The 549,239-nt window shown below is 41.4% G+C and overlaps 4 protein-coding genes across 5 annotated transcripts; all 4 read right to left on the bottom strand.

The window, feature by feature from the left end:
- Positions 1-16,320: 16,320 nt before the first annotated feature.
- On the bottom strand, positions 16,321-33,629 carry CACNG1 (calcium voltage-gated channel auxiliary subunit gamma 1). The gene is made up of 4 exons (XM_048818998.2): positions 33,330-33,629; positions 23,841-23,915; positions 20,959-21,096; positions 16,321-17,539 (listed from the first exon to the last, which is right to left on the bottom strand). Exons 1-4 carry the CDS (start codon positions 33,568-33,570, stop codon positions 17,313-17,315), a joined length of 681 nt encoding a protein of 226 aa, XP_048674955.1. The 5' UTR covers positions 33,571-33,629; the 3' UTR covers positions 16,321-17,312.
- A 13,004-nt stretch (positions 33,630-46,633) lies between these two features.
- On the bottom strand, positions 46,634-108,727 carry CACNG4 (calcium voltage-gated channel auxiliary subunit gamma 4). Its single transcript, XM_048818051.2, has 4 exons — positions 108,289-108,727; positions 64,963-65,046; positions 56,676-56,816; positions 46,634-52,322 (listed from the first exon to the last, which is right to left on the bottom strand). The coding sequence occupies exons 1-4, from the start codon at positions 108,509-108,511 to the stop codon at positions 51,784-51,786; spliced, it is 987 nt and encodes a 328-aa protein (XP_048674008.1). The 5' UTR covers positions 108,512-108,727; the 3' UTR covers positions 46,634-51,783.
- Positions 108,728-168,767: 60,040 nt separating this feature from the next.
- CACNG5 (calcium voltage-gated channel auxiliary subunit gamma 5) lies at positions 168,768-198,137 on the bottom strand. Of its 2 annotated transcripts, none has more exons than XM_048818240.2 (6): positions 197,960-198,137; positions 175,761-175,996; positions 174,257-174,343; positions 173,244-173,384; positions 171,815-171,960; positions 168,768-170,623 (listed from the first exon to the last, which is right to left on the bottom strand). In XM_048818240.2, exons 2-6 carry the CDS (start codon positions 175,966-175,968, stop codon positions 170,366-170,368), a joined length of 840 nt encoding a protein of 279 aa, XP_048674197.1. In that variant the 5' UTR covers positions 175,969-175,996; positions 197,960-198,137; the 3' UTR covers positions 168,768-170,365. The 2 variants fall into 2 exon arrangements, with proteins under 2 accessions (XP_048674197.1, XP_074975312.1); XM_075119211.1 differs by lacking the exon at positions 197,960-198,137 and adding an exon at positions 196,237-196,255.
- A 30,308-nt stretch (positions 198,138-228,445) lies between these two features.
- PRKCA (protein kinase C alpha) lies at positions 228,446-546,050 on the bottom strand. The gene is made up of 17 exons (XM_048817528.2): positions 545,792-546,050; positions 538,229-538,260; positions 417,849-417,931; positions 332,619-332,730; positions 330,881-331,009; positions 302,324-302,480; positions 302,069-302,203; positions 301,350-301,446; positions 272,855-272,998; positions 271,332-271,505; positions 265,703-265,794; positions 263,167-263,229; positions 261,620-261,758; positions 253,388-253,468; positions 251,625-251,732; positions 246,937-247,077; positions 228,446-237,563 (listed from the first exon to the last, which is right to left on the bottom strand). Exons 1-17 carry the CDS (start codon positions 545,962-545,964, stop codon positions 237,399-237,401), a joined length of 2,025 nt encoding a protein of 674 aa, XP_048673485.2. The 5' UTR covers positions 545,965-546,050; the 3' UTR covers positions 228,446-237,398.
- Positions 546,051-549,239: the final 3,189 nt, after the last annotated feature.

Raw genomic sequence — 549,239 nt, 5'->3', positions numbered from 1 at the left:
CATAGATCTGGCCCTTGACTTTTTCACAGCTAAAATGTCAAACTTAACATTTGTGGCACCTTAGAGAATAACCAATTTATTTGAGCAAGCTTTCGTGAGCTACAGCTCATCGCTCAAATAAATTGGTTAGTCTCTAAGGTGCCACAAGTACTCCTTTTCTTTTTGCGAATACAGACTAACACAGCTGTTACTCTGAAACTTAACATTGTAGTTACAGTCAAATCTTGTGTTCCTTACTTGAGAAAGACTCCCAGTATGGCCTATGGACATTTTGCCTCGATAAGGACCACAGGATCTGGCTCTAAACTAAAAGACTTTACATTTAATTTCAAGAAAAGGTTCTAGTTTTGATTTTTTCTTTTAATTCATTCTACATTTTCATGAGCAAAATATCCTACTCGCATGGGAATTTGTGTCTTTTTGCTACATTAAGAGCTAGTTGCACACCATGCAATTGAGAGAGAACGTCAGAGTAAATTATTGGAACTATAAGGTAAATCACTTAATTTAAGGTTACTGTTAAAAAGTAACAGCTGCTGCCCTTTAAAAAAGACATTATTTAACAATATAGTTGGTAGATTTTTCTTCTGTATTTTAAGGATTCATTTTGCAGAGCGTTTACAAGCCTTTATCTTGGTCGTTTTAGATCAGAAAAAAGAAACAGTGAGAGATCCTGCTCTCTAACATGTGAGGCTAGAAATAACTCTGAAACAGGATGGTTCCTGAGATCAGTTCTCTAGTAGTAATGTTACAATATTTTATCTCATTGTCCTTGGTAAATTTCATTACAATACTGGGTATGAGTTCACCCATCCATTGCTTGTCCTGGTTTTTCCTGCTACTCATAGACTTTAAAGCCGGAAGGGACCATCACGATCATTTAGTCTGACTTTTCCTACACATCGTAGGCTACAGAACCTCACCCACCCACTCCTCTAATAGCCCCTCACCTCTGACTGAGTTACTGAAGTTCTCAAATCTTGAGTTAAAGACTTCAAATTACGGAGAATACATTACCCTAGTTCAAACCAGCAAGTGACCTGTGCCCCCTCTGCAGAGGAAGGCAAAAAACCCTCCAGCCTCTCTGCCATTCTGACCTGGGAGAAAGTTCCTTCCTGACCTCAAGGGTGATCAGTGAGACCCTGCTGTAGCTAACACCATCTCTCTGAAAACACCTCCAATTTGAATTCTTCCCATCTAGCCAGTTCTAGCATCACCTTCCCCTGCCCTCTGGACATCTGCTTCACCTGACTGAGCCTCTGCTGCGGGAGCCCTTCCAGTCCATCCTCACCAAGCTACCAACCTGTCTCTTACCCCAACCTGTGCCATTGCCAGATTTCTCCCACTATGGAGGAGATCCCGGAAATAGGATTTGTCCTTCAATAGTGGAACCCCCCCCCATGTTAGAGTCTAACCCCACTGACACCCTAGCTACCAGAAGCCCTCCTGTAAATGCTGGACATACACCCATGTTCCCCACGTCTCCTGTCTTTAGGGCACCAAACTCCTAGAAGGTGCATAGTCCTCCAAGGGCTAACACCATTTCCACCGCCTTTGGTAAAAATAAAAAACATTTGTAGTAAATCCTATTTTGAGAGGTTTCTGTGGGAACCATGGACTGGTGAATGCCTGTTATTGGCCGTAGCACTTTGTCAAGCATCGTATCCATCCTCACGCTGCTGAATATTCATTCGCCAAAGTGAGCTTGATCCTGCCAGAGGAGGACTGTAGAAGAGTCATGGTGGTTGGTTAGCGTTGATGTGGCTCAACATCCCAGCTTACCGGCACTGGTGGAGCAGCACACCATGGACAGCGCCAGTTTCTAACATGTCTGCCTCTAATTGCGAACGCACAGTGAACCTTTAGAGGGGTTGGTGGGGTAGTGTGACCGCACTAGACAATGGAGGAGTGGCTTGCTCCAGCCCCCGTCAGTAGCTATTAAGCACCTCCTTTGCATAGCATGGGTGAAGGCCCACCATTGTTGCATCAGGCAAACCTGGTCTGTACCCCCACACAGCCCTTCTGAGAAGGGAGTTGTGGATGTAGGTGCCTGCTCTCCAGGCTGAGCCTGATCTGCATTTCATAGCAGAGTGATTGAGCACCTATGAGTAGGTCAAGCGTGTGTCCATGTTTCACCACCCTCACCCGTCGCTCTTTGGGCCAGATTCTGCCACCTGCCCATTCTATCCTGTTGAACTGTACCTTACTCCATAAGCAGCCCTTCCTTGCAAAGTAAAGTACTTCTCAATGTGAGTAAAGGTGTCAGAATGGCCACACATTTCAAATTAACCCATATCAGCATGTTCACCTGGTCTGAGAGTGGGGCTGGCCTGTCCCTAAATCGTTCTAAAGCAGAGCGCCACCTGCAGTGGCTTGCTCTGGTTGTCAACATGGCACATCAAACACGGTGCTTTGTGAATTAAGCGGAAAATCCAAAGCAATAGAGCTGGCGACGGCCCATTTGGAAATGGACAGGTATCGCCAGAGCACTGGAGACCAGCCTCGCTGGCCGGAGCCAGGAAGCTCAGACGACCGACCCTACTTGTCAAACTCTCGTTGGAACGGTCTACCTCTAGCATGTTTAAAAACTGCGAATTATGACTCGGGTACAAAGACACATTTCAGAAAGCACAGTAGCAAGCAAGCAGGCCTCCCCCGAAGGGCTCTGAAACCACTGTGCCTGCTGTTGAGAGGAATCTACTCTACATTGGCAAGGGACACTCGCACAGCTGATCAGAGAGAAGTTACTTTCCTAACTTTCTAATGACTGATTTTTAGAATATTAGTATAACCATAAGGAGATATTCACGGCTTCTTTTCTAGCTAAAGGGAACTTAGTGGTAGGTATTAATGATAAAAGGACTTTCTCAACCTAGGCTGTCCCAAATGGAACTTACATTACAAAAAGTAGATTAAATCTTCCAAAGCGACCTGCGATTTTAGGTGCCTCCATTTTTCAATGATCAATCTGACATGCCTGATTTTCAGAGGGTGGGGGCTCAGCATTTCTGAAAACTAGGCTCCTTTAAGGTATCGCAATTTGAACACCCAAAATCAAATACTGGTCACTTTGAATACATGGCGTAATACCATCCCAGATTTCTCAGTATTTTTCTCCTCTTTGGCTGCTCCTTGTTCTATATTTCATGGTATTTTGTCTTTTCCACCCCTGCCCCAGTTTTCATAGTCTGTGCTAGATGGAAGGCATGACCCATAACACTTGAGTTGAATTTTCAAAGTCATGAGGTCTGAGTCAGGCATTTGTCAGTCCCTAATTCAAAACAATACCTCTGCAGTGTGGATCAGCACAGACCTTCCAATAATTGTGATGTACTATGAACATTCATAGGGTGAGTTAACTTTTGGATTTGCCTACACATTGTTGTGGTGCAGTACTGGGACTGTGCCAAGTAATGGAGGAGGAGCAAACTAAAGTTTTGTTTCTTAATCCATCTGTGATTTTTTTTATTTCTGCATTTATAAAACTGATGCATCTTTTCAGGGTAAGTTTTCGGGGTGGGGGGGGTGCGGTGGATGTTATTCTACCTTGCAGTCTCATAGCACAGCCAGTTACGCTGTTGACAAGTCACAGGTGCATGCTGCAGGACCAGGTGAAAATGCAATTATCAAGGTGTGATGATGGTTCTGAACTTGTAATATATTTAGCAAAAGGCGCATTTGTATCTCTGTTACATGGTGAGGAATTATTTTATATGGTCCTGTACTGAGACGTTAGTATATTCATTCAGTATACTATAGAGTTTGCAGTGAGGTCCAACTCTGGGTCTGATGGAGACTCGGTGTGGTCAAATGATTGGCTAGGTGAGCTCCTACAGATAGGACCATGAACGTGGCAAGTTAGTAAGAGGACATAAAGTCGTACAAGAAAATGATGAATAAAGTAGATAGTAAATGAGCCTGATCTATCTCCTATTCAAGTTTATGGAAAGAAAAGGCTTGGACAATGAATGGACCATTTAAACAGATTTTTTATATCAGCCACAGAAATTAATAGTCCCATTAGCGTTACTGGTGTGTCTTGCAGGTGTTTGCAGGTATACAACTCTTGACTTCCACATTGTGTATAATACATCGGTACTCAATTATTCCAAAGTATTTTGATACTGCCTTACCTAGGCTGGCTGGGTATTTTCATTTCTCCTCCCCCTATCCCTAATGATCTTAGGGGAAGATTTTAAGAAATGCCTAAGGAATTTGGGAGCACAAGTCCCAGTAAAGTCAGGGAGGCACTTTAGAAAAGTCTCCTGTGTAGTCTTTAAATGCTATGCCAAGGTAATAACCTTTCTGATCTCAAACCCAGCATGGAACCGTAGGAGCATGCTCTCAGAGATGGCAATTAGAGAAATACGTCTGCTCTGGAGATACCAAATCAAAGGAAGACCCATTTTAAGTGGGGTATAAACTGGAGCAGGAAGCCTTGTTTAGGCTCTTTGGAAGTATAATTCACCCCATAATTTGAAGGCTTCACAGGGACTTAGGCCCTGCTCATGCACCATTAAAATCCATGGGAGTTTTGTCATTGACTTTAATGCACTTAGGCTCAAGCCCCTAGCATATAGACCCTAGGCTAGCCCGCTTTACAGGGCTGAACTTCACCTTAAATACAAATTTGTTCGTAAACCTGGGAAATGGATAATCTTTAATCACACGTGAAGGTATAAAACTCTGAAATAGTCTACTCCCTTTCGTTAGGAGACGGACACAAACACAGTTTCCTTAATGACATAGGCAGAGCTTACAGTGAGACAGATCTGGCAGTGTTTAGAGAAAAATGGCATATAAATAAATAAGTTGTAGCAAACCTCCTGAGAAGTGCAGAAAGATTGTAAAATGCCCAGAATGATTTTACATCTTTTAAAAATTCAGATCACTCTTACCAGTCACCACAACGAACCTGTAATCCATTTTCAGGGCTTTTTTCAAATTGATTTGTCTTAACCACTTTGTGATTCCTTGTAAAATGCATTGAGGATTAGGCTTTACAGTGTCTATTTACGATGTCTTGGTGCACTCCCTTAACTTTTAAAGATTAATGGTAACACAGAATGTATTTTACTGCTACATTTAAAATGTATTTATAATAAAAACATCTTTTCAATAAATAATGTTGACATTTACCAGTAGGTTATGTTTACAGCATACACTGCTGCTGCTTCATAAACCGCTTTGACCCGCTGCACACTGATGCAGGAAGACTGGATTTCCTCCTTCCTGGGGGTGGGTGGGGACAGCTTTGTTTTATATGCAGTGTGACAAAGTTCCTCCTCTTCCTTGGTGGGTCCTGAGCTTATTGGCGGATTTGCTCGTCTCAGAGGTTCATGGCAGCCCTCAGTTTGGCCACTTTTGCTAGTGGCTCAAACCTGCCTTTCACTCAGCTAATCTCATCACTGGCCAGCATGGGGAAAAGGAAGGAGAACAATCCCTGCAGTCTCTGCTGGTCCACCTAGTGGGTCGGTGGACAGGCCAGGGACCTTCCCCTCTGGTGGGACCCACAGTCCAGGACAACTCCTCCTGTATCCAATAGGGAGCTGGGGGGGATGGGGGAAACCTGGGCCCACCCTCTACTCTGAGTTCCAGCCCAGGGCCCTGTGGATCACAGCTGTCTACAGTGTTTCGTGTAACACCTGTGTGACGGCTACAACTCCCTGGTCTACTTCCCCATGGCCTCCTCCCAACGCCTTCTGTAGCTTCACCACAGGACCTTCCTCCTGTTGCCGGATAGCATTTGTACTCCTCAGTCCTTCAGCAGCACGCCCTCTCAGCTCCTTGTATGCCCCTCACTGACTGAAGTGAGGTCCTTTTTAAACCAGGTGCCCTATTAGCCTGTCTTAATTGATTCTAGCAGCTTCTTAATTGGCTCCAGGCGTCCTAATTAGCCTGTCTGCCTTAATTGGGTCCAGCAAGTTCCTGTTTGTTCTGGAACTGCCCCTGTTACCTTACCCAGGGAAAAGGAACCTGCTTAAACTGGGGCTAATATATCTGCCTTCGATCACTCTCCTGTAGCCATCTGGCCCAACCCTGTCACAGCAGCCATTACAGAGGGGAAAAGTAACTTTATTTATGAACAGTGGGCCAGAGTCCCAGCTGGTGTAGATCAGCGTAGCTCTGTCAGCTTTAATGTAGCGATGCAGCTTTTACGCTAGCTGGGATGATAGCCCGCGTTAAAGCACGGCAATAGATGGAGGGACAAAATGACTTTCTGCCTCTCAAGTGATGTGCACTGCGTAGCTCAAGAAAGGGACAGAGCTGACAGCTGAGTTTGAAATATTAGGGAAATTGGATCCATTGGAAATTGTGCCGCTGAAGTCAATGGGATCAGAATTTCACCTGGTGTTTTTTTGTAAACAAGAAGCATCCTGCTACAGGGATGTGTTTATATCCTTTGTCAAAAATCCATTTGAAATTGCCCTTGATTTTTGAGATTGATATGTAGGTACCAACAGCCACTTGTAGCACTTTATGCTCACCTTTCACATCACAAGGGACAGGGCAGTGGTGAACCAGGCAGGTAATGAATGAGTTAATGTAATGAAAGCTTTGTTAGATGGGCACTTGCCTCAAGATTTCTTGGGAAATTGACTACTCTTATTGCATTGTAGTACTCAAGTACACAGGCAATCACGCTAATTGGGATGGCTCCCGAATGCCTGGCATACAGTATAACAGCCTCCATTCATAAACAGAAAAGTTAAAGGACCTCTAAGCATAAATCGTGTCTCATGTTTCAATTGGTAAGATAACTATCAGATTTCTCTCTGTCATTATAATGCATCATAGTTGCTGGTGACTTGGGAACATCACCGGTGACAACACCGACGTAAGATGACACAAGCCTTTTCTGGAATGTATAAAGGACTACAAAGCATCTTCACCCACAAGTGAAATAAGACTTGGAGGGGATCATGAGGTGTGAAAAAATGGCTGCAGAAGTTGCACTCCACTGGCAACATTCAATTCTAGGTGATGAAGGCTAGGCAGAGCTGTGTGTTAGCTGCATATCACTGAGCCTTGAGCCCATGTTGACTGAACATTCACTTAGTGGTTGCATGTAGATGATTGATGGTGAGTTTTTTCCTTCACTACTCATTGGATGCCTCCCTCCAGGAAAGACTCAAAACAAACCATTTTAGCTCATTGCCCTGGACCCCAGTCCTCTCTCTCAGGTGAGAAAGCTATATCTCATCGTCAACAGTATTGATTGCTAAGAGAGGTCCAGGAGAATGAGAATGGATGTCATCTCTGTTCATCGACAGGAGGAGATCATCCATCAGTGCCACTAAAGCAGTTTCAGTTTCATGTCCTGGCCTGATTCCAGTTTGTGCTGAGTGAAGTTAGCTTCAGTTAGATGAATTTGTAGTTGGCCTTAGGCTAGCTTCTTTATGAGCTTGCTCAGGAACAGGACGTTTGACACTGGGTGGTAGTTGGCTAGAACCTATGTATCCATAGTGGGTTTCTTCATTGTTGGTCAGATTAATGCATGTTAGAAAGAGGAGGGGAAGCTTTGTTCCTTGAATGAGGCATTGGGTATTTCAGTCAGGAGTGTCACCAGTTGTTCATGACTCTCTTTCACAAGCCAGGAAAGGCATAGGTCAATTTCACAAGTTTTGTGTTGCAACTCCTTTAGGGTGTCCAGAATTTTGTGATGAGTGAATATACTGAACTTTGGGAATGCTGGCAGACTTTTGGTTGGTGGGTGTAGGCGAGGCTGATGCGTGGTGTTTGAGAAGGCGTCCGGAATGTGCCTCACAGTGAAGCAGGATGCTAGTTCTTTGCAATGCTTGGTGCTGGGTTCTATTACAGGTTGTAGGCACTCAAGGTTGATTGAAGGGTTTACCACCCTGGATAGTCCATTAGGGCAAGATTTGGTGGCCTCAATGGTGGCCTATAATACAGCCTCAGCACAGGCTTTGAGGAATTCATTATGTTTCATCCTCTCTGTATCAGCCTTTGTTTTCTGTCATTGGCGCTCAACTTTCCTCCAGCCACTCTTCATCTGACTAAATACAATCACAATCATTACTAATTGTGAGCTACTCAGATACTGTACCGGTACCTTAGATAGACTATGAAGACCAGATGTCCCCACAAGCTAAGCTGGCAGGGTGTGTGCCCTGCCTATGTTGATGCCATTAGAATTTCTCCCTTTCTCTGTGTCATATTTGTTTTTTGCCCCCTCTGCTCCATTTTTCAGTCTTACCAAAGCAAAAGCACATACCTGATTTGCGTTTAACTTTCCAATCCTCAGTGACCTAATGGATTTAAAATCAGGTCTGTCTGTAAACTGGGGAAATTCCAGCTGTGTCCATTTTCCATTAGCTGTTAAACATAACCTATTTCCCTTGCCTATGTGCCTTGGAAGTGTAAACACACCGGTATCTGGCTTACCAAGTAGGCAACAGATGCATCTGTCTGTCAAGTAACAACAGTTACTAGGGTGCAATGTATTATAATTTTGTTGGTTGATGGCAAGATTTATAATAGTCTCAATTAACTCTCTGCTCAAGCAAGAAGAGGCCATAATAAAATTGTAGCAAACAGTGATGGACAGACACCTACATCTGACGAGGTGCTGTCTAGCTGACAGGGGCTGCTGAGGGGGAAAATAGAGGAGGAGGACTTGTGGCACCTTAGAGACTAGCAAATTTATTTGAGCATAAGCTTTTGTGAACTACAGCTCACTTCATTGGATGCATGCAGTGGAAAATACAGTAGGAAGATATATATACACAGAGAACATGAAAAAATGGGGGTTGCCATACCAACTCTAACGAGAGTAATCGATCAAGGTGGACTATTATCAGTAGGAGGAAAAAAACCTTTTGTAGTGATAATCAGGATGGCCCATTTCAAACAGTTGACAAGAAGGTGTGAGTAACAGTAGGGGAAAATTAGCATGGGGAAATTGTTTTCAGTTTGTGTAATGACTCATCCACTCCCAGGCTCTATTCAAGCCTAATTTAATGGTGTCCAGTTTGCAAATTAATTTTAGTTCTGCAGTTTCTCTTTGGAGTCTGGTTTTGAAGTTTTTTTTTTTTTTAATAATTGCGACTTTTAGGTCTGTAATTGAGTGTCCAGGGAGGTTGAAGTGTTCTCCGACTGGTTTGAATGTTATAATTCTTGACGTCTGATTTGTGTCCATTTATTCTTTTGCGTAGAGAAATCGGTTGCGAAGGCTTAACTGTGCTTCTGCGGTGGCAGATAGAGAAGGTGACACTCAAATATTGAAGTGGAGAGATATAGCCGGTAGTGTGCTCTGAACCGAGGAAGGATAAAGTAGCTACTATTTATGGGCGTGTATATGGGTGGAGCATTTATGCAAAGGGCTCAGTGTAGACACACAATACTGTAGCAGGCGGTGGATGACTTCAGTGCCCTTTGAATAGCAAGCTTGACTTACATGCATATGACCTGCGGTGTTAGGAAAGCCCTGCTGCTATGGGGCAGGGAAAATGCCCCAGAACAAGAGATCTCCCTGCACTCTTCTCTCTCCATTAAAACAGCCCTGTCTGCAGATTTCTTATTAAATTGCTGGGGTTATCTTTAGGATCTGAGCCCCATATCCTCAAACTCTCCTCTCCATCCCATTTACTCTCCTCCCTTCTAGTGTCAGGATAGGATAGAGAACAATGGGCCCTCCCCCACCCACACCCTCTGCAACCCCGTTTCCTGACCAAGTCATGGGAAAAGGTGAGAAAGAGGAAGGGGCATTGGATTTTCCCTCCCCTGTGTTGATGAAGATGGCCTGAAGCCTGGGGTATTCCTCAAATAAGCCAACAGAGGGCAGCAGAGACAGCAGTAGCTGGTGGGTGGCAGCTGGTGCTGGTGGGTGGCATGCACTCAGTAGAACACATTGTCTGCATCTGCAGTCCCCTGGGCCCGAAGATTCATGTGTCCCAAAAGCTGGCGTTGAATTAAAATATCTGCACTAATGACTGTAACATGGCCCCTTCTTCAGGCTCACTCTCATCATCTGTCTATTTTCCAGTCTCTGTTGTAGGCTGCTAGCTGAAAAGTATCTGGACTGACACCTAATACTTTGGCTTTAACCTGCTGAGCAGTTCGGAGCATGCCTCTGGAATCAGGTAATGGATCCACAGCCAGATTAGAGGCTTGTCGGTGCTGAGACAGATGCCCTTGGCTGTGTTAGAATCTTTTTAATGAGGTCAAAAAGCAAATTGGCACCTGTAAATAAACTTACTTTTATTAGCGGCTATGATAAGTTGCACCTCTCTAGTGCCTTCCTACCAAGATGCTGAAAGTTCTTTGCAAACATCCATTAAGCCTTACAGCATTTTGAGAGTATAGGGAAGAATTAGCCCCATGGTAGATGGGGAAATTGAGGCACAGAGACTGCAAGTCTGTGGGCAAGGCAGAAACGCCTCCCAGATCTCCTGACCCTTGTAAAGAACTCAGTGAGTGCTGTTATTAAAGGCTTTGTGGACACACCCATCCCCTCTGAGTTTATTGCTGGAGAGCTTTTACCTTTATCTTCCCCGTTACCAGATGCTGCTCAAGAAGATCCCCTGGCTAACATTCAGCTTCAGATGTTCAATACAAATAAAAGCTGGAACAGCTTATTAATGTATCTGAAGCAGAGTTAATCATAAGGTCATTCCATCAGGGAAATAACATGCACATATGTTCTCCTGGACTCAGGGCAGTTACTTTCTACCCAGTCTTTAAAGGCAGGCCATAGGAAGTAGAAAGAGCTGCTTGATTGCATGTTATAGTAGTAGGAACGATCCAAGAGAATTGTAGGCTAGTGGATGGTACCCGTGGCTGGGAGCCAGAAACTCCCCAGATCTAATAACAGCTTTGCCAATGAGATTCTTTTTGCGATGGAAAAAGCTAGAAAGGCTGGGAGCTGGGGAACGTTCTTTAAATGAACGTTTTGAATTTGCAAAAACCAGCAAAAATAGTGGAGGAAATCGTTTTTGTACCAAACCGCCCCCCCTCCCGCCCCAGCTAATCTTATTGTCCAAGTGTAGATAGCTAGATGGATATAGTGCTGTAGTAGGTGAGCTTGCAATGTATGTATTACATATATATTTACCAGCATCATCGGCCACAAGGCATCTACTACTTATAACGAAAAAACCCTACCGGAATCCAAAGCAGCCTTACAAATAGCTCCGTCACCCTGAACTTGTGGGCCTGATTCTGACCCCACAGCAGTGTAAAACAGGATGGAGTCACACCAGCATGTCATTATTGTTTATTTGTGTTGTGGCAGTAGCCAAATGCGCCATCTGAGATTGGTCTAAGCATTGTACCCGCTCATTGTAAGAGACAGTCCCGGCCTGCTATCGAGGGAGCTGGTAGAAGTGGGATCAGGGATGTAATGGAAATCTTTTGTTTCTAATCTCTCTGCATTTCAGTGTCTTGCTTTTAGTTTTGTTCAGCTCACTTGTGCCTTATTGTCAATAGTAGGTGGCAGCTGATTGGTTCTTTTGATCTCGCTCATTGGGCCCTTTACCCCTCTGGGAGTTCCCACAGACGTGTTGCATGTTCAGCTGGGCTTCTTCCCCTTTTCTCATTTCCTTCAGCATGAGAGGGTTTTATTGGGACGGCCTTCTCATGTCTCCCTTTGATAATGGAAAGGGATGCGATTGGGGGAGGTGCATGAAAACCCGGTCCTTTTGCAATGCAAGTGCTGTACGACTGAGAACAGTTTGTCATTCCAACACCCTCTGGTTTCAAAATAACCCTTCATCTCAAATTGCATGGACCGGCACTTCCTCCCTCCCCCCAGTTAGTGCATCTATTCATGCACACATTACCCCCCTTTTAAAGCTCTCGCTTGGTAAGGCTGGAGTTTATAAACCTGAGTTTGTTTCATAATTCAGCGTTCTGCATGTCAGTCTAGTTCCTGCATTTGTATCCCAGAATCCCCCCGCTACCACCACACTTGGCATCCTGGGTGGTTCCCTGGAGAATACAGGGGCAAATTCAAGGTCTAAGTGTTACTCTTCTAGATTCTCCCAGGAACTGTCTCTGTGTACCCTTTGAGAGCACCTCCTTCTTCCCAGTGATTTCCTCGCTCTCGCTACACTCCCCAGGAACTATGAAGCTTGTGGGCTTTCTCAGCAGGAGTGCCAAGGCTTTGTAACTCATTGCTGGGGAGATGAGAATGGCCCACCAATCCCACAGACTTCAGATCTCAGCATGAAACTCCCTTCTGTGACTTTGCCTTGCCACCACTACAACTAAAATCAGTAAAGAGGTGAAGGCCAGAGTAAAGAGTCACTGACCTAGTGTGTGTTTGATTCTTTTGGGAAGTGCTCAGCTACCACTGCGATAAACACTGTTCCAAGAACCTAGCTAACTAGTCGCTAAACAGACAACTTTATTCTCCAGGGCTGTCAGTTTGGCACCTTTTCTGCACGCTGAATTCACATAACACAATATTTAAAAATAAAAGACTCAGCTTGCCAAGGCTATGCCTAAAACATCGTCTTTGCATAAAAATGTATAAATATTCTATTGCATCAATCTGCTTCACTTTCACTTCCGCTTCGTGCTGACATGGTGCTTTATAATTTCAAAGTGCTGGCAAACATTAGTGACTTGGACCCGCATTAATAAGAGGGTTAGAAGCACAAAGGGAGAATGCTCACAGCACTCTGGGGAGGCATTTTATAGAGGGACAAGTGGAGATTTTTAGGTGCGCTAGGCCTAAAATGGAGGCCATCAAGTGAGGCTGTGGAGGGCCAGGACTAAAACTCAATATTGTCTGGTTTTAAGATCAACTTACTTGCTCCGAAGTCACGTTACCATTTTTGAACATCCTTCCCGTAGGTCCATATATCGCTCTGTTATTTTGCTATTGCTTTATTTGCACCCTACTTGTCCATGTTGTTACCATGTGAATTCTTTAGCTCAGGGATTCCCTCTTCTCTTTTGATGATGATTCCTTCCAGAACTAAGATTCCCAGCACATTTTCATGCTACATAAATATCAGTGAGTGAGTTCCTGCCAGGTGCTCAGTTGAGAGGATGAAAACTCAAATTGGTTCAGGTTCCCCTTCCTTCTCCCTCCGCCTCCCCTCCCCGAGTTTTATACTTTGTTTTCTCTGCATAGAGGCCAATTACTTTTATTAACTTTTCTTGCAGCACATTATCAGGTCCCTGGCTGGGAGATCTGGAGATAGCAGACGAGACTTACACTTAGAGCAGCTGTTTCCCAGGGTGAATACCAACAACTGATTTAATGGATAAGTCCCTTGGCAATGTTTATTAATGTCTGAAAAAAGCAAAATGAAGTCGTACACATGCTTCACGCTCAGCATTGCGGGTAACACATGTAAATAGTAAATTATCAAAAAGCCCCTTAGGAGGCAGCAGATAGAAAATAAAGCTTAGTGAGTTCCAGAGCTTTAGAAAGGGGCTCTAGCTCCGCTTTTTGACTTAAATGGATGCTGGGTCTAATTCCTCACTGTCTTGCACTGCACATTGGCATTGACACCTGTGCAAAGTGGGCATAAAGAAGCTGTAAAACATTTCATACTTGTTTTGGATCCAACCCAAAACCCACTGGTGTCAGTGTGAGTCTTTCCGTTGACCTCACAGAGCTTTGGATCAGGCTCTTGGTTAATTATGACACAATCACCAGGGCCCCCTTGTGTGTTCTGCTGTTTCTTCAGCATACATAAATTTTTCTTGCTAATTAATATGAAAAACATTTCATATGTTGGGCTGGTGGAAATGTACAGTAACTTAATCTTCAAAAAAGTTCTAAAAAAAAACCTTAAAAAAAAGTTAAAAAAGGACTAGATAAATTCATGGAGGACAGGTCCATCAATAGTTATTAGCCAGGATAGGCAGGAATGGTGTCCCTAGCCTCTGTTTGCCAGAAGCTGGGAATGGGCGATGGGATGGATCACTTGATAATTACCTCTTTTGTTCATTCACCCTGGGGCACCTGGCATTGGCCACTGTCAGAAGACAGGACACTGGGCTAGATGGACCATTGGTCTGACCCAGTATGACTGTTCTTATGAACATTGGGCAGGTTGTGTCTGATATAAAAATTTAGAGACTTTTTTTTTACCAAAGAACAATTATAAGATAAACTTGAATAAACTTGTGAGCTCGGAAAAGTGCAGCAAACATGACTTTCCATAACGTGTGTGTCTTTGCTTCAGGAGTGCAATGTTATTCAGTGGAACTCACAGAGCAAGGTGGGATTCTCGGGTTCAAGAACTGTACGGCCAAACCTCAGATGTCAAAAACTCTCATTTGTCCCTTGTTGCTTGGTGAATACTTTGGAAATTCCCTCACTCATCCCAAATCTTTTACCCAGCTTAATCCATTACCCTGGTGTGTAATCCATTACATCTGAGTTTGGTCTGTACCACGTTTTTCTTATGAATCATCCACAGTGATTCCTTTTTCTCTTGTTTGGCACATGGTGTCTCCCTAAAAAATTGCCCCATGTTCCTCAGGCTATTGTTCGGAAGGGACACACAATGAGATGTGTTTCTCAGGCAGGTGTGAAATGTCATTTGTATCCAAACATCACATGTTGATACCATTTGGTGGTTCACAATTATTCAATGGCAGCTGATATTGTCCCTCAGCATGAGGCAGGATCCCTCATTTTAGATCCAAAATGCAGCTCACACTACTCAATCCCAACTTCCTCTAACAAGTATACTAAGTAACACGTTGCACTTTCCAGCTTCAAAGTACTCAACCAATATTAACGCAGCCTCCCAAAAACCCTGTACTATTAGTGCCACTTTACAGAGAGGGGAAACGGAGATGTAATGGTAACAGCCTGTTTCACACCGCTGAGGAACTCCAATTTTACTCTGGTGTAATTCAGCTGACTCAGGCTCTAAGGCCCAGATCCTCAAAGATAGGTGCTATCTCTAGGTTAGAGTTAACCTAACCTAGACTTCCACTGAAATCAATGGGAGTTTGATGTCTAAATACCTGTGAGAAGCTGGGGCTGTCAAAGCCATGGTTAGATGCCAGGACTTCCTGGCACCTTGAGCTGCATGCTCAGACCACTAGACCCTGTCAGAAATGCTGAAGCAAGCAATTGAAATAACAGGGTCTGGCTGAAAATGTTTCTACACAAGATATTTTTGTCAAAATAATCAGCTGTTTTGGAAAATTAAATATTGCGTGAAAAAATGTTTTTGACATGTTTCCTTTCAAAATGTTTTAACAAATAGTAAAAAACCAAAACAATTTTTCCTCTCTTCAAAATAGTCACACATTCCTCGTTTCTGTTTTTTATGCTCCCGGCCCTCTTCCAGGACCGTTGTGAATAGTCTTACCTTAGCAAAATGAGAGGAAGTAACATTCCCCCACCTATCCCTTTTCTCTCTCTTTTTTTTTTTTTCCAAATTTTAAAATTCGTTTCGAATTTTTGGGAGAGGGTTCCCTTTCCTCCCTTTTCCAGTCAGAAAAACTGTACAAGCCTGAAAAAAGTAAAAAAAGAAAAAAAGACAAAATTTCAAATGAAACCAGAACTGCTCATTTTCTTTCAACGTTTTTCATGCTAAAACAAAAATTACTGAGCAGCTTGGATAATGGTCCCTATTCATCGCTCTCTGAAATCTGCCTTTTGTGGAAATCAGTGGGAGTCTTCCTTGGGGAAGGTGTGTCAGTAACTAAGTAAAGCATGTTATTTAGGCCTTACATTTGAATCCCACATGGTTCCTAATGTGCATCAGATTAAGGCTTTGCCTCATATTTTTGAGGTGGCAAATTGAGGAACATGGATGTCCGCGTCTTGCTGAAGAATAGAATTAGCTGTCACATTAATGATGAGGCTCCAGGTTCAGAAATCAACAGCCCATTTCTATTCTTTAAGTGTCAGAAGCAGATCTTAATGTACCTATGCAATGCCATGGTAACCTATTAAGCCATTATTCTGCATTGGTCACAGAACAGAGCGTCTCTGCCCTTTGGGAAGCACTGTCAGTCATGATGCAGTACAATGAATAACTTTTACATCATACAGTTGGCTTCCTGTGTGGTTGTTCCACACACTGTGATGAACAAAACAGTATACAATTTCTTTCAAACACGCATAAATAACAGCTATCACAGCGGTTTTTTAATGCGTGAGATTCACTCAGCTTTGTTTATAATGTCCATCCCGCCTTGGCAGTTCCCTTAGAGAGTTCTTGCTTAAAAATGCTTTTACAAAACAGAAGCATCAAGTGGGCTGTTCCAACAAAAGGTCAGCAACAAGACACAAATGTGAAGCTCTGTACAGGAAGTACCACTCTGAGTTACAGTGAAGCAGACACCTGTATGGTTCATCCCCCAAAACCACTGACCTGAAAACAGGAATCGTACCTCAGTGGGGGATTCCATCTCTTTATTAAAGGAAAACGTTGTCCCTACAGGTCAGTACTTGCTTGGCTTTGCCATTAGCATTCAAATACAATAGGAGTCATAGGACTTTTAATTATCACAGGGGTAGCCGTGTTAGTCTGTATCCACAAAAACAACGAGGAGTCTGGTGGCACCTTAAAGACTAACAGATTTATGTGGGCATAAGCAAAAGCGTTCATAGGTAAAAAAACCACTTCTTCAGATGGATCTTATGCCCAAGTATGCCCAAGTACTTATGCCCAAGTAAATCAGTTAGTCTTTAAGGTGCCACTGGACTCCTCGTAGGAGTTTTAATTATGACAAGTGCTTAGGTCGGCAGAACGAAATAATTTGTAGAGTTTAGGCGTTACATTTGTAAGGGTGATTTTATCCCTAAACCTCTTTTATTGTAACACTGCTCATGATACAGCACTTCCAATGGGAGGATCTCCAAATTATGTACAAACATCAGCCCCACACCACCCCAGTGAGATAGGGAAGCAATATTCTCATCGTAAAGATGGGGAAACTGACTCACAGAGAAGCTATAAGTCCCACCATGAGTCTGTGGCCAAGCCAGTAATGTGACCTAGATCTCCCAACTCCAGTCCTGTGCTTTAACCACTAGATTATGCACCTTCTCATTAAACCATCTCGTGCTCTCTCACTTTCCCTCAACTGCATTTGCCGAATGCATTCCCAAATTGCTGATGACTTTGCCCAGCATTCAGCGGATTGAGGGTACAAATTGAGTAACCCAAGCTGTTTTTTTTTAAAAAAAACAACAACAACAAACAATAATTAGTATTGAACTTCCCTTTGGTTCAATAACCTGGTTTTTAACTAAGGACACTTTTGTCTTCATATTCCACCATCCTGACACTTTAAAAAAAATGTATCAATTCTTTTGTAGCCCTTTCTGGTATTGCGTAAGCAGTGAGCCTAGATGAAGACATTTAGTGCTCTGGTTCTGCGTCCATACAAGACTCCCACGGATTCTGTGGGAAGCGAGGCAAAGAGATTAGCAGAAGAGCAATCCCACAGATGAAGAGCAGGACGAAGGAGGAGCAGGCACAGGCAAAAGACCACGAATAGTAGTACTCTATCCAGATAGTCTCCTTGCTGTCAATCATCCTTTTCACAGACTGTCTCATGACTTCAACAGAGATGATCATGCACAGGCCTGGAGAAATAAGAGAGGGGTGAGCTGGAGAGCAGGGGTTTCAGTCCTTATTGCTTTCGTTCATAACTGACCTCTTTGCCTGTGTTTCTGGTTAGAAGACTACGCAGTGAGGTTCATAGATGATTCATAGGTTTTAAGGATCAATAAGATCACCTAATTGAACCTCTTGCATAACAGGCCATAGAACTTCATTCCTGCATCGTACCCTCTGGCTTCTTGTAGAACTAGAGTGTGTCTTTTAGAAAGATCTTCAGTCTGGACTGAAGAACTCCAAGGGACAGAGAACTTACCACATCCATTGGCAAGCGGATCTAAGGGTTAATTACCCTCACTGTTAGGCTGGCCAGACAGCAAGTGTGAAAAATCGGGGTGGGGGTGGGGGTGGGGTGGGGGTAATAGGAGCCTATATAAGAAAAAGCCCCAAGTATCGGGACTGTCCCTATAAAATCGGGACATCCGGTCACCCTTCTCACTGTAAACATTTGTACTTGCAGTTTGAATTTTACTTACTTCAAATTTCAGTCACTGTGGATCTTGTATGGCCTTTGTCTGCTAGACTAAGAGCCCTTGGAGTATGAGATATCTGCTCCCTGTTTGGATATGGGCTGTAATCAAGTCACCTTTTGAGCTGTAAGGCACAAGAAATGCCATGCAACAGGGACCAATAGTCCTGCCAATTTGGCACCCGAATTCAGACAGTGATTTATATCTGAGCTAGAAACAACATTTTATATTTAGGCAGCTTTGTAAATCTCATTTTTAAGGAGAAACAAAAAGTCCTATGGGCAGGTGTTGGTTAAGGCTAAACATGGCTGGGAACGATCAGAGCCACACAGTGCTTCATGAAGCTGTGACTGTAAAGTAGGGCTTCTTGAAAAGTGAAGAAAACACTGTGTAATTCACTCTTTCTGCTATGCATTTCAACAGCAAGGAAAACAGTAGAATTAAAATCATGCATTTGGTCACCAAAGCATTCTCTGGGAGCTGGCTGTTCTAAAGCCTGTTTCACTGAGCTACCTAAGTACCATCGGGTATTTAACAGGCAAGAGGAGGATGGGTTGAAAAGGTAGTGCTGGCTGCAGTGAAAATTCAACCATCATGTTTTTTTGAGATAGCGTCATAATCTGAGGCTTGAATCAGGTGACCTTTGATTTGTGCCCTGTGTCACACTGGCAGACCAGGTGCCAGCTCATGCCAAGGCCTCTAGGCCTCAACGGAACACGGACATATGCAGAGCTGGAAACTAGTCTGGCTCACCTGTGTGTTAACTTTTCTAAAATAGATGTTAAGTTTGTAAGAATGTGTTTAGTGTTTAGACTTTATGAAATGCTGGTAGGATGCGGCATGTAGTAATCTCACTTAGAACATCTGTCCCTCATGTTAGCAGTGAGATCTGTAACTGGGTAACTCACCAGAAACAAGCATTAACTCATGTAAAATGCTGGCTTCCTACAAAAGGTATTAGGGCCTGTCTGTGAGGGTTACCAGATCAGCCATTGTGAAACATCAGAGGACAAAAGACTTTGTTGATTGTTTCCCTCACAGCCATGAAGCGGAGACGTGCATGGGGATTCGTTCCATCAGCCTGAACTCCGGGGGAAGGGAATAAAAATCCCAAATAGGGAGAAACTTTATCTTTATGCTGCTTAGACTCTGAGGGTCAAGAATTACTAAGCATAAGCCAAAGATCCGTAGTGGTTGGCCTGGATTAGCCCTAAGGACATCGAGCTTGCTTATTATAGAAGCACCTATTGCCTTTTGGAACCTAAGGCTAAACCTCATTTGTGTGTGTGTGTTTACTCGCTTTAACCTTGTCAATGACTCTCATTTCTTTTTCTTAGTTAATAAATCTTTAATTCACTTATTAGAGGATGGGCTACAAGCATTATCATTGGTAATTGACCTGGGGTAAGTGACTGGGCCTTTGGGACTGGGAGTAACCTGAATATGGTTCTGATTGTTGGGGTCAGGGCCCATCTGTCACAGAGTCAGGTGTTAAGATAGATCGCAGTACCCAAAGTGTGACCTGCTTCCTAAGGGTCTGCCCTGAGATTGGTACTCATTCTCCTGAGCCACTCGAGGCAGCTTGACACTGGGATAGTCTTGGCAGGATTCACATGCCACAGGTCAACTGAATTTATAGATCATAACCCAGCTCTGTTAAAAGTTTAAACTTGATATTGAGAGTTTGAAAGGTTCAAGATTAGACACAACGAGTGAACCACTGTCAGATGATAGTCTTCACAGAAAAGACCTTGAAAAGTGATGTAAGGAGAAGGGAACATCCTATAAAACAAAAACTCCATTTCAGGAGCTTAGACTTTTACTCATAAATGCTGGTCAGGTGAAACCTGAGCACCTTTCTGCACCGGATGCCACAGAAGAAAACACGCCATTGGAACTGGCCCAATTGCTGTACCGGGCAGCCCAGGAAGAACATGAGATCCAGAGACTGATGGTGGAATTGTGGATCAGGGAGACCAAAAAAAAAAAAACAAAAATGCTGAGGATGTTAAGCTGAGAGCCCATCAAAGACTCATGGAACAACTAGCAGCAGTTAAAGCCAATGAGCCAGCTGAAGAGAGATATCAAGGACGTAAAGGAGGTTTTGTCTAAAGACCTAGTGTTAGTCAGCCCTGATTTCAGCAAACCCTTTGTGCTGAATACTGATGCTTCTAACATTGGGCAGTGCTAATGCAGAATGGGGTGGGGGACAAGAGGCCCCCCCATTGCCTCCTGAAGTAAAACAGTGCCCCTCCCGCCACGTCATCGAGCGGGAATGCTGTGACATAGTTTGGGCTGTGAAGCAGGTTAAGCCTTATTTCTATAATAAAAAACATAAGGTTTTAACGGACTCCCTGCTAATACGATTGCACTGAGCTAAATGGACCAATCATAGACAGTTAGGCTGGAGCCTAGCTCTGCAGGAGTATGGCATGGAAATAATCCATTTCAAGGGAAAAGAAAATGTAGTGGCAGATGCCTTATCAAGAACAGGGGAACCTTGAAGCGTATTCAGGATCATGAGTGACACCCCTTCCTACATCAGGTTTGTGCTGAGGATTTGACACTGGTGCTCAATGTCTTCTGGACAGATTTCTATCCCTAGAATCTCCCACATATCCCTGCTATACAGCAGGGTCTAACACTGAATATTTTAGAAATACCCATTTTCTCGAGGTGATTCTACAGTGTTCCAACATTTCAGATACACTCACACAGAATAGCCTCCCAGAGCTGACTCTTGTTTGTCAGGCAAATTTTCAGAGCTCAATAACATAAGTTCAGTTGTATGGAATGATCTGCCTTTCTGCTGCAAGGAGATGAATGCAGCCTTCATGACATCTCGCTCTCTGTCACGCTCGTTGCCCTAAGATCTAAGTGCATACATCTCTTTTAAGTCTCACCAAATGGCCTACCTGCAAAGGTGTAGAACATGGACGCTGGCTTCAGGAGATAATCCATTTTTTTCCTAAAGGATAAGAGGATGCAGATTGTTCCAATGATTGCAAAGCCCACGCTGAAGATGGCGATGGCTGCAGCGGAAATGCTATACTCTGGCGAGGCAAAACAGAGGGAGAGAAAGATGAATGGGTGCGACTTCCTGTGTTCTCCCGCCCGCCACCATGCCTCTGCAATGGGATCAGTTCAGCAAAGGAAAGAAAACATTTAAAATCGTAACAGCTGCTCTTTCCTTGATGCAGATAACTGGCCCAAGAGAACCAAGTATTTCTAGCACAGAAGAAGTGTGGTGAGCCGCTAGGGGTCTTGGTCGTGCCCCTGCTGAATTCAGTGGGAGCAGACGCAAGACTCAAAAGAGTAGGGACAAAGACTCTTTCTAAACGCCCCTGGTAGAAAAAAGCAAATGACACACATAATGACATGATAGAAACTCCGGGCCTGGTCCTCACTTGACTAGGCCGCACCCTCACAAGTAGTTACATTGTCTGCCCTGGGCCCAATGGGATTACAAAAGGGTCAGACCAGGGCACTTTTCTGTTTGTACTCACAATTCCCCCCCAGCACTATGATGAAACAGGTGAGCATAAGAATATGTTGCCATAATTATTATTTCTTTGTATTGCAGTCGTGCTGACCAGCCGCAGTCCTGGACCCAGACCCCACTGTGCTAGGTGCAGTACAAACACATTTTGCCTCACAAATGAGCACACGAGACCTCATGTTCTGTTTGAAGCTTTGCCATCACTTCCTAAAACCATCCCCTGCAAATGTTTAAACTGAGTTGGCTTGGGGTAGAATCTGGAGGAGAAAAGCCCAGAAGTAGCTTAAAATAGGGTAATAAATTGTCATGACCAACTTTTTAGTTTATTAGGTTTCCTCCCATACAGGTTTTATCTGAGAGGGTGGAGATTTGGTCTTAAATCTTTAAACGTGTTTCACTCCATTATTCTATCTAGATTTTCCTTTTTTTTTAAAAAAGCAGCTAATAGAAAGCAATGCTATTTTTATTATACATGTTTATTTTAGTAGCGCCTATAGGCTCCAACTGTCGTCAGGGCCACATAGTGTTAGGCAATATACAAACATATATTAAGAGACAGTTTTCTGCCCCAGAGCTTCGACAGCTAAATAGGCAAGAAAGGGAAAGGGGAAACAGACGTACGTGTGTGTGTGTGAAATGACTTACCCAGGATCACACAGCAACATCCTCTCCTCATCCTGCAAAACAAAGTTTCCCAGCTCTGTGAAAATCTAGCTTCTCAAGAGCATGGGAATAAACTTGCTCCAAAGGTGTTCCATCCAGCCAAGCTAAGCTATGTGTAAGATAATTCACCCAGCCAAAACACAGTTCAATATCTGAATGGAGGGGAGAAATTGCCAGTTGAATAATTCAGATCTTCACTTACATATTGCATTAGTTTTCAGATGCATTTAATATTTAACATGTGTAGCCAGGCATGAAACATAGCATCACTTGGTGCTATTTGCCTTCCATGTTATTCTTTAGAAATTATCTTCTAAGCAGAATCATGAAGAATCTTTCTGCCTCTTTCTAATTGGCTTCCATAGAAATGAAGCTATTTTTGTAGTAGGCCAAAGCATATTGCTCTTTGGTCTCATTGCTTTTTCATACTCCTTGTTCTATTGACGTTTTCTTAAAAATTTTTTCCTGTGTGTTATCTGCTATGTGTTTGAACCGCCTGAAAGAGTTAGTTGCAATTTAGGAGCCTTTTGTGATGCTTTCGGCTTTTTCCTTCTCTTCACAGAAAAGACGTTTTTCTCAACTTTCTTCTGAAGTGACTAACAATGTAGTGGCGACATTTTTCAGATTGGATGGATGGATATAATAGCGTATAAATGGGTAACAAAAGCAGGCAGCTCCGATATTTGTTCTTTATTCCACTCAGAGTATCATTTCAAATTCACAGTCTTCCCTGTGTCTGGGGGAAATTGCTTCTTTAGAAAACCATATGCTGCAGGGTTTCCCACCGTTTTTATTTACAGCGGAAGCAAAGCAGGTGGTTTACTATGTGAAATGCAATCAGTGTCTAGTTTGCTCCACACTACAATGTGTTGTGTAGCAAAATGTAAGGAGATGTGTCCTCAGTAAGAGAGGCAAGCACTTCAAACTAATGCTAAAAATAAGGTTTTAGTAAGGACTGATTAGAAAGGGTCTAAATCGTCTGTGAGATGCAGATAGTTTTCCGCATGCAAGCAGAGTAAACACTATCTGGTCAGATTTCAGATGTGGGTATCTTTGCTGTGGCCTAGATCTTTCTTTCTTTGAGTGCCTGTCACATTATAGCAATAGCAAAGACCTTAGGGGGCTACGTGGAGCCTCGGGTACCTCCCTCTCATTGGAGTCAAAAGTCTGCTTGGGGTTTGATTTTTGTTTGTTTATTTATTTTGATTTTATTAATATCCTTTGTTGTTGCTGTTTAGAGGTAGGAGGGAGTGTCAGTGTTGTGAGTGCCATACATATGGTGGAAAGGCTTTTGGGGTTTCCAAATTGGCCCTTATATGTATAATGCCAGTTTCATGTGCCTAAGGAACAATTTGTGCAGAAACCAAACATGGGACATGGACAACAGAAGAAAGGGCTGCTGTTTGAAAATTGGTCTCCCCGGGAATCTGGTGCCTCGGCTGGTCCAGAGCATCGATTAGTGGGATATGAAGCCCATCTCAGTGCCAACTGTCTGTTCTAAGTCCCTGTACAGTCAATAGGTGTTTCCCAGTTGACTTCAGTGGGCCCTAAATCTGGTGAAACCCTTTACATTAGTTCCCATATACACTCAGGTCACGTAATGCTAGTAAAGAATTCGTCCAAGCAAATTCTTACCTTTTTGGGTGGTTCTTTCAAATATCTCTGTGCTTTGCCCTGGAGAGAAGTGTTTGAAGTAGGAACAGTTACGGTCTGAACAAGAACAAAGGAGAATATCAGTTGCTAAGAATAACTGAGTTTAAGAAACCAAAATTAGGGAAATAAAATTTTCTTTTACAGTCATGGAACTGAAAAATTCAAATGGGTAGAGATTAATGGGACCTTAATCCTGAACTTGCTGCAGACATGTCCGGTATGCAGTTCATCTAAGAGCAAACCAGGCAATGAGGGGCTTTAAACAGTGATTTATGCCCTGATCCAGCAAAGTACTTAAACATGAGTTTTATGTGGCTTTAATGGGCCTTGAGCCTACGCTTCCGTTATTAGAGAATACTTCTCATCCATGCCAGTCAAAAAAACCCTAACAACACAAACTCATCACCTAGAAACGTCCTGCTGGTGGTTTCAAATGCACTTGACCTCTCCACAAGCTGCTAATATAAAATAATAGAACGTTAATCGATATGTAAATCCCCATCGGTTTCTCGGATCAGGCCTAATGTCACTTAGCGTAGCCTCGGACCGTTCTGCGGCATATTACACACGCACAGGGGATTGTGACGAGAATCAAGGAAAGGAAATGGAACTTGGATTTCCTAAAAGCTGGTGGCCAAGTGCATGAAGAAGTGCTAAGCTTTAGCCAGTCTGTAATCTGATCTGTGTACATTATATTTACTATGCACGGCAAGCTCTGCTGGCAGAGCGGCCTCTGAGGTACTTGGGAAAGGACTAGGGTTGCCAGCTTTGGTCAGATGAATTCCTAGAGGCTCCATCGCATGACATTATCTTTAATTAAAGATTAATTTTTTTATTCCTGGAGACTCTGGGACAATCCTGGCAGGTTGGCAACCCTAGAAAGGACATGGTTTGGAGTCCACGAGGGGTGAATTCTCCTCTGACACCAAGATGAATATCTGGTGACTTTGCTGACTTCCCAGGGGTTGCACATGTGTAGAGGAGAGGAGAAATTGGCATAGAATGTTTTATGTCTGAGCAGGTGAATGGATGCTGCCTGAAAGGCAGCCGGCAACATAAGCAGAGATAAAGCAATCACAAGGCTGTCATCGGGCAAAACTTCGGACACTCTTCCCAAAGAAAGCGCTGCCTAGGGAGTCAACCTTTCTGTTTTAAGAAGGAATTACAGAAAATTCTTTCCTTCCAGCCGCAGCCAGTGCAGATTCCTGCCTCCTCAGTGCCCCATGCGGTATTTCCTGAGACTGGCACCCCCCTGGCTGGCTTTGCATCTTCCCCTCCTCTCCTTTCTGCCATTGCCAACTCACCCCCTCCAGAATGGCATCCCTCCTTCTTTCCTTGCCTAATGCTCTCTCTGCCAAGCCAGGGAGCTGCCTGGGACATCACACCTCTGGAAGGAGCTGGGGTTAAAGTAAGGAAAGTAATGGGGAATGCAGCTCCCTCTCCTCTGCTAAAATCAGAAGGAGTTCCTTTCCCCTGCCTGCCTTGGGTTGGAAGAGTCCCTGCACCCTAGCTTGCCCCCTGACTTGGCTGTGAGCATAAGAGCTCCCTCTCCTGTTTCAGGCTCTTTGCCACTGGTGTTGACAGGTTTATCTGCCTTCTTGCCATTCCTGGCAGTTAAGACAAGTAGCAGGGACTAGAGGGAAGAATTCGCTGCCTTGCTAGTAGCTCGAATCGATGAGGTTTTGCAGCCTGGAATCTTTTTACAGTTCAGTGAAGCTTCACTGTCTATTGAAACACAATGAAGCAAGTGGAGTTTTCGTATAACAGAGCAGGGTCCCACTGTCCCAGGCTTCCTTGGGCTATCCTACTGGTGTCACAAATAGCTATTCTGTGGTGTGACCCTTGTGAACAAAGACTGGGGACTCAGGATGGAAAGCATCTCTCTGTGCCTGCAAAAAATAATGTTTTCAGCATCTGGAGTGAGTGCGAGGGGAAGGGTCTGTTGGGATGATGCCCATTGACATTAAGCTTTGCCAGCTGTACCATTTGGAGGGAGTTTATTTGCACTTAGCATTTATTTATAACTCATTTAACTGAGATCTTGACAAGTACATATAGCTGAGAGAACATCCCCTTGCCAAGAATTTGGATGGAAGTTGTGTAATCAACAAGATCCTGCAAACATAGCCAACTGGGACCTTAAATTGTCTGATTGTGCTTTGCTAATGATCAGCCGGATACTTTGAAGAGACTATGGTCAACCCTGCCTTTACAGGCTATATTAAAAATCTCACATTTACTGTACCATGGGGTTATATTTGCCATAGTAAAACTGAGGAATACTTCCAAGACTGCAGGGAATTTAACCATTCTGGATCACAAATGATCATAATTTGTAGAACAAATAATGGAGGACGGAAGAAGTTGGGAAGAAAAGACTATAAAGTCAATGGGTTGTGAGGCTGCTCATCTCATTGCTGCACCCCGGAAATTTCAGCCACTGGTAGCCAGCCACAGCTGAACCAGTGCAAACCCCTGGTGTAGACTCACAAAGCCATTAGTGCAGTATGAATCCAGGGTAAGCATCTCTGGTGCAGTTTATGGCTTTAGCGGTCTACACTAGGCTTTTGTTCCGGAGCCACTACATCAGGGTCTGGGCATGAACGGCTGCAGCCAGAGCAACCCCACAGTGTAGACAAACCTTTGTAAAGGGCTGTGTATATTTAAAGAGCTAATTTTAATAGTAATAAGATGCCATAATATTGCACTTTATCAGCCTAGTTCTTTTCATGTCTCCTACAGCGTAGATGGCATATTCTGGAGTTGCTGTTACAAGTACGGTATTTATTTTCTCTCCAATAGCAGATCAGACAGTTACAGAGCAGCATGCATAACACACTAATGAGCATGGGCTCATTAGCTGAAGTTTCCTCTGAGAGGTAGCTATTTTATTATATTTTTTTTTTATAAACTGATATTTATTCTGTCTCTCAGCTTCTGCTCATTTGCTTGTCTTTTATCACTGAAAAAGATTGGAACAAACATGTCTGGACTCAAAGACTTGTGACTGTGTTTTGTGTTTAAGCTGCTGCATACTGAGGCTAAAACTGCAAGCGATGGGCACACAAGAGAACAAAGTTTCTCCAAGCAATCAGGACTGGGGGACTAGCGTGGGGCAGCCTCATCCCTTTGACAGTGAGCGTAGGGTGGTTGAGAATATGTATCAATGCTGCTCCATGCTGGGGAGATGGAGGCTGTTGTTGGGATCCTTTGATCCCTGTGACAGAGGGCAGGGGAACCAAGACAAAATGGAAATGCTTAGTCTTTAAGCCATTGGTTTTGCTTTTAACTAGTCTCCAGAAAAGTGAGGTGTTGGCAGAAGAGAAACCTGGTTTGTGCTGATTAATGCAAAGCCAGGGTCCAAAAATCAACCATCCATGAACTGATCGGGGGCAAGGGCCACAGCTTTGCGTTCCACAGGAAATTGTACCACAGGAAATTGGCTGGATGACGCTTCTGCACTGGTTTTGGAGCAGTTTGTTCAGGTTGCATGAAGCTACGATGGATCAGCAGGGAGAGGCTTTTTGCACATGAAATGCAGGGGATCTTCCACCGCAGCACTGGAAGTGGTAGACGGACTTATTCTCTCAGAGTATGTTTCCACTGGAGCTGGAGGTGTAATTTCCAGCTCAGGCAGACATACCCACACTAGCTCTGATTAAGTCAGTGCACTAGAAAGAGTGGCATCACCCTGGCTGCCTGGGGGTAGCCTGGATTTCAGAGGGGATTGTGCTCAGCATGGCCAGCCTGCCCTGCTCTCATGCCGCTGTGGCTATCCTGCTATTTTTAGTGCTTTAGTTCGATTGGAGCTACTCCAAGTGTGTCTACCCTACCTTCAGCTACAGTGTAGATGTACCCTAAGTTACATGGCTGCAGCCTCATTGAATGCAAGTGGCAAACCTTAAACACAAGCAAATATTCTACCCTGTGAGTACTGGGTTAATTTTGATGGAATTAATATGCATCAATGAGTCATGTCTCCCTGGGCCTCTAGCATGAGAGGAGGGGTCCTTTTACTAACTTTGCTCAAATTAAAACAACGGTATTACCCAGCAATTAACTCACTGGTCATCATAAAAATGCTTCAGCACATCATTTAAACTACTCTGTTCTAGTCCCAGGAATCTCTTTATCAACACAGTCCCCTGTTATTCAACAGACCTGCGCCACTTCCATCCTTTACAGTCCACATCATGAATTAAAAATCACCTCATTTGTGTCACACTCTGTTTACATAATGGGGATTTAAAATGGATTTCATAATAGATGAAAGCTTTGCAGGATCCTTGGCTTTTCTCTACCCCTAATTGTGATATCTCTGCCATGAAGTTACCCTGTTGAGCTAGTAAAAAAAACCTATCAATGAGCTATGAATAGCTTCTGTTTAAGGCAGAGGTTCTCAAACATATTCATAGCATGGTCCACAACATAACAGAGTCTCTGGTGGACACCTCCCTTCCCATTCACGGTCACCCAGCCCAGCTCCCCTTGTATTCATGATCACTGGACTTAACTCCCTTTCCATTCATGATTTTCCTGGACCTCCTCTGCTGCCATTCATGACTGCCTGGACACCTCCACTATCATTCAGGATCACTGGGTTTAATTTCCTTCCCACTCATGATTGCCTGGACCACTTCACCTCTCATTCATAATTGCCCAACCGATCTCTACTACTGTCCATGATTGCATGCACCACCTCCCCTTCTTTTCACAATCACAGAACATCCCGTGGCAACTACAGCAATTGCCTACATGGAAAAGTAAAGTTAGGACAATATTTAATGTATTCCTGGCTTCCTCTATGTAATTTACCATCTGGAAACGAGAAACAGGAGGCAGCACCGTGTTTCCAGCCAGCTTTTCATATACCACAGTTTGGCCACCGGTGCTTTAAGGGATATGATCTATCTCTATTTCTTCAGGTCCCCTAACACTTTTTATCACCATGCTCTTGACAGTGAGAGAGAGGGAGAATCACTAGTTTATTTCTGAAGAAGGCAAGAAAATGGCTATGTAGAAGTATGAAAATCTCCTTGGGACCCAGGTCCGTTTCCTGTGCTCATGAACAAACCCATTTACAGTACAGAGCCACAGAGGTTGCTCTTCATGCTCATCTCAAAATCAAAGGGAGTTCTGCGTCGTTTGATAGGAATCCAATGGAAGATGCTAACAGCATTTTACATGGCAGCTGTGTTCTAACTTACAGGCGGTAGTTTGTGTTTTAGTATAATGATAGCCATGCTTGAGTTGATGCTGAGATCACTTCCCAACAGACCCGTTACTTTGTGTATCCTGCAACCCATTATGATCCAGATCAACTCCTGTAAACTAAACTGGGTAGGGCCTGGTGAGCCCTGGAATATTCCTGCTTATGTGTCTGTCTAATCTCCGCAAAACCAGCTGAACTAGCAGGGGAAAGTGATAAAGAAGCCAACAATGATTTGAGCTGCTGGAAGGAATAAGTTGTGTCACCGGTGAATCAGGAGGCCCACCATGGACAGGGGTTCTTGCCATTAATGTCTCTCTCCCCTGCAGCCACGTGATATATTCCTCCCAAATTCTGGCCATCCTTGGCTAGCTACCAACAAAACCATGCACCTGTGTACCCGGATATCTCCAACTGCTTTGAATGTGATCCATTAGCACTCTATATCAATGTCTGGAATGCCTAAGCTCCCTGGAAATGCAGGTTTGAATACTGTCAGAGTGACCCATTGTCCTTCTGACGTAGATGAATTAAACTCCATGAGATATGGTCTTTCACAGGGATCCTTCACAACACAGACAGACCAAAACCTTGGCTCACACACTTCCCGACCCTTGGATCTGAACTCAATGGCTTGAGCCCATCTCTACAGTCTGCTGAAAGGCATAAAAATAATCATTCTTTGCACTTGCATAGCATCTTCTAGGTGAGGTGAGGCCTGTTATCCCGCTTTTACAGATAAGGAACTGAGGCACAAGAGGTAGGTGAAGTGACTCGCTCACATTCAAACAGGAATTTCATACCAGACCTAGGACTCCTGACTCAATTTCGTAGATTCATCCATTATGATACTCTAATCTGCCTCCTGCATAAACAGGCCATTGAATTGCACCAAGTGACTCCTAATCAAGCCACTGATTTCTGACTGAGGTAGAGTACGCCTTTTAGAAAGATATCCAATCTGGATTTAAAGTCTCCAAGCAGTGGAGGACCCACCATATCCTTATGTAAGATGTTCCAGTGGTGAATAATCCACACTTGAAAATTATTACTTAGTCTGATTTTGTCTAGCCTCAGCTCTGAGCCACTGGATCTTGTTATTCTCTGTAGCAGTTTCCTGAGCCCTTTCCAATTTGTCAACAACCTTTAAATGTGTGGCTAAAATGTAAATCTCTCTGCCTTAAACCATAAGACTACAAGTTTGAAGTTGCCCACTATATTCTATACAGTGCTAAGCTCAACAAGTAATAAAAACCAGAAACAATGCTATCCCTCTTCCCCCTGAGTAGGGCTGGGTAGGTAACTATTAACCAAGTGGTAAATAACAGTAATTTTTCAAATGATGGTGATAGCATATGATTTGCAGAAAAACAGATTTACTGACACACAGGTCACCTACTGAACCTTTGTTTTTTGTTTCACTCGCCTTTCTTGACTGGGCAGTGGCGGATTAATGATTTTGCCGCTCTTAGGCCCTGAAATAATTGCCGCCCACCCCCCACCCCCCGCCGCAGCTCACCTCTGCTCCGCCTCTGACTCCTCCCCTGAGCGCGCCACTGGGTCCTGCTTCTCCCTGTTCCCTGCCAGTGCTTGTGCGCGAAACAGCTTCGCGAAGGAGGGGGGAAGGGGTGGAACTCAGCACGCTCAGAAGAGGAGGCGGGGCCGGGCCAGGGATTTGGGGAAGGGGACCAATAGGGGCAGGGAGGGGGCGAGGAATGGGGGTGGGGAAGGGGTGGAGTTGGGGCAGAGGGCGCGAACCAGCGCCGCGGGAAGCAGCCTCTGGCTGCTATTATAAATTTGCCGCCCCTGCACATTTGCCACCCTAGGCCTAGGCCTTGTTGGCCTAGGCGTTAATACGCTGCTGGCCCTGGGCCAGCCTTTGACCCCTCTTGTGCCTCAAAAAGAACAGGAGTACTAGTGGCACCTTAGAGACTAACAAATTTATTTGAGCTTTCGAGAGACTGCTGGAATTAATTTGCAAACTGGACACCATTAAATTAGGCTTGAATAAAGACTGGGAGTGGATGGGTCATTACACAAAGTAAAACTATTTTCCCATGTTTATTTCCCCCACCCCTACTGTTCCTCACATGTTCTTGTCAACTGCTGGAAATGTCCACCTTGATTATCACTACAAAAGGTTTTTTTTCCTCTCCTGCTGGTATTAGCTCATCTTAACTGATCACTCTCATTATAGTGTGTATGGTAACACCCATTGTTTCATGTTCTCTGTGTATATAAAATCTCCCCACTGTATTTTCCACTGCATGCAGCCGATGAAGTGGGCTGTAGCCCATGAAAGCTTATGCTCAAATAAATGTGTTAGTCTCTAAGGTGCCACAAGTCCTCCTGTTCTTTTTGCGGATACAGACTAACACGGCTGCTACTCTGAAACCTGTTCTTGTGCCTCAGTTTCCCTAATGTAAAAATGGGGATAATAGTATCTACCTAACGGCAGCGATGCGAGTATTTAATTAGCGGTTGTAAAGAGCTCTTTTAGAACTTCCAGTGACACACATGAAAGAATTCAGTGTTATTGAATATAATGGTTTTGAAACTGAATTTCATCAAATCCCAGGAGAATCTGTCAAGCCCTTTAAAAGTATACCCACCTATCCAATATCTAAAGGTCATCACTGTTGCAGTCAAGCTGCTCCAAAGAGGCCTTCAGCTCGCTGTCTCCATAATTACCCATTTGTTTACTCTGCACTTTAAGAAGCCAGCACAGAGGGCGTGGATAGCACAGCTGTGAGATGTCCATGCAAGCACATGCTGATGTCTGTCAAAGATATCTAACGCTTTTGTGCTGTATAGATGATGAATCTGTTTTACTGAGACAGCTGGATATTTACGAGTTTTAAATTTATCCAACAATGTCTGGTATTTATGTATTTCACCCAATCTGTCTGTCTCCCCCTTAAACATAAAGCTTCCTACACGTGCAGAGACAATGGTATAGCCAAGGTTACTAGCTATATTAGAATGTATTTATTATATTAATTAGAAATGGGGCTAAGTGAAACCTCCCAATTCAAACGCCCCCAACTGTGGTGGAAAGCCAGATCTGAATTCAGATCTGAATGCTGTGGATCAGCCTCTTCTGTCTAATAATAAATAGTTTAGCCAGACAGACTGAGAATCATCACTATATGATTTCATAGCAAATTTACAAAGATATTAAAATCTAACTTTAACTTCAACCTGGGGTGGTCATCAGAAGGGAATCCTGTTATTCAGGAGAATTTCTGTCTAGGAAATAATCCAATTTGCCATTAGCCTCTTGAAATTAGAAAAGTCAGGAAAGGGGTATTAGCACATATTGCATGATTGCAGCAGACTTTGCAATCAGCAAAAATGTAATACAACTTCTCACAAATCATGCTAATGTAATGCTCTTCCAGGAAACTAGCGAGGGTGGCAGTCTACCATCCTTCCTGTTGATTTCAATGGGACTACTCTCAGAATATGTAACTACGCAGTATGAAGAAAAGTGTTTGATTAGACTTCTTTCATCACAAACACAGAGCACAGTTGCTTTCTGTCACTGTATTAAATTTAAGGAGACCTCATAAATCACTTATAGATTATTTTTCACTTAATTTACAGCATTTTTGGCACTTGGAGAAATATACCATCGCATGCAGTTCCAGGCTGCCCTAAGTAATACTAGTTATGAAGAGTAGCTTTTGAATTACTTAGGAGCTTTCAAGAACAAGTGGTTCTGGCATAGCTCTCTGAACTACGAACTCCTTCTAGTGAAACAGATATCGGCCCCACTCAGTAATCCTCGCTCAGGCAAAATGCCCTGTGGGCTCAATGGAAGTTTTGCCTGAGTATGGCTTTGCATAGTCATTGCAGGGTTGTAGATGTCAGCAAAACATTGGTGGGAAAATATCCTTCTTCCTGATTTCTCTCTGTGACTTTTGCCTTCTCCTATCTGGTCCCCTTTATACCAGCCACTGTCTTTGCTGGATTGAAAGAGCTGAAGAGTAGTGTATTAAATATGCTTACAGATATATATGGTGGCAGGGCATCATACATTTAGGATAAGGCCTCAAGGAAATGTGACAGTGAGGTGTATTTTCAGGCTAATATGAAAACCAAATCGACGTTTTGCATCTTGTAAGATGAAGTGCAATGGAAACAAGAACCGTATTTTTTCCTGCATGTTTTTTCACTTCCTAAAAGATGTCACTAAGAATAGCCTGACATTTTCTCCCATGCATTTTCAGGGTGTAAGTGGAACGAATGCAAGCACGTACCTCCTGTCAGAGTTATCAGCCCACAGCTCCGCTCCTTGGTAGCTTTGTCTTGGATATAAAACTGTTTTGTGCAGAGCCGCCATAGCCCGAAGTGAGCAGCCTCACAGGTGGAATTGTAATGCTCCACTCTATGGCTCAGCACTGCCCAGTGATCAGTCACCACAGCTGCAAACATTAAAGAGATGCCAACCAAAATAACAGAGAAAGTCAGCCGGATTTTCAGTGCTTTGCCTTCATCCATGGCTGGACTGCACTGGAGTGCATAGGGCAGACTGTCTCGGGCGATGACTGCCCTGTCGAGTTAGGTTTGCCTACTTGAAGGAATGCTGCAAGTTATTCAAGTGGTCTTCAAAGTCTTGGCGTGTCTAAGCATTTTCAAATGTCAACCGTGTGATGCAAAAGTAGAGCAGGTTGTGGGCTGGGCTGGACAGCTGACCACATGTACAGCTGTTGAGATATATCAGGAGACTGGGTGACTAGACTTGGGAGTGAGGATTCTATTAATGCACATAATGAATAAAGTAACTGATGCAGCTCGGGTTACAAGCTTGTCCCTGCTGGGTTTGTGCAGCAAGTTCCATAAGCCAACTAAGAGCAAAGCTAGCTCAGTGTCATTAACATTCAGGGCCTCAGGATCGTACCCTTCTCACGCAAGACATGGCCAGGAGTCGTGACTGGTGTAAATTTGAACTTTCCTGTTAGAATGTAAAAGTATCTGTCTTTGTAATAAAGATGGGCGTGAACCCGCTTTTATTCCGAAGAACTCATTATTGGTTCTAACAATAGCCTCCTATACACCCTGAAGCTGGGTTTTTTCAAGGGCCCAAATACCCCAAACTTTGGTGGAGTTGGATTTGTCTCTGATTCCAGAACAGAATTTTGTGATTCAGGTTCTTCTCTAGTATGGAAGCACAGTGCCCACTACCTACCTGGCCTACTGAAAACGTTACTCATCGGTGAACACTTGGTTTAGGTATTCATCATCCAAAATTAACCATCCGCCATGAGTGGCAAGGACGGGCGTCTGACCAAGCATTGTCTTCAGCAGCACCGACACAGGCTGAAAGGGAACCTCTTGACCATCAGCAAGTGCCTAAGTGGGGAAGGATACAAATTAAATATAGTGTCAAGGGGAAATGCTTTTCCACAGTGCAGCAGTTTTTCTGTTTTTCGAGGCTCGCCTTCCGCATGACCATAACTAAAGGAGCTGCCGTGTGGCCTGCTCGGTAGCTGCTGTACATATCTGGCAAATAGGTGACTGGATCTGGGTTTGTCGGCAGGCCAGCAATGCTTGTTTTGTGTAGGTGCCTGGGACTTGTGCTCTGCTCTGTAGCATCACGCTTTGTCTCCTACCGAGGCACGTGTGTGGTAGATTTTTATTAGGTTTGGTATGGCCCTGAAAATGGAGGAAAGAGCAGCAGTCTGCTTCCTGAAAAGAATGGAAGTATACTGAGCCTAGCAAGGCAGAATCCCCACCTCCCACACTGATTTGTTCTTCTGCTGTTGAAACATGTCCTAAAACTATAGCTGGCGATTATGGTACTTCACCCTCTGTGATGGGGTATACAAACGCTATACAGGCAACACAGGTTGATGAGCTAACGTGGGCTCAGGTGGTCCTGTTCCCTCACATCTGTGAGAGATGTCAGAATTGGAGGAAGGAACTTCAGAGGGAGAAACGCAGCTCAGTTGAGGGCAGACCAGGGAGGAGAGCAGACTTTCAGTCCTCAGCTCTTGGAGAGAGAGCCAGTGGAAGACAGAAACTCCTTGGATGACCACTGTCCAGAAGAGAGGAAGGAAGGGTAGGTGAGCCGGCCAACCAGCCAGTTAGGATGCTTACTCCTCTTGAGAGGGGACTATACCTCTCTATTTACCTGTGAACTCTATTTAGAACTCACAGCCCGACGAGAAATCCTGAAGAAAACTTTCGGATGATTCATTTGTCTTATTTCCTCTTTTGTTCCCTTTTTTTGACAACCTTGGATGGGGTGGACTTTCTAGGGCCCAGTCAGAAGGCTGAGCCTCAGAGGACTTGAACTGGAATGGGAAAACCACTTGGACATCATTAAGGAGAGGCCTGGCTGAGTGCTGGGTCCCCAGCCAGAGCATGCGGGGTGGGGGGGTCCCAGGGAAAGAACTCTGGGGTCACCTCAGATAGCAAAATTCCAATGCTGTATGTTAATTAAGCTTTGAAGCACCCTGTCTGAGGTAGGTAAGTAGAGTTTGCCAGCATTTTTGGAACAAAAAGTTTTCTTTGTCCAAAAATGATCTTTAAAATAACAACAGTGCATTTTTCACCAAAAATTGGTGTAAGTTTTCATTTTTTCACAAATGTTTTTGTAGCATAAAAAATATTTTCAATTTTCAAGTAAGAATGCTGAGGGAGAATCTGTACCTAATTTAATCCAGATGGAGCCTGTACTAGCAACTGTGGTTCACAATTACTGCACGTCATAGGACCTCCATGCTACGGAAAGGTGCTGGGAGATGCCAGTGGGAGTGTCAGAAGATATGGGGCTGTTATAGAGCTGAGGGAAGCTCGAGGACTCTGGAGACAAGTTGAAGGTCCAGGGTCTCTTTGCAGACAACCCTGACCTCTCAGGGAACCCTTGACCTCTCCATGGATTTTGTGGACAGTCTGAGTTGGGGGGCTTGGAGCCCTCCCCTGTCAGAATGGTCTAGAATAAATCCTTGAGGACAATCTTTTGGGGCTTCCCATCTGTGCAGTCCACAATCCAGGGCTCTTCGTTGTGTAAGGAAGCCAAGTGGATGAACTTGAATAAAGTTTGGCAAAAGAGTGGTTTGGATCAAAGCACTCAGACATGGTATATTCTCAGAGAGCTAGTGAGGATTAGCATCTAGTGAGCTGTCCCTTGGGTAGGGTGAATCGGGGTGACTGCTCCAGGCCCGGTGCTTTGGGGGGCCCCGCGGGCTGGTATGATTGGCCATCGCAATTGGTGCTGGAAAAGATTAATCTGTCACTTCTGCCTTGAGCCCCACACCTCCCTAGGGGGTTTTAATATTTCAGGTGTTTCAAGTCACACCTGGCTAAGATGAGATCTTCAGTTTGCCTGCCTGGCTGGAAAGTTTCATTTAATATTTTAGACCCATGGACCTGTTAGGGTAATTGGACCCAGTTCCTTCTCTCTCTCTCTCTCTCTCTCTCTCTCTTTTTTTTTTTTTGAAATGTCCAATGTATTTAAAGAGACATTGTCACGAAGTTTGCAGCTGTATCCAAACCAATAGCTGTCCTTCTATTTAACTTCAGTGGTCTTTGGATCAGGCCCTTAGTTCCCAAATTTTAGACTGTGTTATAAAAAAAAAAAGACATTTTGCAAATCCTCACAGGTTAGAAAAGTTGACATACATTTTACATGCAAACAGACTGAAGGAGTTTTAAAATTCCTTTGCAGTGCTGGCAACCCAGATGACAAAAACAGCATGAGCTTTGGGCTAGTGCATGAAAATCATCAGTTTAAACTGACTCCGGATGGAAAGTGAAACGTGGAGTCTAGTTTCACAAGCTGAGTTGACTCCATTGCAAAAGTAAAATGAAGAATAAAACTAGTAAAAAGCAAAATACAACTCACACAATGAGAGAGAGCGATCTTAAGGCATTAGCAGAAACACAAATCAGGAAATTTGCTTAAAACTATTATTTATTTGCATATGTATTGGTCCCCAGTCAGGACTGAGGACCAATTTCCTCCATAAAGAGGAAGGATTGTCCACCATCCTAGGACATGAGAGACCTGAGTTCAAGTCTCAGTTCTGCTACAGATTTCCTGTGTGACCTTGAGCAAGTCACTTAGCTGCTCTGTGCCTCAGTCCCTCATCGGTAAGGGGATAATAGCACTGCCATACCTCACTGGGGTATTGTGAGGATACATGCATTAAATATTGTGAGGGGCTCAGATACTAAAGTAATGGGGCCTATAAAAGTACCAAAGACAGATAGCTTGTGCTTGCCAATATACAAATGCATCATAAGAGACAGTCCCTGCCTCAAAGAACCTACACTCTTAAAAGACATAACAGAGAAAAGAGATGAAGTGACTCGCAGATCAGTGGCAGAGTTGGGACTAGCACCCAGGTCTCTTGACAGCCAGTCCAGTAACCTGCCCACTGGACCACACTGTCTCTATGATTACTTTTGCAGGCGATGTGTCCCTTTAAGATTGAAAACTCACCATTGAGCAGGTGCAGGCCTGTGATTGTATTTTGAGGAATTGACTCCTGGCCCCACTGAAGTCGGCGGCGAATCTCCCAGAGTTGCCAGGAGGAACCCTCCCATCCCATTCTCTTGGACACTTTGCCAGATTGCAAAAATAATTCCATGAGGCTGTCAATGCAAAGCTACAGAGGCCACTGTGCAGATGACATTACAATTACAATGTCAAACTGATGATGGTGACAATGCCTGCATGTCAAAACGATGGTAAAAAAATGTCAATGGAAATCTGTAAATACCATGTCAAGATAATGTCAAAACTATTTCAGTACTGTTTTATGAACACCATGCTACAATGTCAAAATAAAGGTAAAACACTGTCAGTTCAAGTCAGCAGTTACGGGTTTGGAGAAATGAGTACAGGACAAAATGAAGGGTGGGGGAGAGAAAGAAATTAAAGAATAAATTTAAAATGTTATGAAACAAAACAATTGTAACCTGGAGATCTGTATGAATGGATAATAATGATAGTTAATAATACCATGAATCCACATATTTCAAAATGCTTAATGAACATTAATTAATTCTTGCAATAAAGCAGCAAGGTGGACAAGTAAATTATTGTAAGCTCATTGGGGCAGGCACAGTTCTTGCTCTGTGCTGGTACAGTGCCTAGCAGAGTGGGGCTCTGGTCCATGTCTGGGGCTCCTGGGTGCCATGGTAATACAACTGAATAATAACATATTGTTCCTTTTTTGGAGAAACTGAAATGCACAGTGAGTGAATCCCAAACCTGAGACTAGACCCTCCGAAAAGCCAGTTCCATTCTGCGACCACTAGACTGCTCCTCCATGTTAAAGTGGATCAGTTCAACAGCTCTTCGTGGTATTAGCCCTTTACTGTTCAGGAGGGAATTCTCTTTGGGCAAGTCTACACTACAGCGCTACATCGGTTCAGCTGCGCCTCTGTAGCATGTCTGGAGAAGACACACAATGTCAACAGGAGAGCACTCTCCCTCAGCATAATTACTCCACCTCCGTGAGAAGCGGAAGCAGTGCTGGTGTGGACAGCATGAAACTTGCGTTGCTCAGGGGCGGGGGCACTTTTTCACACCCCTAAGCGATGTAAGTTAGATTGACTTAAATGGTAGTGTAGACCTGCCCTTAGACCAGCACTTCTCTGCTCCAGGGTCTTACAGTAGAGATAAACTTCTGGGAATTGTTATCCCAGTGTTGCTTGGACTTGTCAGCTGACATAGCAAGGAATGCTGGGGAAAAGGTAGGTTATTTAAGGTAGGTTATTCAGAAGAGGGACAGATTGTGGAAGGAATAGTTGAAGTGTCACCGAGAGACAGGTATGTGAAATGGTCTCTCTTGGCTGGGGAACAGAAACTGTAGAGGAGTTTGAATGAGCTTTGTCATCTGGCTGTCTCAGGAGTCTTGTCAGGAGAAAAGTCTGGCTGATGTTTCATGAGGAATTAAATGTTGCAGCAGGCAGACAGCATTGTACGAAAGAGATTTCTAGTGAACGTGCTGAGAAGCATGTGCATGTCCAATAGCAACACGCATGCCAGAATGCCAGGTGTCATGAGATTCTGCGTCAGTGGTTCCCCAGACCTGCAATTCCAAATTCTGCTTGATGGGTTCCAGGATTGGATTTTGAAGGTTATGACATTGATGGTGAGGAAGGTGATGTGCAGAGCTTGTGTGCATCAGCAGTGAAATCCAGTAAAGTGAGGTCCAGGAACATCAAAAATATGTCAGTGCCCATCGGTGTAAAAGAAGAGTGCCAATGCTGCAGTAAGAAAACAACAGCACTGAACTAAAGACTTCTGTTATGGAAGCGCTGGTCACTATTCCATCATTAGAACTGAGTTCTCATTTCAAAGAGGTCTGCTTAGCAGTGTGTAAGAATGAGCACCCTGACTTAATGTAAAGGGTTGAGGCAAGCTCAGAAATGTCAGTTCTAAACTTCTGCAACAAAGCAGGAGTGTTAAACAAAGCAGTTAATGTATTTCTGGTTCAGGATAGGAAACTCCTGGTGCTTCCCAATGGAGATGACTGAACAAAATGCTTGTTGTTTATATGCTATGAAGCATGAGAGTGAAATACTGACCTTCTGTCCCTAGCTTTTACAGGACGGTGGACACAATCATCTGGTAAGTCTTTTCCATCACTAGCTCTTATGCTTCTGTTTCCTTGTGTGCGCCTCTCTTCTTTTTGTTTTCTGATGGCTGCCTGTGATCCCTGTTTGGGGTTAGACATCTTTGGTTCATGGTTTACCTTTGGTACTTGTACACAGTTACTGAGACCTGCCGTTAGCCTTGCGAATACTGTGCACTGAGGTTTGAATTGCTAATGTCAGTAAAGTGCTTTGGGAAAAGGAGTACTTGTGGCACCTTAGAGACTAACAAATTTATTTGAGCATAAGCTTTCGTGAGCTACAGCTCACTTCATCAGATGCATGCAGTGGAAAATACAATGGGGAAATTTATATACACAGAGAACATGAAACAATGGGTGTTACCATACACACTGTAACAAGAGTGATCAGGTAAGGTGAGCTATTACCAGCAGGAGAGGTGTGTGTGTGTGGGGGGGAACCTGCTTTGGATTCACTGAATGAATGTGCAACATGGGGGAAATTTTGAAGAGGCAAAACACTTCCCACATGCTGGTTTGCAGTGTGATATTGTAGGGCTTTAGCCTATGGATTTCAACCAGCAGACCACAGGGAAGAGAAAGTATGCTGTAGACCACATTCATACCAGGTTTGCGCTACCTTTTGGCCGCACAAACCCCTGTCCAGTGTAGTATATAGGAATGGGGAAGTATCCCTTTAAATAGTTTGCCATTTCTCTAGCTGTGCTCGCAGTGTTGAATTCTAGAAGTAGCCAGAAGCCAATCAGGGTAGCAGTGTGTGTTTATGTAATGAGGCCTTGCCTGTTGTGTATGTTCAGTAAATGCAATTATTTGGATTCCATTGTGCCCATGTGGTTCCACGTATTGTGTGGTGTAAAGAGCAAAACACACACCAGGGATGAAATTGTAGTGCCATATATGGGCTCAACCTCACTTCTTCTGGGTGATGGATAATTAGAGGCCAGTGCAGCCCCTAAAGTGAGGCCGGCACTGGTCTAGAAGGGTTCATAGCCAGAATGTACAAGTACTGCCCTGATTTAACACTTCACCTTCAGTGGCTCCCACTATAAATTCCCCAGTAGAAATTCCCTGGAGGGAAGCCCAAAGGAAGGTAGCAAAGGGCAGTACCATGTGTATTTTCCTGGGGCAAAAGCCCCTGAGTGCAAGGGACCTCTCTGGTGCAGCAACTATTATATGTTGCCTCCCTGCACTAGCTTTAGTGATTCTGGCCCTGTATGTGTCAGTGTAAAATGGCCTGCAGTGAGCCCTTGATGACTGGCTCTCTCTAGCGTTATCTCCAAGGGCATTTGCTTTTCCTGTAAAGGACCTTGGGAATCTCCCCAGAGACCCTACTTGCAAGTGGCTAAAAATCCTTGAATTTCGACTTCGAAGGAGAGTAACGTTCAAGGGGACAAGAAAGTCGTGAGAACAACTCAACAGCTCAGCTGCAACACCCATCAAAGGGGCGTCCTACGCTGAGCAACTTCAAATGCCAAAGGAATCTGTCAGGAGACGAAAACGGCTGCTATGGAAATATCAGGCATCGTCTAGCAATCGGTATCCTTTCCAGTACAGTATGAGTCAGTCGGGGGAGGGGGATTATCAGCCCCTAATGCAATCTCACAATGATTTTTTTTGGAGAAGGTGCCGATTTGAGTCTGATGCCCCACTCCAAGAAAAATTTCACGTTGACTAAGAGTCCTGGCTTGACAGCCCTGGAGACGGAAGCCTCTTACCTAGCTGTAGAAGTGGTACAGCATGGTGCTGCACGCAGCCAGAACAAGGTGCCTCACACCTCCAGCCAAGTGGGTGAAGGTGGGAGTTCATTCTGCATGACCCATTACATCGTTGGCCTATGTGCTGGGACTGCAAAGAAGGGGGTCAGTTATGGTCTGATCTTCAACAGCTCCTAATCAAGTCAGTGGGAGCTGCAGGTTTTCAACACCTCTGAAAATGAGGGCCTAGATATCTCCTAGCGGGGTGGGAGATCTGGTTTCTTCTGTTGCTGGCTCTGTCTCAGACTCACGGTATGGCTTTGGGCCAGTAACTTAGTTTTTCTGCTTCCCCGTCTGTGGAATGGGGATAATAGACTTCCTTCTCTCACAGAATAGTGAATTAATTAATGCTTACAAAGCACTTTGGGATCTTCAGACAAAAGGTGCTATGGAGGAGCAAACTGCTAGCAGGTACTTGCACTGTATAGCAGGACCCCATTAGCTATCAAAGTCTCAGTATCAAAGGTAATGAAGCTGTCAGTTCCACAAGAGCCAGCAAAGCCTTTATTATTCCCATTGTGGACCTTACCAGGGATGGCCATGTGTGCACAATAAATTGCCCCCTCTCTGAGGAAATTTATGTTTCAAGTGGCTGAACAACACTAGATCTTTTGAGGCATAAAAATGGAATAATGTATCACACACAGAGAGAAACATTACAGCTGCTTACATTTCTGTTTTCTTAACTACGGCCATGAGTTTTTATGAAAGCAGAAAAGCCTAAAGGGAGCAGATTCTAAAACAGAAAAAGAATGCATTAAAAATTTAATGCCTCTTCTTTTGAAGTAGTCTCTTGTTAAATTTCTCTAGACATCAGTCGATTTTATGAGCTGCATTTTTACTTTACTTTCTAGACACTGGAAACTCCACAGGTCCTTCGCAAGTCGAGCGTACAAAAGTTAATGTGGGTTTGCAAGTGCAGGCACAGCTACTGCACTCAAAACAAGCTTTCAGTTGCTGAGAAAGCAACCACTAGTGATCCTGTTTTAGGCTAATTGCAACCTGCCAGGACGGCAATGTTGTTAACTCATTAGTTATTTCTTCCAGCTGTAGCTGGCATTTGCTCCTCCTGCCAAGGATCAAGCTGTCTGCTCTCATTCAGCTGTTGCTGCCTTGATCAATTTTGAGAGGACTCGTCACCTCATACAGAAAGAAAGGGGAAATCCACTCCTGAGGCAGAGGGCTTATGCAAGGCTGAAAAAGCTAGCATTCTGAGTCAAATTCACCAGTCAAGAAGAAGAAGAAGAAGGTTTTAAAGAACTCCTGTGGTCACAAACATCTCCAGCCCTCTACACCCGTGCAGATTGTCAGGCCTTGGGGGCCCTTTAAAAGGAGGCAGTCTAGCTATTGGGGGTGGTGCCCAGGACAAGAGCTGGAATCCAGAGGAGTGGGTTACTTGTGAGGCACAACTTGGGAGTGCTGCCAGCCTCAGCCCTCTGAGGAAAGAAGATGGGTGGGTTTGTTTATTTTGTTGAAATACCCAGCAGTAACTCTTGACTTGCCCTCTAACCAAGCAGAGGGTAGGAGCTGAGACTTTCTGCACAGCCTGAAAGACTGTGTCCCCTCTTTTGTATGAGGGTCTGGCCTTGGAACTACTTCCTTTCTTGTTTTTACACACACACGCACCCACCCTGGGCCCCAGAAGGGGTGCACTCTTTAAGAAGTACAGCTAGAGGGCTATACTCTATGTCCCAGGACTGGCCCTCAGAACTCCAGTTGCCTAGGAAATTCTGCATGATGTAAGCAAGGTGCCTGCCTTCCTTCTACTCAAGGGGCAACCTCAAGATATAACCTTTGACTAGGGTTGCCGCCCGTCCAGGTTTTCCCAGGAGCCTCCCTCTTTTGAGGGTATTGTTCTGAAAATTGTCCCCAAAGGATTTAGAAACACCTGTTCCATTGAATGTCACTGAGACCTGTGCTCCTAACCCCCCTAGGCACTTTGAAAATTTTCTCCCTTAGATTTTTAATTTACCTAGTGGTGACAGGCTTGATGGCCTAAAATGCCAGGGTTTTTAGGTTCCTTTTTAAATTGAGTGTTTTCTACCACACCTGTTTGAAATGGAACCTCATGGTGATTCTTATTCCAATTCATCCCCAGTTGTGCACTGTGTGAGCATCTTATGAATGCAGAGACAAGACTGATTCCCGGAAGAGCAGTTAACAAAAGGAAAACATTGGCACATCCTCCAGAAGGCTTTAGTATATAAACTATCATTAAGTGGTTCTAGCGATCTCCTGTTGGCAAGTGCCCGCATTTAAAAATCAATAACACATGAAATATAAACATACTATTAATGAGGACCTGTTGGGAAGCACAGGGGGGTTTAATTAGTTGCACTTTAGCAGCTGTGTCTGTGAGACACACAATTATGTCTTTTTCCTTGAGAAAATGCTAAATGAGATATCTCAGGACCAAAAGCTGCATTCTTTTCTGCCTGGAAAATTCATTGTCTAGCCTTGTGACCCTCTGGCATTTACACGTGTGGTTTTTCCAAGTGATAAAGGCCCTGTTTCAGCATGTGCATAATAGAAATGGGAACACAGAGTCAGATCCTGCAACCCTCTCCTCTCATGAGCCACCTTTACTCATGCAAGCAATCCAAGTGATTTTAGTAGGGACTAATCAGTGAATAAGAACATCTCCCTTAGTAAGTTTACAGGCCAGTCTCATTGTCTCTAGACATGAACCTAGCTAACTGTTCCATGATTTAAAGAAACAAAGCATTTCAATCAGGGAAATCATTCCTCTGTCCTAAAGTCCTGCGGTAAGGAAGTTACCGGGTCTAATCCTTCACATGTTGATGATGTTCCTCACTGCCATAGAGTGAAAATCATACAGAGTGTGCTTGGGGACATGAAAGAGAATAACTAGTGCTACTCTCTGTAAGGAAAGCCCCCTAGGGTCTGTTGGATCCAGGACACCTGTGTGACTGTCTCACTGTTTTTTTCCGGTGTGTTTAAACTGCTTTAGCTCAAAATCAGAGATGGGATTGAGCTGCAATGTTTGGACCTGAAGCTTTCCAGATTTCAGGGGTGTTTGGAGGAGACAATGTGTCTTTCAAAGTGTATTTCCAGCAAATGAACCATACACAGATTCTAGCTAAAATGGCTTCTCCTTAGCTATATTCAGCTACCCTGACCCTGAGGTATCCCATCACTGCACCTGAGACTGGTGGACAATCTTGCCATTGACTTGAATGGGGCCAGGATTTTACCCTAGCTTTTTATTATAGAAACATAATGTCCATAACAAACAAATGAACATAACTGCTTCACACTGGCTTTGAAATAACCAGCCTGACTTCCTGCATTCCCCCCTAATCCTGACCTCTTCAAAAGGTAGAAATTCAACCTCTTCCGGAGGAGCTACATCCCCATCTCTGGCTGGTCACTGCTGACTGGTTGTCTGTGGGTTCAAGCTGTTAAAGGAATCTTTCCCAGCATGCATTTTTGGTAGGCGACCCTACATTTGGTTGGGCAAGGCATCAGATGTTGAAGAATGCACTTCAATCTTTTCTACAGGGTAAGGATTTTTTAGTTCCTATTATATCAATTTATTTCCTTGTTCCCAAGAAGATGGCATATCCTCTCACCTGAAATCCTTCTCACTTTTCAAACGGGCCACAAAGCTTCTCCCTCCACTCCCCCAAATCATCTTCCCTTCCAATACTTTTATCACGTATTTCTGTGTGCTGTGGGACAGCTAGGCTCACAAACTCAGGCTCACAACTCTGTCCCCCAGCTTGCCCTGCAATGTGGGAACATCCCTGTTGAACTATTTCATTCTTAGCCAGAGTCAAGGACAGAGTCAGTCTTGCACTGAGAATGAGCTTTGACTTGCTTACCCCCTGGGAATGGAGGCATTTGAAACGATGAATCCTTTGTTTGCCTATCTCCAGATGTGTCCACTGATCATATATATATATACACACACACACACTTTATCTTTAGAGAATGTGAAGACCTGGGAAATGTAAAGGTGAAGTTAAAAGCACCATTTGAAGAAGAAATATTGCCCGTGATGACTGAATGGTTCAGAATGTTTTAGGGTGAATAGTGGGGCTGCTGAACTCATGACCTTTGTTCAGTGCATTTCTCGCAGCTGGGGATTGTATATTCATGACCATAGCAAATTTCTAGAGTTTTGAAATGCGGGTAGACAAGAGGATCTTTCTTCAGAGGAAAACTTACAAGACTGTAGAAAGGCAAATGCACAGAAAAGAGTTTGCATTAGACCCTGGTGGGGATGGGAATGGATTGTAAGGGTATGATTTGACTTTTTTGTGAATCTGTGGGTCCTCAACACCTCTTGAAAATCAGGTCCTGGAAATCCCAAATTGGGGACCCAAAAACAGAGGCACACAAAATTAGCAAATACTTCCATAAACTTGGCTGCATGTCACTATGTCCATAGGGAGTCTGATGTGGACTCCTCGGTGAAAGTGTTACTGATCAGCATTTGCTTTTACTAGTGGATGTATATGCTGCAGTATTCATAAGGACTCATGGGCAAACCTCAAGAGGGTTGGGTTTGGGTTGGAAAAGCTTCCGGAAATTATGTAGCTTTTCCCAATGTTACCCAACCACTTAGATGGAAATCTTGTGTGTAAGCATAGAGTTTATCCTGCAATGATTTGGACTTCTGGTTTGATAGATACTATGAGAATATTTTTTTTCTTGCAGTATGTTGTCTTGTAGTAGCCTTCCCAGCTACAACTAGGGTGTTAAGAGATGTGTGAAAACAACCTCAAAAATAAATGTAACCAAATTTCATTATCCCACCTCCTTCCCTCAGCCGCCTCTCATCCCCCCCAAAATTCCTAGTTCAAGTTCATTTAGAATTCTGGACAAAAGTTTAAATTTTTTTTGTCCAGAGCAGGGTCATCAATTCTAATTGCAGGTTGCTAAAACATTCACTTGAATTTGTCTCAAACAGTATCACCAAACTTTTCTGTGAGGGGCTATGAGATGCCTTGTCTCAGTTTCCACATTCTGACAAGTTGAACATCTGATTGGATTTGGTTGGCCATTGGGACTGGAACTGATGAGATAAGAGTCTATGTCACTATCCAGTGAAATAGTCTCCTGGGTTAGACTCTTTCTACTTACAGGGATACTGACAAGATTAAAAATATATACCCATTTTCCCAGAAAACCCACACCTTATAAGTATTCAGCCCAAGGAATTTGTAAATTAAAATCTATATACCTTCTCCACACATTTAAAACATTTTATTTAAAAATAATAGTAAGTACAGTATACGTATTTATGATTATATGGGCAGAACTGATGCACATTGGAAATAATACTTTTAGAACTGCAGACAGAAATATAACCTCAAGGGACATGGCAGATTAGCCCTTGTGGATATGTGACCTATACAGAAAGAACAGAAAAAGAAATGCTAAAATGCTCTATTACTAAATATAAACAGCATGTGAAGTGACTGCTATTTTCAACCCTATTCTGTTTGGAATGAGAAATAGGAAGAGATGGATGAATAACTCCATGTAGCTTTTTTGTCGGTTAATACTGAATGTTGTGTTTTCTGGCTAGGATTATTTTAGACAACCTGATTATTATTATTATTAAGAATACTGGGGTAGCATCTAAAAATCCTAGAGATCAGAGTTCCATTGTGCCCAGTACTGTCCACACATAAAACAATAGGAGATTCTGTTACCTTGTGTTGTTGTGTTTTACCTTAACCCTAGAGTAGTCAAACTGATTTCAGAGGGACTACTCATGGAGTAAAAGACTACTCAACAGCATGCTGGTGCAAAAATTTTGAATGAAACATTATCTGTTGGGAAACTAGGTTTTGTCAAAATCATAAGGACATAAAAACGGCCATAGTGGGTGAGAACAATGGTCTATCTAGCCCAATAGCCTGTCTTCTGACGGGCCAGTGCCAGGTGCTCCAGAGTGAATGAACAAGACTGGGCAATTATTGTGTGATCCAATCCCAACTTCCCCAGCCAGAGGCTTAGGGACACCCAGAGCATGGGGTTGTATCCCTGACTATCTTGGATAATAGCCATTGATGGACCTGTCCTCCATGAACGTATCTAATTATTTTGTGAGCCCAGTTATAGTTTTGGCCTTCACAACATCTGCTGACAATGACTTCCACAGGTTTGCTGCGCATTGTGTGAAGAAGTACTTCCCTATGTTTATTTTAAACCCGCTGCTTATTAATTTCATCAAGTGACCCCCCCCCCCCGTGTTTCTTGTGTTATGTGAAGGAGTAAATAATACTACTTTATTTGCTTTCCGCACACCACTCATGATTGTACAGACCTCTGTCATATCCCTGCCCCCTTTAGTCATCTCTTTTCTAAGCTGACCAGTCCCCAGTCTTTTCAACCTCTCCTAATATGGAAGCTGTTCCAAACCCTTACTCAAAATTTTTCTTAGGAAAAAATTGACTTCAGCAGAGTTTTTCATTGGGGGTGGGGGGGGAGAATCAAAATGAAATGAAATCTTTATTTCAGTTTGACTAAAGAGAAACATTAATATATCGCAACATCTGCCTGATACTCCCTAGTGACTCATGGGAGTTGGAGTCCCAGGTTATTCATGCCCCTATTCTGCCCTATGGGCCTGGCTCTCTTGCCAGACTACATATCCCACCAAAGTGTTCCCCTGTTGAAATTCCATTTTCCATAACAACTCTACTCAGTGTGAATATGGGTGGCAGATTATGACCCAAAAAACGCCAGGGCTACATGCCCAGAGTTCAATGCCCCTGTTCTTAGAGAATGGAGATCTAAATAATGCCAGAAATTGGCACAACATCTTAGGTTCTAAGGGCAAATGACCTGTATAAAAACAAAAGCTAGGACAGCTGTGTTGCTAAGAAGTGCCCCTTGAAGCTGAGAGGTTCTGCGGACCCAGTGTAGATGTACAGTACAAATATACGTGTGTGGTTCTGCAAGTATGACTCTCACTTTAGAAAAAGGCTCATACTTCAACCTGAATCAGTTTTTGTTTTCAAACAGTCACTGATATAAGGTGATTTAAAAAAACCAAACCAAACCAAAAACTACCTTCACACTGTCAGCTTTCTTTTCAATGGCCATGAGTTTAGAACAGGGATCGGCAACCTTTGGCACATGGCCCGCCGGACAACCTACATCTAACTCTTGATTTGAAAGGGAATGACTTTTTTAAACTACAGCAAATACAAATGAGGACTAATTTCTAACTGTTACATTATTAACACAATAGGAAACAATTCTGGGGAATTGTACTTGAAAATACATTGACTATAATAGGTGTAAATTAATAAGCATTTAGTATGACACATTGAGATAGAATGCTTTTCTTTTATGTGATTTTCTACCTCTATCATAGCTAATAAAATGATTTTAATTATTAAGAAATCTCAAAAAGGTAGGAAATTTATTGTTTGAAAGCATAAAGATTTATGTAAAAAGTTCTCTTCAAGATGTTTAATAATTCCACCTACTCCCACCCATCCCTCTTCCTCAAAAAGTTCTGTATTGGAAAGTAGATAAGAATTTTCCCTCCTGTTCAAATCAGCATTTGAAAAATTAAAAAAGCTATTAATATCTTTCCCTTTAATGCCTTGCCATAGAATAAAGCACAGCTGTGTATATGCTTCGAATTCCCTACATTCCATTCTATTCAGTTCTCAGAGTGAAATTCACCCCAGTACAGAGGACTTAAACAAGGATCCTAGCAGAGTTTTAGAGCCACATAAATTCTTAAAGAGGAATTAATGCACCGATCCACTTAAATTGGATTACTTGCAAAATTAAGCATGTCTTTAAATGCTCGATTGAGGCCTAAATGGGATTTAAAGAGGACAAGGAGAGGATTCTTTAAAAATTGGGATTGTATCTGATTTTCCTTTTTTGTGATGGTGTGAGAAGGCCTGAGCTGTTTGTGGGTTTTGTTGTTGGTTTTTTATTTTTAATCCCTGTCATTTGGAATGCCAAGGCAGCTCCTCCTGGATTCTTGCAGGACTCAGCTCAAGTTTACAGGGAACTCTTGTGCCCTAACTGAAAGATTAAGGGATGTTCAACCTTTAACGAAGACATCCTTTACGTAAAATATCGCTTAAGCATTGACTTTAAGTAGGGGTTCACAAACAAAGCATTTTAAACAGTCTGCCTGAGGACTCCAACCCTCGGTTGTTTAACTTTTACAGTTTTGGCTCGTGTGATGCTGTTTCATTAGTCCACCATTCACCATAGAGGTTTCAGGGCAGACAAGACCTAGGGGCAACTCTACGCTTAAAACGCTTGCATTGATGCAGCTGCGCGGATGCAGTGCTTTAATGAAGATGCTGTATGCCAACAGGAGAGAACTCTTCTGTCGGCTTAGTTAATCCACCTCTCTGAGAAGCGGTAGCTATGTCGGTGGGAGACGCTCTCCTGCCAATATAGCGCTGTATACATGGGGAGTTAGGTCAGTATAACTATGTCGCTATGGGGTGTGGATTTTTCACATAGTTATGCCGATATAGATCTGTAGAGTAGACCAGACCTAGGGCAGGTCTCTTCAAAGGAGCTGGATCCTTAGCTTCCATGAGGCCTGGTCCAAAACCCATTGAAGTCAGTGGAAGGACTTCCACTGAGTTCAATTATCTTTCGATCAAGCCCTTAGAGTCTTTTGAAAATCCCAGCCTACAAGTCTTTGATGCTCTCCTCAGGGTCCCTTAAACTGTGTGAGAGCTCCCTGTCACTCCAGTCTGTCTGCCTGACCAGGAAACGCCTTGAAATTGTGCTAGTTTAAATCTTGCCTTGCAGGTAACTTTCAGTGAACTCCAGTTCCACAGGAATGTGGCTTTGCAGTGTCCAGTTCCTCTCTCTGGACATTCATAGAAATTATCAAATCCGCTGGCTGTAAAGAGGCAGAATACACTCCAGCCTGTTGGCTTAGAGAGGATACTCACCTTCCCTGAGGAGAGCATCACAATGTCTAATGTAAAAATGAAATAGGAATTTAAAAGAGAAAATATTTCAGCCCTTTTTAGAAAAATCATAAAAAAGCAAATAACAAACCAAAACCCACGGTTTCACCCACCGTAAGTTACGTACAGGGTCCTGTGGGCCTCTCTGCACTTAGTGAATTCCATCATTCCAGAATAAATTATGTTACTTCGAACCACAGTTTCGGCATAAAAACAACTGCAACTTGCACCCCGGGGTGCTTCTTCATAATAAAAAGTTTAATAAATATCTAGTAAACTGCAATTATTTTTGTTCTATCTTTTAAAATTGTCATTACATGACCTATAAGTCCGCATTTTGCAGAAATGTTCACCACTCCGAATAGTATATTGGATCAGTGGATTAGCTTTCCCTTTTCTTACACACGTAGCCTAGATACCTTAACTTGCACTAGCATGAGTGTTGCACTTGTGAAGCGTCAAGAAAAACGTAACGTGCAACCCTTGCGGAATCTTCAGTTTCACAGGTATTGGTGCCTGCAGGCCCAGCTGTTTCCTGTTCCTGCAACACGTAGTGTATGGGAGACTGACCCTGAGAGGCAGGGTGCACCCTGTGCATGCACCTGGCAGGATCAGGCACTCGGTCTATTAGCAATGAGACGATTCAAGTGTCCTAAACTTTAGGCAAGAAATGATATTTGCAAATACGTTGGAGCAGCTTGCGCTTTCACGCCGCACCATTTCATTATTTTAGGATGCACCCACCCTATGCTCACTGCTTCATCTGCATTGGCCCCACCAGCTCCTTGGTTCTATTGCACAGGGACCTAGCAGTGGAGGCAGTACTGACCGCTGTTGCTTGCCCACTGTAGGATGCTGCAACACGCAGTACATTGGCGTGCTACAGTTCAGTAGCACAAGCTGGCTGCAAATAGTTTTGCCTTCTAGATTTTATTTTCTTGAGGAGGCAGTTGCTTCTGAGACAGACCTCTGCTCCCTCTTCCCTGTGTGAAAGGAAACTGGATCGTAGTTTTGAAGAGCTCTGTTTGTGATATGCTTTGGATTTGGCAATGAATTATAATTATTGTAAGGGACTTTATTTAAAAAAATCACACTGCAATTCTTCTGTAATTCTTTAAAACGCCCTGGTAGCTAACTCTTTTCCAGTTTCTCCGACACATTGTATACATTACAAAACTGCAGGGACGTGAGCTGCTTTCACTTTCTTGTGACACCGGGAACTTCAATGAAACAAACTCCAAATAGCTTTTAAAACAGCTATGAATGTACAATATCTTTAGGCCATTCCAGTATTCCAAGGTCTCCGTTTGCTATCCCAGCACAAATTCTGTTTTGAGAAGGATTTTAAATTGCCCCTTCTCTTTTTTGAAGGCTCCATTCTGTTTTGACACTTTAAAAAAGAGAGAGAGAGAGAAAGCAAACCCTTCAGACGGGCGTTGTTCTCCTGTTAACCATACTGATGTGGAGTCCTTCTTTAAATTCCTTCTGAAGAAAGTTGTGGACCTGCAGAAAGCTGGCTTCTTGGTCCGCACTGTAACTGGCTGCAGTTGTAACCTTCAAGGGTTCTCTGGACAGAGTGTACATAGAAATTTCATTCATAGGGATGGAACTGGCAATCTTCATGCCAACTGGAGAAACGTCCCTAGAGGGAGAAGGCTCTGTAGATTGGGAGCTTGATCTGGATCTCCTTCTCCTGTATCTATAGCTTGGCATCCTGGCATAAGGGGAAGAGGAAGAAGTCTTAAGGAATTCCCTCTTGGTTTTAAATCTCAACTCTTTGTTTTTCTCAATGTAAATGTTCACTGCCAGTACTCCTATGGTTTCAGCCACAATAAAAGACAAAGCTCCAAAGTAAAAAGACCAGCCGTAGTTGTAATGGTTCTTTTTGTCCTCATCCCTCTTATCACTTGGGTCACCTGCGTTGCTGGATATATAGACAATGATCCCTATGATATTACTTAGTCCTGGAAAAAGAAACAAAAAATTAGTTTTTATCGGTGGGAAGGCAGAAATCCAAACCAAATTGCCCTCTGAAAACTTAAAATTGCTACAAGGCAAGATTTTATTTATTTATAGTAAACAATATATTAGCAGTCATAAACTTCAAAACAAACCAAAAAGTTTGTCAGTGGGTAGGCATAAAAATATCTAATGGAAACAAGAGACATGATCTCACTGAATAGTTTATAATAACTCTTAGAAAGCCTGAGCCAACCCTCATTGAAGTCAGTGGAAATATTTTGATTGAGTTCAGTGCAATTTGGTTCAGGGATACGTAGGACTTTTCATACACAGATCTCAAAGTGCTTCACAAAGGAAGAAAAGTATCATTTTGCAGATGGGGAAAGTGAGCCACTGAGACTTACCCAAATGACATAGTAGGGCAGAATCAGGAACAGAACCCAGATCTCTAGATTTTCATGCCAATGGCCTGTCCACACAGTCTCACAAGTTGCTTGCATAGTCCCACTAACTTTGATGAAGCAGGACTGGTCCATAGTTCTTTGTTAATGGTGACAGAGCAGTGACAAGTCAGAACTGGCTAATGAGGTTTAGTGGCCTTATAATATTCAGAAGTGGTAATAAAGATACATTGTGAGCCCCGGGCTATAACTGTTCACCTTGATCAAAATAAATTATCCTCCACCTTGATGGATTGTCATCTAAATGCTGCATACTTAATATCACAGGCGGTGTTTTCTGACACTATACTTGGGGCAAAGAAAAACCTTGGCTGTGAGAGGTGCCTGATTCAGATTCCACATGGCCACCTAATTTTAATGTCTTTAACAAAGTGTAAAACACTTGTGTTACTGGCCTTAGATGAAGGGCAGTGAAATCTCACTTCCAGGAAGAACTCATTAGGTTAAGTGCCTTGCCAGGATTTCCTTGTTAAAATGCTTCAAGAACTTAGTTTGTCTCATGAGATTTGCCTCAGATGAAGTTGCTGATGCCCTTGAACTCCTGGGAAAAAGAACAGAAAGGGATCCCCCCCCCCCCCGCACCTGGTCCCCCAACTATTAGTCATCTGATGGGAAATGGCAAATCCCCAAAACTCTGTGTATAGTCTGGGAGCTAAATTCTGCTTTTAGTAGAAGTTTGGAGTGCATAAGGCAAGCTGGATTTGGCCCTATGTGCCATAAAATGCTAGACACAATTTATAGTAGAATCATATGATGCCATTTCACATTTTAAAAGTGAAGAAGGAGCTTAAAATGTGTGAAGGAAATCCATGAAACACAGACCAAATGGGCTGATATGCAGCGTGCCATCTGCTCCGTTTGTACCAAATCACAGGGGCAATGGCAAACCAGAACACAGACACCTTGCTGGAGATGATGAGGTTCAGTGTGCTCCTTTATGTGTATCAGAGACTGCTGGGACTTACGTAAGTATCCAGGGAGCTCTCGGAAGCCCCTGGCAGTCTGAGAGGAAGCTCACGCATGCCCACACTATGTACATTCAGCCCCTGTGCTCTTAGAAATCCACTAGCATATTCATAAAATGCACCACCAAGATATTTATTCCTGCATGTTATTTCTGCAACTTGTGTGCTGCAAGGTATGTTTCACTTCTCAAATCTCTCTCACTGTCATTTGTTGAGAAGGGCTGAGATTCCATCATTTGGGTCCAGCTGCAGATTTCAGGCAGCCTGAAGTTGATGGGTGTAAGCATCCAATGCAATTTAAGTTTGGCTCTGTCATAAATATAAAGGGAAGGGTAAACCCCTTTAAAATCCCTCCTGGCCAGAGGAAAAATCCTCTCACCTGTAAAGGGTTAAGAAGCTAGGATAACCTTGCTGGCACCTGACCAAAATGACCAATGAGGAGACAAGATACTTTCAAAAGCTGGGGGGAGGGAAAAACAAAGGGTCGGTCTGTGTGATGCTTTTGCTGGGGACAGAACAGGAATGGAGTCTTAGAACTTAGTAAGTAATCTAGCTAGATATGTGTTAGATTATGATTTCTTTAAATGGCTGAGAAATTAAGTTGTGCTGAATAGAATGGATATTCCTGTCTGTGTGCCTTTTTGTAACTTAAGGTTCTGCCTAGAGAGATTCTTTATGTTTTGAATCTAATTACCCTGTAAGGTATTTACCATCCTGATTTTACAGAGGTGATTCTTTTTACTTCTATTAAAATCCTTCTTTTCAGAAACTGAATGTTTTTTCATTGTTCTTAAGATCCAAGGGTTTGGGTCTGTGGTCATCTATGCAAATTGGTGAGGATTTTTACCAAACCTTCCCCAGGAAGTGGGGTGCAAGGGTTGGGAGGATTTTGGGGGGAAAGACGTTTCCAAACAGTGCTTTCCTAATAAAAATAAACCCAGATAAATGTTTGGTGGTGGCAGTGGAAGTCCAAGGGCAAAGGGTAAAATAGTTTGTACCTTGGGGAAGTTTTAACCTAAGCTGGTAAAAGTAAGCTTAGGAGGTTTTCATGCAGGTCCCCACATCTGTACCCTAGAGTTCAGAGTGGCCTTGACAGGCTCATTTTCCAAGCCTTGAGTTTAGCCCCTCCAACATATTAGTGTAGCCAAAGTTTGGCCTCTAACATAGGGACCATTTGCAAAATGTGATTTTGGATTTCAAACATGGCTAGCAGGGGATGGTTTCATTTGAACCTTCTGTGGTCATTTGGATTTAACTCTGATTTCTCCCATACTTCCATGGACAGCAGCCCCATTTGTGCTGTTTGTGGATCTGTTGCATGTTATGATACTAACATTCTGCTGTCATTTGATATGGCATCCCATGCAAAAAGATGCGTTAGCCAGCTTCCTGCTGAGAGTGGATATGTGTTTTATCATTGATACATGTATTTTAAAGGGCCCATTACTAGAGTAAGCTGCTATGCTCTTCTTTTTGCTGCTGTGCACAGATGTTGGAAGAGGACATGTTATTTGGTAGCAGGATAGAATGTGGAAAGCCCATCTGCTGAGTGGAAACTCTCATTTTAAAAACCATTGCACACTCAAGAGCCAAAGAGAAGCTTAATTAAAATCTGTGGAAAAATCCTCATCAAGCCACAAACCATTGAGGCTCTTATGGGAGATATCTCTGTCCCTTGGCTGACCAAGTCTCCCTCGCCGCCTTCCCTGCTTGGCCTCAATCTCTAAACACAACAAATTATAAATACTACTAGCTGTCTTTTAATTCTGACTTGTGATCCAGAATCCTTATGTGTGAAAGGCAATGAGCTTTGAGAAGCCAGTTCCAGTCTCCGATTATAGGCTTGGTGCAGTTTGAAGGGGTTTTAAACAGTATTTGACCTCCTCCTGTCCTGCTGTGACCATCTCCCTCTGCAGCAAACCACATTTATGTATCCTAAACACTGTAGGGCCATTTGGACAAATGTCCTTAAAATGAGCTATGTGGAGGGTTACACATCTGGCTGAGACTTCAAAAGAGCCCAAGGGAATTAGATGCTGTCTAGTTAAGGTACTTACGTGGTCCCAATTAGTGTAGTATCTGAGCACCTTTAATTTTATTTAGCCTCACAACACCCCAGTGAGATAGGGAAATATTATCTCAATTTTACAAATAGGAAACTGAGTCAAAACTCTGGTATTTAGGGTCCTAATTTTCACTGGAATCCATGGAAGTTAGGAGCCTAAATACCTTTGTGGGTCTGGGCCAAAGTGATGTTCCCAAGGTTTTCATAGATTCCAAGGCCAGAAGGGACCATTGTGGTTATGGGGGGAGGGATAGCTCAGTGGTTTGAGCATTGGCTTGCTAAATCCAGGGTTGTGAGTTCAACCCTTGAGGGGGCCATTTAGGGATCTGGGGCAAAAATTGGGGATTTGGTCCCGCTTTGAGCAGGGGGTTGGACTAGATGACCTCCTGAGGTCCCTTCCAACCCTGATATTCTATGATGGTTGTCTAGTTTGACCTTCTATATAACCCAGGCCAGAGAATTTCCCCAAAATAATTTCTAGAACAGATCTTTTAAGAAAAAGATCCAGTCTAGGTTTAAAAATTGTCAGTGATGGGAGAATCCACCACAATCCTTGGTAAATTGTTGAACTAGTCACACTGGAAGCCTGCATAAAGCAAGTATTTGAACTTCAAGTCTCCGAAGTCCCAGGCTAGTATCATGAACACTGGACCATCTTTCCTCCACTTTCCAATTCAATGGGTTTTGGGCACTTGGTGCCATTCTTTTAGAAATCCCAGCCTTTGCTTCTCAGCACATCACAGCTCCTACTGCAGGCAGCCATACAGCGGGAGTTGTTTATCTGCTGAGCATTGTCTATGCGTTTGCATTTCCAATTTTGAAAGGAGACGCTATTAAATAAATACATTTCAGGCAAGAATGTACCTGCTGCGACAAACAGAATCCCAGCACTGAGGATAATGTTGTTTTTGCTGTTGTAAATCCTTCCTGCTCCGACACAGAGTCCTCCCAGTAATAGCAATATTGTGCTGAGGATGGGGAATACGCTGGAGGCGCGGACAATACCTGAGGGATATATAAGAGGGAAAACATGACAGACAGTAATTAGCCCAGATCCCTTTTCAGGTGCTAGCATAGAGATCACAAGGCACATTTCCTCAGGGTGACCCTCAGCCTCTGCTGGCCTGGCACCATCACGGCGTTTGCATTTGGAGGCAGGTTTTTAGACCCAAGGTCATGAGCCGATGGCTGAAGTGATGGAGACAAAGTGATTGTGACTGCAGATGCAGTACTTTTCATTTGCTGCTCCTAAATGTTTTGAGATTTCTGCTGGCAAGTTTGGAGCTATTACCATAATCTGTCTTTTGATGCTGCTGCATGCGGAACATTTTTGAAAATGTACCAGCCAATGACTAACCCACATCATCTTGCAGGCAAAAGCCCTGAAAAATACATGAGCTGACTATTAACTATGTAATGCCATGTGGGCAGCTTTATGAGATGTAGATGTGGTTTGGTACATGTGTGACATCTGCAAATTCAGGTAATTAAACCCTTTGTCTTCATGACAAAGTCTTGCTAGCATCTCTCTCTGTCAGCTGTCGGATATTGAGAATAGTGTATCGTGAGTATTGACATTTAATTGGGATCATTTGTCAGTCTCTATTTATTTATATGTTAGGCACTTTCAGGCCATCCACCAACATGGTATCTAAGCCACCATGGGAGAATTTAAACACTGCCAGGGCAGGCCAGGCATCAAAACCAGGGCACCCCTAGGTTGGAGAACAACAGAAAGGAATGAGGAGGGGAAAACAAATGGAGTAAATGAAATGAGCTTAAACAAACAAACAGGAGGAAGAAGAGGGCTGGATACACAAAGAAAAGGAGGAGGAGGAAGAAATATGGTAGAATGCACCAGAAATAGTGATACAGAACAAAAAAGAAAAGAGGGGCCTATGGGGTTGGGGGGTGGGGAGTGGGAATACACTGACTAAACTGTTCTGGAAACCAAGAATTGTAACAAAAACATAAAGGGATAAAGGTCGGTGTGTGTGGGGGGGAGGGGGAGGGCGAGATTTTGTAACAAGGGCCACAGAGAGGTCAATATGCAAAACAGAGAAGGAGAAATCATCACGGGGGGCACAAAGGCATAAGGACATGAAGGGGTGGGGTTGGTGGTGGCTAGTACAGAGTGGGAACCCAGATGATGCTAAAGGATCTGGTTAGCGGTGAGTAATGGGAATCTAGTACGCTAACTACAATGTGTCGCACGAATGACGTGTTCTCTCTTGGGTGAAATTTCGAGGCCCATCTCCTTGTTTGGCAGGTTTGGTGAGCCAGACCCGTTTCCCGAGGAGAAATGGCCAGATGTAGTAGCTGAGGTTTCTCATTTTAGTTTCAGTGGCAGTGATTTGCCCACATTAGCCAAGTACCTTCTAACCTGGCTGTTTGCCAGAGCTCTCTGTGGCTTCAATCCTGCTCCCATGGTAATGAATGACAAAAACTCTCATGCACCGCAACAGGAGCAGGCTTGGGCACCACCATCATGATGTATTATTTGTACTGCAGTAGCACCTACGAGCCCTAGTCGTGAACCAGGACCCTACTGTGCTAGGTTCTGTACAAACACGGAACAAAAAGACCCTCCTTCCCTAAAGAACTTACAACTGTTTTGAACTGTAGTTGTGAGAAAAGTTTGCATCCTGCCATACTTGGCACCTTGGCTCCATAAGGCCTGTTTATGCTGGAGATTTTTTCTAAGCAGTTATAAAACAGGTTCAGATAAAATAATGTAAATCTATCTAGACCTGTTGCGTGGATCCAGTTTTAGGCAGCCTGAACTGGTTTTAGGATGAATATGCAAAGACAATATATTTCCATTATTGGCTGATTTCTTGCTGGGACACATGGTCTGCTACACCTGTTCCTGCTGCTGCCTTCTATTTTGCTTCTCACACAATCACTTCACTCATTTTACTGTCATCTTATGAGTCTCAAAGCAGCACATGCAGCTCACACAAGCTCTGGTGCTAGAAACTGTGTGAATAACTGATTTTTTTTATTTGCCAGCAATTCCAAAAAAATGGAAGGTATTTGTTTTGATTTAGAGCTTTTTAAGAAGGGTTTTTAATTAATTAAAAATAAAATAAAATTTAAAGCAAATTTTGAAATGAAAAGTTGTTTCAAATAAAAACAATTTGGTGAATTTGCAAAATGTTTCACTTGACCTGAATCTGCATTTTTCACCAAAAGTTTCACCTGAAAAATTTCACCCACCTCTCCTGTTGCTATCATAGATAGCGTCTCCTCCTGTCTCTTGGTTTCTCTCAAATAACACCTCTGAAACATGTCACAGTGGACTCTGAAGCTTCCCTGAGAGAGGCAGTGCTGTTTAGACCTTGTCTAAACATAAAGTTTGTACTGACATAGCTATATTGGTCAGGGATGTGAAGAAAGCCTCACACCCTGGTAATAAGTGTGCTAACAATCCCTCCACTGCAGATGTAGCTTAGGGTTACCATACGTCCGTATTTTCCCGGACATGTCTGGCTTTTTGGTTCTTAAATCGCCCTCTGGGAGGAATTTTTAAATATCAAAAAATGTCTGGGATTTTGCCATTATTATTTTTCCCCAAAGAAGAGTTGATCATTCAAGAAAGAGAATGAATGTTGATCATTCGAGAAAGAAAGTGAATGTTGATCACTCAAGAGAGTGCCCGCTTTTCCCACCCAGCTCCCAGTGCTTCCACTGCAAACCAGCTGTTTCGCACGACTGGGAGGGAGGGGGAGGAGGGGGAACGCAGCGCACTCAGGGGAGGAGGCGGGGCCGGGGCAGGGATTTGGGGAAGGGGTCCAATGGGGCAGGGAGGGGGCGGAGTTGGGAAGGGGACTTTGGGGAAGAGGTTGGAATGGGGTGGGGAAGGGGTTGGAGTTGGGGCGGGGCCAGGGCCAGGGTGCCTCTTTTTTGAATGTTCAAATATGGTAACCCTAATGAAGCTGTAACATGACAAGAGTGCTATGCTGCTCCAAGCCAATGTCATAGGTGGTGGTCCGACATTGGCAGGACTCCTCTTTCTGTCGGCGCACGCTGTGTCTACACTGGGGGCCAGGCCGGCATAGGATGTGCAGTGTAGATAGTGCCTTCTGTTAATCTTCATGTCCTGTTAATGGGGCCATTCCCCAGGGCATCCTGAAGGTTGTGATTCCACTCTATTGTCCCCATTTATCTGTGGTGTATAACGTAACATACAACATAAGGACCAATTGCCAAGATTTTCAAAAGCAAATAGTGATTTTTTTGGGTGCCCATCCTGGGGTGCCTTAAAGAGGGCTAATTTTTCAGAAAGTGCTGAGCACTCACCCTCGGAATATCAGCATCCTTTAAGGTGCTTGGAGCTGGGCACCCAAACACTTAGTCATTCATGAATATCTTTGTCAAAGGCAGAAAATTCATAGTAATAGAGTCACACTCATTCCCCTCCCCAATTCATGCTGTTCATTATGATTTCACTTAAACTAAAATGACTTCCTTAAAATGTTGCTCTATTACTAGAGAATACTTGCTACAGAAGCCAAATTCACAGCGTGGGCTGTTCTACTCCTAATAATTAGCACCCCAGATGATATTTTCTTTATTAGTTAATTAACACACAAAGAGTCAAAACATGGCATTTTCTTCCCACACAATAGTACAGAGTTTTCCTTCTACAACATGTATTTTTGGTCCTAAAGTTTAAAAGCAGCTCATGTGTACTGTGCAGAGTTTACATATGTCTCCCCATACTGGTAATAAAATGACAACACATCAAAAAATATTAAGGGAATCCAGTTTTTGCTTTCTCCTCTGTTTTTTTCTTCTTTACTGTCCTGTCTCTTTGCATAGAATTTTCTGCGCAACTATCCCTTATGACACCTCCGATGGTAAAGAAACTGCAGCACAGTTCCACACTTCTTGACACAGGGCTCAGAAAGGTCTACCTTTCTATTCTGGCTTTTACTTTCCCCTGGAAGGGCGTAGCTACGTGAACAGTGTGGGTTACATTTTCAAAAATGGAAGCTGCAGACCATGGTGCAACAGCGCATCCCTGGCTGCATAGGCAATTCCCGACTGCTATGGGCATGCATTGCAGAAATTCATGCACAGTTACCCACGGGCCCTGATCCTGCAAGCTGCTCTGTGCCAATGCAGAGCCCCATTGCATTCAGTGGGGCTCAGTGGGGCCCCAACATGACACATCAATTAAGCAAATGTTTACATTCCACTGAAGGGAATAGGAGTTAAGCCTATGCTTAAGTGAGGTGCGGAACAGGGATGGCTTGCTGAATCGGGGCCTTTGAGCAGACAGGGTCTACCTGTGAAGCAGTTTGCAGGTTCAAAGTCTAAGGGATGTATTTACAAAGGTATTTAAGCGCCTAAATATGCAACCAGGCACCTATTGCAAGTTACAAAGGCACCTATGCAGGCTGAGTGCCTAACTCATTTTTAGCTGTGTCGTAGCCGTGTTGGTGCCAGGAGATGAGAGAGATAAGGTGGGTGAGGTAATATCTTTTATTGGACCTGCTTCTGATGGTGAGAGAGATGAGCTTTCGAGCTCCATAGAGCTCTTCTTCCCATCTGGGAAATGTACTCCGAGTGTCACAGCTAAATACAAGACGGAACAGATTATTTAGCATAACTAATTAACACATATTTCAAGGGTCCATTCAGTGTAAAGTGGCCCCTTAACACCTCTCCAGTCATGGGGGGAAGCTGGCGGGGGTGTGTGATTTAAGTGGGTTATAGATTGTTGTAATAAATCCAGTGTTTCTGTTAAGTCTGAAGAAGAGCTCTGTGTGATCTCGAAAGCTCGTCTCTCTCACCAACAGAAGTTGGTCCAATAAAAGACATTACCTCACCCACCTTGTCTCGCTAATATTCTGGGACCAACATGGCTACAGCAACATTGCATAGAACTTACTGTTCAGATGTATATTTTCTTGATTTCCACAAACACCTGCAGAAGCTGCAGATGGAAGAGCAGATGCACTTTTGCAGAACCCGGATCTTCTTTTCTTTTTTTTTTTTTAAATAATGCCCCTTTTCTTTCACCTACTTGACTTTTATTATCTTAACACAGTTTGGCTGGGAAAACTTGTGAGTGGGAGAGCCACAAATCATAGGCGCCGACTCTGTGGGTGTTCCGGGGCTGGAGCACCCACGGGGAAAAATTAGTGGGTGCTCTGCACCCACCGGCAGCCAAGCTCCCCGTCCTGTCCCACCCCACCTCACCTCCTCCTCTGCCTCCTCCCCTGCGCATGCCACGTCCCTGCTCCTCCGCCTACCTCTCAGCACTTGCCGCCACCAAACAGCTGTAGCAAGCTCCGGGAGGAGTGGGAACGTGGCGCGCTGAGGGGAAGAGGCAGGGCCGGGGCGGGGATTTGGGGAAGGAGTCGGAATAGGGGCAGGGAGGGGGTGGAGTTGGGGCGAGGACTTTGGGGAAGGGGTTGGAATGGGGATGGGAGGGGGCGGGGCATGGGTGGAGTCGGGGCAGAGCCAGGGACAGAGCGGGGTCGAGCACCCACCGGCGCTAGTAGAAGTTGGCGCCTATGCCACAAATCATATGAATGAGTGATGTGGTCATTCCATACAAGAGCCAACAACATCTCTGTTCTCTGCTCTGTGAGTACATGCTTTGTTTATGGCACATGTTTTAAGGAAAAGCTCATTTTCACAATGTTTAAAGTGTTACAGTTGATTTCACTAGTAGTACTGTCAAATCCTTTCACCTGTAAAGCCAGGTTACCGTAGCAAATCTCAGATCTCTTACCAGTATAATTTCTTTTCTCTACTTTTGCCTTATCCTAGCTACCACATGTGGCTGGAGGAATTAGGACATTTCTATTGCCGGGTTCCTTTTATTTAAAAAAAAAAAAAAAAGTATTGTCAATTGGAGAACTGCTTATCAGGATTTAATCTTAGCAGTTACACTTACCAGTTAGATAGTGGACGGAGTGCAAGTGTGAAGATCAAAGGCGCAAAATAAATTCAGTTTATTATTACAGAGCTCTCCCAGCACTCTAAAAAAAAACAACCCACCCCCACGGGGGAATAGCTCCCAGCGTTGGGAGCGCGGCTTCCAGCATTGGTGCACTCTCTACCCTGCCACTTTACAGCGCTGAAACTTGCGATGCTCAGGGGAGTGTTATTTCACATTCCTGAGCGCTGTAAAATGGCAGTGTAGACAAGGCCTTTGTCATGCAGTCCATGGACAAAGTGCTACGAATACATTGGGGCAAATTCTCCTTTCAGTTACACCAATGCAACTGCATTGGTTTGGTGTGTCCTCTGTGGAATCAGCTGTTCCTTAGTGGTAGCTCCAGAAATCGTACGCCTGTCAACTTCTTACCATGCTGTGCTGTGTTCAGTCGTCTGTTGTTTAAGTCTCTGTGCAGGCCTGTGGAGGAACTTTTTCAAAACCTATACCTAGTGGGGTTACTTTTACCACAAAAGATTGAGTACAAGTCTTCTGTGCACATGTGAGCAGTGATGGCATCTGTCATTTGTTTATTTAGTGGGACGTCTCAATGGTAAATAGGAAAATTGAAGTGTATATAAATCTCTTGATGGTACATGGGTTTTTAAACACACACACACACACACACACACGTCTGATTTAAAGCCCACAGAAATCAATCAGTCAGTCTGTTGACTTCAGTGGGCTTTGGATTAATGTCCCATACTTCTAACAATGTGAAACCTTTTCGTTTGTCTTTTGCCTGTTTATAGTACACTGGTATCAGTGAAGCAGGCTGTGTACATCATTTAACTACCCTCTGAATCCTGAAAAATCCTGTGAACCTTCTGAGCTTAATGCGATCATTCTGCTGTGGCTTTTTGATGCCCTTCACCTGAACAATTCAACACATAAATGGGGCCTCCCTTCCTGCAGCCCTGTCTTAACTGCAAATTGATGAGGACTTAAAAGGTGAGCCCAATTTTTTTTAATGCCAAGAAATTGAGAAAAATATGTGGTGAATTATGTTGAACTTCTGGATAAGAGTTGGGGATGTGGCAAAGATGCCACAGATGGTCTGATCCTTATTCTAAATAATGGAAAAATATCTACTTCTGTTTATCTAGCTAGGCATCCATATGGCCCTTATTACTGTAAAGTCTTTGCAAGTGCCAGATCTCACAACCAAATGGCTTAAACTTTCCAAAGGTTTGAGTCGCAAATAACTTTACACAAATATAAGACCGGGGTACATTTTTCAAAAGTGCCTAAATGACTTAAGCCCCTAACTCCCATTTTCAAAAGGGACTTAGACCCAGAGCCTCAAAGGTATTGAAATATCAATGGGAATCAGTTGTCTAAATACCTTTTAAAAGTCTGGGCTTTAGGCAGGGAAGTGGTTCCTACCAAGCAACTTTCCATGGATTACTGCGGGCTCAGTGATGTCCAGATACTGAACTCCACGTGCTTTGAGATAACTGAGCAGGGAACTGACCTATAATAAGCTGCCATGACCTTGCATTTGACCAGACAACTTTACTCTCTCAAAAGTATCTCGGGGGTGCAAAGGAGGAGGAGTGAGAGTGCAGTGACCTGACCACAAAGTATACTTTTCAAATGAGAATTTTTTCCACATGGATTAGCAGGGCTGAACCTGGAACTATTTACCCGCCTTTCTCTCCCTGTACACATAAACACGCATATCCCCGCCACCCCTCCGGAGTTTGAGATTTGGATGAAATGGGCCCCTGGTCCCAAATACCCCTGGCTTTGATATTGAAAAAATAGAGCTGGACTGATGTGACTTAGAGAACTCACAATCGTGCCCATTTTTGACTCATCTGTTATAGAGATTGGTCCAAGCTACACCATTGCAATTTGGGGTGTATTTGGAGCCAAAGTCCCTGGTGTCCCACTCCCGAATGTCACTTTTATTAACATCAATGTGATGTGAGTATTGAGATTTCCCAGGGTTATGGTTTGGGCCATTATATGGTCTGGGGCCACTTGCAGTATTTGGATTGGATCAAGGTTCAGATTTCAAACATCTCCAAAGTCTGGGGTTCTTTGGATCCAGACTGGCAGTATGGAGCAATCTCTATGGATGAAGAAACCTTGGGTTCTCAGTTAAGGAAGGTTTGTATCTAGCTACCCCAACAAGCTCACCTGTCCCTACTGCTTATCCTTGTTAAGGAGGCATGTTATTTTGACACTTACGGAGAAGGTATTCCGAGCTGTCATGGTCATAGTCATTGTCCTCAGGGAAATGGTTGATTCGGAAGCAATGTCCTTTGTAGATTCCTAAACAAGAACAAATCAAACAAGACATTAAAACACACACACAGAAAAAGGACCTTTATAAATGGTCGTCTGCTAGTCCTGCTCCATTTTCCCCCCTCTTGTGAGGCATTTATTCTCCTGTAGAGTTTGGTCTTCAATTTCCTCACATCAACAAGATAATCTAGACACCAGTCTCACAAGTGAGCTTCATGTGGACCCAGGGATCCATCCACAAAGTGCAGGAGCAAGGCCCAAAAGTGCAGATCAGTCTTTGTGTTTCTATTATTCATTAACCGGTGCTCTCACACTAGGGAATAAAATTCATCCAAGGTGAGTTATCTACTGCACAGAAGGGTTTGGTGTTGTACAAACAAAGATTTGAAAATCATCATATACCATTTTAGCAGGAGCAAAGCTGCATTTTCTAGGACGGGGTGGGCAAACTGCGGCCCACATCCGGCCTGTGGGACCATCCTGCCCGACCCCTGAGCTCCCGGATGGGGAGGCTAGGCCCTGGCCCCTCCCCTGCTGTCCCCCCTACCCCGCAGTCATGCTGCCTTGTGGGCAGCTCTCTGGGTGGTGGGGCTGCGTGCTCCGGCGGGGCCGCGCGGCAGCATGTCTGGCTCCGGCCGGGCGGTGTGGCTGCCAGACATTGCTGCTCTGAGCGGCATGGTAAGGGGGTTGGGGCCGGGGGGTTGGATAAGGGGCAGATGGTGCCGGTCGGCAATCAGGGAACAAAGTGCGGGGGGGGGGGGTTGGATGGGTTGGGGATTCTGAGGGGGGCAGTCAGGGGGCGGGAAGTGGAAGGTGATGAATAGGGAGTGGGGGTCAGGCTGTTTGGGGAGGCACAGCCTTCCCTACCCGGCCCTCCATACAGTTTTGCAACCCCGATGTGGCCCTTGGGCCAAAAAGTTTGCCCACCCCTGTTCTAGGATATGGCTGTGGATTTACTTTACTCATAATAAGGATTTTCTAGAAAAGAATGACTCAGCCAGGGGATTTCTGCTGTGCTCTTTGGCTCTCAACTGCAGGTCTTGCTACTACACAGTTTGTTGAATTCATTCCCAGGATAAAGGGCACGGCTACTTTATTTGTGATAGCTGCTCGGGAATATTCTCTATAATTCATTTCAATGGCTCTAAACAACAGCTAAGTAGCTCATCCTGTGTGTGTAAATGACCCACCTGAATTGTCTGCAAGATGAATCACAGCAGTTCAGTTGCGAATTAATATCTGCTAAGCATATTTTGCAGTACTGCCCTTTGTTCGCTCTAGGCTGGTTTGCTGCTCTTTTATGGCTCTTAAATGAGGCAATCTGTCCAAAATATAGTTTTTAACCATCTCAAAAGCTTATTTTTACAGCAGTTCATTAAATGAAAGTGACTCTTTCTCAACACAACATACTCTCTGAGCATCTGAAATTGGGATGGTTATTTCTTTGAGATGCTTGGCTGTGTCCAGATGCCAATTTCCCTATTCAGACATAATTTTTCCTCCCATTCATTTTTTTAAAAGCGATGTGTAGGAGAGGAATGTTTTGTTTTAAGTCAACATTTTCCAAACGTTGTAACTCCCGACACAGTTAATGAAGCATTGCCCCTTGTTGCAAACAGGAAATAACTCTAGTATCACAGAGAGTATGATGTGGTAAGTATTCATAAATGCTGGCTTTTTAATGGCAACAGCTGTATGGCGGACTATGTAATTCAGGAGATTCACAATGAGTTATGGAGCTGTTCACCGCTCAGTAAGGAACTCAAACGCAGCCCAAATTGTTATAATCTGTCAGCTGTTTTTTTTGCTTATGTGCAGCCACCTGGTGATCTCAGTTTTGTTCCTGAAAGACCAGTGTCTCGATAACAAATCCTGATTTTTCAGATGATGCCATTTTTGGTAGTGTGAACAGAGAAGCCAAGAACTGGATGGATATCAAGACTTGGACTTCGATCTCATCCTTAGAGGGGCGTCCTTTCATGTAGGGGTTTAAACACATTGACAGGGTAAGATGGGGAAATATTGCACTGCTGCTACCCATGCTATTCCTGTCCCATGGATAGAGCCTTTCATTTTCCAGGGCCGTGCATCTGGAACATTTCAACACCAATAAATTCACATGAAAGAATACAAACAGGTAGGTACACATGATGAAGCTACACAAGTCAGACATTTCTAGAATACATCTAGATTTCAAATCCCCTTCCAACTTTCACGGGTGTTGGGATCTGGGGTTTCCCTTTGGCAACTTATAGAAGGAATAGGCAGCTGTGACATTTGAAACTGAATCAAAGTCTGGATTCCAAAACTTCTCTCCCAATAAGTTTGTTGCAGTTCAGATCAAGTGTTTGGGTTCCGACTCTTGTCTAACATCTGGTATTTCATGGGTAGTAACAGCAACAGGCTAGATACATTTTGTAAGCTCAGTGGGAGCTTACAAAAATCTCTGCATGGCTCAACCTCGCTGTCAAGAACTCCCGTGATATATTGGTTATCACCCAAATTGTTGTTGTTTTTTGGCCACATAAACTGCAGTAGGCTACAGTAACAAAGTTTGTGGCAGAACTGACCCAAAAAATGCAACCAACATTTTTTCGTAGGACTAAACTTTGAAATCAGACTGGTGCAAAATTCAGAGCAGTTCACGTGGAGGCTGTAGAAAAATGGTCAGCCAGGAAATTGTGGTGAGCATAACAGCATCTCTTTGCTTATTAGCACAGCTGCAGTCTTCTTTTTGCTTGAACCAATCAAAACAAAAATAAAGTAACTAAGGACTGTACCAAAACTGAGTTTGAACAAAACATGAAGCACTTCCCACAACAAGTGGTAATGGCCTACAGAAAGTACAAAAGCTGTGAAATGTAGAAGAAGACAGAGGATTCCAGTACAATGTCTAATATATGTACCCTAGAGTACAGAGTGGGGACAGATATTAGATGTGTACCCTAGAGTACAGATGTGGGGACCTGCATGAAAGACCCCCTAAGCTTATTTTTACCAGCTTAGGTTAAAAACTTCCCCAAGGTACAAACTTTGCCTTGTCCTTGAACTGTATGCTGCCACCACCAAGTGTGTTAAACAAAGAACAGGGAAAGAGCCCACTTGGAGACGTCTTCCCCCAATATATCCCCCAAAGCCCTACACCCCTTTTCCTGGGGAAGGCTTGATAAAAATCCTCACCAATTTTTACAGGTGAACACCTACCCAAACCCTTGGATCTTAAGAACAATGAAAAATCAATCAGGTTCTTAAAAGAAGAATTTTAATTAAAGAAAAGATAAAAGAATCACCTCTGTAAAATCAGGATGGTAAGTACCTTACAGGATAATCAGATTCAAAACACAGAGAATCCCTCTAGGAAAAACCTTATGTTACAAAAACAGGAATATACATTCCATTCAGCACAGTGTATTTTACCAGCCTTTCAACAAAAGGAAATCTAATGCATTTCTAGCTAGATTACTTACTAACTTAACAGAAGTTGCTGAGACTGCATTCCCAATCTGTTCCTGGCAAAAGCATCACACAGACAGCCAGACCCTTTGTTGTCGTCCCCCCCAAGCTTTGAAAGTATCTTGTCTCCTCATTGGTCATTTTGGTCAGGTGCCAGTGAGGCTATCTTAGCTTCTTTTACAGGTGAAAGGGTTCTGCCTCTGTCCAGGAGGGATTTTATAGCACTGTATACAGAAAGGTGGTTACCATTCCCTTTATTTTTATGACAGTCATACAGTTATCCATCTCTTTCAAACTGAATATTTGACTAGCTTAGCAATCATGGCACTGGTATTGTTCTGGGCTTTCTAGTTAAAGGCATGCCTGAGCAGTGATGTTCAGTTCCAGATCTGAACTTTCCAAAGGAGGAAGAGCATACAGATTCAAGCTTCCAATTCAGGCCCATAAGAGAGACTAGACTGACCAGTTATCTTCTGACCTAGATCTGAACTTTCCCAAAATCCTGGATACCAGGGATAAAGACGGTGCTGCTTTGCTGCCATTGGAATTCGGGTTTCAAGGATTCTTTTCCTCCCTGTATTTTCTTGACCATGTGTTGCAGCACCCACAGCCTTATCTGGATTACCTTTAATTATCCTAGTCATTCACCATGCTCTCTTCTTGTCAGTAATAACATTCCCTAATGATTTATAAAAGCATTTCCAGCGCAATACTGGAAGGTGGAGTCCTTAAATATTTGAGCGTACTAGTCAAGGCTGTCCATGCTTTTGCTACCTCACTTCCTCCCCCCCAATCCCGGAAACTATACGCCAGGGGATGGTTCCATGCTGTTAGTGTTTTGTTGTCATTTAACGTACACTTCCACCATGCAAGAGGCTGGCACCATTACAGCAGAGGGCATTTAGTGCAGGGTTTTTGTGTCAATAGCACTTTTGTGCCTTTCTGCTCCAAGCACGTGTTTAGAGAAGGAGATGTTCATAGCAGCGGGAGGAGAGATGGTTCTGGCTGGTCCCCCATCCCTCTTCATTAACATTCTGTGCTTGCACTGTAGGGGTGCTGCTCCATTTGCAGGGTCCTCCTTCAGCCTCCCCATTTTCCCTTATTGATGAGATTACCAAGTTAAGCATCAATTTAGACACCTCAGACAAAAATCGTTATTGTCCTCTCCAAGGATGCCAGTTTTTTATCACACACTTTGAGCAAGCTACCCCCTGCAGTGCCAACCCAACACTATCCTACATCAACCAGGCTGTAGTATGTTGTGCCTCAAATCTCTACAATAGTGTAAAGTGAAGTATCAGGGGGTAGCCGTGTTAGTCTGTATCCACAAAAACAACAAGGAGTCCGGTGGCACCTTAAAGACTAACAGATTTATTTGGGCATCAGCTTTCATGGGTAAAAACCCCAGTTCTTCAGATGCATGGAGTGAAAATTACAGATGCAGATACAGATACAGATGTGAGGGGAGTTTGGAGAGGGGACAGTTGAGTGGGGAAGAGCTAAGGCTGCAGTGCATGATGTGTAGCAGACCCTAACTGTGACACTAGCAAAGTGTGTGCCTGTGGATGGAGGAGAACAGGGCATGCACTCTCAGGTGGTTTAGCTTTGCCTTTACTGGGGTTTGAGTCAGGTGTGATATGTGTGTAGCAATGCTAACTGCTTCACAACAATGTGTTTTGTGTCGTCACAGAACCAATGCAATGTGCTCCGGCTATGTTGCTTGCTCATTTGCTTTAATTAGGCCATATTCTATCCTACACCTGTACAAAGGGTAACAAAAACCAGAAAATGTGATGACATCAATGAGCCGATGCACAATTTGCTTTTACCAAAGCAGCCTTCATTTTCAACTTAAATATCATTTATTTTTAGGTAAATATTAAAAAACAGTGGCACATCCTAGCTATCACCCAATTGTCTGATTTCTTACAGGTATCACACCAGAAATGGATCTTGAGGCGGGATCTGAAGGTGGGTCGAGAGTCGGGTTTATTTCAGGGAGAGGCTGCACTCCAGGCACAAGGACCGTAATTTGCACGGGGATGGGCAATGGACGAAGGCTGCCCTGTTGTTCCCCTTGCTGTATCGGTTTTGAGGTTAAACCATGGACGGCAATTTCCAGGGCTGACCAACAGCCAAATTTTACAGCTAAAACCTGACTGTTTAATAGGCAAATCTTCTGAAATCATCAGTCAAGAGAGGGTTGATTCGAGGGTAACATTGCAAACAACAGGAAAAGAAGGGTAGCAATTATAATTGAAAAGCTACAGGAGCACAATGTCCATCTAACAAATAGCCACACATTTTTATTACTATTTTTTAAATAAAATACTTTTGCATTTCTAATTTGAGGAAAGGAAAAAATACATCCAGTAACAGAGAGACACCCAGGATAGCTAGACCATATCTGGGGAGAATGGCAATTGTTACATTTTTTAAAATTTTTTTTATTTCTTACATCGTTCTCATGCCTGGCAAGTTCTGAAATATTTTGCAGTGTGGCTTGCAAACTAAGGAGATTGTGTACATCAGAAATTGCTGACTCTCTCTGCAAAGTTTAGAATTGGTGAGCCTGGCTGTGCTCTGCATTCATTACTCTGGTTTTACACTGGCAAAACTATACCAACCTCAGTACAGTTTCACCAGCAGAAACCAAGTGCAGAATAAGATCCACAAAATTTACTTTTTTTCTCTTTCCCCTTTCTCTTCTGCTACCCCTTTTTGACTTGAATGATTTGCCATTATTCAGGGTCCTGTGGTTTCTTCTCGTTAGGAATAGAAATTGATGGTGGAGCCAAGTATTTCTTTGATGCAATCCTGTATATTTACAAAGCCTATACAAAGTCCTGTTTCCCTGAATGCAGCAGGAATTAAACAGTAGGAAACAATTTCTATGCCACCTTTCCAGATAGCACCTAGCTCAAATTCACTCTCTTAGCATTTTCTCAGGGTCATGCTACCATTACTTCTGTGACTGTGTCTGATGCTTCCTTGCTGCTTCTCTGAGTCTGTTTCTTTAGTCTTTTCTCCTGCTTCTCTCACAGACATATACAGCTCCATCAAATAAAACCCCGTGAAATCCCTCTTCCCATGCAGTTTGGATACCTGAGTGGCCTCACACACGTGCCTATATTTTGGGTAAAGATTCCCATTATTTCAGCTGGTTCCATAAAGGAGTTTAATGGCTTCTTAAATTAAGGGTGGTAGTTACATCCCTCGGTTTCAGCTAGGTTTTACCCAAGCCATACTCAAACTATCAAATGGCCAGTTCAGAAGGGACTTGATGCTCCTAAGACATTCTGGTTCAGAATCTGTTACATGTTCCTTATGTTCACGTCTGGGGTTTTGCTATTTCCAGCTGCTCACTCTGCTTATAAAGAAATAGAATTTTCTTGACTTGTCACTTTCTACATTAATTTGTCCATAGGTCGATTGTTTATCTCCTGCTGTTCTCAAAGAATTTCATGGGCTTTTATTTAAGTGCCTCAAACAAGTATAGATTTTGTGAGCCTTTGCCAAAAGATGTTTAATGCTGTCATTATAAAGGAAATCATGCCCACAGATGCAGGTGGTGTGCAGAACATGCCAGGTGTGAATTGGCCATCTCACAGTGGCTTCATTGTCAGGGAGGGGGAAGCTAGTGGAGAAAGAAACCTTGGGAGGTAAAATACACATTTACTGGGTCTTTCGGCTTTGAAAGCTGCTTGGTAGTTGAACAATCTTTGTGATGCTCAAAGACCCAAAGTCCAGCTTCCTTCTGAAAGTCACTGACAGTGGCTGAGATTACCAAGTTGCTGCATGACACCCTTGTGAGTCCTGACAGTTTGGCCACATCCTGGTTTGCATTTGCTTCATCTTAAAGGTCAGTTTTATGAATTGCACTGTTGATGCACAGAGCCTTAAGTCACATCTTTTGTAATAGCGGCCACAATTGAGGAACCCACTCAAGCGCTGAACTGGGGCAATGTTCTGTAGTGGAAGTGGGTGGGGGGAAAAGGGGGAACAATGGTATCACAGGTATTGCAAGATCCAGGAGTTGTTTCGTTACGTAATAGAACCTCACACTTGGACTTGGATGTTGGATTAATTCTAATCCATTCCCATTTCCCAAAAATCTAACATGGGGCCAGATTCTTCTATAAGGACTCTGCTACTCGTGTTGAATAGTCTCTTGCTGCTCATTGGAATGAATGATTTATGGGGTCAGGTACCTCTCAGATTGTCAGCACAATGTGGCCCATCACGATTTAGGGGCTCACTGATGCTCTGTCCAGCAAACAGCATGTGCCCTAACTTGCAATGAAAAGATCTTTAGAAAAAAAGATGGTATTGCAACTTCTAAGTATATTTTTCTATGAATGAAGAGTAAGGTGGTGGCGTCACCTGCTGCTCTCATCACAACCTGAACTTTTGACATCATGACAAGAATAACTTTAACCTCACACTGGCTGTTAGAAAAGCACTGTGTCAGGGATCATAAGCTAGAGGACTTTTGTTCTCTTCACTGGGGAGACTCGATCAGTTTTTCTCATAAGCTACCCTTGTGTCTATTTAATATTTCATCACATCTGAGAGAAGGAAAATTCATTGTCTCTGTCCAGCATCTCCTTGTCCTAAAATTCTCATGTACTCACCCTACCCTCTCTTCACAAGTACAGTGCTAACTAATCCTTTACATCTAGCCTTCTGCACTCTGACTGTAATCATCAAGCCCTCTGCTGACTCCAGGCAGCAAGTTGATTTTGTGCCTTCTTTCAAAGGGTTTTAAGTCAGTTCTGGCTCCTCTTCCTCTCTACAGTCATTGAAGTCTCCTCAGAGCCTGGATAACCTCTACCTCTGACGGTTTCATCTCCTGTCTCTGTCTCTCTTTCCATAACTCTGAGAATTCATCTAATTTTTTAATAGTAAGGAATTACCTGCTTAATTAGAGTCTATAGGCCATATTCTGCTCTCACTGACCCTGGAGCAGATCTGAGTTTACCCCGAGGTAACCTGAGATCAGAATCTGGCTCTGTGCCTTCTCCGTTCTCTTATTGTGCTTCTCCGAAAAGGAAATCCTTGTTTTAAAATGTCAGCATTAATGCACTGAATTTGCCTCCACTGTTTTCCTCAGCAGTTGTCAGCTCTAACAAACTCTTTGGGCTCTTCTTTTCAACCATCTCCTGTTGTCTGGTGGGACAAATAAATCGCCTTTTCCGGTCTCTGATTTTCTTATCTTCTGCAGTGATAAGACCCCCCCGCCCGATGGATCCTTTCTAATGCTCAGTGCAATGTCTCCCTCTCACTGATACAAGCCGAATAACTACTAGTGGCTGCTGAGTCCTGCTCCTGCTTTCTTTTTATTCTTTTTTTTTAAATATAGCCCTTTTAACACCTGGCCATGACTCTGGCCATACTGGCCTCCTTGCAGCTGGATGAAATATGCTGCAGGGTGGTTTTGCTCCACATCCAAGCTGCAGCTGTGATCTTCTTTAGACCTACACAGCTTCAAATTAGCCGATGCTGGCAGAGGAGGATTACGGTCTGTTTTTAAACAGGGTTATGTTCTTAGCTGCCTCCATTTCCTACAAGTCTGGCAACGGCATGTTCAATTCTAGGAACACTTCTCAGGTTATCCAGTCACTCCACATGCTCAGTACAACCACCTTGATCCCCCCAATTAACCTTAGCTCTGCTTAGTAATTCTCTTCTCTCCCTAGAGTGCTGAGTACCTGGAACACAGCTGGGGGCCACCTTCCAAACACCTCCTTGTGGCCAGAGGCCCCTCTACAGCACTTTTGCCTCTTTCCTCCTCTTCATGGCCCTTTAAGAACTCAGTTCAAAGGTCGTTCAAACCATCCCCTCTTAGGGTTCAATTTATTGAGTCCCCAGATGCATACTGACCCTCTAGGTCCCAGCCCCAGTTCAGTGACTCTCTCCTGATAATCCAAAAATAGAACATCGACTCTCAGTCTTCATCCCAGTTTCAGCTGGATACAGACCCACCCAAACAGCTGGGCACAGTCTTGAGGGGCTGTCTGTCTTTCTGCTTCCCAGCTCCTCCTGCCGGGAGTTTGTCGTTTTCCGCAGTCTTTCCAGCTGGGCCTTTGCAGTCTCTCACCGGCTTGCACAGGGTATTTTCCAGGCTTCGCTCCTGAAGAGTTTTCCTCACTCTCTCCTGCTTCTTGAGCCCCCCTCACTGATTCTGGCACTGAAGGAGACTCCTGGCTCCCAACAATGTCTATGGACCTAGCTACAGGTTTCTGGACTTCTTCACATCGCTGCAACTTCCGGCTCCTTTTGTACTGGAATCACCTGATTCCTCTCAGGTGGGGCTCAAGCTGTAATCAGGGTTGGCTTAGCCCTAAGCCCTCCAACCCATGAGGCAGCTCACCGTGTCATAGTACCAGAGTCCTTATTTATCATGCATTGTCTATGGGGGAAGGACATGCGTTTTGCTCACCATTCTTAAGAGCTTCTGCTTTCACTAATGACAGGTTTCAGAGTAACAGCCGTGTTAGTCTGTATTCGCAAAAAGAAAAGGAGTACTTTTGGTACCTTAGAGACTAACCAATTTATTTGAGCATGAGCTTTCGTGAGCTACAGCTCACTTCATCGGATGCATACCGTGGAAACTGCAGCAGACTTTATATACACACAGAGAATATGAAACAATACCTCCTCCCACCCCACTGTCCTGCTGGTAATAGCTTATCTAAAGTGATCATCAAGTTGGGCCATTTCCAGCACAAATCCAGGTTTTCTCGCCCTCCACCCCCCCACACAAATTCACTCTCCTGCTGGTGATAGCCCATCCAAAGTGACAACTCTCCACACAATGTGCATGACAATCAAGTTGGGCCATTTCCTGCACAAATCCAGGTTCTCTCACCCCCCCCACCCCCCTCCCAAAAACCACACACACAAACTCTAACCTCATCCACTGTACGACATTGTCTAGTCTTATTTCCCTTTGCAGTTTCCCCTTTGGTATCCTTCCATAAGCTCTATCCTCTTTCTTTGCTTGGAACCTAAATAGTTAAAGTGTTCTCCTCCACCCCCCTCACCCCCCGCTAATGGCATTAACTAGGCATTGCTATGATACTTATATTAATAGTTTTCCATAATAGTCTTAGCATGCAGCGTGGCTGGAGCACCACATTTCTGAAGTGACCTATTTGGTGTCTTGAGTGTGCGACTTTTGCAGCCATAAATAGCAAGAGGCTCAGTAGTAGTTTGGGAAGCTGGAACTTCTTGTCCCCTGCCACACCCTTTTCTCTTCAAATGCTCTTTAATTTCACAAGGTTGGAATCTATCATCATCGTTGATCTCCAGCAAACGTTATTGAATATTCACGTCATCCTACGCAAAGTTCTCCAGCCATCTCGGAGAACTACTGCCTTACTCCAGGCACTGATGTCTCCTGGGATATGGTGCAGATGTTGCTCTCTGCATTGAATATTAATATTTTTTCTCATCAGGCAAATGTCAAATTTCATACTAACTGGGGCCACATGGTAGCTCTAGAAATAATAGCTTGCAGGCACCAATGAGGACAGCATCTTCAATCAAATATCCCGCATCATCCTGACTTCATTCATACTGGAATAAACCCAGAATACCTCCAATGCCTCCAAATATCCCACATCATCCTGACTTCATTCATACTGGAATAAACCCAGAAAAAGTCCAATGACATCAGTGCTACTCTCTGTTTATATTAGGGTTGAATGGATTGTATCCACCTAGACGTCAAATACATTTTCATCCAGAACAAAAGCCAATTCTTTCTCATTTCTCTTTCCTGGCCTCTGCATATGACAACATACACCAGGAAGTCTCTTTCAGGGCAGAGGATAGGCTGCTGCTAGTCTGTCAATCATTAGAGGGGCCTGAAATGTCAGTTTTGTCTGTTACAACTTTGAGATCAGATAGTCATCCTGTTTGATGTAGCATTCATAATCGCAGAGTGACAACCCATATTTATTTTCACATTGTCAAACAGTGCTTTTCCCCACTGCTAGCATTACTAGGATTGAGTTTCCCTTAAGGGCGAGTTAGTTTGGTTTAATCCATCTAGTTTCCTATAGTCTAGATTCTTATCAATTCTTCCTCATTAACATGGTGATCAACCAAGACTTGAGGGGACTCTCTTTTGTGAGCACAGCACAATTCTAAAGCCTACATCCTGGTCCGTCAATTCCTCAGGAGAAAAGATAAAGGAATGGACATTTACGTCCTTCCAAATTCCCTCGTTAATTTATACTTTGACATTAATGTGAGCATATACAAGGCATGAGTGCTGCTTTCTGAAGTGAAGTAAATATACTCAGCATACTGTTAAGGCCAGATTCCCTTGATCTTCTGTTGTCTCACTTTTCCATACATGTTCTTAAGATGCTGCCAACTCCCCACTAGCTCTTCCTTCTTTTAGAGCCTCTTGGAACTACAAAATCTCTGTACTTAGAGCTGCTGAATTTCCTTCATCCACCTTGGTAGGAGAGTTGTGATTTGTAACTTGAACAAGCTAGCTTTGTAAATGGTAAGAACCAACACTCTGTGGCAATCTTTGAGGATGATTAGATCAGCTTCTCAAGTGTGTATCTGGCATATAACAGACCAAACAAAAAAACAAGAGTCCAGATCTAAATGTCGTGGCTTAGACCCATCTCCAATTCTTCCTGGGCACCTAGACTTTCTTCACTGTTCATGTGGCTTGTTACATTACATCACCAACTTAACTTTTTCTTGAAGGGAGGCTGTTATGCAAAGAAATGTTCACTTCCAGTGAGCCAGCAGGATTTGGACTGGGAGCAGTCAACACCCTTTGACCCCTTCACAATCCAGCATGCTAGGTTGCTTTCTGACTTTCATACTCACCTAGCACTTTCTCCATAAAAGCCTACAAAGGCTGGTGGGATACATTTCCACAGTACATGTTGGTGACATGCGTTAATGGTATGGTTACTGGAAAGTAGAAAGAGTAGCTCACATTAATGCTACCACTTGTGAGATCTCATGATGAATCAGAAATGTACATGTCATCATAGTACTTATTTCCTAGCATAGACCTGATTATTCAGTCTGCTACAATAGCAAAGAACATCTTTACCTTGACAGATAGTACAGAAATTATGGCAAAGGAAAGCATTGCCTTGACACTTTAAAGGGAAATTGTTCTAAATTACCCTCTATTGTTTGACTCCTTTTCTTTTGTTAAACACATCCTTCTTGGATCCAATCCGCTCAATTCCCAGGGCAGAGGCCACTGTACATCAAAGCTTTTCTTCATGACATCTGAAGGGATAGCATCAGAATTCCTGTGGCACTGGGCTAAAAGCACAGGGCATGACACTTCTATCACTTGCCTTGGTGTAAAGCAGGAATAATTCAACTGAAGTCTATGGAATTACAACAGTGTAAATCTTGAGTAGGCAAGAGAGGAATCAGTCCTGTTTGTAAAGTGAGGTGGTTTCCAGGAGTAAGAACTATTTGTATGAGTAAGCTCCAGTGCTTACGTTGTGCACAGGTAAGAATCAGAACACAATACAAATGTATACAATAAAAAATAGTTGATTTCAGGAACTCCTGTAATTGCACGGGAACGATTGTAATGACTGGCTGGTGACATCACAGCTCAGAGCCATAAAGACAACAATCCCCAATATAAGGTTACAAGCCTTTTTATTGATACCATAAAAACTTTCGAAGGAAAAGTGTTACATTTGGGAAGGTGTGATGCACAAGCGCATTAATCAACTGATTAGGAATGCATGGGGTATTTTGACTCTGCTGCCATCATGTAAAATTTCCGTATGTCTCTTCAATCTGTGGTTATCCATCACCAAACTTTGTCTCTTTGATGACACTTTTTTTAAAAAATTGGATATTAAAGAAGTAATAAGGAAACATCACTCCATAAATCTTTTTAATTGTAGGGAATGCCTACAATATATCTGGCTCTACAATATAGCAACCTTGATCTGGGTCCTTATTCATTTCAGAGCAAATATGTTTTCCTCATCTCTATGCCAAATTATTGAGAGTTATACATAGAAGCAATCTCCAGAGATTGATCATGCACAATCAGTGATGCAGGACCGAAGCAAGACAAATGACTACAAGGGATCCAAAGGTTAGGAGAAGGAGATGCGACCAGCTGCTTCAGGTCCAGACCTTGATGATGGCTGCATTTCAGAGAACCTGAGCCAAAGGTTTCAAGCCCACCACAGAGCTGCATTAGCACAAAGGGTAGGCCACCGAGACAGACCATGCAATCCCCCTGAGGAAACTGTATTATACAGTTGGACACCCAAAGATGATGCCTAACCTTTGAAACATAGTTGGGATGCAGTTAGAAAGACCAGGATCTAGAGTGAAAAATAAAGGGATCAAAAATGCTCCTGAAAATTAAATGCAACCTGGGAAGAAAATATAAAGAAAGCAGGTCTGAAGGATATGCAAAGTCATGACCCTATTGCAGGGGTTCTCAAACTTCATTGCACTGTGACCCCCTTCTGACAACAAAAATTACTACATGACCCCAGGAGGGGGGACTGAAGCCGGAGCCCACCCGAGCCCCACAACCCCAGGTGTGTGTGTGGGGGGGGGCAAAACCAAAGCCTGAGCCCCACCGCCCCAGGCGGGGGAGCAAAGCCTAAAGCCAAACCTGAGCCCCGCTGTGATGGGTAGCTCCCCACTCCAGGGGATATATTGGAGTCCTGATATATTGGAGTCCCACTGAGCCCACCCGTTCCATCAGCTTGGGCTCCCTAACCCTATCCTGCTGTGCCAGGCCCTCAAGCCCTCTCCAGCACACACATTCTGCAGCTGGGTGTGTCCCTACCTATGTGTAAAATAGACACTGAGATCAGCTCTGTGTGGGAAGACTCAGCTCAGGGATTGCTCAGCACTCAAGTGCACACCTCCTTTGGGATACAAACCCAAAATTATATTGTCTTGTGCTGCATAGAGATCTATACAGCGCAAGCTCATGAAATCCACCCCCTCCCTCAGTGTGGAGGAAGATATGCACATCTTTCCCCCCCGCACCATTATGAGTTACACAAACTGGTTTTAGAATGAACAAAAAACAAGTTTATTAACTACAAAAGGTAGATTTTAAGTGATTATAAGGGATAGCAAACAGATCAAAGCAGATTACTGAGCAAATAAAATAAAACACACAAACTAAGCTTATTTACACTAAATTAATTGGTTAATAGTAGCAAATTCTCACCCTAAATCTTGTTTTATGCAGGTTGCAGAGTTTCTTGAAGGTAAACTGTACTGCTTGTTGCTTATATCTCTAGGTAATCCTTTCCCAGGCTAAACCTTTCTTGCCACACACCCCTCCCCCTGCAGCTTAGTTCCTTTGTTTCTTCAGATGTTCTCAGCAGTCTTCCTTCTTGGGTCGAGAGGCAGTGGAGAAGAACCTAGATTAACTCACTCCCCAGCCTTAAATAGGATTTGCATATGGCAGGAAACCTTTGTTTCCCAGTTTGACCCCCAACCCCTCCTAGTGGAAAAATACCAGCAGTCCAAGATGGTGTTCAGTACTAGGTGACATGCTCACATGACCCTGCACTGTCAAAGCAGCATCCCAGGAAAGGTCTCAGGAAGGAGGGAGATTAGTATCTTCAAAGTCCTATTGTTCTCCCTAATGGCGCATTCCAGTCTGATTGCATACTGTCTGGTGGGCGTTCCCCAGGTGAAAACACAGTTGTAATTGTCAACATTCCTAACTTCAGATACAGAAATAAAATTTTTATTAAGAGGATGTTAAAAAAAGTGAACGGTACAGAGTTTAAGCATAGAAGTTTCTGGTTATCAGGGAATAATGTACAGATTATCAAGGGGTGTGAAGTTTGGTTTAAAATCGGGTGCGGTAAGGAATACATAATCTGGAATATCTCTGATTGGGTGATACATGCATATGTAACCCACACACCTCTTGGGCATGGTGTTCTGTCCCATATGGTGGCACCGAGACCACTTAGAGAGAGAGATAAAATGAGTCCGCTCTACAGCCTTAGCTAACAGCCAGTTGGCTCTTAGCTCATGCTGTAGAAGCTCATGCACTAAATTCTAGAGGTCCCTGGTTCGATACTGGGGTCTATCAGTGTTACACATACAAATTGGATAATTACATTCAGTAAATCATAACCTCTCCAATGATACCTCTCATTCCCCATCTTGCATAAAACATATCTTAGTTATGCCATATTCATATCAGAGGCATATCTCTATGAAGAATATGGGGGTGTAGCATCACCCTTGGGCTTCAGCTTCAGCCCTTGGTGGTGGGGCTCAGGCTCCGGCATCATCCCCAGACCCCAGCAAGTCTAACGCCAGCCCTGGCGACCCCATTAAAATGGGGTCTCGACCCACTTTGGAGTCCCAACCCACAGTTTGGGAACGGCTGCCCTATTGCATCACAGGGTTATTGTTGATTTAATGATAGTTAATTATTATTAGTAGTATATACAGGGCTTGAAATAACTGGTACAAGCCAGCTCCATAACAAAGTCAGATGTCTCCTCTCCATATTACTTGTCTAAGTGGAGGTGGCGGGGTAGAGATGGGGTACCACCTGTTGGCACTCAGAGATGGACTGAAAACAAGGGCCCAGCTACCTACCATGGTGCTGATTGCCATAGAGATCTATGAGCAGCAAGAAAGGGAGGCAGCAGGGAGTGACTGTGGGCAAAATTGCCAGAGGGGCCGGGGGAGGGGCGCTTCTTGCGAAGCTGTGGAGAAAATGCAGGAGAATGGAGCTGCAAAGATACAGCTTGGGAGGAGGAATGGGCAAGTAAAGGAGAAGGAGGAAGGGGAGGAAGAAGCTAAAGAGAGGTGTGATTAAGGAGGAAGAGATAAGACCTCAGGGGGAGAAAGGAAGGAGGAGGTGGCTGTGGGGAGGAAGGGAGCTGTGGAAGAAAGTAGGAGGGAGGAAGCTAAGGAGAGCTCAGAAAAATGAGGAGATGTTTGGGAGGATGTGCTGCAGGAGAGGAGAGAGATTGACAGTTTGGCAGGGCTTTGGGAGATGGAGGATCAGATGGCTACCCCAGGTCTTTTTATGGGAAGTGGTCTTTGTTTTCCTTGAGTCTGAATCCCTTTTCAGCTATGTGTGTGTGTGCATACACCTCTCCACTGTTCCTTAACAATCACTGTTTGGCATAGATATGCTGATATAGTGACACGAATCAAAAAGGGTATACGTGTATGTATACAGTGGCTGGCTAATGATAATTAAAAGCTTACAACTGAAACATTTAATCCCCAATTGACTAAAAATTTTAAAACTAACAAGTGAAACAGCAATAATCAAAATGTAGACAAATCACAAACAAGATCAGTTTTAATGAACAGGAACAGAGGAGAACTCATCTGAGTCCTGGAACTGAAATTTTCTATTGTCTAAGGAAAGCTAGACATAAAAATGAGAGACAGCACAAGGCAGTGTTTGCTCTTTTAGCTTTAATTATTCATTAGATGTGTTTTCCTTTCTGCTGAGATTCAGAACAACACACTTTGGCAGGCTGCTCTTCAGTTTACAGAAGCTGTAACTTCTCTGTTACACCAGCTAATAAACACAACTGAATATAACTGTCTGGTTATATTTGCAGAAGTAGCCCTAGGAAAAGTGGTTAATGAATCGGAAATGATGTAATCAATGTTATTCACTCCCAAGAATGCAAAGCATGGAATGCAAATCTGCATTGCACTAAAGCACAGGTGCATAAATATTTTATTGATAAGAGGTCTGAGTTCACGTTCTCACATCTGTTTTTAGTTCAGAATCACTTCTGCTCTGAAATGCCTCAATCTCACAGAGGAAGGAATGATGGTGGTGGTAGTGGCTTGATAGAGTTCTTACAACACAATAGCCACCTATTGAAGTGAAGAAACAGACTGACAGAGCCTGAAGAGTACCCAGAAGTTACCTACTACAGGACAGGCCCAACAAAGAAAATAACAGAAAGCCACTAGCCATCACCTTTAGCCCCCAACTAAAACCTCTCCAACACATCATCAAGGATCTACAACCTATCTTGAAGGACGACCCATCACTCTCACAGATCTTGGGAGACAGGCCAATCCTTGCTTACAGACAGCCCCCCAACCTGAAGCAAATACTCACCAGCAACCACACACCACACAACAGAACCACTAACCCAGGAACCTATCCTTGCAACAAAGCCCGTTGACAACTGTGTCCACATATCTATTCAGGGGACACCATCATAGGGCCTAATCACATAAGCCACACTATCAGAGGCTCGTTCACCTGCACATCTACCAATGTGATATATGCCATCATGTGCCAGCAATGCCCCTCTGCCATGTACATTGGCCAAACTGGACAGTCTCTACGTAAAAGAATAAATGGACACAAATCAGACGTCAAGAATTAAAACATTCAAAAACCGGTCAGAGAACACGTCAATCTCTTTCGTCACTCGATTACAGACCTAAAAGTGGCAATTCTTCAACAAAAAGACTTCAAAAACAGATTCCAACGAGAGACTGCTGAATTGGAATTAATTTGCAATCTGGATACAATTAACTTAGGCTTGAATAGAGACTGGAAGTGGATGGGTCATTACACAAAGTAAAACTATTTCCCCATGTTTATTCCCTGCCTTCCCCCCCCAACCCACCCCACTGTTCCTCAGACTTTCTTGTCAACTGCTGGAAATGGCCCACCTTGATTATCACTACAAAAGGTTCCCCCATCCCCCCTCCCTGCTCTCCTGCTAGTAATAGGTCACCTTACCTGATCACTCTCATTACAATGTGTATGGTAACACCCATTGTTTCATGTTCTCTGTGTATATAAATCTCCCCACTGCATTTTCCACTGAATGCATCTGATGAAGTGAGCTGTAGCTCACGAAAGCTTATGCTCTAATAAATTTGTTAGTCTCTAAGGTGCCACAAGTACTCCTTTTCTTTTTGCGGATACAGACTAACACGGCTGCTACTCTGAAACTTCCAAGGTGGACACTGTATTCCAAAATAAAAGTGACCTTCTAATAGCATAGTTTATACCAATATAGCTATAGAAGTGTAATCATACTGCTATAGTTTTGCTGGTCAATTTCCCTGTGTAGCCAAGGTCTAAGTCACTTAAGTGCTTTTCAAAATCCCACCCGGGGTGAGTTTTCCTCCAGGATGCAGGGGCATTGCTGACACAGCTGTAACTTACAGCTCCCTAAGCCAAGTTGTCTGCGTTTGTCCCCATATCTCTCTAATACATCCAATTATATAGTAATTCGTAGTTTCTTCTCTAAAGTCATGACTGTTTTAGTATTGCCAACTCCAAGCATTCAGATATCAAGAGCCAGATCCCCTCAAATTTTGTGAGATTGTCTTAAAAATGAGCTATTAAAAACAGCATAATGAGTAGTCTTTTTATTTGTCTTCTGGTTTTTGAGCTCTGGGGTCACTTTTTAAGCTTTAACCAGAGAGTATGAAGGCTAGAAACTTTTTTTTTTTTAAATTGAGATTACATGATTTAAGGAGCTGTAAACTGGCCCCTGCAGACCTGGGGCTAGGGTCGGAAATATTGCAGACAATTCTTCTTTTGCTCTGAAAAATGTAATAAACATGTTCCCACAGAGTGACTGAGGAGCCTGTATATAATGTAATGGGCTAGACAGTAACTTGAGGCACAGTCCTGAATGAGACGTGGTGTCTAAGGTGCTCCATTCCAGGAGAAGACTCTAGAGGCATTGTGACTCAGACACACCTTTAAATCACAATTCTTCCCTTGCTCCCAGGGGATAGTAATGGCCTACACCAGGAGCAAATTATGGCCTTCCTTGCTCTGGCTCAGCTATACTTGGCCAGTGAGTGGGATGTGTGGATTCGTAGCTCAGACCATTCCCTGCCCACCTGCTCCAGGGGAGGGGAGTAAGTGTGCATACATGCCTGCTTACATCTACATACCCAGACCTAAGGTCTGGGTAGTTGGAGCAGGAGTGTAAGACGAGCCCTTATTTGCTTGTATGGGCATGCAGGCCAAGTCACAGTCTAGTGTTATGTAAATATGTTCTGAGTCTGACTCATATTGCTATTTCTGAGTCAGTCCATAAAGACTAGAAATATTGCATGGGTGTTAAAATTTTGCTTGAAGTTAGATTTGAAAGCCTCAAAATATATAAGGTTTGCTGTGTTTAATATCAAACTTGGATTTGATAAGTTCATTTACATCTGTTAATGCAAAATCAGGCCCTGATCCTGTGAACCCTTTATTCACACAAATAGTTCCACTTCTATAGTTGATGGAAATACTTGCATAAGTGTTTGCAGGATCTGGCCCTTAAATTGGACTAGAGTAAATCTTGCACCAGATATTGAAATGCATAGAATTTCTTAAACCAAGGCTAAACCAGAAAACATCCTTCCTTTAGAGATTTTTGAAAGCTATTCCTAGATGTAGAATTAATTTATTTGCCAACATGAACTGTGGCTTTGGAAATCTAAAAGTCCGTCTGACTAGCATGCTTAAGTAGGATACATTGTGAGCAAATGTGTTAAAGGAAATGCTTTTTCAGCTGTATTGTCTTGTTTGTGTAAATTGTGTTCTATTTTTAGAGGAGTCAAAATAATTTTTTTTTTAAATCTCATATTTTATATTTTGTGAAACAAGGGACAGAAGTGATGGGAACTTCTGAAATGATAAATATATGAATTTATTTCACAGCCACCGCTTGGGTTTTAAATTAGTTTTATTTTTCTTTTATTTCATGTTCCTGACAAGTCAGGGTTAGCTGTTATCTGTTTATATCTGTGTATATAAGGAATCTTGAGAGGCAAACTCTGCTCTCAGTTATGCTGGGTGTAATTCAAAGTAACTCCATGGACTTCAAAGCAGTTACTCTGGATTTACACCAGGGTAACAGATCCGAATATAGCCCTGACTCTCTCAACTTACTATGGGCTTGTGAATTATGCCTATTTGAGAACACAATTGGGCCACTTTAACTCATAAGTTGTTGCATTTGAAAAGTTTGTTTTAGAGCGCAATGTTTACATATGGTGAAACCCAGGGATCAGAGGAACTGCGTCCTGAAACCATTTGTATTGTGCTTATACCAAAGTACCTGACCAGTACATCTATTCATGGGATTCATGTTCAGTAGGACTAAGGGTTTGACACAGTAGTCTGATCTTGTTCCCATTGACCCTGTTTCCAATGACAATTTTGCCACTGACTTCCAAGAAAGTGCGATGAACCAATGAGTCGGGAGCCGAAGTGTGAATTACAGTACATATATACTGAAGAAATGGTGTTATACCCACAAAAGCTTGTGCCCAAATAAATCTGTTAGTCTTTAAGGTGCCACCAGATTCCTTGTTGTTTTTGTGGATACAGACCAACATGGCTACCCCCTGATACGTGAGTACATATATAGTCTCTGATCCTGCAAATGCACAAGTCAGTAACTTTATGCAAATAAGTGATCCACTGAGGAGGATCTACAGCAAACTCGGGAGTTTGCAGATTATAGGGTCAGGTCAACAAGTGTGGATCCAAAATGACTCTACTGAAATCTGAATTAAATGGAGGTAATTGAGATGAGAATGTGGCCCAGAGCCAATAATGTAAGAATAGGATACTGATATTCCAAAGCACAATGAAGCGAAGGTTGAAAAGACATTCTTAATCATGCATTTCCATGCTTTTGTGGGCTCAGTTCAATCCTTTAATATCAAATGGATGTCTGGTTTCCTGGACATTTGTGTAATATTTAAAGCAAGGAAAAGAAAATGAATAAAAGGCAAAGTGTACAAGAGCTGATCATGACAAACCCATCGTGTTCTCCTTATGACACATGACAGACCTAGGTCTTCATAAATCTGGTCACTGGGAGTCAATCTGAACCATTTCTGTGGCGATGGATCACAAACATGAAAGATGCAGATCAACAGTTTCTAGGGGATGGCAGCATCTCAACAATTGTGGCTTTTTCCATGTTGATGGGCGGGACTGATACCTTCGATTTTGTGCTAAAATTCATTATACAATCTTAGTTAAAAACAGGCCCTACCTGAATGGGAGCAAAACAGTATTAACTACAAACATGTTTGTTGCTAATATAGTTCTAGTATGGTTTCTCTTTTCGTTGGAGTCAATTTTCAAGCCTTTGGCATTTACTAACCATGAAAATCGGAGATTCACCTGGACCAAACTCCCAGGTCTGCTACCTCCCTGCACTTTGGTGAAGTTAGGACCTGGATCCAAATATCAAAGATGGACCATTGCTCCGTAATGGGTTGAACCAATTCCAGGGTGCTCAGACTAAGGATTTTGGGCCGTAGGAATTGGAATCTAAATGTCTAAATTGAGGCTGCTCTGTTCTGGAAATAGGCATTTATAACGGAAAGGTCCTTGAGTCTGTTTATACTGCCATATTATATAATAGGGAAATAGAAGTCCTAGTACATCAGTATTGTACAGTAAATTTACCTTGGGTGCAGCTCCAGTTACTTCCAATTTACTGGGTTGAATTTACTGGGTCCTTGAGTCTGTTTATACTGCCATATTATATAATAGGGAAATAGAAGTCCTAGTACATCAGTATTGTACAGTAAATTTACCTTGGGTGCAGCTCCAGTTACTTCCAATTTACTGGGTTGAATTTGCCAGGGGGCATTTAAGTGACTGGCGTTAGAGGTGCAGAAGAAAACCTGAGCTTTGTTCACTGCATCCAGCTCTTCAAATGCAAACTAGCTAGTCAATGTCTGCATGCAGCCACACAGGAGAGTAGCAACAAGGAGCTGCTCCAAACGTCCCTATGAGAGACTGAAAATGTTTGTTTCCAAACGTTATTTTTGAAAATAGTTTTGAGTAAACAAGGCTCCATTTAAACTGCTAAATGGAGCATCTGCTGAACTAAACGACCTGATGACAGCACGTGAAAAGAAACATATATCAAGTGTACACTTCAGATACGTATTGAGTGCCTGTCTCCAAAAGAGAGCAAATTCACAACATTTCCTGCGCACAAGCATTGAATAAAAATCACTTTCACGATATAAGAAAAGCCCCAATAAAAGCAAAACGAGTAAAGCTAAGCTGTACCTTTCCCTCCCCCTATCTTTTCTCATGGGGGAGAATGCCTCTCTTTAGTTCAGTTGACAATTTTTCACTCTGTGCTTTCTTTTGCTGTGAGAAATGTCAGTGACGCCAAGCCCAGATGGCTTTTGTCTGGCGCAAACAATGTCTACTGAGTAGTATATTTAAAAAAAATAGCAGCTAACTAAACCAGTGATGGAACAGAGGAACCGGTAGAAAGGGCAGTTGAAAGTACTTTTTAAAAAATGGATCATTTGGTGCATTCCCAGGGCAAAATGTGTGCCTTTCCAAAGTACCTTTTGAACCAAAGAGACAGAAAAAGCCATTCCTAATAAGGATGCTATGGGAGTATTTAGGGAGGAAGATAAACTCCATCCTAGGGAGGGAACCAGCCTGAATTTCTCCTTCTTTTGAACACACTGAACTCGACTCACCTCAGTAGCATATTTCAGTAAGTGCTTCGCTTATTGCCCTACTTCTCCCATACACAAAACACTCATCAACTTCAGTGGGGATTTTGCTTGCATAAGGAGTTACAGAATCAGGCCCTAAAGATGTTAGCAGGGAGGTGGCAGGCAAAAGCATAGAGGAAAGGGTTGGATTCAACCTATTAGGACAAGGACAACCTCCTCACCAACAGGCCTTCACTTTACAGTACCGTACAGAAGGGGGGAGTTTTGCTGTTGAGTTCAGTGGGAGCACACCTGGACCTTTACAAAATGATCTGCCCATGCTGGACCTTCCTGAAGACCCTTCTTGTCAATGGGAATAACACCCTTACCAAACTTGCCAGTTCTTTATAGTACTCTGGACTATGGAGACTGTTTCTTCTTTACTATCTTTCGTGTTTCGTAAGGGAAATTAGATACAGCTCCAGCCTCTGGGCTAGTCAGTCTCCAATAGTCAACCCATAAGCTCTTTGTTGTATAGTGGAAGTCAGAATCAAAGCACATCCTGGGCAGCCATCTCAGAAACCACAGCATCAGAAACACAGATACATCCCAATATGATTACAAATGAGCCAAAATGCTGTCCTTACTCAAGCAATGCTCCCATTGAACAAGCTTGAGCCAGCATCTTTACTCATTTCAGACTTAGGCAAACTCCTGAATCAATGCTGGAGTAAAGACTGAGCAAACAGCAAAGCCTCCAGGCTTTGTCCCTGTGTGATTAGTGTAAACTGTAGTCTGCATCTAAAATAATAAGTGAGGAATGGGCAGAGAAGATGAAATGCAACATCCCGTATAAGACACACAGTTCCTGATGTGATTTCAAACAGAAAACTTCAGAAGTCAGACCTCTTGCTATTGATTACACATTACTTTTGTGACGTCACCTCTTTGGTCAGCTTGTATTTCAGCATTTTTCCCCCCTGATAATGTGAACCACAATTATCTAAATGAACAGCTTCAGTTCTAACACCCCGGTGAACTGACATAGCATATCAACAGAACGGGGCCTTTAATCCCTTTGGCCTGAAAAGAAGCACAGTACACAGTATTGAGAACATTTCCTCCATGGCAACAAGACTGGTGTTCCAAGAATTAGATTTCCACAATGCCCTTGGGCCTCGCTTTGACGTCGTCATAGTTCCACAGCACAACCCCCCTGCCCTCCCCCTCACACACACGAGGCTAGCATAAATAGAGTACATAATATCAACCAATACAGAAAAAGGCTACTTGGTAGTTAATTTATTAAAAAACATATTATTAAAATCACTTTACCAAAGCAGCATTCCAAACTGTAGCTGAAATAATGCTTGTGAATGGAAAGCAAAAACACATTCCACCATTCAAACTTGTTTAATCTGCCTTTGAAATGGGTTTTTTAGCTCAGCTGCTGAGCATTAGTATGGTAACGCATTCGTCCAAATCTGTTCTCGGTGTAATTCCACTAGAGTCAATGGAGTTAAACTACAGATCATTTGGTCCTTTTAAGCAAAGTGTAGTTTTCTCCCTAGATCGTTATTGAATGCAACTGAGAGAGATCCCTGCCGCTGTCAGGAAGGCATGCTGAAGTGGTCATCATATCTCAGGTGAATAACAAGAATGAAAACCAGAGGCTCTGCAGTTTTACAACTTAAAAGAAGTCCCCCAAGGCTCTCAGCCACACCACTCATCACTAACTGACCCAAACCTGGCAGCACGACTATTTTGAGTTCAAATCTTCCTGTTTGACAAGCAATCTACTGCTGCTTTTACATTACCAGAGATCTGCCTGTAGGAACTGCTTAAAGATACCAATACTTGCTGTGCCTACCTCCCCAGGCTATTGGAAGGCATAAGTACAGACACATCTGCAAAGTATGGTAAGACCCTTTGATAGTAAACACTTGTAAAAGTACAATAGAAGGAAGGATGGCCTTGTGGTCACAGCACTGAATGGGGACTAAGAAGCTGTGGATTTGGTTCCTTGATTCTGCCACAGCTTGCGTTATGTTGGGCAAGTGACTTACGGGCAGATTTTTAAATGGATTCAGGGGCCTAAAATTGGAGATAGGTACTTAGTGGTAGTTTCAAAAGTCCCTAGGTACCTAACTCCCATTGATGCGGGCTAAGGGGATGTTTAACTGCCATGGAGACATTGGCTGCAGCCCCAGTTCTGGGACCCTCCTAACTTGCCTGGGCTCCAGCCTGAGCCTGAACACTGACACTGCAATTAAACAGCCCCTTAGCCCAGCCCCATGAGCCCGAGTCAGCTGGCACAGGCAGCCACAGGTTTCCAGTTGCAGTGTCAACACATCCTCAGAGGCTCCAGAGCCTGGGAAGCTTACATATAGCTAGCTACCAGCTAGCTGCTCTAAACTGGGAGTCTCTCAGTTAAAGACAGAGTGGAGCAGCACTTGGTGAGGTGAATTATTGCCTGACCTAGCTTGGCTTAGGGGGAGAAGATTGAGCCCTATAGAGTTACAGCCTTATAGAGATCCAGCGTATGGATATTTTATTTGCTGATCCCCATCCCTGTATCACTTTAGATATAGGCTATGGACATATGTTTCACCAGCAACTGAGAGGACCGGTCAGCTATTAACCCAAGGGCTGGACTGCGGGTAGCTGGGAACTTCCCCAGGGTTTGTTTGTCGGCAGAGATGATGCCATTTCTCAAGCTCTGAAGGGTCCAGGTGACACACACTACAGACAATGATAACGCTATAAAGGTGGAGATATCAACCCTGAGAGAAGATCAGAGGGGAATGTGTTTTGGTGTTGGAGGCTAAAGTATAGAAAATGTTATGTTGAAATCTTGCATTTGAATGTCTCTAAAGAAAACAAAAGCGGGAAGGTCTGTATAAATGTACACCAGTGGATTTACTGTTTAATAGCTTTTGTTTAAAAGTTATTCCCAGTATTCCAAATACTACTTACAGTATTTTATACTACTTACAACGTGTTTTTTGTGCATTTAGTTTTACTAGGAAAGTGTACGGTGCTTGCTCTCTGAAACTGACAGGGAACTATTCCCATCCATTTACCAGGGTTTTATATACAACAGCCCTGAGGTTTAACTCTGTGTAATGCTGTTGGAAATGTCCTGAAAAGACTGAACTCCGGCCTGTGCTTCAGCAAAGAGTTAAATTGCGGTGCAGGAAGAAGGGGAGTGTAAAGTCATACCCAATATTGCTGGCACACCCTCTCTCCCCGTGGCATTCGTTGGGAAACAAATCAGAACATTATCTTGTGTATTGCTCTGAATTAAAAGGCTACATAAACATGTTGCAAACAAGTGTCCCGTTATTTCTGGTTTTATCAAGAACCGGGAAGAAATAGTAACTGCTTACAAATGGATCTAGCATGATTATATCAACTTGATTGCTAGACTTTGCACGGTAGCAGATGACTGACACAATAGTTATAATGTACAGACCTTTCTACATTAAACTTTGGGTCTCTAAATAATATCTTGTCATTTATCTTTCTAAATATGTTGTCTTTGATACAAGCAAGAATAGAGGACTAGATGCCAGTCATTTACAATATCCTACTGAAGTTAAACAATGAAAAAATGGTAAGTAGAGGTGGGCCTGAACCAAAATCCTGGATCAAAGCACAAAATCAGTGTCACAGTTCAAGTCAACTGAACCTGTACTTCCCCTTCGTGGCCCAGCAAAGGGCACCCAACCCTCAGGCTTCCAGCTTCCCAGCCATTGCCTTTCTTGGGTGGAGACACGTGCCCCCTTCCCTTCTGACTGGGGTATTTCGAGGCTGCACAGTTCCCTACCTTCTTCACTGTGCATTTCCCAGCACAGACAGGTTGCCAAGGACACCTCTTGGCTTCCTCTTCAGAGATGGTTAACAGGTGTAAATGCTCCAGTCATAAGTACTACACAACACTTTACTCATCAGGTGAAAAAGCATGGCAGAGAAAACATATTAAAAACAATGAAAGAACCTACACGCACGCTAAAGAGCTCACCAGAGTCCACCCCAAGCCTAACATGGGCTCTGGCAGGACCAGGGCTTCAACCCCCCACCCAAGGGGCATTCCTTCTGGTTACCAAGGCCATGGCTACACGTACAGCGCCGCAGTGGCTGTGCGGCTGCAGCACATTTGGTGAAGATGCTCTATGCCGACCGGAGAGAGCTCTGCAGTCGGCATAATTAAATCACCTCCACAAATGGCAGAAGCTACGTTGGCGAGAGGAGCTCTCCCGCTGACATAGCGCTGTCCACACCCTGCTGAGCAACATGAGTTGGACCCACATAGGCTGTAGTGTAGACACAGCCCAAGTCATCACAGCTTCAGCTTGGAACAAGCACCCAGTCTTCTGGGGACTCAGTAGGCCCAGTCCGCCCAACCCTACCCTAAGGATTGTAGCCCTCCATGGACCAGAGGGTCCTGTCCAGGTGCTGGATCAGCGTATAACCAGGCTATTTATCCAACACTCCTTTCTTTGTTGGTCCTTGGAGAATCCAGTCTGAACTAGTAAATGCAAACCTCTCCGGGGGGTAGCTTGAAAGGGCTGCTAATGGAAGAAGTATATTAGCGTCCCCCTCCCTACTAGAGACGGTACAGATAATGCCACAATAATACATATACAATTGCATTTTTACTACAATGTACCCCCCAAAGGTATTAACCCGACTTCAATAAGGTTTAACTCAATTGAATCAGGTCCTGTCCGTCTGTTGCACTCAGGACTCATATTTGAATTTTTCAAAGAGAGCCAATCTTAACTGTGGCCAAACCAAACCCTGGGTCTAATCACTTCTGGACTTTGGAGTGTTTGAAATCTAGATTCCACATTTGTATGATGAGCTCAGCTCGAATCATACACATCATAGACCCTGAGATCTGAGATACTGCGGTAATAGCGGTCATAAAAGTATGCGAGCGCCTCCCAATCTTTAATGTATTTATGCTCATACCACCCCTGTGAGGTAGGGAAAGGCTATTATCCCCATTTTACAGATGGGAAACTGAGGCATGAGGGCTCAGGTCCTCAAAGGGTATTTAGGTGTCTAGCGCCCATTGACTTTTAATGGGAGCTAAGTGCCTAAACACCTTTGAGGATCTGGGCCTAAATGACTTAATGACAAGGTCACACAGGACATCTGTGGCAGAGCAGGGAATTGAACCAGAGCTCCTGAGGCCCAGTCTAGCACTAGACCATTCGTCCGCTCTTGTGGATCTGACAGGTCTACTCCGAAACTACTGAATTCATTCCTCGGCATGAAGATAGCAACAAATGAGAGGGGATTTCAGAGAGTGATAATAAAATAATACCTAGTTTTTATTTAACACATTTCATTTATAGCTCTCAATGCACTTTACATTACCGCCATCTTACATAGGGGAAAGGGGGGGTGACGTAGCTTGCCCAGGTCGGCCAGTGGCAGAACCAGGGATAGAACCCAGAGAAGAGCAACTAAAACAATGAAAGGGGAGGAGGACACCAATTTATAAGAACTAAAAATATTCACATCTTGGCTAAGTGTGAAGTGTAAGCAACAAAGAGCTATTTAGTAGTAAACCAAAGGGCCCTAACTAGGAATAATGGGATGAAATTAAGATTAGGAAAATTTAGGACAGATTTTAAAAAAAATAATCTTCATTATGGTGAGATTAAATTGTGGAATAGTCTCTTCAAACAAGATGGTGGAAGCTCCATCTCTTGGGCAATCTACCTAGTCGACGTCACAAATGACACACTGGATGGACTATTCCTGCACGGCCAGGATTATGGGCTTAGATCACGTGTGTTTTCTAGCTTTAACATCTGTGATGCCGAGCTTTCAGAAAAACCCGGTTATCAGTAGACTATAGGGAGGGGCAACAAAAATAACTCACTGTGCTTGATAAAAATGTTTAACTACCCATTCAGCTTTCCATTAACCCATGCACCTGGACTTTAACTAACACCAAAGAATGTGCCCAGTGAGTGCAACAGAAAACATTTTTATGTAAGAGGAGGTGAACATCACTAAAAATCAGAGCGCCTTTGTACGGCATGCCAAACTGCTGAAGCGAAAAAATGTCTTCAGTGAAAGGGCTCAGATGTGAGCATGTTTCAATGCACAGCTCCAGGAAAAACTCTGATGATAAATGTGAGCTTGTAATCGTTGCTTTTCAGTGGGAAGCGAAGCCGGAAGGGGAAGTGGGAAGGATCGTGCTGGCTAATTGAAGCTTACATTGTCATTCAAGCACTGCATTTTAATTATAAGCTGGTGATGACACACATGTCACTTAGTTCGCATCCACTTTTAAGCATGCGTATGTGTAAAAAATGTCAAATATTAATTTACTATTGTGATCATGTTCATTACCCTACACTATGTCTCCCAGGCACATGTATAATGACATGTTGATACATGTTAATTCTAATGCCTCTTTTAATATAGGGCTTAAACACACATTTAGGGCCAAATTCTGTGCCAGATGGCCACCAAAACAGGTACACATTAATGCTATAAAGGCAACATAAGCATGTGGCCATACTGTAGCCAACTGCAGCCCTCTCAGTGCAGGTTATTCCTGTCAGTCCTGCCCCAGAATGCCCCTCTGTATCTTCATCTGCAGTGTGGTTGCTCTACAGATTTGGGCCCTCATCCCAAAAAGTCTTACACATTTGCTCCATTTTATGCATGTGAGCAGTCCTATTGATCCTGCAAAGCTAAGCATGTGCTGGCTTTTTGAAGAATCAGGGCCTTAGCGAGGATTTGGAATCCAGCTGGAAGATTTCTGGCCTCTATTTCCTTCTCTGCAGGGTTCTGCTGTGCCCAAAGACTCTGTTTCCAGCCAGGATTTCACCCTTTTAGATACCGAGATGTATGTAAAATGGGAAATTGACTACAGATAGCTACAAAGTCAGTCTTGAAAAATCAGGACAAGATCTCGAATAAAAATAAGGGAAAGCATTGTAAAAAGCAGGTTTTCAGAGTAAATCTCCTTCAATCACATTGGATAGATCAACAAGGGCAGCTGTTTTTTAATTTATTTGATATCAAAATTGATATCAAAATATAAATTAGACTTCCCATTAATAAAAAAATAAGAGGTAGTAGGTTCCAACTGAATCTTCTGAGTGATTATCATTAGAAAATGTACTCGGAATGCAGTATTTGTTATTACTATACATTTACATAGCGCCGTTCATCTTAAAGGATTCTAAAGCACTTTGCAAACAATATGCATCTGCTACCACTGAAAAAGCAGCACAGCACACCAGCAAGGGGTACGGTGCATAGCCCAACAGAGGGGAAATTTTGTCTAGTTACAGGGCAAACACTTACACTAACGAAAAGTGCCACAGGATCTTTAATTCCTATATGGAACAGATCGAGCCTTAGATTTTAAGGCTTCGGGTAACATTTCCAAAGGCTCCTAAGTCACTTACATGCTTAAGTCCCATTTGGTGTTCAATTAAAAGTCACTTTTGAAAATAGGCTCCTAAGTCACTTAAGCACTTTGAAAATTTTACTCGCTCTCGCTGTAAATACCTGAGCACTCAATCTATGCTCAGATTATATGCAGTAGAACCCCTATTTTACAAACTCACTGGGGACTGAGGAGTTCATAAAACTGAGAACCTCATAAAATGGAACATCTCAAAATTAGGGTCGGTATAGTGCATAAGTTGAAGTACGGTGCACTGCATCACTTTCTTCTTCCTTCAAAGCTATTTCTAATGCACATAAGCCATCATCAGCATGTGAAGGGACGTCTCCTTGTTCTTCACTGATATCACTTGTTATGTCATTTTCTTTCTTTTAGGGAAAATGGTTCATATCCTAGTCATTTGTAAGATTAGTGTTCCTACAATTAAGGGTCCACTGTACTACAGAAGGGTGAACAGATGAGTCTCACAGGCTAAGATTTGAAGCTGAGGTTACAAGAAGCCACTTCCAATCTGTTACTTAGACTACAGAGTTAATATTCTTTCTATTATGAATTTTATATGCTCTGTGTGTGGTAATATTCCTTATTATTATGGTTGCCTAATACTTCTCATTGCAAAACCCTCTTTTCAGTTGCTTATAACTTTGCCAAATGTTAACCATTTGGGCTGAAATTTTTGATATTGGGTGTCTTCCTTGGGCTGAATTTTGTTTGGAAAATGTCAGCCAAAATGGTTCAGCCATTTTGGAGAATGAGACTAGGGGAAAATACATGGTTTTTAATGTTACATTACTGCTGATGACCTTTTCTTTTACAAGCTCCATTGGCCCCATGCTTTGAAAAAGGGACTTTTGAAATTTGGCAAGGGAGTGACTTGTGGGTCAGGGATATGCTTTTTGCTGTTCCTGTGAAAATCCACCAAAATGTGTCCATCTTATTAAAAAAAAACACCTGCGCTTTCCCGTGTTCAGTAGAGACTTAGATTTTAGCTAAAATCTCCAAAGATTCTGTGCACGAATAGCATGCTCAGGCTTCTCACAGTTCCTCCCAGTGTTGAGCAGACTACATCTCCAGAGAGCAACTGAGCACGCTCTATCTCCTGACAGCTCCTAGGAGTGGCTGGACTGTGCATGTGCTATCCCCAAAGGGTGGCTGGGCAAACAAACAGGGGACAAGGAGCTGGGGTGAAGTGGGGGGCGGGGGGACAGGGAATGGCTGGGCAAGAAGACTGGAAGTGGTAGCAAGGGGAGACTCAGACCGGGATGGGGAGTTGAGAGGCATGAGACTAGGTCTTTCTGGGTAAGGAACAAAGGATGGGGATCAGCAGCATGAGGAGTGGACAGTGGGCCTGGCTAGGTTAGGAGAATGGGACTAGGATGAGGAGCCGGGAATGGGGAAGAGACGGCACTGTCACTGGGCAGAAGGGGGGGTCATGCTTGGGGAGAATGGGCAGAAGAGTCAGTGCTCCCTAGAGCACACTCCCCTCCACAGCCTGGAATAGATCCCTGAGTCTCACCATTTGTCTGTTGCCAGCAAATACCTGTGAAACCCACCAGCAAAGTGTCTTATGCGCTGATCCACAGAGAGGATAACAACCTACTACTGCTATCAGTTATTCAAGTGACAGAGGTCTCTGCACTGGCGCTAAAGGTTCCAACCATGTTGATGACCTATGTGGGTGTCAATATGAAGGCAACCTTACTTCTGGCATATTCTAACTTTTGATTGCTTGACTTCACAAACTTAATAATGTTTTTATAAACATTTTATGCATGTTATATTAATGTTATATACAGTATAATTCTAGTTTTGCAAATTCTCTTTATCCAGAAATTCTAGTTATCCAAATCCACAGTGTGTCCCCCATGGAGCCTTATGATGGATCAAAAGTATCAAAATAGCACTTCTGTTTATCCAAATGCCAAGTTATCCAAAAGTTTTCAATATTCGCCAGGCCATACGGACAACCAGAAATGTACTATATACACATTCATACAAACATGCATATATATACACACACCCTTTATACATATGATATTGATATTAGTTACATAGCACTAAAAGTGTACAAGGGCACTTTACAAATAGTCATTCGCCCAACTCCAAAGAGCTTGCAATCTCACTATATGATGTACAGATGAGTGATTGAGGAGAAGGGATGACAAAAAGCAAGGCAATTCTCACACAAAATTATCCAGAATTTTTTGATAATAGCAATCAACATTATTCGCTGAGCTATAAAATAAGTATATTTGATATATTTTAGATTTGATTTCAGTTAGACATTGCTCCTCCAGGCAATATCCTGTTTCAAGTCATAACTGTGACATGTCCTGGTTTCTATTTAATGCCTCACAGCAACCCTACATAAACTGTGCCTTTGGGAAACAAATAAGGCAGAATAAACAGTCTAAATCTCATTAAATGTCACAATTTGGGAGAAGAGAGAATGTTCAGTCGTCCATATTCAATACTAAAATGAATTATTTAAGGCATAAGAAAACTGATCTGAAATCTCCTGTATAAAAACGGGCAATGGCTTAAAACCAGTTATTAACTAAAACTGGGGAAAAAATGAATGTGAAGTGAGGCTGGAGCTTTGTTCAACAGAGAATGTTTTCTTCTCCTGAATATCTTTGAAATATTCAGCACTATTGAGTTAATGGGATCAGCTAAAGGAGAAACATTCAAATGGCATAACCCAGAGGCACAAACCAAGGTAGCAATTCAATGGGAGAATACCCAAAAAACAATAAACGGGATTAATTTAAACCAGGATTGACAATCTGCGGGAAAATGCATTGTTCCATAATAGTTCCTCTCTTCCTTTGTCATATGCTTCCTGCCCCCCAACCATCATGTTTATGTTACTGCTGCATCCTTTAGATATATAATTAGATACATGGTAACTTTGACGAATGTGAAGTATTAGTTAAAAGTAAACAGAACGCTGCATAAACACACTGGAGATGAAGCAAAAGAGGTGGAGAAAACAGACGCAAGAACACATGTGAGGCAATAGACCAACCTTCAATAACTCTGTGATCAGAACTTTGTTGGTTGCCAGAGAAGAGACCAAGGAGGCTTGAGAATAAAGAGGAAGTACAGATCCTTGGCTTTCTACCTGGGGCAGAATGGTCTTTGTTGGGTTGTGTCATGAAAGAATCTCGCAGTCACTGAAAGTTAATTTTGAAGCCACCTTTTTTACAGAGGAAAAGTTATAACACATGAGCAAGAAGAAGTAAAAAGGCAGGGCTGAACTCTGGTGCTTGTATAACCACACACTGGCAGAGGGTAAGTGGATAAGACGTCACTGAATTTGAGCCAAAGTCTATTAAACCGGGCAAAATAAATAAATAAATAAAACAACCAGAAATCCAGTTTGAAGGGAAATCTATCTCCAGTCCACCTAGGACCAGCAAAAGTTACTTACAGATGTGTGGAAGGCTATTATGAAAGAACAGATGGACAGAAGCCATTCTCTACTTCGCAACTCTAACTGTCTTCTATCAAGGTAAAACAAAGAGATGTATTTTGGGAACAGAGAACAAATGACTGGAACAAATAAAGAAAATGCAGGTCAGGGAGACCTGGAAAATGAAGAGACAGAACTAAATCAATCATGTTTTGACAAACCAAAATGAACATAAAAAGACAGACATATTGGCACAAGGTAGAAAATGAGAGCCAGTGAAAAGATAGAGAAGACACATTACCGTATTTGGAAATGAAATTCTTTTTGATTGTGCTTCAGTTGTTCATTGACGTCAGTGGAAGATGAGGGAGCTCAATACTTAACAGCTAGGGGTCCTATGAGCAGATAGACTTACTTATTATTACAAAGCCTGTGCTGTTCTTCAACGATTGCTTCCATGTAAGGGTTCTTGGGGAAGATTCACTGAAACGCTCCAGCTGCCTTGTGCTACTATGATTGAAATGGCTGTTTAAACTGGAGTTACAGCTGCCTTGTGTTGCTGGAGTGGAGCAAAGTAACCAGATCAGAGGGGTGATAAAATAATGTTTTTTTTTCTGTACAGCACTTATAAATATGTTTCAGTCTCTCAGATATACTGACAAGTGTGTGTTTAGTTTGTTTATTCTACTACCCCTTTGACTGACACCTTGGCATCTCTCTGTAAGAGTCTGGCTGCTGAACCTGCAACATCATAAATATGAGTGCCAGGAAATTTAAAATGAAGATAAGCACAAAGCAAAGTTAAATTCTGAAACAGGCCCAGTATTCCAGTGTGACAAAAAATATTAGGAAGTATGATTTTTGTAATGAGATGATTCCTGGCTCAGAAAAGCAGAACTGGAAAGAGACGTTTTACTGAACAGGTGGGGCCCATTTTTCTCTTACTTACACCAGTTTTATACTGGCATAATTCCACTGACTTCCAAGAAAATACTCCAAATTTACATGAGTGTAAGGAAGAGGAGAATCAGGCTATGAATGTTTAGGGCCAGATCCTGTCTCTCGAAATCTGCATGCTTAAATGCAAAGTTCCAGTGGATTTATGCTTCGTATAATGACAGGAGAACTTTCATAGAATCTATGTCCAGAGAGACCATTAGATCCCACAGGTTCTCAAACTTTTCTTATTGTGTACCTCCTTCCAGATCTACCAGCTTCCTTGCTTCCCCCTTCTAGATGTACCAGCTCCCCACATACCCCTACCCTTCTCATCACTGATAACTTTGTGTGTTCTTCTTAACACTACATGTCATTAGCCATTTGTCCATACTTCACTGTTAAGTACAGATAGTCATAGTGCGACGTATACAACCAACCCCCACTCCCCCACGGCCCTAAATTCTGAGCTCAGTTGGACTGGACAGAAGCTGGGCAACTGAACCCATGCTGTATGGTGACTGGATGTGAGGGCTCTGTATGACAGCATCTCTGTGTATCTGTGTTCTCATTGGTACATCTTGAAGGAAATTAACTACCGTATTTTATATAACACATTCCCAAAGAATTTTAAAGTTTTGTCTGAGTAGCCCATTGTGAAAATGCAATAAATAAAATAATAAATAAAATTCACCATGACATAATTGCTACTGTGTGCCCCCGAGAGATGGCTCGTGCACCCCCCCCCCAGGGATATGCATACCACAGCTTGGGAACCCCTGAAGACTGACCTGAAACTTTTACTACCAAGGCACATTAATATAATATTTACCATTTTATAGGAAACTATGCAAACAAAACACTTAATTCACCTATACTGTGTACTCACCTTTGCTGAGCAACTGTATAATCTTATTGCCTATCTTTCCCCACCACCTCTTCCCTGTTGTTATTGTTGTGTTATGGCAGCATCTAGAAATCTAAACTCAGATTGGGGACCCACTGTATTAGATGCTGTACAAACACAGAGGGCTTGTCTCCACCTACCGGTGGATCGACACTGCAGCAATCGATCCACTGGGGGTTGATTTAATGGGTCTAGATCACTAAATTGACCGCCGATCACTCTCCTGTCAACTCCGGCACTCCACCGGAACAAGAAGCATAAGGTAAGTCGACGAGAGAGTTTCTCCTGTTGACTCAGCATGGTGTAGACACCCCAATAAGTCGACTTAAGGTACGACCTAAGGTTATTCACACAGCTGGAGTTGCGTAACTTAGGTTGCCTTAACCCCGTAGTGTAGACCTGCTCACAGTAATAGACTGTCCCTGCCCCAAAGACCTTATGATCTAAACAGACAAGACAGACAAAGTAAAAAAGTACTGTTATCCCTGATGTACAGATGGGCAACTGAGGTACAGAAAGATTAAATGACTTTCCCAAGGTTATATAGCAAATTAGCAAATCTCTGGATGGTAGAACCTAGATCTCCTGATTCCCAGCCCAGTGCCTTAATCATAAGACCATCCTTTATCCTGCTGCTCTGTTTGCCTTTTTGTTGTCTCATGTATGAAAGTAGCTGGTCAGCTCTTTGGCATGCAGGCCATGTATGATTTGTCTCTGCTGCCAAGCACCTAGCAGACTTTTGGCCTTAGTTGCAGTTGAAGGCATAGGTTCAGCCATTGGGTTGAGGGGATGGAAGGGGAGGAGTAGTCCCTGGCCATTTCTTGCTGTCTCTATTGATGTAAAGCTTGCTGTGGTTCTAGGATGGATACATTCTCACATCTACTCCCCACCCCCAACTTTTTAATGTGGTTTATGGTGCTCAGCATCTTGCAGGATACAGCCCAAAGTCAGTGTTTAACCTATGCAACTCACGCTGTATAACAGCAGAGACATCTAGTTAAGCTTTTTTATGCCAATCATGTGTCCTTTCTGACTGATGCAGCCAGAGTGGATTTCCTAGCCACTGCCTTGCCATATATAACATAGATTAGTACAGTAAATGTGATCAGCATCACATAAGAAATAAACAGTCTTTTGCAATTGTGACAGGTTTCAGAGTAGCAGCCATCTTAGTCTGTATCCGCAAAAAGAAAAGGAGGACTTGTGGCACCTTAGAGACTAACAAATTTATTTGAGCATAAGCTTTCGTGAGCTACAGCTCACTTCATCGGATGCATTCCGTGGTAAAAGTAAGTGGTAAAAGAGGAAAATACCACTGAATGCATCCGATGAAGTGAGCTGTAGATCACGAAAGCTTATGCTCAAATAAATTTGTTAGTCTCTAAGGTGCCACAAGTCCTCCTTTTCTTTTTGCAATTGTGTAACCCAGGTCACTGAGACATATGTAGGACCAGAAAAATATAACTCCATATTTGTCTACATTCTCAGTTCCTGTTAGAGATTGTTCCGGTCACAAACTACTGGCATATAGCTATATGACACACCCCCTCTACGACTGCCTACTGTATACGTTATATATAACACACCACCACAATATGTAGTTAACCAACTATGTATAATTTGTTGTATCCTTGACTCGTCCCACATATGATATTCTGAAACTATTAAGTAAAATGAATATTATCCATATTACAGCTTTCACAGATGAAAAAAAACTTTAACATCTGGATTACAGATATACTTCCATTAGTTTATGGCCTCCAGAGAGTGTCACTAATGCACACAATGTCCTTGGTTTTGCTCTGGGATCTCTGACTTCCTAAAAGCTATGTAAAGAAATCCTGTGTAGCCTGATACTCCCTATTGGCAATATACCCGATTGAAGAGGGTAAATTAATCCACCAACGAATAAGTCACATATGCAATAAATTGACTCCCAATCTACATGTTTCATACACCAATGTAGGAAAAACTGATGTGCTAAATCCATGCTGTATTTTGAGATCTGCCGTTGCAAATGACGAAGGAAGCACATGTACAGACCCTTGGTTTTTTTAGCGAACAGATGGATCCTCTAGTATAGTTTCTGCTAGCAGCTCCTCTAACACAGCCTTTCCCAGTTTTTAAAGACACACAGTGTGATGATCTGAGGTCAGAAATTAGAAGAGATTTAAACTCTGTTTCCAAACAAGCCGCTTCAAGCTCAGAAACTCTAGCTAGCAAGCAAAATGCCATAAACAGAAAAATTAGCTTAAAAAGTCTGTCAAAAATAATTCACCCAGCTTCTGGCAAGTTTCTACTGCACAAGTGCTACAAGGATAAAACTGGATTCATAAGAACCATGGTTAAAACTGATCCATGCAGCACAAATTCTTTAACATCGTGAGGGGGACGTGATGTGTTTTAATCATAAGCAAAAAGAGGGGGAATCAGATAAATGCATGGACTGGAAGAGAATGACGATCTGGGCTGATTCTCAGAGCCCTTCTCAAGTGTGTTTTGTTTTGTTTTAAAACATTTGGTGCTAAATGTTCAAGCCTCAGCTGTACCTGCAGAATATGTACTGTGCCCAAGAAATAGTTTATTGCACACTCATAAGTACTGCACGATATATTCACTCATCTTTGTGTTCTCCACATACAGCTATCTACTTGCACAGCATGAGTATAGGCTCATATGAACAGAGCATTTTGAGATGGAAAAGTGTTCATGATTTACTTGTCTGAGTAAGGACCATGAACTTGCTTTTACAGTATTCACCTTGGATGGTAACTTCCTTTTATGTGCTTGCCTCAAACATTGTACAAGTACATTTTCTTTTGCTTGCAAGGATGTTCACAGAAGCAGAACATGTCACAAATACCCAAGTGAATGTGCATTCATGCATGCCAGACGTGTTGCAGACAATTGTGCAAATAGGCATTTGTGCAAATGCTTGAGCCATAAGTGATTCGCTCGTGCTTGTCTCCTTTTTATAAATGTTGCAGTCATTCAGTCAAGGAGCACAAACAATACCTATGTGAATTAAGTGACCAATCACACAACACAAATAGCAAATTACAAAACAGTGAATATTCAAAGGAACAGTCACAGCAAATAGTTCAGGGGTAATCCATGCCCTGAAATGTTTAATAAAACACTCTTTGAATAATTTCAAACAACAAATACATTCCCCAATTTCCTATCCTAATGTCACGGGGCCCAGTCCTGTACACACTGGGAGTAGTGCTGTCTCCTGTGAATAAGTCTATTGACTACAGTGTGACGATTTCAGGGACGGATATGGCGGTGGTTTTAAAATATACCACTATTTTTCTAGGTTAGGTTTCAATACACACATCAAACTAAGTGGTACTAGACATATACCATATTAGTATAAGCTACATAAAAATGATGTGTAGCTGTATGTTTCTCTAATTTAGCTTATCTTGATTTCAGTGGGGCTATTCCTAGTAGGAAGCTTTACACCTGGTAGTGTTTGCAGGATTGAACCTATTGACCTCTCAAGGAAGATGCTCAATGGCCATTATGGAGCTATGATAAGTTACACCAGTTGAAGATCTGTCCCCTAGACTGTAACCAGATCATATCGTTAAAAAGAGATTACAGTTTTAGCTATTGTTATACTTCCACAGATTATGCAGGTTCTAGACCATTACCCTAAGATCAGTAAAAGAGGCAGGAAGCTGCAACTTCTACTATAAGTATATGCACATTACCACTGAGGAATTTTTTAACAGTTTGTTATTTAAGAATGGGTAAATTAGATATACGTATTAAATCCTTTGGGAAATAATGCTACTGACTAAAGTAGCATTTCTCAAATGCGGCCACCGTGGCTGCATGTGACTATCAGGGGCTTTTCTTGCAGCCACAGCCTCCTGGGCAGTGATGGGGGGGCCACAAAGCAATGGCCCGCCAGTAATGATTGAGCCCTGCCCCGCTTTGGAGACACAAATGCTGGAGGAGCAGACAGCCAGTGAGTTCCCAGGGGCAGTGGGGTCAGGCTTCAGTCCTTGGGTGGTGGGTGGCAGGCTCCAGCCATGGGATTCAGGCTCCATTCCCCGGCCACACAGTGGCAGGCTCTGGCCCCAAGCTCTCCCCTCCCATCACACCTGGGTCCCCGCTGCCTCCATACCAACCATCCAGGGCTGAATTTGTCCCCAGGCTTGCCAGAACTGAGTTAGTCTGATATGAAAAGTGATATTTGTATGTTTCTTGATATTAATAGCTAGCAAGTCTTTAAAAAAGCAAGCAAAGAAGCAAAAGAAACAACAAGAAAAAAGACAAGAACCTGCAAAGCACCTTATTTGTGTTTCTATTCTGTTTAGGTCCAGTAAAGAATAGAGACAACTGTACATTACTTTTAATATTGAGTCTGCAAAAAAAAAAATCCTACATAAATAAATTACAACGATTTGACCATGTATATGTGCATATGTATTTGTTTTTCCTAAAGTTGATTAAATATTTTAGGGGAAATTGTCAGAGTGTCCAGAGGCCACCAAAAATTTTGTTGTGAGACCCCCCTAAAGCCATCTAAGACCTAGTGAACCTCCAACTTCCCCCCCCTGAAAGAACTATGATAAAAAGACAGAAATTGTGTATTAATTGACCAGAAACTAAATTAATTTTGCATAAGTGTTATTTTAGAGTGACTGCTCTCCACAGAACTGACTAGGACAACATAATTTCAGCCCAAACAGAATCCCAACCAAAAAGAGAATTTGCCAGAGCCCAAAATTGTATTTATCTACTAGTTGCCAATTTGTTAAACAATGTGGAAAGGAAGAAAACACTAAAGAACGACTACAGCTCAGAGAAGGCACTATCTTTTCCTGTGTGTTTCAACATTTTCTCTTTGAAAATTTGGAATTTTTCTGAGCCTTGATATGTAACAGTTTGAAATCATGTGTATACATTTTCACAGATATAGGTTAAAAATATTTTAATGGACCATTTCAACTGACCTGAAATACACTCACATCTAACACTTTATTCATGCCAGTAATTTAAGAGGTTGTTTAACAAATTTCCAGCTTATGAATGTTTACGTCTTAGATCTGTCACCGAGATAAGAGTCAGGTGGTGTTAAACCCATAAAAATAAACGAAGTGGCTTTTTATAGTGATTATGAAACAAATAAACAAAAATACCCATAAAAACAGAGTTCTAAAAATGGGTCTTCAAACCAGACTACTTAAATAAAACATAAACATTCATAACCTGAAAATGTTTTCCCACTGTCTGCCTCATCAGAATTTTAAGTATTATATTATGACTTTAATAAAATAACCATCCATGCAAACTGATTAGCTCAGATTGTCACTCATGTTTACTTGGATATCTTTTTAGACATTCCTTTATTATTTTTTAAAACATCAAAAACCTACCGTACTGAAACCAAGGTGTCATGATGTGATTTTAAACTTTGATATTTTCATGTACCTGTACAATCTATTTTCAAAGAGAATGTTTGAGAAGAATGAATAATTTGCAATGAATTATTTATGTGATGAATGTAGCCTCTCTTTCTGCTTTCTCCGTGAGCAGATATCAATTTTCTCAGATTTATGCATTCTTTGAATATGACAAATAACTTTCAGATTTTTTTACTTTGTGGTATGATCATGAATATTTGAGTGTCAATCAGTATTGCTTCATGGAGATTGGTTAGCTAAGTCACATGGTATCTGTTCTCTTCCCTGAATAGATTAATGTTCAAGCTCCAGCAACCCAAATCTTCTATATATGACTTTGCAGGTGCAAATACCTGTGCAAGTAAAATTTGATTGCTCACATCTTCAAAGCAAAAGGGGACAAAGCGTCACCACAGTGTGGACAATGTAGACAAATACTCTATTAGTGGGCGTTTATCTGCAATATTTGCCCAGCTCTCAACACTTTACTAGGTGCTTTAGTTTTGTACAAAGAGTCTGATCTAGGTTCAATTGAAGACAAGGTAAAAACCCTCCCACTGGTTTCCACGGAAGCAGGATTAGGCATCTAATTATGAGATTCTTTAAAGATCAAGGTGAAATGTTGGCTCCACTTAAATCAATGGCAAAAATCCCATTGATTGCAGTGAAGGCAGGGTTTCACCCCAGATATGAGGGCCCCAATCCTGCAAACTGTTCTGAGCAACTCTTGATGGATGCTGAGGAACGTACTTTCCCAATGAAGATAGAGCCTGGAGGTCAGAAGACCAAACTTGGCCAGGACCTCAAAATTTGGCCCAATGGTTTTCAAGGGGAGTTGAGGATGCTCAGCCCCCTCCTAAAATAACCTCAGCACCGCTCAGGCTCAGACCCACATTTTCTAGGTGTAATTGAAAAAGAAAAAACAGGTGATGTGTTGGGATCCTTTCAGGAGTTGCCAAACAAAGCGTCTGTGTTTCCAATAAAACTAGGGCAGGTGTCAAACGGCTGCGATTCTTCCATGTTTTGACTGAAAAGCATTTTTCTTCTGAGACTATGATGGATATGCAACATATTTCCTGGGTAATTATTCATCGGGTAGCAAAGCAGGCCACTGCCAGAGAAAAACGATCTTCCCAGGAACCTTTACAGCAGTAGCGGAGAGGAGAAGATGACAACCGCTCCCAGGTTACAAGTGCTTCTAGGATGCCACAACTAAGAAAATAAAACCTACACTGTACTAACTGTCCGGCTCCGACTTATCGCTGCTCCTGGCTGAGTGTTGGTAAAGTTTCCCTTCTCCACAACCTGCCTGGGCACCGGGCAGGGTCGAGATTTCAGCACCCCAGCAGCCCGGCTCCCCTTGCCAGCCTCTGGGGCGCCTGGATCCCCCTCAGCCGGCTTCCTTCCCCACCGCCAGCCGCTCAGGGCGCTTGGCTGCCAGGGGCTGTTTCCCTCCCGTGGGGCTCCCCCGAACGGCTCCGCGTCCCTTTACTAAACCGACGAGCCGAGTTGGGCGGAGAAGCCGCCTTTGGCCGGAGCGGGGACGCTGCGTCCTGGCACCGTGGTGGGGTTTAGCTTGTAACTGGGACGCGGGGGGATGGGGGGGGGTGTCTTGTTAGTCTGATTCAGATCCCATTGTTTAGACGGGGCAGCCCCTTAGGGCAGGGACCCTGTCTGTCCTCTGGGCACCGGCTGACCACACACTGCGGGGGCTTCAGCCATGGTTCGCAGGCTCTGTCCGGAGACAAACCAACCCCCCGCCCCCGGGTCACTCTCTGTCTCTCTCTCTGTCTCTGTCTCTCGCTTTCACTCCCCCATACACACCCCCTCCCGAGAGGAAAGGGCAGGTCCCACCACACCAGACAGGCGCCCAGCCGCACCAGTCCCTGCGTTTGCCCCGGAGAGCGGGCAGGGAGCGGGGCTCGGAGAGGGCAGCTCCCCGGGGAAGGCATCCCTGTCCCAGGTCCGGTTCCCATAGCAATCTCCGAGAGACCGGTTGCCAAGGCAACCTCCTCCTCCTCGACCGAAGGACCGAGGCTGAGAGTCGGGCTACGTCGAGGCTCTGGCTGGCCGGGGCACAGCCCCAGCTAGGGACCCAGCCTCGTCTGTGCAGCCAGCCCGGGCCGGGAAGTTACTTTCCTGCATCTTTGCTTCCTTCCCTGTGCTCTCACCCCGCTCCCCCACCCCATCAGCCCCCCGCAGCCCCACACACCTTCCCCCCCAGCCCGGGCCGTACCTTCCAGGCAGCAGACCCGCCAGAGCCCGGAGTGAGTGAGGTCCCCCTTCGCCTTGCGGGGCTGGCTCTGCGTCTCCTCCGCGCTGAGGTTGGTCCCGTTGCAGACGTGGGCGCTGGAGTAGAGCCAGTAGTCGGTGCCGATGGCGATGGCCATGAGGCTGAAGGCGGCGAAGGCTCCCACCGTGGTCAGCAGCATCTGGACCCCACGGTCACACCACACCATGGTGCTTCATAGCCCCCCGCGCCGGCTCAGGGGGCAGCAATCGACCGAGGCAAGGCGCTGCCTTCCCCCCCGCCAGCACCGCCCACCCAGCCCGGGCATGGGGGGAAGGAAACAATGCCCCACGTCTCCCTGGGGAGGTGCTAGCCTCCTCCGCCCCGGTGCACGGGGGGGCCAGCGAGCTTGACGGGAGAAGCTAGATCCCCCCCCCGCCTCCCTAGCCCCTCCTGCGCCGCTGGGGCCCGGGGTCCCCCCTCCAGCATCCTGCACCCCCGTGCACACCAGCCATGCCTCCCCCTGCCCAAACTCCGAGGAGCGGCTAGCTGAGGAAGCGGAGGGGGCTGCGGAGGCTCCGCCTCTCCTCGCTGGACCACTAGGTAGTTCTCAGGCAGAGGCGGTGGGGCGGGGGGCGCGGACCGAGCTTGGCCCGGCGCCGGCGAGGACGCCCCAGTCCAGCTCCCGAGGGCTAACCGGGCGCCCTCGCGGCTGCAGGAGAGGCTTTGTGGAGGGTGGGTGGCCCCCAGCTGGCTCTGGGGGTGTGTGCGACACGCCCGTGTTCCACGCACTGCCAGCCCCCTGCCTGGAGCATTCACCCTCCCCTGCCCACGTTGGTGGAGCTCCTCAGTCCTCCCCCCAAGCTGCTACTCATGGGCTGTGTATGTGGAAAGAGAGCGGCCCTCTCCCCCCCCCCCCCCGCATCATCTCCTGGTGGGCAGGGGCTGAGGAAGGGAAGTGCATGCCCAGGGATCCAGTCCCTCAGCCAGGGAGAGAGAAGGAGCCTATCCCCTGGGCGGAGGAATTAGGGAAAGATGTGCAGGGAATCCCTGGGAAGAGAGTGAAGAGGAGAGAAGTAGTCCCCTGGGATCCTGTTCCTCGGTGAGAGAAGAAGATGGGTGCGGAAAGCACCATATCTCAGGAATCTCTGTCTCCCTACTGCAATGCCCGCAAGGAGGGAGAAGATGGAGAGGAGAAAATCCATTCTCCTGCCAAAGGGAGAAGAGTGGAAGAGACACCTCCACCCAGGGACAGGAGTCCACCCAGGGAGAGAAAAGACACCACTTTCTTGGAGCAGAAGAGTATCAAAAAGGGGACACCCACAGCTGGTAACCACACCCCGGGGGAGGGAGGATGGGAGGTGTAGGGGTGGATCTGCCTAGATCTTGGTGTAGCAACCCTGCAAAGATCTGGATCCGGCACCTCAATCCTGCTGGATCCAGGTAGGTTTTGGTCCCAACCGCTCAAATGCCAATGCCCAACCAGAGACTAGGTCTGGCTGCTCCCATTTTACCAACAATATCTGGACCCCAAGGGCATCCCAGCACAGGAGTGCCACATTTCACTGCCTCAGCAGAGAACAGGTGTTGCCACTCCTACTAAGCCTTAAACATCCTGACCCTGACGCAGTCCAATGCAAGAGCTCCACAAAAACTCAGATCTGGCATCACTTCACAACAGGCAAAATGCAGGCTTGGATTACAGCAAGGGGCCACTTGTCTGTGTGGGGATTGTAAATTCTTTGAGACAGGGACCATGTCTTCTTTTGTTTTTGTTCTGTAGCTAGCATATAGTGGGTCTTACCTGTACTATTAATAAATTATAATTATAATATTAAACTAGATGGAAATCTTATCTAAAAAAACTAATGGCATGCTTTCTGCCAAGAAGGGTGAGGTAATATCTTTTATCAGCCCAAATTCTGTTGGTGAAAAAGACAGCCTTTCCAGTTTACATAGAGCTCTTCTTCAGGGAAAGATGTGCTTTATGGAAATTGATTTGGGGTGGAGTTCATTTCAGTTGCAGAGGATTTCAAAGATAAGAGGAACTCATTTTAAAAACAGAAAGCCTATTGACTTAACAAAGAACCTTTCGTATTAACTGCTTCAGTTTAGAACTGTGGGCAGGAGAGATTTCAGAATCTTATCTAAACCTGACCTTTTGGAAAGGGATTTTTGCAGTTTATCTACATAGGGGAATTTACCAGCACAATGATGCCAGTATAATTATACCACTATAACTCCCCATGTGGACACTCTTATGTTGGAGAAAGAGTGTCCACAAGGGAGGTGTAGCGATATAATTATAGCAATATAATTATGCTGGTAAATTTCTCCATGTGGGCAAGCCCTTATTCTATGATCAAGCACAAAACAACATTATAGGTGCATATTCTGGCTCCTATTTTCTTTTGGGGAATGGGGGTAGATCAGGATGTGAAAATGTTTACTCCGGGAGAATGCTTACGGGAGAAATGTCTAAACAAATTTTCACCAGGCTACCACTATTTCCTTTTCCCGTGTCTGATCATAGAAAGCACACCAGTCCCGCCCCTCCTTTCTCTGAATGACGAGTCAGATGACTGGAAAGCAAGGCTGATCGGTTGATGTGTATTTGTGTTGAGAGAATGTGGCAGCACGAGTTTTGTGTGTTTGAATTCGGATGTGGGAGGATGAGAGCTACAAACCTCCGGAAATATAGGCCTGATCCAGTGCAGTTCATTTAGTACTTCTGGGTGAGATTCACAACTGTATTGATTTAATGGGTGTTAGGCACCTAAGTAGCTTTGTGAATCCCATCCTTTGTGACTTCTTTGTTCAGAGTTCCAACTTTGAACTGTATTTCAAAGGGCAGTGTGTTTTTTAAAGAAAAATTAAAAAACATCTTTGATTAAGTATATTCTATAGAGGTCTTTCAGAGACATTTTTCATTAAGATGTCTGTCAGGGAAGTATTTAGGACCACTTAATCCCTGAGGTTATTCAGGCTCCTATATTCTACCTTTTGTGACTTCCACATTGAGGTCAGTGTGAATTTGAATCAAAATGGGAGCAAAGTTTGCATTGAAATGAACACAGAATGTCTGCCTTCCTCTGCACACAGCAGAGTCCTTAGAGATTTAAAGGGGCAGTAGATATAAGAAAAAAACAAAACAATATTTATATTACACACAAAAAAGGACATTAAGAGAACATGATTTAGCTTGCAAAATCAAGCAATCAAAGGTTAGGAAATGCCAGAATTAAGGTTGCCTGTTCAACCTTAATTTGGCCCCTTTGTTCATATGCATTATGGTACAGTCTTTAATTACATGGTCACATACTTCACTTTACATACTTAATCATGTTCTTTTAGCGTAGGTTTTGATTGTTTTATGAATAGCAGGTAGCTGATATTCTCTGTCAATAAACAGTTATTGTTATTTGTATTACCACGACCAAGACCCATTCTGTTAGGTGCTGTTCAAGCACTGAACCACAGACAGTCCCTGCCCAAGAGAGTTTACTATCTAAGTATAAGATAAGAAACATATGGTGGATACAGATGGATAGATAGGGGAGTGCAAGGAAACAATAAGACAATATAAGGGAGGGCTCCGAGGCACTACAGAGAATTCTTTCTCAGGTATCTGCCTGGTGGGTCTTGCCCACATGCTCCGGGTCTAATTGATTGCAATGTTTGGGGTCCCCCAGGGTCAGTTTGGCAGAGACCGTATGTATGTGGGCGGGGGGCGGGGAGAGGGGTTTGCCTTCCTTTGCAGCATGGGGCCTGGGTCACTTGCAGGTTTAAATTAGTGTAAACGGTGAATTCCCTGTAATTTGAAGTCTAAATCATGATTTGAGGAAGACAGCAGTGACTCAGCCAGAGGTTAGGGGTCTATTAGAGTGGGTGGGTGAGACTCTGTGGCCTGCAATGTGGAGGAGGTCAGACTAGATGATCAGGATGGTCCCTTCTGACCATGAAGTCTATGCGTCAGCACACTAGTCGCTTACCCATTGTCAATTTTTTTTGCAGGCATCACAAAAAAGCAGACTTTTAAAAGAGGGATTTGAAGGAGGAGGAGGCAGTTTTGCAGATGTTTTGGGAGAGTTCCTCTCATGAAAGTTTGGAAGAGAGTTTTTAGCTGCATGGAGGGATACGAAGGTCACAGCTTTGGGTATGTTTATGCTGGAGCTGGGAGTGTGCCCCTGCTTGAGCAAGTGTGCTAAAATAGCATGGTGGACGTTGTGGCATGGGTTAGCCACCCAAGCTCAGACCCACCTGAACCCCTGGGTATGTACGCAAGCATCTAGCCCATGCTGTAACATCCATATAGCTATTTTTAGCATGCTAGGTTGAGCAGAGCTAGCATCTGTCTACCCAGGCTGGGAGGCTTGCTCCCAGCTGCAATGTACACATACCCTTAGAGATGTTCTGCAAAAAGCATCAACAAGATTTAAGCCTAGCCTGGATGTGAGGACCTAAAAAGGAGTGTGAGTCAAAGATGACCCCCACGTTATGGGCTTGAGTGTCAGGCATATGATTTGGATGCACTGGAAAGGGAATAATTGGGGCGAGGGAGAGGAAAACCTTAAAACTCATCTACATGAACAGCATGACATTTAAACTCCACAAGGAAATATAAAAGATCAGCCTGCATGACAGTTAGACAAGAAGATACTGCTCACCAAAAACCGTACCTGCAGGAGATAATCTAAAACCCTGTCAGGACTGAAAGCTGACCTGCATCATTTCAGGTTAATAGATGGTAGGGTCATCATCTCAGGAACAAACAAAAACCCTTCGGACCCTGAAGCAAAGATCAGCAAATGCAATGCAAAGAATGAGGATTGTGAACACAAATGAGAGTTTGATTTTCTACTGCTTCTACTTAGCACTTAAACGGGGCTTTTCATCTTCAAAGCACTATACAACCATCCACTAACAGAGCCTCCCAACCAGCCTGTGAAGTAGGAGCTGCTGTTATTGCCATTGAAGGTAATGGTCCGAATGACGGCCTGACTCCGTTTTCGCACAGCCCTTACTTAGGCAAAATCCTGTTGATTTTTGCCTGAGTAACAACCGAGTAAGGACTACAGGCCTTGGCTCTGTATTTGCATTTGTGGTAATCCGGTTTCCTAAGTTTTATTTCCACCTCTGCCACAAGCTTCATGTGTGAGCTTTAGGCCTGGTCTACACTAGGGTGGTGGGTATCGATCTAAGTTACGCAACTTCAGCTGCATGAATAGCATAGCTGAAGTTGACGTACTTAGATCTACTCACCATGGTGTCTTCGCTGCGGTAAGTCAACAGCTGACGCTCCCCCGTTGACTCCGCCTTTGCCTCTCGCGCCGGTGGAGTACCGGAGTCTACGGGAGAGCGCTCAGCGGTCGATTGATCGTGTCCAGACTAGACACAATAAATTGACCCCCCCCGGCACCCCCCCCCCGGATCGATCACTGCCCGCCCAGCGGGTAATGTAGACAAACCCTTAGTAAGGCCATGTCTACACTAGAGAGCTTACAGCACACAGCTGTCCCGATGCAGCTGCACCGCTGTAAGATCTCTCCTGTAGCTGCTCTACGCTGATGGGAGAGACCTCTCCTGTTGACATAATTAAACCACTCACCGCGAGCAGCGCTTCTGCCGGCGTAACTTACGTTGCTCGGTGGGTGTGGTTTTTTTCACACCCCTGCGTGGCACAAGTTATACGGACAAAAGTGGTAGTATAGCCTAAGTCACTTCCTCACTCTGTGCCTCTGGTTCGCCACCTGTAATAAAGGATAATGTTTTCCTGGCTTCGAAAGTCACTACATCTGGGAGGTAGTCAGATGCTCAGACAGCAGGGAGAGCCACCGAAATGGCTATGAGCAAATGCGGGGGGATTTTCAAAATCAAAACTGGGAGTTGGGTGCACGAGGCTTGCTGTGACTTTCGGTGGAAGTTAGGTGCCTAACCGTGCCTCTAGTAAACTCTCCTTAAGTGAAAACCTTTATTAGGGATAGCAGAACCAGTTTGGGTGAAATCCAAAGCAGAATGAATCATCACCCCCCCCCCACCAAACATTTAAGTTTAATAAAGTTCAATACACTTTTCATTTAAAAAGAGATCTGTGTGCCCTTGCGCTTTGTGGCAGAGCAGGAGTGAGATACTGAAGCAGCAGAAGACAGGTATTTTAAACCTGGCGGAGCATTTATTACTATGCTTAATTATTAGTATCACCACAGCACCTAGGCACCCTAGTCATGGATCAGCACCCCAGGGTTCGGGAACTCTGGTCCAGTAGGTGTGCAACTCATGCATGCCACAGAACTGTGCTCCTCAGGTGCCCCCAGCACAGAGAAGGAATTAGAAAGCAGGATAAGGTGGGATGAGACTAGAGTTTTCCAACCACGTGGATCCACCAGCCAATCTCCCTCAGTAAAGGTGCTGCAGGGTATCACAGAAGAGTTCTGCTGTACAACTGAGAATGAGGATTCCCGTGGGACTCCACTGTTTGTGGTCCAGTAATTCAGGCTGGACCAAAGAAAGGATTTGGCCCATAGAAAGTAGAAATGAATTAGCAGAGCCAGTTAATAAAATACAGTATCCATATCATACAAACCCAAATGCTGGTGTGCATGGGATTGGTTTCCCCACTACACTTTTTTCATGGAAAGCCATTATTTATGGTACAAAGGGCCTTAATGCTGAGTGTATGAGAAATAAGTGAGCCCGTCACACAGAGCTGCATCAGAAGCAGACAATTTCTGCCCATCCTCCCCATTTCCCCGCCCAAGTTTTAAAATGGAGAACTCTGTACTCTTTTAAATGCATGAAGTAGATTCTGAGAGAGCTAATACGATATTCCACTACTGAAAGCTGGTAGAGTATTTTACACTGAAGTTTGACCCTAGTGATTTTCTAAGGATTTTGCATCCAATAGACCCAATCATAGAATAATCCCTATTCGTGGTGGGAGGAAGGCAAAAGTGTTTAAAGTTTTCAATAGAGAAAAGCATGTAGACTTCGTTTAAATGCAAAGTCCCTATGACCCCTTTATGTAGAAAAGTTTGTCTTATGCAATCTCTGTTTTGCAGACTTAGAAAATGACCCTTTGCTTATAAGATTACCTACAGCCTTATCATGCTCTCACTGACCTCAATAACAAAACTCTGGCTGTGTGTAGGATCAGGCTCATTATTATTATCTATAACATCCTCAATTTCCATGCCAGTTCAAGGCCTCATTGTGCTAAGCACTGTACAGACACAGGAAGGAACAACCTCTGGCCTGAGGAATCGAGAAAAGAATTTACAATATATATACTGATGTCCAGAACAATTAATATTGGTCACTTTATAAAGATAGAAACATGAAGGCCTTCAAATTCCAAGACGTTCAGATTCAAATCCTTTCCTAACTCTTCTGTTTCTGAACTGAAAATAAATTGGTTTTGGAATCCAATTTAGATACATCCAAAATCTTGTGAGAGCAGTCATCAACACGAGGTTTTATCCAAAGTCTGCAGCCATATCACAGGGATAGCAACATGCAAAGACTTTCAACATTGAACATACCTACCTCCACCCGCAAATGAATGCCACATCCCTACAAGCAGAATTTGACCCTGAGGGAGTATTACATGAAGCTTTTCTTACCTAAGCTCTAAAAATTCAGTATGTTGCTTAAAGATATTTTTGCAAATGTTATGAGCTGGGACTTGCTTGAATTTTTCTCTGAATGAAAATCATTGCTTCATCGAATAAAGCTTTTGCTGTAGATACAGTTTGACCATCATCAAAGCCTAAGACAGACATTTCTTTTTATTCTCCCTTGCCCTTTCCAAGCTTTTAGCTGTATGCCTGCTGTGTGAGAGAGAGAATGAGTTTTAACATATAAGAATACCCTGAAGCTATACGTACACCAGTGTAATTGACTATTGTCATCCCCTGTGTGCCTTGATATCTTTCCTATCTAATTTGATGCCAGTTATTAGGAGAAAAAAAATCTTTAAACATTTAATTGTAATTATACCACATATAAAGAGATGAAAAATGCTTTATGTATCAAGGGCTGCATCTTGTGCTGTGTCGGATAGCCTCCTTTTATATCTGGAATAATTATGGGATTCAGTTCTGAAGCTGAACCTTTAACAGTGGATTTTCACTGCTGCACAAATTTCTGAAGTGAGGAAATCTGCAGAATGACCCTTGGAGGCAAATCAACATAGAAAATATAAAATGAAAGACAAACGGTATCTGGTACATAACATATATTTAAATGATAAAGTCACTAAAGCTATTCATAGAATTACAGGCCTGGCCATGCTCACGCAGAAAGGCTATGGCATAGTCAGGGTGGAATCCATCTTTCCAGTGCCTTACGCACAAGACCATTCTCTCCTTCTCATTTTATTATATTCATAACGTCTTGCAAGGTACCTTTCATCTCAGGGGATCCCACACTGTACAGAGCATTCTCTTCACCCACAATTGAACTGTAGGCAGGCAGGTCACCACCATCTCTCACATCTGTCTAGGCTAGGAAGTGAAGATTTTATGGGAAGATTTAGAAGCCAGAAGCCCTTTTCCTTGTCCCATCCAAAATGTCACTTAATAGTTTTCTGGCTCTCATCTTGGGGTGAGGAGACAAAAACCAATCACCGTAGAGGGAAAATGTGCCATGTGACAGGAAACATCACATCCTCGATTCTATTATTTCTTTTACTATATTAAATATGCTGAGGATTTAATCGTGGAAGGCAAGGCAACATACCTGCTTTCTAAAAAATGCAACATACGCAGAAGCAACTCTGAATCGTCCATACTAACAACATAACTAGTTTCCCAAGAAGCCAGATGCTACTGTTGGGAAAAGTAGCTGCCAAGACTTGTCAGTGGAGCCTAGAAATTGATATCCAAGCATTATAGGGTGAGACAGACTTGATGGCAATGCTGCTCTGTCTATAAGAATTCAAATTTTTTTCCCCATTTTTTAAAATTGAAAAATATTTTTGCTAGAGCCTCGCAGGAAAAATCAAAAAGTTAAAACCAATGTGTGGGCGGCGTCTGTGTATTGTATTCCTGTAAAAATACACAGAGGATTTTGATTATTTTACAGTACATAGCTCGATGTATCTTTTTTATAGTACTGACAGGTAAGGGAGAATACTATTAATTTATTTGCTTGATCATCTTTTGAGAGATGATGGGTCACATTAGTTGGCTTGCTAATTAATACATAAAATATCAATGGACTTCACATTAAAAATGTAGAATGCACTAATAATGCACACATTTCACGAGTCTGCACATCTCCAGTTCTTTGTGTTCTTTATCCATTATGCATAACTGCTTCTCTTACCACTTAGGGTACTATTTTAAGAGACTTAGCCCTTAGTTAACCCACAGTTTGATTGTAGGTACTCATGGCTGGAAAATTCATTGCATCCTGAAATAGTACATTTAACAATAAAATGTCAGGAGCACAAGTTAAAAGTATGATTGAGGGGGTTGGGAAGATGGTACAAAAGGGAGCAAGAGCACAGGGCTAACAAGACCGTGGTCTCGATCCAGCAATGAGCGTCAATGGGCACAGGGACGTGCATAAGTTTCGTATGGTAACTTAAAAAGCACCATTGAAGGTCGATGTCCAAGTCTGTCATCTACTCTGTGGCTTCTGGTGACACGGAAGGAATCAAGGCTGTCCCTTCAGAGGGATGTGGTAGCCAGATGAGATGCTACTGTATGTTTCCATCGCACCAGATCCAGCTCCTGCATTGGGGTGAATAACTCAATATCTTTATGACAATGGAAACCAGGTAAGGATGAGCTGACTGAGGCCTAATCCAAACAAGATTGAAATAACGTTGGCAGGCACGGGCTGCGAGCTAAAACTGGAGCAAGCGGCATTCACTCCCATAGAAATGTCCACAGGAAGTTAACAGGATTTACCATGGGGAATGATGACCCTTGACTCCACTCCCCTATCCAGATGGCCACTCCCCACTAACACACACACAATCTTGTGCAGAGGGGGGTTGTGTGCTGAGTGAAAAGAAGATGGTGACTCTTGGGCGCTCTCCCCTTCCACTTGTATCCATAGGTGCTGGAACTAGGGGTGCTGTGGCATCCCCTGGCTTGAAGTAGTTTCCATCACATGCAGCGTTCATAGTTTGGTTCAATGGCTCTCAGCACCCCCACTGTACAAATTGTTCCAGCACTCTTCCTTGTACTAGGCAGATTTGGCCAATATTTGTGCCACTTCAGCACCTGTCAATGAAAGTTGAGGATTTGGCCCCTTGTTTTAAAGTTCACAATGGAGTGAGACTTGTCTTGCAGCATTTTTTTTAATACACTTGCATCATAACATGTCCTAAAATGCTGGCAACTGAAAATGGGAACTGTATAACTGTTTACTTCCCTGATCCTCTGCATCCGAATGAGTGTTGCCTGGATTCAAAAGAACCACTTGTTGTCATTCCACACAAATAAAGACACATTTAGTGTCTTTAATGTACTTAAAATAAATCTTAATTCAAACAAATGTTCTTCCTCTCTAGACCTAAGGGGAAGCCTTCTGCAGCATGGTACAGTGATGCTGACTGAAATCACATGAAGAGTAAAATGAGCCAGTCTTAAAAAACAATGTATCACTGGCCTGCCTAGAGAGCGGAGGAGAATTACCATAGTCCAATGAAAGGAAATAGCTTGCTGCACACATAACTGCATTTTAACCATTTTAAAAAGGCCTGCAAAGTGAACATCTTGGAGGGTAGATTGAGAGATGCACATTTTTAGGATAAGTCTTAAATATTTAAATCAATCAGGAATACAATTCTACATCACATCTTATCTTTTAATCTGTCTAAAGTAACTTCCCAGGAGAGATGGTTGAATAATTTCAAGCCAGATAATACTGTATTTGAAGGGAAATTCTGCAGCACTGCCAGAGAGCAGAAAGGATTTTTGATTAGAGCCTCAGCCAGATATTCATCAGAGATGTGTTCTCTAGGGAGCATGCCCCTGTATCGCACTTTGAAAAGCACTATAAACTCTTAGTCTATTAAGGGAGGAAATTGGAAAGTAAAAGTGAAAGCAGGAATGATTTCTAAGCTGGTTAGTGAGCAGGCAATGCTGCAATTATCAGAATCCAGGTTCAGACAAACACTCTGAAGATAGGATGCAGATCTAAGATCTCCCCAACTCTCTGATCCTCTCAGCTCTGCAAAACTGGGCTTAGAATTCTCCTTGGAACAATCTTGTGAGATATCTAGAACTTTTCCTCCTGATCATGAGTACAAATTCCCAAGAATAGCCAGTGGAGAAAAAGGGAATTGGTGTATCATTTCTTATAAATATCACATGCCCCTTAGGTTATCTATTTCCTATTAACCTGCCTGTCAGGAGTTAAATCAAAGGAGGCTGTTCAGGGAGAAACCCACAGGAAATTAAATTAAATTAAATTTCCCAAAGCTCTTGGGAAATACCCCCATCTGACTCCATCCAGGCTAGAATGGTTTACTCTTCCCAAGGACGGGCCCTAAACCTCAGAAGTACTAGCATCAGGAAGGAGGGCGAGTAGCTTGTCAGAAGACGGATGCTGACACTCAGCTTGACAGAAACAGAGGGAGCATGCTGCTAGCAGAAGAGGCTGGCTCTGCCAACTCAGATGGGAATACGCTGGGTTGAGCTATCGGTAGAGAGGTTGGATTTAGGTAAGGAAGTCTGCACCTAGGCCTTTCCTTCTGTTAACCCATTTTCTGAAATGCTTGTACTTTCAAAGGATGAATAAATAATGCTTTGTTTTGAAGATGCCGTTTCTATGTCACTGCAAATATAGGCTGCTGTCACTGGTTTCTGAAGCAGCCAAAACGGAGTTGGATCTCTGTTGTTAACACGGTGGGGAACAAAAGGGGCTGCAGCCCTGAGATCCAGTCTAAGCGCAGTTGGACTGCATGGTTCTACTCAAAGTGAAGACGCCAGGCCTGTCACTTACAGGCTGCACTCCAGAGGGCTCTAAGGTGCAGTTTTCCCTGTAGCCATGACACAGCCTCTCGTGCATGTTCAGCATTTTCTAATCTGGTCACAGTGTGAAATCAAAAAGGGGTGGTTCTTGATGTGGTGATAGGGATGGGAATAAACCTTTCAGAACCTTAAAAAAAGTCATCTTCTAAGAGTAGGAAAAGTTAAGGAGACAAAGGTGGGTCTCAGCTACCAAGTGAGGTCATGTTCTGATCCAAACTTTTCCAAAGTTCAGAGGTGTTTGGAGCTGCAGGTTTGGTCCAACTCATTATAGACACAGGAATCAGCATCAAAGTTTGTATCCCGATCTGAATTCAGTTCAGGTGATGCACAGCTGGAATTTTGGCTCCTGGCCTCTTTCTCTCTGGGGGTTTCTTGGTTAATTGCTCCTCTGTCTATTTGATTCAGTAGGTTTTTTTGACAGTGAGACCAGCCAGGGAGTGAGAGATGCTTGGACAAGTGTTGGCTCTAGTCCTGCTTCCATTGAAATCAATGGGAGTTCTGCCATTGTCTTCCATGGGAGCAGGACCAGAACCTAAATTTTGTTTAAATAAGCTCATTGATCTGGAGAAGTTTTAAAGAGTTTGGCTCATCTGGCAGGTTTTGCTTTCCTGGCTCTGCTTTTAATTTATTCATAATGTAAGGAGATAAACTGGCAATGGTTTGATCCAGCAACCCTCACTCATCTGAGCAGCCCCACTGCAGAGACAAGGCGGGTGAGGTAATAGCTTTTATTGGACCAACTTCTGCTGGTGAGAGACACAAGCTTTCGGGCTACACAGAGCTCTTCTTCAGGTCTAGGAAAGTCCTACTGCAGTCAGGTTTGCAGGATGGGGCCCAAAGACTGCCCAGGAAACTTACTTGAAAGCTTCAGAATGGGAGCAATCTGAACACATATGAAAACAGATTGAAGAGAACAAAGCCTCAGATATGCTGATGGGGAGAGACCCAGTCAGCCAGAGAGGCAAGAGTCGATGCACACAGACACACAAATAACCAGAAGTACACAGAGCTGCATTCTGAACTGAAGACCTTCTGCTTCCAAAGTAAGCCTACAAGATAGGATAAGGATGCAGCTGGCCAAGATACCATCATACAATTAATCCAAATTATCCTGACAATTCTTACCAGACAGAAAATAAGATCTATATTTCCCATTTCCTGCAAACTGTAATTCCAGTTGCATCAAATATATTGTCCCTGCTTAAAATCTCCTTACAGTTGCAAATAGCCATGGTATTCTTCTTTACTAATTGTGTTGCTGTGGACTGTTAACAACTGCTATCACATTCCCCCCACCCCTTTCCTCCCAGAGACAGATGCATTTTAGGGATGGACAAAGTGATCTCTGGGTATATCAGTTTGTAAAGCACTTTGAGACTATTTAGGGTGAAAACAACTATATAAGTGTAGGTTATTATGTTTCACAAAGGGTAGACAATTATGGGCAAGAAATCTAAACTGCTGTGAGACAGTTTGGCTGAAAATTTAAAAAAAGAGAGACTTTGAAACCAATCATTAATATTCTATTTCTGTCTATTTCACTTCATAAATATCTAGATGTAGCACAAGTCTCAAAATTATGATGGTTTTATTTTGCTGTTATCTTGCTTTAAGAACAGGTAACAGGAGCATTAGCTCTGAGTTTTATTATTAGTGTATTTGGTAGAGACATTAGACTTTAATGTGCAATATATTGATAATTTAAAAATCTTTAACATTACAAATATGGTACATACTTTGATACACGGTAAATATAATACTTGATCCACTGGCTGTCATGGTGGGCAATAAAAATGAGCAAATACAAGATTGAGGAGCATGGTACACGTATCTAGAGAGGTACATGTGAAATGCTGCCATTAAAAGTAAATACAATTCATAGATTCATAGAAGGTTAAGGTTGGAAGGGACCTCAGGAGGTCATCTAGTCCAACCCCCTGCTTGAAGCAGGACCAATCCCTAATTTTTGCTCCAGATCCCTAAATGGCCCCCTCAAGGATTGAACTCACAACTCTGGGTTTAGCAGGCCAATGCTCAAACCACTGAGCTATCCCTCTCTGCTTCACATTGACTGTGTGTAATAATAGTAGTAACAGGATGACTTGACAGGATTGTGTGGAGGGCTCTGGATGACTGCACATAGATACGATGGTTTTATCAATAATCAACCATGATTTCTCCTCAGTGCAGAGTGCAAAACTGTGGCCCCTTAAAGTCAAGGGCAAGACTCCCACAGATTTCTGTGAGTTCAGAATTTCATCCTGAGTTTTTCATGCCACATTGGCATCCCTAGAACTGATTCTCTCTCTCTTTACAACCCTTCATATGTCACTAGTTGTCTTAAGGCCGGATCTTACCACACTTACTCACGTTGAGTAGAATCTTACCCCGTGGGGAACCCCATTGAAGTAATCTGTTTGGGGCAAGGCATGTCTCCTTATGTTTGTGAAGCACCTAGCACAATGGGACCCCGATCCTGATTGGGGCTTCAGGGCATGATCACAAATAACTAACTAACTGTCAGTTTTGCTTCTTCTTTCAGTCAAAGTCATAGTGCAGGTCTGAGTATTGAAAAAATCTCACATCCATGGGGTTTCATTTGCTATTTATCCTCCGTGTGAAAAAATGTGCTCTTTGTAAGCTAGGCGCTATGCGGCTTCACTGCCATTACTGTATTCAGTAAACGCACCCTCGGATGCACCCTCTGGTGGTTTGGGGGGCACCTGCAGTTACATCATGTGGGGATGTGGTTTTGAATTTTCCCAAACACTTTCCTATAACAGTCCAGTAACTTGGGTTGCTCCTGGGCGGAGGCCTCGGTTGGGTGTAAAGAAACACAACTTTTTTTTATTTGCCTGGCGCCCCCTTCAGGCAGAGAAACACCTGAAGCCATCTGCCTCCTCAGCTGCAGGCAAGTCAGCAGTTGCAAAGCGCAAGAACTAATTGTTCCATGTCAGGCCTACCTTCCTTCAGAGAGGCTCTGACACGCAGCCGTCTCTTAAGCCGCTCCTTGGCCCAACCAGGCCTCTCCCACAGAGCCAGAGCTGGAGATCTGTTCTCCTTCCCAATCCGCCACATCTGAGGTGGGCTTTCCTCTTTTAACTCTACCCTTCAAGCCTGACACCTGTTACAGCTTTAGTGGGACAGGGCAGAGTAAGCCCACAGCAGCTCATTAACCCTCTCTGGGACAGCGTGGAGTTTGAAATCCCCATCACAGGTCCCTAAACAGTATACCATGAATGCTGGAAATTATATAACAGGCAGTTAAATGGAGCAGCCAATCTCCTCCAAAAGTGAACCAAACCAAAAGCCAAGCAAAAAATAAATCTAGTGATTTGAATTGCCAAACATTCTTCAAAGGACACAGTGCAAAACTGCAGAAACCTTGACAGAATAAGCAGATCACAGGTTTTCTTCCTGTACCCAATAATCTTGTTGCAGAGCAATGATGAGCATGGTAAAAGGACTTTGGAGGATTACACGAATTCACAAACAATCTCGCAGTCATGCTAGAAATTCTCAAAGAAAGCCATGAATCACTTTGAGTGATTAAGTCACCAGTGATAGATTCATCAAAGAAACAGATGGTTTCACCATGTCTGTATTGTCAATGTTAGCAGCAGTCTGCATGCGGATTGTACAGAAGCAGAAAGCACACTACATAGATTCGTGGGCAGCAGCCTTTGCCTATACGTAAGTTAAATGGCTGGAAGAACTGAAGATGTTGTTAGCGAGATACCGAAGAAAGTATTTTTTAAAATGTAGGGCCAGTTTCTCTGCCCAAACCTGACCTCTTTGTACCACTCTGGTACAAAGGAACCAGAGGAAGCGGTGTTCTCCAACTGATATAGGTAACTCCTATGCCTCTACCCTCCCTGCTGCAGCATAGGTGGTGTGTTGGGGTGGTGGTGGGGGGGGCATTACCAGCAGTCTTCAGTTAGAGGACCCCATGTATAAATGCTCATTTGAGCATTTGGGAGTCACCACCAGTGGAGACTGGATACAGCAGAGAATCTGGGCTGTGATTTTCAATCTGATAGTGACCCTCTAATCAATCTGCTTTGATTTCCCCATCTGTGAAAGGAGGGCGTTGATCCCTCCCTCCTGTCCTCCCTGCATCACAAGTGCATTGGGCGGGTTTAGTGAGATAACATTCTGAAAGGCCCACTTCGCCTCATATGCAGTGTACTGACATTGTTGCATTTGTAAGTCCCTTTAAAGTGCACTCGGAAAACTGGAGCTTGTGCCCCAGAGAGTTTAAGTCACATCAGCTTGGAACAAAAGCTGTTTTTGGAAAGAGGAGACAAATTACATTGGTCCAATAGCTACAGCAGCAGGAGGGGTGAAAAGCCTGGACAAAATACTTAGCGCCGAGAAAAGGATCTTTGTATTGCCACTGGGGATGTCGGTACCCTCTTTCCTCTGCTGTTTCCAAGAGATCCCTGGGAAAGGGGGTGGAATACTGGGTGACATGTTTTAAATTTTGCTAATGCAATATCCGTATCTTATCCACAAAAACACTCATTCCATTCCCGTGAAAACAGGCAATAAACACGAAATGTGTGGCTATGGCACTCCTAAGACTACACGAGATGGATCAGAAAATCAAAGCCCCTCTCACAGGGCTCATTCCAAGACTAATGAGAGCACACACAAGCTTTTCAATCCCCATAATCATTCCCTCCTGAACCATAGTTTAGACAGACCCATCCAAATGGGGCAGTCTGGGTGGAAAAGATTATTTAATGAGTATTGGCTGATGCTAGATGCCAACATTTACACAGGCTGAGGGGGGTGCAGTGCCAGAAGCCATTGCAATCTGAAAGAAACTAATTACGTGTGAGCTTTTTGTTTAGACAGACCACACTGTTTTATTTACAATACTTTGCATATTTGAGGAGTTCTGGGGGTGGAATTGGGCGTAAGTGCTTCTTGCACAACCGCAGTGCCCCAGAGCATCAGAGACCACTCAGGATTGCCGGAGTGCAGAATCCCTCTCACTGAAGGACTAAAAATATCACAAATATCCATTTAGACGTCAAGTTTACGGTAATGGGCTGAGGACACACAGCACCCCACTTTATAGGAGCTGCTAGATCTCGAAAACTAGCTGTCAAAAGATAATGCCGAGTTTCTAGGTGACAGTTTAAGGTAATTTAAAATATTGTACTGAGGGGCTTTGGGCATTGCAAAACCTGTCAGAGCAGGTCCTTGTGTGGGGCAATTGCTGTCATTACGGGAGGAAGCTACAGCCACCAAAGGTCATCCTCCATCTTGAAAGGTGGTGTTCAGGGCTGGAGGCAGATCAGAGAACTGCAGACAGCAGGCTCTGGTTACTGTGTTCTACCATGGTTAAATGACAAGGGTTTAACTGTTAAATAAGAGTCTTCCATGCCTTACGGAGAAGAACACCACAACCATATCCAGCGTCCCTGAGTACATCACGATCAGTGGAACTGGAGTTACAGGGCCAGTGTTCCCTGGAGAGACTTTTATTAAGGGGATGGTGGGAACAGGGAATATGGGGAGTTCGGCTGGGAGCAAATCAGCCTCCTGGATAGAGCCATCCACGGGATTTAATAAAGTTCCACTTCTTCAAATTAACCTGCATTCAGCTTCATCTTTTTGAATGGAACACTGAGGTCAAAGAACATCTTGTTCGTGCACGCTTGTGCATACATAAACACTCCTATTTTCCAGGACACTGGTGTTTGCAGGGTCAGGGAACTCTAATGCTTTGCTCTTTCTTTTGCAGTGTTTCAGCATTTCTCACCTGGGGTGCACACTTAGCACTCATTCCCACCATATTAACTGGCAACGCCAAACCACAGCTGTAGATCAAAACAACATCCTGTTTACTGGAGAAAGAGGAAATAGAAATCAAGAGATTAGTTTACTCTGAGGCCCTACCTAGCTTAGAGAAATTTGTACTGGCTTACTATGTCTATAGAGCTGGTCGAAACAAAATAGTTAAAATCTGACAAATTTTCTCCACAATTTTTTATTATTATTTTTTTTTTACAACCAAAAAATTCCAATCAGCTCTGCAGCTGCTTGAGAACCCGAACAAAGTTCAGCGAAAATTGAGTCAAAGCTTCTTTTTAGTTGAAAATTGACATTTCGATGACAAATTTCAACGAAAACTTGAAATTCAGATTCCCTAGTTTGCTTGTGCTGCACCAGCTCAAAATAGGCCTTACGTCAGGGCAGCTTACTCTAGCCAGGTGTCTATTCTAGGAGCTTGATCCAGTGCAGCTACAGAGGTGGTGCAAACGTCTCTAAGGGACATGGGGTCTTACTCATGCCTAGAAACAGCTACCGGGAGCGATGGTGCCATGAATTCTGAAAGCATACGTCACAAAGGATAAAGGTTAGTAGCTTAATTCTTTAGGCTCCCAGCATTGTCCCAGCATACAGCAGTTTCTTTGTGCTGATAACCTCACTCTAGTTTCCCCAACCGTCTGTGAGTTCTGCTTCCAGGTTGGGCTGCTTTAATTTAGTCCAAGTGTTAAGTGTTGACCCTATGTAGAAAGGTATCACTTCAAGCCACATCTCCTTCAGGCATAGCTAATAATTGTCCTAGCCCTCCCTCCTTTGGGCCAGAATGACCTTGGCCTTAGTGCAGGTTCACGGAGTGAGGGTAGGACAAGTGTACAGGATACCTAACCTCAGATTTCATACCCTGGGCAAGGGCCAATCACAGCCTCTGTGCTTGGGGAGCGCAAAACTGCAGCTGCAAAATCTGAGGCTTAGTTGAGGCCCTTTTGAAAAATCGAATGGAACAGTGGTTTCTTCTTGAATCCTTTCAAAAAGCAAAACTGAGAACATGTTTTCATAGGGATTCCTTTACAGGGTGAGGGCATGTATAAGTAATGTACACATACCAAACACACAGACAGTGTGGCTCCTAAGTGTGGTTGGTACCCCAGGCCTGCAGTATCAACAAACATAGAACACCACTACACGAAGTACAGGAGAAATCCCTTAACCATGAGGTAGTAGCATGCCATACTGTAGTCACTGAGAACAGCCCCTACAGGGAGACATTATCCTACACACTAGAACAGGGGTTCTCAAATTTCATTGCACCGCAACCCCCTTCTGACAACAAAGAATTACTACAGGACCCCAGGAGTGGGGACCAAAGCCTGAGCCCGCCCAAGTCCCATCACCCTGGGGTCCTGTAGTAAAAAGCCAAAGCCCCACCTCCCCAGGCAGGGGGCCTGTAACCTGAGCCCTGCCACCCAGGGTTGAAGCCCTTGGACGCTGAGCCCCAGCAAGTTAGCCCTGGCGACCCCATTCAAGGGGGTCACAACCCCATTAAAACGGGGTCCCGACTCACAGTTTGAGAAACACTGCACTAGAACCCTGGGCTCTGTGCTGGTGTTGGTGTCCTCCTGCATGCATCTCTTTGCAGGATTGAGGGTTAGGCCAGTATATTAGGCACGGTTGGATCAGAGATGACCACATCTTTTCCTTGTTCAAATCCATTCATAATTATCCTGGGTGAAAGTCAACAGGACTTGTGCTCCTAAATCACATAAGTGCTTTAGAAAATCCCACCTAATATTTTCAGTTAAGGGAAGAGCTTTCAACAAGGTTACTTAAGAGTCATGGAAATTGGCAGAAATTGCTGGATACAAGATTGAAGATTTCCAGCCTTAGAATTGTATTGAGGCATATTTTCATTTATTCCACTTTGAGTTATCACTGGTCTTAAACTGTGACCTTGCTGTTCACCTCAGATTTACAGAACTGACTAAAGATGTCCTGAACACCTTTATAATTATGAGATTATCCAGCTACCTCTAAGTACAGCATTTTATTCGCTGCTTGCTGTGTGCAGTACCTATCCAGCTAGTGATCCCACATCTCTTGCTCAACTGAAAATATATCTCCAAAAACACCACTTGATTACATTTCATCACTGTAAATTGTGTTGCCAGTGAGATTAAATTAAAAAGAGAGAGTGTTTTCCTGGTAGTACATATTTTGTTACCTTTATCTCTCCAGGAACCAGACTGCCAGGTGGTCCATGTTTATTTAAAATATCTTCTTCATTTGTCAGCCTCTAAAATTTGCACAAATAGAAAACTTTAAAAATCCATTAAAATTCCCCCTAACTGATCATTGTCAGAGGTTTTATATGATGAATAAACGTGCTTTTCTTCAACAGACTCCATTTGAACATTTAATCAGCCCAAAGAAAGTCCCACAGAATCACTGCTTGCATTAGAATGAATAATCTGATCACGACGCACATGACTTGCTCTGCTTTTGCTGAACCTGATGCAGCTGTTGCAGTGAGTCACAGTATTTCAGGCACAATAAGGGGCAGATCCTCAGGTAGTGTAAATGGCCATCCCTCCATTGACTTTGGTGGAGTCAGTGGTGACCATTTACATCAGTTGAGGATCTGCCTCTTGTTCCCTGCACATGGCTGGACAGAAACTGAGACCCAGAAATTTCACAGAACGTTAACTACAGGTGATGAAACTGTAGCGACAACCTCTGAATCATGCTTTTCACCAGGGGGCAGATAGGCCGTTAAAAATAGCTCTACCAAAACTATACGCTGAGTTTTGCCCATTATGGACTTCAATAAGCCATGCCAATAGCTCTTTCAAATAGTTATGTTGCTTAACTCCATGGTTTAGTGAGCCAAAGCACAGAGCTAGGAGACAGGAATGCCTGATGTGTAAGTGAAAGGAAAGACAAGGTTAAACATACCAGTTCTGATTGTCTCTTGAGGATGACATTTGAGCTGTGCACTGAATTAATGTTATGGGAAGAACGTCTAGGGTATGTATCGGGTGGAATAAGCAAATCAACAAGGGCTGCAGATATTCCTTTGCATTTAATGATAACACGTTCAGCCTGTTTTCCAATAAAACAAGCTCGTGTGTTTTTTCCTAATCAGACCTCACAGCAAACTTCTGAAGTGCCTTTAGCAGCAAAACTCGTATGTGGAAGATACAAGAAAGAAGCAAGCACCATGCTTTTTGAAGGACCGTCTTGCATTAAGTTTTGAGTAACTGAGCCTTGCCTCACCCATGCATGGTCACTTTGCTTTTGCCAGTATCGTCATCATCAGAGCAAACCCCAAAGGGCCGTAGCTTCCTTGCAGAGGAAACTCCACCCAGATCAATCTTGAGCTATGTCCTTAAGATGGTTTGCTGGATGTTCAGTGTAGGTCTGTCATTGCTGATCTTAAAGCTTTTGGCACCCATGTGATTACCAGCCATGTAGTGGTAACCCTTGGTAAACATGCTTTGTAATCCATTGATCTTCTAGCTTAAGAATGCGTCCATGCCGAGAAAACTGCCAACACTGAACCAGTGCTGCTAAAAACGGAGGGTACTTTCAGCTACAAATATCCTCTTTGGTGATCTTGCCCTGCCACTTAATGTGGAGCAGTTGATGAAGATGATGAGAATCGAAAATGTCAACCTGATGCTCTTCTGCCTTCCACAGCGCCCGCATTTCACTGCCATAAAACAGAGTTGGTAGAATCGTGGTTCTTTAGCGCCACAGCTTTGTAGTAAGCTTAATGTCCCAAGAACTCCACAGAAGGCTCCGGAACATGGCAGTGGCCTGCTGCTATGGGAGCATCCAATTGCTTTTATCAATATGGTTAGGTGGCTGTTATGATACCCATATTTAACTGGGGCATAGAACTGAAATTACTTGCCTGAGGCCTGAGAAGTCAGCGGCAGAGCTAGGATTAGGGTTCTGACTCTGCTTATTCCTTCAGACCACTCAGCTTCCTTGTAGTCTCCCATGCACATATACCTATCTTCTTCAGAGCCTTAACCATCTTTGACACACCTAACCTTTTCCTTTGAGTGCCAGGGTGAGATGTAGAGAAAATTAATCTCCCTACAGCTCCTGGTAGTAGCAAGTGATTCTCTGATTTGCTTTTCCAATGCCTGCTAATTTTGCAGCCAGAGAAAGCAAAGGGGTGAGCATCGTTTCCTTCTCATTTGAAAACTGAATAGTTGTCCCTTAAGCTAGAGCTCAAGATTTAGCTTTATTTTGTCAAATAGATACTAATGCTAATTAATGATGTCTTAGTAAGAGAGGGCTAAACAGAATTTAAGGCTAGGCAATACATATTGTCTCAAGAAGATATATGTCGAGTCATCAAACTGACAGCAAGTTCTCTGTGGTTTCAGAACATTCACTTTAAAATCTTTTTGTTGGTATTGGGCATTATTAATGTTGAAAATTAATTAAAATATTTTAAAAAATGGGTTTGCCTATTAAAGACCTGCTCTTTCAAACTTATATGAGTAGCCTTTACTGCAGTAAGTAGCCCCATTGAATGCATGTGAGTAAGGACTACTTAGGCTGTTTATGCATTCAGAGTTCATACATAGTTTCCATTCAAAAAATGGTAAATTTCACCTAATTTTTCAAGGTTTTTTATTTTTCAGCTGAAATTATATATGCACTTTTTTTTGGCAATGCACACAAGAAGCTGAGTGGGAGCATATTTTCCCCTGTAGGAAGATCTATAGAATTTCCCTGAGAATGATAGCACTTCGAGACACTTTTGAAACTAACCTATAGAATTTTATAGCAAAGAAGTAGTAACTTTGGATTCATTTTTATTGCTTCTTTTAAATTATGTAGAAAGGATTTAATCTTGTTGGTTTTTAGGATAATTTCTACAGAATGCTATTTCATAGATGAATAGAATTTAAGGTCAGAAAAGACCATTATGATAACCTAGTCTGACCTCCTGAGTAACAGATCAAAACACAGACCAGAATTTCACTCAGTAATTCTTCCATCAAGCCCATACCTTGTCACGAGGCTAGAGCACATTATATTTTAGAAAAAGACATCTGATCATCGTTTCAAGACAGAATCCACCACATGTAATGGCATATTTTTCTAATGATTAATTATCCTCAACATTAAAAGTTCGCACCTTATTTCTAGCCTGAATGTATCTAGTTTCATCTTAGCCATTAGATCTTGTTCTTATTGTGTCTTATTGATTAAAGAGCTCTTACTATCTGAAATCTTCTCACATGTAAGTACTTATAGGCTGTATTTGTTTCACCCTTTTAAGTACTACAGGATTTTATGGAAACATTATAAACTATTTTACTAACAAAGAAAATATCTTCAGACAGCCTGGCTATTTCTTTGGTATGCCTGAATAAGTCAATTGCTGAAAGAGGGTCAGCATTTGTTCACGTAATATAGTAAAAACCATCTCCTAATGCAGAACTAACATGTTTGCATACAAGTCTGCATTTCTGAAAAGGTTAGTAGAAAAAGACTACCCTAATTTGCATGTTTTAATCCAGCATTATTTTGTCAAATGGTTCAGTTTTTTCAATTTAAAATGACAAGGCTGTGAAATCCCATTAAGTGATGCCAGCTGGTGTGCTGTTACTAAGCAAGCTGTGAAGATTATGGATATCAATTATTGAATTTCCTTTTCATTCAGACATACATAAACACAGGCTCAGAGGTATACATATTCTGAAACAAAAGAACAGGATTAAAAACAATAACTTCAGGATCTAAACTGACCATTGCTTCTGTTTAATGCTGCCTGCCTAAACAGGAAAGTTACTGAGCCAGCTAGTTATTATTGCAATTATCTGCTTAATTGCCTTCTTCAAGAGAGGCAGATGAGACATTTTAGAAGCACTTTAAAATTCAAACTAAATGAAAATGTTTATTTTACAGAATAAGAAAGTAAACTTCATTGAGATAAAACAATGTTTAAGCTTATTATTGCTATTCCAGTAGCATATTCAGTTCTCCAGCTGAGTTTGGGGATCCAGAGCAGCAGGAGCTCGAGCTGGTTGAAAAGAGGCACGTGTTTTCCATGAACACTTTTGGCAAGAAATTTTAAAATTTATTTTGTTCAAAAATTGTTCTCTGAATTTTCTCACAAAATGAAAATGCTTTTTTTGGTATTTCAAACTTAAAAATTTGATTTTAAGTTTTGAAAACTGAAACTCTAGGTTTTGATTTTAAATTTTTTCTGAACGCCTTCCCCCCTATTTCTCTCTCTTTTCCTTTCCCAGGTGAGCTGCTGTTTCCCTGGGCTTCTTCCTACATCACTGGTTCCCACCCTTCATAGAATATCAGGGTTGGAAGGGACCTGAGGAGGTCATCTAGTCCAACCCCCTGCTCAAAGCAGGAGCTATCCCCAATTTTTGCCTCAGATCCCTAAATAGCCCCCTCAATGATTGAGCTCACAACCCTGAGTTTAGCAGGCCAATGCTCACCCTCTCTGGGTTTACCAGCCTCTAACTCCCTCCATTCAGGGAGTGACTGCAGCCTACTTGCCTGCAGCCATTTCCAGCAGCAGCTGCCCCTAAACACTCCTTCCTCTTCCCAGGGAGCAAGTACCCTATTTTTAGTCTCTTCTTCTCCTTCTGCAGCAGCCTTTCCCAGAACAGGCACCCCTCTCTGCAGCCAACTACCTGGCTTTATACAGGCCCTGCCTGTTCCTGCACAGATGAGCCTGTTCCTCTAATTAGGGTTTTCTTCTCAGCCCCCAATCTACTAGGCTAATTGGCCCATCTGGCCTCCATTAATTCTTTCCACTCCTGTGTCGGGGCTGGGAGTGGATACCCTGTCAGAGGTGCACTCTCTGTCAGGCAAGAAGGTGAAAATAACTTGTTCAGCTTTTCCATCAGGCTGGTTACTACATTAGTTATGAAGGAATCCTAGCAGAGAAAACCCTACCAAGTATGGACACTGAGAATGGAGCGGACATGGAAAGGTAAGAGGGGTTGCTAATAGTAATCCATGCCATTGAGAATGGACCAAATCCATCTTGGTTGCAGGTGACACAAAATAAGGATGGCTTTTGTAAACACTGGGGTTTGTGCCGATGTTCAGAGCAATTAAAAGCAAAAGCCCTAATAGGGCAGTTTAATAAGACTGAACCCCATCTTCCATTTTAAAGTGCTCTTAGAACAACTATCTGCTGGCAAACCTGACCCAAAATAAACTTCACCCCCTCTCGAAATGTTCTCTCCATTCTGGATAATCCCGTGTCATAAATATAAAGGGAAGGGTAAACCCCTTTGAAATCCCTCCTGGCCAGGGGAAAGCTCCTCTCACCTGTAAAGGGTTAAGAAGCTAAAGGTAACCTCGCTGGCACCTGACCAAAATGACCAATGAGGAGACAAGATACTTTCAAAAGCTGGGAGGAGGGAGAGAAACAAAGGATCTGTGTGTCTGTCTATATTCTGGTTTCAGAGTAACAGCCGTGTTAGTCTGTATTCGCAAAAAGAAAAGGAGTACTTGTGGCACCTTAGAGACTAACCAATTTATTTGAGCATGAGCTTTCGTGAGCTACAGCTCACTTCATCGGATGCATACTGTGGAAACTGCAGAAGACATTATATACACACAGGTTTCAGAGTAACAGCCGTGTTAGTCTGTATTCGCAAAAAGAAAAGGAGTACTTGTGGCACCTTAGAGACTAACCGTTAGTCTCTAAGGTGCCACAAGTACTCCTTTTCTATATACACACAGAGACCATGAAACAATACCTCCTCCCACCCCACTCTCCTGCTGGTAATAGCTTATCTAAAGTGATCATCAAGTTGGGCCATTTCCAGCACAAATCCAGGTTTTCTCACCCTCCGCCCTCCCACGCACAAACTCACTCTCCTGCTGGTAATAGCCCATCCAAAGTGACCACTCTCTTTAAAATGTGTATGATAATCAAGGTAGGCCATTTCCAGCACAAATCCAGGTTTTCTCACCCCCCCACCCCCCTCCAAAAACCACACACACAAACTCACTCTCCTGCTGGTAATAGCTTATCCAAAGTGACCACTCTCCTCACAATGTGTATGAAAATCAAGGTGGGCCATTACCAGCACAAAAACAGGTTTTCTCATCCCCCCACCCCCTTTTTTGTTTTTTTCAAAAAAACACACACAGAAAAACTCACTCTCCTGCTGGTAATAGCTTATCCAATGCATGCACATTGTAGGGAGAGTGGTCGCTTTGGATAAGCTATTACCAGCAGGAGAGTGAGTTTGTGTGTGGGAGGGCGGAGGGTGAGAAAACCTGGATTTGTGCTGGAAATGGCCCAACTTGATGATCACTTTAGATAAGCTATTACCAGCAGGAGAGTGGGGTGGGAGGAGGTATTGTTTCATGGTCTCTGTGTGTATATAATGTCTTCTGCAGTTTCCACAGTATGCATCCGATGAAGTGAGCTGTAGCTCACGAAAGCTCATGCTCAAATAAATTGGTTAGTCTCTAAGGTGCCACAAGTACTCCTTTTCTTTTTGTCTATATTCTGTCTTTGCCGGGGATAGACCAGGAATGGAGTCTTAGAACTTTTAGTAAGTAATCTAGCTAGGTACGTGTTAGATTATGATTTCTTTAAATGACTGAGAAAAGAACTGTGCTGAATAGAATAACTATTTCTGTCTGTGTATCTTTTTTGTAACTTAAGGTTTTGCCTAGAGGGGTTCTCTATGTTTTGAATCTAATTACCTTGTAAGGTATCTACCATCCTGATTTTACAGGGGGGATTTCTTTATTTCTATTTACTTCTATTTTTATTAAAAGTCTTCTTGTAAGAAAACTGAATGCTTTTTCATTGTTCTCAGATCCAAGGGTTTGGGTCTGTGGTCACCTATGCAAATTGATGAGGCTCTTTATCCAACATTTCCCAGGAAAGGGGGGTGCAAGTGTTGGGAGGATTGTTCATTGTTCTTAAGATCCAAGGGTCTGGGTCTGTAGTCACCTAGGCAAATTGTTGAGGCTTTTTACCAAACCTTGTCCAGGAAGTGGTGTGCAAGGTTTTGGGAAGTATTTTGGGGGGAAAGACGTGTCCAAACAGCTCTTCCCCAGTAACCAGTATTAGTTTGGTGCTGGTAGCGGCCAATCCAAGGACAAAGGATGGAATATTTTGTACCTTGGGGAAGTTTTGACCTAAGCTGGTAAAGATAAGCCTAGGAGGTTTTTCATGCAGGTCCCCACATCTGTACCCTAGCGTTCAGAGTGGGGGAGGAACCTTGACACCCCGCAAAACCACAGTGACCGATGAACAAGACAACAGACGGGTTGTTGTTTTATTTCACATTTCCAGCACTCACTGTGCATTAGGTTTCATCATTTCACATGTCGCTTGATGTAACATGATGTGGCATAACATACCCTGATCTGAAAGTGAACCGTGATGCAATGCAGAGTAGATGCATTGGATTATGAGTTTGGAAGTGCTCCTCCTTTGTGTTTATTGTCTTTATTCCCTCTTTCTGGTAATGGCAAGGTGGTTAAATAAATGGATGTGGTATGTATGCATTATTTCTCTGGAAACTGCACTCAACCCTCCAGGCAGTCTTTAGTTGCAAATATGGTCCGCTATAAATAAAAATAATTAATGTTTCTGGCAATGCTGCTGAAAGGCTCTTTATTCTAAAGCAACAGCCCAACCAGCAACATGTGCATCGTTGGAAGGATAGTTGCCTTATATCTAGCATTTTTATTGTGATATTGCATATATTTTACATATACAAATACTATTAATTTAGGTTGAAGTTTCCAAAACTGTCTAAGTGATTTGTATACTAAGTTCCTATTAAAATTAATGGGACCTAAGAGTTGAAATCCCCTATATGGCTTTAAAAAACCTCAGCCTCACATGTTGATATTACATCACTGGGCAGACAGTGTAATTCCCTAGATATGCCTATCTATCAATATGTCTATCTTGGTTACAGTGCCCTTTCCCATTGTCTCCAAACACCTCAGAGTCTTTAATGTATTTATCTCCACGATACCACTGCGAAGTAGGGAAGTATTATCCCAATTTTATAGATGGGGAACTGAGACACAGAGAGACTGAGGATATGTCTCCATTAGAGCTGGAAGGTGTTAATTCCAGCTCTAGGAGATATACCTGGGCTACCTCTAACCAAGCTAGTATGCTAAAAAAAAGACCTGCAGACATGGCAGAGGAAAGGGGTATCCACCACAAATACAGTTCTGACTGAGACCCTAGATATGTGTGCAGAGCATAGCCTCTCCTTCCTCTCACATCATGGTTGCTACACTTCTACTTTTAGCACACTAGCTCAGTCAGAGCTAGAATGGGTATATCTCCCCGAGCTGGAATTTACACCTTCCAGAAGTGTAGTAGTAAAGAAAGAAATCGGTAAACTCCATTTATCCACCACTACACTACCGCTTCCAGCTCTAGCGGAGACATACCCTAAGTGACTTGCCCAAGGTCACATGGGGGTTGTCTGTGGAGGAACAGGGACTTGAACTCAGGGCTCCTGCAACCCAGGCTAGCCCTAGTGATACACAAGGAATTCTACTCTATTAACAATCAGTTTTTAGAAGGATGCTTACTTGTCTGTGAGCCCAGACATTTTTCATGTTGTGCGATTGATCCTTAAGAAATTGGGTTTGCTCGAATGCTTCAATACGTTTATGGTGACATGAAGTAGTTTAGTAATAAATTGTGTAATGAATGATCATCCGGATTTACATTCTGTCATGTTCAAAAGGGGTTTATGATGTCCAACAAGAGAACCCAAATAGCTTTCATTTATTTTGAAGCTAGCATACGGTCTTTCCCACCTAAGATCTCTAGTGTTAATTTTGCAAAAAGAAAAGGAGTACTTGTGGCACCTTAGAGACTAACCAATTTATTTGAGCATAAGCTTTCAATGAAGTGAGCTGTAGCTCATGAAAGCTCATGCTCAAATAAATTGGTTAGTCTCTAAGGTGCCACAAGTCCTCCTTTTCTTTTTGCGAATACAGACTAACACGGCTGTTACTCTGAAACCTGAGTGTTAATTTTGGCCATTCTTTGCTGTGCCATCTTTGCATTAGCTGAGGATCATGCATCTGAGTATTGCTACAAATACCCATTTACACAGAGGATCTACGAATGCCTATGATTACTGTGATAATCTGATTTATATAGCTTGTATCTGTAAGACTTGTTTTCTTTGCACTGTACCTTTAATCAGAGATAAATCTTGCTCCCTGCTGCATCTGCCATTGTGTTTGCACATGTAGCTTCCTACAGGGGACAGACAGTCAGACACTGTATTCTCTCATGGTGATCTTACTTTTGTGTTTTGTACTCTTGTTTTGTTGTTTTCTTTGGGAAGGATTTTTTTTTAAGCCCCTAAGTAATTTGGGAACAACAAGTCTCCCAGGACCACAATTCCCATTGACTTCCAAACTCGTTTAACCACTTTTCAAAATCCCACGCTTAATACAAATTAGAGATCATAGATACCGCAGAAAGTAGATGGATGCTTTTTTTTTTAACATGGAAAACCTGAGTGAGCTGTAACGTATCTCATGAGTTATCAGGAACCTGCCTATTAGAAGTGCTGTCAGTGTATCGTTGTATGTTTGTATATGAGTACCATGGGGCAAGATTTTCAAAAGTGACTGTTGATTTTGTGCACCTCAATTTGAGACACCTGCAAGTGGCTTAATTTTCAGAGGGCACATGCTCAGCACCTCTTGAAAATAAGACCCCTTTAAGGCATAAGTTGGTCACCCAAAATCTCTAGTCACTTAAAAAAATTGGTAAATAAATGCTGGTTATTTCTCTTAGGGTCCTCCTGTGGAAGGAGACTTTGATTAAAACAAGTAAGCATAGGCAGAGTTAGCACAGCATGACCGCATTAACAAGCCTGCAGAGAAGAATGAATAAAGGGTGAGAACAGATAGATTCTCTTTTTCTGCTGACAGAGAGGTAAAGGCTTTCTGAACAGCCGTGACCATTCTGCATGTTAGCAGAGGAGACACAAGACACAGTTGGCAAAACACATTAGCATCTTCCGCTCCGATAATTAGCTTAGTCAAAAAATATTTTATTGTCTATTTAGTTTCACTGGATACCAATTGAGGATCTGTAAAAAAAAATCCACATTAGCTGTTTTTAATAAGTGTCATAAACTTAATAGGTTTTCTCAACCATGCTTAAAATTGGATAGCACATGAGTAATTAGAAGCCTTAGGACAGGGGTCAAAATTTATTAATAAAGAAATTAAATTTGCTCACAAAGAAAGAGTCTGTAAAAATCCACAATATGCAAAAATGTCAATGCAATATATATATATATATATATATAAAGCCCATGGTAGCAGAACTCTTTAATACTGAAGTAGAATGTGGTCCGGTGTTCGGCAAATCTTATGATTTGTGGTGGAAATTGTGTTCTGGTTATTTAGGGTCAAATACTTATAGCAAACACATACTGCTTGTTAGTGTGTTATCTATATGAACTGGCCTGAAATCAGTTCTCAGTGTTTATTGCTGTGCAGTCAGTTTAGAAGTCTGAGATCCTCCAAAACACCCCTCAACTTGTCTACCTTTGTATTCTTGCACCTCTGAAAAGGATTGAGATTTTCCCTTATAGGGGAAGGATTATGCAGATATCGAAGTTTGCCCACTGTAAAAGGGACACACCTGCTTCCAAACAGGGAGCATTTAACTGGAGGGACCAGATAACAAGTGTGAAAAATCAGGACGGGAAGAAGGGGTAATAGGTTGGCTGTATAAGAGAAAGCCCCTAATATCGGGACATCTGGTCACCCTATATTTCTTTTCTCCATTTCTTTATCTATGATTGTGATTTAGGATTAGCTATTGGTACAGAAAGTTCAGAAAAACAAATCTTTCTTCTGAAGAGAATAGTTACGTTTAGTAAGACTTTATGTCTTGAAATTACTAGGAAGCTCATTCCGGATTTAAAAGCCAGAACTAAGCATGCTGTAGGAAGGGAAATGAATACAAAACAGCATCCTGGCAAGGATCTTCATCTCATCTACACAAACTTCTGTGGGGTTACTTTCAATTTACAGTGGTGTGACCAAGACCAGAATCTGACCCTGCAATGATAAAAGTCAGGTTTTATATAGAACAAAATAGGAGACCTGCCCAATCAGATCTATTAATGGGATGTTCTCAAAAGGTAAAATGCTTAAGCTGCCATGAGTCAGACATCTGAAATAAACTCCGGTTTATGCAAACAGATCCTCAAAAGGGACAAATTTGACACCAGTGATTCAAGGCCTCCAGCTATGCTGTGGGATGATTTGCTTTTGAAAGATGACAGCCACTGAGTAAAGCCAATTATCTGCACACAAACCCAAGTAATGATCCGCAGCTCACCATAGGCATTCTATGAATTGCAATAGAAAAAACATGTTTCAGAGTAACAGCCGTGTTAGTCTGTATTCGCAAAAAGAAAAGGAGTACTTGTGGCACCTTAGAGACTAACCAATTTGTTTGAGCATAAGCTTTCGTGAGCTACAGCTCACTATCCGATGAAGTGAGCTGTAGCTCACGAAAGCTTATGCTCAAATAAATTGGTTAGTCTCTAAGGTGCCACAAGTACTCCTTTTCTTTTTATCGAAAAAAACATGCACACACTAGCCATTTCCTTAAGTTTGAACAGGCCAATTATGGACATGTATGAATAACAAAGTCAAAATGACAAATAAAGCAGGTCGGGCATATTGGGGATTGTAGTTCCAGTAAAGAATAAATGTAGAATGATCCTTTTCTCCATTGAAAGCGTTCACCATTCAGATCCCTCATGACAATCAACTCTGTATAGTATATGCAGACAATATATAGTATATTCCCAAAGTGATTTTCAGGCATTAATAAATCAAGTCTCCCAATAGGCACATATGATACCCATTTTATATATGGGCAAACTGAGGCATAGAGAGATGCAATAACCTGCTCAAGGTCAGTTAACAAGTCAGTGGCAGAACTGGGAATAAAATCCAGGTGTCTTGGCTTTCATATTCTGGCTTTCACCACTACATCATACACAGACTCATTAGCTGAACACAGTGATATATTTCCAGCATCTTACTGACTCTCAGGGGTAGTTGTTTACTGTCGATGTTGATTTCTCTGATGCAGCAGGGAGGTAGATATAATATGCCATCTTACTCTTACATCTTTTTGCTTTTCATCCAGACAGAAGACAGCTGAACAAGGGATCGCTCATTACACGCCAGATAAGATCAGTTCCTCCCTGCTCCCCTCTGCACATCCACCTTGATCCCTCAGTGGCTGCAGTCTTCACAAAACAAGTGTACAAAGTAGAAAATTACTCTGTCCTGATATATAATTCAAACAATCCTAAAGAGTTCAGGCTGTTCGCAGCCATAAATCAATCATATTTACTTATCTTCTAACTGTACCAACAGACAAACCAGTCCGGGTGCATTAGCTACAGCTGTTTTCATTGTACTCATTTTCAGGTTGGAAAGGAAGGATAGTAGCCATTGTGCTACAGCAAAGAACTAAAGATATGGGGCAAAATTCTGGTCCCAAGACAGCCCCTTTATACCACTGTGGTCATAAAGCTGCCTTAATGGAACAGATGAGAATTCCTCTAGCATGTAACTAGAGAACCAGCTATACCAGCTCAGCATACTCCTCCCTCTGAACTTCGCTCCAGCATAGGGGTGCCCCACAGGGATGGAGTGTGCCTTCAGCTCTACTGAGCTCTGTCAATCCCTGTCTAGCATAACTGTCCCTTGGGGCTATTACCAGATGGCATAAATTAGAATAGCCCTGAGGCTGCTCTAATTTATGGTGTGAGCCAAACTGATCCTAGGCAGCTCTGAGGATTGTGCATATTACAGTCACTTTTGCCCATTACCATCCCCACTTCCCTATCCTGGTACACAGCACAGCTTAGCCAAACCAAAGATGCTAACTTGGGCCTTGAAGCCAATGGGGTCTGAGTTTTTCTCTTACAACAGATTCACACCAGTGTAATACCCTTGATTCTCACAGAGTTACTCCTCATTTCCACCAGTGGGAGTGAGAGGCCGAGCAGGCCTATTGGGAGTTTTGCCTGAGTAGGAACTGAGTGGAATATAAGGGTATGGCTCATTGTAAATACATTTACTGTGATGATTCCAGAATGGTGATCTTTTACCATGTCTTTTCAGTAAATTCCCAGTAGAACACTGCCTGAGTTAGTGATTTAAAAACGAAGAAGCCATGTTTATGTAGAGTACAAAGCTCTCAGACAGAGTCACATCAAAACATGTGGATCTCTAAATGTTTTCAAATCTGTTATCTCTTCTTAGGGTCATGAACAGGACTGGGGTCCAGGAACACTTTTCCTTAGGCACTGAGAATCTAGCACCACCACAAAATTAACTAAAATCTTGTCCCAGCTGCTTGTAAATCCAGCAGTATTAGTCAGCTCTCTGCACTGAGGTAATCCTGCCTGCAATCAACAGACCTTTGCCCTCATTTCCTAGTCAAACACTTCAGTGAGCAACCTCCCCTGCTGGGAATGCGGAGTCCCACAAACAACTTGTTTGCGTGAGGATTTTTAATCTGCCCCTTGGATACAAACTCTATCCTCAGAATGCAACATAGTCTAAATGATGCTATATTCATATGTCAAGCCACTGCACCGACAGGTAGTGCTTAGAGTGAAATGACTCGTTGCAAGCAAGCCGTACATTGCACGTAGCTTGGGTAATCATTTGTGAATGACAACATGGAAAATCAGGGTTGGACAGAAAGTGAAAACCAGCAGAGTGCAATAGTACCCATTAGAAACTGGAATGGAGTTTATAATTCATAATGGCGAGGGTTAGAATGCACATCGGGACTAATTTTGTTCCACTATTAGTCAAATACTAAGGTCCTTACTCAGTTTATCCCACCTGAAGTGAATGGCAGTTTTGCCAGAGTGAGGATGGAGTGAAAACTGAGAAAGGACTTCAGGTTTTGGCCCTACACTAACTAGGGCTGTAAAAGCACTTCACCTTCATAAGGTCATCTGGTTGGTTACCTCTTCCTGCTAATATGAACAGCCTCCATTGCAGGGTGCCTGGGATATTTGACTGAACGCGATCACTCCATTTGAAAAGCATGTTTTGTGTAAGCAAATACGAACTGGTGAGAAGCTTTGTTCCCCTGAAACCAGTTGCAATGAGGTCAGCCGGCTGCTACTCCGCTGCCATGAACTCCAGCCTGTGCATTTCAACGTGTGACACAAGCAATGTGTATATTTAATTGGGATGGAAGTCAGACAAGTTTCCATTGTCACCTTCAACAGCACACAGCATATGCCCCGGGACTCTGCAAAGGATTAATCTCATTTTGGTGCAAACCTCACTGTGAATAGGACATTATTACTCATTATTTCAAATGTATTGCATGCAACATGGCAAAATATATTATTCAGAAGCAAAATCAGGTAGAAGAAAAGCAGGTTTTGTTAAATAATGAACACATAATACACTGAATCTTCCCAAGGTTCAACCCGATAGTGTCAAAAAAAAAAAAATCCCTGTTGCTCTCCTTCTTCATAAAGGGAAAATTATCTATTCATTTAAGAAAAAGTAATCGTGCTCACTTAGACACCCCAGAGAAGCATATGAAAAGAAAAATATCTTTGATGCTGCTCTTGAGAGTGAGTCTAGACAGCTCTAGAAGGAAACTCTGCGAGCCAGGTCTTTAAAAAAAATTATGCAGTCAAAAGATCTATTAAAAAGGTGGTTTGAATTGCCAGCTCTATTCCTGTTGTTGCATAACATCTTTGAATCTTTAGAAGAACTCTGATCAAATGCAGCTCATTTTCCCCCCAGTATCCTTGGAAGTTATTTGAATACAATTACCAGCCAAAATATGCACGTGAAGTGCGCCTAAGATGACTGACTTGGGGAGTAAATAGAAAAGTATACCTGTCACCGCTATCCAGAGTCTGGTGGTGGTGCAGGTGTGATTGAGAAAGGCACAGAGAAGGAGAACCGAGTTGTATGCTATTTTTGCAGGGTTGCTCTAATCATAGCGCATCATAGAATTTGTCTAGATTAGGTAGAGTGTTAGCTAACCTAACCCCAACTTCTTCCTAGTGTAGATGCAGGTTAACGCTTTGTACCTTGACTAGTTGGGGAAACTTGACCCTAGGCTTCCCCTTACCATTGACCTCAACGTGTTATCTAGTCCTGAACTAACCTCAACCTCTATTCCTAATCTAGACAAATCCATGCCAGATGAAATGTATCCCTGTGAAGAGGGCTAGCATAACACCCATGCACCACTTAAGTCCAAACTGAGTCCTCATCAAGGCCTGACAGCTTAGCCATTGACTTCAGAGGGCTCATGACCTAGTCCCCAAGGAGGGGATCGATCCTGCTCTCATTGAGAAGATCTGGTTGCAGATGATTTCTTTCTTTCACTATCAGCTTTATAATGACCCACACTGACCCAGGCACTGCTCAGAAAAGATTAGCACTACTCTGCACAAAAGCCATTGCAATACCACACCACTGACTGTATTTATCCACCCAGTACCTAAATTCTCCCCTCTGAGTCTAATTCCCCTTGCATTCTTTCTTAGCCACTTGGAGACATGCAATAGGAACTAATTGTCCAACCACCCCCTTCACAAATGTTTCAAAAGTTGTGCCCAGTACTCTATTCTGGGGCAATGTTTCTCATCCTTTTCCATATTGGGGATCCCTTATCCTCAGAACTTCACATCCATGTAGCCAGGGTCTAGGCAGGATTCCCCTCCCATTTAGCAAGGTGGGAAGGGCTATGGGGGTCATGACCCCCATGCTCTGGGAGGTGCTATCAGGAGAGGAGTGTCTACTTAGAATTGGATTTGTTCTCAGGTATGCTCTTTGAATCCAGGACCCAACAAATGTTAGTTGGTGCTTTACCAGGACAGAGGTTAAGAAGCAACTTCTTCTAAATACAAGATTGAAGGGCCTGATTTGAAGCTAGGGGATTAGCTTCTTGGGGTGCCCAGATTCTCCCTGGCTCCTTTTGTCAAAGTTGCCTGCAATAAGGAATTTTAAGGAACTTATCTGATAGGTGGCCAGGATCCAGAGTGGCTGGAAACTGCAGATTAGAATGAAAACTCAAGCCTCTCTCTGAAAATTACAAAATATCTCCATGAATATCTGAGGTGATGGATAGTGCTCCTGCTGCCCTGCATGACTTTTAGAAAGGTGGTTTCGGAATCCAGCACATAATTATAGTATTCTCCTGTTGAGAATTGAAATAACTCATTAACTTTTGAAATCAAGGTAGTCCTCACTGGGACCATCATTATTGTCTATGGTCCATCTCCTCTCTTCCCCCTACTGCTAAAGAGATGAGACTATATCACCCAGTTTCATGAAAATATATTATCTCTATAACCAGGAGACATTTATGGATTAATTTCTGCACATCCCTTCTTCTCCACCAAATAACCAGTGAATCATCTGAACAAACCTTCCTCAGCATGTTGATCTTTCATTAGCCCCTTAATAGCCCCCTGAAGCATGCATGCTTTCTGCAAGAGAGCAACTTCCAGAACTCCCTCTCTCTCTGGGCCAAGTCTTGGTCTCATGGAAGTCAGGGGGTGTTTTTGCCGTTGATGACAATGGTATAAGGATGTGGCCTTTAAGATCAGACAGGGACTAGCTTCTACTGATTAAGGGAGCTAAAGCTCTTCACACTGTCAGATCCTGCATTACTGAACACCCCTCTTTCCCTTCTCACCCATTAATACACGTCAAGGCAAAGAGAAAAAGAGGGTCTCCGTGCTGTAGAGCAGGTATGAGCTTGGTGCGATGGTTCAAATGCTCAGCATCACAATGTAGCTATAGAAACTGAACACAACAGTAGAGCCCTCTGCGGCTCCTACCAAGAGGTTACTAAAAACAGGTGCCAGAACAAGTCATAGAAACTTGTGTTAAGTAAAAGCAACAAGGAGTCTGGTGGCACCTTAAAGACTAACAGATTTATTTGGGCATAAGCTTTCGTGGGTAAAACAGGTAACTCTCTTCCCTTCATGTGTCCCTTCCCTTATATAATGCCTGCATTTGTAATTTTCACTCCATGCATCTGAAGAAGTGGGGTTTTTACCCACAAAAGCTTATTCCCAAATAAATCTGTTAGTCTTTAAGGTGCCACCAGACTCCTTGTTGTTTTTGTGGATACAGACTAACACGACTAGCCCCTTATACTTGTGTTAAGTAATTTTTTCTCAAAGAAATAGGAATCAGGGCATAATCTGTTTTATTTATCCATATATCTCCCTGTAGCAAGTAGCACGTGGAGGGCAGGAAATGCTGGGACTATATTTGGATCAGAATGGAAGGTCTTCATTGGTTCTCTTATCTGCCTATGTAGCTAATTTATGGTTGTTATAGATTGCCTATCTCAGTGCTGCACAGAATTAAAAAGTGCAAAACCCCAGGCAGCTGATGATCAAATCCAGCTCCCCTGTCCCTGTGTAATTGCTTTGGGGGATTGTGCAGGGTACCGCAGTCTTTGAAGTAGCTAGTGCTCTGTGGATTAGGACCAGGAATGAACTCCACTCTGAATGGAGAGGCAGTCGAGTGTGCAAAGCAAAGCACAGATGTGATGCATTTGTATTGGGTCTTTGTTGCTAATGAGGTGCCCTGCTGTGTGCCATACTATCTTCAGTCTTTTGGGAGCAGCTGCATCCAATCCTAAACAGAGTTCTGCTTAACAATCTCAGTGCCCATGCATGGCATAGCAAAGCAATGAATTCTCAAGTATCTGAAAAAGCAGGGTTAGGATCATCAGCACTGAAGACTGAGGAGAAGCAAGTTTCTTCTCCTTTCCTATTCGGAAATGGTGCTGTCCCGTACACAGTGAGAGGAATAACCATCATTAAGGAAAAATCTGACTCTTGCATATGATGAGATATACACATCTCAGGATTAGCTCTACCTCTGTCTCTCTTTGGGTGTCTATTTGATAAAGAGCATGCGTGCCAACTACCCACCTGCATCATACCAAAAAAAAATTCACCAACAAAGTAAAATGACTGGTATCAACAAAGAAGGGGCTTCACTGTGCCATGCGTAGCCCAATTCCACCCCCAAAATACTTCATTTGTGTGGCATGAACATTATAAATTTCACACAAGATGATTAGCTTCTTCATAATCAAAATGTACAGGCAGCGATGAGAAAATATCAGAGTCTGTTGCTGAGAAGGCTGGCACATCAATAATAGAGATGCAATCTCTTCAGAGTTACCAGAATAGACATTATATTACAGCCCCTTAAAACCCAGAGATTAAAGCTTGCTGAAGAGATCACTGAACTGTCAGGATAAAGTGATGATGTTCAATGGAAAAAGAACTCAAACAATATTACAGATATTTATGCCGTTCCAGAAGGAGCTCCAAGCAAACTCTTCTGCCATCTCCTGTTCCTAAAGAGTTATAACTTTTATAAAAGAATCCTTTTCATGTGTGTGTGCGCGCGCACGTGTGTTAAAAGGTACGTTAACTATGAAACAAGAGAGGTCTTTCCACTTAGAGACTCATTTCTGTTCCCTGACCACCCGCTCCTCCAGGAGACATACCTACAGCAAAATAAAGATCTATTCACTGAGAAGCAGAAACCTTCACATTTCACTTATAATTTACAAACTTAGCTGGACAGAGAAATGATCTGCATCCCAGCATGTGGTTTCAAACACATAGACAGGCAGTGCATGTACTAAAAGGCACTATATTCTGGGTACTTTTGATCATGAAAGGAATTTCCTTCTAGGGAAAACCCAGACAGGAATGTGCATTATCCCCATTGTAGCAATAGTAAACAACAGTTGCGCATGGCTATATGGCTAGGGAACTCAATTGCTCTTCGCCATATAGGTGAATCACAATGTTTGTTTCAGAATGGAGTTGTTTACCCACACACAGACTTAGTGTCAGATGATCCAAAAAAGGGGGCCTGAAGGTTTGCTATGTTACCTTTGTCAATGTGATTTTTAAACTCAGCAGGCACAATAATAAGCCTTAGAAAGAGCAGATGGATTGTAGACACAGTCAGTACCTCTGTGCTGGTAACTTTTACAGGACTGCTCATCCGGCAGTAACCCAGATGTGGGACAGAGAATCTAAATAAAAAGTACCAGGGCAGCAAACCTAAAATAATGTGGCATTTATTTATTAAACATAGACAACATTTTTTGTGTTTTCAGCTTTGTGACTGAGTAAAGAATTTACAGAAGCAAAAGTGAGAATGCCTTGTGGATGTAGAGTGGCAGTAAGTCTGGTTGATACTATAAATATCCCTTTCATTACTCTTTGTGGCCTCTTATTGAGATCTGTAACAGGGTGGCTTGCCCCTTTAAGGGCTAGAGACCTGGGAGCAGTCAAACCTAGTTACTAAAGAGGCACACCTGAGTAGAGATCAAGTGATTCCCCTATAAAAGCAGCAGGAAGCTGCAAAAGAGAGAGACAATGAAAGAAAGCTGTGGCAGAGACTTTAAAAGAACTGCTGTGAACAGAAGTTCTATTCAAACTCTTTATGAATTAGCAGGAAAATGGCACAGCGAGTACACTTACAAAGTCTGCAGACTTGATACAAGCTGGGAGGGGTTGCAAGCACGTCGCAGGCTAGGGTTAGCATTCAAAATGATCTTGATAAACTGGAGAAATGGTCTGAAATAAAAAGGATGAAACTCAATAAGGACAAATGCAAAAGCACTATATGTTGGAAGGGATGATCAGTTGCACAAATACAAAATGGGAAATGACTGACTAGAAAGAAGTACTGTGGACAAGGATCTGGTCGTAGTGGATCACAATCTAAATATGAGTCAACAGTGTAATGCTGTTGCAAAAAACATTCTGGGGTGTATTAGCAGGAGGGCTGTAAGCAAGACACAAGAAGTAATTCTTCCACTCTACTCCGAATGGATAAGGCCCCAACTGGAGTACTGGGTCCACGTTGAGAAAGATGTGGACAAATTGGAGAAAGTCCAGAGGAGAGCAACAAAAATGACTGAAAGGTCTAGAAAACATGACCAATGAGGAAAGATTGAAAGAAAATATATTTTTTTTTAGTCTGAAGAAGAGAAGACTGAGGGGGGACATGATAATAGTCTTCAAGTACATAAAAAGTTGGTATAAAGAGGAGGGTGACAAATTGTTTTTATCCACTGAGGATAGGCTGAGAAGTAATGGGCTTACATTGCAGCAAGGGAGATCGACGTTAGACGTTAAGAAAAATGTCCTAACTGTAAGGAAATCACTGGAACAAAGTGTTCCCAAAAGTGGATCATTTGCAGGATTGGAGCCTTTGCTAGGTTTCTAGTGCACATCTGTGAGCTTTGTATGAAAAATAGCTTTATGGAACACATTGGATGTCTAGTTTAATGGCAAGGCCCAGGATACCCAGGACCTGAACAGCCCCAACAATTTGCGGGGAGGGTGTTGGAGGGTTTCTAGTGATCTAGTTCTGGCCCATCTCTAGCACCTGGCTGTAGAAGTTCTCAAAGCACTCTACAAACACTAATCAATTAAGCCAAACCAAACCCAGTTCTTAACCTGTATTTTATAGATAGCGGCACTCAGGATAAATACCTTGCCAAGAGTCACACAGTCAGTCAGTACCACAGCCAGGAAAGGACCTCAGAATTCTGAACTCTTAATCCCTTGTTCTAACCACTAGATAATACAGCCTTTATGAGGAGTATCAGAAAAAAACTCAGCTACTGTCAGAAAGCACATGAAACTGATGGGGAGAACTGGTTTTAGAAACAAATGCTTTTTGGAATGTCTCATTTCCCAGGCTCAAAATCTCTCCAGGCACATGCACAAAGCTCTCATTGTTGTCCATGGGATTTAGGCATACATGGCAAGAGGAGAATAAAGCACTCCCTGGGGCTGGTTCCTTCCCTTTTCGGGCATCCTCCCCATTCTATCCCATCACATCCAACCATGTAGATGCTGAGTATCCCAAGGGCCTGGGTGATCAAAGAAACAGGAATCCTGCAGTTTTTCATTTTAATGCCATAAAAATAGGATTGCTATGGAGTAGGAATCAATAGAGCCCTAAGTAATAACATTTGATAGCATCTGGTGGCTAGAGGCTGACACCTGCAATCAGAGTTCCACCAAGAATTTCCTACTCCACTATGTATTCGTGCCTGTTGATGAGTAAAAATATGGAAAGTGCTAAATCATTCACCCCCAGAATGCCCTCCACAAAGCATGGGCAAGGAGGAAAGGAAGAACGTGGCACTTGCTGGAGATAGGCTATGGAAATTATTCTTCAGCTCACAAGGACATGTTTACCTGGATGCCTGCTGCTAATTTTTGCCTCTGTGTTTGGCTTTTACTCAATATCTTGCTGACATTTTTTATATCCAGTCTGCCTCTGAGCATAATTTATTCAGACCCACCAGTAGTTCCCAAATACCTAGTAATAAAACTATTTTCCAGTTTCCACAATAAACATAAACCTACAGCAGGTTTTTCCCACTCCCCTCTCCAGGGACATCTTCAGCAAGTCTCCCACCTGAGAGTCAATAGTAGCACTTTGGTCTCCATTCCTTTGGCCCCTGATCTAGGGCCCCACTCTACAGACCTCTCTGCCTGGAGGTCCTACCCCTGTTCAGGGGACCCACCCTCCTGCAACAACCCTCTTTATGCCAGGCTTAACTTCCCCATACCAACCTGGATCATCCCCTTTTCCTAGGGGCCACGGCTCAAGCCTTCTGCTCATCAGAGGTCCCCAGCTTTGGTCAGGTCTCACCAAGTGCTCTCCTCCCGAACAATTCTTGACAGCTCTTCCTTGCTGCTCCTCACTCATCTTCTCACTCAGCTGCGAGTTTCAGGCAGCTTTCCCCTGACCATTCCTGACTCTCTCATGTCCTGATCTGCCAGTGTCTCTGACTCACCCAGCCTCTTCTCAAAGGGTCAAGTGTCCTCTTTTAAGTCCAGATGGGGGTCAACTGAGGAGTCATGGGTGCACTGTCCTCTTTCCTCTTAAAGGGTCAGTGCCACCCTGTGACAGGCATCTGCTAGTGTGATGGCCACCCTCTTCACCAAAACTGGGGGAGTGAACGAGGAACCTCCAGGCATAAAAGCAGGGGCTGCCTCAGCTTGAGCTAAAGAGCCAAGGCTCTGTAGCTGGGAGTTGTAACAACTCACATTCTCTGGGGATTGGGGTTGAAATGTGAGTTTTTTCAGTGAGAGCTGGGTCTGAGCTGCAAAGGTTGGACACTGGTCCAAACTTCCCCCACTCTCAGGGATGTTCAGAATGGAGGTTTAGGTTTGGGCCTTTGGCCATCTCGTGGACCCCGTGTATGTCTAATAGGAAGACAGAGAGAGGGAGGCCAACTAGAAGAGGTCCTGTCTCCTGGCTCTGGCTCCTACGTGCCACTGTGGCAATATATAGGGGCTGTAAATAGCCAACAAGCAGATAGGGGATAATTCCCCTGTAGCAGACTGTGCCCTCTGTATACGGCCCCTCTTGGCAAGCTACAGCTGAAGAGGCATGCTGCCGCAATGAAAGAGGTGCTGGGGCTCAAGCAATTTTTTTACATTCATAACTGGTGCAGAGGTGCCGGGGCTATGAATTGCCAAGCCCAGAGGTGCCGGGACTCAGCCCTGGCAAACCCTGGCACAAATTAAGCACTGATGCTGTGGGTGGACCCAGTCTGGGAGGAGATGGACCTTGTAGCACTCAATCGAGGCTGAATATAGGGTAGCCCATAGGCAGCCCTTGGTAAGCTGCTGTAAATTAGAACAGCCGCTGATGGCTCTAGTTTGCACCAACGGTTAGAGCAGCCTGGAGTAACACAGGCAAGCACATAAAGTGGCTTAGAGCCACCCTTGTTGCCCTTCCTGTGTGGCGTTTGCAGCAAAAACTCTAAGCCACAGTCTCAGACTAAGGGGTCTCAGACTAAGATACTGAATCAGGTTCCATCCATCTTGTTGTTTTATGCAATTGTTAAATAAAAGCATTTCACTGAACCCTGATGCTCCCTGTTTTCCCGAGCCCAAGATCATTACAGGGTTTAACAGAGATGGGGCTGCCCCCAATCCTTGGATCAAATGCACTCCTGAAGTTTGTCAGGGCTTTGAAATGCTCTGAATTTTTCATCTTAGGCCCATCTCTACTTAGTGGACCTACTCTTGCAAATCCTTATTCGGTTGCCTTAATGGGAGTCGACTCACATGACTGCAGGATCAGACCTTATATTGTTTTCCTTTCTGGTTCTCATGCATCAGCATAGTCCTGCAATGTTTCAGCTGCAGTCACATCCAAGGCAACATTTACATTCAAAAATATATACTTAAATGTTTAAAAGTAACAAAACAGTTCCATGAACTTTAGGATTTTAAAAAGCCCTTCACCTAAAATTTGGCTCTCGACCGAGTCAGTATTGCTTTTAAAAAACACACAGTTGGATATCCCTAAAACATTTTTGGATGACAAATATTTTGAAGTCTATCTTCTTTGGGGAAAAGATCTAGCAACACAGGCTGAGTGAACATCAGGGGATTGAGTCTATCTTCTGTAGGGAAAAGACAGTGACTGAGATTCTACATTCCCTCCTGCTGCTATGAATGAAAATAATGTATCAACCATAAAACCATGTATCAAAAACTCCCAGACAGCCAGTGCCACTCTTCCTAACAATCAGTGATGTGAATGTCATTGACACAGTCAGAAACTCCCTACTACTACACATGGAAGTCATTTGGGAAAGGTTTCAGAGTAGCAGCCATGTTAGTCTGTATTCGCAAAAAGAAAAGGAGGACTTGTGGCACCTTAGAGACTAACCAATTTATTTGAGCATAAGATTTGGTGAGCTACAGCTCACTTCAAAGGGTCTACCAGAAATTCTAAACCTTGCCCATGCTGTTTCTCCTCAGGTACAGAAGGGGGCGCTACAAAACAAGCAGCGGAAAAGCGACTTCTGACAAGCTGTTTAGAAAAACGCAAAAGCTCTCCAACTCTTCTTGCAAGAATCATTTTCTTTTTAAGATGAACCTAGTCTCTGCTCTACCTCCTCAATTGCCATCAGTTTGGTGCGTGGTGTACAAGCTGTACAAATCAAAAAGGAAGATAAAATGGCTAGTGAAAGTCACTGCATTTTAAAATCCTTTGGCTTACAGCTTCTGTGAGGCATTCGTTTCATAAACTTTGCTGTTTCTTTTCTGAGGGAAGAGGAGGACAGGTGTTGTCAGGTAATGATTGGTTAATTAGCACTATGCCGAATGGCCCCAAATAAAAATCTAGAAGCTGGTGAACTAAGGAGCTCGTGGTTTGAACAAACAAAGCAGCTGTACAAATTGCTCTGCAGTGTCATGCCTGCTATTCTTTACCCTGAATGACAAAAGCACTGCTTCAATATGTACTTTGCAAAGGAATGAAGAGGCTCTCAGGCTCTTGATTCAGAAAAGCGGTGACAGAATGGACTGAGCGTAGGGCTAGGAGGTAGGGGTGCTGGGGCCTTGATTCTGCTCTCTGTTGAAGCCCCATTTTGTCAGCAAAGCCAAGCTAATGCTGACAAATGACCCCCCCAGGGCAACATTCCCCACCCCAAAGTAGGATTCCCATGTGGCACTAGGGTGACCAGATGTCCCGATTTTGGGTTTTTTTCCTTATATAGGCTCCTATTACCCCCCACCCCCATCCTGATTTTTCATACTTGCTGTCTGGTCACCCTGTGTGGCACAAAGCTGCCAGCATACCCCTCACCCACCCCCTTTGCCGTCTCTGCTGCACAGGTCACCCCTTCAGGGTGATGTTGCAGTCAAGTGTAAATTGGAACACTCTTCTAGCTGCTCTAGCTTATGCTGGGGATCAGCTTGGTCCCTGGCGGGCCCATGAATCCATGGACCACAGCAGTTGAGTATTGCTACATTTGCACCCTCTCTTGGTAACGTATGTCAAGTTTAGCTTGGTCACCTCTTAGAGCTAGGCCCCTGTGCTCTAATCCTGACTCTGGTACTGACTCCATGTAGCCTTGGGCATGTCATTTAGGGCAGTGGTACACCCATGGGAAAGGAGGCTGGGGGACCAGGAATGAGAATGCAGTGAGGGGACGTAAAGGAGATCATAAAAAGCTGGTTTTCTAGCCCCCGGGTAGCTGCATCACAGGTAACACAGAGCAAGTGCTAGAATAGATCAGGTGCAGGCATTGTCAGTGCCATGGTATGAATCCTTGGTGAGATCAGCCCTGAATAATCATCCCACATCACCAACTGGGAAAGTGAAGCTGGGTGACTTCCCCGCTGCTACTCAGTGAACCACTGTTGGAATCAGGTATAGCCCTCAGGATTCCTGACACCAATTCCACGTTCCAACTACTAGGCAAAGCTACCTAACATTGGGCATAAGACCTGCCCTGGTGTATCAATTGAATTCAACTTCAGAGGGTCATCAATGCTAATGGTTACAAAACCCTATCAACCCACGTAGCCCCTCTCCTGGCCGATGCAGGCATATTCCCTATGGTTCTACATTTACTAGTTTAACTTTACATATTTCAGACAATAGGGCTTCCACCATTTCGCCTGGGAGGCCATTCCACAGCCTCATTAGTAAAGCTCCCTGGAGCTCGCCTGATGTTCACTCAGCCTGTGTTACTAGATCCTCTGCAGCCTGTCAGAAGTGTAGCTTCCTGACAACACGAAAAGGCAGTTTTAAGACTAGGAGGTCTCTCTGCACTCCATTTAGCTCATGAATACTTGATCCAGATGTTGCAGCCGCAAGCACCCCGGTTGGGACACGGGAGAAGCTGGTAATCTCTTTTGCCAAGCTTGTCAAGCCTCTTGGCGTTTCCATTACATGATGGCACTCAGAGTCCCTAAAAATTCAGGGCCAAAGCCTCAGCTGCAGCTGACATAGCTGAGGGTCTGAGAAGGGGTGGGTGGGGGTGCCCTTTACCATCCCCTGTCCTTGCAGCTCCTCTGTGCCAGTTCTTCTGCCCAATGCAGATGTGTAGGTTTTAATGCCAGAAAGGACCATTGCGATCATCTGTCTGACCCCCTGCATGTCACAGGCCATACAATGGTTCCACCACCGAGCCGAGTAACTAGAGAATCTACCACATCCTTTGGGAGGTGGGTTGAATTGTCAGTTGCCTTCCTGTTAAACATTTGCACCTTTTTTCCAGATTGAATTGGTCTACTTTCAACTTCCAGACATTGGAGCAGAGCGTGTTGTGTCTTTCTGTGCTAGATTAAAGAGTTTTCTAATATCACGTATCTTCTCCCTACATAAGGACTTATAGATCCTGATCAAGCCACCTCCTACTCTGTCTTTGGTAAGCTAACTAGATCGAGCTACTCGAATCTCTTCACCGTAAGACATGAATAACGTTCACATCAGCATGGAGGATTTGTCTTCAGGCTCGAGAATAAAGCAGCCTCTGTAGTACCTTCATAATTCCAAATGATAGGTCCTACCCTACTCTCATTGACTTCACTGGAAGCAGCATCAGGCGCTAGACCTATGGATTGCTCCATTCACAGAAATGCAACCACTTCTAGCCTGGGACATGGAATTATTTATCAGCACACAGCACCACCGTGCCTGGGGTAGGTCAGGAAATGAAGAGGAGCACCTTTGGAGTTGAAATTGCAGGGGTGGAATTTAGGGAGGCAAAATGTGGCTGTTTTCCATGGAATCAGCCAGCTAGTTCATCCATGCTGGTGGAATGAATGTCTGTGAAACGGAAACTGTAACTACCTGTCTTCTCAGGGAAGAGGCTCAAAACACAGACAGCTTATTGATTCTAGCCAGAAGGTTGCACTGAAAGGTTTCCATGGAATCCATTAATAGAAATACCCATGGAACTGAATTAAGGACTATCAGACTCTTATGTTCACATTGTGGAGTATTTTACCTTTCCCTGTCACCATATCAACGAACGTCTGGCTAATAAACATAACCCTTCAGAGCACATTATAGAACATGTCCTTTCCAGTGGACTCCCTGGCTCCTGAAGAGCAGGTAAATTTATCATATCTGAGTAGTTTACAGGAGCCTAAGTGATGCTGATAAGCAATTAATGTGACCAGACCCGCTTGCAGGCTAAGTTGGAGATGAATTAAGATTGCACTGAGTCTAATTCACCTATCACTGTGAGCTTAGTGCATCTCACCCCTTCTGGAGCTGCTAAGTTCCAGGCGGAGGCCACAGGACAATTTGGACAGTGTGTAGGGGTGGGGGTGGAGATTTGGGTCACACGCTGTCTCTAGGGCTGAAGCACTGCACAGTGCAGCTTTCAACTGCAAAGTAAGCACTTGCTGCTCCCACCAGTGGGTGGTGGATGAGGGAAGGGGTCGTGGAGAAGCAGCTCACAGGGAAATGCAAGGAATCTGGGGGGAGCATTTGCTAACCTTGAAGATGCGCGCGTCTTCCCTTGCTTTTCCTTGCCTTTCCTCAGCTCTGGCACTCGCCTCCCACTCCCCTTTCACACGCCAAACTGCAGCCTTCTTCCTCTTTTCTGTTTAGTATTTTTTTTCTCTCTCCTTTTCTCGGCAAAGGAAGCATCTCCTCGCACTCTTCGTCAGCTCTTTCCCAGCCTCTGCCTCCGCTTGCTCCAGTCATATTCCCCTGCCCGTGGCTGAATGGAGGCTGAGCTCCTAACCCCTAAGGCGGTCCATCCAGTTCAGGTTAGAGGCACAGTGACGGGGTGGGGTGCCTAAGCTGGCACCGATGCCCAGGCTGCTACCTCTTCTGTGGGGACAGAGGACTTTAGTCTCTAGGACTGTCAATCCAACAACATTCACGAGCACGAAAATCACTTCAGTTTCTAGGCTGGGATTTCCCTTTGCCCCTTACCAAAAGCTTATCCCAACCAGCGTGTTGACCCTGAAAAGGGAGAGGTGCTGGAGATCTATGAAGCAGGCTGGGGACTTTTCTGTTGATTTGCTTTTGTGTGGAAGACGCTCAGGTGCTAAGGCTGTAATATAAAACCCTAAGGCCTGGGCTCCACTTAAAATTTACCGTATAACTATTTTGATTAGGGGTGCAGAGTGATTTTCTTTTAACCTGAAATAGTTATACTGGTATAAGCCGTGAATGTACTTCTACAAGAATAAAGGTGACTATACAAGTATAGCTTAGGCCACTTCCCGAACAAGAACAAACTATACCAGAAGAAGCATTTTTAGAGAGGAAAGATGGTCCAGTGGTTAGCTTGTCTAGGGCTTGGGAGAATGGGGTTGAAATGCCTGGTCGGCCACATAGTTCCTGTGTTACTTTAGCTACGATACTTAACCTCTGTGCCTTAGTTTCCCATCAGTAAAATAGGACTAATAGCACTGCCCTACCTCACGGGGGTGTTGTGAGGCCACAAGCTGTGAGGTGCTTAGATACTAATGATAATGGGATCCATATAAGTACCTCAGCTAGGTCTGGTAACATTGCCTGCATACCAGGGATTCTTAAATTGGCAAAAGTTCCTAGTGTGAACAAGGCCTCAGACAAACTGGGAGTTAGGTACCTGAATCCCAGTGTATTTTGAATTGGATGCCTAACTTTCCTCAGCACATCTGAAAAATCCCATCTTGAATCTCTCACAGACTGGCTAGGCTAATGCTCTTCAGTCTTGCTATTTTAAATAGGGAAAAGAAAACGCACAGGCTCTTTACAAGCCAATCTTTTAATTGATCTGTTTAAAGGGACCTTGATCATTCCAAGCTTTAATTGTTATTCTGAACTGGATTAAACCTAATTCATTTTCAGGCATTGTTCCTGACATCTTACGAAAACCGAGAACTTAAAGTAAATGGGACAGGCGTAGAGATCCATTTTTAATATTCTTTTAAACTGCATTTAATCGTCACAACATCTTGTTTTCTAAATGCTCTGGTGGAGAAAAGTGACTCTCAGTCTATTTAATTGGGTACAAAAAAAAAGTTGTTGACAAAAAAAAAGAATAATGCTGACTGCCAAAAAACCTTCCAGTGGTGCCTGATTCATTTAAAGGAGGTCAGCATTGCAGAAAGAGAAGAAAAGATATTAGGACAACATCTCTCACATGCATCTCTGACCAATGCTCAGATATTATGGTGATCTGGGCCACATAAGCTCCAAGCACTCCTCTTAATATGAGTATCTGCCTACATTTTAGACCCAGATCTACCATTGTCCCACACATAGGCTCCAATTCAGGAAAGCATCCATGTCTATGGCTGCTTATAAGTCAATTAGACGTAAATCAACATGTTTAAGTTCTTTCTTGAATGGGGGGCAACCCGATTTATCGACTTTCTGTATCTGTGTATTGGAAGTTAAGTTATAGGAAAATGCACCGATGTTAAAGAAAACCCCACATTCTTTCACAGTGTCACTCCTCTGCCCTTTGTGTTAAACTTTTTTTTTTGGGGGGGGGGGGTGTTTCATATCTAGGCCTTCGCAGCCTGAGGACTCTGATGCAGCTCAGTCAAGCCTCTTACAGCTGCTCCAGTTATTGCCAGCATCAGTAACTTGTAGACCTGGAACCTTGAAATTCCACTGGAAGGAAGAGAGAGTCTGTATAAGAGGAACTCACTGCAAATCACCATGCAGGACAGGTGAAATATTAGGAATCTAATAACAATATAATACCTACTCATTTATAGATCTTTTCATCAATGGATATTAAAGAGCTTTATGAAGGAGGTAAGTATCATGATCCATATTTTACTGTGGGGAAACTGAGGCACAGAGGAATGAAGTAGCTTGCCCAAGCTATAATACTGTGTATGATCAAAATGTGAGTTTCAGGGTCATATTATAGATTTTTTTATATCTTACGTACATATGCACATCTCTAGTTGTATATGGCTGCGTGTATGTCTATCCGCACACAGTATAGATATAGATATCAAAAGCCAACAATCCTGTTAGGGCATATATTTGTCCTTGACATTTTCTTTCCATGATGAAGCAAAAGTGTGCAACAATCTTTACACTGAAATTCCTGGCTTGCTGAAGAGCCATTTAAGAGGAGAATTTTAAACATGCCTGGGAAAATGCAAATATGCCACAGAGGATGGGGAAAAAAAGAAACCCAACGAGAGCGTAGATTGCAATGTTCTAATGTCAGGCTGTTGTCATTTTAACATTATCAAACGACTTCTTTAAATAGCAGCCATAATTATTCTTATACTGCAGCTCTAACTGGAGAGTTTTAAGTGTTTTCATTTTTTTTTCCTCTGCAAACATAGGGCTGTCTGCTCTGCTCTAGCACCCACCAGCAGCAGATTGAGCACTAAATCGCACTTGCTAGAAAGAGCTGAAACAGTTTCAGATGCATTTTTTCTCTTGATATTTCTGATACTGGACAAAGCCCAGGTACATGGTATGGTGCCTTGGAGACTAGCAATTTTCCAAGGTTTTCAACTGAGCAACCTGAGTGGCACTGGGCCAAGGAGAAGGGATTCCTGGCATCTCTACTGGAATCATCAGAAGTGCTTAGCACCTGCAATAGGTGTCACAATGGGAACTGCTGGATGCTGAGTGCTTCTGAAAACCTGGCCCTGCTTCTGTGCTGAGTGCTTGAAAATCTGGCCCTAGGAGCAGGGTACGTAGGGTTTTTGGGAGGAATTGCTGGTGGATGGGGCAGTGCTTTTGGCTGGAAGCAGAGGAAGCCGCACCAGGGAAGAAAGTAGAGTTGTTAATGAGGGAATCAGAGGAAAAGAGACCATTTAGAGATAAGTTACCAACTCACAACAGGGGAGAGACAGGACAGAGTCTCTAAAAATGGATCATCTTTCAGGTCAATCCGAGGACAAAGTAAAACAATAGGAAATGGCTTATTCAACAGGTCTACCTGATCCTTGAGATATCCCCAGAATTACCTGAGCCAGCCTGACCCAGTTCGCTTCATGTCTGTGTTGACACAAATGTGGGGTTTTTTTGTATTTCTAATTGCAAAAATGTATTTACATGAATAAAGCATAACCCACTGGGGGATATGACCTACTTTTCCCAAAAAGATGAAAAAAGCGTTCACATTTTTATTATTTTTTATTTTATTTCAACTATTTTGAGTCAGGCAGAGATATTGAACCCATCCGTAGGAAATCCATGCCTGTCAGTCTGCTGTGGGTTTTTTTTAAATAATCACTTGCTCATTGACATGATTTTCAGATTTTGCATTTGCATGCTGGAGCCTTTAACCTTCAAATGCTGCAGAGCGGCTTTGACAGTACATCATTTATATGGAAATAAATGATTTGATAAAGGTTTCTCTGTATAAATTCTGCACTAGCTGAGATTATTTTGCTATTTATCTAAATTATAAATAATAATAAATAATATATAATGCTATTGTCCTGCATAAACATGAGGTCTTTTTTTAAATTCACAAACCACCCCAAAAGGAGCATGCAGAACTCCCAACAAGCAGAGTAATAAACCATGTCATTCCCTTTTAAAGTATAAGCAGAAATCAGATTTCACTCTAGCTTGAACGTGTCTAGCTTTAAGGTAGTGCATTTACTTAAATCAATTGTTAATTGCAGCTGCATGACATTCCATACTATGTGCTCTCTAATTGTGCTGTGCTTGACATAACAGCAGAACAGTATCCTTGGTTATTTATATGGGGCCAGAGTCTGTCACTCATAACACACCATTTGTGCTACCCATAGGAGTAGCGGTATCAGCCTCGTGGCAGCAGAGTTGAGCATGATGATTTCAGAAAACAGGTCCCTATCCCAAAGAGCTTATTATGAAAGGGCCCCACTTTTGCACCCGTTGAAGAAGTTTTGCTATTGACTTTGAGTGAAATTCTATCACAATCAGCCCTGAGTAAAGGGTAGTGTGTCGATGCACGGTCTGAGGAGCAGACCAGGGGAAGAACTGTGCTGCTTAAAGGCACAGTCCCTTCATTCCTTGCTCCTGCCTCCAGGTCTGCCATCAATCTATATTAGCAGCAAATTATTTACACCACCAGGCTAGGTTAGGCCATATCTACACTACAAGTGCCACCGCAGCACAGGTGGAGGTCCATGTTTGTAGCTGCATAGCGTAGACACTTCCTACGTTGACGGAAGGGGTTTTTACTTAATCCACCTCTCCAAGAGTTGGTAGCTGGGTCAAGAGAAGAATCCTTCTGTCAACCTATCAGCACCTATACCAGGGATTAGGTTGATTTAATTATGTCATACAGGGAATGACATTTTTCACAGCCCTGAATAACATAGCTAGGTCGATCTAGTTTTTAAAGGTAGACCTGGCCTCCGTTCAGCTGTATGAGATGTTAGGGAGCAGATCCAAGGCTCCACTCAACTGCTGCCTCTGTCCACCCACTCCATGCACACCTGCGTGGGAGGAGGTGTTGCAGCTTGCCAAAGGCCGCTCTCCTCTCAGTGTTGTGACCCACAATGCTGATAGCCTATACACGGGAATAGTGAGACACCCGGTGTCCCTTACTCTGCTGTATTCTGCTTTGGGGGCAGGTCACAATCCTGTCCTTTAACAGGAGCAGGCCCTACTTGAACAATGCCATGAACCCTCCACTTCCATTGTGACTGCCAGGGCATTCAGCAGCTCAGAGAATTGGGCTCGATACAGATCGCTGAAAAGCCAACAGAAGGGAACCACTCTCTGGTCCCCAAAATGGACCACTCTCTCATTGACACCATAGTTGGGGCTGGTGACCTGGAGGTGAGCTGGATGAGCTGCCTTGTTTTAGCTGGTACCACAAGATGGCGGAGGAGGCTCTGTAAAATAGATCTTGTGAATTAGTATGGTATGATGTGTAACTAATGCTTTTGCTATAGCTCTTCTGCGCTGTTGCTTCAAAGCCTCTGAAAACAATAGCGGAGGATGAATTAAACTGTGGGTCTGATCTCTGGCCCTCAGTTGACTGGGTGAGCTTTGTGATCTGCTTGTAAACGCCAAGCTGCTCATCTAGTCTGGCATATGTTTGGAAGCTTATACTGAGCTGTTGAGCGTCCAACCGTCATTACACTTGGCATGACGGTGACACGTTGGGTTTGGGAAATGCATACAAAAGCACTCTGATTATCTCTAAGGATTTCAGGCCGGGTCACCCTTGCCAATTCCTTCGGCCAAGGGGTTGAAATGAGCGGAAAAACCCAAGTGATCTTAAATATCTTCGGAGGAAGGAACCCCCTCCCTGGAACCCTGCAGAAACCACTTTGCATAGACTCTGCAGATTTTGGAGCATTGAAGATCTATTCGGTGCAACAGCATCCTCTGGCCAACCTTCAGAGGAATCTCTCCAGGAATTAATATTTATTATTAATATTAAACCCCTGGGATCCAGCTGAGGATGGAAAAGCCATGGCCTCAGGGCTTCAGGGAAAGCAGGCAGTCCAGGGAGTATCAAGTTTCTGGGCCTCTCTAGACATCCTGTTTAGCAGTCACAGCATGGGACTGGGAGTTAGGACTTCTGAATTACAGTCTTACCTCCGACACTGACTTAATGAGTGACCTTGGGCAAATCACTTCACCTCTTTGCACCTCCATGTTAATTTTTTAAAAGACAGATGTCTCATTATAAAGATGTATCAAAGCTGCAAAGAAACTCGTGGTCATGAATAAGTGCACTTATTTTTTGTCAGCTTCAGTTCAACAGTTATAGAGAGGCCCAAGTTGAACAAAGCATTTAAGCATTTTTTAAGCCCATCCATATTCAGCAAAATATTTAACTGTGCTAAACTTTAAACACTTGCTTAAGGGCTCATCTGGACTGAAAAGTTACATCTGCATAGCTACGCCTCTTGGGGGTGTGAAAAATGCAACACCCTTGAGAGACATAAGTAAGATGACCTAACCCTGGTGTAGACAGCGCTCAGTGGATGGAAAAATTCTTCCATCAACCTAGCTACTGTCTCTTGGGGAGGTGAATTACCTGCAGTGATGGAAGAACTCCTCCCATCTGCAGTGGGACTGTCTACACTGAAGCGCTACAGCACAAGAGTTTCGTCTAAGTCCCCCTGCTGTCAATGGGACTGAAACACATGCTTAGGTGCTTTGCTGATTAGGACCGGAGCACTGAATTAGGGGCCTTAGACTTTGTCGACACACAAACTTGCGTCAGTTTAAATAAACTGGTTTAGTAAAACCAGTGTGGGTGTGTTTATTTCAGTTTAATGTAAACCTGTTCCTAATCAACTTAAGATCAACTGAAATAAATCTGGTTTAAACTGAAATAAGAGTGTCCATGTAGCTTTTTGCATTGGTTTTAACTAAATCCATTTAAAACATTACACTGGTGCAACCCTGAATGCAGACGAGTCACAAAAGACCATCCCCCCCGATTCACATGATGGATTCCCTTTTTAAAAAATGCATTTGATGTGCACTGTCCTGAATTAAAGATTCAAAGCAGTTGCCTGTCAGCACAGCTGCAAGATTCTCAGCAGATAATATTGGATTATCGGGGAATAACCTGGAATGTTGCACTGTCTGTTTTCAAAACAATACTTATCATAGGTGAATTATTCATACACATATGTTCTCTTGAAAGCAGTAAAACAGAGAGGCTGACAATGTGTAAGGATTTTTTAGATTATTTGGTTTCACATACAGAATGGTGCCTAAATGTCAGTATAATACAAATCACACAAAGTTTGAAAACTCCCCGTTGGACCAAATGTATTATTTATTTAACATGTACCACCAGAAAATTACTCTGACAACACACTAGCATCCTGCGTTTTACCTTTTAATTGAAATGCAGCTTTCATCTATTAAAAATAAAAAGTCTTCCCTGTCTTGGGAAGTTTAATAAAACAGAGAGAATTGGTGGTCACAGACCTAGCAAGGCTGTATTAGCATAAAAAGCAGAAACAGTGTTTGGCTGGAGCTTTGAATTAAGCTGTTAGCAAGCATCCAGGGCTATATCCTGCCCTTAGTTACACTGGTGTAAATCTGAAGTCACTCTGGTCCCATCAGTGGAATTACTCCAGATTTATGCCAGTTGAAATGAAAGCAGATTTTGGTCTTTTATGCCTTCTGTGAGTTTCACTGGATTCAAACGTTTGGTGCAAATCCATGTGAGTTACCCCCTTTAGCAATGACAGGTTTCAGAGGAACAGCCGTGTTAGTCTGTATTCGCAAAAAGAAAAGGAGTACTTGTGGCACCTTAGAGACTAACCAATTTATTTGAGCATGAGCTTTCGTGAGCTACAGCTCACTTCATCAGATGTATACCGCACGGTATACATCTGATGAAGTGAGCTGTAGCTCACGAAAGCTCATGCTCAAATAAATTGGTTAGTCTCTAAGGTGCCACAAGTACTCCTTTTCTTTTTCCCCTTTAGCAATGCATACTCAGACACTGAAAATCATTGTGATTTAGGTATGCATTTAAATGCTTTGCTGAATCAGGGCCTTTGCTAATACAAAGCTGACTAGAGTCAACGGAAAAGCTCCTATTGACTTCAATGGGGTTTGGATTGGGCCAGTACAACCCTTGGAGGCCCTGGCAGATAACTCCACTGAGTTATCTGACGAATGCAGGGGCAGACTCATGGCACGTTCCCCTGGATGTTCTATTTTTATGGTTCGTTGCCGTGTGTGTATGGGGGGGAAGCGTAGATGCTGCAATTGGAAGTTAGCGCCGTGCATAGCTCTGTGAGCTTCCCTGACTCTGCAGGGGGCTATGTGCCTGTGTGGCAGGCATTACAAAAATAACACCCTTACACCTGAGTTCTGTAACCAGGAGAGAAGAGTGGCTGTATCTCACTATGGGTAATGTTACTTTGTGACCTATTGGGACTGTACGCACTGGACCCGATACTGCTCTCATTAAAGTCAAGGAAGTTTTACCACTGACTTCAATGAGAGACCCAACAGTGTATTAAGGCAAGCCCAGATGAATACAAAGAAACTACAAGTCTGCACAGGAAAAATGGCCCCAGAGTTAAAATGTGTTTAGGTCTGCTGCCATATGAATGGAATATGTCCATTTACACACATTGCTGTACCCCAGAGGTGAACACTCAGCTTCCCTAGTAAGAGTGTCACGAAAAGCCATTCTGTTTCATATGACTTCAGCATACACAGTCCAGTTCAGCTCAGCCAATTTGCAGAAAGACAAATCCAAGAAAGTCTCTTCAAAGAGCTTGTATTATTCACAGGGACATGAAACAACAGAAAAAATAAACCCCAGACAACAGATGATGCTGCAATACAATCTGAAAAAGGCCCAACATCCCTATTACAGGATCAGAGGGAGAGAAAAAACAGGGTCTTTTTTTATTTATTGTATGTGTGAATTGTCAATCCTTCACAAACTGTGAATCTGAAACTTTCATCTCACGTCTGTTATTGGGGTAGAAAAAAGAAAAAAATCCCAGAGCAAGATCTTATAATACCAGAAGAAGGTTTTCTGAAAATGACATATTTTGCTTGTTTAGGAAGAAACGTCACACCATAGAGATATGGCTTCTTCTAAATAACTAATAAACGAGCATCGGAGGGAAGTAAGACATTTATATCCTTCTTCGTTTAAACTGAAGGATCACAGAGCCCACCGGAGCCATGGACGTGGTGAAAGATTAATACACAAGCTGGATAAAAGCCTTAAAACAGTTAAAATATAGCTGTACAAGAACTCTCAGCCATAACACTGTGTAACATAGGTCATATAACAAAACGTAACAGGATCTGACTCTCCGTTCTGCTACACTGGTATGACTCCATTAAAAAATGCAGGGGATGCTTGTTTGCTGGGGGGGCAGGGGAGGGGGCAACAAGCAGAAGAAAAGGCAGCCGTTCCATCAGCCTCTTGACCAAAGGAGCATTTGGCCTTTTGTCACACAGGTCAGCAATTTGGGTCTTGTTAGATCCCCGCCAGCTCCTGAATGCCCCAGGATCAGCAGTGGCCAGGACTTCATTGCACTTGCATTCCCACCTCTCCTCCCAGATGTAGGCCTGCCTACAATCATCTGTGACTAGGGTGACCCTCCATCCCGAATTGGGCAGGACAGCCCCGAAATGCAGAGTTCAAGTCCTGGTCCTGGGCTGAATGACTCTAGGGCAGCATTTGTCCTGGAGTCCCTGTGGCACTGTTCCACGCCTGCCCAAGGCTCAGGGGCGGCACCAACCTATTGCCGGTGGAAGGGGCTGAGGTGAGACGCCCCCCCCCACCCGCCGCCATGAGGCCTCACCCCCTGCTCCTCCCCTCCCCCGTGAGGCCCCACCCCTTGGCCAGGCCAGAAGCTGGAGCTGGGCAGTAGCAAGAGGCCCCCAGGGAGCCCGGGCTGCTGTGGAGAGCTCCAGACCCTCCACCTGCCCTGGGTGGTGCACCCTGTGGAGTGGGGACTTGGGCCGGTGGCTGCTCTCAGGCCCCCCCAGCCCTCCGCTCAGGGCAGGTGGAGTGTCCGGGATTCATCATCAGCCAATATAACCAGCATGGTTTCTGTACCTCATCCAGGCCTGAAACCAGATTGACTAGGATCAAGGTAAATTGAGGTATCACCAGAGTGGCTTCACCACAATCTTCTTAGTCACCTTTGCCGTAATAGGGCAGTTAAAGATGTCTGAGTTAATGAAGGGGAGGAAGGAGGGTCCAGGATTAGCCTGGATCTTAGGCAACTTTGCTTCAATCTCCAGCACCCCCACTCACAGCCCTCCCCCCCTGCCCCATGTGACCTTGGGCACGTCACTCAGTCTTTCTGTGCCTCGATTCTCCATCTGTAAAATGGGGCATTGAGAGGATAACTACGTGAAAGGTTGGGAGGTGCTCAGATACTGCAGTGATGGGGGCCACATAAGTATCAGAGCTAGAATGCTGTATATATTAGCTGAACTGCCACTGTTTCGGCGACATTTGCGTTCCCCTGTAGCTTACATAGTAAAGGTAGGACTAAGAAATCAGAATAGCTCCTAAAGGCCTGATTCAGCCAGGTGCTGAGGACGCTCAGGTCCCCTCAACCTCTATGGTAGCTGAGGAGGCCCAGCCAGATCAGCTCCTTCATGTACATTTTATGTTACTTATATCTGATAAATCAAACTTAGCTGGCAGCATCTAACGAGCCTCTTCTGTTCAGAGCCGAATCTCATTATTTTATAAGGCTTCCAGGGTATTCCCAGCTAATTTACAAACGGAGAAATTAAACCATCCCCTATTCCTCTGTTTCCATGACATCCAAGTCCGATCTCCATGTAACCTGACAGCTTGGCAATAATTAAGCAATAAGGCATGACAAGTAATGTATTTCTTTGGTGGGCTGGGGGAAGGCCTGGGGTGGATCATGAGACGAGAAGCCAAAAGGGCCTCGTTTCTCCACTCACCCAAGCCTCGCACTAATCTTACAGAAAGGCACCGCCTGTCACTTCTGTAAGTGTACAAATGGGATTATGGTAAAAGGTGGGGAGAAGGAGACACCTAGTCTTCACTTGACGGGTATTCTCGAGGGGCATCACTGTTGTTCAGTCCCAAAGCTCCATCTCGTGACCAGACTGCAGGCTCACTCACCTCCCACATGCTAGTTCTTCACTTATCACGTGTTCCTCATCAGCCGCCCAATGTCATGAACTCCACCTCTGTCTCCCAAACTGCTGAGATTCATTTGGGTGTGTTGAGTGGGAGACTGGTGGCAGGTGAAAGAAAAAACACTATTCTTTGATGCAGGATTTAACAGCCCTGGAGAGCACAGGATTGACCAGGAGTATACAGGCTTCAGACTAGCAGCCGTGTTAGTCTGTATGCGCAAAAAGAAAAGGAGGACTTAGGGCACCTTCGAGACTAATAAATTTATTTGAGCATCAGCTTTCGTGAGCTACAGCTCACTTGGTGCATCCGACGAAGGGAGCTGTAGCTCCCAAAAGCTTATGCTCAAATAAATATTAGTCTAAGGTGCCAGGAGTATATAATGACCACAGCAGTAAAGGATGCAAAGGTGAAGGCTTTTCAGCCATCAGCAAGAGACAGCACCACAATTAGCAATTGAGAATGAAGCAATTCTTCCAGCCAGATCTGTGAAAGCAAACAGGTCCGTGTACCCCATGCTGATGGGAGCTGGCTGTTGTTGACATGACGGGACACTGGTTGTAAAGCTTTTTGACTGGCACATTAAGGCTTGTGCAGTTCTTGCATACGTTCCATGGGAGGCGGCTCTCCCCATTCACAGATCTGACACACACATTCAAAACACACAGTTGGCCAAACTCAGCACACTTGCTCGGCATCTCCTGCAGGGTGCCCATGTGCCTCCCTCTGTTCATTTTATTGTTAGTGGCCTCAGTTCAGCAAAGCACTTAAGCATGTGAGTAGTCCCAGTGAACTTCATTGAGACTACCCGCATGCTTAAAGATAAGCATGTGCTTAAGGGACCTGCATACACAGCACCAATCCCCTCTTGAAAATGAGCAGCGCAGCGGACCTTGAGACTAGGGAAATGGAGGCAAACAGATGTAGGAGCCTGAAACAGCTCCCACTGAAGCCAGCAGAAAGACTTCTATAGGAGCTGGACTGGAGTATAGAGGAGGGATGAGTATAGGCCTTTGTCACTGGACATTTAGGAGAATCTGCTTTCAGACTCTCTGGTCACTTTTAAAATTGGGCTGAAGAATTATGGCTGATGGGAAGCAATTTGCTCTTGAGGCTGCTGTAAATAAAATCTTTCTCCAAAGCCACCCGAGATGCCCACGCACCTTGAAACTAAAGTTTTTAGGACCTGCACAGCAGAGTGGAAGCTAGACAGATTTTGTTTGTCTTCTAATCTAGCCCTTGAGGAGGAATTTTTGCACCTTCACTGAACTTAAGCTTCATTTGGAGGCAAAATGATCCACACAGGCTACTTTGACAGTTTTCATCCTTGATTTATTCTGGGCTTTAAGCCGCTTAGATGGGAGAGAGACTCCTTTTGCAATCACGATGGTTTCTTTCCTCCTCGCCTGCCCCCATTATTTTTTACCAGGGTCATAAAAATCAGCAGCTGCTAGGCTCCAAAGCAGAGGAGTTGGAGTGAATTAAAAAGGAAACTGGAGAATCGACTGCACGGTAGATCACTCCTGAAACTGATGGCCAGTGGGTTCAAGCCATTCCCATGCAGTGTTGTTCAACAGACACTTATTCTGACCAATGTGGACACAGCTTTTTTTTTTGAGATAATAATAAAATAAAAAAAAAGTAAATTATTTCCCATCACGCACTGTTCTTGGTTAACTGGAAAAAAAGAATCTAAGCTGTAAATACCAGCAAACGTATTTAAAATCAATTTATAAACATTGTCTTGGTAAAAACAGTTCTAATCTAAATGCTCTCCGCACACTGAGAGGCTAACCAAACATTCACAAGATTGAAAATTAAAGTCCGAAAACGGAACAGTTGGCAAAATGGCAAAGGCATGAATCATTAATCAACCTGATTATAGCCTGGCTCCCTGATAGAGCCCTGGCCCTGCAAACACTTATACGCACAGAAAACTTTATCACATAAGTAGTCCCACTGACATCTATGAGATTACTTGTGGCCTTGATTCACAATAGCACTTAAGCATGTGCTTAAGTCTATGTCTATTCAAGAGTACACTAGGCACATGAAGAAGTCCCATCCAATGGGAATTGGATGGAATTTAAGCACATGCTTAATAACGGTTCTGAAAGGGATGTTTTCCTGACAACGAGCATATGCGTTTGCAGGCCTGTATATATTTGCACATTGCAACACCACACAGTAAAAGAAGCTCAGCTTTTAAACCCTTCATTTGGATTGAGCAGGTCATTTTCTATTTATAAGTAATGAATGTCAAACTCTAATTTAAGGGTTCTGTTGTTGTTTTTTAATGCTTAAATATGCCTAAAAACAAATCTATTACATAAATATATAAATTATTTTTAAAATGAAAAACAGATGCTTTAAGGGAGAGAATATAAAAACTTACAGATAAATATAACCTTATTTACAAATTCTGGAGTGTACAAAATGATGCCCTGGTTTAAAACGAAGCAAATTATCCAGGAGTAAAGGAGACAAAATATACATTACATTTCTTATCTGGAGTAAGTGGACAAAATTAGCCCTGATACTGCATCAGACTGGCAAGCACAGACCCATAAATCTGTGCAGAGGCCTCACAGAACTCAGTGGGCACAGGGGTCTTTGCAATTGGATCCTGATACAGAACTGGGATCATATTTTGGAATATTTTGTAAATAATGATAAAATAGTACAAGGGTCATTACAGATACATTGTAATGAGATTGAAAGTCAGTGCATTACATTTAGTACAATCAAACTTTAAATTAAAAATATACAAAAAACACCTGCAGGATTTTCTGATGCTGACATTTTCTGAGGCAGTAAAACAACAGGAGTAGAAACCATATATTCGGACACAGTTCTTTCAGTAATCTTGTGGTTTTTTACAACAGTACTGTATATAGATTTTCACCTTCAGTTCCCCAAACTTAATTTAGAAATGGACTGATATTCACCTCCTGGTAGCTCTCAGTCCTCCAAGACTAAAAAGTGTAATAACATGACATGATAATGTGTAATGAATGACAAGGTCCCCAACTAAGGTACACAGCAAAATTAATCAAGCTTGTATACCATTTTCTGTAAAATATAAAATTTGGGCCAGATCTTCAGTTGAGGGAAATCAGTAGAGCACCACTGACTTCCACAGAGTTTATACCAGCAGAGAATCTGACCCTTTGTTTCAAGAATTTGCCTTTCTGATGTCAAACATTTCCATATTGGAGGGAGGTCTAACATGAATGGTTTTGGATGTGATTTGCCAAAGGCCCTAAATGAATGTCTTGGCTCTCATAGAAAGTCAATGGGAACCTAACTTAATTTTAGACCTCTGAAAATCCCCTGAGGTATAGTTGGGAGGGATGGCTATTGATCATTATGGTCTACTTAGAAATGATACGCAGCAACAATGGTCCATCATTGTGAATGTCAAATCAAGATGCAATTTGTACTTTAATTAATACCATTACTTAGAAATTTACATGTAGCGTTCATGCCAATAAATCTACAGCAAAATGATACAAACACACAAGCTTGTGCCACCTATCATGAAATGCATTTTTGCTACTGGGGGTTCTTTGATATCAAACCCTCTCTAAGCCCCATCCTGGATCTATTCCACATCCAAAGATGCTACTTGTTTGGGGTGTGGAATGGCTGGGGGATCAGGACCTTAGATGTATTTCAGATATGCAGGGTAAGTATCATTTAAAAAAAACCCAACAAACTACCATGTGCTCTAGGCAACGATTAACACCATTTATGATCATATAAATAGAGGATTGTCCTGAAAGAGTGGCCTAAAAATGACAAACCAAGTCAGGACACAACAGCTGCTTCCTCTTAATCCCAAGTAGGCAATGGGGTTAATTGCCATTCAACATGGGGAGGAGGACATTTGATCGTAATCAGGACATTTGAGCAGGGCAGGGTAGTTACTGTTCATCTGGAGAGATGCATCACTGGAAATATCGGAGGGGCTGCGTCCGCGCACCCAGGCATCAGGATGCAAGAATTGCCCTGAGTAATCAGAGCAGTTGCTAAGACGGGGGTGGTAGAAGCCGGGATGGGGTCTGTAGATCTCCTCGGCAGTGTATCGTTTCATGAACAGGTAGACTGACATCACACCAGCACTCTGAAAGTGAGAAAATGAAACAAATGCTACTCACAGGGTAGGGAACTGGGTTGATTTAATTCTAAATGAATGAATGAATACTCAGGATCTGTATTGGCATTGCCATGGACAAACAAGACTGTGTAGTTATGAAAGTAGCAGGGTCTAGTTGGGCAGGGCATCAGACTGGGTGCCTGGAGACCTAGTTTCATTCCCTTGCTCTGCAAATGACTTGCAGTAAGACATTGGTTATAGGGTGGCCATTCCAGTACTTTCAGGACCAGTGTGACGCTGCTCCCACTGGCATGGCCTCTCACACACAGCACGTGTTCCTGCACAGGGGAACGCCATTTTGAGGAGTGCACCACCCCACCCCCACCGGCATGGCCTCTCACGCACAGTGCCTCACAAGGGGGTGCCATCTTTAAGAGTGTGCTGCCTTGCCCCCGCTGGCGTGACTTTGCTTTTAAAAATGGAGTCCCCTGTCCAATACCGGGCAAAACCATGTCCAGGTTTGCCAGGACCAGACAGGGAACAAACCATCCAAAAAGAGGACAAACCAGTTCAAATGGCCTCCTGACTTGGGTAAGTCACTTCTGCCTCTGCTTCCCCATCTGTAACATGGGGATAACAATACACCTGTCATCAAGGTGCTCCTGCTTCTCCTGATTCAACCTACTTTGACCACTAGCATTCAGGGTTTGCACTGGTTGGCAGGAGACACAGGCTCATTTGACAGCACCAGGATCGGCCCATTTGTCAGTCATTCCATATAGATGTCTATTAACAATTAGGGGCTCCTAAAGAGTCTTGCCCTTTCAAACCCCACCACACTCCTTTTCACAACAACCAATTCCTGATGGTTTCGCCCAACAATCAATATTTTAACTCCTGAGAACAGACCATGTTTCTAAGGTTATGTCTATATGGACTACAGGGGTGTGAACAGCAGTGAGCACGAAAGCGCTGCACTGTAACTCCCCCGTGTGGACACTGGGCATGAATAAAAGATTCCTACTTTGCATTAATGGAGTCCTGTCTGAAGAGGACTACGTTAATGTGGACTAGGAACCTTTTAGTTAACATCCACCCTGGGGAGTTACAGTGTAGCCCTTTGGTGCACACTGCTAGTCATATCTCTGCAGTTCAAGTTGTGGGGCAATATAGATGTGTCCTTATAGGCACTCCAGAAAGCTCACAACTGACAAGTACCTCTGTGAGAAGGAAAGAGATAGCAGAGAAGGCAAATGACCATCCGTATTTATAACTGAAGTAAGTCTCCGAGTCCTTGGTCTGGTTCAGCATCTCGTCGTTAATGCTGGATATGTACAGCACCAGCCCCACAACCAGAGATAAACCTGGGAAGGGAGAATGACAGAAGGAAATGTTCTTCAGTAAAGACACAAAGCATCTCATGGGGGTTTTTCCTTTAGAAGAAAATTTGAAATATGTAGGTTGCATTTCAAAAAATTGGGGAAACAGGCTTCTCCCCCATTGAACAGATCAACGCATTTATGTCATTTTAGTCAAACCATTACGTTCTTAAGCTAGACTCTTCTGAACTACAAGTGATCTGTGTACGAAAATGCTTTAAAGCTCAGCTGTCACAGCTGCATATTTAACACTCCTCTAATGCGATGAATAAAACAGTCACTTGTCTCATGTAGAAAGATCCCAGCTGACTATTTTAAAGTTTCAAACATCCTCTGTGCCTGACTTACCGTAAGAAATAAGGGGCCCTGGTTGTTTAAAAAGAGTCCAATCTTATGGGAGTGATAAATTGTGATGCAAACTCCTACATCTCATTATACCACTGCAGTCCCAAAGTAGGCTGTTAAAGGGCTACCATTTATATACTGCACCAAATAGACTTGGAGACAAAAGGTAAGAGCCCCCTAAGTTACCGAAACAAGAAGATAAAATCTATTCTTGGAGAATGCTGAAAACTACAAAAAAGAAAATCCTCTCACCACAGCTTTTTCCCCCACAGGCCTCAAGAATGAGAAGTAAAACAAGGAAAGATGGATTTATCAGAACTACGGAAAATTGTTTTTGGGTTAAGTATTTTTTTCACTATTATTCCCAGATGTATCTTATGAGATGTAAATATTAATATTGATGTTCTTAGGCTCAATACATCTGGAATTCTGGAGGTTGAGGCTAATATATGGTGCCAGGCTAAGAGAATGCATGGTATCATACCACAGATCAGGTGAAGCGGTCATAATTAAAGCTGGTTGGGAATTTTTGTTTCCCTATGAAAATTTTCACATCAAGCGCTTGATGAAAGCCCAAGCATTTTTGATGGAAAAGGTAATTTTTCACAAAATTTCCATTTTGTTGGAAAGCCATTTTTCATTAAAAAAAGGGGGGGAGGGGTTGATGACAATTTTGTGACCAGGTCTAGCCATAATGTGCCACCTCACCATTGATTGCAATGAGGAGTTCTGCTTAAAAATACTATGGCAGAACATAGCCCAAAGTAAGGATTTAACACAGCGTTACTGCAGCTTACAGATCAGGAGGGAGGGAGGAGGGAAAGAATAGCCATATAAACCCACAGAAGTACAAGGGCCTTCAGAGGAAACAAAGGCAGATGAGACAGCAAGTGCAATGTTAAGATCATTCCAATAAAACTCACCAGACAGAATGAAAAAGATTCCCGATACAAAGGCCAGGATGGTTCTGTGAGGCCGAATGTGTCCAATATTGCTCAGTATAAACCCGATGAACATGAAAAAGAGGCTGACCAAAGGGAAAGGAGTAGCAGAACGAATCATCTCTGGTTGTAAAAGGGGGAGGAAAAATGAGAACAGGGTTAGGCCCTCCTGTATAACACCAGACCTGGGCTAGATTGACCAGGCCAGTTCCTTTACGTCTCCAAATTGTTGCATTCTGTAGATCACTCTTTTTCCTTTCCTGTTCTCTCTGAGTCTCATGTGCATGCTGGCACCCACCCCCAAACCAACACACCCAACTTTCTTTGGTAAGCAGTTGACTGAAGGTGCAATTATGCCTGGCTGAGAATACATCTGTTAATGTTTGTATTCCGCGTAGTTTCCAACTGAAGCATTACAAATGCACATCAATATTTTTTGTGGTGGCATCACAAGTCTTTTCACGAAACACTTGGATTTATTATCGCAAAAATGTACCAAGCATGGTTAAGGTTCACACTTGGAAGTGGCAAAAACAAAACATAGGACTTTACAGGGAAAGCTGTGACATTCCATCCTTAACTCATCCCACCCCAAAGGGGATCTAAATCAGCGTGCAATGCCCCAGTCTGTATGTGCTGTATTTGTACCAGCTCTTGTCACCAGGTGCGGAGAGAATGTAAAGTCATCTATTCCAAAAAAAAGCCACCGGCCTTGACCACTCCAGCAACAGGATGCAGAGCCTGGCTTGTAGCCACTGTGAGTGTCCCAGCATAAGGGGGAGACATAATCAGACACTTCTCAACATGTCTAGCATTTCACCAAGTAAAAGCGTAGTTGTACATAAGCACCCAGCTGTACGTTAAGTTACAATACAGCACGAACAGGGAATCAGAAGCCTCCCCAAGTTCTGAAGTAATTCCTAGTAACCCATTGTTACTTTAACAGGCTGTAAAGAATGAATGATACAACAAAAAAAAGTGAATAAACTACCTACTTAGAACATTGATTGTCGATTCAGACGTCAGCTGGACGTTCATGGGCATGACGTATTCTATAGTAAAACACCGGCCACGCTCCTCACCTGCATGGAGAAGAGTCTGCTTCATGCTTGTCATTTAATTAAAATGTTTTCTTTACTAGAAGGGGTTGTATTTTTTAAATGAATTTCAGTGCATGCAAAATAAACTTGTTTTTTTGGTGCTCTTTGAGTCATAACTGTTAGTGTGTGGTGCTGAAGAAGGATGCCTGCTAGCTACCGTATCGTTGAGGGACTGGCTTTTCAAAATGTCGCTGGCAAAAGAGTAATAGCTAAGAGAGTACTGTGAGCTGGTTTCATGTATCAGACACGTTAGATCTACAAATACTAAAATTCGCATTGTGCTGGTCATTCGGAACATTTATTGGAGGGCAGTGGAAATGGAAAAACAACAAAGCTCAAGGTATGGGAAGTACATGATAACATTACTGGGTGAAAACAAACTGGGCAGGTGGCTGGAGTACGACAGTGCATTTTCAAACAATCTGCACGTAAACAGCTGTTCCTGAATAGGAGAAAGCTCTGAAAGCTAATTGGCAATGTGGGGGGATTTTGACAGACCATGCAAGTTAGCTAGAGAGGGCTTGGCTTAGGATGCCTTCTGATGAGGCAAAAAAGGTTTAACATTTGATACAAAACACACGATCAATCAAAATGGTTGGTCTGGTGGGTTAAAAAGCACAGAAATGTGAATTGGGACATCTGGATGACCCCTAGCTCTGCCACTGGCTTGGTCCCCTTAGGAAAATTATTTGGGTTATGCTAGCTTTGCAACCCTCCTCAAGAACTGCGGGGGGAGGGGGAATTACACTGGTGATAATTATTCTTCGCCTTTCTAAAGCACCTGACACCTCCGCATAGCAAACCATTTTACTGTATGAACAAAAAGAGCAGGACTGTGACCTCATACCACCATGCAAGGAAGAACTCTCAGCTTCCCTACGCAGACTACTTGCATCACAGGTCACTGCACTGGAGGGAGAGGGAAGCAACCTCCATGGGGCTGCTACTCCCCCCTATACAGGTGGCCAGAAAGTGGGTGGGCAGGAGCAAGGAACAATGGACCCTTGATTTAGCCCCTCCATTCCACATCCAGTAGCTGGTTACTTCCCACTGGAGTATGGGGAGAACAGGGAGAGAACTGTGACTCAGAGTAATTCCTTCCCTGCTGCGCTCCTGAGTGGCACAGCTCTGCCCACCATTCATTCAAGGCAGATTGTAAAGTTACAATTGATGCGTAAGGAATTATACCACCTAAAACCCCCTGTGCAACTGGAGAAACAGAGGCAAAGAAGCGGTTAAGTGGCTTGCCCAAGGTTTGTGCAGAACATCTGCAGCAAAGACAGGAAAAGGCAACTCAAATCCCTGGCTCCCGGCCCACTGCTTTACTAGGCAAAGCTTCTTCATTGACGACGATGTGAAAATCACAAGAGTAAACAGTTCTTTGTACAAAGCACCGTACCTGCCAAAAAGCAGACCCTCCAGAGACCAGAGTGCAGCGACATTTTGATTTCGGTGGTCTGATTGTGGGGCAGGATGATTCCTTCCTCCAGGTAAAGCCAGTAGTCGGTGCTAACAGCAATTCCTAAGAGCCCCAAACCACATACCGCAAACACACTGCTGAGCAGAGTCAGAGCCTTCCTGCCGCACGCGCTCATTCCAAAAAGCATCAGGGTTCCAGACGGCAATAAGGAATAGCTGGAGGGGAGAAAAGATGGCGTGATTAGCAGGGGCTGTAGCTCAGCCAATCTGTTTCCAGCGTTGCTTTCTTTAGGGTCTGTAAGTGACAAGAAGCTTTGCCCTCGCCTTTTGTGCTTATTTAGGTCAAGTTGAAATAAACCATTAAAAAAAAAAAATCACAAACTCCCCAGACAGACAGAGCATTTGAACCAAATGCTACCTGACTGTCACACAGTTTTACCCCCCAAATGTTCATGGACTTGCTGAGCACACTGCCTCTGGGATGTACACATCCAGCCCTAGGGACGTACACGCACACACACTAAGGGGTTGCTATTATTTGTCAGTGGTGTTACTGAGTTGCCTACATGCTAAAACCAAAATTGGGGCCCCATCTAATTATCTATCTTAGGTACTTCTGTGGCCAAGGACCTCACAATCTTTATCCTCCCAACTCTCCGGTGAGGGTAGGTAAGTGTTTTTAAGCTACAGATACACAGTAAGACACATTCCCTGTCCCAGAGATCTTGCAATCTAAAGTCCAAATCCTGCAGAGCTTTACACACATGCTCATATTTAGGAGTTGGAATTAATACCATAGTAGTCAATGGGACTACGCACAACGTGTAAAGTGAAGCACAGGTGTAAGTCTTCACAGATCAAGGCCTAAATAATACCTTACATTTATCTAGAGCCTTTCATCCACAAAGATCCCAAACACATTACAAACCCCTGCACACTTGAGAACCGCTATGATCTGCACTTAGCAACATACACACTGAGCCATTCTTCTGTGTGAATTTTTGTCTCTCCACTCCCGTGAGAAACGATTTGCCATCGGGGGCTAGATTGAATTCTCATATTAACAACAGTTCATTATTTTACTAAATGCACTGTGGACCACACACTAAATGACATTCACTAGATAAATGAATGAAGTATATTGTGCAATGCATTAGCCTCACTTTATTTACCTTTTTATTGTGTTTGTTCACTTACTCGCTAATTTGCAGAATTCAGTCGCTCTCAGTTGGCCTTCCAGATGACATTACAAATTGACAAGATTTTACCAAAGCTCATCATTTTATTTATTAAAGTTTTACCAAAGGCTCTTAAGCAAAGTAAGCAGTCATGGGATAAGAGGAAAGGTCCTCCCATGGATCAATCACTGGTTAAAAGGCAGGAAACAAGGGGTAGGAATACATGGTCAGTTTTCACAGTGGAGAGGTAGTGCGTGCCCCCCAAGGATCTGTACTGGGACCAGTGCTGTTCAACATAGTCGTAAATGATCTGGAAAAGGGGGTAAATAGTGAGGTGGCAAAGTTTGCAGATGATACAAAATTCTCCAAGACAGTCAAGTTCAAAGCAGACTGTGAAGCATTACAAAGGGATCTCACAAAACTGGCTGACTGGGCAACAAAACGGCAAATGAAATTCATATGTTAATAAATGCAAAGTAATGCACATTGAAAAACATAATCCCAACTATACATACAAAATGATAGGGTCTAAATTAGCGGTTACCACTCAAGAAAGAGATCTTGGAGTCATTGTAGATAATTCTCGGAAAACATCCACTCATGTTAAGTAGGAGTCAAAAAAAGCTATCAGAATGTTAGGAACCATTAGGAAAGGGATCAATAAGAAGACAGAAAATATCATAATGCCACTATATAAATCCACAGTATGCCCACACCTTCAGTAAAGCATGCAGTTCTGGTCGCCCCCTCTCAGAAAAGATATATTAGAACTGGAAAAGGTACAGAGAAGGGCAACAAAAATGATTAGGGGTATGGAACAACTTCCATATGTGGAGAGATTAAAAAGATTGGGACTGTTCATCTTGGAAAAGAGACGACTAAGACGGGATATGATAGAGGTCTACAAAATCATGAATGGGGTGGAGAAAGTGAATAAGGAAGTGTTATTTACCCCTTCGCATAACACAAGAAACAGGGGGGTCACCCAATGAAATTAATAGGCAGCAGGTTTAAAACAAACCAAAGCAAGTACTTCTTCACACAACACACAGTCAACCTGTGAAAGTGATTGCCAGAGGATGTTGTGAAGGCCAAAAGTATAACTAGGTTCAAAAAAGAATTAGATAATGGAGGATAGGTCCATCAATGACTATTAGCCAAGATGGTCAGGGGTGCAATCCAATGCTCTGGGTGCCCCTAAGCCTCTGACTGCCAGATGTTGGGACTGGACAACAGGGCACGGATCATTCAACAAATTTCCCTGTTCCGTTTATTCCCTCTGAAGCCCCGGGCATGGGCCACTGTCGGAAGACAGAATGCTGGGCTAGATGGACCACAGGTCTGACCTAGTATGGTCATTCTTATGTTCTCAAAAGTTCACTGCTCCCTGATAAAGCACTAAGGGCTCTGTGCCACAGGGCAAAAGCACAACTAAAACAGAAGAAAAGCTGCAGCAAATGACAGGTTAGAGAAATGAGAAGCAATGATGGTTTTGCTAAAGAGATTGTAGCTTGGTGGTGGGAATCAGGTAGCTAGATCTGTTTACTGCTTTTACAGAGACACAATATGAGCCTTTCCCAAGTGTGTTTGGTTCTTACTGAGCACTACAGAAAACAAGAGAAACAAACAAAAATTCCCTCTGGACAACAAACCAACCAAATTTAACACAGGAGCAGAAGGCAACATCTTCCTTGTCCTACTTTTAAAATTGCACATGCACTGTTCAAGCTATGTAAAGCTTCAAACAATAAAATGGTAGCTGATTGAATCCAAACAGAACACAGTATTTAATTAGAGTGTACATTGCAAGGTGACAAGGAAGGCAGAAAACTCCTAAATAAACAGAAGAGACAATTTCATATCAATTGTTGGAAGCATTTCCAAAATACTGAGTGGATAACTAATCAAAAATATGGGATAGCTTGGTCTCATGCCTCTTAGGGCTGTTCTGAGCATTAGCTTGCACTGAAGTAACTGAATTGTTTTTCATTTCACACCTTTTGTTATTTTGGGGCAAGTCAGTGTGTGAACACACTCAGTTTGGAATAAGCACACTTGAAGTAGGATTTTTAAGGGTTTTTTTTTATTATTAAACTTCCTTGTTGAAATAAAGGAAGGACCAAGCGATTAAAGCAGGAAGCCTGGGAATCAGGAGTCCTGGGTTCCTTTTCCTGCTCTGAGAATGGGGTTTAGTGGCATGAGCAGAGGAATGTGGGGGCATGGGAGTCAGGAGGACCCCGCAGTTCTGTTCGTGCCCTGGCTCTTTAAGATGGATAAATTAATACTTACCAACAGTAACTCACAGGGGGACCTGTAAGTCTTCACAGTTTGCAAAGCACTTTGAGAACCTGCAAAGGAAGAGTGCTATCACAGACTCATGATGATTACTGCCTGAGAAGCAGGTGACGATAAGTACTTCCTACCCCTGAATAATGATACAGTCCTTGTATGGGCAGAACAGCCAACAAGTTAAGCTTCTTCAGGCAGAGTACAATGGACTTTCCCTTTGAGAACAATCAAACACACACAGGCAATTAACCTCACCTACAACATTCTGCACTTGTCTTTCCATTAGACCAGTGCTACTCAACGTGGTGGTCCATGGACCGGTGCCGGTCCACGAGCCATCAGCTGCCGGTCTGCGTGCACACTGGGGGAAAAAAAACTGCCGGTCCCCCACATCAGAAAGCTTGAGAAACACTGCTCTAGATCATACACAGAATTTCAAAATAAAAGATGAAAGCAGTTTTCCTGAGTGCAAGTGTTCTTTACACACCACTATGCTTCAAAAGGAAATACATTTGAAGCGGCTCAAACTATTTAAAAGGACAGTACCCTATTCCTATACACTAAAACTAAAGGCAAAGGAGTTAACTGAATCTTGGGAAGAAATATCCTTGGATTCTCAGAAATGCCTACCACAGTCATAACTATTTTACTCCTCCAGGATCAGAGGAGGATACCAGCCACAAAGCAGTATTAAGGCGCTGGCTCTTTCTACACTGAAATTAGATAGACTGCGCACAAAAGGCTCTGACGTAAGCTACAAACAGTGCTGTCACTTGAAGAATGTGGCCCAGCCAAGACCCTGCCACAACACGGTATTAACCTTGCCTGTGGCTTTGATGAAGAGGTTTTTTAAATGGTTTTTTCAGCTCCTGGGAAATCCTGATGTTCAATATTTGCCACTGGTGACTACGGGCTTTTACATTCTGTCAGCAACACCATAAAGATACAAAATAGAGATTGCTTCTTTCATTCAAACATCGGGAGCTATCAAGCCTGAAATTGTGTGCCCATTACTTGCCAGATGCCCACACTGTAGAGCAGCATAGGAAATGACAGCCTTGACGTCGACTATACCCCTACAGAGAACATCAGCAGCGAGATACATGTTGTGTGCGCGCGCAGGAAAGTGAGGAACATTCCTCACTTTATCTGATGTATTAGTGGGCCAAAGCCAAGTAGGGATGGGTGGTTTTGGGGAAAAGAGGAGATTCTTGCTCCAAAGACATCTATAACCCTTTCATTTAATCACCTCTAACCTGTTCCTGCTGACCAAGCTCTTCTGTGGCTTGAGAGCCAAAATCATTTAATAACGGAGGGAAAAAAAAAAAGATTTTGCCTCTTTGAGAATATTTCCCCGTCCCCTAAGGAACTGTTGTGATCAGAAAAGTGACTGTGCAAATATGGCACCTTCCTGTTCGACAGTTCTACTCCCTGGGTCCACATTGAGTCATATTTTCTGACTACAGCGTCTAAAAGAAAAGAGTTTACTGTTTTACACTCCTGTTAATACTTCTCAGCCAAAACAACGATGGGAGCTGGATTCTATTCCTGGTTCATGTATCATCAACAGGACTGTCAACAAAGGGCCTGACAATACAGTGAGTTAGCACCTGGCAAGCTGGGGTGTAAATCTGCATTGCTGTAGCATGCCGCACACTAACTGTCCATGTAGAGCCTACCTCTGCGCTCCGCCCTATTGCCGTTCGAAACGGCAGCGCGCACAGCACACGAGGGAACTTTCAGCGTACAGCAGCACGGTCCACAAGGACCGTTCGTGCACAGCATGCGACAGCCGTGTGGATTTACACCCAGCTGGCCGAGCGCTCACTCGCCATATCGACGTGTCCCGAGAAGCGATGAGCACCTTAAAGTCCCTGGAGGCTAATCAGAAGTGAGTTTTTAACGTAGTGCAGGGAATTACAAAATTGTTCTTTCTAATCCCTTGTCCAGGACCAGTGCTTGGGAAAATATACTGGTCTGGCAGAATTCATACTGGTTTACTGGTGCATTTCTAGCACTGACTTGAGAGGTCAGACTTCAAAAGCATGCCATTCTGATTGCTGCTAATCTTTCATCTCCCTCACTTCAATTCTCATGTGGTTTTAACAGCTGATCTCTGAGGACTTGTGTAAGACACTGTGAGGGAGAGAATGGACCTCAACCAGAGCCATCTGTCTCCCCAGCGCCTCCCTGGACCCAGGACTGAGCAAGGGAGTCCCCCCCCCACACACACACACACACGCTCTGGGAGCACTAGAGAAGCCACCCAGACACTCCAGCCCTCAGGGGCAGAAGCTGCAGGAGCCCTTTGCCCCCTTGGAGAACTTTCTTCAGTTCTGACTGGACTCTCTGCCCTGTGCTGATCAGCTGTTTGCCCCAACCCTCCCCTTCTACCTCACCCACAGGCTCATCACCTCAGCATCACCCCTCTTACCCTCCCTTCCCTTTAGCCCAGCTCCTCCCAAACGCACTAAAGAAAAAAAGATAGATAGATTGAGGCAGTAACAGGACATTTGCCACCTTCACATTGTTCGCTCTGCCCCTTCCCCCACCATGTGCCCATCTTTCTGTTTAAGCTCTTTGGGTCAGGGACAGGTTGGTTTTTTTGTTCTGTCTTAGGTACAGCTCCTAGTACAATGGGCTCTGAGGTGCTACAGTAATACAATACTAATATTGCTGTTATGCCTTGTGAATCAGCAGGGGCTTGGAAGAGGGAGATTCTTCAAAGGTACAAATGGGAGATAGGTTTGACTGTCAGTAGGAATTGGGCAGTTGTCCTTTCTGCCTTTGAAAATCTCACTCTAAATGAATCCATTGTGCCACTGAAAAAAGGAGATTGTCGGCTTTCCAATGAAATCACGTGAAGAATTAATTTTTAACACTGGTGATTTGCGAGATCCCAGTCCTTAGAACTGTCCCTGCTTCTTCAGTCTCACTACACTCTTTTGGTACCAGTCCAGAGAAGAATACAGAAAGTCTGGAATGTAATCTGCAGTCCGAATGCTTTCCCTCCTGGTTTATACATATAACATTTGAATGATAATTGTGCATGTACCTCTCCATGACAGACCCCTTCAGAAACCTTTGAAACTAACACTGGTGTCATTACAAATGCCATTCATCCAAGCTCACGAGTGACTTACTTGAAATTCTCACCCATTTCTCCAAGATCTCAGATATAAAATATTCTGGACCTGATCTCTGAACCCAGTTCTCCGTGGCAGCAGGGGAGAGACCAGAGCAAGAGCAACCACCATTGTCTATGATTTATTTTTCACAACCCAGTTACAATCTGTATTTCAGCTGGCTGATCAACACTGACCATGGCAATAGATCCAAGCTTTAAAGCCCTCAAGTGCCAATGGCAAATGACCCTCCTTTCAACCTCAGGTCTCGGTTGAAAGTGAAATCAAGCGAAGTTGGCAGCTATTAGTGCCGAAGCCTCTTGCTAGAATGCAGTCTCCAATTTACTGCTGTTTGCGGCAAAGTGAAGCACTGAGAAAGTGATCTCCGCTGACAAGAGAAAATGTTTCATTTATGGACACACACTGGGATGCAGCAGGACAAATGTGGTGGCCTGGCTGTGTAATTTCAAAAGCATAGTGCAAGGGCAAAGCAGGGAAAGCAGAACAGAATCAAGGCTATAAGGTAAATGCATGTACACGCACACACAGCGCGTTAGATTTAGGAGAGGAACTAAAGCAAAAGCAGAGATTAAGGAGAAAATAAAGAGGAACGAACAGAACACAGTGAAAAGAGGAAGGTGAAACCCCTGAGTGAGCTTTCAAATGCACGAAGAACAGTAAGGAAGTAGGTAGCAGCCAGCAAGTTCAGAAAGAGAGCAAGGATGGGTAAGGAAGCAACTGACTTGAAAGACCAACTCCCCACTAAGCTGTAGCAAAGCTTTTTCACTGGACTAAAAATAAAGCACTTCAAGAAGCAAAATGTATAGGTAGGGGCATTGCCAGCAGATCGAGGGACGTGACCATTCCCCTCTATTCGACATTGGTGAGGCCTCATCTGGAGTACTGTGTCCAGTTTTGGGCCCCACACTACAAGAAGGATGTGGAAAAATTGGAAAGAGTCCAGCGGAGGGCAACAAAAATAGTTAGGGGACTGGAACACATGAGTTATCAGGAGAGGCTGAGGGAACTGGGGATGTTTAGTCTACAGAAGAGAAGAATGAGGGGGGATTTGATAGCTGCTTTCAACTACCTGAAAGGGGGTTCCAAAGAGGATGGATCTAGACTGTTCTCAGTGGTAGCTGATGACAGAGCAAGGAGTAATGGTCTCAAGTTGCAGTGGGGGAGGTTTAGGTTGGATATTAGGAAAATCTTTTTCACTAGGAAGGTGGTGAAACACTGGAATGTGTTACCTGGGAGGTGGTGGAATCTCCTTCCTTAGATATTTTTAAGGTCAGGCTTGACAAAGCCCTGGCTGGGATGATTTAGTTGGGGATTGGTCCTGCTTTGAGCAGGGGGTTGGACTAGATGACCTCCTGAGGTCCCTTCCAACCCTGATATTCTATGATTCTATGGTCTCCTCCTCAGGACACGATGTAGCCCATACAAGAGGTCAAGGATAAACAGGTCAAGGGAGAACGGATCTTTCCAAACTTAACTTTGCAAAGTTGCAGAGAGTCTGAGTAATTAGGACTGGGCCTCCAAACTCGATGGAAGCACTGTCTCAGTTTGTCCCACTGCTTTAAGACAATTAGCAAGGATACCACTGGACACAGCACAATGCCAGACAGACTCATGGTCAGGCAAATCCTCACCTTCTCAATGCAGACCCAGACAGGATGGTGCTACAAGGGAGCAGGCACAGCCATGGATTGCCTTGTATCACGTCTTACTCCAGATCTTAGCTTACAGCCAAGTGGAAAGCACAAAGGTCAACTGACCTACATGAAGATACTCTGAGCCCACTCCCCACTAAGAGAAGGGAGGTTTCATCCTTGTAGGCAGCAGAACAGTCCAGGAGCCTCATCCTCCTGGAGACCTTGCATGCAGCTACCCAGACAGTTCTAGTCTCTGTTGGGCTGGGTTTTCAAGAGATCTCAGCTCCAGTTAGACACCCAAATAAGAGCTGGGTTTTCAAAGGTACGCAGCACCCAGAAACTCTCATTGTGACACCCAGAACCCCGAGTGCTTTTAAAGATCTGGCTCAGCGTGTCCTACCAAGATGGCTTTTCAGTTCTTTGGTCCTGTCCCAGCAAATAAAATAGACTCTTAAGCAGGGAGCCAATTTCTTGCCTGTTATCAGGGAGATTTTCAAAGGCACAGATGGGAGTTAGGGGCCCAGCTCCCATTGACATCCAGTGGGTGCAAGCACTTTACTGCCCTTTGTACCTTTGAAAATCTCCCCCTGCTTCTCTCCAGTGCTTCAAGCAGTGCTGACTGGTGGAAAAAGCCATGCTTGCCCATCACTCTGAACCAGCAATGTGACAAGACTGTATATGTCTGCATCAGTCTACAAACTCCATTCTGGTGGATGAACGTCCCGTTTTGATTGACAAACTGCTGTGCCTTCACTTTGACAACTTATAGGTGCAGAACCAAAGCTCAGGAAGAGTAAGCAACATTCCCAAGGTCACACAGGGCGTCTCTGGCAGAGGCAGGCACTGAACCCAGGTTTTCCGATTCCTAGTCCAGCACCCTAACCAGAAGGCTGTTTTACCTCTTCAGCTTCTGCAGTGAAGTGACTACAAGGCCCAACCTCATTCACAACACACCATACAATGGCTATGACTGGCTTCCAATGGTCCTAGCAATTTCTAAATAATGTGTGTGTGTGTGTGACAGGACAATAGCTTGCATAGACGCCATTTTAGGTCATGGGCATGTATTCAAGACCTCATTTACACATTAGTTGCTAGATCAAAACATAACCCTGGAAAACTCATATTTAACATACCCTGCCTACTCTCAGCAAGCAGAACCACCACATTTTGAAGGTCAGCAAAACTCAGGGTCCAGGGGATCAACCATGGTGGCAAGTTTCACAGCCTAGGACCCTCCACAAGAAATGCCTTTGTGTCTGGCTCGCAAGAGTTCAAATTTGCAGGAGCAGCCAGCAGAAGAGCAGCTATTGGGAAAAGTAGCCTCTTGGGTAAGGAGGTCCCAGACCATATGAGGCTTCATAGTCTCAGTTGTCTATGTCAAAATGATTAAAATGAGAAACATAAAGGGCTGAGAAAAACAGAGAAACTGAAAGGGAGGCGGAGGCTGTCTGTCCATGTTACAGTGAGACTCTGACCCAGTGGTTTCATAGAAAAGATTTGAACAAATTGATTCTTCAAAAGAAAAGCGGGATCTAAAGTTCTCCCTGATCTCTGAAATACTTCCTATTAATGCAAAGTTTAGTTACATAAACTCTTAATTATTAAGAACAGATGTCACCTTTCTTTTGGTAGTCCTTTCACGCCACGCAGTCAGCGCCCAGGCATACAAAAGCCTGTATACAATATTCATCTACCTGTGTACTACTTTGTAAATTCCCGAGTAACGGCACCATTAAAAAATCCAGACACTAATACTCTCAGCTCTGGATGCAAGATTTACAAAGGAGGAATATTCATCACCGTAGAAGTCTGCAGATAAACCTGAACGGAGAAGAATCAATTGTGAATTTCACTCTAGGCTGCAGAATTCTCATTGCTCTGTGTTACTGATTATGGTACGTGTCCACTGACCTCTGTTCATGGTACTATATCATACTGGCAGCTCTTTCCCCTTTATATTCTAAATGCTCACAGTCTAGTAATCCAAACAAACTAGCAATCCTATTTTGCCTTCAGCGTTTTGTGTTAACCCACACTTGCATGTGTCTGCCTCAAATGGAGGCTTTAAAGAATTTTAATACAGAGACACTGAAAGCAGTACACTCTAGCTGAATGTACAGTAGTTCAGTGAAAGGTGGGAAGGAGCGGATGGTTTAGAAGACTGGTAACTGGACACGCCACCTTCACATCAAGGCCAGTTCTGATTTAACCTCAGAGTGAATGAAATTACCGTAACTGGACTGACTTTTTATTTGCTTTCAGGTGCAATTTAAGATGTTGCTGACCTACAGAGCACAGAATGGTTTGAGCCCTGGCTAAGTGAGAGATCCCATTTCCTTATGCACCAGATAAAGTCAATTATGGTGCCTATGGTACTTATAAAAAGAAAAGGAGTACTTGTGGCACCTTAGAGACTAACCAATTTATTTGAGCATAAGCTTTCGTGAGCTACAGCTCACTTCATCGGATGCATACTGTGAAAGTGTAGAAGATCTTTTTATATACACACAAAGCATGAAAAAATACCTCCTCCCACTCCACTCTCCTGCTAGTAATAGCTTATCTAAAGTGATCACTCTCCTTACAATGTGTATGATAATCAAGTTGGGCCATTTCCAGCACAAATCCAGGTTTTCTCACCCCCCCACCCACACACAAACCCACTCTCCTGCTGGTAATAGCTTATCTAAAGTGACTACTCTCCTTACAATATGAATTCAGTGGAAACAGGTCAAGCCCTGATATGTTACACACCCTTCAGAGTTAAATCCTTCTCCCATGGAAGTCCGTTCCAAAACTCGCATTGCCTTAAATGAAAACAGAAGATACGGCCTTTGTGATAATGTGGAATTGCTATATATTAATCTATGGCTATTGATGGCAATAATTTTATGATGTGTCCTGATCAGTGAGGTAAAGTTAATGTATAACTATGGTGGGTTATTAGAATTGTCTGTAGGACTGTGCTGACCTAACTTAATGGGGACGGGGTGGGGGGAAAGCAAACAAGAAGACCACAGGGTGGGTCTAGATAAGACTATCCAAGCACACGCCTGAAAGACGACGAGGCAAGCTGTTAGTTTCAAGTATCCTGTCTCTGACAAAGTTGTAAACCTTGTTTTGCCAGATCAAAGGAATAACAAACAGTTAAAATTGTCTTGATTTCTGCAAAGGGGGACACTAACAATTATATTTTAAGGCGGAAAAAACTAACAGTAAAAAAATGGCAAAGGATAAGCAAGAATAGCAAGAATTGACTAGGACTGACTGCAAATGAGAATCAATAGCACAAGCATACACCAAAGGCCATCTTCTGTTTTCATTTAAGGCAATGCGAGTTTTGGAACAGACTTCCATGGGAGAAGGATTTAACTCTGAAGGGTGTGTAACATATCAGGGCTTGACCTGTTTCCACTGAATTCAATGGCAAAATTCCCATCATTTTGAGTTGTTTTCCTAGTGAAATAATACTGTTAATACAAGAAAAGAGATACCAACATCCCAGAAAGATGAAGGCAATAAAAATCTCATGAGACTAAATCAACATAAATGGAAGCAGATTGCCCTAATGGATAGCACACTGGACTAGGCACCAGGAGACCAGGGCTCTATTCCCAGCTCTGCCACTGACTTGCTGTGTAACCTTTGCTAAGTCACTTCACCTTTCTGTGCCTGTCCCCTCCTACCCTTTGACTTGTCTATTTACACTGTAAGCACTTTGGGGCAGGGACTGTGTCTCACTCTGTGTCTATATAGCACCCATCTCAGAGGATGCATTTAAGACAAATGCTTGCCAGGCATTATTACTTTACTAGTGTCATCTGGAGGTTTAAGATGTGCAAATCATCATTCATGCCAGTGGAGATCGAAATCCATCCTCAGTCTCACAAATTTACTGACAAATTTAAGGCATTTCTTGTATTTAAAGAGAAAGATGAAATCTCCTCCTTTCATAACTTTTCCAGCAGGGTAGTAAAATGCATAGTGACAGATTAAAAACCTGGACATCTTTTCTGTATCCAGACATATAAGATAGTTTTAACGAAGTTTTAGTTTGAACTAGAAGTGAAAAAAAAAATCACACATGCTCGTACAGTGCCAACCATCTTAGCCCTGTATGAACCATGAATTAGACATTAAGCCACGAAATTTCTCTGTGCTACAAAGTTTTACCCACATAAGCTAAGAATAACTCCTTGTTAAAGGATATTAATTACAGAAGGCACAGAGAAAAGGACTCTCCATGCTCCAGGATTATTCTGATTTGTAGCAAATGCATTGGTAGGTAAGTAGAAGATTAGGCTCTTGACCAACATTTCCCCTTTCTGCCCTTTTCTTTGAGTGCTTGATGCAGCTAGGGAGCTACAGACAGAGCTACAGTGACATGACAGCTGGAGTTAAATTAAGCAGAAGTGGGGGTGGTGGGAACAACCCCAAGAGCCAAATTAGAAATTCCACCTCACTCCTCTCTCGAGTTCTTACATTCCAGGCAGCACACACAAGTAAAGACGCCTGTGTAGCAGGGGTTTTAAAACAGGACAGCTTATGATTAATAGACAGAGTTCTCCCCACACCATGGGGAGCTCCTGCTTGGGAACATTGATGTGGATTACATTTTGCAAAGTGGGCCTCCCTTTCCATGTGACAAGTGAAAGCAAGCAAGATGAGCCTGAAAAGAAATCCCCAGAGAACCATCTCCATCCATCTCTGAGCAGTGATCGCTGCAGACAATGCATTGTGTGTGTGCAGAGGGACTCAGAGACCTAGCCAGCCTGCCTTATTAAAGACAATTGCTACCACGGAGCAGCACCCTGCAGATGCTGCTGTTAGTAGTCAGCCCAACAGCAAATTACATCCCCTTTCGCCACTTAGAAACCAGCCTTGCCACAAACCCACTGAGCATGGAAACGGAATCCTAAATAAACCAGAGACTGACTTCGGTATACACACTTCAGACAAGCAGCTTAGCAACTCATGGGCATTAGCCATCTACACTAAAATCAACTTGCCAAGAACAACCTTTGTTTCCTTATGGCTTTTTCTAAAGCAGTTGGGTATGGGGCCACTCAGATTGCAATAGAATATAGCCCTAAAAACCCAGCCTTAACATTATCCTGATTATGACAGGAGTCTAGACTCATCATTTGGTGAGGATTCCTCCCTCTCGTTTTGCTTCATGTCCCCAATTAACTTTCCCTGGAACGCATCCTAATTGCCATCATCGGTTATCCAGTCTGAGTGCGATTTTGAAGCATAGACAGACAAATGTACCACGGCTCTTTTGATGTATTCAAACTCTGTGCTTCCTATGACTTCAGCAAGATTCATTACAACCTCCTGGGCTGAACTGCTAATGTCTCAGGAGACAATAGGAAAATCCTTGCAGAAATGCAGAGGAGTCTGTTGCCATTCCCAACACATCTACAATTCTATACCTTAAAACTTAACCTCCCACACCCACTTCCCCTCTTTGTGCTCCTCCCCCATTCTTTCTCTGTTTTACCTATTTATACAGTAAGCTCTTTGCAGCAGGGACCATCTATACCGTGCCTAGCACAATGGAGCCTCAATCTTGGTGCAGGTCTTTACCTGCGACCCTGATGCAAATAATGAATGATTAAAATCAGGGAGTGGACTTTGGAAATTTTCACATCCCCCAGAATACACAGCACCATCTGCAATGGAGGGACAGGGCCTTTGTCCACCCTTCCCTCCAGACCCAAAGGGACCTGCACAGGATAACAAGCCATGCCCCCCACCCTCCCTTGAATCTTCCACCTGGAGAACAGCAGCAGCATCCAAGAGGAGTTTGCAGGCAACAGCCAGCACTGGTTATAGAGGAGGGTGCAGGGTGTGAGTTAAGGCCTTCCAGCTCCCTGCATTGGCTGCAGAGGGACCCAACCAGGACACCAAGCCCCAGTATCCCTCCCTCCAGATGAGGAGCAGCAGAAGAGCCTCTGCAGCCTCCTGACAGCATCTTTCATTCAGCTCTGAAACTTGAACATAGAGCATCTTTTCCTTATTTGCTCGATTGCCACTGGTTGTTCCCTCTTCACCCTGCCCCCTATCCGTGCCCCCTTCAGCTTCCCAGCCTCACTCCCCTTCTACACAGTGCCTTCTATCCCCCTCTCTTTTCCCACACCCCTTCCCACCATCACCCTCCCTCGTGTCAGTCCCAACAAGTGCCACCCCAAAGCAAACAAAAACCAAAGAAACCCTAACGTTAAGTTTGCATAACAAAAATAAACCCATTTTTTAAAAAAAGCAAACCCTCGACGGCTAGCTCTAGCATGGCGTGTGCCGGTCACCACCCAGACCTTTGCTCTCTGTGCTTGGAAAACACCGAGCGCATTTTGAGTACAACCTGAATGTCAAGATTTCAGAAGAACCTGCCTGTTCAGGGTCATTGATCTTCAGGCAAATGGCTGTGGAGAGAGGAGGGGACCTAAGCTGATCAGAAACTGTGGGGCTGAGCTAGCACAAACAAATCATTCCAGCCCAGCGAGAAGCGAAGACAAATCTGTTCCCATCCTTCGGCCGGACGGTTGGCTCACAAGGGCTGACCTCATTCACACGCCCGGCAGACGCTTTGGCAAAAAGAGTGATGAGAACATTTGGCAAGCCTGACTTTTTCTTGCTCCTTTCCTGCAGCGCCTGGTATGAACATGCCTTCTTCGGGCATCACACCGAGAAATCCTGCTCCTACCCCTACTCTCCATTTTCCTTCCTCTGGCCAGTTAAATCCCACTTGTGCTGATGAATTTCCCACCTCCTCCTCTGGCCTGCTAAGTGCAAATCCTTGATGGAAGGGTACTTTCCCATCTTGTGCTTTTCATTCTGAATGCTCCTCCCAGATCCCAGCGCTACAGCTACTAGACAGCAGGACCCTCTGTACAAGCACTTCCATGCCATGCAGATGGATTGCAACGTGGTTCACTGCTAGCCAACTGGCATACACAGCATGCTCACCTCCCTTCCCCCTGCTTGCCAAAGACGTGAGAATCCTGACCCGAGGTCACACTTCTCTCCTCTACAGCAACATATTATTCCATCAGCTGAGTCACAATGCTAAACTCTCAGGAAATCAATGCCTAACTAGTTTCTGGTGAATCCACTATGTAAAACTTCAGGCCAACCCAATACAACAAGGACACAATTTGGCAAAAGTACTTGTGCCATCTCTGTAACTGCGGCAAAGCACTCATTAAAGAAGATGCTTTTCACACTGAGCTGAAGGCCATTTGGAGAAGAATGTTTAATATTGCACCATTCACTTTTACTATGGATGTCATCTCCCGCTCTTTCCTAACTAGCAGGTGTGCAGGGGAAAACTAAGATTGCAACATAATAATATTGGAACATCTGGTCACCCTAAACCTATGTCTTATTTGTGTGGGTTATGAAAAGATTCTTAGTATTTATTCTATTTCAGTCAATTCTGTGGCAAAAAGTATTACTATATAGGTGTGTAGATAGTAGTCTGTTGATACATTGCAAATTCTACGGTAGGTCAATAAGTTATTTCCCTTCTTTATCTTACATTCCAAAGTTGAAGCTGAAGCTGCAAGTTTCCTGGTATGGACTGTGCCAGATGGGGATTCATTCAGCTCAATGAATATATTCAACAGCTACAGTAAAGCTACAAGGAATTGGAGAAATAAACATATAAAAACTTGTCTGATTCCTGGCCATCAAGCAGAACAGCTGTGTATCAGGCGCTGGCAGATAAAGGGAAAGGCTCTTCAGGAACCTGCTCATTCTTATTCTGCATGTTTAACAATCCCAGAAAGCCCCCAGAGCCAAGCCTTGCTCATGCAAATATTCTCGCTCAAGTCAATGGAGAGATGTGCATGAGAAAGATGGGTGGGATTTCTTCCAGAGGGCATTTACACTGCTAAAGGAGCTCTAACTGGCTATGACCAGCCGTGGTGCCAACCCAGCCATGTCTACATTTAAAAGGATGCAGCACTGTAGCGCTTCAGTATAGACACTCACTCCAGCAAAGGGCCAGGTTCTCCCATCACTGTAGCTAATCCACCTCCCCGAGAGGCCACAGCAGTCTACAATGGGGGTTCAAGGTTGGCTTAGCTGGGTCTCTCAGGAGCGTGGATTTTTCACACCCCTGAGAGATGTAGATACGTCGATGTCACTTTCCAGTGCAGACCCGCCCCCAGTGCAGTGGCTCCTATCCCATGCCCCACTATCAGTATAAGGAGTGTGGCTGGAGGGAAGGGAATGCAACCAAGGCTCCCTTCTGACCAGCGGATCCTTCACTACCATATCAGCTCCTTGGTGGACTTGGCAGTGGATTATTGTTATTACTTATTATTTGTATTATTGTTGTTCCTAGGAGTCCCTGTCATGTATCAGGACCACATTGTGCTAGGCACTGCACAAACAGAACAAAAAAGACAGTTCCTGCCCCAAAGATGAAAGTAAGAGCAGTCATTAGTAAAAAGCAACTTTCTCATCCTCTTCCTCAACTACAGTCTGTACCCTTTGCCTGCTGTGTAGGTTATGGGCCTGGAAACTATTCCATTATTCTCCTCACCTAGTTAGAGCACAGTTGATGTAGAAAGTGATTGTAGTGGACTTGATTTCAACATAAGTCACGATGCAACAGCAGGAAGCAGCCCCACCCAAAAAACAACAGCACATATTTTGGTTTAATTTTAACAACTAATGTTCTTTGTGAATTCAAAAGGAAAACATGGAAACAAAGGGCACTTCATCAAAAGAGGGCGAATATGTTAATATTCCTTCAGCAGGGCTTTCTTCGGAGTGTCAGATAATTCGCTCCCACGGTTACCCCTTACAAAGACATATAGCGACTTTAAAAAAAATTGGCTTTTAACACACCTGCCAAAATTGGGGGTACTTAGTTTCCTCACTGTGCTTTTTGATGGAAAGAACTGCTAACCACCTCTCAGGAAGGCACGGTGCTGGGGGGAATGAATGGTTAGCATTAGTGAGGGCAGCATTGTGGCAAACCAGACAAGAGCTACATACAAAGCAAACAAGTTCCCCGTTGCTGCTCACTGGAGAATGGTTCAATTGTATTTAGGTTAGAAGAAGGGGGTCTCCGCTGGGTCTGAAAAACATGATGGCAAAAATGCTAAAAATGTCAACCTTAAGGGGTTGAGAGTTTTCAAAATGTTGAACTAGTCAGCAGTCCTCTGAATGCAAAATCCCCTCTCGCTAACTGACATGTTGGCTAAAATACCAGCTTTTATAGCTCACAATACTTCCAGCGAATTTAAATAACCACTGTTTACAGAAGAGAAGACAGATTCCATGTCTCAGTTCACTTGTTCATACGGCAACACATGGCCAAATATTTTTGTTTATACTTCATTTAACAAGCAGGTCAGGTGTCACTTGGATTCACATGATCTTCTCCTGCTGCATGTTGTCTAGAACCTCTCATTTTCCCGGGTACCATAGGGTTTATATCCCACGGCACCTCACTTTTTCATATCAAGACTTCTTTATTGCTGTGACTCAGTGTTAGCTCTGAGACAAGACAGAGGAGTTATTCTCTTTTTTTGGACCAACTTCTGTTGGTGGAAGGTACAAGCTTTGAGGGTTAGCATTGCTGGTTCTACAGCGATTCAATGAATCTGAAAGTTTTATTTTTCTCCCCAGTGGGCAAAGCCTCAGGAAAACAACCCAATACACACATACCCTTCCCATACAGACTTGAGAAGCATGGGCTGACTTTGGTGGAGTGATAGAACTGAGATTCTAAAGTCAAGGGGCCAAATCCCCAGCTGGCATAGATTGTTGAGGCTCCGTTGACTGCAGTGGAGCTCAACAATTTACCTAAGTTGAGAATCTGGCGCAAAAGCTCTTAGTCAAGGAAACTCAGTATAAATGGCAAATTGTTTTGTTAGCAGAGTTGACCAATCACTTGACCAACTCCTATTTTCTTTTAATGACTTTACAAGCTTAACAAGTTGAAGCCAATAAGACTGGGATATAGAAAACGAAAGTGCAAATAAATGTCCTTACTTACAGAGAAAGGATGAGAAAAAACAAAAGCAGAGAGCTAATAAACTCATTAATAGATTTAAAATTTAGTGGGGGAGTTTATTAGCCGGCACATTCCAATAACTGAGCCACCAACACAAATTGAACAAGTGAGGGAAGAGTTGTATAGTCCCAGGGATTTAACACTTCACTTGTCCTGCAGGAAGGAGCACAGTTCTTTTTAAACAGAAACTCAGTGTTAGTCAATGGTATTCATCCTGCAGGATCAATGGAATTCTACAGCTACAGGAGTTAAAGCTCCTAACCAGTCTAAATCACAAACGATCTCTTTTGGGATCAATCCTACAGCCAAATTTTCACTGAAGACTGTAAGTGTTTAGTGTGATAAAAGACAGCACAATCCAGGCACTGGATGCATCCGATGAAGTGGTCTGTAGCTCACGAAAGCTTATGCTCAGATAAATTGGTTAGTCTCTAAGGTGCCACAAGTCCTCCTTTTCTTTTTGCGAATACAGACTAACACGGCTGTTACTCTGAAACCTGCCAAGAAGTAGTAATTACAGCTGTTTGGAAAAAACAAAACATAAAAACATGTACAGCTTCTGAGGCCGCTCTCTCTTATTTCATCACAAATCACCTCTTCATTAACTAGAGCCCAGCATCTCATTTTGTTAAGAATTAAAAAGGACAACTCTGAGGCTTGGGAGGCACTTCAGTATTCTGGCCCTGTCCAGACTAGGTTAAAAGGGATGTTGTTAGAATACATTAGCACATTCTGACATATTTGACAATTCAGTGTAGATAAGACCCCACACTGCTTGTTACTCATGTTAAACTGGTTGAGATTAAAAGTGGGGGAGAGCCTAACCTTTAACTTAATCAGTTTAGCATGTGTTAAAGTCTACACAGCCCTGCTGGCACAGGACTTCTCAAACATGGCCTTGTCCACACACACACACGTCGTACCACTTTAACTATAATGGCATAGCTAAAGTGGTACAACCCCATAGTGCAGATGCAATTATATCAGTACAAAAGTGCGGATACGGGTGATTATTCCTCATATCAGAAGGGGAATAAATTATACCCATGTAAAGCATTTTTATACACATTGTCCACATGAGGGTATAAGTTAAAAAAAAAAAATCACACAGTTATACGAATACAAACACTGTGCATAGACCAGTTAGGACAAGCTACACCTCCTGTCTTTATACTTTAGGCCTGCTGAAAAGTAACAGCTAATGAGATAAGACTTCCATAGCCTTTATCCAATCATCACACCCCTTTCTCTCAGCATCACAGAGAATTCCCTCAAAATGAATTAATTCTCGAGATCATTTTTTCACCAAAACTAGTAGGAAAGAAACAATTAGATCATGTAAGTGTTTGACTCTCATGGGCAGGTATAGGAGGCCCTAGGCTCGCCTAAGATCAGCTTTGATATGCAGACCAACACTGCACCTCCTAGAGAGCCCAAGAAATTATTTTAGATGAATGTCTTTAAGCTTTCTGGCTTTTACACCTGTAATAGAGCTGGACTCACCCAGCGGTGCCTCCCGCTGGCTGTCCTTGGGAATTAGCTCATCTGCCTCTGGAGCGCCCTCTGCTGTCTGGTGATCTCCCTTACCGCCGGCCCCAGTCCCTCCCAGGACCTGGTGCCTCCTCCCACTGGCAGTAAATCCCAACAGTCCCTGAGGGTCTCCCCTCCCCGGGGAACCCCCACCCACTACTCCCACCTCGCCTCAGTCTTGGCTACTGCCAGTCATTGTTTAGCCCCACTCCCCGGGGCAGACTACAGTGTATCAGTCACTCATCACAGGCAAGGGGGTTTACACCTGCTGCCTCTGTCTACCCGTGGACTGCCCCCTTGCAACCCAGTACCTAATAGGCCCTAATCAGGCCTCACAGCCTGGGGGTTTCCAGGCCGGAGTTCCCCTTCTCCCCTGGCCTTTCCCCCTCAGCCCTGCTCCAATCTAGGTATTCCCTCAGGTCCCTGCAGTCAGGCCCTTCCCTCTCTGAACACAGAGAGAGACTCTGGCTAAGCTTCAGCCTAGCAGCCCCTTTATAGACCCAGCTGCGGCCATTTCCCCAATCAGCCTAGTTTTTCTTGCCCTCAGCCCTGGGTCTCTCCAAGGGCTGGCTTTTAAGCCCCACAGGGCAGGAGCAGGTAACCACCCCGCTACACATCAAATTAAGTAACATAAATCACATACCATTGTGATTGCCCCTCATTCATCTGACCTTCTTTGTTGCAGCCTGGCCCTATTTGATGCAGTATTTTGTAGCTGGGTGTTTTAAATATGAGCTCATGTCTGACAATGAGAAGAAATGGCAATGCATTTGGTAGTTACTAGACAATGGTTGGCCAACCAGTGGCGAACAGGGCAATTAGCCTCTCATCAGCATGAGTCGTTAATGTCTATCAAAGCCACAGAAGAAACCTGATCTCGAAGGAGTGTTTTCCTGTAGGGACCCTGTACGCTCTCGATTGTTCCAGCCGCCCGTGTTCTATAACGCTGCATTTGTTACCATCACACTGAAGCTGCCTGTTGTTGCAAGGTGCTGTTGCTGTTGTCTTGCCCACAGTGTTATATTTATACTGCTTCTTAACACCCTTCCTCCCCCATCGCTCTGTCCCTGATGCTGTGTCACATGCTAACACCTTCCCACCCATCAAACTGGCAGGGCTGGAATAGAGGGGGACAAAAGCGTTCCACCTGTTATAACACAGTGATTCATTCTAGACTGTTCTCAATGGTATCAGATGACAGAACGAGGAGTAATGGTCTCAAGCTGCAGTGGGGGAGGTTTAGATTGGATATTAGGAAAAACTTTTTCACTAAGAGGGTGGTGAAACACTGGAATGCGTTACCTAGGGAGGTGGTAGAATCTCCTTCCTTAGAGGTTTTTAAGGTCAGGCTTGACAAAGCCCTGGCTGGGATGATTTAACTGGGAATTGGTCCTGCTTCGAGCAGGGGGTTGGACTAGATGACCTTCTGGGGTCCCTTCCAACCCTTATATTCTATGATTCTATGATTCTCAGGTGGATTTGGTTTTCACAGTTAGCTGTGGTTCAGATGAAGTCTTATATCACATGGGGAGGAGAGGCAAAAAGGTGGCCTGCCATTACACCTCTGCATACTGGAGTAGTAGATACTGCAGGTTGTGCCTCAACTTCCTTCATTTGCCCCAGTTTTCCATCCCATCACAATCTGCATCTCTATCCCCCTCTCCCCCCAGCTGTCCACTCCCCCTGCCACACACACTTGTCCTGGCTCAGCTGCTCTGTGGGCACTGGGCAAAGGGCAGAGAAAGGGAAGTGGCTTTTGTGAGGCTTCCCCCAGTGCTCATGCTTGCCATCGGTCCGCTAAGAGTTTGCGCTTTCCCAGAAAGAGGAGGAGGAGGAAAAGAAAAAGCACATTGTACAGGCGGAGCAGAATCCGCTTTCAGCCTGGACTCTGCTCACACCACAGAGCAAAGAGACGCTGCCCGGGATCATCAAGCCAAGGGAAATATTTCAAACACCGAGCCCCAAAATAACTGAACCTCAAGGACGGACTCAAAGTTCCCTCTCCATTCGCGATAAAGTGCCATTCTCCGCACTGCTGAGATCAAGAGGGCGAGGTCCCTCCAAAGACCCCTGTGCAGATGAGCATAGGGGATGAGGGCAGTATTTTCTTCCCAGGGTAGACCAGGATGCTCTCCCTTAAAACCCCATGTGCTGATCTCCAAATACCATGAGGCAGAGGGACCCCGTGCTTTGGATTTTCTGCCTGGGCTGGTGTGTGCATTTCAAACACCCCTCTGCCTCCAGGCAGTGAAATCTGCGTGTGCATGGGCGTTTGCACAATGGCCCTTTCCCCATCCCCTGCACACACACACACACAGCCAACCACCCCACCCCCGGCTATTACGAGAACGAAAAGCGGGTCTTACCTTTGGACTGCAGCAGGCGACCCCCACGATTCCCTCGCCGCCGCCGCCGCCTTGTGATCCGAGCTCCGCGGAACTTAACAAGGCTCCCGGCCCCTTCCCGCTGCCCGGCTCCGCAGCAGGGGTGGCCGGGGCGCGCAGGCAGCCGCCGGCGAGGAGGCGGCGCTCAGACGCGGCAGCGCGGGGCCCGCGGACCGGCCCCTGGGCAAGCGGCGGCGCGTGTGAACGCTCCGCGGCTCCAGCGCCGGGTTTTATCCTCCTTCCCCGGGGGTGGGGGCGCCGCCGCTGCAGGGGAGGGAGAGACCCAGCGGGGCTTGGAAGGGAGGAGAGAGGAATCACAGGGTGGTCGGAGCGTGTACTTGCGGGGGGAGTCCCTGACCCCCACTGGTCATTCCCCCTCCCCCCCCCCACACTCCTCCTCCTCTTCCGGGGCTTCCCTCTGCTGGGGCCAGCCTCAGACAACGCACCCAGGTCAACTGGCTGCAGAAAAGTCGCCGAGGAGACATTTAGGGAGGGGGAGGCTGCATGAAGCCAGACAGCTGGCTGGTGAGCTGGGTGCTTGGTCTGGCCCTTCCCTCTGCTCCCCTGAACCCACAGCGGGGAGCAGGGGACCCAGATGGGCACCTTATCCCTTCTGCGGCTCCCAAGGGAATTAGGGGCCGAACTCCCGTGGGCTCCTTGGAAATCCCAGCCTGTACACGCTAGCTCCTTCCAGCCCGAAAGACTTTCCCACCTGTTCACACAGGGACCACTTCTTGCATCACAGATGCAGCCACTTCTGGGGCAGAACCCTGCAGCTGTTGAACCGCCCATGAACACTCTGCAGCAGTTGGTGGGAGGCGTTTGTTTAGGGCAGCAAGAGATTCTCCCTTTGTAACCTAGGTGAGTGTTTTTTTCCCCCCCTGCAAGTTTCAGAGCTGTTCAAGATATTTTGTAGAAGGCCAGATCTACACTTAAAAATTAGATCAATCGAGCTGCATCACTCCGGACTGTGAAGAAGTTTTCACTCTTTGTGATGCAGCTGGGCCAACCTAACCCCCTGTGTAGATGCAGCTAGACTGGTAGAAGAATTCTTTCATCAAGCTAGCTACTACCTCTCGGGGAGATGGATCAACTACACAGCAACACAAAAACCCCTTCCATGGATGTAGGAAGCATCTACACTACAGTAGCATAGATGCAGCACCGTGCTGGTGTAGTGTAGATATACTCTAAGGGTATGTCTACACTACGGAATAAGGTCGAATTTATAGAAGTCGGTTTTTTAGAAATCGGTTTTATATATTCGAGTGTGTGTCTCCCCACAGAAAATGCTCTAAGTGCATTAACTCGGCGGAGCGCTTCCACAATACCGAGGCTAGAGTCGACAGCCGGAGTGTTGCACTGTGGGCAGCTATCCCACAGTTCCCGCAGTCTCCGCTGCCCATTGGAATTCTGGGTTGAGATCCCAATGCCTGATGTGGCTAAAACAGTGTCGCGGGTGGTTCTGGGTACATATCGTCAGACCCCCATTCCCTCCCTCCCTCCCTCCGTGAAAGCAAGGGCAGACAATCGTTTTGTGCCTTTTTTCCTGAGTTACCTGTGCAGACGCCATACCACGGCAAGCATGGAGCCCACTCAGGTAACCATCACCGTATGTCTCCTGGGTGCTGGCAGACGTGGTACGGCATTGCTACACAGTAGCAGCAACCCATTGCCTTCTGGCATCAGACGGTACAATATGACTGGTAGCTGTCATCATCATGTCCGAGGTGCTCCTGGCCACGTCGGCTGGGAGCGCCTGGGCAGACATGGGCGCAGGGACTAAATTTGGAGTGACTTGACCAGGTCATTCTCTTTAGTCCTGCAGTCAGTCCTATTGAACCGTCTTATGGTGAGTGGGCAGGCGATACGGATTGCTAGCAGTCCTATTGCATCATCTTCTGCCGGGCACGCAAGAGATGAGGATGGCTAGCAGTCCTACTGCACCATCTTCTGCTGAGCAGCCATGAGATGTGGATGGCATGCAGTCCTTCTGCACCGTCTGCTGCCAGCCAAAGATGTAAAAGATAGATGGAGTGGATCAAAACAAGAAATAGACCAGATTTGTTTTGTACTCATTTGCCTCCTCCCCCGTCTAGGGGACTCATTCCTCTAGGTCACACTGCAGTCACTCACAGGGAAGGTGCAGCGAGGTAAATCTAGCCATGTATCAATCAGAGGCCAGGCTAACCTCTTTGTTCCAATAAGAACAATAACTTAGGTGCACCATTTCTTATTGGAACCGTCCGTGAAGTCCTGCCTGAAATACTCCTTGATGTAAAGCCACCCCCTTTGTTGATTTTAGCTCCCTGAAGCCAACCCTGTAAGCCATGTCGTCAGTCACCCCTCCCTCCGTCAGAGCAACGGCAGACAATCGTTCTGCGCCTTTTTTCTGTGCGGACGCCATACCAAGGCAAGCATGGAGGCCGCTCAGCTCACTTTGGCAATTAGGAGCACATTAAACACCACGCGCATTATCCAGCAGTATATGCAGCACCAGAGCCTGGCAGAGCGATACCGGGCGAGGAGGCGACATCAGTGCGGTCACGTGAGTGATCAGGACATGGACACAGATTTCTCTGAAAGCATGGGCCCTGCCAATGCATGCATCATGGTGCGAATGGGGCAGGTTCATGCTGTGGAACGCCGGTTCTGGGCTCGGGAAACAAGCACAGAGTGGTGGGACCGCATAGTGTTGCAGGTCTGGGACGATTCCCAGTGGCTGCGAAACTTTCGCATGCATAAGGGCACTTTCATGGAACTTTGTGACTTGTTTTCCCCTGCCCTGAAACGCATGAATACCAAGATGAGAGCAGCCCTCACAGTCGAGAAGCGTGTGGCGATAGCCCTGTGGAAGCTTGCAACGCCAGACAGCTACCGGTCAGTTGGGAATCAATTTGGAGTGGGCAAATCTACTGTTGGGGCTGCTGTGATGCAAGTAGCCCACACAATCTAAGATCTGCTGATATCAAGGGTAGTGACCCTGGGAAATGTGCAGGTCATAGTGGATGGCTTTGCTGCAATGGGATTCCCTAACTGTGGTGGGGCCATAGACGGAACCCATATCCCTATCTTGGCACCGGAGCACCAAGCCGCCGAGTACATAAACCGCAAGGGGTACTTTTCAATAGTGCTGCAAGCTCTGGTGGATCACAAGGGACGTTTCACCAACATCAACGTGGGATGGCCGGGAAAGGTACATGACACTCGCATCTTCAGGAACTCTGGTCTGTTTCAAAAGCTGCAGGAAGGGACTTTATTCCCAGACCAGAAAATAACTGTTGGGGATGTTGAAATGCCTATATGTATCCTTGGGGACCCAGCCTACCCCTTAATGTCATGGCTCATGAAGCCGTACACAGGCAGCCTGGACAGTAGTCAGGAACTGTTCAATTACAGGCTGAGCAAGTGCAGAATGGTGGTAGAATGTGCATTTGGACGTTTAAAGGTGCACTGGCGCAGTTTACTGACTCGCTTAGACCTCAGCGAAACCAATATTCCCACTGTTATTACTGCTTGCTGTGTGCTCCACAATATCTGTGAGAGTAAGGGGGAGACGTTTATGGCGGGGTGGGAGGTTGAGGCAAATCGCCTGGCTGCTGGTTACACGCAGCCAGACACCAGGGCGGTTAGAAGAGCATAGGAGGGCGCGGTACGCATCAGAGAAGCTTTGAAAACCAGTTTCATGACTGACCAGGCTACGGTGTGAAAGTTCTGTTTGTTTCTCCTTGATAAAACCCCCCGCCCCTTGGTTCACTCTACTTCCCTGTAAGCTAACCACCCTCCCCACCTCCCTTCGATCACCGCTTGCAGAGGCAATAAAGTTATTGTTGCTTCACATTCATGCATTCTTTATTCATTCATCACACAAATAGGGGGATGACTACCAAGGTAGCCCAGGAGGGGTGGTGGAGGAGGGAAGGAAAATGCCACACAGCACTTTAAAAGTTTACAACTTTAAAATTTATTGAATGCCAGCCTTCTTTTTTTTGGGCAATCCTCTGTGGTGGAGTGGCTGGTTGGCCGGAGGCCCCCCCACCGCGTTCTTGGGCGTCTGGGTGTGGAGACTATGGAACTTGGGGAGGAGGGCGGTTGGTTACAGAGGGGCTGCAGTGGCAGTCTGTGCTCCAGCTGCCTTTGCTGCAGCTCAGCCATACACTGGCGCATACTGGTTTGGTCCTCCAGCAGCCTCAGCATTGAATCCTGCCTCCTCTCATCACGCTGCCGCCACATTTGAGCTTCAGCCCTGTCTTCAGCCCGCCACTTACTCTCTTCAGCCCGCCACTTACTCTCTTCAGCCCACCACCTCTCCTCCCGGTCATTTTGTGCTTTCCTGCACTCTGACATTATTTGCCTCCACGCATTCGTCTGTGCTCTGTCAGTATGGGAGGACAGCATGAGCTTGGAGAACATTTCATCGCGAGTGCGTTTTTTTTTCTTTCTAATCTTCACTAGCCTCTGGGAAGGAGAAGATCCTGTGATCATTGAAACACATGCAGCTGGTGGAGAAAAAAAAAGGGACAGCGGTATTTAAAAAGACACATTTTATAAAACAGTGGCTACACTCTTTCAAGGTAAACCTTGCTGTTAACATTACATACATAGCACATGTGCTTTCATTACAAGGTCGCATTTTGCCTCCCCCCACCGCGTGGCTACCCCTCAACCCTCCCCCTCCCTGTGGCTAACAGCGGGGAACATTTCTGTTTAGCCACAGGCAAACAGCCCAGCAGGAATGGGCTCCTCTGAGTGTTCCCTGAAGAAAAGCACTCTATTTCAACCAGGTGACCATGAATTATATCTCACTCTCCTGAGGATAACATAGAGAGATAAAGAACGGATATTGTTTGAACGCCAGCAAACATACACTGCAATGCTTTGTTGTACAAAGATTCCCGAGTACGTGTTACTGGCCTGGAGTGGTAAAGTGTCCTACCATGAAGGACGCAATAAGGCTGCCCTCCCCAGAAACCTTTTGCAAAGGCTTTGGGAATATATCTAGGAGAGCTGCGAATGTCAGGGCAAAGTAATCATTTCACATGCTTGCTTTTAAACCATGTATAGTATTTTAAAAGGTACACTCACCGGAGGTCCCTTCTCCGCCTGCTGGGTCCAGGAGGCAGCCTTGGGTGGGTTCGGGGGGGTACTGGCTCCAGGTCCAGGGTGAGAAACAGTTCCTGGCTGTCGGGAAAACCGGTTTCTCCGCTTGCTTGCTGTGAGCTATCTACAACCTCATCATCATCTTCTTCGTCCCCAAAACCTGCTTCCGTATTGCCTCCATCTCCATTGAAGGAGTCAAACAACACGGCTGGGGTAGTGGTGGCTGAACCCCCTAAAATGGCATGCAGCTCATCATAGAAGCGGCATGTTTGGGGCTCTGACCCGGAGCGGCCGTTCACCTCTCTGGTTTTCTGGTAGGCTTGCCTCAGCTCCTTCAGTTTCACACGGCACTGCTTCGGGTCCCTGTTATGGCCTCTGTCCTTCATGCCCTGGGAGATTTTGACAAAGGTTTTGGCATTTCGAAAACTGGAACGGAGTTCTGATAGCACGGATTCCTCTCCCCATACAGCGATCAGATCCCGTACCTCCCATTCAGTCCATGCTGGAGCTCTTTTGCGATTCTGGGACTCCATCATGGTCACCTCTGCTGATGAGCTCTGCATGGTCACCTGCAGCTTGCCACGCTGGCCAAACTGGAAATGAGATTCAAAAGTTCGCAGTTCTTTTCCTGTCTACCTGGCCAGTGCATCTGAGTTGAGAGTGCTGTCCAGAGTGGTCAAAATGGAGCACTCTGGGATAGCTCCCGGAGGCCAATACCGTCGAATTGTGTCCACAGTACCCCAAATTCCAGCCGGCAAGGCCGATTTAAGCGCTAATCCACTTTCAGGGGTGGAGTAAGGAAATCGATTTTAAGAGCCCTTTAAGTCGAAATAAAGGGCTGCATCATGTGGACGGGTGCAGGTTTACATCGATTTAATGCTGCTAAATTCGACCTAAAGTCCTAGCGTAGACCAGGGCTAAGACACACGGAAAAGGGTGGGGTGAAACTAACCTCTGACTTGATGCAGCCAGCACAACAACACAGCACATCTTTCCTGGTAAAGCATCTTTCACCCCCAGCCTGCCCCCAACATGCATAACAGGGTTAAACATACACAGTTACAAATGCAAAAGAGAACCACCACAGATAACAGGGGGAGAGTGGAACAGAGAGGCATAGGGAAGGGAGGAAAGAAGCTTCCAGGGGAGATTTAAAATGAGATGGAGAATCACTCACAAGCTACTTCAGGGGCTGTAGAGGAGATGGTGCTTGCACTAAGATTGGTAAGAGTGCAAGGGCAGGGTGCAGAAGGGAGACAGAGAGAGAGAAGGGGACACATTCAGAGTAACTCCACTGGAAAACCACTGAGGCACAGAGTTGCTAAGTGACTCACCCAAAGTCACAGAGAGAGTCCATAGCCAAGCCAGGAATAGAATCCAGTCAACTGGGCCACATGCTTGGGATATGATGGTATCAGAGATTCTAAGGCAAAATTCCAATCTCTGAGCAAGCTGGATAAATTACAGTCATTGTGCAGCAGGTCCCTGCAGCCTAGCTACAGCAAATGTTACAAGTGTATGGATGAAGTCTCTAGTGGATTAAGCCTTTGATTCGTATTGACATTTCTAAATGGAGCGCTCATTCTTTGAAAGGACTCTCAGCATCGAAACACTGTGACTTTAGATGTTTCTATTTCAGCAGCCATGGCAGCAGAATGCCAGGCATAGGCAAGAGCCCTTATTAAATAGTCATGGAGTCAATACATTGAAGATAAATGCAGTTTGGCAGCTTTCAAACAGTACCAGGCACTTGAGAGATTTCCCAGTATAAAAATAACAGCTGCAATTAATTAATTAATTATTGTGTGAGGGCAAGTGATCACCTTGGCTCCTTCTTTCAAATAAATATTGATTTGCTATTTCTCTACTACATTATTCATGCATGCCTCAAAGAGCTCAGGAGAGCTGGCTGTATTTTAAAGAATCCTTATTGAGGTTACAGGAACAAACCATCCCGATGTGTAGAAAAAATAGTAAATATGGCAGGCGACCAGCTTGGCTTAACAGTGAAATCCTTGCTGATCTTAAATACAAAAAAGAAGCTTACAAGAAGTGGAAGATTGGACAAATGACCAGGGAAGAGTATAAAAATATTGCTCGGGCATGCAGGAGTGAAATCAGGAAGGCCAAATCACACCTGGAGTTGCAGCTAGCAAGAGATGTTAAGAGTAACAAGAAGGGTTTCTTCAGGTATGTTAGCAACAAGAAGAAAGTCAAGGAAAGTGTGGGCCCCTTACTGAATGAGGGAGGCAACCTAGTGACAGAGGATGTGGAAAAAGCTAATGTACTCAATGCTTTTTTTGCCTCTGTCTTCACAAACAAGGTCAGCTCCCAGACTACTGCACTGGGGAGCACAGCATGGGGAGGAGGTGACCAGCCCTGTGTGGAGAAAGAAGTGGTTCGGGACTATTTAGAAAAGCTGGATGTGCACAAGTCCATGGGGCCGGATGAGTTGCATCCAAGAGTGCTAAAGGAGTTGGCGGATGAGATTGCAGAGCCATTGGCCATTATCTTTGAAAACTCATGGAGATCGGGGGTGGTCCTGGACGACTGGAAAAAGGCTAATGTAGTGCCCATCTTTAAAAAAGGGAAGAAGGAGGATCCTGGGAACTACAGGCCACCAGTCAGCCTCACCTCAGTCCCTGGAAAAATCATGGAGCAGGTCCTCAAGGAATCAATTCTGAAGCACTTAGAGGAGAGGAAAGTGATCAGGAACAGTCAGCATGGATTCACCAAGGGCAAGTCATGCCTGACTAATCTAATTGCCTTCTATGACAAGATAACTGGCTCTGTGGATGAAGGGAAAGCAGTGGACGTGTTGTTCCTTGACTTTAGCAAAGTTTTTGACACTGTCTCCCACAGTATTCTTGCCAGCAAGTTAAAGAAGTATGGGCTGGATGAATGGACTATAAGGTGGATAAAAAGCTGGCTAGATTGTCGGGCTCAACGGGTAGTGATCAATGGCTCCATGTCTAGTTGGCAGCCGGTATCAAGCAGAGTGCCCCAAGTGTTGGTCCTGGGGCTGGTTTTGTTCAATATCTTCATAAATGATCTGGAGGATGGTGTGGATTGCACCCTCAGCAAGTTTGCAGATGACACTAAACTGGGAGGAGAGGTAGATGCGCTGGAGGGTAGGGATAGGATACAGAGGGACCTAGACAAATTGGAGGATTGGGCCAAAATCAATCTGATGAGGTTCAACAAGGACAAGTGCAGAGTCCTGCACTTAGGACGGAAGAATCCAATGCACCGCTACAGACTAGGGACCGAATGGCTCGGCAGCAGTTTTGCAGAAAAGGACCTAGGGGTGACAGTGGACAAGAAGCTGGATATGAGTCAACAGTGTGCCCTTGTTGCCAAGAAGGCCAATTGCGTTTTGGGATGTATAAGTAGGGGCATTGCCAGCAGATCGAGGGACGTGATCGTTCCCCTCTATTCGACACTGGTGAGGCCTCATCTGGAGGACTGTGACCAGTTTTGGGCCCCACACTACAAGAAGGATGTGGAAAAATTGGAAAGAGTCCAGTGGAGGACAACAAAAATGATTAGGGGACTGGAACACATGAGTTATCAGGAGAGGCTGAGGGAACTGGGGATGTTTAGTCTACGGAAGAGAAGAATGAGGAGGGATTTGGTAACTGCTTTCAACTACCTGAAAGGGGATTCCAAAGAGGATGGCTCTAGACTGTTCTCAGTGGTAGCAGATGACAGAACAAGGAGTAATGGTCTCAAGTCGCAGTGGGGGAGATTTAGGTTGGATATTAGGAAAAACTTTTTCACTAGGAGGGTGGTGAAACACTGGAATGCGTTACCTGGGGAGGTGGTGGAATCTCCTTCCTTAGAAGTTTTTAAGGTCAGGCTTGAGAAAGCCCTGGCTGGGATGATTTAATTGGGAATCGGTCCTGCTTTGAGCAGGGGGTTGGACTGGATGACCTCCTGAGGTCCCTTCCAACCCTGATATTCTATGATTCATGGATTTCTGGTGATTTGGTTCAGAGTCTAGGCTTGCAGCCTGAGGAGATAATGATCAATTAGCAATCTCAGTAATTTTACAAGAGATCATCTAAAATACATTAGGCATAAGATGCTCAGCTGGTGTTGACTGGCTGAAGTCAACGGATCTATGCTGATTTGCATCTGCTGAGGATCTGGCTAATTTTTTGAGTGTATTGAGTTAGTCAGTCAGAAATAAGAGTTCACTCGCTGGAATAATAGGAAAGAAAGATTGCGTGCCAGGACATAGTAAAAGTATAGAGTCCACATTCCCTCTGAAGGAGATGCAGTGGTGACTCCTGTCAGAATCTGCAGAGCTCTTACTGCCAGTAAATTAAGGAGTAGGAGAGAAACAATAGTTGTCTACACGTAAAAGTTATCCCCTATAACTAAAGTGCCCCAGATAAAGTGATATACTGGCTGTAGCCTGGATACAGTTATACTACTGTAAATGTGCTTATACCAGTAAACCTTATTCCCATATGGGAAGGTAAATAAGATACACTGGTATAAGGTCCTGTGACAGGTCTGTTTTCTAGCCAGGAACCGCTCAGAGACCTTCTTCTGGTCAAACACCTTGTGCAAATTATTTACTGTGCTCTCTGCACTGCTCTTACAGACTTGTGCAGCTCTGTATTTACAACAGCACATGCTCCTTAGCTCAACTCAGCCAAGGAGGTGGGGAGACAGAAGGTATCTTCCTCCTGAGAGATCTCTCCTGGCTGTAACTCTGAAAAGCCTGCCATTCTCTACCTGTTCCCCCAAACTCCAAGCACTTCTTTACTGTGCATTTTTACTTCCTGGGCTAATGGGTTAATTAGCCATGCAGGCCTTTCCAGCCCAACTCCAACCGATTGATTAAGCACGGCTTTGCCCTCAGGTTTACTCTGGGGTGATTTAAACGGTGATCCAGTGATCAGAGTGCTGAGCATTCTGTTACAGGTCCCTTTATACTGGTGTAGCTGTGTTCACACTAGGGGTTGTCTCAGTATAACTAGCTCTGTAAAAACATCACGCTCCTAACCAAACTAGTTAAACTGGTACGAATCTGTGTGTAGACCAGGCCTACGGGCCAGATTATAATTCCCTTTCTTATGCTGAATAGAACCTACCCTCTAAGGAGTAACACTGAATCCAACAGAGTAATGTGCTACTTAGCTTGAGTAAATGAATATGAATCTGGGTTTAAAAGGGGGATTCCAATGGGCTCAGCTTTCACCTAACTATGCTCCCATTAAGTCAATGGGCACATAGGTGCCAGCTCTGTAGGTGCTCTGGGGCTGGAGCACCCACAGGAAAAAAAAAGTGGGTGCTCAGCACCCACTGGTGGGCTCCGCCGATCAGCTCCTTCCCCTCCCCTCAGCACCTCCTGCCACCAAGGATCAGCTGTTCAGCGGCGGGCAGGAGTGCTGGGGGGCAGGGGAGGAACAGGGACTGGAAGAGGTGGAGTGCACTTGGGGTAGGGGTTAGAATAGGTCAGGCAGAGGCGGGACAGGGTGGAGTGGGGGCAAAGCGAGCCTCTCCCCCCCCCCCCCCAAGAAATCAGAAAGTCAGTGCCTCTGAATGTCTGGGTTACCACTGAATTCACTAGGAGCAGGGTTGGACTATGTGCTTTTCAAAACACCACCCTAACCTCTTTGCACACATCCACATTTTGAAATGGACAGAAGCAATTGGAGGTAGCTAATCTACAGTAAAGTACAGTACATCCAAAAAGGGTCTGGGGGCAGGCCACAGATAGGCTTCATCTTGTTTCAATCAAACCCGAATTATTTTGATACAGTAATTGGCTTAGCATTTTTGGGGGTTTTTTTTTGTTTTGTTTTAAATAAGAGTGTCTAATTTTCTAATAAAAAGTAATCTACTGGAATAGTTGCCTGGATACTACACAGGATTATTCAAATACAACATGAATAGGTAGGTGGAGTATTTCGACAATAACATCATTAACCATTTGGCATAAGAGGTCTCTAGCAGCCATGCGATCAATTAGAAATACCCCTTTGGGGCCTTATTCTGATTTTTTGGATTTCAACGTAAATAGTTTTGGACGAACACCACACTGGGCATGAATCTCCCTCGCATTGCACCATGTGTCACTATTTACACCAGTGCCAAACAGAGGTAAAATGTCACCCCTCTGATTTCATAGCATTTTACACCTTGCTGGCCCTCAGTTTGCACAGGGGCAAATGATGACACAAATACAGCCCAGGGGAGAATCAAGCCTTCCATGTAGAGTTGCTTACAAGCAATGGTCAAATGTTAACAAGTATTTAGCCATCTTGGGTGAAATCCTGGCCCCATTGAAGTCAATGTCAGAACTCCCTTTGACTATAAAGAAACACTGAGTTTGATAGAGAAAGGCCCAAAGTTCTGATCCGTATTTGGACCCAGAAATGCATATCCTCGAAGTTCAAGGTTCCAGCCTGGGCCACTCATTACTCTACTACCCTTGGTACTCAAGGTGCAAATACTCCTGTCTGATTTTTTCTCATATTTTGGTCCCTAAAATGAGATGATCTGGGCAAGAAATTGAAAACTAGAGGGCCATTTGATGGCAATATTCTTTTCATTGGTAATACAATATGCCCATAGGACAGCTTGTTGCATATAACAGATGCTTTGACTTTTGATGCTGCAAATCTGACAACTCTGGACAGCAGTGGGACACACGGGGGTCTATTTAGAGCATGGATTTTATATGATTGTAATTCAGTTGGCTGAAGTGGTATTACTCTTGATTTACTCTGGTGGAAGTGAAATCAGAATCAGGTTTTATAATAGACTAATGAATGAAAACAGGTCAAGATCAAAAAACAAACAAACAATTTATTAACTTTTGTGCAATATTTCTATGTCAAGATTGTGACACTAGTAGATCAGGTGCCAGCTTATGTCAAGGCCCCAGGCCTCAATGAACACTTACAAATGCATAGCTGGAAACCAGTCCTGCTTACCTGTGTGTTAACATCCACTATCTATTTTGATAATGCTAAATTGATAAGAATGTGTTTAGTCTTCATAAAATGCTTGTAGGATACAATATGTATTGATCTCACTTATAACCTCTATAACCTATGGTACAAAGTTATATTGAGTGTTTGCACTGTAAACCTCTGTGATTGTGTAACTCACCAAACACAAAAAGAAGCATTGATGAAGGCAAAGTGCTCATCTAAGTCCCACTGAAATGTTGTGTAGCATCAAAGGACAGAGACTTTGTTGATTGCATTCCTAACTCTACACCCCCCCCCCCCCAAGGAAGGAGAGACCTAGCATAGATTCATCCCATCAATTTGGACTCTGGAGTGAAGGGGGAAAATCCCTGAAAGGAGAAACTGCATCTCTTCCATGCTGTCTAGGCTTTGAGGGACAAAGATTCCTAAACATAAGCAAAGAGATCCCTGTGCTGCTTGGCATGGGTACACCCTGAAAGACACTTTGAATTGACAGATTACTACAACTCTGTCACCTTTTGAATCACCAACTGTAACTCACTTGGGTAGGTATGCTTACTTGCTTTAACTTTAAATAACTCATTTGTTTTTCCTAGTTAACAAACCTGTACTTAGTTTATTACAGGATTGGCTACAGGTGTTTTTAGTGTGAGATCTAAGGTACAAATTGATTTGAGGAAGTGACTGGTCCCTTGGGACTGGAAGCAACCTGAATATTTTCTGATTTTTGGTGTAAATGACCCTTTATCACTAAGTCCAGCTTGCCTGGGTGGCAAGATAGACTGGAGAGCCGGGGGACTGTCCCTGACTCCACGGGAAGATTGTGACAGTGATCTAGGACTTCATATGCGTTACTGAGTTTGTGAAAGCTAATTCTAGAACATGCCATCAGCATGGGGTGTCTGCCCTCTGCCCTGAGGTTGGTGCACTCAGTTGTGAGTCACTCCAGATAGCATGGCAGAGATATAAAACACAGAGTATCCTCAACAAACGTGCAGGTCAGATGGCATCCATTAATATGGAATGTAAACAGACAGATGTTATTGTTATTTATTATATGTACTGTGGCAACACCTAGAAGCCCCAGTCACAGAGCAGGGCCTCATTGTGTTAGGCACTGTACAAGCACAGAACAAACAGTCATTGACCCAAAGAATTTACAGTCTAAGTATAAGACAAAAGAGAACCTGGGGAGACAGAGAAGGAAGCAGTGAGACAATGCTGGTCAGCATGATGGGCTGTGAATGCAGCACACCAGGTGCCTATCCATTGTCAAGCTTTTTTAAAACCAGTCTGATTTCATGAGGGTGTTGATATGGGGCCAATGCAATGACAGTGTGACACAAAGGGGGGAAAGGCAGAAGTAAAGCTACTAAGAAATAATCTACTGCAGGGGTTCTCAAACTGTGGGCCATGGCCTAAAGGTGGGCCATAACACAGTCCTAGGTGGTCTGCCCCAGGCTTGGGCAGAGGATGGGGGAGGGTGTTGCCCTCCAAAACTATACGTTGGTGGAGTGGCGTCTGGCAATGGCACCCACGGCTGGTGGCAGAGAATGAAGCAGAGTGGGTGGAGGGCAAGGAGAAGGGGCCAGCCCCAAGAGGTGGTGGCTCCCAAGATGGCTGGAGGAGGTTGGAGGGTTTGTGGCTGTAAGTGGAGTCACCGTGTCTCTCTCACCCAGGCTGCCTGCTCTGCCACGGGGCCTCAGAGCCCAGCTAGGAGGGGTGACAGGGCCAGGCCCTGGCTCCCCACCCTGGGGAGAGGAAAAGGCCCACAGGGCGGTGTTGACTGATGGATTGGCACTGCATCCTGGGCCTGCACTTGCTGCCCTGCCACCGTGACAGGAGCACCACACTGCCCTCCATCTTGAGAGCAAGGCCAAAGATACACCCTCCAGCATCCCCCAACTCATGCTGTGCCTTTGTTTCCTCATTTGTAATCTGGGGAGAACACCTTCCTCACAAAGGTCTGTGAGGCTAAATTCAAGAACGTTTGTAAAGCAAACTGATTGCCTTGGAGGGATGGTGCCAGGTCTTCATTCTCACCAACCTCGTGGATTCAAGTTCCGAACGCTGGCATTGCTGCCGAGCTGTAATAAGTCTCTTTCTTCATTTAAGCAGAGCAGCTGTGCTACCTGGGCAGAGTCCAAATTGACAGCCAAGTGCAGTCCCAGCTTTCCCACTTTCTTAGTGGCCTTTCGTCATACATTTCTCAGAGCAAAAATCTTGCAGTTCATAAAAAAAAACCATTTGTGAAGAAGAGTCATGAGGAGACATTTTCTGCAGGACGATGCTGGGCAGGAATTAGTCAGAGCAGCTTCACAGTTATTTCTCCGGGAAGATAGGTCAATTAGCACTTTGCATCTTCTCAGGGCTCCTCAGAGGTTGGAGCCTGTCTTTATTTATCAGTTCCTGTATCCTACATTACTTTATCACCTTCCAGTGCTGTCTTATGCCCAGATGTCAGCATCCTCAAGTCAATCACTCTCTTTTTGACCTCTATGCATTTTACTGTATATTGCTTTAACATTTTTTCCCACCAGGGTAAGAGGGGAATCTGGCACTGTATGGGCTAGTCCAATTTCTAAGATCCCAATCCTGCAAAGAGTTAGGCACAGGTTTAACTTTCCATATTGGAGCAGTCCCATTGAAATCAATGTGACTGTTATTCACATTGGATGATGTTAAGCACATGCTTCAATCTTTGCAGGACTGGAGCTTAAGTCAATTGGAGCCATCCTGGTAATATTATTGCTAACTGGAACTGGCCTTACTGCCATATTCAGAACCCATTTAAGTGGGGGCAACTCCACTGACTTCAACAGAGGTGGTTCTGTTTACATCAGGTCTGAAGTTGGACCATTATATGTTAACAAGTACTGACTTAAATAGAGATTGACCCACACTACAGCCCAGAGCAGCAAAGACATATGTGACCTACCTGGAGGTCCCCACCCTGGGTCCTTTTAAAGTCTGCATGAAAAGAAAACACCCCACCCAAGGGACATGTAAATCAGAAGGCACCAGCCCAGGTACAATCCTACATGCAGCAATAAATGCAGAAGCAGAGAGACCTTCAGCCTGAGCAGCCCTGTCTGTCTGAGTGACTTCAGCATGTAAACTCTTCAGGGCTTGGAAGGTGCCTGGTTTCTGACTGGAAAGCACCTAATACCATCTTGGGAACTACTAGAAACAAGCAACAACAATAATAAAATCTCTTCAGGCGAATGTGCCAAGAAAATCCATTTTAATATAAACATACCAGGCATTAACAGATATTGAAAATAAGCCACTGACTGTACTGCCGACCCTGTGGTAAAAATTAAATCCCATTATTCATCCCTCCTTGCAATAGCTGTATTTTTTTTTAAGGAAATGAGAAAGATGAATTTCCAAGTATAATTCTGAACAGTGAGTCTAATGCTCTCCAGCCTTCCATGTCCCTGAGTTCAACCTCTTTTCCTCCTTCATGTTATTTCCCTTGATGTTTTTTGTCATTGTGGAGGACAAGTATCCCCAGGGAAGAAGGGCCCTACTCATCTGCAGTGTAAATAATATTTTTATCAGTTTGAATATACTAGATATTAGCATAATGTCATCCCTGGGCCAGCGTGGTATCATGCTGGGGCTTTGCAGTTTGGCTGGCAGTTAGAAGATACATCAGCAACATGTAGTGTGGGTATATTCTCAGTGAAAATTATTTTATTTTTACATGCACTCCAGTTTGGAAAAATTGACAATCACCAACTGCACACAGACCTCTCCCCACTTTCAGGGATTTCAGCCCAAGCCCCAGTGCCCAATTCCCAGTGGACAATTCTGCCTCAAGAATTTATTCTACTCAGAAAGAGATGAAGGCAGAAAGCAAACTCCCTTGCTGTCAGCCACTGCTCCGCCAACGAAACTGCAATGGAGAACCAACCATTTCTTCCAAAACTAAAAACTTGCTCACACGCTAGTAAAACTGTGTAACAGCACCATCTGGTGAGCCCTGCCATAACAACAGCAGTTCACTTACCGGAGTTGGCTGCAGGGATGGCTGACTTCTTTCAGGTCACTTCTCGTCATGAGCAGATCAGCAAATTCCTTGCCTGCACTGGCTCTTCCCTGTAACTCCGGATCAGGGGCAGACCCTCACACAATCTGCCCTGCACACATCTGCTGGAACCTGAGGGAAGAGAAAGGGAGAACAGGAAAATTTCCACAGCAAAAAAACCTTATTTTACAACCAGCTCTAAATAACATTACTTGGAGTAGATGCTAGGGTGACAGCCCAGGCTGGCGTGATTCGATAGAGGTAGGTCTGAGCTTTTTGTAAGAAGCCTGATCTTTTCACTTTTCTCATATACTTTTGTACTTATTTGATATGGTGGGACCTAGAATTTGTTTGGTGTGTTATGAAAGAAGATTGAAGAAGCTTAGTAGCACCAGCCTCATTACAAGCTGCTACAAGCCGCAAGTTCCTGAGTCTGCTGTTCAGCCACGCTCCATTCCTCATGGTGGTTTGTTGGGCAAACTTGCCACCTGCATAATTCAGCAGAGGTCAGATAAGAGAGCATGAGAAGGGTGGGGGAAGTAGAACTGTAGTTGACTCTGTTGTTAAATTGCGTGCCCCATTAGTATGCTGGTCAGGTTGATATCGGCAGGCAGGCTCATCCTGCAATGTGTATTGAGGGTATGAATGCCTTCAAGCTTACCTCTGCTGGAATAAAGGGGGGACCATGAGTGACTGCAGGGATGGCTGACTTCTTTCAGGTCACTTCTCGTCATGAGCAGATCAGCAAATTCCTTGCCTGCACTGGCTCTTCCCTGTAACTCCAGATCAGGGGCAGACCCTCACACAATCTGCCAGCCAAACTGCAAAGCCCCAGCATGATACCACGCTGGCCCAGGGATGACATTATGCTAATATCTAGTATATTCAAACTGATAAAAATATTATTTACATTGCAGATGAGTAGGGCCCTTCTTCCCTGGGGATACAGTGACTCTCGCAGTGAGTGAGGCACCTGCAATGCAAAAGGGAGGTGGAAGTTCCTTTCTGAAGCATAAGAAATGAGGAATACACCTGGAATGCAATGGTTTTAAAATATCAGTTTTATGTCAATTTAAATTCACCGTCTTCTCCTCCTCCTCCTATCTCATGCAACAGAGAGGCCTAATGATGGCTGAAGGCAGACTTTTTAAATGGCTACTTTTAAACATTTTGAAAGCACCTAGTATGTTCCTTGATTTCAAGTATCCATAGAAATTACTTGGAACCCACAGTCAGGGATTATCTACATGGAGCAGCAATGCATACTACAGCGGTTTGATTTCTAAGGTACACTAATGTACTGTATATTAATTGGTCCAGGTAGACCCTGCAGGAGCATGTTAAAAGTTCCCTAGTGCACTGTAATGAGATGCTGTTTGAAGCAGTACCACTGTTAACAGTCTGATTGAGCTCTCCCCTGACATCTAGTGATGAGCTGTGGAAAAGGACTTTAGCAGCTGATCTCGTTTGCATGGACACACCCACCCTGCCTAACTGCTCAGCATGATGGGATTGCTTGCCCAAATTATCACTTGGGGCTAGTGTTGGATCCCCAGATTCCTTGTTATTGGGGCAGGAGTAATGAAGTGTTGTTATCCTTGCTGTGTGAATTGAGGGTAGCAGAACGGGACCTGGCATACCCCGATGGAGGGACTCGCCCTCAACTAAACAGCACTCGCTAGGCAGGGAACATGGGTTCCAAAGCCCAGTGAGTTGAGAAAGGGTAGGAATAGGTACTTGTACCTGGTGGTGTAGGCCCTGTTTAAGGGTCCTAGACACATTTGACCTTTCCTCTCCCCACTGTGTAATAAAAGAGCTAATGTAGACTAAATTGAGAGCCTTGTTACATGCTGCAGAGCTGAAGTCACTGATACCTAGGTCTAACCATTAGACCTACTTTAGGACAGTGTCTCTGATGCAAGAGACCGCCCAGAGTGCACTAGCAATGAGGCTCTCCCACTAACAGCAATCACTCAGAGCTGTGTTAAGTGGTGGCGCTGAAGACATCTTGGCGTGCGGCCAGCAGGGTGGCTGATGGAGAGGCACAGCCAGCAAGGTGGCTAGTGGAGAGGTGCAGGGAGAGGCGCAGTGAGTGGCCAGTAGGGCGGCTGGCAGAGAGGGCCAGAGCAGAGCCCCACAAAGAGGCACAGAGGCAAGCAAGTGCCCGAGACACAGAGTGTGTAAAGTGCCTTCTTACCCCCCCTTCCACCCAGGGTGGGAGGTGAACTCTGCAAATGAACCTCTGAACTCTGGGGCTGCACTGACCAAGGACAGCAACTGTGAGTGGGGTGTAGAAAAGGGATGGGCACATTAAAGGGACTTTTGGGTTGCTGGACTTAAGAACCTGAGGGTAAAAGGACACTGCCTAGCTTACTTGGGGGTGGGGGTGGGGTTTTTGTTCATGGTTTATGTTTATGACCACTATTTGCAGTGTTTTCCCAAATTAATGCCAAGTTACTCACCTCCTTTTATTAAAAGCTTTTTGCTACACTCAGACTCTGTGCTTGCGAGAGGGGAAGTGTTGCCTCTTAGAGGCGCCCAGGGGGTGGTGTGTAATTGTCCCAGGTCACTGGGTAGGGGCTCGAGCCAGTTTTGTGTTGCATCGTTGAAAAGGAACCTCTAGATACTGAACCCGGCCCTTGTTGCTGCCAACTCGGACTGGCAGAAGGGTTACATTAGTTGAAGAACACTAGGGCACTTTAATGCGCACCAGCCGGGTCTACACAGACCAATTAATGAGCAACGTATTAGTGCACTTTAGAATTTGCACCCCCATAGGGCACATTGCTGCCCAGTATAGACAAGCCCTCAGGCAAACTCCACCATGATGTGCAGTAGCAGAAGCTGCTAAATGCCATACATTTCATAAAAGGCCTTGCAATTCTTTGTACTCAGGTTAAAATTAAGTTAAACTCCTTATATTCTTGATAAAGCCAGCAAACTTGGATTAATAAATGACAGAGTCCTCATCAAAATGTTAGAAAATAAGCTACCCCAAACCACTCTTCATATGATTTATATATATTTCTTATACATTCTGTAATTCTTCACCACTAACACTTGATGATACCCTTACTAGACTGAGGTAAAAGGGACTACTCATAAAATAAAGAACTACCCATCATGAGTAAGCTTATCAGAATTTGGCCCATTGATATTTATAGATGCAACATACATATTCCAACAAAGATGCAACATATATATTCCTATGCTAGCAGTAGGGCTGATAGAAAATTTTCCATTTAAACTGCTTTTCAAGGAAACACAGTTTTCACAGATTTTTTTTTTATTTTGCAAAAAAGTGTCTGCTTTCTGTAGAAAATTTTGACTTTTTTCTCAAGAACCTGAAAGCCTGAAAATTAAGATGTTTCAAGGAAAACCTGAAAACTTTCAATTCAGAAATGCTGTCAGTGCCTCAGGAGAGTTGTCGTTTGGATTCTTCACACACCCCTACCCTTCTATGGGCCATGTCCCCAGCTGGACAGTATCTCCCATGATGCACCATGGATAGGCAATCCCATAATGCATCAACAGTGGCTCAGCAAGAGGGTATACCATAGTGAATTGTGGGACATGTAGTCTGGCCAGAGAGCTTGGCCCAGAGAATAATGGAGGCATGAGGCACCTGAAATATTAATTCCATGAGGCATTGTGGCAACATTTCTGAATTGAATTTTTTCAGTTTTCACCTGACAATTTTGGTTTTGGCTTTTGTTTTTCTGCCAAAAAAAGGTCCGTGAAAAATTTCAACAAAATTTGTTTTTCCATAGTTGTTAACATTCTCAGTGTGAAAAAATATTCATTTTCCAACCAGCTCTCCCTAGCAGTGACTTCATGCAACAAAACTGTTATGTTTTCTGTTTCTTGCTAACATGTTTTCAATGTTATTACCTCATTTCCTTTCTAACATCAGGGAAACAACTGCTTCCTATACAACATGGCAACTCTTGGTAAATGCTGACTTTTTAACATCTACCACTGTATTTTATCCTTGGGATAAATAGAAACATCGGGTGCCCAAGATTTTCATTCAGATTCACCTGGGACTATTGAAACTCATGAAAATCTTCCATTCCCCCTAATTTAATATACCAATACTTCACATTTGTGTAACGTATTTATGCTGTAGCATGATTATTTGTCTATTACTTTTCTTAACATCTCATGTTCTCAAGTAAGTAATCATGCTGATCCTATGTTAACACTTATTGAAGAGAAGTTTAAAAAGTGACAATTATTCGTTGCATCTTACATGAAAATTACTGGAGACACTGGATTTATGACTGCTTACAACAACCCTCTGTAACCCACTAACCCCCTCTTTTTGTCCTATGACTGCAGAGGTATTAATGGGCCAATCTACTGTGAAGGATCCATTAGAATATAAACTAATTACTTATGTTAAACAATCCATTCCCCCTTGCATTTATCTGTGACACTCGGAGTACTTTTCCGAGACCTGAAGAAGATCTCTGTGTTTCTCAAAAGCTTGTCTCTCTCACCAACAGAAGTTGGTCCAGTAAAAGATATTACCTGATCCACCTTGTCTCTCACTTTTATCACTTTTAACAGTTGTAGTATTGTTACACTATGGATCAGAGATATGTTTTCTATAAGAAATTGAACTTTTATACTTGAGTAAACAACAACCTCACTGGTCTAAAGCACGAGGTACTTTCAACTGAAAAAAACAATCCACCACCTCTCGATATATATTGAAGACAAAGAAAGCTTTAGTAGTTATTGCAGCTTTGTTGTATGCATCAATGTTTATGGCAGTCTTTGAGTTCCCCTGCCAAAGACACATTTACATTAGGTTGTTGCGGAATCAAAAATCATTTTTAGCATCAAAGTATTAACAATAGGGATGGCTCATGGTATCCCCAAGGTGTTCAAAGGGTACCTAGCCTACCCTATACTTCAGGGAGGCTTCTTACACTGAAGTTCCTTTTGATTTCACATGAGCACCAAGCAATTAAATGAACACATCTCCTTTAAAAGGAAAAGGAGTACTTGTGGCACCTTAAAGACTAACCAATTTATTTGAGCATAAGCTTTCGTGAGCTACAGCTCACTTCATCGGATGCATACTGTGGAAAGTGTAGAAGATCTTATTATATTCACACAAAGCATGAAAAAATACCTCCTCCCACCCCACTCTCCTGCTGGTAATAGCCTATCTAAAGTGATCACTCTCCTTACAATGTGTATGATAATGTGTATGATAAACACATTGGATTTGTGTTGGAAATGGCCCACCTTGATTATCATACACATTGTAAGGAGAGTGATCACTTTAGATAAGCTATTACCAGCAGGAGAGTGGGGTGGGAGGAGGTATTTTTTCATGCTTTGTGTGTATATAATAAGATCTTCTACACTTTCCACAGTATGCATCCGATGAAGTGAGCTGTAGCTCATGAAAGCTCATGCTCAAATAAATTGGTTAGTCTCTAAGGTGCCACAAGTCCTCCTTTTCTTTTTGCGAATACAGACTAACACGGCTGTTACTCTGAAACATCTCCTTTAGTGGCTTGGCTCTGCAGTTCAGCCTCATTTATTATTTCTTACTCAGTTCCCTTCATGTTGGTCCGTTACTCATGTACAGGTTACTGTCATAACCGTTCATTATATTTCTCTCTCCAGCCAGGCGGCACACAAAAGCTAAAACCACCCCTGCTAACAACAACAAAACACAGTCAGTCCCCTTTCACACACAGTCTCACCGAAAGGCTCTGACTCACAGGAATAACAAAGCAGAGCACGTGACAGGAAGTTATACTACGTTCATTTAAAATAAAATACACTCCGCTACCATATGCAATCTCAACTGAGCTAACAAAAGCCAAAGAATTCTAAATTTTTGCCTTGACATTGCAGCACATCACGTCACACCATTAGCTAACATTAGGCACCAAAGTGCATTTGGGTTGGCACTGCGACCTGATTTTGGAAAATTCTCACTTTTTGTGGATGTTAAGGCAGGGATCTTTTAAAGGGTACTAAGAAATTAAGTGCCCAAGTCTCATCAAATTTCCATGGGAGCTGGGCACTAACTAACTCTTTGCTAATCCCAACCTCAAGGACTAACTTTTTAATTGGCTTTTTCCATTTGCTCTTGTCATTTTTACTAATATTAAAATTATCTCTGATGCGAAGCTTAGAGTTTGCTGATTTTTTAAAATGTTATCACGTGTTTTAAATGGATTAAGGGCCTGATCCAAAGCCCTCTGAGTCAATGGAAGAAGGCTCCCACTGACGTCAGAGGTCTTTGGATCAGTCTCTTATTGTGTTCATAAAAGATGGCAAATTGACTTCTCTGAAAATGAAACTCCACGATTTATCCACCCAACAAGCATAGCACAGGTAATGGCAGTGAAACCTCCTTGCCATGATATCTGGGGTCATGGTTTATGTAATTTCTGGGCTCTGCTGAGTGTTCTAGTTAGTGCCAGGTGGGGAATTTATTGTTCTCAACACTAGACTATGGCCCTTCCCTCAGTTTCCCTTCTATTTACTGTATATAGTTTCTATAAATGTTTCTAACAGACTTATTTTGGTTTTCCTTTCCTAAGGCCATAGACAATCTGGCTCAGTGTTTCAAACAAACTTTTACGCTTGCATGAGAAGCAAATGAATCCTGTTAAAAGAAGAGTGTTTGTGGGGGGCGGGAAGTAGAGGGCGAAGTCTAGTGTCACTGTAAAGACTTTCTTTCATGAGGTTGCCTATAAAACCCTCTTTCATTGGATTATTCAATCTGTTATGGGCATTGAGTTTTATTAAGTGCTGTGTGCAAAGGGACACATCACGTAGCAAGGTAAGGGGAAATACTCAATGACTCCATAAAGCTTACAGCCAAATGATGCAGGCACATTCCAAAAGGTTGGTTCCTGAGCTCACTGACAAACACATGTTAATACCAAGGCCCAGATGATTACCTGCTCTTCCTGTAGCTGGAACAGTGGCGGCAAAGCAAAGTTTACGCACAGATTACCAATAGGGGATGATGGCTGGAAAATAAAACATTCTGTACAAACCCACTAAGTAACTAAAGTCATATTTTACACATTAATACATTTTGAGTACATCCAGAAGTTCAAGTGAATTTAAAGTGATAATCAGGGTAGGAAGGTAGCTTCATTTCCTGTGCTTCTTTGTGAATTGTCTTGATCTTTTTATAGTTTTATAACATGCAGCTGGTAAGAAAATTTCCATGGAGCTTTCCATGGAAAATTTCAACAAAACAAAATGATAGAAAATACTAACTTTCCGGTAAAAAAAACAAAAACTGAAATATTTCTGTTTGGAAACACTCCTGCAGCGCCTCCTGGGAGTTGTAATTATGGTGCCTCATGCTCCCTGGTCAGACTATACCTCCCATGCTGTAACACAGCCTCCCTTCCTGATGAGGGGACGCCGTGGATCATGGGAGGTCCAAAGGACTGGCTGAGGAACCTGCCCCCTAACTGGACATGAGGGAACTCAGCTACGCTCCTCTGATGCACGGCAGCTGCATATCCAAATCAAAAACATTATGGGTTTTGCGTCTTCAGTCTTGAGTGAAAAAATCAACATTTTCTGTACAAAGCAGACACAGTCTGAAAAACTTCATTTACTCGAAGACCCAATTTTCTGTCTAAAACCGTTGAGACAGAATATTTTCAAGCAGCCCCACATATACTATTCACAACTGAGTGATCTGCCTTCAGCATGTAGTTCTTTCTGTCACCCTTACCAGGTACAGACAACTCCTCCATCGGACAAATTGCGATACACACGCTCTGTGCAAGGGCACTTAAAAAAAAAAACCGATCATACTTACTTGTTATGGCAGCTGAATTTCTCTGGTCAGCTTTTGCGCTATGAGATGGACTCAGCTTCCTCAGCAGAAGGCTACATTCATACCAAGCCCATTGATCACAGACTCTGCTCTATTTAGTTTTGCAGTTTGCATCAAGACAAGAGACAGGTGAATTTTTGTCGGCCTTGCTAAGAAGGAGGGTGAGATTTGGATTTTAAAGCCCCTCTGAGCAGCTTCCATTTTGTTTTGTTTTTTTCCTCACTCCAATATCGCACTTAAAGTTAGCCTTCTTCTTCAGCGCTGAAGGATTGGGTAGCAAGATTTCCATTAGATGGCATGTTAGAAGCTGATTCCATGACCGGCAACGAACACCTGAAGTGGCAGCTAGAGCTTGACACTAGCAAACCCCCTGAGAGGGAGATGCTGTTGACTCATTTCCTCATGAAATCTGCCTTATTTCAGCCCTTCCTGCTTTGAAAGAAAGTCTTCAGTGTTTTTTTCTTCAAGGCTTCTTTATACCAATTGCTATTGGGCCTGTCCTTGTCACTAGAGTTGAGCAACATTTGTTCTGGCAAATGGTAGACTTGCCAAAAAATGCATTTTTCAGGGCATCAAAACTAGGTGAATTCAGTTTTAATTTGGTGAATTGTTTTGAATAGAAAAAAAATGAAAACAATTTCTGGAGTGTCGAATAAGGTTCGTATCAAAAATGTCAAAATGAACCCTTTGGGCGTTTTATTTTGAAAGGACATTTTCAAAACAATGTTGGTTTAAATCAACATTCAAAACATTTCATTCAACCTGACAACATTTTTGGTTTTTTGTCCCACAGAGAAAAAACAAAAAAAATTCAGTTTCTATTTGAAACAAATCCATTTGTTCTGTGGAGTTTTTGGTTTAGCCACCAAACCAAAATAAATAAATAAAATAAAATAAAATTAAAAAAAATCACTTAGTTGTTCAGCTTTACTTGTCAGTTCCCTTCTCCTTCTCACACTCCTGCATCATTTCTTTTGATGTACTTGCACTTTTAGACAACGATATTAGATTATAGTAACTGAGTTGGGAAAGCAACCCTTTACAGCACCTCAAGTAACCCTATGCTTGAAATACTTTCCCGAGTTGGGCCTACACTGTGTTTATTTTTATTTAGCTGCACATTGCTCATAGTGCATGGGTGGAAAGTGGGGGCAGTGCAGGTTACTAAAATGACCATGATTTTGTATCTTTTTTCCCAGTGATTTTCAGGCCAATTTCTCAGTGCCATAGGGATGCCATTGATAATGTAGGCTGGTCTATCATTACTCCTGGGCAATCTTCTCCAGTGACTATTTTATACATTCAACTGGGTGCTTGTTAAAGCTTATTTTTGCTTATGTGGTGTGGATGGTGTGTGAAAATGTTGTATACTTGTTTAAAAAACTGTGTGTGGGTGGGGTGGAAGAGGGAATATTGTCAGCTGACATTGGAAGAAAGCAAGTCTAATTGCTTAGTTACTTATTGAGCACGCTTGGCATTGTTCACAACGTAGAGGAACTTATGTACCAAAGGAGACAGACAATCAGGTAATTTCAGCCCCTCATTTGGAAGTTTCTATTCCTTACATTTTGTTTCAAAAGCCATAGAGGTTATCAGCCTAACCCTTAGACTGACTTAGTGGTTAGTATTCCCCGCAGGTCAAATTCACCCCTGTGCAGGGGGTCAGCACAAGTCCTAAGTATCTTGAGTCCACTATTTTGAGGGCTTAAGTGGTGCCTGGCTCTTTTGCTGGCTGTCAACACAGGGGAGAAATTTCAGTTTAACCGTACTACCATACTGGGGAAATAGGTTTAATCTCTGGGCTCCATTTTGGCTTCATGGGTCAGAGGGAGATTGAAATGCATCATGGTGCTCTGGGGTGACCTTCCTGTATGATTTAGGAGTGATGAAATGGTGGCACCCAAGCCCTCTCAGCTGTAAGGTGGGGGGGGATACTATGGACATTTTCTCGAGATTATTGGGGTGCGGGGGTGGGAAGAGAAGAGCTCCTCAGAAATTAATTATGGATGCCAAAGATAGTTTTCTGATTCTCACCATAATGCGTTTCTAGATGTGCTCTCATCTGCTGCTACCAGCTGGAGTGCAGTCTCCAAATTCAAGGAGCCAGAGTTCTGCTGAGCCTCCTGTCAAAGAGCTGCACTTTACAGTAATTTAAACAGTGGTGGGTAGCAAGGATCAACCTCGTACATGGTCTGTGATAAGCTCTGTATTCCTTCTCATGCAGTACAGATGGTTTCAGGCAAGTGCACGCCATTCTGAAAGACTACTCGGGCAAAAGAGGGAATTAATTATCACTGATCGTTTTTCATAACTGACTATTCAGCCAGTAAATCTAACCAATGTTACTTTCTATATGGCCACCTGGAATGGTGCATACAAATTAGCTGTGAAGAGAAACATGACCCAGCTATCCAAGTTGTTTATCAAGGCTTCTAAGGCATCATTAATGTTCCCCAAAGGAGATGTGACTCATTTGAATGTGGAAATGTAGTCTTCCCTTGAACCAAGTCTTGGAGCACTAGGATACATTCTTATCAGTCTATGGCCTCCTGCCACTGCATTTTAAGTGAGTCCCAAGTGGAGGTATGCTTTGCTCTTTTATAGCTTTGCAGGCAGTACAAGTATTTTATAGATCCAATATCCTATGAAGCTCAGAAAACTGAAAGATCATTCTGGGTGCTCTGGAACATTTTCTCAGTTAGCTCCTGGAAGTGTTTGTGTCTATACAGCCTACTTATGCCTATGGGATTTTTATGCTCGTCCTTTGAACAGCTTTGAAAACGTATCTGGCATTCCTCCCCACCACCAACTTAGACCAGGGAAAAACATCCTCATTGTAGAGCTCAATTACGTAAGGCTGCAATACCTCATCTACATGGGTAGTGCATGTATCTCCTAAATAGCTGAAGTCCAAAATAACTCTGAGCCCACACATGCCTCTCATTTTGACATGCTAACCTTTCCTGAGAGAAGAACCTAATCCACAGGGCATTCAGAGACTGGCTTCTAATGAGCTCTATCTGACCTGAAAATCTAGTGACCCTGCGAACGCTGCCAATACCTGAAGAGTGTGACACGTGCTTGCATGATATCTGGGCATTTCAATTCATCTCCTACATTCGGCCGAAAAGTGGAGTAGAGATGAGCTGCAAACATTTCCGTTCTTAATCTGTTTGGTACTCAGGCTGCAAAGACCTGTTACGAGGTACGAGGTCAATATTGCATTTGCATTCTGAGCGATAGTTCTGAGGCTGTTTCTATGCCATGAGCTAGGGCTGTGATTCCCCTGCTGGCGTATACGTACCCAGGCTAGCTCTTATAGAGCTGGTCTCAGGTGGGTTTCTACTTGGCTTGGCTCAGCCATGCTTCTGCTGCTACACTGCTATTTATAGTCACGCTAGCTCTCATCAAGCTAATGTGAGCATGTGCCCAAGAGCAGAGGAATCACATCCCTAGCTGGTAATGTAGACGTAGCCTGAGAGGCATACCCCAGCCGTTGCAAGGCTAGGAGACTGCTGACTGCATTACCTATACTGAATTATACAGCACCTTCCATGCAAGGATCTCCACAGACTTCACGAACATTAAGAAATTAAGCCCTGCAACATGCCCAGTGAAATAGTAAGTGTGAGTCTCCAGATGGGGAAGCTGAAGCAAAGAGATATTAGATACCTGATCTTGGATGGGGCCAAGCATCCTCAAATCACATTGCTGTCACAGCTGCTGAATGAAGCAGCTCGAGGTTCTAATCTAAACAGTGAAGTTGATGGTGAACGTATAGACCCTGCCTTTGATCTTTTGATGGTTTCTCCCCTTCTGATCCCATTGCAGCAGAAAAGGAGCCACATCCGGAGGCCTCAGAGGACGTGCCACACCCTATCCCAGAAAGCAGCAGTGGAGGCGAGTCCTCCAAGCAGCCAATTGGAGGGAGGCTGCACGAAGCAGCCAATTAGGGCCCAGCAGGCTAGTAAGGAACTGCAGGGCAGAGCAGTGTCAGTTGCTGCGGGGAGCCCAAGGAGTGAGGACGGTGTTCCTAGCAGGCTACAGCAAGGGTAGCACCTTGGACAGAAAAGGAGTACTTGTGGCACCTTAGAGACTAACCAATTTATTTGAGCATGAGCTTTCGTGAGCTACAGCTCACTTCATCAGATGTTCATCAGATGGACAGAGCAGTTGCTGGCAGGGACTGGGCAAGTACATAGGAGCTCCTGGCTGGCTGCTGGGAGTTGCTGGCTGAATGCCCTGAGAATAGGGCAAAGAAAGTGCTGGGGCGCTGGGAAGTGGCCAGGAAATTGAAGCAGCACTGAAGAAAGTTAAGACAACTCAGCAGGGAGTTGCTATCTACAGGGTCCCTGGGTTGGGACCCAGAGTAGCAGGCGGGTTTGACTGGTGGACAGTGATACCGAACTCTGAAAGAGGGAAACACAGATGGTGACATGATCAGAGGGCCGAGTGCTGAAGAGGATGCTGTGGTACTTGGACTGAGGTTGGTTTGCAGGTGGAGAGGGCGCACTAATCCCCATGACAACTAGCAGGAGGTGCCACTATTGTAAGTGGACCCCGTCACACCACCGACTTCCTATTTATACTAGCTGAGAACTGACAAATCAGCTTCCCTAATTCACTATTTTACTGTGCAGAAGGTTTCAGGGAAAGGGAGCAGATGGGTATTTTTCAATTAAAATACTGCCTTCAGTAGAAGTTGCACATGCTCATATCAAGGCTGAAGAGAGTACAAGAGCCTCAGATTCTGTGGGTGGGAAAGAGAACAGAGTCAGCCAGACCTATTGCTATGTAATAACCACCCAACTAAGGAACTGAGTGTGAGGTTCAACAAATATCTCAGAATGGTGCAGGCAAGATCTGGTCTCTGGAGACGCCATTCAGTATAATGTGATCAAAACTGCTTTTTGGTATTTGAGGATAAAACTATGCTGGCCAAGACATGGAAGATTAAGCCTTGACTAGTAGGCGTGCACAGACAGGCAAGGGTTACGGGAGGCAGAATAGAAAGATTACGCTGGAAGGAGAAAAAGTGTGTCCTCCATCATGGATGTGGTAAAACAAATTCACATCACAGGCAGGCTGAGGATGAGAGTGAAAATGGATTACAGACTTCATTACTGAGAATTGAAAGCAAAAAGAACTGCGATGCCTGTTAATGCGCTGGCTGAAAATTAAATGGAAAGTGTTTGAAATGCACCTGCTCTGCCACCACAGAAAGCACAATGGGGTTCAAAATTACACTCAGAGCTCCAGAGGGGAGAGCAGACAGGTTTGGTAGGGCATCATTATACATCACAGCAGAATTCACTTTAAAATTAAGCATAGCGCGCATTCATGGGCATTCAAACTCAAAATGAGCCACACTTTTTGTTTGTTTTTATTCCAAAGCAAAGAATCTCAGGGTCACAGTCAGATCAGCTCCTTACAGATCAAAAAAGTATCCTGTCTTATCCTAGCTGCAAATGAAAGTGAACAAGAAACTGACCATATGGATGAAAGAGGAAGAATTCCTCTTGCTTTGCTGCGTCACAGTTTAACAGCATCTCATTCTATGATGTCACTGACAGCAAGCATCAATGATATCAGCACCATCATGTGCACCAGAGATGGAATAACGTTACATGAGGAATTTTAGAAAAACATTAAAAAAAGCACATGCTATCCTATGGGTTTGGGATAGAACTAAATTCTTGTCCCTTGCCAATGGCACCCATTGCAAAGAATTCAGCTCTTAATGCAAATCAAGGACCAGAGTTTTAAAGATTGGGGGAGAGATGGAATACATATAGTTGACCAGCTTTTCAATAAAGAAACTTTTCTAACTTATTTAGAGACCAAAACTAACTTTAATTGGCCCATTCTCCCATGATACCACTATTTCAAGTTAGGCATTATATTTCTCAACTTTCTAGAATAACTGTTTTATACAGAAAGCTAACTTTGAAGCAATAGGGTCTGGTCAATTAGGAAACAAAAATAAATAACTAATTTATATAAATCTTTGCAGATGTCTTTCAACAACAACAACAAAAAAAGTGTCCAGATATGGCATGCTGGAGAAGGGACAAATCACCCCAGAGGAATGGGCTGATCTGAAAAAAGAGGACCAGCAACCTCAGACTGTAGCACAATTAAATTTCTTTAAGGTACTGTTTCATGGTACCTCACACCAGTCAGGCTGAGAGAGCATGTGTACTTGTATTGAATGCAGATAAATGATGAAGAAATTGTGGTGAAAGTGGAGATTTTATACATATATGGTGGACATGTCCAGTCATTCGAGTACTGGGATGTAATCTGTAAGTAAATATCACAAATTGTTGGATATTTACAACCAAATGATCCTTTGGTAATAGTGGGAAATTCAGATCCAGCTCTGAACTTCATAGCTTGGCTAAGCCAAATCCCTGGATCTAAGCAGTGCAAAGTTTGGGGACATGCTGGACCTGAGCTAAGGTCCACCCCTAACTTTACAGTAAAGAATTCAGTCACTGGAGTTCCCCAAAGGATATAAGCCAGACAAAAGAACACAAAGCAATGATCAAGCATCTTTATTCAGACACACTTGCTTTCAAACTACAATTAATATTTAACAAAAGCATATCATGCAAACAAAGATTAAAGGTTAAAGAACTAAGAAAAAACAATGCAGTAATTTATACATCAATCTTGCCAGCTATTCTTCCAATATTTTTTAAGAAATGAATCACCTCTCCACATTTTCCTATAGTATCTTGCAATTAAATAATAAGAAAATAATGTTCTCCTCTTTATAAAAACAAAGTTTGTGTCTTAAAATGATATCCTTCACTGTTAATGATTTCAAGGTGATATTATTCCTTGATAAAAAAATAAAAGAATGTTAACACAACAAATGCAATGATTTCAAATGTTTCAGGCGTATTCTATAAAAGACAGACATTATCTTGCTAAAAGTACAAGTATTGTGAGCTGCATTTTTAAGCTTTTACATTCATTCTCGTAACTCAAAGAAGAGAATACATTTGAAACTCTTTCCGGGGAAATAAATTGGCAGTGTTAAATCTTCGCCTTACAGCAAGAATGCTCACTAAGGCTCCAATTCAGCAAAACACTCAAGCATGCGTTTAAGTCCCACTGACTTCAATGGGTCTTAAGCATGTGCTGCTGGAAGTTAAGCACAGATGGACTTAAGCATATGATTACATGCTTTACTGAACGGGGCTAACGGCTCAGTTCTGCAAGGTGTGGAGCACGATGACCCTGGATCGAGTACAGTACTGAAGCACATTCTGAGCTACAAGCCTGTGAGTAGTTCTAACTCCAGTGGGATTACTCATGTGCTTAAAGTAAAGTACCATGAAGCGCTTGGCTGGATCAGAGCCAGAGTGACCAGCAAGACTGAGCCCTACAGGCAAGGGCGCAAATAATGCTGATTCTGCACAATTGTTCAACCGGGAAAAAAACCCAACAGTTTGTTACTTTATCAATTCAAATTATTCTTTTTTTCTTAAAAAAAAAAAATAATAATGGGGGCTCATAAAGATTAAAAAACAAAGATTATTGTTCTCAAAATCTGTTTCTTTCACCTATTTATAAATTATAAAAAATAACTTGCTATTAGCTGAAGATTTCACGACAGGTCCTTCTAATCAAAAATTAATATATGGCCCAGTCTGCGCCCATTGACATAAAAGGGCAACAGATTTGGATCTCACCTACCACCTATTCTGACTCCCATCGAAGTCAATAGAAAAACGTCCTGAGTTTACTTGCAGCGGGATTGTGCCCTTGCATCACTGGACTTCAGGGGACGTTAAAAATGAGTGAATGAAGTTACACCAGTCATAAACCAGAGTGAAATCCAGCTCTATGGCTTCAATGGAAGCAGGCTAAGGCCTGCAACATGATCAATGTTGTTGCTATTGCTTTTGCATTTCTATCCTTAAAATGATTTATAAACATTACAGAATTTTTAGCCAGTCATCACAGATAGAAGAAAAATATAGTGTCTGGGGCTGTTTCCCCTGCAAGTTGAACTATCTGTGACGCTGTAGCTAAGCATGGAGCTGGATGAAGCAGGAGCCCAGCACCTCACAGATGCAAGTTAAATTACCAGCTGAGCAAAATCCTCACTGATGGGAAAACTGCAAACAAAAGATCACTTCCCCCTGTTAAAAGAGATAACTGAGCGTGACTAGAAACCAGTTGGGTTGTCAATTTTATTTAGCCATATGGAATTTTGCTCTACAATCAATTCTGCTAAAATTTTTTAAATTGCACAAAGAAGTCTCAGTAGTTGGAAAATGGGTAGTGCAACGGACTTCTACATGACTGGCAAGCAACACTTCACATTGTGATACGAGTTCAGTTAACAAGAGCTAAGCTGTACTCCAGATCCTACAAGAAACAGATATGTTATTTCTTTTAAATGGTTTTAGTAGAATTACTGAAGTTATATAAAAGTATAAATAGCATGGTATATCCAGCAACACCATGTGAACTGAATAAACTGATTTATTTATTATTAAAAAATTATAATAATACTTCCAATTACATAACACTTTTCATGTTAAAAGTCATTAGAAACATTAACTAAGTAGTCCTCACAATACCTGGTGAAGGAGGTAAGTATTATTATCCCCATTTTACAGATGGGGAAACTGAGGCAGAGAGGTTAAGTAACTTGCCCAAGGCCACAGAGGGAGTCAGTGATCGACCTGGGATCAGAATACATGTTTATGTATCCCACACCTGTGCTCAGAACACGAGAGCACCCCCTCCTCTCGATTTTCTTATGAACAGGAGGGCTTTAGTGCATGACTATAATCCATTATAAGGCTATTTAATTACCAATCATTACTGGCACCACTATTCATTGATATGAAATCAGACATGGTTACTGTGTCAATTTTTGTATAACACTTCATTTAAACATTTGAAATAGTTTCTAAGTTTAGGGAATTGAAGGAAAAAGTGGTTTGGCTTTTATATACTATCTTTTAGTTTTTAATGTAGCTAAATGTCTCCCTAACTAACAGCACAGATCTAACTGAATTCCTGTATTTGACACGGATGTTTGTAAAGAAACAAAAACCATACACAATAATTTATGGCAATGACTAAAACAAACAAAATCATATTACATTTCCAGAAATTCCTTGGCAGGTTAGCACAGCTACTGCAGACCAAATACTCCAAATACCCTTTCTAATGATATCAAAGATTTATCACTGGTGTTTCCAATGTTGTGCTTTGCTTAGTATGGAGTATCCTCTCCCTTTGATGATTGCATGTAACTCCCGCTCAGTTTAACTGGAGTCATGTGCATGCACCGAAGGGAAACATGCCCATAAGTAAAAACAACGAGGAGTACTTAAGAGACTAACACATTTATTTGGGCATAAGCTTTCCTGGGCTAAAACCCACTTCATCAGATGCATGGAGTGGAAAATACAGTAAGTAGGTATATATACACAGTACATGAAAAGATGGGAGTTGCCTTACCAAGTGCGGGGTCAGTGCTATCGAGACAATTCAATTAAAGTGGAAGTGGGCTATTCTCAACAGTAGAATACCAATACCCATAAGTGTCATCAGGAATTGCAACTCTGGACCTTTAACATTCCACCTTTCCTACAAGGAGAGAGGCTTTTCCCCTTGTTTGATTTACAGGAGCTCAGTTGTTTTCCCATGGAATTGACCCTGCAGGACAGGAAGGATTTTAAAGGATCAGAGTGTACACATGCTGTAGGTTACTTTATTCCAGGGCCAGGCAAATTATGGCCCATGGGCTGGATCCGGCCCGCAGGATTGCCACCGCTGCTCCGGGAAGCGGCCACACCACGTCCCTACAGCCCCTGGGGGTAGGGGTGGGGCGGCAGAGAGCTCCGCACCCTGCTTTTGCCTGTGGGTACCTCTCCGCAAAGCTCCCATTGGCCAGGAACGGGTTACCACGGCCAATGGGAGCTTCTGGGGAGGTACCCACAGGCGAGGGAAACATGCGGAGCCCTGTGTCCTCCTCCCACCCCCCCCCCCAGGGCCGTGCAGGGACTTGATGCCGGCTGCTTCCCAGAGTGGTGCAGTGCGGGGCCGGGGCTCGCAGGCAGGGAGCCTGCCCTGGCCCCGCTGCCACCCCAGAGCCTCTCTAGGTAAGCGGCGCCGGGCCGGAGCCTGAACCCCTCCTGCATCCTGCACCCCATCTCCCTGCCCTGGGCCCCCACCTGCACCCTGCGCCCTTTCTGCACTCCAACTCCCTGCCCTGAGCCCCCTGCTGCATCCCACAGCCTTCCTGCACCCCCAACTCCCTTCCTGAACTTCAACCCCGACCTGACCCGCCTCCTGCACTCCACATCCCTCCTGTACCCTAACCCCCTTCCGTGAGCCCCTTCATACATCCTGCACCCCTCCTCTGCCCCAACCACTTGCCCTGAGCCCCTTCCTACACACCGCACCCCAACCCCCTGCCCTGCAAGCAATTTCCCCACCCAGATGTGGACCTCGGGCCAAAAAGTTTGCCCACCCCTGCTTTATTCACTAATGGATGGTTTTGACAGTGTAATTGTATTTAGGTTCTAAAAGAAAAATCACATTTTATTTCTGCAGCGTATGAAAGGTCTAAAGGCTAAATGTCCGTTCCTCCTCCCCCGCATTTCTAACCTGGGTTACGTTGGAATTTTCAATGTTAGGAGTGTATTCTCTCTTTATGCATGTGCAATTCCTGTTGATAGCAATAGGAATGGAGTGCAGATCAACTGGCTCTGTCTTTCAAGTCTGTATTCACATAGCGGTCCTTACCTCACCCAAGTAATCCCACTGAAATCAATAGGACGTAAATAAAGACTTGAAGGATTTTGCCCACAGAGTAAAATCCACCCCATGAAGAGGGCCAGTAGGAGGCATAGGAACCAATTCATTCCTTGAGGGCTTATGTGTGACTTAAGTGGTTCCAAGGCTTGTGCTAGCTCTCTGCATACGGGTGGATTTCACCTACAGACAGGAACACATAGACTCCATTTATTTCACGGGTTACTCACTAATGCAGCTGTCTTTTTGCCTCAACCTGGGAAATGGACAGAGTTTTGCATCTACAGAGAGTGTTTCTAACACATTATGTAGAGATATGTTACTTATAATTTCTTTTTTAAAAACACACTCGTTTTAAAAATATGCAGTTGATTGGGGGGGGGGTTTTTTAGGGGAAAAATGGAACATGGTCAATCGCAAGCAGTTTCAGATTAGCAGCCTGAAGCCAAAACTTTTTCTCAATAGTTAAAATTCCCTATGAATTGAGATTTTAACAACCTCTTTGGGACATCTCTACATTTATCGGCCCTCAGCCCAATTAATCTCCAACAGGCACCTACAACTGCTGCAGCATAGTGTCAATATTACCTAATCATGGGGGTCCGGGGCACTCAACTCCTTCAGAAGTCAACAGGAGCAGAGTCCATTCAGGGACTTATAAAATCAGGCTCTTAAAACTTTGACCTAAATATTAATGCAACAAAATGTCAGTTCTAGTTTTACAAACTCATGATATCAGGGGGTTTTGTCGCCTCAACGGGAAAGGTTCTAACTTAAATGAGGTCATTTTAATGTTGACTACTCATGTTAACCAAAGTTCTCTGGACAGCCACACCTGTATATAGATATCTGATAAATAAACAACAGCTGTATTAAAATGGCATTAGGAACACTTTTGCTGTACACTTAGGGTTTTACTTTCTATAATGCATTTCCAAATCATAAGGAAATCACTGGATGTGCCTTTTAAATTGTGTGTAAAGGGCTGGTCCTAACATCAGGGCTCATATGAAACCTCATGAGTAAGGTATAGTAAATTAACGATAACTTGTCTAGACAGTCACTTTTAGACAGTTCTGCACAATATTGCCTTATTCTTGCAGGATGGGCGAGTTCACAGTACCCCTTTTTAGCATTACAAAAACTTACACAAGAAGACAGGAGAGGTCCCAATCACAGGAACTTTGAGGTAACACGATCAGAGATGACTTCCTGTTTTTAACCTTACCAACTGCAGAGCATGTGCAAATGCTTAAGAAAATAAAAATGAAAAATCTTGAGGAAATGAACAAAAGCAAATCTTTTTGAGGTTTGGATGTTGGACCAGCCCTTTAATGCTATGCCCCAGTAGGCACAGTACTGTTTAACATTTAAAATGTGGGTCTACAACTTATGAATTCCATAGCTCCACTTCACCACTGATATCACGTAAGGAAAACAGAAGTTCCATATCTTGTCTACCAATCTCCTGTCCAGCTTGGCTCTGTTCCATTTCTCCCCAGCGGCTTCTCTCATCTCTAAATCTCCTGTGCTCTGCTATCCTTTTCTATTTTTCCTTTTCAAAGTCTCTCCGTTACCTAACACCCAACATCATACTCCAAGGGTACACCAACACTGCAATAAAAGACTACTGGCTCAGCCATGACTGGCCCGAGTCAGCTGACTTAGGCTTGTAGGACTCGGGCTGTGGGGTTAAAAATTGCAGTATAGATCTTTGGCCTTGGGCTGCAGCCATGGCTCCGAAGCCTCGCAAGGGTGGAGGGTCTCAGAGACCAGGCACAAGCCCGACCCTGAACACCTGCACTGGAATTTGTAGCCCTGCACACCATGAGCCCAATTCAGTTGACCAGGCTCTGAGACTAGGTGCCGGAGGTTTTTTATTGCAGGGCAGATGTACCCCTAGAGTACATTTAATGACAGCTCCTGTCAATATCGGTGGCTGTGATGTTAACAGCCCCTTATTCTAAATCTGAGCCTCTGAAGTAATCTACTGAACCCATCATCAAATGTGGCTTGATGCCTTGCTGTCCCTACCCTGTGTCAGGAGTCAATGCTAGTAGATTAGAATAATGTAGAAGGTCATGAAATTATACAGATGTCCACATACTTTATGTTGCATACCCATGTTTTTAAAGATATATATGATACACAAACAAGACAATTCATTCTCAGGTTTGGCAGATAACTTAATATTTTGACACAGATTTTGTTTTAAATTATTATTCCTAAAATAATTTTAAATTTTGTTTTGAAATTTGTTTGAAAGTTTCTGTAGTTCAGCAATAGCTTGAGCTCTGGTTTGTTTATAGTGCTCCTCATTTGCAGTGTGCTTCTCTAAGATCTCAGAAATGTTCCATTTTACCAGTAGCCCAGGATTACTCATTCACTTTGAGCTTGATCCCAAAAACTCATACTCACATGAGTAGACCTTTTCTTATGAGAGTGGTCCCAGAGATTGCAATAGGAGTATCTGTGGGTGAAATCCATTCCTGTGCAAAAGATCAGCACAAGTCATGAGGACTATGCACCACTGACACCCTCAACTTTTGAGAATAGAAGAGATACATAAGCTTTATACTGGCCGTCTGCACATGGCTGAATTTCACCCAGACATAACTCCACTGCAATCTGTGAGATTGCTCAAGGAGGTAAGGAATAGTCATATGAGTAACAGTTTACAGGATTGTGCCCTTCCACAGTATTTTGGCACAGTTTAGATGATCTATTGTAATAGAAAACTGATGTTAAGGAAATTGCACCCTTCGTTACAGATTCTGATTCGTTCATAAGTATTTTATGGGAAATATTTTACTTTGCGTGAGAGTAAGTTTACATGCTGGGGAAAAAAACGGTAGATCACTCTGCATGCAGCAAAAGAGACAACATGCTTCTGGCACTGACATACACATCCGGAAGGCAAAATATGTCTAAGATCGCTAACATTAGCGAGGCAAAAGGAAAAGGAAATGACTATACCAATTTACGTGCCATCATGGAACCAAAATATGCACAAAAGTATTTACTGATCTTTGAATCAATATCTTCTAGTAAGATCTAAAAGGAAATAACAATCATTTTAACCAGGTGATTGCTACAAGAGAAGACTGCATTAATTACAGTGTTCATCACTGCAAATAAAGAAAATCTATTTTCTTTTTTGCAAGTAATAGATGTGAAAGAGAAGCATCATTGAATCTTGTATAAAACCTGCAAGTAGCCATTACTGTTTAAAAATAGATCTACATTTAAAAGAAAAATAGCATATCCTATTCCATTGACCATATCCATAAACTAAAAAAAACAAAACAAAAACAGAAAAAAATTAGCAAGAAAACATTAAGCTAAATCTAAATAATAATGCTCATTTAGAACAAGAACCTTCACAAACATAGCACAATTTTGTCTTATAATTTTTTTAATACTCTATACTTGATACGATTATGTCAATAATAGAGATTTGCTTATTAAGGGTTATTATTAAACATGCAAAATTCATTGCATGAAGCATCTGCAAAATGTATTAAATTCCCTTCTACCAATAAAACAATTTTTAACTGCTTTTTATTTCAGTTCTACAGCTCCACAGGTTTTTAACCAATATTTAAAGTGGAATTTAAACCAAAAAACCCTCATATTTTTCTAAGTTACCCTGGGGAAAGCAGGAAGTGACTCTGAACTCCGCACTGTCATTAACTAACTGCACACAGTGCTCTCCTCTACTACCCTGTTCTGCAGCCTACTAAATGAATAAGCGTGAGTGGGTTGTAAGGGGTTACAGTTCTGTTTCACACTCTGGTTAACAAAAGTTTTATAGCAAAATATTGGTATTAATAGAACTGGCTAACAATGAACTTGAGTAGTGGTGTAAATTAAATTAATATAACTAACAATGGCACCCTGGATCACAGAATAATCTCATGGAGATTAAAGTTAACATAAGTATTATTATTTTTATTACTATTAATTATGCAATTTTATCCTTGAGCTAATATTTGCCCTGCGCGCTAGTTACCATCAGTCCTAAATATCTGGCTGCTATTGAAAATCTGTTTAAATTTGTGTCTGCAAGTGAGTCTCAGAGCCCAAGAGTCCGACTTTATTTCCTTAAAAAAACCAACCTGGTACCTAAAAGCAGTAGTTTTGACACATCTTGCTTTGAGCAATCTTACACAGTGCTCCTCCCCGCCCCCCAGCTGCCCCTCCCTTCCAGTCACTTGTGCTGTTTCTTCAGGAAGACCAAAAGGAAGAGTAGTCCCTCAGGGCCGAGGGCTCACATTCCATGCTATCCACATTTAAGGGCTGAAGACTTTCCATTTTAAGGGGGGTTGCTTTTTTTTTTTCCAGTCTACTTGATGCTGTTGCATTCTTTCTAATATGCTTTTCCAGTGCTGGAGGGGAATTGGAAAAGGTCAATAGAAACTATGCAAATATATTAAAATAGACCAAAAATGGCTGACTTCATAAGAGTAACCCTACAGCCAGTAGTGTGAATAAATGGGCACTGTCTATTACATGAGCTCCTACTAAGACAACTTCTCTTTGTTGCAAAGCCAAATCCTGAATGAGTGTCCTTTTCCCTCCCCCTCCTCCTGAACTTTTTACTCTACAATTTCCAGGCCCAACTGAAACCAACAAGGCAAAGGCCTAAAAATTCTAGGGCAAAGGTCCATTTTCCACTGTGTGGTTTGTTCATGTCTATCAGCTTCATACTACACTTAGTAAGCTTGGGTGTACAAACTGTGGGTTGACATAGGAGAACCCTTCAAAATCTGTTTGGTCTATGTTAGAAATGACCAGCTGATCAGGCGGTGTTAACACTGGTTGTCCTCGAGTAAAGAATTTGTCGAAGTTTTCAGCACCTTTGCCACACTAAAAGAGAAAAAGGAAAAAAATAATATAATTAGATGAAAACCCATCAACGACACCTACTGGCAGCGCTGTCTCTTGGCAAATCATTCAGGATAGATATTGTGGACTTCTCTCACGTTTTACCTTTACAGGTAGCTAGGACACAATTTTCTTCCCTGATGTTAAAACATATGGCAAGATGCAAGGTGAAGAGAAAATGAAAAATGTGTAACACATGGAGTAAGTAACAGGATTGTGATGTAACAGAGTTCTTTCCAGAAGTACTGTGTGGCTCAGGAATATGGCATGGAAAATATGCATGGAAAAGGTGGGGCAAACCTCCCCTTACAGGTACTCCGGTAGATGGGCAATGGCTTTGTTCAACAGAGTTATCATGTGAGTAAAATTACTCATATATATAAAGCTGGAAGCATGAATCTGTCAATTACCGACAGCATTATACACAGGCTTGGAAGGATTGGATTTTTATCAGTGAATGTCAATTTCACCACACACACAAACTGATGAAAAAATACTTCCATCAATAATAACTGACATTTACAGCTAGGCAAAGTAAGAAAAATGCTGCTTGCCAACTCATGAGAGTTTAATTTAAGGATATTTACTTTGTATATTTTGACCTGTGATGTTGACAATTTGAGTTTCAACGGTTATAAAGCTTTCACTTTTTATATCTTGGTGTCTGCTGTCATTAAATAATTATTGTCTGTATCCCCGATGGTCTGAAGCCCCATAATTTCCCACAACTGGGAACATTTAAATATGTAAAAATAGGAAAAACACTTTAAAATAAACATTGATATCTGTCGAAATGGTGAAAAAATAAAAATTGAATTCTGCCAAGCCTGATTCTACAGCATGCACCTGACTATGAATTTTGACTCCGAGCTCTTTTTCAGCTGGACCTCATATGAGTATGTCATTGTTCACAACAATGCACTTTCTTAATACTTGGTCTTGCCTCAAAGAAAAACTAACCCAAATGCATTATAACTCCCATTTGGAGTATTGAGAGGCTAGCTTGTGTTGAACATGAGCAGACCCCTTTGTAAATTAAGACTGGTGGAATTCTATCCTGTTTGTTTAGTAGGTACACGTTTAGCATACTATTTTCTGGGTCTTGAAGAGTATGTCTACGCTGCAGTTACACTGTGACTGGCCTTTGTCAGCTGACTTGGGCTCGTGGGGCTCAAACTAAGAGGCTGTTTAACTGCAGTGTAGACGTTCCAGCTCGAGCTGGAGCCTGGGATCTAGGACCCTGCAAGGTTATTGAAATGATACTGAATTCTAAAGCAGCTTCCAATCATGAAATCAGCTCTGCAAGACATTTATTTCAAACCACACATCGAGACTACGTGAAATTTTTTAGACAACAGAAAGATGGAGAGCCTGGAGAGGCAAGTTGTGTCTGCCAAAGGAAGGAGTTATAAAGGCCTGCAGAGGAGGTGGCTGGACACAACTGGCTCTATTTCAGAGACAGGGAAACCTCTCGTCTCATAAAGGCCAGCTAAGAGGTATAGTTGTGTATATCAGCTCCACGCAGAAAGCGATTCAGTCAGAACAAACACGAAGAGCTGTTTTCATGGCAAAGTTGAGGGCAGTACTGAGGAGGGCAGAAAACGCTCAGAGCAAAGCAGCATTACTTGCAAGTAAAAGGGGATGGAGGAATGGAAGGAGCACAACAAAATTAGCTTGGCTGGAAGAAACTGAGTGCACACTCAGGGAATACTGGACTTTGTATCCTCTGGAGAAGCCTAAAGGAACTTAAGGGCAAATCAGGTTACCGCAATGATGTTAGTGGTACAGTGCTATACTGGGCGGTGTGTGCCAGGACTACCAGTCCTGCAAAAATGTCTTCCCATTATACCTGCCCCTTTCCTCTCTGCTAACTTCTGTAGGGCGTCTGCACTACTTTACATTATATTTAATGGGCATGTTTGCATTCAGCCTTCAAGGATGGTATACCACTATGCACCACCTTCCTACCTGGGAACAGATGGTTCATATGAATCTTGTCTGCATTATCTAACACTAATGCGAACTGGGGTAGGGTTGAAGAGGAGTAGAGGGAACTCAAGTGATGAGATGCATGGTTCATATGCTACTTTGGACACAGTTCACTTATACCGTGTTCCCAATTATCTTGTAGAGAACTAGCAGAAATAATAATAGTAATAAAGTGTAAGTAAAGCTGCAAAGAATTTTTCTGTCTTGGGCACAAGATGCCTTATGTTTTAAATAAAAACTGCATGCGCAGGACACTGACTATAGTGTTCACTAGGCTATTTGTTCAGTTTATTACCAACACAAACAGAAAAACACTCCAACCAGTTAAAGAGTTATGTTAGTTTGCTTATCATTTCACCCAGCGCTCTGAATATGTGCTCACCGAATACCTCGATGCCCACTGAAGCCAGTGCATTTTGGTACAGAAGTGCTGAAGAACAAGAATGGACAGAACTGAATTTTGGTGAAGGGTAAAACTCTCCATCTTCAGAGTTGTGAGAAAGCAAGCATGTTCCACAATTAACTACCATCAAATCCATCTAGAGTCATGGCACTCAATTCAAAGCAGCAATAAAGGGGCTTACTTAACAGGGGAGCTTCTTTTTTTTTTTTTAAAAACATCTTTGACAAATGCATCTCATGCCTCCAAAAGAAAACATCATGCCCAGTAAGTTCTTTCAGTCAATGGAAGCTTATCCATGAAGAAGATGACGCAAAGATGAACCATTTAAACAATATTATCACTGATAGTCTAACCACCCGCTTTATGAATCTTATTACCACAAATTGCTGTAACTGGCATAACTCTGAAGAGTAAGACTGTTCTAGATCTTGATGAAAAATTCTTGTTTCAGTCACAGTTCCCTGTTGCATAGGCTAGAATTAGGATATTCTAAACACACGCAGGAAGGTGACATCTCCTTCAAGCTGCAAAAGAATTTAATCTAGAACCTGCAAATATTTTATTATTGGGCTGTGCTGGTACATACCCTTCCTAAGCTATACACTGTAATCAGAGATGGTTTGGGGAGGCTCACACAATTAATTATATTCCATGTGTGTTCCTAAACAAATTGCCACTAGCTGACATGAAGTTAAGTTTGTATTTAATCTACTGAAATGCAAAATATCTTATCTCCTCTGTCCCTGTATAAAAATTACTTGAACTTAAAACAAAAGGGAAACATTAACTGGCTTTTTTGTCTTTTTGTTTCACATGAAGTCTAAAAAATGTCTCCAAATAATCTTTTCCTACCCTCATTCATGAACAGCAACTACAATATGTCATCATATAGCTTGCGTCAGATTTCTTAAGCCCTGTCTGTAGCAGTTGCTTATGTTGATTCAGGCACCCTGGTGGTAGTAACATTGGGAGTCCTTGATTAGATAGGCCAAAAACGTTTTTAATGTTGCATCATCTGAGATATTCCTTCTAAGAGGAAATCTAATTAACATTGTTGTTAAAAATGCCTCTGGCACCCAGTAGCCTACACTAAGGCTCCCATTATTGCTAACCTTATTGGAGCTGAAACAGGATTAGCAACAGTGGGAAATTTTGGAAAAATGTCTCTATTGTAGGTCTCCTTTCTGCTATGTGTTTAGTCACTTAACAATAATTCTGCATCTGGCATCCAGATGAATCCCATTACAATCTATCACATTCACTATTGCTTGTAAATTTCAAAGTGTAAAACTATTTACCTTTAGACTCGTTTTTGTTTCCTTTTAATTTCTGCTTTGACTCTTGATACATAGTGTTTAAAATTTGCCAAGAGATTGCCTAAAAATCTCTTACAACACTTTTCCTGGCAGTATCAAAACAAAGTCCAAGGAGAGAACAGGCAGTGAGGCTTGAACTTCCTCTTTCAGTCAGTTCAGGTTTGAGGCAGAAGGAGCTAGCCCATTTGGCATTCGTTCGATGGGTAACTGAGGAAATCAATCCCTGAGACTATCCAAGAGTCTGGCATCTTTCACAAGCAACTAAACTCACTTAAAAAATAAGGAAAAAAAAGGCAGTGTTTCTTCCCTATTCATTTTTTTTTTTTTTTTTTTGCAGAGTATGACAGATTTGTGTATGTCTGTATCTAGCCATAAACCCCATTTTGTTTTGTAAATGCTATTTTGATTATAAACTGTCTGTGCTTCCTTGTTGCCTTTTAACTTCCAACTTGGACTTGGCTATCAGGGTCATTAGCAGAGACTCTCTGTGCTCCTAGCAGCAGACTAACGATGGAGAGCAAGCAAGAGTCATTAACATGATCGATCTTCCATTCAAATGGAATCACCTTTAGAACAATGAGCTGGCTGCAGCCGAGAACAACCAGTGTCCCAGGTGGAATTTAACTAAGCAATGAATCACCTGACAAGGGACATGAAGCCACTTGGAGGTGTCACCTGAGAGAGGGGGCTGAAGCTTTGTAAAAGGACTTTCTTCAGCAAGGGGGAAGGAGACCACAACAAGAAGATAAGGCTGCCCAGGAGGAAAGGAAGAATCCTAGACCCGCTAGACGGACACTGACTAAGACCCAGAGGGCTCTGAAGGGGTGAGGAAAATGAGGCAGGGATGTTTGTGTGGGCTTTGTTATTTTTCCACAGACCTCTGTCTTTCTTGTGTTTGTCTATGGGTTTGTCCGCACTGGCCAGCTAATTCAGTGCTGCTGATCGATGCAGCGGCGTCAATTTAGTGGGTCTGGTGAAGATTCGATAAGTCGATGGGAGAGCGCTCTCTCATTGACTCCAGAACTCCATCTCCCTGAGAGGCAGAAGCTAAGTTGGTGGGAGAGCATCTCCTGTTGACATAGCGCAGTGTAGACACCACATTAAGTCGATGTAAGTTATGTCACTCGGGGGGTGATTTTTTTCACACTACTGAGTGATGTAACTTACATCGACCTAAGCGGTGGTGTAGACTAGACCAAAGAGTAAAGTGTAATTGGTTAAGAAGTTGCTCTGCAATGTGTGTGTGTGTGTCACTTGTTTTATCTGTCTCGAAGTAGCCAAAGGGTGAAAGGCATTCTTATAGAAGTTCTAGCTTGATTTTGAGACCAATGAGGTTTGAAGGAATTCAGATAAGCACTGTGTACCAGTAGCCAATGAATACGTGCACCTGTCATAACCTTCAGCTTCTTGCCAGCTCTCCTGTATGTCAGATCCTTTTTAAAACTTGAGGTTTTGGATGTTATTTTTTCTGGCTGCATTCCTTTTGCAGATAAATGACATACAGCACTGGAACTGGTGACACAGAGTGTAGGAAATCAGTGGCAGAGACTATCACAAAAGCACTCATCCTGATTTAATATGGGTTTATCCATCATAAAAAGCTCAATGTGTAATATTAAAAAAAAAAACTTTAAACACTGATATTGTTATTATGGATGTTTGCCCAGTACTAAAGCAGGATGGAAAAGATCCACTTCCTACACTGGAAGCTGCCAGTAAAATATCCCTTTTAGCAAGATATCAATCAGCAACAGTAGCCTGAGAAATGCCAATTGGTAATTAAACAGATTATTTAAAAATTCAGTTTACACTTTATTCGTAATGAGGAGCATGTCTAACACTGTGAACTTTCAGACTGCAAGGATAAGCAAAATGGATGCAGTTTTCTTTTAATAGTTTTTTCTACCTAATTCTGTGATGTGCTCATTAACAGATTGCTGTTTGGCTTGTATAATTTACGTACAGAAGATGTAGTTTATGCATCAGGACTTAGTCAGGCAACCATACAATCAAAGGCCAAACATCACTTTTAACTAAAGAGTCTGTTTCTCCTCTTGAAGCACATGTAAAACTTCTATGAACATGTAATTAATAAGGATATTGCCGGCATAACATATGTATTAAATATTTGGATATTGCCTGCACAAAAAAGCAAAATAGATTCCCTAGCATATTATTTTCAATAATATGCACTATAATAGCATGCACTGTAAGCAACACAATGGCTCAGACTTTAGTCTATTTATATGAACCTCACTCATTGTCTAGTGTAAAAATGGTCATACAAGTATTTCCACACTGCAAATCTAAAATGAATTATGATTTTATTACTGTTCAGAGCATATAAGATATGACTGACATTCAGCAGTAAGTGACATTGAATGAAATTTTCAAAAGTGCCTCAGGTACTTAGAGGCCTAAGTCGAACTGAAAGTCAACGATACATAGATTCTTAAGTGCATACGTCAATTTGAAAAATGGGATTTAGATGCTTTTGAAAATGTTACCCTGATGACTTCCCTTGATAAATGAAGAGACTCAAGAAGTACCTTATTAATTAAAAACATACTTCCAGGAGACGTAGAAAGGCATAATTATACCTCAATCTCAGGTAGCCAGAGAAAACTGTCTAGTTTGTTCTTTAGCAGCTTCAATTTTAGTTTACTTATATAATTAATTATAACGTGTTTGTCAAAACAAAAAGTTTTATGGCATTTTATAAAAATCAATTTAATATTTCAATATAGTTATATAAAAGCAGGGCCAAATTTTCCTCTTAGTTACACCAGTGTAAAAATGTAACATGATAGGAAAGAACAACAGGAACCTCTATTATCAGCAAAAAATGTCCCATCCTGCAAACCCACTTACTTCTGGTTAGTCCCTTACAGGACTACGCATATAAGAAAGAACTACTTGTGCATGTAAAAGTTGCAGGACTGGGCCTCAAGGAACTGATTCCCTATTTCAGTTACAAGAGCCACTTACACCTAGTAAGATTTTCTGCAAAATGACATAATTAAATCCAGCTTTACAAATACCTGTAGGCTCTTATGAAGATGTTTTAATCTGAAAATCAACATAAATAGAATTAGATAGGAGGATATGTTGGTAAACCAACAACAAGGGACACAAGATTTGGATTTAAAATGATTCTCTAAGAAAGTAAGGCAGCCACATGAATACTAGATTTATCTTGGTATGTTTCAACAGCAACCTGTATAAATAAAATAAGTCATAATCAACAGCTGAGAAACAGCACATCTGGTGATTAATCCTCTATGATGATATAAATAGGAGCTGTGATATAGATTTCTGCAATTAAATGTAACATATTTGAATTAGATTGTATTTTGGGCTTTTAGTACTTTACACCCTTTATTAAAGTTTCATATGGGAAACGTGGGCCTAGATCCTGTGAGGTGCTGAGATTATTTTCCTTAACTTCAGTGGGAGTTCAGCACACTCAGTTCCATGGAGGATCAAATACAGATATTAACGGAGATACGGTTTATTTTTAGCTTTAATTTTGATACAAACACTGCATGATGAAAAACGTACATAATTTGTGTCTGAAAAAGAGCAATTCCCCAGCTGTCTGCCAGGTTGAAGAACCATCAATGGTCATTAATAGAACCATGTGCATTTCCTTACTTATTTACACAATTCTTTGTGTGTGACATTCACTTTTTATGATAAGCCTGACTTTTACTAGCCCAGTATATAGTTCTCTTGGTATGCAAGCAAACCTCCTGTTGAGGTTAAAGTATGCATATGGCTCTCAACAAGAGAAGACTACACATAGGTGCTGGAAATAGCAGTGCACAGGGTGCTGCGGCACCCCAGGCTTGAAGTGGTTTCCATTATATACAGGATTTACACCTTGGTTCAATGGCTCTCAGCAGCCCCACTATAAAAATTGTTCCAGCACGCCTGAGAACATATGCTCTCCTTGGGTAGTACCTGCCCTCTGTTCACTGATCCATCTTTAGTGAGATTTACTCTAACATTCCAAACCTCTGAATAGCTTCAAACAGCTGCCATCAACTGGCTAGAGAAATGTACTCTTCTTTTCCATAAATGAAGAGTCTGTACCATCTCCCATCCAACCTCCCTGACCGGTAAATACAGAACACTGGTCCAAGGACCATGAGCAACAATATTCAGTCCTATATAGTGGCAGGTTTGTGGTCTGATATCTTCTGACCCTGGAGAGCAAGAATTGAGCATTTTTATATTATCGGAAAGGGTTGATTCTAATGAAACACACAGCATTTACTTCCAGCCATGAAATGTACCCAAATATCAGATCTCACAGCAAAGGCAAGCTATTCAGGTCATTCATTTATAGAAGAGTTTTAATCTAATTTGCCTCTACAGTTACTATAACATTAAAAAAAAAAAAACTTTCCGAAGCATTTCTAACATTGTTTTTCTATAAAACACATAACATGTGCAGAAATACATGATAGCATGGTATCGTATAAAGCTTTGTGATGACCATCGTCACTCAAGGTTTCATCACTCCTGAGTAATGTGGCCAACCCAGACTCATGCTGATAAAACAATTATACTATACTGTCATGTACTCCCCATCCATCTGCATGGAGGATGATTACATAGATTCCTTTCATCTTGTTATGCTACTAAATAGAAACAAAACAAGTGTTATAGAGGAGAGCTGCTACAGTAAGACATTTTCCAGGGGTCTCTGGTAGCTTTGGCCTCCTTCTTCCTCAGATTTAACCTATTTTCTCCTTTGCATCAAGAACAAGCCTTTGTTTATCAATCATGTTACAAGTTGAAAGAAATTCTGAGCGGGGAAGAGCCTTGTGGCAAACCTGGAAATTCAACCAACTTGGACTCTGTCAAACCAATATGGGAAGCACAGTCCAAAGTTGAAGCTATTTAATGAAAATATCCCTGTACAGTTATACCATGGGCTATCCGTTCAAGTGTTCAGTGAAACAGTTGCCAGACCCTCATACAAAGAGACGGGCAATTTCTCAGGTAAATAGGCACCATGCCATTTAAAGCTTTCCAGATTAAAACCTAGCTCCTTCAACTGAAGCCAGTGCAGATCGCGGAGAACAAGTGTTGGGCGCTCCCTCTGGGGAAACCCCATCAAAAGTAGGCAGGCCGCTGAATTGTGCACTGCATGAGGTTTCCGAATGGTGTTCAGGTGTAGCTAACATTATGGTACTGCAATTCTGAGCTGCAAATACATGGATAACCGACAAGGCCTGAGTCTAAAAGAATAGGTCACAATACTTCAGCCAAACATAGATAGGAAGCATTAAGGAAGTAGGGATTTTATTGTACAGAAAATCTCTGCAAACTGACTTCCATTTAATCAACCGTGTGTTTTCACGTAGCACAGCTGTATCAGAGGCTTCCTATCAGGAACTCAGCAATGATTCTGTGGTATTTTTGATGATGCCCTAGCTACACTGGCTAGAGCATGGAGTAGTCCTAGCGGCACTGCCTGGCAGTCTGACATAATCAAAGGGCTTGATTTAAGAAACGTCCCACCTTTTGGGATACAGCCGTCTTGCAATGCTGTCAAGTTAGCATTAGCCTCATACCACAGAGAGGCTTGACCGCAGACAGCGCATTTTAATAGGGAGCCATCCCGTGTCTCACTCACCACTTTAGGCTTGAATGGTGGCTGAATCTCTCTGTTCTCCAGTTTCTCCCAGTCGATTCTCCTGAAGAATGCATGCTCCCTGACATCTTGCTCTCCCTCAGGCCCACAGCCAAGCCTTTTTGCAGGGTGTTTTGTCATTAACTACAAATTAATAAAACATCAAATGATTAAAGTGACTTTTGGAATGAAAGAGTAACAGACTGTCCACAGGTGGAACTGTTATTGTTCATGTCAAGATGTAGCTCAGCAATAAAATCCTTGTGAAAAGCTATACTTTATTTTTAAAGTGTTAATTTCTTTATTTCAAAGCTAGAGATTGCCTGTAGGCACTGAAATTAAAGGCCACACTTTAAACCCTGCTCTCCTCTTTCGTTACACAAAGTTTACCGATACAGGGACAAATTTAGGCATGGTATAGGCAGGCACAATGGAATTACATCTGCATTCATCATGTCTGAATTCAGCCTGTTGTTATTACAATGTAGTCTTGTACATATCCAGAACAGGCTCTATTCGGCTTCAGCAATCAATTAAACTTGATAAATTCCATTACACTGAAATATTTAAAGTACAAGTTCCTGATAATTTTTCTGTGTGTGTTCTGGACACCCCATTACCGCATCTGTCATTTTTTGGCAGCCTCCTGACAGTAACTAATCTGTGCTTCTCCTCCTCCACCCTTAATACCAACTTGATCAATATTAAATACCAGCTGCACAGGAAAACCACACTCACAAAAAGGAGCAATAATGCACACTTTGAAACAGTATTGTGTACCCTAATTAGCAAGGAAATGAGCAGCCAATGAGTATGAGCACTGGCAACTAAGGGATGCAGCCCTCAACCAATATTATGGGACTTCTGAAATCTCTTTATTCTAGTACAGTGGGTGCCATTAATAAATGAGCATTTACTGCATTTCCTTATTTGATGTTACTGTAGTATTTGCCATATTCCCTATCTACAGAATGGGAAATATAATGAGTGGAATAGTTGCGACAACTACTGCAATAAAACTCTCTTAAATTACTGAATTGCATACGTTAATCACTTTAATAGCAATGTATGTATAGCCAGCATATTAAAAAATAGAGCTAAAAGTCAGACTCTTAAGTTTATATATTAGGCAGCTAAACAAGTAGCTTGATTTTAAAAAAATCTTGTACATCCAGCGGTCCCTTTTATGTCAATCAAGCCTCTTATTTAGGTGAGTCAATATGAATGTTGGGTTTTAAAGGTAGTCTCCTTTTTGGGAAAATTTTGCTAGTAAATATGGATTTAGGAGTCAATATCTTGGCACCTACTTTTGAAAAAGATGATCAGATATCTTTGTTCACCTGATTAAACTAGTCCATGTACATAGATGATCATTTTATCATACTTTGTGTTAACAGCAATGATACAAAACAGGGAGCCAAAAGGGATTTAAGGAAACAGAATGTACATTAGGTTTGAAACACCTTGTTCTTCAAGCTTAAAACAGCTGCTCACCATTTCTGTTAACTTTCCTCAAATGTGCAATTTGACAGCTAGTGACATCAGAAAGTGTTGCTTATGGTTGTATTAGAATTACATTCTGTTCTAAAATAATAACCCCTGCCAAAAATGAAGACTTGTGAATTGGTTGTACAGTTGCCAACCAAAAGTTACAAGCTGAAGAGCAAGCAGGATTCCTTGGTTTTGGCCAGTTGAGGCTAAGTATTGTATGTTGTTGAAAAGTACAGCACCACACAAATAACATTTCCTATCACAAAAATAAGTACGGTAGCAGCACTATCTGCACTTGGAGGTACTGCTTTGAATTCTACTCTCCGGGTGTCACATAGGAAGCTCTGTTGCTGGATTCTCATAGACTACACGTGTCCGAGAAAGGGATTTTAAAAGGGTATGAAAGGACATAACATGTCTCCTTGAGTCATTTCAATCACAGAAATGTTCCACAGACATAGCAAAGTAGTATTCACCTTGAATGATGGTCTATTCAGGAAGTTCATATGGATTTGAAGGATGTTAGCAGGAAATTAAATCTAACTCCTCAGAGTCACTTCTGTGCTTGACACCTTTCCCACACTGCTCTGAACTTGCCCTTCTTCAGAGTACTAGATGCTCAGAAAGTATCTTTTGTGAGGAAAATATCTGTCCGTTATAGACAGAGGGAATTCCAATAGCTGAGATTTAGGAAAGCCGTTTTTGTCCATTATAAACTGATAGGACCCTCTAACTACAAAAATTATGAGGTGATCGCACTGTATTTTGTTGGATGCAAATTCTACTTTTAAATATATCAGCAGTATCAGACTTTTTGCATGGGAGGGGTCTACTCAATCTGCTAATAATGAAAAATCTAGAGAGCTGTGTGAGCATAAATGCAGCTGTGTGTGACTTTTGTGGAACATTTGTGACAATATCTTAGTATACTTGGGAATGCCATTAAAGCAGTTTGACTATAAAACACACTTCAGTGTTAGCAGACAATGGGTACTGAGAGATGCTAAATCCAAGCTATACAGTGATCCTACAGTCCAGGTGAATCATTCTAGCAAAAGGTTCAAGGCTGGCTCTCATAGAACTAAGGGCTTTGGCTGCCTAGCTTCACATCACAGCTGAGTAATCTTCAATCTCAATTCAGATGAAACTCTTAAACAATACTGCATTTTATTTATTATGTAAGACAGGATGGTTGGAAAAGGGATATCAGGCCAGATCAGAGCCAGAATTTTTAATTGTGTTAGCTAAACCTCCTCCTCCCCCCCCCCCCCCCACAGTTGCAATGAACATTATTTTTAAAATTAAAATGTAAACAACATTTCCCTTAATGCTTACAACCCAAACATTGTGGCACTCTTGTTAATATAGGAGAACAGGAAAATCAGCGTAAGAAATACCGAGAAAAATACCAAATGTAAGCAAGGAGATTAAACAGTGAAAAGAAAAAGCAGCTTTTAAAATTCTTTCATTTTAATAATGTGAAGTGTTGTCTGTAATGTAAGAAAGGAGATCAGACTTTAGGCTACAGTGATATTTATCTGGACAGTTCCCTTATGAACATGATTAGCTTTGTGTCACTTGTGTAGCATCCTTTACCTTGAGGACTGCAAAGGGCTTCAGAAAAGATACTCTGAAATGTAGCCACTTCTGGGACGGGGAGTGTCACAATTCACATAAAGGGCAATGCAAAGAGTAAGGGGGAAAAGAGCAAAGTCTGGCTAAAACACTAGGACAAACTTTTCATTTTAGGAAAAATGACATGGGATTTTTCCTATTTCCCCAGAGGATACAGGATCCTCAGGCAAAATACCCCACCAGTACTGTACTTGTACAGAATTTAATTTCTCTGAATATGAAGAATGGACCCTCATGTACAGCAACTAGAGTATTCTACAATAATGAATGGCAAACACTGCATCTTGAGATAACAATCTGGGTGAATAGCATAAAAGAACATCATGTTTCTTTTTTATAAGGGAGATCTAACTTGATCCCAATAGGATTTGAACCTGTGGCAGAAGGAGGATTATGTAATTTCAATCCTGAGATATAGACATTTATTCCATTCCTACGCTATGTTGCAATGGCCTTCCATATATTGTGATAAATCAAATCTCTTTTCATTTTCTCAATGATTTTATCTTTAAAGAAAAAAACGGAGTCAGCGACCGTACTACATATGCAGTTCCAAAGGACACTCTGAACTGGGGTAGCAGATGCCAAATTCATTGTCTATTTAAACGCACTAAAATTTTCATCCAGGTGAAGAAGTAATAGACATCTGAAATTCACATTTGGGAAGAGCTACAGAAATGAGGTGCTCCAGGGAATGATACTGAGTCAGAAAAACGTCAACACAAACTTTACTTAGCTAATTCTCCGCAGTCACATTAATGCGCTCCCAAAACCCCCCATTAAAATAGCCTACAATCAGAGATGACCTTAAGCCACAAAGCTTGGACCTGGATCAGAATTTCCTCACCACTCACTGGTGTTTAGGCTGGAGGTTTACATTCAGGCTAATTTCTATCTAAATTCTAAAATGACTCCTTTTAATTGACTGTTTGCAGTGATGCTGTAGCTGTGTTGGCCCAGGATATTAGACCGATAAGGTGGGTGAGGTAATAGGTTTTATTGGACCAACTTCTGTTGGTGAAAGAGAAAGCTTTTGAGCTGCACAGCTCTGTGTAAATTGGTCCAATAAAAGACACTACCTCACCCACCTTGTCCCTCCTGTTAATTCCTTCAGTTCTTCCTATCAGGTCAAACACACAGGGCCAGTGCTGCAGTGTGCCTCCTGCAAAGTGCTGCATAGGGGCAGCTCCCATTTGGAACCTATGAGAGGTGAGACAGCTTGGCACCTTGCCTGATCTGACTCACAGTGCAGACAATTTAAGAGGCGGGAAAGGCTCATACAACCACCCCATTTGTAACTTCTGCTCTGTATGTGGCTGTAACTGATTCTGAAATCTTTCCCTACCACAAAATAAACAAGAGTTCACACTCTTGCAGCCCTGACCTTTGGCAGAGGCCAAGTGAGGATGAAAGTTATCATCCATGTTATCTGCCTAAAATCCGGGCTGGACACTGTTTATATTTGGAAAAGCCCAGTGGTATAAACTCAGTCAAACTCACAAACTTTGGTTATTTAACACACACTGTTGAAAAAGGACCCCATGATACAGAAGCAACTTGCTTACCCCTTTGCAGATAGAAACAGCTTCTTTGGACAACGATTTAGGATAGGACACATTATGCTCCATTATGGACTGGAAGAGTTCATCTTCATCCTCCCCATCAAATGGAGGCTGCGCAAGGAAAATAAACGAGGTAAAATCATGTGGTGTTAATTTTAATTCCCTATAAATGCTATTTATTTACTGAAAAGCAGATACATTATTGAGGAGTTTTACATTTACAATGTACTCAACAATGCTGGTTATCTAAGGGTTTGTTTATCTTTAATGAGATCTTTTTAAAGTTACCTTGCTGTAGCCATCCTAAAACAATCTAATCAGTACATGATTTAGGCCATTACTTTCAATGACTTTGATCTAAAGTGTCATGTAATTCCAATGATGCTCCCATCTGATTTATGGGTAAATAGTGTTTCTGTGAGGGGAAGACAGTGTCACAAGTATGGGCTACATTTGTGGTTAAAAGACGGTGTGAGGATGAAGAAAACCAGCACAAGATCCATGGGAACTGCTTAAGTCCCACATAAACCCTGAACTAAGAGTTTAAGTGGGACTTAAGTGTCGCATAGGCCTTCAAGTGGCCCTTTGCACAGGGGTGAATATCACCCAGAAAGAACACTCCAGAAAAGAAAGCACCAGTTAGTTATAATGTACACAGAGACAAGAGCTCATGCAAACAAATAAATGTTTACAGATTGCTGGGCCTAATCGTATGTTTTTTTGAAGACATATTCAAGGCAGCTATCATAATTAAAACAAATGTTGATGCATTTATCTGCAAACAAATCTACATCTTCCAAGAAGCCCTGGAGGAATTACTTAGCACTTACTGTAAATGCAGAAAATCCTAATAAGATAATGCTATATAAAAGACTTAAGACTCAATAAATACACAAGCATATCAGACTTCCGCAAGAATAAGAAAACAAGAAGCTGGGATCTCCCAACATTATCCGATGCAGCTGGATTCTACATTTCCAAATTCTCCAATTTATTTCTGATTATTAGTCATTTTGGTGGGTTTTTACATGCAAACCCAAAACTGTAGATAAACCCGAAACTCATCTATAGAACATCAGATGTAACAGTACTGTTAAATATCTTAAGTTTCTCTCACATCTTTTTTCTGTCATAAAATACAAAAATGTTGAGGCAACAGAACAATCTGCAAGTAATTGGAGATGGCCACAGACCAGACGCACAGTGATCTTTGGAAGAATTTGAAAGGAAAAAGAAGACAGGAGCAGCACACAGTGTTCAGCTGTTACAAGATAAGTCAAGAAATCTACTGGGACTTGGCATGCGAAGGAACAAGAGAGGCTGGCTACACACTGTACATATGATAAATTCTATGGTTGTTGCAGCTCACTCTCTCAGGAGAATCACTTACATAAATCTTCCCCACATCGAGAGAACACCAGAGCTCTTTAGAGCTGGTTTGTTACCTTCAACTACACTTTGCAGTACAGAACTTGCTTTTTCAGTTGTGTAATTTGGTGACCAGAATCACACTACACGTGCAGGGAAAGGGCTCTGTAATTAACTGTGGTTTGAGCAGCAAGCCCTCTGCTTTGCCCCCAGGCACACAATACAAAAACACTGTGATGATTCTGAGCCTTACCGTCCATGAAGAGTACCTAAAAACTCTGCTATTATGTTTCCAGGGGCTCTCTCACAGTTGCATAATACTTCTTCCGTTTATTATGCACTGCCTTGTAAAGTTCCTCTCATTAGATTTTGAAGAACAGCTGCAATATAATTCCTACCTGGCCAGCTAGCATCTCATATAACAGCACGCCGTAGGCCCACCAATCTACTGATTTTCCGTAGGGCTGATAAGCAATAATCTGTGAAATAATGAAAATAAAAATACCTGTGTTCAATAAGGTCAGCGGTGAAACAAATAAATGACTTATGGAGATAAATACATGCCACTGAAATGCATAGAGAACCCAATCCTGTCATCCTTATTGAGGTCAAAATCCCACTCGGATTTATGCACTTTACAGCACAGAATCCAGATCCTCGTGTTAGAATTGTAGGGCCAGATTTACAAAGGTATGTAGGCACATAAAAATGCCAATTGGCACCTAGAAGGATTTACCAAAGCAGCTAAAGCAGGTTAGATGCCTAACTCCCATTAAAGCGCCTTTGAAAATCTGACTAGGTGCCTTTTGCTTCTTTAAACATCTAGATACCTTTGTAAATCTGGCCCTTCAAAGATTCAGGATGTGCTTTTGAAAATAACGAAGCAGGTAGAGTAATGGTACACAAGAAACCAGAATGATTTCATCAAGCCATTCATGTTAAATAATCAAATAATCATTTTCACTTCATTCGGAGGGTATCAACAATTCAGAGTTTAATTTCATTACTCTGTAATATTTACATTTTGACCCACTCTAAAAAGAGGCAAAAATCCCAAAAATGTGATCAAGACCCCTGAAAATCTCAGCTTTGTTTCACCGTGCTACACAAGTCTCGGGCTCTTCATCTGAAATCAGGAAACCAGTTATGCCAACAGGAAAGAGGTTTCTGCCATTCAGACTAATGACAATTTCCAAGTATTTTTCACCCAGGGTTCAATTCAGACTTTAGACATAAGTGCATATTGAGTGCTGACATTACGAAAGTCTGGTGGATGTACAAACTCAACACACACTCCTTCAAAGGGCAGTGCTAATTTATTTTAAAGGTGCATTGCAGCATACAGTCGGTTACAGTCTCAGATCTAAATGCCATTTCAGTTTAACATCATTTGTTTGTATCTTAACTATTAATGATTTCTAGTAATTCTGAAGAGATTACCCATTCCATTTTTCTCCAGTAAAGGGAATGTTCTGAAACATTCTTGGATATTTCTCCTCTAATACAGGTCTCTCCTATTTAGTTTGGGGGCAAGTCTAGTTGACCCTGAAACCATAATTTGTCTATTTCAGAGGAATAATCAGACAATGAGATACTGTCCTTTCACTATTAAATATTCCTTAATTTAGTCTCCTTTTCCTGCTACCACGTGTTTTTCATTCTCTGTGAAACAAATTGCTGAGACTAGTGCAGATTACACACCCTAGGTTCTCAGCAGTCTCGTAAAGGAATTAAACCAGCAATCAGTAAGGAAAACACTTAATTATCAGTTCAACAAAACAGCGCTACTCAGCCACTACCCAAAGACTTCAGAACCTATCTGCAAATAATTGTCTTCACTAGGGTAATAACAGGACATGATCTGGAAGTTAGCAATCTGTCTCTTAGCAAAGAAACTCAAAATAAGTCACTCTGAAATACATTACTCATGAGTTAGCAGCTGAAATGAGTAGCTAAGGACATCTAAATTACAGTGTTTGTATCTTAACTTTACTGTAGAAAACTAATTTTTAGAGTATTTTTTCTTTTTTATTCAGTGGTAACTGCTATTAATATGAACCTCTAATTAAACTAACAATCTAGAAAAAAATGGAGAAGAATTTTAAAGAGCTCCTTTTAAATTGTGGGGGAACATGTAAATCATTGTATTTAAGTTTGGAAAACGTCTACTGGTCAGAGCAGGGGATTGGGAATCGAGACTCCTGGATTCTATTCCCTGACTTTGCATAATTTACCAGATGTCATTTGTGTTTTCTGTACCTACCTCCTTCTCTATAGCTAGGCATAATGAATTTACTGCTGGTACAATGCTTTGAGATTCTTAGATGAAAGGGGCTACAAAAATGCAGATTTAATTTTACAATTCTTTTGCAATTATCACATATACTGGGCCTTATAACATACACTTGGGGCCACCTACTTCCTGCTATAGCGGTTGATAGACTTGATTACTCTCAATGTATTTTCCACTCACCAGTAAGTTCTCAGGGGGTCTATTCAAAATCAGTGTTGCTACTTCAAAGAACAAACACTTTCAAAATTTCAACCAGAAGAAAGGACTGGCCTTTATACATAAAACATGTTAAAAAATACCTCACTGTACTGGAAAAATTCCAACCCTATCAGAGAGTGTTTTCAGCCACGGAGTAATGGCTGTATTTTTAAAAGGTCGTTAAAATGCAAGGACAGAATATTTTTTACAATTAGTATGTTTCCTTGCAAGGAGCCTAATTAGAGATATTTTGTAAACTGAAATTAGAGAAAATTAGAGACAAAATATTAAATCCATGTAACAGAGGGGGCAAAATCCTTCTAAAATGTCTATCCAATGGGTTCTCTACCTGGGGGTACCAAATAGGTCTGCGGAAGTAACAATCTTCCCTTTCTCCATGGCCAGATGGCCTGGGGTGGGAAAGAACAGAACATTTTTGCTATTTTAACATGGGGTTTTGGTATGGAAAAGGTCAAGAAACACTTGTCTGCTGATGCTGACTATTCATTTACCCTGTAAATTTGTGTCTAAGACACTGAAGAAACTATGCAGTATCTCCTCCCTCCAGGAATGCTGAAAGAGTTAATAAGATGCAGGTAGGATCAAAGGGTGGGATTTATAAAGGCACCTAAGGAAGACAAATTCCATTGAAAGGGACTTAGTTGCTCTTTGAAAATCCCACTCAACGTGCTTATTAAACTCTTTCATTGAACCTTGGAATGTGGTGTCCCAACTGGTTTCATCCTGAGAAATATGGTTTCACGTTTAATATTAGAACTCAATTCTTGAACATGTGGAATTTTCTAGCATATACCACAGCTCAAAGCCACCAGGAATTATTGGCACAGTGAAAATAAAAGGGTGATGTTTTCCCCTCAAATTGGGGAAATAAACCTAGGTGATGCCATGACAACGCAGAGCAGGTGGAATGATGCATTTGTTGCACCTTTTGGACCCCTCAAAAGATTTTAAAACAACAACAACAAAACCCTAATTAAGTATGTCCCATGTGAATTACTAACTAAATTCTAATATGGGTTTATAGATATGGTAAAATTGAAATGCAAAAGAGTAACCTGCCATGTTAATTTATTAACCTGTCCATCACTCACAGTGAAACTGGCAGCTTGGTTCACACATAAATTGGAGCTATTCAAAGCACTAATTGGGAATGTAATGGGAAAAAATCTGGACTTGAAAGAAGGGCAATAATTTGGTGGGGGCAGGGAAGGAGTGCAGTTATTTTGGTTCAGGTTGTGCAAAATATGTAGGGAAGTTTCTCAGTTTTTTGGCTTTCCAGTCATATAAAAGTCAAACTGTCAATACTCACTTCAAGAGAAAAATATATATATTTTTAAAACAGCAAAAGCTACTAAATGTGGCAGGTGTCAATTCCTCCCTGAGTAACGAGGCAGCCCTGGCAGAAAGTGGTAATTCTTAATAAAGGATAAAACAGAAATTTGGCAAGCTCTGACCTCATGTTCAGAGATGGAGACTAATCTGTTGAATCCAACAGTAAACAAATCTTGCCAATCTGTTTCCTCACCAAGATGTGGCTCATGGAGTTTGGAGAGAGAGAAGAGAAGCAGATTCAAAACACTTTCTCAATGGGGGAGGGAGGGATGGGAGAGCGGTAGGTTCCTACCCATTGTTTCCCCATCACCCTTTATTGTAACTCTGATAATTAATAACACTAACGTATTTGCAAATCTAATAGGATTTTATAAAAAGCTGAGAGCATAGACAGAACTCATCATTATTATTTGGGTGTGGTGGTGCCCTAAAGAACCCAATTAGTAATTGTACCCCATTGTCCTGGACACTGTGCACACACACAATAAAAGGACAGGTCCTTACCCTTGAGAGAGAAAAGTCCTAAAGGAAAGCATAATTCCTCTAAAGGGCTGAAGCTCTTCATCACTGGATGTAATCTGGTCAGTGTGAATGGACTGCTGTAAACTGCAAATGGCACAGGGTAGTACTGAAATGCTGCTATTTTGTGCATGGGCTAGTTTCCTGCTTCACTGTAGAATCAAGAACACTTAAAATTAATTAGTTCACTATTTCAAGTAATTCCCTCCTTCACTAAATTCTTGTCATTAAAATGGTTTGTGTACTGTGAGTCCATTGTCACATTCAGTCTCAGAACTGGCTGCTTTTCAGTGGTAGGTGAAAAGATCCCTACACAGCGTGTGAATTCTGGGATCCTTTTGGGTACAAAGTGAAATATAAATACAAATGATCCAATAAAATGACTACTACTGCTATAATAATAAATTCAGCTTTTAAAAGGAATATGTATCCCTGCCACAAGCAACAGTCAAAGTCCACTTTTCCAGCATTCAAAATAGTTATCAACCTGCTATACTCCTGGCAGGAACATGTTGTTGTTGTTTTTTTAACATTTAAAAAAAAACATTGTTTTGGGGTTCTCTCAGAATCAACCTTTCAGTCACTGCAAGGATTCTAACTCTTGGGATTTTGTTTTGTGCCCAAGAGAGAAGTTTGTGGTACAAGCTATTAGAATCCCTTTTTTATTAATACTGGTTTTGACATGCATCTCCCTCAGTCTCTGGTGACCAGCCAAGGAGATACTGCACCATTAATCAATTTCAAGGTTATTAGAAATACAGCCATAAATATTTATATTTCAGCTCAGCCCAATAATGAAAATTCCATACAGGATAATCAGTTTACTCCTGCCCGACAGAATTGGTTGCACCAAGCATACAATTATTTTAACCTTTGCACAGTTCTCAAATCTTGAACTTGTATGTGTAAAAATACCCCCTTTGTCCAATGTGCACTATGCATGAGCTAAAAATATTATGCAAAATTTCCTAAGACAAATAAAGGAAACCCATTATTTTACAGTACTGCATTCATTGTCGACCTGGGAATCACCTCCCACAAAAAGAGTGGGGTCATGAATAGGTATCAGGGGATCATGAGTACCATGCCCTTTCCATATTGCTAAATGAGGGAGGGGGTGGAGGGAGGAGAGAGTGAGAAGAGTGGTGATGGTGATTTGCATCTCATCCTTCTAGAAACTTTTCACAGAAGCCACTCCCAAGATGGTTGGATGATTGGTCCCCTCCTCTGCTGAAACCACTATTTCCCTCTTTGGCTGACTGGAAATGGGAAAATTTAAAATCAAAAACCTCCGATGAGAATTCATCTTCATATTTATAATTTTGCTTTGAATTCAATTAGGTTCTATTGCTGAATATATAAAGACACTTTGGATGTATCTAATACATTTAAGTTATAATCTACTGTAAAATCTAGCCCACTGGGAGGCCTTAGAACAAACATGCTGAAATTCCTTTGCCAGCAAAAGGGAATGAGATAGTATGTGCCTTGGTATTCTTATGCATTATTTATATTTCCCTAGTGCCAAGGTAGCTTACCACTGGTCTAAACTATAGCCGGGATCAACGCTCTGAGATCGATCCACCGGTGGTTGATTTAGAGGGTCTAGTAAAGACCTGCCAAATCAACTGCAGATCGCTCTCTAGTCAACTGCAGTACTCTACCCTCTTCCGTCAACTTACCGCGGCATAGACCCCCGCGGTAACTTGACCTAAGGTACGTTGACTCCAGTTACTTTATTCACGTAGCTGGAGTTGCATAGCATAGGCCGACTTACCACGGTAGCGTAGACATAGTCTTAGTTATAGACAAGGACCCCATTGTTCAAGGCGCTCTACAAATATAGAAAAAGACAGTCCCAGCCCCCAAAGACCTTACAGTTTAACTCATTATGCATCTTCAAATCCCTCCATAAAACTCTTCTCTGCTGTGATGCCTATAAAAAACTTGACCCGGTTAGGCCGCTGGTGCACCAACACCACGGCCTTGCTTTGAGGCTCATTGCATAGTTTTAGATAACAATTCTTCCTCTAGTGTTGTGTCCTCAGAAATGAAGGAAAACCAGTTGGCTGAAAGACACACGCATGCTCTGAAATCGAATATAAACAAATACTATTTTCCTCCAGTTACAGAATGTTGTGGTAAAAGGATAATTTTTTCATATGAATTAAAGTGAAAATGCACCATTTCAACTATACCATTCAACAGACCATGTTTTCTCTGGCTATAGCTGGCACAAGACTATCACCCATAGATATGGCACTATCTTCTTTGTGTACTTTGCTATATTGGCTTCATTTGCATTTTGATGGGAAAAGGTGAAATGCTGACCTGGGTTATTCTGATCTCCTGCTGCAAGTAACAGCAATTCATGAAAACACAAGGTTTGTTAACATTTCACACAGGTACAGACTATTAACTATGAGAAGAAAAAAACATGTCTTGCTTCCAATTTCAGTAAAGTGACAAAATTCACATTATACATTAATGAATATTTTTCCCCACATATAAATCGTCTGTGCTTTAACAAATATTAAATTATAGCTGGAAATGCTCCAATCAGAGACGCATTTTAACTAGTGTTGAGTAAAATAGGCTGCCTTTTGGATCAGGAAGAAATTCCTTTACATGAAAAAATGCCTTTACACAGAACCATAGATCTAATTACGGAGATGTGGATTGTGGCTCCAGAGTTATGGTTGTGTTGAGATTTGCAGGCAAAACGGGATTTAAATCAGTGCTCTTGAATTTAGGGTCCATGCTCAATACACATAAACAGCAGATCCTAATACTTAGATCTTCCAATCACTTAATGACTACAGTCCCTTATTTCTCATTTGGTCTTATACCTAAGTTAACTATTGAATGTACAACTCTCTCTCTCTCTCTCTCCCATCTGATATCACATCTTCATTTTGCACAGGCTGGAATTAAGGCTGGGGTTTCAGTACTTGGTTGTGAGTATGTCGAGTAGCTGCATGCTCAAGGTGAGAAGGTAATGTTTTTGTGCCAAGCAGGCTGAGTATATGTGGGTATTAGAATGTTTAATTGATAAGACTTATAAATTGTAGTTCTGGATGTTCATATTGCCAGAAATTTCCTTGATGTTTTAAAAGAAAAGGAGTACTTGTGGCACCTTAGAGACTAACAAATTTATTTGAGCATAAGCTTTCGTGAGCTACAGCTCACCTCATCGGATGCATAAAGTGGAAAGTACAGTGAGGAGATGGTATATAAAATAAAATACTTTATGTATCCGATGAAGTGAGCTGTAGCTCACGAAAGCTTACGCTCAAATACATTTGTTAGTCTCTAAGGTGTCACAAGTACTCCTTTTCTTTTTGCGAATACAGACTAACACGGCTGCTACTCTGAAACTTGATTTTTTAGTAATTGTGTTGATGCACTTGAGCTACCCTGCCTGTAATAACTTAACTAAGATTTTTGGGTGGATATGGGTAAAGTAAACTTTTCTCATTATAAACCCTGACTATAAACATCTGACTACAATTTGCATTGAATAAGTCAGACAGATGTTGTTTTTGGGTAACTGACAATAGTAATGGGAAATTTGGGGGAAAACTTTAGATTTGTTACGTCAACTGCATCCGAGTTCTGAATTGGCGGTTTAATAGGAGGAGCTTTCTCAAATCCAAAGGTGGTTGCCCAATTTTGTATCAGGTGATAAGACAGACATTATCCAGAATACAGTGCAGAAGCTTTGCAGGAAAATTGGTGAACCACTGCAGGAATTCATTAATCTCTTGTTGAAAATCAAGAGACTCGTGAGTTCCTGAAAATAGTGCAAATGCTTGTTAATATATTTTATAGCAACTGTGAGAACCCATGGTGAGATGCGTTAATGAAGCTACATTTGCTCCCAATAACAACCTCATTAACATCTGTCAGCATTGTAGGACTTTAAAATTAAATGCACAAGTCTTTTTATATGCATGCATGCTACAACATTAATGAAACTGGACTGACAGTTCAAGCTGGTATGATGGCTTGCTTAGCAGTTTGTTATTATGAGCACAAATTTGAATTTCAATCTGATAAACACACCATGCTTCAAGTTTCTCATGAGATAGATATTCCCTAAATAAAATCTTATTAAGGGTCTTTTTTATTCATTCACAAAAGTATCACATCTCCCCGCAGAAGCCAGGACAGTCCTAGGCATAAAACAGCCGTTTTGTAGCTGTCATATATTCACTGGGTGAAATGTTCACAAAGTCGTATGCTACTTCCAATGTTAAATGTTTACCTCTGGTGCAATGTAGTCTGGAGTGCCGCAGAATGTCCTAGTTGTTACGCCATCTGCCATATGTTCTTTGCACATCCCAAAATCTGCAATCTTTATGTGTCCTTCTGAATCCAACATCACATTATCTAATTTCAGATCTCTATGAAGAATCACCGTAATTTAATATTAATAGTTATGCCAACTAGGGCACCAAAAACGTCATCTTACATCAGTTGCATTACTGAATACTATGTGTTTTTTATATATATACACACACACACAGTGGACAGAGGGGAATCTTTCAGATGATGCCTTAAAAACAGGGAGTTTTTTCTGTGTCTTCTGTTGGATATTAAAGATCCCATGGCATCTTTCATAAATGTAGGGGTTTGTTCAAGAGTTCATCAGCCATATCATCCCCCTTGAGTATGCTGCTCCACAGAAGTGGCTGCATTTCATCATGTAGTATACAGTTTGTGAAGCACTTTGGGTGGAAGATGATACTTCAGCAATGAAACAATACAGCCAAGCAGTATGTCTCGGGGAAGAAGAGGAGGAGAGGCCAAGGGGGGCTTGACAGGAATAGTGTAAAAATGGATAGTAAGATGAAGTTTTTTCACAAGGCCAAAAAGTCTCATTACAGATTAACAAGACATAAATGCTGTGGTGTCAAAGGAATGTTATGTGACCACAAATGGGAGGAGAGGTGTGCATGGGATACTCTCTATTAAGGAGTTGGCTACACTATGAAAAAGTTTGAGGATCACTACTCTAAGTCAAGCTTCTAAACTAGTAATGAACAAGTAATCACTTAATTAAAGGTCAGCATTCAACAAAATGAAAACTGAATTGTTCCTCAAATTAAAATCAGAAGGTAGAATTGCTCATTAGGCCAATGTTTTTTGCTTTGCTGTCTGACCAATATTGTCTGATGCCCTTGAGTCAAAGCTTTCAGTCTCTACTATTCACAGGATCCCATTATGCATTGAAGTACTATGCCCTTCTTGATTCTGCTGTCTTTTACATTTGTCTTTGCATATTAAAATCTTCATTCATAAAATATATGGCAGGCTAACAATGCTAAATTCCTAATTGGCAGTGTTCTTATGTTCAACATTTTATTTCTGCAGAAATGTGTGGGTACTGAATTATTAGAGGGTCACACAAGGTACACCTAGAGCATTCTAACTCAACTACACTAATGTGGTAGACAATATATAACAAATACAGGCATGCGCACACACACACACTCACTCTCTCTCGCACACACACCCCTTTACATAAACACACGCTTTAGGACACATGAATGTATGCAATGCAATAAGATATAACAAATGTTTCGAACTCAAGCGTTTTCAATTGAATGCTGCAGAGTGCAGATGTCAACATAGCTAAGATATGCAGTCACCCTTAGTTAAAGGAACATCACCGACAAAACAATGAAGTTTAGTTATTAACAGCAAATTGACTACTTTTTATAAAAACATCTTTTAAAAGACTGTAAATAGCCAAACACATTAGTCTCTCCAGGATTTTAATAGGAATTACTTGTGTCAGTTAGTACTCACCTATAAACAATTCCTCTTTTATGGAGAAAGAATAGCCCAATTGAAATCTCAGCTGCATAAAACCTGTAAGAACATAATTTCAGTTTTCTTATCTTCCGCGTATAATTTTCCTCTGCAGAAATGTATTTGAAACTCACCACACCAAAGAATTAAAGCAAAGGAGTAGGAGAAGCTATTGCATTCTTGTATATATAAAGCAGTAAAGATAATATCCTGCATCAACTTGATTTTCAAAGTAATTCATCAAGTGTTTGATAATATTTTGACAAGACAGGGTAAAACAATTGGGCATTTCTTCCTAAATTAAGAAGAACAGTGCACTTATTACATGGCAGTTATGTGGTAAGTAATCTGACTGGATAGGTCATTCCTCTCAATGCCTGATCATATCAGATTATTTATGACTCATAATGCTGATTTATTTACACTGAGATTCACACATCATTAAAATAATTGATAAAAATATTATTCCTTTATACAAATGTTAATGGATGAATTACCTCAAGCTAATTGAACTAACTGCCTGCCCTATGCAATATCATTGCCAAAAGTAGTTTAAGTATATACAATAATGATGAGCTTTTGAAGTCAGAGTTACGGATGATACTAAACTGGGAGGAGTGGTAGATACGCTGGAGGGGAGGGATAGGTTACAGAAGGACCTAGACAAATTGGAGGATTGGGCCAAAAGAAATCTGATGAGGTTCAATAAGGATAAGTGCAGGGTCCTGCACTTAGGATGGAAGAATCCAATGCACCGCTACAGACTAGGGACCGAATGGCTAGGCAGCAGTTCTGCGGAAAAGGACCTAGGGGTGACAGTGGACGAGAAGCTGGATATGAGTCAGCAGTGTGCCCTTGTTGCCAAGAAGGCCAATGGCATTTTGGGATGTATAAGTAGGGGCATAGCGAGCAGATCGAGGGACGTGATCGTTCCCCTCTATTCGACATTGGTGAGGCCTCATCTGGAGTACTGTGTCCAGTTTTGGGCCCCACACTACAAGAAGGATGTGGATAAATTGGAGAGAGTCCAGCGAAGGGCAACAAAAATGATTAGGGGTCTAGAACACATGACTTATGAGGAGAGGCTGAGGGAGCTGGGATTGTTTAGCCTGCAGAAGAGAAGAATGAGGGGGGATTTGATAGCTGCTTTCAACTACCTGAAAGGGGGTTCCAAAGAGGATGGCTCTAGACTGTTCTCAATGGTAGCAGATGACAGAACGAGGAGTAATGGACTCAAGTTGCAGTGGGGGAGGTTTAGATTGGATATTAGGAAAAACTTTTTCACTAAGAAGGTGGTGAAACACTGGAATGCGTTACCTAGGGAGGTGGTAGAATCTCCTTCCTTAGAGGTTTTTAAGGTCAGGCTTGACAAAACCCTGGCTGGGATGATTTAACTGGGAATTGGTCCTGCTTCGAGCAGGGGGTTGGACTAGATGACCTTCAGGGGTCCCTTCCAACCCTAATATTCTATGATCCTACTGCAGAGATGTGCCAATTACATGCAAGAAGGCCAGTAAAAAACAAGATTGATTATTACATTTAATAAAAAGGAGCAGGCAACACAGCTCTTAAAATGCTGGTTCAGAATTGTTTTTAGTCTCTTTGACGGGGCAGGCCATCAGATGGTGTACAATGTCATAGCTCCACAGACGTCAGGAGCTATGGCAATATATACCGGCTGGAAATCAGTGGCGCTATGTACATTTACACCAGCTGAGGATCTGACCCGTGAGATGACTCTGGTTTTTATTTAGTACTTAGTCAGGTCATGCTTACATTTTTGTCTTTTATGTGTCAAATATTTAAAATTAAGGTTTTTTTTAATGACTCTTCCTTGATGATTTTAATCATACTGAGCAAGTTCCAACTTAACAGCTATTTTTCTTCATTTTTAAAAACAGAACAGGTCACACTTTACATTAAGGTTTAATGGATAAACTGTTTATAAAATGCTAATAAATGATTAATAGACATTAAAAGCATTTTACAAACTTGAGTAGCACACTTTAAAGAAAAGTACATCAGAAGGTGTTACAGATGCTTAGCAACCCTATTGATCTGTTGGACATCATAACTATATATAACAATTTGATTAACTATTTATTAAAACACCTATTAATGTATTAACTCTTAAAACTATCTATAAATTGAACCTTAATATAAAGTGTGACCACGGTATCTATCACTGGATATGCATTAAATTAAGCTTAATTACATAGTAAATGCTGAATCTGTTTCTTGTCTCTCACAGTGTTGTTCATTTAGTGTGAATTGTTAATAGCCATATTGTACTCTGGTTTACTTGTTGAAAAACTTGTCGCCATTGATTTTAAATTTTTTCCCCCCAAGGTGAAGCTATCTCCTACAATATATGCTGTGTGTTTAGACCAGCAGGCCCACAAAGTTTCTATTAGACTGGATAAAAATATGACAGCCCCAATTTCTATATAATACTGTACATACTGGACACATCTGATCCCTCTGCTGCAGTGTAAAATTAGTAATGACTTTATTTAAATCAACGAACACTCACACTGCCTGTGGCTCCTTAAATTTTCCTACTTGCTGAATGTGATACATGAGGTCACCACCATTCACATACTCCATAACAAAGTACAGACGATCCTAGAACATAGTATTAAAAAGGGTAAACACATTAGGCATAAGGTACTATGTACTGGCATATGTACTGCCCAGTAGAACATATTATTAAAAAGGTAAACTCATTAGGCATGAACAGTGATGTATTCTCCAGTAGGGGTCACTACTATAAAGATTATAATACAAAACAATAAGAATGAGTCTATATATTCTGCACATTATGGCAAAAACAATTTTATAGATCAGGAAACAGAAATAAAATGACTTATAGATGTTGCAAGGGTCAGTGCTAGGCTGGAACTCCATTCAGCCTTTCCCATTTTAGTGATGCAAGTTTATTTCTTATTACTTGTATTACAGTAGTGCCCACAATGTTACAAGTACTGTTCATACAGGCAGGCAGACATAGCTAAGCCCAAAAGCTCATGTTTTTTAAGACAACAAAAAACTCTACAGATGGTTAGAAATTCTTGCCTTGTGAAAATGGGCATTTCCAAACCTATGTTGTAACATTTTCCCTAGGAAGACAAGGAAGATGAAAGCGCACCTGATTTTAAAAGAAGGTGACAAGAAAACTATTAATATGATTTCAGAAAATTGGGTTCATGAGTCTTGATACTGAATTGGCCAACTCCAAATCATTTTTGTCCCACACTCCCTACTTCAGCAAAAGGCAGATTTAAGGCATTTTGGAGGGAGAATTTTCTCGCAGTGTTAAAATGGCTTTGTCCAAAAAATGTACAAACCTGGGTGTCTGAAATTAGACATCTAGAGTAATGTTTTCAAAACACCTAAGTGACTTAAGAACACAATAAAGGCCATACTAGGTCAGACCAAAGGTCCATCCAGCCCAATATCCTGTCTACCAACAGTGGCCAATGCCAGGTGCCCCAGATGAAGTGAACCTAACAGGTAATGATCAAGTGATCTCTCTCCTGCCATCTATCTCCACCCTCTGACGAACAGAGGATAGGGACACCATTCCTTACCCATCTTGGCTAATAGCCATTAATGGACTTAACCTCCATGAATTTATCCAGTTCTCTTTTAAACTCTTTTAAACTCTGTTATAGTCCTAGCCATCACAACCTCCTCAGGCAAGGAGTTCCACAGGTTGACTGCGCGCTGAGTGAAGAACTTCCTTTTATTTGTTTTAAACCTGCTGCCCATTAATTTCATTTGGTGGCCCCTCGTTCTTATATTATGGGAACAAGTAAATAACTTTTCCTTATTCCCTTTCTCCACACCACTCATGATTTTATATACCTCTATCATATCCCCCCTTAGCCTCCTCTTTTCCAAGCTGAAAAGTCCTAGCCTCTTTAATCTCCCCTCATATGGGACCTGTTCCAAACCCCTGATCATTTTAGTTGCCCTTTTCTGAACCTTTTCTAATGCCAGTATATCTTTTTTGAGATGAGGGGACCACATCTGTACACAGTATTCAAGATGTGGGCGTACCATAGATTTATATAAGGGCAATCAGATATTCTCCATCTTATTCTCTATCCCTTTTTTAATGATTCCTAACATCCCATTTGCTTTTTTGACTGCCGCTGCATACTACATGGACGTCTTCAGAGAACTATCCACGATGACTCCAACATCTTTCTCCTGATTAGCTGTAGCTAAATTAGCCCCCATCATATTGGAAAAAATAACCCCAACTATACATACAATGTGCACTACTTTACATTTATCCACATTAAATTTCATTTGCCATTTTATTGCCCAATCACTTAGTTTTGTGAGATCTTTTTGAAGTTCTTTACAGTCTGCTTTCTTCTTAATTAGCTTGAGCAGTTGAGTATCATCTGCAAACTTTGCCACCTCACTGTTTACCCCTTTCTCCAGATCATTTATGAATAAGTTGAATAGGATTGGTCCTAGGTCTGACCCTTGGGGAACACCACTAGTTACCCCTCTCCATTCTGAAAATTTACCATTTATTCCTACCCTTTGTTCCCTGTTTTTTAACCAGTTCTCAATCTTCGAAAGGATCTTCCCTCTTGGGGATGATGTCCCCAAGATGTTCCCCCATGACAACTTATTTTACATAAGAGCCTTTGGTGAGGGGGACCTTGTCAAAGGCTTTCTGGAAATCTAAGTACACTACGTCCACTGGAACCCCCTTGTCCACATGTTTGTTGATCCCCTCAAAGAACTCTAATAGATTAGTAAAACATGATCTCCCTTTACAGAAACCATGTTGACTTTTGCGCAATAATTTATGTTTTTCTATGTGTCTGACAATTTTATTCTTTACTATTGTTTCAACTAATTTGCCCGGTACTGACATTAGACTTACCAGTCTGTAAGTGCCAGGATCACCTGTAGAGCCTTTCTTAAATACTGGTGTTACATTAGCTATCTTCCAGTCATTGGGTACAGTAGCAGATTTAAAGGACAGGTTACAAACCATAGTTAATAGTTCTGCAATTTCACATTTGAGTTCTTTCAGAACTCTTGGGTGAATGCCATCTGGTCCCGGTGACTTGTTACTGTTAAGTTTCTCAATTAATTCCAAAACCTCCTCTAGTTGCACGTCAATCTGTGACAATTCCTCAGATTTGTCACCGACAAAAGACGGCTCAGGTTTGGGAATCTCCCTAACATCCTCAGCCGTGAAGACTGAAGCAAAGAATTCATTTAGTTTTTCTGTGATGACTTTATCATCTTTAAGTGCTCCTTTTGTATCTCCATCGTCCAGGGGCCCCACTGGTTGTGTAGCAGGCTTCCTGTTTCTGATGTACTTAAAAAACATTTTGTTATTACCTTTTGAGTTTTTGGCTAGCTGTTCTTCAAACTCCTTTTTGGCTTTTCTTATTACATTTTTACATTTAATTTGGCAGTGTTTATGCTCCTTTCTATTTACCTCACTAGGATTTGACATCCATTTTTAAAAAGATGCCTTTTTATCTCTTACTGCTTCTTTTACACGGTTGTTAAGTCACAGTGGCTCTTTTTTAGTTCTTTTCTACTGTGTTTTTTAATTTGGGGTATACATTTAAGTTGAGCCTCTATTATGGTGTCTTTGAAAAGTGTCCATGCAGCTTGCAGGGATTTCACTCTAGTCACTGTACCTTTTAATTTCTGTTTAACTAACCTCCTCATTTTTGCATAGTTCCCCTTTCTGAAATTAAATGCCACAGTGTTGGGCTGCTGAGGTGTTCTTCTCACCACAGGAATGTTAAATGTTATTATATTATGGTCACTATTTCCACGTGGTCCTGTTATAGTTATCTCTTGGACCAGATCCTGCGCTCCACTCAGGACTAGATCGACAATTGCCTCTCCCCTGTGGGTTCCTGTACCAGCTGCTCCAAGAAGCAGTCATTTAAAGTATGGAGAAATTTTGTCTCTGCATTCGTCCTGAGATGACACATACAATATGTCAATATGGGGATAATTGAAATCCCCCAATATTATTGTGTTTTTTATTTTGAGATCCTCTCTAATCTCCCTTAGCATTTCATTGTCACTATCACTGTCCTGGTCAGGTGGTCGATAATAGATCCCTACGGTTATATTCTTATTAGAACATGTAATTACTATCCATAGAGATTCTATGGAACATGTGGATTCATTTAAGATTTTTATTTCATTTGATTCTACATTTTCTTTCATATATAGTGCCACTCCCCTCCCCCCCGCATGACCTGTTCTGTCCTTCCGATATATTTTGTACCCCAGTGATTGTCCTCACTCCGCCAGGTTTCTATGATGCTTATTATATCAATATCCTCCTTTAACACGAGGCACTCTAGTTCACCCATCTTATTATTTAGACTTCTGGCATTTGTGTACAAGCGCTTGTCACTGTTTATTTGTCTGTCCTTTTCTGATGTGTCAGATTCTTTACGTGAATGTTCCTCGTCTGATCTGGCCCATACTTTATCCTCTTCCATCCTCTCCTCCTGACTAAAACCTAGAGAATCTCTATCAATAGACTTTCCTCTAAGAGAAATCTCTGTCCAATCCACGTGCGCCTCTGCAGCAATCGCTTTTCCCCCATCTCTTAGTTTAAAAACTGCACTGCAACCTTTTTAATGTTAAGTGCCAGCAGTCTGGATCCACTTTGGTTTAGGTGGAGCCCATCCTTCCTGTATTGGCTCCCCCTATCCCAAAAGTTTCCCCAGTTCCTAATAAATCTAAATACCTCCTCTCTACACCATTGTCTCATCCACGCATTGAGACTCTGAAGTTCTGCCTGCCTACCTGGCCCTGCATGTGGAACTGAAAGCATTTCTTAGAATGCCACCATACAGGTCCTGGATTTCAGTCTCTTTCCTAGCAGCCTAAATTTGGCCTCCAGGATGTCTCTCCTACCCTTCCCTATGTCACTGGTACCTCCATGTACCATGACCACCGGCTCCTCCCCAGCACTACTCATAAGTCTATCTAGATGCCTCGAGAGATCCGCAACCTTCGCACCAGGCAGGCAAGTCACCATACGGTTTTCCCAATCATCACAAACCCAGCTATCTTTGTTTCTAATGATCGAATCTCCCATTACTAACACCTGCCTTTTCCAAATGACCAGAGTTCCCTCCCCCAGAGAGGTAACCTCAGTGTGAGAGGAAACCCCAACATCATCTGGAAGGAGGGTCCCAACTATGGGAAGGTTTCCCTCTGTTCCCGTTGACTGCTCTCCTTCTCTGGGCTTTTCATCCTTCTTAACAGCGCAGGGGCAGATTAGAGTGTTCAGTTCAGATTGGTAGCTGAATGTGTCACCACTGGATGGTGAAAAGATGATGCAAAATGAGACCTCATTCTTGCAAAGACTTATGCTTGTATGTAAAATTATACACTCATTGTACACATGCTTAAATCTTTGCAGTTTTGGGGTTTGACTTTATCTAAGTAGACAAATGTCCATGCCACAAAAAAGAGCACTACATTTAGAATTAAATGGCTACCACTACCATTCCTTGTGAACTATGGGACCATCTTCTGACATGTACTATCATCTTCTGGTCCTTATATCACCAACACAAACTCCATAGGTGAACCTTTTCGTATATTACATGCTATGGTTGGTATCATAGACTTAGGGGAAGTAAAAAGCACTCACCTATTCTTTGCTCACCAACTACCATCCTGGCTTCAGCCTCCTTATCTTAGGGGTACCAGGGAACCAAATTAACTATGTCAATAATATTAATTAATAAATAATTATCTCATTAGATTACTGGGGCATTAAGACCCCAATCAAGCAGAGTACTTAAGCACATGCTCAACTTGAATAATATGAAAAGTCCCACTGAGATAACCGAGTTCTTATATACAGAAAGAGAAAAGCTCTGTATAACCAGTTGCTGTAGAATACTTCTAAAGATCTATTTATTATGATTATAAAGATCTATTTATTTTTTTTATGGATTTTCCCGATTTCACAAGGTATCTATTTCTTTACATTTTTCTGTGTAAAGCACCCATGAGATCTGCAAGTTGAAGATCATGAATGTTACTGAGATAATAAAATATATCCGAGTGTTATCTTAGCAGAAGATTAAACTGTGAAAGAAGTGGAGGAGCAAGAAAGAACAGACATCACGTACAACTGTTTGGAAGCAAGAATGCAGCTGGGTTAGGAAAGGTGGCTTATCCTGGAGCGCTAGTACTCGTTTTTCAACCATGGTACATTCCACATCATCATCCTGAATCACCACATCTTTTTTCAATATTTTGACTGCGTACAGCTCCTCTGTCCCCTTCCTGTCTGCCAGCATCACCTGCACAAAGAGAAATGAGAGGCTGAAAATCTCCCTCGCTGGCAGAGAATGGAGGTGACTCACAAGCCCCGAGAAAGGTGTAAATGGCACACCAGCTTCCCATTTTACCAGCACTTACTGACTTGTCCAGAAGCTCTAAAAATATCATGATTACTCACAGATTACAACGAGCTGTGCTATCACTTCAAAAATAGTGTTTACACCGACACCTGGGCCGGCACCCCCCAGGTAATCCTGGGCTCCTCTCCTGTGGCCAACAAAACGACAGACCCCACTTGAATGCCTCCATAAAATGCACTTTTGTTATAAAAACCGCTTGTTAAAACAGCCGGCAACACAGCAGCACCTTTAGTGGGTTAACACTTTTCACTGTATTTCTCATTCCTGACGTTTCCAAAATATTCATTCCTACTGCACGATGACAGCTTTCACAAATGGCATTGTGACCGACGTAACAGCTCTATCTTCATCACCACCACCAAAGATGAGCCTGAATCTCCTTGAACTTTGGGGAAGGTCAGATCTGGATTCTTGAGCCCAGCTCTGTATCGAAAATCTGGAATTACCTAACATTTAAAGTTTAGGAACTCAATTTTTTTTATCATGCAACTTAAAGCCTATATGAGTGCCTAGGGGCATAAACTAAGCATCTCCAGACTTAAGTGGCATGTCCACACTTAAGTGACAGATATAGAATTTGAATGTCTATTATATCACCCAGGCTTGAAAATTAGCCCAACAATGTGGAACATCAAGACAGCTGACCGTCCAACTCTGGACATTTCATATACTGGAAAACAAATACTACCCCCATCCCACGTTTTTGCAGTTAATTATCAGTACAAAAAGTAATCTTTTTCATACATATAAAAATCTTCTCCTGTACTGGTAGGTCTTCATTGCAGGTTATTAGATGTAAAAATAATCAAGATAACGGTACTTGTATAGTACGTAGAGACAAGGTTTAAAAACTGAAACCCTAAAATCTGCAGCAAATGCATACAATGGCATTTTCCAGCTCTTTGTTTAATAGATTCATAGATTTTAATGCTGGAAAGGTTCAATTAATCTATATTTCTGCACAGCACAGGCCACAGATTTTTATTCAGTAATTCCTGCATCTAGCCCTACAACTTATGGTTGAAACAGAGACAAGCATCTCTTTTAGAAAAAGACAGCCAGTCTTAATTTAAAGATTCCAAATAATGGAGAATTTACCACATCTCAAGGTAATTGGTTCCAATGGTTACTTACTCTCACTTGGAAAAAAATCTGCATTTTATAAACAGTTCATAGAAGGACAATTTTCAGTTCATTTCTATTATTAAAAATAAGGCAGATGGAACTACCTTTCCAAAGCTCCCCTTCCCAAGCACCATGAGAAAGTTGAAATCTGTCAGCTTCACACTGTCCAGGTTGTTGGATGGTATACTGGAAATCCTGTCTTCTATTGGAGTAATGACTTTGTTACCAGCTGGCCCAAGTCTGGCTTTCTAAAGAGGTAAAGAATATTGAAGTGAGAAGTGTAACCTGTTTACCCAGTAAAATGAAAGATTAGAAGAATTATGTTCAGTTGTAGATGATTAATTTGAAGCTACATTCTCAGGAGAAAGGCTGCATAACAAAAGTTGCACAGACACAAATTCAAAGACTCATTCCAACAACACTTTTGTCATTATTAAGTGAAACAAAGTGGAAAACTGTGTAAGTATATAACCAGATAAAAGCAGATACACTTATCTGGTTAACAGAGAAAAAACAAGCAAAAAACAAGCAAAAAAAAATCACTATTTTCATGCCATAATCAGGCTAATCTGTGATTTTTGTTTTTAAATATAAAAGGTGCTCTTTATAAATGTCAGACTGTAATGCTACTAGTGTACTGTAGGATAGAAGAGAAACTGTTTATATACATTTTCTTAAAATGTCATACACAAGTTCACACTTCATAGCAGGCTAATCTGTTATTTTTGTTTTTAAATGTAAAAGGTGCTCTTTATAAATGTCATACTGTAACATTACTAGTGTACTTTAGGATATAAGAGAAACTGTTTATATACATTCTCTTTTAAAATGTCATACGCAAGTTCACTCTTCATAGCAAGAGTTAGTCTGTGACATGCATTATGAAAAATAACCTACATTTTGAATAACCAACATATTATGACAATCAGTGTTGATAAGCATGGCCACTTTTGAACTGGCATTACAATTAACTTTGATTTTCAATCAAGTGTTGATTGGGGGTCGAGGGGGGCAGGAAAGGGGAAATGCTACATTAAAAAAAAGTTTATCTCGGCGAGATAGTTCTTGTTTTGCAGAAGGTTGCAACAGTCTGAGTGAGTAAATCAAATGAGATACTGTAAATCACATATGTAAGCTGCATTTCAAACCTCACAAAGTTAGGAAAAAAATAAAGTCTCACCAAATGGTAATGCAGAGCTATAACAACTCAATGACCCCCTTTGCTTAAAACTTACCTACACACCAGTAGTGAAGCCAAGAGGGTTTAAAATTGGCATTATACACAGATTTTAGTGTTCTCTCTAAACTATATGAAGACCCATTATGCTGGACTGTCTAAATAATCCTAACTGCTCATGCTCTGCTTTGTCTCTCCAAGCACTTAAACACAGTAGTTACTCCTAATGCCATATCTGGAACGTACAGTAATTATGTATTACTATCATCATTTCACAGATAAGGCAACCAACACATGGAGAAGTTAAGTCACTTGTCCAAAATCAACCAGTAAGTCAGTGCTAAAGCCTGGGTGAGAACTCACCCTGTGTGCTCCCTCTAGAAATTTGAAGATACACTTCCCCCCTCTATTTTAGGCATTTCACTTAACAGAAATCAAATACTCCCTCACCCCTTGATAGCGAGTGTTCCCTTTCATACACATGAAAACACATATACTCTGCTGGTATATACACATGATGTTTTCTGCTTATGTTAATAATGAAGTTTAACATTAACATGGCATTTCCAGTTTCTTCCTTTATTATAATTAACTATTTGTATGGCAGTAGGACCCAGAGACACCAAGGAGGATTAGGGCTCCATTGTGTTAGGTACCATAAACACACATAGTAAGAGACAATCCCTGCCCCATAGACCTTGCAGTCAAGTCCCTGTTCCTCAATGCATTGCTCATGGGTAGACCTCTGTGCTGGCACAAATTCCCCTGGACTTCAATAGGGTTTTGTGTGTTCACAGTCTACCTCTGAACAATACCTGGCATGACTGAGATGTTAACAAACAGGTTGTAAACTAAAATCTTATGTTTATACAAGGTAACAGATGTTTAATCAGATCACTTTCTCCATCACTATAGACTCTCTGGATATTCTGATGCACGTCCCAGAAAGGGGCCTAAATAACAAAATATTTTTATGTATAAGGAGCAGGTTAAGTGTCCATATTTACAAAAGCGAGGTGACTTCTAGCCAAACACAGAGTGAGCAGCATCAGAGGCTTCCAAGTTGCTTTGTTTTTCAAACAATATTCCAATGAAATGCTTCAGCTTCTCTCCTTGCACATCTGGGTTCTTTAAACCCACTCTCATCCCTGAGGCTGCGAATACAATATTTGGCACTCCTATCATTCTGAGTTACTGCAAAGATTTGATCCGTAATATTTGTTTTTGGGACAAAAACCTAAGACTCATTATATTATATATTAATGAATATATATATATATTAATAGAAGCTTTATTAACAAATGCTCTAGCTTGCCTTCCAAGATAACTGTAAAAGGTTAATTGATAAGCTTCTGTGCCCTCCGCTGGCTACACAGCAGAATTGCAGAAAACAATGTAGTTTCTCCTTAGTAGTATCTATGGGGCATATTTAATTGTCAAGATCAAACAGAAAGAACAGGAGTACTTGTGGCACCTTAGAGACTAACAAATTTATTAGCGCATAAGCTTTCGTGGGCTACAGCCCGCTTCATCGGATGCATAGAATGCATTTTTTTTTTGTGTGGATACAGACTAACACGGCTGCTACTCTGAAACCTGAAGATCAAACAGGCAACTGTTTCAAGAAACAGCATTAAAGATGGAAAAGACTTGTTTGGTGACCCTGACAGAGTAGACTGGTTCTTGTATTAGTAGTAGTAATAGATATGCTAAAAATCTAAAATCATCAGCAGGTGGAGGAAGTTCACTTTCCAACTCCTTAAATGAGCTAAGTAACTGTTTTCTGGGGTTGAGGACATTTTTCTTCTAAAAAACAGAAAATGATAATCTATCAGCAAATAGATATCTTTCTAGCTGTGAAGGTAATCATCTGAACATAAATAGAAACAGTTATTCAGGTTATTGAATACAGAGCATTAGGCAATGTACAATTTATCATAGTTTAAAGATGCACATGCATATTGTACCTGTAATATTTTTTAAATAAGTCATAGATGTTTAATGTAACTGTCTATTTTGGCCACAGATGGCACAATGATCTTATAAATAAAATCAGTATGTACTGTACCATTTTAGATTATTTGAACTGAAAAAACTACAAATATTCTGGGATATGGGTTGTAGAAGAATGTATATGGGGTTAACAGGTGAAAAACGCTTGGTAACCTCAACGTGGTGGCTTTAAGTTTGGGGAGAATGCCTTTGTAAATGCTCTTCAGGCTTCATAGTGGGAAACACAGTTTGTTGTAAAATTTGCCTTTTACTACAGCAAGAAAATGAAGGGGAAATCCAGATTTTCCACTTTTCACTAACCCGCAAAACCTGGGCTTTCTGTAAGGTTTGCAACAGCATTGTCTTGTACAAGGCTGCAAGTATCATCTGTTTTGTGTGACCTACCCAGGCACCAGAAAGGGTATTGAATACTGTTTAACATTTGGTCACACCTGAAGCCCAAAACAGTGTCCTGATCTGAGAGGTATTATCCACAGCATGCTACAGCACATGCATGGAAAACTCAGGGGGCAAAAGGAACAACACTAGGTACAGACACTTGGTAAAGGACAAGCACAAGGTAAAGGACTCCTGGACAAAAGCAGAGTGGATTGTTCCCAGCCTGGATCATTCAATGAAAGGGCATAAATCAAAATGGCCTAAATAACCTAATGACCAGTACCCATTAAAAGATCTGCAGTGCCCTTCCACCTGGGCCAACATCACAAGTCTGTGCATATGGGCCAATTTTAAAAAATTTCCACAGAGGAAAATCGGTGCATTTGAATCTTTTTTGTTGCCTTTTGGTTAAAAGTGTATCACCAGGGTACAATGCAAACTTCATGGCTAGTGAACCGCTTTTTGAAGAAATGACGCAGTCGCTGACTTAAACCAAGCATTTCAAGAACGACCTATTTGTAGTGCAGCCCAACGTGAAATGTCAAGGTTCTGTTGCAGTGTATTCCAATCACTTATTTGCATACAGAAAACTGTCTTCTTTCTTAGCTGTATTCACAGGACCTGCCAGTGATACCAGAACAAAATAAGGTTGTTTCCATGGGAACAAAATCATAAAAGCTCTATGAAGAGCCTCCGGTCTATAACAGTAAAAGCAAAATTTTGATGGAAAATTGCACTGCCAGTATGAGTGGAAAGAACTAACACCTCAACAGCCCTTCAGAGTCAGCTTCTGTAACGTTGCATGTGGTTAAATTTATCCTGGAGATGGGCCCAAACCAAAAGTTTTACATTTCACAGAATTAGTATCCGAACTTTGTGACCACTCAGCCCCACCACTAATAATATGCATCTTAGCCAACGGATTTAGAAACCACACTGAAAGCCTTACATCTTGCCTTTAAAACTATAAGAAGAGCATTTTAACTTTGTAGTTAACAGTTTCAACAGTTTCTTACAAAAGCTGAAAGGGATCTGCAGGATGGCAGTTCATTTTTCAGTAGCTACTACAGACAATTTAGCAGCTTTTTCACTGGGATGAACAGCAATTAATACAGCTTTGTTAGATATTACTAAATTATTCATTATATAGTAATCAGAGTTATTTCTTATTGTCACTTCCTTATCACTTCAATACTACATGTCATGCAAGCAGGGGTGGGAGCAGGACCCACTAATGGACAATAAGCAACAATTTCAATGGAACTTAGCTTCTTTTCCCAGGGGATATATGGCACACCCATTTCTGAATGTCAGAGAAAGCCTTCCTCATACCAGCTCTGCAGATTTTAGTTAGTACGGAACTTTCACTCCCACTAAAAAGGATAGAAGGCCCCCAAGACAAAAGACCAATAAAAAAGTTAAAAGCATTTTCCATCAGAAATACCCCAGATACAGTACTTTAACCCATAATATTGTATGTTTCACAAACGGCTGCCCCTTCTTATAAAACTCTATATGCAGAGATTTTATATAAAAAGGGATTCAGTGCAAGCACTGTACAATAGGATACAATACACCACATAGTGATGCCATAGTTTTCAAGTTTTACAGCACAGAGCCTTGAACAGCCCCAAGAGGGAAGCTTTGCTTGAGACAGATGTGCAGAATCTGACTCAGAATGAGGTAGACACATATTGAACTACACAGTGACTCCCAGGAGTGATTTTCTGTTATCTCACGAAAACATGATCAACTGTTCACATCACCCCTGTATTTTTAAAAATTCCTAAGGTGTATAGTTTTCAGAAGTTTCATATAAGATGAACTGAACGAATAAACAGAAGAAGACTTAAATCACCACTCTGCTTATTCTTTAGGTAGCTTTATCAAAGTTTGGTTGTGTTACTATGCCCTACTGGAATTACACCTTGACAACTAATCAGCTGTTGAGGTGGGAGTGCAAACCTTGAACAGAAAGCTATCTTGGGACACTTCGTGCACATCTCCCACCAATTCCCAAGTGTCTTCTCTGACACAGGATAGAGGTTCTGAAGGTGGATACGCGCTGCCTGTAAAATATTTTCCAATCTTCTGTTTTGTTGAACAAAACCTGGTCAGAGTGGCCTCTGAACATTCCCCTATACCCAGAACAAGTCTAATTACTGAGATTTCCAGTAACGTATTAGTTTTTCTTGCTTCACATTTACTACTGCACCATAATAAACTTTGTTACTCCGAGAGACGACTGTGTGTATGGTGGAGACAGAGAGGGGATAAAGGCCATTTTTAAAAGCCTCCACACCCAGGCAACAGGTCACCATTCTATTTTTCAATACACCCTGCAGGAAGTAATTCAAACAATGCATTGCTAGAAATATAAATGGAGAACCTTTGATTTCTTTACCCCAAATGAGTTGCTCTGAAATTTATTTTTATTTGTGTGACTCTAGTAGAAGGAAAAATGCCCCTAGACAACGCAGCAAAGAAGAATATACAATCCAAAGCGTCCAAGATGTCCAAAGTGGCAAATCTATATAGCCACGCAATTTTCTATGTAACAAGTGCACATGTTCAAAGGCTGCAATGAAAGGACTCTTAAGTCGCTTCATGCTGGCAATCCTATTTGGAAATGCTTTTGACAGGACCCATGGCACTCCAGCTTTAGTCTAGATACCTGAGCACATATTCTTCTATATGATCACATATGAACAAATAGTTTAAGAGCTGGATCCCACCTGTGGTACACGCCCAACTGTCTGCATAGCAAGGGGGAGCAGACACAGAGCACAGTGAATGCTGGGAAAGAGTAGGGTTTCAGTGGCCCTGTGCTCAGTAGCACTGGAGAGGAGGAAAAAGTTGCTGCTTTGGTCATGGGGGTGGCTTGTGTATATGTCTCAGGGTTTCATAACCACCCATTTTCTACTAAACCTTGGTTTTTCTACAAGGAGATGGTTTTATCTGACAGGTATTATGGACACTTGGGATATCTAAAGACTATTATATCAAGATTATAAATGTTATATGTACCTTAAAGGGCTAGGAATTGCATTCTAGTTCCACAAGGAAACTAAAGAGTTTCTTGCACGAACTAAAAAACACTGGGAGGGGTAATTAATGCAAATCCCTAGGTTGGTGACAAGTCTGGAGAAGCCTTACCCTCCCCGGGCATAAATTGGTTTGACCTAGCTAGGGAAACCCGGAAAACAAAACTGAACACTGTATAAAGTGATCAGCCTGACACAGTCTCTCAAGCAATCCAAGAACTGACTTGAAACTGAGGAAGACAGGTGACACTGGCAAGCCAGACATGCACAGAAACTGTTTATTGTTTATAAGGTGTGTTATATCAGTAATGCTTTTGTTCTGAATACATATGAAGGGTGTCTGCTCACGGAGTTAACCTTGTTGTTGCTCCTAAGTGACCAAGACTGCAATTATGGAACTCAAGTCAGACCTCTGGATGATTATCGCAGAGAACTGCAAGAGGAAGTGTAGCCTAAATCCCCAGGCGAGAAGGAGAGAATTGCAAGACTCCACCCTGAGAAAGTTGGTGGGCAGGAGGCCTGAGACTGAAATGTGCGCCACAAACATGACAGAGGTGCTACATTTACCTTGGGAAGGGTCACTGTGCTCACCTGGATGTGCAAGTTAGTTAGATGGGCTCTTAATTTACTTAGGCTTACATTTCCAGAAGCAACCAGTGATTTGGAGTGGTTCAATCTATAAATTCAATTTATGAATCAAATCAATTTGTTTCTCTCTAAGGTATCACAAGGACTCCTTGTTGTTTTGGTGATACAGACTAACGCGGGTACCCCTCTGAAACCTAGTTCTTGTGTTATGAGAAGGTGTAAATAGCACTTCCTTATTTACTTTCGCCACACCAGTCATGATTTTACAGATCTCTGTCATATCCCCCCTTAGTCATCTCTTTTCCGGGCTGAAAAGTCCCCGTCTTATTAATCTCTCCTCATGTGGCAGCCGTTCCCTACCACTAATCATTTTTGTTGCCCCATCATTATTTTGTTGCCCAAGAAATTAGTTTGTTATTAATGCCAAGTTTCTCCTATTTGGTAAAGACTGATCGTAAAATATACATTTTTGCTGTATTCAGAACATATGGCAGTATCATGATCATAGGCAACACCTAAAAACCCGATTGTCACTGAATACCTAAGTTCGAGAGACACTACCTGCTTGCTGATTCTCCTTTATATAAGTAAATACCAACATTTGGGCCCCAATTCAGAAAAGCACTTAAGGATGTGCTTATGTCCCACTGGAGTCAATGGAGTTTGAACGTGTTGATATCCTTTGATGAACACGGGCCCTGGCGAGCTGTTTGCTGTACATATAGTGTATTGAAAAATCACAAGCAAGTGGATTAGCTATAGGTATTGAAAGAACATGCAAACTTTAAAACGAACAGCTTAATGAAAAATGAACTAGTTATAATATCCGTTTAAAAGAATCCTACCCATTACATTTAAATTATTGACTTTTGGAGCCAAAAATATACAGAACCAAAATACCGCTGTACGACTGAATATTACTTCATACACAAATACAATTATGGGTGCCCACTTATAAGACACAGACATCTGTAATTACATATTGTAATATGTACTACATATTTTTGCAGTCTTGAAGGAACATTTAAAGTTTTAATTAAATTACTGTTTAGAGTGGAAGGATATTATTGCTAACAATTTTACATTACAGGCACAAAAAAACCACATAATTGTTCTGTAATCACATCATCGTTATTTGCTGATGTTCACATTTTTTGAGATTAGCTCCAAATATCATTATCACACGATAATATTACAAAGGGCATAAGTAATCAAGTAATTAGTTTGCTTCTGCATCCCTTTGCATAGTTATTCCTGTCTTGCAAAATTAAGGGACATCTATAGTTCTCTGTATATAAATCCCAAATGATCTGTATTTAATATAAAAATGCTGTTGAAATATATAGTTTATAATTATTTGCGGAGAAATGTCTGTCTGTCTTTAGATCTCATTTTTGAGATCTCACTGGTTCATTTGTATGATTAGTACTTGAGCCTAAGTCCCATTTTCAAAAGTAACTCAGGATCTTTGGAGCTTAAGGGTACATCTACACTGATAAAAAGACCAACAGCTACAGGCTTGCAGTATGGGGCTAAAGACTGCAGTGTATACATGCAGGCTCAGGCTGGATCCTGGGCTCTGAAACCCAGTAAGGGAAAGACAGTCTTGGACCTCAGGCTCCAGCCCGAGCCTGAACAATCTATACCGCTATTTTTAGCCCCATAGCACAAGCCCGAGTCAGTTGACCCATGCTCGGAGACTCGTTGTTGCAGGTCTTTTTTTGCAGTGTAAATGTACCCTCAGTCTCACTGAAAGTTAATGGGATTTAGGCTCCCAAGTAACTAATGCACTTTTAAAAATGGGACTTAGCCTCTCACTCACCTAGTTGTTTTAGAAAACTTAACCCCCCAATTTTAGTTTCCAACATAGGCAGTGATTTATGCAGCACTTTGGGCACTAGACTGGATGTCTTGGAGTCCAATCCTGAAAACCTTTATACATGTGAACAACCCATTTCAATCTTTTAGGACTATTCAGTAAGGACTTCAGGATCAGATCCGTACACCGTCCCCTGATCATCCAAGCTGCTCTACATAGGCAGATCCGGGCATCTAGGTGAAACAATTAGCAGGATAAGGACATTAGACTTTAACCCCCCATATTTTATCATCATTATTATTAAACTGGTATATAAACAAGGAGGTTACAATAAGCATAGTGCTGACTTGAAAATTCAGAAACAAGGAAATTATATAATTAGTCTGCCATTCCATTCGGAACATACTTCATTGTGACTATGTACTGGAAGACTCTGACAATAACGTGTTGTTAATTTTCCTGATGTGGTAGTTTGTGCTAGAATGAACTTCAATGTAGTTTTTACAAATAATTTCTTAATCAAAAACTTAAAACAAAAATCCAAACTATTTTTCTATTTTTGTTTTCCTTTTGCCAGGAACAATCAGTTCTCAGTGATATACTTAAAAAATACTCAAGAATGAGGGTACTAAACTGTACTACTGTGTAGTAGAAAAGGTGTACTTGATACATATGTTTTGGAGCATATTGATCAGTCAGGTTGAGTTTCTTCATACTGAATGCATTCAGGGCTTAGTCCTGCTCTCCCATACACAAGCAATAATCATTGCACATGAACAATCAATTACTGTGCTTATAAACAGCCACACATACTAACTGGTTTTATGAGGTGTTTTATGAGGAATACCCATGTATCAAGGATGTAATGTGTATTATGGACCATAATGAGATTTCAAAATATTTATGAGACGTAATTATTGCGGATGGCACTATACACTATCAAACTGAAATTCTTGTCCACTAAAAATAAATGTTACTTCTTATGACACACTTGGGAAACAATGACTTGTTGAAAAGTTCTTTCCTAGCAAAAGCTATTTCTCACTTGCTTGCTATGCTGTCTAATAAACAGGCTTAATGGGAATGTTATTTTTTCATATGAGGAATTATTTAGGCCTCATTATTTAAAATGCAGAAACATGGACTAAAAATATTGACCAAGGCAAATAAAAATATAAGTTAAACACTTTCAAAGACATAAAGACACATGGACAATAAAAATAAACATGCCCGGATTACCTAAAGTAATTGATAAATAGATGCAGTTTTTATTCTCATAAAATGACATGTAAAAGAGCAATGAGTATTTTTCATCTTTAATTCTTCCGTCCAATTTACTCTTTAGAGGTGAAATTCACTTCTGTGCAGAGTCTACACAATAACTTGTCACCGCTTAAGTCCAATTTAAGCATTAAAAATAGGGTTTAAGTGAGAATCAAATGGTGCCCAAGCCTTCTGTAGGTGTCTTTGCACAATTGCATCACCACTCTACAAGCTCTGATTTTACTGACAACTCAAGCAACTCAGATGTTCTCAGCAAAACTCAGCAAACCGTTCAGCAAGACTATCACTAGGCAGATACCTGTTAATGGCAGCAAGTTGGTTTTCTCTTTCTTAGAACTAGGTATGCCTCGAAAATATGCAGGATAGGGTGAAGCAGGCCAGAACGTATAGGGAGAAATACATCTGAAAAAAGGAGGAACCAGCCAACTGTAAACACAGAACTGGTGTGCAATCTCCCCTCAAACTTTTTTGCTATCTTGGGGGGGGGGGGTAAGGGGAAGAGAGCATCAAATTAAAGGCAGTCCTAATGTGATAACTTTTAACACTCAAGGTTATACTGGAACCCATTAACACTGACAGCATTCCAGGAACCATATTTTCATGCAGTTACATTGATTATATATAGTATGGCTTTAGTCCTCATAATTCAGGAATACCTTTTCTTGCTTCAGTATCTCTTACATCTCATGCCCTGTTACATTATGATTTTTCTTGTGTGTCTTTTACTATAGAGAACTTGCTCAACCTCCTTTGTTTCTGGAGTAGTTTACTAATAGTTTACTTCAGGCCCTAGTGACTTATGGGATCTAGTCATGCTTTTAGGGTTTTTCCCTACCAACTGCTCTTCTTCCAGGCTAGTAAGAATGACGTCCTCATCTTTACACGTGATGAGCCAAGTTACAATATACATTAGGAACTTCCTTATAAGGTCAAAGTAAGAAACCAATACTCTGTAACTGAGTATCTCATTCTAAGATATCAACAGCCAAACTCCATCAAGAGTCTCACATTACACATTTTAAATGTCTTTGGATCACACTATAATGCAGCCAACATACTGTTCCTGACTCTAGAGGAGGAAAAGTGAAATAAGGAGGCAAAAGGGAAATCTTCTAAATGACGCAAAAATCTTTACAACAGTGCTATGAAGTTCACTTGAAAATACCGTATTTCTCTGTTGTCATGGCCTTAGTATGCTGAAGAAGGGCAGAGAGATCTATCAGGAACGTGTTTCCAAGGTGGAGAAAAGGACAGAAAGAGATTTGTTCCTTTTCAAATAAACGTTAGACACAGTATATATGTGTATAACTCTTTTCTTAATAGCGAGCACACTTATCTCCAGCTTTCCCATTATTTGTTGGCTCCAGTGACACGTACTGGGCAGAGCTTTCTCCCCGCAGCTGAATCGACTTGAGATTGACATCTCTGCTGCTCGTTAAAGATAAATATTGTCTCTTTTCCCAACAACATGTTCCTCCTAACACAGACTGCTTTGCTCATGCAAACACATACAGCTATAAACAGCAAACTAATAACGTAACAGAGCAATGCTGTCCTCAGGTTCTAATACAAACAACGCAATGTGAACAGAAGTCTGCAGAACAAAAGACTGGGGTTTTGCTATGTACCTCACCCTAAGTCCCTGTAGCTGGGTACATGAAACAATCATGAAAACAACTGGCAAAGTCCTGGCCCCACTGAAGTCAAAGGCAAAACTCCCCCGACTTCAGTCAAGCCAGAATTTAACCCAACAATTAAGCTTTCCCTTACAGCTCTTTTCCTGTGTGTGAAATCCAGGACCTATTGAAGTTGATGGCGAAAGTCCCATTGACTGCAACAGGGCCAGGATTTCACCCTATATCTTCTCTATCAAATACCCTTCCCTTCTTCCTTACCAAGGATTGCACCTGCCTGTAGGACACAACACTGACATTCCAGAAGAACACCATTCTCTTCTCTTTCAGAACTGGGCCTTGAAAACAGGACTACCCTGAACTTGACATCAGGAACGCGCTCCCCTTGGAATATGGAGACCATCTAATTGATCTTGGAGAACCTAAAATGGCAATAGCAAAAGGCTTTTCTTCTCCCAGTCACCTACATCAGTGGTTTTCAAACTTTTTTTCTGGTGACACTGTTGAAGAAAATTGTGGATGCCCGCGACCCAACGGAGCTGGGGATGAGGAGTTTGGGGTGTGGGAGGAGGGAGGGGCTCAGGGCTGGAGGCTCTGGGGTGGGGCCAAGGATGAGGTGTTTGGGATGCAGGAGGGGGCTCCCGGTTTGGAGGGGCTCAGGGCTGGGACAGGGGGTTAGGGTGCGGGGGGGGTGTCACGGCTCTGGGATAGGGGTGCAGGCTCTGGGGTGGGGCCAGGGATGAGGGATTTGGGGTGCAGGAAGGGGCTCTGGGTTTGGGGGGGCTCAGGGCTGGGGACTGGGGTGCGAGTTTGGGGCATAGGCTTACCTTGGGCAGCTCCCAGTCAGCAGCTCAGCAGGGGTGCTAAGGCAGGCTTCCTGCCTGTCCTGGCACTGCGGACCGTGCTGCGCCCTGGAAGCTTCCAGCAGCAGGTCCGGCTGCTGGGCAGGGGGGCTATGGTGCTCAGCATGCTGCCCCCGCCCCAAGCACCAGCTCCGCACTCCCATTGGCCAGTTCCTGGCCAATGGGAGCTGGGGAGCAGTGCCGGCAGGTGAGAGCCTTGCGGAGCCACTTTCGCGCCTCTGCCTAGGAGCTGGACCTGATGCTGGACGCTTCCGGGGCACAGCGTGGTGTCAGAATAGGTAGAAACTAGCCTGGCTTAGCCAGGCAGCGCTGACAACGTGACTTTTAACAACCCAGTTGGCGGTGCTGACCAGAGCCGCTGCGACCCAGTGCCTTACATTCCGCAATGCGGTACTGGGTCGCTACCTGCAATTTGAAAACCACTGACCTACATGACATTCCAGTTTTCACTGACTCAAGGAACAAGCCAACTCACATCCCTGCCTAGACACTAGACCACATGCCTGCCTCGTTTGCCAATGTTTTCTGTTGGCTAATTCTTACAGTAACCCTAAGATATAAACAATTGTAGACTCTGTTCTCTCTGTTCAGCATATCGCACGAAAAAGTGACAGTTTCACTGTTATGTCCAGCCTTTGCTTTCACGAGTAAAGCTGTCTGTTACCATTGGAATCCTGTTTGAGTCTAGCCTGCGTCTAGATAAGAATGTCTGGGCAGCTTGGTGCCGAACGCTGTATACAGTCGTCAGAAGAAGCTGCTGGACACAAGTCGTAGCACACATGCAAAGGACACCTAGGAATGACTGTCTATATCCTGAATTCTCCACATCTCAAGGGAAGATTAACCCTCGGGTCACTGTACTGGTCATAGGAGAGACAATAGGGGGAAAGCGGGTCACACAAATCAAGTTGTCTTTGTCATATTATTAGGAAACCTTTAATAAGCAAATACATCCAGCAATTTTAAAATGAAGATCCGGGGGGGTGGGGGGTACTTCTTGCTTAACAAAATATTCTTCACCAGTCTGGCATCTTGTTTACTATTTCATGACATTTTACATTCAGTATAATTATATCTGCTGTGAAGACTTCATTAACCTGCATTTTCCCCATTGAATGTGCTTTAATTATTGGTTGCTTGGTCATTTTGGATGAGAAGAGCCCATTTCTCAGATTCAGCAAGAGCTGAATATTTCACCACACTGCGTTTTAATGTTAGTATCAGAACATAGTGAAAGCTCATAATTTAGTAGCAGAGGGCCTGGTAACCATGGAAACAATGTATATAGAGAGATATCCCCAAACTACAGATTACTTACAGTGCTAAACACTCTGCTCAAATAATTCAATTAAAAGAATGTTATGTCGAAGTCCAGCCCTATACATTGTGCTGCCCAAGGCCAAACTCAATATGTAAGCACCCTCAGTTCTGTCCATTCTATCCCTTCCCTTTAAAACAGGTCCTGAGCTACCAGACAAAGGGTTTTTGTAGTAAGCTTTCTATTATGTAGAAGGATTTTTTTTTAACATACTCTGTCTTTCTTGCATTTCTTTTCTTCTCCATCCATTCCCCTGTCCTTCATTTCAGCTTTTCATTTTGCTGCCTATTTTGGTGGACCTTTTCTCCCATCTTTTTCACTGTTCATTCTCACTCAATCTTACTTGTCTATGGTTTCTATTAGGAACAAGCAAATAATATTAATACTATATTAAAAAGAATCGAGTTTCACAGACATAATGATAGCATTAACGAATATGTACACAAACATTTATGTCCAGAGACATACATGTATTCACACAACAGGAATTTTTAAAATTCATATTGGCAAAAACATATGTAAAATATCTGGTAATAATCACAGCAGTCACTGTAGTACCATTAGGATATACTGTACCGTTGATAATGCCAAGAACCTTTGTGACTCTACAGATATTTTCTCATCTGTTGACTTATGAATCCTTCATTAAAATTACACATCCTGACCAACAAAAATACTGGCAAGAAACAATCAGCAAACATGCAAAAATAAATGAAAGCCACACACAGCTGCAATCTTACTATGGCTGTGATTTCATTATAGTAAAATATGACATCATAAGAAAAGCAGTGTGCAAAAAAAATAAAAATAAAATAAAATAAAATAAATCAACTAAAATGTACTGCATTTACATTGGTGACCTCTACTCTCAGAATCCCAGTCCACTCCAGAATGGCCTTCAAGTCAATTTAAATGTAAATACCTGAAAATATTTGTATTAAAATGTAATAATATATTTTCTTATTATCAAAATTGTCTGGGATTGCAGATGTGTGTCAGTTCAAAAACACATTGTAACAGCCGTCAGTACTACTTCCTCCTCATTTCCTTTCTTCCATGTATACTTTTTCCTCTCAATTTAAATTTATATCATATTTACCCTTGTAAAGAAGTGTTCTAATCAGCAATCGTATTATGGTTTGCAACCAAGTATAACAAGTATGTGTGCCCCATAGAAAGATTTTTTTTCTTTAAATGTATAAATGATTTTAATAGTTGATTAAATAATGGCATGTGATTTAGGAAAATTGTGGTTAAAGAAGTACCCAAATCCCGGTGTCATGACAACACTGCTTTGCTCTTCTTGTTGAAATTATGCCATCAGTGCTCCTCAGCTTGCACCAAACCTTCTATTCCTCCACGATTTGTATATTAACATTCTTTTCTCACTCATTATTTATTACATTTAGAAGAGAAAGCATCCAGTTCGACAAAGAATTCTGGATGACTGAATGAATCTTGCTCATATAGCCCCAATCCTGCTAACTGCTCTGTGAGAGATCAGGAGTCTGCCAACACAGAGCAGCTTCCAGGAGCTAGTTTTACTCAGTGACCAGAATTTTTCATGAAACTCAACATTCTCCCTTCCAACAGAGAGAGTTAGGCAGAAAGGAAAGTTACTACAAGAGCTGTGATGGAACTGACGGTCAGGTACCCACCAGGGAATACTGAAGTATGGCCAGGAGGAACCATGTACAAGATCTAGCTATTATTTACTAAATATTTTAATGGAAGTTAAAGTGGTTGACAGAACAAATTATTTTCTTCCATAAATATTAAGATGGAGAGATTTCAGAGTAGCAGCCGTGTTAGTTTGTATTCTCAAAAAGAACAGGAGGACTTGTGGCACCTTAGAGACTAACAAATTTATTTGAGCATAAGCTTTCGTGATGATGCATCCAATGAAGTGAGCTGTAGCTCACGAAAGCTTATGCTCAAATAAATTTGTTAGTCTCTAAGGTGCCACAAGTCCTCCTTTTCTTTTTGAAAGATGGAGAGAGAAATTCTATGCTGAATTTTACAAAAAAATTCAATGTAATGTAACTTTGCATTTTCTGTGCATACATTTTTATGTATTAATTTTTTTATTTCCTTTAGAACGGTCTCAAAAGTTTTTTTTTTTTTTTTTTTACTGAATTTAGTATAATTTTTTATTCTTTACTGCCCTCTTATGGCTTGGAACTTTAGGGAAAAAAAGATTTTCCTTAGATCAAATTTAACTTAAAGAGCCACATTCCATTTGGAATATAGTTAATTTTAAAAAAAAAAGTCAAAAGTCGTTTCAGGTAGCACACTGCCCTGAGCACCTGTGCCAATTCTTGTGGGTTTACATCACTTTACTCTCTTTTTAAAATTGTTTGTCTCTCCCTTGCTGCTGTGTGAAAGAGCCATATAAAGAACGGGGGAAAGTAAATAATTATTAGAAAATTAGCAATAAAAAGTTGGGTATGGGGTACAGGTAACATCATCCCCAAATACAGATTTGATCTCAGTCAAATGCCTACAAAAGAAGGGCCCATTGGGTAAGTGTATATTTGTCCAAATTCTCGAGAGGAAGTAGGCATGCTATTCATCTGGTTTTAAGCCAAACAGTCCTTTTTTTAAAATGGTTTGTCCCCTGTCCAGTACTGAGACAAAACTGGACGTTGTTTTGTCCAGTATCACAGATAGGGCATGCCATTTTGATGAGCACACTGCTTCACCTCTCCCCAGTGTTGCCTTGCACACCCCACGGGTATGAGATTATGCCAGCAGGGGCGGAAGAGCATGCTCTTCAAAATGGTGCCCTCCATGCAGTGTGACATTGCATGCATGTTAGTGGAGGTGGAGTCAAACAGGCAGGTGTGGGCCCACATTGTTCCCGGAAGTACCAGAATGTCTGGTACTCTGGGCATGCATGAGTGGCCACCTTAAGAGGAAGGGTTTGAGGAACACAGCCTGGGGCAATAGACCTCTGGACATTTCATTGGGTGCAGTGGTGCCAGGGGAAGTCAAGGTTTTAATCTTTACAAGGTAGTTTCCACATACCCTTTTGATGTAGTTAACATTGTTTAATAAAGTTGCAGCCAGCTGACTCTACTTTGTTTTCAGCCTTTACTGCCTAACTGCTGTGTCCTCTACAAATCAGGAGTGTCTAACTAGACAGAAAGCTAATCAAATGTGCTGTCTAGGGAAGATATTCAGAAATTATTGTAGAAATATCCTGTAAGACAACATGCAGTGGTACTAAAAAAAAAACAGTCCAAATGTGATTATACTGCAGCATGTGCTATCAAAACTCGGTAGGAGTAGCAACTCCATGAATGCTCAAAATAAAGTTGTTTTTATAAAATTTGCCCATTTTTTAAAGTGATACAAATTCCCACTAATTTACAATACGGAACCATTCAAAAGAAAGCATAGCTTGATTTAAGCAGAAAATGATTACAAGTATCAAAATTCTCAGTGATAAATTGTTTAATGTGGACAAAGAATATAATTATTTTGCAAAAAACTTAATAGAATTTGGTGGGAGACCTTGAACTAGTGCTTCCTGCCCCAGTACCAGCCCCAAACTACCGTGGGGCAAACAGGGCACCAGAAATTCTGCTACTGGTTTCTAAGACAATTGGTACTCTATAACCAGGTCTAAACTGATAAACTTCCACGCCAAAGACACAAGTAATTATTCTGAAGACAGGCTAGATGTGTTTTGTCAATGATGTTTCAAAAATGCAAAAGCAAACAAAAACCTGTATACAAATGCAAGTTTCATCTACTGAAAAAAAACCAATCTCTCTCTTATTATAAAGCTGTTCTTACCAGACTCCAATAATTTGATAAATGCTAATGTTTGTGCTGTTTAAGGCAAATATTGTAGACCAGTATCACAGTGTTCCCGAAATACTGATTTTGCTATTAATTTATTTTCAGTTTTGAAGCATTACATATGGTCAGGAACATAGTCTCCCTTGTGGTCTGCTCCGGCTGTTTCTATTCAATTCCAATCACGTAAATTTAGGAACGCAACCTCTCCGGTGGTCCAATGTAAACGGATTACTTACAAAATTATTTCCAAAGAGATGCTAACGTCAGTGGTGATTAATTTGCAGAACGGTGTATGAAATGACGCTTTTGAGAGTGGGCTCATCAGTGATGCTAGAGCTTTGACAGCAGCAAGTAAAATGTTTCTGGGCAAGAATAAGGGAAGGGATTCGTAATAATTGGTTTATAGAGATAAGACAGAAATCAAAGGAGCATTGCCTCTGAAAATGAACCCTGGCTGGGATAAAATTGGAATTCTTGGGAGTTATGTTACCAAATAAGTGTGCTGAGTCCCTACCTTCCTTTGATGGAATTACACTCCTTTAATTCACATGAGCCAAATGTTAATTATATCCACAAAAAAGTACTTGTATTGCATCTATATGCACAGTGCAGGGGTGAACTGCACAAGGGCTAAACAGTTATGGACTGTTTATCAAGGAACAGGATCTTTCGAGCTGTAACTGTGTGGTGCAGGCAGCAGCTGACTCATCCCCCAGTTAGCCACTTGTTCCCCTGGAAGCTGGAAATGAAGTTTTCCACTTTGCATTGCTCCATTTCAATGTCCTGATTGTGTTTGTACAGTAATGGAAAAAATTTAGTTTAACTTTTCAGTTCTATATGCTAATCTGGATGTGTTAATTTATAGTTGGCTTTTGTCTTGTGCATGGTCTTTTGCTATGAGATGGTCTTTTGATTTACTATTTACTTTTGTTTCATGTTTGGGTGATTGTAAGATGGGATCCACTTGCAATTATTCCTAAGTGTTATGTATTCCAATATCCCTGAAAACCCTGAATTAAAAGGCAGATGAGAATTTATTTAAAAAGTATCTGCAGACTATTCTACACAAATCAGGTTAATGGTCACCTCCAGGGGGGAGGTATTTATATTTAAATAGAGAAGCTTGCAACGTGCCTGAATGAATCAACTTTCCTTGATGAAACCAGACTGTTTTTTTACTTTGAAAAAGGAAACAAGAGATGATCCCTACTGTGACAGGGCAGTTCTCTTCTGAAGATGTTTTTTGAGGCAAAGACACCAAATAAAAGATCAAGGTTAAAAAAAAAAAAAGATAAGAAAAGTCACCATAAAACTGGCTGCATGAGAAAGCCACATGATTATTATATTATGAAATATATGGCAATGAAAATTTATCATTTTTATTCTTTATTTAGTCCAATATTAATATATCTGATAAAATTATGTCAATATAATGTGAACATGTGATCTCAAAGATAAGAAATCTATTTTTAAATTGGATTTCCTATGTTTCATGCCATTTATTATCTACAGCTGCTCTGGATCTTATAATATGTTAAATATAATTTTCACAAACTGATGAAAATGGTCCCAATGCCATTTTGGTCGTAAGTGTTCTTAAAACAGTGTACAGTACAATACTTTCGAAAAATAATCTTTGTCAAGATTAGGTTAGCTTTGTACTGCTTGTGTAAGTTATATCAGTAATCTTTACCCTCCCCCAGCATGAAAAGCTGCTAGAAACACCACATTACTATTTTTTAAAGCAATCTTACATGCAAATCAGAAAGTCCTGACATATATTTTTCAGGGCTAAGATATTATTTTTAATGGAAATAATTCTGTGAGGTGGCCTTTCAGTGAAATTAAAATGGGAAGTAAAATAGGTGATTTGGTAATCCAGGCACCAAAGCATCAGTTCAATATTTGTGGGCATTATATTCTATGGTATACTATAGTACAGTATACCTATATGAATATATATGTTTGTGGTATATTATACCATAACATAGGCATGCTATACACTGTATATATTTAAATATACAGTGAAAATAGATATAATCTGATATATGGAATTTATTCAACAGTTCCACAAGGAGAAAATAATTGTGCTGTTTATCTAATTAAAGATGCACTATTTCCATTTTTCAAGAGAAGAACCAACTCATTTAACAACTTCTTAAAAATAAAGACATGCTGCACCTGTCCGGGTATTGATGGCAAACTTTTAGTTAATGAACTTTTAATTTTAGGACTACATTATGGCAAATTACAAAAGATACATACTTCAAAAATTGGTGGTGGGGGTGATGGAGGGTGGTTTATACACTAAAGCAGTTTAAACTAGGAAAAAATAAGTGTATCCTTAAAAGGCGATAAGAATGACAGCAATCCAAGTGTAAGAAAGTGCAAACATTCAGAAAAGAGTTTTAATAAAGAGAAATGAGCAAGAGCACACAGAGGAGAACACTACCTTTAAGAAGCGGATATTTATATGACAGCCCTGAAAAAGACAGGAGAAGGAGAAAAGCTTCTGCATTAGTAAAGGGCTAGCAAAGCAAAGCACCAACAGTTAGTAGCAGCAGTACACAAGGATAAAAGCAGCAACTCCAATACAAAGCAGAAAGTAAAAAAATGGCTATGTCAGTTGTGCAGATCACAGCAAAATCAGGAAAAAGGAAATACCCTCACCACCAGTAAGAATCATGGAACAGTACAGTAGGATACAGTGACTTAACACTCTCTATATCGGACTGTTATTCATTTTGTAAAGCGGATGAGACATTTAAAGCAGCTGATACTAATGATTTAATTAATGCTGACCTCAGTCCTGTACACACACACACACTTCAGATTATGCGTGTAATCCCATAGATAAGTATGTGTATGAGTGGTTGTAGGACTGGAGTCTTAATATCAAAACTACAATAGGGAGATGTGATGCTACAAAAAATCCCCTTGGGATTTTCCCCTTAATTGGAGTAGTTGGGGACTGTTCTCCGGCACAGGAGTCTGGAAGTTTTATCAAGGGGTCATACAGTCACTCTTCATGCCCTCATGTTCCCTCTAGAGAGAATAAAGGGCAAAGGACTGCCTACCACCGCTTTTGGGCAGTCAGATCAATTTAGTGAGCACCATGAGTGGGATTCATATGCACAGGAACTCAAAGAAGAAAACCTTTTCTAAATTGAGAACAGGTGTTACTTCCGTCAGTTAAATCAGAGACTCTGGTTGATTCTAATTTTATTTGAACTAGTTCAGCTATCTTTTGTGCTTGGCATACAGACACCTTAATGTATGGTGGGATGAATATAGGGGGATGGTGGAATCCTATTAACTAAAGGCAGCATTATTTAGTGGTTATTGGGTGATTGCCATGATGTGGTCATTTGCAAGCGCTGGATGGTACTTAGAGCCTGTGGTATATTTCATTCAGTCAGCTAAACAACAGAGCTAAAAATTTTTTTTACTTTTTTTGTTTTCTGCTTTTCAGGACATAGCATCAAAGGAAATATAAAAAGAGGATAAGATTGTTAAGAGCAGATTTATGAGTTATGGATACACTGAGAATTATCTTAAAGTTGGTGAGATTAAAAATTTGGAGGAAAGATGACCCAGTCAGTGCATTTATTGCCCCTTGCTTCTTTGGCCATTTTCTTGATTCTGTTTTACAGTTGTTTGGATATGGTCCAATAAAATAAATGATGGGTTGCAAAGCTTTGTGGGCAAATGGAAGACCTGGAGGGAAAACTGGGCACCCACAATCCACAATCCATCAGTGCCCTAAGTTTATACAGAAGAATTTGCTTTATTTCTGTCTATATTCTTGTAGGTGGTGTAGAATGCAACATGCCTATAGGTAAGATTACCTGATACTTTCAGGTATAAAACCCTGTTTTCAGTTTCTTTTAACTGTACCGAACAAACCATTCCGGCTGATATTTTCCATGTTGCTGAAATACCTAATGCTATTTTAAAAAAATGTTTTTTACGTTTCTGCTAAAGCAGTTCAGACATTTCTATAAATGAGATTAGGAGAAAATATCTTGTTTTGCCCATGTTAAAAAAATGCCTTCATCTGTTTCACTGAGACGCTCGAGTGCCTCCAACCTTTACAACAGGGACTTCATTTTAGCACCCCATTGTGTCAGGAATGTATCTTTTTGCTGTCTGTGAAAATTCACTCAAATTAAGCCTAGTTATTAGCCTCTGAAATATTGCAGTTTGCACATGGCTCCGTAGAAGCTTCTTAGAGTTTGGCAGATAAATTCTCTGAAGCTCCCATCTGCAAAGACTGCTTTTTCTGATAGAAGAAAAACAAAATAAAGCTATGGGAAACAAATTTAAAACAGAAGAAATATTTCTTTCTAATGAACTAATAACACTGAAAATGCCTGTTAAAAAGCTAAATTTCACTCAGGCAATCTTGACTTTGCTGTGTTTATCTACAGAAGTTTCTTCCTCCCTGAGCAAATCTTTCTTTTGCTCTGTCTGCTCCCAGATTTAGTAGGAAACAGACATATCAACCCTAAACTGCACGACTCAAAATGTTATAAGTATTTAAAAAAAACTGGGCTAACCCAATGGAATGTTTATTCATGCACTAACTGGGACATATTGCTTCTCTTAAAATGGATTAAACTTGCTCCTAAATAAAGATGAGCAATTGTCTAATCTGTGTCTTTTGCTAACTCCTCCCCCTCCCAATGATCCTCAGAACATCTCTTTTAGGAAGTTCTCCTAAGTTCCTTTGTCAATATTTTCATAATTCTGGAGGAGCCCATCTGGCCACTGTGTCTTACCAATACTCACTAACCAATTTTTCTCTTACCTATTCTGGGGTGACACTCTTCCATTCATTATTCCTTCTGACGCTTAAGGAAAATGTATTTCTGTCATCAACATCCTCTCTCATGAGCAAACGAAGCAAAGAATTAAATACTCTGCACTGGTAACCTATTTCATCATTAAGATTACACTGGGTAAGGTTTTGAAAAGTGCCTAAACAACTTGGGAGTCAACTCCTATTTTCAAAAGCCACTTTGGACCCTAAGTGCCACGGACTTTCAATGAGACTTATACTCCTAAGGGCCAGATTTTCAAAGGTATTTAGGGGTCTAAAGATTTAGATAAGTGTTTAGTGGGATATTTAGAAGTACTTCGGCACCTAACTCACATTCATTTAAATGGGAGTTAAGTGCCTAGGTGCTTTTGAAAACTCCACTAGCTGTCTAGCTGCATCTTTAGGTGCCTATATAATCTTGAAAATGTATCCCTAAATGGTGCCTTAATCACTTTTGAAAATGGGTCTCAGGCTCTTCAGAACCAGTTATGTATTTCTGAAAATCTCTTATAGACTTCATCAGTTCTTGACCATTTAACTCTTACATTTTGAAGTTTTTCTTATCCTTTATTTTTGCTCCATTTTAAATTGGGCATTCAATTTCAACTTCTAAAGTTTGCAGCCACCCTTTGTAGCTGAGGCTTTGTGTACATCTCACCTGCCATTTTCTAATATTTATTATTTGTGTTTCTTTATTCATACACAATAACTTTTTAAAAACAATGCATTAATTGCTAGATCTTACATATTGGCCATGAAAATATATAGTAGCCCACTTTGCTTTAAACAGCTCTCATGTTCCCTTTTTCTCCCACACCAAATTTCTTCTACCAAATATTCTGGGAATATTACCTTCTGAAATCTTTTTCCCTTTATTTACTTAGACTCTGAGTCATCCAGATTCTATTCCATTGTTCCTCCACTATAGGGCCTATAAAAAAAATTATCACGCTCAGAATGAATTCAAATTGACTTGAATACTGTATCATGGATTGGAAAATGGGCCAAGGACGATAAACTGAGAACTTGTTTAACATGTTCAATGCCTGATACGCTCTATTCTTTTTCACCTCTATCCACTATAAGTCAACTGATACCTGTTCTGGGCTATCATCTGGTTTCTGATTGTTCTTCAGGTCTATCTGTCCCTGTCCTTTGTGTTCTTGACAAAATTATGTCTTTGGTAAGCTGGCTCTCAGGATCAGCAGCTTTTCCTTGAAAGGCTCCCAAAGCTGACTGGGAACTGGTTGCAGATGGCAGAACAGCAGCAGGGATCACCTAGAACGTGCCACTGGCTCAAAAACAGCAGCATATTTCTCAGCATAGTCTCCCTATCCACTTAGGGTAGCTTACCTAAAGAAAAAATGAATAAACAAGCCTAAAATTAGAAGGAGACAGACAACGCAAGGACACAATGGGAAGAGAGATGATCACCGAGTCAGCATCAGGTGTACCCCAGTAAAATAAGGGTTAATTTGGCTTCGGCTATGCTAGCAAACATGTAGCCCTACAATGAATTACATTTAATTTGCTTATGCAAAATAGGCCCCCAAAATGCACCTTTATTGAGGGGAAGGGAAGAGAAAGAAGATACAATAAATAAAAGAGGCTTGCTCTATTTTTTATATAAATGTTATATACCGGTAAAAACTCAGCCATAGCCAGTAAAATAAGAGCTTTATTTATTTACTGTCTTGCTTACCAAAAGCACCCAGGAGCTGAATAATTACAAGAGTCATATAGAGATCACATCCCATTAGTTGCGCTTGTCTATTTGTTCTATGAGAGATGATTTTCTTTGATTTCTAGAGTGCTGAGCTACCCAAGTCAGATTTCTACTATTCAGGTGCCTACATCACTGCTTGTTAGACACACAACACAGTTAACTCCTCTTAAAAACACATAAGCACATACTCTGAATAGGTGCCAAATATGAATTTCTCACAAGGAGGGAAAATGGCTCACATGATAGATCTATTGTAAGACCTCACAAAAAGAATGAAACCTATGCCTATTACAATCAAACATTCATTGTAAGTCATTTCAAGTGTGCAGGACTTACTATTTGCAGTATTTTACTCATAACAATGGACACCAGTTTATTTCATTAATATTTCAGTTAATAAGTGTAACTAAAGAATATTACTGGCAAATCAGCTAATAAACATTTAACTAAATAGCCAAATTCTCCCAGATGCTTAGTGCCCTCAACTTACATTAGAGTGTTAATGCTCAAGCATATTTTGCCAGTCATGTTTTATATTAAGGATACATTTATAAATAATTTAGAAAGGTTACTACATGATTAAGAGATGTTAACTTGTTACAGACATCAGTAGCTGGGCATAAGCATATTAGCAGACGAGTACACATAAGAACAGCCATACTGGGTCAGACCAAAGGTCCATCTAGCCCAGTGTCCTGTCTTTTGACAGTGGCCAATACCAAGTGCTTCAGAGGGAATGAGCAGAAGAGGCAATCATCAAGTGATCCATCTCCATCATCTGCTCCCAGCTTCTGGCAGTCAGAGGCAAGGGACACCCAGAGTATGGGGTTGCATCCCTGACCATCTTGTTCAAGAGCCATTCATGGACTTCTTGTCCATGTACATATCTAATATTTTTTTGAATCCTGTTATAGTTTTGGCCTTGACAACATCCCCTGGCAACGAGCTCCACAGGTTGATTGTGCATTGTGTGAAATACTTCTTATGTTAATTGTAAGAACAGCTGCCCATAAATTTCATTGGGTGACATCTTGTTCTTCTGTTATGTGAAGGAGTAAATAACATTTCCTTATTCAGTTTCTCAACACCAGTCATGATTTATAGACTTCTATCATGTCCCCTCTTAGTCATCTCTTTTCTAAGATGAAAAGTCCCAGTCTTTATAATTTCTCCTTGTACAGAAATTGTTCCATATCCTTAATAATTTTTATTGTCCTTCTCCATACCTTTTCCAATTCTAATATATCTTTTTTCAGATGGGATGACCAGAACCGCAAGCAGTATTCAATGTGTGGGCATATCATGGATTTATATAATGGCATTATTATATTTACTACCTTATTATCTACCCCTTTCCTAATTGTTTCTAACATTGCTACCCTTTTTGACTGCCACTGCAAGTTGAGCAGATGTTTTCAGAGAAATATCTACAGTGTCTCCAAGATCTCTTTCTTGGGAGGTAACAGCTAATTAAGATCCCATCATTTTGCATGTACAGTTGGGATTATGTTTTCCTATGTGCACTGCTTTGCATTTATCAACATTGAATTTCATCTGCCATTTTGTCGCCCAGTCACCAAGAAGGCATTATAGATGGTGACAAATTATCATTATCAGCCAACTATTGACCTGTTGGATTAAAAAAAATAATTAACTAACCATTTATTAACACTATTAGTTTATAAATGGTTAACATATTATTTATAAATGTATTGTTAATATAAAGTGTGACCATTTTTCCTGCTTTTTTGGAGGGGTTCAAAATTTGAAATATTTTAAATCTGTAATTCACATATTTCCAGCAGGTTCATGATCAAGAGCATATCATTACAACTTCCTTGTGCTTGTAGCAAACTGTAATTACTGACAAACTGTTTTCAGATCACACATTTAGTGGTAAAATGCCCAAAACAGACAGACAGAATGAATATAATTTTGAGGAAAGTGATGATGTTTTAAAAGAAAGCGCTTTCTCCATACTTCTCAGCAATAATATTGACCTAGGCTTGGATTCTCCCCCACCCCCGCCAGTTCTGACCATGCCTTATATCACGCAAGTTCCTACCTTGTACCCTGTACTGACGTTATGCCAGGACCCATGATTGCTGATCCACGGTAGGCCAAAGAGGAGACCTCACTTTTCTCATAACGAATAGTCAAAACAAATGAACATTAGCTTCATCTACTTGCGGCAGCTAACGCCCAACACCAAGTGCATTACCCTTTCTTTTGGCACACGTCTTTGTGCTGCAGCTGTCTTGAGAAATGCATAACTAGATTTTCATTTCTACATTATCAACACCCTTCATGAACGAACACACACACACACACACAGTAACCCAGCTCAAAAAATTGTATACTGCACAGTAAAACCTAAAGGATGAAATAACACACAATCTATCAAGGGATTTTTCATATGCCATCATTCATTTCAGTAGTCTCCATTTAGTAAAATATTACTGATGAATATATAGAAGAGATTTAAAGTGTAAAAAAATGTATACTTTAAATGAGTTAAAGCTGCTGAAAAGGTGGCATTTGTTATCCAAATTCAGGGCCTATGATCATTTTGCATTTTGTGAACAACCCAGACTTTTTTGCGCACATGAAAAATAGTGACATTTGAACAACACTGAAATATCTTCTGAGAACATAAAACAACTGCTTCAAGTTTTTACCTTATTTACAACTTTATGTGGCATTATGACATTAGCACTTTTTTTTATCCCTTCTAAAATGGCTCTTACAAAAGGTTGTAAGAAAATAAAAAAAACAAACCAAGTGACATATTTTACCATTACATATAACCCGCTGGCCCCACTCCCACATCAACAAGAAAAAAAAACGTAAAAAAAGAAATCCTAAAATTTTCGCCACATTTTTTTGTGTCCGCAACATCAACTTTATTTGTCTACGGACAGCCTCAAAACAGCACTAGATGTCACTTTAAATTTGAAACACCAATATTCAGAGTCCAATGGGGAAAAGTCCAATCTTGATAGGATAAAATGTAAACAGGATCTTGAGTAGGAAAGACCTAATTCTTCAGCATAAATTTATTTTTCAGTAAGTACAATTGTACATGGAAGAAAATGAAAATATGAACTGGAGTTTTAAACACTTCTCAAAGGTATAAAATAAATCCTATTTCACGCTGCAGACCACAAGTATAGTACCTGATCCCAACATAGACTCAAGAGCAGTAGAAGCACCTATTCTTTTTGCAAGCGGAAGGCTGTTTTTCCTCATTTCCTCGGGTTAGCCTGTCTTTTATAACAACAGTGCAAAATTGGTAAACATAAAATCACAATGTCAGCGCTAAAGAAACAGGCTTGGGATTGTGTGCGCACAGCAGGCATTTTATTTAAGTCTGAGATAAATAATTTGGGTCAAATCCTCAAGTGCCTTATTAGGAAAGAGGAAACATGCCACGAATGTCTCAAAAAAACTGTAGATGTGGCCAGGAGCAATACTGAGTTCACAAGAGTTTGCTCCTGTAGAGCCGCGAATATAAAGCCATTCCCACCTGTGCCAGGCCCTGCTGATGCTGGGTCTGTCTAGGTGCAATGAGTAGCAAGTATTCTGTTGGAACATCCTCCGTATGTGCGACAAGAGGCAGGACCAACCATTCCAATTTGCATCACAGTAGGCAGGAAATATCTGCTGCAGATATGGGTTTTTTTGGCAGTTTCTCTTTACTGCACATAAGCAGAAATGTCCCTCGCTTAGTCTGAGACTTCTGCACCCGCATCAGTGCGTTCAGCGATTCAGGACAAAGCCCTTTTGTAAATATTTTCAAAGCTCTAATTAATCACTGCTTGACAAATAATAATTTCCGCTTAAAAAATTAAACTACTGTGCATTCCCTGAAACTAACATTTAAATGTTAAAATGATGCTGGTTCTGGGCCCACAGTTTAACGTTACTGACTGAAACGATCAGCCCAATCTTCTAAGTAGCCCAAAAATACACGCTACAAGAACGCACAGCAAAAATTATAATATATCTCAATGATGAGCCACCTCATTCTTTTTTAAAAAAAAGCATTTCTGAGTTTAATTCAATTATATAACAAGGGGGAAACATATGAAAAACATAGCTAGCACCACTTATATATAATCCTCACCTCAAACTTCTGTCTGAGTTCTACATTTCCATCATCATCAGCTTCTGGAATTGGGACATTGTAGTATTCACCTTCTTCTTGATTAAGCAACTTGTACCTGTGGAACACATGGGGAGCGGGGACGGGCCAAATTAATTTTACTTCTCTTTAAAATATGATTTAGTATCCTATATGTGGCCTGTCTGAAATATAGGATGAAATCCCATCCCTACTGAAGTCAATGGCATCATTCCCAGTCATATCAATAGCGACAGAATTTCAACCACTGTCACAATAGTGTAGTAAAACTATTTTATAAGGTTTATAGTGGACATGTAATTCATTAAATAAGACAAGGATCCGACAAGATGTTGTTTTGTAAAATCAGTTACTATACATTTCTGAGCAGGGTTATGCTGACCATGATATATTTACTGTTATAGGCTTGCATATTCAAGATCAAAATCACGCCCACATTGCCAAATTCTGCTCTCAGAATTGAGTTTGCAGCACCGGCTGGTTGCAGGAGGAGTTTCACACACACATTCAAATGCAGACTTTTGCTTTTAGTATTTTAATTTTGGGGGGATTATTTATAATTTAACTGCTCCGTGTTTAATTTAATGATCCATGAATTTACAGCATATGAAATTATGCAAAAAGCATAAGCAAAGTCTTGGGGTTGAAAATATTGCTATGTAACTTTTTAAAATTTCCTCTTTCTCTAAGGCACCTCTTACCATCCACATGCTGGCATTTTCATAAGCTCTGACACCCCAAATGATAGAGATCCCATGAAATCATTTCTAGTTGTTCGATCCCAGTCCCAAACTTCTATAGATAATCGTCGATCTTTGTCCGTAGGTTTCAATTTACTACAAAAGGGGAGAAAAAATTAGAAAAAAAATGGCACGTTTTAAGTTTTCAAAAGTACAACTCAATAAACCATGCAGTGCTACATAGATAACATAGCATTACAAAAGGATTTAACTTACAATGTAAATGACTCATTCCAATGTGGGTTTAGAGTGGAACGGATAGTTTTTGTTTTTTGTTTACTTTCATTCTTAGGGTCAGGGATAAGTTTCAGCTTCACATACGGATCTGAAAGTCCGTTTGGATCCATAGGGATTAAGTTTTTTGCTTCTCGTACTGCAAATATAAAATGTATATATGTATTATGCATCTATTAACAGAAGAGAAATAGCTTAATGCTATTTAAATAGCACTACAAAACATTATTAACAGAATAATAACGTTAAGTCAAAGGTAAGAAAAATGTAGATTACTGATTTTAAGCTGGTTAGAAAATAAAACTAACAAAAACCCTATGCAGATCCACTAATGAGATCAGGTGAGTGGACAAAACTTTGACTGCTGTGGGCTGAGGTTCATTTACGGATATTTGCTTCTACCCTGAGCATGGCAGGATGAAATGGTCGGTGAGTTAGACAATGCACATAAAACACTGGCACACAACAAATGTTATTTTCTGCCCATGGTATGATTGTTTAGCATCCAAACCGAACACAAAGAACTTCTAAGTTGGTAACTATTCTATGTGCCTTTATTAACTTGGACAAATAGCAGTACTGTATTACATTTTGCCGCACTTGCAAACAGGAATAAAAGGAGAATTTAAGAAGTCTGGGAACACAGCAAACAGATGCGTTGTTTGTTCAATTTCTGAATCATAAGACCCATCTTATTGTATTCAGCAGCCTACAAGAGTAGGATACCTTTGCAAATGTTGGTACCTTGACTACAAAAAGATGTTAAGTTGCTGCCATGAAACAGAGGGCTGAGAAGAGCATCTTTTAAATTCTGTAACAGTTTGAAACTGGTACATATACAGCAAAGGGGATGTTGGATAAACTGTAATTGATTTAAGTTCAGAAGGCATTATAAATGCAGTTGGATAAACCTGCAATATCTATGAAGCCAGGTGTCAGGGGCTATTTTACTTAATGTACTTTTAAAGACAGGTTTCAGAGGAACAGCCGTGTTAGTCTGTATTCGCAAAAAGAAAAGGAGTACTTGTGGCACCTTAGAGACTAACCAATTTATTTGAGCATGAGCTTTCATGAGCTACAGCTCACTTCATCAGCTCACGAAAGCTCATGCTCAAATAAATTGGTTAGTCTCTAAGGTGCCACAAGTACTCCTTTTCTTTTTGTACTTTTAAAGTAATCTATATGCTCAATTATATAACCAAAGGGTTGCTTATTTTGGTGCTTATACAGCCTGTTAACAGGGCCGCAGGTACCTGAATTGTGAACAACAGATTTCACAAGGATGTGTTGCATTGTGGGTAAGCTGTACACATTTTTTTATAATTTTATAATAATGGAGAACATACAATGTTAAACTCTCTACAGACTAGATATTCATGAAAATGTTAGATGGAGCCACTACAAGAATAGGAAAAGGCATGTCAGAAACTTAAATCAAGGTTACTATGCTGTTTTAATTATCTCAAGTTCCACAAGAAAGTTGTGGTTGCTTCCAATTTTCTGATATGGGGGGGGGAGCACAAATGTGCCCATTTTGTACTTTCTAGATTCTGAATTAACACCCCACACGGTATTGATCCCAAACAGGTGTGTGAGACAGATGAGAACAGTCTATAGTCTGCACACAGGGACATTCAAGTTGGGGGTCTCATGAGGCCATACCCTGAGAGGTGTCGAGCAACTGCTGACATCAGTGGGAACTGATGCATTCATCAGAGGATCAGTACACCCAGATTTTGGTCCACTTGTGACTGCATCAGCAGCAAGCCTTAATTAAACAGTCCAGCAGCCACAGCAGAGGAGTGCTTTAAATTAATGAGAAAATGTATTAACTGAAATTCTCCTCTGTGCAGAAAGCCGTCACAAGGCCAATGTGCCATGAAAGTCATGCTACCTGGAGTGTTTACGTGGGGCTTAAGTGGTACAGCAGCTTTGTGTTGGCCCTCAGACCAGGGGTGAATTTCACCCTATCGAGAAACTGTCCACACCCCCAAACTTGCCACTTTGTGCTGAACTCTAATTAACATTAACGCAGATTTCATTTGTGGAACAATCGCAGAGCTTGCAACAGAGATCCACAGGACGTATCACAGAGGACAATTTGGGCCTTTCAGTTGCAAAGCAAACTGTGGGCTGAATAAGCCTATCCAAACCAGAAATATAAACAATGGCTTGTATGTATAAAATTTTGCTCACTGGAGTAGCCTTCTGAGCTACACATTTCACGGTCCTGAGAGCTCCATAGTCCCCAGAACTGCTCTGACTTATACTCAGTCTGCCTATGAGCTCCGAAGGGCTATGAACAGCCAAGAACAGCTGCAGTGCAGCGGTGTTCTGGCCTTGGCTTCTTCCTCTGAGCCCGTCCCTTGGGGCTGCAAGGGATGCTGGCGTAGAGCTTTTCTGCCAGTGGTACACCATTCCTGAGTGCGGTGGGGGGCGAGAGGGGAGGAGGAGAGCAACTGCTTTTAAGACACTGGAACAGCATAAAGAGGCCTCAAGGCAATGGAGACTCTTGCCTCAAAACTAATAACCCTTATTTCTTGTTTTAAATATCTAAATTCAATCTGTCGTCTTTCAGTGCAGCAGAACATTCCATTTCCAACCACTGCCACATGCATGACAGCATTCTGTCTTGAACCAAGAGAATTCCCACTAATTCCAAATGTCACATACTAAGATGGCAAAATTTTCCTCAAATATTTTAATAAATAAACAAGCGACGGATTTTCTTTAACTTAACCCATCTGTTTCTGTCTAACTTTGTGTTTTTAAAAATTAATATTACACTCTCCCACCCGATTTCACAAAATGGTAACACTTTGCTGTGAATATAGTTAAACTACACTAACAGGTGTATAATTTCCTGGTATCCACAACCATTGCTTCTCTTTCTTTGCCTTTGTTTGTTGAAACGACTGAAGACACACACACTGGCTTTAGAGCAAAATAACTTTTTTTTATATAAGTTTTATATAAGTTTTATATTATGTTAACTGCTCTGAGACATCAAGTGTGGCAAGAACACATCTGTTGAGCTGACTGTATTGTGTTTCTGCTTTGGAATTTAAAAATTGCACATCTTTAGATCTTTAATTTAAATACTTCATGTTAATCATTCAGCCGGTGTTGAGATGTTTTACTTTGCAATTTACCAGCTGTCAAGCACAGATAAGAATGAAATCAACATAGCTTAACATGTCACATAATTTCATGTAAGTTCACAATACTATCAACTCATTATGCAATTTATTTACTTAGAAGCTAGAGGTGCAATATTTGGAAAATAACCATGCCCAATAATTGAAATGCTGGGGATACCTTTATTTTCTAAACATTATCACAAGCTGTAAAGGAATTTATAATTTTGTTGTAGGCTACAATTTGGTTTTACAGGGGGCCTTTCATTAATAACATATCCCTAAGTGTTTTGTAGAAATTGAGTTACTGTAGATATTGTAACCAAGTGACTTTGTGCATTCACCCTTTGCTTTCACAGTCATGGATATTAGAAACTATTTTATCTAGCCAGGACACGAGGATCCTGGAATGTAACCAGAGTCAAGGAAAGGAAATTTTGTTTTAACTTATCTCATGTCACAGCATCCTCCAAACACTGAATTGCATTGTCAGATTCTGAGTATAAGATGAAGTACCACCTAGGACTTGAACCTATGACTTCCTGGCCTAGCTGTTAGAATGGTACCATCTGAACCACCCAAGCATAATATAATACATTGTTTACTCTCAGGATTCATAGAGCTGGAAGAGGACAGCTTTCAGCAGTATCCAGCAGTCAAATGACTTGCAAACTATGGCACCATTTTCAGAATAGGATCTGTTTTCCTTCTGAAAATAAAGGCATGATTGTGGTGGATTTACAACTGTGCACTGCTGCTGTCAAATAGAAAACAACATAAACAATGACAAAGACCCAGTACGGATGTCAGAGTAAAGCACGGTGAAATGCAGAATTATTAGCTAACGTGACACAATAGTGCCATTATCCTAAAGTATTAAAGGTGCTATACAAAGTCAAACAATAATTTTATTCAGTACCATGTTTGCACAATATACACTCTTCAAAGTAGTAAAAAATATATACATTTTTGAATATTTGTCAACTAATAAGAAAACTATATGAGATATTTAAAAATGTCAGGGGGTGTGGAATGGGCCACTATGTAAATATCAGCTGACAGGTGTATTTGTATATTGTATTTATACTACTTGCTTAAAATGAATGACAGCGCTTGCCCAGGTGAAATTTTACTTTTTACAATACTTGTACGTATCACACAGAAAGCAACAAAAAGGACAGCACAGTCAAATGATCTGCTACTACATTGATTAAATCTCTATTAATCTACAGGATCCAAATGCATGCTTACAGCTGATAAAATGGCTGAGAAAATGTTAACTGAATACAACAAACTTATGTGAAAAATAAATGTCCTGTTTAGAAAGGCAGTGTAGTCCAACGGATACAGCACTAGATTGGGAATGAGGAAACCTGAGTTTCAGTTCTGGCTCTGACACTGACCTCCTGCCTCACCCCGGGCAAGTCACTCTGCCTCTCTATGCCTGAGTTTCCCCTCTTAGTTGATTGTAAGTTCTTTGGAGCAGGAACAGTCTCTTTCCACATGTATGCATTCCACCACCTGGTACAATGGGCCTTTTGGAACCTGACACTAAGGCAATACAAATAAGTAATGATAATGTTTATCAAAATGATGGCATGAGAAAAACAAATCAACCCACTAAACTGTAATTAGCAGTATCTTTTCAATTTGGGAGATAAAAGCTCTCCCACCCTAACTTCCATCACATATCTCTGCTTTTCTTTAGAAGAGAGCTCAAAATTAATGAATTGTATTTTACAGCACCACCAGACAAAGTTAATAGAGATGACACTGGATTGCATAAATGTATTAAATAATTTCAAAGCAATTTACCCATGATACTAGCACAATCATTAAGTGTATAATAAGTAAATTAAATAAATGCTTATACAATGCTTTAAATATTCAGAGCACTTAATAAACCCACACAATACTCCTGTGAAGTAAGCACTTATAATCCTCATTACACAAATGAGGAAATGAGCACAATACACAGCCCTGATTCTGCAATGTATTTAAGCACATACTTAAATGATTTTGTGAACTGGGGCCTAAATGACTTATCCAAAGCCAGCATCAGTGTAAGAGCTGAGATGAGATATCAGGAATTCCTCGCTCCTAGTCCCTGGGTAGAGTATGCAGCCACTCTTATCTTTGTATCTTATCTGCCTGACTAACATGGTTGTTCGTACGGGCCCCATCATCTCAGGATCTGAGAACCCAGCATAAAATTAATATTTCTCTTCCTTCCAGCCAGTGCAACAAATAGTCTGATTAGTTGATAGATTTTTGCCTGTGTGAGCAAGAGTGTATGTTGTGTGTCTGTGTGCGTGAAGAAATTATCAAGGGAAATCTAAAGTTGAAATAAATTGTGCATTTAATTCTGGGTGTAGTCTGTTCTGTGCTCATTGTTCTCTCTCGCGAGAGAAATTGTCACGGTATATGGCCAGCTGCTGTGAAAGTTCTGTCTCCTGCACTTATGAGCCTCCCGCTACTGATTTATAGTTTTATTGTTCTAGAAGAAGATAGCTGTCCTGAGGGGAAAAGGCTGCAGAGGGAGAGGTGATCTCTTAGGTAACACGGGCCAATCCCATGGACAGCTTTGACTATCAACACAGAGGCCTTGAACTGGACTCTGTATTTAGTGAGGAGTCATTGAGCATGATGGGAAATGGGGGGTGTCACACACACTGGATAGGTTTCGAATGTTCACATACTAAAATTGTGATAGGAAGAGAGCTATATGCTACAGTAAATGAGCAAATGTTATGCTCGTGCTGCATATTTTGAATGCAATACATAAAGTGTCCATTTGGAGGAACTGTGGGACAACAATAAGTCTCAAGATAAAACAGATAACCTGACTGAAATCAGCATCCGAGCGGGAAAGGAATCATATTAACCTGGTCCCAGGTTTGATGTTTACCATTTCTTTTACATTTTCATTTACGTATGTTTTAAAATTATTAAAGGAGAAAAAGATGTAGAAAACAAAAAGGTGCCACATAGGGTACAATCCCATTTATTCAACTATATTTTTAAGTTAACTGCACTGGAAAGATTAGTCATAATTGTTTCATAATATAAATTAAACCACCGGGTGGTTTAAACAAAGATACTTTTTGCAACTTGACACATTCTGGATGTGCACACATCCTTTCCTGTGTGTCACATAAAGGCATGGCATTCTATGGGAAGGGAAGAGAAGATTCAGGCTTCATCAGCCTCTGAGGTTTTCAGAAAAATGAAGCACCTCTTATTGTGATAGGCACTATATGAGATATGAGAACAAACAGCTGAATCTCCACACACAAATTAGCTTTCCAGCTAGACTATTTTAAAAACAATATTTTAATTGAGCAAGCTATATTTAAATGATAAAGTATTTTTAAAAAAATAATGTTTTTAGACCTTTTTTTTGCCATGCTCTAACTAGGAAAACGGACCAAAATTATAAGAAGCAACACGTCCAAAAAAGCCTAAATCTTGAGAGGTGCAGAGCATTAACAAATCCAGTGAGAGTCGTAGGTGTTCAAACACCACTGAGAATCAGGCCCCCAGTCCTTTATCTCAGAATCATACAAATTGAAGGGACCTCAAAAGGTCATCTAGTCCAGTCCCCTGCACTCATGGCAGGACTAAGTATTATCTAGACCATCCCTGACACGTTTGTCCAACCCGCTCTTAAAAATCTCCAATGATGGAGATTCCACAACCTCCCTAGGCAAATTATTCCAATGCTTAACCACCCTGCCAGTGGGGAAGTTTTTCCTAATGTCCAAGCTAAACCTTCCTTGCTGCAATTTAAGCCCATTGCTTCTTGTCCTATTCTCAGAGGTTAAGAAGAACAATTCTTCTCCCTTCTCCTTGTAACAACCTTTTATGTACTTGAAAGCTGTTATGTCCCCTCTCAGTCTACTCTTTTCCAGACTAAACAAAGTCAATTTTTTCCATCTTCCTTCATAGGTCATGTTTTCTAGACCTTTAATCATTTTTGTTGCTCTATGTAGGGAGATACTATTCTTATCTGAAAAGATTATTGCTCTTGCAAGTAACTTAGGCAGCATATATTCACCATATATTCTCTATATTAGGCAAAAGTCCGTTCAAATGAATGAAATATCTGCATCACTGACTTCATGACTTTTCAGCATAGAAATAATGGATATGTTGAATGAGTGCATAAACTGTTCCACAATAAGATGCTAACCACACGATACACAAACATAATATGTGCTCAGAGCAGTACTTAGTCCACAGAAACTTGTCCCATCAATTCTTACTTTAAAAAGTAAACTGAATATATAAAGATAATTTTTTTTAAAGTAAAAAGTAGACTTGCCCTGGCATGTGTGTAGTAAGCTGCAACTTGACAGGAGTTTTGCATCTCTATCTATGCTCCACTTAACAGTTGTTCTTACTGTTTGCTGCTGGACTTCTCCAGGACTGGTGTCAGGATGTCCTCAGTGGAGGTCCTATGTCTCTAGAACTTATTCCTTCTTGTATTCTGCCAGAGTCTAAATTTAGCTTCCTTGTACCAATCCCCTTCTCTCCTCCATTTATAGGTATCTGAGGAAAAAGGCACTTGGGAAGATGAGATGTGTGCTGTTCCCACTCCTCTCTACAGGTTGCAAGAATAGTAGGGAAGTCTGGAAGGCAAGTGGGAGGCTCTGAATGAGACACCGATTGCTTTCTGTAGCCAGGGGCAGCTCTACCAATTTTGCCACCCCAAGCAGTCGCTGGACACGGACTGCCGCCCCATTCTAAATGCCGCCCCAAGCACCTGCTTAGAAAGCTGGTGCCTGGAGCCGGCCCTGTCTGCAGCCCACCACGTCAACTCTGGCTGAGAGGACTTTAAAGTTGGGGAAGGGATGACTCCAGCTTTGTGGCAGTTTTCCCCATTCTCCGCTGCTCCTTTTCTCTTATCAAATCTTCGTCCATGAGGCAAGAGGCAGGGGAAAGATAAAATTTCTCTTTCAATCCTTGAAGAAATGAGCCATTGTTACCATAATTTACTGTAAATGCTGTTGAAATGCCCAGGAGGGATTAAAGTTGGTACACTGCCCTTAACTGAATCATTGCAGTAAGATATTGTATGGTCATTAGTATTCTGAGGACTCAGCAGGACAAGAGTGAAATGGGATAAGCGAAGGATGGAGCAGCAGCCTTCAGTATGAATCTCTCAAGCTAAACATAATTCTTTAGCTCAGTATATGTAATTTTAGTAATGTGCTGATAGCTTTGGAGCTTGGACAGTTCCAGCCTCTGACAGAAACAATTTCTTGACTTTTATTCCTAGAGTCTAATATGAGACAGGTGAGGAGCTGAATAAAGGATATTTGCCCTGTACAGGATGTACACTATTGGAAGGTTTTCATTAAAACTCCTGTGAACACACCTGCGCAGTAATTTTTAACAGTGTTCTCACCCTAATTCTCTGTGTTTAAACTCTACCTAGGGATGCTTAGCATGAAACGAAGCCGAATTTCCAGTTATTAGTTACACTGATGCAGAATCATTCTCTGAGGCTTAGATACGGAGAGCTCCCTGGAGAAAGAAATAACTGAATAGCCTTGGCACAGGCTGCTGATCTAGGAGGCAGCACTGTTAGCTAGGGGACAGGAGAGTAAGTTGCAAGACTATTTCTTTCCTACCCCTCACTGCAGGAAACACTGAATGGGGAGAAAAAACAAAAAACAACCTTCCAGAAACAATAAAGGAGGAGTTCAAAGATTAACTGGGAAGGAAAAGACGTAACTATCTTCTAAACACAGGCTGTTAAAGAAAAAAATGTCATTATCTTGCTCCTTCTTGTTTTAAGAGATCTGGCCTATCTGTATTTTTGTCTGCATAATTAGTACCCTTTGACATCTTTTTTCAACTGATCAAGCATTTCTTTTCTTGAGGGAACAGGATGATGATACTTGCACTGAACAGAGAGCGTAAAGAACTACCATCTCATTGGTCCACCTCTTTGATGACATCCTATTTTTAACAAGACAGGTCAGATTCCTGTAACTGGGGTGTCAGGACGCAGAAGCAATTCCCCTCTCCATTAGAAGCATGATATTTTGTGTGTGGTTAAAACAGAATAAGCCAAATGGAAAATATCCCTAAGAAAATGAATTAGGAGTCTTTTTTGGAGACCACCTGTCAATTGGCGTTCACGCTGAGGAAGCCACAGTTTAACTAAAAAAACTAACGCACGCACTTCCTTCTCTCCTTTGTGTGACCCTTTACAAGCTTGAATACTTGAACGATACGAGGAGGAAGTGTTCTATTTTACAAGGTAATAATAAAGTTCTTGAGATGCTAAATAAGGAGACCAACAACAATTATCCTGATGATGGATGGAGATAACTCCGTAGGAGAAAATGGTACCTGTGCTGTGATAGCATCCTTCTTTCATGGGACCAATATAGGAAAATATTCAATGGAATACGTATTCTCTCTTGCACTTCCAGTTCTGCCTGTCACACTTACTGGAGCAGAGTTATGGTAGCGGTCAGCAGAATAGTATTAATAAGAACAGAACAGTATTAATGATTCATACTTCAGTAATTATCCTTTCCACTTCTCTATGAAGACTTTTTATGAAAGAATACAATAACTGTTTTGCAAACACTAGCTAAAGAAGCCTCACTACTCTATCATGAGAAAGGTAAGCATTTATCCCCATTTATAGATGGATAAACTGAGGTACAATCTTTTCCAAGGTCACAGACAAGCTAATTATTGAGTTTGAATTAGAACCCAAGAATGTCTTGGCCCCCAGACTTCTGATGAGATTGTGCTTTTCTCTAACTGCTTACCATGCATATGACAAGCCTTTACAGCCTGCAAGACTCGTCTATTAGCAACATTTGTTTTGCTTTATAGTCCTGTACTTGTATTCTATTCATGTGAAGAACAAATGCACTTGCAAAACTGCTCTATTGTGACCTTCTCTCACAATTATCACATTGAAATGTTTGCCCTACGGAGCTACTTGAAAAACTCAATTGTGTAATCAGCACCAAAATGAACTACTTACGCCACGGTTCTTCTGTGGCAGAGGAAAACAATTCTGTTTCTAATTTCCATGTAGTCCATCACCACTACAAAATCCTGTAATGTAAGGCTTTCCTCTAACAAATGACTATTCCTAGCTACGCTAAATCCTCTGAATATCCTGTTGGAGAGCAATGCTCACTTATTACTCTCACATTTACTGGATCCTGATGCCATAATGAGTGCGGAATATGAAAATGTCTGCATTTGATAGGCGATCTATCCAACAAGGTATACAAGAGTGATTAATTTTCTTGACATATTAAGGTGAAAAAATAGCTAATTTTAATGTTATCATTTTCTTGGGTCCTTTATTAATATATTCTTTCACGCCAATAAGAAATTTACCATAGTCTCTACTACCCTTTAATAAGAACTTGGAGCTACTGGAGTTTCTCTACTTTAAATTCACACCGAGAAAGATGTGCCTTTTTTATTACAGAGCTGGAGATCTCCTGGGTTCTATTATACTGTTTCACTAGAATATATTATTAGTTATCTCCCTTTAAACACTTTCTCTGTTGTAGGATAGGATACCTTTTCAGAACAATGTGAGTTTTGACAGGGAAAGCACTTCCTTTGCAATATGAAATTGCCAGCACATGGTATCAGACCATCAGATCCTTATTTTATTATCTGTGTTCTTCAGTTTATATTTTGAAATACTTCCATAGGGTTATATTAGATGTAGTTTAGTTTGGGCATTTGTGTCTCCTTAAGGAAAGCATTAAGCTACTACTTTATGGTAAAAGCAAACTTACTACTGATCTTAGTGGGAATCACAAGGAAACAGCTTAGAAGAGCTGGCCCACTCTACAATGAGCACAGCAGGCGTTGGATGCTGGGATCACCAGAGAAGGTTGAAGAGGTCACCAGGAAGCAAGAGAAAATGTGCAATTATATTCTGTTACAGTACAAATCCCTCTCACATGCAACAAATCTTCTGGGATCACCTTGCTCAACAGCAGTTACCAGCAATTCCCAGTGACAGCTGGGAGTTACAAGCTGGTCAAGTAGACAGATTGCTCACACACATTCATTTTTTAAAATCACAGCTAGTACCTTGTAGGCAGTAATAAAGTAGCAAGTCCTTTATTTCGGTGATACTCTCGGTGCAGAACAATATGAAAGTGATGTTTATGAGGCGGATGCAGAAAGATTCTAATGTGAGCTCACTGCTAACCTCATCTGAACAGGCTGGCTTTTTAAAATATGGATAAAATGAATGGAAAACCTTTAGAGAAGACAAAGAATTCTCACAAGGACCCAGAAATTAGTCAAAATTCGCCAGGTTTCATCAATGATGTGGCAGAGTCGTGTCACTCAGCTGTTTTATACTTGTAAGTTTTGTGGCTTCCCTAACAAAAACTTGAATGTTCACAGCCATTAATGTAGCTTCTCTTCGATTAGGAAATATTGACTCCAACAGCCAGGAGTAATTTGGAAAATATACAGTTGGAATTAGGGGCGAGGAGAACTCCACTAACTCATAGCGAGGCTATATTACATGGCTGGGCAGCCGTCCACTGCTCCTATCTTCTTCAAAGATTCCAAGGCTACTTTTTTGCTTTTAATAACACAAGCCTCATTATATACAAAACTAGTTCCTATATTCTCCATAACTGAGGAACATACACATCCAAAACTGACTACAATGGATGGCAAAATAGTTTTTTTTTTAAGATTGAGAAGTTTACGTAACATTAGGAACATAAGATGACTGCAAGTCAGTGGCTCAAAATGAGTGATTATGTCAATTTGGCAATTCTCTGTTATAAGATGCTGTCAAATTCAACTCCTAGCAACTGTTAGGCCAGGGTTTAAAATCTCAGTAATGTGACTATTTTTTACATTTCAGTGTACCACGCAAGGTTATTTTCTCACAACAATTTCCGTTAGCTCAGTATAAAAATAATTTTAGAAAGGAGGGGAAAAAATCAAAAGTCTGCCACCTACAGATTCACTCACTGCACAGAATCAGATGGTAAGATTATAAAATGGGATCAGCAAAAAACAGAACAATTCAAGAAAGGAGATGTGCTTTCATATTCATCAAATATATATGTGCTCTGAGTGGAAGTCAATACAATATAACAAGCAGCAGGCTTGGGAATAATAAAAGCATGTTTAATAACAGCAACCTGCCAACAAACCATAATGTTAACATTAAGTTTATAAGGAAAAGGATACATAGAGCTAATTGAAAACTATTCAAGAGATTTCCTAAACAAAGAGCAACAACAACAAAAACCCAAGGTTTACTGCCTTCAGGTGCATTGAAAAGAAGAAGAGCTCTAAAACCTTTTTTGCTTAGTGAACCATGGATTGCAAACTCCAGGCCAGCTGAAACAGAATTTGGTATTAATATTTTAGAACTGCCACAAAGAAGCATACCTTCTTGAATGAAAGGTTAGGGTCAACAAAATGTAGAAAATGCAGTATTTAATTGTAATGTGTGCATAAACTTATAAAATCTAGTGAGCAGAGTAGCAAAGCATTTCATTTGTCAGGACCAGGACATTGCATTTGAAGGAGATGCTGCAACTGCAGACAGCTGTTGAGCTGAGGAATATATAAATCTTTCAACCTGCATGCAACACAATTACCGCAATTTGCACAAAGCTCCTAAATGAAAATGGAGAATTGTCCTGGCTACTAGTTTCAAATCCACTTCCCCTTGTTAGGTCAACATGACCCTGCAACCAATTTCAATTTCTGACCAATGACAGACGTAATTTTTTGTAAGATCTTTCAATCCAACAGTTGTGTTCAATGGAAGGGATAAAGAAAAGAAAAAAAACAAGAAAAAAGAAAAAAGAGAACTCCTTCTGCCACTCCCCAGACTTTTCACGCCCTCCCTGGAAGGAATGCTAATTGTCCTAGTCTCCCACTGACCTCCCAAACTAACACCCTCTTCCTGCATTTGTAAAACTCATAGGAAGCCAATTTCTAGGTATTATCCATTTAAGAACTTGCTACTTGTTCAGCTCAATAAAAAAAATTGAACAAAACCTTTAAAACATGTCAGGGTTTTCTTCCCACTGAACCTCTAGAGTGGAAATTTTCTTGTTTCACAACCATATCGGTGCAACACTGTCAGACACATTAAGCAAAGGGAGCAAACTGTGGACTCATCTACTAATGTATTAAAAGTCCTTTTGTGTGGTCCAGGCTCATCTTTCTATTTCTCTGTTTAGTCTCCAATGTAATTAAAGAAAATTAATTGTAAAGAAAAAATGTAAAGCAATCCAATTAACTGCTATAAATAAATTACTGTATGTATTAATAATATATTGCTCCTCTATAACATTCTCAGTCTACAAAAGTCAAAGAACCTTCACAGTGCCAATGTCTTAAGCCTTCCAGCACCCTTGGGATGCATGAGAGAAAGAATTATCCTCATTGTACACATGAGAAACTGAGACACAGAGAGATGAAATGACTTGTCTGAAGTCATAACAGAAATCAGTGGCAGAACTGGGAATAAAAACAAGGTCTTCTACTGAGCAGTCCTCCTTAACCACAAGCCCATCTTTTCTCCTCATGGCTTTGGGATCACTTTTAAAATCATCTGCCTTCTACACATACAATAAGAAAGAAAGTACACATCAGTTTTGTGGCAACCTCATTTCCTACAACTGCCCTAAGTGGTTTGCTTCTTTCCATTCCTAATTGACACCAAACAACAATTTTTGGAAAGACAGTGTTTGGAAAACATGATGCGAAACTTCACTTATGAATCTGATCCAAAGCCACTGCTTTAACTTTTCAGCGCAAGAAAACATTTCCGGTGCTAATTTCATAGCAATTAATATTACCCTTAAAACGATAACCCTATAATTAGAAGCAATTAACATACTGCTGAAAAATGAGCTGCCCTGTCAATGTTGATTTCTCTTCCCGTTAAAGCCATGATATTGAAGAAGAGCTTTACAATAATTTGCTTCCACTCTTCTGAGGGGTGCTACTGTTTTGCAGCCTTCCATGACAATTATGCTCTTTTCATTTTCATGGTTTGTTTCAGATGTGCCAATAAAGCCAACGTGAACTAATCTAGTTAGAATCAAAGATTATTCGGCTTCGGTAACAGATTCATCAGCGTGTAGCTGACAAAGAAAAACAGCTTTTGCCTTATCACTAAGAACCCTAAGTCTCATTTTTAAAAATGCTATCCAAGGTCTTCACAAAGAAGAAAGGGAAGTACAGATTTTCACACAACTGTGCACCTCCTGCATCCCATCCACATCCAGTGATTACGCGTCAGAAGAAACTTGGATTTTAACTGTGGCAAACAGGATCCAGAGTGAATCATTCTCCTCCATGGGAGATAAATCACTGCTGAATGCATGTTTAACATTTAACTGAACTCCAGACCAGCGTGTAAAGTGGAATTGGAGCCGTGATGTAAATAACTACATTATTTTCTATTAGGAAAGCATGAACATCTTCTCCTCTATTCCTATTATAATAGTCAAGCTTTGTGCTTTTCTAATAGACCCCAATCTTCAGTGGGCTATGATGAAAGAAAAGCTACATAATGGAAAATCAAGAGAAAATAATGGCTCAAATTTGGATCATGTAATAGATCAGACTTTGACAGTGTCCTTTAATCTGTACCCAAAGCATTAAGCTACATATCTAAAAATATTCAGAAGAGCGCCAATTGCACTTCATATCTTTTTCCTCTGTTTTTTGTATATGACTTGTATGTTACACTGTTAAGCAAAGCAAGGGCTCACTAGGACTCGTCACAAACCAAAGCATTTAAAGCCTGTTCCACCCATACAATGGGTGTGAAAGGGTGTCAGCAAATGTCCTGCAAAACAACAGAGTAGAAGGCAGGCAGGCTTCAAGTTTAATAATTCTCCAAACAAACTCTAGGTCATGCCTCCTGAATCCTCCCTTCATCCCTGATCACCAGACAGACCAGAAAGTTTCCTAAACTGTGAAAGTAATCCTAATCACTTACCCATGTGGTAATTTTTACAAAAATATCCTGGATTTTCGTAACGTCTGGTCATCCCAGTTAATCTGAGCTGTGGATAAAGACCATGTAGGTTGGGTTGCTGTTTAAGAAATACATATTTTTGTTTACATCCCGATAATGGTAAACCAACATTAAATCAAACCTCAGGCATCTTGGCTGCACATCCAAAAACCTACACTCTGTACCAGAAAGAGCAACATAACTTAAAGCAGTCCAAGAGCCCTTTAGTTATCTCCAGATTTACTCAGTTTTAAACAATTAGAGCAGCAAGGACATCTTCCAGTCAGATAGCAATCTACATCCCCAAAATGCTTTATTAAGCCTCTCTATGACGCTCCAGTATAGTGCAGCCTGCCAGGGAAGGAAAATGGCTGCTTGGCGCTATCTGGTGCACAGCACTCCGCTTAGCTTAGAGTATATGGGAGGTGAAATTTTGTCTCAAACATTGGGGTAATTCCTACACAATTTTTCGTAAGTGCCACAAGGTCTGTAATCTCCATGCAGACCAACCAGGATCTCTGCTTTTAAGGTCTCATCTTGAAGTCCCCACTAAATAAATTACACAGAATTAAATATATCTACTTCTGAAGGACTGCGGCCATCCTGCCAATGTTCTCCAGGTTGCTTTGATATTTTAAATGCACTGCTTAAGCCACTAGGCCATTGCCATCTGGTTCAGTTCCCACTTCCCCCCCAATACTATTCAGAGGTGCAAATTACCACATTAGCAAGTATACATGTGCAGTAGCCCCTTTCCAAACAAAAGCCACCTGAACCTCCTTATTGTCTTTCTACGTAAAGTACTCAAAGCCACTTACTCAACAATACTGACTCACAAACTGTAATATACTAAGCAGCACCTCACTAAGGGCTTGGCTACACTTGCAATTTACAGCGCATTAAAGGAGACCCGGGCGCACTAGCTCACTACTCACACTGGCAAGGCATGTAGAGCGCACTGACTTTGTGGCTGGTCCACTCCTGGTACTCCACCTCAGAGAGTGGAATAACGTTTTGTGCACCCCTGCTGGAGCGCTGCAGCGCCAATGTGGACGCCCTGGTCTGTTAGTGCGCTCTGATCGGCCTCCAGAAGTGACCCACAGTGCCTGTTCTAGCCACTCTGGTCATCACTTTGAACTCTACTGTCCTGTCCTCAGGTGACCAACTGTCAGATCCGCCCTTTAAATTCTCTCAGAATTTTGAAAATCCCTTTCCTGTTTGCTCAGCCAGGCGTGGAGTGCTCACAGCGAATCTTTCCAGGTGACCATGCCTCCACGCACCAGGTGATCCCCAGTATGGAGCAATGGCAAGGTGCTGGATCTCATCAGTGTTTGGGGGGAGGAAACTGTTCAGTCCCAGCTGTGCTCCAGACTTAGGAATTATGATACCTTCGGGCAGATATCAAGGGACATGATGGAAAGGGGCCATGACCGGGACGCACTGCAGTGCAGGGTTAAAGTGAAGGAGCTGCGGAATGCCGACCGCAAAGCCCGCGAGACAAACAGCCGCTCCAGTGCTGCCCCTGCGACCTGCCCTTTCTACAAGAGCTGGACGTGATACTGGGGCGGACCCCACCTCCACTCCGAGTACCACCATGGACACTTCAGAGCCCAGTGCAACAAGGCGGGAGGAGGAGCAGCAGCCAAGAGGGAGTGAGGGTGCTGAGATGAAGGAAGACACCCTGGAATCCCTAGATGCATGCAGCCAGGAGCTGTTCTCAAGCCAGGAGGAAGGTAGCCAGTCACGGCAGCCGGTGCTTGGGGAGGGACAAACAGCAGAGGAGGTTCCTGGTAAGCGGCTTTTATTTTGGGAAGGAAGTTATTCGGTGCGGGCTCTTGGGGTGAGGAGGGTTTGGGCAGCATGCATGCCTAGATGCAGAACAGGGTGCTGATGTGCTTTCTCACATCGTGGTAATCGACCTCAGCGATCTCTTCAAAGGTCTCATCCAGAACTTGGGCAATGCGCTTGGGCAGGTTTCTCAGGAGAGCCACTGTGGTCCTTGTCCCAGTAAGGCTAACTTGTCCATGCCACTGTGCCGTGAGGGGCGGGGGGACCATTGCTGCACACAGGCAAGCTGCATATCGGCCAGGGCAGAATCCGCACTGCAGAAGACGACCCTCCCTTGCTTCCCAGGACACCCTCAGCAGTGAGATATCTTCCAGGATGAACTCCTGTGGAAAATGTGGGGACAGTGTTCAGTATAGGGGCCCCCTGCTGCTGTTGGCTCTCCCCAAGGCACAGAAACCCAGAGGATAGTACAGCTGTGAAACAATCAGTCACGCTTGACCCTGTGTTTACTCACCATTTTGGGGCTCCTGTGTGTTATGTGCGCTCACTTTGGGATGGTCAAATTATGCTATGGTGTAGACTGTGCTTGCCCTTAAATACGGGGGAATCATTGTTCTGTCTCGTGTGAAGAAGGCTGCCTCTGTTAAGTGCTGCATTTTGCCTTTACAGATGCAACCTTTAGATCTCAGCCGTCCATGTTATCACTGGCCGAAAGACTCCAAAGAATCAGAAAGAGGCCACGCAGAAGCAAGGAAGACATGTTGCATGAAGTCATGCAGCATTCAAGTAATGAAAAGTGAAAAGTGCAGGAGTGGCAGGACAGTGAAAGGAGGATCTGCCGGCAGAACGAGGAGCACCGGCACAAAAGCGCAGTGCTCTGACAGCAAAGTACGGATCGGCTGATAAGCATAATGGAGCACCAAGCAGACTTGATCCAGGAGCTCTTAACCATGCAGGCAGAACACTACCGTGCCCAACTTCCCCTGCAGCCCTTGTCCCAAAACTCTTTCCCTTGTGCCCCCATGTCACCTCCAACCCACTTTCCCCAACATCTGGGTTCTAACAGCTGCCTCCAAAACCTGTGGTTTCATCACCCAGCCCTGAAAACTATGACCCTTACCCACTGCACCCAACCCCCATCACCATGCAGTATAGCCATCCTGAAGTGCAGCACTCATTGCACAGCACTCCAGACAGGAAGGCTGAGTATGATAACAGGACATATGCAAATCTGTGATTGTACCGTTCCCCACCCCACCCCCTTGCCCTTTGTTTCCCAAGCAGTTATATTTCTTTTCAATAAATGGATTTTTTGGCTTTGAAAACATTCTTTATTATTGCATAAAGTGAAAGATACCTTAGCCCAGGAAAGAAACAGGCACCACAAGTCAGCGTAGCAAACACAGATTCCTACTAACATTGGAACCACTGCACTTCGCTTGCATGCAGGGCACCAGACGTTACTCATGGCTTTCAGTCTCAAATTGCTCCCTCAAGGCATCCCTAATCCTTGTAGCCCCATGCTGGGCCCCTCTAATAGCCCGGCTCTCTGGCTGTTCAAATTCAGTCACCAGGTGATGAACCGCTGAGTTCCATGCCTGAGTGAATCGTTCACTCTTCCCTTCACAAACGTTATGGAGGATACAGCACGCAGATATAACCGTGGGGATGATGTCATCGGCGAGGTCCAGCTTCCCATGCAGACAGCGCCAGTGGCCCTTTAAACGGCCAAAAGCACACTCCACAGTCACTCTGTACTGGCTCAGCCTGTTGTTGAACTGCTCCTTGCAGCTGTCAAGGCTCCTTGTGTAGGGTTTCATGAGCCACGGCATTAAAGGGTAAGTGGGGACTCCAAGGATCACAATGGGCATTTTGACTTCCCCTATGGTGATCTTCTGGCCTGGGAAAAAAGTCCCGGCTTGGAGCTTCCTGAACAGGCCAATGTTCCGAAAGATGCGTGCGTCATGCACCTTTCCAGGCCAGCCTGCGTTAATGTCAATTAAATGCCCATGGTGATCCACAAGCGCCTGGAGAACCATAGAGAAATACCCCTTCTGATTAACGTACTCGGAGGCTAGGTGGGCTGGTGCCAGAATTGGAATATGCATGCCATCTATTACCCCTCCGCAGTTAGGGAAACCCATTTGTGCAAAGCCATCCACAATGTCATGCATGTTACCTGGAGTTATGGTTCTTCTGAGCAGGATGCGATTAATGGCCCTGCAAACTTGCATCAACACAATTCCAATGGTCGACTTCCCCCCTCCAAACTGGTTAGCGACTGATCGGTACCTGTCTGGAGTTGCCAGCTTCCAGATTGTAATAGCCACCCACTTCTCCACCGTCAGGGCAGCTCTCAATCTCGTGTCCTTGCGCCGCATGGCGGGGGCGAGCTCCTCACACAGTCCCATGAAAGTGGCTTTTCTCATCCGGAAGTTCTGCAGCTACTGCTCGTCATCACAGACTTGCATGACGATGGGAAACAAGCACTGAGTGGTGGGATCACGAGCCCAAAAGTGGCGTTCCACGGTGGTGAGCATGTCCGTGAATGCCACAAGCAAATTCATGTCATATGCGTTACTTGAGTCGATATCATCGTTGGAGCCCTCACTGTCACTTTGGATCATAAAGAATAACTCGACTGCCAAACGTAACGTGCTGGCAAGACTTGTAAGCATACTCCTCAGCAGTTTGGGCTCCATTCCCGCAGACCGAAAGGGAAGACAGAGCGCGCAGCACAAAGAATGTTGAAAGATGGTGTCAAATGTGGATGGAAGCACAGGGATTGCTTGGATGTGAACTGATACATCATGGGGCACTGGGACAGGACTCAGAATGCCCCGGCCCCTCCGCCCCCTTCCCACAAGCCACAGCGCCAGAATGGGAAGAGGTGCTCTGTGGAATAGCTGCCCATAATGCGCCTCCCAATGCCACTGCAAGTGCCGCAAATGTGGCCATGCCAGTGCGCTTGTTCCTGTCAGCGTGGACAGACTGCAGCGCTTTCCCTACTGTGCTCTCTGAAGGCGGATTTAACTTAAAGCGCTCTATACCTACAAGTGTGGCCACGCCCTAAGAAATGTCTCACACAACTCCTCTCCCACAACAGCTGTCAATGCTGCAGCCTCAAACTGTTTGGCTTACTGAGGCAGCAATAGTTGTTAAGGGCATGGCTACACTTGCAGATGTAGAGCGCTTTAAGTTAAACCAGCCTTCGTAGAGCACAGTAGGGAAAGGGCTGTAGTCTGTTCACACTGACAGTTGCAAGCGCACCAGTGTGGCCACATTAGCAGCTCTTGCAACTGCCACAGAGAGCAGTGCATTGTGGTAGCTATCCCAACATGCAAGTGGCTGCAAAGTGCTTTTCAAATGGGGTGGGATTGAGTGAGACAGGGAGTGTGTTGTGTGTATGTGGGGGGAGAGAGAGTGGGTTTTTGGGGGGCTGAGAGCATGTCAGCATGCTGTCTTGCAGCAGATCCCCCCTCCCCGCTGCCTCTTTCTCTCTCTCACACACAGCATTCCACAATAATGGTTGCTTTGTCTCAGGGCAGATAAGCATGCTGGCTGTCAGAAACAGAGCTTTGAAAGGGCATATCCGCATTCCTGCAGCGATTCCAAAACAATGAGAAGAGTGGCCACTTGACTTAAGGGGATTATGGGACGTTTCCGGAGGCTGATCAGAGTGCAATAATGCAACACCTCGTTCACACTGATGCCCGGGCATTTCAGCCAAGGCGCACCAAGCGTTAATCTTCTCGCTGAGGTGCAGTACCAGGAGCGCTCTAGCCGTGGAGTCAGAGTGCTCTACGTGCCTTTCCAGTGTGAAGGGGTAGTGAGCTAGGGTGCCCGGGGCTGCTTTAATGCGCTCTAACTCGCAAGTGTAGCCAAGCCCTAAGAGTTTTGTCTATGTAAGGGGTTTATGGGGTGCCACCGTAGGTTCCAGTTTTACATTTAACAGCACAAATGTTTTGCAGGCAATCCAAATAGACCACTGTTTGGAAGGATACAAACTCAGCAAAAGTTAAAGTTATTTAGCAACCAAAACAGGATGCAGGATAGGAGCAGCATTTGGGAATGCCAGCCCAAGGGGTTAGTATTTATCAAAATAAAGTAAACAAAATTTCAGTCCAAGCCCTGTACAGCAGCTGCCAAGCATCTCTTTTTTGTATTTCTGTGCCTGAAGTGTCCTGATGATGTATTCATCCAATTCTTTGAGGCTTGCAGCTGTGGGACCCTTCTTGCCAACTCTTGTGAAAGAGCTTTCCTCCAAAGCTTTTTATCTGATTCATTTTAAAGGCAACGTGTTACTGGGAGAAGAGGTATTAAAAATGTGAAATTTCAGTAAAGCAAAAATATATATACCAAGCTCCAGAAGAAGTTATTTTGGGGTGAAAGAGAGACGAAAAAGAATCCAAAATCCCATATGGCTTCAGTTGGTTAGTTTTGAAAAAAAAAAAAAAAAAAAAAAATTGCTTCCAAGGACCAAATTGCCATTTTTATTTCAAGTCATTTTCTGGACCCATGACAATGGAAATGCTGACAAGCCATTATTCATAATAGCACAAGTGGTACCACAATTATTATATACATTGAGAAACTATAACCAACAGTTGCCTTGGAATCCACAGAGCTGTTAACTGTAGGATGGAAATGCTTTCCTGAGCCACAGTATTTGACAAGTGCACTCACTAAAACGGTGATTATGAAAAAAACTTGACTTGAAACCTATTTTTGTGTATGTTCCACAATGAACAAATTCTGAAAACTTTAATAACCCATAACAAAAAACCTTTTACAGCTTTGCTGTCCTCACATTTTGGAAAAGTGTTTTTTCAAATAAAAATCTGAACTGTGAGGATTTATTTACACAGTTGTATTGCAGCACCTCATTATGTCCAGGTCTTGTAAATAACTTTTAAACCTACAGGGATCATGAAGTAGGATACTCTTTACTTTCTGATAATACACAAATGTAGTGTAAATGAGCTCCAATGGGAATGAAGAGAATGAATATTGCCTAAAGATAATATTGAAAAAACATATAATCAATGTTTTTCTTGTTGTTGAATTAGATCTTAAAATGTTAATATCGGATTAATATCTAGAGTACTTCTGCCTTCCCCTCCCTTCTAGTCTGATGAAGTGAGCTGTAGCTCACGAAAGCTCATGCTCAAATAAATTGGTTAGTCTCTAAGGTGCCACAAGTACTCCTTTTCTTCTAGGCACTGTGTCTCATCCCTGCAGGTCTGACAGGGATGGATCACTGAAGTCAATAGCACAATGGTAAATAGGTTGAGAACCATTGATCTAGAGAGATTAAACATTTCAAGCAGATTTGTGAATTATAGAAATATAGGGCTGGAAGGGACTTCAAGAGGTCACCTACTCCCCCTCCCCCATTTTGTTTGTCTAACCTGTTCTTAAAAACCTCCAAGAATTGGGATTCCATAACTTCCTAGGTGATTCTGTTCCAACATTTATGCCCTCTGTGTGATCACTGAGCCACACGGCAACTTCACGGATCACATTCTTCCGGGGCCTGTCCATACAGGCTGGCTCAAAAGCTCCCCACCAAACTTTTCTTGAGAGCATCTCTGACCAAATCAGCTTCATGTGTGGACCTAATCAATTCAACAGCCCTCTGAAACCTAATTCTCAAATTTACTCTAGTGCAAGCTCCAAGGTCTTTTTCATGAAGGGGAATAAGTAGGACATCAGGTGCTCTTGGAAAACCGCAGGCAGAATTGATTAAAAAATGGGAGGAGAGAGCATGAAAGCCAATTGGCCTGACCCGTCCATGGGAGGTGGAGGACTAGAGTGTCAGGGAACCACAGCTGAACCTAGATCCTGTTCATTGCCTTCTGCTGCCTGAGCTAATGAACCCGGCCTCCTGGGCTGAAGGCTCGAACTGGCACAATCTCAAATCCTGCAGCAGATCCAGATGCCTGGCTGCTCAATAGCGTTCCACAACCACAGCTGTGTCTCCACTCCTGCCCTCAGCTCTTTTCTTGCTCTTAGCCCTTAAGTCCAGATCCCTGCTTCTTGTCCCTAGTTTCTTGCTCCTGTTCTGGCTGATACTCCGGCTCCAACCCCTGGCTCCCGGCTCCAGCTTGCTCCCTGGACTTGATGTTCATATGCTGACCATGGCTTTGATGCTTGGCTCCTGATTTTTGGCCCTCAGCTCTAGTTTGCTCCCTGGACTTGACATGTGGCTTGTGAACATTGCTCTGACCTCTGGCTCTCGCTCACCCTGACTTGATAACCTGGCTCCTGATGCTGCCATTAGGCCTGCCTAGCTGTTTCAATCACTACACCAGCCTCCTGCCCTGAACATGACGCAAGCATGTCCACAGCCCAGTCATTACACAGAGAAGGAGAGGCCTGGTTCCTGCCTCACCAAGTATGCACTTCTGCCTTCCCCTCCCTTCTAGGCACTGTGTCTCATCCCTGCAAGTCTGACAGGGATGCTATTGACTTCAGCGGAGCCAGGATTTCATTTTAAATGTTATGGTGCCTCAGGCCTGTTCTGCTACATATGCTAGTTCCATCCTTCTGCTCATCTATTGGCAAGATAAATAATTATGAATCCCATTCAAAAAGATCCGCCGTTCTTAGAGGGAAAAGTCTATGATTAAACTGGACCAAACAGTGGTAAAAACACAGTTGCTCTCTTCAAGTCAGGCTTAACGACCCTCTCAGAGCATTTACTTTATGCCACTAAAACATCATGGAAGTAGGGAGAATAAATACTTCCAGACTTCTTGTTATATAGGACCTTGCTTTTGGCTTTGACACAGAGTTAGCTCAGTGCACTTGCTGTTTTCTTCCTTAGTAGTTCGGGCGTTCAGTAGACCTTCTCTGGCAGCAAGCACAGTCTATCCAATATTTACACAGTCCAGCAGGTCCTAGACTATCTGCTATCAATGTCTAAACAAATGTGACCAAAGACTCATTCTGAAAGCCAACGTAATTCAGCTTTACAGGGTACTATGCTCGGGGGAAAAGCCACCTTTCCCTTCCATGTTAGGATTTAAAATTTGAAATTTTTTTGAAAGATTTTTGTCAAATGCTGGTAAATATCTTTGACACATGAAAAGCAGTTCTGAGACTTTCCGCTACACCCCAAGGCCTATTATTAGCTAATCCCACAAACAATAAGTGATGAGAGAACCAGAAAAGATTTGTTTTAGCTCTCCTGAGGAGCCAGAACCCAGTTGCCGCTTAGGTGAATGATCCAAAACTTCTACGCTTATAAAACTGGGACAGAAATCTTTTGAGATTTAGGTGCAGTAAAGTTTTTGAGATGTTTAACCACAATGCTGGTGCTTAACAAATAATTGGTTTTTGTGCCCAGTGCACATTCGATGCAAACTGCAAAACATTTTGTCTCAATTCTAATTTCAATCACATTATCAAGAATCCACAGGAGACTAAGGACATGCAGATGCAATATATTCCTGCATTCTAGACAATCATCTGTCTAAGACCACTGTATTTCAATATAAGACAATTTGAGGCAAGCATCCTTTTAAAAAAATTGCTCTATCAATACATGGCGTTGGTGAACCCAGACCGACAGCTGAGGTTAATGACTAGGCAAAGAACAACTGTGGCAGCAGCAAGCTCTTTGTTGCCAATGCTGCAAGCACATCTGCTGCTCTTCAGAGTATCAACTCAATTAGGATAGTGAATGAGAAAATGCCAAAGAAGAAATTCTGAGCAATACGCACCGTTGACTTGGGGTGCTGTCTGAACAGAGTCCATTTTCTACTTTAAAAAAATTATAATTATTTTTAAGAAAAACACTAAAGCAGTCTTTCAAAAGAACAAGCTACAACCCATCTACCTTGGATTTAAACAGAGTATTATTTCCTTAGTTTCTCCTGTGCTGCTAGATAATTTTGTATTGCAAATCAATAGTCTGTTTCGTCTCCCTAATGAATCTCCCTGATAGAGTCTTTCTGTCCATTTAAAATATTTTTAGCTTGCTATTAAAAAGGATAGATACAAGATATGGACAGGAGAGCAGGCAATACAGATTTCTGTCCAGCACATTCCTAATTCTTACCAAATTGCATTGTGTTATTATACACAGTGAATATTTTTTTTTATACCTTTATACAGCTGTGTAGATAAACTGTTCCTCTTCATTGAGATGTGTACACACTGCAGTAACAGACAAATCTTTAAAATCTGTGACAAGTTGGGTGAGGTCATCTCTTTTGGCCCAATTTCTCTTGATGAAAGAGACGAGCTTTCAAGCTACACAGAGGAGCTCTTCTGCAGAGCTCTTCTTGCCCCTTTCACCAACAGAAGTTGATCCAATAAAGGATTTTTCTTCACCCACCTTATCTCTCTAATAGCCTGGGACCAACACGATCACAACAACACTGCAAACAAATAATCATGTGCACCTCTGACCTTGGAATCTCACTGAAGCTGTCCAGTTCTGCTAGTCAGATCTAAATACATTAATATCTCCTGCCCTAAAACAACTTCTATTTTTTTCCTCTTGGAAACTTTTCTTAAAACAGACACTTGAAAACTACAAATATTGTATCTTCAATACTCAGGGAATAAATGATTGAATCTGCTCTGTTTCTTCAACATGATGATGGCATGTGAAAAGAACGATCAGCACTTTAGAAACTACAATCATTTTACCCTCTTTGAAACTTTGAAGAGACATTTATAATACAAAAAGCTAACAAAGAATTTGATTCTGCTACACTGGAGTTAATGGAAGTTTTGTTATTGATTTAAAAGGAAGCAGGATCAGACCCACAATGCATAAAAAGATGAAAATATTAACTAATGTCTATAGGTCATGGCTAATTGGTGAGTTGGCAAGATTTTGCAACTGATCTTCTGCACTCTTTAAATTCAAGCGTTTTTCCTTCTAGTCAAAGTACCATGAGAGGTTAAAATGAATTAATCTAAAGTAGTTTCAGATACCAGCTTCCAGGCGGGATACTAAAACAAGTTAATGTAAAATAAAACTACTTGTTGTCAATATACTGCTCATTGTTCAGTATTTGAAAAGTCTTCAAAATTGCCTTAGTTTCCAATTACAGTTCTATACTTTGAACCCTATTATAACTATTTCAGGACATCTAACTAATGCTGAATGACAACTTCACCCTGGTAGCCTAATTCAACATAACTGTTCAGCACATGCCTAGCAAAGCAGTTGCTTAAAGTCATCCCTATTCAGCAAAGTAATTAAGCATGTGCTGAAGTCCCACTGAAGTCAATGGGATTTACACATGTGTTTTAAGTGCTTTGTTGAATAATTTTTGCAGTGCAGTTTTAAAGTTAGGTATTTAAGCATGTGCCTTTCTGATTAATGGCCTAAATTAGTACAAATATTTAATTTCTTCAGTGTTATGATTTTCAAATCGATTCCTCCTGATGGTACAGTTAAAATTAGACACCCTGCCACATCGTTTAAGAAATGCCTTCACTATTTAGTGAAAGTAACATGCCCGAAATAACAGCACCTTGGAGAAGTTTACTTCTCCTCCATCAGTGGGACGCAAGTGGAAAAAGTTAGCTACAATTAGTCATCACGTGGGTGCTATTCTGATCTTCTGTAGCTATACGTTATCCTTCTCTTTCCTTCCTTTCCAGTGTCTTTTACAAGATGGGATAGAATATTGCCTAAGATATTCTGGTGTCAAAATGATGAAGAAATATAGGTAGGTAGGTATGTATGGGAAAAATGTTGATGGTCCTGTAAAAGTCTTGAAAATTCAGAAATGTGGTTTCCTTTATAATCATAGACAGCCTGACAAGAAAACCCAGACCGTGTGTTCTAAATTATTCTGAAAAATAAGAAAAAGTGAACAACTAAAGGCAATATTCTTTATCATTTCATGTATTTTTGGTAGACTGCACAGCCTGGCATTTAAAGGGGGCAAGACTGATGTTCAATACCTACATATGATGAGAGCAACAACTGATACTTCACTACAGCCAGGAAACAGAGAAAAATGGAGACATCCTCATATCCCTAGAGCTCTGCTCTGGCCTCAGAACTGAAATTAATTCCCCATCACAACATCACAATAGAGCTATAATGAAGGGACCAGCACTGTCATCTTAAAACCCAAAAGATCACAAAGTTCATATTCTGAAGGCCAATTTTTCCACTGCCTGTTTTAACTGTAAATGTTTCTTATACATTTGCTTTACAGATCCCGCCACTGGAGGAGTCTTGGTCATTTGGGTTGAAATCCTGAAGTCAGTGGCAAAATACCCATTGACTTCAATGGGGCCAGGATTTAATCCCTGCTTATTACTGTTATTACTGGAAGTACTTCCCCAATGACGTCACATTTCATTATTTCTACTGTTTTCAAGTGACACTGTAAATTTAATTAGCGGGGTCTGACATCTGTTTTTATTAGTGTATGGGACTGTCTGGAAAATGAGGGCATGACAATTTATTTGGGTTTTAGATATATTTTACATATTGGTTCAACACAATCTTTACCACCCGTGAGATAGAGGAGAACAAGGCTCAACTATACCACCCCCTATCTCCTCCTCCTTTCCTACTCTCCACACCATGAGCTCTTTTAGTGTAAATACATTTTAATCTGAACTACACATAGTATTCTGGAAGTAAGAAGACAAATAATTTACTTTAAATACGAATGAACTGTAACATTTGTCACCATCCTGTAAACACTTCCGGTGCACTGCTAGTCACTCCCTAGCTAAAATATAAAAATGATCAACAGAGCAAGGAATGTGTATTTGATGTTTGTTAATGTCTCGGTAACTAAAGGCCAAATTCCATTCTCTGATATGGATAAGGAAGCTCTACTGAAGTTAACACAAGGAATATGTGCCTACTTGAGGGCACACTTTAGTCCCAAACTTGGAAAAACAAAACAAAAAAAATTACACCCCTGCATGAGGCATAACTTCAGTATACTCCCAACAATCCAGAGCCAAAAAAGAAAGCAAATGAAGCACTATAAATGTCTAAGAAAATATTATCAATAAAACACACCGCCTCTCTTTCCCCAGAACGTCATTTTATAATATTTATATTTTGCCTGGAAGAGTATTTGAGACCAAATCCAAATGGCCTTTGTGTGAACTATAGGGCATAACTTTTTAGCTGGTGGAGAAAGCTAAGCAGTCTCTTGCCTTTTTTTCCTTTTGTTCTTTCTTTTTGAGTAACTGAGGCCCTACTTTTCAGAACGTTTTAGGTTACTGCTGGTTACCTGAAAAATTGATTTCACAAAGTTAATATTCCTGAGTTTTAATTTAGAGCCACTATTATTTCTTTGAATCATGCGTGTATCTATTATAATCAAACCTGCTCTTTTAAATAATAATGAACATAGCATTTCTTAGACTAAAGTACATATTGAATGAAATCCTGGCCTTACTGACATTAATGGGGTATTTTTGTTATTTACTTCAATGAGCCTAGATTTCACTCACTGCACATAAACAGGCTACAAATAATGCTGAACACATAACTTATGTTAGTTATTCCAAAGCCCAGGAAAGTTCAAATTAAACCCTTCTGTTGTCACCAATTCCCAGAACACTTTTTTTTTTTTTTTCCCTTTTTTTTACCTGTGACTTGCAGTTTGTCACCACTGACTTCAACTTTCAGATAAATCCTTCCTCTTTTCTCTGTGTGATCCATTCCACACAGACTTGGGACGTTTATTACACACTGTTTGTGAACATTCATATCGCAAGCTGTGGATCAGGAAAGAAAAGGTTCAGACAATGATGGTATGTATGAAAGTCAATATATTTATGCTAAATACATACGGTAAACATGAACGGTAACATTATTCTATCACATCCGATTAACTGGTTGGTTGTTTGTTTTTTTTTACTGACGAAAATGGCTCTCCTTATAAATATCATTAAAAAACACTGAAGTATTAACCACAAAAAAAGGCTCAGCTTCAGTCACCTAAAAATGTGACCTTATTAATGGAATGTAAAAGAGACAAAATGAAGAGTCCATGGAACAAAGACTTGATCCAAAATATTAGAACATTTGCTATAAATTACTGTAACCAATACAGAAATTGACAGGTTGCTTACAGATGAAATACAGAACTGTAAATATTACTGTGCTAATTTCCATAATACCGGCATGGGGGGAGGGAGACAAAATGAGAGAAAAGGCTGGTCATGCAGATGTGACAACAGAAGAGATGTTAAGATTTGGACATGACCTGGATATGTGATCTAGAGAGAAGGCAGTGGAAAATCATACCCATGTTACCTACCTAGGTGACAGGTTAATGGTGCTGATGCCATCAATGGCAAAGAAAAGGGTGAGTGGAAGGTTTGGGATGGAAGATAAGGAATTAAAATATTAATCATGTTAAACTTAAATTATGATGAGAAATCTAGCAAGAGATGTTAGAGACACAAACTGAGATGCGGGATTTAAGGTGAGAGAGTCCATGCCCCACCCCTGCCACCACAGTAAATATTCCAGGAACAGTGAGAGAGATGAAAAGAACTGAAAACAAGAAAGTCAAGGGAGGACAAGATTTCAAGGAGATGATGACAGATCATATCATCAGCACACAAGAGATCAAGGAATATGAGGATGGACTAGATAGGGTGTAATATGTGGCCATGAAGAGGTCATTATGAACATTGACTTGAAGTGGAGCAGGAAGTAGCGAGTTCGGAAGGGAAGTGGGATGACACTGGAGGAGAGCAAATCAAGGCAATGGTTGTAGGAAGTGAATTTGAGGAGTCTGGGGGTGGGACAATAGGGAGAATGGCCAGACCAAAGCATGGCTCTGTTGTGACAGTACAAATAATATTTAGGCATTTTAAGCCATCTTCTGTTTTTCTGCCACCCTTTTACATGCCAACAGATGATTCCTTTGCCTATCTTTTGGGGTACACATTCCATAAGAATTATGGTTGTTGCAGGGGTGACTATGAAATATGGGACCTTAGCTAACAGCTGGGCAGAACCAATGTCTCCACAAAGGATTCATCCCTTCCACCCCAAGTAGAACAATCTTCAGAACTGCGATGGCAAATACACTTTAGCCACATCAAACTTGATAGATTGCTTTTTCAGTAACCAAGATGGTTTGCATTAGCATATTTTTACAGCATTTTTCCCACTGGAGGAGGTTTGGCTGATTTATATTGTTTTACTAAGAGAGTCTTCAGTAATGAAATATTCATTTGAAATATACAGTACTGTAATTAACTGTAATTGAAACAATATTTTTCCAGACAAAGGAAAGAGGACGCTTGATGCCTAATGGTTTCCCTTATTATCTAAAAGGCCATTTTAATAACATTAGAAAAACTTACTTACTGTCACATTTCATCCCTTGATGTAGAAGTCCATACAGCAATGACCCACAATGGTCACAGAACGTCGGGCTTCCATATGTGTGGATTTTAAACTTATGTTTGCTTCTGGGATCCTAAAGAGGAAGCAGAAATAGGTTCTTAAGTAATGTCTAATAAAACTGCAAGCCAAATTTCATACATTACTGTAAATGTTGAATACATTAGAGCTCCACAGTTTATGTAGCAGAAAAGCACACAATATGTATTGTAGAATACAGCAAATTCACAAGGTACGTGCTAGCTGAGTGAACCTAGAGTTGGTACAGCTATCAATCTGCAATTAAAATACACATTGACAGGAGCAGGATTGCATACTAAACAACAACAGGATTCAGCCTTCAGTGAACATGGCATATACTAGATATCTTTATTCACAAGTTGTGATGGAATACATGTAATAGCAGTCATTGCTTCTAAATAAAGATATATGATATTTGGAAAAAAAACATGTTTTGGAAGTTTGTTCTGACACTCAGGTAAGCGCTTTAATCTGAACATAGAAAAAACTACTGTAAAATCAGGATATCAAAGATGATGTTCAAATATTGTAAATCTGTTTGATTACAAAGGAAAATTAGCTCATTTTAACTTGACATGCTAAATATTTTACTCAGACTGAAATTCCAACTAAGAAATGTATAGTGACGAGACATCTTAATGCCACTGGCCGCTTGGAAAAGATTTCTAGTTTAGGATCAGTAAAATCATTTAAATCAAACAAATACAGTATGGTAACTTCAAACAGGGTTGCCAACTTTCTAACCATAGAAAACCAAATACCCTTGCCTTGCCCCCTTCCCCAAGGCCCTGCCCCCACTCACTCCATCCCCCTTCCCTCCGCCACCCTTACTCACTTTCACCCGGCTGTGGCAGTGGGCTGCGGTGCAGGAGGGGGTGAGGGCTCTGGCTAGGGGTGTGGGCTCTGGGGTGGAGTCAGGGATGAGGGATTTAGGGTTCAGGAGGGGACTGGGGCTGAGGGGTTCAGAGTGAGAGAGAAGGCTCTGTGCTGGGGCAGGCATTTGGAGTGTGGAAGGGGGTGAGGCTTCTGGCTGGGGGTGCAGGCTATGGGGTGGTGGGTGTAGGAGGGGGCTCCAGGCTGAGCAGTGGGGCCAAGGGGTTCAGAGTGTGGGAGCGGACTCCAGGCTCAGTCAGGGTTTGGGGTGTGGGAGGGGTACGGGATCTCAGCTGGTGATGTGGGCTCCAGGGTGGGGCCAGAAATGAGGGGTTCAGGGTGCTCCAGGCTGGGGCAGAGGGTTAGAAGTGGATCAGATAAAAAATGACTACGATTTTGAATCTGAAATTAATTACATCTTTCTTTCTTTCTGCTAATTCTCTGACTAACTCCATGAAGAAAGGGATTATGCAATTTTAGCTCCTTCTAGCATTATTACAACTTTATGAATACCTAATTGTCATACAAGGACTCCTTTAACACAGCAAATAGCTACATCTTAATCTAAATGCCACCCTCAACAGGTAGGTGTAGTTGATTAGGCCACTGCCAAATGGGGAGATCCCCAGCTGTAGAGAAGGAGGTACTCGATGACAGGCACCAGGTAGCTCATCCTTCCCCCATCCCGAACCCTCCGACATCGTCTACAAAAAGTTTCTGTGTACATTTTAAATTAATACCAATTGTCATATTATTTTACATTTAGAGTATTACTATACAATCAGCAAAAATAAAGTAACATGTCAACTTAAATCAAGCTTGCCACTAAAGGTCATTTCCGCTTTTCAGATAATACTTGAGACGATTCATAAGAAGAATAAAACACATGAACTGAGATTTCAAGTTGACAGTACATTACATAGTCTGTTTATTTCTCAGCCTGAAATATGTTATGAAAGGAAATGCTGTACAATATTTATTTCATGAACGCTGTCAGTCTAAATTGAACTACACTCAAAATTTTCCAGAGAACATCTGTTTGTTGTTTATTAAAGATATAGTCAATGGGATCTTGTGGTATGGGGTCATGGGAATGTGACTTTTCAGAAAGGTTATCTGAAGAATAGAATATCACAGCTCCTCTGGAGGAGAAGGAGTGCACAGTAATATCGAAACCATTTAAAACAAAGTTTCAATGCTAACTCTTCATTCTATTTTTAATTAGGAAGGAACATGGGTAAATGCTGCCTTAATTTATAATTATACATAAACATTATTTTCCTAACCACTGTTGCTGTTGCTAAGTAAATCTGTTGCTAAGACTAACACTGGAAGGGACTTTTTTAAAAACTTGTGTTAAACATCTGCCATAAATGACATTTATGATCGACAGTTTACAAAACTGTAAGTATAAGGGAAAAGTAAATACAGGAAACGATCATTGTGAATGCTTAATCAATAATCTGCTGTACCTGTAATATTACACTAAGACTATAAAACAATTGTCAAATAGTTGTCATAGCATAGAAATACCTGTACAATATACTTTATCTGTGATGTATATTGCCTCCGGCTGGTACATGAGAGCTGAAGTGATCACCTGTCAAGTATTTACAATTATCCTTATACTTATTGTCTGACATTGTTGATTCTGCTTCCAAGTCTCTTTAAATCAGGTCAATAAATTGTTTGTTGAATTTAGCTTTTAGTTTGCAAACGTGGAAGTCATGTGTTGTTTGACTTTACACAGTTTCATTTTATCTAAAAAGAAAAGGAGTACTTGTGGCACCTTAGAGACTAACCAATTTATTTGAGCATAAGCTTTCGTGAGCTACAGCTCACTTCATCGGATGCATGCAGTGGAAGTGAGCTGTAGCTCACGAAAGCTTATGCTCAAATAAATTGGTTAGTCTCTAAGGTGCCACAAGTCCTCCTGTCCTTTTGGCGGATACAGACTAACATGGCTGATACTCTGAAACCTGTCATTTTATATAGTTAACACCATTTTTACACCCAATTTCATTGTATTTTTATAGTGGTATAATATGCTTTAAGCACTCCTGATTTATGTATAAAATAATTAACAACATAAATGACTTACACTGGCTTTCACAAATACTTACAAGGCACTCCGTTATCTACACATATATAATTTAAATATAAACATCGTTCAACTTTTTACATTCCATTTAATAGTAGTTTCCTGCCCAACTTAAACTGCCTGTACTGCTATGTTTAAAACAACACACACAGCACGACTTTGATCTTCTGAGCAGCAGTACATTTGTTCCGACCATTTTATTCTACACATTCACACTCGCAAGAGAAGACTCCTTCTTGGCTGAATGTGAATGCAGAGAAACTCTCTCTTTTTTGAATTCTTGTTTTTTGGTTGGGCAACAAGTCCTGAAAGATTCATGTTGCCACGGTAAAACATCTTTTCCATTCTGGGCTGGCATATGGAGATCTAGCTCACTAGATCTGCAGGGAATGTTGCTGTATGTGTGTGTCTAATCTTATACTACACTACAGGACTTCCAACTGTCTGTGCAGCAGTGGCAGCATGAAATATGGAACGGTACAAGCACACCTATAAAGCCATGATTTCAAGGCAAATGCATTACCCAGACCATTGCCTAAGACAAGGTCTGATTATATTCACTAAACAAGGAAAAGGGGGTATGCACATGTGTGTTAAAAAAAAAGGACCCAAGATAAAATCGTTCAGAAGATAGAGCCTTTTATGATCATCTCTTCCACATATTCTAAAACAGTATCTGAGAATTCACGTGAGAGCACTTCAGTCATTACTTTGTTTCCTAACTGCATGGGTATAGCAAATAAAATGTGAAATTCCATAAAACAACCTTTGAAAAATAGGTTCCACAATACGACAAGGATGTAGCGAATTTGAAGTAAACATGAAAATGCATAAAAAGGGTACAATCTATGTAGCTTACTGCATCGTATTAGATAGAACACTACATATTTACCAATACACACACTAGGTAGCTCACTGATGTAATGACTTTTGTAGTATTACAACAGTAACATTCTTCTATGAATGAATTGTGCTTGAACTATTTCCCTAAGGCACTGAACAGAAACATCCTTCCCGTTAACTATCCACCTGTTGTCTTCAACAATGTGAATGCTGCATTTCCCATTAACATTTGGGCTCCCACATATCACTCTTATAGTATCCAGGAAGTAAAGAGATCACAGGATCTTGTTCTAATCTCACATCCTGTTATATTTTAAGGAGGAGTCCAGTGTCTGGTAGTATATGGCACTGTGTTTATTGTTTAATGGCAGCAGTAGGAGGAGGAAAGCTTTGAGGAGGAAAGCTTCTATACCTATCTTTGCACGTGAGGCTCCAGATTGTGCCAGTAATCCAGCTATTAAAAAGGTGCTCTAGTGGCAGAAGAAAATGAAAAACCACAAAGGAATATCCTCAAGCACTGGAAGAGCCTATTAAGAATTCCCTCACACTAAATCCACCAAATCCTAGGAATTCCTATTAATGCTAAAGACACAGGAACTGCCAGAGTGTGTACCATGTGAAGTGCATATTATTTATTAAAAGCTGCTCTTTTAACTTACTTAGGGCATGATCCTGCAGGTCTGGATTCATACTAATGGGTGCCAGAGTTGTATAATTTTTGGTGGTACCTAGAATGGGTCCAAGCAGAGCCATCCCATCCATAAGACGGATCGGGGCAATCACCCTGGGCCCCACGCTCTGGGGGGGGCCCCATGCTTCAGGGGGATGCAGGGTCCAGGCAGAGCCATCCCGGCCATAGGACGGACTGAGGCAACTGCCCCGGGTGCCACGCTTTTGGGGGCCCCACGCTTCAGGGAGACGTGGGGTCCAGGGTGGCTTGGCGCGTTAGTGGAGGACCTAGCACCAAGCAACCTGGCCCCAGCCCACCCCTGCTGTGAAAAACAAGCTAAGCGTAAGTAAAAAAACCCAAGGAATGTTTGTCTAGATTTACAATATTTTAAGGATTATGAATCCCGTGACATTTAGAAAGCGCAAAGAAGACATTTATATTTACTTGGAAACATGCAATTGCTGTAAATTGCTGTGCAATTTTCTTACCCTGTTCACTTTTAGCCAAAGTTAACCTTTAATAATTCCTCACCAGAAGCACCTCTGGCTATATCAACTTAGTAGCAAACATGACCAAGCCAAGGCAGAACATGACAAACCAACTGTCAAGCAATGGCTTCTATTGGCAAGATTATTGAATTTTGCACTAAACCTGGCAGAGATTAATCATAAATACTCTAAAAGGAAAATTCACTCTTCTTTTCACAGAATCAGTAAAAAGGCAATGGGAAAACTGTAAAAGTCCTGCCATCACTAAGCAGTGCTGAGTTATGATACATAAGTTGAGACATGTAATGTTATTGTAGGCTGAAAAGTAGTAAAACCTCTGCTTCCTGCTCATACCTGTCTTCTAATATCAAAGCATGTTTTCACTATGAAGAATTAGCGTAACTGGACTTAATCTAGATAAATAGGAAAGGAAAGCTCTTGCAATTTGTGATGTAGGTATTTCATTATTTTGCCTGCTCAGAAACAACTACTCCTTTACAGTTTTGTGCATTTTACACTTGTATTGGCTAGACAGGCACAGAACCAACCAATATTAGGTGAGCTGTCACATCACTACGCCTAGGCTGAGATTTTCCAAGCCTCACAGGCCATACCGAGATACACAATTCCCATTTACATTGAATGGAAGTCATGTATCTAAACTGACTAGGCAGCTTTGAAAATCTCAGCCCTATTTGCTAATCTCAAGCACACCTCTGTTACTCTAATCTAGGGTCACATTTAAGTGGAGACAGCCAAAGACAATAAAACAGGTGAATTTCTGACATGAAAAGATTTGTCCAAAAAGAACTACACCAAGAGTCCTCAAACTTATTCACCAATCTAAGTCTGAGGCAAAACCTCCAAAGGTGTACAATTAGAGAAGTAATTCACTCCGCCAAACAGGCTGATTAGGACAGATTTTTTTTTTTGTCACTACTCCACTTCACTCCTGTGCCTTTAAATATTCTAGACAGGAGAAGATACTCAATTACACTTACACTCCTCTAGAGGGAGGAACAACAACATATAGGCACAATCTAACCACCCTTTTTTAAAAAAAAAACAACAAAAAACCCACTATGCATTTTCATTAAACTAAAGATAAATTCTTCTCCCTGCAGCCGCACAAGCAGAATTTATTACTCTCTGGTAGCTAATATAGTTCAATAATGGCCGTTATGACTGACAACCTACAGCACTATTTCTATGATGTAGGTAAACTCTAAATAACCAGACAAATTAATGTTGATGTGCTTTTTCTGGCTAGCAACACTTGCAGTTGCCCTGATGCAAATGTTGTGGAACAACTAATTAGCTTACGTTGGTGGAAATGTTTTGCAGGTGATGCCATGGAAAAGCTAAATACATAAATTATAAAATATACTTTATACTTCTAACAGTAAAGACATGGGATGATGTGGACAGCAATCCTGATTTGATTTTTTTATTTAAAGATGCATGTTTGTTTTTAAAGAAGAGATCTGTTATTTCTCCAGTGCCAGCAGGAACTGGAAGTCTGTCTTGAAGTTCTAGATCTTAGCTTACTTTATAACATCATAACAAATGCAACTGAACATACACCACCTTGGGCATTTAGCCATGAGAAAGGTCTGCTATGACGCCTATCCTGATAAATGCCTCCTTAAAGTCAAGTAATCATTTCGAATTGCAAATTTAACTATTGGTAATGTTAGATGAGTATGGAAAATAAAGGGCCGGGGGGGGGGGGGGGGGAGGAAAAATGCTACCATAGATTATGAGAATAAGAAAGGTTTAGATTGTTTCAATTTCTGTATTTGAACAGAATATTGTTTAACAGAGTTGGAGTCACAGGGTGGGACTCCTAGAATGCATTTGTGGCCCTGCCATTAACTTGCTGTTTAACCTTGGTTAAGTCACATACTCTCTCTGTACCTCAGTTTCACAAGTGTACAAAATTAGAACACCATGCAGTGTTGTTGCAAAGTCAAATTAACTGACATTTGTATAAAGTGCAAAAATGCTATATCATCATACAGCAAAGAAACCAATTATTTACACAAGCACATGGTGTGGGTTACAGTAGCTCGCACAACTCAAGACTTAGGACAGAGTCAGGATATCTGGATTCTTTTTCCAGCTCTACTTAAGACTTGCTGAAGGCCATGCAGCATGTCAGAACTTCTCTGTGCTTCAGCTTCCCCATCTTTAAAACACAGGTAATGATATTTACTAGTTTTAGTGAAGCCATATCTAAGTGCTATGTATTATTTCTTCTTCTTCTATTCCTGTACACCAGATCAACAATGACAATGGGGCTGAAGGAAATCTTTCCACCACTTTCTGTCTTGTACCAGCTTCATTCATCTTTAAAACTTTTTGTTCTATGTCATTCTTCACCATGACAGGTTTCAGTGTAGCAGCCGTGTTAGTCTGTATTCGCAAAAAGAAAAGGAGGACTTGTGGCACCTTAGAGACTAGCCAATTTATTTGAGCATAAGCTTTCGTGAGCTACAGCTCACTTCGTCCGATGAAGTGAGCTATAGCTCACGAAAGCTTATGCTCAAATAAATTGGTTATTCTTCACCATGTCCATTCAATGCATCCTTGGTTTTCCTCTATTTCTAGTTCCTTGCACTCTTGTATCTTGCCTTCTCGTGTATCCTTTCTGGGTCCATTCTTGACACATGTCCCAACCATTGCAGTTGTCTCTCCTTAATTTTCTGTAACAGCATTATTTCTTGCCCTACTCATTTTATCATCACTTCATTTTTTATTTTCTGCAATCTTGAAACACTCGGTATTCTGCTCAGTCAGTTCATTTCCACAGGCATTATCTTTTGTTCACCAGCTTTCCTCAGACGCCAGCATTCTGACCACACAGCAGTATTGACACAACTCGTCTCAAACATTATCTAAATGTCTTCAGCCTTCCAGATCTTGCAGTGTTTTCTGAATGCTGCAGCGGTGAGTCCGATTCTTCTTTTTATATCATCTTCACAATTCACATTTTTCCGTACTAGTCCCCCAAGGTATACACAAATGTTTCTATTTCTTCCAATTCTCAACTTTGATCTTCCACTTGTCTTCCAATTGCCAAAATGATCTTTTCCATGCTGATCTTCAGTCTGAATTTTCCCCATTCCCTGCCCTCCTTGGTCAACGATATGAGAGCAATATCATCTGCAAATCTAAGGTTATTCAGGTCTTCCCACATAACATGATTCCTCCCACTCCCTATGTATTAGTTATTATTAATGGATAATGTACCAAATAAGCTGAAAAATTATTGCTTTTGATGCAAGTAGATACGTGGTATGATCCCATTCCACACCCTACAAATATAACGGCCAACACCTACTGTTTACCTACATGCACCCAGAAGTAGCCTAAAGTGTAAGACATAGGAAGGAGTCAAGAGCAGAGATTTTTGGGGAGTAAACCCTTGAAAATTTACATCTAATTTACATCAAGAAAATATTACAAGGATATTGCTCTCTGAGCAGTCTATGCCCCTTGGTGTCTTGAAAATCAATCTGTTGGTAGCTGCAAGTGCGAAAAAGAATCTTGTGCAGTCAGTGTGTGTGTGTGAAATTGACAGAATCAACAAAGGACATGGAAGGGTTCTCTGCATATACCCTGCCCAGGCAGCTTTGCCTATCCCAAGCCCGCTTCTGTTTGAGCTCAGAGCTTCCCAGCTTGTCTGACATCCACAGGCAATGGTTCTGGGACAACAAGCTTTTCAACCACCTGACTCTTTGGTTTGCACTCGATTCAGTGTGAATGACATATTTCAACTTCTGACATGTATTACATACATATTTAAGAGGAATCAGTTCTCCCTATAATGACTCTGTGAAGGGTAATATATTAACTCGGTTAACAGGAGAACTCAGCAACTGTAAAAACAGTGACTGCACAGTTATTTTTGTTTCAAAGGAGTTACTGTATAGGACTGTCCATTAGAAAATGAATAAAATATGACACGATTTAGAAACAACCCTATGGAAATGTCAATGAAAATACTGCTGACCATGTGGAAATACATTTCTACCGCTAGTTTATTTTTGTAATAATGTGTGTCATCAGTGTATGGAGGCGCCGCAAAGGCTAGTTGACATGAGTCACACACAGAAAACCTCTTGTTCACTAGTACTATCAAATAGGAAACTCTAACAGTTCCATTACACTGAAATATCAACTGTGATTAGGCTACATTCCAGTATCTGTGTCTAGCTCTCTCCTCAAAGACAATACCCACTTCCTCTCTGAAAGGGATGGTCTTAATGGCCATCAACTGCTAGACTGAAGGCTCAAGGAATCAGGGCTGAAAGGAAAGAATAATTATCAGACCACTTTCTGCCACATCATGTACAGTATACATAATATGCAAGTATATCGTACAATGATGAAAGGTAACAGAAATTGTACATCCAATTCCCCTTGCAAGGTAGCAAGAGTTGTATAACTTCAAGAGAAAAACTGAACTTTATTTACTAGAAGACAGAGAAAAGATCCTGTGAAGAGGCTATCTGGGGATTTTCCAGGAGACTGTGTCTGAAGAAAAAAATAACCACCCTTGGATACTAAATCAGAATATACAGCTTTTATGTGCTGTAATATATCAAATATTTCTTACAATAAATAACAGCTCACAGAAGCTATTCTTTAAGTTCATATACTTCAGGTTGGGTTTTAGATTTATTTGCAGAAGACTTATTGCACCCACTCACATTTTACCCATCCTCTAGATAAATAATGAACTATACTCACCAGTTCTTTGGATGAGTTTTCTAGGAACAAGGGCTGAACTCTCTCATTCATAGTAGTTAAACTTACAGAGTTCATGTGCCTCAAAAAGCCTTTGTTTCAAATTCTCTAGAACTTATTTTCAACAACAAGGTATGACAAATAAATTCTAGCAATTGCAGCTCTTAAGGTGGGCCCTACCTTAATTGATGATTCATTAAGCACAACATGTGAAAAAAGCAAACTCAAGGCTGAGCAAGCAGAAATAATCGCCAAAAAGCTCAACCAGATTCTGAACTACTGTTCAGAAACAGAGAGAACTGCCATGTAATTCAGCAAAAATAAAATGGCAAATATGAGCCACAGTAAGTGTATAATTATATTTTAAAGTTACTAGCCCAGAAACAGGAAAGTTTGGCTCAAATACAGTACACTAGTAAACTAAAGTGAATAAGGCAGACTGTCAAAGATCCTAACTATTCTTTAGAATGGGGTTCCCAAACTGTGGTACATGTACAAGACATCTTGCAGGGGGGAGGTACATGGAAGAAATTGTGTAATGGTGGATTTTATTTATTATTTTATTTATTGCATTTTCAAAATAGGCAACTCAGGTGACCTTTTAAAATTCTGTGGGTATGTGTTATATAAAATATTGTAGTTAATTTACCTCAAGATTTAGCAACGAGAACACAGATACACAGGGCCGCTGACGTACAGAGCCCTCACCTCCAATCACCATACAGCACTGGTTCAGTTGCCCAGCAACTGTCCAGTCTAACTGAGCTCAAAACCAAGTCAGGGTTAGGTTTTTTCAGTTATATATGTCACACTATAGCTATATCTGTACATAACAGTGAAATATGGAAAGATAGCTAAAGACAGGTAGTGTTAAGAAGAACACACAAACTATCGGTGATGAGACAGGCAAGTGTACGCGGGCAGCTGGTAAATCTGGAAGGGGGTACGTGGACAGCTGGTAGTTCTGGAAGGAGGTAAGCAATAAGAAAAGTTTGGGAACCTCTGCTTTAGATTATATACCTTTATTATCAAAGTACTTTGATTAGTATCATAAATAGGTTAAAACATGCTACACTTGAAATAATATATACATGACAGTTTACTACAGGCTATATTTCCATCAAACAAAAATTTAGATCTAGAGCAGGAGCCGCTTATTTCTGTTACCATCTCCAATAGAGGACTACCACCCTACAGAGCAAGCATTCACCTTGAACAGGTCTTTTTCATCTATAATTTCCACGATCCAACTTGTTAACACTGAATTTAAAAGAGCTGTCCAGAGCCAACCAGAATCCTTGTTTTGGTCTACAGCATCTCAATGCACCTGAATGATGATGATTTTTAATCAAGCACATTGCTTAGTCGGCTATATGAATAGGACTATTTTTCAACAAGTTATTGACGTCCTGCAAAATATCACCGTTCATGCTGATGGAATACTGTTTTAAGTCTTCTACTTTGTCTGCCTCTTCCACACTTTCTTCAGAGTCCTTTGGAATTAATTCATCAGTATTTCGCAAGTTCCTTATAAGGACATGTCTAGTTGGCAGCCGGTATCAAGTGGAGTGCCCCAGGGGTCGGTCCTGGGGCCGGTTTTGTTCAATATCTTCATAAATGATCTGGAGGATGGTGTGGATTGCACTCTCAGCAAATTTGCGGATGATACTAAACTGGGAGGAGTGGTAGATACGCTGGAGGGGAGGGATAGGATACAGAAGGACCTAGACAAATTGGAGGATTGGGCCAAAAGAAATCTGATGAGGTTCAATAAGGATAAGTGCAGGGTCCTGCACTTAGGACGGAAGAATCCAGTGCACCGCTACAGACTAGGGACCGAATGGCTAGGCAGCAGTTCTGCGGAAAAGGACCTAAGGGTGACAGTGGACGAGAAGTTGGATATGAGTCAGCAGTGTGCCCTTGTTGCCAAGAAGGCCAATGGCATTTTGGGATGTATAAGTAGGGGCATAGCAAGCAGATCGAGGGACGTGATCGTTCCCCTCTATTCGACATTGGTGAGGCCTCATCTGGAGTACTGTGTCCAGTTTTGGGCCCCACACTACAAGAAGGATGTGGATAAATTGGAGAGAGTCCAGCGAAGGGCAACAAAAATGATTAGGGGTCTAGAACACATGACTTATGAGGAGAGGCTGAGGGAGCTGGGATTGTTTAGCCTGCAGAAAAGAAGAATGAGGGGGGATTTGATAGCTGCTTTCAACTACCTGAAAGGGGGTTCCAAAGAGGATGGCTCTAGACTGTTCTCAATGGTATCAGATGACAGAACGAGGAGTAATGGACTCAAGTTGCAGTGGGGGAGGTTTAGATTGGATATTAGGAAAAACTTTTTCACTAAGAGGGTGGTGAAACACTGGAATACGTTACCTAGGGAGGTGGTAGAATCTCCTTCCTTAGAGGTTTTTAAGGTCAGGCTTGACAAAGCCCTGGCTGGGATGATTTAGTTGGGGATTGGTCCTGCTTTGAGCAGGGGGTTGGACTAGATGACCTTCAGGGGTCCCTTCCAACCCTGATATTCTATGATTCTATGACAAAATAATAGAACGCATCGTTCTTCGTCAACACAGTACTGCCCTACATTCATATTTCTTGTCGTAAAGTCACACTTCAAAATGGAAAGGAGAAAACTAACACTAGTTTTAGGGCACATAATTTCCATACACCAACCCAACAAAGTACTGAAACGCTTACATCCACCCCTCCGCAGGAAAGGACTTGAGCATGTGCTTACTCACTTTGCTGAAATGAGCCTTCTTCCATTTAAGTCCAATTAGTAACAGTGGAAACTCTATCCAAGGACAGATGATAGAATACAGCCCAAAGATTAGCTTACCTGGCAGTATATGTAATGGGACAGTAAAGGAAATCTTAGTTAACAAAAATACTGCAAGAAAAAAGTACTGCAGAAAACAGCTTATTTTAACTGAGACTAGAATAGCTCCTACTGGTTAGAAAGGAGATTCAAACCCCTTTTAAAGTTAAACAGACACTCTCCTTCATCTATTCAGTAATGCTGGGTTTCTGGCATTTCCTGAAAAAAAAGAAGAATTCTTAATGTTCTTTACAAGGCAAACTACATCTAATAAAGTATATGTTGAAAGTATATCAACATAGTAAGAGATGGATAAATGTACGTGACTTATAACATATCAAGAAATCACTGATCCTATTCACAATTAAAAATACAAATAATTATGCATATTTGATGTGAGTTTTTGATAACTCATTTCAGTAAAGAGCAAGAATAACTGACAGTTTCTGAAATAGAACACAAATTTCAAAAGCATTTTCTAAAAGACTGGCAGATCTGTTTTCATCAAATCAATACACAACATACTATAACCGCTCATCATTTCCTACGGTGAAAGAAAGAAACACTGAATTCTGTATAGTTCATACTGCACAGGATTTTTTTCTTTCCAAAATCCTCCATTAAACACTAGATCAACATGGAGCTTTGTTTTGACAGGTTGGAGAAAACGGTGTGCAGTTTGTGTTGGATAAACTGTACTTATAACACATTTACCTCACTATTGATTAATGATCCAGTTAATCAAAAATACTGAAGAGAAATCTACTGCATTTTTCTCGGTAGGGAAAAAATCCTAGATACTTCCTGTACTTTACTCAGTCAAGACTTTTATTAACTTCAGTCGGAGTTTTGCCCTAGTAAGGCCTTCAGATTCTGGCACACTGAGACTCAGTCACACTATATCTCACAAAACAGTGGGTACAACTCATTAACTAAACCCGCATTCAGATGCAGTATCATTTTCTAAATGTGTGTCTGCTTTTTACCCTTCGTTTTCCTGCTGGGATGGTCAAATATTGTACAAAGTCATCCACTCTGATGGCAGCTTAGACCTGGGTCTGTAGTTTGTGCCAGGGAGCCACGTTCTGCTACTGGAAATAATAAACAACTTCCATGGTTTAACATATGGTTTCTATTATCACAATCCAGGATGTGAGGAAGAGAAATAGTATAACATGCATTGTTAATTGGTAACCAGCAATATCCAGTTTCTGATACAATGGCCTTGCACAGGCATAATCACTTAAAAAAAAATACCCAAGGAGAGAATCCTGTCTCAGACAGCAACACAGACAATTTGAGACATATAGACATGACTGGGTGATGTTCTAGTCTGTGATATGCAGGACATCAGACTAAAATATAATGTCCTCTTCTGGCCTCGACAACTATAAAAATGCTTTTAAAAGATTTTTTTTTCATTTCTTTCTGGGGAGTCAGCCTATCAAGGACAGTACAGCATGAGCTGTAAGTGTACTAGGAGACACAGCGACTTCACTGCTTTAAAAGCTAATTATGTTTATGGTCCCTGCTTCAGTGTGAAGTTTCTGGGGATGGGTGGTGAAGGGAAAAGCAGGGGAAAAGGGCATGATATAACTAGGGTTCAATAAAACTAGAAGAGGATTGGAATTAATATAGCAAAAGCCTAAAAGAATGTGTTGGAGAGGACTAGTACAAGTGAGTGACTTCATATAGTTTTTGGGGGGGGTTGGGGTGGGGGTGACAACATATAAAATACCTTCACATCCCTAATAAATGGTTTATACATAAATTCTTTTGAACATAAGAATGGCCATACTGGGTCAGACCAAAGATCCATCCAGCCCAGTATCCTGTCTACCAACAGAGGCCAATGCCAGGTGCCCCAGAGGGAGTGAACCTAACAGCTAATGATCAAGTGATCTCTCTCCTGCCATCCATCTCCACCCTCTGACAAACAGAGGCTAGGGACACCATTCCTTACCCATCCTGGCTAATAGCCATTAATGGACTTAACCTCCATGAATTTATCCAGTTCTCTTTTAAACCCTGTTATAGTTTGAGCACATAAGTTTCCAATTTAACTTTTTCCAAGGAAAATTAGATGCACAAACAAGATGCCCTGTTCTGAAAATTATTCAGTGCAGTACCAGCACTAAAATTTAATCAGGAAGCAAACCTTGATTTGCCTGTAAGGTTTCAATAGCACACACTGTACAAAAGGAACAAAGTGTCCAAGCTCTTCAGAATCAGGAAGCTCTGGCACAGGAAACCAGCATTCTGAAAGTTAGGGAAGGTCATCGGCAACTACACAACAGATCTAGGGACAGCTCCAATGCTATCAACCAATCTATATGAAGTCAGAGGACTCTGCCAAGGAGCTAGATGCTGCTCCTGGAAAAAATAACTTCCATAGATGGACATACGTCTCCTATTATTCCATCCAATGGTGGACAACGAATGGTATAACAAGCTTTCTTATTTGGTAACCAACAATAACCAACCTTTTTCTGATTAAATCAAACTTACACTATTTTAAATATATATATAATATGTTTAGAAAGAAGTACAGAAATGTTTTTTTTTTTTTTGAAAGAACAGTACCAGGAGAAAAATCTACAAAAAACAAATGTAAATGTTTTGTTTCAATAAACTACTGGTATTATCCTAAGGTGTGTACCTAATTTTCTCTTATCAGGATACATGAATTAGGTAGGGTATCCTAAAACAGGCTGTCAATGAGCTATAGATGATCCTTAGACTTGTCTGAAATCTGCTAACACAGGAGTATTGAGTATAGGATTGATTACACCTCTAGCAAGAAGGAAGAGTTTCATTATTCAAAATTACTTTAAGGAACTAACGCATTAATTCAGGTGCCACTGATACTGGTGGGATGGGGATTTATTCAGGTACCACAACTCCCTTAGGGAACATCTACACTGCCCCCTTTTTTCAATTGTTTATAGCATACATAAACACAAAGCCCCCCTAGCACAGTAACTAAATAACACTGTAGACCCGAGGTAGGCAACCTGTGGCACGTGTGCCAAAGGTGGTATGCGAGCTGATTTTCAGCGGCACCCACACTGCCTGGGTCCTGGCCACCAGTCTCAGGGGCTCCGCTGCTGGCCTGGGGTACTGGCTGCCGGCCCCCTGCCAGCTAGGGTTCCGTCCGCCAGCCCTGCTCAGCCCCGGGTCCTGGCCACCTGTCTGGGGGCTCTGCTGCTGGCCCGGGGTCCCGGCCGCCGGCCTGGGGCTCTGCAGCCGCCCCCAGCTGTGGCCCACTGACCCCAGCCTGGGGCAGCGAGGGGTGCAGGCAGGGGCAAGAGGGGGCACAGCTCAGCACCCCCACCTTAAAAATTGTTCCAGCGCCACTATACTGGGATATTTTTAAGTCCTGATTTGCTGCTTACATCATTATCACGCCACATGGAACAGTGTACTGCGTTTGATGTTGAAATTAAAATGTACATGCAAGAACTGAAATCAGAATTTTCTGACAGATTTCAAAATTTCCAATGATTTGGCCCAATGCTTTCTTTTCTAATTAAACCTGAAAACTTCAATGAAAGCAACTTGGATTTCCAGTCTGTATTTCAGAGGACGGGTGTTGAAGATTTCAAAATGCAGCTCATTCAGTAAAAAAAACAAAGCTCAGATTTGTGAGTATCAAAGTTTGGAGATCTGCAGAGAGATCATGGGGCCTCTCTTCTGACCTGCTGGATATCCCTGCCAGTGAAATTTAACTGTTTGAAGAAAATTGCGTTTGCAAATGCTTTCAGCATTTGGATCCACATACCTGTGTGAACAGGTATTTTTCACACATGCAATCTGTCCTCTGTCCCTCTCAGAGCCGGTTAACAACTGATCACTCAGAAGCCTGTGTGCAGCTTGAAGTATCCAAATACATGCCAGACATTGAAAAATTCAGCAAGAAAAATCAAGGGCAAGGATCACACTAAACTGATAAGATCTGCATTTTAATTTAATTTTAAATGAAGCTTCTTAAACATTTTAAAAACCTTATTTACTTTACATACGATAGTTTAGTTATATATTATAGACTTATAGAAAGAGACCTAAAAATGTTGAAATGCATTACTGGCATGTGAAACCTTAAATTAGAGTAAATAAATGAAGACTCAGCACACCACTTCTGAAAGGTTGCCGACCTCTGCTGTAGACCATGGGGCACAGCTTAGGAGAGTTAAAACATGCCTGAAGGGTGTGGTTATATACTTGCTTAGTACATAACCTATATGGCTCTCAACCCTCCCAGGAGGTGCCTGTTATTTTTGGCAGTGTAATGCCCCACTGCTTCCCTGTTGCTGGAGTCTAGCAGGGGTGAGGCAGCTGGGAAAGGCTCCAGCAGTAGGGAGAGACTCTAGCCTTTTTCCACTGGCTCCCCACTGCCTTTCACTGACATCTGTGACTACAGCCTGCTTCTCACTGAAGCGTGTTGCCAAACGTCACTGCCAGTGGTAGGTAGCGTAGTCATAGCTTAAATATACTCACGGGAGCTATAAACACAAATGTATATGAAAAATTAAGAAAGGATCTCAAAATCTTCACAACCAATCCATTCAGAATCATGAAACTAATCTGAGCCGACAACATCAACTCAACACCTCTCCAACCACAATTAAGACTCTTTGTACCCCTTACTAAACTTCGACCTCGTGAAAAGCCTCCGTAGTAAATAAGGGACTCCAGTAATGCCCCACTTCCACATACATATATAGGGACATTAGCTGACAGTCAACTGCCATGGTCTGACACAGAGAGGTTACTAAAGGAACATATTTGGGAACCAAAAGATCTAGTCTAGTCCTGGCTCTTACGCAGATTTCCTGTGTTACCCTAGCCATGACGCTTCATTTCTATGGCCCTCATAACATAAAATGGGGATTTTACTAATGATACCTCACCAGAACATTGTAAGGCTTACTTCAGATGTTTTTACAAGTGGCTTTGAGATCCTAAGCTGATTTGTGCTCCAAGAAGTGCACGACAGTAATACTACCTTTGGTTTGGTTTTCAAAAGTACATCCACAGGTTACACTTTCATTTCTCTCCAGCCATACTGGCTGGTTTTGTGATATTTAAAAATACAATAACCTGTTTCCCACAAAATCCTACATTTGTAAACATTTCAGCATACCACCTGCTAACAGGAACGAGGAAGGCAGAGCAATGGTATGAGGAACACCAGTGACGGCAAACTCAGACACCCTGAGGTGGTTGGGTACCCCACCAAATAAATGATGTAGTTTGAATTATGGAGGGAAGATTTTATTCACAATTATATTTGTTTAAACATTTTAAGAGTAGTTGCTATGTTAGTCCTGTCAGACAATATTCTGAAATATGTTACAGAAGCACACTTCCTGGCTTAGAAGAATTTCTCTCAATAAGCATGAAGCTAATGAAATGATCCGTCTTATACTAGCAGTTTTCAGCTGCACACCTTAGAGACAAAAAATCAGTTGTAGAACATGAACACACAGTTGTCAGAGTATGAAAAGGGCCAAAGCCTGTTTTCCTTATTTCTTCTTTGTTCATTCAAAATCCCATTGACTTCAATGGGGAGTCATTTTTTATGCCTGAATAAGGATGACAAAATCCGGCCCAAAATTATAACTGTCCTTATGCAGTCACAGACTGTTACTGGAGCCACTGAAGTCGTAGGACTTCTGAGATAGAACAGGAGTATAACCGCCTTTTATTACCCGACCCATATCATGTGACTTGAAAAGAAAGGTTGCCATATTACCAGCACTCCTCCATGTCTCACCTTTATTTAGGTTTTGTCAGTTGCGTTATTAGCAAATGGCTCATTTTTTTTATTTTCTATAGGGCAGAGGGAGACTCAAAATATTGGGAAGTAGGGTTCAACTACAGTTAAAAGAAAGAAAGAAAAAGATTTTCAGACAGAGGTTTCAGTTCTCTCCTGGAATGCACTCTAAATTAAAAGGTTTTATTATTACTAATTATTATTAAGAGACACATGGTCAGAAAATCAACCTATTTTAATAATTGCCTTTTGTTCATATCCTTGTTGTAGAGAATAGTACTGATTGAGCTGGCATATGGAGAGTGAAGACCTATGTAACTGTACTCTCAGGGGTTTATAATTTCCTAATTACCACACAGGCAGTTAAATTTGGGAAAGAATCAGCATTTACCTGCTATTTTTTGTACATTCTTTTTTAACAAAGAAACTGCAGCATAATTACAGGAAATGCATAAACAAAGAATGATGTCAGAAGATGATTTACTCTTATGAACAGATGAGGAGCAAGGGGGGGCAGGATTTTGTTTTAGATTAAATTCAGTTTAATCTTAAAATGTAGAAGTCATGTCATGAAGTAACTTTAAAAAGACTGAATTTAAAAATTACAGTTACTAGCATAGTATTTGTGTTTACAAAAAGCTAGCTGTATTTATTTTTTTAAAGCCTTCTAGCTATTAACCAACAGATGCTGGGAGTCTGAATTCATAAGAAGTCCTTAGAAAGAGAAGGACACATTTATATGCATCTCAGCCCTAAACCAAACCTTACTGAGCCCTGGTCTACACTAGGACTTTAGGTCGAATTTAGCAGCGTTAAATCGATGTAAACCTGCACCCGTCCACACAATGAAGCCCTTTATTTCGACTTAAAGGGCTCTTAAAATCGATTTCCTTACTCCACCCCGACAAGTGGATTAGCGCTTAAATCGACGTTGCCGGCTCGAATTTGGGGTACTGTGGACACAATTCGATGGTATTGGCCTCCGGGACCTATCCCAGAGTGCTCCATTGTGACCGCTCTGGACAGCACTCTCAACTCAGATGCACTGGCCAGGTAGACAGGAAAAGAACCGCGAACTTTTAAATCTCATTTCCTGTTTGGCCAGCGTGGCAAGCTGCAGGTGACCATGCAGAGCTCATCAGCAGAGGTGACCATGATGGAGTCCCAGAATCGCAAAAGAGCTCCAGCATGGACCGAACGGGAGGTACGGGATCTGATCACTGTTTGGGGAGAGGAATCCGTGCTATCAAAACTCCGTTCCAGTTTTCGAAATGCCAAAACCTTTGTCAAAATCTCCCAGGGCATGAAGGACAGAGGCCATAACAGGGACCCGAAGCAGTGCCGTGTGAAACTGAAGGAGCTGAGGCAAGCCTACCAGAAAACCAGAGAGGCGAACGGCCGCTCCGGGTCAGAGCCCCAAACATGCCGCTTCTATGATGAGCTGCATGCCATTTTAGGGGGTTCAGCCACCACTACCCCAGCCGTGTTGTTTGACTCCTTCAATGGAGATGGAGGCAATACGGAAGCAGGTTTTGGGGACAAAAGATGATGATGAGGTTGTAGATAGCTCACAGCAAGCAAGCGGAGAAACCGGTTTTCCCGACAGCCAGGAACTGTTTCTCACCCTGGACCTGGAGCCAGTACCCCCCCGAACCCACCCAAGGCTGCCTCCTGGACCCAGCAGGCGGAGAAGGGACCTCTGGTGAGTGTACCTTTTAAAATACTATACATGGTTTAAAAGCAAGCATGTGAAAGGATTACTTTGCCCTGGCATTCGCGGTTCTCCTAGATGTAGTCCTAAAGCCTTTGCAAAAGGTTTCTGGGGAGGGCAGCCTTATTGTGTCCTTCATGGTAGGACACTTTACCACTCCAGGCCAGTAACACGTACTCGGGAATCATTGTACAACAAAGCATTGCAGTGTATGTTTGCTGGCATTCAAACAACATCCGTTCTTTATCTCTCTGTGTTATCCTCAGGAGAGTGAGATATAATTCATGGTCACCTGGTTGAAATAGAGTGCTTTTCTTCAGGGGACACTCAGAGGAGCCCAATCCTGCTGGGCTGTTTGCCTGTGGCTAAACAGAAATGTTCCCTGCTGTTAGCCACAGGGAGGGGGAGGGTTGAGGGGTAGCCACGCGGTGGGGGGAGGCAAAATGCGACCTTGTAACGAAAGCACATGTGCTATGTATGTAATGTTAACAGCAAGGTTTACCCTGAAAGAGCGTAGCCACTGTTTTATAAAATGTGTCTTTTTAAATGCCGCTGTCCCTTTTTTTTCTCCACCAGCTGCATGTGTTTCAATGATCACAGGATCTTCTCCTTCCCAGAGGCTAGTGAAGATTAGAAAGAAAAAAAAACGCACTCGCGATGAAATGTTCTCCAAGCTCATGCTGTCCTCCCACACTGACAGAGCACAGACGAATGCGTGGAGGCAAATAATGTCAGAGTGCAGGAAAGCATAAAATGACGGGGAGGAGAGGTGGCGGGCTGAAGAGAGTAAGTGGCGGGCTGAAGACAGGGCTGAAGCTCAAATGTGGCGGCAGCGTGATGAGAGGAGGCAGGATTCAATGCTGAGGCTGCTGCAGGACCAAACCAGTATGCTCCAGTGTATGGTTGAGCTGCAGCAAAGGCAGCTGGAGCACAGACTGCCACTACAGCCCCTCTGTAACCAACCGCCCTCCTCCCCAAATTCCATAGCCTCCACACCCATACGCCCAAGAACGCGGTGGGGGGGCCTCCAGCCAACCAGCCACTCCGCCACAGAGGATTGCCCAAAAAAAAGAAGGCTGTCATTCAATAAATTTTAAAGTTGTAAACTTTTAAAGTGCTGTGCTTAAAGTGCTGTGTGGCATTTTCCTTCCCTCCTCCACGACCCCTCCTGGGCTACCTTGGTAGTCATCCCCCTATTTGTGTGATGAATGAATAAAGAATGCATGAATGTGAAGCAACAGTGACTTTATTGCCTCTGCAAGCGGTGATTGAAGGGAGGAGGGGCGGGTGGTTAGCTTACAGGGAAGTAGAGTGAACCAAAGGGCGGGGGGTTTCATCAAGAAGAAACAAACAGAACTTTCACACCGTAGCCTGGCCAGTCATGAAACTGGTTTTCAAAGCTTCTCTGATGCGTACCGCACCCTCCTGTGCTCTTCTAACTGCCCTGGTGTCTGGCTGCGCGTAACCAGCAGCTAGGCGATTTGCCTCAACCTCCCACCCCGCCATAAACGTCTCCCCCTTACTCTCACAGATATTGTGGAGCACACAGCAAGCAGTAATAACAGTGGGAATATTGGTTTCGCGGAGGTCTAAGCGAGTCAGTAAACTGCGCCAGCGCGCCTTTAAACGTCCAAATGCACATTCTACCACCATTCTGCACTTGCTCAGCCTGCAGTTGAACAGCTCCTGACTACTGTCCAGGCTGCCTGTGTACGGCTTCATGAGGCATGGCATTAAGGGGAAGGCTGGGTCCCCAAGGATACATATAGGCATTTCAACATCCCCAACAGTTATTTTCTGGTCTGGGAATAAAGTCCCTTCCTGCAGCTTTTGAAACAGACCAGAGTTCCTGAAGATGCAAGCGTCATGTACCTTTCCCGGCCATCCCACGTTGATGTTGGTGAAACGTCCCTTGTGATCCACCAGAGCTTGCAGCACTATCGAAAACTACCCCTTGCGGTTTATGTACTCGGCGGCTTGGTGCTCCGGTGCCAAGATAGGGATATGGGTTCCGTCTATGGCCCCACCACAGTTAGGGAATCCCATTGCAGCAAAGCCATCCACTATGACCTGCACATTTCCCAGGGTCACTACCCTTGATATCAGCAGATCTTAGATTGTGTGGGCTACTTGCATCACAGCAGCCCCAACAGTAGATTTGCCCACTCCAAATTGATTCCCAACTGACCGGTAGCTGTCTGGCGTTGCAAGCTTCCACAGGGCTATCGCCACTCGCTTCTCGACTGTGAGGGCTGCTCTCATCTTGGTATTCATGCGTTTCAGGGCAGGGGAAAGCAAGTCACAAAGTTCCATGAAAGTGCCCTTACGCATGCGAAAGTTTTGCAGCCACTGGGAATCGTCCCAGACCTGCAACACTATGCGGTCCCACCAGTCTGTGCTTGTTTCCCGAGCCCAGAATCAGCGTTCCACAGCATGAACCTGCCCCATTAGCACCATGATGCATGCATTGGCAGGGCCCATGCTTTCAGAGAAATCTGTGTCCATGTCCTGATCACTCACGTGACCGCGCTGATGTCGCCTCCTCGCCCGGTATCACTCTGCCAGGCTCTGGTGCTGCATATACTGCTGGATAATGCGTGTGGTGTTTAATGTGCTCCTAACTGCCAAAGTGAGCTGAGCGGCCTCCATGCTTGCCTTGGTATGGCATCCGCACAGAAAAAAGGCGCAGAACGATTGTCTGCCGTTGCTCTGACGGAGGGAGGGGTGACTGACGACACGGCTTACAGGGTTGGCTTCAGGGAGCTAAAATCAACAAAGGGGGTGGCTTTACATCAAGGAGTATTTCAGGCAGGACTTCACAGAGGGTTCCAATAAGAAATGGTGCACCTAAGTTATTGTTCTTATTGGAACAAAGAGGTTAGCCTGGCCTCTGATTGATACATGGCTAGATTTACCTCACTGAACCTTCTCTGTGAGTGACTGCAGTGTGACCTGGAGGAATGAGTCCCCTAGACGGGGGAGGAGGCAAATGAGTACAAAACAAATCTGGTCTATTTCTTGTTTTGATCCACTCCATCTATCTTTTACATCTTTGGCTGGCAGCAGACGGTGCAGAAGGACTGCATGCCATCCACATCTCCTGGCTGCCTGGCAGAAGATGGTACAGTACGACTGCTAGCAGTCCGTATCGCCTGCCCGCTCACCATAAGACTATTCAATAGGACTGACTGCAGGACTAAAGAGAATGACCTGGTCAAGTCACTCCATATTTAGTCCCTGCGCCCATGTCTGCCCAGGCGCTCCCAGCCGACGTGACCAGGAGCACCTCGGACATGACGAGGACGACTACCAGTCGTATTGCACCGTCTGCTGCCAGAAGGCAATGGGTTGCTGCTACTGTGTAGCAAAGCCGTACCGCGTCTGCCAGCACCCAGGAGACATAGGGTGACGGTTACCTGAGCGGGCTCCATGCTTGCCGTGGCATGGCGTCTGCACAGGTAACTCAGGAAAAAAGGCGCGAAACGATTGTCTGCCCTTGCTTTCACGGAAGGAGGGAGGGAACGGGGGCCTGACGATACGTACCCAGAACCACCCAGGACAATGTTTTAGCCCCATCAGAGTGCTCCATTATGACTGCTCTGGACAGCACTCTCAGATGCCCGATTGTTTGCCGTTGCTCTGATGCAGGGAGGGGCGACTGAGGACACGGCTTACAGGGTTGGCTTCAGGGAGCTAAAATCAACAAAGGGGGTGGCTTTACATCAAGGAGTATTTCAGGCAGGACTTCACGGAGGGTTCCAATAGGAAATGGTGCACCTAAGTTATCGTTCTTATTGGAACAGGAAGGTTAGCCTGGCCTCTGATTGATACATGGCTAGATTTATCTCGCTGCACCTTCTCTGTGAGTGACTGCAGTGTGACCTAGAAGAATGAGTCCCCTAGACGGGGGAGGGGGGGAAGCAAATGAGTACAAAACAAATCTGGTCTATTTCTTGTTTTGATCCACTCCATCTATCTTTTACATCTTTGGCTGGCAGCAGACGGTGCAGAAGGACTGCATGCCATCCACATCTCATGGCTGCTCGGCAGAAGATGGTACAGTACGACTGCTAGCCATCCTCATCTCTTGCCTGCCTGGCAGAAGATGGTACAATACGACTGCTAGCAATCCTCATCTCCTGCCTGCCTGGCAGAAGATGGTACAGTACGACTGCTAGCAGTCCGTATCGCCTGCCCGCTCACCATAAGACTGTTCAATAGGACTGACTGCAGGACTAAAGAGAATGACCTGGTCAAGTCACTCCAAATTTAGTCCCTGCGCCCATGTCTGCCCAGGCGCTCCCAGCCGACGTGGCCAGGAGCACCTCGGACATGACGATGACGGCTACCAGTCGTACTGCACCATCTGCTGCCATAAGGCAAGGGGTTGCTGCTACTGTGTAGCAATGCCGTACTGCGTCTGCCAGCACCCAGGAGTCATAGGGTGACGGTTACCTGAGCGGGCTCCATGCTTGCCGTGGTATGGCGTCTGCACAGGTAACTCAGGAAAAAAGGCACAAAACGATTGTCTGCCCTTGCTTTCACGGAGGGAGGGAGGGAACGAACGGGGGCCTGACAATATGTACCCAGAACCACCCGCGACAATGTTTTAGCCCCATCAGGCATTGGGATCTCAACCCAGAATTCCAATGGGCAGCGGAGACTGCGGGAACTGTGGGATAGCTACCCACAGTGCAACGCTCCGGAAGTCGACTCTAGCCTCGGTACTGTGGAAGCGCTCCGCCGAGTTAATGCACTTAATGCACTTAGAGCATTTTCTGTGGGGACACACACACTCGAATATATAAAACCGATTTCTAAAAAACCGACTTCTATAAATTCGACCTTATTCTGTAATGTAGACATACCCTTATTGACTCCAGAACTGAAATCCTCTTCAGCCAGAAGGTACCAAGACATACATGTACATTTTAACTATTTTAGCACTAAATGTGTTAACATTACCAAACTGAAAGCAACAGTAATCAACATAATCTCAATCCAAAATTCTTTGGGCAATTGTTACCTCCGGACAGAATCAATATGCTGAGTTTTGTAACACACGATTTAAAATTACAATGAGGTTACTGTGGTTTCCAGTGGAGCTGAAACGAAGGTGCAGCTAGCGCATAGTTATGATGGTACTAAGATTTACTATCAGCAAATAAGTAATGTCATTATTGTCATGTGGTTGTTGGTCAGTATGGGGTGCTTTAGCTGGATGATATATTGTGTCATATATCTAGGTGCAATAACCAATGAACGGCTTTCTATGTTTCCTGAGTCTGCTGGAGCACCTGCAGATACAGAGTAGAGATGTTTTTTTAAACTACTCACAATTTGATAGCTGGAGCTTGCTAATTCACATTATCCTTCTATTATTTAGCTGAAGAGAGGCTGAGATGAAATGAAAGCGGAGTACTAACCAATCTGAAATCCTCTACTTTCTTTGCAAAACCAATAACTCAGAGGTCTGAGTTCAACATCTGCTCTAGCTTGCATGCACTTCATACAGGCAACTAAAGGTTTGTTTATCCAAAGAGTAATCAGCAACAGTTTAGGCAAAGAATGGGAACAATATCAAGCTGCGTTTCTCTGTGAAGCCATCATATTTGTAAGTTGAAGATATTTTCTAGTGTTTTTAAGGCTTGAGAAAGGTGATCCCAGCTTCAGTTTGATTATTATAAACAATAATATAAAACAACACATTATCCTTATAAAGTCAAAGCTGCCTGAAAGTTACTTCTGTTCAAACCCACTGGAGACAGTCTGAAGACCATGGTTCTGGCCTTACGTAGCCCCTCTCATTCCATGATGTCAAGACTCGTTATCACTGTTAATTGAGTCTTAGCATCCCAAGTTGATAGAAAAGTGCTATTTCCCATTTTACAGATATGTAAACTGAGGCACAGTGAGATGAGATGACTTGCAAAAGTGACAGAGCTAGGAACTGAATTCATAAGTCCAGATTTTCAGTCTCTTGCTCTAACCACCACTAGGTCACATTCACTGCCTGGCAAATGGAAACACTGGCCCAGGGGTGGCCAAGCTGTGGCTCCGGAGCCACATGTGGCTCTTCAGAAGTTAATGTGTGGCTCCTTGTATAGGCAACAACTCCAGGGCTGGTGCCAACTTTCCAGTGTGCCGGGGGTGCTCACTGCTCAACCCCTGGCTCTGTCCCCATTCCACCCCTTCCACCTCACTTCCGCCGTGCCCCCCCACCGAGCCTCCTGCACGCCATGAAACAGCTGATCTGGATGTGCGAGGAGGGAGGGGGAGGAGCTGATTGCCTGGGCTACCAGAGGGCAGGAGGCTCTGGGAGCAGGGTTAGGGGAGAGCTGATGGGCGACAGCTGATGTATTACTGTGGCTCTTTGGCAATGTATATTGGTAAATTCTGGCTCCTTCTCAGGCTCAGGTTGGCCACCCCTGCACTGGCTAATCTAAACTTTTACACCCCTCCTACGCCCCAAAAATTAAGGCATCGTCTATTTCACCCCCTAAAGACCCTCTGGAAAGAAGATTCATAGTGGAAGAGACCAGTAAATGCTACGTATGCATTCTAGATACTCACACTGAAATATCAACCACCTATTTCGTGTGCTCCTCCTTACCCCAACCTCTACATGCGATAATTTTCTCCTATTGTAGCATCTGTATACATCTGAGCTTTTAGTGAGGAAACAAATCACCCCAAAGGCTCAACATTTACTTGTCTGAATTAATCTCTACAGAAGGGAAGGATTTAATACCCACATAGAACAACATATGGCAAAAACTCTGGAGCCTGGAAAGCAGCTAACTTCAATGTTGTTGATGTATTTGCAGAAGTTGGAAAATATTTCGCTTACAAATACTCAAAGATTTCTCATTGACATTAAAGAAGGAAAATCAGAGAAAAGTCAGCCTATTCTACTTCAGGCTCTTGAATAACTTTAGCCTTACTAATTTTTCTTCACTTTACTGAACGTTTGAGACAATCTTTACAGAAGGAATTTTTTTAAACAAATCTCCTGAAATAGTCACTTGAAATTTCAAAAAGGGATTTTTCAAGTTGCACCAAGATTTTACAGAGAGGACTAAACCCACTCACTTGGGAATCAAATACCGAGAATTCTAGTTAGCTGATGTGTGCTCTTGAAGAATGTCTTGCTTAGGACACACCAATTTTTGATTGTGATACCACTGTCAGGAATATTGCCATGGAAGAAACAGGCAAATTTACAGACACAAACAAACATCCCTTACCAAACTACCTTTTCCATAAAGGTCTGCATTGGAGCAGTTTTTCTTATACATTTATGTTGTATAGTAATGCTGCTTAAAACCTGGGTGAAAAAACTGTATTTACCCAAATGCCCTGTGGGGAAAACAAGTTACCTTGCTAAAAATAAATAAATTGCTCCCAGGGAAGATTAAAACAATTGCAAGGTGACAGACGTTTTACAGTCAAGATGTGCAAGAACAGCACAGCTTTGAGATCAAGCTGGAGGGAAAAACAAAGACTGACACCACTTCTGCTTCAGGGTAAGGAAAGAAGAAAATCTCAGTTTGTGGAGATCTGAGCTGGTATATAAACATAAATACAGAATGGATTTCAGCATACATTTATGCAGGGAATTGGCAATTCTATTCTTTTCCCATTTAAAAAAAAAACCATTGTGGAGCCTAAAATCCTCTCCAGTTGCACTGTTTTATATTTTTCACATTTCAAATAAACCCATTTCTTCCTCTAGCCGCAAAAGCAACTGGCTTATCACTTTAAAGTGGTGAACCAATTCAGATATGAATCCAGAGTAGCTCCAGAGAAGTCACTAAAAGCAGAATTTGGTTTCTTACGTTTACTTCCTACAGTCAGGATAGCCTTGTTTTCAAGCCAGGAGACCTGCTTTCTATTCCTGGCTATAACAGTAGCTTGCTACATGATTTGGGGGATAGTCACTTAACCTTACTGTGCCCCAATTTTCTGCATTGTAAAATAGGCAGTTGACCCTACCTAATAAAGTATTGTGTAGTTTAATTCATTAATATTTATAAAAACTTTGAGATTTCACAATCTGAAAGTGTTCCTTGATCATGTACTATATTCTAACATAACATCCCATAAATTCTGAGGCAGAAGACCCCTATATAACACTCATTTATGATGTACAGATGGTGCTATCAAGGCCTGACTGAACTTGACAGTGGTGTTTACACTGACTTGAATATTCTTTGAATCAAGCCCTAAGAAGCAAAGCATTAATATTGTATAACATCTCTCATCCGAAATGATCCCAAACCATTTTCAAAACTGATATTCAAACTGTATTTGGGGATCATTTGATCCAACACTCAAATGCAGGAAGCTCTGGATTGAAATACAGCAACTGTTTAACAGCACAGATCAACACTACACAGAAGGATAGGAAGTAGAGAATATATACTGCATTATGCCAAAAAGTGCTCTTCAGGGGCCACTGATGTATAAGCAAGGGCTAACTAAAGCACTCACATTTTCTCTGTGAGTTAAAGCTCTGAGGTTTTTTTATACCTGCGAAGAAGCTACACAAAAGAAGGGCTGACACTCAGGCTCACTTTTGAAGGCCCTGTGGTCCCAGAAGAGGAGCTTTGAGTTAAAGGTGATTTCCAGGTGCAAAGTTCAGGGAATGGAACAGGGAGAGTAGATTATTTGTTAAGATTTTAGCTTTGTGTGAGACTTAAGAATATGACAAAGGCCCAAACCAGCTGCTTCTTAGGACAGGGCAGTAGTGTCATCCTGGTAGATTCTGCAAAACTTGCCAGTTCAGTTTGTTACCATCTCTGTTCAAGGATACAGAATTTGTGTAAGTTTTCTAAATAAACAAATTACACTAAGAAAACACCTGATTCGTAATTGATCTCTGCTCCAAAACGGGAAACTGGTCTGCAAAACCCCCACCTTAGCTACAACTCAGCAATGGGCAACAACTGTATGCATGCGAAATTTCAGGGGGAAATTAGACAGGCAAATTGTAAAGACTATTCAGCCAAAAGACTAGTTAACATCCTGATAGTTATTTCAGCAAACCACTGTGTCTCCTGCACAAGGTCTCCTTCATAAAATGATGTCAGTAGTTTACAGTTACAGCATATTTACATAGTTTACAGCATATCAAACATGCAGGTCTATTTGAGAAGCCAGTCTCTATGCCACGTGTCTTTGCCAGTGTGCACAGCAATAACTTACATTACTTTTACTATTAAATCTTGGGTAGTTGCCTTTAACTAACTGAACAAATACCAAATCTACCATTCTGATTTCATGTTACCAAATCATGGTCTAGATGTTCATTGCTTTGCACGGATCAGTCAGAACATAAACAATGACTAGCCAAATTAATGTCTCATTAGCTTGTCCAAAATAATGTAAATATAAAAGAGTGCAACTGGGTATTTGTCACATATTAAGGAAATTCTCACATACATGAGATTGCAAATCTTTAATTACCTGGATTTTTCATCTTTTAAATAAATTGGACTGCCAATATTCCTGATAATTATGCAATAAAGTCAGTAGTGAAAATACTGGCTAACAGAAATTATTTTCAAAAAGAACAGAACAGGAGTACTTGTGGCACCTCAGAAAGCTTATGCTCAAATAACTTTGTTAGTCTCTAGGGTGCCACAAGTACTCCTGTTCTTTTTGCAGATACAGACTAACACAGCTGCTACTCTGAAACCAGAAATTATTTTGTTCATGATCTGTGTATTTTTGATGGCAAGTTCACACACCTATGTCTTTGATTTTCTCCTTCAAACGCTACTCCTATTCTCCATTTGCCCACACCACTGAAACTATTACATTTTTGCATCAAGATGATCATTCAAGAAAAGGCTAACACTAGAACTGCATGCTTGCTGCACACCAGGACCAAGATGTACTGACCTAATAAATGTGGGGGGGAAGCCTGCACAATGCCTAACCATGTAATGACCAACTCAAGCAATAAACCTTTTCCTTTAAGAGACCCCCCCCCCCCAAAATCACAAAAATGTTATTTTAAATCTACAGTTGTTTGTAGTAAATACAAAACCTTTCAATGTGTCAAAGGAACGTCTTGATCATCTGTAGGGAAACGAAACATTGGAGACGTAGTTTTTTCCTCTGTTATGCATTCATGTATAGTAACTAAAAGGACGATGCTTACATGGAACAGAAAGAAAAAGGATGGTAAGCTCTTCCCCATACTAGAGGGCACAATGTGGAACTAATCATGGAGTTTAAAGCAACAGTGAAAGCTAAAGAACAGTGGAGAAAATATAAATGTAGAAAAACATGTCCAATTGAACCAAAAAAGAGTAAATTATATTCATTTGCTGCTCTCTCATGTTGTCCCTTTCCTACATTTTCCCCTTGTTAAAAGAACAAGCTGAGGGGCGGAAGAGGGACAAGAGCCTTGCTTTTTCTTCAGAAGTTAAAACCACTACATTGAGTGACCCCTACAGCAGGGTAAGCAGAGGGACGGTAGGCAGCGAACAGCCCTCTAATCTTCATCCCATGACTCTAAGCAATAATGACTGTGCAGTCAAAAGTGCCACAGAAGTTGAATCCCCCAAAAAGTCAATCATTGTTCACTTGTGCGCCACAACAGCGTCTGTCAATAACAAAGGGAGGGGGGAGAAAACACAACATATCACAAACAATGGAAAGTAAATAAAAAAAAAGTTACAAGCCATCAGTTGTTTTGCTTTTAAATTTACACTTAAATGTAAATTTTCATTTTCTTTCTCATTACATTTATCTCACATTTTTTCTTTAACGTTTCCCTTTCTCCACAAAAATATGAATAATTTCAATTGTATATATGCACGCAAATAAGAACTCAATTTTCATTGGTAAACATCAGTAAATGTTGAAAGAAAAGGAGTACTTGTGGCACCTTAGAGACTAACCAATTTATTTGAGCATGAGCTTTCGTGAGCTACAGCTATTTCACCATACGCACACAGACTGACGAAAAAATATTTCCATTAATAATTATGAAAATTTACAGCTGGGCAAAGGAAGATAATAGCTACTTGACAGCTTACTACAGTTTGATTTAAGAATATTTAATTTGTAAATTTTGACATGTGATGTCGATACTTTGTGTTTTAACATCTAATTCTTTAACTTTTTGAATCTCAACATCTATAGTCATTAAATTATCCTCTGAAACCAATAGCTTCACACAGCTGAATCCTCTCTCTCTAACTGCTCTGTTCCTGCTGTTAAAATTAAACAATATACTTTGGGTTTAAGAAGGCTGTCTGGTCACTATATTCATCGCTGGCTGCAGACTCCAAAGGGAAGAACCATAGGTGCTGCATCCAATAAGATCTGCTGGGTAAACACGGTTGATACACCACCACGATATGCCAGGCCTAGGCCTGACCTCTAAAGGGATGCACTCAAGAAACAACAGAAAGACGACAGAGGTGCGGCTAGATCTGTAACCATGGCACTCCACCAAAAGAACTTCTCACTAATCAGCACTATATCCAATTATTCATGTTCATAGTTTAACAGCTCACTCAACGGCTAAGCAAGTAGTATAATTGAACTTCTGCCAGTTGTAGAGATTGTGTTCCTTTTTCAATGCACACTTAAAAATGTGTTAAAAATTCTCTTTACTGTAGAACATTTCAGAAAGGATGAATAATTGGAGAAAGGAATGCAGAACAATTAAACAGAAAAATAATTTCTCCTAATTTCCTAAATGGAAAGGTATTTTCTTGAAGCTTTACAGGTTAACTATCATTGTACCACAAATGAGGGCAGAGCAGGGCTTTGACTTATTGGGTTATTTCATTATCCCTTTAACTTTTTGGTCACTAGAGAACTTTGTGATAAACTGCTGCCTAATGCCCATGATCCTGAGTCATCCTTTACTGATATCATTCTAGCATTTATCTTGAAGGAACAAAAAAGGCTTCTAAATTTCTCATCAACCTAAAAATAAAAAGAACATCTGTGAGATTCATCTGCGGTTTGCCGTTTATGTGCAGCATCAAGGGAGCAGTTAATAAGCTCTGTCCTTCACCAGCAGAAACCACTCCAGTTCGTGTGATTTACAACAAATGATTTCAAACAGATAATTCAATTGCTAAAAATGGCAAAATAACAGAAAAGATGTGTTTACTCCTGTGCTAAAACTAGGTGGGGCCTTTGCTTATTTAGGGGGAGGGGGTGATACAAACCTCCCCAGACACCCTAAAAGAATGTTATTTTGGCTCAAGGACCACATGCTGGGTTCAGAGGGATATCAGGATGAGCCCAGCCTCACACTCTCTTTCTGCCAGCACTTCAGAAGTCGGTGAAATCCACATAGGGAGGGGGCATGAGTGGAAATGGACCACTGAGGCAATGTCTGGGTTGGGGGGCAGTTGACAAGGCAAGCCTGGACTGGTTCTCTCTTCTCTGGTCCCAAGTGAATAATTTTTGGAATATCTCTTACTCCTCCGACTAAAATGCAAGCATAGATGGGCTACCAGTGGAAAGAAAGAAGGTGGATCATGTTAGCCTTTCACCTCTTTAGACATACATTCAAATCCTGACTTAGCTCATCCCTGAACATGAGCAAAGCTACATCATCCCATTTCTCCACAGCATTTTGTTTTAGCAAACACAAATTCACAAAACAGAAATAATGTTAAAGAAGTGTGACACTTGTGAACCAAACCTTTAAAAACATAGTTAAATTGTGGGTGAAAACAATAATAAATAAAATCACATGTTGCAATAAAGAGACATCAGCCTTAACACTAAATGACGCCCCAAATTTCCATGAACTTTGATATGCCCCACTCAACCTTCACCCTCAGAAAAAGTGTAAGATGACAGACTTTGCAGCATAGCCTGATGCTCCCAGGGCACCCTGGAATACTAATCAAAGCAATGAACCATGGAAGTATTATGGGAGGAGGAAGGGGAAGCATGCCTCATTGTGACCAAGGATGAGAGAACAGTTCTGTTAAAATAAGAACCAACTCAAACCTCCATCCAACCCTTACACTGAACTCAGCCCTTTTTAAGGTTTCCCAATAAATAACCTTAACCCTCAATAAAAAGTGTGTTGCAATCATGTTAAAAACGTGGTGGGCTCCAAATATTCCTGTTCTGAATCAAAAGAAAACTGAAGCACTAAAAGGAGACCATGGGACTCCCTCATAGCAGCCATCTCAGAGATTTGCTCCTAAGAGCGAATGAGTCACGGTTGTTTTACAATATCGGGAACTGTACTCACAGCATTAAACAATGAATAACTTTGTTATTATAATGTATTAGTTAATCACTAACAATTTGGTCTGCACTGTTCAAGGCACAATAAAGTGGTTTTAAAACTACAGTAGGACCTTGCTCTCCAGGTTATAATTTACCCAGAAACAGAACTATTGGTCTTTCTAGGTAGGTATTTCTAATATGCCCATCCCCAAGTATTTAGGCACCATAACTTTTAAAATGAGTCTATAATGCCTGGTAATAGACTATTTTCTTTTCTCCTTCCTTGGTTTGATTGTTTTTAAGGATATAGTAGTTGCCCCACTGGGTCAGACCAATGGTCCACCTATCCCAGTACCCTGACTCTGACAGCAGCCAGTACCAGAGCTTCAGGGAGAGTATACAAAACAGGCCAATTCTGGAGTGATCCACCCCTATCTTCCACTCCCAGCTTCTAGCAGTCAGAGGTTTAGGGTTGGCGGAGCATCGGGTTGCATCCCTGACCATTCTAGATAATAACCATTGATGGACCTATCCTCCATGAATATCCATTTCTATGGGTCCTTCGGATAAAGTATTCTTGATGTCTTTAGCTCTGCTGGGCATGTACAGTCTATAGTTTTAAAAGTTCAGCCTATTGGAGATAATTAGTTTACACCAAATGTCTTAAGTCCTGGAACTATGGATTTAAAAAGTGCCTATGAGTCTAAAAATCATTCCTCTTCATTTTTTTTAACGCTATCTTGGAAGGTTGTACCATTTTAACTCTTTCCTGATATTGTTCAGTCCAGTCAGACAGCACTGACCGGGATTCCCTGTGTTGGTTTACAGCTGGTACCACATTTGCAAAAAATGGCGGTGAAGAATAACCGGGGAAGCCAGCTTGGCCAAATATTTGATGTAGCAGTACCCAATCGATAAATTACATTTTTATTTCCTTCAGAGACTGATATTACTGTTCTCAGTTTGAGAGCTTAGAATTGTGGACTGTCAAATAGTGTCCATAAAACAATCTGTGATGATCTGACATTTAGTCAGCTGCACTGAAGAATATATCTATAAGTCCCGAATGGCATGTATAATAGTAGAATTGGAGTCTGAAGTTTGCACTCAATCTATCTATCCTTTTATACAAAACTAAGTGCACACTTACAAAAAAGAACATTCTTCTATAATCCTTACATGTAAGTCAACACAGTCTTTTCTTGGTGCTGTCATTTAAGCCTTTGTAAGGCTACATCAAAAGGAAAAAGCTACTAAAATTAATCCTTGAGTACAAGTGGAAATGGGTAATATTCACACCACTGAAAGAGGTTCTGAGAGTATAAAAGGCAGAAGGATCTATATCAAGAATAGTGAGAAGAAAGAATTCCCTGGAAAACTGGTTCTGTCAGAAGTTCTCAAGTCTTAAGCAGAGAAATGCAGGGAAAGTAATTTTTTCCAAACCCACATCTATAGCTCCTTTACTTGGCTGATGGGCTATTCCAGCATGGGCTGCTTAAGACATCCTTTCAAATTTGTAGCATATCAGTGTGAACCTTCAGGAAATTGAGCAAACAAAAACAACCAAACCACCAAATGGAGGAAAATCTTCCATAACAGAGCAACTTACATGTAAAGTAAATATTTATAAAATAGGGAGCCAAAAATTACTTTGACTCCTAAAGTCCTTTAGGAAATCCACTTCAGTCTGGAAAACCTCCCACATTCATTAAAACAAACAAACAAGGAAGCATGAGTGTACGTCCTCCAGATTAAATACTTACAAGTACATGAATGGTTTCACTTTTATGATATGTACAGTCCAAATTAAGAGACAGTAATGCAGATGCATTGGCAAGTAGTAGTTTGAGTGAGAACCATAAATGCTTCCAAACAGAGTTTACATAATCTTTTCGTATTACGAGAAACATGTCTGTACTCAGTGTTGGGTTTTTCCTTGGAAAATTTCTGGTTATTGTTTTCCTCAACTTCTGGCAAAAACACACAAATCATGCAGAATTTCAGATTCACATTTAGTGACATTTACTCAAAGAAGGAAAATGTGCTCTCTAGTTTTCCATATTAAATATTTTACATATTATACTTTACTTCTTGTAGCCCTCTAATACCTCGGCTGCCATTATGATGCAAAATGTCCAGTAGCCAGACTGAATACACAAGGATATTAAATATCACTAACTGCAACCGATACGTGTTTTTGACAAAACGGACAGATTAACTAAGCCGAGCTGCATGTAACCAAGTGGGAATGGAAGGTAGCTCAGCTCCTCACAGCACTTTAAGTTCATATTGTTTCAGCAAAACAAAGTCACATGGGTATCATTTTTCATGTGGAGCAAACCCACCTGAATTTCTGGGAGTACGAGGTTCACGCAAATAAAAAAAACTCCAAGCAAAACTGAAATAAATCCTGACAAAAATAAAATCTCGTTTCATACGTGAACAGAACTTTTGTTTCCCTCTTTACAACCTAGATGTGCCTGTCCATTCAATTGCTTACCATTTATGCTAATTTCATGTATGTTTTATTGTGAAGATTTTGCACTGTCCAATTATGAAGTTACTGACCCCAGCACTGTGTCTGGATAATATAGCACAAGATTTAGAGCTTACACGCGTTCTGAAAGTAAATGACTTTTTTCATGCTAAAATAAGCAGTTGTGCCTGTAGATAACCTGCACTCTCCTGATCTGTGTGTGGAACAGGACCTCCTGGATTCAACTGTCCTGTAGATAGGAGGGTGAATCCCAGCTTAAGTGTCAGACACAAAAGATAACAATATGGAAGTAGCATTTATAGATTCACTCTTCCATACCATTCAATTCCATGCATGGCACTGGAACGTAGTTTCCCCTCAGGTTTAGAAGACATTAAGATTTAATTTCCTATCTGGTTTATGCAAGGTAAGTTGGTGAAAAATACCCTTTTAGTGGAGGAGGGAGGACCTTTGACTGGACAGCAGGGAATGAGAAAAGTCCAAATACGCACATGACAGGGGGGGGGGCCAAAGGGGGCTCCTTGCACCCCTTCAGTTCTCTGCTTAACCATTAGCTGGGCAAAGGGAAGATAGGGTTAGCAGACTGGCTGCTGTCCCTGCCCCCCGAGGACACGGCTGCCTCAAGGACGTTCAGGGCTCACAAGGCCTGCCTGCCTGAGTTCATAGAATTTAGAACTCAGGAAGGGATCCAGCATCTGTGGCCCATCCCTGAGAATCAGGTGGTCAGATATGCAGTGTTATTGGTACACCACGGGTTAGCACCCTCCGTTATACTGGGTCAACTAGCTGGCCTGTCCTTTTGGTGTAAGTCAGCAGGTTTCCCAGACCCGAGTAAATATTTCATAATGTGGAAGCTCTTAGAGAGATGGTCTAGAGGCAAAGGATACAAACAGGAGTGACAAGAGGAACCCAATAACCATTAAAATTCTTACAGTTATTTAATGCTCTGCCCAGTTGTGGGATGGAGGCCATTTCATGTAAGGCCACTTTCATGAGGCTTCTTTGACACTTTCAGGGTAAATGATCTTGTACTTCAGGAAACCATGGACTGATCTAGGTGGGCAGTTGTCACCTGGTACAGTGTTGCAGTATCCTTAAAATCCACAAGAGACCAATTAGTGTCAAGTGTTCTTTTCTTCTAAAAGGGCTTGGGAATTCTTATTCCTCAGAAATGTTTTAGCACCTTCCAGTCAGATATCTAAGGATTATACCATTCTGCTCAATATTCTTTAAACCTATTATTGATATTTATAGAGCAAGTTTGATTTTAAACCTTTTATACTCTTCAGTTCATGTAAAAATCTCTAATTTGCCAGCTCTTCGTCTTTTTTTCTGCCATGTTTTAAAGATTTGTATTCTAAGTGCACCAACACAAAATGAGCTTGCATGGGGAAAATAATATTTGTTCTGAATCCTTTGAAAATGTGTTGGATCTACATATGATGTAACTGCTAGCCCGTGTTTAAAATGTATCTCGGCCAACTAGCTTGCTTGAGAAAAAAAAATAAACTAAACTAGTGTATTCAGAAAGCAGAAGTAGAATAATTTTCATTTTCCATTTACAGAAGCACAAAAACCTTTAAAAATACGTTGATGCCAACTTAAATATTCAGATACATCACTTTGTTCAATAAAACATTCATCATCGAAATGTTAATTTGCCACTGAACAAACTATTAAGCTTAAACTTTCCTCCATTAAGAGATTTGAAATCTCTGCTACGGTATGCAGCTTCCGAAGAGTTTAATGCAAGCAACTATGTGAATTGTCAAGGTTTACAGCATTTTTTGTATTAAGATGGTTGGAATTAAGTTAACAAGAAATTAAATATTGCAGAAGGGGTGAAGGAAAAAATAAAAGTTAAAGTCAGCCTTTAATGGGAATTAACAAAAAATAATAACACAAGCAAAATGAAAACTGGCAAAGAAATATACTGGACACATACACAAATATGTATTCATAGCAGTTTCCATTAAAAAGAAAAAGGATCTTGCAATATAGTTACCCGCAAGAGTATAAGGGACTCTCAAGCTTTTTATCCATTTCTACTGTTTGAATCACACAAACCAAAAGATTCACAGGGCTCTTGCATCTACTCTTGCTGAATGAAACTTGGAAAAAAATATGGGTATGTATTTGTAAACTGAATTTCATCCTAAGTACAGAAGTTTGAAAGAAACAAAAGGGTATCAAAATATTTAGCTAGCTATGATGGTAGCATCAAACCTCTAAACTTAACCTTCAGGAAGCATGAAGTAAAGTCAAAGAAGTCTGAACAAAAAGTTTGTAATTCAAGCTTTGGAAAATATTTTCCCCCCAACCCATTTCTGTGTAAGAAGCACATGTGCAACATTTAACCTTCCTTCCAAATTATGGACCAATCCTCCAAACATGTATAACCAAGCATTGTGCTTAGCAGTAAGAGTTTGCAGGATCTTGCTCTGTTTCCTTGCTAGCTTCATGGCAATGCTGCTATATCTCCCAAAGTAACCACTTTTCTGCCTCCTTGCCAAAGCAAAACAAAAAACAAAAACAAAAACAAAACAACCCCCCGCTGCGCACACAAAACCAGGGCGCTAGGTTTCAGAAACTATGAATGTTCAAAAAATTGTTTTCACCCGCAAAGCTCTATCATGGCATTGGTCCTGGTGTTTCTTTCTAAAGTAAGCTATATACTTCTTTCTGAAATAAAAATGCAAGCCCCCACTGGCACAAGCCAATTCTTGCTTTCATTGGCTGAGTGGCATTAACAACACAAAGCAAACTTACCAGGTCACAGTCCAAATCTAAATACGAAACCAATACTGCTTTGCCTCAGGGGGACAGGGAAAATGCTCACCATCACAGTCTGAGGTGATCTGGCAGGCAGAACAAATTACCTCAAACGACCCCTACTCCCCCAAGAACTCCAGGGACAGAGCGGTACAAAAACCTAATATCCAAAGTATCTGTGCACGGTGTTTCAAACTTATTCTGATAATATTGTAATAATGCATAATACTTATACAATTACTGTAAACGTATATTCAGACCTTATATTGTACAAGGTATGGCAAACCTTCACAAAAACAGTCTTACAATGATTTTAACCATCAGTGAGTCATCCATTATAAACGTCAAAGGCAAACCAACAATATACTCTGATGGTTACAAGCAATATTCTTCGGATATTTCAACAACTTGCCTGTTTCAAAATCCAAACTTGCAAGAATGGAGCCGGGGGAGAGAGATTGGTTTGTCTGTTTGTTTTGTTTTTGTGGTTTTTGCCTAATAAGAAAACATGGCAGATGGGAAAGTTTTATATCCAACACAAGTGGAAAACTCAGGAGAGTTTTAGATTACATGACTGATCAATAACATAGTCCTTGTTGATTATACAGAGGAAAACAGTGGGATCACAATAGCTTAGGTCAGATACGACATTTATCTATGTCATTCAGAGGACTGACTCATGAGCTGTTTATTAACTTACTTAATACAGGTGTCATCTCAGACAGGTATCTCGCTTGCTCATCTATTACAGTCTGTGTCACATTACATTTTTATGTGACTAACTGAACTGGAAAATGAATGGAAACTTTAAAACTAGCAAAATTCTGCAAGAACAGCAACTCTCAATTGCTAGGAAGGGAAATGTAAATCAACTGGCAGAATGAAAAGAAACGAATTACCTACTGAAGTCCTACTTATTTTTCCACAAAAAAAAAAAATCAAATAAATTGTATCACTGCAGTTGGTCAACATTTCAGACATTAGCATTCATTTAGCCTCATGATCTATGCACTGTAATGGGATGCTGAATGGCGTTTGGATTTAAAATTGTGTCACTTTATCCACTTTCCTTCCTTATCCTATTTATATTCCTGTCACCACTAACCAATCTTTGTCCAATAGGTTCCCACATCATCTCTTACTGATTCCCCTGGCCTAGATCCAATGGCTCCTATTCTCTTACTTGCCTTAACCTTAACAGTTTCCCTTTGAACTGCCAAGTCACAGCAGGGTTTCAGATCTGGTAGTCCCTGGGAGTTGGGATAGTTGCTCTCTTAAAATCTTGACTGTACTGGGGCTTCCGAAGCCTGCATTAGAGAGATTTTTAATCTTTCTATAGCCTTTTTAGAACAAGTAATACTGATTCCATGGAAAGAGAAGTTTAAAAAAGTTGAACTACCCAAAATTTAACACTACCCCAAAAAAGGCAACCCATGTACCAAGCCATATTCTCCAGCCCATTTCTGTTGGATTAACTAAAATCTGAGATCAGCAATAGCGTAGGTACAATCTCAAGTTTTATTACCCAGTTTTGTGTTCTGTTCTGTACTTCAGGTTGCAAAGGAAAAGGTGCCTGATAAATACCTAAAATATGACCTTTGTTTCCCTGTGATTCAGTCAAGTCTGTTCCTGATATGTTTTATATTATATATATTTATAAAAACACTACTAATGTAACTTAAGTAATTACTTAACAGTTTACTTACATCTTGCCTCAGTACTAGTAAAATATTGATTACATATATTTATCAAAACAGTGCCATGTTTATATCTTTCTAATCAGAGCCACTGTGACATAGGTAGGTACTTATTAATCAAAGCCACATCTGTTAAGTTTAGAAATGACTGAATATGCAGGCAGGAATAATGTGTGAAATATGTACTCACTATTTTAAAATCTAAGACCAGTAACAAATGTATAATGATAGTTGATTACATGCAGAATACAGATTAAAATGTATGCAGTGTGAAAGCTATGGATGAAAAACACTGTGAGATTATTATTACATACTGAAAAAAATAAACATTTAATGTAAAATGGGGTGTTAAATCTATGCCCTAAAGCTTTCTACAATTCTCCTTGATTAGATTTTTTTATTCAAATATTATTTGTTCATTTAGCTATCATGCCTACAGCATCACGTAATGATCAATTTAGAAAGAGGACTCAATCCATTAAAATGGTAATTTGCTTTTTAAATTACAGGTTAAAATGGTAACATCTATTTAAAAATGAAACCATACAATTCAAAGAGGATCATATCTGTTTTCAGACACACTGCATGTACTGTAATTGTTACAGAAAGAAACCACCAAAGGAACAAATAACAGAAATAAAAGGCAACAAAACTAAAGCAAGAAAATGGGAGAGTCATACCATAATTGAACTGTATGAGGTATAGTGGTGATAAGGTTCCTTAGTTAGCTCCCAATACTGTACTACTGAATATACACAGTAAATGCAGTGAAATTAGTGTACCAAATTCTTTGGTCCTTGATCAAGCAGAACCCCTACTGAAGTCAGAATTAGCCAAATGGTGGGAAATTACACAGTAACAAAAGGTTAATCACAAGTTTAGGCACCTAACTCAAGTCTTACACACATGATTAAATTTGTGCATGTGGGTAGTCCACTGATGTGTGTAAATGTTTGTGGATTTAGAGCTTTATTTTGTTATTATAAGAGGTGATGCTTTGTGTTTCTGTAGCATTTTCCATCCAAGAACTTCAAAATGTTTTCCAAACTTCCATTAAACTTCACAAAGCTCTTACAGTACAAAAGTTATCTTCATTTTACAGATGGGAAAGCTGAGACAGGGTAGATTAGCAACTTGCCTAAGGTCATGCAGGTAGCAGAACCCAGATCTCCTAGTCCTATGCTTTAACCTCTCATCAATAATTCTTCTAATAAAAAAATGGGCACAAAATTATTTTACCACTATATAACATCAGTATGTTGACAATGAGGCGTTCACATTATTTGGACATTATAAGGATTGAAGCTGAAACATCTGCCTCCAGTTCTCCAGGGTTCTGAATAATTTTTAAGCTTTGAACAAAGAACACTTAGTGCTACTTTTAGCTTCATCGTTAGGTTATTTTAAGTAGGTAAAACTTGATAGAATATAAAACTTTTTTTATTCTGGAATATTTTAATTTAAAGGTATCACTCTACTCCCTTGAGAATTCAGAACATTTTAGAATTCTACTTTTTTTAAAATTTAGGCTATTTCAAAGTTACAAGACTCCCTACACAGCCTTAAAAGTATGAAATATTATACTACTCTCAGCTTACCCAGAGCACTCAGTAAAACAAAGGCTAAATCCTCTCTCCTTAGTAGAAGCCTACTTCTCTTTTTTCATCTCGTCTCATCGCCTGATCTCCCCATCTCCAATCACTCCCAACTCCCCCCAATTAAAAAAAAGCCCCAACAGACAAGAACCAGACAAGACAAAAAAAGCCTTTTCTGGAGCATGGGTATATGCTGTACCTACATTAAGCCCTATTGACTTTAACTGGTCTTCACTTGGGCCGGGAGGTCCACCCACCTATATGCAAGACAGGGCTCAGTGAATTAGTGGTTAGAGCAGGAAACTGAAAACTACTCCTGGTGTGACCTTAAACAACCTTAATTTTCCTCTAGGTCTGTTTCCCAGTCTATAAAATGGTCATGCTTTGCTATCTCACGGGGAGATTGAGACACTTAATATTTGTAGAGTGTTTTGAAGATGTCAGATGAAAGGTGCCATATGAATTCAAAGTATCATACTATCTCCTTCTACTCATCCTGCTGTTTTCCCACACTATGTTCGGAAGTCAGTTACAGCAACTCAGATCTGGCACATTACTGGGGAGTACTCTGAGCCCCTCAGCATGGAATTGGAGAGCTTACTTTATTAGTCTGGTGGGAAAAAATGAGGGGAAAGAAGTGGTCAGCTTAAACAATTTAACATTAACCTAATTCATTCATGACAAGTCAAATAGAGACACAGTGCTATATCACTAACAAACAGAGCTGGAATTGAAATGGGGATGGATGAGAAGGAAAGAGTAAAAATTATTAGGGAGCAAGAAAAGGGAGCTCCAAGTTTTCCTTGGCAAATGCAACCTCCCCCCCTTTAGATTAAACTGCCAGGCAAATTGCGGTTTTATTGGCTGCACCATCACCAGACATACTTCATGGCAGCCAAAAAGCTAGGCAGACAACAAAGATCCTTGTTTCCAACAAGCCATGTGAAAATGTGGCCTGTTAGAGAAATAGTTTCAAAAGGACCTGCAAAGAAGTGAACCTCTAATAGGGAGATAAAAAACATAAAAGATTTGGACCTGAAAAAACTCCCATTCAAGCTCTTCTTTAGATTCTCTTTTCCTTTCTTAGCTATAATTTTCTTCCACTCCAGCAACCACATCTCAAACCCCTTGTCAGGTAAGCCCATTCCAAATCCCTGTACTACCAACTCTCTTACAGTATTTATTGCAACTTTCTGTCTAATTTATGTCCCATTGGTTCTAAGAAGAAAGGCCTCCAGGTTAACATACTGAGCACAAAATATGGTATCTGCATGTATAATATTGTTTCCCCAAAATATGACACGTTCATGTTAAAGACACCAAAAAGAACCCATGGGTACCACACATTTTATGGTATTACCATAAAACCTTTTAAAGAGCTCTAGCAGAAGTTACCACATAACCAGTGACAAGCTATTAGCCCATCACCACGCTGTGAATTAGATGTTTGCCTCTCTTCTCAAGAATTCTCAGCTTACACATTTTATTGACCAAAATACCAGTTCTCAGATATTGCAAGGTTCACTGTTCATTGTGCACTGTATCTTATATCTAGTAACAAGACACATATTTTCTCTGTGTTTAAGGATTGAAAAGTGCCTCTAAAAATATTCCATCTTGGAGTCCCCTAGATCAAACTCGCCATGATGATTTGTATATAAAATTTTCTCACTTTCCAAATCAAAGCTGGATTTTTTTAACTGCCAACACAGCAAGCACAAGCTAATACCTAACATCAAATGTTTTCCACTTCCTCCATTTTTACCAGTAATACATTTTTAAACTATATTTAGGAAGTTAACAATTTTACAAATTGTAGCCACATAAATATCAGAGACAACATGGTTTTAGGAATCAGCAATGAGCAGGGCAATCTAGCAACTGATGATGAATGATGCCTGAGGCAAAATAATTTCAGCTTCCACTTCTTTGCTTTTCTGAGAGGTTAAAAACCTGTTTTGTCAAGAGGCTAAGCAGGTATCATACCCAAACAGTTTTTACTGACTAAATATAATGTTTGGGGGATTACAAATTATACCATATTTATATCTCAGCAGAAGACTCGGCTAAATGAGGTAGAGAGAGTTTGAGGGGCTAGTAATCAGAGGAAGTCTGGAGCCCTGTTTCTCTACCCTCTAGCTAGGCTTCAACAAGGGGAGACTTTCATTAGGTAGGGAAAACCTCAACGACCCAAGAGGACTGATTCCCCAACTGACTAACCAAACCTGTCACCTGGAAGGACTAGCTCTCCATTTAACCAACCAATCCGCAGCAGAGAACATTTGCCTAGTACCACTGATGCCAGCAGAGCCCACAGAACACCTGCCAGATTGAGTCTCAATGAGTTCTGAGGAGAGGGAAGCACGGTGCACAAAAGCTATTGTGCCAGGGGAGCACGGTGGAACTGAGTTGTTGGGGAGATTGAAAGACTGATAGATTTGGGAGCGGAGGGGAAGTCAGGGGAGGAAGTAAATTAGCTTCTAGCACAGGGTGGCCAGGTGTCTGGTTTTTGACCTGAAAGTCAGGTTGAAAAGGGAACCTCATGGCATCTGGTCAGATCTATTGACTGGATACCCAAAGTCCAGTTACTGTGAGCAGGGGAGATGCCAAGTCATTGCCCACGCCAGCCCCTACTCAGCCAGGGCTGCCACCTACTTGTGACTCCGGCTACAACAGTGCCATGAGAATGTCTGTTCTCACTTCCAGATGACATTGTGAACAAGAAGCGGCCACCATTATCTCCTCCAAATGTAAACAAACTTGTTTGTCTGAGCAATTGGCTGACCAAGAAATAGGACTAAGTGGACTTGTAGGCTCTCAAGTTTTACATTGTTTTATTTTTGAATGTAGTTATTTTTTTTGGTACATCATTCTACATTTGTAAGTTCAACTTTCATGATAAAGAGATTGCACTACAGTATTTGTATAAGGCAAAGTGAAAAATACTATTTCTTTTGTTTTTTACAGTGCAAATAATAAGCAAAAATAAAGTGAGCACTGTACACTTTGTATTCTGTGTTGTAATTGAAATCAATATATTTGAATATGTAGAAAACATCCAAAAATATTTAAATAAATGGTATTCTATTATTAACAGTGCGACTAATCAGATTAATTTTTTTAATCGCTTGACAACCCTAGTTAAAATAAAACAATCTCCAATTTTCTAGGATGCCATGAATATCAAAGATAATTATGATTCAGTTTAGCGCAACTGCTAGGGCCAAGTTCTGCAACAAATACTTATGTAAATAAGCCTTATCAGACATGTCAACCTTGCATGAAAAAGGTTACATAATTTAGGATTACAGGATTAGGCTCTGAAAGCCAACAGCAACACCAACAAACAGCAGCTGAATGAGCTCATGACAATAATATGACAAACAAATGAGTTCGATATCCTTTTGTTTACCAAATGCGATCAAAATGAAGGGGAAAGATGCAAAGAGCTGTATTTAGCACTCCTGACTCAAGCAAGACTTCCAGTTAGATCAAGATAATCAATGGCAGTTTTGCGCGAATAAGACTATGCCTACATTTCATTCTCAAAATGAGACCATCCTTGGAGGAGAAAAGAACTCCAGAGACGCAACAGTTAAAACAGAGCTACCAAATGGAACAGCAACAATTGCACAAGCTAGCTAATGTGAGTAGTAAATCAACCAAGAATCAAAAGAAATTAACTGCCACATGAAAACAATCGTTCCAAATTATTAATGTAAATGTTTCCATTTAAAATGTTAGAAATTACATTTTCTTTACATCATTTCACATATTCAGTATATATACACACATTAAAAATTGTGGATGTTATAACAGATATAATGCAAGCAATGCAAAGCTTCCCCTAAAACTAACAGATTCAATAATTAGAGCAGGGTTCGGCAACCTTTGGCACACAGCCTGTCAGGGAAATCCACTGGTGGGCTGGGATGGTTTGTTTACCTGCAGCATCCGCTGGTTCAGCTGATCGCAGCTCCCAATGGCTGCGGTTCGCCGTTCCAGGCCAATGCGGGCTGCGGGAAATGGCAACCAGCACATCCTGCTTCCTGCAGCCCCCATTGGCCTGGAACGACGAACCGCAGCCATTGGGAGCTACAATCGGCTGAACCTGCGGACGCTGCAGGTAAACAAACTGTCCCGGCCCGCCAGCGGATTTCCCTGATGGGCCGCATGCCAAAGGTTGCTGATCCCTGGATTGGAGGATAGCATAAAGATGTCACAAAATGCTCCTATGCAACATAGGGGGATGTCTATGCTGTTTTTATGTCCTGTAGCCCTGGTTGGCAGCTTAGAGCAGGCTTCAGGTTAATTTATTTCAGGGACAGAGCTGGCACACAGATGGCCCCATGATTGGGATAATTCCCTCCCCATCTCCCCCAGTTTGTTTGCTTTGTGCATTTGATAGTACTTCAGTCAATTTCACTGTAATTTATTTCCCCTTTGTATGGGTCTTTCACACAGCAACAGAGAAGAGGGGTGAAATAAGAAAATGTGACTGTAAGACCACTTTTTTATAAAATGTACTGGAGTTCAAGTTGATAGTGTCCCTTTCAATTATAGGCAGGCAACAATCTACAAAAACTATACAAATACTGAAAAGCCTGCTTTTGGATTTGCCTGCCAACATATCATTACAGACTTGATGGTTATTTCTAGATTCTTAATAAATTCAAACTCAATTTACTCTGAGTGGCATCTAGCTTTAATGAATTTTAATTTTACATATTGACAATTCATTACTGCAGGATGATTAATTTTGTAGCTAAATCTCAAACTTCAGTTCAGATTAAATCACATATTCCACCAACCCTGACAGAATTACCCAAACAGCCAGTGAAAATTAACACTTGCATTAGTCTTCCCTGTCACTATTCAACAGGCAAATATATCTTCCCTTTTCGGACTGATTCAATTGCCTTTAAAACACTTTTTAAATGATGTACTTTAAAAGAAAACTGGAACACTGGCTTTCTGAACTGCCAGCATCTCACACTGTGGTCACAGAAATTCAAATGGGTCAGGCCAGGTCACTTGGATGGTAAATCTCTATGGACAACCCAGTGCAGTAAGAGGTATTGGTGGTTCAGGAAGTGTGCGCTACGTATCAAGTCACTTGGTCCAGTGTGCCTCAACTTGTAAATGTATTCATCTAGGACCAAAGAATGTAGACCATCCTTACAGAATGGGGAACTCTGTCCTGGGAAGCAGTGACTCTAAAAAAAGACCTCGGGTTATGGTGGATAATCAGCTGAACGCGCACTCCCAGTGTGAGACTGTGGCCAAAAAAGCTAATGAAATCCTGGGATGCATAAATGGGAATCAGAGAGGTTATTTTACTTCTGCATTTGCACTGGTGAGACTACTGCTGGAATACTGTTTCCAGTTCCACGGCCCGCAATTTAAGAAGGATGTTGATAAATTGGAGAGGGTTCAGAGAAGAGCCACGAGAATAATTAAAGGATTAGAAAACTTGCCTTACAGTGATATACTCAGGGAGCTCAATCTATTTCTCTTAAAGAGAAGGTTAAGGGGTGACTTGATTAAAGTCTGTAAGTACATACCTGGGGAACAAATATTTAGTAACAGGCACTTCAATGTAGCACAGAAAGGTATAACATGATCCAATGGTTGGAAACGGAATTTCCACTGGAATTTCCACTGAAATTTAGACTGGAAATAAGGCATACATTTTTCAGTGTGGATAATTACCCATGGGAACAGTTTACCAAGGATCATGGTGAATTCTCCATCATGGACAGTTTTTTAAATCGAGTTGATTTTTTCTAAAACATATGCTCCATTGCTGCCCTGGGGTCAACCGCTGCAGAAGTTATGGAGGTGCTGAAAAAAATGGAATCCGTGACTTCTGTGACCTCCATGAAAGACTCACAGCCTTAATTATTATTATTATGTTAGTTCAAGCCTTGCTATCACAGAGAACTAAGTCTTTAGGAGGAACTTGACTGAAGAGAGAGTGGTGACCTTCGAAACCAGAATGAGAAAGCCATACCGTACATGTAGGGCAGCATGGAAAAAGCCCAGTGACGGGAATTGATTAGGATCATTTACTAAAATTTGATTAAACAGTCTCTAATATGGCTTTGTGCTATAAAAAATGTGCATATTGCACCACATGGTTGGGTACCCAGGCATTAGTGAGTAGCAGCTACATTTCCACGATGGGTCAAGTCAAATTAACATGTCACGAGTTTTGTGCTCCTTCTAGTTGGAAGGCTCTACACAAATGTTACATCTTTGGTATTTCTGCTGGTCCTCATCAGAAGTCAAACCTAAAATAACAAAGGTGGATTGCAGCCATAATGCTAATTTATATCTCTTCCCAAATGTACTTTCTTACATGTTTGCTAAACTAACAGAATTATGCAGATGGCTTTACTTTAAAATCTACTTGCCATTAAATAAAAATATTTTGCTAATCTCTCCCCCCAACACGAATGATTAATAATGTGATGAGTAGGTCTGCAAAACTTTTATTCCTTCTGAACAAAAACTAACTAGAATAGCAGCACACTAATGTTTTCACATGTCCTTGCTGCTATGAGGACGACTTGTGTCCATGAAGAACCTGAAAACTAACTCCTTAGGCCACTGAAAATCAGAGAGAATAGAGGGGTGAAGTGGCTTTATCATCTGGAGAGAGGTGGCTGATTGCTCAGAACTTCTGCCAGATAGTTAATGATGTGGGACTGGCAATGTCTTCTGAAGAGGCTATTTCCAGCAAGAGATGAAACACCATCTGTAGAAGAAAAAGGGTTAGCGCAGAGAAAAACAGTAACTTTGTAACAAAAAGATGTGGTAATGCTGGGGTATCCTGTACGTGAAAAGGATGTATTCAGAAATCTAAAGTAATAACCCTGGCAAATTGCCTTCAAAGTATAAATTATTCAGCAAAGATAGAGTATAACAGACACGGATATAAAATGACTTCTGGAACATATCACTAGCAGTTCCCAGTTGGTAAAATCACTGCACTTTATCATACTATGGTTGTTATTCTTAAGGGTAGAGATTACATTAAGGTACAGCAGATAACATGCCCATGTTAAACTCTACTGATGGCAGTCGAGGCAGGAAACACTAAAAAAAAACCCTATAAGCTGCCCTAAAACTCATTATACTCATCGGTCTCTTTGGGTGGGCTGCCATTTTCATTCAGGAAGAGAGGGCAAGAGCTATATTAAACAGGACACTACATTTTAAGAGGCTACCTAAAACAAAACTAGGACACCAGCAGCAAACTTAGTTAGAATTATCTCATTACAATAAAAATTCAGAGTTATGAACACCTTGGGAATGGAGGTTGTTCCTAACTTTGAAATGTTCGTAACTATGCACAAAACGTTATGGTTGTTCTTTCAAAAGTTTACAACTGAACATTGACGGAATTCAGCTTTGAAACTTTACTGTGGAGAAGAAAAATGCTGCTTTTAATCATCTTAATTTAAATGAAACAAGCACAGAAAGATTCCTTACTGTGCCCATTTTTTAAAATTTTCCCTTTAAAAAAAAAAAGTAGTTTACGTTTATGACAGTACTGTACTGTATTTGCCTCTTTTTTTTTGGCCTCTGCTGCTGCATGATTGCATACTTCTGGTTCAAAATGAGGTGTGTGGTTGACCGTTCAGTTTGTAATTCTGGTGATCGTAACTCTAAGGTTCTACTGTATTAGTATTAGGCTTTTAGTATTTATTGAAGAGAAAAGGAAAATGGAAGAAAATGCTGAAAACAGACATTGAAGAACACTTTATTTAAAACATAAACCAGGAGACATTGTTAAGTGAGGATGAAAACACTAATTATTTAATATTGTACCTGTCTGGTGTTTAGCTAAGTGAAATATTGTTTACATATGTATTGCAGCTGTATTCTTGTGTATTTGTATTGCATAGTCCTCAATCAGGATTGTTCCAAGCCCTGTACGAACACAGAGTAAGAACAGTCTCTGCCTGAAAGAGCTTAAGATAGAGTTTAAAACTAGATGCAACAAGTGGGTTTAACAAACAAAGTCAACAGTGGGGAGGCAGATTTGTGAGTCATCAATATTCAGATGGTAGCTGAAGCTGTGCAAGAGGATAACATCTGCTAGAAATAGTGTGGAAGAAGATGATGAGTGGGTCAAGAATGGAGCCTTGTGGGAGCCACATAGAAAGCTGGAAGAGGAATACCACTGAAGAAGAGAATAAAAGAATGATCAGAGAAGTAGAGAGAGACCCCCAAGAAGACAGTAGTTATAACCAAAGGAGAATGAGAATTTAAGAAGCAAAGTATAATTAAAGGTGTCAAAGTCTCCTTAGAGGTCAAGAAAGATAAACCTGGAGAAGAGATTCTGAGATTTGACCACGAAGAGGTCATTAGAGACTATAGTGAGATTTGTGAAGGAGTGAAGAGGGCAGAGTGAAGAGGGCAGAACTAAAATTGGAGAGAGTCAATGGGCTAGAGGTGATGAACTTGAGACAACAATTGTAGATGGAATGAGTTTGGAGATGAAGGAGAGAAACAGCTGGACAGATAGGTGGGTAAATAGCAGTCTACCAATATGGAAATCAGGTGTAGCTTAATACATGGCAGATGCACAATCATAACGTGGAAATCTGTTCAGAGACTCCAGTTCATAGATGTAGGGAAAGCTCACCACAATTCAGAACTGAGATCATCCACTAGGCTGAACGGGTAAAAGACTTTGCTGCATCCCCAATAATCAGTAATAAAATCTTGGTCCATAAAAATATCTTGTCTGCATTCTGTGCCGGCGAGAGTGTGATTCAGCATAAGCAATTAAATGAAAGGGGTAAAATAGCTGGGACATGAGTGCTCAAAATAGATGTAACAAAACCCAGAAATAATACGTGCTCTTCGGTTCCATGAATAACAAACACCAGTCGTATTTATACTTGCATCTGATTTAAGTTCAAATATTCACAGAAGTGCAGTTGCTAAAAGCTGTGAGTGTTATTCTGTCTCATCTTTTCTTGTCTCTGCTTATCAGTTTTCTTAGCTTTTCCACTCTTCCAAATTTCAGAACTGAGTCCTAACATTAATGGACTTTTAATATTCTTTTCACAGAAAGTAAGTTAACGAAGAGTTGGATAAAGGCAGATAAGAAGGTAATTATCCATTCTTACAAAAGCACTTTTTCCTCTGCAGAAATTACATCAGTCAGACTTAATTTTCCCTAACTTTTTACATAACATATTATGGACTTCCAACACCACAAAGGCTTTGGATGTGAATACTCTCAAGCATAGAAGAATGGATACTATATGAAAGCATTCATTTGGGCAACAATCGCTAAGATGTCTTGGTAGTGCTTTGTGGTTGACACAAGTCTGAGATAGCTGTATAATTATGTAGAATATCCCATACTCATGACCATTTAGCATTTATACCACACCACAACGTGTTTGGAATATGCCATGTATTTTATAAAAAAAAAATTTAGAAATATTTCAGAGAATTTTGGATCATTTATTGTAACCTGCGAAGTCAGATACCTTAGTTGTTTTAAATCCAGTAGTACGAGGGGGAGAGAGAAAAATTAAAAGATAAAGACACCTAAAAAGGACCTAACATAACTTTTGTACACATAAAATAGTCATTACTCTAATGTCCAAAAATTCAAGTTCTTCTATAGCCATACAATATACTTCATTGGGGAGCTGGGGGGGGGGGGGGGGAAGAGGGAGAGAAAGGGGAAGGGGTCTCTTCTTTGCTATGGTATAAAACTCCACATTTGAGGGCCCCAGACATATCAGACTACATTGATCCAGGCATAAATGCTTTAGTTTTGGAGGAAAAATTCCTAATTTGAGTGGAGAAAATAACTTTATTTTTGGTAAGTTTTGTCCAAAGCAGCCCAAAGGACTGAAATGTTACAAGCAGTACCAACAGATTTGGATGAAAGGACCCAGAGCTCATAGACTGTCACAGTGCATGGTAAATACAATTCATCACATGGATACATCACCACATATGTGGAATATAAATAATTCTTTCCCCTATGTAATGAGGCAATGAAATTATTGTCCCACCTGTCTGCTAAAAAAAAAATTAAAAGCTATGGAGATTTTAAAAACATGTCAACTTCAAACTTTCATAAAGAAATTAAGTTTTAAATCAAAAGTATTTTGCAAGATGATCCACAAGAGAAATTTTATCTAAGCTTTGAACATCCTGCAGGTACTAAATTAGGTGATAACTGAAAACAGATAGGAGAGGCCAAAATATTCATTCAGCACTGCAGTAGCACAGCCAAATATCTTTCACAAAAAAATGTTTAGCATTGTCTTTCACAAACTGCCTTCAGTGTGAAAGTTTTAGCATCACACATCCTGTGGGTCAAGTACTAGATGAAGTGACAGCTAGTGTTAAGGCAGAGAATACTAAAATCATAAGTGAAGAATGAAAATTTAATGTTCCCTAATAACTAAATTACACACACACTTGCACACTACTAGAGACCTTGATACACAGTGGAATAATAATCACTTTTCAGTATACCCCGGTCATATATTATCCTGTTTCACATCTACTTTATCAAATTGCTGAAATTTGGTCCAAGTGGCAGCAAGCAGAGAGCATTATTTCTAAATGTGCTGTAGTCTTTTGAAAAGTATGTTAATGATGTAATTAAAATAAAATCCTATCATCATGTTAGGAATATTTCCAGGCTTTTGCTTATATTTAGTAGGATGTGGAGATTGTGGCAAATCTCTTTCTTGTACAATTATAATTCCTTAATTATTGCATCTTTCATTCATTCTAGGAATGGTCTTCAGTATTTGTAAAACTGTAGTAGCTAGAATTATAGCTCGGTCTATTTTAACAGTTGTTTCCAACTTTGTTAATGGATTGTCATTGAATCACCATAATTTGTTAGGTGGTGACTTCCTGTTTTTGTGTTTGTGCCTTTGCATGTTATGCTGACTACGGAATTCCCTAAACTAGGATTTGAAGCACAGAGTTAATCCAGTTTTTAAAACTCCAACTTTTATTTAACTAAGCTATGAACTAGTTTATGGCAACCTGTTTGCATGATTGTGAATTATGCTGGAATATCTGCAATAAGGATGCTATCATACAAAATAAAGTTTCAGAGTAACAGCCGTGTTAGTCTGTATTCGCAAAAAGAAAAGGAGTACTTGTGGCACCTTAGAGACTAACCAAATATGCTCAAATAAATATGCTCATGCTCAAATAAATTGGTTAGTCTCTAAGGTGCCACAAGTACTCCTTTTCTTTTTACAAAATAAAGTGTTCAGTTGACTCAGAGCAGTTTGGCATCAGAATGGAGGTGTTGAGAGGTCAATATTACACATTCATTGTAAGACAATTTTATATGGCCAACTGTTGTTCTATACCTGTGAAAGGTCATCTAAAATCACAACCACTCTGGATTCCTCAACAATATGGAATCTCCTTATGGAATACAGTATACCTCCATGATAGTGACATTTCACAGATATGAGAAAACAACTGTAATCCCAACCCCACTGGTAAATCCAGAAAACAAACTGAATTCACTTGTGCAAAAATCAATTTACATACATGCAGTGTGAGCAGAATTAATCCACTCTTGGTTAGTCTAAAGCTGAGTTGACTGAAAAATAATGAATTTTACATTTACTGGCTACATTGTTTTTCAGCACCATAATTTTTACATTGTGCAGAGTATCCCATCTGAACAAAGTGCTTCTGTATTTATTATTATAGATAGCAGCAGTTCAAAATCCTGTCAGATACAATTTAGTATCCAATCATTTTTCCAAAGAAAGCAGAATGATAAAATGTATCCAATTTATTATCCCCAACATTTGACAAGAAGGTGACACCTTCTCGTCAACCGTTGGGAATCGGCTACATCCACCTTGACTGAACTGGCCTCATTAACACACTGATCCCCCACTTGGTAAGGCAACTCCCATCTTTTCATGTGCTGTATATTTATACCTGCTTACTGTATTTTCCACTCCATGCATCTGATGAAGTGGGTTCTAGCCCACAAAAGCTTATGCCCAAATAAATTTGTTAGTCTCTGAGGTGCCACAAGGACTCCTCACTGTTTTTACTGATACAGACTAACACGGCTACCCCTCTGAAACAAAAATCTAAGTATCCAATTGCATCCGCTTCACCGCTGAGGAAAAATCCACATGAGCCGTTTCATGAGAACATGATTGGGAGAATGAGACAGAGTGATGGATTTTACAGCTGAAGACCTCAACTTTATTAACTTTTACAGGGAGTGTTGGGAATGGGAGGCACTAACCCTCCTCCCCCTCAAATTGTCCCTTGCTACCTGTAAATCATTTTGACCTCATCCTTTCTGATCTTGTCCCTAGTGCTTGTGCTATACTTTGGTATTCCTCCTTAGCAATTTGTCCATGTTTCCACTTTTTGTAGGATTCCATTTTGATTTTCAGGTCATTAGAACGCTCCTGATGGAGACACACTGGCCTCTTACTATTCTTCCTAACTTTCCTTCACATCAGGATAGTTCACAGTTGTGCCTCTAATATTGTCCCTTTGAGCAACTGCCAGCTATCTTGAATGCCTTTATCCCTTAGATTTTCTTCTCATGCAACCTTAACAACCAGTTTTCTGAAATTGTTCAAGTCCTCTTTTTTCAAGTTCATTGTTCTTATTCTGCTGCTCTCACCCACTCATCTGAAAGGCCTCTCAGTGTGCAAAGATTTAGGATTTAACTTTTTTCTCAAGGCTAACAAAGTCCACCAGTTATTTCCCGGGTCTGGAGAGATGTTGACCTTTGGGAGGTCCCCCTTTGAGCTTCTCATTTGCACCAGACAAGAGCAACTAACTAACTAACTCACTTATAAATGTACAACTTTAAAATCCACCCCTTATTAACATAAACCCAGGCCTCCAGGATTTAGAGAATCCTGAATGGCAAGATGTCTAATGGGGCTTTTTGCCTATCTTGCCCCATGGGAAAAATTTCTCTCTCATCCCCAAAACTGGGGGTCAGCCAGACCCACAGCCCCTTGGAAACACAGTTCAAATGACATCTCTGTTCTGGGGCAGGAGGGTGGGGCATCACCACAATGGTCACTGTATGCCCCGAGAGCTTCATGTAAGATGGGGAGGGGTGTGAGAGACTCTTCCTTCTCCCCACAGCTTGCTCAAAGGGAGAGGCAGAGCCCTGTGATATCCCCAGCAATCCAGTTTGCCTGAAGTCCAGCACCTGCACTTTGCTTTCTCTTCAAGGACAACGACAGTGCTTTCACTAGTCACCACACAGCTCTTCCAAAGCAAAGTACATTTATTCTTAGGGCAAAAGTATCACAGAGAAAACAAAAGAAATAAAAGGACTCAAACATTCACTAAACATATCAGGAATCACCCATCTTCCAATGGGGCGTCTGGGAGGCCACAGCCTTTCCAACCCTTCCGCAAGGGTTAGGGCTGTGCTAGGACCAGAGATCCTGTCTGTTTGGTAAATCAAAAGAAAGATCCTGACTCTATTTAAACTCAACCTTTGTATTTTCCAAATTCTCCTTTGTCTCTGGGTTTCTGGAAAACCCCAGTTTGAATCAGTTTATACAAGCCACCCCAGGGGTTAGTATCTCTCTGGAGTTGTTTGCACTCCCAACAACTTGCCTTAATCATCCCCCCCACTGTTCTTTAGTTCTTGGAGGAAGTAGAAGTACAATCATAAACCATTCCTAAATTTAACACAATTGTTCTCAAAGATACTGCATGGGTTATAACAACTGTCACACCAACTTTAAGTAAATTGCTTCAGTTGATAACAGACTACACAAGGAAACAAACATATAAATGAAAAGTTGCAATTAGTTGTAAAGGTTCAAAGTTAAGTTTAATAAAATGTACTGAATGCACTATTTACATACCTTATAGACAATCATACTACTCAAATAAAATCTAACTGTTATTTTTTGGTTTCCATACATTTCTAACATTAGTAAACAAAGTGCCTAATGAAGTGTACTTCATTTCATGAAATGTCTCATCAGAACTTTTGTCTTTTTGTATGCTTTCATCAACTGTTTATTGCACCTAATTGCAGGGCAGAAAGAAGAACTATATAGGATTTGATTTATCTAAGACCCCAAAAGGCCATACAATATACTGTAATTGCAATTTATAAAAATCAGAGCACTGTTCAAAATTAATTATTTTATTGTTTTTATGTATTCAATACCTTTTCTTTAAACTCACAGCCAGAAATAGCTTCCAATTTTGCTGGCAACGTAATGAAATATGTTTTAAATAATGGATACGGTTGTTGCTTGTGGTGATAATGGTGTGTGATATCTATGAAATACTGAAAAAACCCCAATATAGTTAATAGGAGACAGGATATCTAAATACACCATAAAGGTAAAACAAGCACTACAAATTGAGACAAACTGTGATTAAGTTTTATAGTGGTCTTTAAATTCCACTTAGTTCAGTAGCTAATAAAAATAGTGTAGTGTATATACCATATTTACACTAAAGTGAATCTACTGTGATGAAAGATGGGAGCTTTGTTTATCCACAGAAATAAATGCAGTGGTCATCCTTAAACACTTTCCAGTCATCTTTGTATCTTTGGTTACTTCAGTGTTCCCCCAAGTATCAGCAAGACTACACTAATGGCATTTGCCCTCAAAATTAAGACAGTTCACAGCATCTGTGCTCTCCTGGTTACCTTGTTATTTTCCACGGAATGCATCCGATGAAGTGAGCTGTAGCTCACGAAAGCTTATGCTCAAATAAATTGGTTAGTCTCTAAGGTGCCACAAGTACTCCTTTTCTTGTTGCTTCAGAATACCAAAATAGCCACAACAGAAAGAAACCGCATTTTTGTGTCTCCAGCTGGTCAGGAAATTGCATCTGATTCAGTCAGAATCAGAAATGGCCACTGTAATCCATGTTTCAGAGTAGCAGCCATGTTAGTCTGTATTCGCAAAAAGAAAAGGAGTACTTGTGGCACCTTAGAGACTAACAAATTTATTTGAGCATAAGCTTTCGTGAGCTACAGCTCACTTCATCGGATGCATTCAGTGGACAAGAACGTCTGAGCAACGGGGCGGGGGAGGGGGGGAATATAAACATGGGGAAATAGTTTTACTTTGTATAATGACCCATCCACTCCCAGTCTCCATTCAAGCCTAAGTTAATTGTATCTAGTTTGCAAATTAAATTCCAATTCAGCAGTCTCTCGTTGGAGTCTGTTTTTGAAGTCTTTTTGTTCTAATATTGCGACTTTTAGGTCTGTAATCGAGTGACCAGAGAGATTGAAGTGTTCTCCGACTGGTTTTTGAATGTTCTAATTCCTTTCGTCTGATTTGTGTCCATTTATTCTTTTACGTAGAGACTGTCCAGTTTGACCAATATACATGGCAGAGGGGCATTGCTGGCACATGATGGCATATATCACATTGGTAGATGTGCAGGTGAACGAGCCTCTGATAGTGTGGCAGATGTGATTAGGCCCTATGATGGTGTCCCCTGAATAGATATGTGGACACAGTTGGCAACGGCTTTGTTTCAAGGATAGGTTCCTGGGTTAGTGGTTCTGTTGTGTGGTGTGTGGTTGCTGGTGAGTATTTGCTTCAGGCTGGGGGGCTGTCTGGAAGCAAGGACTGGCCTGTCTCCCAAGATCTGTGAGAGTGATGGGTCGTCCTTCAGGATAGGTTGTAGATCCTTGATGATGCGATGGAGAGGTTTTAGTTGGGGGCTGAAGGTGACAGCTAGTGGCGTTCTGTTATTTTCTTTGTTGAGCCTGTCCTGTAGTAGATGACTTCTGGGTACTCTTCTGGCTCTGTCAGTCTGTTTCTTCACTTCACCAGGTGGGTATTGTAGTTGTAAGAATGCTTGATAGAGATCTTGTAGGTGTTTGTCTCTGTCTGAGGGGTTGGAGCAAATGCGGTTGTATCGTAGAGCTTGGCTGTAGACAGTGGATCGTGTGGTATGGTCTGGATGAAAGCTGGAGGCATGTAGGTAGGAATAGCGGTCTGTAGGTTTCAGGTATAGGGTGGTGTTTATGTGACCACTGCTTATTTGCACCATAGTGTCCAGAAAGTGGATCTCTTGTGTGGACTGGTCCAGGCTGAGGTTGATGGTGGGATGGAAATTGTTGAAATCATGTTGGAATTCCTCAAGGGCTTCTTTTCCATGGGTCCAGATGATGAAGATGTCATCATTGTAGCACAAGTAGAGAAGGGGCGTTAGGGGACGAGAGCTGAGGAAGCGTTGTTCTAAGTCAGCCATAAAAATGTTGGCATACTGTGGGGCCATGCGGGTACCCATAGCAGTGCCGCTGATTTGAAAGTATACATTGTCCCCAAATGTGAAGTAGTTATGGGTGAGGACAAAGTCACAAAGTTCAGCCACCAGATTTGCCGTGACATTATCGGGGATACTGTTCCTGATGGCTTGTAGCCCATCTGTGTGTGAAATGTTGGTGTAGAGGGCTTCTACATCCATAGTGGCCAGGATGGTGTTTTCAGGAAGATCACCGATGGATTGTAGTTTCCTCAGGAAGTCAGTGGTGTCTCAAAGATAGCTGGGAATGTTGGTAGTGTAGGGCCTAAGGAGAGAGTCTACATAGCCAGACAATCCTGCTGTCAGGGTGCCAATGCCTGAGATGATGGGGCGTCCAGGATTTCCAGGTTTATGGATCTTGGGTAGCAGATAGAATACCCCAGGTCGGGGTTCCAGGGGTGTGTCTGTGCGGATTTGTTCTTGTGCTTTTTCAGGGAGTTTCTTGAGCAAATGGTGTAGTTTCTTTTGGTAACCCTCAGTGGGATCAGAGGGTAATGGCTTGTAGAAAGTGGTGTTGGAGAGCTGCCTAGCAGCCTCTTGTTCATATTCTGACCTATTCATGATGACGATAGCACCTCCTTTGTCAGCCTTTTTGATTATGATGTCAGAGTTGTTTCTGAGGCTGTGGATGGCATTATGTTCTGCATGACTGAGGTTATGGGGCAAGTGATGCTGCTTTTCCACAATCCATGTGTAATCCATGTGTTTGTGACCTTCTACCTGGCTATTGTCATGCCCTCAGCACCTGATCCGAAGCCCACTGAAGAAAACGGGAAAGACTCCCATTGACTTCAACAGGATTTAGATCAGTAGCTCAGAATAAAAAACATCTATTTTGGAATTGCTAAAATTGATTAAAAATGCAGCTTTCAGTCTGTTGAGCAACACTAGCTATTGAGAACACATCACCACAGCGTTTGGCCCTCTCTACTGGCTTCCATTGAATTCTGAACCAGTGTTAAGATTTTAGTATCCTCTTTGGCTTCAAGGGTGGATGGTCTGGGTCAGTACAGCAGGAACTGCCAAAAGGGCTTGGATGCAATATGGTGGCACAGCACCACATTAACTTACTAGGTGAAGATGTGGCCTGCAAATCTGTGGTATTTTGTGTTGAACAGAAACTTACATGCTGTCTGCTTCATTCTTCTTACAGGACCATTTAAGTGCATTTTTTTTAATTATAAGAAATATTTTCTATAAAAAATATCACATGTATCCACATATTTCCTAACTCTGGTTTTTTGACAATTAAATTGAGAATCTACCGTTCATGCAAAAGTTCATTGGGGTGTTGAAATTTTGTGGTCTTTCAACTGTTCATCTGTTTGAAAACTTGTGTTGCATAACAGGCTTGCGGCAAGCACTATGCTAATGTTAGGTATAATATTTCCCCTTCTTACACCTCAGATTCTCTCTCTGCTGCAGTACAGACCAGTTTAGTCTTTTCAGGACTTTGTATAATATATAAAGATTGATATATATCCAAGTTAAATCTCAGAGAATATTTTTAGTAAAAGTCACGGACAGGTCACAGGCAATAATGAAAAAACCACAGAAGCCCGTGACCTGTTACAGATATTTTTTAGTAAAAGTCAGGGACAAAATGGGGAGCCTAGGCAGCTGTGCTGGGGCTGGGAGCTCCAGGGACCCCCTCTGCTGGTGGCTCTGAGCTGTGGGGGTTTCCCCAGCCACAGCAGCTGCCAGGAGCTCTAGGGTTCCCCCGCCACGAAGCCACATTATCTTTCCAGTTTTACCCTTCTACTTACAGCCGTCCCATTCATGTGCCTGAGAGAGGTAGGTGAAATTTATATTAATTTTCAAAGAAAATCATGTAATGTAGTGGTTATGGAGCGTACATGAAATCTACTCATAAAAAAACCCAAAAGGTAAAATGACATTCCCTGTCCTAATCTTAAATCTTTGTCATGATGGAAATATTTCTAAGCAAATTATTAAGGAAGTCCCTAAATGACCGAGAAACATTTCCACATCTGCACCCACTACCTTGCTCAATTTTACATATACATGAACATATTTTTTCCTGTAACATGTTCAATGCAAAAATGCTGATACAGTTTGAACTAAGTTCCTTTATTTGATTTGTTGCAAGACGCCTTTATGTAGACATATGACAAGCACTGATAAGCAAAGAGCCTGCTAGCTGCACAGTTCTTTCTATCTTCACCAATAGCCCATTCATGCTCCTGGCACATAAATGATAGATGCTGAGCAGAGCTCTGATGGGTGACACTTATCTCCCAAAAGTCACATAATTGTCTGCTGCTAACTTGATTTCCCACCATCCGTCTCTTTCCTCCACCTCTTTCCTTCCACAATGACACCATTTTGGGATTTCCCTTCTTCTAAGGTGGCTCAGACATCAGCCTCTTAAGGAACCACTAGGACATTACAATAGGATACCCCAGTTAGAAATAATGGACTGGTGTGTCTTACTCCATTTGCCTTAACAGAACCAGAGAATTCTTTGTTTGCTTTCTTTTCCCCCCCTCCAAATTCAATCCCTTTCGGTAAGTTATTAAAGTGCCCTCTATCAGCAGTGATCCTAATGTATCCATTTTAAAATATGAATTATCAGTACCTCTTTCTTTAGCTTCCCTCACATCATATCCCAAAGCCCTCCCCTTATTCACCTCTGTCCTTCAAATAATTCAACGGTTCTCATCCTTCCACATAAAGCTTACGCAAAAAGAAAAGGAGTACTTGTAGCACCTTAGAGACTAACCAATTTATCTGAGCATGAGCTTTCGTGAGCTACAGCTCACTTCATCAGCTGTAGCTCACGAAAGCTCATGCTCAAATAAATTGGTTAGTCTCTAAGGTGCTACAAGTACTCCTTTTCTTTTTGCGAATACAGACTAACACGGCTGTTACTCTGAAACCTGTCATTAATAAAGCTTACGGTGCACCCTTTTCCTCAATGCATAAAATAACCACTCATGACATTAACTCTTTTTTATGAGCAACCAAAGAAAAAACAGCATACAGTATGCTTGTCCAATTCTATTTTCAGCCTACAAGGTAAAAGGAATAGTAAACATTCTGGATTTTACAAACAGTTCAACAAATCAAGATAATTTGCATTTCTATACTGCCTTTTAAGTAATGGTTTCAAAGTATTTTGCAATAACGTACTTTACAAATCAAGCCTCATAATTCTGCTGCAAGGTCAATAAGTATTAGTCTCATCATTTTACAAAAAGGGACAATGAGGCGCAAAGAATTCAAGTAAGTGGGCCACGGTTACCAAAAATGTCTGTGGCAGAGCTGAGACTAAAACGCTTGAATCCCAGTCCTATCCTTTACCCATTATTAGACAACTCTTCACCCTCTGTTACAGACCACACACACAGTCTCTTTCTAGATTATAAAACCACTGTGACCACAAAAATTCCAAACCTAAAAAGAGATAACATGTTGATTGTGTTGTACTTTCCTTCAGCAGAAATATTTAGTTAAGGTTTCTAAATGTAGTAAATCATATCAGTATTTACTTATACAACTGTGTAAGCTTATCTTCCTATTTCTGTGGTACATATACATTTTAGTTAACAATATTCTGTAAATGAAACTTAATTCCTCTGAAAACATGAAGATTTCTCTCTGTTTTTAATTATGAAAACTTAGACTTTTCACTTTAAGGACATGAGTTGAAACTCTAGAATACGTGTAAATCATTTAAATTCAAATTCTGTTCTCAGATATATGGGCTCCCCCCTGATGTCAATGGAAGCCACATGCACATTAGAGGTTAAAAAAATTAACCATCTTTGGGACAATGAAATGGAAGATTACAACCAAAACCAAACACTAACAAAACATCCTTCCTTTCAAACATGCACATTACAACAAAAGATCTGATTTGCTCTCTGGTCAGTCTGAGTCTGTCCCAAGAAATAAGAACTTCTGGTGTTCTGAGAATAGAAGAGATTAAGGTCAAAGAACATAATGAAGAAAGAAGATCCAAGGCATTAAACATCAATTTTGGAACAGAGGATGAGAAACAGCTAAAACCTTATGATGAATCCAGATGACAGGACAGTTCTAAAACACATTTGTTTTCTCAAGAGGAAACAAACATGTCAAATCCAGATTGGAGGCTGAATGAGAAGTGTTATTGGTACAGTATCACAGGAAGCTGAAGACTGATGATCAGACGTCTCATTTTTTAGACAATAATATTTGGTTATCTGGATTCTGTTTTCTCATGAAAGTAACCACTGCATGGTAATGAAGAATTAAAGGAAATAAAAGTACAAATGGGGAAATCCCAGCATTAAAAGTACACAAAAGAAAAAGTTACTCTGGTGGGGCAATCTGCCCCTTAAAAGTAGTGGTGCCCAGGGGTCTGCCCACCCCATCACATGGCATGGCCCTTGAAGATTTTGAAAGTACCAGTATATATACACGGACCTAGGAGATACTGACAGAGGAAGCAGTCCCACGAAAAAGTGGTGGCTGGGAAGAAATCCCATTACTATGTCTTTAAGGGGCAGGAGCCTTGCAGAGAGGCTGGGGCAATGGGTCTGAGCTGGGAGAAGGGGACCAATATAAAAGCTGCCTCCTCCCTCACAGCAGGGCAGATCCAGGAGAAGAAGGCTGGCCTGCTGAGGGCTCTGAGCCTGAGGACTAATTGGGGAAAAGAGGCCGGCTGAGAGAGGAGCTGGTGAAGGCCCAGAAGCTGGTGAAATTACACCCCAGCTCCGAAGAGGAGAGCTGGAGACTCCTGTTTTGAGGGAGTGATCCCTTGAAGCACAAACCCATCTCCAACTTATATGTCACAACAGCTGGCCACGAGGCAGCCCCCAAATTTACTCTTTCAGTTCCCCCACAAAATATGTGGCTAATGCCTGCTAAACGCGGTTTCTAACAGTGCAGTTGGATGTTCCGACTGAATAAACAGATATGAGCATAATAAACAGTAAAAACGAAAAACAAAAAAAACCTCCTGTGTAATAGTATTTAGCGTTTTAGAGCTACGGCAAAGTGAAAATCGATATAATTAGGCAAATCCAGAACCAGCAATGGTTATGGAGACAGCTAAAAAGATAGCTGTGCAATGTACAGTAAAACAAAGGACTTCAGTCACCGGGACTTATAATTCTGTACATTTCACACACTTTAGAGACATAGGTTGATGTAGGCAGTGTGGTTGTAGCCACGTTGGTCCCAGGGTATTAGAGAGGCAAGGTGCGTGAGGTAATATATTTTACTGGACCAACTTCTGTTGGTGAGAGAAGCTTGAAAGCTGACCTGTCTCACCACACAAATTGGTCCAATAAGAGATATTACCTCGCCCTGCCGAACCTCACTGTAAGCATATTGATGAGCATACACAATTTTAACCAAAGATTCCATGTAGGAATAAATGTTTTAGGAAGCTGTGTTATTTTACTGAAACTGTGCTACTGTTAAAAAAAGAACAGGAGAACTTGTGGCACCTCAGAGACTAACAAATTTATGTGAGCATAAGCTTCCATGAGCTGCCACTCACTTCATCAGATGCATTCAGTGGACGACTTTTAATATCCACTGGCATACTACCGTGCAGATTCCGCAGTGGGGCTATGATTTCCCCAGGGTGGAGCGCTGTTCAGGCCGTAGCGCTTCGGAGCCAAGCAACAGTTTGTTTTCGTTGTGATGGTTCATTGTAACATCGCCTGTCCCCTCAGGTGGATTTGTGCTTCAGTTATTCATAGTAGTTTTCTCTTTTGCATAGTGTGAAGCTGCTAAGCCTAGCTGCCAGAAAAAAAAATCCCTTATCTGTTAGTTGCAAATTAATAAAACCACACTTTATGAAAAAATGTGGACCTTTTCAGCTGTGGACCTTTTGTTCTCTCTCTTCTGATATATGTTGCTAGCAGAACCACAGCAGCTGGACTCCACTTTCTTTTCATCCTTCAGTACTTACTTCTCATTCCTCTCCCATACTGAATTAGGCTTCTGCATGTTCAGAATTTCTCACAGGAAATGCTTTCCTTCACAGCATAAAAGTCCTGGTCCTCCTGCACCCTGAACTGCAGCAGCTGTCTGCAACAACTTTTTTGATCCATATACGGTTATAGCATGGGCCAGGACAACGCACAATTCTCTATATTGCCCTATAAGGAACACTTCCGGGCAAGGAGAGAGATTCATTCTCAATATATATTCAATCTTTGGTCTGCATGCTGAGATGGCCAGCAAGGGTGCCAGTTGTGAAAGTGGTCTATCTGTTAGCTATGTCTATCCACTGGGAACTGGGAACCACCATTTTCTCCTCCAGTAGGACACCATCAGATGGTATATTAAATCATTTTAATTACTACCTTCATATGGATTTGGACTAGTGACCTAGAGGTATCATAGAATCATAGAATATCAGGGTTGGAAGGGACCTCAGGAGGTCATCTAGTCCAACCCCCTGCTCAAAGCAGGAACAAACCCCAAATAAATAATCCCAGCCAGGGCTTTCTCAAGCCTGACCTTAGAAACTTCAAAGGAAGGAGATTCCACCACCTCCCTAGGTAATGCATTCCAGTGTTTCACCACCCTCCTAGTGAAAAAGATTTTCCCAATATCCAACCTAAACCTCCCCGATTGCAACTTGAGACCATTACTTCTCGTTCTGTCATCTGTTACCACTGAGAACAGTCTAGAGCCATCCTCTTTGGAATCCCCTTTCAGGTAGTTGAAAGAAGCTATCAAGTCCCCCCTCATTCTTCTCTTCTGTAGACTGAACATCCCCAGTTCCCTCAGCCTCTCCTCATAAGTCGTGTGTTCCAGTCCCCTAATCATTTTTGTTGCCCTCCGCTGGACTCTTTCCAATTTTTCCACACCCTTCTTGTAGTGTGGGGCCCAAAACTGGACACAGTACTCCAGATGAGGCCTCACCAATGTCGAATAGAGGGGAACAATCACGTCCCTCGATCTGCTGGCAATGCCCCTACATATACATCCCAAAATGCCACTGGCCTTCTTGGCAATGAGGGCACACTGACTCATAACCAGCTTCTCGTCCACTGTAACCCTTTTCTGCCTTTTCTATCCTATTATGGAGATCATCCAATCCCTAACTTTGTAAATATTACCCTTCAGCGTAACATGGGAGTTTCCAAGAAAGTCTATCAAACCTTTCCTCCAGTGGTTTTTTTGTATCCATTAGGAATAATAGATGGTGTTTTGGAAAAACCTGCGTGGATTGTTTCCAGTTATAAACTAACATCCTGACAACCAGCTACATGTGCATACTGTGATAAGAGCTTTATCTCTTAAGGCACATGCAGTAGTTTGGAGGTTGAACAAAAGATTAACAGCATCTCTCCTGTCTAACACATCTAGTACATTGGGCAAAATGTACCATTCTAGTTCTGAGGCATATAACCTTTGAAATGTTCACACTACATATAATGGAAACCTCAGCACTGAAAAGAGTAGTACTGTGCAAAACATGTTCAGAGAAAAGGGGGATCAACACATCAACTTCCACCTTGCATTGCTAATTTTGTTTGACAGTCTTGTAATAATCCGAGGAGCCTCTTTCAGACACTACAACAACGACTGTATTGTTCTCGCAGCTGTTAAGCGGGCCAAGGACATGCAGGTAACTAAACTAACCAGAAACAGTATAGTGGAGAGTAGATGCCTCAAGATCGAGGACTCCAGAATCCTCATCCTCACTCTGCTGTTGGGCCTTGTGCAAAATCTTAACCTCCCTGGGACTCAGTTTCTGCTGACATAACGTGGAGATAATATATTTAATGTAAGAATTAGTTCAGGTTTGAAAAACCTTCTGCAGAGCTTTATTACACTATTACAGAAAAGGAGCTATTGGCTGCTCACTCCCCACACATTTCTCATTAAAACAAACTCAACTCCAGACTGAAATCTGCATTTCTATGGAGAAACATTCTGAGCTAAAGCTATCAAATTCCTTAACCCTCCTAAAATGAGGAACTCATTAAGCTCTTACATTTAGATTTTTCTTTAATCATGTTTTTTCTCTAACCATTGAGAAAACAAAAATATTGCACTAAATACTTCAAGGGGCAGCTAGAAGTTAACTTTACATTCATTATGTATAGCAGCCAGACTAAAGGGGACAGCCAATCATAGGACAGGTACTTCTTGCAGAGAAGTCTTACAGGTGAATACCAACAGATGTCTATTCCAAGGTCTGGCAGGTCAGCAAGGAGTTATTTATAGATTTGCCTCAAGGCAAAACTGTTTGACATTCACACTACATACCTCATGGGGTATGAAGAGTTTATTTACAGTGAAGCCTATTAGACTGTTAAGAATGATTCCCATAGGGAAAAAGAAGTCCTCAGACTGCAAGAATGTACACACATGCTTAAAATACCATATACAAGCACTTCTTGCAAAGTAACTATTGTTTCTACTTTGTTTGCTCATGTCGTGCTGTCAAGATGAAAATGTAATTCACAACGCTCTTTGCAGCAGTTTATGAACTGTAGTAAGTCGCTTTAAGAAGTGGAAATTACATAACTTATTTCCTCACAAAGTTTTTAGTTGGGCTACAATGCTGCACAAAGAACAAACAATGGATATTTTATTTCTAGCCATTAAAATAGGCATTAAGAATAAAAAGAAAGTTTCACATGAGACTAAAGCTGGGTTATATATAGGTCCTAAATTATTTGATAGTCTCTCCTTACTGCCAAATTATTAAATACTGAATGATCTTAGATCATTCAGCTGTATAATAGCCCCCACACACAAAATATGACTGATCTGAATCATCCTAAAAATAAAGTGATGCACAGATGTTGACTCCTACTGTAGCATACATGTTTTTATTTCACAGCGTGTCTGTTTTTACTACAATATGTAGTAAGGATCATTTAGTTCAAAACTAAAGGTCAGTAAAAGCTAGCAAAAAAGTATGGAGTTAACACCCAGCACTGTGTTTCCATCAGATCGAATAAACTAAGTAATGTCTGGTGCCGAAAAGGAAAAATTGTTGGTGAATAAACTGGTTGTCTCCTGAGCCAATACTGAAGAGATGCTGTACCATGGTGTTAGGGTAAACTGTGCTATTAAAGGGGGTCATTAAAGTTCCTAGAGCAATTTTTTTTTTTGTAAGAGCCGGAATGGTGACACCGTACAATGAAGGTGATGTTCTAACACTCTTGGCAGAGATGCAGTTAAGGCATAGGACAACATATCAATTTAACATTCACATGGCCCAACCTATCGAGTTTGGATCCAGAGCCAATCCCGATCTTCTCAAATGTTGAGAAGGGTGGGTGGATCCAGGGTGTCAAGGCCTGTTGGAGATAAGAAGTCCTTTGTTTTCTGTTGGGTTCACTTTTGTTGTAGTCTAGGTTATGTCAATCCATCTACCTTACAGTTGCCCCATGAGGAGGTCTGAGTTTAGATTTCCTCACCCTCTCGGCCTGGCCATCAGATGTGGTGGGGCCTTCAGGGCTCCTCCTGCTAAGGTGGGAGATGGTGGTTTCGGGGCTTCAGCATGCAGGGGGGAATTACTGTGTGTTATTTAATAGTTATTGTGTTCCAACCCAAAAGTTTCTGCAGTGAATTTGGCAGGTACACACCATCCAAAATTCTTCATATGTATCACAATTGGCCAACCATCCAGAGGAATGGGCACTACAGTGTGTGTGCTGTTTTCCCATTGACTGTGCTAGCAAGAGCTTGTTGCTCACAGCAGAAATCCCATATCAACAGACCAATGCCAATTTCCTGCTCTGCTTGCTGAATGAAGCACACAGGAACACTGTTCTCAGAAAGCTTTTCAAAGGGCCCTTCAGTTCAGGGAACTAGAATGTGCATGATACATTGTGAGGTAGAAGAGCTAAGCGCTAGGAGAAGTGAGCCTCAAACATTTATTTGCTGGGGAAAGGATGCTGGGAGCATATCATTAGTAACTGGATCCAGCATCCCAATGACAGTGAGGGCCCTGAGTTTAGGGTTGTACCCACATCGCGGAAGGTTACTGCTACAGAATACAGGAAGAGCTGGATAAGTATAGCTGAAAACAACCATATACGAAAAATTTTCAATTTCAGTTAACTATCATCCATGCTCACAAACAGCTTAGCAAGCTTGGCTATTTCTCCAAATAGGTAACTCAGCACTCCCTGATACCAGTAAAAATCCAATATCCCATTATCTTGGAGTAAATAGAAACACCTTTGCAGTGACCCTTATCAATATCTTGATTCAGTTCAGGTATTGCCAATGGCTTCCCTCCCAGACTGTTTAATGCGCACCAGCTCTCTAGTTATATATTTTAAAAATGTTTATATAGAGAGTCAGAAATCATGAATATGTAAAAGCTCAATGACTAAATAAAGAGAAATTTTACGAAAAACCAGAGGTGTCACTTTACTAGCAATATTTCAGTAATGACAACAATTTGAAGCGTAATATTAAGTTTCAGTGCAGAACACACTAAAATACAATCATACCTGTTTGACATCACAAGTGGCCAAATTGTGGCTTCTACTTTACCCTATAAAGTTGTAACCCCAGCTGCCAAAAATTTACAGCTTTTTATAATTGAAAAATCTATCTGGAATCATGCCAGTTTTGTTTGTTTACAATTAGATTAATCAGGAAGCATTAAATAAAATGTTTGTTGCAAGGCAATTACAATATGAACATATAGCTGCAAGATGGATTTCTTAATATACCTTAAAATATTGTTCCCTCACACTTAATTATGTTTTTCTGGCTCAATTTAACCAAAAAAAAAAAAAGAGAAAGAGAGAGAGAGAGAAGACCCTCAACATAACGAACACTTTAAAACAAACACATTTTTGCAGCCCAGCAATAAAATTTTTATTACCAAAACCAAGTGTTTCTAAGCTTTACTGATTATGACTACCTTTGACTCTGAATAAGTCATTCCAGAATATCCTATTAAGTTCCTCACAAAGAAATAAGGGTTTTTAGAATGTCTGGAACATAGCTGGTGAACTGACCTCAAATGTCTATTGGGAAAACTTGTTTGCCCAAGTTTTCAATTGCTGTAAAATGGTACATGCCCAGACTCCTTAAGAAAGGCTCATTATAAAATTCTAACTGAACAAGACATTGTGGGTTTGAAATTTCAACTAACACTGCATCATTACAGAGTTCAGATTCGATTTAAAAGTTACTGAGTAGGAGGAAAGAAGCAGAAAAGGGAGCAATATACTAAAAGAAAAAGAGTCCATACACAGTATATATTATATATCAAGGACCCACCTATACCATCCTAGCTTTTGTGGGTCTTCTATTCCCAACAGATAGCACAGACTCTTTTCACTACAAAAACATGCTGTGGAAGTAAAGTGCCTCATACTTACAAAAATGGGTTTAAATAATAGACAAAGGCTTATGAACTCTTATAACTAGTTTTAAGAACCTAAAAATACTCCAAAAATTCACAAACCATTGACTTTCTCACAAGATTTATCCATCCACAATCTATATTTAATTCAAATATAAAAGATGGGGCCTTTCTATTACAAATTTCTGCATCAATCTTCTCTTCCCATAAAGAGCTTAATTAAAAGGAAATAGATGATGGGTGACTGACTCCAAGACCATATTTGTTGTACGCCTCTTCTACTGCTGTCTCAGTCTCACAGTTCATAAAACTTGGTCATTTTCTGAGATCCGATATTAGACATGTAATTTAGCTGGTCTCGTATATTTTGTTATATTTTATTGTTTTTCCAAAGAGAAAAATGTTCTATTTATAAAGCAGCATTTTTGTCTTTAGGCCTTTCAACACTGTTTCACAACTGACACAAGCTGAGAAGATTTGATACAGCCATCTTTCATGGCACATCAAAGTATACATTATTGATTTTTATGTCTTTGCGGTATGATGATTGTAAAGTACATTTTCCAGAAGCTTCTGTAAATACTTTAAAAGGTCATTGAAGCACATGACTCACGCATCAAAAGCATAATATAACAAAAACAAAAGGAACAAAATAAAACAATTAGAAATATCAATGGTTTCCATGAAGAAGTCAGCATTCAAGAATACTTATTAGACAGCTGTATCTCACACCACAGTTATTTCCCTATGCTAAGAAGAAGAATCTTGGTGGTAAATGCTGACTGCAGCAATCCATTAAGCATTCTGCTACATACTGAATTTAGAACTGGGAGTTTTTCTAAATTCTAAAAATTGAAATTAACTTTTCTTCAAGAGCCTATGTTTCTCTCCACACAAATGGGGTGTTTGTATTTAGTAGCTTGATTAATTAAGCTGAATTTTAATTATTTCCCTGAAGCTTAGTTACCTTTACCCTAGGAAAAAGGTTAAAACACCTGTCAATCTTTAAGGCAAATAATGAAGCTCTATTCTATTGAGATTTAAAGAGGGAGTGAGTGAAGAGAGAATTTAAGGGTAAACAATACTCTATTCTTTTACTGCACATCTCATTATAAAACACACTGTCAGCACTTCTATCAGATTCCACCCACAAGACAAACTGACAAGCACAATTTGTTTGCTACAGGATAAGTGCACCATTACAGACCACTGTGAAAATCTACAAGAATGAGAAACATTTTTAGAGAAACAAGGTGGATGAGGTAATATCTTTTATTGGACCAACTTCAGTTGGTGAGAGAGAAGTTCTCGAGCCACACACAGCTCTCCTTCAGGTCTGGGGAAGGTACTCCCAGTGTCCAAGCAAAATGCAAGATGGAACAGACTGTTTAGCATAAGTAGTTAGCACATACTGTAAGGGACCATTCCAGGTACAGGCCTGTTAACAACTTTACAGTCATAAGACAAAAAGAGGGGGTTTAGCAGGTTACAGATTGTCATAATAGGCCATAGATCCAGTGTTTCTGTTCAGTTCATGATTATTAGTGTCTAGCAGAGTAATGAATTTAAGGTCCCAGACTCATCTTTTGAAAGTGCTGTGCAGGTTTCCTTTGAGGAGGAGGACTGAGAGGTCAGATATAGAGTGATCGCTTTGTGAAAACATTTTTAGCACTTTCTGACTTTGAGTTGCTCCCAAATCAAAATTAGATAAAAATCTCAATTTGCAGTAAAGTAAGTGAACTGGCATTTGTAATGCACTATATTAGCGATACGGTACAATCAACAGTTCTAAAATGTCTCATCAGCTTCAGTATCTACCTTGTAGAGTACTGATAACTGTTTGTTTGGGGGAGAAGAGAGGAGAAGCAGGTGTGCAGTGAAATCTTCTATAATGATTGCTGGTCTTAGCCAGTAAAGTCTCAGTTCCTGGATACTAATCACATTCCCTACTGTAACCATCTATTGTGAACGAGAAAAAAATTAATCAAGTGGATGATTCAGAGTAGGTTGTTTCTAAAACTAATGTTGAGTATGCTGACCTGACCCAATCTCCAAAAGCTAATGTACTCAATGCTTTTTTTGCCTCTGTCTTCACTAACAAGGTCAGCTCCCAGACTGCTGCGCTGGGCATCACAACATGGGGAGTAGATGGCCAGCCCTCTGTGGAGAAAGAGGTGGTTAAAGACTATTTAGAAAAGCTGGACGTGCACAAGTCCATGGGGCCGGACGAGTTGCATCTGAGAGTGCTAAAGGAATTGGCGGCTGTGATTGCAGAGCCATTGGCCATTATCTTTGAAAACTCGTGGCGAACGGGGGAAGTCCCAGATGACTGGAAAAGGGCTAACGTAGTGCCAATCTTTAAAAAAGGGAAGAAGGAGGATCCTGGGAACTACAGGCCAGTCAGCCTCACCTCAGTCCCTGGAAAAATCATGGAGCAGGTCCTCAAAGAATCAATCCTGAAGCACTTACATGAGAGGAAAGTGATCAGGAACAGTCAGCATGGATTCACAAAGGGAAGGTCATGCCTGACTAATCTAATCGCCTTCTATGATGAGATTACTGGTTCTGTGGATGAAGGGAAAGCAGTGGATGTACTGTTTCTTGACTTTAGCAAAGCTTTTGACACGGTCTCCCACAGTATTCTTGTCAGCAAGTTAAAGAAGTATGGGCTGGATGAATGCACTATAAGGTGGGTAGAAAGGTGGCTAGATTGTCGGGCTCAACGGGTAGTGATCAATGGCTCCATGTCTAGTTGGCAGCCGGTGTCAAGTGGAGTGCCCCAGGGGTCGGTCCTGGGGCCGGTTTTGTTCAATATCTTCATAAATGATCTGGAGGATGGTGTGGATTGCACTCTCAGCAAATTTGCGGATGATACTAAACTAGGAGAAGTGGTAGATACGCTGGAGGGTAGGGATAGGATACAGAGGGACCTACACAAATTGGAGGATTGGGCCAAAAGATATCTGATGAGGTTCAACAAGGACAAGTGCAGAGTCCTGCACTTAGGACGGAAGAACCCAATGCACAGCTACAGACTAGGGACCGAATGGCTAGGCAGCAGTTCTGCGGAAAAGGACCTAGGGGTGACAGTGGACGAGAAGCTGGATATGAGTCAGCAGTGTGCCCTTGTTGCCAAGAAGGCCAATGGCATTTTGGGATGTATAAGTAGGGGCATAGCGAGCAGATGGAGGGACGTGATCGTTCTCCTCTATTCGACATTGGTGAGGGCCTCGTCTGGAGTACTGTGTCCAGTTTTGGGCCCCACACTACAAGAAGGGTGTGGAAAAATTGGAAAGAGTCCAGTGGAGGGCAACAAAAATGATTAGGGGTCTGGAACACATGACTTATGAGGAGAGGCTGAGGGAACTGGGATTGTTTAGTCTGCAGAAGAGAAGTATGAGGGGGGGATTTGATAGCTGCTTTCAACTACCTGAGAGGTGGGTCCAGAGAGGATGGTTCTAGACTATTCTCAGTGGTAGAAGAGGACAGGACAAGGAGTAATGGTCTCAAGTTGCAGTGGGGGAGGTTTAGGTTGGATATTAGGAAAAACTTTTTCACTAGGAGGGTGGTGAAACACTGGAATGCGTTACCTAGGGAGGTGGTAGAATCTCCTTCCTTAGAAGTTTTTAAGGTCAGGCTTGACAAAGCCCTGGCTGGGATGATTTAATTGGGGACTGGTCCTGCTTTGAGCAGGGGGTTGGACTAGATGACCTCCTGAGGTCCCTTCCAACCCTGATATTCTATGATTCTATGATTCCATGATACTGGCTTGCTATGGAAGAAAATACATTGGTGCCCCTGAGTTTGACACGAGCAAAAATGCTGTCACTCGTATATTTTGGTGTGATTGTCTCAGGTTCGTTATCAGTTGTTTTTTATGTCCTCTTCCATAGTAGCCTTCGACAGATATCTCCTTTTTCACACTGTAGTGGATGCCTATAAACCATTTTCTTTCTGTGTAGAAGGAAAAGGTCGACTTGACTACAAAGAAGAGGTTTCTACCCAGAGGGTCAAGAGGGGACACAGAAGGAGAGAGAGAGAGAAAGCTGCTCTCCACTAGGCAGCTGACCATGGACTAGAGGAGAAAAAAAAACAAAACGGGAAGAGATTCTAACAGGCAAGGTAACAGCTTTTTTGAGAGACAGCTAGCTCTGTTCTTCAAGAACAGAGCTGAGGTTTCTCACTAGGAATATCTTGGTTGTATCTGTTTCTTCCCTCTTCAAATGGGGCAGAATATGATTTTAAATTTAGCTGTAGTTACTAAGGGCTGATGATTCCAGTAGATACGAAAGGTTCTTCCACTGAAGGGAGAGGGAGCAAGCAGGTAGGATTAACTGACCCAGAAGTGCCAAGGTCACAAAAAGTTGTTTGAGGCTGCTCTAAAAGAAGCCACAGACTGACACACCCAATGACCTTACAAGGTACCACTGTATGGTAACACTGAGTAACGCAGTATTTGCCTTCTTTATATTCAAGGGGATTGTGGCAATAATCATAATTCAAGTGTATAAAACAGAATTTAAACCTATATAACCTGTAGTTCTAAGCTAGCCCACTAAAATACCAAACTATAAAACTATATGGAAGGACACACAATAGCAAGTCACACAACCCATCTTAATTAGTTTTCACTAGATCCTTTCAAATTATATCATAAATAATCTGAGTCATATAATTAAATTCACCAGTAAGCAGATTTCTTTATCTTCCAATAATTATAAAAATACTAATTCATAAGATAACACAAAAGGAAATGATAAATTCTGCTGATATTAACTTAGTAGGCAGAAGGCTCAGAGTGTGGTTTTCTCCATGAGAAGGCTACCTGATGTACATAAAAGAGACTCTCTCCATGTCAGAGGGGCAGTTGTGCTGTATGACAAAGCTACTTGCTGATCTGTTTCCATGGCAACAGCAGCATCACATGGGCAAAGAATGAGGAAAAAGATAAAAGGCCTTTTAAAACTGTTATAAAAAAAGAGTAAACATTGCTTTGGCTACTTCAAGCATGTCAGGGTTTGTTTTTCAAAAAGAAGCATGTGAATTATTATGGAAACTATGGATATATTGACAAATTTACATTGCTATACACCTTGTCTCTCTGCAGCCTTCCAATATAAATAAGATCCAATAGTGACCAAATTAATCAGTACTACTAAAGACATTTTACTTTTCTTTTTTAACAGTCTTACAACCATTAATATACTTTTAAAAACATTTTAATACAAATATTCATGTAAGAACATTTTTCTGTATTTTAAGGTTCATGATACATTTTTAAAGACATTATCTTAAATGGGAAACTATAACTTTAGTTAGTCTGTAAATATCCTCTCTCTGTCTTCAACTAGCAGTTTTGTTACTTATCACTAAATTCTCACTTCTGTTGATATACTGTGACTACAAGTGTTCTAAACAGAACTCAGTCTTTTCTTATATTGGATTTTGGCAGTCCATCATGGCTAAGGGTATTCTCCTCCTTACCCCAGCTCATCTATGCCAGAGTCAGAAGATAAACATATGGGGGGAGGGGACTGGTTCAAAGGTTTTTCTTCTCCCAAAATGAAATCTCCCTTACTGAACCTCCATTTCCTTCCCATTACTTTCACCCATCCCCTACAACATAATTTACAGTAATCTGCAACAAAGAAGGTCCTATACTGTGTAATTACAGCTATATCTGGACCTAATGCTAATTCTGGCACTTTAGCAGTCTTCTTAAAAGGTGAAGTCTCTTATTCTCCATCTCGAGCCCAAGTCTATTTTTATAGCACTCCTTTTCTTTCATTTTTCTAAGGAAAATTATCCTATTTCAAAAAGTATAAGAGAAACATCAGCCTATTTCACTTGTGCTACCAAAATTAATCATTCTTGATGTTTCATTTCCATATTATGAACCTCTACAGAAGAGAGGAATAGCATTTCCTAAACATTCTAGCATGGGTTTCTACGCTTCAAATACTTCTGATATACAGTACTACAGATAGTTTTCAATGAAGTATTGTTTAAAAGCCAAAACTCAGGGTAACCTCAAAAGCAAGTATATTTGGAGTCTGAGCAAAACAACAATACCTAATGCATATCTGACAAAACACAACAGCATGTAAGAGCTCTGTTTATTATCATTCATTTTACAGAGATTGCCATTGAAAAAGAGAGTCACATCTTTTATTTCAAGGTTAAATAGCATGCACAGGTAAGTAACAAAGATAACAACATAGAAGTAATCGTGACAAATTACAATGAATACTTCAATGAATTAAGCAAAATACACAGCAAAGCTTAATGAAGCATAAGCCACTTCATATCCCTGCCTCCACTAATGAAATAAGAGATTATTAAATTTCTGTCTCTTTATACTACTCTATTTACCCTACATCACTGTGTATTCTCTCAATTATATAAATGTTGAAACAGACTCTTTTACTAATCACATACCAAAATAAGTAAATTGGTGTTAGAGATTTAACTATTAACTACAAAAACAAACCAGAAAATACAATATAACAAAATCATTCTTCTGGCACTTCACAATTTGCAGATGAATTAAAATGGGTTTCACAAAAATTAAATAGTTGCTCAGAAATTAATAGTACCATACTGCATTTTTTAAAAAGGAATAAATCCAATTGTCTTCAGGAGAAGAACTTCTTCTTATGGACTATCACAAGCCTGAAGCATCAGGACTTCCCATTCCACAGGATGGTGGGTAGGGCTGTGGAGCTTGGTTCTGAAGCTGCAGACTAAAGGCGCATTGGCCCTCCCAACCTCCCAAGGTCTACTTGAAACAGATATGCCCCCTGGTGATGACTTAGGTTTTTCAGAAACAGGCCAGGAGCAAAACATCAGGACCATATTTTAAACATAAGGGAATTCTCACAGGAAACACTTCTAAGGTGAAGTTAAGGTTCCCAGAACATATGAGTGGTTTGAGTGAAAGAATGTTTGAGTTAAAAAAAAACACCCAAACTCCTAAATGTTAGAAACTAGGGAAAAGCAGACCTAAAAACTTAATTTTCTGAAAAACAGCACAAAAAACTTACTTTAAATCCATACTAGAATAGTTAGGAAAAATTCTGACCGTGATCTGGAAGCCATGCTAGCTCCGTGTCTAATACGACACTTTGATAACTTGCTATCACAGGAACTGATCTGTTCAGATCATGATCATTGCCTACAGACTCATCACTTGACTGAACTGAGTCCTTATGAATGGTGGGGAATGACTGCCTTTGGCATGGTATTTGTCGCAACAGGAATCTGAAACATTCGTATGTGTGTGTACTGTGCCCATGAAGTAAGCTACAATGGAGCCTATCCAGTATTTTTGTGGGAATCAGCACCTATGGAAGTAGATAAATGATTTATAGTTTTAAAAGATTTATACAGAAAATTCTTTGTTTCACCCTACCAGGCCATACTCTTACAACATCATTTTAAATCTGGGATTACCCCAATTACTATTTCTCCATGAAAAAAGGACTGCAATTAAATTATAGATAGTTTGAGTCACACAATCCTGGCAGGCAACCGGAAGAAAGATCTGGCTATCTCATCTTATAAATAGCTTTATGAAATCCTCCTCTAGTTCAAATCCACTATGTTTTTTCATGGTCTATTTTAGTAACCCACGCAGTGTCCTTCTGAAGAATAAATGGGCCATGTTATACTGTTAAGGCTAGAAGCCTAAAAATCAAACTCGACACACCATTATCCATGTAAGGTCTAAATCTCACTTTTTAACCCCATGTAAACATGCTAAAAAGCTTTTGGACTTTGATTAAATAGATATGTGGTGCCCATTTAAATGTATAACACAGGGAATGAGAACTAAATCACCAAAGAGATAGGGAGAACCTGTAATTTCCAAACGGGATTTAGAGCCTTAGGATCTTAAATTCTGATTTTCCAATGAAAATGAGGGTCCTAAATACCTATGTGACTTTTGAAAATGGGGTTTAGGCTCCTAAAACACTTAGCTTTTTAGCCAATTCTGCACTTCATGGGTTGTGAGGTTCTTTGTTGTGTTTTGTTTTTAGCAAGAAGAGTAAAGTAAGAAGTACCACAGCTATATGAAATTGACAGACACGGGATAAGAAACCCTTCGTCTGGATTTTCAATATCACGATAATGTGCTGGACCTATATCAAGCTTCTCATAACAGAGTGGCAAAAAGATATTCCTACTAGCCAATCCTGTTGAAGGCTCACTCTGCATCTATAAGGAAACCTGGGTGGCTACTTCCTGGATTGTTTAAATGTATTTAGTGAATAGGCAGGCTAATAGTAGCATATATTCGCTTAAGTAATAGCATGTATATAGCCTCCTATACTGAATTGATGTTATACCTCACTCATCACGAACTGCAAGTGTCAGGAGCTTTTAAAAAGGAGTATAATTTGTATGAATTGCCTCTGTGATTACCTTTTTCATTAAAGTCAATGTTGCATTGTAACTTGCTGGCTGATAACGATCCACAGCTACACTGAAAATGCTCTCTCAACAAACAGCGGAAAAAGTGGAACTTAAATACTTAAGAGCAGTTATAAGCCAAGGAAGTCAAACTTAAAATTTCAGAAACATGTACTTAAGGGCACACTGCTAGTATTTTAACCAGGTTTTTAATGTGCACAAGAAAGAAACACAGCACTTTGCCTTTTCTGCAAAGTTTGTGTGCCAATATTATGCTACAGATCTCTCCTAGAAGGACAAATTTAGGAGGAGGAGATGATGAAGATAGTGGTGAAAGATGAATGGGTGCACAACTCTTGATCACTCCCATCCCTATCAAAAATCTGTGATTGCACTTAGTGCACAGAGCATCTTCCATGAACATCTCTCTTTCTACCTTTCCAGACTACCAAGAGTAGCAAACAAGCCTTCAATATTATTCTGATTTGGTCACATTAAGATACTTAAGCTGAAACAAACAGAGCTTTGTGTAACTTGGTAGTTTCACTTCACAGGATCTCGTGAACATTTTCTACAGTTCAAATGTGTGTGGGGTTCAAGTCTCAGAGTTTAGCTTTGAGTTCAGGAATCAAAAGCATTAAACATCTCTAAGTCAAACTCAGTTGAAACAGCCATCTCGTTCTCTCTCTCTCTCTGATGCCCTATGGAACTGTAAGTTTAGTCTGATTTCAAAGAAAAGATACAAAAGTGGCCTACAGTTTCACCCAAAAGGTTTGCAAAACTTCAGTGACCTTCTGAGGTACCTGAGGTTTGAATTTGTAACAAAAAACCAAAGCAGCAGACAAATGCTGTGTGATTTTGACCTTTGTTCCCTACATTCTGCACAGTGAAGCAATGGGAGGGCCTCTTAACACTGGAAATTCTCTTCTCATTATCAAACCTGGCATATAAATAAATCCCAACCACTCTACAGAAAATGGTGTACCATTTTAAGATTTCAGTGTATTTCTCAAAAAGTAGATGAGGGGCATTATTGCGGGGACACCAGATTATTGTTATTAATACAAGCAGGGCTCTCTGCAAACATTTCTAACTTTACTAGTATAATTATTCTATACATCCCTTCTGCCCAAGAGGGAGACAACTTCTTCCCCTTTTTCTCTGTAAATGCCTCTGGATACACATTATATGATTTCCTACTCTCTACCAGTCTTTCTAGAATGTAAAAAAGGGTGAAATTTCCTCAAGCTTGTAGTCCTCTTTTTAACTGTAGTATGGCTAGTTGGGGGTTATTTTTTAATCCTGCTGTTCTCCATCAATGCAATAGCCCTTTACAGAGTGATTAAAATGGGTACATATTTTGAGTGTCTCTGCCAGGAATTGTTTAATTGTTGAAAGAAATCATGCATCAACAGATATAGACAGAATGCAAAATGTGCTACATGTGAATTTGTCATCTCACGCTGCTGGTACAACACTGACTTCACGATCTATGACAGTAAAACCAAGGGAAGGCCTTTGAGAGCTAAGCCACATATCCATTAGGACCTTACTGGCAGTGCTGTGACCTTTGTTCAAATCACAGATGCAAAGCGTGTAGCTTGTTTTCTAATGTCTCTGATATTGGCCATAATAGATGTTGAGCTTGAAATTACACTTAGTTGGATTTTCATAGGAAAGTGATATTCAAGGCAAAAAGGGCATCATCTCCTTCTTTATGTCTGAAGGGGAAATCTAAATTCTTCCTCCTTCTCCAATATATTGTTTTAAAATAAACATAACAAAAAGAGCGGACTCATACATTTAATTAATAGGTCGATATAATGAACACTGGCAAAGTAAGTTTCATTTGATCTGCTTATTTTCTTGCGAATGCTGTTAATGCCACTGCTCCCATAATTTCTGCCTTCTCTATCTTATAGGAAATGTATTTAATGATGAAAACAAAGTATTCTTGGAGGCACAATAACTCTCTTGCTAGATAAAAATCACTTTCTTGAAAAAAGAGAGGAAGAGATCATGCATTGTGTATAAAACTGGTCTGGAAACAGACAAAGCACACACACACTTTCAGAAAATGGCACTAGATTACTTTCCGGGGGAGTATTTAAGTATTACTGATAATTGAAAGACTATTTTCATCTCAAAAACTTAGAGAATCTCAAATGCAAGTTAACTAGACACCTGAATGAAATGACAACAAATATATCAGACAATTAAATAAATACTAAAGCATTTTTATAATTAATATCTTTTTCACAAAGATCATCATATGGTACATTGGAAACACTAGGGCATGGAAATAGTATTCTACATTCCAGGGTATGTGAATTGTACTAACTTAGGTAGTAATAACATAACAGAGTAAAATACTAAAATGTAAACATTATAAAACCTACCAAACATTTTAGTAAATTGAAGCGTAACAGTCTATATAAGCCTCTTCATTTACTATTACCTGTCGTTGTAGAAAAGATTATTAAACATTTATTTTCTGTATTATTCTTACATTTAATCCCCAAAGCATGGTGTGTTATTGCCTGTATGTCAACATTGAAACTAATCATTTAATAACCCAAATGAAGTATTTAAACACGATCTCCAAAATCCAGACAGGAAATGTAACATGCAATATTAAAAATGATTAACAACTTTCCAGATAATGGACTCTATAACAATCAAGAGAGGCTTCATCCGATTAAATGGCCTCACACTTTCATTTGCAATGCTGCACTGCAGAAAGAAAAGGCAGGAGTGTGCATTGAAGAATACACACTTAAAGTATCAAAGACAGATTTATAGCCCAGGTATATAAACTAATTCACCACCAGTACAAAGGACCTTGCTCCATGTTACCAAGCCTAACAGCTCACTGCCTCTGATGTTGATTTTAAATGCCCCATGTTCTTTACTAGCCTTTTATTCTCATCGGTGAGCACTAATGTAATCATACTTTTAACTCTTTTATTCCTTTCAGTTTTTAAAAGAATCTAAAACCTAAAATAACTGCTGATTATTTGTAGTCACACATGGTATTTAGAGTACCAGTAACACCACCACTGTAGATGAAATCCTGCCCTGTTGAAACCAATGGGAGTTTTGACACTGAATTCAATGGAGCCAATGCAGCTGCCCCCAAAAACGTATAGGCTAAAGGGAAGCACAACATAAGCAGCTGGTGGTGCTGCCTATCTTGTTTCGAGTCCCGTGAGGTGATGTCTTTCTTCATTGCTGCAAACTGGCTCTTCACCCACACCATGAAGTATAAAGGTTTCACTACTAAAATGTCAGGTAATATCAGGCTCTGACACATTTAAGTCAAGTAGCAGAAGACAGAGTTAAATTTGTTCTGCAGTACTTATGTGTGCTGCCATTCAGGTCCATGGCTGATAGTAATCTGAAGAAAGGAACATTCGGGACACCACTGATTAAGAGGCTGTTTCACATGGGAAAGAGATGATGTGCCAAGAATGGAGGATGAAAAGAAAGGGAGTGGTTAGGAGTAAGACTACCCTCCAGGCACTGGGAAGCGCATAAGAAGAAACAGAAGAGTGGAGTGCTTTAAATGGCATGGCGAGATGTTGGAACTGAATGAGGGGGGGAAAGGCGGAGCCAGGGCACACATAAAAGGAGATGAAAGGAAAGAGGTCAGAGCAATAGGAGAAGATTATTTTTAATCCCAGGAAGATGAATTTAGCCACAGTATTTGGGTCAGTGTGAAGCTTCATGTATACTAAAGAATTGCACTATTGCAACTTGAACTTGTCCAGTCACATGGGTGCAAGTTGGCACAGTGCTGCATGTCCACTACCCATCCAGTTTTGAGTACAATATAAAACACAGTAGTCCTGAGCATCTGAGTTCCACGACACAGATGTAACCAAGAACTTTCAGCTGGCAAACATGCATGCAGCCATGATTCCTTAAAATGGAAAGCAGAGGAGACCTGAACTTTTATGAGTCTCTGATACGCAGGACTAGCTGGTCTGTGGCAAAAGTATGTAAAACACAAGCTTAACCCACGTATTTGTAACTCATCTCATAACTCGGACCATGCTCTAATCACCAGATCACATGCAGTTCCTCTTTACAAACAAACAAACTACAAATATTTAAATATGTATATATATTTGGAATACTTGATTTCCTTTGAGACACCTTAGATTCTAGTGTGAATTGTGTCCTCATAGACCTATCATTAAGAGAGAGCTAGATTGTTTGTACAGACTTACGTTTTGCATTGGCAGAAAACTAATAATTCCGCTGTGCAAGTGTGTGCTATTTCACTGCTTTTGGAGAAAGCGACTGCTTATCTCCAGCATAAATTATACTAAAAGTTATACAAATCAGAGGACTCAGAAGTCGAACCATGGTAACAGCCCTTACCACCTGAAACTTATTTCACTTCCCAAAACAAGAGACGCCTTTAAAGACACATTTTCTTTTCACAAAAGCTATTAATTTCACATGTAAATTCTTAAAAACAACCCAAGCGTTCAGAGTTTATAACCAACGTACAGTTTATAATCCTCCATATAACTTTTTGTCCGTCTATTATCGAGTATATACCACATTAAAAATGTGCATGAGTAGCTCATTAAAATCCAGTGACACGAGTATAGTTTACTGGTATGTGTCATCTGCAAGAGATAATGCTCTGTAATCTAGAGCCTGAATGGGGTATAAGGAACAAAACAGGGTGTTTCAGACAAAGGAAACTTCGGGATGTATTGTTCCCATAAACAGATGTTAAATTACTTCACTGCACAACAGAATTGATAATCCTGAAGGTTTCTATGCAAACAAGCAACATCAGTTTACTATTTCAGGAGGGAGCAATAAAGTTCTCATTTTACATGCAACTTGTAATGAACTGCAGGCCAATTATAAAAAGCCAAAGGTTTCTCACCAGAAATGCTATGCATACATAAAACTGTTGATAAAGCTCTTAAAAATGAAGCAGAATCTTTCCAGTTCACTAATGACTACCAGACCACAGCAGATGAGAGTATTTTGCAAGGGATCAAACTAAAAAGCAAATATAATACTTTACAAAATGCACTTTGCTAATTTATTTCAGTGATTTTCATTTATGAAGCATAGACACAGTAATTAAAATTAATGTACTGATAATTGCTACAGCATATATTGTTAACAAAAAAAAAACAACACACCACACACCACCATATCCTAGTAATATAAAACCTTAACACAGCTCTCAGTGACTGAATCCTTTCTGAGAAATGGGATGAGGAAGATGTTGGTTTTTAAATAATTGTAAATTAGCACGGTTCTACTTTAAATACACTGGGAAAATGCAAGAAGGGATAAAATACAAGATGACTAACCTATCTTCAAAATTGTAATGTGCTCTGCAAGGGCAGACTCCTGTAACTATATGGAGCCCCACTAAGTTATGCGGTTCCATGCAGGGACAGGGGACCACCAATATGGAACTTCTAGCAGGGGTCTTAATGTTAACACTACAGACAGTGTTGCTCTAGATACGCAGCAAGATCCCTCTTCTTGCAGTATGTTTCAGTTATGCAGCTTAAAGCACAGGACCAGCGGCTAAAACCTAAAATATATTTGACTGTACTATATACTATTAAATAATTATCTGGTGTTTATAAATATGTATGTAGATACAAATGTAAAATGTGCAGTATGAAATGTACACAGCTCCTTGAAATACAGAATAGTTTGTGATCAAGTGGTTTATGAAAAGGGGTCACCTTAAGATCCTTTAAAGTTTCTACTAATTAAGAAAATAACGATGAAATTACTTTTTGCCCCATTGCATACTGAGTTATAAAACTGGCTTCTACACAAAAGTATGCTTAATTTTTTTCAAACGTTTTAATTTTTAAAAATAGTTTCAAATGGCTTCACTGTTCAACACACAGAAATTGGCTCATGAGGCTGGTAAAAATGACCAGATTTCAATTTTGTTTCTAGTTAGGCAGATTATTTCCCACAAGTATGGATTCAGCCATCCAGTTAACATCTTCTGAAAGATTGAGCAAACAGTTGGTTCATCTCAAGTCCAATATTGCTCTAATCATTTACTGTGACAATTTTAATCACTATTAACTGCTGATGCATGAGCTAAAATGCATACTTCTCATCCTCTTATGAGGCATCTTCATCTTTCCTGCAAACTTATTACAGATTTGTTTATATCTTGTTGGTAGAAAAATATGTTTTGAAATAAATACCACAGGCCAGAAAAAAATCTTTAAATGAAAAAGAGGGAGCATGTTCTAACTGATCCCAAATTTCAGACCCCATTAATTTGAGAGTGCCATTTGAAAGACATCCCATTCAGTTGTTCACCAATAAAACTTAGAAGAGTATCACAAGGGTATGGGACTTTCACAATTTGCATCCTTCCAAAGAAGGGATGATACAAAATCTGTAGTTTTATTTATTTGCAAGTGATGACAACACATCCATTTCAGAATTAAGAGAAAATATATAAATACACAAATATATTTAATTGTAATTGCACCTTTCATTACTGCTAATTGAGAAGGTGAATTACTTCCTTACACTGTCTTTTTATATTTAACTCAGAGTGAAATTTATTTTTGATTAATATTATGTTGATTGCATTCTTTAATAACGAATCACAAACTATGAAAAGACATTTCCCTCTTTTATTCTGCAACACGAAGTTGCATAGGATGACAATCATATTTTGTGCGCGCGCACTTCCCATGAGAAAAACAGTGAACATTTTCACCTAGCCATGAGCCATGTGACAAATCACTACAGTTACTGTTTAGCCTGACATCACTGAGGTCTGCAACAACTGAGGTTTGCAACAGTTATGTCTTCATTGAGGAGTTAGTTTGAGTTATCTATATAGCTTGAGTGAGATGGCCAACTGCAAAATAACACTCCTGAAATACAGAGTTATTGTGTTAGGAGCACAGAGTAAATGTTTCCCTTCTGCATTACTAGCTCGAGTGTCAGGAGCACCTGAGCTTGGATTCATGCCTTCTCCTCCCTACGCCCTGGCCCCGCCATAGGCCAGCTAGCTCACCATTCTAGTTTGTTTGAGGAAATACTGTCCTCTGTTATGATGTGGTCAATATTTACCTCAGCTTTCTTACTAAAATGGGTATTTCGAGTCTATACATCTTTATATTCATTTCAATATATTGTTCTATTCCCAATAACTTAAAACACTATGATAAAGTGCAATTTTGATTTTCTTTGCAGTGAGGCATTACTGTTAGGAGAAACAGTTTTTTTAAAAAAAGAACATATCAAAATACATCACATTCTAAGGTACTTACATCAGTGTCAGGCCCTTTGTCTGCACCGGGACAAGAAAAGGTAACAAATTCATGGCACCTCTTGTGAACCACAAAGCAGCAAACTAGTTTAAAAAAAAAAAAGGGAAACAACGGTTAGAGTGGCACACATTTACTAAATCTTTACTGTTGAAACAAACTGAGTTTAACTGAAATCAGTGTATGGAAGAGGGAACTTCAGAAAGTTAGGATACTTTGGATTAAAAAGTGACAATTCTCTGTGATGTTTACATGTGCGTGTACCCTTTTAATGCTGGTATTACATTTTGTCTATTTTTGAAATACTGTGAAGTATATGAAAGTCACTGTTTGCTCTGCTACAAAAATGACTTGTAGACTTAATATTTTTCCAGTGTTGCAGTCAGGGATTTATTTGGTTACAAATTTGAAAGACACTTCTCCCGCCACAACACAATGTCATATTGGACCAGCAGGTCTTCCAATGTTGCCATTTTATTTTATGGAACACTTGGACTTTTCAGTAGGCCTCTCCTCAAATCTTTATATTTTTCACTCTATAGCTTACACCTTTTAAAGAAAGGAAAACCCAGCCTCTTGGTTAGGACAAATATTTTCCTGAGGGAGTTATACCATCACATGTTAATGTTCTTATGTTCTGCACTTTAGGTGAATACAAAATTACAAGGATATTACTGTTGTTCATCCAGTCTTATGAAAAAGATTGTTCTCTTGTGTATATACCTTGCAAACACTAGTTATATTACATCAGTCAGTGTATTCTCTCTGGTAACTTTGATTTAAGCATTACGGCATTGCATAAACCCTGCTAGAACCATTTTAGACAGCACAACTTGTAAGGAAACTCCTCTAAATCATCATTTATAGATTACACTGTATTTTATTCTATGTCAGGCTGAAAGTTCTTGATTCGATTCAACTACTTAATAATTTAGGAAGAAACTACGGAGCTCATTTGTAACACTTAAGCCATAAAAAAAAACTTCAGACAACTCTACCTAAAAAATGCTCTATCTTGTTACAGCTAGAGGAAACAAATACAGAGATGGCATAGCTCTATAAATAATTTTCCCTATAAATACATGAATGAGGACAGGGCAAGTGGGAAGAAGAGTGAATGGAAAGAATTCACAAATTTAAAAGGCCAGAAACAGCAACAGTGACAGTGCATAACACAGTCCATAGCATTTTACCTATGAATTATTACAAAAACTAGACAAGCCATTTACAACACACACTTTGCTTCTCTATAAAAGAAAAAAGGACACTAAACTATCTAAACTACTACATGCCACAAGGGGCAACAACAGTGGTTCCCTTAACCACCCAGCAATATTGTTAATCTATCCAACTATACTCTTAGCCCATCAGAAAAATATATCCTATCTCGGGGCCTCTCCTTCTCCCCCTCCACCCCCACAAACACGATACAGTTCTGTGGCGACCTAGAATCCTATTTTCGATGTCTCCGACTCAAGGAATATTTCCAACACACCTTTGAACAACACACTAACCCACAGAGACCTTCCTACCCAAGACTACAAAAAGAAGGATTCTGGGTGGACTCCTCCTGAAGGTCGAAACAACAGACTGGACTTCTACACAGAGTGCTTTCACCGACGTGCACGGCTGAAATTGTGGAAAAGCAACATCACTTGCCCCATAACCTCAGCCGTGCAGAACACAATGCCATCCACAGCCTCAGAAACAACTCTGACATCATAAACAAAAAGGCTGATAAAGGAGGTGCTGTCGTCATCATGAATAGGTCGGAATATGAACAAGAGGCTGCTCGGTAGCTCTCCAACACCACTTTCTACAAGCCATTACCCTCTGATCCCACTGAGGGTTACCAAAAGAAACTGCACCATCTGCTCAAGAAACTCCCTGAAAAAGCACAAGAACAAATCCGCACGGACACATCCCTGGAACCCCGACCTGGGGTATTCTATCTGCTACCCAAGATCCATAAACCTGGAAATCCTGGACGCCCCATCATCTCAGGCATTGGCACCCTGACAGCAGGGTTGTCTGGCTATGTAGACTCCCTCCTCAGGCCCTATGCTACCAGCACTCCCAGCTATCTTCAAGACACCACTGACTTCCTGAGGAAACTACAATCCATCGGTGATCTTCCTGAAAACACCATCCTGGCCACTATGGATGTAGAAGCCCTCTACACCAACATTACACACAAAGATGGACTACAAGCCATCAGGAACAGTATCCCCGATAATGTCACGGCAAATCTGGTGGCTGAACTTTGTGACTTTGTCCTCACCCATAACTATTTCACATTTGGGGACAATGTATACCTTCAGATCAGCGGCACTGCTATGGGTACCCGCATGGCCCCACAGTATGACAACATTTTTATGGCTGACTTAGAACAACGCTTCCTCAGCTCTCGTCCCCTAACGCCCCTGCTCTACTTGCACTATATTGATGACATCTTCATCATCTGGACCATGGAAAAGAAGCCCTTGAGGAATTCCAACATGATTTCAACAATTTCCATCCCACCATCAACCTCAACCTGGACCAGTCCACACAAGAAATCCACTTCCTGGACACTATGGTGCTAATAAGCAATGGTCAAACACCACCCTCTCTGAAACCTACTGACCACTATTCCTACCTACATGCCTCCAGCTTTCATCCAGACCACACCACACGATCCATTGTCTACAGCCAAGCTCTACGATACAACCGCATTTGCTCCAACCCCTCAGACAGAGACAAACACCTACAAGATCTCTATCAAGCATTCTTACAACTACAATACCCACCTGGTGAAGTGACGAAACAGATTGACAGAGCCAGAAGAGTACCCAGAAGTCACCTACTACAGGACAGGCCCAACAAAGAAAATAACAGAAAGCCACTAGCTGTCACCTTCAGCCCCCAACTAAAACCTCTCCATCGCATCATGAAGGATCTACAACCTATCCTGAAGGACGATTCATCACTCTCACAGATCTTGGGAGACAGGCCAGTCCTTGCGTACAGACAGCCCCCCAACCTGAAGCAAATACTCACCAGCAACCACACAACACACAACAGAACCACTAACCCAGGAACCTATCCTTGAAACAAAGCCCGTTGCCAACTGTGTCCATATATCTATTCAGGGGACACCATCATAGGGCCTAATCACATCTGCCACACTATCAGAGGCTCGTTCACCTGCACATCTACCAATGGGATATATACCATCATGTGCCAGCAGTGCCCCTCTGCCATGTATATTGGTCAAACTGGACAGTCTCTACATAAAAGAATAAATGGACACAAATCAGACATCAAGAATTATAACATTCAAAAACCAGTCGGAGAACACTTCAATCTCTCTGGTCACTCGATTACAGACCTAAAAGTCGCAATATTAGAACAAAAAGACTTCAAAAACAGACTCCAGCGAGAGACTGCTGAATTGGAATTAATTTGCAAACTGGATACAATTAACTTAGGCTTCAATAAAGACTGGGAGTGGACGGGTCATTACACAAAGTAAAACTATTTCCCCATGTTTATTCCCGCCCTCAACCCCCCACTGTTCCTCAGACGTTCTTGTCAACTGCTGGAAATGGCCCACCTTGATTGTCACTACAAAAGGTTCCCCCACCACCCCCACCCCCCCGTGATCCTGCTGGTAATAGCTCACCTTAAGTGATCACTCTCGTTACATGGTGTGTATGGTAACACCCATTGTTTCATGTTCTCTATGTATATAAAATCTCCCCACTGTATTTTCCACTGAATGCATCCGATGAAGTGAGCTGTAGCTCACAAAAGCTTATGCTCAAATAAATTTGTTAGTCTCTAAGGTGCCACAAGTACTCCTTTTCTTTTTGTGCATATGGCCTAACATGGCTGCTACTTTGAAATCTTCCCTATTATATAAGTTGACACCATCAAGCCAAGTAACTTGTTTCAAAATCTGGACTTTGGGGCATACAGAAATATAGACATTACCCTGTGAAGATTTCAGAGGAACAGCCGTGTTAGTCTGTATTCGCAAAAAGAAAAGGAGTACTTGTGGCACCTTAGAGACTAACCAATTTATTTGAGCATGAGCTTTCGTGAGCTACAGCTCACTTGCATCTGATGAAGTGAGCTGTAGCTCACGAAAGCTCATGCTCAAATAAATTGGTTAGTCTCTAAGGTGCCACTAGCACTCCTTTTCTTCTTCCTGTGAAGATTGGTACTCTGTTTACAACTATATGAAGTTTTTGCTTATTTAAAATTATGTTAGAAGCATCATTTTACATATTTTAAAATGACTGTAACATTGCTGTGGTTAACTTTTGTTAAACCTAGTGGTCATTTTTCAGAAGTTTCAAGCAAATTTGACTCTTTAAATGCGCACTTGGACTAAAAGTCCCATAACTGTTGATTGGCAAACTGGGTCAGGATTTGTCACGTTATACAGCAATGAAGAGCTTTTTCAAAACTTAAATGCATCATGTAGCCAGGTGGCATGTCTATTTATGGGACATAAACTTGTCCATTGTTGGCTCCACTTCAGACATTCCCCACAATTCCCCTGAAAATTTGCCACTGCCAACAACTATGTATGGGGCCTCCGAGTAAATACTCATGGGTTTAAGGAGACGTGTATTTGAAGCAGGAAAAGGATTTATTTCCTCCTGGCAGAGCCTCTCTTTGCCCACAACAGTCAATTTTGGTGCCTTTTACAGGCGACAGGAATTATCCAACAGGGAGCATAGCCTTTGTTCCCCCGAAGTCCTACCCCACAAAGGTGCACTATTTGAAGTGGCCAGTGCCACTTATCAATCAATTCTGAGGAAAGAAATGACATTAAGCTGAGTTACAGTTGTAAATCTCTATCAGTCTCTGACAGGAGGAGAAATCTAAAAGATCTCTGTAGTTATCTGAAAAACCCATAAATGTTAGACATAGAAGTTATAAATACTGTATAACACGCAAAGAGATATTACATGCTTAATTATATTCTTTAGGTTGGATGATGCATAAACTGTCAACACCAGTAATGAGAATAATATAGTTGACAATAGGTCCTCATTGTAATTTTATATAGTCTTGATGTATGTTATGTCTTTGAAATAGCAATTTCACAACAATTTATCTGTGATGGCTTTTATGCTGTAAGACACACATAAATAAACAGTAAATTGCTTTCTTCATGCATTCAAAAGTTGTCAACATGCATACAGCAGATTAGTAAAATTTATTTAAGTAATTTGATATAAAGAACTACGTTTTCTAGGCCCACTTGGCTATTTGCAGCCAAGTGTTCAATAAGGTCTGTTACCATATTCCTATAAAATCCTTTCAGGTTCATCAGCAATCAAGTGCAGCGCCTCAATACATATCATAATCATCATCAAAATTTAAGCAAAATTCAATGTGATCAGATAAAGTAAAATACAAAAAGTAACAACAATGATGAATTTGGCAGTTTGTTGACCAAGTCTCCGTGCAGCTCGAAACCTTGTCTGTCTCTTCCACCAAACGAAGTTGGTCCAACAAAAGATATTATCTCATCCACATTGTCGCTCTCATATCCTGGGACCAACATGGCTACAACAACATTGCAAACATTAATTTTAATATGCAGTTAGCAAAACTGAATCACTTGAGGACTAATGCTCTCTAAGAGTTTGCCAGCTCTGTTTTTATAGCTGATCTATACCACCACTAATGGAAGTTCCACATTACCATACCTACATCAGTGCACGTACACAGAGCTATAATTTTATTCAATTCAGAGAAGTGAAATAAAAAGGTCCAAAAAAGGATAAATGAGTACTGAGAAAAAATGTTTTCTAGCAGTCAGTGATCTCTGTATGCTTTGAGGGCAAACTAGACAAATGCAATCCATTCAGTCACAAAGGATGTAATGTGTTTGAATACTGCACTTTACTTGGAATGGACAGGGAAAGATATAAGAAGTAGAAAGAAGTTGAAATATTACATCTTTCAGTCGGCCACTACCTTTTGGTTTTAAGAAAGTACAATTGCTCTAGTGCTAAAGGTCCCACATAGCCAAAACATATTTGACCTCATGTTTTAAATATATTTTAGAAACATATTTCACTTGTTAAAGTTCATTTTCAGAGTCATAAATCAATGTGCCCATTTAAGACTAAGAGGATTATCACAATGCAAAAGAACTCATTGCTTGTAATGGTTTTCTGTCTCCTCACACAAAATAGGATACATACTCAATAAATAGTGCACGTATACAGTATATTTTCCATATGTAGTCAAGGGTCCATACAGGACCAATTAAGTTTGTATTAGGCATTAAAATTCCTATGCTACTTGATTATTATTGAACTAAGTTTTCCATTAATATGCAGACTTGTATCATGATCCTGCGTACACTTACGGAGATCAGCAGTCCCATTCAACTCAATTGTTCCATTCAGGTGCATAAAGTTTCTCAAATGCATAAATGTTTTTAGGCCAGGGATTTCAAGTTGGTGATGTATTTGTATATCATACAAATAGTTTCTCATAGATGAAACTGTCAAAACGTTACCGTGTAATATTCTCTTCAATTACAGTTAACAAAAGGGTATAAATACTTTTACCGGTGTAACAAAGTTCCTGCTCTACCTTGGTGGATCTTGCGCTTATTGGCGGATTTGCTTGCCTTGGAGCTTCACGGCAGCCCTCAGCTTGGCTGTTTTTCTGAACCCACAGTCCAGGTCGACTCCTCCTGTGTCTGACCAGGAGTTGGGAGGATTTGGGGGGAACCTGGGCCCACCCTCTACTCCGGGTTCCAGCCCAGGGCCCTGTGGAATGCAGCTGTCTAGAGTGCCTCCTGGAACAGCTGTGTGACAGCTACAACTCCCTGGGCTACTTCCCCATGACCTCCTCCCAACACCGTCTTTATCCTCACCATAGGACCTTCCTCCTGGTGTCTGATAATGCATGTACACCTCAGTCCTCCAACAGTCCGCGTTCTCACTCTCAGCTCCTCGTGCCTCTTGCTCCCAGCTCCTCACATGCACACCACAAACTGAAGTCAGCTCCTTTTTAAAACCCAGGTGCCCTGGTTAGCCTGTCTTAATTGTCTCCAGAAGGTTCCTGATTGTTCTGGAACCTTCCCTGTTACCTTACCCAAGGAAAAGGGACCTACTTAGCCTGGAGCTAATATATCTGCCTTCTATTACTCTCCTGTAGCCATCTGGACCAACCCTGTCACACCGGTTATTGAAATAAAAAGTGTTACATTTATTTTTATGCTTTGAGCTTTGCTATAATTTATGTTTTTTACATGAACTCTCCTATCTGGAATTGATAAATGTAATCATAAATATGGGGGGGGAGGGGGTGGAATGGCACTCTCTATAGCAGTGCAGTATTTGGAATTCAATGTCTTTAGTAACAGAAAAATCTATTGCATATTATATTTGCATATTAAAATAAAATTATCAGGTTCAGTTTTGTATCTCAAAACAATTTTTTCTGGGATCAGTTGTAGAGCTGTAAGAAAACAAATGTTTTATATCTATTAAAGGATAAATAATGGCACCCTGCACAGACTATGTTTGGTTTTTTTTAAGCTGACAGGCCATACAACTTCTCCCATAATAAAATAGCCAGTGATGGAGAATATATCATGATCCTCAGTGAACTGTTCCACTGGTTAATTACCCTCACTGTTAAAAATGTACATCTTATTTCTGGTCTGAATTTGTCTAGCTTCCACTTCCAGCCATTGGATCATGTTATAGCTTTCTCAACTAGACTGAAGAGCCTGTTACTAAATACTAGTTTCCCATGTAGGTACTTACAGACTGCAATCAAGTCACCCTACAACATTCTCTTTGTTAAGCTAAATAGATTGAGTTCCTTGAGTATATCACCATAAGGCATGTTTTCTAATTCTTCAATCATTCTCATGGCTATTCTCTGAACCCTCTACACTTTATCAATATCCTTGTTTACATCAGCACTATTACCTTTATCATCAAAACTTGTAATCTCATTAAAAAAATCTAGTTTCATAGGATCTATTTTCCATAAATCCATGCTGATTGCCATTAATTATGTTACTCTTCTTTCTTTAAGTCTTTTATTAATCAAATCCCATATTAGCTGTTCCATTATCTTACCCAGGATCAATGTTTGACATCCTCATTGTTCCAAGGTTTGTGGTCCAGCAAGCACCTCAGCCAACTCTTTTAAAACTCTTGGATGCAAGTTATCTGGACCTGCTGATTTTCAAATGTCTTACTTTAGTACCTACTGTTTAACATCCTCCTGATGTACTAGTGGAATAGAAAGAGTATCATCATCATATCATATGACTACATCTGTTTTTTTTTCCCAAATACAAAACACATCTGCCTTTTTTGTATTTATCAATGTTAATTCTACCATTTCCATACATTAATGGACCGATACCGTTATTAGGATTCTTTTTGTTGCTAACGTTATTAAAAAATTCCTTATTGTCCCTGACTATTCTGGTCATAGATTGCTCCTTGTGTCCTTTTGCCTCCTTTATCGATTGTCTACAATTCCTCACTTCTGATTTATATTCACTACTATCAGCTTTCCCTTTCTTCTATTCATTATATATTATTTGATAATGTTTTATAGCTATCTTCACTTCCCCTCTAAACCAGGTCAGTTTTTTAACCAATATGACCTTTTTCCTTGACTGTGGGTCTATTCTTTTTGGGGCATCTAGTAAAGCATTCTTAAAACAATTCTCTATTATCATTTACATTTTTCTGATTAAATTATTCCTCTCAGCTGATATGGCTCCTCCTTGTTTTCAGCTTTGTGAAACTGACCGTTTTAAAGCACCAAGCATACATAAGGCAGCAGAGAACTTAAGTGGCTACTCAATGGAACCTCAGTAAAAGGGTTATGTCCTAGCAGAAAGAGTGGAAAAATAGGCCACCTTGTCCCACTTGAAGAGAGAGGCGTGAAGAGATTGGGGCAGCAGACCATTAATGGGGAACCTAGTGATAGACCAAGCTTTCCTGCAAATAGCAAAACAGATCTACCAACTGTGGAGGCAAGTAACAGCCTTCCAGTTCACCAGAAGACCAGCAAGCAGAGGCAGGCAGGGCCTGTGCCCCTGCTCCCTTGAATGCATGAATTCAGAAACAGTCAAATGATTCTGTAAATTCATGATAATTTTCAGAAACAACAACAAAAAATTACTTCTTAAAATGAAACATTACTTGCCTAAAAATAAGAAACCAAAATATCAGAAGCACTGTACTGCAAACCTTAACATAATGCTGTAGAGTCAGGACTTGTTCACTCATCAGTGAGCTTGGCATCAGCTTGCAGAATCTAAGCTTTCATTTAACAACAACATTTCCAGACCTCATGGTTATAAAAGCACCAATGCTGCATTTCTCTGTATACAGAGCCTTATTGAAGCCACTAGGATTCCACGCAGGCACAACTGTGCACCCATGATCAGTGAATTGAGGAACTGAGCCCTAATCCTTCAAATATGAAATAAGTGTAAACTATTGCCATGCTGTCTTTCCAGGTCTGAAGATTACAAGAGTCTCTCCTATGACTCATTGCTTTTTTAAGCTACACCAGTGTGAAAACTGGTCCTTGTTCACAGGTGGTATGGGGAATCTCCTGTAGGCACTCATGAAATTGGCAACTATTAGATCACTTTCACACTGCTAAACTGCTGCTGTTTCTTAGGATAGATATGAGCAACAACAGAGGCACACACTAGAGCAGCAATGGCCAACCTGAGCCTGAGAAGGAGCTAGAATTTACTAATGTACATTGGCAAAGAGCCACAGTAATACATCAGCAACCATTCCTCAGCTCCACCCCACCCCGCTCCCAGCGCCTCCCACCCATTGGCAGCCCCACCAATCAGCGTCTCCCCCTCCCTCCCTCCTCACACTTCTCAATCAGCTGTTTCATGGCATGCAGGAGGCTCCGGGAGGGAGGGTGGAGGTGCGAGAGCACGGCAGGCTCAGGGGAGGCGGCAGGGGTTGAGCAGTGAGCACCCCCCAGCACACTGGAAAGTTGGCGCCTGTAGCTCCAGCCCCGGAGTTGGTGCCTAGACAAGGAGACGCATATTAACTTCTGAAGAGCCGCATGTGGCTCCGGAGCCACAGGTTGGCCACCCCTGCAATAGAGCAGTGCTTTTCAAACGTATTTGATCATGCCCCCTTCTTTGTGTCTGCAATAGTTTACAACCCCCCCTCACCCCACCACACAAATATATATATACCAATAAAAAATTTAACTCTCACTAAATATTAAAACAGTAAGGCACTGATTCAAACAAAGCCAATGATCCATTGTAATAAGACCAAAAGCAAAACTGCGATTGTGGTCGATGCTTAAAATTAAATGTGCACACCGTGTCCTAGCAAATGGATTAACATAGGGCAACAACTTTGTATAATGCTATGAAAGCTTAACAGAATCTGTCAAAAGACCCAGCGCCACCTGAGGACCCAATATGTCTAGAGGAATCAGCTTTTGCTAGTTATTCATTGCTGTGGGTAAAATGTGCACAGTAAGAACATAAGAATGGCTACACTGGGTCAGACCAAAGGTCCATCTAGCCCAGTATCCTGTCTTTTGACAGTGGCCAATGCCAGGTGCCCCAGAGGGAAAGAGCAGAACAGGTGATCAACAAATGATCCATCCCGTCATCCATTCCCAGCTTTTGGCATACAGAGGCTAGGGACACCATCCCTACCCACCTTGGCTAAATTCCTCCATGAATTTATCTAGTTCTTTTTTTAATCCTGTTACAGTCCTGGCCTTCACAACATCCTCTGGCAAAGAGTTCCACAGGTTGACAGTGCATTGTGTGAAGAAATATTTCCTTTTGTTTGTTTTAAACATGTTGCCTATTAATTTCATTTGGTGACTCCTAGTTCTTGTGTTATGAGGAGTAAATAACACTTCCTTATTTACTTACTCCACACCAGTCATGATTTTATAGACCTCTATCATATCCCCCTTTTTTTCCCCTAAAGCTTTTCATGTCCCGTCCCCCTCCCAGAATACATTCCATGCCCCCACCCATGCCCCCCAGGGGAGCCGGCTCCCCAGTCTGAAAACTTCTGCACAAGTAGTATTCACAAGGACATGACCCAAAACCGTAGGCTAGGAGAGGTGTAAAGTAGCACTCTCCACCCACGCAGGAAGTGATCGGTAATGCCTGATGGGGACGGGTTTAGAAAAGGTGCCGAGGCGGACCTGAAGAAACTGCTCTTTCCTTGCTCCTAGCATCAGACAGGATTTTGAGACTTCAAATTTATCACACACCTACTAGCCTGGTGCTACAAGAGATGGAAACCCAAAGAAGGGTTCCAGAGCTGTACGGTAGTAAAAAATCCAGCATTATCCTCTTTACCATCAGCTTCAGGGTGGGACAGCTTGGCATTCACCTGAGCATTACAATTAAACCAGGGGTGGGGAACCGCCAGCCCACTGCTTAATTTAATTTGGCCTGTGGCAAGTCTCCAGACTGCAGGCTGTAAGCCCGGAGTCTCAGCACCCCCACTCCCCCTTCGCAGCTCCTGGACCAGCCCTGCAGCTTCCATTGGCCGTGAACCAAAAAAAAAAGCACATTATTTGAATTACACAACGATTTGTGATTCAGAACACTCACCTTTTAAGATCAGGTCTGCTAAACGCAACATTCAAAACACAAGCTGCTTATTATCAAAACATTTAATTGAATCAACAGAATATTCAGAAAGCATTTGACATGCATTTCTCAAGAGAGGGTATCTTTCTAAAAAAGATATGCACTAGCTCAACTACAAATTAGGGCATGATGCAGAATCCCTGGGTGGAATTCTCTGGCCTGTATTATGGAGAAATCAGATTAGATGATCATAACAGCCCCTTCTGGTTTTAACGTTTATGTATCTATGACATCAGTTTAATATCTAGTTTATGGTTCGTATATAAAGCTAAACTTTAGCTACCAGTTCCTGGGTCTAAGGGGTTGTTGTTGACACTAAGCTAATAAGACATTTTACTAATAAATATTTAACATATTTTGTTTCATATACTTTGTAATGATTTTTTTTAGAGGAACAAGAATATAAAATTGGTGATTAGAGTCTCAAAATAAAATTCCACACCATCCACTTAGAATAACTAATTTTGACTCATTTTATGGGTTTAATCAGGCCACAACTTTATTATTAGATGTCGGCAGATCAAAGTGTACAGTGCAGGTAGCTCCATATTCATTCAATATCTCAATGGCAGGCTTCCATCAGCCCCCCTCTTTTTCCATCCAGGTCCCCCAGCCACCCCATTGCCAGATCCTTACCATTGCCACCCCTCGAACTAAGGTTAAGGTGGGCTATAAATAAGGGGGCTTGGCTCCCTGCTGTACCAGTCATAGGAGCACCAAACCCCTTCCCCTACCCCACCCCATTCCGCTCCTTTAACCAACACCTCCTTTTTAAGCCCTTTACCAAGCCATTTATCTGGTGACTGTACATCTTCCCTAATGAGTATCTGCACTGGACGTCCGCCCCACACTTACATAATGAGCTGTTACATCATAGCCTAATTCCCTTCCCTACTCACCATAACAAAGCCCTCTCTGAACTTGCTGTGTGAAAGGCGAAAAATCCCCACTCCACCTAGGCCAATCTGGTGGTGAGGGAAAAATTCCTTTCCAGAGAAGCGACTAGCATGATGCCCACAGCAGGTCCTGACCAAACCTTGTATTTTGCCACTTCAAGGAGCGGGAAGATGGGTGCCTGACGCAGGGGAAAGCGTTTCTCCTGATGGGTTTGACCCTTTTCGACTCCCTAGCTGTTCTGATCCCGGGGAATGTGTCAGCGTCACCACACTGACCCACTCCCCCTTTTACAACAGCTTCTGAGCCTCTCCCGCACCCTTGCCCCTAAAGTGCTATCTCTCCTCCTCCCCAGCAAGCTGGACAACGAGCCCCCCACTTAAGATACAGTGCGGTGTGGTGATTTCCAAAGTGGTTCAAAAGGGATGGTGGACAGGTTTTTTTTTTAAACCTTTTTCAATATATGAGTGGCATTAAAAATGCATTGGCTGATCATAGTTATATCATTAAATATAACAGTTTTTCTATACTAAGTGATTAACATGTTTAATTAACATATTTTAATTAACCTGCTAGTTAACATTTTAAAATACTATTCATTTTCCCACTGTAGATAAAGTGTACCCATACTGTACAAGAAACAGAATAGGGATAAAAAGAAAGACAGGCAGCAGAGCATTAATCCAAAATTAGGTGAAAATATAAACTTTCTCCAACCTCAACTGCATCTCTCAGTATTTCATAGGTTCTTCTATCAAGTAATTTAGCAAAACAACTTTTAAAATGTGATGCCTGGATTTTAGGCTCCTAAATCCATATTTAGGCACACACAAAAGGCTTGGATTTTCAGTTCCCTACAAGTCCATGAGAATGCTAGCTCCACACTTTTGAAAAGCTTTCCAATATTGTACTTCACAAAGGTAATCTTGTGGACAGACCTAAGAATTTATGAAGAGGTACATGATATTAACTCCCACCAACTGTGTAATCAACGTAAGTCACTGGTATGTATGTGGATATAATAATTAGTATCTTAGTATGGAGCCAGGCTGACCTAACATACCATCAACTAAAACTGTTTTAAAACTCAAGTGAATAATTATGCACAAATTAAGAGAGTTCTGGAACAATGTTGTCAAACCATATGAAGCCAGTGGATGAGAGGTGAGGGAAATTAACCTACGGTCACAACATGGATGGCTACGATGAGTAAACTAGAATTAACTTTCCCTTTACCATCTTATAACCTGTCACACAATAGAGATCATATGCCCTCCACAAGTGCTGATACAAAAAAATAAATAAAATAAAATAAAGAACAGTGAACTTGAGAAACAGTTATTTGGACTGAATTATTATTTTTAAAAGTTCTACTGTAATGTTCAAAATGAAACCAACATCATTTTATTAAAATGTGGTACATATAATAAGTTCTAAGCAAGCATGAACACTCTGGATATTTCACATTCATAACCCAAACCATTTTATGGATCTGAATAAAGCACCATCTATAAAGCAAGTTTCTCACACTTCTTCTATCTAGGTTTCTATAAGGTTTCCCATCACTATGGTGTCTGAATGCCTTCCACAAAAAATTTTTCCTCTTTACATTCTGCTTTTTTTCACTACATTAGGAATCTATCACTTTCTCAATTTTAAGTTCCAGCAAAGAAAGATCATTCCTATATTTCAGTACAGTAGCCTTAAAATAAAGCATATTACTTTCAGTGCGCAAGCAGATCAAAGTGAAATACTTCAGTAATAATTTATTATAATGCTAAATATATACAGCAATCAAGATTTGTTTTCTGCATTTTTAAATCTCCTTATCTTAAAAATCTTAAAACAAGTCTTAAAAGAAGTAATGGAGGGGTAGCTGTGTTAGTCTGTATCCACAAAAACAATGAGGAAACCAGTGGCACCTTGAAGGCTAACAAAGCTTATGCCCAAATAAATTTGTTAGTCTTTAAGGTGCCACCGGACTCCGCGTTGTTCTTAAAAGAAGGACTTCCTAGATTTTTACTGGTTTGCAATTTATTCACTAGACTCCCCGAATTCTGTGGAAATAGAAACTTGATTCCCTCCAAGTTTCATAACAGCTCATTTTCTGAGGAGGTTCTAATAGTTCTCTTTCCCTTCTCCAATACGTAAAAATTCCTTCAGCTTCAGGAAGAAGCAAGAACTGAGTAGGGTGTTTTATGGTATGTTTTTATTTAATTTCAGTTTATAGTTCTCGACTGCACTGTTGTATCATAGTTCCCTACTAGAGACTTATTTACAGTCTTACACTGTCTGACTTCCAAAAAGCTCTCACTAAGCACACTTCAGTCTTTCACCAGCTGGTTTTTCCACATAGCATCATTCTATGCAGTGATTGTTTCTACTGTTTCCATTTCCTGCATGGCACAGTTAGATACTTTGGGCATGGTCTTCAGCTGGTGTAAACTGGCATTGCTCCACTGACTTCAGCTGAGGTAGGCTGATTTTATACCAGCTGAGGTACTAGCTCAATGAATACTGTCCACTTGATAACCTAGTCTGCTAATCTGTCTAAATCCCAATGAATCCTGCAATTATCATTTGGGTAGTTTGTTTCACTTATTGAAAGATCACTGACTAGCAATTGCCATTAATATTACTCACAGCTGAGGCACATTTTAGGATCCAAAGATATTTTTGACTTCCAACTTCCCTCTCTAGTGAAGAGAAAAGCTTGATTTAGGCTTGCATGAGCAGTTATGTGGGAGGGTAGTTTCTTCATATCTTTCATTATAGTCAAAAAAAGAATCAGATTTTTTGTCTGCTTTGACAACTGACTACTTCTGTAGCAGTTGTCACCTACCTTTGAAGATGCTGCAAGAACTCCTACATCAAAAAGATTGCGCAATCTTTAACTAATTGTTTCTCTGGAACCACACTAACCCTGGAAGGGAACTGATTTGGCTATGTAATGCTTTCCTGCCAACCTGAGATCCTACACTACTTATCCACAACTCTGCCTCTAAACAACTTGAGTTATTGTTATGAAATCATCACACATTTTGCCAGATATTTCTGGTAGTTTCTTTATCCTCCTCTAAGATCTTTATCACATTCAGGACATCTGTATTTATTTTATAAATCAATTTTATTTGGGCATTCGCATTTACATGTATTAATTATTACTGTTAAGCCTTTCGAATGTGTTAAGAAATATTGTTTTATATTGCCTGTGACATGACATAACGCTTCCTTGATTTTTTTCTTTCAAATTTGTTGTATGTGTAATAGGATATTTTAATTTATTTGATTCTACAGGAACAAGTGTGGACATTTAGTTAACTGCAGCAAGGGTAAAGGGCAGGTTTCTCCAGTTTCTTACAGGCTCACTAGATTTGAGTTGTGTTAATGGCTTTTTGAGCAACACTGCCACAATAGTTTTGAAGATGGTGGTAAACTGGTGCAATTTACACACTGAGCAATCCTGAAAATGTAAGTTACACCATGTCCCTTCTGAGTAAGGCCCACTGACATTACTTTCTCCTTCCAAGAAAACCAAGGAGACTGCATGATGAGGTGCAACCCTAGACGTCCCATACAGCTTCAAGACGCATTATATGGATGAGCACTAACCTGACACCTTTACAAAGTATCTAGCGGACAAGCCAGACATTCTCTTGAAAGCAAATCAATATGTTCATCGTATCACCAGCAAATATGGCTTGTATACTTAGTGGATAAATAGTATGTCAGGAACAATAAACTAGTCCATGATACACCATCGATCTTTTTAATTTTTTATTGAAGATGCCAAAAACAGCTTCCTCTCAGTAAATAACAGGCTAAATAAAAAAAAATCGTATGAGAAATGGTCTCGCCAAGGTCCCTTGTAAAACTGAGCTTTTTAGCCCACGTATCTTAACATTTAAGATGCATTCCCTCTTTGTGTTATATCTCGTAACATTTGCTAAATCCACTGAAGTTTTTTTTTTTTAATGCTGTGTTTACAAGCTCTCTCTAAAGTAACTAATTCCTCTATAAAACATCCAAAATGGATGGACCAATTCTTCTTTTGTCCAAAGAGTAAATTGTCACCACTGTCCAAAAGGATCCCCATCACAATGGATGGCTTCTTATAAGAAACCCTATTTTAGGGTCTTGAGGATTGCCTTAAAGAAAAGCTGTAGTTTGTTGACTAATAGAGTGGCTTAGTAGTCTTCTTAATGACTGCTGATCATCGCTCAGGCAACAACTCAAGCAGCTTATGGATCACCAACATAATCTATCAGTAACACTCCAGAACATGATGAATAAGCAAATAGGAAACAACACAAAGTGGAATGATCCAGGAAAATATGCAGGAAGAATCATCAGCCAAATATAAGGAGGAATTGGACTGAATCCAAATTGTACAGGTGTTCCACATATTTACAAAGGATCCATTAGGCACATTAGCTATTAAGTGGTTTTTATGAAGTATTTGTAGTCTCATTCTAGTTCTTAGTGGACAGCCTCTACCTTACCACAAAGGAATTATATTGTATTGATCTGATTCTCTCCCTTCTATATGATAAACTCTCCATTATGACTAATAGCGTTAGGGCAATGTAGGAAGAATATCTTTTATTGCCATGGCACATTCCATCCAGCATTTAAAGATTTTCTGTTTCAGTGATATTAATCTAGCACAGGGGTGAGAGCTCTCTTTCACTCTCGCTCTCTGTTACTCACTCACCCCACCCCACACACACACAAATAGAAAACTCCCATTGAAGTTTGCACAAATAAGAACTGAAGAAGCAGTGAGTAAGAATATCAAGATGTGACCTTTAATGCACTTAAGTGAAGTGGACTGTACTTGGAAAACTATTAGTAAAGACATCAATAAGCAACACAGAAAGAGGCCATCATAATAAAGTGTACTGCACATAAGTAAAATCAACTATCAGACAAACACTCCCATAAATACCTTTATTTGAAAGGTTTAAGTGCACTCTCTTTCAAAAATGTATAGTAATCTTATATTAAGACTACTCATTTAAGTTAGTTTCCAGGTGTAGCACAGCAGCCTGTGTTTAGGATTATCTGAACTCACAGTTGAGTAATCATAATAGACTAATTAATTTGATTTTATCAGATGTGTACTGAGTTAACAAGTCATTATGGAAATGATGCACAACTCTCTCCCTGTGTCCTGCTTACATATTCTCTTTGTAAGCAGGAAAAAAAGCATTCAATACCTTCACACAAGAAATGTTTTAATTCTCAGACTGATCACTGAAAATTAGAATAGAACCACTTCTTAATGCACAATTCCAAAATAAAAAAGTAACTTTTGTTGCTGTGTGAAAGCAAAAGTGTGTATGTATACACACACACACCCCAACTTAAATCCCACTTCAACCCTTGCCGAATTCAATAATTAATGCCTCCAAGTCTTGAACCCAAGACTACTGTTACAAGTGAAACTGTTATGTAAGTAGTACACATCGATAACTAACTTCTTTATGAATAATTTTGAGTTTGCGCTTAGGATACTAGCTTTAAAATCATATGGCACATAAAACTAACTTCTGAAACCACTGATTAATCTGGAAACAAACAATATTTTCTGTAATGGTAACATATGGCCCTCATTCTTGAAAAGAAAGGTTTCAGTGTGAAACTAATTAGAGGTTTCAGAGTAGCAGCCGTGTTAGTCTGTATTTGCAAAAAGAAAAGGAGTACTTGTGGCACCCTAGAGACTAACAAATTTATTTGAGCATAAGCTTTCGTGAGCTACAGCTCACTTCATCGGATGCATTCAGTGGAAAATACTGCATGCATCCGATGAAGTGAGCTGTAGCTCACGAAAGCTTATGCTCAAATAAATTTGTTAGTCTCTAAGGTGCCACAAGTACACCTTTTCTTTAAACTAATTAGAGTTATAAGTCTATGAAAATAGGGACAGAGTTAAAATAATGGACAAAAAAATTATGAGAAATAATTAGTTTCAAAGTAAACATGAGTATCATTATATATTAACTATTATATTTTCAGCCTCTTTTTGATTCTCAAATAAAGATATAAGTGCAGAATAATTCTAATTCACTATTAAACTCCCCTCTTCAAAAGCAATACAAAAGAATAACCCGAAGGATAAATCTCAGGTCTATGTAATGCATGTTTCCCTTAACAGAGACCACGTGAAACAGTGGCATAAGAAAGGCAAAGACATAACATCAGTAAGTGATGGAAGACAAATACTGAATATTTTTAATGCTTTGGTATATTGTCAAAAAGAAAAGGAGTACTTGTGGCACCTTAGAGACTAACCAATTTATTTGAGCATGAGCTTTCGTGAGCTACAGCTCACTTCATAAATGTCAATCTACAGCCTAGATTCTGAAATCATAGCTTAATGTATGCGTTTTTCCCCTGCTACCTTCCCGGAGGCCAGCAGGTCCCCTGCTACCTTCCCAGAGGCCAGCAGGTCCAGTTAACCTATTTCTCCCTGCTACCTTCTCGGAGGCCAGCAGGTCCGGTTAACCTGTTCTTCCCTGCTACCTTCTCGGAGGCCAGCAGGTCCCCTGCTACCTTCTCGGAGGCCAGCAGGTCTAGTTTAATCTGTTTTCCCTGCTACCTTCTCGGAGGCCAGCAGGTCCCCTGCTACCTTCTCGGAGGCCAGCAGGTCTGGTTTAATCTGTTTTTTCCTGCTACCTTCTCGGAGGCCAGCAGGTCCCCTGCTACCTTCTCGGAGGCCAGCAGGTCCGGTTAACCTGTTCTTCCCTGCTACCTTCTCGGAGGCCAGCAGGTCCCCTGCTACCTTCTCGGAGGCCAGCAGGTCTAGTTTAATCTGTTTTCCCTGCTACCTTCTCGGAGGCCAGCAGGTCCCCTGCTACCTTCTCGGAGGCCAGCAGGTCCCCTGCTACCTTCTCGGAGGCCAGCAGGTCTGGTTTAATCTGTTTTTTCCTGCTACCTTCTCGGAGGCCAGCAGGTCCCCTGCTACCTTCTCGGAGGCCAGCAGGTCTGGTTTAATCTGTTTTTTTTCCTGCTACCTTCTCGGAGGCCAGCAGGTCCCCTGCTACCTTCTCGGAGGCCAGCAGGTCTGGTTTAATCTGTTTTTCCTGCTACCTTCTCGGAGGCCAGCAGGTCCCCTGCTACCTTCTCGGAGGCCAGCAGGTCTGGTTTAACCTAATAGAAATGCCTAGCTCTCTAGAGCTGGCGGTGTGCACACCAATATTTACAATAACTGAGGTTTTTTACCAATATTCCCCCTTTCGCAATTCTCCACCAAAATGTTGTACCAATAAAATAAAAACCAGCAGGATCTTATTAAAGGGAAAAAGGCAAAATACCACATTTATTTTGCCACATAAATGTAGCTCACGAAAGCTCATGCTCAAATAAATTGGTTAGTCTCTAAGGTGCCACAAGTACTCCTTTTCTTTTTGCGAATACAGACTAACACGGCTGTTCCTCTGAAACTTGGTATATTGTGTTATTTAAAAGTAGTAACTACCATAACAACTTGTTATTTTGACTTTTATTATACTTCAACAAATTACAAAGTATTTATCTGGCATGTGATTCGATAAATAAGTTAGAGAAGGTCTAGCAAGGGATGGCATAAAATAAGACTACACATTTTAAGACTTTCTGAATGTTTGGTTATTATTACTGTCCAAAGCAGCCATAGCCATTTGTTCTTATCTCAAGTTCCCTAATATTTTTTACTGAATATTCGTTTACATCTTTTCTTCCCTCAGATGCTACTTTAATTGTGCAAACTACCTTCATTTATCACTAATTATTTTAATCAAGACTCCTGCAAATTTATATCATGCATGTTTCTTTACACTTTAAAACTTCAAATGTTATCTGATAGAGTTTTGTGTCTTGCACATCTTAATCAGACTTATATTACATGCGTAGCCTTTTCTGACTTTCACAACAGTTCATTTGGTCTTGGGTTGCACCAAGCATTTTAATAGCACCTTAAACTGTTCATTAATATCTATCCCAAGCTTACAGCAATCCTACACCCCTCCAGTATTAGTCCTGGAGCATAAGAACTGTTTATGCTTCTGACCTTTATCAGCTGAAACCAAAACTTCGCTTCATTCAGATCTGCCAGCTGCTGCCGGAATATGCCTCTGGATAATCAAAGAAGCTGGAAATGCTCAGATCCCAACAATTTAACTCACTGGGTAACATATGTATTGGCTAAATCTTTACATTATTTGTCAAATGCCAACAGTGTAGCTGGCCCTGTAACATATAGTTTACAATACAAAGACTGCCAGTCATCTTACTGCTGCAGAAAACATACCTAAGACCACCTCATTCCAAAACCCCAGTTCACGTTCACCTTCAGCCTTCTGGTTAGTCATTACATGTACCATGAACACCTCAATAAACTAGTTTGCAAGATATGAAACTCCTACATAACTTGTACAATGGGAAAAAATTTTCTTCTGTAGCAGAAAAAAAGTTATGTTATTGTAATACTTAGAACAGTGGGTTGGCTTTGAGGACTACAGTATCAAAACAAGTTTACTTGCTTCCTCCCCTCCAAGAATGAAAGCTACATGCTCTACTTTATTAAGTAGATAATGAGCTGATCTTTCATTAGTTGGAAGCATCTGCCGGTCTACCTTTCTCCCCTCATTTGTAATACACTGGGTATTGTATTTCAGAGTAACAGCCGTGTTAGTCTGTATTCGCAAAAAGAAAAGGAGTACTTGTGGCACCTTAGAGACTAATCAATTTATTTGAGCATAAGCTTTGGTGAGCTACAGCTCACTTCATCGGATGCATACTGTGGAAACTGCAGAAGACATTATATACACAGAGACCATGAAACAATACCTCCTCCCACCCCACTCTCCTGCTGGTAATAGCTTACCAGCAGGAGAGTGAGTTTGGGGGGTGGGGTGGGGGGGCCGAGGGTGAGAAAACCTGGATTTGTGCTGGAAATGGCCCAACTTGATTATCATACACATTGTAAGGAGAGTGATCACTTTAGATAAGCTATTACCAACAGGAGAGTGGGGTGGGAGGAGGTATTGTTTCATGGTCTCTGTGTATATAATGTCTTCTGCAGTTTCCACAGTATGCATCCGATGAAATGAGCTGTAGCTCACGAAAGCTTATGCTCAAATAAATTGGTTAGTCTCTAAGGTGCCACAAGTACTCCTTTTCTTTTTACTGGGTACTGTGTATTTCTCACCACTGCCAAGTGTAAAGTGAGACCACAGAAGATACAAATCTTATCAGATGAACCCACAGGAGAAACTCCTTTAGGGATACGTGGTAGGACCTGCATTTTTTTAAGCCAAACTTCCAAATATTTATTTTCCACTGACTAATAATGAAATCTTGCATTACCACAGAATTGTTAGCATAACAACTGTAGTGTTCGATCCTGTAGTAGTAAATCAAGTTTCCCTATTCACCACAATCTTAAGAAATCACGTGGGAATGTTAATGTGCTTTCACAGAAGTTTTGCTAACGTAAGAATAAAACAGTATTTTGTTTTCTTTGAACAATAGTTTAATACAGTAGGGTACCAATTTCCTCTGCAAGTGCTACATTTTTTGGGTAATGGCATACGGAAAATAATAAAACTTGTGTCTCTCAGGAGAGGTTCATTTTTTGGGTGAGGTCATACTGTGGTTTTGAATCAGAAATTTGTGAATTAAAAATAAATTGTAAAAAAATTCCAATCTCAGCTGTGAGGGCCTTTGGTCCACATTTGAAAAAGGAGTGAAAGATTCTGATGTCAATATTTCCCGATTCATTCTGCTCTTTATTATGTCACAAAAAACCTAATATAATTTTATCTAAGATTTCAAACAATGTACATTATTTTCTGTAATTCCAGTAACAGTTAAGATAATTTAACACCTATAATTCTTTAATGTTCTACTATCCAATCTAATCAATTTAATAGTGGTTTTTCAGTTTGGATGTTTTCATTAATCTCGCATGGTATTTCTATTGCGTCAAACACCTCTACACAGTTTGATTTCTTATTGACTAATGACTAATTGAAGAGATTCAGTACTTTTCTCAGTTCTTGATTATTTATACACCACATTCTTCATTTAATAGGTAGAAACTAAAAAAACCCCTTGTGTAGCATTATGCCTTCAAGCACGTGTTACATGTAAGTGAAAAAATGTTAAAATCAGTAGTTTCTGGATATAAAATCTGAAGTTTAGCATTTTATTTTCAAAGCAAACATTTGTCATTTCTCAATACTTGGACATTTATATGAGAAAGGTTTCAAACACATCTTAATTCATTTATTTTACCAAATAACTCAATATACTTCTGGGTAATTTTCTAGTAAAAAGGAGTACCTAATTCGTTCCAATATGCAAAATCAAAGCCTCAAATGCACGAGATTTCAAGGGATTTTTTTTAGGAGAAGGATGAAAAGCAGCACTGACATTCACCTATTATACAATTTTGAAAATGTGTTAGTGGTTCCACATTGCTTATTACAGCTGTTAAGAAGTCACAAAACAGTCACATTGTGTTCATCATTTTCTTTGTAGTGAAGGCTATATCAGTGCTTTAAAAAGAACTGTCAAGGAAATCTGTTGTTATACATTTTACCAATAGGGTAAGTAGACAAGAGCTGACATAAATGGTGTACAGTAGCCAGAGTCAGATTGATTCCCATCGGGTTTGACACTAAATAATAAAAGAGGAAAATTACTCAGGTATTTTGGAGGATTACCAGTATGACTCCAATGCTTGTGGTTATGTTTCCAGACCATGCTACTTTTCACCCAAAACATCAGTAAGAGTCACTGTTAACCTGTTTCTTCCAAGAGTATTTGAAATACAAAGTTTTGGTTTTTGATAATATTTTGGGCATGTTGAATTATATATATTATAAGAGAGCTTTAAAATAGCACATCGTAGCACATGCTGGGCTGGCAATGCTGCAAAAATAATTGTCAATATGTTTTCAGAAACAAGATATTTTCTGCTGAAATGTCATTAAATGATCTTGGGTTTAAAAATGGAAAGAATTATTTTTAATACTGGTGCAATTTTAGTTTAACACGTGACTGCAATTCAATGGATTTCCAGAGTCCAATTTCTGCCAACCAAAATGACCCATTTTATAGTTTTGCATTTTGTATTCATTGACATGCATTTTAGCCATTTTATTTTAAGCAAATGCTGTAGTATTTACTGCCCTGGTAACAGGGAATATCAGAACATTCTACAAACTCAACAGTCAGTCTCCAGCCCATAGGCAGCAATTCTGTGGGTGCTCCAGAGCTCAAGCACTAAAAAACAAAAAGGAGGCGGTCAGCACACATGAGCCACAAGTACATGGCGCACTGGAAAACCTGAAGACAGAAAGCACCTACCGGCAAGAACAAAAGTCGGGCAGGTCTTACACTACAAAGGTTTGTCAACATAGCTATGTTGGTTAGGAGTCTGGAAAAAATTGCACACGTAACCAACATATGTTGGCAAAAAAAACAACCCACCATATAGATGCAGCTTACGCTGACAAAACAGTGTTTTTGCCAGCGTAGCTTATGTCATTTGTGGAGGTAATTTAACTATAATGGCAAAAGAAATCCTTTTGCTGCATTTCCAGTCGGGGACTTTGCTGATACAGCTATAATGGCAAAGTCTTTGTAGTATACAAAATATACAAACAGCAAAGCCTTTGTAGCCCTGAGTTACTGCCAAGGGCTTAACCCCCTCTTGCTTTTGAAGAGCTTGCTTTTTCCCCTCTGACTCTGAAGCTGGAGGCAGGTAGACAAACCCTCTGTTACAGAGGCTTGACCATTTCTGAAGAAAAAATAATCCAAATTCTGAAGTTTTACTTTGGAGAAGTCTGGCTTAGAATACCTAACAGAATCATGGATCCTAAAGATTTGTGGGACAGCCCAGAGAGAAGAAAGAAATACTCCCTTTGTTTTGAGAAAACTCTTTTCCTTGAAGAAAAGGAGTACTTGTGGCACCTTAGAGACTCACCAATTTATTTGAGCATGAGCTTTCGTGAGCTACAGCTCACTTCATCGGATGCATACCGTGGAAACTTACATGCAGTTTCCACGGTATCCGATGAAGTGAGCTGTAGCTCACGAAAGCTCATGCTCAAATAAATTGGTGAGTCTCTAAGGTGCCACAAGTACTCCTTTTCTTTTTGCGAATACAGACTAACACGGCTGTTACTCTGAAACCTGTCTTTTCCTTGAGGCGCTGCAGTGATAGGATCCTCTCATAGTCCCAGGCTATAAGAGGCAAACAGCTGGAAAGCAATCTGTGTCTTGTGCACTACCCGCAGGAGAGTTCATAAGTAGAGATTTCTGCCTCTTGTGACTAGGACCAAGGCACATTGAGCCAGATTCTCAGCTAGCATAAATAGCTGACTCGATTTAAGTCAATAGAGCTGTGCCCATTTACACCTGCTAAGGATCTAGTCCTCCCTCTTTCTCCATCCTAGAGTCACTGCAGTAATATGCTTCACTCACAAACCAAGGGAGGAAAATAAAAACACAAAAGGCTCTGGGAAACTGCATGTAATCCATGTAAATCTAGGGCTCCACTGGAATTTTGCATCCACAAGCCTGCCTGCTCCCAGCAAAGCTGCAGAGAGCACGAAGTCCCAAATACAGACTGGGAAAACCAGGAAGAATGTACTAAGAGGTATAATGGCCCATCTCGCAAACACATCCTATAGTAAATCTCCAGTCTATATGTGGATTTATGAGGATGAATCACCCTCAATTATTCATCCCATCTCTGGGCTTGCTATAGTGCCCAACACTGATTTACCTTAGTACTATAACGTCAACTTGTTAGTTTAATAATATTATTTATTTATAAACACTAAATAAGCATTCACCTACAATCTCAGTGTCTTTACATTAGTTATAGTTTCAATTATCAAAATGCTCAACTGTAATATTATTCAACCTATTCCCAGACGCAGGCCAGCAAGATACAGATAAAATATAAATCACCACCACTTCCTCCTTTCCCAAATCCTCAAAAAAAGATAACTGGAAGTAGGTCCTGACTGGAGATTCATGGTAGGGAGGTTTAGCCACATTTAGCACTTATACCTCATTAATTCTGACTTTAGCCAACTGCTTTGAAAAACATATTGCTGTTTTAAAAAATCGTGTTGTAATGCTGTAATCAACAGTCACTTAAAGCTACATAATATTGCCACAAATTTAAACCTGTATTCTAAAGTATCTGATATGTGAGGGTTTTTATCTGATCCTCATAATATGCTGTCTGCTGAGAGTTGTGCGCTCAAAAATATTGTTCCTGGTAAGTTTAATGTATGGTACTGACAGTGAGGACTAAAAAATTGTAATATTACAGTAATAAATACAGAAGCAATCTGCTCTTTCAGATGATCTGGGGAGGGAAAATGCTTATTGTTAAACTCCACTCATCTGCAAATCATTTATCCACACATCCCAAGAGGTCTGATACTCGTCAGTATGATGGTTTGTGTACAACATACACAAAGTAACTGTAGTATTGGGTAAAAATAATATATCTTACAATTTAGAAAAAAGTTTACAAGCTCGTCTTTTTTTTTTTTTTTTTTTTTTTTAAACGAAGAGCCAAACACACTTACCACCTTAGAAAAAATGCCAACCGGCACTTTCCAATACAAGCCAGGCAAAGTTTGAGAATACTGCTGGTACCACAACATGTTAAAAACAATATCTTCATTCAATTACCTTTAATGTGCAACCTCAAGCCTGGGAGACAGCATTCTGTAAAGGAGGCATTTCCTAAAGAGGCCCAATCCAATGGTCTCATCTGTCTGTGCAGACAGGGTGCAAACCAGTGTGCTTTTTGAAGTCATCTTGGACCTTTTCCACAACAGCGACCTCAGACAGCTCTCCCCACAGTAACTGTACATTTGTGACTCCTAAGCATTTTTTTAAACCCTAGCCATATTTCCACAAGCCTCAAAGCTATCCTCACAAATGGTATGATGTTAACAAACTACCTGACTTTCATAATGCTGGCAATACAGCTATGTTTGTTTACATAGTTCTGCCTATTTAGCAGCTTTGAAAACTGTTGTTTTCACAGGAACAGGTGGAACAAGTCTGACAGAGCAGTGGGGAGAGGCAACAGAGCACAAAACTAGAAGGTACACTGTTTGTGTATGCTGTCTTTTGTGAAATAAAACAAGACAGGAGTAATTTCTGAACTGTGTTGAAAAGTTATTACAAACATGGAATAAGGGCACACCACTCTTTCTCCATAAGTCAGAGAAGAATGAAGAATTTAGAGCCCTGCATCATTTTCATGTTGCATAGAAGCCACAAAATTTCCTCAAGGTGCACATACTGCCAACTACTTGACTTAATCTCATATTTTCTGCACCACACCAAGCAACTGATGAATTTATCACCTAATGAGCGGCAGACGTAGCTTTAAAACTGAAGGGGAAAAACCGTTCTATGAATCAATCAGAATGCAACTGATCTTTCACCCACCTTCTTGGTCTGGTCAGACGAACATCAACATTTATCTCCTCATTGTCTCGGATATAGTTTTGTGTGCAAGCTATCAGACTATTTTTACAATAATCTATCACATACTTCTCTCTTAACCCCAATCAGCTCACTAGTAACTACTATCCTTCAGTGTCAGATGAAACCATTCAATCCTGACTTGACTTACAAATCTGTCTTCATTTGGTCTGAAAGTATTAGGCATGATATATGACATTACATTAAAGTACAGAAAAAAACTAATTCCTCGAATTACTAGATGGGTAGTATTAGACCTCAAATGCCAGGAGCTATGTCTCTGACTAAAGAATACAATTCTAAAACACCAGGTGGCATTTTACCATATTTCCTTATATTACCATAATGCCTAGGAGCTCGTGTCATTTACAGGATCCCCTTGTGCTAGGTATTGTACAAACACAGAACAAAAAGATGGTCCATGCCCTAAACCACCGATTACAAGAAAACAATGAATCGATACAGTCAGCATGCTAGGAAATGGTTTCAGAACATCAGCATCCCAACACATATCAAGTTTACTGTGGGCACCAAGGCAAGAGAGACTTTAAGGAGGCATTTGCAGGAAGATAACAAGGTAGTTCTGCAGATGTTTCAGTGTGCTCCTCCCAAGTGAGGGACAGCATGGGAGAAAGCATAAAGTTTCTTGTCTGAAAATGTAATAAGTGAGCTTTGGAAGCTGTCATGATTGGCTGATTGAAGGCAGGAGTTGATATTTCTGTAGCAAATGAGAGATAATAGGCCATGAAAGCAAAGAAAAGCAGCTTATGTTTGATGTGCTAGAGAAGGTTTAACACTTCTTTCTCAAGGCAATCACATAATAATTCTTCCCTCAATTCCTTGCATCGTTTGTTTCCCATCATCTCGTCAGTATCATACCAGCTAACAACAAGATTATGTTTGTGTCCTGAATCTACATCAAAGGCCACAGAGACTGGGAACAGTTTCAAACAGAAATAAAACACAATAATCACAATTTAGTCATTTCCCAACACTGCACATCCGATTCCTAGAAGTCAAATATCAGAATTCAGTTGGTGCTTATTGCAAAAACTCAGTATCTAAGGGTTTGAGATATGTAATATAATGAACATAAAAAGTAGGAAAGATTATTTAAACACCACAGTACACCATACTAATTATATGTGACTCTACTATCAAATAGTCAACAAATATTTACGCCACGTTACTGAGAAATCTTTAACTATTAACAGCCAAATGAAACTTCCATTTGAATACGAAGTACAGTTTAAGAATTAGAGAAAAGAAACAAAGGGAAGCTTTTAAAATTTCTAAAGTCACTAGAAGTGAAAATATACATTAATATGGGTTAGGACATTTGCGTAGGTCCTTTCAATCTGTTCATTACTTGTACCTGTCTTCTTGTTAAGTATTTCTTTCATACCCTGATATCACATCTTTTCTCCAGGGTGTTCTTCCAGAAAGTCTACATACCTACACAGCTTCAATAATCTGTCTCTTTTCTCAATCACCTTTCTAGGTGCTTGTTTTATTCAATTTCTACCAGTTTTCTAGCCAAGGTCTCATCTCTCTCACTAACTTTTATTTTATGATTTTCAAGTCATAGTCCAAAACAGCACGTGGAGACTATACCCTTGGCCTAGTCCGAAGTGCTTGATGAGTGATTCAACATGCACTCCACTCCACAAGGTAGAATTATCATCTCAATCTACACATATTACAGCACATCTGGGCTTGTTTCTCATCTACCTTGCTTTTGGAGCTATGTCACACAGAATACAAAAGATTATTTATATAGGGCAAAATTCACAATAGTTCAGGGGGCTTGCACAAAAGTCGTATGCACCATTTAAGTTTCATTAAAGCTCTGTATTAGCTGGCACATTACATCCTCGTTCAGGCCATCTCATGTCAGTTAATTTCATTTATAAACACACAGATTTTCTGAAATACAAAATAAAATTATAATTCAATCAGATATAGTCACACAAATCGGCATTTCAATAATTGTCACACTACCCCAAGTAATGCAGAAAAACTATGCTCCCTCCCATCCTCGCAAATGATTTTTTTTTTAAAAGCAAAATAATGATAAAAGGTTTTGACTAAAAGTGGAAGACAATCTATAGAAAGATACTGCAATATATAATCATACTTATTTATTTGACGAAAACAGACAAGATAGCTATGGGTTGGTTTGGGTGCGCGCGCATGTATGCACACATCTCCCCTGCTTGTCTTTTTCTGAAATTATAAAGAACCACGGTCAACTATTTGGGTCACTGAACCGCAAGTGCTTGTAATGCAAGTAGCATCCTTCAACATGCATATGGGGGCTTGACAGCACGAAGCAACACCTCTTATGGGGGCGGAAAGGAGGTGCATACGGTGTTGGTGTCACCTCTGCGGCTACAATGTATGAGATCGGTTCCAATGTTTCATAGGTGTTATTGGAACAAAGATATTATGAAATTATCTGGAGCATTAAATTACATTGCATTATTAGACTTGTATCTCATATCAATATGGCCTCCTCGCCCTGTGTCACATATTTAGGTTCCTACACAATAGTTTTCAGAAGCATTTACTCTGTTTTGTGTTTCCATTCTTGTTTTGCACAATGTTCAAACCCTAATAAAAAAAAGTCGAAAGAATGAATAATTTAATCAGTAAAAAGTCCACTGAAAGCTAAACAAAAACACTTACTGATAACACTCAAGAGCAGCACTGCTGATAATACAACCCCATTTTCAATGCATTATGCAGCAGTACAATCTTACATGAGGAAAATATTTGCAATGCCTGAAAGATTAATGAAATTAATACATACGACACCTATTCAACTATTAGCAGCTAATTTAATAATAATAATAATTAATACAGTGTTCACTAAAACTGTCTCACTATTAAGGAAAGGAGGAAGAGAGTTGCGGGGGGGAGGAAGAGCACAGGACTAGAAGTGAAATGGAAGATTGGTCCAATGGTTAGAATGCTAGTTTGGGATCTGGGAGACCTCATGCATGACCTTGAGCAAGTCAATGAATCTCTCAGTTCCCCATCTATAAAATGAAATTCATAATATCTCCCTACTTCACAGAGGTTTGAGAGGCACTGAGATTGTATGGTGATAGAGGCCATGTATGTTATAGACCTGTAGGCTATTTTCAGCTCTACAACTGGCTTGCTCTACAAACACAGTGGAAGGTCATACTACTTCTGAGTCTCAATGTGATATCTGCAAAATGGCTACAATTTTTCTACCACAGTGGTTTTGTGCAATATCTAATTGATACTTGTGAAGCAATTTGACATTTTCTGAAATATCCAAGTGCAATTAATTAATTTCAATTTCCTGCAGTATATTCTGGAAGCAAAGCAGCACATTTCACATATTCAAATTCTCCATTTAAAAGCACTCATGATTAAAAAAAAGATGTGAAATCAATATTGACAAATTAGGCTGCTCCTCCTGTCTTATCTCTGAAACCATGCCACCAGGCAATTACTTCACATATCCTGCAACACATAAATCTACCTTTGTTGCACGATTTCCCTTTTTGTCTAGTTCAAATAGGCTGAAATTTTATATTTGGGGGGGGGGGGGGCGAGGAAGGGGAGGGAGACGCTATTTGCTCTATATATTTATCCAAAATTTTGAAGTGAAAGAGTCATCTTAAACTAACAATTTCCTCCATCAGTCTATTTGTATGGCATATTAATGATAGAGAAATAACAATGAGGTACAGTACTATATTTACTTTTATGTGAAAACAAAGATACATATAATGAATAAAAGATGTAGCTTATTTCCATGCAGGCAAAGCCCACTACTAGGAAGAACAATCTCTTCTTTCTGTGAAAGGCTAATGCGGACAGTTTGGACATTCAGTTTCTCCCTCCTACACAAATTCTTGCAAATCCCATTTCATTCCTTTGCACCAAAAGAGGTGGGAATGGACACTAACCTGGCTTTGCAATATCTACAACTAATAGGTTAATGCAGCTTATATATAGGAGAGAGAGTGTTTAAGAAGGATGAATTCAAACTGGAACAGGTACAGAGAAGGGCTACTAGGATGATCCGAGGAATGGAAAACTTGTCTTATGAAAGGAGACTCAGGGAGCTTGGCTTGTTTAGCCTAACTAAAAGAAGGTTGAGGGGAGATATGATTGCTCTCTATAAATATATCAGAGGGATAAATACCAGAGAGGGAGAGGAATTATTTAAACTCAGTACCAATGTGGACACAAGAACAAATGGATATAAACTGGCCACTAGGAAATTTAGATTAGAAATTAGACGAAGGTTTCTAACCATCAGAGGAGTGAAGTTTTGGAATAGCCTTCCGAGGGAAGTAGTGGGGACAAAAGATCTATCTTGCTTTAAGATTAAACTCGATAAGTTTATGGAGGAGATGGTATGATGGGATAACATGGTTTTGGTAATTAAATATTCATGGTAAATAGGCCCAATGGCCTGTGATGGGTTTTTAGATGGGGTAAGATCCAAGTTACCCGGGAAGGAATTTTCTGTAGTATCTGGCTGATGAATCTTGCCCATATGCTCAGGGTTTAGCTGATCGCCATATTTGGGGTCGGGAAGGAATTTTCCTCCAGGGCAGATTGGAAGGCCCTGGAGGTTTTTCGCCTTCCTCTGTAGCATGGGGCACGGGTCACTTGCTGGAGGATTCTCTGCTCCTTGAGGTCTTCAAACTACAATTTGGGGACTTCAATAGCACAGATATAGATGTGAGGTCTTTTTTAGGAGTGGTGGGTGAAATTCTGTGGCCTGCATTGTGCAGGAGGTCAGACTAGATGATCATAATGGTCCCTTCTGGCCTAAATATCTATGAATCTATGAATCTATGAGTGTATGCACATTATTATACATTACAGCATTAAAATATCCTCCAAAAATATGCTAAATCAAGAGGGTCCAAAAAAGGGGTGAAAAAATAAAATTGTGGCTCAAGGTAGTAAAGTATAGGACCAGAGGTTAAAGGAAGACATTTTTGGAACAATAAAAAGTTATTTTGTTTTTTAATAGTTGGAAGAGGTATAATAATTGCATTACCAAATGACAGTGCATTCTCAAAGTAGTGAGTACACCTCCTTTTTAATGGGTTAATTGCTGAAAGTCTTGATGGTATAAATGTATTAGGAAAAGTTGGTGACTGTGTGGTACATGGAAAGGGAGTGAGCACCAAGCACAATGGATGGCATGGCAGACAGTATCAACCAGAAGATGGTTTAAAAAAAAAGGAATGAAAAGAGTAAAAAGGTAAACAAAATATAGTTGCCCTCCTATTTTTATTTATATATAAAAGTCACATGATTTAAAACAGTGGTTCTCAACCACGGGCACATGTACCCAAAGGTATTCCAGGGGGTACATCAGCTCATCTAGATATTTGCCTAGTTTTACAACTGCGCTACATGAAAAGGGCTAGAGAAGTCAGGACAAACTAAAATTTCATACAGACAATGACTTGTTTATACGACTCAATATACTATACACAGAAATGCAAGTACAATCGTTATATTTCAATTGATGTATTTTATATAGTAAAAATCAGAAAGTCAGCAAATTTTGAGTAAGCGTGTGCTGGGTCACCTTTGTACTTTTAGGTCTGATTTTGTAAGCAAGTCATTTTTAATTGAGGTGAAACTTGGGGGTACGTCAGACAAATCAGACTCGTGAAAGGGGTACAGTAGTCTGGAAAGGTTGAGAGCCACTGCTTTAAAACAGCTTCAGTGTGTGTATATACTTAAAAAGTACATAGTTAAAAAGACTTTATATACTGCATTTCCCAGTGTAAAGCATTATGGGATACGACGAGGACTTCCCCTGTACTCTTCCACTACAAGAAGCATACTCTGTTCACAAGCTAAGAAAGTTCAGTGATTTTTCTTTAACTGTACATCCCATAATGCTTGTAATGGTTATTATAAAATGAGGGTTTTTTAAGTATTAAAGCAGTTTCTGAAACATATGATATGCAACCTTCAGGGCTTTTTCAATCTATTCATTAATTACATACTCAATTTTTACACAGAGATTACTGTATCTATCCAAAATGCTAGCTGTACTTTCAAAAGCCTATTAATAGCTTTCCTTTGAGGTGCCCCATTTTATCTTATTAAAGTAATAATTCTCCAAAAGTCATCCATCAAAAATGGTGCTAATTTAGCTATTTCAAGAATATATAATGCCATAAAAATGATCCTGGATACAACCAACGGTAATAGACATCTTGTGTAATTTTTTTTTCATTTTAATTCACTGTAGTTTAGAATTATGCTACCCTGGGCTCTTGAAGCCACAGTACAAAACACCGCAACTACAATCTATTTGGTAGATGCGTAGTATTTCAGTCAATACATCGGAGGAGGAAAAGGGAGGCAGCATTGCTCTTTCAAATGTACCCATTAACATATGTGCAAACCAATAAACATTAGGAGGAACATTGGCAACTATTTCTTCACATATTATAGTAAATCCAACAATGGCCCTACCTTGAAAATAAGATGACTTTGAGAAAGTCCATCTTTATCTTGCCACACTGTTAACAGGAAAGAGAATGGACTAAGAAAATGGGGAGTATTCAATTACTGCAATGCCTCACCTTTGAGCATCAAAGATGGACTTCAAAATACTGCTACTTATATTATTACTGTGAAACGTTATTAAATTTTTCTTCTAGAGGTTTAAATAAAATGGTAAACTCACTTTTACAGCGACTTACAATTTCAGGCCTAAACAATTCTTTTAACAACTATTATTTATTCCTTTATCATCTCACATTAATATAGTTCACTTACAAACTAAGGGCAATATCCAGTAATGCTTGCATAGGCAAAACTCCCACTGATTTGCTTACTTCATTTGCAAGTCAGTGAGTGTGTGCATGTTTAAGATGACTGAAGAACTGGCAATATGTTTTGTAGCAACCACAACTGCTGAATGTTTCTGTTTGTATTACTGTGCCCTGTGCAGTCTAGATGAGCTGTTTTACTTATAAACTATTACTACTGCTATTACCAGAATGCAAACAACACTGGGCAGAAACATGGTAGCTGTCTACCAACAACACTTAGCACACATATATCGTTATGTCAAGAGCTCACGGAATCCTGTCCACTTCTTACGCAGTGGAATCGCACGAGTTCCACTGCAAGATGCCTTCCACAATCACAAGACTGGTTCAGAAGTGGGGAAGGGTATATTTGCCCACTAAAAATCAAGAAGCCAACCAGAAACTACCTATATTGACTATATACCCAGGGACAGTCCAATGCTCCCTTTCCCACCTCGATGAAAAGCAGTGTACATAATAACTGCCTTTATGTTCTTTTTCTGCTGAATTAAGACAAATATGCAACTGCCTCATTCTTATTAGCAAAATTGCCATTAAACCCTATTTTACAGAGCAGTTTAAGGTATACAAGCTTCAGATCAGAGCAGTTTCACTGCTCCTGTCCTACTGTTCAGATTATTTTAAGGTTTTCTCCTCCAGATTTCTATCCGAAAATAGCCCCACTCCTCCGGTAACATGAAGGCATCACATTAGGACAACCTATTATACACTATTAAAAATAAACCACAGTAACTCATGACACATTTAACAAGGGACATCCATACTTTCATTTGATATGCTCAAATTACTGATCAAGTCATTTTTAAAAAGAGACATATTTATCTCTTCTGTTCTATTCTTTTTCCTCCTCCCACCTTCAGGATAAACAGACTTCTTTCCTAGCTCTGCCTGAACTGAAGTAGACAAGACCAGTCATCTTAAAGAAAGCCCCAATATAATCTTAAAGCTTCCAATCTTAGCAGAGCAACTAGAATGACTCTCTCCTATCCTCACACATGCTATACTTCCTGGTTAGAAGGCAGATAGCGTAGTTCTCCACAGAGTTCACAATGACAGGTTTCAGAGGAACAGCCGTGTTAGTCTGTATTCGCAAAAAGAAAAGGAGTACTTGTGGCACCTTAGAGACTAACCAATTTATTTGAGCATGAGCTTTCGTGAGCTACAGCTCACTTCATCAGATTCTGATGAAGTGAGCTGTAGCTCACGAAAGCTCATGCTCAAATAAATTGGTTAGTCTCTAAGGTGCCACAAGTACTCCTTTTCTTTTTTTGAGAGTTCACAATGCTGCTGCCACTGATTCTGCTGCAGACAGAGTGCGTAGCCACTAACCATCACTAAAGCCTAGTCTAAACCATTACTGTTTGATCGTGAGATGCCTGATAAGCTTTTTAGACATTTGTCTTTAGCATAAGAGCAATAAGATACATGTGAATACTAGATCTTTCATCTTATATTAAACCAACTACTTGGTCAATTTACAACAGGCTGCACCACATTTAAAAAGGTACTGCACAAATCAGTTCATGGTTGAGAACTCTGAAAACTGACCAGAACAATAATAAAGCTTAGATGTTTAGAAAACGAAGGTGATCTTTTGGTAATAATTATATGGCTTGTTTTCTAAAAGCTTAAATGTTAACAAATTACTGACAGCTGTAAATCAAAATATTTCCTTAATTTAATATGGTTTTTAATGAACAAATATAAATATTGAGAATCCAGATCTGAATATTAAGCACTTTTTGTCCATTTTTAGTTTACTTCCTCGTTTCCAAATGTGTTTGAGAAACCTGATCACATGTCTTATAAAATTAATTAATTTTATTTGCCAGAAAAAAACAAGCCACAAATTAAAGCCAAAAAGGCAGCATTTATTTCACTTCAAGAAGCAAACAAGGAAGGCCAAAAAGAAACTGAACAAGCTGTTGGTGATTTGAACAGCAATGGCTCCTAAGTACTTAAAGGAACATAGCTAAGCTACTTGCAACACCTATTAGGTTACAGTCATAGTCACAGAAGTTAGTAACAACTTTATTTAACTAAAAATACAAATAAGATGGCTGGGAACGAGGCTCCCGTGTGGGATGAGAAGACTAAAGGGATACTGCAGATCTGTGAAGAATTATGTTACTGTTGTAAACCCACTAAATGATGTCATCAGGGGATAAGGAGAGGTCCATAAAGCCTCCCGAACAGAGACACTATGAATCCTTGGAACCCTTTGGACCCTACCTGCTGCTGTGGGATGCCACTCATTGTGTAGACCAGGGATCGGCATCCTTCGGCACATGGACTGCCAGGGTAATCCCCTGGCAGGCCGGGCCGGTTTGTTTCCTGCCACGTCCGCAGGTTCGGCCGAACGCGGCTCCCACTGGCCGTAGTTCACCACTCCAGGCCAATGGGGGCTGCGAGAAGCCGCGGCCAGTACATCCCACAGCCCGCACCACTTCCCTCTTAATTAAACCTCTTTTGTATGTTGTATGCAGTGGTGGGGCATTTTAAAGGTCAGACTCTAGTATTTTTGAAATCTCCCATGCGCTGATAAACTATTCAGAAGAGTCTGACCTTTAAAATATCTCACCACTAAATACATCATGCAAAATAGGTTTCATTTGATGAACTAAATTCCAGTCTAATTAGTCAAACATGAAGGAAGGAAAACAGGTGAGTCAGAAAAACACATCCTTTGCAAAATACTTACTGATGAACAAGAAGTATCCTTCAAAACTCTGGAACACCCTTTGATATTAACCTAGAATAATTTATTCTAGCAAAGTAATGAATACTAGCTCATCAGCACTCTAGCCCAGAATATTTATGCCTTGCAAATCTGTTTAATGCAGGAACAAAGCACGAGATTCCATAAAAGGAAAAAGATATATTCCCACAAAGTAAATGCTATTGTGACATTTGTTGTGTGCTATTTAATGTTTACATTTGATATGTGACTACATGAATTTAAGTATTAAAAGAATCAGGGCACCGAGCCAAAGAAACTCCAACACGAATATGCTTTCCGCTTCCTCAGTCTGTCTTCACTTGCCCTTTCTAGCTTTCTTCATGTTAATAAGGGCATTTTTGTCAGGTCTAAATGAATAATATTCCACAAGTTAACAAATCCAAGTTTTTGCTTTAGGCCAACCATATTTTACTTAGAAGCTAAATTTGCAATGTAAATATTCTTTAAACTCAACTTATGTTTTCCTGTTTTTAATATTAATTAATTTGATGGGCTCCACATAGCACGTAGTGTGCTGTTAAAGTGCTTGCACTAATCACGAAAGTGATATTATCGGCCATCTAACAAAACTATGCATTGCTGTACCAACCCTCTATTAGCCTGCAATAAAATGAAAAATAGAAATACAAGATTCCATCTGTTCCTTTTTCTAATTATAACCAAGTCAGAAAAAAAATCACAAAAGGAAAAACCAATCAAGGGAATAACAAACCATTCTCTTGACACGAGGAATTTCAAGCTCTTCATAATAATACTCTAATAAGGGCCTGTTTATCGGATGCTGGCCTCCCTGTGTGCATTAAACTTTTGCACATCAACACACTAGCATGCACACTTCTGATGCATCCAAAAAACAACATACGTACAACTTCTATAATCTCTCCATACACATATTAGAATCTTAAAACTATGCATGCAATTCGAAGCCCATAGGGAAAAAAAAATCAGTAAGAGTCCCTGGTGAAGGATACTTTACATATAGTTCCATAGTAGTTCCAACCCTCACTTCATTTCTCCTGTCACAATAGCTTTGTGCAAAGAAATCTGCAAGGGTTTCTTAGAGTGAAAAGACGGGACGAGGAGGAAGAGGGGGAGGGATGGGGAGAAGGAATAAGAGAAACTACAGAACAGCAGGATGCTACAGACACTTGTCTAGTCTAGCCTAGCCCAGCCCTTCGGTGGAGAATTTTGGGTCACTGGAGCCTCATGGCCATCAAACCAATGGCTCCTCCCCTAACAGTCCATTCCTCGCCTAATTGGGGCCTCATGAAGTTTCCTTCCAGAATGCAGAGATAGTGACCCCACTTGGCTGCTCACATATAACCACCTATACCTCCTTGGAAGACTAAAGTGGGGCTTAAATAGGGAAGAGTGCCTTGTGCATCTTCGTCAATTGCTTCCGTTGGGGTGGCAATGTTCTGAAGTATTTTAATAAATATACCCCCTTCACCTGCAATAAACCCTGCATAACAGGGGTATGGGTGTTTGCACAATGAAGTGTGACCACAAAAAAACCACACCAACCAACACTGACTCATAACCAAGGAGGAAGTCAACATCACTGTACAAACAAACATATTAAGCTACATTTCACTGGAAATGCTTAGGCAATGCTCCTTAAGTATACAGAGTATACTGATAATACAGCAGGGCTCATGTTTTCTCATTTGAAAGAAGATTAGGAGACCTTGTCTAGAAGGGATCTTCCCTGGATTTTTTCCCCCGCCCTGCAAATGCCTGACACTTGTTGCAATCTGATTCATCCCCAATTTTTTAATAAAAAGTTTCCTTTTCAGAAATATTGTGCTGAGTCCCAGGGATGAGTCATTTCAGTCAGGTATAATTTGACAGGCAGTAGGTGAACACTGTCAGAGTAATGTGAAATCAGCCCTCCTAAATCACATTTCAATACACGGTCAACACATACATAAAACCATTATGGTGGAATTCTAACAGGGGCTTCTAAGAAGACCCTCCAGCACACCTATGCCTTGATGTACGAGGTAATTACGTAATGAAAGTGTATCCTCTATTCCAGGGTAAGCATTTATTGTGCTGGTGCAGGAGAATTTTTAAAATTTCCATCTCAATTTGGAAAATAACTTTTCAAAATACTGAAATGCAACAGTACATATGTAGGGGCAGGAAAAAAAAAAAGACAGTGCTAACGTTGTTTTGCCTCCTTCGCAAAATCAAAACCAACCACATAATTCACGGCTCAGTTCAGACGGCGTGGAAAGTGGTCACCTGCAAATTTTTAACAAATTGTACGCCCTAAAAATCTGGTTTATAGTGGACATGCTGATACAGCTTTAACTACAGTAGCTCAAAGTAGCTGGTACTCACAGCTATACTAAGATCCTGTATCAGTACAGTACATTCATCTATAAAAATCACTCAGATTTTGCTACATATTTATTAAAAATTGGAAATGCTGTGCAGCAAAAAAAGGTGCTCTAGACTGCGCAGCAGCGTGACTGGCTCCAGCCTGGCAGTGCGGCTGCCAGTCTGGTGCTCTGAGCTGCACAGTAAGGGGGCGGGATAAGGGGCAGGGGATCCCAGGGGGGCAGTCAGGGGGCAATGGGGCGATTGGATAGGTGTGGGAGTCCCGGAGGCCTGTCAGGGGGCGGGGGTGTGGATAGGGGTCGGGGCAGTCAGGGGACATGGAGCAGGGGGGGTTGGATAAGGGGTGGGGTCCCGGGGGCGGTCAGGGTACAAGGAGTGGGGGGGTTGGATGGGTCAGAGGTTCTGAGGGGGGTAGTCTGGGGGCGGGAAGTAGGAGGGTGAGATAGGGGGCGGGGGCCAGGCTGTTTGGGGAGGCACAGCCTTCCCTACCCGGCCCTCCATACAGTTTCGGAACCCCGATGTGGCCCTCAGGCCAAAAAATTTGCCCACCCCTGCTATACATGCAGTAATTCATGTGCACAGATACTCTCAGGAACAGAAAGAGAATGACAACTTAGGATAAACAAATGAAGTGGACAAACATCTCTGAATATAATGAGCCATTACTCAAACGTGGTTCAGGATCCCTAAAAACAAAGTTCAGTGAATGACATAAATTACACCTACATAAGTGGTAGTGTGTACAAGCCCTAAGGGTCTGAGATCTTGCACTACTCAAACCAATGGCAGTTTTGCCACTGAATTTAACCGGCGCATATCAAGCCATACATTTCTTGGCTTTCTTTAAAAACCCTAGCTTAAATGTCTATTCAATTTCAGAAAACCTTAACTCCAATTTTGTGTAGTCCATCAGTTGAAATGTGTACACCTCAAAGGTGGTTTTGGAAGGATATTTTTGTTGTTTTCTTTTTCTGCATTATCCAATGCATTCCCAAGGCTTACTACAGAAACATGCCCAATTAATTACACTTGATTAAAAGGTCATGTTACCCGCTGAAGGCTTCCAACGAAACACTATTCTGGCTCTAACCAATCATTTAAAATAGGATTTCATTAAAAAATTAATGGTAACCCCTCCCAGGGTCCTGATTTGAAAAAAAAATGCAATGAGCTTGTGGGGAGGATAATAAACATTTTAATACATATATTTTTGAAAAAAATATTAGAACAATCACAGTTACAAAACTTATTATTGAGGATAAGTCTTCAGCGTTAACTGAGTTTGAACCATGTAACAAGAACTGTCGGAGACATGGCTGAAACTCATTATCCAGCTAAGAAAATTCTATCCTTCCATGCTTCTCCAAAGGCAAAAGAGGTTTTCCCCAACATACTGAGCCATTAATTACTGATTAAAAACAAGCAGAAATTCTGTTCCTTAGGTTTGGCAGTCATAAAAATTACAGTAATTCCTTCAAGACATTTCATACATGGGGGAAATGGCACTCAGAGAGCCTATGTCATGGAGAGAATACTTGTAGCTTTAGAAGTGGGAAGTGTATGAATCATATAAAATGTGAGTAATCAATGAAACCACTGAAATATAAATATAATTAAATTGTCAATGGATTCACCACATTTATAATGTATTTTTTAAAAAAAAGTTTTCCAAAACAGAAGAGAGCCAGCAAAACATTAACTTTGAGGTAAAACAAACAGTATCGCAATAGTGAGCTGAACCCATGCAGCATCTTCACCCAAAGTTGCTTTAACTTCTGAAAACTAAGCCCCATTCCAGGAAAATGAAACCAATTGCACCCAACAACCCACCAGTGCAAACCTGCCATGAGCTTAAAGTAGGTAAGAAATATTAAGAAAGCTCACACGAGCAGCTCTTGAAAATAAGCTGAACCAGACATTGAAGTATACTTCAGCAAACACTATAAGATTAGAAGAAAATTTTCTTCTGAGCTTTAAAGGATCTGTTGGACTAATGATAACCATTTACAAAGACTTTTCGAACTACATCAACTTAACTGTTGCTCTGGGAATAAGACTAAGGTTTATGATGCCACAAACCAATGAACCCTTTTTATACGGTGAGCTTAATGCCATTATAAATTATTCTTTTCTGTCCACAAAGCACTTATAAGCACCTGGGATGATGTATTAATATTTTTTAAAACCCACTAAATATACTAATGGATGCATTGACCCTACAAGACAAGCTCTTTGGTGTGGCAAATCCAAGAGCATAAAAAAAGGTGACCCAAAAGGGAAAACTAATAAAAAAGGAAGATAAAATGGGTCAAAGATGAGCTGACCACCTAATAAATGTCCCCAAAGAAAACTTGTAGACATACCTCCACTGATATGATCATCACCCCAAACAACATACATTTCAAGATCCCTGGGTCCCATAGGTGCTGCCATACCCCCCGGCTTGAAGTGGTTTGCATGATATACAGGATTTACGGGTTTGGTTCAATGGCTTTCAGCACCCCCACTATACAAATTGTTCCAGCATCCCTAATGGGACCTACACGCGCCAATCACAACAGGTGATATACCTCATCCACTGCACTAAATGCCCCAACAACAATAACATGAGTGAAATCAGACAATTACTACGCGCTCTAATGAACTCCCACAAAAAATGATTTAAAAAAAAACAAACAAACCCATAACACCTGTGGGTGAATACTTTTTCCAAAGTGATCACTCTATCAGTCCTCATCCTCAATGGAAACCTGCAGAACACCTTCAAAACACCAGCCTGGGAGCTTACATTTATAACTTGCTAGAAGCTAAAAATCACAGACTGAACAGAGACACTGGATTTACGGCTCATTACAACCATCTATAACCCACTTAAATTGTCCTCAGCTTTGCTGGGTTTTTTGCCTTTCACCTTTATGACTAGTCAGGTGTTGATGGGCCATTTCACCTTGAATAGTACCTTAAAATATGTACGAACTTCCTACATTAAACAATCTGTTCCATCTTGTATTTAGCTGTGACACTCTGAGTACGTCTACACTGCAATCAGACACTCGCAGCCGGCCCATGCCAGCTGGCTTGGGCTCGAGGGACCCAAACCCCACGAGCCCAAGTCAGCTGACATGGGGCAGCCGTGGGTGTCTAACTGCAGTGTAGACATTCTCTCCGAGTACATTTCCCAGACCTGAAGAAGAGCTCTGTGTAGCTCGAAAGCTTTTCTCTTCACCAACAGAAGTTGGTCCAATAAGAGAGATTGCCTCACCCACCTCGTCCCCAGGGAAGGTGTTATACAGAGAAGAATCCCAAAAAAGACTGTACACCAGTTCTTATTCAGATGAAAACTGGCAGACAACAAGTCCAACTTCTATTTCTTTGGCGGGATGGATGGCATTAAATATTTAAAAAACAATTATACATACCTCACATGTTAATAGGCAGCATCTGATATTCAATGATTACCATTCAAGCCACACTAATTCTTCTGAGGCATACTCAGATAAGACAATGTGAAATATATATTTCTTTTAATAGCTAATCTGTTGAGGAAATAGCCTACATCTGAGGATCCATGAGATCGCACGAACTCAGGACTGGGAGCAGGTAACCATAATCTACAGGCACCTTCACGGATTTGCTTTGAATTAAAGAAACAAGTATAAAAATCTCTCCCATATAATAGCCCTTCAGTATCCTCCTCAGATCTCCCACTCTCCAGTCCCATCTCTCCCTACATGTCATTCCACACATTTCTCATATATCAGTCTGTTTTTGGGTTCTGATCCTGTTTCTCAACAGTAAGTAGCAGATCCTTCTCCCATATCAAAAATATGCTCCTTGATCTTTAAAATCTCAACTCAAAGCCCAACTTTTCTCCCTGATCCAGGACAGCTAGTGATCTAAAAATTCCACTCCTTCAGCCTCACAGAATTCTTTTGTTCAGTATTAGTGAAACTTGCCACAAAAGCTTTTAAGGTAACATAAAACAGGCATTAAAAAAAGTATGCTAAAACAAAAGTCTTAAAAATGATAATTCCACATTATCTGTGTTACACTTTGCATGTACAAGAATTTTGCTACCTGCCATTTTTCGTGTAAATTATTCTAAATGAATAAATAAACTGAAGAACATAAGTGCATTACAAATAGGCTTTATTTTCACAAAACATTTTCTGCTGTTTACACAAGATGACTATTGAGATAAAAAGCTCTGTTCAAAGATGTACTTATTTTACTGTAGTAGAGTTATTTAATCTGTACTACCTTCCCTAAATAAAATATACCATTTAAAAAGAGGACATAGTATAGTCAGAGGAATAAATATGCAGTAAAAGCTGTGTTATCTGGCCCTGTACCAACCGGAAAGCACTATAAACCATCATTTCCAATCTTAATAGAAAGGCCGGTTTATAGTCTGGTTGGCCCGGGGCTGGCAGGCACCCTAGCTGGCTCCGCGTGGCTCCCCAGAAGCGGCGACATGTCCCTGCTGCTCCTAGGTGGAGGAACTGCCACGAAGGTTTCAGAGTGTGGTAGGAGATGCGGGGCTGGGATGTGGAAGAGGGTGCGGGGCACAGGGTCTGGGAGGGACGATGGGGCACAGGAGGGGTTTCAGGGTGCTGGATCCGGGCGGGTCCCCTCAGGCGGCTCCCTGCAAGTGGTGACCTGTCCCTGCTGCTCCTAGGTGGAGATGCCGCTAGGCAGCTCTGCCCACTGTCTCTGTCTGCAGGTGCCACCTCCACAGTTCACATTGGCTGCGGTTCCTGGCCAATGGGAGCTGCGGAGCCAGTGCTTGGGGTGGGGGCAGTGAGCAGAGCCTTTTCCCTTTTTCTGATTATGTAAGCAAATTCCTAAAGTGCTGAATATAAGCAATATTTTAATTCACGAACATTAAAAAGATGTGGTTTCTTGTAAGAAATTGTCTAACAGATGACACTATGCATTGAAGACTTGCTAAAATTTCTTCAAAAAAATTAGTAGCCAAACACACTTTCCTGTTACATAGCCTTCCAGAGAAGGTATTCTTCAACAACAATATCTCCTGCCAAGAGCCAAGATGGATGGTTCATATGAGAAAGCAGTACTGTCAACCCTAAGCATTCAGAAAGTCATGAGATTTTTTAAATCAATATTAGATTAATTTTTTTTTTGCCTTGTGGTGTTGGAGAATTTAGGGTTCACATTTTCAAACTTTCTTAAGTATAATGGCTGAAAAGCTTACTTTAAAAAAATTTCTTAGACAATCTGATTCCTACAGCTGTAACTTAAGGAAAAATATCTATCCATATAAAACTGCAAGAGCCGGCAACATCGAGAAAGGGAAGAATAAACATGAGACTCCCAACATGTTGGGCATATAGCATTAGGCATTACCTAGGTCTGCTAGCAGCAACAACAATAAAAACAATGAATCCCAAGGGTATATCATCAAAAACATACTAGAAAATTAGGTTCATTCTTGTGTCAATTTAGAGTTTCCTTTCAAAGTATTCTTTTGACTTTATCACTTTGATTAATTTTGTTTGGACTTTTATGTAACGTGGAACCATTAATTTAAATATTATATATTTTATTTAATGTGTATTTAAATAAATATAATAAATGTTAACATAATATAAAAGTCAGAAAAAAATGAAGTATTTCAACTTTTTTCCCCTCCCATCTAAAATTTTGTCAAAAGTGACATTCCAAAGAAATGGATCAATTTCAATGAAACTGCATTTATCGACAGAAAACTATTACATTAAAATAAATTCAACCAGCTCTACTTACAGGCTAAATACATAAGAGAAACTGAAGAAATCATAAAACATGAGATGAACTATATATACACCTTTAAAATATTAGGAAGAACCCTTTTAGAGAGAGAGAGAGCGCGCGCGCGCGCATTTCAAGAACTTTAGCCGTAAGTAATTACTATTCCTTAGCTAAATCTGTTTCCAGTAAAAGTCTTACCAAGATCTTCTTACAAGATGCTGACCATATAGATATATCCTTCTGATAACAGAGCAGAATATTTGGGAACTTCCAATGGCTCTACTTTTTTCTTTCAGATAAGAATGTGTGTAACTCAAGAAACCTAAACTCCATTAGGCTATTCAGGTGGCTTCACTTAACCCTATCACTGTTCTCCCACTCCAGTGGCAGTCAGAAAAACCAGACAATCTGGCTCTCAGACCTGAAATGACACTTAGGAGTAGTTAGTCACTAGATAAATAATGTTTGAAACATGCTTCTCTGTTTTACCATGCAGACAGCTTTATGTTAGGTTCTAGTCGAGTGCCACACTTCTATATCACAAGGCTATAGGAACAGGTCAGCCTGAATATAAACAAACAATGGGAAAGGAGCTAAAAAGTATACAAACTATATCAAAAGAACATGGTTGAAAGGTGACTAACAAGCAGGCATGTATGCCGAGAAGGGATATAAGTGCCCAATATTAAACTGGGCATTTTATTATCATTGGTACTTAACAGCCCAAAATAAGATTTTTTTTTCAGATGTCTGTCTGTTAACCACACCTAATGTTGAGAAAAATGAGAGACACAAAATAAAAATAAGTCAAGACTCACTAAACATCATAAACAACTCAAGCATTCTATGGCAAATGTGTACTTAATACTACCTTCTAGAGCTGCAGCAATTTAATTTTTGGAGTCAACTACAATGCAGACAGATGATATTTTGGGCTTCTCCCTACAGCGCTAACAATGGATCTCCATCTTTTTCCCCACAACACACCCACTTAGCCCTTAGCTGAAGTGGCCAAAATCACTACACGCCTATTAATTTGGAACAGGAAGATGACACCAAACTCATTTTCCCTTGTGGCCACATGGAAGATTTGGATTTAAGTCCCCATTAGTGATAGGCTGGAAGATGCACATGCACACAGTGCCCACCATTCACTAAATACTCAATAGTTTCTTTTATACTACTTTAGTAATATTTTTATTATGCATGTTTACCTAATAGAGCCAGAACCATACAAGGTTTTTTTTCTGATCACATCATGCCTCAATGTTGCACAATCAGCAGGATGTGTAATTAGGTACACTCACAAACAGGGTAAAATAATGTTATAAAATCATAAGAAAGAAAAACTGTATATATACACAGCCTATCTCCTATGTAAACAAAGTGAAATTTCTACAGAAGTGGATGGAAAATGAAGAATAAATCGCAATAGACAAGCTGGTCTGAGAACAGAAAAACACTCACAATGAATAATGATGTTGTGTAATAAACATGAGCAAGTGGGGTTTTGTTTTTTTTTTGGTTTTTTTTGGTGACCCAGTTTGAGAGATCTCACAAAGGCTCGTTTTCAGAAGCGCTGAGCATGCACTCTCTGAAAAAATCAAGCTCCTTTGAAGTCTCTCAAAAACTGAAACACCCAGCACCACTAACCACTTCTGAAAATTTACATTGCAGTCATTTTGTTTAAAAAAGAAGAAAAAGAAAAAGAGGGAAGAGAGAAAAGAAAAAAGGGGGGAGGAAGAGGGATGTGTCCACCTGAGTAGTACAAGCCTACTCTATAAATACTACAGGTTACATTTTTAGATAACAGTGCTTAATATACTTAAGTGATACAAACGATAAATTATAATGTTTTTCATAACATGCTGTATCTTCCACATCAACTGAATTGCCCATACTTCTGTAAGAATTCAACGGTCACTCAAGTACTATGGGGAGGGGGTGTCACTAGAAATGTTATGAGATAGAGACGTATCTCCTCCAGGAAATAGAAGACAAGCCCTGAACTAAATAAAATGCTTCAACATTTCATTTACACGGTGAACAATTTTGCTTCAACCACATTTAAACATTTAACAGAAAGTGCATAATTTTCAGAGGTGATAAGGACCTGCAGCTCATACTGACTTCAATGGAAGTTATAGGTACTCATCAACCCTGAAAATCAATTACTTTTTAGTTAAATGCTTAAACAGGGACTTAGGCGCTAACTTTAGGCATTCAAGTTTGAAAATTTGAATGCAGTATCATATCATGTACAGTGTAAAACAAGAGATCAGATTACTACAATTCCTAAATGTAATATGAATTTCCAGCGTAGGAGGAACTGTTCTTTTAAATTGTAATGCCTACCTTGCAAATAAGAGATCGGTAAATTTAACCACTGACTTCAGCTGTTGAACCAGAAATGTAAAATGGGCCAAGCAAACCCTGCCCTGTTCATGTATGCAAGGAAGACTAGTGGGTGCAGAGAGTCCTCTAAACACACCAGAGCAAAGTCTTTCCTGAATCAGATCTTTAGGAGAGGCGTCTAGGTAATGCACTAATCCTACACAAAACGTCTCCCCCAAAAATGAATGGTCAAACTGGTTAAAGAACACGCCTCCTGCCTACAGCTCAAACAGCGAAGTCTATATGCTGCAATCTGCAACTAGAATTAGCCTGGGACACCTATTGTTTATGCTGAGAGGGCAGAAAAAATGTGCTCCACAGTCTATTTACACATAGGTCCTACCCATGAAATCTTACTCACAATTACCCTACAAGCCTCTGCTCATCCTTCCTTCAGCACACATGGGTCAGCAGGGATAGGAAGGTTCTAGTATCTTGACTGGTTTCACTAGCTAAAGTTGGATTTACTCCAGCAGTTCACTGCCATACCCATATTTTAACAGTCTCTATCGATGCTGTTACAGTTTCCATTACAAATTTAAGTGTTTTAAATTACAGGAAGAGAAATAAAAAATAAAATTTGTCTGTAACTCAGCGATATTCCTCCCAGTCAGGTTCAGGGTAATTTGGAAAAACAATGCATTTATTTATTCTGGAACTCCAAACTGTAGATAACTTGTTAACTGATTTATGGAGGTGAGTCAGCTTCTGGAACAAGCAGAGGATGAGTAACAAAATAAAAATCAGGGGAAACATTTGTGCTCAACACTGTTACTTTAAAAGAGTCTAGTGCTGATGTTATGTGGCAGACATCCTGAGGATCTGACACACTATTTCTGTTACCATAGGGTTTAAGACCAGAAGGAACCACATCGTCTCTGACCTCTTGTATCTATCGCAGGCCACTAAACAGCACCCAACCACCTCCACACCAAGTCCAACCAACAAAATTAGACCAAGTATTACAAACCTCAGGAGACTAACTATTGAAGAGAACAGGAGGGACTGAGGTGCACCCATTCCCCAGGCCCCCGCAATGGCAGGGAATTGATTGAGATATACCCAGATGATTCCAGCAAGTGATTCTGCACCTCATGCTGGAGAAGACGGTAAAAAAAGCAAACAACAACAACAAAACCTCCAGGTCCCTGCCAATCTGTCCTGGAAGAAATTACTTTCTGATCCCAAATATGGCAAACAGTTAGACCCTGAGCATGTGGGCAAACGGCACCAGCCAAGTACCTAGAAAAAGAACTCTCAGTTCCACTGCAGAGCCCTGGACTACCCCATGCATTGTCCCAGCCTCAGCCATGGTATCTCTGATGCTTCAGAAGGAGTTAAAAAAAAAATCCTAGATTACATCTGGGAGAAGAGTAGGGTTGCCAATTTTCTAATCTCACAACACCCAACACCCTTGCCCCACCCCTCTAGAGGCCCCTCCCCTTCTCTGAGGCCATGCCCCCACTCACTCCATCCTCACCCCGTCGCTTGCTCTCTTCCATCCCCACTCACTAATTTTTAGTGGGCTGAGAAAGGGGGCTGGAATATAGGTTGGGGTGTGGGCTCTGGGCCGTGCTTACCTCAGAGAAGTCCCCGGAAGCGGCGACATGTGCCTCAACTCCTAGGCATAGGGGCGGCCAGGCAGCTCTGTGTGGTGTGCGCTGCCTCCGCTGCGGCTCCCTTTGGCTGTGGTTCCCGGCCAATTGGCGCTGGAGAGCTGGCACACGGGGTGGGGGCAGCGCGCGGACCCCCCTTGGCCGCCCCTGAGCTTCGGAGCCAGAGGACAGGTCGCCACTTATGGGAGCCACGCGGAGCCAAGTAGGGAGCCTGAACATCACTTCTGTTCATGCTTCTGTTTCTTTCTCTGCCACCATTGACCTTGAATTCAGTGGCAGAATAATATGACGTTTTTGTCAAGACTATTTCCCACCCACACACACACACCCCTCTGTCATGAACTTAGTTCTGATGCAGCTAGTTGCAGAAGCAGTGACAGACTGTTTAACCAAGAATTACTTTAGCCATGTATTTAAACTTAATTCCCATGCTCCATAATGTCTCTCTGATGGGATTCTGTATTTCTGTAAAACCAATTTTTAAAAAAATACGGTTTCAGTTTGGTTTACGAATTTCTACAAGTCTTAAAAGCAGGGCTTTGGAGCTGTGCTCCAGCTCCGCTCCAGCTCTAGGCAACAACCTGCAGCTCCACTGCTCCGGAGCTGCTCCACGCTCCAGCTCCGGGCTCCACTCCAAAGCCCTGCTTAAAAGGCTTTTAACATTTTTGCAAGTTACTGTTACAACAAGTGTACGGGGGGGGGTTCTACATATGTTTTGTGGAAAACAACAGATGACCATGTCCGATTCTCAGAACAGTAGGTATTAAGCACATGTGGTAACCTTTTAGTATGGAATATGTGTGTATTCACAGTGACTCGAGCACAATAAATCCTACTGCAATCCACTACCTGAAAAGGGGTTCATGAGTTCATTTTATTTGAAATGCAACATTTTCTGCTTTAAATTAGTCTCACTTTGGAAGCAGAGAGGCATTCAAAACTAGTGAAAAAAAGACTTCTCTTTCTGACTCATTACCAGACCAGCTTTCAAGTTAAACTTTTAGTAAATTATCAGTTTCACTGGAAGCTCACAAGAGCTCATTGAAAGCAATATCTAAAGGTCTGGCTTCTTTCGTACTATTATGTAGTCTATAAAATGAGGGCATGTTACATTTATTAAAAAAGACTGCAGCCAACGGTACTGTTTCATTCTCCCTCATTTCTTGCCAGAATCAAGTTTTGAGCTCATGAGTAAGAAGACTTTTGTATTTTTTTGTACATTAGTTTTTAAAATAATTTAATAGCTCTATTATACGGATATACTTTCACAGCGTAATCCAATGCTCTTTGCTGTGTGTAAAGCGTTAGGGCATTTTCACAGGAAGTAATGAAACCTTAAATTGTTTCCCTTTAATGAAAAAGAACACGGCTGTTTCCTTAAACATCCTCACTGCATCTGCCTCAGAACTCTTATTCGGTCTTGGAAGAAGAGTTGAAAAGTTCTTAGTTAAACCCCCACACACACCAAAAAAATACCAAAAAACAAAAAACAACCCAGCAAGAAAATGGATTGGCTTTCAGATGTACTAGCAGACAAAACTACATCATCAGATTCATCTAGTGATGCTATTAACAGCCTTGATAAATATGAAACACAATGTAAATCATACAGAAAAATATTGATTAGACAAAGAAGCTGTGGAAATGAGACATGCCTGATGTGGTTTTGCTCCATTCAAAAGAGAGAGAGTAAATCATTGAACATTACGGGGAGAAAAAAGGATGCTGAAAGCTATTCATTAGTGACAAATAAGCTACAGGGAACTTTCTAGTGCAGTTAATAAAATCCATCCACGCTCCTCATGAAAAAGTCCATATTTACTTCCTCAACAAAAGCCTATGTGAGCCAAAATGTTGGCCCCCTTATGCTTGATAATATCTGTAAATCAGTTTAACAGCATTTCAATACAAGTAGAACACTAGATTAAGTAGAACATTATGAGAGCTAAAAAGTTTTAGAAAAAGGGTCTAGTTAAAAAAAAGGGAGGCTTACATCTGTGCGAATTTTGAAGTCGGGTGCTCTGGTTACATTGGAGAGGGGTATAAAGTTTAGGGAGAATCAGCATGCATAGTTTAGGAAGTTTGGAAGTTACCATGCCATTAAATGCAATTTGGGAAGCATTCCAATTTATATTTGCTATGCTAAATCTCACCATATGTTCACATTGTTCCCTGAATTAAGGGGATCATCATCTGAAAGTCTGACTTATACCAAAAGCCACAGCCTGTTAAAACTATGAAGCCAGGACTTGGACAACAGCTTCAAGCCAAGTGTTAAATGTTTCTATTCTCCTTTCTTCATTTTTCAGAAACAGAACAGATGTTATTCAGTTCTGATTTCAACCAGAGGGGTACAGACATTTCACCATATAATTACAATATTTTCTACAAGGACTTGTCCCTATTTTACTCTGCAAGCTTCGACTTAATGAATTCTGGTTCAGTTCTAGTGGGAAAATGAATTTTCCATCCTCATTCTCAAATGAGCTTTCTGCAGACATCAAAAGAGTTTGCGTTTCTCACATCAGATCAGAGTAGCAGAGTACTATAATTCAACCTTAAAAAAAAAGATTTTTTTTTTGTTATTTACTGATATAAGTAAACCATCACCCACATATAGAAAGGCATAGATATATTCAAAAAGAGAACACATGAAACTGAATTCCAAAAGAATCAAGAAAATGTTTTTAAAGAGCTATGATGGCATAAAATTATCTATTCTTGGGGTTGCCACCTGGATGGCATTTAACCAACACTACTGTATTTTAAAACAATAAATGCTTTTCAATTCAAGCCTATTAGTGACAATTACCTTGTTTTAACAGTATGGAAAATGTATTTCTGTCCTCCACCCCTGTTGCTATTAAGGCTTCTTGACTTTTAAAAATAGTACAGACAGTTATTAAAAGCATCCTTGAGTCTATCCTGTAACTGGCTGCTGCACTTCCCTCTGCATAGCTCTCAACTTGGAACTAACTAACAGGAGAGTGACTGATTCTAACCGAATTGATTTAAGAATAGCTGGAATGAGGAAGAACAATAATACACCTCCACCCTGATATAACACGACCCAATATAACATGGGTTTGCATACAACACGGTAAAGCAGGCCTCCCCCCCCCCAGGGTCTGGGAGGCAGGAGCTGTAGGGGGGCACTTTTGGGGGCCCCGCAGGCCCAGAGTGACCCGGGTGATTAGCAGGGGGCCGGGAGCAGCCCGCACCGCTTCCCTTGCCCCAGCTGTGTCGTTTGGGGAAGGGGGTTTGGGGGAAGGGATTCCCCCACCCCCGCAGTCACCAGCGTGATGGAAGGGGAGCAGCGCGGCCCCAGCCTGCTCCGCTCCGCCAGCTCCCAGCCGCAGCGCTCCGCTTCCTGCCGCCGGTGAGCGCGGGGGTCATCCTTTCCCCAACCTCCCCGCACTCACCAGTGGCGGGAAGCGGAGCGCTGCAGCTGGGAGCTGGTGGAGTGGAGTGAGCTGGGGCCATGTTGCTCTGCTTCCCGCCGCCGCCCGTGAGTGCCTGTCAGGGGGCGGGGGTGTGGACAGGGGTCGGAGCAGTCAGGGGACAGGGGCAGCTGAGTAGGGGGTGGGGTCCTGGGGTGATTAAGGATGGAGGTCTCAGGGGAGGGGGCTGTCAGAGGACAAGGAGCAGGGGGGTCAAAGCAAGTTCGATATACTGCAGTTTCACATATAACACAGTAAGATTTTTTGGCTCCCGCAGACCGCATTATATCAGGGTAGAGGTGTAATATTCTTTGCAATTTTTAGTGTTTGCATCCCACAATCTCGAACAGTTTACTAAACATTAAGTTAGACCTCACCAAACCTCTGTTAAGCATTATACCCCTTTTACAAATGTGGAAAGTGCAGCATAGAAGGAATGATTTGTCTAGCGCCACACAGACTAAGAGTGTACCGACACATAAAATTTGCACCAATTTAACTAAAACTATGTTTAAAGGAGAAAAAAAAAGTGTTTTTTTACACGGAGATAGGTACCTCAATGTAAAATATTGGTGGGAGACAAGGCACAGGTTAAAAGCAAGCTAGTTGAGGTCAGAACTAGTGTCTTTACTCCACCAGGATTTTACATTGAGACAGCTCTCTCAATGTTAAAGCCACCCGTTTTTGCAATGAAGACATATCCTAAAACTGATTTTTAAGTCCATTTAGTTAAACTGATTAAAACCATTATGTGGACACACTTAAATTGATATAAATTAGATGTAAACAGATCAATTCTTCAACACAGGAAGGTCTGCACTGGACTTTCAAAAATCAATTTTAAAAAACAAGTTTTCTTAACCGTTTGCAACTTTTGTGTTTAGAAAAGGTCTAAGGGCTTGTCTACATTATAGATTTTTGCACTGACGTCACACATTTGCAAGCCCCACTGTACAACCCATCTACACTGAAGGGGGATTTGCAGTGAAGTCAATTGGACTATTAACATGCTTAGAGTTACTCGTGTACATGCAACTGTTTGCACGATCAGGGCCTATTTTACAAAGCAAGGAACAGAATGCAGGGAGTATTGGTGCCCATGCTTCAGTATAATCACTTAACTATACTTAATATAAAAAGTAGATCCAATCAAAACCAGCTTTCTAAAGCTATAAATCCAACCCAAAGGCTGATGATGACATGGAAAAATAGGAAGAGCCCAAAGGAAAAGAAAAAGCACAAGAAAGGGCTGAATTCATCTATGGAAAATTCTATCAGGTCATGACACTGGCCCTTTTGAGACGTAGGGCAGTTAGCTTACAGCATTTGGGCTGGGTTTCTGTCAGTGAGAAAAAATGTTTAGCAATACAGTTTATTTCCACATAGTCTAGCAGGAAGCAAAAAGTTATTAGGATTGCTTCAGGGTAATTAAAAAATATCCTGTTCTGAGGTTTGAATTCCTTTGATGTTTCAAAATGTTTTTATATTATTTAAAAAGCTGGCAATTTGTGTTCCCTCACTAACGTACAGTAAGTGCACAGTAAGAAAAGAGCATGTTTTTAATCCCTTTTTAAACTAATAGTACATAAACCTGAATCTCATAACTGCCAAAAAAAATTCGTGAGATGCCTACGATTTGCCTCAAGGCATTTCTGGTGTAATCAAGTGATTTCCAGATGCAGGAAGCCATATTTGTCCTGTACCGCTGCGTCTGTCACAGAACTTCCATGTTTTACAATATACTAATGACAAAAATGGTGCATCACTAGAGGTTGTCTGCTAGCTCACTGTAAACTTCCAATAAGTACCTTTTTATTATTTTTCACATTTAGATTTAATTTTAATATCCTGCACTGTATAGGCTCAATCACATTCTTCCCATCACAATACCATATAGAATCCTAAAACCTGGGAATTCCATTTCCAAGCCTGGAAAAAAACCCTGGGTTCTTTTTATCCACATCAGCTGATCTGACAGTGTCATTTAGAATAGTGGTCATAACACTGTTCTGGGAGAAGAGAAGATTGAGGTTATAACTGGAAAGAAACAGTGGACATGAACGCTCAACTAGATTTGATAAAAGGCACACCTCATACCTTGGCATTAGCCTTTTTCAGTATTAGCTGGCATGAAAGAACGCATACAACATCCCGACAACATGACCTCCCAGACTTTGCCAGCTTTTTAGGCCTTGTCTGCACTGCCACTTCCCTGAGCGAGTTTCAGCACTGTAAAGTGGAAGTGTTGACAGTGCACCAGTGCAGGGAGCTACTCCCCTCACCGAGATGGTTTTATTACAGCACTGGGAATCGGTCATGTGCTTCAGATGGAAACTGATTCCATCACCAGAGTAGCAGTAAGATGGACACCTGAAGGCAAGCAAAAACAAGGCCGTCCGAAAACAACATGGCGAAGAGCTGTGGAAGCCGAGCTGAAAAACCTGGGGCACAGCTGGGAAACCAGTGGAAGACTTGCCAGAAATAGACAGGAGTGGAGGAGCTTCATCACTACCCTAAATGCCAGAGGCGCAATAGGAACATGATGATGATCATGATGCTGCTCATGATGAAATGTGTTAACATGCAAGGCTTTTCTTTTCTTAAACCTGAAAACACACTCAGCTACTGTTAATACTTTACGTTAGCAATACTTTATACCAGCGGTATCCAATACGTTCACCACTAGTCACATGTGGCTAATAGGCTATTGAATGGTGGCTAATGCATGTGGCTTTTTTATAATGTGGCTAAAAAGAAAAATTCAAAACCACAAGCGTGGCTAGCAGTGTGGCTAGCATAGAATTTCTATTGGACACCGCTGCTTTATACGGTACCTTGCAGTTTTTAGGGATGTGTGTTTCATGACTTCACCAAATGACACACATACTACTTATTAGCAGCACTTCAAATTGTAAATGTATCATTCCAAAGGTAATATAAAACTGTTTCAAACATTGGTTATATTCCCAGAAGTTTAAAATGATAGATGAATAAAAGAGACCAAATAAATATAAGTATATAATCAAAAATTGATACATTTTGCACTGTAATCATCATAGGCAGCTGGTACTTTATGGTAAGCTGAATTCTTCTGCTCAGCATCCTAATGCCTAACTGATACAGAAGCCTAATTCTCATCTTCAAAAGTGACTTAGGAATTTAGCAACCTAGCAACACGTAGGGTCCAAAGTCACTCCTGATAATGAGCACAGGATACTAATTCACATAAGCATTTTTGAAAATGTTACCAGCCCTCTTCATTGACATTATTTCTATCATTAAGCTAATCCTGAGATAAAACAGCAATGGACATCATGTGAGAAAACTAGAGAGAGAGGGGGTAGTGTGTGGAGCAATGGGGAAAGGGACTGCAGACTTTTCTATTATTTTTACTGAGTGATGTAATGTTAGTTCTGTGACTACACAGCTATTAACTTGTAATGTACAATAGAACTGCACAACGTCTCTCCCAAATTGCAAGAAAAAGTGTCCTATTCTATGTATCATACGATCATTTAAGACAGACTCCTGCTAGATTTTCCTTCATCAAATTAGTTCAGTTAAATTCTTCCCATGACATCTTTGTGCTGTGAATCAACATTTTATAACATTCCAGTAAATGTACCACATCTTCTCACATTTATATTGTGCTATAAATGTATGTAGCCTTTATGTGGTTAGACTAATTGAATAAGAGCACACAGCTCACAGTTCCTGAAGATTTATGCTGTATTTTCTCAGATTCCAAGTCTCTCTCTTGGCACAAAAAGACTGTTTTTGTTACCATTTTTGTATGGTGGGCAGAAATCATATTAAAACCATATCATGTAGTGTTTCTATTCCATAAAGTAAACATTTGTTTCTATATCAAATGGACTTATAGCACTGTGTGTTATAAAGATTGCTTTAATCCATTGATTTTAATAGCCACTTCCTAGGTGATCTATTATGATTCTTTGATATATGGCATTCAATTGATTCTTTCAACGAAGCCTAATTAAAATTAAACAAAAAGAGGAAACATTTTCTTTTAATATCGACAGCAATGCTCTCAATTTTACAACCTGCTGAAGATACCCCACTCGCTAGGTTATGGCCGTTGGTCCTGCCAAAACAGCAGCACCACCCCTCAAGACAAATGTCTTCACCCATATCACAGCCTGCCCTATTAATATTCTCTGTTAAATTCTGCCTCCTTATCCCTAATCAGAAGGATCCTAAAGGTTCTCTCTCTTCCTCAATGCGAAAGATTTAATCAGACACTAGGAATGTCAACATTCTTCTCCAATCACACAAAATAGCAGAGGGAGAAAAAAAGGGGGGCATAAATTCGGTTTACTGAAAACAAGAGAAGTGTGGAGAAATTTATGTTGATCAACTTAAGGTGTTTAAGGGTGCATCTCACAGACTAGAGAAACCAGAACATTTCAGTGCACAGTGATGAAACCCCCGGGCATTGAAAAAAGGAAATGATAAACCTGCAGATAACTGATTGGTCAACTACATTTTTATCTATCAAGTATGGACAATTAAGTATGTAATCGCCTTACAAAGAAGTGACAATGGCCTACGGTAAAACTGAGGCCACCAAGCATCCATACCTGGGACTTCTCTGAACATACATCTGTTGCGGCCTATTTCTGTCATAAATCCCTTTCATCCATGTTCCAATTTGGTTATTGTGTAAAAGCGAGTATCACCGTATACTACTTTATTAATTGATATAAATAGCTTTGTATCCGGATCATGTACATGACCCAATACCTGGGCAAGAAACCATTCCACAGTCTGGTATCTTTCAAACTACATCACTGCAAAGCTTAGATGGAATTACTGGTCCAATTTCAGGACTATTTAGATCTGAGATATCCATTTGTTAGCCTCTAAGGTGCCACAAGTACTCCTGTTCTTTTTGCGGGTACAGACTAACACGGCTGCTACTCTGAAATCTTTCATTTGGAACAGGACAGATATAATAAAGCACATTAACTATTTCACATATCAGGCAGTGGAAACAGTTTCCAAGCCAGTATTTCCTACACTGAGGACCTGATTACTGAAAAATAGTATGTAGTATGTAATATGCATGACATTTCTAAGTTGCTTAACCAAACAAGTAAAAATTAATGTATTGAGCATAGAAAACAATAAGAAAACAAGGGACAATGGTGTAGGGAATTAAGTCATAACTCCCATGAGCTGTGCAGATAACTGCCACAACAAGTTCATTAGGGTATATCAAAAAAGGAAAATTGCCTGATCTTATTAGTGATGAGTACTTAGCTAAATGATATTGTCCTCAGTGTTTTCAGTGTATAAAACAGAGGCTTTCGTGAACTGGCAATGCATTAATCATGTAAACCAATTCCACTTAGCGCAATTCGTAATTTGGGGTCAATGACAACACATTCTAATTGTGGCATGTGTTATTCAAAACAATTGTGCTCGGTATCGGGGTCTGTTCATATTTCCTTTATGGTATATTTACTAATACTGGATCCTAACATTTCAATATTGATTAGGGGACATTAGCCAACCTAAGTAGCTTATGCTGAATAAAGCAAATGTCTGGATCTACTTCAGCTGCTGGTGAATCATTGGGCAATGCAAACCTGGAGGGTACCACATAATGATTGGCTCTCTGTAAACTGATATGTATGTAGGTGTAATACAGTAGACCCTAAAAGATACAAACACCAGTGTTACGGACTGACCCGTCAACTGGACACCATGTGAAACTGGAAATAACCAATCAGGTGGCAACAGCGCGCACACACACACACACACACACACACACACAAAAGCAAATACTACTGTGCCTGTCTTGCATCTTAAACGTAGGCCCATCTAGGTAGCCTGTCCCCAGCCCCACGTGCAGGGAAGCCACTGACAGCAAGAGGCTGGGGCTGCCAGCCCAAGGCAGCCAGAGCCAGCAGAGTAGGAGCAGCACTGGGGTCTGCCCCGCTTTCACCGCTTCCCTTGCCGCCAGGAGGGGGATGCACTGTTTTTACCTCTCCTCCCCCATCTGGGAGGGGGACGCGCTGTTTTCACGCACACACACACGCACTCTGCCGGGAGGGGGACAAGCTTTCAAACTCATGCCAGCACTGAGTAGGGAGCTCAGCTGTTGCTGAAGCCTGGCGTCAAGTGTCAGCTGCTGGATCTGGAGCCCGACCTGCACTTCGTTCAGAGTTATGAACAACCTCCATTCCCGAGGTGTCCGTAACTCAAAGGTGCTACTGTATCTTTGACATCGCAACTACAGTGTGAGGTCTCACCAGTATAATGAGATAGATAAGTTAGCCGTTAGTGTCTGTTGCCTCGTAAACCTCACCAAGTGGTGAAAACCAGGAAGCGGGGTCAGGGTGCTGGAGTTTCCACTGCCCCTGCCAGTAGCACCAGAAGTGGTGTGGGGACTGCAGGTGGAAGATGTAAGGAGGGGCCCTCACTTGCTCTGGCCTAGGGCCCCAAGACATCCTCATCCACCTCTGCTGGTGGGCTACAACTCAGTGACATATAGAAAGCTCCCTAACTTGGAAACGCATCATTAGAATCAGACAAAATGTTGTGCTGGAAAGGACCCAGTCATCAAGTCCAACCTACTTGAGCTGAGGCAGAACCAAGTAAACCTAGACCATCCCTTACAGATGTCTGGCCAACCTGTTCTTAAAAACCTCCAATGATAAGGATTCCACAACCTCCCTTGGAAGTCTATTCCGGAGCTTAACTACCCTTACAAATAGAAGGTTTTTCCTAATATCTAACAAATCTCCCTTGCTGCGGATTGAGCCTATTACTTCTCGTCCTACCTTCAGTGAACATGAAGAACAGTTGATCACTATCATCTTTATAACACATCTGAAGACTTATCAGGTTCCACCTCTGTTTTCTTTTCTTAAGACTGAACACACACTGTTTTTTTTTTTAAGCTTTCCCTATAGGTTCCCTCAACCTTCTACCATTTTTGTGTTTCCTCTGGACTCTCTCCAATTTGTCCACATCTGTCCTAAAGTTTGGTGTGCAGAACTGGATACAATACTCCAGCGGAAGCCACACCAGCCTCACTCCTGTCTTATATACGACACTTCTGTGAGTACACCCCAGAACATTATTCGCCTTTTTTGCAGCCACATCACATTGTTGACTCATTCAGTTTGTCATCCACTATAACCCCCCAGATCCTTTTCCACAGTACTACCATCTAGCTAGTTATCCCTCATTTCATAGTTGTGCATTTGATTTTTCTTTCATAAGTGAAGTGCTTTGCACTTGTCTTCATTGAATTTCGTCTTGCTGAATTCAGACAGACAGACATTCTCCAATTTGTCACGGTCATTTTGAATTCTAATCCTCTCTTCCACAGTACTTGCAACCCCTCACAGCTTGGTATCATCTGCAAAGTTCATATGCACAGTCTCCACTACTGCATTATTCAAGTCATTAATGAACATATTGACTAGTCCTTGGAGAGAGGACTGACCGCTGCAGGACCCCACTAGATACATCTTGCCAGTTTCACAGAGAACCACTGAGAACTACTCTGAGTATGGTCTTTCAACCAGCTGTGCGCCCTCCTTATGGTAATTTCATTTTGCCCACAATTCCCTTGTTTGCTTATGAAAATATCACGAGGCTGTGTCAAAAGCCTTACTAAAAATCAAGGTATGCTACATTTACAGCTTCCCACCTATTCACTAGGCCTGTAACCCTCTCAAAGAAGAAAATTAGGTTTGCTTGGCATGATTTGTTCTTGACAAATCCATGACAGCTATTCCTTATCATCCAGTTATCCTCCAGGTGCTCACAAACTGGTTGTTTAATAATTTGTTCCAGTATCATTCCAGGTATCAAAGTTAGGCTGATTGGTCTATAATTCCCCAGGTCCTCTTTGTTCTCCTTTTTAAAGACATGTACTATGTTTGCCCTTCTCCAGTCTTCTGGGACCACACGCATCCACCAGGAATTCTCAAAGATAATTGCTAACAATTCCAAGATTGCTTCAGCTAGTTCCTTAAGTATCCTAGAATGAATTTCATCAGGCGCCACCAACTTGAATATATTTAACTTATCTAAATATTCTTTAATGTGCTCTTTCGCTATTTGGTCTAGCATTCCTTTCCCCTTGTTGTTAATATTAATTGTATTGAGTATCTGGTCGCCATTATTATCCTTTTAGTGAAGACTAAAGCAAAACAGGGCATTAAACACCTCAGCTTTCTTGATGTCATCAGTTATGAGCTCTCCTTGACCACTAACAGAGGACCTACACTTTCCTTCATCTTTGTCTAGCTGCTAATGTATTTAAAGAAACTTTTATTGCCTTTTATGTCCCTTGCTAGGTGCAACACATTTTGTGCCTTTGCTTTTCTGATTTGGTCCTATATGCTTCTGCTATTATTTTGTCCTCCTTCTTAGCACTGTGTACATGTTTCCACTTTTCCAGAACAAAAAGAGATAGTTTGGGGGTCATATTTTGGAAGCACATCTTCTGTGAAAGGAAGAGTTGGCAATTTTCCTGGAAAAACTAATATAGGACCAGGGCACTGGTAAATACCAGTTTTAAACCCAATTTAAACCAGGAAACTGGGGAAAATAAAATTATTAGAATATACTAATGAAAATTACTGAAAAATATGTAGCAATTTGATAACAGTTTTGCAGTATACATGTTTATGTAACAATGAAAACTGAAATATGAATCGACATGTATAACTTCCTTGAGAAAACATTAAACCAAAATGTAATTCTGATGTTCAATATTTTATTACAATTATGCTACTGCAGTTTTACTTTTTACAACTCAATCTCTAAATCTATTGCCTTATTTAACCAAAATTCAGTGTAATGTGATGTACATTAATGAAACAGTTTTTAAACCAGAAAATGCCTTGAACTGGGACTAACTAGTTTTTCCTGGGACGGTAAAACCCATGATTTTACCTGGTAAAAACCGCCTCTGTAAATACCATCCCATCCCTGTGTAAGGTGAACTGAATATGCTGTGAGAAACTGCTTCCCAGAAGGACTGATAATGCACTAACTCTCTTTTTCCTGTAATGTCTTATGATCAGACCAATTGTCTGCACTTGGTTATTTGGTCTCGAACATTTTTAACATGGAACCACAAAAGTCAAGCAAGTGGCTATACTTTTAATACCACCACCCTCTCAAGGACGGGCAACCTTGTCCTGTTCTCCCAGAGATGCTGAAAGACACTAACTGTCAAAAGAGAAAATTCCCTTTAGAGTTACTGAGTAGTAGCAATTCTCTTTGAGGACCCTCTCATCATCACTCTGCCTTTTCTCTCTCTGATTTTTATGTCAATCTCCTCCTCTTCCCAATCAGTTTTCATGGCATACAAAAGAATCATATGTTAACTGCAAAAAGAAAAGGAGGACTTGTGGCACCTTAGAGACTAACAAATTTATCTGAGCATAAGCTTTCGTGAGCTACAGCTCACTTCATCGGATGCATGTTAACTGATTATTGCTAATTAACCTCACAGTAAGGTTCTGCGGTTCATTTTTATCTATTTATTTTACATAACAAAGTTTGGACCAGAATTAACTTCAGATGCTTCACTTTAAAGTTTTCAACACATTTTTATGTTGCATATCAGGAAGTTATTCTCTACATATAGATTTTATCCAATCTTATCTAGTGTAGGTTTATGAGAAAAGAAAAATTCATTTAAAAAAAGATTATACAAAATCAAATGACACAGCACATCAGTTTTCAAATGACATTTGTAACCATTCATTAGGGATAGTTTAAAAAAATATTTATCAACTTCCCAAACTTTACCCCAGGCTTTGAATTACACAAAACAATTGCAAGGAAGACTAACCTCAGATGCATGGATATGGACACTGGATTAGGACAGAAGAAAGCTTTACTCGAAGTTTCCAATGCTCATTCATAGAGTATCAGGAATTTTGTATGCTATACATTATTATCCTGTGTTTTCTTTTTTTTAAATTAGGACCAGAGCCAAACAATTAAAAGACCAGAACAATCACCAGTAATATATACAAATACAGTTTCTAATATAGAAAATGACTTCTTGTTGTATATATTTATGTCCATTTATTTACAATCCTTGCCACTTAAATGATCATTTGCCAAAAAGGCTAACATTTGAGGAATTCTTAGAGTTATATCCGAAATATAATGAATTGTTTTGGCAGCATCCCTTGAAAACTGTAAGTATTTATTTTACTGTGTATTATCCAGAAATTGTCTCGAACATTTTGTTTATTGACCAATGCCTGTCACCTTCCCTTTGCAGTCAATGAAAATTCAGCAAGCAGATAAACAGAGCAGGATACGACTGTCTGCACAACATTTTATTAAAACGTATTGAATGATAAGGTTTAAACTGTCATATTAAGGCAACATCCATCTAGTCCCTTCAGCAGCTTCTAGTGTTCCAACTGGGGATTTTGTTTGTTTATATTTTCTCTCAATCATTCTGAAGACTGACCTAATCCTGTACAAAATGAGTACATCAGAGTTATTCTTAACGCTCAGGTTTCGAGTAGCAGCCGTGTTAGTCTGTATTCGCAAAAAGAAAAGGAATACTAGTGGCACCTTAGAGACTAACAAATTTATTTGAGCATAAGCTTTTGTGAGCTACAGCTTTTCTTTTCTTCTTAATGCTCAGTTCAGCGTGCTACTAGTTTTAAGATTCAGTTTAGGCAGTTGGACCCTATTCAGTAGATATGCCATCCAAAAGACTACTCGCACTCTTTAGGGCAGATCCTCAGCTGGTTCAAATCCTTAGCTCAACAGCGCTATGACAATTTACGCCAGCAGAGGATCTGCCCTCTGCATTGAATACATTCTTGAGACTATGGCACAGGAAAGATGGAGATATGAAAAGCCAAACGGACAATATTTACATATTTTTCTGGAAAGATATTTAAAATAGCAGGGGTGACTGTAATTCACGAAGACTTGAGCTGATGAAGGAAAGCATGCAATTTAGGAAATGGATTCAGACTTTTTCAGACTGTCAAAGAACATGATCTGGTACATTCAATGAAAACACCATGTTGGAAGGCACGCATTTCCTCAAATAATGAGACAATGGGACATTTACTATAAAAAGGTCCTATAATATTGGCCATCCCCAACAAGATTCATCTGTCCTCCTTTGACTGAATATAGGTTAAAGAATAAATCATCAAATGTTTATAACCAATATTTTGGTCAAGAGGTAATAATCTGCAGGTGAGTAAGAAAATGTATCTTTAAACTGTTAGCTTGCAGCAGTCCTCTATTATTTCTGTGCATGACTGTAATTACTGGGAGCATTCTCTCTGAAGAGTACGGCTTTTTCCCATTTTAACACTACCATTCCAATCTCACAATTATTCCTTGAAAAAGGAAAGTCCACAGAAAACCTATTTGACTGTAGTACTTTCCGAATAACTAGTGCCTGTACTATATGTTGAATTTTCATTTAAATTATTAGAATTTCCTTATGTCCCTACAGCTAATTATATGTTTTTGAAATAATTTAAAGATAAAATTTGGTGATTAAATTGTGAAATGTTTTGCATTAAACCTGGTTCATATGTTTTACTAATCATTTGATTTTATTTTATATCCATATCACTGATCAAGTGTGAAGTATATCATAGTTGGCTATTTTCCCATTTACTTTCAATTTTTCTGAGCAGGAATCAGATAACTACACTTACTTCATGTATAAGAAGTTAGGATGGTAAAACTTGAGCTGCATAAATTTTTGTGCAGCAAATTTTAGCCTTATGGCTTTTCAAGCCAATTCTAAAACATTTGGCAGAAATGCAAATGAAAATTGCCTAGAAGAAAAAAGTTTGGCTCCATCCTGAATCCGTCGGTTGAGTTATATATCATTTTGCAGGCTTATCCGAAAAAATGGTAAAGTAAGATGTACAGTAGCACCCCTCTCTGAAGTTAAGCCAAAGACTGGGAGGTCACACTGCAGGTTACCAAATCTTGTGAGCTACTAGGAAAAAATATGACTAAATTGTTTTAAAAGAAAAAAAAATCAAGGATACTGAATCACAAAAGGCACCAAACTCTTATTTTGACAAAACTGGGTTCATTTGAATTACTTATGCTAATTCCTCATACTTCGGCAGAGCCTTCTTCAGTGTGGACCAGCATAACTCTGAAGTGTCTCCACTGGTTCGGGGGTCTGAAGAGGCCTCCAACAACCAAGTCATTCTGCTCCCAAGAAGAGGGAGGAGGTGGCCACAGTCAGGGTCATGCTTAGTTGCAGCAGCTGGGCTGAACCCTATAGCCATCCTGAATAATTCAGGTATCTCAGTCTGGGCTGAATTGGTCTTGGTCAGAAATGGCACAATGTACTAGGTCCTGCTTCATATTAAGGTGGAAATTGGGTGGGCACTTACTCTTGTTATCAGTTTACTTTTCTAGAGTTTGTGGCTGACTGAGGAGGAGATGGACCTGATTCAGCACCGTTGTAGCAGGGAATCCATCTCCTGAAGCTGAGCCTTCCTTTGGGAGCCAGGCAAACACAACTCCCCATCAATGCACTCAAAGAGAATCAAAAAAGACACTTTCTGCTCCTGAGCTTTCTTTTTGCGAATACAGACTAACACGGCTGTTCCTCTGAAACCTTTGGATACAGTGGCGTGTGCCCCTGGAAAGTTGCAGCAGCACATTACAAGTCCTTAATGAGAAAGAATCTGCTGCAATTTTGTATCAATGTGAAAGGGAAAAAAAAGTGTATTATCATCCTATTGAAGTGTGAATTTACCTAATGGAGGCATAACAGCCCCCACAAACACTGAGTTTAGGTGTCAGGCTCTGTAGAAGTGAGTGCACCTCCATTGCAGCTCTGGAGGCAGAGAAAACTAGCAGGCTCTTCAGTGGGAGGAACTCAAATATCACAGGGATGGGTGTGGCACAAGAACTAGAATAGAATAAAAAAATAACTCAACCTGTGTTAATAGCCAAGACGTTTGATTTTGTCTCCTAAAGCAGGAAGACAAATGGAAGCTCCACTGCCAGAATCAGTGGGTGTGGCTGAGAGGAAGACTCTGGACAGTACCCATCTATTTTACTATTCTTCTCCATACTATTCAGGCTCACAAACAACCTGAAAGTACAGTTACATATCTGACAAACAAGGTAGACTAAATCAGCAAGCTGATTTACTTGTCTCCATAATATCTTAATATTAAAACTCTGGTAATTCCATGGGGATTAAATTGAGGAGTGATAGACTGATTGGAATTTATTATGTAAATATAAGTCTAAATCCTGGAGCCCTTACTCTAACAGAACTCCCACTGACTTCAATAGTGTGTATGAATAAACACAGTCCTTAGCAAATTATCTGTATTTCTATGAATAATTTTCGTAAGCGTACACCATGTGTTCATGCTTCTCTATCGCTTTCTTGAGAGATACAAACTTTTTAACAAATGAGAAAAACATATTAAAGGTTTAAATGATTAAATTAAAATTTCATTAGCAGGAAGTAATCAGTGAAATGCATCCAAGCTTAAATCTGCTAAATCTACTAAGACTTTTTGGCTTTTAGTGCTCACTGACGCAGCAGTGTAAATTTGATGCAGTATGCAGTCCAAAAGCTTCTTAGTCTCTTTTAATCCTAAACCCATGAAATGATGCATCTAACCATTGTCTCACCTCATTGTGAAACACTGTTCCTTTTCCTACAAATTAAGATTTATCAGGTTAACTGAGGTTTTCATATTAAGGTTCAAATTCCTTACTAATAATGCTAACAATTGCTAACAATGGTTGTCTATGGTTAAACATTTGTCAGGTGAAGCACTTTGTCAATTTCAGTGTAACTGCACTGCCATTTCTCCCTCCAGTGCACCCACTTAGAAGTTTCCTACTCCTAGCTATCACCTCTCTTGGGTAGAGAGAAACGTAACTCCCAACCTCCTGACCACGGATTTTAAGGCTGTGCAGCTCCTTCCCTGACACTGATGTCCCCAGCAAGCCAGGCTGCCTAAAAGGCTAGCATCTGTGCTTTCCTTTCTCTCTGAGCGCTATGACAAGCATATTGCCCACAGTTAATAAGTTACCACACAGCTCCTTCTAAGCAAGCACATTGATTCCTAAGGCAAAGGCATTACAAAGATAACATATTAAAACAATGCCAGCCACCTGATGCAACAGGTGGTACTGATGATGCTTTTTGATCACTGAGGATGATTGAGACAGCCCCAGCTGAACAGGGAAGGAGAGTACACTGACAAGGTCCTGGGGTGGGGGGGACCCTCCCCTTCAGAGTTTCTACCCAATCATTCGCTAGCATGGGGAGGAAGGGAATTGATTCATCCCTCAGCCTCCCCTTTCACGGATTTAAACCCTATCCCAGGCCATACTGAGTCTCTTTACTCCATTCCAACAGCCGCATCCTCCCCACCATGCACTGGTAGCCTCAGAGCTGTGTTTTGCAGATGCTGCAGGTCTGACTAATAAGCTGTTTTAGGGTCAGGGAGGAATGTTTTCCTTCCCATAGGAGCCAGACTGTCAGAGGCCTGGGGAGTTTTTCACCTTCCTCGCAGCATCCTGGAAGTACAGTCAAACAGGAACAGAATTTAATAACACTAGTCACTAAGGATGTTAGTTTGTCACCACTTGCAGATGATTTCCAGTGCAGTTAAAAGGACTGGCTCCCCAAAGTAAAAGACATGGGATTTTACCAAAGGGCCTTGTGCTCATGGAATAGACACAGACCTTGTAACCTTCATGGGCAGTGGTCCCCCCTTTAGTACCCTCTGTCCCCCTCCTGGGGAAAGGCTGGGGGGCAAGATTCAGAAGAGGAAGCGGACTCCTAGGGGTAGGTTGAGGAGAGTCTACCTCAAGTTATGAGTTATATGACGCTTAAAATCCATCCCTGTTTGTCCTCATTTACTGCTGTGTCTACATCAATAAAATTATCTACATGCATACTAAAAAGCTTACCAGGGTCCCCAACGCACACTCCAACCTACAGCTCTGGTAGGTTTTACTCCTTCAAAACCAACAACTGGGTTTTCCCCAGGGTTACAAAATTCATCTTTATCTCAGATCAAGGTCAAAGTCAGTTTAAGCTCCGTCAATTTATCCAAAAGTCTGTTGACCACTGGAGAATCCAGTTTGAACCAGAATATGTGAGCCAACCAGGAGGTGATACTTTTCTGGAGGTGTTATAACTTGAGTGATTTGCCTTAACCATCCCCTACTGCTTTCACTTGCTGAATGAACTGTGGTAAACCTCCCCTATGCAGTGCTTACAATCCCTGGCCCACAATGATACATAAATCATTCATAGTTAATATGATAGGGTCTCCTTTTTAAGCCTTGCTGCTTAACAAGAATAAAAGAAGCTCTGGACTAATTCTGTAGGTACTTAGAAGAGGAAACTAACTTGTTACTAAAAGCACTTTTTGCTTTTGCTTCATTATTTGGGAGAAGATGTACAGACAAATACAGATGAAGGTGCCCAATCACATTGTCTTTCCTTGTGTAGTGAAGAGCTAATTAGGCATCTTTACAAGGTACATTCAGGTCAATGAAAGTGTCTATTCACATTAATAACCACTAGAACATCTGCACTTATTTCTACAACTTGTATATATGTCCAAAATTAGTCCTACAGGAAGGAAAAATGATTCATGGAAGATGATAGAAGTCCATGTCCTCTCTATATAGAGGACTTTTAGTGATAGGATTGTTCTTACAAAGATGCTGCTCCATCCTACATCTGACATTTGTAACTTCTTGTGACTGATGAAAATTAGGTTGGTCAACACCCAAACCACTGAAAACACAAATACCCAATGCACAGCACCAGGTTATAGCAGGAAAGGTTCAAGAGTTCGACTGCTTCTGAATGAGTTCCTACTAAGTAACAGTGAAAGGCACAAAGCAATATATTATCCCTAAGTTAGTCATGCTGACAAGGAGAATTCTCATACTTACTTGATACTAATGCTTCCCCTAGGAAACAGTGCAGCTTTATTATATTTACAATGAAAATTCAATTGAAAACAAACAGAAAAAAATGTTTAAAATTGTTTAAAGTGTCTTGCTGCTTAACAAAAATACGAGAAGTTCTGGACTAATTCTGTATGTATTAAGAGGAGGAAACTAACTTGCTACTAAAATTACTTTTTGCTTTTGCCTCATTATTTGGGAGAAAAGGTACAGAGGAATACCATCTATTTCCAAGAATATCTGAGGCAGCCCAGGAGAGATTAGCATGAACATGAGAACGATGTGGATCAAGGACAGTCCATGGTGCTAAATGCTTTTTCCTCAGAGCAAAAACGAAACACCTTATTGATAGGCATTTCGTGGAGTACCAGAGATGGATCTTAACTGTAGGGGGGTGAGGGAGGGAGAGAGAGAAAGAAGTGTGTTTACCAAAAATCTTGGAAGAAATATGGGTACATCAAAGTTTTAACAGTTTACTTTAAATAATTGTCCTGAAGTGAAAGAAAGTTTTCACATTAAAGAACTAGTTTCAGCATTAGTATTTTTCTACATTTACCACAGCTATTATGATTTAGACTATTTCTTAAAACTGTTTAACCAAGTCTCAAATGTTAGATCCTGAAATGTTCAACTACAACTAACAGTAATAGCAACGCCTTTAGAAGTTGCTCAGCAACAAACTACCAACTGATTTTCCACTTGGAACAATTGTTGTTACATATAGTTTACCCATATGTATTGTGTCCTTCAACAGAGTAACGTTTAACCAAACATTCTGATAATTATACCTTTCAGCAAACTTGTTTCACAGTATCATGGATGGTACCATCTAGCTCTTGAAAAGGTACAGAAAATTAATTAGTGTCCATGTCTACAACATGCAACTGAATAGATCCTCCTTTGTATCACATCCAGCTCTGAATGCTAATGCCTTCCAATTCCCAGCTTTCGAAATGATCAAATTTTTCAAAACACCCATAATGAATATGAAAATAGACATAAAAACACGTACAATACAAATATGTCAAAAGCACTGCATGCGTGTCACCACAATTCAAATTAGAAAACTGAATGAGAGGGGTATTTTGGGGGTGGGTTCCCCCCCCCCAACTCAGCCCTACTTTCATTTGACAGAGAAAAAAAAAAATGATTGCTCTCTTTCTATCCTAGAAGCATCATTAAATTAAGGGCAACAGGGAGAAAGGAATAAATATGTATATTGCCACAAAGATAAGCAAAGCTACTTAAGTGACTAACTGATCATATGCTTATTGTACTAGGATTTAAAAAGAAAGAAATTACACACACAAAACAGCACTGAGAGCACTTTACATGCTCAAATTATTCTTTGGAATAGAATTCTGGCAGGGCTTCAAAAAATTGGACTCATCAAGGGTGAGTGGGAAGCTCCCCCTGACAAGTGTGGGGAGCCTAATCCAGAAACAGAAGAGAAGAGTAAGAGAGGAAAATACAATGTGTGTCTATGGTTTTCAGTTTCTGGAAAACCACAGTCCCAGCTCAAAGCCCCACTAGCCATGGCAGAAACCACTCTATTTACTGGCTCAGGAATATTAAGCTAAAATGGTCTTATTTTCCTCTGGCCAGGCTATGGGAAACAACTTTTGATTGGGATCAGGCTGCTCAGTAATCAATTTTGGCTTTCAAAACTAATCATGGCACAGTGTTGCAAGGTTAGATTTTTCCCTAGAAGCTAAGCTGGTTCTTATTAGATGTATATAGCAAAGAGACAGAAGAATTACGGTGAAACTGACACACTAGGGAAGGGGTAATAGAGACGGACGCTAGTAGACCAGGTGCCAGCTCATACCAAGGCCACTGGGTCTCCCTGAATGCTGACAAGTGCATAGCTAGAAACAAGTCTGGCTCACCTGTGTGTTAGTATTGTTAAAATAGAGATTAGAGTTGCAAGCATGTGTTTAGTCTCTATGAAACGCCTGTAGGATGCTGCATGTATTAATCTTACTGATATCATCTGTATTCTATGATACAAGGTAATATTTAAGTGCTTGCCCTGTAACTATAAAAATGTTTGCTAAGATTGTAAAACCCCACAGCTGGGGAGAAGTATTACCAACTGTGAAACACTAGCAACAAGTCATCTCCTCTCCAACAAAATCAGGTCTATAGACACCAAACCATTGGGGAACATCAATGAACAAAAGACTTTGTTAATTGCTACCCCCACGTCCATTACTCCTGGAGGAATTCTATGCCACTATGCACACATAGAACTCATGTCCCCTGCAGTCTTTTTCTTTTCTCTGCAGAAAATACATTCTGCCAGAGTGGCAGTTAGCCCTTTTGCCCACCAGGAGCTGCTGGGGTGCCAGAAAAGAGGGCAGCCAACTCAGTGGCAGTAACAGTCAAAAGATGATAGGGAGGAGAAGTGGCTGTGTTCCTCACAGTGACTTTCCTGAAGGGCCAGGTAAGGAGAGATGGGATATGGGGGACACAGACAAGAGCAGGGCACATGGGGCTGCTTGGAGGGGGGGTGGGGAAATCACACAGACTAGGTTCAAAAGGGATAGTGGGGGTGCAGGGCCACATGGGAGCAAGGGAGTGGGTATATGGGGATGGGGTGCAGGGACACGTGAGGATGCGGGAGGATGGGTGGCTGAGTGGGGGTGCAAGGACATATGCGGATTGGGGAGGAGGACACAGGGACACAAGGGGACAGAGGTAGATGTGCCTGACTGAATGTGAGAGGCTAGGGGTTAGCCAGGGTCTGAACGGGGGAGGCTCCCCAACTCCCTAACAATCCCTCCCCCAAAAAAAACCTGTTCCATACTTCTCCCACCCACATCCAACAACCCTCCAGGTTCACTCCCAGGCTCCTTCCCAGCAATTACCTCCTTCTCCCTCAGCTCCTCCATTACCCCGACTCCCCCAAGCCTTTGCACTGCTTCTGAGCAGTGCAGGAAATATGCTTCTGTCTTGTAGTTGAAATGAATTATTACTCAAAGTTCTGCATTAATATGCCTAGTAAGCAATCTATTTGTCAAAAAACATTACCTGAATTTTTGTTGTCTGTATTGTTACAGACATACTTGCTGACAGGTTTTTGAAATAAATTACCAAAATAATTGAAACTGGCGTAATTATATTACGTTATTTTGACAAATAAAATATGCAGAATTTTTTGGTGCAGAATTCCCCCAGGAGTAATCTATGAAAAAGGTAGTGCACAAACCTTTATCCCATCACAGCTAGAGGAAGGGAATAAAAATCCTTGTTAAGGAGAAATCATCATCACTGGGCTGCTTGGAATTCTGAGAAGGCAATATTTCTAGTCATAAGCAAGGGATCTCCAAGCTGCGTGGCTTGGGTTAGCCCTGAAGAGCACATAAACCTTGCATATTATAGCAGCTACTATTACCTTTGGAACCTAAGACGACAGTTCATTTGTGTGTGTGGGGTTATCTAATTAACCTTGTAAATAAGTCTCTTATTTCTTTACTTAGTTAATACATTTTTCGTTTATTACAGGATTGGGTACAAGCATTGTCTATGGTGACAGATATGGGGTGCAACTGACCTGGGGTAAGTGACTAGTCTGTGGGACTGAGAGTAATCTGAATATTGTTGTGATTTTTGGTGGAAGGGACCATCTATCACTAAGGCAGGCTTGCCTGGGTCGCAAGATAGCCCCCTTACACACTCCGGCCTGTCTGTGAATCCATGTTAAGGCTAAAGCATTGTAAGAGGAGTTCACACTTGTTGCTTGGTTGGTGAAATCTAATTATAGAACATACCAGCAGTTTGGGGTTCATGCCCTATTCCTTGATGGTCTACCTTGAGGTTGGCACTCATGGTAATGAGCCACTCCTGACAGCTTGACAGAGACCTCCAGGACTCACATTTGAGGAGCTGCTCATGGAGAAGATGATTTCTTCTCTCACCCAGTCAGAACAGCTACAGGATCTAGGAAAAGGCTCATCAGTGGTATGGTAAATCCTTAGATCAAGCCCTGATGGTTGAGGGATAATGACAACCCTGTCTGAAATACTGCTCTGCCTCATTGTTACCATACCTTTCACAGAAAGAATAAAATGTCCAATGAGACCACAACCTGGCTCCATCAACAATGTACAATCAAAACATGTCTTTGATGGTCTATATCTAAGCACTTCTATTCATATAAGGAACATTCAGGTCTGTTGCCATGATAATTGTGTACTGTAACCTCACCAGAAACTGAGAAAAGCCCAAACCAACAGTTGTTTTTACTGCGAACATTTTGCACCATTTCCTTGACTCTATTCTGTACTTTGTCAACAACAATTGTACAGAATGTTTATAGGTTAAAATGACTTTCATGCCACTTATGCCCACTTAGGACAATTTCTGATTTCAACCCAGGGTAGGGTTCAAACACAACACTACTAAACTAGTGTTGATTATGAAGGTTAAAGCTTACAATTCTATTCTAAAGCATCAAGAAATAATTCCCCGCAATGACACATTTTTAAAGCTTCACAAACATTCTGCTTTTCTTAAAATTAACTTCGTTGTCAAGCAACATTTTATACCTTTCCTAAAGCAGCAAAGGCAAACCTATTATAATGAATATGCAGAAATTATTACTGTGCTATTTCATGTCTTGTCAGGCATCACGTGATGATTACCTTTCTAAGCTCACTGTTTTCCATTCATTTTAATGCAACACTAAAACTCAACATACAGCTGATATCACTGGGATGGTGTTTTCTATTACTCATCCTACTGTGATACTGACATCTCTCTGAGGAATATGCTGCATACTTCCTAGGCATTAATTACATCAGATTAACAGATACAACAAAAACAAAGTAAAAAAAAATTCATGGTGTGGTATAAGGAAAAATATATTGAAATTTAAAAAAAAAAATCATCAATTTAAGCAACTAATCACAGTCATAAAAGGAGGAGGATCCATTAGGGATTCAACTTGATACTACGTTCTTCAGTGCCTAGACATTTCAGTGATGGAAGTCCCATAAATGCAATGGATTACACAAGCCACACCTACTTCTCCCCAATAACTTTAGGCATCTCAATTAAATTTTCCTTAGTGGCAAGGAATCTACTACTTGCTGCCAGCTTTGAACAACCAACCCACTATCTCCACATATGACAAAAAACTGGGACAAACATTCAAATCGGACAGCTTGCTGGAGAGAAGTTGAGGAAATCAATGAGAAGAGATGTGCAAGTATATTCCCCTCCTCCAAAAGAGGAATAAAAGTCATCCCAAAGGAGAGCCATGCTGCACTTTACATTATCGTGATGGCCAGTTATAAGCTGGCACCATAAACCAAGACTTAAAGGGTTATTGCAAATAATACTCCTGACCCTGCCTGGATAGTTACTTTAAACAAGAACAAAGTGCCAATACAGAGCTGATTTGTCTATCAAGACTTTTCAACCCTATTATTATGATGTTGAAGCATACAGGAAGAATTATTTTTATACAAAGAAGCACAAAAATAATTGGATTACAAATGTACCGTAATTTGGTTCCACCTAGAAGTAGTTTTTGAAGATTATATCTTAATGCATCTTGTCTTTAGGCTTTATATAACTTTGCAACAAATTATATTAATGCAGAAATGTCTATTTATATTTTATATCTCCATCTAAGACATAAAAAACCCTGTAAACAGAATGGAAACAATTAAATCAACTTCTGTTATTTGGCAGGATAATTTTCAATATAAAAAGGAAACCATCATAGGGAAATTTTCTGCTGATCTCTGACCACTAAAAAGGCAGAAGTTATGGTCTCAAATTCTTCCCTTAACTCTATATGTATGTATGCAATTCTGTGTGAGAAGTATTTTCAGTTCGACTTGTCTGCCAGACATGATAGCATTTAACCCAGATAAAGATGACCATATATGGCTTAGTGCATCTATTCATTGGTTTCTGAACATCAAATTCTTCAGGAAGTATAGACTTATGGGCAACCAGGTGTAGCTGAACTTACTTCCTTTAAAAAAATTGCATAGATAAATATACACACGCCTCAATACACCACATGCAGTAAATTTTTATTATAGCCTTCTCTCCCACCCCTTCACCCTTTTTCTTAGATTGTGAGCTCTTTGAAGCAGAGACCAGGTCTTTGTAAGTGCTTGTATAGCACAATGAGGGGCCTAATCCTGACTGAGGCCTCAGGACACAGACATAACTAAGGCTAAGATTTTGTCACGGGTATTTTTAGTACAAGTCATGGACAGGTCATGGAAAATAAAGAAAAATCCATGGAAACACGTGACCTCTCTGACTTTTACTAAAAAGAGCCAAGACAAAATGGGGAGGGAGAAGGCTCCAGCACCATCGCTGCTGGGGCTTTGGGGTTCCCCACCACCCACAGCAGCAGGGCAGCTGCGGGGTCCCATGGGGTCCAGGGCAGCTGCAGGGGCCCTGGCTCAGAGCCACGAAGTCCCCCTGCCGCCTGTGGTGACCAGGAGCTGCGGTCAGAGCATTCCCGCTCCCACCACCTGTGGGAGCTGGGGTCTGTGGGTCTCCAGCTGACAGCTCCAGCCCCACCACCCCAGAGCTGAAGTCATGGAGGTCTCTGGACGTCCCAGATTCCGTGACTTCCGCAACAAAATTGTAGCCTTGGTCATAACTACTAATGATAATTATTCATCAAATGCCCCAAAGCACTCAGTTTATACACTTGGGTCTCTGAACTAACTGAAAGATGTAAAATCACCCAGGTTTATTTTCTTAATGAGATAACCCCTAAATCTCTTTTCAAAGTTCTGAGAGATGCTGCAAGACACTATCACACCATGAACGTTCAACCAGATCACTTACATCTTTAAAACAACTGCACTATTTTCTCTATTCCCACATCCAATTCGAAAACTGCCCTCCTTTTTAAAATGGTCTGTGTTTTTTCCAACCTACCTCACAAAATCTTCTATCTGTTCAAACCGCCTCATCAGGTGGTACCTGAATATCACTTTCTCATCTCACACTATTGGTATGAGAACTTCCTTCCCTCCAGCTCATAACTCGATCAGTCTTATTGTATTTCTCCATGGTTTTTCAAACCTCAATTTAAAACAATTTTTTCTCTCCTCTGTTATTAGTCTTATAACGGAATGCTTTAATTTACCACATTCAGAATGCTTTACTCACAACCTTTTCTTGCAATATATTATTTATCCTGTATTTTATTCTGTAAACTGTTCCGAGATAGAGTTTATCTGAAAGACACTAGACAAAACAAAGTTGTTCAGCATAATATCACAAAGCCTTCAGATTTCTAAAGAAGTTGGAGATCAGAAAAAAAAAAAAGACAACCTTGTTGAGAATTACTTTAACAATATCTTATGCAACACAGAGCGTTCATCTAAAATTACTTTGGGTACTGCTACTCTGAGTAACAGGCTGAAATGATAATTACCATTTCATTCTTTAAACAATCGAAATTTCTTGGCTATAAAACCAAAGCCACTCTGCACCAAGTAGAATCAATGGGCAAAGAACTGGAATATTAATAAAGATATTACCTCAAAGTAATGTAATTTTGATTTCTTTTTTAAAAAGAGTTAATATTGACTACCCCAACAGTGCATGAACTAGCTGGAGTGCTCCGAATAGAACTAGAAAACAAATTGCGTAATCTTGTCTGAAATGATCAGATGAAGTTATGCTGCATTTTTATTTAGAGCTAGAACATATGACTAGCAAAACTTCACCTCCCTACATAATTAGCCATCTGTTTCTTGAAATTTTATTAGTTAAATTTATATATATAATTTTGGCAACAAGAGAGCTTAGCATCCCATTTATCCTTTTCCAATCATCACAATGAAGTACATTATCAACAGCGTGATGCAGTTGCAAAAAAAGGCTAATATCATTCTGAGGTATACTAACAGGAGTGGCATATGTAAGACACAGAAGGTAGCTGTCCTGCTCTTCTCGGCACTGGTGAGGCCTCAGTACTGTGTCTTATTCTGGATGCCACACTTTAGGAAAGGTGTGGACAAATTGCAGCAAGTCCAGAGGAGAGCAACAAAAATGGTAAAACGGTTACAAAACATAACCTTGTGGCTTTTGTGCCTTTGTATAAATGGCCTTCCCCTTCCTTATTCTTTCCTACAAACTATTAGGTTTAGAGTGAGTCAGGCAGCCCAATTCCAAGAAGCAACCATTCCATCTGAAATATATGCACCTGACTGAGTTTTAAGACATCCAATTCTTGTAACAAGAAAAAGATAATTCCAGAAGTAGCCTGCAGGTACTGCATGGGAAAGCCTGCAAAGCACTGTGCTTCTACCACTGGAAGAGGAAAACAATCTCCCTGGCACTCTCTTGCTGTAGAACAATGGTCCCCAAACTGTGGGGCATGCCCCCCCATAGAGAAAGTTTGGGGGGGGGAGGGGGACATGCCACACAGTGGAGCCCAGGCCAACCCCCATGGGTGCGGGGAGGGAGTGCCATCCTTCCAGCCCTGCTCTACGCCCAGTCTCACTCCTCCCTCAACTCTGTTCAGCCCCCAGTCCTACTCTGCTTCCAGGTCTGGGCCAGCCCCTATGGGGGGAAGGGGAGGGAGCACCATGCTTCCAGCCCCGCTCCACCCCCAGACCATCATTCCCTCTCCAGCCCCAGACCAGCACTGCCTCCAGGCCCAGCTCCTCCTCCAGCCCAAACTCCACTGATCACAAAGCCTTGGTTGTGCAGTAACAGAGAGGGGACATGGACAGATCCCGATAATGGTAAGGGTGGGGAGCAATTGGAAAAAAGCATGCACCACTGCTGTAGAAGGTATTGGGATTATCCATTAATCACCAAAGATGAATGCTGTAGGAAGCTACAAAACAGTATTATATTAGAGGCTACACAGGCAATGTGAAATCAGACAGCATAGTCTCAAATAACTTGTCACTACAATTTCAAAGCCAATGCATAATACCAAATAACGAGGACAGAAATTTAGTCTATATTCCAGGTTGTTTCAACAAATACACACTTCAAACCTGTATCCACAAGCCCTTGCCTACAATTTTTACCCACTCCTCCATTTCAACCTAATATTCCTCCTTTCTTTTGATTCTTCATCACAACACAGCAGGACTCAGATCATTCTGAAAGACAGATTATTCAGAATCTGAATTTCCAAGGATTAGTTGTTGGAAATGCAAGAGTAATATAAAGTTCACTGGTGTCCTTCCTGCAGACTATGAGCTCTGCACCTGATGGTTCTAGTTTCCGACAGCCTCAAAACCAAGATACCCAAGAGTGCCAAAGTCTTTTTTTTTTGTGGTAGTACCACTATGTTTACCAAACCACAACACTGCCAACTAGACAGACGAAACAACATGCTAAGCCCACCACTTTAATAGACATCACCCAAACTGTATGACTATCAAAAGTATTTTCTTTAAACCACTATGAAAACACATCTTAAATCTTCAATTGAAACAGAATTCTGGTGGGCATATACTTTTTCAGATCTAAGGTCTCTTTTTCTTAATCACAACTGTTCACTCAGTTTCTCTATTCAGACTTCCCATTTTTCTGCTTAATGGTATCTTAGCCAGCAAAGGCCCATTAGAGCTCAGCTAAACCAAAGCAACAGTTTTAATGCTATTAAGCAGGCAATCCAATTAAGGCATTTCCAAGTAGTATTTATCATTAAAGAGCGCTGTAAGTGAACAGCTAGAGTTGTCCATATCTGAAAATAAAGTATGTGAATGCTTCACATATATTTCTGTAAGGACACGTAGTTCAAAATAAAAAGAAATAGAATACAGATATCACAAAACCCATATTACTGTTTTTAGTTTTCTAGGAGCACTCATCCTCAATGGCGTGCAGTATCTTCATCATTAATGAACTTATTCAGTGCACTTAGGCCAAAGAATCCACACAGTAATATGAATATATAATCTATTATGTGCTTAAACTGCCTTAATAAAATTCTGCCTCCAGTGCTTCTGTGTAAAAGAATGTATTTTATTAGTTAACATTCCCAATCTACATTTAAAAAATACTACCTTCTAGTAAGTCTCCAGTAATCTTACCTCTACGGATTACAATACCAACTCTATTTGCTACAAGAGTGAGTGAGTGTGTGTGTGTGTGTGTGTGTGTGTGTGTGTGTGTGTGTGTGTGTGTGTGTGTGTGTGTGTGTGTGTAATAAAAATATTCTCTCACACACACACACACAGAGGCAACAGAATAATCCTCCTTAATTTTCATTTATACCCTATAACAGTCAGTTTAATTATATTCAAAAAGATGTCAGTAGTAGTTTAGGAGGTGGTGGACTGAGCAGTTTATTTAGACAATATAGTCTTACTAATGATTCAAACTGAAACAGTATTTTGAATTTATATTAAAATACTGATTAAAAATAATTATAAGATTGATAAAGTGAGTCTGCCTCAATATTGGCCACTGCTGTATGCCTTCAGCGTTTGTTTGTAACAGCAATCTCTCTTTCATTAACCCAATTATGTATGAATATTGTTCTGCAACTTGTCTCTCTATAGAGGAGCTCTAAAAATTTGACTTACTATCTTGTTTGCTGATTAATGAATGCACACCAAAGGAGAACAGCAGAGGACAAACTGAAAGGTGAGTTTTGTTGGTTTTTGTTTTTCTTTTTGGGACTGCATTTCGCAATTTAAGCCTTTGTGATTCTCAGAGTATTATTAATAAGATTTTAAATGTCACAAGAATAAACTAAAAATTATAAGTAAGTGTTGGCAAAGCACAATGTTCCGGAGATGAGAGGGCAGGGAGATGAGTTTTCTCTGGGAAGTATGTTTCCACGTATTCTGAAAAGTTAACGAAATGCAATGACAAGAATTTGACCATGGAATTGTGAATAACTTTGAGAAGTGAAAAGTTGTAGCCATCAGTGGATTCTTTGGGAGTTTAATTTTACAAATACTGCTAGCTAATGACAATATGGTAACCCTGTTGTAGCTTTTGCTTAAAATGCTTACATTTCTTACAAAGGAACAGGCACTCCAATGCCACTGAATTACAGCCATCCTGTACATGTTGGAGAAGTACAACGTAGTATAAACTGTATATTTGAATACTGTGCAGGATGCTCGTATTTGGAACAAATTACTTATGACAGTGATCCTAGGACAGATAATGTGTGTACAGATACTTGTTGATACGTGACACTGATACCGTAGATGTCATCCTCAGTAATGCAAGTGTTTGTACTCCTTTGACCTGACGAGGAGCTTGCAATAAGATTATGGCTAATCTTGTTTAGAAGCATATAAAAGGATTACACTAGAGGAAAAAGGTAAGGAGCAGAAAGAAACGACAATGTTGATAATTAGCAGTTTCATATCATCCACCACTACATGCAGCACTGCAAACTTACCTCCAAACAGCTACTAGAGGCTCCTGTTTTACTAATTCAAATTTTAACAAATGAATACATACAATTCAAATAGCACTCCAATTTCCTTTTTTCAATTTAATAACATGAATGATCATTAATCACTAACTACTTGGTTTTATTTTTGTTATTAGTCAATCCTATGTCTAAAACATCTTTTTCCACATACAGTGGATCAGTAATATTCTGAGGTAATATACAAAAGCCAATTATAGCATAGAGGGCATGTTTCTTCAGAGTGAAATCCACCTCTTTTGCAGAGGGTCAGCCAAAGCACTACTTAAATCTCACTTAAACTCTGAAAATAGGGCTGAGAGGGATCAACGTGGTTTGTGTACCTAGAGCTGTCCCGCTGCACAAAGTTAAATTCCATCCTGAAAGATTTGGCACTTCACATGTTTCCATGGCAAAAGAATGTGTGAACCTCAATTCAGACCATTATTAAATGTGCGTAGCTCAAAAAAATAAACACACACCCCAGAATGGGAAAATGGTGTAATTGCACTAAGAACAACTGCAATACTTTGGCGACACGTGATAAGTGTTGAAAGCATATAGTACCATAACTCAGAACAGAATGCCACTGAAGACTACACTAAGTCCTCAATTTTCATACTATGTTGATTCCAATTAGTTCTACAGGTTTTAGCATGGTTTGTGTGGGGCACGCATATTCATTGCCAAATGCCAAACTTAAAAAACAAGAAACTGAACTTTACTCTTCCTTGCTCAAAGATTGTGTGGTTCTTTAAAAAGAAAAAAAAACCTAATACGTTTTAATCATGGGTCTACAACGTTGAAACATTTCAAACTGTCATCAGTACCTCCTATTTGGAAGATTGCACGACAGTTGCATTATCAGTCACATCTGTGAAGTGGAGCTATTATAAATTGGTGCAATCTCACGCTCTGAGATAGTAGAGGAGGGGTGTTCCTCATTTTAAAAAAAAAGTCATTTTGCACATTGTGGTCCTTACAGATCAACAGATTCAACAACTCATTCAGTGAAGACACTAATAAAAAAAATTCCATCTGACATTAGGCAGTATGAGACGCTAAGATTAAGATAAGACGCTAAGCGTTGACAAAGGAACTCAAGTATGGGAAAAAGAGGGAGGAACCCGCTTGAAAAAATGACCAAGCAACCATGTGGCATCCCAGCCTTATGTTCAAATTACAGCTGCAAATTCCTGACTTCGGAAACTAAAATCATGTGCGCAGCTGTCAGTTTATGCCCAATCAGTTGCAATTACGACACAGTGCTTTAAAGACTGCTGCACAGCAGGTGCCCTTACCTGAAGCAAATTAAACACTGGATTAAAAAATTGTGCCCATAAATAAGTCTGTACTTTACATTTTAAAGTCTTTAGAGTTTACAAACTCGCTGCCTGAGCTCATCATCATTACGAGGGAAACCACGGGAGTCTAGACTCCATTCACACACAAAATCCCCAACTAGCTAGCCTCTGAGGCAGGGAATCCTAATGAATAGGCTAAGGGATAGTAGATACCAGGATCTGCTGTTGGTAGAAGAAGGGAACAAAGAAATGCATTTTGCATCACACTTTGGTTGTGACCAAGTCTGGGGTTCTGACTATATCCTGAAATAAATTTCCCTACTAAGAACACACACACACACCCACAACTGTTCTGAACAAATGAAATAGGTAGGCTATCAAAGACAAGCAAAAGAAACTAACTATTACTACCTCATGCATTGAAGAAAGAAGATAAAGTAGAATCCTGAGTGCAAGGTCTCTTGCTTCCTGAAATGGCAGAACTCGCAAATGTGTGTGGTGGGTATGCAAATGAACCTAAGAGCCCTTTATGCCAACTGACAAAGGGCTCACGCCACACAGTGTTGTCAGAATATTTAGCCAAACAGCATCTTGTAAGGTATCATATAAAAAACAGCGATATACTTGTCACAAATATCATTGCATGATGTATGTATGGGTTTTGTATAAAGAGTTATGTATATGTGCTGATAATATGTTGTTAAATTATGTTGTGCAGGCTGTAGATAAACGAGCTTGTCCTAGGCAAACAAATGTTGTTTTGCCTGTGACTTCACTGTAAATTAAGCAACACGATGGCAGACACAATGGAAATTTGCATCTGAGTCCACAGGAAAAGCAAGCTGAAAGGAGGGTCAGGAAGATAGCATGGCTTCCTGGAGCACAACCACCTTGGTGCTGTGTATTAAGGTGAAAAGTGTGTCCTCCGTGAGCCAACAGGCTGTGTATTCTGTCTCTTTGGAGACAGAGAACTTGGTCATTTCTATCAGTGTCCAGAGAGAGGGAAGGGATACTGCAGAGCCACATCTCTGGGGAACTGGAGTTTGCTGCATGTTACCTGCAAGGCAAGGTTTAGATTGGCAATGTCGAGGAATTTCCTGGAAAGGCAGACAGACTGGTGTGGCAGGGAGCTTAAGCTCCAGCAAAGCAGCTTATTGTTTTGGGCTCCCTGAGGAGCACATCACAGAGTATAATTTTAAAAGGAACTAAGTCCCATTTTCAAAAGCACATAAATTACTTAAAAACCTAAATCCCAATGACTTTTGTAAGTGACGGCTCTCAATTTGTAAGCAAATCTTACTTTAAACCATCTATCTATCTATGTATATGCGTCAAACTAAGGTGTAATATAGAATTCAAAAATAATGGATTCTGTGCATTAGAGATGAACATATATTACTCATGACAGCAGTTATACACACAGACAGTATCTGAGTGCCTTATGTGTTAGAAACTTTAAACCCACATCTTATCTGTGCTGTACTAAATTACAGTTTCACAAGTACACTCTGCCATCATCTGAAATATTCTCAATAGACAAGTGTTTCAGAGGTATGGTGATATCACAGTGACAGGGACACTGGAGACAGAGAGAGAGAGAAAAGACAGCAAAAATACAAGGGACATCCCAGAATATGGTTATAAAATCATCTTAAACTATTTATGATACATGGAATTCAAATATTGTTTCAACAACAGAAAATATTTCTATACACAATCTTTTAGAGGACATTCTTTTCTATTTATCTGAACAAGAGAATTAGAAAAAGGTAAAATATATCCAATTAGAATCCACCATTTAATTTTCATCAGAAGCAAGTAACCCTAAAGGAATCAAGTTTTCACATTCCTGATGCACACACCCACACGATGAGAATCAACCAATGAATGGGCCTACACACTGTATTCCAAAAAATCTTGTACAAGTCACTCATATTTTAGATGGATGAGGAATTTAGGATCCTGAAATATTTAGTATATGTTAGACTTTGAGACCTTGACAAGGAATACACCTGAATATGCCAGGTGCAATTTTAAAATAATCAGGGAAGTGAAAAACTGTTTATTTGCAGTTTGAGAACACATTATTGATCATTTAGTTACATTTAATTAAAAGCAAAATAAAAATGGAATTGGAAATAATTCTCATGGGGATGCTAATTATACAGGTGTCAGTTTTGTACAAACTCTCAAAAGCCACTGTGCACCATGTCCAGCATGTTCAACACAGTTCAGTTAAGCAACGCCAATGTACCTATTACATTTAGATTCAGATTTAGTAAAACATCCTCAATTTGAAATTTTTTCATGGAGGGCCTTACAATTAGTTGATTAGATATAGACAGAGAAAGAAAATACAGTATCACATCAATATAAAAGTTAGGGGGAAGATCACATATATCTTCCTTTCTGACCCTCAATTGCACATGCTCCAAATATGAAATTCGTCCATGTTATATTCATGCTGGATTATGTATTTTAAAATGTGCACTCTTGCTCACAAGTTAACAGAAAAAGCAGTAAACAGGAAGAATAATTTATGAGCAGACAAATCACAGCTCTGCTCACCAATAAAAACGAGAGAGTTACACAAGCCCACTGAAGCTCATAAACTGACTCATCACTTAGATCAATAAATAAGAAATAGAACAACTCCCCTCTAATAAATACATATCCCAGTTAAAGAGAGGTCCAAAGTGGGCAAAGAGAGGACTCATGAAAATTATTCTTCTCCTCCTTTTTCTCCTTGGAGATTATGAAACAGGAATAAGTACGATTTTTTTATTCCAGGCTCTTCTTTTTTATTCCAGGCAGAGGTTACAATATATACAATATTTATCACTTGGTTGGGGAAAGTTCAGATCTGTGGATGCTCTAAAATATGAGCATTGGACATCTCCTGATGAACACACTATCACCACTTGACTTTTTCAGAGTCAAATTTGCAATCCTTCCACACATCCAATCTAAAGAGCAGTGAACAGCGCTCAGAGCAGAAGATCAAGAAGGATAAACTCATTCCATGATGTGGAACAGCAGCACTGCATGGGTAAATCTCAGCAGGAGAATGTGTGTCTATGTAGGTCCACTTTGCATAGTCCAATCTTTTCTACCTCCAATCTCATGCTCTGTCGTCAGTTCCTCTATCATTTACAAAATGAGGTTAATGGTGGAGTGTATTTTACATTCAGATCTGCTTTGTATTTTGGAAGTATTATTCTGATGTGTTTAACTCTCATCACATGCAAGACTATGAAAAAAAATTAATTTAAAATCATTCTTCTCTACACCAGTCTGAGGATCTCAAAGTGCTTCAACAATTAATTCTCAAAACAACCTTTTCAGGTGTGTATTCTCATCCCTATTAGAGAAGGAGAGAACAGGAACAGAAAGATTAAACACACTTGCTCAAGGTTATAGAGCCCCAGCCTAGTGCTTTAACCTCTAGACCTGACTCAACCATCAAGCCTACTACATACAGCTATGATACTGTATGTATCTAGAATGTACAAAACTATTTCAGATTAAATGTTTGTACTGAATTTCATATGCTGCATGTGTATAGAGCTTGTAAACGTCTTGATATGACATATTGAACATGCACTCTACTAATAGCTATAAAAAACCCTATCTTGCGAGAGGGTGGAGGTTTACATAATTAATTAAGTATCCATTAGAGTATGATATTGTTTCAGTCACAAATCATCTTCAAAGAGATACTGTTAAAATGTGCAAATAAAAATGTATTACTGTGAATGAAATTAAAATTGCTGTTATTAGTCTTTCCTCCCATCACCTCTCTACACATTACCTAAAAAAAACTAGTGTCACTTAGCAGTACAAGTCAGTTATGGCTTTTTCCTTCAGTTAGCAGATTGCAATATTTCTGACGATGAAACCAATATGAATCAGTGAGTAATGACGACATTTTATAACCATAATTTCCTTAAGCAGGGATGCATAACAATAATTATTTAAATTACCATATTAATTCAGGTTTCAGAGTAGCAACCGTATTAGTTATGCGCAAATAAACTGGTTAGTCTCTAAGGTGCTACAAGTCCTCCTTTTCTTCATGCTAATTCAGGAGGCTAAACGTAAGAACAGAAAATAAAAAACCAAGGTCCACAGAATGAACAAATTTGGTAAATGCTAGTGACTATGCAACTTGAAATATAGGTACTTTCCAACTGGAACTTTTGTACAGTCATGAATGCAAAAGCGTACGCGACATCATGGAATGCCTGGTGACAATTCTGATGAAAGTAAAAAACTGAATTAGTATAACCTTCTAAATGTAAGTTTCCTTTTAATGCATTTCTAATATCTGCAACAAATCATGTGCTTTAAATTTTCATTCCGCATGAGTATTACAGATAAAAAGAAACTAAAGATCCTTTGCCACATACAATAAAAAAAATATTTCATACATTTCCCATTATTAGAACATTTGTTATTCTTAGACCCTGAAATGGTTTGCATTAAAGGAGGAAAAAGAAAACGAGTGCTAGTGGCACCTTAGAGACTAACCAATTTATTTGAGCCTAAGCTTTTGTGAGCTACAGCTCACTTCGTCGGATGCATCCCCGAAAGCTTATGCTCAAATAAATTGGTTAGTCTCTAAGGTTCCACTAGCACTCGTTTTCTTTTTGCGAATACAGACTAACACGGCTGCTACTCTGTAACCTGTCATTATTGAGGAGGAGTTATTTTTAAAAGGGATTTTTCAGCCTCCCACATAATAGTAAAATTGCAGCACATTCTAACCTCAGTGCGAAGACCCGGATTCAGAAATGTATTGGAAATTCTAGACCCAGAGGCTAAAACTTAATGAGTCTATTCATACTACAGTTTAGTGGAAAAGTGAGAGGTGGAGAAAGCAAATCGTTCATGTTAAGCGAGCCCTGCTGCTTCAAAGCCACCACAGCAGAGTCATACAAAATGTCAAATTCTAATTTGGGAGTCAGAAAGAAAAAGTGCAGTGTTCCACATTTTTTCCCCACTTGTGTCTTATGACTTTATACCTGACTGGTATCCAAAAAAAGATTTTAAATGTCAAACAAAAAACCTCTCTCTTCAATTTGTGCTGCTAACAATAATATATGTTGCCACATCCTGCTTGCCTTGGTATTAACTGGGAGGAAGTGTTGTCTAGGTAGAAGAACAAGGATACTCAGAACGGAGTTGTATTCCTGGCTCTACCACGGACATGCTGTGGGGAAATCATTCTGCGATGTTTATCCAGTTCCTCCTCTTTAAAACAGGTGTAATACTACTTACTCACCTTTCAGGGTACTATGAGGTTTAATTAAGGTTTGTCATCTCTGAAATCAGTCACCGGCTTTACTCTTTAGTAGCCAAATTTCAGGATTTGTTAACTCACATATTGTTTTATTTAAATAGGGAAAATGGTTTGTTCACATTGGCAGACAGAATTAAAATTCATTTTTAAAGAAAAAGGCTGTGTTACTGAATGAGTACTACAGGATGGGGAAAGACGAGTGCTTCTGTGTTGGCCTTTTCATAGTTCAAGTACCATTTAGTGCCCTATATCCTGAAACATCTAGTTAACATGTTAATATTGCAACCAATTCTACTGCAGGTTGACATCGTGAATGTTGCAATACACAGTCCCCTTTGGATATCTGGTAGCATGATCTCTCTATCACAGGATCAGAGGCAGGCCCTGTAGGTGTTCCAAGCACTCGGCTCTACAGGCTCTAATCCTCATTGTGCTGCCATAAACACCCACACACCGAGAATCAGAAAATTTCTTTCCTATGGCTGCCAGAACCAAAAAAGGTTTCAACGAAAGATAAACAACAGTTCCTAACCCAACCCTTACAAGCAGTTCAGTACAGGGATAAGAGTCTCTTGTAACCCATTCAGGTGGTTTTCCCGCTGCAGCTACTGCTGGCCCTTTGCCAGCAATAAGATGTTTCTGGCTCACCACCTTCCTGTCCCAGCAAGCAGGATGCCTGTTGCCCGGCCTTTTCTCCCCAGCCATATATCAAGCGGCTGCTCTTCTGAGCCTGGTCCCTTCTCACCTTGGATAGTCCCTCCTTTCCAGTATGCTGGGGATTATAGAGACCTCTATTTGTATTATTAGTTTTGTAATTGCGCCTAGAGGCCCCAGTCAAGATTGTGCCCCGTTGCACTGGGAACCAAACACACAAAAATCATTAATGTAAGCTCTACAGGGCAGGGACAGTTTTTTTTTTTCATAAGCTTAGAAAAGCAGAAGAACCAAAGTTGTTATAGCAGAAGTGAAACTCCTTTAAAAGGCAGTTTCTTATTATAAACACTGACAAAAACTTAATAGAAGAGCAAAGCAGTGGTACTAAAATGTCTTGCTATACAGGGGCAATAATTCACTTAGGGATCTACTCTCAGTCCAGGACACCACATGGCTGTTCATTCATTAATGCTGAAATGCTTTATTAACATTGCTAAAACACAGCACTATGCCTGAACTTCTGTATTGCTGAACATCTCAGCTGAGCACTGCCCACACCTGATGGCAATTTGTAAGAAAAACTGAAGCAACGTTAAAAAAAAAAATACTCTACAGGTTTTTCACCCATGTTTTATATTACACTTATCAGATCAAACTTTGCATTTTAAGAAGTTATTACAAGAGATAAACATCCTTCTGTATCTAAGTGTCAACAAAGCATAAAAATGTTCATAAATGACAAGAGGGCTGGCAAATACCCAACAAGTATTTTCTTCAAATGAGGAAGGAAAAATTAGAGAGAGACTAAAGGTGAATGTGATAACTGCCTACAGGTAGAAAGGAGTGGAGAAGGGCAACAACCCCCCCAACACCTAGCCTGACAAATCTATGGGTCTCCCAGTGGATCTTATTTCCGGTATCTTTTAGAGAAGACTACAAGCTCCTCAGAGCAAAGACCTTTTTACTTGCACTTTGTATAGCGAACAACATACTGTGACACGTTAGCATGTGAACAGTGCAAATATTAAGATATTAATTGTCTGAGGTAATCTTGATACCAATGAAACTGAGCAAAGAACAGCTTAGTCAGAATGGGTGTGATCCTGCAGAGTGCTGAGCTCTCTGGCCCTGATCCAGCAAATCACTTTGGCATGTGCTTAACTTTGAGCATGCAGGTACTCCCATATACTTCATTGCGAATTACTCATATGCCTACAATTAAGCACATACATTAGTGCTCTGAGGGATCAGGGACAGATCATTCAGCATCTTACAGGACTGAGCTCAATATCAAGAATAAAGGAACCAGAGGAAATTCCAGAACTTAAGTCAAACCAAGGCAGACAGAGAAGATGTCCCTAGGAGTCAACGAAACGGGAGCCAAGGAACCCAGTAAGTGGGGTAGGAGGAGTCCTTCACAGGGAGTTTCTGCAGGAGATGAGGCAAGTAGAGTAGAGACTGATCATGAAGAATCCTGGCTTGACCTGCCTGTCTCACAGATGAAGACAATCACCCATTGTATAACACTGAATGTACCTAGGTTGTGTGTTAACGCAATGGTTTAATCTCTCTTGTAAATGTGTTTCTTTAAGCCTTTCCCTATTTCAACTACTATTGCTAAACCAAAAATGCTCAGCTTGAAATACTTTTGGTTGCTGTCAAGGTAGAGAAAAATCAATTATTTAAAAAACAAACGAACAAAAAAAACCCTGATTTTTATTTAAAGTCAGATTTTTTTGATAAAATGCTTTTTGAGGAAAAAACCTATCTAAAAGATAGTTTTAATGAAGATGCATTATAGCGCAAAGATATCTCATCATGGAATAGGGATTATAAATTCAAATTCTATAGTATGAGACAATATATTAATGTAATGTTTAAGAAAAGTTTTGTAAATGAGTTCCAATAGTTCATGGATTAGAGACCCAATCTTATGGGGTTCCAGGGCCTTCTGTATAGAAAGATTAACCTAAATAATCTGTCTACCCAATGGGACTCAGCGCTCAGTCTAGAAGATACTATCAGAGATGCTTCATTTTGCAGTTCTCAAACTGGATTTGTGTCTTCAGAGCTAACATGCTTGTTAACAGGAAAAATGTTTTTAAAATAAATAAAATAAGTAAATAATAATATGTAGAGGTGAGAAACAACAGACCTCAACCCTATTGTCCCTCTGCACAGAGTCAATCCCTTACCTCTCTCTAAAAGTGCAAAGTTTCAAAAAGTTCAATGAATAGAAGATTGTTGGGGGTGGAATAGATCTGGACAAAGAGAAGAAGTCTGAAGATAAATGTGAGAAGAGAGGGACAGCCAGCATAAACAAAAGTGAAACTGTTTGAGCAGCATATTCCAGAAGTCTTGACGTCTTTCTGAGTACAGCCTTCATTGATTTGAGATCTACCGTACCATTCTCTCACTGGAAGGGAAAACCTATAACGGCAGCAGGCCGTAAAAGAGATCTTGTTTGGGAATATTTTAATGAAGTTCCTCTACCTGTGGGTAAGACAGGCATGCATGCAAAACGCAAACAGTGCAACACAGCAATGCAAGGCCTGGCTGCCCCAATGAAACAACATCATGAGAAGTGTTCTTTCTTTTTTTTTTATATATATATATATATATATATATATATATATATATATATATATATATATGCACATGTATATATACATACACTCCCACATAATATATCTTATAAAACTAGGGTGGGGGTGATCTATATCTATATAGTTATAGATTATACGTATACACACAAATTTTATATGACACAAACACACACCATATAAAAATAAGGGGCATACTGTACACATTTTATGCTACAGTGCTTTTTCTCTATTTAAAGAAATAGGATTTGTCACATGAAAATGAAAAGTTAAACTGATCAGTCAGGTAAGAAGGTATAAGCGCTACAGTAAGGAGCATATTACATTGTAAGCATGTAAAACAACTCCCAGTATGGAAGAAGGAAATCTGATCTAAGTAGCAGCAAAATGCCAGGACACAATGATGAGATTAAGGTCAGAGTTTACACAGAGATAGTACACATGGAAACACCGTCCTATGTCCAAAGTGGTTTTCCTAGTATTAAAGAGTAACTATAGTGATCACAGTCATTATTTGGCGTGGAAGACTTAAATATTACTCCATCAAGAAGCCCACACAGCCTTTACATGACAACAAAATTGCTACTATTCTGCATATAAACCACTACAACTCAACTGTAGAAGAGGACTGTAGCAAGATGCAAAAGAGAGAAAAGATGGAACACAAAGCAACTACACAAATGAGAAAGTCATCACAAAGAAAAAATATATATATAAACTATTAAACTCCATAGAAATGCGCAGATCTACTGGTATTGTTCCTAATGGACAATTGTTACAATGTTTAATCTGGACATACCCACTTTCCAAAGAGGGTTGATTGGGTTAATGCAATGATATCTATACATCTGCCATATATCTTTTGAAAGCATGTTATAAAATGAAACTGACTTCACTGTGGCCAACTATTTTGCCAGTAATGTAGGATATTCTCCATCAAACTAAGCCGTTTATCATAGGATTACATGAAGATTATTGAAATGCATCATACAAAAATATACTAAAACAAATTTTGATACAGTGGCAGATTGCAAGAAAGAAAAACATGAAGTGTGAAAACCCTTAGTGCCTTTTTATTTATGCTTAATTTTTTAGAATTCAAGTTCTTAGCACGTTTCTTCCACCACTAATATGCCAATACTATTTTGTGCTGGAGCCATGAGATGATGTTTGGTCTAGTAGGGTTTTCCTTTCTCATATTTGATTATCCCCCCATTTTAAGTACTTTATTATTTCAATTTATGAACAAAAACTTGATTGCTTAATCTTCCATTTAAGATATGTTCATTTTCACAAATAGTTTATGCACCTTTTAGACATAAAGGCCACCTTCAACTTCACAAACTGGGAAAAAAATTAGAGCAACATTGCTGTACTCCTCCTTTTTTCTGTATTGAAATAATCGTTCCCAGAATGAAAATTCATGCACCTTGGGAGATTATTCAAATAATGCCCCTAAAAATGTCTTATGGATAAACTGATGAAAATCATCTGAAGTATTTTCTGTTAACTGCAGGAGTTGCCAGCTACAATGACAAGATTTAAGACTGCAAATTGGTTTAAATTATAACCCTCTTTTCACTTGCTTGTAACTTGCAGAAAAAATACTCACTCTGCAGTAAAGTTTTGCATGCTTGGCCTCTGCTCAAAAGTGATCGTTTAAAAAAAAAAAAAAAATCCACCAGAAAAGAACGTGAGAGTTCTTTGTGTTCAAGCCTTTGAAAACAAAAATACACTTTACTTCCTATTCTGGTAGTCATTTCTCCTACAGGTACTTTAATTCACAAATGGCTGAATTTTGAACTTTGTTCTAACTTGGTATGGAAGTATTCCTAGTTAAAAAATGCTGCCTTTGCCAGGTTTGAAAAATGTTGGGTTTGATTTTATAGTTGTGGGTGTTTGATTATAACCGGTCAAAACATGTATTCATGTATGGAAAATACAGTACATTAAAACGGTGCTGGAAATACCATCATCAGCCAGCAATTGTAATAGTCACAAACAAGCAAAAATATCTTAAAACTTACTTTTTTGCTCTACATGTATCTATCAGATACAACTGGCAGATTCTTGATATTGCTGATGTGTCAGTATTCATTCATAAAGCATGTAAGAACAATTGTACATGTTATATATTTTAGTGCCTGTTACTTCTTGTAACCAATCAAATGACTGGTACAGCTACAATAGATTCTAACACTAACAAAACCATCATTCTCCTTAATATCCTGTTTCTTTTTAGAAAGGTTAAAAATTAGTTTCTCCAGTTATTTCAGCTTAGTCTCCTCCTAAATGAGGACGTCTGATTGCATTTTGAGAAATGGTGATGTATCCATAGGTGCTGGAACTAGGGGTGCTACTAAGAGTTTACAGTTTGGTTCAATGGGTCTCAGCACCCCCACTATACAAAAATTGTTCCAGCCCTCCTGGATGTATTGTACAGTAATTTTCTACTGGGGATTTCACCCATTATGAGCGAAATTCTTTCACGCAAAACATAAATATGACTAGAACGTAACAAAATTATCTTTCAGTCTCTTAGGTTAAGAGTAAATCCACTAGCTCCCCACCACGTGCTATACATCTGTATATGCAGCACATATCAACTTGCACTTAAAAATAGTCAGATCAGAAGATTTTTTTTAAAAAAAAAAAAAAAGCCTGTTAGGATGGAAAAGTCTGCTAAAGAATCCGGAGCATTTCTCTTTACTGAGGGGGCAGGTCGTCACAGAATTGTCACAGCGGCAGATGCTTTCTCAAACTTTCTCTGATCGTGTGAAAAACTATCGTAGAAGAGAGCATTATGAGGCACACCTCCCCCCAATGCGCTCTATTGTTCAGTGTATGCACCTGCCCAAGTTTTTTTTGGTGTGTGAATAATCACACAGTCCGAGCAACACTTATTAAGTGCAGTTAACATTTTAAAAATCAGGCAGATACATTAATGTAAAAGCTCAGTCCCCTAAGAAAAAATGAACATTGCAAATCTACTCAATCATTCCAGCAAGGCGGACTGCAAGTAAACTCATTCCAATACCTCAAAGAGCATAGCTTTAAAATACCCCCTGCTACATCAGATGCACACTCTCTTCTCTTGGCCATATCTTGTGTCCAATGCCAGTGTTTTTTTGTTTGTTTGTTTTTGGGGGGGGGGGGCGCGGGGGGAGGGTTTGGACATTTAACTAAAGATGATAAAAACAACGAAGGCAAGAATTAAATATTCAGATACAACATTGCTTCCATTTTCTTCTGTCACATATTTAAGTTATTAATAGAGGCCCTAAAAATAAAGAGTCCCGCAGAACAGCCAAGAGAGATATCTAACACTCAGTGAAAGTCAGTCCATGGAAGACCATAACAGCTGATATTAGGATGAAGTCCAAGATTATTCTTTTTTAAATGTCAAGTAATGAATTTGTTGTTTGGAAAAAATTAAAAGAACTAGAGCAGCAGAGACTGAAATCTTGTTCTTCGCCAAGTGAAGGCCAGTGAGCACATCTTATCCCACAGCTCTACCACAGACTGCCTAGATAGGAAGACCCTTTATTTATCACATTTACTGGTTCTTATTTCCTTTTCTTTGTTACATTAATTTGCCAGCTGTGTCAAATGCCTGGGTGCATAGCCAGCCAAAGGGAAAGAGAAAGGAAGGGACTCAGTAGCTCAGAGACTGAACTTTTTTCCTACCATCTAAACAGGGAAACTACTCATGGTAAAAAAAACAAAAACCCACAACCAAAACCCTAATGTAGAGTATTATAAAGAGAGCTTTTACAACCGAGACAACTTCTTCTATCTCCCACCAAATGCTAAATGTCCGAGAAAAAAAAAGCTCTCAAGGAAGTATATAAACAACAATACCACAGTGAATTTCAGTGAGACACTAACATCAGACCAGTGAACAAGTGCAGAAGTTCTGAACCTGGGCATCGGGACCATCCTATCCTTCATATATTGCTAAATGGGAGAGGGATTCCAACAACATTCTGGGTAGCATAAAGTATTCCAGGGACATCTCAGTTTGGAAAAGGTTGCAAACCACTGAACTTCAGTGTTGGATTCTGAACGTGAGACACAAATGACAAATACAACAAAAATTCTTCAGCTCCAAAACAGTCTATTTAACACTTTTGATTCCACTTAAAATAAACAGAAGAAAAAAACTAAAATGTTGTGTTTAATCTTCCTAAAGACTATGTGTTGGAAAAGAGAACTAGAAGTTTCTTCTACAACAATTAAGGTTTGATTAAATGATGGTTTCAAATGAGTATTACCATTTCCCTAATGTTACAGTCATACAGAAATCTGAATGTAAAGGATCTGTGAAGCGCAGTGGGTTGTTTTTTTAGTTGAAAAAATAGCTTGGAAGGGGACATCACTTAGTTAAATCCAATCTTACCCTTTTCACCCAATCAATGGAGTTATTTACTAGATCTGAAAACATCAGGTCAAGCTCTTACAATCTAGAAAATGGGACCTAAAATAGATAACACTTTACAATTTAGCAGCTCTCATTGGAGATTTTCAAAGCACATTGCAAACCTTAACAGACTCACAATATCCTTGTGAGTTACATAAACTGAGGCACAGAGGAGTTAAGAGACTTGCCTAGACCACAGAGTAAATAAATGGCAGAGCCAGGAACAGACCACAGGAATCTTGTTCGTAGGCTTGAGCCCTCACCACTAGACACCAAAAACAGTGATAATACCCAAATGAAAGTATATTGAGATTATTAAAAAAAAAAATCTCTAAAAGATAGATACTGTACCTATGTAGGATTCTAATGACTGAAGACAATATATGTATTTCATCACCACCACTGTAAAAACAAATATCATACACAGAAATGTGACTGGCATAAAGTAATTAAAACACTAAAATGACAATTTTGCCATTTCAATGAATGATTTTAGATTACAAAGACACCTGTAAGAGTTCATAATGCAAGCATAGCATGAGATAAGACCATGTAAGTACAGAGTTTGGAAAGATAGCCTAAAACAAAGTTGTAATTACTCTAAATTTTCTAATAAACCTAAATGAGGCAAATGATTGTGTATGCGTGAGTTTCTGCATGTACTTGTGTATCATCATTGAAGTCATTTAGGAACATTCCAGTGGAAATGGATCATTGTCAATGAGTAGCAATAATTTTTCATAAATATCAGTTTTGTGGATTAATCTTTCTGAATAAGGGTATTAAGTGTACCAAGCACAAGTTCAATCACAATATAAACAGTTTTCAAGAAAATGGGTTCAGATTTCCCAGACAGACATTTAGAGAAAGCAGGTTACCTTGAAGAAATTAAAAGGTCATAGACAGGCATTCGGGCTGGCTGGCAGTGATCCAAGGATAGAATGCTCAGCTCTTCAGAAGGAGGGAGAAGTCTTTGGGTCACACTTGAATGAATGGGGCTGGCCAATGCTCAAGTTCCAAAAGAACCACCCAACTATCCTCAGTCAAAAAGGAAGTTGTCCAAGGATATACACATAATGAAGGATAGGGGAATGAAAACCTGGCTCATTGAAATCAATGCCAAGATTCCCATTGACTTAAATGAAGCCAGTATTTTACATGTTATGTTTAGAAGGGAGGGAAAATATGGAATGAATAGGAGGATTCCCAGGTAATCTCCACTCATTCTTTGGAAGAGGGCTGCAGAAACTAAAGCAAGCAAATCAATGGGACAACAAAAGTACTTGCCAAATGTACTGAATTGCTCATCCAATACAGTAATAGGACACATGACAACCTAATACAGGCAGTCCTCGGACTTAAGACACAATTGGTTCCTGAAAATTGCATCGTAAGTAGAAACGTAATAACTCAGAATCGCAATATACTCCATTGCGGGACCAAGCATCGTAAGGTCAAAACCAATTGGTGTAAGTCAAATCAGGGGGGTCAATTCAGAAACATTGTAAGTGCCGTTCATTGTAAGTCGAACGTCGTAAAGTCGAAGACCGCCTGTACAACACCACTTTTTAAGGGAGCTTTTTCTGCTGGGCATACGAATGAATATTTTTCAGGACAGTCATGCTGCAGTCAGCATCTGTACTTACAAACTAAGGACAGAGTCTGAAATGTTTAAAAAATATATCTAATTATAAACCGAATAGGCCTTAGTCTATGCTGTGATTGATTTCATAAAGTTGAAAATTAATGCAGAGAATACACTATCCTCAGCAATACTTCCCTTCTAATTAACTATGAATGCAGAGTGGGGCTGATCAACACACTACATACATCCAACCTAAGCAAGGACTTATTTTATAAATTTTATTACCATTATTTAATTTTCAGGTTCAATGCTTTTTTTTTTTTTTTAAAGACATTGTTTTAGAAGTAATCTACTCACAGGATAGCTTAGGAACATATTAAATGCATTTTACTGTTTGTTTGTTTTTTTAAAGACATGAGGGCACAGAACAGAAGGTACAAACAACTTTACGTGAGTACAGTAAATCCAACAGAGTAGCAGCCGTGTTAGTCTGTATTCGCAAAAAGAAAAGGAGTACTTGTGGCACCTTAGAGACTCAAATAAATGCTCAAATAAATTTGTTCGTCTTTAAGGTGCCACAAGTACTCCTTTTCTTTTTCTAATAAATAAATATATTTTATGACCTCTGGTCATATTCTGAACAATGCTGAACATTTTCTAACAACCAACCCCTCTATAATTTAAAAGGGCTGGCAATATAAGGAAGAATTTTTTTTTTTGGTCTCTGAGAAATCATTTCACACATACATGATATTTATATCTCTGTTTTGTTTTTAAAAAAGTAAATAGGAGTTGAACAAAAGATATACAAAAAGCAAATAAATATTTAAAATCCATTTCACAAGAGAACCAGAAAATCCTGTAAAGCAAGACACACAAGCTCTTTAACAAAAAGATAAGTACAATGACACACACAGTTTATATTCACTTAAAGCTACCTGTGTGCATAAAAAAAAAAAAAAAAAAACATACCAAACCTCAAGAAACTACTCTGTGCTAGGATGAAACTGGTAGTATCAACAGTCCTTAGTTAATTATTTGTGAAAGGTAGTAATTAATATTGGTTATGAGAAAAGGAGTACTTGTGGCACCTTAGAGACTAACCAATTTATTTTCATGCAGTTGATAGATTTCCACTCCATACGGCTAAATGCAGTGCCTTGCATAATGACAGACTTAGACTAGTCTAGACTAGACTTAGACTAGAGACTTAGACTAGTCTCTAAGGTGCCACAAGTACTCCTTTTCTTTTTGCAAATACAGACTAACACGGCTGTTCCTCTGAAACCTGTCAATATTGGTTATGTTTCTTAACTATGGTATGTTTTTCTATTTAGCAAATTCTTAACTTCTCTGCATCTGTTAATTTTGTCATTTAACTTATGGAATAATTAAACATGCTCAAATCAAAGAAAGCCTTTTTTTTTTTTAAACTTTATCTTGGAAACTATTTTCTAATTTTTGCTTGAAAGAAAATGAGGTGTGGGGAAGAAAGAATTTCTCCTCCAAAGGCTCTAAATAGCTCCAAAGTGTCAGTTAGGGAACGTTACCAATATTTGATTTAAATGGGAAAAACAAAGAAAGGTTATAAGCTCCGAAGTAAACCACTAAAATTGTATTGAAAAATAATTCTTAAATAAGAAAATCAAGAGAACCTAACATTTAGGGCTAGTTTTTCAAATGTTTTCGACATGCATAATTACCACACCTATAGATGAAAGTCCTGCATTTGCACATAAAATAGAATAATAATATATACAGGCAGTTTGTAAGATTTTCAAAGGTGTGCATCACCACAATATCTGAGAGTCTCACAGAACCCCTTTGACAGTACAATAGTATTCTCATCCCCTTTTTACAAATGAGGAAACTGATGCACAAATAGAATGACTTTCTGAAAGACCACACAGGAAATCCGTGGCGGAGATGAAAACTGAATCCAGGTCTAAGACCACCATTCCCCTCTGAACATCTGATTTCTCTGCTCACAGTAATATGACATGCAAATTAGATGCATATTTTACCTAAACATTTTGAAAAAGCAAGTCCTTAAACACAAACAAATGTTAATGTTCCCCATTTATTTAGAGGATGAAAAAGAAAGGTTTTTCCATATTTTTCTCACCCAACCTATAAATACATCCCTGATTTAAACCCAGAGGAAACACCCATCTCTTTGGGAAAGTGGTATTGTAATTCAATCCACTTTGTGCCTCCTGAATTTCCAGAACAGAAAACGACATACATGCCAAAGTATGACAAATCACTTGTGGCAGTTTTGTTATAAGCAACGTCAACCATTAGGAACTAAGATCACCCCGGCGACTACAAAATATTCCTTTGAGGCCTCTATGGTTGTACCCATGTTTTAGATAACATAGAACTAAAAGACTTGTGCTTTGACTGCTAAGTATTTACCTTTCAGTAACCTGAAGTAGGTTCACATTTGAAATTTTTTTTTAAACCAGAAAACTGACTGAACACTGAAATCATCTTACCCCATAACATAGGCTGACTGACAGAAGTGTAACACCAGGAACAATAGGTAGCCATCTCTCTTTATTTTGCTTACCTATTTAAAAAAAGGATTTCATTTTTATTAATTATTTTATTACCCAGTAGTACATGCCCAAGTCATGGAGTTATATCTATAGCTGCTGAGGTCCCAGTAGCATACAGAACTGTTATGAACTCAGCCGTCTCTCCTTTTAAAAATTAAAAAATAATAGATTTTAAAACTTTCCTTTTAATAAATATAAAAACAAAAAGACATTCGCACATCACTAAAAGACAACCAAATTTGTTGAGTGTAGGATATTAATTCCATGAACAAAAGCAGAACCAGTACTTTCTCCTATTGAAAATATAAGATATTCAGGTGAAAGAAACATGAACATGCGTGTTCTTATGTTGCATCAAAAACCTAAGAGGCAAGAAGAAACACATTCATCCCTCTTCCATATCATACAAAAACTTGCATGTCAAAGAATCACGAAGTGTTTTCTAAATTATAATATATTGGAAGGATAGTCCAGCAGTTAGGATGCTAGACAGGGTTTCTAGAGACCCCATGTAAACTCCCTAATCAGATGCAGACAATGTGACTTTGGGCATGTCATTTACAGGTGTGTACATTATGTGTACAAGGCAACTGCAGGTGTAATTCCCAGTATGTCGGCATGCATGTGCTAGCTCTGCTCAAGCTAGTGCATAAAAACAGCAGCAGTTCAGGCTAGCAATTAGACTGCAACCCTGCCCAACCCTCTGGATGCATACTCAGGAGCTGGCCTGAGCCGCCACCCATGCCACACTGCTATTTTTAGGCACTAGCTCAAGTAGAGCTAGCACATCTATTTTTTCTACCCCAGCCGGGAATTACACCTCCCAACATCTACATAGATACCTCCTTGGTGACTCTCTGTACCTCCATTCTCCGTGGTTAAATGGGGATAACAGCACTTCCCTACCTCACGGGGGTTTTGTGAGGCTACATACATTACAAGTTGTGATACGCTCAGACACTACAGATTATCTGCCATATGTTCTAAGATGGCTAGAACAATATCGACGTACAGCAGCTGAAGTGCAGCCACCTACAAGTCTGACGGCAATTTGGCTGGGAAGACTGCACAGAATGCTGCACAGCACTGGGAGGGACGGGGGCAGCAGCAATTTTAGGCAAGGTTACTTTGGGAGCTAACTGAAGTGTGCTAGGTGATTTAGAGACATGTATAAAACGCAGTCACTTCTCCAAAGGCAATTGAAGTGCAATGGAACTGTGTTTTTTCCACTTACCTTTGTTTTAAAGCTGTCATTAAACACACACGCACGCGCAAACCCATCCTCTCATCACACAGAAATCACTCTACCAACCTCAGAAGGATTAAAGGCCGACTATTTGACCCTACTGTGATTTGAATTTGTGGGTTCAGGCATTGTACATATTTCAAAACTGATGCTTACCGCACTCCATCCTGTCCAGGTCAAGGATTTCACACACCTCCAGATAAGTGCTGGAACTGTAAGTGCTGGTCATGCATACAGCTTGAAGTGATTTCCATTACATACAGGGTTTACAGCTTGGTTCAATGGCTCTCAGCACTGCTACTATAAAAATTGTTCCAGCCCCCCGTATATCCACAAATAAAACTCAAGATATTTTGTAAGCTCTCTCCACTGGTAGCTTCGCTGCATTCTATAGTACCAAGTTCCAGACCTCAGTTGGTGTAAGTCAGTGTAAGTCCATTTATTAAATGGAGCTAGGTAGCCCTTATAACCTAAAACATGACGCTACCTTTCAATACATCCATTCCCCATGTGTTTAGTTTTTTAAAAAACAAGTAATTTAAAAAAATACTATGTTGACATACATATGTAAGAACCAATATGCCTCTCCTGATAGCTGGACAAGTACTGCTGAGGCACATTGTACAAGGTATATTTCTGCAGCAGCCAGGAGCCCCAGGCCCTTTTAAATGACCCAGGCAGGCCGCAGGGCACCTAGGTGTGCAAAACTGCTGGGGCGGGGGGGCTCCATGCTTTGGGGGGCCCCACAGGCCAGCATGGGCAGTCCCAGAAGTGATGTATTAGTCACTTCCACCTTAGGCCCCGCCCACCGTAGGCACGGCCCTGGGGCCCGGAATTTCTGTCAGAGGGACTGTTCTGGCCCCACTGAACTCAATGGTAAAACTCCTATGGACTTCAGCAGGGTCAGGATTTCACCTCTCGTTTCTGTTCCCAAATCTGCCACTGACTGTGTGTTTGATGTTGGGCAAATCAATTAACGTTTGTAAGGTGTTTTGAGATCAACAGATCGAAGTCCCCATGTTAACTATTATTGTTTATGCCAATACTAATGTCTCTGTAACAAAGAAATGAAGAATCCTATTATTAATACTCTGTAAGTTTGTTCTGTTTGATATAGAAAAAAATGACTAAATTAACATTTAAAAATCCCCCCCCCAGCAAAAAAATTGCAGCATTTTAGGTTTTAATTTCTGTTTATTTTTGTATGCAAGTTTGTTTTTACTCCCTCATAAATCAATATCCACAAACTTGTTTTGCTTCTCCTCCATTCCAAGCAAGTTCCTCTTCGCTTCCCAAACGAGCAGAGTCAGGATTTATTCAGCAAGTAGGTAGGAATGGGTGTTAAAATAACAAATAACAATAATATAATTTACAAAGTCTCTCGGAAGAGGATGGGAGTCAAATGGAAGTTAATTAAAAGCAATTTCTGATTATAATATTGTATTTAGAAAACTTGCTCTATTATATATTTGCAACAATGAGCTATGCTTAACACAAATTTGTAGTGACAAAGTTTTTAAAAAAATTTTTATGAGAGCTGAAGTGAACTTTAATGGCAAAGCAGAACCTCTGAAGATCCTACAAACCACTTCTACCTTTGGTTGTAATTTTCCATCATGCCACAAGGTTTCAGACTATTACTAAAGTCTACGAAGGGAAATATCAATCCTCTCAATTGCCTCAACAATAAAATAATAAATATTTTCCTCTCAAACACGTATGGTTGTTTAAAAAACAATTAGATAAAAAACTATTAGTAAAGGTGTAGAATAAAAACTCTGCCATTAACAACATAATTCCAAGTGGAAATATATAAAGTATACCATTTTCAGAAGCTTGCCTTAGTTATAAAACTTCAAAAAACTTTGAAAATACTGTTTGAGGAAAGCAAATAGTAACTTATCATGCCTTGATGCATTCCAGATAAATTACAAATATATCACAACAAAATTCCTTTAAATTTCATTTTATCTATGTAAACCTCAGTGTCATTAAGCAATTAGTACCTAAAATGTTCACAACTGCAATATGAAAATAAATCCCTTACAAAATTTAGAGGGGGGGGGGAGAATCAGAATTTAGCATCACTGCTAACAAACTTTTTTAATCTTTTCACATGTTATGGCTTCTCATTACATAGATATAAAGTAAATGTACAAGAAGTTCACCTGGAATGAGAACATCTTTAAACTTAACACTTCATCCAAGAATCAGCTAAATATTTAGAATGTATGTCAATGAGAGTAAATTCTTCTGGGGGGTGGGGGGAGAGGAAGAGAAAAAGAAAAGAAAAAAGGGTCAAGGCAAAAAAAAAAAAAAAAAAAAAAACCCTGCAACTACAGTGGAAGATACAACATGTACTGTATTGCCCACTTCTATTTCTTTCAGTATATCTGAAATTATGAAATACATCCCAAAGATGATATGACAGGCTGTTGAATTGTACTGCTAAGTGCACAAATTACTTACCATAAATAGTTTTTCCAGGCTCTCTTGAGAAACAGCTGTACCAAGCTTCTATCAGAAAGGGTCAATCAAAACTGCAAAAACATCTATTTGCTGTTTGCAACATTGTCTATCCCATGGAGAATTTGTTTCCCTCTTTTGTTTTTCTGGGGGGAGAGTTGGCTACATATTGTATCCCACATTTATGGCCCTTAAATACTCCAGACACCTGCAACGATACTTTGGAAAATTCCTTCTTTATAAACATAACCCAGTGTTGACAAGACTTTGCTGTATAACTGGATAAAATGATCCTATTTTCAGTACACAAAACAGTATCACGCTTAACAGGGACAATTCTAGATGTCCAGAAAATAGTACAAAGAAAATTATGATCCTAACTCAAGTTCATTGCTTTAGCCTTTGCTCATTACCTTTTGGCTATGAAGAGTGATTTAACGAAGCAATGTTAATTGACACTATCTGTACTCATGCTAATATGCAAAAAGTCTCAGAGACAATGTAGACTTTCTAACAAGTTAAATCTTGCACTAAAATCATTCTTAATGAGGGCATTGACTTCCCACACAAAACACACCCAGCTATGAAAGGAGGATTTAAATTTTCACTCCCCAGTGAGGTGACAAATTACAGTACTGTAGTATTGACAACCTTGGTCTCTGGCAGAGGAAAGGTGGTTATGCCTGAGGCCTGGTCTACACTGGGGGGTGGGCACGAGCTAAGGCAGTCTAAGTTACACAACTTCGGCTCCGAAAAGAGCGTAGCTGAAGTTGACGTACTTGGAACTACTTACCACAGTGTCTTCACTATGGTAGGTCGACTGCTGACTCTCCGCTGTCGACTCCGCCTATTCTTCTCACTCAGGTGGAGTACCGGAGTCGACGGGAGAGCACTTGGCGGTCAATTTATCACGTCTTCACTAGATGCAATAAAATTGATCCCCGCTGAATTGATCGCTCCGGAGGTAAGTGTAGACATTTTTATAGAAAATGATCACAGAACTGAACTAATTCCTCTCTCCACCACGCCACCCCCACCCAAAAAGGGCAGCACAGTGCCACAGCAGACCTAGAATTGGAAATCCACATTGCCAGAAGAAACCTTACTCCGTGTGTGTGTGTGAGAGAATTAACTATATATGGTGGAATAAATATTGCATGTTTTTAAATTTCTCATGCAAACTGATTCTCTTTTCCCTCTCACCTCTACTTTCTTCTTACCCTCTCTGCTCTCTTCCTCTTACTTTTATTAACTGCACTAAACAAAGCTAACTTGGTTCAGGCAACCACTCTTCACACAATTTATTCCTAGCTATTGACAGAACTTTCTTTACAGAACTGCTCAACACAATCAACTCCTAGCACAGATACACCCCCAGCCTCTTTATTTGATCTTTCCTTATATCATGACACAACAACAGAGTAACAGGAAAGTGTTACACAACAACTGATTAGAGTTAACTGTCAAGAAGAAGTCTCAAATGCAACGCTTCACATGTCTTAAAAATACAATTCTCTTGATGACAGAAAGCAGCATTTGGCCCAGCGGGTCTCACTTGGCTAGGGTGCACAGAGGCATATCCCTATGCCAATTGGAGAAATACTATGGCTTGGTAGCAACCATCCAATGCCTGTTTAAACATTACAGAGCTATACAAGACAGTCAATACAGGATGGAATCAAACTCACCCTAGCCCAATTATGCAAGGAGAAGAACTAAGCACAATGTCAAGGCTAGGAGAATGGCAACATGCTGACATCCCTACAAGGGTGGAGTTTCTTGTCTCAGTGATTAAGTCAGCCAACCAAGAACTGCAAGTCCAAAATATGACACACATCTGTCCTGCATATCACTTGAGGAGGAAGAAAGGGGCCTTCGGTCTGAAGATCTGCACCCATTTGCCACTCTCTCTTTAGTGAGCAAGTAAGGAGAGGCATGCAGACAATAATATACAGAACCTAAAAACTGGTTGTCCCTCTCTTGACTATGCAGTGGGGTTACTCCTGTCCACAGTTTGCAGAAGATGCCAAGAGATACACAGACAGGGGAGGCCCTAAAGAGGGAGGGGAAAAGAGTGAAACAATAGCTAGCTTATTTTATGTTAAAACAGAATTTCCTAAAATATTAATTCACAGATGTAGATTGCTTTTACATACATCCTGTATTGACTGACTGATCAATTTCAGGGCTCTGCTTCCTTATATGATACAATATTACCTGAAAGTTACATTGCATGTATTTACATGTCTCTTTTTAAATTCCACTAAGAATTAGTACAATTTTGACTATATAGATTATTTCTGATTTAATTAACTTGATTTTTTTTATAATAATGCTATTTAAAAGTTTAGTATTTAGATAAGGCAAGTGAGTATTGCTTTATGCAAATATGTAGGCAGGCCATGAGCTAAATCATGCACAAAAACACCACCTCTGTGCCCCAAAAGCCCCCCACCTGATTCAGCCACCTGTTCTATCTTCCTCTTAACCAAATTAGTAAGTTCTTTGGAAAAGAGATACCTCACTTACTACATGTCTGCACAGCATCTGATTGGAGCCTCTGGGCACTATCACACTACAAACAACAACACGGTCAATCATTGTCTATAATTATAACTAAACTATGCTTCTGATCCCACAAGTTGCTCTTTGGAAACAGACCTGAGAGATGCCCATTGACCTCAATGCAGGCCTACCCACATGAAGCAATTTGCAGGATCAGGGCCTAAAATAACAAGAAGGACTATAAAATTATAGCTACTATTCTAGCTAAGAGCATGATCCTGCACACTCACAAATAGTCCCACTGACTTCACTATGACTACCAATATGAGTAACAGTTTGCAGAATCAGGACCTAAATCAATTTCACCACCCTCAGAAATTTCCATTCTTTGCAATGTTTACATTTGAGGGTTCTAAAGTTAGTACCGTTGATTTTTACATTTTATTTTATTTTTTTGCCAAGTGAGAAGTCATAAGATCTGTATATCTGATACTACCCTTTGCATAATCAAACCTCAAACTCAAATTAATTTAAACTAAACAGAGGATGGAGTATGTCTTGGCCACAATCACCCACCCACCCATCCACCCCCAAAGCTAGGCTCAATAAAAAACAGAGAATGGAAAGAATTTTTAAAGGTCAAAATTTGCACAAATGGGATGAATGCCAAACTAAAGCAAACAGGACTATAAAAATGAAGTTCTACAATAAGTGCAAAGTAATCTTTCTAACTTATAGGTTTTTAATTTACAATATAAGCTCCAGGGAGAAGAGAGTGGCTTCATTTAAATTTCACACAGGGCTGAACACATTGCCAAAGCTTAAGATAATTTAAATTACTTTCTCTTAACACAAGCTTTCAAAACCATCCTCGCTGCAGAAAGTCTGTTTATGAACGTGAATATGCACTCCCAGCCACCCACCCCTATGATTCGCCAACATGTTAATAATATATTAGTTACTGCATGGTCGACTCGCTCCTTCTGTAATCTTCAACTGCACATTTACCTACATATCCAATAACAGTAAGCTATTATGTCCCCATATATTTATGGCCTTAAATGAATCAGTTTTTACAACAAGACTTCGCACATGAAGTCTCAGTCATTGTCAACCACACAATGATAATCACCTACCTTCTAGTATTCTCTCAAGATGCAAAGCATCCAAAAAGCATTCTAACATAGCACTAGGCATGGCAGGCCATGCCCATGTCCAGTGTGTGTGTGTGTGGTGGCCTATTCTGGCCTACAACCAAATGAAGACAAATTTTATTAATCTGTGAATTAAAAAAATGGCCTTTTAGAATTTATAGTGCAATCTATTTGTATCTAAAATATTATAGTCAGCCTAAGGCCAGCATTAATATTTGACAAAGTAAAGCCTCAATCCTGCAAAATGCTTTGTGTGTGGGCAGAAGCACAATGAAGTCAACATGACTTCACAGAGGTGAGGAGCAACCTGTATGTAGCTAATTTCAGTGGAGTCTCCTCATCGAAGCATGGAGTCTGCCCACACAAAACAGCTTGTAGGATCACCTCCTAACTATTTTGCCATCAAAACTTTAGAATATTACATTAAGTGTCATGCTTTTCTTTTTCTTAAGAAGGTTACTTATAAAAACATACAATTCTGCCAGGCACACACATGCTGGTATTTTCCTTTGTAGGGACTCTATGTCAGATGCCCTAAACTGTTCCTCATACTTTTACTCTGATTTCCTGGTATGGTAGCAAGCCCTTCAGAGTTCTTAAAAATAGGAATTACTAACTTCTTTGCATATGTCAACAAGGGCAGTAATCAGTTTCACAGGCTACACAATGCCATGCACCTGCATATCTGAGCAGAGAACAAAATACTTAAAGTATTCCTTAATAGAACACGGATACCACTGACAGGCCATAATAAATATCAAATCAAATCAAAGAATAGAAATAGCCTAGTGGAACAGCATGACCTGTAGTTGGCATAAAACCATGATGTTCCTTTAAAATAATTCCACTTTTAAGGGAAAAAAAACAAAAACAACAACAACAAAAAACCTATGTCCAATATGCATTTTAAAAAGAAATCCTGTTCAGAAACGGCACAGCTTTGTAATATCCTTATTATAAGCAAGTCAGAGTCATTACTGTATAAGTGATTCAGAAACTAAGATTAAAGAAACTGCTATCTGTATCACGTAGGTGAGCTTCAGACAAGCAAATAGCTACATGCAGAAATCAAACAAACACCTTTTTTACCCACTGAAATACCTAGAGCATGGAATTTACAGAAGGATTTATTTAACAGAAAGTATTCATTGTCACTCGTGCCTTAGACAATCTGTTCCTTGGTTCCAACAGATGGGTGAAAAAACAGCTATGCTATGGACATGTCACCAATGTGTAGTCACACTACACAATTCATTTCAAGTAACTTGAAATTCAGAATTGTGTATCCCTTTTGTTCAGTTTTTACAGGCTTGTGCCTGAAGTTGTCTTTCAACAGGAGCTTTGACAAAAACAACAGCTAGGTAGTAAAATATCTTGAATAAAATATAACTCGAACTCTGGTAAGCTCCATTTTTGCTGTACTCTTGCAACATCCCCATCACCAACAGCACCACACATACAGGACAACTGAAAACTCATCTATAGGACGGAAGCTGTTCCCTTAGCTCCCTTCGGTTCTCTTTTTTTTTTTTTAAGATGGAGAACTTTCATCCTTTAAATGTATCCAGAATAAAAAGTAATTTAGAAAAACCAAAAGGAATAAAAGAAGAGAGAAGAATGGCATTTGCGACATGTTTTCAATCAGTAGGCTTATTTATAGAACTAGTTACCAGAGGTGGTTAGATTGAGCCAAAATCTGACAAATTGTAGGGCATACTGCATGACTAATCCATTTACTGAAGCTTTTCCACCTTACCAGCTTTGGAAAAATACACACACACCACCAAAATGAACATGCTCACCCTTGGAATAGGCAAAAGGGCAGACTCCTGTAGGGATATCATCATGCAGTCCATTAGGGATATCATCATGCAGAACAAATTTATCCATTCCTTGCTCAAATACTACATTGATGGTTGCTATAGGAAATCATTAGACTAGACAGACAAAAACTGAGAGGTTTCAGAGTAACAGCCGTGTTAGTCTGTATTCGCAAAAAGAAAAGGAAAAGGAGTACTTGCCACAAGTACTCCTTTTCTTTTTACAAAAACTGAGATATGTTTTAGAGTAGGAATAAAGAGTTAGTGAACATAGCTAATGTGCCTTATATTCTTCCTAAAAACAATGGAAGTGTTAAAAGCTTGTATGACTACCTGTCACTGACTTAAGTCCAGCCTTTGAATTAGCATTATTTAGCTTTAAAGCTTCTAAACTTGCTCACTCTATCTGAAAGACTTTTTTTTAAACTCAATTATGATGCCTGTCTCATGTTTTAGTATTACTGTGCAGAGGGCAGAAGTTGTTAGACATTATATACATACAACTAAAAGTAAGTTATAAAAAATATATAAAACAGAAGTGAGTATTATACTCACCAGGAGATCAAACTAGTAGATCTCCTGGTGAGTATAATACATATGTAAGTTCTTTGGGGCAGGGACTGTTATTTATTAGGTCTGTATAGTTCTTAGTACATTGGGGAGCAGACTGGTTGTGACCTTTAGGCACTACCACCATGTGAACAGTAAATAATAATAATACAATGCATAACTTGTGAACAGTAATAGTCAGCATCTTTTTCAAATCGTTAATGAGGATATTTCCTGTACTGAACTATTATCAAGCCAACTCTGCATGATCTACAAGCTCAAGGCTGGATTACCCGACCTCTGCAGATTTGGTTAAATGGAGGAGCCAGCCTGCAGAGAGCTATCTTTCAGCCCCCATCATTCCTCTGTTGATCAACTTTAGAGAAGGCAAGAAGTACAGACAGCAGACCTCGGGAGAGACAGGCGACCCAGCAATAGCTTAATTTAACCAGAATTTGGATAACAGAGGCATAACTATGACGACGGGACACCATGTAACAATATATATTTATTCCTGACATACTGCACAAGAAGTTTTAGACTTCATATATTATTCTGCTTTCAGGAAATGGAAAGGAAAGAAGCTTCCTTACTGGGAAAGACTTCTTCAGTCAGAGAGAGTCATAAGAATGTGTAAAAAGAAAAGGAGTACTTGTGGCACCTTAGAGACTAACAAATTTATTGGAGCATAAGCTTTCGTGAACTACAGCTCCTGCTGTAGCTCACGAAAGCTTATGCTCCAATAAATTTGTTAGTCTCTAAGGTGTCACAAGTACTCCTTTTCTTTTTCCAGATACAGACTAACACAGCTGCTACTCTTAACCATAAGAATGTGTAACAGTTTTCAGCGTAATATGGAAGCAGACAGCTGGAAATATACTCCAAAGATAGATTTCAAGTAGCAAAAAGCAGAAGACAGACTGATGTTTTTTAACCTTCCACAAAGTCGGTTTCAACCCATCTATACAGAAAAGCAATGATAATGTGTTATTAACTATGTTCTGCACTACAAGTATTAGAAAACAATGGGGAAAAAAGACAGACTCAACCCACAAAAATTATTTCATAGCAGATTTCAAAAAGGGGAAGCCTCATCCTGAGCTCTTCAGTGGGCAGGACAAGTTTGGACAGTTTTTAATACTGATATTGACATTTCCATGCGGCATTCAGTGGGATGTACCGGTGACTAAACAACAAATCAGTGACTTAATATATGATAAAAGATGTCAACCAGAAAACAGTAGCAAAAGGTATATTTAATGTCTATTCTGAAAGCAGTAACTCCAGAATATAAACAACTTTGTTTATGGAGCCAAAAACATGTATAACACATTCCAGAGAGGTTCAAAATGCTTTGAACTTGAAGAGGAGTGAAATATTTGAGTTTTGGATGAGGAGTCATTTTTGGAAACAAAGTTAATCTCCCTTCAAAATAACTTCACTCTCATCCTGCAGCTAGTGTGCATTTTTCCCCCATACATATTAGTAATGTAAAAGGAATGAACCAAATATTACCCTCACTCACTACCATGCAACCCTACTCAAGAAAAGAGTTCCATGGATACAGCAGAGCAGAGGAAGTCCCTTTTAAAATAATTTATATATAAACATATTGAGGGTAAGGAAAATCATCATATACAATGAAAACACCATCACTGAATATTTAGTCATTTTAATCAGAAAATTACTGTGGTGTTTCAAGAGAAGTTAATACAGAAACTTATCTATCCCAATTCAGTCTGACACATCAATCTGCACACACTTAAAATTTTTAAATGGATGAAACTTAATAGATCTTTATTACTAATCAGTATCGTCTTCTATGAGTATTCTGAAAACAATTACAGTACCTACTGCACACAGATAGTTATCTTCATAAAGTGGTGCCTCCCAGTGAACTTCTGAGGTTGATTTTTATATGTATTTGCGCACTCTTTTATGTGTATTCATAAGGAGTGCACAAATACATTTAAACATCAAGGCAGCTCTTTTAATAAAAGCAACTTCATTTGTAACTTATCCTGTTTTTGTTTTTTAAAGAGAGCTAATGTTCTAAGCAGCAACAGCAGATCGTGTATTACAGTAATTAGATTGTAAACCCCTTAGGGCAGGGACTGTTCTGTGTTTATACAGTACCTAGCACAATGGGGTCCTGAGCTATGACTAGGGCCCCGATGCACTGCAGTGAACATTAATAATAATTATAAAGGTTGAACATACACCCTAATGGCTTTTAAATAAGTTTGTCATTAAGGCCTTAACCTTGCAATGTGAGCTGCTTACACAGACCCTTCTCCTTAACCTACACTGCATTTCTTCAGTATACAGTGGTTCTGATACTGTGAAGGATGTACATACATTTTAAGCTTAGGCAGACTTTAATTACTTTTTTAAATGGCAGTGCATGCAAGGCAGCTGTTTTTCCATACCAGGCAAGTTGGTCATACATAGGGCCACTGTACAGACTAACAGTCTACAACTTTATTTTTAAAAATAAAGAGTAATAGTCAACTGTAGGAAGGCACTGATAACCACAACTCTTCTATTTTTTCTCCCCCTTGATAAGCTTACATGTTCATACTGAGCACTACGTTTTGGTTTCAGTCCATATCAAAATGCTCTATGCTGTCTATTCCATTTAGAACTGGTGGAAGTGGGGGGATGGGAAGGCACAATACACATTTTCAGAGAAGGTTATCACTTTGGAGAGGAAAAACAAAAGCAACATCAGGCAATTGGAAATATGCACCAAGCACATACACAAGACAATTTCAAAAAAGTTACACATTTCTCTTAGTAGAATGTACGCAGCTACTTAAAGTACCAGCAAAAACTGCTTGTTTTGTATAGGAATGGTTTTAACTCAAGGTTAAATGAAGTTATACTGGAATCCACAGACAAACCATTTTAGTGTATTTGCCTGAGATAGGAGCCATCTATTACAGGAAGTCTTTAGAGCGGATTTCTCTGCATTTTTTAACTTTTCAAGAGTTCATTTTCCAATAGCAATAACCTGTGAACAACTAAAGACAAATATCTAAGTACCTGCAACTTCCCTTGGACTTCAGTTGACTCCTGCTAATTTCAACAGGGTTGTAGTTTATAACAACTATCAAGATTTGGCCCTCGGGGTACAGACTTTTACTCATATGTGTAGTTCCATTAACTTCAGTGTTAACAGTGGAATGCTTCATGTGACTAAAGTTTGGAGGGTTTGCCACTGAATGAGGATGTAACATCCAGTCAAAAACAAACAAATTCAAACTAAAACAAAAAAGTCTATGAGCCTCACTGAATCTCAGTCAGGAAATCTGACTTTTTTTCCTTCACCGTTATACAAATTCTCTTCCCAACATTTCATGAAATTCCGCTTCTAACAGAGAAAGCCATTGAAAACACTTGCTAAACACCAGCTCCAACCATAATTAATCTGTTAAAATGCTATTTTGCAAGTTAATTTACATGAATGAATACTGGTATGGCTCAATATCAGCAGGTGTTATGGTGTTTTGTTGTGCAATCATGCAAAACCAAACGGAACAATAAAGAATCCACCAATTTTGTCTGCCCAGGACTCAAACTGGTTTGGCTGTCATCTCTGAATCAGATATCACTCCCACATGCTTAATGAGAACGTGACGAGCTTCATAGAACCATTTTCAGGGCAATGGAACAGTCATTTTCTTTAACTGTAAAAATTACTGGGATAGCTAACTGATTCAAGCAAAACAAACAAAAAACTTGAGCATGTTAGAAGTGAACAGAGCAGAGAAGGTGGGTCTGCTGTTGTGGAAACGTAATTCCAGAAAACCTAAAATGAGTCAAAATGCATTTCTCTCTCGACCACCCTGAGTCAGATTTTCTTAAAAACAAAAAACCAAAACACACATGCACACATGCAGTGCAATATGCCCAGATTTTCCAACAGAAGTTGTCTGGAAAACAACTAAATGATGTACTTTCCTATTTTAATAAAGCATTTCTACTCCATGAATGAATTGTGAACTCATTATTGTACACCTGGTTTTATTTTACTTTATTTATAGTCTTTTCTATGGCTTTCATCCTCCTAGTACCTGAACCTTTCACAAACATGAATGAATATATACTCACAACACCCCTGTGAAAGGAGAAAGAACTCACCCTAGTATACATAAGTGAGGCTGAGGGAAATGAAGACCCAAATCCTGCACTGACAACCCATTCAAGCAGAGGCCGTTTCACCTGCAAGGAGTGACAATACCAATGAGGGCATACTCAAACTGTTCTTAATGTAGGATCCGGGCTATTCAAAGACATTCCAGAATTCTTCAGCACAGCTGGAAAGATCCTCCACTATCAGCCCCAAACTGAAACCATGCTTCCTCCCTACTTGGTGTGTGTATTGTTGGGAAGGCAAGGAAAAAAAGAGGAGATGAGGTAAAACAAATGCAGACAGAAGTTAAAAAGAAAAAGAATCTATCCAAAATGTACTTAAGAAAAAAATATTTATATTTGTTAAATTTTTCACCTGCAACAGATTGCACTCAAATAGACCTTGATCCTACAGAAGGCACTTGCAACCATAGATCTTAACTCCCCGACAGAGTCTCATTCACTTCTGTAGAACCGAACTGCAATCTTAGCATCAGGCTAAGAGAAGTATTCATTAGACTGATTTATAAGAAGAAAAGGAGTACTTGTGGCACCTTATAGACTCCTTTTCTTTTTTCGGATATAGACTAACACGGCTGCTACTCTGAAACCTGATTTATAAGGAAGCTCAATCATACAGAGCACAGCACAGAACTGTACTTTCCAAGGGGGGTCATGTATAGCGTCCAATCGGCCAGCAAAATTTACACTGACATCAAGAGACAGACAACTTTGTGAGACTTTACTTCCTGTCCAACCTCAGCAGCAAAATTTCTGGGAGCAGAAGCAGCAGCAATGAAACACTTTTTTTTTCTTTTAATTAGGGAAAAAAATAGACGAAGCTAGAGCATATGAGGAAGCAATTAACATGAGACTATTGGTGGGAAGACAAGAGGGAAGAATAGAAAAGCTGCCACACCCCTAGTTCATTCACCTATAAAGAAAACTCTGACATCTCCTCTATAAATATGTTAAAACTGGAAAGGGAAATCAATATATGCTGCATGTGTAAAACAAGTCAAAGACCTCTCTTCAGACAAGAGATACAGCACAGGAACATTAGAGGCTAGTATGTTCCCCATCCCTCCAAAAAGGGCTTTTATTTTACAAAATTAAGTTTTCTTCCTTTTTAGGAACAATTAAGAGTGCTTAAAAGAACAGGGCACAACGGCCAAGGTTTATTTCAGAGAGCACAGGAGAAAGAATAGTAGGTGAAGGGGACATAAAAAAAGGATCTTATGTTTCAGTTTCTTAACATGCTATTTGTTTTGCAAGGAAAGGAAATGGCTTAGTTCCCAACTGATTTCATTTAATATATATTAATTTTATTACAGTAGTACCCAGAGGCCTTAAACAAGACTGCAGTCTCATTGTGCTAGGCGCTGCACATACTAAGATACAGACCCTGTTCCAAAGAGCTTACAATCTAGTTAAGACACAACTGGCATAAAAAACACTCAAATTGAGGGAATGGAGGGAGAGTGTCATAGTAACAACAGAAGGGACACAGTTACATGGATTAGCTAAGCATATAATTAGCTCTTTAAGTCAATAATATATACACATACACGAGTAAACTCTACAGACTTCCTGACTTGCTAAGCAGTTTGTCAGTCAGCCTCAAATCTTAAAATGGATTTGGAAAATAAAGCAGCAAAGAGTCCTGTGACACCTTATAGACTAACAGACGTATTGGAGCATAAGCTTTCGTGGGTGAATGCCCACTTCGTCAGATGCAAAATGAAGTGTGTGGAGTATTCCAACCCCATTAAAGGCACTGAAGTAGTAAATTAAAGAGGCAGAGAGTGTGCAGTAGGTGACCACAAAATCTGAACATGGGAAAATTATTTACTCAACACCACAAATGCTGATCTCATCTTCACCGCTGGGACTAAAACGGATTCTGACTTCAAGGAACCAAACCTAGACTAAGGCACAGAAAAGAAATTACATGAACATCCTCAGGCCCTAATTTTCTCCAACGTACACCATTCTTGTTCTTTAGAATGAATATGCATCTCTGTTTTCACAAAGAAAATATTTTGTTTAAAAATGGAAACAGATGGAAACGAAAATACAAAATAAACAAGGTCCACACTAATGAGCATGCTTATCATAAAGGCTGTTTCCTTAAAAAGAGAAACATTCATATTCTGGAAGACAAAAATAATGTGTTTAAATTTTTATTTGTATGTTTCTGCATTCCCCTTGTAGAGATTCCAGAAAACAGAGCAAAAAGCTTTCCCCCGCCATCATAGCCAATTTGCTGTCTTGCTTGACAATGGGGGGAAAAAAATCATTTTTATGATCTTACAATGTTTTCACTTTAACAATCACAAGGATGACCTACACAGAATGAAAACTGTTTCAAATCTTTGAGAACAGCCTGAGTAGACTTAAACGCAATTTGTTTACTGGCAATCTGTCAGAGTTACAACATGCTGAGAATGATTCTATCATACAGTATTAATGTTTTATTAAATAATAGAGAAACTGATTACAAATGCAAGGATCCAAAAAGACCTTAACAGTTGCACAAAGCTCTATGGAGCCCAAATTTTAAAGCTAAGTGCAAGATTATCACTCCCAATTGTGCACCAACTCTATGGACCAAGACTCTACTCTCCTCGAGGTCATCAGCAAATTCCCATTGACTTCAGTGAGAGGAGGATCAGGCCCAACATTTCTCAGCAATATTTTACAGCTTTAAGACTTGCCCTTCTCTTGAGTACAGTCAGAGAAGGGATGGGCACACAAAACCCAGTAGAGGAACAATGAATGGGAGCAGTCACATGTATTGTACAGATATGTAACCAAGTTGCGAAGTTCACATTTAAAATTTGACCCACAACCAAAATTCCCTGAAGCTAGAAGAGATTCAAATTGATTGCTCTGGTTCAGGCCCACTTCTAATACTATAAAAATCAGCCAGTGTTTGAACGTTTACTGCAATAACTGAGCTCAATAAAGTAATTGAAGAACAGAGCCCGAAAATTCAGATGTAATTCTCGCAGTTCATGGCAACTGCACTTGTATTTCCCATTCCTGGACCAGCAAGGGCACCAAACCCTCAGGCTTCTCCAGCTGTTGCCTCTCTTGGGTAGAGATCTACATCCTTCTCCCTTCTGACCAGGATATTTCCAAGCTGCACAGTTCCCTGCCTTCGCTATGTATTTCCCAGCACAGACAGGTTGCGCAAGGACATCTGCTGGCTTTTTCTTCCGAGACAGTTGACAAGTGTAATTGCTATGGTTATAAGTATCACACCATTTTTTCTAAGCAAGCTTACTTTATTCTTAAGGTAAAAAGAAATGCAGACAAAACATTAAAAACAAGAAAAGAATCTACATGCATGTTAATAAGCTTATATTGGTTAACCCCCAAACCTAACACAAATTCTGGCAGGATGTGTCTTTTAATTCCCTCACCCTACGGGAGTCCTTGCGGTCACAAGTTCATTAGAGCTTCAGCTCAGAACAAGCACGCTCATAACATGTTCAGTTCACCATTTATACACTGCAGGGGTCTTTATCTGGAATTTCCAGAAACAGGTAATTAGTACACATTGAGTCTTTCTCCCCAGTTGATATCCACAAAAGGTTAGCTTCAGAGGGGAGAATTTGCGTCATTTCATACACAGCTGTTCCAGAAAAACCTATGAACTTCCTAATACCTTCCAGAGATTGTATTATCTTGTCTTCCCGCTAAAGAAGTTCCATAAAATCTCAAAATGTACATAAATATTTACATTTCTAAGACATTGTAGCCCAAAAGGTATTAACCCTAATTCAGTAAGTTTTAACTTTGTTCAAAAAAGTTCATTATGGATATTGGCTCATTATGGACATTAATGCTTATGATAATTTTTTTTTTTAAATTTTTTTCATTAATTTGGTGCACTATATAGTGAAGGACTCAGAATTCGGCAAAAAAAATCAGAGTTAGCTAGGGACAGGTTTACTGCTGACAAAAACTTTTTTTAAATTTTCCCACTGAACTCTGGTAACACATCTCAGTTCTGGCCTGCAATATATAATTTTAACATTTGCCTGTCAAGTTTCAGTCCAGCATGAGATTTTACAACATGGAGACTCAGACAGACCAAGAACTATACTATAGTTGTACTAGGAGCTGTCACTTTAATAATTTTTCCTTTCCCTCTCTGTCAGTCTGAAATTTTTCCCATATTCTTCACTGATGTCATCTCTTCTCTGAACAGAATATCTTCATTTTTAAAAGTCATGCAGTTTCCAGAACCTACTTTCTAGCTAGCATATTGCAGTCCTGTTACTTCCTTATCCTCTTGTTATTTTCAATCACTTCATTACATTCATTGTCCCAGCTTTCACCCTGCATAGTTGTTCTAGGTTTATTCCTTCTTCAGTATTTCAGAGCCTTTCAATAAGAAAAAACAACAATGAATTGTTTGTTTCTTTTCTACAAACGTAATACAATAAAAGCTTTGTTATCCAGCATGTTAGGGGAATGGGGGGGTGGGGAGGCGTGCCAGTAAGTCAAAAATTCCAGTTAACTAAGAAAAGGAGTACTTGTGGCACCTTAGAGACTAACCAATTTATTTGAGCATAAGCTTTCGTGAGCTACAGCTCACTTCATCGGATGCATAAAGTGGAAAGAGTTATACTTACCAATGGAGGGAAGGAATTTGAGTGTGGGAGGGAGCTCAGGGCTGAGAGTTGGGGTGTGGGCTCTGGGAGGGAGCTTGGGTGAGGGAAGGGGCTTGGGGTGCAGGAGGGTTTTTGGGGTGCTGGATCCGGGCATTTCTCACTTTGGGCAGCTCCCCAGAAGCAGCGACATGTCCCGGCTGCTCCTAGGTGGAGGTGCAGCCAGGAAGATCTGCCCACTGCCTCCGCCCGCAGGCGCCACCCCTGCAGCTCCCATTAGCTATGGTTCCCGGCCAATGGGAGCTGCAGAGCCAGCACCCGGGGCAGGAGCAGCACACCGAGCCCCCATGGCTGTTCCTCTGTCTAGGCGCAGCAGGGACATGTCACCGCTTCCGGGAAGCCACGCGGAGCCAGGTAGGGAACCTGCTGGCCTCGCGCCAACTGGACTTTTAATGGATATTAGAAACGCCAGTTTCTAGAGCTTTCCAGCTGGTGAAGTGCCAGATAACACAGCTTTTACTGTAGTGACTTTATACCATACAATTCCATTCATTTCCAAAAGGCAGGAGTAAAAACGGGAGGGAGGGGGAGAATACTAGTTAGTTTCCAAGATATAAAAAATTGGTTGATTTTTTTTTTAAATTAGAGTTAAAAAGTTTCTTGTAAAAATCAATTTGGTTTGACCAGCTTCAATTAACAGCTGGTTTAACATTTCACTTTGCATATTCATTCTTCCCCCTCTCCAACCCCATTCTACACACCACCACCTGCCAGATCAAGACAAGATAACACCATCAGACTACAACAAAAGAACAAAAAACAGTCACTGAATGTTTTTTTAGCAACATTACAGTAAACAAAATTCCTAATCACACAAGATGTGACAGACACACATGTTTTTAAAGGACTACATAATTAAGATAAAATTTATTATTTTATTTTGCATTAGCTGCCAGGAGGTGAAAGGCCCACTTTTACTCTTGGGCTTCTATTTCCATCTGCCTATCGTTCAGTATTTTTCTACTTTTCTTTTCCTATTTTCCCCTTTACATTCTTATTTAAGGTCCTCAGATTCAGCAAAACTTTCTCACTTAGGTTAACACCACCATGGCCTGGCCTGAAGTTCCCAATTAATTCTGCATTTCAGAGTTGCATGGATGCTACAGTTAAGCAGTCTGTCCTCAGACATAACCCTTTTCCTTTATTATTAACAGTCAGAGAGAGGCATGAGAAAGGAGGGAGGAGAGGAAGAAATGAACAATTAATTTTCTATCTATAAAAGAACTGTTTTTGAACTAAAGAACTATGATTCAAGTCAGACAGCTGAAGTGCAGCACCCACCCAACTGTCATCAGAGAGAGTGATTTAAGATTCAAGGACAACTCCTGGTGGTATTTCTAATTAATATGATTTCACTTTAATCTGGATCAGCAAACAGCAAAGTTCATCATTTAAATATTATAGCAGGAGAGATCAGATACCACCGTGATTGGTGCACTAACACACAGACAAACAACATTGAGAATGAAGAAATGTATTTTATGGTATTAGCAACCATGATAAAGATGAGAATTTTTTTTAAAATGATCACGTTCTCTATTACTTTTGACCATGTAAGAGCAGAGTCAAAATGCAATGTCCAGAGTATCCCCCAGTAGTGTAAATGCACAGAAATACAGCTTGGATGCACAAGAACATCTTCAGGCTCCAGAAGAAAATTACTTCCAGAGAACGAAATCCCCCGCTGTTGCCAGTGCCAAGACAATGTCTTGGAGATTAGACAAGATCAAACTCTGATCTTTACCTCCTAGGATAAAGATCATTCCTTACCAAATAGGCCTCTTCTTGGAAAATTAAAATTAACCCTACCAGTCTGAGCGTAAGTGTAGTAGGAGAAACCCTCCCAAAAGATAAGACACTGGAAACAGGAATTGCCATACTAAATCTGACAATAGTCCATCTAGTCCTGTATCATTGGTGGATAACTGCAAGTATCAGCTGCTTAAGAAAAAGATGCAACAAACTCTGCAGTAAGCAATTATGGAATAACACAAGGGAAGTTTTCTCCTAACCCCATATAGTTAAAGGCAGGCTTATGAGAAAGTTTGAAAAGATTTTAAACTTGATTTATTTTATCCATCTTGTTCCTAGTTTTTTTAAATATTTGAGAAGGAGTATAACATACTCGCTTCAGAGCTAGTTCATTCCCATGCTCTTACGTTCCTCCTTGCCAAACACTGAGCATACACAACCATTCACATATCTGAAGCTTCCCTAGGTGCTGAACCAGCTTCTATCAGTAAAATGCAATAAAGGGAACAATCAGTGAGGCCCTTAAATTTCAGCATATTAAATACTTGACATGCTCAGGGCCCATAATGGTGAAGTACACCAGAAAAAGAACATGCAAATGTCATAGAAAGGCAACACATAAAAAGTGTACTTCCTTACCAACTGAATTTTTAAAGGTTCATCACTAAAACAAATACAAAATGAATGGAGAACACTCTCACCCCACATTCTTACTTAATTTTTGTAACATCTATGTAGTGCAGGGAACTTCCCGTGTTGAACATTTAAAGAATTCCTTCACTAGAGGCCAAATTTCAGCGTCTTTAATGGAACAAAAAGAGTGTCACTCCACTAAAGATTTGGCAGTACGATACTAGATCTATGACTTACAAAGAGCAATAAGTCATAGGGATAGCAGGAGGGTTAAAAGTAACAAGGTTTTTTTTTCCATGTGTAAATTCTATGGTAAAAATATGCTTACATAATGGACAACAGGCAAAATATAGGCTACATTTTTGAAGAAAGGGGAATATAGGATGTACTGTAGTCACTTGTGCTTCCAGTAACAACACTACATGAAAGAAAAATGAGAAAGGACTTACTTTTAAAAGCGCCAGCTAACCTCAAAATAGCCCTGCCATGAAATTACCACAACTGACAGTGTGCTCATTTCCCTACTTAATAAATAAAATTAGTACTCAGGATAGAAAAATTTGGTTTAAAGCATTAGCAAACAATCTTAGAAAGTGTAATGAGCGAAAGAGCCAGAAGGCTAACTACTCAGTACACATGTAGCATCAATAGGACAGATAAGTTATAAGAAGTTACTGCATTCTGATGTCTATTAAAAGGTAAAGATAATATGTATAAAGTAGATAAAGAAAACTATTGCTAACTTGAATAAATACTGAATGAATATGACAATGATGCAGTTTATAAAGCCTATAAGAGAACGTAGCATGAAATGAGTTTTAATATAGCTATCCTAATATAACTTCCAACTGTTATCAGTTCACATTATTACAATAATTGCTAGCTCTGCTGACTGGGAATTAATTACATGCATTTTATTGTTTGGGGGTTTCTTAATTGTACTCTACACCACAGAGTGATCCTTTGTGTTGATTAAAACAGAGTTCACACCAATGGTCCACCTGAATTTTTAGGTAAAAGGGATGAAGATTAAAAACAAAGATTGGGACATGAAAGAAAATCCATAAAACTAAAAGATTATTTCATTTTCCAAACACACCCCCACATGCAGCACCTCCTCACCAAAAAAAAAAAAAAAATGTTCTCTATAAGATATAAATTGCATAAACATTCTTTTTGTAAAAGGTTAGAGGCTGCATTGTATGCAGATTATGACATTTAATTTGAGGAAACTGTCAAAAAAAGCTGATTTGCATGTTTCACATTTTTAAAAAATCTTAATTAAACAATTCTAATCCTTTTCAATGTACACAAGGACAGATCACTTGCATAGCTTTTCCTGCTGTTTGTTTCCTTCTTGCTATACCTTTCAACCTTTGGCTGGATTTAAAATGAAGTGTAACATTGTATGCCAATCAATAAACTATTTGTGGCTTACCTTGGCACTGAAATCCTTGTTTCCCAAATCCCCTGTAAGGGAAAAAGACAAACACTGTCTTAACATAATTTAGTTATAGCTTCTTCCCACTAACCTACTATAATAAAAAACCTCATATTAAACTACATGATTTCAGGTTTTGCTAAGAAAGCAACAGCTTTTATAATACAAAACAAAGCATTAGCCCATCTATTTCAAATATGATAATAGCAGTAGATTCCAGCTATGTAATTTCATTTTCTGGCAAACCATTATTTTAATTTTATTTTACAAGCAATTTTGGATCCACAATTATTGTCATCTGTGAATATTACATAATGTTACAATTCACTCCATGCCATGTGTATACTTACAATATTATAAATACTCCAACTGCTAGAGAGCTATAAAAAGAACCACAGTTGGATTCTAAGATCTCTCTCAATATGCATACTAAAATTCAACTATATAAAACAGCGACTGCAGGATGGTCAGGAGACAGATGTACAGAAAGGGGTTTGACAATGGTTGTTTTGGGGCTACTACAAAGAATATTCACCTAACACAAAGAAAATAAATTAATAATGGCCGCTGCTTTAATAACTATTGTAATTCTAATCTTTTAAAAATAATTCTATTAATAAGCTATCATTGTTTGAAACAATGATTTAAACATGTACATGGTATTAGCTATTGTACCTAGAGTTTAATAATGTATTAAATCTCACAAAAATCACCACCTCATTTTTAATTTTGACATGGAGTTTTCTGTCCATCAAAAAAAAATAATTATTATTTTCAGTACTCATTTACACACACACACACACACAAAAAAAAGAGTACTTGTGGCACCTTAGAGACTAACAAATTTATTTGAGCATAAGCTTTCGTGAGTCTCTAAGGTGCCACAAGTACTCCTTTTTTTTTTTTGCGGATACAGACTAACACGGCTGCTACTCTGAAACCACACGCTCTCTACATTCTCTCTTTTGAGGATGTTTTTTAATCTGAGGTGTAGTGTTTTTTCTGAGAGAAAATAAAACCAAATTACAACAACAAACATCCAGCAAAAGCCATTACATCGAATATAGCTCCCTTTAGCAAAAATAGGTATGAAGTTTAGCTACAAAATTGATTAAATAACAATAACATCTCTTCCTCATATCCAAACATTTATTGAGATTTAGAGAAAAAAAAATCATTTAGAGAAACCTCATGTAACTTCAGTAAAAGTTTAGTTCAAATTAAAGTTGACATTAAAGGGACACTCAACTTTACAAAACAATTTACAGTTTTCCCTGAAATGTTTTTCATACTGTTATTACAAGTGACATCTAAGATCATGGTACTGGAAAGATTATAAAATTGTATTTGTTTATTTACTCTGAGTATATTTGACAATACTTGGCATACAGTCTTTTCACTGTTTCCCTGTTTGTGTGGGTCTTTCACTCCATAACACACAAGAGAAAAATTGTTTTTGTTTTTCTAAAATATACAAATATAATTGTAAAACTACCAAAACAGACAACAGAACTAAGGCTGGACACAGAACCTGAAACTACTTTTAGGTTGAAGTGAGCTGTAGCTCACGAAAGCTCATGCTCAAATAAATTGGTTAGTCTCCAAGGTGCCACAAGTACTCCTTTTCTTTTTACTTTTAGGTTGTTTCTTTATTTTGTTAGACGATTAGATTTCAAGACAACAGTGTTCTTTGAACAGCTAAACTGAGACTGCATCCTTTCTTCGTGGTTTGTACTGAAACACACTAGTTCACATTCCAAGTCTGTTCTATGCAATCTATAGTGTAATGAATCTTTTTTTAATCCAAAATTTCACAAAATAAGTCAAACCTTGGGTAGAATTTCCTTTAAACAAATTTGGCAAGTCTAAATAAGAAACTGCTACCTAGTTCAAAATTAAGATCATCAAGTTTGATTTAAAAAAAAAAAACCACACACATTTGGAGAGGAACTTCATTCCACTGAAGTATTACATGTTCTTTATTCACACCTCCAAATGTTTAATAACAATCACATTCTTGATTTTTACCCCTCAACTGGAAATTGTTATGGGGATGCAACAGTTAGGTGTCCATTTAATGACCTCTGAAGATACCATACTTGCCATGTTTTTGGTACAAAAGCACCAAATATTGCATCTGACTTTAAACCAATAATGAAAAAAAAATGTACTCAAGCAGCTGCATGCTGTCTTTGAAGAACATTTAAGAGCTTCCTAGACTTACTAGCAAGGAAAGACCACAGCGTACAACTACTCTTGCCACCTGTCAACAACAGGATATCCTTGCACTTTCAAATACATCCTGTAATCAGGTGCCTTTTATCAGGGCGGTATTGTTTTTAAAAACTGCGTTATTTATCTGTACCAATACATGCTGGCAATAAACCCTGCAGCATTCTTTCACACCTGCCAAGTCTCACTCTTTTTGGATTTATTTTAAAGCAGTTTTTAAATTCTTCTACTTTTACAATGAAGGGTTTTGCAATTTCCCTCCAATTGTGACAGTGTGAGAAGCCAGAACATATATTTCCCTTTTACATCGTTCTACAGCAGGGGTCCCCAATGTGGTGCCCGCAGGCGCAATGGCGCCCACCGGGGCAGTTGTGTGCGCCCGCAGGACACTGTGCTGCCGAAATGCTGCCGCCGAGCGTGGCCACCGGAGAACTGCCCGCTTAAATGCCACCGAGAAGCGTTGCGGTTTCTCGGCCGCATTTCAGTGGCGGGGTGTCTGGCGCCAGCCACAGTCTTCTGGGAAAAGGAATATGCTATTCCCACAGAAAGGTTGGGGACCACTGATCTACAGTCTGCCAATGTCCATTTCAGCCACTCCTCCCCACACATATTTTCAACAGTTTGTTGCATGCTCCCCTCTCACGCATTTTATTGTGTTTGCTAATAGAATCAGTCTCTCTCTTCCACGGCATCCAAGTTAAAGCACGCAGTACAAAGAGAGAAACTGGGAATGTACAGTAGGCCAAGGATCATGCTGCCCAGTGCATGCTGAGGGAGCCAGCCAAGTGCAACGTGCACACAGCCAGTTGCATGCCTTCCTGTCACCATCTTCTCACACGGCTGAGCCCCAAGGAACAACAGACCTTCCTTTCAGCAGTGCTTAGATCACCACCGCTCTCACTAACACCAGTGGGAAGGGTGGCTGCTCTACAAATTTGAAGATAAGCCCCCAGGTCTTTCCTCTCTCCACACAAGTTGTAGTATGCAACAAAAAGAGAAGGAAGCACATGAATGTATATAATTTACAAGTGAGCCAAGTGTCCCACCCATTCCCACTGTCTCATCCAGCTCAGGTCACGGGGTATGAGTGATCAGCCTGCACACTACTCATTTTTGCCCTTCTTAGCAGAGGGTATAGAATCATAGAATATCAGGGTTGGAAGGGACCTCAGGAGGTCATCTAGTCCAACCCCCTGCTCAAAGCAGGACCAATCCCCAATTTTTGCCCCGATACCTAAATGGCCCCCTCAGGGATTGAACTCGCAACCCTGGATTTAGCAGGCCAGTGCTCAAACCACTGAGCTATCTCTCCCCCTACAATGCAGCTAAGCCAACCACATGCAAGCACACACTGAAATTGCCCTGTCTGGCATAGGTTATGAGTGAGCGGAGTACACCACTTGGCCAAGCGCATGACAGGGACTAAGTATTCAGTTTTTGCTTCTGGATCCTGAACGGTTTGTTGTAGAGCCTTGCAACCTGCCCGGGACCCAATTCCCAGTATCAGGTTTGAATCCATCAGGTTGGGTCTGAAAAGAACCAATCTTCTCAGATTCAGGTCTGGTCAGGTAGGCTCTGATCATCTCCTCCTGCTGTGAGGTCGGTGCTGCAGCAGCTGCGTGCCCCACCCCTGCCAACCACCACCACCTCACTGTGCTGTGAATGCTGCAGACTGCACTCACGAGTCACAGCACATCTCACTCCGCAGTGCACACAGCGCAGCCAGGCAGCAGTGGCAGGGCACACACCTGCCACTGTGCTGACCCCATGGGCAGGAGACGGCCAGAGAGGATTCACAGGCACGAGAAGTGAGAAGCCACTACCCAACTGAACCCCAAGTACGAGGTGGAGGCAGCCCTGACCCCAGTTTGGAGGGAAGTGTCGGGTCCAGGTTGGATCTAAAAAGGACTCGACATGCTCAGGTCAGGTTTGTGCCTAGGTTGCGTTCTGGTCAGGCTTTAAAATTAAGCCCGAGCAGACCTCTAATTTGATTATTTTGTTCTCGGTCTCTCAGCAGCCTCTTTCCTAGACTTGCTAATCCAGAGGCACCGGCTGCAATCTATTTTCTCATCTCCTTGCCCTCCACAGGCAGCAACAGGGAACACAGGAACAGCAGCTATCACAAAGATAATGAAAAGGCCACAAAAGTTTTGCTGAATGACTAGAGATTGTTGCAAATGCTGGGAAGTCCCTTACCAGATTAAATCAGTGGCTGTAGAACCTGGGGCAGGATGAGATTAGATGTATGTATGCCAGGAAGGATAAAGTGGGCACATGTGGGAGACTCAGCAAATGAAATCAGTGAAGTGACACCAGAACTTGGGTTGGGGGAGGAGGGATAAATACGCATGGTGGTCTGGAGGAGATGGGGTGTGCTCCATGTATCACAATAAGGAAACAGATGTTTAGGGGATGGAGAACAGTCCAAGCGATTATCCCCAGATTAAGCTGATCCTCTGGCTGCAGAACATGGGTTGGATGCATATCAGAGGACTGCAGGGAGTGTTCATTTCTTGCCCAAGGGTCATTTCCCAGGAGTCCCCAGGGTGCATGGTCTCCTGAAGAGACTCACAAAACAAAGTGCAATGGCTGCAAAACAGGGGTGCGTGTGCATTATGGCACGGGTCAGAGAACATAATGGGAGGTGATGTAGAGTTGTTCTCAGGGTTCAAGCTAGGGGATTCCCCAGTTAAGAGTCACCAGTGGCTGCAGGATGTGAGCAAAATGCATTCCTATAGGAGAATTACTGGGGAAGTCGCCAAATGAAGTTAATGTACTAAGTTAATGTAGTTAATGTACTGCAGAAGGTGTGCTGGGCAACGGGGCAAATATGTAGATATGTTGTGGTGGAGGCAATATGGGGGGTAAGGAGGAAGGTCACTCGGATTAAATGAGTGCAGTAGGGCTGCACTACGTGGCCTACCTAAGGTGATCAGATATGAGGGAAGGCATATGGCATGGAGGAAATCCTCCCTAGCAAGGTGTGGGAACAGCAAGGTACAAGTGGTACGGTTGGGTCTCTCACCAAATTCAATAGGTGCAGCGGCAACATAAGGAGGGCTGGCTGAGGTGGGTAGTTCATGATGCATCCTGAATCATGGGGGGAGAGGACAGATGGTACAGGCAAGGTAGCAGGGAGTCTCACCAGACGAAATCAGTACAGTGGATGCAAGAAGAGGGCTACCAAAGAGGGCAGTGGGGGGGGGGGGGTGATATAGGGAGCAGGGGGTGCATTGGGGGGCTCTCACCAGAAGACATCAGTGCAATGGCTGCAGGAGGAGATGGTATAGGAGCAGTATACAGGGGTCTCTCACCAGATGAAGTCAGTGCAGTGGCAGCAGAAGGGTGGGTGGCTCGGATCGTATAGAGACCAGGGGTGGTATAAGGTGGTGTAAGTGGCAGGAAGCAATATGGGTGTGGTATACTGGCAGGGACAGTACAGGAGCAGGGCAGGGGTCTCTGACCAGGTGAAGTCGGTGCAGTAGCTGCAGGAGAGGGTTGCCTGGGGGGCACTATAGGGTGGTGTAAGCTGCAGGGAGCACTACAGGGGTGGTATAGGAGCAGGGGCAGTACAGAGGTGGTACAGGAGCAGTACTGGGGATCTCTCACCAGATGAAGTCAGTGCAGTGGCTGCAGGAGGAGGGTTGAAGATAGCAGGGAGCAATACGGGGGTAGTATAGGGCCATGGGCAGTACGGGGGCAGTGCAGGGATTGTATAAGGGGGTCTCTCACCAGACGAAGTCTGTGCAGGAGGTGGGTGCCTGGGGGGCGGTATAGGGCAGTGTGAGCGGCAGGGAGCAGTATGGGAGTAGGTATAGGGGTAGGGAGCAGTACAGGGATGGTATAGGGGAAGGGACAACACAGAGGTACATAGGGGGTCTCTCACCAGATGAAGTCAGTGCAGTGACTGCACGAGGGGGGTGACTAGAGGATGGTATAAGGGGCAGGGGCAGCACAGGGGTGGTATAGGGATAGGGGCTGTCCAAGAGAGGTACAGAGGGGGTCTCTCATCAGATGAAGTCGGTACAGGGGCTGCAGGAGAGGGGTGACCGGGGGGCGGTATAAGGGGCAGGGGCAGCACAGGGGCGATGTAGGGACGGGGGGGTCTCACCAGATGAAGTCGGTGCACGGGCTGCAGGAGGGGGTGACCAGGGGGCGGTGTAAGGGGCAGGGGCAGCCCGGGGGCAGTGTAGAGACAGGGGGGTACAGGGGGGGTCTCACCAGATGAAGTCGGTGCAGGGGGTGACCGGGGGGCGGTGTAAGGGGCAGGGGCAGCTCGGGGGCGGTGTAGGGACGGGGGGGGAAAGGGGGGGGTCTCACCAGATGAAGTCGGTGAAGGGGCTGCAGGAGGGGGTGACCAGGGGGCAGTGTAAGGGGCAGGGGCAGCCCGGGGGCGGTATAGGGACGGAGGGGTACGGGGGAGGGGTCTCACCAGATGAAGTTGGTGCAGGGGCGGCAGGAGGGGGTGACCAGGGGGCGGTGTAAAGGGCAGGGGCAGCCCGGGGGCAGTGTAGGGACGGGGGGTGGGGTCCCGAGGGGGGGTCTCACCAGATGAAGTCGGTGCAGGGGCTGCAGGAGGGGGGTGACCGGGGGGTGGTATAAGGGGCAGGGGCAGCTCGGGGGCGGTGTAGGGACGGAGGGATACGGGGGGGTCTCACCAGATGAAGTCGGTGCAGGGGCTGCAGGAGGGGGGTGACCGGGGGGCGGTATAAGGGGCAGGGGCAGCTCGGGGGCGGTGTAGGGACGGAGGGGTACAGGGGGGGTCTCACCAGATGAAGTCGGTGCAGGGGCTGCAGGAGGGGGTGACCAGGGGGCGGTGTAAGGGGCAGGGGCAGCCCGGGGGCGGTGTAGGGACAGGGGCGTACGGGGGGGGGGTCTCACCAGATGAAGTCGGTGCAGGGGCTGCAGGAGGGGGTGACCAGGGGGCGGTGTAAGGGGCAGGGGCAGCTCGGGGGCGGTGTAGGGACGGAGGGATACGGGGGGGTCTCACCAGATGAAGTCGGTGCAGGGGCTGCAGGAGGGGGGTGACCAGGGGGCGGTGTAAGGGGCAGGGGCAGCTCGGGGGCGGTGTAGGGACGGGGGGGTTCCGAGGGGGGGGTCTCACCAGATGAAGTCGGTGCAGGGGCTGCAGGAGGGGGTGACCGGGGGGGCGGGATAAGGGGCAGGGGCAGCCCGGGGGCGGTGTAGGGACAGGGGGTCCCGAGGGGGGGTCTCACCAGATGAAGTCGGTGCAGGGGCTGCAGGAGGGGGTGACCGGGGGGCGGGATAAGGGGCAGGGGCAGCCCGGGGGCGGTGTAGGGACAGGGGGTCCCGAGGGGGGGGTCTCACCAGATGAAGTCGGTGCAGTGGCTGCAGAACGTGGGCTGCTTGAAGAAGCGCGCGGTGAATTTATGCTCCTTCACCTCGTGCACGTTCTTCTGCCTCAGGGCTCCCTTGCGAGCGAAGCGCTGCACCACGTCCGGGGCCGCGCCGGGCTCGTGGGCCGGGAACACGTCGGCCATGGCGCCCCCTCGCTGCTCCCGCCGGGAGCCGGGCTGCGCCGGGAGCCGCCGTCCGCCCCGTCCGGCAACCGCCGAGCCTCTGGCAGCGGCGGGGCTGGGCGCTGCCTCCGGCTCCGGCTCCTGACGTGCGAGCCGCGCGTCGGGGGCGGGGGGAGGATCCCAGCGCGGCGGCTCCGCCCGTGCGCGGGGCCCGGCTCGCCGGCTCTGGGCGGCCGCAAGGGCGGCGGGGCAGGTCCGGGCCGGCCCGGGCCCGGCGGGGAGCGGTGCGGGGCCAGTCCTCGTCCCGCACACACACAGAGCCCGTGACAGCCCTTCTCCCCCCCCCCCCGTCCTTTCCCCCCTCCCTAATACACTGCCCTTCCCGCTCCCCACAGCGATTTCCCTCACACGCTGCCCCCTTCCCACACACACACACACTGCCCCCTCTGCACACTCCTTCCTCCCCACACACTGCCCTTCCCGCTCCCCACAGCGATTTCCCTCACACGCTGCCCCCTTCCCACACACACACACACACTACCCCCTCTGCACACTCCTTCCTCCCCACACACTGCCCTTCCCGCTCCCCACAGCGATTTCCCTCACACGCTGCCCCCTTCCCACACACACACACACACACTACCCCCTCTGCACACTCCTTCCTCCCCACACACTGCCCTTCCCGCTCCCCACAGCGATTTCCCTCACACGCTGCCCCCTTCCCACACACACACTACCCCCTCTGCACACTCCTTCCTCCCCACACACTGCCCTTCCCCCTCCCCACAGCGGTTCCCCCACACCCTGCCCCCTCTGTACACTCCTTCCCCCCGAAGCACCCTGCCCCCTCCCTAATACACAGCCCTTCCCCCTCCCCACAGCAATTCCCCCCCACACGCTGCCCCCTTCCCACACACACACACACTGCCCCCTCTGCACACTCCTTCCTCCCCACACACTGCCCTTCCCCCTCCCCACAGCGATTTCCCTCACACGCTGCCCCCTTCCCACACACACACACACACACTGCCCCCTCTGCACACTCCTTCCTCCCCACACACTGGCCTTCCCCCTCCCCACAGCGATTTCCCTCACACGCTGCCCCCTTCCCACACACACACACACTGCCCCCTCTGCACACTCCTTCCTCCCCACACACTGCCCTTCCCGCTCCCCACAGCGATTTCCCTCACACGCTGCCCCCTTCCCACACACACACACACACTGCCCCCTCTGCACACTCCTTCCTCCCCACACACTGCCCTTCCCCCTCCCCACAGCAATTTCCCTCATACGCTGCCCCCTTCCCACACACACACTACCCCCTCTGCACACTCCTTCCTCCCCACACACTGCCCTTCCCCCTCCCCACAGTGGTTCCCCCACACCCTGCCCCCTCTGCACACTCCTTCCCCCCGAAGCACCCTGCCCCCTCCCTAATACATAGCCCTTCCCCCTCCCCACAGCAATTCCCCCCACACTGCCCCCTCCCCCCACACACTGCCCCCTCTGCATACTCCTCCCCCCCACACACACACTGCCCCCTCTGCACACGCCTTCCCCCCACATGCTGCCCCCTCCCTAAAACACAGTCCTTCCCCCACCACACAGCGATTCCACACACACACACTGCCCCCTCTGCGCACTCTTTTCCCCAACACACTGTCTCCTCCTTCCCCCCCACACTACCCCCTTCTGCACACTCCTTCTCCCCCCCACACACTGCCCCCTCCGTAATACACAACCCTCCCCCATCCAACCCTTCCCTCCCCACTGCGCAGCCCTTCCCCCCACATACTGCCCCTTTCTGCACACCCCTTCCTAATACACAGTCCTTCCCACACACACACCTCCTGCAACCCTTCCCTCCCCACGCTGCACAGCCCTTCCCCCAATATACAGCCCTTCCCACACACTTCCCCCTCCCTGATACACAGCCCTCCCCCACACCCCTACCATGCAACCCTTTCCTCCCCACTGCATAGCCCTTCCCCATCACACACACACCAGGCAGCCCTTCTTCCCACACACAGCCCTTCCCTCACTGCACAGCCCTGCCCCCATGCCCACACTGCACAGCCCTTCCCACTCATACAGCCCCCTCCCCCCATTGCCAGCGTCCACCGACCACACTCCCCCCTGCGCAGCCCTTCCCCACCACTACCACAGCCCTACCTCCCCCTACACAATCACCTGCCCCACCACAACACACAGTGCAACTGGCACCACACACACCACTGGCACAACACACAACCAACCACCTCCCCACTACAACACACACAATACACCTGACACCACACAGCCCACTACACAACACATACAGCTCCTTCCTCCACAAGACACAAACCAATCCCCTCCCCCACTACAACACAAACAGAGCAACTGAACCCTACTATACAACACACACCATCAACAGCCTCCCCGACTACGACACACCCAGTGCACCTGGCACCACACACCTTATTAGACAACACACACACACAAATCTCCCCCATTACAACTGACGCACAAATCCTCCCCACAATTACACAATACAAAATGCAAGTCGCACCACACACACACACCTCCACACCCAAAATTCACTCCGCCACAACACACAACAAATATACATGGTGCCAACTGCACTGTCATCCAACCTCTCACACACACACACGTCCAGATGCACAATCCACCCCACCCTACAACATACAACATACATATACACAGAGTGCAACTGGCACCAAACACCCTACACTACACTATCCCCCCCAATGCATCACACACAACACCACAATAAAGGTACACAGAGTGTGCAGCTGGCACCACACACCCATACTGCACAATACCACAAACCCCTATCACCCACCTGCATCCATTATGCACACAGCCCCCTACCACTACAACGCACAACATATACAAAGTGCAACCACACAATACCCCATCACCAGCACAACACACAAATATACACACAGAGTGCAATTGGTACCGCACATCACAACTTCCTCCACCACCTCACACCCACAACCTCCCCACCACAAAACATATGCGCACAAAAAACAGTACGGCCAGTGTTTGCTACCTCTCACCACGCACATATAACCATCCATCACTAACCCACACAGCAAACAGTGCAACTGACAATGTGCCCCACACTACAATACCCCACATCACCACCACCACCACCCACAGATACACACCCATAACCCCCCACTGCTACAACAAACACAGACTGCAGGTGGAACCTGCTTCTAACCACACACAACACACACACAGTAAACACATACACAGAGTACATCCAGTACTTGCTGCCTTTCATC

This window comes from Caretta caretta, chromosome 14, assembly GCF_965140235.1.
Source record: "Caretta caretta isolate rCarCar2 chromosome 14, rCarCar1.hap1, whole genome shotgun sequence".
Classification (NCBI taxonomy): Eukaryota; Metazoa; Chordata; order Testudines; family Cheloniidae; genus Caretta; species Caretta caretta.
The sequence above is the reverse complement of the archived record's forward strand: the minus strand, read 5'-3'. Positions and strand labels throughout refer to the sequence as shown.

Bases quoted from the DNA above. Each gene is read 5' to 3' on its own strand.
- PRKCA (XM_048817528.2), bottom strand. From the start codon at position 545,964: ATGGCCGACGTGTTCCCGGCCCACGAGCCCGGCGCGGCCCCGGACGTG. The intron at 253,469-261,619 runs GTAAACATTTAA...ATTATTTCACAG, and splicing joins CAGACTACATTGCACCAGAG to ATTATTGCTTATCAGCCCTA. The intron at 237,564-246,936 runs GTGAGTGAGACA...TTTCTCTTTTAG, and splicing joins CACCATTCAAGCCTAAAGTG to TGTGGCAAAGGTGCTGAAAA.
- CACNG5 (XM_048818240.2), bottom strand. From the start codon at position 175,968: ATGCTTTTTGGAATGAGCGCGTGCGGCAGGAAGGCTCTGACTCTGCTC. The intron at 174,344-175,760 runs GTACGGTGCTTT...TTCTCCATGCAG, and splicing joins GAGGGTCTGCTTTTTGGCAG to GTGAGGAGCGTGGCCGGTGT. The intron at 171,961-173,243 runs GTGAGTTTTATT...CTCCCTTCCCAG, and splicing joins AATCTTTTTCATTCTGTCTG to GTTTATCTCTGGTTGTGGGG.
- CACNG4 (XM_048818051.2), bottom strand. From the start codon at position 108,511: ATGGTGTGGTGTGACCGTGGGGTCCAGATGCTGCTGACCACGGTGGGA. The intron at 56,817-64,962 runs GTAAGTGTCAAA...TATATCCCTCAG, and splicing joins CAGCTCGGAATACCTTCTCC to GTATTGTCCGCGCCTCCAGC. The intron at 52,323-56,675 runs GTACATTCTTGC...TTCTTTTTCCAG, and splicing joins GATTCTGTTTGTCGCAGCAG to GACTAAGTAATATCATAGGG.
- CACNG1 (XM_048818998.2), bottom strand. From the start codon at position 33,570: ATGGATGAAGGCAAAGCACTGAAAATCCGGCTGACTTTCTCTGTTATT. The intron at 21,097-23,840 runs GTAAGAATTTGC...TTGCCTCGCCAG, and splicing joins TGAAAGAACCACCCAAAAAG to AGTATAGCATTTCCGCTGCA. The intron at 17,540-20,958 runs GTAGGCCATTTG...TTATTTCTCCAG, and splicing joins CATGTTCTACACCTTTGCAG to GCCTGTGCATGATCATCTCT.